The 576,716-nt window shown below is 42.7% G+C and overlaps 4 protein-coding genes, 3 long non-coding RNA genes, 1 other non-coding gene and 1 pseudogene across 11 annotated transcripts; 4 read left to right on the top strand and 5 right to left on the bottom strand.

The window, feature by feature from the left end:
• Positions 1–15,082: 15,082 nt before the first annotated feature.
• DROSHA (drosha ribonuclease III) lies at positions 15,083–136,651 on the bottom strand. Its single transcript, XM_038535408.1, has 34 exons — positions 136,483–136,651; positions 135,056–135,182; positions 133,601–133,666; positions 131,592–132,425; positions 127,041–127,133; positions 120,867–121,098; positions 116,995–117,136; positions 115,186–115,340; positions 112,182–112,262; positions 105,130–105,216; positions 102,384–102,470; positions 96,526–96,597; positions 94,673–94,754; positions 93,637–93,711; positions 83,468–83,637; positions 75,506–75,630; positions 73,775–73,874; positions 72,229–72,336; positions 62,283–62,390; positions 61,622–61,760; positions 61,222–61,282; positions 51,630–51,689; positions 50,182–50,281; positions 46,015–46,117; positions 44,030–44,100; positions 37,904–37,948; positions 36,264–36,421; positions 34,673–34,778; positions 23,704–23,845; positions 22,116–22,198; positions 21,921–22,024; positions 19,747–19,839; positions 18,880–18,926; positions 15,083–15,506 (listed from the first exon to the last, which is right to left on the bottom strand). Exons 3-34 carry the CDS (start codon positions 133,615–133,617, stop codon positions 15,376–15,378), a joined length of 4,011 nt encoding a protein of 1,336 aa, XP_038391336.1. The 5' UTR covers positions 133,618–133,666; positions 135,056–135,182; positions 136,483–136,651; the 3' UTR covers positions 15,083–15,375.
• On the top strand, positions 26,776–108,139 carry LOC111095656. Its single transcript, XR_005358628.1, has 4 exons — positions 26,776–26,949; positions 28,187–28,239; positions 106,239–106,401; positions 106,659–108,139. It is a non-coding gene; the product is annotated as an uncharacterized LOC111095656 (long non-coding RNA).
• Positions 121,263–121,405, bottom strand: MIR8903 (microRNA mir-8903). Its single transcript, NR_128875.1, has one exon. It is a non-coding gene; the product is annotated as a microRNA mir-8903 (primary transcript).
• A 195-nt stretch (positions 136,652–136,846) lies between the features above and the next one.
• Positions 136,847–155,993, top strand: C4H5orf22 (chromosome 4 C5orf22 homolog). Of its 2 annotated transcripts, none has more exons than XR_005358627.1 (9): positions 136,847–136,977; positions 138,571–138,716; positions 140,504–140,653; positions 143,016–143,445; positions 145,935–145,997; positions 146,235–146,356; positions 148,627–148,827; positions 149,423–149,489; positions 150,924–150,995. XR_005358627.1 is itself a non-coding variant. In XM_038535407.1 (9 exons), the coding sequence occupies exons 1-9, from the start codon at positions 136,876–136,878 to the stop codon at positions 154,260–154,262; spliced, it is 1,353 nt and encodes a 450-aa protein (XP_038391335.1). In that variant the 5' UTR covers positions 136,847–136,875; the 3' UTR covers positions 154,263–155,993. The 2 variants fall into 2 exon arrangements, 1 of the variants encoding a protein (XP_038391335.1); XM_038535407.1 differs by lacking the exon at positions 148,627–148,827 and adding an exon at positions 154,130–155,993 and having other exon boundaries at positions 150,924–151,063.
• Positions 155,994–178,364: 22,371 nt separating this feature from the next.
• Positions 178,365–178,905, top strand: LOC489242 (annotated as a pseudogene).
• A 27,561-nt stretch (positions 178,906–206,466) lies between these two features.
• Positions 206,467–211,263, bottom strand: LOC102155585. 2 transcript variants are annotated; one of them, XR_005358626.1, is made up of 4 exons: positions 210,724–211,262; positions 210,520–210,636; positions 207,307–209,690; positions 206,467–206,968 (listed from the first exon to the last, which is right to left on the bottom strand). It is a non-coding gene; the product is annotated as an uncharacterized LOC102155585 (long non-coding RNA). The 2 variants fall into 2 exon arrangements; XR_005358625.1 differs by having other exon boundaries at positions 207,307–210,636; positions 210,724–211,263.
• Positions 211,264–211,403: 140 nt separating this feature from the next.
• On the bottom strand, positions 211,404–213,929 carry LOC119876224 (collagen alpha-1(I) chain-like). Its single transcript, XM_038535471.1, has 3 exons — positions 213,071–213,929; positions 211,920–212,084; positions 211,404–211,411 (listed from the first exon to the last, which is right to left on the bottom strand). The coding sequence occupies exons 1-3, from the start codon at positions 213,927–213,929 to the stop codon at positions 211,404–211,406; spliced, it is 1,032 nt and encodes a 343-aa protein (XP_038391399.1).
• PDZD2 (PDZ domain containing 2) lies at positions 213,082–571,355 on the top strand. Its single transcript, XM_038535405.1, has 25 exons — positions 213,082–213,158; positions 342,271–343,111; positions 474,268–474,769; positions 483,740–483,882; positions 486,765–486,897; positions 493,412–493,558; positions 520,966–521,077; positions 527,207–527,352; positions 530,269–530,388; positions 531,165–531,279; positions 533,983–534,056; positions 534,197–534,422; positions 536,018–536,135; positions 537,939–538,071; positions 543,174–543,255; positions 544,839–544,873; positions 545,622–545,778; positions 547,064–547,860; positions 551,590–551,734; positions 554,356–558,175; positions 559,467–559,584; positions 562,728–562,829; positions 563,514–563,775; positions 566,782–566,916; positions 568,384–571,355. Exons 2-25 carry the CDS (start codon positions 342,636–342,638, stop codon positions 568,575–568,577), a joined length of 8,292 nt encoding a protein of 2,763 aa, XP_038391333.1. The 5' UTR covers positions 213,082–213,158; positions 342,271–342,635; the 3' UTR covers positions 568,578–571,355.
• Positions 377,967–386,097, bottom strand: LOC102155408. 2 transcript variants are annotated; one of them, XR_005358624.1, is made up of 5 exons: positions 384,639–386,097; positions 379,913–379,970; positions 379,255–379,340; positions 378,744–378,821; positions 377,967–378,205 (listed from the first exon to the last, which is right to left on the bottom strand). It is a non-coding gene; the product is annotated as an uncharacterized LOC102155408 (long non-coding RNA). The 2 variants fall into 2 exon arrangements; XR_005358623.1 differs by having other exon boundaries at positions 378,744–378,826; positions 384,639–386,093.
• Positions 571,356–576,716: the final 5,361 nt, after the last annotated feature.

The following is a 576,716-nucleotide window of genomic DNA, read 5'->3' as shown; positions in this document are numbered from 1 at the left end:
TCCCCAGGCAGTTCCTTCAGGCTGCTGGCTTCGTGTCCACGCTTCACTGGGCAGGCCCTTCTTCGTACAAATACATGTTTCTGAGAGTGGTGTTGTGTCCTGAGTTTCCTGGTTTGTGGCCTCCCAGTTCTTCCTTGATGGAAAGCCTAATGGTCAGTGATCTCTTCTAAGTCATGTGTGCCAACCACGTTGAGCTTCGTGGCCCAGATTTTGTGAGAAGCCTGATGTTTGCTTTCTGCAACATCCTGTGGAAAGCAATTGCTGTTAAATCAATGTTTCTCTTTTCTTCATTTATTTTTTTTAATTCTCTTATTGTTTGGTCTTTGGTACAAACTTGATTTCCTTCATATAGTGAAATCTGCTTCATGATAAAATATTTTTTTTATTTTGACCTTACAAATTTATTTTATGGTCAATTTTAACATTTATTATTTTGTGCCCTGGAAAAGAGCACTTTGGCCAGATCTTGATTCAGAATTGTTATCATATACAATATTTTATTCTTATATAAAATATGGTTCCATGTCTAGAATTGGCTTTTTTATTGTTATTACTCTGAACTTAACATTTCTCTGGCTTTCTCTTCCTGTCTTAGTGCACCGCTTCTCGTCTAAAGAGCAGGATAAGCCAGGCTCGTGTGTTTGCTAAGAAGCCTCCTCCAGAAGATCCAATAAATCTGAGAGAAGAACTAAGGAAGTAAATACATGGCTTCATTTGGGGCAGAGTTTCTGAAGTGAGGCTTTTTAATACTTCTGAGTCAGACCTGCATTTTGAAGTTGATATTTTGAAGTGGAAGATGTAAGGCGGATAAGTGGGATATTACATTCCTTCAGTAACCCCCCGGCATCCCAAAGGATGAAGACAATATTTGTTTATTGACAACGGACCCGGTTTCCTGAAGGCCATCATCTACCTGAGGCTCTTCCTTGATAAGCTCCCACTTCTAGTGTCTGCAAAATGTCTAGTCTGAAAAGACTCTCTTATTCCTAGTTATGCTGGCGGTATCTTTGCTGAGCAAAAATGTGTGAACAAAAAGAACATAAATATAATATGTAACCATTACAACCTTACTGTCAAAGCTAGATTCCCATCAGCAGAGTGGTTATTGACTTCCTTGTGAAGCCTGATACCATCTGGACTTACTAATGTGGCATTCCAATTCATTTGGGTAAGGTCTGGCCTCGGAAATGCTCCCTCGCATTTTTTGTCTTGGTCACCCCTTGTGTCTTTCTTCACTGGTCCTGTCTGTGAATGTTTGTCATTCAAAGTAGAGGGAAGGGTTCCAGTTAGGTCCCTCTTCGAAATACAGCAGCTCCTGCTCTAAAACACTTATGACCAAAGTTAAACAATCCCCACTGCTGAGGATTTATGCCCAAAATTCCTGCAAATTACATTTGATAACAAACAAACCCTTCGGATTCAGAGGACCTCTAGTTAATTAATTATAGGGCCCAACTAAAATCATTTTTGGCAGATGTTGTCCAAAACGTAATTGGTTCATATTCAATTATCTCATAAAACAGGTACATTTATTTAGAAGCTAAAGCGAGTACATCTTTCAATTAAAGCATCCTGGCAGTTTCACCAGAACACTGCTTTGATCAAGACTGTGTTATCTGTGGGCACATTATCCAGGTTTTATGTGGTCATTGAGGGGAACTAGTAACAAGTGCTCTAACAGTTTACAGGCCTAAAGCTTCTTTGCATGCTCTATATAGTGTAAAATTTTCAGGACTTAATTATCATTTTTTTTTTCAAGTACCAAAAAAGCCCCAGAACCGATTCCTAAGAACTATACCAGTTTTCTGCGTTCGGCCTCCATGCAGTGGTCCAGCGGCTATCAATCCGAGTAGACAACATATTTTGTCTACTGACATTTCATAAAGTAGTATAAAATCGCCATCTGTTTATTTTTTATTTCCAAAGAACATAGTTCCATCCTCAGTTCCCCTACTGTCTCTCTTTAAAAGACAGTGTTCAAAAATACAAGACCCAATCGTCGACTGTCCAATTCTTATCAAAACATCAGGTTCAGAACAGCGATGCCCATAGACAATTATTTAGAATATATGACCCAACGGCACAGAAAGTCTATCCTTTGATCAAACTTGACAGCAGAAGGTGCAGAACAGAATCAAGTGGTCTTGGCTTCCGCAGAACTGCCTTCCCAAGCTGTATCCTAGGCGCCAAGCCCTCGGCTTTGATCGAGGGACTGTAGCGGGAAAGGCTTACCAGACCAGATGCCACACTTGCTGTAGGAATATCGCTTGAAGACACTGCACTCTCAGTCACTCTGTGCCCCTTTTATGAACCTACCACGAAATGCATTTTGGAACCCATGCTAACATAATCTATAGCCAACCGAAGAGATATAAACCTTGTTAAAATCACGGGTGTCGCGGACTCTGGGCTACAATAATGGGTAGGTTCCTCCAGTCTGGATATCAATATGATGGTGCCTGGAGGAGCTCCTTAACTCAGGACTTTATGGATCTATTAAAAAGACCAGTGGGAACTATATACTTTATACTATATAGTAAACTTGAACTTCACTTATTTACGATGACTGGGAATTCTGGACAACAGAGTTGTGGTATCAGTTACCAGGCCTTAATAAAAGGCTCGGCTGGTTGGGACTTTGAGAATCATTTTGTTTTCCTCCTCCTCTTGCCTTGTCCCTTTCCTGCTGATGAATGTGCTCTACAGTTGAAGTTTTCTTTCTTGTTTCTGAGCACTTTCTTGCGAGATTCTGTGCACTTGCTCACGTTTATGTCACATGAGCCTTCAGCAATTGCTGCCTTAGGAGGGTACCATTTCAAGTGCCCTCTGTTGAGTCCACTTACAAGCCCATGGGGAGCAAACTGCCTCTTTCTTTCCTCGGTGTCTCCAATCCACACCCTCCATGAAGGCTGGTTCTGCTGGCCCAGCACTGACACAATAAGAGGGTTTAATTTTGCGTATTTTGCCTTGCATGTTACTTGCAAAAGTAATCATCTACTGAATCACACGTCAAGCAGAAAGTTGGGGCACCAAGACAGACTCCAGCTAACTCCCTAGGGAACAGTGTCCTTGGCCACTACAGCTCAGGAGGGCTCCTGCCCAACTTTACTTACAGGATAGTGGAGGGAGCAAGACTTTGGTGCCTTTGGACTTGAATTTGAAGCCTGACCTTGCCTCCTACTAGCTGCATGATCTCAGGCAAGCTAGCTAACCTCTCTGAGCCTCGGTTTATTCATTTATAAATAGTACTTACTTGCCAAGGTTGTAGTAAAGGTTGCCAATTACTGCTTCTCTTGAAGAATTGAGGAGGGAGCGGGGAGGAGAGGGCACGAAAGAGATGTACTTTTTTTCACTAAGAATGAAAAACCACATCTCCTTTTTTTTCCCTTTGACTCTCAGAAAACTTAAGACATAAACTGGATATTCAATTTGAATAGCAGATAAAAATCTTCTGATCTACAATTCTGAATGTTTATTTCTCCTGGCTCTTTTGTTCTTACTCTTACCTATTCCTGGGTCCTCATTTTTAAGTCATGTTTATGGTTCATTATTTTGTGTGGATTCTTTTTATTGATGTGGGGTTTGAGCTTTGCTTAAAGTTTGCAGAACATCTCAAATCTTTTATGGAATAAAACATGATATATATACCTATATACTACTGTGTTTAGAGATACTGCTATGAATATTTTTGTGGAACTACATAATATTACATAAAGCAATCTCACACCCTATCTTACTCAATGCTCTTGATGACCTTGTAAAATAGACATTAGTAACTCCATTTCTGAGATGAGGCAACCTAGGCTCAGTGAGTGACTTCCCTAAGATTACTTAATCTTTCCCAAGGGTCAGAATTTGACGTGCAACTCAAGTCTTTGAGATCCCAGCCCAGTCTGCCTCTGAGCTTCCTCTCCAGAGGATTAGCCATCTCAGGTTTGCTGCTGGGCCTAATAAATAACACCCATAACAATGGTGCACGTTTATGATGTACCTGCTAAGTGCCAGGCATTTTACATACATTATTATCTCATTTAGTGCTCCCCACGAGCCAATGGTATATGGTAACACTCCCTTATAAGCTATTTACAACACAAAGGCCATCTCCCCAAAGGTCAAGGCCAGTAAGGGGAGGACTTGGGATTTGAACCCAGGCTAGTGCAACTCTGGAGCTCTTGCTCTTAACCACTACCCTCTAAGTGCATTAGTTCTGTCACTGAGTGACACTTCCTGAGGGCAGTGTTCAAAGGACTCTGGACTTGTGTGATGTCACCGTGTGGCTGTGATAGAAGCAGACAGCAGCAGCAGGCTGTCCCTGCTTCCTTGACCTCTCCTCAGAAGGGAGCCGGCTGTAAGTGGGCAGCCGGACAGCCTACATCACTAACCTGCCGTGGCTCATTAAAGTCTCAGGCTCTGTAATCTCATCCGGTTCTGTGACAAAGGGTCATGATCACCGCCTTTGTGTCCCCCAATTCATGCATTCCTTTAGGGTCAACCTGTACTCTGTGATTTTCTTACCATTCTCTTTGCTGCCTGCTTGAAGACTAACACATATGGTAATAACAAAACACGCGTTCTAGGGACCGACCCTTAGAAGCATCCTGGGACTGTTTTTTGGAAGTATAATTATTACCTTGAAGCCTGTTCTTTTTATCTTTTGAATTTATTCAGCTTTAGAGTTTTTTGCCTTAAGATATGCTTTCAGGTTACAATAAACAAGGTTAAATATTTCTGGAAAAATTCAAAGAGGGAGTGTTTTTTCATCTTAATATATGCTTTTAATGTTGGTAGGATTATTCTATTTTCCCTGTTGCTTGTTGCCCCTCTCAGCGGAAGCTCCAAGTCTGTGTCTGTTGCTCTGTCCTCTGCTCCTAGCAACAATGGAGGTCTGAACCCCACTCTCTACTGGATCCCTGATCGTAGGTGACTCCACGACTTCTTGAAGACTTGATTTTGTTTAGGTTCTTTTCAATCATAAAATGAGGATAATAATCACCCTGTCAACCTCCCAGATTGTTAAGAACTAATGAGATATTGTAAGTTAAAGTGCTTTGAAAACCATGTGTTATTGCCACAAAAATGTAAGATCGTCCCCATGTCAAGCAGCATGCCTGACAAAGGACACATGGGGATGCAGCTACGTTCATTACAAAGGCGCCTGGGCCTCTGGCAATTATCTGTAAGGAGACCAGGAAACTCTATAACTCGCTCCCTTTGCCTACCTGTCTTGAATCGCAGGCATTGATTTGGGAACTGAGGTTCTGATGACCAGCATTTTTACCCAGATCATCACAAACAAATCTGTAGAAATGGAACCGGGTATGTGAGTGCAGCTTCCTTTTTAGTGATATTTTTCATTCTTCTCAAAATAGGCATCAGTGAACTCTAGCCAGTGTGCCAAATCCACCCCATGATCCACAGGCTAAGAATAGGTTTTACAATTTTAAATAATTGGGGGGAAAAATCAAAAGAATAACATTTGTGCCATGTGAAAATTACATGGAATTCAAATTTCACTGTCTATGGTTTTTAATTTTAACAAAAAAATTTTGTGAAAACTTATTTTTTCTTATTCGAGAAGTACCTACATAATTCTCTTGATTTTTGCCTGTTGGCCTGCAAAGCCTAAAATCCGTACTCTTTGGCCCTTTACACAGAAGGTCTGCTGACCACTGTCTTAAAGCATTCATTCTGCTCTTCAGTCCAAGGTCCTCATCAATTCAAACGCTGCCATACCACACAGGGACTTAAGCTGAGAATCTACGGGAGAGGTGTTCTCTATACAGAGAATACCGAGGCCTGGGGACAGAAGGAGCAGATTGGGTCCATTTAGGACTCAACCAGGAAGGGTTGGCCAAAAAAAAGGGAAATGTGACAGAGAGGAGAGCACAGATGTAAAAAAGCTAGCAGTGGAAGAAATCTGTTCATCAGTCCCCTTGGAGATGTGCCCAGATCCAAGGAGGTCCTGGTGGGGTCTCCCTGCCTCCGTGGGCAGTCTGGGCACTGGACCCAACATCGTTCACTCTATGTCTCTCTCCCATTACCGAGCAATAGGGATGAAAGGAGCAACAGAGGGCTCTGATGCTCTCTCTAGGGAGACAGGAGGGAGTCTGCAGTGAGGAACAGATCACTTGGGACCCCCCTCATGCTGCACTGGATTTTTCTCCAGCACCACTCCCACCTGTCCTTGCACCTCGTCCGCTCAGCCACCCATCCTCCTCTCTCAGGGCAGGATGCTCCCAGCCTCTGAGGACCCCGGTGGCCTGCAGTCTCTCCTTCCTTCCAGGCCTTTGGTTCCTCTCCTCTCCTGACTTAGCTTTGTCCAGGGCCCCTGGCATCCCAGCACTCACAGCCCCGCTCTTCCTCGAGGTCTAAGGAGCAAGTGACCTGCTTGGGGGAAGGGGTGAGGACGGAGAGGAGATGGGCGCAGAAACACCCCTGAGCTCTCTTGGCCCTCCTGGCCCCGGAACACTGGGACCGTGGTGGTGCTGTGAGCGTCCCCGCTGGTGGTCTGGAAGTATCGGCAAGTGCTGCTGTCTCTGTAGGGATTTTGCACACATGGGAAGACAGACGTGGCTGAGGAAAGTGGGGCCAGACCCCAGCCAGAGCTGAGAGGTCAAACCAAGAAGCATAATCTTCCTGGCACCTGCCAAGACGCAGCGCATTCGGCAAAAACTGAAAAGGTGACCCAGGAGTGACCGTCCCTGAGCCAGGCTGGAGCAAGACAGACTTGCTGAGGTTTCAGGGGAGGCGGGGAAGGTTCACACCGAGGCTGTCCAGTCGTTACCGGGGCAGTTTGCACTTGCCAGGTACCGTGTGCAACGCGGCCCCATCAGCGATGCTACTGAACGCGGCTCTGTGCAGAGGGTGGGCCCGGGAACCCAAGGGGGCGGCGCGGGCCCCAGAGCTCCGCAGTGAGCCCCCTGCGCGAGTGCATCCAACAACCCTCTGATTGAGGAGGAATGAACTCCCCGGAGGGGCCCCGGCAGGGTACCGAGCCACCTGTGGAACCAAGGACAGAGGGTCACTGAAGACTTTCCGACAAGTGCCCTTTCCTGGGAATACTCTATTGTAAGAAAACGAAAGCTTATTTTGCCACCAACTCCTTTAAGCAGAAATGAAGTCTTAGCGAGTAAAATAACCCTGATTAGCACAGCACTGCAGAGAAGCCTCAAGGGTCTGATTTCACGGCCCCTCTGGACTTTCTCTTCAGGCGGTTAAGCGTTCACAAGAAAATCCCTTCTCTTTATGTGGCTTCTTCAGCTGCATCACTTTGTGAACAATTTTTAAAAGGCGAAACACAATAACCCCCCATACTTGTACTGCTCTTATCTGGGAGGCCTCTTGCAAGTTCCAACTAATCTTTAATGTGCTTAATTTCTCCCCACCCCCCCCAGCCTCAACCATTAAATTAAAAATAATAATAATAATAAAAGACGGAATAGGGGAAAAACAGACGTCCCTTGTGTTACTCAGCAAGTGTGTGTGATTTGTAAGATTCCAAAAATCCTTCCAGCCCTGCTTATTTTGACAAAACTACTTAACACTTCAAGCAATGAACTACAGGGCATAAAAGTATAATCTGCAGAGAAAACCTTAATCCTCTACAGTAACCTATTTGAATCTCCTCAAACACATTTCGGTGTGTAGGCCTGGAGAATTAAGTCAATTGTTTGATCTGAGAAGAAAGGCAATTAGGGCTCTCTCTTGATCTTTCCAGTTGAATTCTAGTCAGGGGCAGCCACTGTTCTCCGCAGCTCCATTTGAGACCCCTATTATTACAATAATAGAGGTGAGCATTAGCATCGCTACAGTTAAGGGTCTTGGTGCATTTTCATTATGAGTTGTTTTATCTGGGAGTTTTCTATTGTGATGGGCTAATATTCAGCATACAAATGATTAGCTAGCTGTATTTTTTTGTTTGTTTTTTAAACTTCATTCAAAGCTTCTTCCTTAGCCAGACTAATATTTCAGGAGAACTGAGAGAAAACTTCGAGAAGCAGCTATTTGGGTGATGCGACAGCTGTGTTCATTCACCACTGGGTTACTGGTAGAGCTCTGACAGGGGTCTCTTCAAAGGGATGTCTCTGGGGCCTCTGATGGTGGGAGGTGGAGATGCAGAATCTAGTTGGCGTGATATGGAGGGCAAACTGGGGGTTTGGCCCTCATTTGGTTACAGCAGCTCCCAAATTCCCAAACAGGAGCCGCAATCCTGTTGGAGATGCCAACAGGAGCTGCGTTGACACGGGGCAATTATATGAGGTTGAATAAGATCATTAGTCCATAGCAAGAGATACTGGAGAGGGAGTTGCTGCTGGAGATTACAAGGGCAGGTGACTATAGCCTGTCCCAAGTCACCTGTCTGGAGGTGTCACTGATGACCACGCCTCTCCTCCTTGGGCTCTGTGGCTCTATCTCATCATCTAGAACAAAACTCCTGGAGCTATTCATTGTCTTGTGCATGTAGGTGAGCTCCCCGCCTTGGAGAGGGGTGAGAGCAACAGCTCCGGGTAGACAAGAGGGGGCAAGCCAGCTCCCCTGCTTCCTTCAGAGTCCCCCTGGGCTCGTGCCGTCCCACTCAAGCCGCAGGCTCCTTACCGCCCGCGTCCAAGTGTAGGAGGTTCAGAGAGCGTGCAGATGCCGTCTCCAATGGGTCATTCTCTCTGCCTCAGCCTCAGAGTTCCTGCAGGAGCAAGCTGGGGTTTTGCTTTAGGGTAGTTGAGGCAAGAATGAGTCTGGTTATCTTTATTCAGATGACAGTGACAGAGAGCCCACAGTTCAAGGGCAATTAGTGATGGGCCTGCCTGCCAGGAGCTGCTGGTCTAACGAGGAAAGATGGGGGGACAGTAGGGGTTATGACAAGATGGCATGACGAAAGTGATTGAGGAAGGAGCCCATGGATGTGCACTTGAATTTGAGGTGAGGAAAGGCTTGCAGGAGATAGTTCCTGAGCTGAGGCCCAAAAAGTAAGTAAGAGATCATTAGCAAGGAGGTGGCCCATTTCAGGCGGTGCAAAATTCTGGAGGGGAAACGTAAAAATCTGTTTAAACATCTGCAACCTGTTCAGTCAGGATGGAGCCAGGAGTAGGGGGAGGCAGCAGCAGCTCTGATTTTCTGGTCATGAGAGAATTTAACACCCTGGTACGGAATTTGGTCTTTATCTTATAGGCAATGGGGAACCCGTGAAGTATTTTAAACAGGATAGTAACATGAAGAGATTGACCCTTTAGAAACAGAATGAGAATGTATTTGTTTCCCATCACTATATAACAAATGACCATAAAGTTAGCTGCTTAAAAAACACCCTTGCCTAGCCAAACTGACACGTAAAATTAACCATCGCAACCACTTATTACCCAAAAGAATTTGAAATCATTATTGCTGAGAGGAGGGCTAAAATGACCACATTTGCCACAAATTTTGAACCTAAATCTAAAATCAAGCCTTTAGATCTAATACAGAGGATAAAGGGAAAAAAGAAAACGGTACAAGAGAGCAGTGCATCACATCCAGAATGTGGGACATCCTATGGAACAGCTGTCCAGGCTTCTTCAACTAATTACGAAAAGAGGAGTGGAGGAATGCTCTAGATTAAAAGTGACTTATGAGACCTAAAAACCAAAGGCAATGTATGGATCCTGCTTGAATAATTACTTGGACAAACTAGCTGTACTTCTGAATATGGACTGGTTATCAGGGGTTATTAAGGAGCTTTTGTTGATTTTGTTTGGTGTCACAGAAATTGAAAAACAAAACAATTGTTTGACCTGACCTGAAAAAAAGGCTTTTTGTCACGGGCAGGAGAGTCAACAGTCATGGGGGCTGATACCTCTCCCAAGATCAAACTGAGGTTTGACATCCTGTGGTGCCCACCCTTCCTCCAGAAGGAATGAGTCACGCCTGCTCTCATCCTCTATATGGTCCCTTACACACATGGGTGTATGTGTTTCCTTTTCTAAATAGTGAACTCCTTGAGGACAAGGACTCTGCTTCAATCTTCCACACCTAGGATAGAGTAGATGCTACCAACACTAATAAATCCTAGGATGAACGTTCTCCAAACCCCTAAGTCAAAAGTGAGAATTTACTTACTTCACGGTTGTTACATTTTAACATCACAAAATATAAGATGAGGGCATTTCTGAACCATAAAGAAAACATATCAAAATTGAATAAGAAATACGTCAGCACTGGTTCAGTGTGGCATCCAGTAACAGGTAGGTGAACATGTTCTTTTTTATGTGGTTAGACTGACAGAGATTGAATTTGGGTTGTTCAGTGCCTGCCTCAGAAATAGTTGTTAGTTGAGGTGATGCTCGCTGCTATAACAGATAAGCCCCCAAATCTCAGTGGCTTAACACACAGCTGTTTGCTTCTCCCTTACGTAGACTCCAGGCAGGAGCCCCCTCTCAAGAGAGGGAGGGCAAGTGGTGTGATAGAGGTAAAGACTCTGTTCCATGCAGCCATGCACATTCTCACTGAAGGTGGCTTTCAAAGTCACCCTCCCTGGATACTGACCCCTAATTAGTAAACTGGAGTAAAAAGACAAGTGCCTCGTTCCCACCCCTCTTGACAGTTGAGGGGTGGGAACTAGCCACTCAGCCTCACTTCAGGGCAAAGAGGCTGGAATATGGTGCCCAGTTGGGCAGGGACTTCCTGACAACAATTCTACAAGAACAAAAATCCTTTGTGGCCAGTTAAGCACCTCTTCCACAGGTCATTCTCTTATGTGTTCTGACATTTATACAAATGAAATACTATGCCCAATTATGCTTCTTTCATCCCTCATAAAATAGAAGAAGTCATAAGGGTCTAGTGAAGAATTTGGGGCTATTGGCTATAGAGAACTTGTCTGCAGTGCTTTAGTAAATACATTGTTACTCTCAGTTCAGGACATCTCATGAAACCCGAGGAATTCACGAAGGGCCTTCTTCCCTTTGTAGAAGGTCGCTGTAGAGAAATGTCACAAGAACTTTCCAAAGCTTAAGGAAGATGATAGAAGTAATTCCGAAAACAGCCCACTGGTCTAAGAAAATCTCATCTAGAGATGAAATAGTTCGGGTGAGTGTTCAGTTCCTTCTCTGGTAGACATTTCTCTCATGTGTGAAGCCTATGGTTTCAAAGTGATTCGTCACTGGAATGGTGTCCTGTCTCCAACTTGGGAAAACCAGTGTTCTCCTTTGTAGGTGTACAAATGCCGCCGAAGGTGCTAAGTGCACTTCTAATCTGCACTCCAGCTCAAATACACTGGGCTACAAAACCTTGTGTCCAACTGCTTCTTCAACATCTCCAGAGACCGACCTCAGGCCCCCTCAACAGCCAACAAAGCTCACCATCTTTCTACTTCTGCTTCTCCACGATTGTACAGTTTAGCCTGGTGTCCATTCACTTCATTTCTCCCACCTCAGGGGTACTCAGCCTGGGGCGATTTTGCTTCCTGGAGATAGCTGGCAATGTCTGGAGACAGGTTCACCTGTCACAACCAGGGGGAAGGGATGCTAGTGGGATCTAATGGGTAGAGACCAAGAATGTAACTAAGTACCTTACAATGCACAGGACAGTCCCTCCTGCCCCCAATAAAGAATTATCTAGCTCAAAATGTGCCAACAGTGTTAGGATAAAGGTATTTTGCCCTACTCCATGTCCTGTAGGGTCTATCACCTCTGTATCTTTCAAATCTCTTCTGTCTCAGCACCCCAATTCCCAATGCCTTGTTACAGTCCTTTATCCTATCTCCCGTGAAATACAAGAGGATCCGCACCCATTTTCTTTTTTTTTTTTTTTTAAGATTTTATTTATTTATTTGAGAGAGTGACAGAGCAAGCATGAACAAGGATGGGCAGAGGGAGAGGGAGAAGCAGACTCCCCTCTGAGCAGGGAGCTGATGCGGGGCTTGATCCCAGGACCCTGGGATCATGACCTGAGCCAAAGCAGATGCTTAACCACCTGAGCCACCCAGGCGCCCCTACCCATTTTCTTTCCACCCAATCCTGTTGCTCCTTTGAAAGCACATGTCCTCCCCCCATCTTGCAACCTTTCTCTCATATTTAAGGTTCAGTTAACTCCCCAAAATTAACTCTTATGTGAACCTTCCTGTGTGGTCTACTCTCCCTCCTCCCCCTCCAGTCTCAGTTGAAGACCCCTGGCTGTAGACACACCATCACGTGTTTCCCAAACTAGACCCAAGTGACTTACTTTTTTTTTTTAAGATTTTATTTATTCATGAGAGACACAGAGAGAGGCAGAGACAGAGGCAGAGGGAAGAGGTGCAGGCTCCATGCAAGGAGCCCGATGTAGGACTCAATCCCAGGACTCTGGGATCATGCCCTGAGCCAAAGGCAGAAGCTCAACCACTGAACCACCCAGGCATCCCTGACCCAAGTGACTTATGAGAAGTAACCTTCATATTCAGCCTCTATGAGCAGTAACAGCACAGTTGAAGTAACTAAGAATGTGCACGGTCACTGGCCCTTCTTGTGATCAGAACTAGAAAGTAAGGCTGGGCTGGGTTGGGCAGGAGGCAGGGTGGACATGGTGGTCACAGTGGCCTGTTACATTTGAGTTGGTCTATGTGCCTGGGTACAGTTTGGCTGCTGGCCTCCTTGTTTCCTATAGAGCCCCTGGAGCTACCCCGCCCTGATGGTGTGTTTGGTATGTTTCACTGTGAGGTACTCTAGTGTCTTACAGACTTCACTTCAGGTTTCAAGAGCTATTAATATGGAGAAAGAAAATGAAAAAGGCCACGATACTACAGAGAGAAAAAGTCAAAGCCCAATAAAAAGTCCCAAGCAGCATGCTGGCTTTGGCATTATTTTGATGCATATGGAAGACTAGTGGAAGTGCTTGTTTAAAAAAAGTTCAGGGGCTCCTGAGTGGTCAACTGGGTGTCAGACTCTTGATTTCGGCTCAGACCATGGTCTCAGGGTTCTGAGATTAAGCCCCACATCAGGCTCTGGGCTCAGCACAGAATCTACTTTTCCCTCTCACTCTGCTCCTCCCCCCAACTTGTGGCTCTGCTCTCTGCAATAAATAAATAAAAGCTTTTTTAAAAAAGTTCAAATATTTTCCCTGGTAACATTTGCAAGGCCACTGATGAAAACAGTGGCCTTCCCTTCCAGTTTTGCTCTTTGTAGGGAGGAGCAGCAGCAGGACAACCTTTTCTTACAGGTACAATCTTACATTTTATGATTAACAAAATAAAAAGCCCTAGAGGTTTTCTCTCACTTCTCTAATATATATGTGTACATGTGTGCAGGATTATTTATGACGGAACAAACTGCTTACAACCTATACATCTTTCATTAGTCAACAAATTATAGTGCATCCATAACTGGTATTTAAGATATGCATTAATATGCAGCCATCAATGTAAATGTGGATTCAACAGAGAGAGATCCATGATGTAGTAGCTAATAAAAAAGAAAAGGATATGGAAACCACAGGTATGGTATCTAATTGTTAACGCACACTTGAGTGCATGTGTGTACGTGTGTCTATACACAGAAGGTCTGACAATATACAAAAGTTCTAGAGGATGGAATTGTGGGTGATTTACTTTTCTGCCTATGCTTTCAACTTTCTCCACAAGATTTCCAAAGTAGCAGTTGTTTCTTTCTCCTCCTAATAAAAGTAATATATTCTCCAAATTTTCCTTTTTTTTTTTTTTAATTTATTTATTTATGATAGTCACAGAGAGAGAGAGAGAGAGAGAGAGAGAGAGAGAGGCAGAGGGAGAAGCAGGCTCCATGCACCGGGAGCCCGACATGGGATTCGATCCCGGGTCTCCAGGATCGCGCCCTGGGCCAAAGGCAGGCGCCAAACCACTACGCCACCCAGGGATCCCAAATTTTCCATCTTGTATAGGTAACATTTAATAGTCCTATAAATAAGAAACCTTCCAAATACCTGAAAGGCTCATTCCCTCTCCTGCTTCAGATCTTAACTCAAATGATACCTTTTCAGGGGGATCTCTCGAACCACCTGACTAAAACTGCACCCATCCCACCCTCTTGCTCTGTTTTTGGCCGTCATCTACACCATCAAGTGCCACATGTTTTACTTCCTTGTCTATTGTATGCATTCCTCTACTAGCACATTACCTTCCTGAGGGCAGGGAATTTTATTTTGTTCACTGCTATAGCTCCAGAGCCTAGAATGATGCATGATACACAGATGGTACTCACCACATATTTATTAAAATAATGAATAAAAACACATTTGTTTTAAAAGAGAAGTTTTGCCCCCACCCTTTTAAAAAAGATTTTTATTTTATTAATGAGAGACACACAGAGAGAGGCAGAGACATAGGCAGAGGGAGAAGCAGGCTCCCTGCAGGGAGCCTGATGCAGGACTTGATCCCAGGACCCTGGGATCATGACCTGAGCCGAAGGCAGATGCTCAACCATTGAGCACCCAGGTGCCCCAAACTTTGTCTTTATTAATAAGAAACAAATGATACTCAGTTTAAAATAACATTTTAAAAAAATGTCATGTCTTTCAATGTAATGTTAGCCCTTTATTGCAGGGACCACTTCAAGTTGATGAAAGCTATAAAGACTCCTCATCCTGCTCCGGTCCACTCCCAACCTCACCACTGCCCTCACCACCACCCCCCCCCCCCACACACACACACATAAAATCAAACACAATTTCAGGAGGTTCTGAGACTTCCTTCAAGTCTGTTTATGAACTTCTTAAAGCATCCACTGACCCCAGGATTAGAGTATCTGATTTAAAGTGTTGTGTGGCTTGGAATCATGATTTCTCCTCCTATTCTAATGATTCAAAGGATATATTTGATTCAAATATGTCCTTCCCCACTCACATTAGCCAGTTAAAACATTAAAGGGATCCCTTCTACAAAAGATTCAATGCTTAGTGAGAGTAAGTTCAGTGTTTGCAGTTGAGAAGACGTTAAACATCCAGATGAAAGCTGAAAAATCTAGTTAATAATCCAGAGACTTCCAAAAGTATAGATGTTAATAGAGTGTAGCCCAAATATCTGGTGAGGTGAATTTTTCATTTGTCAGCTGAAGTCTTATGTCACAATCTCAGATAGAGAGAGAAAAACAGGATCTATTCCACGTAGAAGATGCTTTTTGAATTTTATTGTTGAAAGAACAAAATAAAAGGGAATATGCACATCCACCAAAGTGAGGTTTTCCATTAAAGAGAAGAGAAACCATATACTTTGTAATAAAGACCATCCAGCTCAAAATAACATATTAGATCGGTAAAACAACAATAGCGAGTTGACCTTGTGTTTTATTTCAACGAGCACACTTCATTCATCGTCTGCAGGAAAACTAGGCTAGATCTCGATGGGCAACAGTCACAGTTATTAAGCAAGTAAATACGCCACCATTTCCGTGCCCTCCTTTATTTCTTTATGTCTTCAGTCTCATCTGGCTCTTTCTCTTGATGCTCTCTTTCCCACCTCATTTCTTTTAACTCTTGTCTGTACTTCCGTTCAATGAACCGCTTCTGATGGGCCATCTGGGGAAAGTTATCTGACACGAGGAAATACATTTTATACTCAATAAAGGGTAGCCTCTGGTGCAAAGAACGATGCAAACTAAACACACACACATTCACGAGAAACACAGAGCTGTATATTCTAAGGCAGGGGGCAGACAACTGCTCGGTGTCTTCCCTTGGTCTTTTGTCATTCAGAAACCCACTCGTCGTCTGCACCAGTACCCCGACGCTATAGTGCAACATCTGACGTGGATTTGAGTATAAAAGGCACCAAAACATATAGCAGTGTTAAAACACAGATGTGTTGTTTCCAAGTGGTTTCAGGCAGGTTTGAACAAGGTTCTCCTAGTAAGAAGTGATGGTCAGGGAGAGATTACAGAATGTAGCCAAATGGGCCTATGTATTTTTGCAAAGCTCAAACCAAAAGCTCCCAATAATGATATTATCACACCAGTTACCAAGAATTAAATTTTCTGAGAAAAGAGGAAAAAGATCTGAAGGACAGAGGCATTAAGTTATTATTTCTGATCATTCTATTTTTAAAGTTTACCATAAGATTCCCCAATGCTATGTTAGCAACAGCAATGCAGGTAGAGCATTTTTTATTTGGTTAAAGGAAACATGTCACTCAACAGTACAGTTTAAGCTCCATTTAGTCTGATATTTGACCCTGTGCAAGATACAGTGGAAATCTTGGTTAAGGTCTAAAAATGTTACAATTCAGTTGTCATTTGAGGTATATAGCAAGTACATTGGCGGAGTAAGAAATTGAGGATGGAACAAGAAAAAAAGTCATTTTATACACTTAGTCAACAAACACACACTTCAACAACAAACATCAAAAAGGGATGCATACAAAAAAAAAAAAAAAAGGATGCATATAAACATGAATGAGAGCCACACAAGTTACCTGTAACACAGAGGGAAAATGACACTCTTCTCTCTAACTGGGTAAGGGGTTGTTATATACAAGAGTTCCTACTTCATATTTTAAATATGAAGATTCAGAGATGTGAGAGAGATGGCATGTTTGGGGAAGAGCAAGTTTGGCTTTTGTCTGGGTTGAAGAATAACAAAAGGGATTTAAATATACAGCAAATTCCTAAATTATTCTCTCCCTTTTTATATAATGTCCTATCCTCGCCCCAGGGGAGAGGAAGGGACAGGAGCAGGGTGCTAGGAAAAGTATCTGAGAGACAGGCAGTCAATCAGTAAAGACTCTGAATATCTGAGTCACTGACTGATTTTAAACAAGAGATACATAATGACACCTGTATTTTAAAAATAAAACAGGAACCTAATCCTATTCCCTAAATGATATCAAGTTGACCCTATGTATTGTATAAAACACAGGTTTCAAGTACTATAAGTGCTTTTGGAAAAAACAAATCGAATACAAAAAAGTCAGCTGTAAAGCTAGTTACTACAAAATGAACCCTACTTCCTTGGTAAATTCTACTCTAGAACTTAGTTTGCATTAAAAAATCCCACCACTCAGTTCTAACCATTGATAAACTTTTAGAATGTATCCTTACAGTTTCCTAAGAGTTATGGTACACACATACATACATAGTGTAAATGTGCATGTATTATATAGACATATGAATATTTAATCACTCCCCCATGCACCCTTACTTTGAGAGAGAATGGCATACATACATTTTCATGGGTACATTTTTAAAAAAAAACTTATTCTAGTATAAGTATTTCTCTGTATCAGCACTCTAATGATTACAAAGTGTAAGAACACTTGGATAAAAGCAGGAATTGGTCAACTACTGCCCATAGGCCGAATACAGTCCACCACCTGTTTTTGTAAATGCAGTTTTATTGGAACACGGACACATCTGCTCATCTGCATACTATTCATTCCTGCCCGCTACAGTAGCAGAGTTGAGTAATTGTGACAGAGACTGTGTGGCCTGCAAAGCTTAAAATATTTTTTATCTGGTTCTTTACAAAAAATGTTTGCCAACCCCTGCAATATAGCATAGTTTATTTAAGCATTTCCCTATTGTTAAACATGCAGTTTGATTGACTTAATTATTTTTTGGCTGTTATAAATCAAGTTGTCACTATTATCATGGCATGTGAACTGGGGCTCGTAACTCCAGTCATTTCCTTAAGTTTGATTCCTAGAAATGAAGTCTCCAGATCAAAAGGTATGGACTTCTTTAATGACTAGAAACAGACGGTTAAAGTGCTTTCTGGGAGTTTAAATGACTCACTCCTACCAATATGCATGTGGAGGTCAGTCTCTGAACACACCATCTCTCCAGTACTGTTTTATCGTTAAAAGTGAATGAAAAAAACCTCCAAAGAGAACCTTTGGCAATTTTATAGGTCGAAAATGGAATCTCACTTTTATTTCAATAGGTGATTGTGCATTTGTATATAATGAATGAAAAAATTCCCCAACAGAGTTAACTTAAAACTTTCAGTGAAGATTCCATAGACACTGGAACCTGGAAATACAAGCTACTGCCAACTTGTCCTCCCTTCCCTGACCCTAGGAAGCTACTGTCTGCTGATTTCCACTTGACTCCTAGCCCTCTTTCCTTTCCTGGAATCTCCCACACTGAGAATCCTGGGCCTCTTGACTTTAGCTTCCCGCGCTTTGCTCTGTCCCACATTTAGCTGGTACTTGGAGCATAACGGAATTGCACTGTCCTGTTTTGCACAGACTGTGCAGTATAGCACAGTAGACCTCAGAAGAAAAATTCTTTGCATTTAAGCCTTCAATTTACAAAAGACTATACAGTTCCCTACATGGTCAATGACATCACTGAAGTATCCTCCACTCAGCCATCCCATTCCTGGGAATCTATCCCATAGAACCAAAAGGACTATTTAGACATTTACTGTCAACAGTGATTTAAAAAAAAACAGAAAGAGTATCCATCAAAACTAAAAGAGCTGACTAGAATATGGCAAATCCATTGCATGAAATACTATGCAGCCATTAAGAAAGAATGAATGAGGGGCACCTGTGATATATTATTGAGCAAGAACAAAAAGATGCAGAAAAGTGTGTAAATATCTCATTCTCATAAAACAATGGCCAAAAACTAAAAAGAAAAAAAAACCTTCACTTGTATAAAATTTTAGAAGTATAGGGAAATAAATCGAAAAAGATACACTGGGCTGTTCATATGGGCAATCTGGGCTGAGTGGGACTCCACACAAGAAAGGAAAATGAAAATCAAAAAGCATTCAGGAATACTTTTCAGAAAAATTATCAGTCCATTTTATACATATCTTACATTCTACTACATTCTATGTGGAGAGTAATTATGAAGAAAAAAATCACATTTTATCAGTACTTACCGTTTTTATATTTCCCCATTTTCTTTCTATAAAACATGTATTATGAACATATAATTATAGAAAAAGGGAGAGGCTTACATTTTTCAAGTGCATCCATTGCTGCTCCCATTTCTGCTTGCTGAATACTATCAAATAAAATAAAGGTAAAGTGCAGTTTAAAGATTTTTTTCAAAAACACAAGGTATGGCCACACATTATTCAGGTTTTCATGTCTGATGCATAAAATTTTATCTGATTACTTCTGTCACATACTGAATCACACAGGTTAGGACTATACACAAAGGCATGCAGAAACATCATTTATTTGCACAAAGCCTATTGAGGTTATTTGTTCCACATTTTTAATACTGTATTAAAATACCTTCCATTTATATTAGGTCTGGAGTATTTTAAGTTTGAACTTCCTTAACATAAGTTTAAAAAAGAGGAGAGTTAAAAAAAAAATGTAGACAGACTTCCAATCACTTCTCAGTTTAAGATATAAATTAGAGGGTTCAGAGAAAGACGATAATATACATAATTCTTTTTACCTGAGAGAAGATGTTAGGTAGCATTTCCAACAAAGCTCAAGTGAGTAGCAGTGAGAAATCAAATGTTTAATGGCTGTGTCATGCACGACGTATCTATAAAATGCTTGCAGCAACACTGGGTACCCTGTTGGGTAACTGACACTGGACAGATCTTACCTTTACAACACCAGGTAATGAGGCCCTCTCAAGGTAGCCAAGCTCCTTATGCAATGGCACTCTCACTATCCAAGGCCAAGCTCATGTTTGGGGCTGGGCTTGGTGGGGACATTAATCCTTGGGATTCCCTTTATTACCCTTGAACATTCTATACTCTGAGTTTAAAATGACAGACTGCAAAGTTTGGAAGTACCCAGTAGGGACTTTTCAGACACACAGGATGTTCATTTGAAGAAGTTAAAAGGATCTTCTCTCATACCTTGGTCCTTTCCCACAGCCTATTCTTTCTCCCTTAAAGTACACTGCCACAGTGTAGGTTCTAGCATGGGAGGGTCCTACCGTCTGCAGCGTTCTGAAAGAAAAAAAAGGAACATTAATTATGGTAAGGTATTATTTCCTTGTTATTGCTAATATATAACTAAGAAAACGTGTACTTATCACTTAGAGAAAGGTAAAAATAACATGAAAATTAAAGGAGTAAGTTTATTTGCTATGCTGACAAATCTATAGAGAGCTTTTAAAGTAGGAAATTTTTAAAATTCTACACTGGATTTTTATACTTTTTTTTTTCCCCAAAGCATTATAAATAGCACCTGAAGGCTACCAGTGAAGTATAAAATGTCTTAAACAATTTCAAAGCGTGTATACTCCAAGTATCCTAAAACTAACAAACTTTTCAGCAGTGAAAAGTTAACCATCTTAGTCTGTTAATTGTTCTTCAATGCTAATCACAACTAAAAATGATAAATATCTGGGCAATGCATCTCAAGCCACATCTGAATGGTTTCATCCCTTATGAGTTCTCTCCAATGCCTGGTATCTTATCTAAAAGATCGGAAAATGTATTTAATTTCTGAAACATCTGAGATCACTTCAAAGGTAGGCTATAATGCTGAGTACACAACACAACTGCCAAAAAAACAAAACTCCAGGTACTCTGGATTTTAATGACACGGCGCAGATTTCTAATGCAGTAAAACTGATAACTTTATGGAAAAGGGAAATTAAAAGTAGCCAACAAAGATAATGGAACGAACACGGTAATCTTGAAAAAAATATGTAAAACATCCCTGTCATCTTGATAGAAAAGAACAAGTTCATCGTGTACTTGCATTTGGGGGATTTATGAGAAGGGAGCAGAGTCATTTCCTTTGTGTTGATATACTCCGTGGGATGAAAGCACATGGATGCCTTCTTTAAGGTAGCACTTATGACAGTAATCACGCCTGTGCTATGAGAAGTTTATCATCCTCATTTTATTTATTGAACTTTAATTATCACTTTGATGAGGAAATATTTTGAGCCTTTCATGTAATACAGTTTGGATATTCATTATGCTTATTAGGTACATATTAAAGTGCTATTTCTAAACATTTGGGGATTTTTCCCAATAAGTAAAGGAAACATTGTTTAGCAGTGACAGTTTCTTGGGACAATTTATCGTAGCTTGCTGTGGGGTGACTCAAACTTCACTTGGCCTCAGTTCTTGTAGCGAAAAAGCCTATAACGTGTTGTGACTATTAAATAAACACATAAAAAAGGACTTAAAATTCGCAACTGCCACTCTGGTGTTTTTCCTTTTGAAGTTTGAGAAAGTCCACAGAGAGGGGCTTTTATTCCATATGGAACATTTGCACAAATGTGTGCACTTGCAACCATGTGTGTGCACAGACAAGGAGTAAACCTGCATTCAAACTAGATTTTTAAACATCCTTAAAAACACATACCCAGAAAATACCTCGGGAGGCAATCCACCTATTTTGATAATCCTTTCCTTTTGTAATTCCTCTTTGAAAACACCTTCTGAGTCAACAAAGGAGAGTCTCAGGATAATTACTCTACCTCCCAGTAAAATCTCCTGTTTGCATCAAAACTGGTATTATATGTGTAGTGACCTGCATTCTTTTTGAATAACTTCTGGCTACCACTCAGAGGATAATGATTTGTCACTAGAGATATTCAAAAGTACACAGCAGTTTCTGATACACATTCTATAGAAGAAAAACTCCAAATATTTGAGTAACAGAGTGGCAGTGAAGAACTGCCCTGCTTCCTACAGTGGCTGCCTGAGAGAGCACGCCATAGCTGTCAGACAACAGGGACAGAGGCCAACAGGCTTCAAAGTGGAATGGAGAGAGACACCCAAATACTGTTAAAACAAGCACAACCTTCTGATCTAGATGCAAAGCCCAGCAGAGGTTACGAGAAATAAAACAAACATAAAAAGCACAGATAATCAAAGGTGACCCACTTACTTAGAATGAAAAGACTGAGACGCCCAAAGAGATTTCAAGTTGGGCCCAAAGTCAGCGTCAAGAAGTCCCAATCCAGGCCCCTCATCATGATTACCCCAGTGGTTTGTTTTTCCTCCAGACCCCTGGAGCATCGGCTCTGAACTCACTGGATCCAATGCCCGTGAGAGCAAGTACTTACTTGTACAGAGGAATGTCTGGCTCCTTTCCTTCTGTCCTGAGTGTCAAGCAACACTGCTGAAGCTGGGATTTGGGGTCATTCCAATCCTGATTCAAAATAAACTCCTGGAGCAAGTTCCCAAGAAGTATTTAGTAATGGGTTCTGGAATCACTGAGCATAAAGTAGATAACCAATTTAAATTTTATATGAGCTTACTTTTAATCGTGGAAAGAAGCAAACATTCATGAAAGTATGAACATATTCTAAATCCTTATCAATGTACAGCGCTGCAATAAATGCTGAAAAAGAGAATATTTAAAAATAAAACCACAATGCACTGCCATCTCCCAGAAAGAGTAAGAGACCAGACTTTTAAGAAATGTAATGAGGTTTGTAATTCCCAGGCCCTCTTTATTTTTTAGAATTATCGTATCCTCTTTCTTCAAACAAGTATTTCCCTTTATCACTAATATCAGAAGCAACAGCATAGATGTGTGATTAAAAATGCAAAAACCAAAGAGTACAAAGACCAAATTACATTTGGCTAAAGGCTAAATAAATAGTTAAATGACACACAGAATGCTCTCATACAGCAGGGAGAAAATGATTTCTGGGAATACAACCATGTTAACAACAAATCAAAAGAAAACCTAAAGATCAGATGCGACACCAGAATGAGCACATTCTTGGGGCCTGCCATTCTCAACACCAATCTTGAGAAGGTTAGCCATTGACAAGGGGCTATGTTACATTTCATGAACAGATATGGGACAATTTATAGAGTCTCAGGACTATGAGAGACTATAGAGTCTCTGCCCACACAAAGAAAACCTTAATACTGGGCTTAGTGACAACATAATATATCAAATTTGCATTAATAAATAAATGGTGACCCCAGAGAGGACTTGATTAAAAGATACTTTAACCAAGGAAACAAATGGTGAGTTTTTAAAAGGTATAAAAACAGCTTTCACTGAGCTTAAAACAAAAAACAAAAACCCCAAAAACCCTGCCAGTGAAATAGATTATTCAACGTTTTTGTAATTTTAATTTAAGTTACCTTTCTTTAACTGAAAAAGAGGTTCTTTTAAGTTTCTTAGTCAGACTACCTTTGCACTTTGTAAATGAGCTGGTTTTGCACGGTAGACTTTAATACTTGTAATATAATTCCAATAGTCAAAAATATCATAATATATTATTTTAAAGTTCCAAGCCCCAGTGAATGGCCCACTCGTTTTAAACCAGTATCAGAAACAATAAAATTATGTGTATAATCCTTTAGTTAGCCATAATAGGATTATTTATAATGCTTCCAGACCATATCAGAAGTTGCCAAAGATGACAACTATGTCCATAGAGTTTTGAGCTTATTCAAAACAACAGATAATAGTTTTAGTATGTAAGGAATAAATTAGCCTTCTTTCTTCTATGCCCCTGTATAAAGGCTGCTGGGTGGCAAAAAAAAAAAAAAAAAAAAAAAAAAGCTATGAGTCACTTTTACCAATCTCCACACTCTGCTACCATTTCCTATAAAGGATGTGACTGCTGAGCATTAGGATGGAAGGGTACAGAGGCAGGGATGGAGGGCTGATACCACTGAATACAGACTGAACATAAAACTCATTATTTACATGTCTTATTTCCAAATTATTCTACTAATAAACTTTGGAAAAAGCATGAATAAAAATTAAACAGAAAAGGTTTCTTTACTTAGAACATAATAATAATAATGAGAAGTAAGATAAATGTGGGTACATTTGATTTAAATTCTGAGTCTACAGGTTAAGAGAAACTTAAGACTCACATTCCAAAAGGTCTGCCAAGGTCTTGGTCCTAAGGGCCACAGGTCTCTTGGTCTTGTCGTTGGTGATGGCATATTCTTGCATGCCCAGCTCCTCTGCTACCTTGGCCTGAGTTCTGTTATTCACCAAAGAGCTTCGCAGCAACTGACCAAGAGTAATTAAGGGATGTTTAGAAACCATTTCAATGTGGTCTCTCTCCTCCTTCAGTGTTGGGCCCAAACAGACCGAGATCATGTCACTGACAGGGATGCCAAGTTAAGCAATGGTTTAAGTCCTCAACCTCTACCCCCAGGCTGCCGTGACAACCTCCGTGTATTTCCAGCTTCCCCTTTAATAACTTCCTCTGCTCCTGGATTTTACCTAGGTAACATCTGAATAGTTTATTTAGTTGTTTCGTAGCAGTGAGCCGTGGTGAGGGGAGGGTACTAAACTATGATTAAAGATCATACCTTCTGCTAAATGTAATGCTACTAAGTAAAAGGAGCATTAAAATTTTTTTAATCAACATTATTGCAGTATAACTTACAAATGATAAAACGCACCCATTTCAAGTACAATTAGGTGAGTTTTGACAACTTTCTACATTTCTTTCACCCCCAAATAAGTTTCATGTTCCCCTTTGTAATCATAATCAATCAATCCGATGTACCACCCATCCGGCAAACCTGACCTACTTTCTGTCACTGTTAGATTTAAAGGAGCATTTTTTAAAAGTCTACAACTTCAAGTTTCACAGCACTGATGCTAATTTTGATATTATAGGATTTGGGGAAGTAATGTTTTAGTAAGCATTATTTAAAATATTTAAATTATTTATTTAGAGTTTTACTTTTATTATTTTAAAGATGTATACTATATATCCTGAGTCATAGTTTATCAAATTGGGACTCTTCATCTCTAATCAAATTAAAATGGAATTTTCATATTTCAACTTTAAAAATTCAAAACAAAAATTTCTAGTACCAATTTCGGGCAGCAAAGAGTCCTCCAAACACCATCCCAAGTAGTAACATTACACAGCACATGAAAATTACACAACAAACCCATCACAGAGGTTCCCAGACAGCAAGCACGGTTCAAGAATTGAGCACTCGGTAATGGCTCACTAGAGGAAGTGGGGAGGAGCCTGGGGGAAGCAGACAGAAACCACGATGGACCAAATAAAAGCTAAGATTTCGGGGAATAACATACCTAAAACTAGAACTTTTGTCACAACGGCTATAACAAATTTTTGTCCTACTACAACAATCCCTTCCTGCTAAGGACCATCCCTGACACCAGGGCCAAGGCGCGGGAAGCAGCTGTGGGCTGTGCTAGTGTTCTACCCCTGGCCGTTCCACACTGCGCTTTGTTTATTAGATGCAAGTTTTATGCTCTGTGACTCCAGTGTCAACCGAGCTTATGAAAATCAAGATTTATTCTCAATGCCTGAGATTGCATCCTTGACAATAGATAAATAAGAAACAATATGTTCTTAATTTGTCTGACAGTGATGCATGAAGCAGAAATACAACTTGATCTTCATAAGCCATGCCTGCTGTTGAGTTACAGACTATTATTCTTTGTCTCAGCTCCCTTCTTCCTCCTATTTCGCCCAACTCTTTTTCCTCAATATAGAAAATGTTTCATTAAAATTAATATCCACAGAGAAGCTCAATATTAAAAAGGCCTACCATATAATATTAGAAGACCCAACCAACAGGAGCCCATCAGCCTAATATCTTGTAATTATAAAATAACTGAGCTAAAAGGGAGAGATTTTTTTTCATTTGTGTTCCCAATGGGGAGATGGCAGGAGGCAGTTCTCAAAGTAGAGGCCGGGGGAGAACAGGAAGGCTATTTTGAGAATACGGTTGTGCTGAGCAACAGCACCACTGGGTTCTCTCTTAATATGTGCTTTGGTGAAAAAAAAAAAAAAAAAATATGTGCTTTGGTGAGAAGATAAAGCTCTAACTTAGGCTGCCTATATGGAGTTTTCATGCTTCAAAATCAACGAATCGGAGGTACAACACACAAATGCACACAAAACACCATATATCTCCAGTTACCAGGCCCCGGCAGCTGCCTTCCGGTGTCAGGGCTCCTTCTTTGGTTATTATCCAGTAAGGTTGTCCGATGGAGAAGGAAGAAAGCAGTGAGGATGGAAACAAATGCTTCCAGTTTTATTTAAGATACACCCTGACAGGCCATGAAGCCACAGGGTAACCAGTAGAACGTGATCTTCAAGTTCTTGCCAGAACTCTGAGCCTGAATCAAAACTCAGTGTGGGAGAAGGAAGCTATAAATCATCCATATTTTTGGAGTCAATTTAAATTTAGAAGATGAATTGAAAAGAAGTAAGACCTTGTACTTTACCTAAACAATTGCCAAATGGCAGTTCTTTAAATGTCTGCTTCCACCCTTGGCCTTTGCTGGACTCCAGAATGAATCACACTGTTTGCCAACAGGTGGGATCAAGATGGGGGGGGGGGGGGGGGTCACAAGGCAGAAAAGCACCTTCAGCTAGTTCAGTGTAAGGGCTGTGGAGCCCAACTCTGTGCTACGCACTGTGCTGACAGCTGAAGACCCCAACATGATCGACACCCACTGCTGCTCATCTCCCAAGGAAGCCACACAAATTGGCCCTTAGGATGCTCTGCGGTAGCTGCTGTGACAGCACGGAGGACACAGGGCACGCAGGAGCCCCCTTCTACCCCAGCCTTCCCCAGAAGCCTCCTGAAGGATCTGACCCCTGAGTAAAAACACTTCAGAGGCTCACTGACCTAGCTCTTATATCAGAATCATAAAGTGCTTCTGAGATACGGGTGCTTGGGCCTCTTCCACGAACCAAGGCGTTAGTATTTCTGGGGATACAACTTGGACATATGCATTTAAAAAAAATTCATGTAGGTAGCTTCTGATGAACAGAGTCAGAACTGGAAAAAAAATGAGGCTGCCAGAGGGGTAGGTGCTATAGTCTAAATGTCTGTGTTCCCTCCCCCCCAAATTCCTACACTGAAATCCTAATCCCTACAGATGATGGCATAAGAGGTGGGTGGGGCCTTTGGGGTGATTAGGTCTTGAGAGTGGAGCCTTCATAAATGGGATCATATATGATCTCTGAGGCCTTATAAAAGAGGCCTCAGAGAGATCTCTAGCACCTTACCCCATGGGAGAGTACAATGAGAAGTCTGTGACCTGGAAGAGGGCTCTCACCAGAACCCAACCAGACTATCACTCTGATCTTGGGACTTCCAGCCTCCAGAACCGTGAGCGGTATATTTCTACTGTTCATAAGCCACCTAGTCTGTGGTATTTTGTTCTAGCAGCTTAAATAGAGTAAGATGGTGGGAAAGGGTTTTCCAGGAAGAGAGAACAGCTTTGGCAAAACAAAGGGCCATGACACAGCAAGGTAATCACTGGATGGGACTGGAGGATAGGTCAGAGCAGAGTCAGGGAGAGCTAATATAGACGAGGCTGGCTGACCTCTGGGCAGTCTTGCAGGTCATGTAAAGAAGCCTGTACTTTCCTGTAAGGGAGAAGGAAGCCTAAAAAGTGTCAAACAGGAGCAGTTGCAATATAATATTCTGATTTTAGAAAGATCATTTTGATGAGTGGATTTGACTGGGACAAGACATATGGTTGGAAAGTCTGCAGACGCTGATGCTATTGATTATTATTTTACAAAGAGGAAATATCTGCTTTTTAAGTAGAATTCTAGAAAATGAATATTAAGTATCCAATTGAGCTTGAGTTAGTTATTAGACTGTTTTTGCAAACAATGCCTTCTGTTAGATGTGGTAATGAAAGGCTAGAGATTTTGGCACCAAACTTCCTGGGTTCAAACTGTGGCCCTACCACTTCCTGGCTAAGTGACCCTGGGTAAGTTACTAAATCTCTCTGAGGTATGGTTTCCTCATCTATAAAATGGAGCAAAGCAGTACCTACTTCACAGGGTTGTAATGTATTACACTGTGATGGCTGGCACATGATCAAAACACACGAAATGTTAGCTGCTGTTTTTACCCACAGTGGCATCCTCATTATTATGCCAGATGAGCTCACTCTTTTGGTTATAGAAAGTTTTAGGAATTCCTCTGAATTTTCCACAGATGTTCTAGATATCAGTCTACATATTGTCCTTGAAGCCCTCCATTTTACCAAGTGCTAGGCTGTCCCTCACAACTTTTTCTTCAACCCTTCCTCCCACCAAAGACAAAATTATACTTGAAATCACCAGAAAAAATGAAGAAAGCTGTAGTCAGGGATTTCTGTGAAGCTGAGAAAAAGATGGCCGAGTCCCTGATGCAATGGCAGGACCAACAGAAGTGTCACATGTCTCCAATTCTGACTTTCAGAATCCAGGGAGTTTTCTACTATCTCGGCACAGCAGTTTCTCATGACTAAACTTAAATTTTAATAGGAAAAAGGTTTATTGGCTTAAAACAAACAAAGAAACATATTGGCATTCTTCCTTCAACCTCTCTATTCGCTTTTGATTCTAAGAGGAAGCCACAGCAGTGGGACATGAGCAACCGAAGAGGGCCACCTAGTGTAAAGTAAGTAGACTGTGATTTATTATTTTAAGGGCTTTAACATAAGAACATGGGGGTGAAAGCAGAATATACTATTAAAAGTGACAGTGATGTACCACACAGGTCTATTACACCAAGAGTGGTAGCCAGATGGTCTCCATTTCCTATGATAATATAAAGAAAAGGTGCACAAATGCTAGCAGGCGGGATGCAGGTCAGATACAAAGAACCAAATTATGTCAGTGACAGAGAAATTCTCCAACAGGAGGCTTGTGGAATCTATCCTCTCAAAGAGATCCTGTAGATGAAATCTGCGTTTGTCTAAATGATTTATGCTTAGTGCTGGCAGGAGGCAACAGGGAGGGATTAGATCACTGGTTCTCAAACTTTTTATTTGTAATCCCTGCTTTCTCATTATCCCAAATCATTCCGCTATAAAAAACCAAAAATGTCTGCAAATTCATTCCACTGATGCACACACCAGTGGGCACTGTGCCTTACACACAGTAGGCATGGGATTAGCAACTATTTTTAGCTCAGTAGCACACAGTGAAGACTAAGAAGAAGGAATGATATAGAGAGAAGAATGATATGCAGGTGTTAAAACCTGCAAGTGTGACAAGACAGGCATCCTGGTCTGAGCTAATGATCTTTGGGACCCTCCCACTACTTACCTAATCCCTACTGGGCAGGTCCTACCCTAAAAAATCAAATACTTCAGTCTATGAAATCAACCTCAGTCCTCCTATAACAATTATCTATGCCTGAGATTCCTTCCCAAGCAGGCCTTTTTGATCCAACTCACACAACACTATGTTTTTCCCCATCAGCATTCAAAACTTCAAATCCATGATTTCATTTGTTCAACTGTCCTATTCCCTGTAAAACAAGCACACAAAGTAATGGCTCAAAGCTAACTAATGCCTCCCGGTGTGAATTAATGTAATTGTGTGTTCTTTAATCACAATAATGAATAATTTGCCACCCCTCTCATACAAATGCAACTGTAGTAAGTAATCCTCCACATATTTTAAATTAATTTTAATCTATAGACATTCATAAATAACAGCCTCCTTCTTTTTTTTTTTTAATTATTTATTTATTTATGATAGTCACAGAGAGAGAGAGAGAGAGAGAGAGAGGCAGAGACATAGGCAGAGGGAGAAGCAGAGCCATGCATGAAGCAGGCTCCATGCACCGGGAGCCCGACGTGGGATTCGATCCTGGATCTCCAGGATCGCGCCCTGGGCCAAAGGCAGGCGCTAAACCGCTGCGCCACCCAGGGATCCCCAGCCTCCTTCTTTATACATAAAACAACATGTCACTTCCCTCCAATGCCACTTCTATTTCCCTTTCTATACATCTTAGCTACCTACAAAACTCTTTCTTTTATTTATTTATCAAACATGTATTGCAAGCCTACCATATGGCTGGGCATAGAGTGATACATGAAAACACACTCTCACAGAACTTATAGGTTAGTGGGACAAGCAAATGGAAATCAGTAAGTGCCAGGAAAGAAAAGAACATGGAATTTGACTGAGGAGGCCATCTGGAAAGGTTCTCCTTGTAGCCAGAAGTCAAGCCAGAACTAACATCTAATCAAAGAGTAGGAGACACCAGGCAGATGAGGGTTGGAAACAGGAATAAGAACAGCACATGCAAAGCCTGATGGCAAGAAGGGGCTTGTAGGAACACAAAACAGAGCAGTGTAGAGGCCCATAATGAAAAGAAGAGCATATAGCAGGAGGAGGGCAGATGGGCAACTCAGACCAGCCAGGGCCGTGCTTGTTCTTTAGTTACTATCCAAAGAATAAACAAACAGCACTGGCCTGGGATAGGATGATCATTCATTCAGCCTATCGGCTCAGCACTAATATATGCCAGGAACTCCAAGGACCCAGGGAATCAAGAATGAAGAGAACAGACAAACACTCTTGCCCTCAAGGAATTTATACTCTGACAAGAGAAGACTGAAAGTAAACAAGTAAAATACATAGTATGTGCTAAGGAGAAAATGGAAATGAGGTTCCCAGCTGGAAGAAGGGGACTAGGGACAAGGGGAAGAGGTCACAATTTAAGCAGGGTAAGTTAAAGGCCTCACTGATAAGATAGCATTTGAACCATGCCCTGAAAGACATGAGGAATTTGGCCACAGCATATACAAAGGCACTGAGGCAAAGGCTTGCTTAGTGTTCTACAGGAATAGCACAGGATCCAATGTGAAGAGTCTAGGAGACAAAGACAGTCAGGGAGAAAGGTCATGGGGTCTTGTAGGTAACAACACTGTTACCCTTAAGGCAGGAAATCTTTGGAAGGTTTTTCACAAAAGGAGGGCTGTAATCTGACTTCCCTTTATAAACAGTCCCTCTGGATGATGTGTTAAACATAGACTGATGGCATGGGGGGGGGGGGGGTTGTTGCGGGGAATGAATCAGCTGGGAGGCTATGGCTGTAATTTAAGGAAAAGATAATAATAGCCTGGGCCAGGGTGATAACAATGGAGGTGGTGAAAAGTAGTCATGTTCTGGGCAAATATTTAAGGTAAAATCAACAGGATATGCTAGCAGCTAACAGGTATAGCATGAAGAAAAGAGGACCATTAAGGATGACTTCGAGGTTTTTGGCCTGTACAACTTTAAGAATGAAATGATCCTTGGTGATATGGAGAATACCTAAAGAAAAGCAGGCTTTGGGGTGAATATCAGTTTTGTTCTGGTCATATTAGGCTTGAGATGCCTAATAGAAATCCAACTAGAGAGTCCAGTATATCTTTTTTTTAATATTTTATTTATTTACTCATGAGACACAGATAGAGGCAGAGACACAGGCAGAGGGAGAAGCAGGCTCCCTGTGGGGAACCTGATGTGGGACTCAATCCCAGGACCCTGAGCCGAAGGCAGACGCTCAACCACTGAGCCACCCAGGTGTCCCTCCAGTATATCTTTATATCTAGCTATTCAAGTGTATGTGAAGATATAAACAAAGAGCCTAGAGTTAAGGCGAGAAGTACAGGTGGAAGACATACCTTAGGAAGTGGTGTGGAGAAGTACTCAAAGCCATGAGATCACTCACAGAAAGGAGGTCAAGAGAAAAGAGAAGAGATCTGAGAAGGGGGGTGCTCCAGCATTTAGCGGTTGGAGAGATAAGAGGAATAACCAAAGCAGACTGAAGATGAATGGTGAATATGGTCATAGGAGCTCTGCTGTGAAAAGACACCACCAGCCACACTGTGAAAATGCATCAAAAGATGGAGTAAGAGTAGATAGACCAGTTAGGAAGCTACGACAGGGTCAACAGGCCTGAAACCTGGGCCAACTGCAGGGTTTCTGCCTGAGACCATGTCCACTGTGGGAAAGCACAGAACTACAAAGGACGGCTTTGCAAACAGTGGCATACGTATCAGGGAAATCTGAACATCCTGCATTGCCTCATGCTTGGTATAAAGGCAACCTTAAGATCGTATCCTGTGCAATTTAATAAATGCCACCCCTTCTAACGGGGTTTGTCAAGCACATTCCTGTAATGTTCTGCTACCGACGCAGAAGCTGCTACAGCAGTCTGGGTGACAGACGTTGGTTGAAAGGATTTAGGTAATGAAGACGAGGCGTTTACTCAAGAAGTAACAATGTCAGGACTTACAAGTGGTCGAGAATATAGGGATGTAGGCAGAGGGAGGAATCAAAGATGACTCCTGGGTTTCTGACAGGCAACACAGGATGGTTGACATTGTCGTTCAATTACTCAGGGAACACTGGAAGAAATTCTAAGTTCATTTGCTCTTGGACATGTGGAGACGCTGAGAGGGCAGCTACCTAGTGGGGCTCAGGAAGAAATGGGACTGAAGAGATCTGTTTGGATGTCATTGTCTCTAGAGTGAAACTGACAGTGCATACATGGAAAAGACTGCCTAGGAGGTGCTCTTGTGACAAGAGACAAGGGCCTAGGTGGGAACCTTTCAGATGCTGGAATCTCCATCAGCTGTACAGAATATGATGAGCCTGCAAAGGAAGCTATGAAAGAGTGGCTAAAGAGGTGAGAAGAAAACCAGAGTACAGAATGACAGAAGCTAACAGAAGCTCACAGAAGCCAACGAGGGACAGTGTTTCAAGAAGGAGGGAGGGACAATTGTGCCAGTACTGATGAGAGTTAATATTTTTTTTTTTTTTTTTTTTTTATGATAGTCACAGAGAGAGAGAGAGAGAGAGAGGTAGAGACACAGGCAGAGGGAGAAGCAGGCTATGCACCGGGAGCCCGATGTGGGATTCGATCCCGGGTCTCCAGGATCGCGCCCTGGGCCAAAGGCAGGCGCCAAACCGTTGCGCCACCCAGGGATCCCGAGAGTTAATATCTTTTAAAGTATGTATTCAACTGATGACAGATCATCTTTATTTTACCAGCAGATCTGTCAGTCCTATTGATTTCTACCAAAGCTTCCTGTGAACATAGTTAATAAAACCGTATCATAATTTTGTCATTTACCATCTTTCTAATAAGCTCTTCAATAATCCTCTAATTTTAAGACAACAAGGCTGATAAATACATTTTGAATAAAACTAAAGGTTATAGAACTGAAGCAATTTTGGAAAGAACATAAAACTAGAGTCTTTAGTATAGTCCTGGTTTTACCTTTATCTAGACCATGATGGGAAGCAGTAAACTTGTTGATCTATAACATCCCACCTCCACAAAATCCCAGAGTTCACAATTAATTTTGCAAGAAACTAGGGGCAAATGTGTGCATTTAAGTCATGCATTTTCAATAGTGGCCTCTATATGGCCAAAAAATGAATTACTATTTCAAGACACCTGACTTGGTTTGGCCATTCCTCAGTCCAACCAGATACTCTGACAACAGTGAAGTCTATTCCCCAATGGAAGATACTGACAAAAAATTTATTGATTCCTTAAAGATACTAGATATCTAGCAAGATACTAGACACTAGTTCATTTTTGGTAAATACTCCTATGTCCTTAAAAAATTTAATATTAATCGAGAGGAACTACTTCCTTGTCCATCCAAAAGTAGTTAACTTTAAATGGTAATCCAACTATTGATTTTAAATTCAATTTAAACAAAGAGTATTGCTGATTTCCTATATAATAGTATGGGGCATAGTGAGAGAACTACAATACTCACTGAGTGAGTGACTAAAAGAACTGTATTTTGTTAGGCTTAGAAATTTCACTGAAAAATTACATCTAAACATAGTCAAATCATCATATTCTCCTTAATTCCAATATTTGTGTCTCACATAAACTATTTCCAGGGTACATAGTAGCAGAGATAAGATCCAATTCTATTCAGAGCAAAACATGCATATAAATCATAGAGATACAAAGTATGAAAGACTTATTATTTGCTTCAAGTATAATAAAAAAGGAAGGCTACACACTAACAAAATATCTTAGAGCACAATACTATTTTTCTTGGCCCAAGAAAGTATTTGCTTTCTCAATGCCCAACTCTAGAGGGTTTTCTCAAAGGTTATTTCTGCGCCTTGAGAGATCCTCAACGACTGGCTTCCAAACATGCTTTGTTCACCATTCTAGCTATATTATTGATCAGTTTCAGAGTACAAACCATATGCAACAAATAAAAAAGCTCAATGCCATTTTATAAAATGAAACAAAAGTGAGAGAAATGGGGACTGTTTTACTTTGTTCATAAATCAAACTTAGTTTTTCTAAGCCCCTTTCAACTCTGTCCTGGATCCAGCCAAACTGATTCCCTGCTGTCTCTCTATCTTCTGGTTTTTCATGTTGTCCCTTTGTTTCAGTAGGCCCAAAGTGTGGCATGTCTTTGCATAGAAATTTCTGCCATTAACTCCTGGTGGCCAAATCCCACTCATCTTTAAAGGCTCAGACATCATCATATCCAAGAAGCCTTCTTGGAAATCCAGAGCTAAAAGAAATCTTATCTTTTTCTAAACAACACAAGTGCAGCAGTTTATCTATGCCTCTTCCTAATATTCCACATGGTTCTCTCCTATATTTAGTTACCATTACTTACTTTTATTTTTCAGTGTACATGTATGCATGCACACATGACATACATACATTATATATATACTATATAATGTATGTATGTATATATATATAGAGAGAGAGAGAGAGACAACATTTGTAGCTATTTACTTATATTCTCCATTTCTGCTAATGGTTTTTAAACTCCTTATGGATAGGTGTCGACTAAGTTATCTGCTCTTCCCATGAAGTCTAGCTCAATTCAATGTCTTGCACAGGGTTGGTAATCATTAAATGAAGGAGTACAGGAAGAATTCTTCTCACATACTGCTTTGTATACAATTTGCATAATGAAATGAACAAAACCATGTGATATGCTAACATCACCAAGAACTAAGTAATCAATTACATAAATACATATTTGGCTCCTCTAATCTTCACTCTATTTCACAGCAATCTTACTGAAGGGAATGACTTAACACAAACTCACAGTTAAGTGTCCTTCATGATGATCTGGGAAATGAATAAATAAGTACTCAGTGGCAACCAGCTGCATTATGGAGTCACCTAGGAATTCCATCCTCTGATTGTGGCCTCTGGAAAAAACAACATCAATGCAAAGAGACCAATAAAGTGTTTGTATATTAAAAAAAAGAAGCATAATTTCTAAAAAGGTATGGTTTTAAAAAAAGCAACATGTTCACCTTGCTTTAAAACATAAGACTAAATACAACTCCTTAAGCCCCTCAATTGAGAAGAGATCTGAGTCAATGTAGATTGAGTTTTGAAGAAGAGTACAATGACTAACGTCTAAGAATTAAACAACCGATAAATAGTGCCTGGTCAGAAGTTAAGGAGTATTAGTTGAAAAATAAAGTATAGATAACAATCTTGCATAGTTAACTTTCATTCAAACAAAACAAAGCAAAACAGTCCAAGAATTTTCTTTGTTAAATCTTTACTTCTTTATTGAAATATACTCTCGGGAACCCTGGGTGGCGCAGCGGTTTAGTGCCTGCCTTTGGCCCAGGGCGCGATCCTAGAGACCTGGGATCGGATCCCACGTCGGGCTCCCGGTGCATGGAGCCTGCTTCTCCCTCTGCCCGTGTCTCTGCCTCTCTCTCTCTCTGTGTGACTATCATAAATAAATAAAAAAAATAAAAAATAAAAAATAAAAAAAAAGAAATATACTCTCTATCATTCAAATCTGGAATCCAGTTTAAGGACACTAAAAAAAAAAAAAAAAATCTATGACAAGAATCTCAAATCTTTACACTTTAAAGAGAGCTGTGAATATCTGATTTAGGGGAGAGAAGCCAAGAACTGAATAAAAAACAACCGCAAAGAAATAACATTGTGGGATCCCTGGGTGGCTCAGCGGTTTGGCACCTGCCTTCAGCCCAGGGCGTGATCCTGGGGCCCCAGGATCGAGTCCCACATCGGGCTCCCTGCATGGAGCCTGCTTCTCCCTCTGCCTGTGTCTCTCTCTGCCTCTCTCTCTCTCTGTGTCTCTCATGAATAAATAAATAAAATCTTTAAAAAAAAAAAAAAAAAAAAAAGAAATAACATTGTGGTTATTTTCCTAATTATTATATTAGCTCATCTCCAAATCGCTCATCTAGAGCTAGGATGGAGGGCCAATTTCAGCCCACGGTCTGTTTTTGCAAGTTTAATTGGGACACAGCCATGTTCATTCATTTACATTTTCTCTGTGGCTGCTTTTATGCTACTAGAGCAGAGTCAAATCACTGCAACAGAGACCACATGGCCTGTAAAGCCTAAAATACTTAGTATATGTCCCTTTACAGATAAAATTTACACAGTTCTCTTATACTTTATGAAGAAATAAGACACATGACAATGAAACCAAAAACACTGGATTGGAACCTATGAAACAAGAAATACTGTATTGGAAACCTATCCCCTGATCCACAACAGCAACTGGCTACTCACCCATCTCATGATGTGACTTTCCTGGAAATATGTTTGAAATCCCAATGTCTTTGAAAGGCACACAGCAAAGGTTTGGAACTGCCTGTCTAAATGGTCACATTGGGATTACACGGGTAATTCTAACTTACAGGGTCAGATGGTTAAATCCCACAGTTCTCAACGTGAATGCTCTTGCCAGAAGTCGAACATGAGTAAAAATTACTCCAATTGCTTCTTCAAACTCAGTAAGTTTCTGTAAAACTGGAGAAGTCTCAATAAGTTGTCGATCAGTATTCGGCTCTTGTAGCTGCAGGAAAAGAAAAATAAATAAAAATCATGTGCAGTTTTTGGTTACAAGAATAATTATCAATTCTAGGATAGTGTTTTGTAAAATTCCTTCTCCCATGGGCAGAAATTTCTAAAATGCCAACAGAACACGGAAGCTTCTTTCTCATCCCTTAGAATGGCAAACAAACCTAATATTTAAAGAAGGCTCAAATAATATTTTCCAATCTTCTTTCAAATTTCAAGGCCAAGTACTGTACACAGATAGTTCAAAATCCCAAGTATTATACTAACTCTCCAAGGAAGAGGCAATGTGAAGAACTGCTGGTGGAGAATATGTGTATCTGGCAATGCAGTGGTTCTCAAACTTTCCCGTTCATCAGAATGCTTGTAGGGACCTGTTACATCCATATGGCTGGGCCCTATTCCAGAGTTTCTGATTCAGTATGTCTGGAGTAAGGACTGAGAATCTTCCTGTCAGTTCCCAGGAGAGGCAAATGCTACTGGTATGGGGACTGCCCTTTGAGAACCACTGCATTACAGGAATATGACTGTATGTCTTCTAGGGACCAGCCTATTTTGGCAAATGAACAGGATTAAAGCTGGATTCAGCTTACATTGGAGATTATTATACCACTAGGCAGGTGCTCCACATAACAATGAGCTTTGAACAACTCAATGCAAAAGTGAGAGCAAAGAGCAAATACGAAAAGAGTAACTAAAGTGAACATTTTTGATAACTTTGGACAATTTCATACTAACGTTTCTAAAGTTCTTTGAATTAATGCCATTTATTACTGTAAAGCCTCTCATTAGAGTTCAGCCACTAGTGACTCTTATATATGTATAATGTACCCATGTGTACATGCATACATATACATGTCTCCACGTAAAACAGAAATAAAAGGAAAGAATACAAAGAATTTTTAAACCAACTGGGGAAAAAGGGTATTATCGCATATAGATCTTTTAAATACCAAAATCTTTAGTAAAAAGTCATCACATTGTACTAAAATTTTAATTTACAGTATGTTTTAAGCAATCTGAGTCAAAGCCTTCAATTTCCAAGATCTAAATTAGGTTACCATTTAGCAATGTTAATTTAGTATTTGTTCTATTTACTAAGCGCACACTTGCTTCCACATTATTTGCTCTATAAAGCAGCCAGGGAAATATACTGGATCAACACAGTAAGTTTTTAATATCACTTTCTTGGGGGAGAGAGGGCACCAAACCACAACCACAGAAGTAGTTCCTCCTGCCTTGTAAGGGAAGATGACTCCCATTGCTTCCCCCGCCCCACTCCAGAGAATAGATGCAATAAATGAGTCTGTTTTACTATCTGTTCCAAAGTTTTCCAGTTCTACCTGATGCTTAGCTCAAGCTCATAATGTCACTGAAAGGAATCAGAGGTTTATAAATGTAGGAGGGAAAACAGGCAAACTGAAGTGACATGAAAACATGCAGCTCTAAAGCTCACTGCGGACAGGAAGGTAACACTTACTTGGAGTGGGTGGAGAGGATAATTGAGCCAAACTTCTCGCAGGTCCTGGAAAACAGAGTGATGCCTTTAATGCTCCAGGGAGCCATTTAACATGCTCTGGAGTACTAAATAAAACGCCATTATTTGAAATAGTGAACTATTTCAGATGCTGACTCCACTTATTGCAAATTCAATAGTGCTAGCAAACTAATTTTTTTAAAGTGTATTCACCACTCAAACTGCCTGTAGTGACTCTAATTAGCCTATTAAGCTGGGGAGGAAAAGAGCCACCTCCACCCCCAGAAGTCAAAGATACCTTTTAAAACTCAGTTACACATTTGCTTAACCTAATACTTGGGATTAGGTTGCTGTTTTAATCATATTTTTTAGTTTACCATTCCCCAGAAATGTGCATCAGCTCTGCCTTTTGTAATTAAAACTCATCTCAGATGTCTTTTATTTTAGGCACTCATTCATTAGCATTTGAGCTGCTTTAAGATGGGGTGGAAAACATCCAAATCTAGTTCCTAAATTCTCAGATCTATAAGACCACACTTTTATTGCAGGTCACTACAAATGTTTCCTTGAAATATGGAAATGAGTGAATTTTATGGAGAAGCCCAGTACCTTATTTTATCCACTGAGCTAAATCTAGAGGCAGTTATAATTAGAACTTCCTCAGGATTAAAGTGTCTTTCCTGCAGTTTTAGACTCTAGGGAGCCTCTGAGTGAATCTACTTTCTGGCCTTGATGTTAGGTTTTTCAAACAAATAACCAAAAATTTTAAAAAGAGGGAAAAATATTTTTAAAAATTTAGGGGGAACAAAATATAGGAATATTTATTATCACTATGACACACAGGATGACAAAGTGAAATAAAATATCCTGTGTTTTGAAGCAACTTGCATCCCACTTAGAGGGATTTTATTTTTGCCAGTATTAAAAAAAATTAAAAAGCTTAAATATCAAACTGTTCTTTTAAGGCACTTTAGAGAGCTTCTCTTAACCAACTCAATAACCTTTCCCTTGAATTCTCTGTAGCATGAATTATGCTGAATGTCACTTCCTTCTTGCAACTTTTTCACGTTCTCTCATGCTTTTTTTTCCTTCTCAAAACAGTGAGCCCACTTCTGGCATGCAGAAAGAGCTACTACTAATGTTGATCGTATCCAACAGTAACAATGAACAGCCATCTCATCCAACCAACTCCCATCTCCCAAATTCAAAATTCTCAGCAACTTGATTCCTCTTTTTCCTGTCTCCTGTGTTTTTCACTCAGTGACACTAGGATTGTGCCTTAGATGTCTTCCACGTGTAACTGCTTAACTCCCCACAACTAGTTTGTTTCAACTGCCTCCATTTCCTTTCATCTGCCCTGCTCAGACATCAGGTTCTTCCGTATCTTGATGCCAGAGAAAATATCCCGCAAAAAATCCAGACTGGACTTCCAGCTTTAGCATTTACTAGCTCAAGGGAAAACTTCTACCTTCAGAGTGTCCTGGAAAATGCTCGACTGCTGGGATATTTATTAATGCAACTTTTTTTTTCTTATTTTATTTCGTTCATCACAATAAGTGCACTCCTTAATCCCCACCACCTATTTGACCCATCCCTCCACCCACCTCCCCTCTGCTAACCTGCAGTTTGTTCTCTATAGTTAGGAGTCTATTCCTTTGTCTTTCCTTTTATTTTCCTTTGCTCATTTGTTTCTTAAATTCCACATATGAGTGAGAGATCATATGGTGTTTGTCTTTCTTTTTTTTTTTTTTTTTTTTTAATTTTTTTATTATTATTTATGTATGATAGTCACAGAGAGAGAGAGAGAGAGGCAGAGACACAGGCAGAGGGAGAAGCAGGCTCCATGCACCGGGAGCCCGATGTGGGATTCGATCCCGGGTCTCCAGGATCGCGCCCTGGGCCAAAGGCAGGCGCTAAACCGCTGCACCACCCAGGGATCCCCGGTGTTTGTCTTTCTATAATTTATTTTTCTTAGCATTATATCCCTGGTTCCATCTACGTTGTTGTAAATGGCAAGACTTCATTCTTTTTAATGTCTGCATAATATTCCTGTGTGTGCGTGTATGTATTCTTTATCCATTCATTTATTGATGGGCACTTGGGCTGCTTCCATAGCTTGGCTATTATACATAGTGCTGCAATTAACCTCGGGATGCATGTGTTCTTTAGAATTAGTGCTTTTGTATTTTGAGGGTAAATATCCAATAGTGTGATTACTGGATCATAGGGTAGCTCTATTTTCAACTTTTTGAGGAAACTCCGTACTGTTTTTCACACTGGCTGAATCAGTTTGCATTCCCACAAACAGTCCATAAGCGTTCCTTTTCTCATCTTTGCCAACACTTGTTTAGCAACAGATTTTTATTGAATATCTACTACGTATTAGCTTACAAAGAATAATGAGATACCATTACTATCTTCACAGGAGCATAGTAGGGAAAAATGAAAGTAAGTAAGTGTAATTTAATGAACTGAGTGAGAGAGGTTCTAGAATAGTGATACATACTAAATGTAAAGAAAACTCTGCTTGGGGGCTGTTAGATAAAGCTTCAAAGAAGAGGTAACTCTTCAGATATATCCTGAAGAACATGAGGAATTTGGCACATCAACAGGGGGAGGGAATCAAAATGCTTTTGATACCATACATGCACAAATGGTATGTCTCAAGGAACAAAGGCACAAAAAGTTAACTAACTCCTAATAGGAAAAACACAGAGGATTTCAAGGCAGTGAAAATGCACTCTATATTATAATGGAAACATGGCCAACATACATTTATCCAAACCCACAGATTGTACAAGGTAAACCAGACTTTGGTCATGATCTTCCAATGTAGGTTCATCAATTGTAATAAATGTACCACCCTGATGGGTGATGTTGGTAAAATGGGAGGGGCTATGAATGTGTAGGAGCAAGGGGTATATGGGAAATTTTTACTCTCAGTCTGGCTGTTAAATCTAAAGCTGCTCTAACAAAAATCACGCCTTAAAAAATTTTTAATTAAAAAAAGGAATTCCTAGAATGGCACAAAGGGGGAGTAAGAAGCTGGGAGACAAAAAATAGATGAGAGTCAGATTATGAAAACTATTAAATGCTCCGTTGTATAATACAGATTTTGGCAGATAGTAAAAAAAATCAAAGACCTTAAGCAGGAAAGACCAGAATCAAACTCATGCATTAAAAAGAAGACAACACTAAATGTAGTACGAACGAGGAACTAGAGTAGTGGGGTATCACAACCAGTTCAACATTTCATGTGAGAGATGAGAAGGGCAAACACTCAAGCAATTGGACGGCCAACAGTGAACTGATTCAAGGGATACTAGGGACAGAACTGATAGGAGTTGCCAACTGAATGGAAAGGGGAAGAAAAAAGCCTCAGGACAAAAGAAAATCCTAAGGTTTTGGGTTTAGATGATAAAAGTAAGGGAGGTGAAGTATGTTTTGATGTTAAAGTGATGAGTTCAAATGCTAAAAATGTTGAAATGAGGTGTCTGTGGAATACCCGCGTGAAGCTGCCCAGGGGCAATTTGAAAAGACACTCCATTTTCTGGAGCTCCAGAGAAAGGCCAGGGTCGGAGCTACCGGGACAGATATGTAAAGGCCACAACAGGGTGGGGAGACAGTGGGAGAAAATGAAAGATCATATAGGAATCTCTCCCTATCATTCCAAGAGGCCCATTGGGATGATCAAATTGCAACAACTGATCTGAGGGTCTTGGGAAACCACGAAGGGTCACACAAAGATGAAAACACGGACCCAGGGAAAGCAGTCTGGGCTGAAAGAGTAAATGAACAGCAGACCAGGCTAAGAAGGGAAAAACAGCCCTGCTGTTAACAGGCTGGAGGGACGACAACAGATAAAGCCTGCTGCAAGTTAGCAGGAAACTATGTTTCCCTCACCATCTTACAGCATCTGTAAAATGTCGGAACAGACACCCTCTTTGAGGGACTACTGCTTTCCTGCCAGTGTTGCCCTCTGACCTGCTTTGCTATGTCTTATCCTCTAAATAAAATTACTGGGGACACTTTTGCTAACCTGCTTTTGGCTCCTGAATCACCCAATCCCAAATTAATCTCTGGCTTCTTGTAATCCAGCCTCAGAAAAGGCAGGCAACCAAGAACTGATCCTTGCTTCCCCGGCCCCTCCTTAGACTCTGCCAGCACCAGCCCAGGCCTAAGAAAGGACTCACACCTCCCCTGCTACATGGATTCAATCAATCTGACTTTCTGGGCCTACAGGTTTGTGTCTGGCTGCCTGTGGCTGATTAGACTTCCATGATAACATTACTCAAAAGAAAGTTCAATGGTTCACCAGTGTGTCCCACACGCCACACCTAACAGACGTAAACTGGTAGGGAGATGTCAAATGCGTTAGAATGTCCTAGTGTGTGCACTTGAAAATGCTGAAATGGGGCAGCCCCGGTGGCTCAGCGGTTTAGCGCCGCCTTCAGCCCTGGGTGGGATCCTGGAGACCCAGGATTGAGTCCCATGTCAGGCTCCCTGCATGGAGTCTGCTTCTCCCTCTGCCTGTGTCTCTGCCTCTCTCTCTCTCTGTCTCTCGTGCATAAATAAATAAAATCTTTAAAAAAAAATTCTGAAATGGAACAACCATATATTATTACTAAGCACTGCTCAGTTTCATAAAAGACACACAAACAAATTCTGAATCTCAGCCATCCTGTTCGTAAGATCATGTTCAGACTCTGCTTTTTCATTTAGTCACTTATTCATTTCATTCCTTTAACAAATATTTATTAAATGCTGCACTTGCCAGCACTGCACTAGCTACTGGAAATATAAGATAAGCTTGCTTAAGGAGACAAGGGGGACAAAAGGAATTTAAAGAGAGAAAAGAATCTAAACAAAAATTGATGCAATTAAGAACACAGTGCATAACTGCATATAATTTAGGAAAGGAAGAATACAGAATGGATTGGGGGTGGGGATGCAGGTAATATGGGAGAAGGGGGCAGGAGGACCAGTTTAAGGCAAGATTGGAGGGAGGAAAAAAGTAAAGAGGTTGCTGAAATTGCCAACAAAAGATAAAGGCCAGAACAAAGATATTTTAAGATTCGAGAAAAAGACTTAAAATACATGCCATCTGCTACAGATATAAATCAAGATGCACACTCATTTATGTGTGTAGGACAAAATGGGGACATGGAACATCTGTAGATAACTTTCCCATCAGGAGAAAACTCACACACATAAAATCATCACATATCTCTATAAAAATAAATATAAAAAATCAAATCCTCAGATATGAACATCATCCAGGTCACATTTTTCAAAACTATTGATTCTTTTTTTTAAACTATCTTAAGTAATACAGTAATAACATTTGACAGCAACTTAAGCTGAAGGTTTCAGAAAGGTTTAAAACACTGGCTTCCTATGTTCTTTATTGCTCCACGAGGGCTATTTCACTCAATTATAATGACATTTCAATTTGGAATACAGAGTTGCCTCTCCCTTTAAATGTTAAATTGACTTGTTTTGGTACAAAAAGCATCTAGTATGCTCTAGTACACGCAGGACTAAAAAGGTAGCTCTAGCAATATTAATAGCTTAATACTTTAGTAACAACAGAAACTATTTTAGAATCTATCATTTGTTCTTAAACTATAATTTGCTTAAGAGAAAAAAAAAGGACTTCCATACTCTTTATTCATGGCCCTATCAGAAACTCCCTATGAACTGACTTTCTAAAATAAATATACATTTATCTAGTCTACATAATTTATATAAAGATAAATCATAAACAGAAAAGCCAAAAGGCAATATTAGCCTGCTTGGGGTAGGTACCCAATGATTATAAAACAGAAAATCATAATTAACTTCAAGATACTTCAAATTAAAGCAAAGTATTCATACTGAATTTGTAAGTGGCCATGAAGAGAGACAGGGTTTCAGGTAGAAGACAAGCCTCTCATGTAAGTGTCCACAGTACTTTCCCATTTGCAACAGAGTTAAGTAAGCTATTCTGACGTACTTGAAGTCTACCATCTATGGCAGATTCGGGCACTTTGTTTCTCCTGCACACTCTTTAAACACTGTCACTAATTAATATAAAATCTTCTGTAATGAAATATAACTGAGAAAAAGCAAATGATTCAAGATAAATACCGGATCATTAAAGAGTAAGCGTCCAAATAACTGTTTGGCTTCCTCCAGGCTTCCCTCCAAGTAAACAGCTCCTAGATAAAAGGAAGAGAAAGCCAAAAGGAAGACTGTATTAATATTCAGAGAAAATTACATATCTCTATAAAAAGCAAAAAAGGCAAGCCAAAACCCACTCACAGAAAAAAAAAAAAATCGACAAGACCAGAAGCAATTGTTCTAAAGGTAGCATTTCCCCTCTTTTAGCTAGGATTTGTATTACAAATTAGACTGAAATATGAGATTCAGTTTACTAAAATCAAAACCCAATATTTAAAGTAAAAAGAGGCCTCCTAATATGAACTACCATATGGGGTATGAGTATGAACTTACTAAGGGAACTAGGCACAAACACTGGCTTTATGAGCATGTTAGGTTTTATTTTATTTTGCTTTCTATGTATAGTTTATGTTTCAGACCATAAAAAACCTGATAAAACATGAGTTCAAATCAATGAAGGCTTTTTGCAAATAACTATTTAACATTTAAATTGGGTATCCAATCAAATAACATTTTAATTGGGTATCAAATAACTCTAGAGTAAGGTAGTCATGTATTTTTGAAATCATATTTTTATATCTGTCTTCAGAAAGGCATTTTAGTGTAAAATATTAAGACACTTAGTCACCAGGGTCTTTGATGAATACGTTATTTATCAATAGTTGTAGTTATAATAACACTAATAATAATGATAACGATAGTAGTAGAAGCCATGGTTTGGGGGCCATGCCTGCCCTAGGCACAGCACAAAGCATTTTCACATTCTTATCTTTACCTTCACCAGCACCTCAGTAAGAGAATACTACAGAAGATTTATAGGATTTGGGCCTGTAGGTTATTTGGAGAAGGGTTTGAGGAAATGGAACTTGGGAGTTAGATGCTGCCAGGATTGGGTATTAAGATTTTTTACAACAATTCTGTGAGATAAGCGACACTATCTCCATGTCATCAATGGGGAAACTGAGGCTCAAAGAGACTCAATAATTTGGTGAAGACACAGTACTAATAAATAAAGCAAAAAGGTACTGAATCATGTCTGCCTGGCTCGGGAGCCAACTATAACACTGTCAAAATTATTATGTGTACAGAGCACAGTAATTCCATGTGACAAATTCTCTGAAAATAGACATATTTGTGCAAAATAGACATAGATGTGAAAAGACTGTGGATAATAATTATTAAACATTCTCTTGTTACCATCATCAGCACAAAACTATAATGGGATGCTTTTATATTCATTTTCAAAGGAAGAAGGAAAATTTGATAAGCAAGTACAAAGGCCTTTGAAAAATAAAATGTACTCAATCATTTACTTGAAAAAAAAAATCAAGGAATTGTCAATCTACTGTAACATTTCATTGTAAAGCATACTTGCAATCACCAGCTAATTAACTCTTCATAACTTTCTTGTACCAACAGCTAACTATATTCTGGTTACAGTAAAAAAGAAACTGAGGAAGTAAAGTGCCTGCATCAGTCTTGCTTCAAGTGAATAAGTTGTAGTCATAAAGACTCAAGACCTGGGATTTAAAAAACGCAGTGTTTTCAAGATGCTTAAATCAGAAAATCCTGTAAACAGATTAAATTGTGATCAAAAACAATACTGGGGCCTCATCACCAACCTATGTACTGTTTGTTTATGCATGTGATCCTGAATTGAATCTGGAAAGAAACCTACAGATTAACTCACTTCAGTTCAATTCAGTATATACTAACTATGCACGCACATGACATCAGACACCAATTCAGGCATTAGGAATGCAAGAAAAGAAAGCATTGACTGCAGGCTCTGCAAGAGCTACACTAACCACAATACAACAAAGTTAGTGTTATACTAGGGACTTCACATGCTTTGGAAACAAGTAATTTTGTCCCAAGTCTCCACACTGAATTTTATATGCTCTCCCAATATTTTAAACGTGCAAGAAACAGATTATAAAAAGAGGAATTACCTATTAATGCTTCAAAACAATTAGCCATTGCATGTCGAAGGTCTGATTCTCTACAAAGGTCAGGTCCATGAGCATAAAGCATAAATCGATCCAGTTCAAGTTTCTACAAAATTCAAAATGGACTAAGTAAGAATTTGGCAAAGTCATACCTGTAACAATTCAACATCTCCTGGGGATAAGGAGTAATGGTTGCAAATTAATTGGCCTTGTGTCAGTTTATTAAGAGTTTAGCTTACCATTCATCAGGAGCCCTTACATATGGTTCATATTTGACTAACTTCAACCTTTCCCCAAGTAGGCTTCGATGAACTTTGATGTTTCAACTCTTGATGGTTGAGAACTGATCAGATCTGAGTCTAAATCCAGGTTCAGACTAAGCACTAGTCCAAGCTGGAAAAAGACTATGCTATAAGAAAATGGGCCTTTGGGTTTACCCAACATGACTAGAGAGACACAAACCCAACCCAAAGTTGACCTCTTTAGACTCCTGAGTTACACAGCATTGATGTCTGTACTATATATATAAAACGGATTTTTATATGGTAGAATAAATGGGGACCCTCAGAAGACTTCAAAATGCCTTACATTTCTAAATCTTTTTTCTTTTAATTTGGTAAGGATTTTTGTGGCCCTTTATTTTTTTATCTGTGTCCTTTATAAGGTTTCTATGACTTATATTTTTTTTTAAAGATTTCATTTATTTATTCATGAGAGACACAGAGAGAGAGGGAGAGAGAGGCAGAGGGAGAAGGCAGAGAGAGAGAGGCAGAGGGAGAGAGACACAGGCAGAGGGAGAAGCAGACTCCATGCAAGGAGCCCGATGTGGGACTCGATCCCAGATCTCCAGGATCACACCCCGGGCTGCAGGCGGCGCCAAACCGCTGCGCCACTGGGGCCACCCCTATGACTTCTCTTTCTGAAGGCTCAGTGAGATCTTCTGAGCAATGGGGTTGGCTTTAACTTAGGGCTCTAGGAATATTGTTTGTAATGAATTATGCTTCCTTTTCTTCTTTGGCCTCGGAAAAGTTTAGAACCAAATTTGTGGCCAAGATCTTGAAATAGTAGAGGACTTATGAATATATCTGTGAATAGTAACTTTACTCCTGGCTTCACTCTCCTGTCTTAACCATATCTTTTCTTTAGTCTAGGTTCAGTACCTACTTATTTCTTATCCTACTGTATTATAATATACAAATCAATTCAAGTCCTTTTAGAACTAGACACGGTATGATTTTTTTTTTTAACTAAAACTGAGACGGAATAAGTGGAAATCATAATTCCTTCCATAAAAGGCAAAAAATACAAACATTGCATAAGCATGCAATAAATCTGTTTCCATTACCCTATAATTCAATTCAATAAATTCGTACTAAGCTGGAACATGCTACGTAATATGGAACAAATTACAAGTCAATGAACAACCTAGGACAATGAGTCTCATCAGTCCTCAGATAAGATACTGTGTGTCTCAGTATGTATCCATTTATACTGGAAAAAGAGACCATAAAAACAAGAGGTATATGCTATCAGTATTCTGTATTGCTAGGGATTCATGAGTATAAAATATATTCAAATGAGTTTTGACTACCACAAATGCAACAGCAGAAAACACCTCTTTTAAAAAATTGATCCCTAAGTGCAAGAGCTTACGCTAGAATATGTAAATTTCATCTGTTTCACAACTTCACTGGGAAAATCCAATTGTTTGCTAATCTCTGGAGCCCTGTTTGAGAATACACTGCAAGCCATATTTTAAATTACAAACAACTATTCTGGAAAGCTATGAATTTTCCAACTTTTCCTAATTCCTGTTCTACATCTTTACTTTTTCATGTAGGCATTAGTAGGACTTTTAAAAAGGAGAGTAGTGTTCAGCTGGTACATGTGTTGAAGTGTTCACTGTCTGGATAGGTGACCTGGAGCTTTCATTAGATTCTCAAAAATTCTCAGCAATCCTCTGTCAAGTCCTCTCCCCCACCCAAGTCACCAAGTGGTTGTTAAGAGTCACTAGTCTAGAACAAGGGCAAGGACACCAGTGCCTTCTACCAGAGTAGATGGGTGTTGAATGGTAGGGAATGTCAGTACTTGGGGTGGAAGAAGATCATATAGAAAGCTGAAGGCCGAAACTGGCCAAAATTACTGAGGGCTCTGTGTATCGCCTAATGTGGCACATAACAGTTTCTGTTTTCCTATTATGGCAATTTTTAACACTTTGTAAGTATCTTCCCTACAACTGTTTGAAAAATAATTATACAATTCCATTATATCTTAAGCTGAAAAAAAAATTGGGAGTGGGGGAGGCCTGGGTGGGCCAGTGGTTGAGCATCTGCCTTTAGCTTAGGGCCTGATCCCAGAGTCCTGGATCGAGTTCCACATTGGGTTCCCTGCAGGGACCCTGCTTCTCCCTCTGCCTATGTCCCTGCCTCTTGTGTCTCAGGAATGAATAAATAAAATCTTCAAAAAAAAATTGGGAGTGGGTTGAAAACTACTTATTCACAAGTATTTCTAATGGACATTTATGTGCCCTATCAAGAAACATTTTGACAATCAAATCAACTAAACACTGAAGCAGTTTTAGGTAAAGTTGTGGAATTTCATTCATGGTAAAGCTGCTAAAACCAACTGAGCCATCCTGTTGCCTATAGCTCTTTGCTAACACATCATTATTTATATTTTCAAATGCCATTTCTATGATGATGATGTTACATAAATAAAATAATGCACTCTTGCTAACATAAAAACCAGAGTCTAAAATTAACCATTTTGTTTTTGTTTTTTTTTTTTTTTAAAGAAATTTTTTTTATTATTTATTTATGATAGGCACACAGTGAGAGAGAGAGGCAGAGACACAGGCAGAGAGAGAAGCAGGCTCCATGCACCGGGAGCCCGACATGGGATTCGATCCCGGGTCTCCAGAATCGCGCCCTGGGCCAAAGGCAGGCGCTAAACCGCTGCGCCACCCAGGGATCCCAAATTAACCATTTTGACTATACTTATTTAATGCCTTAGCAAGATCAAATTAACAACTAGGTTTTATCTAGTCTTTTCTATCAAATTCACACATTTATAACAAAATGAAGGGGAAAGAAACAAAAAATACCTACATGAAAAATCAAGGAAAACTCAAGAAAGCTTTTCCAGTAAATCACTGGTGTTGGGGAATTTAAGAGCCAGTTTCCCCTATTATTGAGTAAACCCACAGGTCTATAAAATGTAATAATTTATAATGAGAATAGTGGTAGTAGCAGCAATAAAAACAACCAACTCCTACTAATTTATTTACCTATTTGTGTGATTACTACAAGCAAGGACTGTGCCAAGCACTTTATAACCTGAATTATTAAAACTCAAATAATAATCTCATTTGATTCTCACAACCACCCTGTGTGGCAGGTGCTGATGCCATCTCCATTTTGCAGATAGGAAAGCAGAGACTTGGAGAAGAGACAATTTGTCTATGCCCCCGCCCCCCGTTTGCAAGAAGGGCGTGGACTGGAAATCTGATGGCCAATCCAAACTGTGTTCTGTGTGCTGTAACTTACTATACTAAGATACCACACAGAGATAGGAATACCAAATAAGATAATGTCAATAAGTAAAATGTCTACCAGCAATCTAAATTGAGAAAAGGTTCTCTTAGTCAAAAAATGAAGTTAGTGTGGTAAGCTAGACAGCCTCAACCCTAAATCTTAATTACTGGAATTTGTGATGTTTGGGGATTCTCAAAGATCTATAAAGTATCTCTTGTGGGTATGAATGGGCAGACATAGTCTATTCAAAGCTATAATGCTGCTTATTAATGTAAATTAAAGACAAGTGTAATACAGAAATATTACACAAAGGGAAAATACAAAATATTTCATTTCTTTGGCTCTGTTCTTGTTCTTTTCCCCAAATGTTTAACTCTGTTCACACACATCTGTCAAATTTTTCCTCTTCTGTTATCAAGTTACTTCACCATGGAGTTCATTAGCTGCTGGTGAACTCACAAAGGTAACAGAACTAATACGGTTGAATATTTAAAACCCAAACAAAAAAATCCTTCCCAGTCTATAAAATATTAAACTCCTAATACACCCTAAAGAGTTACTTATTCAAATGCAAAATTATGCGTGGACTGAAGAAAATGTCAGACTTTACTACAAATGCGTCAGACATTTGACATACCTTTGCTAACATGGCAAGGTGTTGATTCTGAACAATGGCAGTCCGGTAAGTTGCTAATCCTCCTTCTTCTAGACTAGGAAACAAATAGTACAAATGGACACTGCAAAAAAAAAAAAAAAGGCATATAAATAAATATGCATCCTCACAACATTCTGCCTGTATCTCCTCATCATAAAAATAAACCTGGACACAGTATCTGCACAACAGATACCAGCTGAATTGAACTAAACTGAAGGATTTGATTAAAAGTCTTTAAAAGTTAAATAGTAAGCACAGTATATCTGAATATGCTAAAACCCGAACAGCACCATTCACTTCTATTTTCACATTTACTTCTGGTAGAAGACTTCTGTGACAAATCTATTGGCAACAAAGACCTGAGCAGTTGGTCACGTACTGCTAGGAGCAAAGCTACGTGGCACTCAGAAACCGGGCCTGGAAACAAATACCTTTGCCTGGGCTGTGTTACGAGTGGCCTCGGAAAAGAAGCCTGGGCCAGGCAGCAGTGGTGGCATGTCCTTTAGAGGAGAGACAGGGACAGGCATAGAAACAGAACTGAGTAGCACGTGTGGCTGGTTGTGCCCTAAGGATAAGTGAACTGAACTGGCTGATGAGGAAAAGTGTGGGGATTTGGAAGAAGGCCACATGCAAAGCCAATTTGGACCACAGCAGCAACTGCCTTCTCTAAATCTCACACCAGTTTTTAGGATCCACTGTTGATCAGGGCAGCTAAGCTTATTTAGTCCTATTGTGTCCAGTGAGGGCAGGCTTGGAGAGCTACCTCTCTGCTTCATTTTGTCCCTCTGGGGAAAAGAAATGACCCAGAGACAATACAAATAGCTCAAGGCAGTTCCCAGAGAAGCATGTATTGTCTGCCTTTAAAAGAGAAACTGTGGGTATGGAAACAAACAGAAAATGCACTTTCCTACCCCTACCACCAAATTAAGAACACAAAAATACTTCTGGGGAGAAAACACGTGTAAATGTACACACACACACACAGGCACACATACATACACACCAAAATCTCGTAATTAAAATTACTTGTAAGTTTTACTTCCCTTGAGATAGGAAAGAGGGAGAAATAAATCAAAGACAAATCCTAGAAAATGAAATGACATTTTAAAATATCACCCCTTTCTCTACAAATTGAATATAAGCTCTGAAGCATCTAGACCAAGACAAGCTGATCTCTTGTGGCTGTGGCAACTTGAACATAAACTTGACAGGACAAAGACACTAGCCTTTCATCTTGTAATCTTGTGCATTACAGTGTCAGTGAGTACAAGTTATCAGGGCAAGAGCCAAGACGTGTGTCTTTCAAGCTCTACAGAAGGGATAAAATACATGGTGTTTCAATGCCTTATTTAGCTAATTATAAAGAAGGTAATATAAACATGTTACCTATAAAATGCAATTCTTGGGGGACAGTAGAAAAACCTCCTTACCTTGTCAGAAATTCAACAACAGCATCACCTAGGAACTCCAACCTTTCATTGTGATTAATCCTGTAGAAGAATTAAAAAGATCACTTAAAATAGGAAATATTTACATCCTACCTTCTCTTCTCAAAGAAAAGACACATGAGAGTTAGCTCCTTTTATAATTGAAACATCCTACCATATTTCTCATAATGAAAAGCACTGACCACCATTTTAGCCGGAATATGAGGCACCTCCTGGGTAAGGGAGGGGGCATTGTATCCTGCTATGTGGTTCAGGCCTTCCAAACTGGGGGCTTCTCTCCCCTCCAAATCAGATTTAAAGCAAGGAGATATCACCCTAACAACCGTGAATCTTTCCACATTGCTATCAGGTAGGTGAGAGAAAGGAGAATACATTCCTAAGGACTTAGAACTGAACAGTGAAAAATCCATTTGGTACAACGTTCTAAGAACAGCTTCCCAATGCCCAAACTCTAAACCTAACTTAGCTTCTGAAGTCCTTCAAAAGAAGTTAATCTACTTTTTCAAGTCCCAGTATCCACTGCTATCCTCTCCCACCTATGTTTTGGGCTCCTGCCCCAAGACTGAGTGGTACTCTGAAAAGGGCATCCGTGCTGAAGCTTTCCACCATCTTCCCTGGACACTGAGCCAAACGTATTCATGCCAAAAGGTCTAATGAAATGTTGCTTCTCTATGAATCCCTGCCCGACTCCTCTCATCAAAATTAATACTTCCTCCTAGGTACATATCACACTTTTCTTTCTTTCTTTCTTTCTTTCTTTCTTTCTTTCTTTCTTTCTTTCTTTCTTTCTTTCTTTCTTTCTTTCTTTTTAAAAGATTTTATTTATTCATTCATGAGAGTCACAGAGAGAGAGAGAGAGAGAGAGAGAGAGAGAGAGGGGCAGACACAGGCAGAGGGAGAAGCAGGCTCCATGCAGGGAGCCCGACGTGGGACACGATCCTGGGTCTCCAGGATCAGGCCCTGGGCTGAAGGTGGCACTAAACCGCTGAGCCACCCGGGCTGCCCTCACACTTTATTTATACTTTCATCATATGATGAAGGCATATCTCACAGGCTAAGGTCCTCAGGTCCAAGTAGAAGGCTGAAATGACTTGAGAGGGTGGTCCATAGAAAACCTCTCTCCACCTCTCAGTAAGTCCAGCACAGCCAGCCTCCCTCAGTGCTAAAATAGATCACTATCTCTGGTGGGGCAGAGATGTGATATGATCTGATTTAGGTTTTTAAAAGGCCACCCTGGTTGCTGTGCAAAGAATGCATGGAATGATGACAAGCACTGAGGAGGGTACTGTGGCTATTTGGTGAGATATGATGAAGGCTCAGGCTGGGGAGGTGATGGCGGAAGAGGGGAGAAAAGAAGTAATGAAGGTCAGTGCCTGGAGTTTGGCTTCCATAGCCGGATGAAAGGTGGTGCCATTTACTGGAAGGAGAAGACATCAAAGGGGAAAAGGTCTGGGCAGAAGCAGGACTTGCATTTTAGACCTGTTCGCTTTGAAATGTCCATACAACAACCAGATGGAAAAATCTAGTATATATATTTATATATCCAGCATACATTATTTATATAATATATTTACAGGTAAGAACAAAGCTGGTAAAAAATCTTCAGGAGTGGTCAATGTTTAGACAGGATTTCAGGTAATGGAACTGGATGATACTACCTAGGGAGAAAACGCAGCTGAGCCCTGAGAAAAGGACTGAGTCCTTCCCAATTCCTTCCAGGACTGAACCCAGGGAAGGGTCACACTTGAGGTCAAGCAGAAAGGAAACCAGCAAAGGAAGAGGATTGGCTTGGAGTGAGGGGAAGAAAAGGAGATAAAAGACAAGAGCAAGTGTGAAGAAAGAGACAGATTTGAGTAAGATGCAAAGACAGCCCTGATGCAGCAATGCTGAGGACATTGTGGAGGCCACCGGGGGCCAGTGGTGTGAAGTGGGGAAGACCCACCTGATTCTGGTTAGAGCAGGTTGCGATGTGACATGTGTCTGAAGCTGCACATGGGAAGAACCTGAGTGTCTGTTTTAGGGCCAGCAGTGGACGAACTATGGGGGACTGCAACAGGTGGAAACCAGAAAGGATGTGACAAAAGTGACAGGGAAAGGAGAGCTCATCGAGTGAGCCCTTGGGACCTGAGCAAAGAAAGCAAGGGACAGGCCTAGGCCTGAGCAGGATCTCGTCTGACTCCAGGCGCTTCTTTAAATATCTCTGACACTGAGCCTCATCTTCTCTAAAAATTTAATAGCTATCAAGTCCAAACCTGCCTGGTTTTCAAGGCCATTCTTTATCTAGTTCCACTGCGGTCACCCAACTCATCCACTTTCAACAGCAATTCACAACTCTGAGTTGACCAATCTCTGCACTCTAGCAGACATGCCTGTTTCTCCCTTCTGTTACCTCTCCCAAATTCTGTTCATTCTTAAAGTCAGCTGGGGATCTGCCTTAACTCCCAGAGCTTCCAGGAACACTGGCCCACCCTCACTGCCTGCCCACACCCCTGTCCCCATATGACTGAAATGTTTATCACTCAATTTATTTCAAAATTATGTATTATCTTTTATTGTTCTCTGCTTCATGTGTGCCAGTTTAGTTTCCATATCTAAAGTCACCCGATAGTTTCAATATATGCGGAAAATAAAAAATATATTTATTTATAAATTAAATAACCCTTGGTTACCAAATCATCTACTTAGTAATTTGAGTTTAGTTTCATATTATTTCACATATCTCATAAGTTAATTTTTCCACCCTAACATTCCTCCACATTTTAGAATTTTAAAGGAGAAATAAACATAATAGGAGAAAACTAGACAGATCTGAGCAACAAAGATGTGATTCTGAATGCTCATTTCAATATATGGCCTTTATTTATAGAAAAAGGCATTCTGGAAAGCAATTAATAGCCAGCAATGGAAAATGAAAAGAAAGAGTGAACCATTTATGGCTGTGGTGAAGAATTCATAATCTACTAGCCACCCAGACGCCCTTGACTAACACTATATTTAAAAAATATGTCTTTTAGAAGCTATTCTATACTGCATGTTGCTTTTTGTCAAATACACCAGTACTCCAAAAGTGTCTGTCATCATTCTTGGCGAGTGCATCAAGGAACAGAGGCCCTAGTTAACATGGTAACATGTTAATCCCTCAGACTTCTTGCCAACTTAATTTCGAGAAACCTAATAAACTGGTGTCCTGAGAAATGGTGGGAAAAAAGAAAAGAAATGGTGAGTTTTTAAAAAGAAAGAAATTAGTATTACCCTGTTCTTTTCCAAAAGTCAGTAAAACGAAATTAGTATTTTCTATGGCAGAGACTTTATTTTATTCCCAATAGTTCAAAGTACTATACAAGAAAATCTACTTGACATGGAAAGCCAGAAACTGCACCTGGGATGGGGACAAACCATATTTGGACTATCTTATGATTTTATTAAGAAATAAGACATCTTGTCAAAGAATAATAGCTGCTTTGAGTCATATACTATTTGAATGAAGTCATACTGGCCTAAGTTTCACTTTAATTTGTTTTATAAACTTTTAGGGAGACAAGAATTATGGCTAGGATTTTAATAACCACAAAGTTAGACTATTATTCAGTGTGTTAAAATACAAGGTCACATTTCTAAACAGGTTTACTCAATAGTGAGTCTGCCATCCAATAAATAATTTGCCCATATCCAGCATATGTTTTTCTGTATCTACACTGTGACTAAACACTGGCAAGGAGCCACAAACAAAAATGGGGATTAAATACCACTTTAGTTTATTATTACACTGGACAATTCCTAATCCAATGGTTTATCTGGAAAAAAAGGACAGAGTGAGTTGCTAGTCACTGCTGAGTGTAGCAGCAAAGCTTTTGTTCCCTCTTCTATTGTTTCTACATTCTTTAATCACCCTCTTTATAAATACTAGCAAGCTCTAAGAGGAAATGTTTACTGAGCAATAAACACTCCATTTGTTTTTGAGAACTAAATCAACAAAAGCATTATGAAATCTAGATTAACTATAACATTTATATAGCACATTTGGTCTGAGTAATTCAAAGCACTTTATAAAACATAACAGTCTCCCTGTGATAGTAATTACTGTAAGGTGTCCTTGACTCCAGGGAAAACCATCTTGGGCCGAGTCTAAGGGTAACTGCTACAGAAAGGGTATGGACATTTTCTCACCTTTGCATTCCAGGCCTCAACCAGTGACAGGTGAAGTAAAGCTAGAAGGGGTGCTGGAGATCAGCTGAACCTTCCACCCAATTCAGGAACTCCTTCTATTCATTACATCTACCTGTATACTTAGTGGGAGGAGAGGTCACAGAGCTACTATATCTGAGACCCACTGGAGCTAGGGATCCCAGTTTAAGCATCTCTGGAATTTAACCTGAAATATTTAGGCCAGCAAATCTACTTAGTGGAATTCACATATACTCAAGCATGTTTTATTGTCTTGAATTGAAGACACTTATATACAACTGATAGAAACTTTGTGACTACCATTTCTTTAAACAGAGACACTTATAATAGTCCATATGTGTCTCTCTCTCTTTGTTCCAATAGATTCTTAAACATTATGTCTATCAATGACTCAACCAATCAAAAAACAAAACGAAACAAGGCAGCTCATTTTTCCATTACCAGTCTTCTAGTCCCTCTTTCCCAAAGGTCTTACTGATAATACATGGATTACTTGAATGCGACCAAAAGCCTAATCCTTCAGAGACCCTTCTGTGGTAACAATTCATTGCAAATGGTATAAATTAAATATGATTATAAAACTGAGATTTATGTGATTAAATAGTAACATTTAAAAAAATTATGGGTGGTATATTCTTGCAAGATGATATCACTAAAGTTAATTATTTTATAGTTTTGATAGATTTTTTTTAAAGATTTTATTTATTTATTTGACAGAGAGGGAAAAACAGAGAGCACAAGCAGGTGGAGCTGCAAGCAGAAGGAGAGGGAGAAGCAGGCTCCCTGCTCAACAGGGAGCCTGACTTTGGGCTCCATCCCAGGATCCTGGGATCATGGCCTGAGCCAATGGCAGATGCTTATGACTGAGCCACCCAGGAGCCCCTGGCAGGTTTTTATTTATTTATCTGAAGACTTCATGCCTTTCTGCAAATCCTAGCTGGTGCCAAATCAGATTAAGTAAGATACTAACCTGCTATTTAAACCTCTGCTGTTGGCTCTGACCATGACCCTTCTTAACATCCAAGTTTCCCTATTTCTAGGGAAAGGTAAACAATAACCTGAGATGAAAGTAATATCATGAATGGCATTCTTTCCTTTAATACTTATTTACTGAGCTTCTGCTCTGTAAATGGCACTATCTGCATAAAATAAAAGGAAATTTAAAAAAAAAGAGAGAGCAAGAGTAGGATAATAAACCTTCAAAATGCTTATAGTAAAGAAAATAAGGCCATAAAACAGGGTTCCAAGGCATTCCAGGGAAGAGCTGTACAATGCCTGTTGGCGTTGGAGGAAGGAAAAGAGTATGCCTGATTGCACAATGAGTGCCTCAGTCTTACTGGCATGTAAGCATCACAGGGAAAAGAAAGATGTGCCCAGGAAAGCAGCCTGGGGCCAGGTCACGGTTGCTGGGTTCAGATGGGGACGTTCAGACTTATCCAGTAGATGAGACATCACTGAAAGCTTTCAAGCAGGTTACAGCTAACAACTAGAATCGAGTCTTCAGAAATAGCAAGATGACTTACTTGCAGAGGCATTGTGAGAGTAGAACTGGCAAAATGTGGTCACTAACCGCAGTGCAGGATGGGCAGGGCTGGGAAGAGTGGTTTCCAGAAGGACCAGGAAAAGAATTCGATCAAGAGCCCCTCCCCTCAACCCTCTCTCTTGCCTGCCTAGCTCCTCCACATCCCCACTACCATGAGAAGCTCACCCTCTTTCCTTCCTCAAGCCTGAAGTTCTGAGCAAGCTGCTTGAGAAAAGATACAACCACTGACACTTGCAACTGGATAGTGTTTGCTTCAAAGATCTACAAACACTTCCAAGGAGCAGGGACAACTGCATCCCATTTTGTAATAGCAAACAAAGAAGGGAGAGGGCAAATCATTTCAAGTGAACTCAATTATTGAAGTGCACAACATAAAACTGACCTATAATCCCTAAACAACCACCAGGGCTATCCTCAGCCCCACAGCAGACTATGCATGTGTTGTTTTTGACCTTCAAAAAGTTATTTATGTTTGTAGCACTCATCTCACCTGAGGTAGTCACACCTCTTGGTGAGTGGGAGTTTTGTCTTACTTGCTTTAAATTCCTCTAAAATACCTACAAACTGCCTCGAACTCAAAAGGTACTAGATAAACATTCTGTTGAATAACATTTGTATGAAGATTCCTAAGTACGGCTCCCACAGCTGCACACAGCTGGGACTGACTGCCGGACAGCAGCAAACCAAAGCCACCGGAAAAACGAGGAGGCTCTTCCTAAACAGAAACTTGGGCTCAACTCTGTCATCAGCAATTTTAAATCAGGTACATACGTGGCAAGAGGCTCTCACCACAAGCAGCAAAGGACAAGAGATATTTGTTTATTCTCTATCATTTTCAACATGCTGAATTCAAAAATACAGCTTCTCAGATACAATTCCTTCTGCCACAGTGAGAAAGCCATTTCTTTTTGACAGAGCAAAAGGAAACCTAAATCAGGACATGTGAACAACGCTATCAAAAGACAATTATATACCAACAACTAGGGCTGGGATAGATGAGACAAAAATAATTTAAGTTCATGCCTTCATCACTGAAAAGTACACGTGTAGGGCATGTGTAGCCTTGCTAACAGGGCTGAAGGAAACTCAGGGTTCCACTTATTAAAATACAGAACTGGTCATCTGGAGACTCTACAATATAGCAGGGTAAAATGAAATCATGGCCACACTATCCCTGAGGGTGTGATTAAGGGCTCTTTTAATTAGACAGTTCTTTTCTGATCTTAGACTCTCACAGAATACCATAGTAAGGCGTATGATCATCTTCAAACAGGAATTTTAAAGTTTCATCCTGCCTTTCTTTTTACCTCTTGATTGAAGAGGAAGATAGTATGGCCTATGATAATTTCAAAAGAGCAACTCAAGGCAAGCCAATTTAAAAAGAAAGTGACAGATGAAAAAAAAAAAGGTAGAAAAGGAAGCTATGCTGGCTATGGCTGGTCATTCTCTTGGTTGTGGAGGCCAGTTATGAGCTATAGCAACTGTCAACTCTGTCACTTCTAACCCTGCTCTACTCACCTTTAATCAATCTAACCCCTGGAACCCAAGAGGGACAACAAGCCTGGCTATTCAACTTCTCAATGGCTTGTTTGAAAAAGAAATCTGCCCTCAAGTGATCTCTACTGGCTTCCAGAATATAACCTGCTGTGTTTCACACACAGATAAGCCTCCTGAGAGCGACATCAGAGCTTCATCAGCCATTAGGCATTTTGCTTTCCTTCAGTTTTCCATGGGTGTTAATGAGTTCAGACCCAGTCCACTTCCTTCCCAGATTCTTAGTGGCTCAAGGCCACACAAAAATAAGAATGTTAGTATATGAGGGTATCTCCAACCATTATAGAAGGCCAGTGTTATCCTAATAGTAAAACCATAGAAAACATCACAGAAAAGGAAAACTACAGACCAGTAAACTCTTACGAATATAGACACAAAAATCCCAACACAATACTAACAGTTCATAGCATATAAAAAGGATTATATGCCATACCAAGTGAGATGAATCCCAGAAAAGCAAAGTTGGTTCAACATCCAAAAATCAATGAACATAATATACCATATGAGTAGAATAAACTGTAAAAAGCAGATGATCATGTCCATAGATGCCCCCCAGAAAAGCATTTAACAAAATTCCACACATTTTCATAATAAAAATATTCAGCAAACCAGGAACAGAAGGGAACTGCCTCAACCTGATAAAGGACATCTATGAAAAATACACAGCTAATATCATTCTCAATGCAAAAGAATGCTTTCCCCTAAAAATTTTAGGAAGATGACAAAGATCTATTCTTCTATTCAGTATTATACTGGAAGCTCTAGCCGGGGCAACTATGTTAAGAGAATGAAATAAAAGGCATCCAGCCTGGAAAGGAAAAAGTAAAACTATCTCTATTTGTAGGTAATATGATCACATACACAAAAAATATCCTAAGAAATCCACTAAAAAATTATAAAACTATTAGAGCTAACAAATGAGAAGTTTCATCAGAAACTTAGTATTAAAATGGCAATCATTCACGAACTGATTTGCAGATTGAACATAATCCCTATCAAAATCCCAGCTGGCTTCTTTGCAAAAACTGACAAACTAATCCAAAATTTCACATGGAAATGTAATGGATTCAAAATAGCCAAAATAATCTTGAAAAAAAACATAAGCTGGAGATCTTGCATTTCTTATTTTCAAAACTTACTATAAAGCTGCAGTAATCAAGAGAGTGGTACTACATAAAGACATACATACAGATCAGTGGAAAAGAACTGACAGATATAATCTCCTCATATACACCATTAATTAATTTTCAAATAATCCTCATATACACCATTAATTAATTTTCAATAAGGTGCCAAGATAATGTAGTGGAAAATGACTAGACTTTTCAACAAATGATGCAGTCACAACTGGATATCCACAGCCAGAGAATGCAATTGGACCCCTATACCACACCATAAACAAAAATTAACTCAAAAGAGACCAAATCTCTCAATGCAAGAGAAAAAAACACTATAGAACTCTTTAAAAAGATGTAAATCTCTTATGATTTTACATTAGGCAATGACTTCTTAGACATGACACCAATGGCACAAGCAACAACAAGATGTAATAGATAAACTGGACTTCATCAAAACTTTTCTGCTTTGAAGGATAGTTTCAAAAGAATGAAGAAATAATCCACAGAATGAAAAAAAAATTTTTGCAAATTTGTATCTGATAAGAAACTCGTATATAGAATATATAAAAATTGTTATAAATCAGTAATTTTAAAAAGTCACAAAGGACCACATATTCTATGATACCATATTGTATCTGGAATATATAAAAATGATTATAAGTCAATAATTTTAAAAAGCTGGTCACAAAGGACCACATATTGTATGATACCATTAATACAAAATGTTCAGAATAGGCAAATCCATAAAGACTGAAAGTAGAATAGTGGTTGCTGAGGCCTGGGCAGACTCAGGGGAAATGGAGAGTATGGGTTTCTTTTCAGGATGCTGAAAACATTCTAAAATTAAGTAGTGATCATGATCACACCATTTTGTGACCATTTTAAAAATCACTGAATTGCATACTTTATTTTTACTTTTTTAAAGACTTTATTTATTTATTCATGAGAGTCATAGAGAGAGAGGCAGAGACTTAGGCAGAGAGAGAAGCAGGCTCCCTGCAATGAGCCCAATACAGGATTCATTCCAGGACCCCAGGATCATGATCTAAGCCGAAGACAGAGGCTCAACCACTGAGCCACCCAGGTGTCCCTGAATTGTACACTTTAAACAGGTGACTTATATGGTATGTGAAAGATATCTCAATAAAGCTGTTATTAACAAAAGCTACTTTACCTTGAGGGAGTTGGGTCATCTTGGCCAAGGCGTGACATAATATTTATTAAGGTGTTAATTCCTATTTAAAAAATAAACAAGTGAATACTATTAGAAGCATTCTAGGACCATGATCTGAAGAAAGAAAATTATCTATCTTACCCCATTTGACTTCAAAAGGCTTGATATTTGCATGTCTACAAGTCAACTTAGTTAATTAAAACACTTGATAGGAGCAAAAACTTTTCCTAGAAAACTCATTCATCCTTCTAATAATGCTCAAAGTAAATGCTGTTATGTATGGGTCAGAAAGCACTACACAATGAGAGCATGCAACAGTCACCAGGAAACTATTCCTGATGGGGATTTAATTTATAATAGGGAACACAGGCCAAAACACAAGAGTAGAATCCAAACATACCTTTTTTCCTCATGTGCATGTGATGAACTTTTCTATCTCCATATTTGGGCTGCCGAATTCCACAGTTAGATAAAGAATTCCTGGCATGATCAGGATTCATTCCAAAATTTAAGTGATGACTCGGATGAGTCATGGCCAGCTAAAATTTCAACAAAACAAATTTAGTCTTAAAAACTCAGCATAGAAGTGCCATCTTTATATCACCTCAAATAAAAGAGAAAAGAGATCTATCTATCCAGTCGAAATTTTAAGCCCTGATCTTTCCATCTTATATTCTCCAGGGTCAAATTTCTAGAGCTCTGGTACAAGCCCTTTCTAAAAGGAAACCCCAAAATCACATTTTTGAAGGAGAATTAGAACAGTCATCATCTGGAAAGAAGAGCCTGACAGAAGGGAAGACTGAAAGAAGAGATTCAGGTTTGACAGGCAAATTTTAGCTTTCATCTATTTCTTTAGGGACAGTGTCCCCCCCCCAAAAAAAAAAAAAGTGAGAAAAAGTGTTTGGAAGTGGCAACCAGAATGGAGTAATGAAGACAGCAATGTTTCTTCTAAACATCCTCATCATCTCCCTGAATGGAGAATCTCAATGCTCCATTTGTAACCTGCAAGGTGAATTACTTTATTTTGCTATTATGCGAGTGTACAGGAAAGTAATTCTTACCTGTAACAGACAACGATCTTGGAAAGTATATCCTATCAACTTGTCTAGATGCATTAGGCATTGGTGGTAGCGGATATGATGGGTCAAAACAGGTAACATCATTGCATGCTAAGAAAAAAATTTCAATATGTTTAACTTTATAAAAAACTTACTGCTTCATTTATTTTACAACAAACAAGAACCATTTTTCCTATTCCAGATTTCAACTGCCAAAGCCATGAAACAGTTTATTGGCCGCATGGCATCCTTGCAAATTCCCTCTTGAGGGGTGGTGCATTATATTTGCTAAGAGTATAGTCTCTGGAATCACAATGCCTGCATCTGATTTCCTGCTGTGTCTCATTCATTGTGGGACTTGGCAGGGGAGTTATTTGAACTCTGTTTCCTCACCTACAGAATGGAGATAATCAGGATAGCTAGCCACTTTGGGGATGGGAAGGCAGTGGTTAAAAGGATTAAATGAGCGGATACAAAATACTGTTTAGTACAAAGCCTTAGCACTCACTCAAGTAGGAAAAGCCCTTCGTCATCAGTACTCAGTAGGGTAAGCTCAAGTAAGCCAGCAGAATTTCTGTGTCTCCTTGTGTATCTTTAATGCTAAGAGAATGGACCAGAACTCACAAATTCCGAAACTCTGTCAGGGTCAAGACACTTATGGGAACTAAGGAAAATGACTCTTCCCCAGAAAAATGCCTATGTGCACAAACATACCAAAAATGTATGCAATTTTAATGGGTTCACAGACCCCTAAAAGCCCACCACTATCCTCTAAGTAAGAACTTCCTAGGGGATCCCTGGGTGGCGCAGCGGTTTGGCGCCTGCCTTTGGCCCAGGGCACGATCCTGGAGACCCGGGATCGAATCCCACGTCGGGCTCCCGGTGCATGGAGCCTGCTTCTCCCTCTGCCTGTGTCTCTGCCTCTCTCTCTCTCACTGTGTGCCTATCATAAATAAATTAAAAAAAAAATTAAAAAAAAAAAAAAAAAAAGAACTTCCTAGCCAGATGATCTCAAAAAGCCATTCTAGGTTTAATACTTAATGATCTAATATTTCAAGGACAATTTTTATAAAACCACCAATACAGTTAAATCACCTGAGGACATAGAACTTTTACTTTTGTTTCAATCACTTTTCATTCGACTAAAGATTCCTTCCTTATTGGGAGATAATTTCATAAGAAGCATAGCCTTTTCTTTCTTTCTTTCTTTCTTTTTTTTAAATAAAAAAGAGTTCCCTAGAACTCAAGAGAAAGGAGGAGTCATTCTTATTCATCAGAACCTAGAGGCCGGGCACAGCCCACAGAATGACTGACATGTGCTTTATATCATTTTAGTCTTTGAAGTGTTTTCAAATGGTATTGTTTAAAAATACATGAAAATGGATTTGCTTGAAACTGCAGAAATCAGTTTCCTGTATTAACTCAATAAGGAAAGATTAGTGCTCCCAAGTAGGAACTCCAATCAAAAGGAAGTCCTTCTTTCCAGTTCAAGTCAATAAATACAGATTGAGCACCTCCTCATCCAAGGTTTACTACAGTTATGGAAGAGAAAAAGGATAAAGGCACATTCTTTGCCCTCAAGGGCTTACCAGAGATGTGTCATTGTGATCTGAATTACTGGCATTTTGTCCACTTTGTTTTTATAAGTGATGCATTAAAATATACAATAATACGTAAATAAAATGTGTGGCCAAAGGATAGTATCACTTTCCAGGCATTTAAATTGCAGAAAGCTCAACAGAGTTGATGCTTCTATTTCTACCTTTCTCAAGGCAGAAAGGTCATGAAGACTACACAATGCACTTATCTTTCTAAAGTATGAACTCAAACTGGTGAATCCTATATTTTTTTAATATCTCCACTGAGGGATGGATCATCACCTGTCAAGAAAATGACGCTCTTCATGGTATTATGCTAAGTGAAATAAATCAATTACAGAAAGACAAATACCATATGATCTCACTTACATGTGGAATCTAAAAAACAAAACAAAAAACAGAAACAAATAAATGAAATTTAAGTATACCAAAACGATACAGAGAACAAACTGGTGGTTTCCAGTGGGAAGAGTCGTGGGCTGGAGAATGGACAAAATGGATGAAGGAGATTAAGAGGTTCAAACTTTCAGTTATAAAATACATAAGTCACAGCGATGAAAAGTACAGAACTGGAAATATAGTCAATAGTGTTGTAATAATGTATGATGACAGATAGTGACTACACTTATGGTGAGCACTTATAACATATAGAATTGTTGAGTCACTATGTTGTGCAGCTTAAACTGATAGAACACTGTATGCCAACTATACTTAATGAATTTTTTTAAAAAGGAAAGAACACCTTTTTTAGAGTACTCTGATGATTAAAAACTTATTATTAACATTTAGCCCAAATTTGTTTCTTCTGAAGATTTTTCCCTTTAACGTAGCTGTACCCCCAGAAACAAACAAAATAACACGTAACAGCAACATTTCCACATCTTCTCTTGGTTACCCTAAGTCTTATTTCCTTTAACCTTCACTCATGTGAAACAGCTTTGAGTTCCTTCACTACTTCCTCTAAACTTGCTCCAAATGGAACCAGTTTCTCTTTCCAGGTAAGAATACCTGGAAAGTATTTCTTGTGAATACCACTAAAAGGTATATATATATGACCCAAGTCCATCCTATAACCGAGACAACAAAGTCTTAATGTTACCTGCAAGACTGTTAAAATTTCTAGCTCTGTTTTTTCAAATTATCAATCTTTGCAATGTTAAAATATAATCGCTGAGCATCTCCCCTGAAACCCACCAACCCAGATCTGGCAAATGTTTTCATTAAAAAAAGCTTATTTATAGATTGTTTGGCAATGACTGTTATGTAGTTTTTTGTTTTTTAAGATTTTACTTATTTTACTTATTTTACTTATTTATTCATGAGACACACACACACACACACACAGAGGCAGAGACACAGGCAGAGGGAGAAGCAGGCTCCCTGTGGGGAGCCTGATGCGGGACTTGATCCTAAGACCCCGACTTGATCCTAAGACCCCAGGATCATGACCTGAGCAGAAGGCAGATGCTCAACCACTGAGCCACTCAGGTGCCCCCATTATGTAGTTTTTAAAGCTATTTAAATTCTCTCATTAAAACTGAGCAAGTAGAATAGCAAAACAGAACTATAAACAATATGAACAGTTAGAATTAGACATTGTACCTCCGTAAATGCCTAAACAAGACAGGCTGAGGACAAAGACCCAAGGAGGTCTCAGCATCAGTGATCAAAAAGACAGGGAGCATAGCAGGGCTTCTGACCCTCCTAATAATGCAAGAACCCCCAAAATAACATATATTCATAAGAAATATGACCAAAACTGGAGAGGGCTCTGCAGAATCCAACCAACTGGGTAAGTACAAGAGGACTGTATAATCATGCCCAAGAAGCAGAGGCCCTCTATATGCTCAAAATTAAAAACTGAAGCTCCCTTCCAGGGTAAAGCCCCATGGTGTGAAGAAAGCGCTGGGAGTAAGTCACATTTAAGCAGGAGAGGAATAAAGGGCAAAAAAAAAAAAGAGAAAGTCCAGATAAAATAGGGGCAGGAAGCAGCAGGGGAAGGTCTCACGTATCATGAGGCCATTTTTTTTTTTTTTAATCACTTTGCAAAAGCAGCAGGAGGGGCTCTAGAACCATGAAAAGCTAATTTGGCTTATACCTCTTTCCTCAAAGTACAGGGAAATATTTCACTTACTTATACAACATTATTTAACTTGAAGAGCAAAGAAAAGAACCATGATCAAATTCTACCCAAGGATTTTATCAGGAAACAGAGAAAAGGAATAGAATAAGTTTCCTCCAGTAATTTTTTAAAAAGCCAGAAAAACATGCCAACAAAACAGACGAAAGCTGTAACCTAACATTTCAAAACATGCTAAACAAAATCAAGAAAGCAACAGAAGCTATAAAAAAAAACTACAAATAAATATTAATTATATAAATATAATATATAATATATATATAATATAATAAGTTATAGTAATTCAGAAATGAAATGACTGGATGAAAGGAAGATTTGAAAAGAAGTTACAAAACTCAGGGAAAAGTGTGTGTGTGTGTGTGTGTGTGTGTGTGTGTGTGCTTATATTAAAAAAGAAAATTAAATCATTTCTAAAAGATGGCTACCCTTTGGAATATGGGATGGCAAGAATGGGGTAGAAGAAAAGAGATACAAATTAGATTTTTAAAACAGACTTGGCTTTGTAAACCTGAGTTTGAAATTATGGTAAATATTTTACAGAATTATAAAATAATATTTAATTTTTAAAAGAAATACTTAAAATCGAAAGTCAAATGAAATAAATGAATCTGTGTAACCAGTTCGTAGTATAAGCGTAAGTGACCTAAAACACAGTATTCTGAGAGTGCATGCTTTGTGTGATATAACTGTAGATAATCACAGACAAAAAGGAATACCCTCAAACAAACAAACAACTACTTCCCGTAATCATTTTGTTGGTGTAGCCATTAATATTGTTATTCTGGGACTACTGTTTATGTATTACAGAATAAATCAAATGAGTAATTTATCTTGGTGCTATATGGAATCCCTATATGGGATCAGTACCAAAGAGAAGATTCTTTTTTTCAAGTATTCTAATTAATAAATGCAAAAATAAAGAATTAAAAGATCACTTTGGCAGCTCTTAATGAATACTGGGTCTAGGTCATTATTCATCAGTGACTAATAATGTCACACACAAAAAAAGAGACCACGGATGCATCTAGAGGGTATTGTTAAGTGAATAAGCCAGACAGAGAAAAACAAAAAAACTCTGTGATTTACTTTATGCAGAATCTAAAAAACAAAATGAATGAACAAACAACAAAAGTCAAACAGACTCATAAATACAAAAAACATATTGGAAAAAAAAAAACAAATTGGAGGCTACCAAAGAGGACAGAGCTAGGAGAATGGATGAAATGGGTAAAGGGAATTAAGAAGTATAAACTCCCAGTTATAAAGTAAATAAGTCACAGAGATAAAAAGTACAGCACAAGGAATATTGTCAATAAAACCATAATACACTTACCATGGTATTTCATAATGTATATGATTGAGAAGAAATACATTCTAGTTTGAAGACTTATTTCTTCAACTGAAAATTGGTCAGATTTCTATGAACAGAATTCATTCTCTAAAAGAACTATTAAATATTTGGATAATCACTTATTATAAAAATGGAGAGAGAGAGAGAAACTACACTACCACCTATGAAAAAGTTGTGCAAAAAAATAAACTTACATCTGATCACTGACACCAACAGAACTTCTGATGCTGGAAACATTCTGCACCTCCGCTGCTGTAATAGGCACTGGCCAGATGTGTCTATAAAGTGCTTGAAATGTGGCTAGGACAGCTAAGAACCAAATATTTTATTTCATTTAATTCTATTTAAATTAAATTTAATAGCCACATATGGTCAGTGGTATTGTACCAGACAGCAGTTTACAACAATTTACAGGAAATATAGGGGAGAGAAGCACATGTTAAACAATACCATGACGTCGCAATCAGCATATTAGACCTTAGAACAGATTTGCAAGGAAAACAAAGGGAAAAATGCAATGAGAACCTAAAGAGTAAAGAGACTTAAAACACATCAGCTCATCACAATGTACAGACCTTGTCTGAATGCCTATTCAAGCAAACTGAAACAGATCTAGCAGACAATCTGGAAAACATGAACAGTGACTGTATGTGATGTCATAGAGATGCTGCTGGTAACAACTAACGTTGTGTGAGGATGGCAAAGTGCTCACTACACTTTTTTCTTTCATCATGTAGATGTTCGAAATTTGCATAATAAAAATGTAACTTTAACAGTTCTCTATCAGGCCAGTTAGCCTTCAAGCAAAATCTGCTTCTCTTCCTTTAGAAGAAGCACTATCTCTAGTTTAAAAAAAAAAAAAAATGAACTATCTCACATGGCCCCCAAATTTGTTAGCAGTAACTATGAAGCCATATGTCTCTCAGAGGTATAAATCTCCATTTCCTCCCCAAGTTCTAACTTAGAAAATGATTCCTTTGAATGTGTTGTCCAAAACCTCTTAATCTCTCGATATTTTTCTTCAGCGTTCAGTCACCCCTTGGTAGATCACGAAGTGAGAATGTCAGTTAGTGCGATATTGCATGGCAGCCTTCTATTGCATTCCAGAGTCACTGCGTGAAGACATCACAGCTATTAATGAGTCCAAAAACAGCCCTATGTCTACTCAGTACAAATACCAACTGTCACAGCTCAGCTTGTCTTCCTGGCGCCAAGGGCAATTCTCCACACACCTGGACCTCTGTAGTTTGCTCAGGGAGTTAGCACCCCCAGGTACGGCATAACCTTATAAGGGTTATATAACCATAATGGTAGTGCATTCCTTGCGCCTTTTTTGAGGTCTGTTTGTCACCTTTATCCATTCCCCATTCTATGGTTCAGCTTACGGATTCTCACGAACCACCTCCTTACTACAGCAGAGGATACCAGGTACCTGCTTCTATAAGATACCAATTCAACCTCGGTGGGCAGGACCCCATTCTTAAAATACAGATCCTGTAGCAACATGCTGCCTTTCTTCCTTTTCTGAGGCATACTTGAATTTTTCAGCCTCAGTTTCAAGTTTTATTTTTTTATTTTTATATATATATTTTTAAAGATCTTATTTATTTATTCATGAGACACACACACACACACACACAGCGAGAGAGAGAGAGAGAGAGAGAGAGAGAGAGAGAGAGAGGCAGAGACACAGGCAGAGGGAGAAGCAGGCTCCATGCAGGGAGACTGACGCGGGACTTGATCCTGGGTCTCCAATCAGGCCCTGGGCCAAAGGCGCTAAACCGCTGAGCCACCGGGGCTGCCCCAGTTTCAGGTTTTAATTCTTGCTTTTGGCCCCCGTATTTCCTAGAAGTCACTCTAATAAACAGCAACACAGAAAAAAACCTTTCAATAGTTTTGTCTCTATACAGTTTCAAGTTCTGCATTTAGTTCACGTGTAATTACAGGTTCCAGGCCCAGCCCTGGATTTCCATCCTCCTAACATTGGTTGGGGCATCAGGTAGAATTTTCTAACCACATAAAAACCCTAATAACTTCTCTGGTTGGGAAATTATACTTCTAGAAGAAGAGGCTGGTACTTAGGTTTCTCTACCTTAGATTTATCAAAACAAGTTTTATCTCCAGCAGCAGCCAGGTAACATCACAAGGCTTTTGCCAGCAACCTACTGGCAATTATTACCAATGAACAGTAGGTTCTGTATCAATGAGTTAGCAAATAGAGAATCCCTCCCCTATCCCCACCCCTGAAGATTTTAGAGAAGTGCTTTTTTTTCCTTAAAATTAAGTACGAGTCTGTTACAGGCTTTAAGATTATTCAAGAGGGATCCCTGGGTGGCGCAGCGGTTTGGCGCCTGCCTTTGGCCCAGGGCGCGATCCTGGAGACCCGGGATCGAATCCCACATCGGGCTCCCGGTGCATGGAGCCTGCTTCTCCCTCTGCCTGTGTCTCTGCCTCTCTCTCTCTCTCTCTGTGACTATCATAAATTTAAAAAAAAAAAAAAAAAAAAGATTATTCAAGATTATTATTTAACTATTATTTCTCAGATTCTTCTCCTTCAATACCAAACATACTAAATGCCTTTATTTTGAAGGTTTTAAACTGCATTATTACATGCCAGGTGCCATCTTATTTGAGGAACACATACAAAAAAGAAACATTTATTCCAGGATAAGAAATTAAATAAAGCCAACATTACTGGTAAAAAATAGGAGGATTGGAAACTGGAAACATGGCTTCTAAACAGATGGCAGTTGTCTTTGGAAGAGGGGGAGTCCTACAGAGGAAGGGACTATTATTAGATCAAGGAGTATTCACCTTGGCAGGAGTTTTAATCAGGATCCAATTTCTCTGACCATTTAGTCAAAGGAACTGAGTGTTTTTGCCAGCCAGTCTCCAAACAGAATGTAAAATATAATACATGTAGATCTGATAACCTCGTCCTCTGGCTGCTTCTCATCTAAGAAGTCAGCGTAAGATATTTGTGTCCACAGCTGAAGAACACAGAACTGCAATGGAACAGATGATTCTGCACCCGTATGCATGCATGTCGCCAAAAGAGAGGAAAGCGGGCTCGATGCTTTAAACAAAATTGTGTTCAGTGGAACAGAACTGCCTCAGGGCCTGCTACACAGGGTGGAAATCAAGTACAACGGGAGAACTCCCTCCATACCCACCACCCACCAATCAGTTATTTTTTTTTATCTTTTTACAAATTAGGGCTCTACAGAATTTTGTTTTTAAAAAAAAGTTCAAAGTTAACCAAAAACACAAGTTTAAAATTCACTGAGCTGAAAGATCTCTAAGGTCCCTTCCAGTTAATAATGCTCTACAATTTTATGATGTCTCTATCAACTCTGACTTATCATTGAGAGGACCAGATTTTGAGCAGATTGTTGAACATTCTGCTCATGGTTTTGTTTTAAGATTTTATTTATTTATTTGAGAAGGAAAGAGAAAGATGAGAGAGAGAGAGAGAGATCACAAGCAGAAGGGAGGGGCAGAAGGAGAGGGAGAAGCAGGCCCCTCACTGAGCAGGGATCCTGGGAATCATGACCTGAGCCAAAGGCAGAGGCTTAACTGAGCCACCCAGGCACCCTCTGCTCATCATTCTTATGCTGTCTACCTTAGGATGACATTATGTTTGTTTTGGAGGAAAATAAAAATTAGATAATATAGCGTCAAGGTCCTAAGAAAAAATCAGCAGAAGATACTCATTTCTGAATACTTAGAGTAAAAAATTAAAAAAAAAAAATTGGTCAGTTAGCAAAATAACTGACAACTTGGTAGATACAGCTGGCTGCCACTATAGAGAATTAATTCTCCATCTAGTAACATGGCATCAACAGTAGTCCATCTTAACACAAAAATATATAGCTCTGGAATCACAATGTAAATGAATCACCTAGCAGTACCTTTAATAATAAGATTAAATCCCACTGTTCAATATAATAATTAAATGCCAACACTGACTTAAAGAAAAAATACCTCATTATGATGAAATAAATACCCAAGACTGCTTGAACGTATTACCAAACACATGCTACACAAAACAAGAGTGAGTGGAAGCCTGTAAGCATTCTTCCCAAAGGCTGAACATGGCACACTACACTACCTGACCTGACCCCTGCCTGGGTGACCTCCTCGCCTTTACTATAATTCCCATGGAGCACAACCAGTATCAATCATAACAAGAGAATTGAGTGAAGAGTCAGAGAATATGTTGGGTTTTAGGGGTCTCTAATATATTATAAATTCCACTCATAGGGAAAACAAAAATAGTTATTAGTGAGAGTTATATATAGTTGAAATGTTCCTCTATTAGTTCATCTAAGGAAAAAATCTGTTATCATTTGACTCAAATATGAAATTCATACTGATTTTGTTCATTAATGCCTTCAGTTCTCTGCAATGTAAGTTTGACTCATCAGTCTGGAAAGTCTGTACACATCATCTTCAGGAGTCTGCCTGTACAGCTGCTGGAATCGCTCTTTTGACAAGCGCCCACACGCATTGCACACAGGCAGATGCATTTGAAAAACACACTTGCCTTCACTCAACAGGCAGAGACAGAATTTAGCATTACTAAGTAACTGCCCCCCAACTCATCCTACCACCGTGCACATGTATGCATGCATTCATGCAGGGGCACACACACGCACACACACACACAGCTAAACAAGATGAAAACTGACACAAAAACAAAACCCAAACAATAGAAAACAATTTATGGTTGGTGTTCCATTTAGCTACAAGATTGTATGTTCTGTAGCAACTCATCTCATCCGCATTAGGAAAACTTCAGTGGCAGATGCCTTTTAAAGAGATATATAGGTATAAATGTGTTCTTAGAGGCGTCATCACCTGACAGACATCAGAACGGATGCCAGTTTTCCAAAATCCTTGACTACTTAGCTCCACTGTTACTTCTCGCCTCATTGTATTCTTCTGTCGTATTTTTTGGAGTGCTTCCTAGAAAAGAACTCATTATGATGAGTAAACTGACAGCTGTAAAGCAATATTAAGCCAAACATCAAGCATTGGAAAATAAGCTGGATTCATTCAATATCACCCTTACATTCAGGTATTCAAACCTCTTCATGTTAAATTATAATATTTTATTTGAAATGAAGGCCAGGATGCTCAAAGCCTTGGGTATATGCCAGCCTTTCCTGGTACCTAGATATGAAAAAATCTAAACCAAATCGACCATTCTGGTGAGTTCAAACAAAAAATGCCCCTTTGCTGATAAAAGAAACAACATGTGATGTTTGAGACTTAAAATCAGCATGTAAAAATTATATTTATATCAAGCCTTATGTTAAGCATTTACATCTAAGAAAGACAATCAGTAAACTAATCTGCAACCCACATAATTCTAAAAGCTGTCTTCTCATTTGCAAAACCCTTACAAAACCTCTTGCAGCAAGGGTACCTTTTTATTTAAAAAAGACAATGATTTAAAACTTCTGCAAGATATAAAGGAGCTGACTCTTCCCTTTTACCTCCCTTCAAATAATTAATTATAAAAATAATTTTATATTTGTACACTTATTCAATAAAAATCTCATAAGAGTTCATAACAACAGGAACTATCACACCACCTGCCTCATTAAATGCCTACTACAGATCAAACACCATCGGAGGAAAGTTAAACGGAGTATTTCAGAAGTCCACACAACCACCTTTTTTTCCCAGATGCACCAACAGAAACAAATTTCAGTCATCCTCCCTTAATCTAGTTCTCTCTTTATAATGAAGCTATCTGGCTCAAGTCACAGGAAGTGACTGGACCAGAATTCAAACACTTTTCCCAGCTTCAAAGCCTTGCTCTCTAACACTGCCCAAAGCAAAATAAAACCTCAATGAAACAAAATTTATGTTGATACTGAATTGATTTATTCTTAAAAATGATCCTGGAGTACAGGGATAATACTACCCATTAGTAAAAAATATGGACTTTGGGACATAAAACCTTATGAAAGAAGTTTACCCTACTAAACTAACAGACATATGGAAGACATATGAAAGGCAATCTTTTACGACCTTAAGTACAAGAAATTTGAGCAAGACCCAAGTTGTGTTATGTACAGTCTAATTAACAATAAAAGGTTGACCCAGCAATTTTAAAATTTGAAAAATCTCTATAAGATATATTTATTCCCAATGGTAGGAATCCATTAAGAAAGAGGCCTTTTTTGGTGTGGTGGTGGTGGTGGTGGTGATAATGCTCCTCTAGATACTAAAAGATGAAAAAAATATCAATCTGTATACTAATGTGAGGAAAGAAAAGTGTATTTTTAAAAGTGTTTTTCCATTTTATTCTAGAAGTATGGTATAATGCAATAATCTTGAAATAAACATGAAACACATCAACATTAATCCCAGAAGAACAGGATTTGATACCAACCTCTCTTTGTGCCAGCTTCTGTTTGTCAGTTTGTTTAACTTTGGGACTATTTGCTAGGAGGTGGCGAAGTTTCACATAACTCTTCCACAGTTTCTGGTACCTAAGGAAAAGGACAGACAGACATCTCAGAAAAAAAGTAGGAGAATCTGAAATGCAATAAAACCAGCTGTTTTAATAGGCCTGCTGAATCATAAATTACATTCTTTAGATATCCTTAATGGCAACAAACCTTCATTCTAAGGAAGCATATGATCTGGGGACAGTGGGGCAGGATGACCGAGAGTCATCTGGAACCTAGTGGTTAAGTTGATAATTTTAAGTCTGTGTTGAAAATGAGGTACCCTATAAGTGCCCGAATCTCTGTGGAAAGAATTCATAGACACATAAAAACCAACAGAAACACGTATTATTTCTCATCATTACCTATTTTATTTAAATATGTACTTTCTGATGTTATTGAAAGAAAGACCTCTTACTTAACAAGGACTGTTGGTCTCTGAACTGCCTACATTGAAAACAGAAGTTGAAGAGTATTAGAAAAGAGAATCCCACTTGTGTCAATACCCGAGCTCTACAGCTGTATCCGTTTCTCCACTGGAGAAGGAAAAAGACAAATGGTGTGCATCCATTTGTATTTACCATGACAAAAATAAGCATATTTGCTGCAGCATATCACAAATATGTGATAAGCTGGATCAGACTAAAGGATCTTGTTAAAACATCCTGGGAATGAAGAGAAATGCAGTCCTGCAGCAGCACATAGTCCTGCCACCTGAGAATCCACGAGAGCCTATCACATTCTACTAACATTTGTGACAAGAAGGGACTTTCAATGAATTTTCTGTCCCTATTAAAACTGCTCCTTTCTTGGCCTTAGCTGGGTCTCTCCTTTTTGGTAACAATTTTTTAGAGAATGGAGGAAAGAAAGAAGTACTTACACAGTGCCTGGTTCACTGCTTCATACTTTTATCCAAAGGGGGGAAAAAAAGAACAAAACCCTTTAGCCTCTTCTAATGTATCAGCCAGAAATGTATTTATGAATTGAAAATCTCCCATGCCCTTTTCTCCCATTTTGAATCCTTAAAAAAAAAAATTAAGTCAAGAAGCTGTTTGTTTGTTTAACGAGGTAGGAAATCCAAACACTTCTGAAGAATATAATGGTACTATTTCCATTCCCACACATCCTCATCTTCTCCCAGAAAAACACTAACAAGAAGTTGGAAAAACTCAAATGTGCAAAGTAACATCAACTCTAAGTGTCAGAAGTCATGCCTTCTCCTTACAACACAACCCTTGACTTTGCATGGGATCTTGAGCTCTTATTAAGATGCCTCCCAAAATAGAATTCTGCATAAATCCAGCAGTGCTAGGAATCAACATGGTGCTACTTTCCTCTAGAGAGCACTGAAAAAATAAATAATAATAACAATAAATATTATAATGATGAACGAAGGAAAAGTTCCTTAAAGGTTAAAAATATATGGGACTCATGTTGACCAAAATTGCCAAGGATAATCTAATGAGTAATAATTTCCTGCAGTCAAATCGAAAGAGAAAATAATTTTTCAGGAGCTACTAAAACTTGTTTCATTTGGTAACCTAAATTTGGAATCATGGCTCATTTCCGGTCTTAATTTTTTAATAAAATATCCACTCAAGGGTATTCCCCTGCTAATTCAGCTGTTAGTAGAAGGTGAAATTGGCTAAGACAAACACCGAGAAATATCTTACTGTGGGTCTCCTGCATAACTCAACTGTGCAGGGCGTATCCCAAAGTGGACGATAATCGGAAAGGTAATCACATCAGGGTTGAACTGTTCACGATCCAGTTGATCAATGCGGACAGAGCTAGGTTTCTAGAGAGAAAAATCAAAGCCATTTATTCCCATAAGAAGTCTTTCAGTATTGACTTTAACCTTCCTAATGAAGAACTTAAGCGGATTTTTTCTGGGAAAGCCTCATCCCCCAAGGGAAAATGTCACTTAAAACCCGTTAATCATAGCGGCTATACTAGATAAAAACTATAATGTCATCCCTGTAAATGAGTCTATGCCATTTGGAATAATGAACAATGATTTTGTCCTTTTTTGCAGTCCACATAGAAACCTTTAAAAATTAAACTTTTAAAAGGACACCTAGCCAGATATAAGTTTTCTTTAACCTCTCCAAAGGCACAAGGAAAATATTTCACATCATGGGGAAGAAGTGTGCTAGCTTACTCTGTTTCATTTCACATTTCAAATGAATGGCTTACTTCCATCCAGGATGCACAGAAACCGCTCTAGATACTTTTTCTCCATTAGGTCTCTCTGTACCCTGTTTTTCTTTTCTTTTTTTTTTTTTTTAACTGCAGTGTAATTCACAAATAACATTATATTGGTTTCAGGTGCTGGACATAATGATTCATTATTTGCATACACTGTATAACGATCATCATAAGAAGTCTAGTTAGCATCTGTCACCATCAAAGTTACAAAATTTTTTTACGATGAAAACCTTCAAGATCTATTCTCTTAGCAACTTTCAAATATGAAACACAGTATTATTGACTTATAGTCACTATGCTGTACAGTACATCCCCATGATTTAGTTACTTAACAACTGGAAGTTTATACCTCTTGATCCCCTTCACTCCTTTTCCTACTCCCCTTCCCCTCTGGAAACCAGCAATCTGTTCTCTGTATTTGAGTTTGGTTTTGCTTTGTTTGTTCATTTGTTTTGTTTTTTTAGATTTCACATGTATGTGAAACCACAAGTGTTTGTCTTTTTATTTCACTTAGGGTAATATCTTCAAGATCTATCCATATTATTGCAAGTGGCAAGATCTCATTCTTTTTTATGGCTGAGTAGTATTCCAGAGTGCGTTTTGTGTGTGTGTGTGTGTGTGTGTATCCATTCATCTATTGATGAACACTTAGATTTTTTTCCATATCTGGCTATTTCAAATAATACTGCAGTGAACACAGGGGTGCATATCTTGTTTTCTTCAAATAAATACTCAGAAGTGGAACTGATGAATCATATTGTAGTTCTATTTTTAATTTTTTGAGGAACTCCCATACTGTTCTCCATAGGAGCTGCACCAATTTATATTCCCACCAACAGCACACAAGAGTCCCTTTTCTCCAAACATCCTTACCAAAACGATCTTATTGTTTTGAAAATAGTCATTTTGAAAGGCATGAGGTGATAATTCATGGTCTTGATTTACACTTTACACTTGATGAATAGTGATGTTGAGTATCTTTGCATTTGCCTACAGGCCACATTATCTTCTTTGGAAAAATGTCTATTCATATCTTCTGTCCTTTTTAAATCAGATTATTTTTTGTTATTGTGCTATGTAAGTTCTTTATGTTTTGGATATCAACCACTTATTAAATATCTGATTTGCAAATATCGTATGCCATTCAGGAGGTAGCCTTTTCATCTTGCAGATGATTTTCTTCACTGTATGCAAACTTTTTAGTTTGATGTGGTTCCATTTGTTGTTGCCTTTGCCTTTGGAGTCAGGTCCAAAAAATCATTGCCTAGACCAATGCCAATGAGCTTCTACCTATATTTTCTCCTATAAGTTTTATGGTTTCAGATCTTGCATTCAAGTCTTCAATCCATTTTGAGTTAACTTTTGTGTACGGCATAAGGTAGAGGTCCAATTTCATTCTTTCACATGTGGCTGTCCAGTTTTCCCAAACACCATTTTTTGAAGAGACTGTCCTTTCCCATTGTATATTCTTGCCTCTTCTGTCATAAATTAATTTACCATATATGCATGAGTTTATTTCCAGGCTCCCTATTCTGTTCCACTGACCAGTGTGTCTGTTGCCATACTGTTTGATTACCATAGCTCTGTTGTACAGTTTGAAATAAGGGAGCATGATGCCTCCAGCTCTGTTCTTCTTTCTTTTTTTTTTTTTAATTTATTTTTTATTGGTGTTCAATTTACTAACATACAGAATAACCCCCAGTGCCCATCACCCATTCACTCCCACCCCCCGCCCTCCTCCCCTTCTACCACCCCTAGTTCGTTTCCCAGAGTTAGCAGTCTTTACGTTCTGTCTCCCTTTCTGATATTTCCCACACATTTCTTCTCCCTTCCCTTATTTTCCCTTTCACTATTATTTATATTCCCCAAATGAATGAGAACACATAATGTTTGTCCTTCTCCGATTGACTTACTTCACTCAGCATAATACCCTCCAGTTCCATCCACGTTGAAGCAAATGGTGGGTATTTGTCATTTCTAATAGCTGAGTAATATTCCATTGTATACATAAACCACATCTTCTTTATCCATTCATCTTTCGTTGGACACTGAGGCTCCTTCCACAGTTTGGCTATCGTGGCCATTGCTGCTATGAACATCGGGGTGCAGGTGTCCCGGCGTTTCATTGCATTTGTATCTTTGGGGTAAATCCCCAACAGTGCAATTGCTGGGTCGTAGGGCAGGTATATTTTTAACTGTTTGAGGAACCTCCACACAGTTTTCCAGAGTGGCTGCACCAGTTCACATTCCCACCAACAGTGTATGAGGGTTCCCTTTTCTCCGCATCGTCTCCAACATTTGTTGTTTCTTGCCTTGTTAATTTTCCCCATTCTCACTGGTGTGAGGTGGTATCTCATTGTGGTTTTGATTTGTATTTCCCTGATGGCAAGTGATGCATAGCATTTTCTCATATGCATGTTGGCCATGTCTATGTCTTCCTCTGTGAGATTTCTGTTCATGTCTTTTGCCCATTTCATGATTGGATTGTTTGTTTCTTTGGTGTTGGGTTTAATAAGTTCTTTATAGATCTTGGTCTGTTCTTCTTTCTCAAGACTGCTTTGGCTAATCAGGATCTTTTGTGATTACATACAGATTTTAGGACTGTTTATCCTATTTCTGTGAAAAATGCCATTAGAATTTTAACAGGTTTTGCACTGAATTCATAGAGTGCTTTGGGTAATGTGGACATTTTAATAGTAATTCTTCCAACCCATGAGCACAAAATACCTTTCCATTTATTTGTGTCTCCTTCAATTTCTTTCATCAATGTCTTATGGTTTTCAGAGTACAGGCCTTTCACCTTCTTGGTTAAATTTATTCCTAGGTATCTTATTCTTTTGATGTAATTATAAATGGAACTGCTTCTTAATTTCTCTGATAGTTCAGTTAGTATATTACAAAATGCAAAAAAATTTGTGTACTGAATTTTTTTACTCTGCAAATATACTGAATTCATTTATTAGCTCTAACAGCTTTTTTGTAGAATCTTTAAAGGTTTTCTACATGTAAAGTCATATCATCTACCAATAGTAACAGTTTTACTTCTTCCTTTACAATTTGGAAGCCTTTTATTTCTTTTTCCTGCCTAATAGCTCTGGACTTCCACTATTATGTTGAATAAAAGTGGGCATCTTTATCTTGCTCCTGGTCTAATATATTCCTTTAATTCAAATCTTCAAAATAGAAGGTATGGTGGTACAAAAACCAAATGGTTAAGCTTCTCTTATGACCATGTAGGCCATTTTTAAATTTTAATAGAAAACCTCATTTTTTTTTTTTAATTTATTTTTTTATTGGTGTTCAATTTACTAACATACAGAATAACACCCAGTGCCCGTCACCCATTCACTCCCACCCCCCGCCCTCCTCCCCTTCTACCACCCTTAGTTCGTTTCCCAGAGTTAGCAGTCTTTATGTTCTGTCTCCCTTTCTGATATTTCCCACACGTTTCTTCTCCCTTCCCTTATTTTCCCTTTCACTATTATTTATATTCCCCAAATGAATGAGAACATATAATAGAAAACCTCATTTAAAAAAAAAAACATTTAATACAGGAAGAAGCGAACAGGTGGTTCCTTCTTCAGTTAACAAAACACCATCCTTTCATCCTAAAAGTTTAAGTTTGTAAAAAGATGGTGAAATCACAGTTTTAGGAACCTCCTTCCTTTTAACTCTCACAGCAGTCTCTAATTAGAAACTAAACTCTTACTAAGAGATTATGGCATCTTTGGCTCAGCTGCTTTCAAGCCAAATGCTATAGAACTGATCCACATGGAGGCCAACAAATTTCATTCTTTTGGAAAACAATGCCCACAACCAGAGTCTGGTTAGTGTCTGGTTTTATCCAGGACAGAGTGGTTTCAATGGTAAAACCAGGAAAGCCTCCAGCAACTGAAACAAGCTGGTTGGTTACCCACTCTCCCCCAGCTGTAGCCGCAGTCAGCCATCTGACAAATACAAGCAGGTGACAAAGTGAATAGATTTGTGTAAATTCATACACATTAGTTTTAAAAAAAACTTACATTTAAGTTTTTAAAAGAATGTATGAATGTCACTTAATGGTCACTAGTATCTGGAAAAGTTGACCTCTGCTCTCAAAATTAATACACTACAGAAGATTTTGGTCACAGGTAACCTAATATAAAATTATTTTAAATGCGCATCATCAGTAGCAATATGTTATTTAGGTCTAGGAATTCTTGTCAAAATTTTGTATATCAAAGCAGCAGGATAGAGTTTTAAAGGAGGAATTGCACAACTCAAAGTGCTAGTGAATTATTCATGTTTTTGTGATTTTTAAACACTATGCTATGGCATCAACCAAGGAAACAGTGATTTAAAATATCTGTAGCATCTTTAAATTTATAGGGGGGAGAGATGAAATAAGTTCTAGACTTTGGCCACACCCTACAATATCCATCATACCAGCTTTGAGGAAGAATAAAAAATATTTTCCCTAATGACCAAAGTATTCCCTGGCAGAGGCAAAGTGCCTCGGGAGGGAGATTAATTCCGTTAAGTTCTGCAGCAATAAAGTACTTAATGTGACCATAATGGCTTGAAAATTTTAATAAATTCCCCAATATTCTTACCACTGGGTAATCTTTCAAAGCAAGTACTGCAGAGGATGAAATGTGGTGCCATGTCTACTCCGCTGTATTTGCAAAAGATATAATGAAAAGATGTTTTCATGATACCAAGTTTTCAGGATATTTTCCTCCTTCAAACATATTTTTATTAACTTTAACATGTTTCCAAGTCTGGCACCCAAACTTACCTTTCTTAATTTATTTCTGATTACTTTGCAACATCAAATTTTCATCCTGACTAATTTGGTTTTATTATCTTCAAAGTTGGCCATATATCCTCCCAAGTATATACATTTAAGCATGCCAGTAAGTCATACAATTTCTCGATTCCTTAACCTCATTTTAGCATTTATGAAGTAGCCCTCCCAGCCTGGTCCAGTGATCTTGCCTGAAACTACAGGCTTTCCTGATTGGCTTTTGTACTGACTGGTCTAAGAATTCAATAATTCATCACAGTCTCCTTTCATATGGATATGCCATGAGCCTGTGCCTGGACAAACAGTATGTATAATCTATATACTTCACTAGCACAAGGCTCAAATAGTAATCCCCTCCAACAAATAAGCTAAATAATAATCATAGTAATGGAGTAAAATGTCCTCTATGTCACTGGCTCAAAAACAAGTAATGGATAAATCAGAAAAGCACCTGGGTATTTTTTTTTTTTTTTTCAACTATAGATCCTTGGGCCCCATTACTTGGGAGTATATATGGGGTGAGAAGGATCAGGGCATTCTTACATTTTCAAAGGCCCTCCAACTGATTCTAGGATTTTTGGAAATGTTAACCATGCTATGGAAGGAAGCCCCAGGGTGAAAGTCCCAAAGTGTCCACTGTAGACCATGGGACTCTTCAAGCAGACCTACCAAGATGAAAAGGTGTGGCTCACACCACCCTCACTTCCACCCACCCTCTGATCCCACTGTGAAGCTAGCAGAAGAAATGTAAATTTATGCAACAGTTTAAAGAAGAAAATTCAAATTCAGAGTTATTGTCATAATGCTATGACCTGTATGTTTCTTTTAGAGTTACTTGAACAATTATTTATGTGGTTTAACAATATAATAGTAAAAACTACTAGAGTATGATTTTCCTAAGTTTGAAACAAGTTTTATGTTTAAACATTTTTATAAAACACTTTCACTTTCTAGATTTTTTGAAATAGTATTAGCTGGAATGTTTGATTTGCAAATAGTAACATTTTGTTTGTGCAGATGTTACTGTCATGCTACAAAAAGTTGATCTAGAGTTTTTATTTTTATGAATCAAGGCTATTAAACAATTTGGCAGCCTTTTAAAAACAACAGCTTTGTGTGAATAGATTATTGTTTCTTTACATAAAAATATTTTAATTCTCCATTTCTGTAAAACTTTATCCTGATAAGATGCCAATATATAACTATCTTATGAAACAATAATATACTTCTGAGAAAAAAATTATAATTCACATAAATATATAAAATGGCATTTTCTTCATAAATCTACTTAACCTTTAAATCTGCCTTTTATATTTTTACTTCAAAAATTAACATCAGAAGCTAATTTTAATACAAAAACCTTAAGAAACAAAGAAATGGGAAATATTTGTAGTAAGTATGGCAAAGGGTCGATAAAAAAGGACAAATATCACAAAAGAAAATTCAACAAGTGATATTAATAGGCCATTACCAAAGAAAACATTTAAAATATCAGTTTTTGCTAGAAACCAAAATATATACAAAACTGAACTACGTAATTTTTTTTCCTATCAAAAAGTTATTTTTGTTAAACTAGTACAGTATAACCAATTTGAAGAAAAGGACATGCTCATATACTCTTGGTCGAAGTGCAAATTTTACAACACTTCTAGAAGGGAATTTACAACAAAGCCTTAAAAATGTGCATATCTTCAGTCTATTAACTTCACTCATAGGACATCTTCCTAAAAAAATTAAATGGCCACATCTTCAAAGATATATACATGTTTATGTATATACGTGGTTATACACACATATACAAATTCAATACAGCACTGTTTATGACAGCAAAAACCTGGAAGCAACCTAGATGTCCAATAATAGCGAGTTAATTAAATGACTTGGGAGCCTTTTTTAAAATTACACTTGTAAAGAAATTTAAGACTATGGAAAAATAATCTTGTGATCGTTGTTTCTGAAAGAGGATAAGAACAAAAAGGTCTAAGTAAGAATAATTTATGATGCCAATTTTGTTTTAAAACAACATGAAAGTCTCTAAGAAGACTAGAAAAGTGAACAACAGTTAACATCTCTGAAAATGGAATCACAGATAACTTTTTATTGTCTTCTTTGGGCTATTTTTCTATTTTCTTAACTTTTTAAATGAAAACATATTACTTTTATAGTAAAAAAAAAATTATCAGATCTGAGGACACCTAGGTGGCTCAGTGGTTGAGCATCCGCCTTTGGCTCAGGTCGTGATCCAAGGTCCTGGGATCAAGTCTGGAATCAGGCACCCACAGGGAGCCTGCTTCTCCCTCTGCCTATGTCTCTGCCTCTCTCTGTGTCTCTCATGAATAAATAAAAATCTTAAAAAAAAAAAATCAGATCTGAACATATCTAAAAACTTCGAAATTCTCCATAATGGGCAGAATTTACTAATCAGGTGAATTTACTACTAAATATGACTACACTGTAATATTTTTTTTTAATTTACTAATAAGTATTTAAAAGAAAAACTTACTCAAAGAACAAGAAAGAATACTTAAAACTTTTTAAATGTTCTGTTACTATTTTTGTGAACATACAAACTGGAAGGAAGGGCGGGGGGGGGGGGGGGGGGGGGGTGTCAGTCTCAGAATGTGTAAGCACCAGAACATACCGTTCCAGGATTGGTGACAATCATGCCTTTGCATTCCTCTGCATATTTCTGCCACTCAAGTTCTTCCCACTGAAGCATATTGGCGATCTCCTCTTCGGGAACCAGGGCTTTGCTACATCGTAATAAGTAAAGGAGAATCTGGTGCATGGACAGCACTTCCTTTCCTCCATCTTGGGTGGGAGTGGAAAGAGAGGCAAAAATAAAGCTACTCAACAGTCAATCATCAGCCAAAAAAGGAAAAACAAAGACAATGAAGAAAAAAAGAGCATTTATAAAAATTTAGAATTTACATTGTTTAACCAGGTGCCAAATAATACAAAAGCCATTTGTTTCATTGATGAACAGTGCTCATAATCCATCTCATTTACTAAAATGGCAACAACATTATAAATGATAAAAGGCTCCATTTGTGAGGTATGAATATAAAAAGAGTGCCTACCTAAATAAATTTAAAACCACCTAGCATAAGAGCCACAGTTTATAATATACAGAACTATGTTATGTCTTAAATATTTTATTATTCCTTCTAAGGTAACAGATGAAAGCTCTTTAGAAGTGATGTTACTGTCTTAAGGAAATTCTAAGCTTTTATGAGATATTTATGGATGTTTCCAATAAGCTATTGTTGCATTATGGTCTAATTTTTTGGTGCTAATGTGCTGCACCTGCCGTGATGAATGGCGCTAAAAAGCCTGTACTATTATCATGAAGTTCATTATGGAGTTAGTACATGGAAAAAATACCAGCTATTCTGAGGCTTACAGAAGCATATATTACCAAATACAGAGGATAAAAACAAGGGACATAATTAAAGTGCCTTAGAAAGAGTCAATCTGATACTTGATGAACCAAAGACATTCATATAATGTGGGCATTAATTTTGGGTCCATAAGCTTCTGCCCCTTTTTTTTGGGCTTAACTTCTTGATCAATACATGCAATCACCTTATCCCTCTTTTCTTTGCCTAATCCCAACCCAAGAAAGGACAAGAGCTCTGAAGGTTTGGAGGACAACGACTACCCTCCCCAGGTCATGAGATATGCCAGGAACACCAGTATAGGGCCAATCACTCCACGGAGAAATGAGGGGCCAAGATGGTGGAGATGGGTGGGCACAAATGAGAGTGTCATATTCGTGCTAGAGGAGTTAATGGCACCCAAGGAATTTGGGGTACTAGAAAGAGGATGAAAGATCTTAAATACCAGTTGCTGTAGGCTAAGAACCTGGACAGAACTACACATCTGAGAAAGAGAGCAAAGATCAAAATCTTTTTTTGATCCGTTTTTCTTTTTTTTTTTTTAAATTTCAGATGTTACGGAACTAGAGCATATTGCTGCTATAGAGCGACCATATATGCAGGCAAGCATTCATTAAATACTTGTTTGTATTTAACAAATATTCTCTGAGTACCTATTATGCAGCAGGCACTCTTCTAGACTCTGGGAATACAGTGGTGATCTAAACAACCAAAACCCCTTATATTCCAGAGAAAGGAAAGACACAGTAAAAAACAACCACATAATAGATCATTAGGTTAAGATAAAGATTCTCCTATAAAGAAGAATCAAAACGGGCAAAGGACTGCAGCAGCCATATTTAAAATAGTGGTCAGGAAAGGAATCTATGAAGAGATGCATGTGAGCAAAGACTAGAAAGAAGAGAGGAGTCCACTATGCAGCAATTTGGAAGAAGACTGTCTTAGAAAAAACTAGCAGAAGTCCTATGGTAAAGTCGGATTGATGTGTTCCAGCAACTGCAAAGAGGATGGAGTGTGAAGGAGGTGGCAGGGAAGTTGGATCTTGCAAAGCTTCTTCTACAGAACACAGGAAGAGCTCTGGATTTTATTCTCAGATGAGTAGGTTTTTTATCATTATGTGCCAGGCACTATGAGTGGTCCTGTGTCACAGTCATGGAAAAAAAAACAAACAAAAACAAAAGCTTTAAGGCTCTCAAGAAGCATATAGGCTAATAATGATTAGTCACAATAGTTCCTAGAGGAATCTTTGTAGATAACATTCTAAAAGCAGACTTCTCTTAATCAAAGACACTGAGTCTCTAATCTCTAAAAACAAAAACAAAACAAAAATTTGTCCACGAAGTGACTAAAATACAATCAACCCACATGAGGACATGTTCTACCTACTGATTCAGATTATTGTTCACAGCAGTGAAATTTTTTATGCCTCATTACAAAACATCTGCTTTAAACCCAAGAGTCACCTTTGATTAACAAACTTTTATTGTAAAGGGCATATTTCTCAAGAGTCTGTCTCAAAAGACATTTCAATCTCCCTGCATTTAACATGCCTCCCTCAATCAATGATGTTCCCCTCTTTGCTAAGGAGCCTGGCAAAGCCATAATGCCTATCACAATGTCTGTCCGTGTCTGAGCCCACAGTAGTCTCTACTTCTAGGGGGTCTGAGGCAAACAGATGGAAAAAGAGAACACTAAGGCCAGAATATGTTCATTTACACTGCATGTGTACACATTGAGAACAGCAGAGACAAAAAGGAACCCTAGAGAGCCTTGAAAAGAACTACCACACTGACTAGATTCACTAGGAATCAAGAAAAGAGTAAAATAGTATTTGGCTCATAATCTCTATATTTGGTAGTATCACTAAAGAGCACTGTGAGCCTACAAGGATCCATCAGAAGCCCAGCATGCTGTAGGAAGGAGAGAGTTGTTTTGTTACAAGGATTAGAAAAAAAGACCCAGATTTTATTTGGGGAAGTTGGTGTATGGTAGAAGGAGCAAATATATGCAATGCCAGGTATACAGAACAGCACTAAAATCTCCTCACCAGCAGTTACAGAGGGCTGACTTCATGGCACTGCAAATAGAAGTGAAATAGACTAAGTGCTATGAATTTAAAGTGAAAAGACTAAAAAACTAAAAAAGCTATTGGAAGAGGGGAATACTTGAGCCTACAAACCAAGGACAGGGCCCAATTTAGGTGAAGAATAACTGCAATATAAAGAAAAAAGGCCATGGGAAGCCTGGGTGGCTTGTCAGGTAAGCATCTGAATTCAGCTCAGGTCATGATCTCGGAGTCCTGGGATAGAAACCCCTCTGTAAAAAAAAAAAAAAAAGGAAACCCCTCTGTACTTGCTCACTTGGGCTCTGCGCTCAGTGGGGAGTCTGCTTATCCCTCTCCCTCTGCCCCTCTCCCACTTGTGCGCTCCCCCCCCCTCAAAAAAATAAATAAAATCTTAAAAAAGAAAAAAGGCCACCAAATGCTTGTAAGAATGCTTTAGTGCAAAGCTGCTAATGAGAAAGGAGATCTTTATAGCAGCATAGAAACTAGAGACATTTAAAAACATATATCAGGTGCAAATTCAGTAATGCTGAAGGAGAAATTATAAATTCACGTTGAAACTTGCTAAATATTCTAAATGGCGACTAAAAGCTAAGAAAGACCGGTATTTATCACTGTGACAAAGCAGAAACCCAGAACAGAGAACCTGAAATGACAGGTTTACCGAGGAGGGAGATCAAGGCACTGCTCCAGGTTCCATAGTGAGGCACGGTCCTCACGGAAGACCAGGCAAGGGTCCTGTCAGAGCCCATGGGGCAAGGGCTGCCTCGCTCACACCCAGGCCAGTAACAAAAGACACTCCATAAATATTTGTGGAATGACTTTCTGAAGCAGATAAATAACACAGCCACTTGCTTGCAGACTGCCATGAACTTACTAATGTTAATGAATTGGCTCTTTTGGTTTGTCTGCTTTGCTACATGTTTATGTTGGGGATTTATGGAACTATGTCACCGAAGGCTAGGAAGTAATTTTTATCTCATTGGCTGAGATAAATAGGACATGATATAAATGAGAAATCAGAGCGGGTAAGCTAAGGTTAGCAGGAACTCCGCCAGCACTGGCACTGGAACTGTGACAACGGCTCATTATTCGGGAAGAACTGGAGTTTGTGTTTCAGGGAATGAATCTGGACAGTCATTAATGAACTGACAGACTTTATAAACTGTTTCTTAGAGGCCCAATTCTCTCAGCTTATATTGCTTGATTATTTATATGGTAAGGGGGGCAATTTGTTAGGGGATTTGTGGTGAGAATATGGCTGGTTAAACAAGTATTTCTCAACAGTGTAGTAAGTTATTTTAAGAACTATAAAAATATCTTTCTGTTTGCCTACACTGAGAATAACTGTATAACCGAATTATTAGGTCTCCTGTATATTCTTGCCAACATGTCTTTACATAATCTTAAATTTTGAAAATCTGTATTAACGGATATTTTCTAAATTTCCCCACAAAAAAATTACTTTCCAAATAGCAAGTTATATTAAGATATTGTATCGAATGATGTTTTTTAAACTACACTTAGCTCCCTGGGAATTTTGAGATAGTTTCCCACCCCTGGCTCTCTCAGCCATACTTACAAACTACTTCTTCAGAATGGGGCAACTTCCAGAAATCAATTTGCACAATAATCAATTTGCAAAACTGATTCCGGAATTCTGAAGCTTTGCAAACACTGATGATACAAGTAATGAACAAGCTTTTCCATGAGAGCAGCCTTCCTATCTTGAATTCTCCCCTAGCCCTAGCTCCAGCAAGAATAAAACCTTAAACTACATTTATGAGAGCTCTTATCAATGGACTGGCTACCAAAGGTAGAAGCAGGGATCAGAAAGAAACACAAATTTGAGAACATTCTTAAAATTTCAATAAACTGGTTGCTTTGTGATTTGACTCCTGGCCTGAATTAAATAATCCTTGGTGTGGGACGTCTGGGTGGCTCAGTGGTTGAGTGTCTGGCCTTTGGCTCAGAGCTGATCCCCGAGTCCCAGGATCAGGACCCACATCGGGCTGTCAGCATGGAGCCTGCTTCTCCTTCAGACTATGTCTCTGCCTCTCTCTCTGTGTCTCTCATGAATAAATAAAATCTTTTAAATAAATAAATAAATAAATAAATAAAGAATAAATAAATAATCAATCAATCAATCAAACCCTGGTTTAAGCTATAAGCTTAATTTTAGATAAATTTGTATGGAGCAAATGAGACCGTTTCTTCAAAACTGGGAAACTAGAGAAAAATGATGACTGATAAAACTTCAATTAGATATAATAAACTGATGTAGATGAGAGCAAATGAGCATGAGAGGAGAGTGAAATACCTGAAATGTGAGAGCTGCTCATTCTCATTACAGTTCAAGTAAGAGGCAAATAATAACCATGAGGTTACACTGTGTCTCTCAGATGGACACAACTGTAGAGGACATGACATCCAGACTGTATATCCACAGAAACAGAAAAAGGGTACTGCTAAAAATGTTGGTTAGAGCTACATATCATGTCCTTTCTAGAGAACAACGGGCACCAACTTTCCAAATACTGTCTTAACAAATAATTTTACTTCTGGAATTCTACCTTATGGATGATTCATAAGACTACTGTCAAGTATTTATATGTAATGGGGGGAAAATAGAGACCTCAAAAATATTCATCACTAGAGGAATGGTCAAAAAAATTTATGTCCACTCATACTATGGAATGCTATGGAGGTGTGAAAGAATGAGGCAATGTTTTTTATAGAGGACATCTGAAATAGTTGAGTAAAAAAGGCAAATTGTATAATATATTTAGTGTTATCCACTTATAGAAAAAAGTATAATTTTCCCTATATAGATTAAAACAAATACAAACCAAATCATATATAGTACCTACTCATTTTCACACATCTAGAAAGGGGTGTTTACTGTTTTACTTTATACACTTTCATATTGTTTGTGTACACAAACACACAGAGATGAGTCAATAAAGAGTAAAAGTAACACTTTAATTCTATGAAAAACAAATGATTTTTCCAAAAAATGCTGCAGAGTCAACTGGATATCCATAAGTCAATTAGAAGTCTTAAAAAAATAAAAATAAAAATAAGGAATCTTGACTCAGATCTCATACCAACTGAAAAACAAATTTTGAGACAGATTAGAGATCTAAATTTCTAGAAAATATAGGGAGGGTTTTTTGATGACCTCACGGTAAGCAAACATTTCATAAACAAGATAAGCATAAAAGAATATGTAAATTGGACTATATTAAAATTAAGAATTTCTGTCCATCAAAAATCGCCATTAACATGGTGAAGAAGCAATCCACAGAGAAGGTACTGGCAATCTCTACATCTGACAAAAGTCTCATGTACAATATATATTTATATATGAAAATATCTACAAATAAATGAGATAAACACAGGTATCATCCAATAGAAAAATAAGCTAAAGACTCAAATAGCACTTCAGAAGATAATATCCAAATTGTCAATTAATATATGAAATGATGGCTCCATTTCATAAGTCATTAGGGAAGTGAAAATTAAAACAATCATCAAAATGGCTACCTTGAAAATGAAAGAAAAATGTCAAGTGTCAGTGAAAATGTGGACTATCCTGAAGCATCCTATACACTGTTGGTGGGGAGGGAAAATGAAGCAATCATTGTAGAAAACTGTTGGAAACTATCTACAAAGCTTAATGTAAACAAAACTAGAATTTCCACTCTTAGGTAAATATCTGCAATGGGAAAGCATAAATATATGCTCTCCAAAAGGCAGGTATGAGTGTAATGGTGAACATATGTATACTATTTGAAAGAGCCAGAAACTGAATATCCAAATGTCCATTTATCACAGATAGGTTAAATACACCTTAGTCATACCATATAATACTATGTAGTAATGAGAATTAACCAACTACAATTAACTCTAACAGGTGTCTCAAAAACACGTAATACAAAAGAAGACAAAAACAAAGAGGAACACATAATTCTAGTTCTTATAATTAAACAATAGGTAAAATTAACATGGTGTTTTTAAGTCAGAATAGAGGCTACCCTTGAGAAGCTGGGAAGTGCCTGAAAGGGGAGTCCTGAATGCTGGTCATCTTGATCTGGGTGCTGAGTACACAGTCACATTCACTTTGTGAAAATTCAGTCTTAAATTTATGACGTGCACAATTCAGTGCTTACGTCATACTTCAAATGTTTACTTTTAAAAAATAAGAGAGAGTACCAAAGAATGTTTAAAAATAATTTACTCTCATTAGTAAAAAAAAACACATCAATAATTAGCTAAGGCGCTACTGTGCTCAATTAAATGAAGTCAGTAAACAAGTATTTACTGAGTCCCTGCTATGTGCCAAGTAGTATGTTAGCACTGACACAAGACAGACACTGTGTTGAAGCCTCACGGAGTTGAAGGAAGGAAGAAGGAAGAAGTGAAGAAAGGGGGGGGGTCCAAAATATGAAGAAGACTAAGAATGCATTTTTCACGGTAGCATAAATTGATGCTATTCTTTTGATAAGAAATTTGGCACTACCTACCATGTTCCTTGAAAATATTCATCTGCTTAATGAATTAGAAAAAACTAGGATGCAAAATCATATATTAGTATGATGACAATTAGGTAGAAATAGCCTACACACAGAAAAAAAAAGAAAATATATATTAAAATGTTTTTCTTTTTAATTCACCATTTTCTTTATTTATTCAAGAGAGAGAGAACACAAACAGGGGGGAAGGGCAAAGGGAAAGGGAGAAGCAGGCTACCAGCTCAGCAGGGAGCCCCATGTGGGGCTCTCTCTCAGAACTCTGGGATCATGAACTGAGCCAAAGGTAGACGCTTAACAAACTAAGCCACCCAGGTGCCTCGTAATTTACCATTAGTAAAAGATTTTAATGAAGTCATATTGTAAAAAGCAAATCAATCCTAATTTGCCACCCAATACCAAAATACATTTCACACATTAGATATTTTTCTGTATCTTTCAGGGCTTTTTAATATATGTATTTTCAAAGGGAAGTCTAATGAAAAGGTAAATCCTGTTTAAAAATAAATCCAAAAATAAATAAATAAATAAATAGGCCTTTTCTTTATGACAACCTAAATGTTATCCCTACATAGTTATAAGAAACATTTTACAAGAGTTCAAATCTCACAAAGTAAATCTCGACATAAGATTTTTCTTTAAGATGATTTTATAACTGTCTTTCTCTCAGAGATTTGTCTGGTCATAAAATGCCTAGAGGCAGACAGGGGAAGTAAAGGCTTTCAACAAGCTCAGTCTAGCACCATCTTCTAATAAGTTTGCTGCTAAAGCTCCATTATAAAATCAAAGATGCATTCACGTGAAAAGAAAAGATTTCTCAATAAGATAATACCAGCTGTACAAAGGAGAAAAGCTTTTGAATGCATTTTCCAAATGAAATAACCATTAACAATAATACTGAAAATATGAGTAATGCTATTCTAAAATAAAAATAAGAGGTGCCTGGGTAGCTCAATCAAGTGGGCATCTGACTTTGGCTCAGGTCAAGATCCCATAGTCCTGGGTTCAAGCCTTCTGCGGGACTCTGCTCAGCGGGGGCCTGCTTCTCTCTCTCCCTCTGCCTGCCTCTTTGCCTGCCGCTCTGCCTACTTGTGCACTCTCTCTCTGTCAAATAAATAAATCTTTAAAAAATAAAATAAAATAAAAATAAGCCATTGTGACTGTCTGAACTGAGGGAACAGTATCAAGGACAAAATCCTGAAATCTAAACTAGAATGAGCAGACCAGAAACTAAAGATAAATCAGAAAGCCAGGAGGAAAGCAAGGAGAGCTCAGCACACAGAAGACAGGGTTAAGGGCCCAGGTACCACATCAGGGAAGAGACTGGAACTACAGTGTGTCTACTAGATGTGATCTTTGGGAGGCTAGCTTCGGTATCAGCAGCTGTGGCAGGGCAGGGACAGTGTTAGAGGGAGTGGGGCGCCCAAGCAAAGCTGAGCTGTGGGTGGACCACAAGGTGTGACAGGCTCAAACCAGGGTAGTAAGGCATGGGGAAGGCCAGGTCTCCAGCCCCCAGGAGGACAAGGGCTACGGGAAGGAGAGTATGAGCACAGGGCTGATTTCCTGAAACTGCTGACATGCAGATGTGGGCAGAAAGCTTACATTCCAGGCAGCCCAGGGGGCTCAGCAGTTTAGTGCCACCTTCAGCCCAGGGCATGATCCTGAAGACCCGGGATCGAGTCCCACATCGGACTCCCTGCATGGAGCCTGCTTCTCCCTCTGCCTGTGTTTCTGCCTTTCTCTCTCTCTCTGTGTCTGTCATGAATAAATAAATAAAATCTTAAAAAAAAAAAAAAAAAGTTTACATTCCAAAAAGCTCCCCATCTGAAATTGTGGATCACAGATTTAACATAGCAGCTAATTGTTTTTTTTCTCCAGTATCACTGAGTGGCCCAGAAACAGGACAAGAAAAGGCAAATGGCAGAATTGACATTTTAGTGGAAAGTGGTGGCTGGCACAAGGCGCTGAGGTCACTAGAGTTGAGACACAGAACTGAGAGCACAAGACTTAAGTGAGAAAGCAAAGAAAGGTAGCTGTACACAGGAAGAAAAGGGAAGATTCAGGTAGAAGCAAAGGGACTAGGGCATAAGAGGTTGGAGGAATATAAAAATGTCACCAGAAAGTAAGATGCCAGAGTGAGATTCAAGGGATAAATTCATTTAAGTGAAGATTTTGCACACCAAAAGGCATCCAAAGATTTCATAAAACCTAGCCATTTTTAAAAACATGAAATATAACTAATGCCACACTCATAGCTAGACTCTTGAAAAAAAATTTTAAAGCTCATAATACCGCCTTAAAAAAGTAAAATATATTTACTTACCTATTTTAATTAGTGAGAAAATAACTAATTTTTCACCATAACGTGAATGTGTCAAAAAAATAGGAAAAAAAATCACCAATAATATCACTACATTAATAGACTTATTGCAGTAATTTTTAACATAATCATAGTACATACAAAATTTTATACTAATTGTTTTCCAATTAACCATAAGCATTTCTAGAGCAACATTTATCCATGTTACTTTTAATAGTTGCACAATATTAAAAAAAATAGGTGCACGATATTTTATCAGGTAGATTTTCAAAGTTTTTTTTTTATCACTTGTCCCACTGCTCATCTAATTTGGGGCTACCATAAATTACACAGGGATACAAATCAGGGTGTATAATTTTACATTTCATCCCTGACCTGAGAAGTAGATAATTAACAGTGTCTGAGGTGGGAAGTTGTCCCTAAAGATTAAAAAGAGAATGGCAGGCTTATTTTCAGATGCACTATCTCACCAGGTCACTGACAAGCCAAAAGATTTACCTGGAAGAAATCTCACAAAACGTGGCATGAAATGAAATCTTGGGCAGCAGGGAGGATTGTCTTCAAACAAAGGGCCTAAAGCAAACAAGTGAAAAGGAGAAAAAATAAATAAAACAGCCTTAGAAAACAAACACTGTGCCTTAATTCCTAAGATTTATGATAACCACAAAGAAACACCACCAGAGAAGTCGGGACATAAAAAAACACCACCCCTTCTTCTCCTCAGTAGCTCAATCAATCATGAGATAACTGCCACAAACATCCAATGAAGACTGCAGTGAGAGGACTACTCAAAGTCAGAGGGGAATAAAAGCTCCAAGGATATACCCCATATAGGACATATGCAGTAAAACTATTTTTAGAAATCCAAAAATATAAAGATTTTTGTTATAGTTGAACTACTACATGATATAATATGCTTGTGTTTTCATTCTTTTCTATTTTAATCAATACCACTGGGGGGGAAAAGTAACAAATACTATTAAAAACTTGGTTTCAAAAGCCATTCATCAATACACTGTTTTAAAAATAAATAAGTCAATGTCTGCTGGAATATAAACACTCCAAAGAAATGAACAATTATCTAAGAACCAAGTTTTGAACTTATGTAACTCAAAGTGTATATGTGTGCTCTGAAGGCTGACTGAAGCTCTGTTTTAACAAACTGTCATCTTGTAAGAAGTTTATTATAGTAAGGTTCAATAGATTTAAAATATTAACTAATGAGGTTTCCCTGGTGTACATAAATCAAGATAGTAGTTACTCATAGTAACTGGTATCATCTTCTTAGGTATCAGATAACAGATAATGGTAATCTTAGGTAATAAACACTGTCAAATTGTATTAAAACTTAAAATAAGACCCATAAGGACTTATTCATGTCAAAGTATAGCAAGTGTTCCTATGAATAACATACTTTTTCCTGCGTACTTAAAATAAGGAGAATTTCAATTGTCTTCTCGCTGCTTCAAGTTTTTATATATACCACAATTATCTCCTACAAGCATTATACTTTTCTTTAAATCTTGTTATTTACCTTTAAGATTCCAGTCATACAATTCCAAAATATCTCTGAACAGGAATAACGAAAAGAGTTCAAGTCCTTTCACACAAAAATTCTGAAAAATAAACCCAAATCAAATTACTATAGTATCGTCAATGTATATAGACTGAACGTTCAACTTGTTCTAGTCAAGTGTCTTAAAAAAGTATGTATTAAAACTATACTTAAAAAAACACATAATTTCCTAAAAAGTTTAGCCACTGTCCTACAATAGCTCATTGGCTTGAGACATAAGTGAAATAGGCAATAATACCATTAGGATTCCTACAAGAATGTAAACTCAGCCCTTACAAACATACAAGTAAAATGATGTGAAATTAAAAAATTAAAATCTCAGGGTGCTTGAGTGGCTCAACCAGTTAAATATCTGCCGTCAGCTAGGTCACGATCTCAGGGTCCTGGGATCAAGCCTTATGTTGGGCTCCCTGCTCAGCAGAGTCTGTTTCTCCCTCACTCTGGCCCTCCCCCCTACTCTGTTCCGCTCTGTCTCTCCCCGCTCTCAAATGAATAAATTAAAAAAACCTTTAAAAAATAATAAAAAATTAAAATCTCATTATATTTTTCTAGGCAATTAAATCTCAGAATCTCCTGGGGATTTTTTTATTAATTCAAAGCACACATGCACGTACACACGTGTACACACACTGGCAGGTTTATCTCCCCCTCCCCACCCCTGCTCACCCCCATCCTTCAAACATACCCAGAATCACTAATAAAAAGAGGTCTTTTGCCAAAAAAGTTCAAATTCTTAATGAAGGTGAATATAGGGCTAAGAAAAACCACAAAACTTTGTACCAAAATTCCTCCTGTAAACAAGCTTAACAGATGATATGTTTACAAGTGAGACCTGTCTCATAATTCTTCCTCCTACTTGTCTTGCCTAGGATCCATAAATCACCCTGTGTGAGATCACGCCAAAAGTCATCAACTTCTACAATAGCAAATGAAGGCTTATGACCTTAAAAATCAAAAGGAAGCCCTTCTAAGTTGGAGAATGAAGGGGTGGCCCTTTCTCTTTAATTCTTTTTGAAGGACAGCTAGAATTACCAGGACTAGCTCAGAGTGAAACAGGTGCACACTAAGCACGTGTGTCATGCTCATCAATCCCCCTCAGTGCTCCACTGCCCATGACAGAGCTTCACTGTTAAACAAGGTTTGCAAGAAGAGCCAGGGGCTCAGGAAATCGACCCCGATTCCACAAATGTTAAGTGCACAAGCTTCTTTGCTGTCTAGTTGTTATTTCTTCATGTGATTTGTTGACACCACTAAATTCAAGATCGGGCAATGAATCATTCTGAGATTCACATTAATCTTGCTTTGGAATTTTAAACTTCTTGCATATATTTAGATAAATCTGCTGCTGAGCATCCGCAATGAAAAACAATTAGGAAAAATATGTAAATATATGGGGAAGAAAAATGAACCAAGCATTGATCTTGTCACTGGAGATAATGAATAAGATTATTCCAACAGCTATCAGATTTGGTTTCACTGTTCTAATTTCCCCTCGGATAACGACCAGTAACCAAAATCTGTCCCCCCATCCAAAACAAAATGGAAACAGATGTAAAAGTTACTATCAGCAGATGCAACGTGAGGAGAAATAAGGTCAAAAATAGGTCAACAGAAGTTGAAAAATGACCCAAATTTTAATCTTGCTCCTAGAGCTATATCTCACTGACCCGTTCAACAGCGAACACCATTCTTTAGGGGCATTCCTATGGCAAATAGCCAAAGCTGGCCAGGTTCAATGCTTTAAAGATATAAGTGAGGAATAAACAAAAAGAACAAACCACATCAGGCCACTGAATAATCTTTTCTCTTACCTCAGGCATCATCTCCTCGATGAAATGGATTGTGTAGTCTATGTTGAACCTAATTACTTTACACAGTGGAATCTGCAACAATAAAAATGAGAAGTTCAGTTCTGCACTACCTTCCTGCAGGCTCACAGTGCATAGGTATTTGCTATCTGACCCACAAGGTCATGAACCCAGTGAGATAGTTTCACCTGAATCCAAGCTGCCAGCAGTACTGTACATGAAGCTTTGACCACAACTGCTGGATTTTAGTGGCATGAACCCAGCTAGCCCAGCTTCTATAGGAAACTTGCATAACGTTGGTGCTTAATTAACTGTATCAGCAGTAGCAACACAAACATAAGAATTCACTAAAACCAAATATAGCACCTCTAAAATACTGATAAAATCACAATTAACGATTTCTTTTTCTCAGGTTTTTTAAATCTTTCAAAATCTTTAGCTCTTCAAGTAGATCAGGGATAACAAGATGACAACCCATCACTTATAGACTCATACGTCACTGAAATGCACGCAACTCGGGCTGCCTTTCGGCTCTGGAGCAAAAGAGACCATGGTAGTAACAATCGTAACAGTTAACACTTATCAAGCCAGGCACTGTTGTGCTGCTTCACATACTGTTGCTCATGAAACCACACCCATGAGATAGGCACAATTATTATACAGAGGAGTAAACTAAGGCAGTGTCATCAGGTATCTTGTCTAAGGTAGCCGATCTAAGAAACTCTTGGTACGGCTCTGGGCCACTAGAATATACACCTCTCATTACATATGGATACTCAAGGTTTATTTGAAAATGAAGGCAGGCACAGATGAAATAAATCTACATCTATCTTGTTTGGTCATCAGACACTAGCCTAGTGCCTACACACAGTAAGTTTTCTATAAGTGTATTTTTCAATGAAGGAAGGAATGAGAGGGAAAGTGTGAGGTTACTCAAGTGGTTTAGCTGACGAGCTGGAGAAAAAAAATAAACTTGGAAGCCTAGAGATGTATTAAGCAGGCTTTTCTGGCCAATCTGTCCATAAGATGATTTTATATAGATGTAATTGGTTTTACAAACCACAATAATCAGAAAGAAAGAAACTTTAATTCTACCAGTAAAAGAAATGGTAAAAGAAAAACAAAAATAGTCTTATAATGCCATCTACTGGAAATCCTTTTCTCAGAAATGAAGGTTAGTTCTTTGGTGATTTTTCTTTTTTTTCTTTGTCTTTTTTTTTTTTTTTTTTTAAGGATAATGGCTAATTTGAGTGAAATTTATAATTCACTTTACTAAAAAAATCCATTTTCAACCTTGTAATGGTTTCTTTTTTTAAGATTTTATTTATTTATTCATGATAGACAGAGAGAGAGAGAGAGAGAGAGAGAGAGGCAGACACACAGGCAGAGGGAGAAGCAGGCTCCATGCTGGGAGCCCAATGCAGGACTCAATCCCGGGACTCCAGGATCATGCCCTGGGCCAAAGGCAGGTGCTGAATTGCTGAGCCACCCAGGGATCCCCGTGGTAATGGGTTTTAAACGAACTAAAGTGATACACAAAGGCCACTATTATTTTTAAGTTCTTTATTCCTATAATCATTTAAACATATTTGAGAGTCACCAATTTGTGTATTATTCATATTTTTAATACCTATCTTTTGCTAACAACCTGCATTAGGTGTGTAGTTACTCTAAAACAAGCCACAGCCCCTACCTTTTTTAAAAGGTAAGGATCTAAAGATGAAAACAGGCATGTAGATAAGTATAAATAAAATATAATGTATATAATGTATTAAGTGCAATTAAAAACAAATACGCAAACAAAAAAGTAAAAAGTACAAAAGAACCAAGTAGGAGTTAACATTTGTGTCTTTAAAGATAAGTTTCCAGGTCATCCAGAAGAATAAAGTTGGGAAAGAACGATGTTTAGGCGCTGTGGGGAGTCCAAGTCTTTTAGCTGTTCAGGAGTGAAATACATAGAAGCAAGGAGACTCTAGACAAAAAAACATATTAACCACCTTAAGGATTATGGGCTTGTCCTTAGGGTAATGAGAAGTCACCCAAATACTTTAAGTGAGAGACTATCATAGTTTACATTTTGGATGGGCTGGTATGTAAACACTATGGAAATGGATTATAGTAGAGCAAGGCAAAAGACCAGAAGACCAGAATGGAGTCTGATGAAACAGTCCAGAAGCCGAAAGACAAAGACTGGAAGCAAGAGGGCAAATTTTAAACATAGAAGATGTTACTGAAATATACAATGACCATTCTGATGTGGAAGTTGATAGAGAAGAAGAGAGAAAAGTTTCTAGCCTAATGACATTAATACAAATCACAATGTCATTAATACAAAGAAATTCATAGGATGTCCCTCAAGTACCTCAAATTCAATATACGAGGAAGAGGACAAGTTCAGTTTTGCATAGGCTGACAGTAAGGAACTTGAGGGGATATCAAGGTGGGTATGTCCAAAAGGCAATATGAAATGTGAGTGGAGCACAGAGCCATGTCATAGCTACAAACATCAACTTGGGGGGGGGGGGGGGGATCCAAAGATGCACAGAAGGAAAAACTGTAGTTGAGACTGTAATACTCAGAGCATCCAAAAGAGAAAAGGACCAGAGCCCTTGGGAAGTCAAGAGGCAGGCATGCACAAAAGCAACTCTGCTGGATGATTTAAGCAAGGACAGTCCTACCCCTGCATCATTTCAACTAAAATCCCTTCTTGGGATTCCTTCTTTGAGCTCTTCTTTTGTATATATTTTATTTTCTTTGGGGCTCTTATCCATACCACCAGAGCCCTTCTGAGATACACAAATCTGGAAAAGCAAGATCTCCATTTCTATTCAAACTTCCATCTCTAAGTGTCAAAGAGAATTTGTCATTTTTTCTACATATGGTGAGCTCAATTTATTGCAAGATCAATGGTCAATCAAATAATATAAATGCCTACCATTTCTTAAAACATGTTTGAATACCGACTGACATTAACTCTTAATTCATCCTATCATAAAGAAACAAAAAAACCCTCCCTAAACTTCTACGTTCTACCTCTACTACTTCCAGGTGTTGAATGGCTAAATCCAGGGCAGTGAGGCCACTAGAAATGGAAAGCCAACTAAGAGCAGGGGTTTTCTTGTGCTTTTGAGGAGGATAAGATATTATACAGTTATAATACATGTATCTTTATAACTTTAGTTATGTTGTCAAAGTCCTTAATAACATCAGGTATTCTAAGTCATAGTAAATGCGCTACATAAAAGGATAAAACGTTCCCAAATGCTCTATACTTAGCCAACAAAGCTTTCAATCCACTCCGATTCAAGAAGATCTTAAGAAAACTTGTTAGAACTAGATTGGCTGAGATTCTAACATTACCATCATTTGCATGCCCTTCTTGCTGCTATGCTCTCTCTAGCAAGAAAATGAATCAGATCAGTAAAGCGATTTAATAATTCTTTTTCTGGGAGGCTATTTCAAATTCAAGAGGCCTTTGATGGATCTAATCCCTATGAACTGTACAACATTCAGCTTAAAACTCGATTTATTTTATCAACATCTCTAACATAAATGATGAGGCTTATCTTCTCATTACAGAGTGAAGTTCTCAAATTTGAAGAACTTGAGTATTTATATAAAATATATGTGGAGTCAGGAATTTTCAGTCCTATCTTTCATTTTATAACAGTAACAACTGCAATTAATTGAGCATTAGCAGCCTCTCAGTGCCAAACCTTGTGCTGACAGGCTTTAATAAAGCTCAAAGCATCACTCCTCCAAAATCACATAAATATTAAGAATTGGTTAAAAAAAAAAAAAAGAATTAGAAGACACAAACCCAGGTCTGACATCTTATCCAAAAGAAGAAATGACAACATGTACGCCAAAAACCATGACACTTTTCATGTGTCTACTCATTTATTTTTTACAAAAACCAGTAAGATTGCTACAACTAATACCTCTATCTTACAGATAAGAAAATCAAGAATTATAAAGATTGAAATGTCAAATCATACAGCATGTAAGTGGAATTCACTATTGTTTATTTTTTGTTTTGTTTTAAAGATTTTATTTATTTATTCATGAGAGACACAGAGAGAGAGGCAGAGACACAGGCAGAGGAGAAGCAGGCTCCATGCAGGGAGCCCGATGCGGGACTCGATCCTGGGTCTCCAGGATCACGCCCTGGGCTGAAGGCAGGCACTCAACCGCTGAACCACTCAAGGATCCCCTCACTATTGTTTAAACCCTGGTCTCTCTAAAGCCACACTGCTTTCCTCCTTTGAGTAAGGTGATCCTAAAAGTTAAAATGAGATCTATATCACTACTAAGGAAATAAGAAGTAAGATAATTATAAAGATTTTCATGGTAACCAAATTATTTACATTTGCAAGCCCACTGGGGAAGAAAAAAATAGAGAGAGAGAAATGCATTATGTGGGAAGAGCTGGACCAGAGGACCTCCAATGGCCTTTCCCAGTCCAAGACTACAAGGTTTGGTATAACAAAGGGTTTGAATGGCTGAGACATTTAAAAAAAAAAAAAAAAGCAAAGAACCATCAAAACTCAAACCTCTTAGTAGTGCCTTTTCATAAAGACTGGTAGCTACGTGTGGTGATGGATGTTACTAGACATGGTGATCATTTCATCATTTCATACTACGTACAAATGTTGAAAGATTATTACATTGTATGTACACCTGGAATTAATATGATAGTATGTGTCAATTATATCTTAAAAAAAGAATGGCCCAATATTATGCCCCTATCTACATTATGGTCCACATTGGAGGTAAATGTAATATGTATTATCAAACAATTTTATTTTTATATTTAGAATGTCATCACCTTCTAAATAAAATTCTCCAGGATAAAACATACTGTGGAATAAGGAAAATCACACTAAGCCAACAATTTGTTTTAAATTAGTATCACTAATATAGTATCACTACTATAGAATCATGTCTACTTATAAAGAAAAAAAGAATGATAGAAAGGAACAAGGTCAGGCAATAATTTTATTCCTTACTCTCCAATGACACAGAATTTCACATTTTGAGCAAACAGCACTTAAATAACTTTTTAAACTGTGGATGTAATTTCTTATAACCAATTCAGAAAGGATTAAAGAACACTGTATTTTGATGTAGATACATCACAGCTATAATTTCACAAGTTCTCAAACAGACTGAATATACTGCTTTGCTCCCTTCCTGAGCTGCCAGCAAATTCTACTCTATGTCCAACTAGAATACAGAAGTAAGACAATTCCCAAGACTGTTAGCTTTGAGACAGCACATTTTGACTCACAGATACAGAACTTCCATTGAACCAATTACCAACAAAGCAAGCTTAATATAAAATATTATATAAAAATATCACAGATCTGTATGTCAGACAAAATCTCTTAAAGAAAACATAGTCCTGGGATTCGAAAGCAGAGAAATGTAGGAAATTGATGCAGACTCCAAATGTCTTGAACACAGCTCTCTCTTTTCCTACTGCTCAGACACTAGATAATAGCTGCTCCTTAAAACTTTCCAACTTTCTTTTGAAGGACACCCAACCCAAAATAGCTTTGACACATTATTCCACAGTTTATCTTTCTTTTTCAATCTTTCACACTCTCAAAATGCTATTCTGACACATGTTTACTTACACCATTTAATGTGGACCAAACCTGTGACTCATTAGCACAGATGTCACACCCCCACCTGACACACGCTGCCTCAGACTTCCTGCAGCTCATGCAGAGGGACACAAAGTAAATGTTACTTAGAAGTCAGAAGAAAAGAAATTTATTTTGACTTCAGAAACAAAGAATGAAGGGAAAGAAGAGGGTACAGGAAAGGAGAAAGCCAGCCAATTAGCACATACTTACATTGGTCAGGGGGGCATGTGCAAACATAGAAAATCCTTCAAAGATATACTCATGATCATCATATTCTATAACAGTTGGCCTGTCAGTCTAAAAGCAAGAGAAACACAAAGAATGAATTTAATAACATGATTTGCATGTGCCAAAATCCATGAGAACACAAAGTTGCCAACGGGAGAAGTGCATGGACTCCATAGGCTCCGTGAACGTTTTTCTAAACCACCAGGGAGAATTTTATATAAAAGTTTAATTTTAGGTGGAATTCTCTGGCTTCAGTAATATTTACATATTGATACCTTCAAGAATGTTTATTATGGGTATGATAAAGGGGAAAAAGGCTATATGGCTTCATTTTCTAGGAACTTGTTTTATTTAATCCCACAACACTACCAGATCTATTCTTACTGAACTGTATTCTGAACTAATGAAAGTCCTAACAAGAACAAGATAATAGCACAGTCAACTAATAGCTTAAAGTGGAAAAAGACTCAGCATAATGACAGTCAAGACTAACAACAGCCTGAAAGGCCCTGAAAGGACTCAGGGTGCCAGAGGCTCAACCCCTCACAGCTCTTTTCCCAGGACCTCCAAGGGGAAGCCACCCACCACATATGGTAAATCAATTCCCACATAATGTCAAAAATCTTAATTATTTGAAAATTGAATTTATAATTAAAACATACAAATGTTAATCTAAGCATCCAAGATTCTCTTCCTTATGCTATTCTTATATACCATCATTTTTAATCCTAGATGCTAAATATGGAACTAATTATCAAGATAGGCAACCTAAAAAAGAGGTTTTTTTAAGATTTCATTTATTTATTTGTGAAAGAGAGTGAGCAAGAGAGAGAGTGTGTGCATGAGTGGGAGAAGGGGCAGAGGTAGAGAGAGAGAGAGAAGCTGACTCTCTGCTGAGCAGGGAGGCTGACTTGGGGCTCCATCCTGGGACTCCAGGATCATGACCTGAGCTGAAAGCAGATGCTTAAATCAACTGAGCCACCCAGGCACCCTGAAAAACAGTTTTGTTTGTTTGCTTTAAAGATTTTATTTATTTATTCATAAGAGACACAAAGAGAAGAGAGAGAGAGAGAAAGAGAGAGAAAGGCAGGGACACAGGCAGAAGGAGAAGCAGGCTCCATGCAGGGAGCCTGACATGGGACTTTATCCTGGGTCTCCAGGATCACGCCCTGGGATGAAGGTGGCGCTAAACTACTGAGCCACCCGGCTGCCCTGAAAAACACAGTTTTAAGCACAGGTGTTGAACATTATTCTTTTAAACATTATATATTTATGAGAACTGGAGGAGGATGCTAAAGAACACCCACATGTACATTAGTTGTTTTGCCAGTATTACTGTTACTTTGTATTTAAATAATTCTAAATAAAGCTAGTGTAAATTAAATATAATGAAAAGAACTTCTGACAAAAGGTATACCCACTTTGGAAAACATTTGGTAGTTCCTCAAAATATTAAATACAGAGTTACCATATGATCCAGCAACTCCAGGCCTAGGTTTATACCCAAGAGAAATGATAACATACATTCATATGGAAACTTCTACACAAACATTCACAGCAGCATTATTCATTATTCATAAAAGCCCCAAAGTGGAGACCACCCAAATGTTTATCAACTTAATAGATGGATAAATACAGTATTTTTATGCAAGGGAATATTAATTGGCCATGAAAAGGAATAAAGTTATATGTTCTAAGATGGATGAATCTTAAAAAACATTATGCTGAGTGAAAGAAGCTAAAAAGATCACATTTTCTATGATCCCATTCATATGAAATATCTAGAACAGGCTAATGATAGAGAAAGAAAGTATCTCAGTTGTTGAAGGCTGAGGGATACAAAAGAACTGACTGCTACTAATGAGTACAGGGTTTCTTTTGAGAATGGAAGATGACAATGTTCGAAAATTAGATTGCAGTGATGATTTCACAATTCTGTGAAAAGAATTAAATCATGAAATATATACTTTAAATGGGTGATTTTTATGGTATATGAATGCTATCTTGATAAAGTTGTTAAAATATTTAATTACTAATCATCTAAATTTGAAACAGAAATTTCTTGAGGATAGAAATAACTAGAACAATTTTGCGCTGTGAAAGATTAACAGCATGGTAGACTAGCAGACAGTTGTGCGGACTACAGTCAAACTGCCGAGGTTTAAATCCCCACTCTGCCACTTACTAGCTGAATAATCTTAAGCAAGTTACTTAACCTCATCCGTAAAACATAGATTGCTGCCTCATCTGCGTAGTGAGAAATACAGTTTGTTGTGAGAAATAAGTGAATACGTGTTCAACATTCAGAGCAGTGCCTGGTACCATAGTCAACAAATATTAGGTATTATTATTACTATCATAAATATAATAGACCTTCTTGATTGGTTGACTAGGTAATATATTAGCTAGTCAAGGATTTTTAAGAGATGTGAATGTAACTCTTCCAACTCCATAGTTCCAATGAATAGCTCTAGAAGTCATGGATGTGGCTACTATGTGATACTGAAAACAGACCTGCAAAAAGGTACAGAAAGCAGTATAGTGAGAGAAGGCAAAATAAAAGTCATTAAGATAAAAGCCAGTTTTATCAACATAAAAATAAAAATATTTTTAAAGAAAATTTAAAAACTGAATTAGTATTGAACCTATTCACATTTTTAACCTGTTTGTATATATCCAACCTATTTATATTTTAAAATAAATGAAATCTGATTTGTTAGGAACTTACCAAAAAGTTGGTAGGAGGGGAGACTGTAATTCGATAGTGGAAAAGTCTGCCAGCATTGTTGGTCATAGGACGACAGGGCTTGATGGCCTGAGGGAGAAAAATAAAAGTGAGTTTAAGAGTCAAGTAGCAAAATATTTTTATTTAAAAACAAACTGCATTTCTAAATTCGCATCTGACAAGAGAGGTTTTATGTGTGTTCCTTCACGGGTCAGTAAGAAAAGCAGTACCAGGAACTAGATGAATAAAAAAAGAACCAGCTGGTCACCAGGACTCTACCATTTCTCTCATGTGCATGTGATACAAGGGGGTCAGACAACATAAAGATCTTTCTGGATCTTAATTTCCATGACTATCTTCCTTTTATTCGTAACAAAACACAATACTTGACCTGTGGCTAAACTCCCAAATGCTTAAAAAAAAGGGGGGGGGGGGGCAGCCCCGATGGCTTAGCAGTTTAGCATCGCCTTCAGCCCAGGGCATGATCCTGGAGACCTGGGATTGAGTCCCACATCGGGCTCCCTGCATGGAACCTGCTTCTCTCTCTGCCTCTCTCTCTCTCTGTCTCAAATAAATAAAATCTTTAAAAAGAGAAAGAGAGAGAAAAAAAAAAATAACCTCACAAGTGGGGCGCCTGGGTGGCTTGGTTGGTTAATAGTCTGCCTTTGGCTCAGGTCATGATCCTGGGGTCCTGAGATTGAGTCCCGCGTCGGGCTCCCTGCTCAGCGGGGAGTCTGCTTCTCCGCTCACTCTGCCCCTTCCCTCCACTTGTGCTCTCTCTCTAACTTGTTCTCTCAAGTAAATAAATAATAAAACTCTTTAAAAAAATCTGAAAAGTAAAAGCAGGTTTTGATAGGGGGAACAAAAACAGTGGAAGGATCAAATAAACTGAGTAAAAATAGAAGGGACCAGAAATGAAGGACACATAAGAGGGCGCAGAATAAAATATGCGTGAAGTTTCATGATGGGAAAAAGAGGACAGAAACTGATGCTTTTTTTGCTCTTCTTCCTTGGATCACCACCAGGTTGACCGGGGCTCTGCTGGGGCTGACTCACAGCTCAACTACCTAATCCCTATGTCCAGTCTTGCTTACACACTCCTCTTCTCACAGGTGAAGATCCCTAAGAAACATCAGGCACCCAAACTTCATCTTAGCATCTGCTTCTGGAGAATCCAGTGTGTAGCTCCAGGAATGATTCAAGAAAGCAGAATGACACAGGATGTTGGAGCCAAATCACTTACCACCTGCTGGCAATGAGGACCCCCTCATGGTGGTAGGTGGAGTCCCTGGCACCAGATGGCAGACCAAGTGAAAACTTTCAAAGATGGTGAATTGGGAGGGTGTACCAGTGGAAGCAAGTGCAGTGTACCAGGTATTTAAGACTACGAGAAAATGGGCCCTATGAGGGTAACAGGATAGATGGCGACTGCTAAGCACCACTGATGATCTAGCATGCCCCTCAAACTTTAGTGTGCCTTGAAACCACTGGAGGGCTTGCTAAATCTCAGATGTTTTGCTCACCACCCCCAGGGTTTCTCATTCAGCAGATGAGGCAGGCTGAGAACCTATTCTAATGAGTTCCCAGGTGAAGCAGACACTTGGAAGAACCACTGCTCCACAGAACTGTAACAGAAGGAGAAGAAAGGCAACTGGAAGCCAGACAGACCACTGGAGGCACACAAAGAAGCTGTCCCCTGCAGCATCAATCCGAGAGTGCCAAGACCAAGCCCAGGGTCAGAGATGGGTAGATCTTAGAGACAATTAATGGCCAACCAGGGTAGATCTGTATGCCAAGGGATGGGACCTAGAAACCTGAGAGGACATACAGGTTTTTAAGCCCCTAGACTCCTTAAAACCCTCCACTTCCTCAGAGGAGGCCCAATCCTATCTATCAGGGGTGATCACTTACCTGTGTCTCAAGGCCACAGAACACTGGCAAGGCAACACTGCCTCCCCACAACCAGACTCCCCTCCTGGCCAACAGATTTATAATTAGGGTCACTTCACAGCATAACCCAGCAGGGGAGGTGCTGCCAAGAGAGATTATATCCCAAAGGAGCTGCAAGAACTGGCCAGCATGTGCCAGCAGCAGGAGTCTGCACAAGACTGGATGCTGAGAGTGCTTGACCAAAAAGGGCCAGAACATAAAAGTGGTTAGGGAAGAGTTTATTGACTAGCGAGCATTCAGGATTCAAGAACACCAGATACCACGAACTCCCTATTAAGATGTCTCCTGAAAGCATGAAAAAGCAATGGCCCACATGAGTGTAGTTAAAATACCCAAACTGCCATGACAGAGGAGGAAATAATTCAAAGAGTCAGGAAGTGAGCACATTAGAATGGATACAATATCTATGACTGAAAAATATACCAGATTATCATATCATATTCAACTGAAGGCCCAGAGGAGATGCCAAAGGCCATTTCCTAGGGGCCAAAAGAAATGTGCTGGTGAAGGGACACCAGCCTCACTAGGAAGGTCAGTGGTGGTCTCCTCTGCAGGCCAGGGCCAACCGTAAAAAAGGGGGTCAGAGAGCAGAGCTTGCTGATAGCAATGAGGATGACAGGACTCTGAAAATAAGGGAGGTAAGATGATGGGACTAACTGCTAGAAGCCAGATCTCACACTATCATTATAACCAGCAAGATCAAAGAGGCAACTATAGAGGTCTGGCCCACAAAAGTCATGGAAGTAGTTAATAGAACACAGTATCCTTAGGTAAGATAACCGAAAAGCTGACGAGTAATACTTAGTTTGTACCAACAGAAGACATTAAGAATGGTTAACCAAGGGGCTGAAGGCAGGTTAAAGTCATGATCCCTTTCCCAGTTCCAGCCCTATAGTAAAAAAGGCCCTGCAATACCATTACAAGCAAAAATAGTCTCGACAACCCTGTCCTTCCCCAAAGGGCCCTATGGCCATTTACCAAAAAAACTGTACACCGGGGAAAGGGGAACCAAAGAGTGTTTAAGGAGAATCAGATACAGGGGATCCCTGGGTGGCTCAGCAGTTTGGCGTCTGCCTTTGGCCCAAGGCGCGATCCTGGAGTCCCGGGATCGAGTCCCGCATCGGGCTCCCGGCATGGAGCCTGCTTCTCCCTCTGCCTGTGTCTCTGCCTCTCTCTGTCTCTCTATCATGAATAAATAGATAAAATCTTTTAAAAAAAAAAAAAGGAGTATCAGATACAGCATCTGAATCAACACTAATACTCGGAAGAGACTGATACATCACCTCGGTACACATTAGAGTGATACAAAGCCAAGGTTTAAAAAAAAAAGGAATCTCAGTCAAGGTCTGGTTTACAGTAGGTCCACTGAGTCTACAGATCTGCTCAGCAGGCATTTCCCCTTGTCTCCAAAATGTTTCACTGAAATTGACAAAATTGGTAGGTGGCAACACCCCACACTGGGTCCTTGTTCTATGGAGTAAGAGTCATCATATGGGAAAGCTCAAGTAGAAGCCACCAAAATTACCACCATCCCTGACAGAGGCATCAAAACCAGGATCTGGGGAAATGGTATAGATTAGTGCCGTCCTTAAGGATCCAAAAGACACAGGGGTGACAGTCTTTACCTATCTTTAACTCAACAATCTGGCTTCTGGGAGGAAAAAAGAAAATCTAAAGGGATCCTATAGGATAACTACAAACTACCACAAGCTCAACCAAATAGTAGTTCTGATTGCACCAGCTGTGCCAGGTGCTACAGTTTAGAGTAATATGATTTCAGGTACAAAGTATACAGCAACTGATTTGCTAAATGTATTCTTTTCCATCCCAATCAGAATGAGGATAAGAAATGGTTCACATTCTATGCTCATTCACAGAGAAAAGACAACATCTACAGTTTTGCTGCCAGGTTGTCTTAACTCCCCCACTCACTGTCCCAACAGCCCAAGGAGCTCTTGACCTTCTGGACATACTGCAGAACATTCTAACGCTCCACTGCATCTGTGGTATTATGTTTATCAAACTAAAAGTCTTGAAAAAGCACACATGCTCCCAAGGGTGAAAAAGAAACCCTACAAAGATTCAGGGGCTTACCCCAGCCACACCATTTTTATGAGCCAGTGATCTGAGTGCCAAGACATTAGTCCACAGTAAAAGACAAATCACTGCATCTTCCACCTCCTACAATGAAGAAGAAAGCACAACACTAGGCAGGCCTCTTTGGGGGGCAGTATAGCCCCCACCTAGGAATATTGTTCCAGCTCATTAATAGAGTGTTGCACAAGGCTTCTAGCTGTCAGTATGGCTCAAGTGAGAAATCCGCTTCTGTGGTTCCAAGCTATAGTGCAAGCAGCCCTGCTGCAGAGGCCATATAATTCAGCAAATCCTACATTGCTGGTGGGAAAAGATGCAGAGGGGAGTCTGTGGCCATACTGGGAGAATTACAATGCTGGTATCTAGTGTTCTGGAGCAAAGCCATGCCATCTATAGTAAAGAATTATATGCCTCTGAAAAACAACCAGTGTGCTACTGGGCCCTGGTAGATATGGAAGGCATGGCCAAGGGACAGAAACAGGCCTAAGGCTGAACTGTCCATCATAAGCTGGGTTCTGTGGGTTTCACCCAGCTGGAAGTTTGGAAGGGACCAGCAACAATCCATCATAAGATGGAGGTTGTACATCCAGAATCAGGCACACATTGGAGCAGCAGGCACAGACAAGCTGCATGAGCAGGTGGCCCACCACTGTGGCACCAGCACCCTCCCTCAGCTGATGACCAAGGATAGAAGGATGAAAGCAGAGGGAAAAGCCCAAGCTTGGTTTGCAAATGAGTCAGTCAGGGATGGGGGAGCAAGCTGAAGATGGACTGTGCTGCAGCCTCATTCCAGGAGGAATTTGAAAGACAGCAATGAGGGAAGTCTGTCCAATGAGCAGAGTTTCAGGCAATGTACCTGGTCATCCACTTTGTGTGGAAAGAGAAGTAGCCTGAGGTTAGAATATAGATGGACTCATGGCAGAAGCAAGTGGCCATGCCAGCTGGTCAGAGGCCTAGAAGGAAAAAGATTGGAAGATCAGGGATAAGAAGGTCTTGGGGTAGGGGTGCCTGGTTGGCTCAGTCAGTGGAGCATGTGACTCTTGATCTTGAGGTTGTGGGTTTGAGCCCCATTATTGGGTGTCAGAGATTACTAAAAATGTTTTTAATTAAAAAATAAAATTTAACAAAAGGTCTTGGAGTAGACATGTGGGTGAACAAGCGGGAGTGAACGCAACAATCTCTATCACATGTGGGTGTACACTGGCGGGCACACACCACAGAAGAGGTACTAAATCTCACTGACAAAATGACTCAGCCAGTTGGGGTCAGCCAGCCTCAATCATCAGCTACTCAGAGTTGACAATCTGGGCACATGAATGAAGTGGCCACAGTAGCACAGATGGAGGCTTCACATGAGCCCAACAGCATGGATCTGACTTATCAAGGCTAAGCTGGCTAAGCCACCCGCCAATACTGAACATCTAACAGGCCATCAACAATGACCAATGATGGGCCCCCCAAAATGGCACCATTTCTTGAGGAGACCAACCTGCTACTTAGTAGTAGTTGACTACATATGCCCCATCTATCTTGAAAGGGCCACAAGTTTGCTCTCACAGGAATAAACATGTACTCTGAGTATGGGTTTGCCTCTCACCAGTCCTCAGTCAGCAAGCCATCCAGATCTTCCTTCAAGGAAGGGCCTGCTGTGTAACTATAGGGAAAGTAGACAGCCTACAGCCACCGGCTCCTTCAAGGTCAGCCTCTGCTACAGAGCCCCTTCCCCAAGACCATGTCCTTCCCAGGGCAGCCTGCTTTGGAGACAGAGGGCAAAGGAGGTGTGAAGGCTATGCCAGCCTGATACAAGATAGTTCCAATAATTCCAGCTTTATGAGACCTGTCTCGGGGACTTTTCCCTCTGCTCAATCCTGCCTCCACTCTCTTCTTGCCTAATCCCTACAAAACATGTCATACTGCAAACTCTACAGCACCTGCTTTCAGAGAGCCCCACTTGTGGCACAGGTGTGGACGCTCACAAGGTGCAGATCCTGTCACACAGTTCATTGCTACACTTGCTGACACTCAAAGCCAAAGTAAAAGTAAGGAAGTAGTTAAAAATATCCATCACTGCCTCATAGTCTTTATTCTCCTTATTGTTATGGTCTCAAACAATTTTACATAGAAATTAAGGGCTTACAAATACTATGTTTAAACAGAGGGGCAGCCCCGGTGGCTTAGCAGTTTAGCACCGCCTTCAGTCCAGGGCATGATCCTGGAGACCCGGGATTGAGTCCCACATCCGGCTCCCTGCATGGAGCCTGCTTCTCCCTCTGCCTGTGTCTCTGCCTCTCTCTCTCTCTCCCTCTCTCTGTCTCTAATAAATAAGTAAAATCTTTAATTAATAAATAAATAAGCAAACAAACAGAATGTGCTAAATCATTAAGTGATAATCTGGGACAAATAAGAATAACACACAGAGAAAAGATAGCAGGGGGGAAATGAAGGAAAATAACTGAAAGGGAGCAGTTACATATAACTCAATGATAAAAAGTATTCAACTTATCTAGTCAAATATATTTGGAGTGTCTTCGATAAACCAGGGGATGGGGTACACAGGTGAAACAATTCATGTGCCACTCACAGTTTAGTAGGGACCAGACTAACAAAGACAATAGCTTACATGCCCCAACAGAAAAAGAATATGTGTCTTACAGTATTTTAATAAAATCATTTTTCCAGGTTAATTCATAACCATTTATAATAAAGGCATGAAAAAATTACTCTATGTACAGTTTTAAGGTATTTAAAGTAACAATAAAACCCCTCAAACACACTCTGCCTACTTTAAACAGTATATCTTCCAAAACTTGTTAAAGTTTCCTTTATAACATTCCCCACCTCACCCTCAAAAACCGAAGCACTCTTCTCCAATTATCAGTAACGGAGACTATTAGGGAAGATAAAAAGACTATTTCAATGGTATTATTTCATTTATGGGGAAAGAACAGTAACAGCATCTGTCTACTTCTGGCTTCTCAGCACTTACAAATATAATAACCCAAATGAGTTACCTCTTCTCCAGGATAAATGCTGTGCCTGATTCCTGTGCGTCTTGCTTTGGCGCTGCATTTGCAGAGTGGCCCATCATTCATCTGTCAGAAACAGAATGTAATTCTTTTTTATTGGGGGGAAAATCCACACCACGCACGACGAGGCCTCAGAAACTGTGTGGGTTTTAATGTCATGAGTATGAGAGCTCTGAAGAGGCTGTCACGGTTAGAAGATTAAACGGATGTTCCAAAACCAATAAAGCTGCAGACTGTCTATATTGTCTGATAAAGGGAAACCGTATGACAACGCTGGATTCCCAAGTTATTTGTGCAGCCAAGCAGAAAATATCAATGTCGGTATACCGTTTGCCCCCGTCTTCCCTTACCACTTTCCAGTGAGTTTCTCCCATTTCTTATTTCAGAAAAAATGACTCTTTCACAAAAGAAAAGCATATTTTATACCCTGAAGGAACACAGAGAATGCTTTGAAGGTGACCCGCAGATTAAATGTTTCCAAAAGAGAAACCTAAAGGTATCTAAAGCAGAGAGGAATAAAAAAAAAAAAAAAAAAAATGTTACTAAAGCAGAGAAACTCAATGCTAATCAGGTGAGTCAATGTCTGTTTTTTCACCTGAATTTGTTTTACTGCCATGAACTCCATCCACATGATAAAATGACTGAATAATTCCTGGATGCCTCTTGGGTAGAAAGATGACTGCTAACTCAGGGTCCATATACTCAAGGAATATTTACTCTAGACAGGACAAATAACATGCAAATAACATACTTAGTAATTTAAGGAAAAAGAGTCCACGTGGCAATATAAAACCACTGGCTTTAAAGAAACAAATGTGAAGGGCAGAAGAGGACAGGAAAAGAAGGTAATAGCTACTCCACGCGAGGCACAGGCATGAGAAAAAAAGGAAAGGAAGAAAGCCTATGTTTTGCTCTAGGGACATGATACCCATCTAAACAGAACAGATCATTTATGTGAGCAAGAAGACCAAAGAAGCAGAACTGAGGTCAAAATCATAAAGGGCCTTAAAAGCCAGTTGCATGAGTTTATTCCAAACAAATGGTAGTACTGAATCAAAACACAGACTAGAGCATCAGTGTGGAGAATGGAAAAGTATAGTTCCATTTCTCACTTTCTTTGTACTAATTAAAAAATATATATATGGGGGATCCCTGGGTGGTGCAGCGGTTTAGCACCTGCCTTTGGCCCAGGGCACGATCCTGGAGACCCGGGATTGAATCCCACGTCGGGCTCCCGGTGCATGGAGCCTGCTTCTCCCTCTGCCTATGTCTCTGCCTCTCTCTCTCTCTCTGTGTGACTATCAAAAATAAATAAAATTAAAAAAAAAAAATATATATATATATATGTATGTGTTACGTAACACATAACACAACATGCTCCCTTAAAGTTCTAGGGATTTATAACTCATATCTAATAAAATGTCTCAATAAAACTTCGAAAAGAAATATTAAAAGTGAAAAACAATAACTTTCGTTATCCTTTTGGGAAATGTAAAGCTTCAGGTAGCACAAGCAAAGGGATAACACTGCTCCCTAAAAAAAAAAATAAATCACATTAAGATATTATCCAAAGTAACAGTTGGCAAACCGAGTTGTGATGGGCTTCACTTAAAAGTCACAACACACTCTCCTCAATGTTGGTCAGTGGAAAAAATCACTTCTTGCTCACTAATTTCCAGAGAAGCACACCAACATCCTACATTCCTGCCTTTTACCAGGGTCTCAGCCCCAGTGCAGGTTCACCCTTTACAAGGCACAACTGTACAGAGGATACAAACCAAATATAGTGAACAGAATGGTGAGACTACATAGAAGGCCTTTGTAAATCTCTAATAAAAATAAGAACATACAGAAACCAAGGGACAGGCTTCTTGATAGAACAATGTGTTAAAAAGACCACATACGGGGCAAAGGGAGTGACAACTAATGGACAGAGGATTGGATTTCTTTTAGGGGAAACAAAAGTGCTCTAAAATTAAATTGTGATCATGGTTGTGAAATCTTGTGACTACACTTTAAAAAAAAAAAAACTGAAATGGTGCACTTTACGTGTGTAAATTGCATATTAGGTGAATTGTAATTCACTAAAGCTGTTTAAAGAGATCATATGCATGGTTAATAACACAAAGTAAGCTTCAAAATGCAGTCACAATTATTAAACATTTCTGCTCAATTCCAAGAGCAAAAAGCACCACAAAATACATTTCTATCAGGCATTCCAACTATATTAGTTCTAAAGAAAAAAGCCACTCAGATAGCTGTCATCTAACAAGAACCAGAAAAGCATTCAAATTAATATAAAACAGTATGCATTTATTTACAAAGTATGTTTTATATTACCTTTTTATAGGTGTTTGTTTTATCATGGTTAATAACTTCATATGCATTAAAAGTACTATTTTTTATATGTATTGTATATTTGTAGAAAACAAATCTTTTATAAAGATACTATTTGATATTGTTACTTCATAATAAAGCAGTAAGTAAAAATAAAAATGATTATGTCCAGCTATGACATCATTAGCTCAAAACTGCTTAACAAGGAACAGAACTTACAACAAGTTGTGACTATTATCAACTAAGCAACCTAAAGCCTTATTGGACTTAAGACATTGTTTACTATAATGCTGCAAGATGCCTTCCAGATGAACTGCTTTTAAAAGGACCTACAAGTGCTCTCTCCCTCAGCCTACCATTTGTCTCCTTCCGTTTAGTGCAAGTTTAATGAGGCAGCACCATTATTCTGCTCCCTAACACAGAATTTACAAACGTCGTCAAACATGATTCAAGAGACAGTTGCTCTGGTGCTTATGCTTTGGTGCCAAACTCTGAAGCTGAAGAGAAATAAGCTCCGAGAAATGACACACAACCTTAGAGTAAAATTCAGTTTTCATACCAGCCAACATGCATCTTCTGAGCCTACAGTAATAAATGTGATGTGTGGGTCTGTAACCTTCAGAGCAAGAACACGACATAAAAACATGCGCACCTGGCCTGGGTCATTGTACCAAAGTTCATCATGAAGTCGGTCAGGATGGGCCTTCTTGCGTTTGATTTCTGCAATGACGTCGAAAACTTCAGAGTCTGAGCTGCTCGAACAGGTGCTGTCCTCATCAGACTCGCATTCAGATTCACTGGAACTCTCTAATAGAGGTCAGGGGAAAGAGTGTAGATGAAGGAATTCACAATTGTTTATTCTTTTAACAAACATTTGGGTGCCTGTTCCGCACCAAGCACTCTGCTGAGCAGTATCATGAAAATAATACAGCCCAGAGAGCTAAGTCACAATCTAGTTAAGGAAGCAATGAAAACAAAGAGTTTTGGAAAAAGACTAAAAAGCACTCAGGCAAAAGCATGGAGAGAGGAGCACAGGGATAATGGCTAGAGCAAAGGCCCCACAGAAAAATACCAGGAGGTATGGAGTTCGAGTGTCATGAAAGCCAGATTGAAGGCTCTGAATACCAGACTGAAGAATTTAAGTTTTTTTCTCTCCGTGGTAGCAAAAGATTTTAGTCCTCGGAAGTGACTGGATAAAAACAGACTGAGAATTTTGCTAACTGATGTAACCCAGTCACAAAAAAGACAAATACCGTGTGATTTCACTTCTATGAGGTACTTAGAGAGCTCATATTCATAGAAACAGAAAGTAGAATGATGTAGGATGCTGGTGTGCTTCTCTGGAAATTGGTGAGCAAAAAGTGATTTTTCCACCGACCAGCATAGTAGAAAAAGGCTAGAAGAAAGAGGGACTGGGGAGTTGTTTAACAGGTACAGAGTTTCAGTTGAGCAAAATGAAAAGAGTTCTGAAGACTACACAACAATGTAAATGGTCTCAATACCACTGAACTGTATACTTAAACAATGGTTAAATGGTACATTTTGTGTTATGTGTACTTTACCACAATTTAAAACAGACCTAGAACTTAGGTTAAACCTAAGTAATATAGTATAGTACAGTAATAAAACCCAAGCCTTACCTAGTTGGATTTTATAGTGTACTGCATGAGATAGATGCTACAGTCTTTGTTCTTTTACAGATGAGAAAAGACATGGAGAGATTAAATCATTTGTCCAAGGTCACATACCAAGTGGCAGAACAGGGACTTGAACCCAGGCCAGCTGGTCCTATCAGTGCTTTTGCCCACCATGGACACTGCCTCTCAGTCAGGAGACATAATGAAGGAGGGCAGATGAGGGACAGAAAACACAGAAAAGGCACAGGGAATGCCTCATCTGTGGATGGCTTTCTGCTAGGGGCTGCAAAGTTAGGACAGCAGTTTCTACCCTAAAAGACCTTAGCATCTACTTGGAACCTCAGAATACTTGTGAAAAAATAGACCACCATATGAAAAAGTTACAGAAACTATCCATGTGAGTTGAAAGAAACCTTCAATCAGACTGGCCTAGCGCTGGTGTTTCCTCATCAAAGCAAGGGCTCCCCAGCAGTGGAGAGGGCTACAGGGAATGTCTGTCCATGAGAGGCCTGAGGCACAGGGAACAGGCTCCTGCTTTTGATGGGGAGGCCACACTTACGGTCTCTCCTCATTTGAAGACTGGACAATTCTACAAGGGACACAACTGTTAACATGCCCTGCAAATGAGATCTATTTTGCTGAATGTAATCAAGGAAAAATAAGAACAAAAAGACAAAGTTCCATTGTTATATATTTTGCTGACCATAATTAAGAAAAAGAAAAAGAGGAAATTTCAATGTGAGACTCTCAAGAACATATCCCCAAAGTCAAGGTTTAAGCAATAACAAGAGCACAGGGTCTTGGTCTAAGAACTTCTGACTCACCCAAATCTTCATCTAGCTTTGTCTTGGGAGGCTCCCACGGAGGTCTAGCAGCTTTGGCCTTTTCTTGCCTACTCCCCAGTTCTTCCTCAAATTTGTCATATAAGTCACGAAGCCTACTTGTTCCAACCACAGTAGAATCTCCCTTTGAAAAATAAAGGATCAATATTAGGAACTTCATTAATAACAGTCATACCAAAGAGACATACGACCTCATAAATAATCAAAGATTTGTAACATCCAAGATACCATTTTCTTCGATTTAACCAAACATTTAAAAACAAAATTCCCAATACTGTCAATGGTGTCCTGAATCACATACAACATTTAAGGCTAACACAATCCTCAAGAACATGTACTTTGCTAATACTGAGAAATATTAAGAACTGTTCATGTATGTCCTTTTGATATGACAAAATAAATCATGACCCCTCCCCAAGAATTCATGATACCCCACACTCTCCTAGGGAACATGCACTTCTCTGCTACTAAAAATCACTGAGAGTCTATCTTCCACATTAACCACAATGATCAAAAATAAATATCCTTAGGCATGAAGAAGTCACAGGAATAAAAGGCACAGCATATGGAATATAGTCCATGACACTGTCATAGCATTGCATGGTGATAGACGGTAGTAGCTACACTTGTGAGCATAGCGTAAAGGAGACATGTTGAATCACTATGTTGTACACCTACAACTAATGTAACACTGTCAATTATACTTAAATTAAAAAAAAAATGTGTAAAAAGAAACACCCTGGTAGCATTTAAAATGTCAAGACAGGGTCACCTGGGTGGCTCAATCAGTTAAGTGCCTGACTCTTGGTTTCAGCTCAGGTCATGATCTCAGGGTCATGAGAGCAAGTTGAGCACGGAGTCTGCTGGAGATTCTCTTTCCCTCTTTCTCTGCCCTTTCCCCCACTTGTGTACTCTCTCTTTCAAAATAAATATATAAAATATTTAATTAAGGAAAAAAAAAAAACGAAAAAAAATCTTCTACATCTCCCCATATACATATATACTACCCCAGACACCCAGGGATGGACACACTCACACACTCTACAGAGTTCTACAATGCATTCTGAGAGGAAATTCTCCACTCTCCCCCCACTCTCTCTTCCCAGGTTGAAATCACTTTAAATGCCCATACTCTTCAACTTAGTAATTTTCAAAATGTAAGAACCAGACCTATCAAACATAAAAAGCAAATTAAAGCAAATCATAAAATCTGCAGTTAATCCAAAAGAGAGTAATTGCTTTTTTGAAGCTCCCCTCATTACTGACACTGGCAAAGCTAGGATAGCTGACATCCTTGCCAGCTCTGCACCAGATGACAAAACACAAAGGCAAATGTTGGGTTTCAGGTTTATTAGCCTTCCTTCTATACCAGTTTTAATACATCCATAAAAATAGAAGAAAAGAAAAAAAAAAAAAAAAAAAAGAAAAACACCTGTGCCTGTTTAAACTCTTTGAACCTCTGTATCTTCAATTTTATTTTAAAAATAATATCCATAGCAGCCATTCTCCTCTTCTTCCTTGCTAAAAGAACCATGATTGGGAGTAGAAAATTCCTGGTCTCAGGAAAAGTAGGCTCAGCCAGAGTCCCTCTCACCCTCAAAGATATCCCTGTTCTAGTCCCCGGGAACTATGTTATGTGGCAAAAAAAAAAAAACTTTGCGGATATGATTAAGATTACAGAATTTGAGAAGAAAAGATTATCCTGGATAATCTGGGTAGGCTCAATCTAATACAAGCCCTTAAGAGCAGAAAACCTTTCCCAACAGGAGTGAGGGTGCAACAGAAGAGGCAGGAGATACTCAAAGTACAAGAGACACTTGACCTAAGGATGAAGGGATTTCTGAGCCAAGGGATGCACATGGCCTCAAGGTGCAGGCAACAACCTTCACCAGCCAGCCAGCAAGTAAACAAAGACCTCCATCCTATAAGCCACAAGGACCTAAATTCTGCCAACTACCTGAATAAGGAAGAAAATAGATTCTCTCCAGAAAGGAACACAGCCTTGCTGACATGCTGATTTAGGCAGGAAGACCCAAGTTTGACTTCTGACCTACGAAGCTGTGAGATAATAAATGCATGTGCTGGTAAGCCATGAAGTTTGTGGAAACCTGTTATGGCAGCACTGGAAGATGAAGCCCTGGGAAAGACATATGATGTAGTTCTGGGGAAGGGATGGAAGAAAAAATCCATGGGAGCTCTGGGCAAGTTCCTGGCAGAAGGCCCCATCCAACACTCCCCTGCATCCTGTGTCTGGACAGAGTATGTAAAGACACGATGCCTGCAAGTCATCCTGCAACCATGGTTGACACTCCAGAAAGCAGCAGATACCAACTCAGAGACCTGCCATCTCTGGGCCACTAAATGAACACTAGGTACCATCTCCCTCCAGAAAACCTGTTGAGAAAAATAAACCTGGCTTCTTTAAGTCACAATTAGTCACATATTATTATTCACAGCCACATTCTTAACTGACATATCTTTTTTTCCAGGAATGTTTTGAGGATTATGTAAGGCAATAGGAGAAGCGCGAGTAAAAAGCTGTGACACCATAGGGGTGCTCAGTATGCGAGCTTCCCTTTCTTTTTTTTTTTTAAGATTTTATTTATTTCATTTATTAAGATTTTATCTATTTATCCATGAGAGACACAGAGGAAACGAGGCAGAGACATAGGCAGAGGGAGAAGCAGGCTCCCTGCAGGGAGCCTGATGCGGGACCCGATCCCAGGACCCCAGGATCATGACCTGAGCCAAAGGCAGACACTCAACCGCTGAGCCACCCAGGTGCCCTCCCTTTCCTATATCACATGAACCACAACTTAAAACTCTACTCTTATTCATCAAGTAAAATATCACACCACCATGAGATTTCTCAAATTCTTTTTCCCAAAGACAAGACAGTCTACTTTTAAGTCCCCTATAGAGAAGAGCCCAGGCCAAGGAGAAGCTGTTCTCATAAAATTCTAAATTTAAAGCTCTTCTATCTAACCCCATCCACTAAAGCTGCCATCTCCAATCTCTTACATCCCACCAAACTGGTAGATGATCATTCCTTCACTCATCCATTTAATCAATGAACATTATATGTGTCTACCCTGTGGCCAATAGGCCTAAATTAACGGGATGGAGCCCTAACACCTATCAGGAGGAAAAAAAAGTAACTAAACAAAGAGACAGTGACCAAAAATACAATGGAGATAAAAGAAAACAAAGGAAAAGGAAGAGAGCACATGAAAGAGGAGGTCATGGAGTCCAACACTGCAACGAAAGTCAGCTGCCAAGCCTGGGAGCCGGACCTTTAGCAGCATGTGCACTGGATCCCTCAAGAGACTATGAAGGGTGACGATGCCGCCATTCCACAATACCAAACAATATGCACGGGAGACTTCCTATGGTCATCTTTGGTCAAGGACAGACTTGTAAAGACAAACTCAAGGTTTCTGTAATTCCCATTTTGGGAGGAAAATATACACACACACATACACGTACAACCACAAGCTGCATAGAGTAGTTATGTGTGAAAGCTTATAAAACCGCCAGTATCAAGACTAGCAGTGTTATAAAATGCAGATTGAAGAGATACTTTAATCTACTACACTTTTGCCTTTTTTCAGATCAAACAGCTTTGGTCTACAGCAGTGGTTCTCAACTGGGGAGGAGGGCAGGGGCACTCGGCAACATCTGAAGACAGCTTTGGTATCACAGGTGGGGAGGGGCTGTGCAGACAGCCCAGAGATGCTGCTCTACATCTCAGAGTGCACAGGGCAGGCCCCACCACAGGGAATTATCCGACTCTGCCAAAGACTGCCAAAGGTGCCAAAGTGGAGAAAGCCTGGTCAACGGCTTCTCAGACCTACCACCTGATCCATGGGGTCACTGGAGTAGTAGTTTTCTGAGTGGGTGCAGCGGATCCACACAGGCTTAAGAAGTTCTTCTTCCTCCTCCTCATTTTTGTCAGGCAGTGTCTCCTCCGGCTCTTTTTCCTTGATTGAGGTATAATTCTTCTCTTTGCCAGTGCTCTGGCTGTCACTCCATCTGTCTTTCTCTTCCTCCCAACGAGCTCTTTTTTTCTCCCTACTTGGGGAGTGACTTTAAAAGGAGGCAAAGGAGGCTCATTATTTAAAATGCACTTATATTGTAAAACTATTCTATTTCACCTGTTTAAGTTCACTTTTCACCTATAATAAAAATTCCATACCAAACCAAGACATATTTACTTTTGTTAAACCAGTGATTCCCAAACACTAGTCTGATGGCATCAGAATCACCTGAAGTTAGTTGTTTAAAAATACAAATTCCCAGGCCCTACCCCAGATCTACTTACTGATTCACAGTCTCCGGGGGTGGGGCCCAAGAATCTGTATTTTTAATAATCTCCCCAGGTAATTCTGGTGTGCATCCAGCAGGTTCAGGGACAACCGGCAAACCGTAACTCCTAGAAGAGAAAGATATTTCGGAAATATTTGAAAATCTCCACAAATGAGACAATCTCAGCGATGAGAATACTAGTTTTGAATCCTCCACAGCTTCCTTTGCCAAGAAAAAAAGAAAAACTTCATGAAACATGGTTTCAACTTGGCCATAAATTTAGCCTGAGGACCATAATCGATGAGTGAACCAGTTATATCATCCCTAACCATCTCTCTGGAAGCCCACACTTGGGTTACTACTTAGTGAACCACCACTCTAATTCTGATCCCTGCATATACTAGTATTAACTCAATTACAAAGGATAAAAACAACTCAATCTCCTTGAATTTCTCAGGCTTGAAATATGCAAAGGCCCATCCTATGGACGCACTGAGGGAAAAACCTACAGGATAGATTTTAACTTAAGATCCAAATATTTAAATGCAACCATACAGACCCTAAGAATCCAACCACAGAGAGTAACTGCTTTATTTGTGTTACATCGGCATCCTTTGCAGGCACACTAACAAAGTTACTATAATCCAAGAAAGTTTACAACTGGATTAAAGTCATAAACTATTCGCACCAACGCTACCACTAACTTCTAATTTTATGACAGGGAGTGTGTATGTAGGGGGAATGGGTACCTGATTAGAAAGACTATATATATTGATTACTTATTGATATAACTTCTAAATGCTACACCGTATATCATTAATTTTATTACCAGAGTTACTGTAAAGTAAAATGTACATACATCCACTGTAGCAAGCTAATAAAGCATTAACAAAAAAACAAAACTCATCCATAAAACCACTCCAAGATAACCACTACATTTCACAAATGTGTTAAAATATATAGATATAAGACTATGCATATACATAATAATATACATGTTTTAACAAAAAAAAAGGAACTTGATAGCCTGCCTTTCTCACTCAAGAGAACATCAGGACATCCTCTATTTCAATACATCTATAACTGAACCACTTTTAATAGGCACCTACTATTCTTTTACATACGTATGCCATAATTTAACGGATCTGATCATAGCCATTTAGGTTATTACCTCTTGAGTTTTTTGCCAACATAAACAATGCTACTGTAAAAACACTTGTTCTCTGCACACTTGTCAAATTATTTCACACAAAGAATGTATACCTTTCTTTTTAAGGCTTCTCTATAGGTAGGTAGTACCAGTTTAGACTACACTCAAAACCATATGCAAGTTCCAATTTCCACACATCCTGTCAACATGATTATTTTTAATCTCAGCCATTCTGATGAAAGAAGGATTTTATTTGACTTATAATTTTTTTATCACTACTGAAATAATGTTTTATGCTCATTCCCTTTATGAACATCCCAGTCATGTGCAATTTCCAGTACTATTAAAATTAGTAGTTTTATTTACTGAAAAAGTTTTCTTTATAACTGCTCCTGTCAAATGTAACGCAACCTTTTTCACTTTTTTGTTTCCCTTTTAATTCTAGAGACTTTTTTGTTTATGCTGCCTAACTTTTAGTGCAATGCTTAGAATCTTTTCCCATCCCAAAGTTAAATACATATTTTCTACTTTCCTCAGTTACTTAACATTATATTTTTAAATTCTAACTAAGATATAAGAAATACAATTTCATTTTTTTACTCCATATGGCTTGTCAATTATCCCATCAGTTTCTCCTCAAATGTGAAACAATTTAATGATAGATGTAAATTTGTATATTACTTGAATGTTGCTCAATATTTGGGATATTTTATACCCATATCAAATTGTTTTAATCATTCTATGTATTTAACGTTTTAATTCTACTAAAGTAAGTATCCCTGCATAATTATTTTCATTATTCTCACTTCTATTCCAAAGAATAATCTGGGTCATTATAAAGTTTGAAAACCAGTAGTTCAACTGAAGTAACACTGAAATTATAAGTTATTTGAAGAAAACTGTTATTTTCACAACACTGTCTTCCACTTCCACTATGGGACTACGGCACGCCCTCCACTCATTGTCACCCTCTCTTCAGCTACATTTCTAGTTTGCTTCAAACTGATCTATATATTTTTAAAGCTCACTAAGATATTTAATTTTAGTTAAATTTTCTATAGTGAAGCTTTCTATAGTGAACGTACATTTTTTTCCCCGTTACATTTTCTTAGGTGTTTCCAGTATTTAGGAAAGATATTAATTTTGATATATTTGTTTTATAATTGTCAACTTCAGTGAATTGGTTTCTTAGCTGAACCTCTTGAATTTTCCTGCTAATACCATTAGCTAATAATGGCAACCTTTAGCTCCCACTAGTATGGGTTGGTTTATGTTTATTTTAGTGCTTACTGCAAGCCTGATACTCTGCTTAGCACTTTACACTCAGATTTAATCCCTAGAAGAATCCTATGAGGCAGATGTGAACATCTCCTACAGAGAAAACAGAATGAGAAACTGCATCACTTGCCCAATATCACAAAGCTAGTAAGTTGGTAGTTAAATGCTAATACGGTTGTTTGACACAGGCATTTTGACCTGTACTAAAATCCCAAGGAGCACCTGGGTGGCTCAGTGGTTGAGCATCTGTCTTTGGTTCAGGTCATGATCCTGGGGTCCTGGGATCGAGTCTCTTATCAGGCCTGTTTCTCCCTCTACCTAGGTCTCTGCCTCTCTGTCTCTCTTGAATAAATAAATAAAATCTTAAAAAAAAAAAAATCTCACCAAATGTTTATTGTTATTACCTAGAAACAAGGGCAAAAACACCTTCATGCCACCTCCCTCAAGGCAGGTCTCTTTAATGATGGATAGTTAAGGTTGTCTGTTGTGACCATCAATTAATCTTGGTTTGTTTTTTTAACACTTTGAGAAGGTCATTTCAAAACAGGAACAAAACATCTTTTTTAGGTAAGTGTCTCAGGCACTTCAAATTTCAAAATCCAAACTTGAACTTGTTTTTTAACAATAAGCTATATACAAATGCTAAGTTTTCTTTCCTCTTTTATAGTATTTACATCTCTGGTTTTAATTTTCTCATTAGTTGGAACTCATAGAATCCAAGTCTCTGCCTTCTCCACAAGCTACTGGGCACTGGAGAAGAAACCACTAGACAAAGAGATTTCCAGCACTCTACAATGAAACTCACCAACCTCAAATGTGGCCCTCAATGGTTTCTAGCAACACAGTACCTGGCTTTTTTTCCTGTCCTTCGCTCTTCCTCCTCAGGTCATTTCTCTCTGAACAAACTCTTCCTAGTTAATCTCTAATCCATGGCATTTAATATTTCCAGCTAGGATCTCTTTTCTGAACTTTATATCTGTGTATTCAATTAACTACTACAAATTCCACTTGGTGGTCTCACAGATTCTCAAACTCCACATGCCCAAACTGTACACATCCCTGCATCGTTTTTAGTGCTCCCCATCCCCAATGGGGACCACCAGATCTCAGGTGATGGCTACTGACTTTTCTTTCCTCACCATCAGTTATCCCACTGACTCTACCTCATACATACCTCTCAATTACCTCTACTGTTCCCCATTACCACTGCCACTGCGCTGGTTAGGTACAATCACTTGTACAGATTAAAAAAGACATCTAAACTTATTTCGTCCAGGCTTGATCCTCTCAGAGCACTTGTCTCCACTGCAACTTTCGCACATGCTCTTTTCTCTCCCTCTACCATCCCCTTCCCTAATGCATTCCTACACACACTTCAAGTATCACTTATAAAAAGGTAAAATGTCAATTTTTCTATGACTACCCAAGACTGAGCTCTCACTGTTGTGTTCCCAGAGCAACATGTAATTGCTCTGTCAAAAGCACTTCTCAAGGCACTTAACTTTCTCATTCCTGTAAAGTGGAGACTCTTGTGAATGACTGTATCACTTATGCCAATATAATACCTGGGACACACAGGGTGCGATGTTCTTTGTTCACTTTTTGATTAAGTCATACAACATTAAGTGACAGCGATAGGCAACAGAGCCAAATCTTTTTCCTCACTTGAATCGGAAAGCCTAAAGGTTTCAAAACTAAATTTGGCTCTTCTGATATGGTGTCAATCATGTTCATCATGAGATAATATTCTCCATCATGTGAAAGAAGTCTGCTTATATACCTAGTTTACCAAAGCTTCTATTTCTAAAAGGATCCTGTTTCTATTTTAAATATCTAATAAACAGGAACTGAAATAGCTCTACAGATTTTGATAGAATTATAGATTTCCTAATACTAACCTATTTATTCATGCAATCTTGGAGTAAACTGTTATTTTTTTCTTTTTTAGTAAATTTATTTTAACACTACTGAAAACAACTGGCTAATATACTCAGCATTTTCATATCCATATTTATAAAAAAGATTGCTTTGTAGTTTATTTTCCATCAGGTTAGGTTTAGCCATCTTGGTTTTCTGGACACCACAGCATGGAGCTAAGTAAGCTCTCCTTCCATCTTCATCAATGTTCTAGAACAGTCTAAAATGTTTTTTTTGGAGGTGATACACATCCAATTTTTTCCACTTTTCTGTAGTTACCAGCCTAATAAAATTTTCTGCTTCTTATGTGGTTTGGAATTTTTGCTTTTACAGAAATCAACTCATCACATCCAAGTTTTTAAATTTTGTAAATATGGTATCTGTACTTATACCAACATATTATAATTTTTAAATCCCTTTCATTCCTATGATACATTCTTCTACATAATGGAATGTGTTTTTCTTTTCCTGATTTGCCACATTTTAAATCATATGACCTTTCAAAGAAGTCTTGCATTTACTTCTAAATATTGTTACAGTGCTATAGTTCTGTTTGCTATGTCATTTTTTATCTTTAAAAAAAAAAACTTTTTATCTTTAAATCTTTCTTAACCTTTCTTATACTTTACCAACTAAGTGATCAGAGAATAATGATATAAACATATTTTATATGTTATATGTAATCTCATATATAAAATATATACATATATAGTTACCATTTATTTGCCACTAACTTTGGACCCAGTTCTAAGAGTTTTTTATACATTTTTATCTCAATGACTCCTCACCACTCAATAAGGCAAGTATAACTGTTCTTATTTTAGACAAAGACATTGAGGCTTAAAAAGGTTAGATAACTCTGCCCAATATCAAAGCTGGGAGAATAACTGCCCCCAAATCTGTCAGATTCCAGATTGCTATTCTTGATTACCATTACATAAGGCCATAAATTTTACCTCTCAATATATGAAGTGGTTACACCCTATAGGTTTTGAGTTACAACAATATCAATGTCATAAAGTGTGATCGCAGTTTTACTCTTCTCAGAAACAAGTAAATTTAAGAGCATAATTATGAATTTCCAAAATCTTAAGCTTTGAATTATTGCGTATATAATTTGATAGCAATTGAGATCAGAAAAAGTAGCCTATATAATTTCTAATTTTTTTTTTTTTTGGAAATTTATCAAGATTTTCCTTGTGTGTCATCAATACATCTTGAAAGTAAAGGTTTTTTAGTTATCGGCTGTTTTAGCTTTTCACAGGGCATTTTGGATAGATTCTTGGGCTATTTTGAAGAGTTGGTGATATTATGGATAAGCACAAAACCTGAATTCAAGGAGATCTATGACTTCTTTCAGTGTCAACTCCTTGCTTACCTTCCAGATCTCTTATACTCTTTTTTGTAGGACCTTTCCAGAGATGGTGATCTTCGGCTGTCCCGGTGCCTGTGTCTCTCCCGTTCCCGCTCTCTTAAAGGAATTAATACACAGAGCTGTTTTCAACAGAAAGACTCAAAAACACCATCTCTTTTTACTGAATTCATCTTCTACATAAATGGCCCTCACCTATGAATTTTTCAGGCACTATTCTCTATGGGATATTTTTATTCATCACTTATTAAAGGGTAAAGTTGCTCTTCACTTTACAAAAGTTAACTAACTTGGATGTCTTTTGTTGTTTTCTTTAAAGAAAGAAGTCCTACTTGATGCTAAGCAACAAAGGTATTTATCACAATCTTCTCTCCAGATGTTCCAACCAGCCTACCCCTGGTTGTTGGACCTACAGGGAAAACTTTAAAGGATTCTACTACCTAGTGAATTCTAGAAAACTCCCAATTTCATCTATCAAATAAGTGTAAATTAAAGCTTTTATTGCGAAAACTGAGATAAGGTTCTATAATTAAAGAGTTCTAAACTCTTATATGTTAGAGGCCTGAGTTGTAGTTCTAGGTATAGGTGACTGGCAGGAGATTCTAAATCACTTTACCTTTAAATGCTGTTTTCATCGGAAACAACTCTAAATGGAGACATTGGGTATCCACAACGTACGACAGAATGAGGGATTTTAAAATTTTTCAATGTAAAACGGGAATTTGATGATGATAACAATAATAACTTCTGAGTCTATTTAATAAGTGCAATGAAGATCTGGAACAAAAACTTGGAACTCTAGGGTGTTTAAATCAGAGCTAAACCTAAGGGAAATAACCACTCAATCTTACAATGGGGAAAAAAAATGTTATATTAGTCTGAGTCCAATAAGAAGACTATAAAAATGTCTGAACTCAAAAACTTCCCCCAACCTATGGCCAAAGAGAGGAAATATAAACACACTGAAAATCAAGACTTACAAAAATGATTGAGAAATGTGACTGTTTATAGATATTAAAACAAATTGTTTTTTCACTTAAAGATCACCTCCACCTCAAGAAAGATTCCTTTGAATAATATACTTTTAACATACGTATAAGCCTCAGGTATACATTAGCTGTCCAAATAAAGTAGCTGGAGCTTGGGAGTCTACATTCTTTTAATTTGATACAGTTTACTGAGGTACCTGGCTGGCTCAGTCAGTAGAACATACAACACTCGATCTCGGGATTGTAGTTCAAGCCCCACAGTGGGTGTAGGAAATACTTTAAAAAATTAATAAATAAAATTACAGCTTACGTTAAAGCAGTAAAATCCCAACTAACGAGTGGTGTCACGTGACAGATAAAATATAACATGTAATAACATGGTGGCTGAAAAGAATAATCATCTATATTTCCAAGTAAAAATCTGTTGAAAAGACCTTCCTAATTTTTTGTATTTTAACATTCAGGCAATAGAATTTTGCATTTGAGAACGACATTTCTGATGATGATTGCTACCTCTGAGTGGGTATGAGTTGAAAAGGCCAATTTGGATAATATAAAGCACATTAGTAATACTATATAGTGAATCCATTTAAACCAAGAAAAACGATGTTTGGGTTACTTTTCCAAAGACTCTTTCTTGTCTGCAAGCATTAAAATATTCCTTAGGTACATAATATTAGCTCTCTGATGGCTACACATTGTACTCACCAGGACAGCTATGGGGACTGTCGTGCTGTAGCACCATTCAGTTACGGGAAGCCACTGCACTGTCCCCACCACCCTGCAGAACAGCATGTCGAGTGCACTGTATCTGTGGCCATTTCTTTTCCCATTCCCCAGAGTAACCTTAATTTTTCTTAACAAATGCACATATCCACTTCTTCACAAACTTCCTCTAGAAATAGTTTGTTCTAAAACAATCTGGTAATTTGTATTCAATCACATTTTAGAGGAGAAAAAGAAGGAAGACGGAATCTGGGAAAGGATAGATTGACTTACCCTAAGAAGCAAAGGGAGCAGTAGCCGGAGGACAGACCATAGAACTAACATAAACTTAATACAGTTTAGGGAACCCTGGGTGGCGCAGCGGTTTAGCGCCTGCCTTTGGCCCAGGGCACGATCCTGGAGACCCAGGATCAAATCCCGCATCGGGCTCCCGGTGCATGGAGCCTGCTTCTCCCTCTGCCTGTGTCTCTGCCTCTCTCTCTCTCTCTGTGACTATCATAAATAAATAAATAAATGGAAAAAAAAAAAAACTTAATACAGTTTAATGCACAAATTTGTGAAGTTTTGGTTTTCTCCAATATACTTCCAGAAGTTATGCTACGACATCACATGCATGCCCCATTTTTATTTTATAGGAATATTCCATATAAAACAGATGACTGACACTCTACCTAAGACCTCAAAGGGAGCTGGTTATTATGTGGCCATGACACTAAGGCAGCTCTAGGGCAAACACCCCAAGTGCATCCCAAAACAACTCCAAGATAAATAAAGGCTGTTTAGAAAGATGAGCTAACTGCCTAAGCAGGTCTTTCATAGTCAAGGAGTGTCATTTAGGATAACGCATATTAATCGTAATTTTTTTTGGCACTTGATTTCACTTACAGGTCCCTCAGTTGACAGGACATGAAGTTCTTTAAGCAAACATATAGCTCTAAGTTTAAGCCTGATTCAAGAATTTAGGATTTTTACAGCAGCGTCCTAAAAACTCTTAACTGCGGCACCCCAAAATGGGGAAAAAAGTGCCCACTAGAATGTTGAAGTTTGCATTGAAGTGTTTCCCTAGAAATAGGATTATTAACAATCACTTCAAAGTCTAAAGAAAACTATTAACAAACACTTTCCAGTTTAGAGTTTCATCATAAAATTCTAAAATAAACTATCATAGGCCTCTGCCAATTAGTCCATCAGAGAATAGTTAAGGACAAAATTGACCAGAATTGGTAATTCGTGCTGAGAAAATTTTTTAGTCTATCAACTCTGAGTTAGCTCTGGCTCACCAGAAATCAGTCATCTCTGCAGGAAACAAGTTTCCTTCTACCTTCCACTGGGCATCAGGAAGAGGAAACAACACATTTTCCTTCCAAACCTTCCAACCACTAATCACTCTCTTCAGGACTAGGAATGACCAACACCACTTACTGGCAAAATGTTCAGTCATGAACATGAAAACTCAACAGCTATGATAAAAATGTGGAAATCGAGAAGCAAACTGATTCCAAAGGAACCAAGACCAGCTCTCTACAAACCCACATAGTGAAGTGACTCGGTTTGGTAAGCTCAAACCCTTTAAGCACAGAAGTTCCTAAGGATAATGAAGGTAAGTAAACACACCACAAGGGACAGAAAGAGAAGCATCGCTACTAGCTCAACAAATGGGAAGCTTCGGGATCCCTGGGTGGCGCAGCGGTTTGGCGCCTGCCTTTGGCCCAGGGCACGATCCTGGAGACCCGGAATCGAATCCCACATCGGGCTCCCGGTGCATGGAGCCTGCTTCTCCCTCTGCCTGTGTCTCTGCCTCTCTCTCTCTCTCTCTGTGACTATAATAAATAAATAAAAATTAAAAAAAAAAAAAAAAAACAAATGGGAAGCTTCAACCATACAAGAAGTTCACTGAAGGTACAAAGTATTTGGTATGATCGTTATCAATGTTTTTATTTTCCCACCTAAACCAACAGTTCTTAGACTTTTGGAGAAAAGTCTTGAGATTCTGCTGTAAGCTACCAATTTACTTATAGAAAAACATGCATACACATATAACATTCTGCATATAACTTCAGAGCATTTCTATAAACCCATCTAAGAATCCTGGTTTAGAAATGCCTGCTGGAAATCTCACTTTCTTACATGTATCTGGTACATATATTTGGTCTCTTGAAAAAAACGCATGTAATCTGGAATGAAACAGTATTTTTTTCAAATACAACTTTCTTCAGTATAAAAACATTTCAATGCAACAAAATCAAGTTAAAAACTATTTTGAAAAAATAAACAAATAAATAAATGCTATTTTGAAAACTTTGATGATGTGTAACCAACATTATTGCACTTTACAAGGAAAACAGAGCAAGAAGGCAACTATGTACAATAAAGTTCCACTTATCTTAAAGCCAGAAAGCAAGTTCCACTTAACTAGAACTAGTTTGATTCCTCATTGATAACATAGAGATCGATTCCAAATGAACTCAGGTGTTTTAACCTGATATGGTGATCATACTGAACAAAAGTAAATATGATAATGCAAAGAACACGAAAAAGTAGTACGTGAACTTTCATTAGATCACCATTAAAACATCAGCTGTATTTTGCAAGAGTAATCAGCTTACGCTCATTGCAATGAATCTACATTGATGATTTTGAAATGATTTTCAAAAGTGGCTTTTCTGACATTAACTACTTTACTTGTCAGTTGTCTCTTCCTCTTTAAAACAGCTCCAAAAATGCTTTCTTCCCTTTATAAACCAAAATGCACTGCTGGACCTTTTTGGTTCGGTCCTCTGAGAAACCCAAATGGCCCATGTCTGGACCTCTGCAGTTCACTAAAACCACACATGTGCTTTACCTGCTCCGCTCATAGCTCCGGTGACGGGAGGGCGTTCTCCCTCGGTCGTAATCTGATCTGTAGCGGCTATCTTGTCTTCTCCTGTCAGGACTTCGGCCTCGTTCCCGTCGATCCAGGGACCGATGCCTCTCGCCTCGGCCGTGACTGTGATCCCGGTGCCTGTGATCCTCGTAGTGCTTGAGCCTTTCAGGGGACCTTCTCTCACTGGGAGCCTTTGGGAGGGGGTATGGAGGGAGGTGCCTAAAATGGGGACTAGTGCTGTTATTAGCACTGGGTGGAAAAGAACTGGGGTTGTTCTGGAAGCTATTAAAATTGGGAGGTGGGAAATTATGGTGTGAGTACCCTGGAGGGTACTGATAATTGACCTGCTGTGGCATGACCGGAGGGGGTGGGGGGTGGGGCATGGAAGGAGGGGGCATCATGAAAGGGAAAGTGCCCTGTCCAGGAGGTGCTCCAGGGACTGGGGGGTTATTAGGACAGGGCATTGGAGGTGGCATAGGAGGAAAACAAGGAGGCACTGGGAAGGGGGGCCTCATCTGGTGATTTGGGAAGGGGGGGCGTATAGGGCAGGGGGGAAGAGGGCCCTGGGCTGACGGAGGCATGGGAGGAGGGAAGGGGACAAAGTCTGGTCGTGGAGGCAGAAAATTGGGGGCTGGAGAGTTCGAGAACGTGGTGGAAGGGGCACTTGGAGGTTCATATTGATATTGCACAGGAGGCTGCTGAGGATGAAGTAGTCTCAGATTTTGAGGCCTGAAGGCTGGGGCTGAGGGTCTGGCTCCATGTCCTCCTCGCCCTCGGGGACACCCTCGTCCTGGATGGAACGACATTCTATGACTTTGTGGGAGGAAAGAAAAAGAAAAGAAAACCAAAAACTCACCATAAACAGGGTGTCACAAATGCCTGACCATCTTCAAGAGCAACTGACCCCTTCAGCCCCTGGATTATTCTACCTACCTGACACTGAGCTCTCTGTAATACCTCAAACTCCTCATGGCCAATAAAGTCCTCTTCCCCTGTCTCAGTCCCTGGCTTCTGTCATTCCCTAAAGCTGCTCCTCCTCCAGAATGATGAACTCAACATCCGACTATTTAATCATATGCTGTTATGTCCTTGCTCAGGCTCCCCAAAAATCTGAACCTCGCCATGTCATCCCACCTGTACACCACTCTCTACATCTGCACCAGCACCTTCCTGTCTTCACCTTCCTCCACACTCAGCAGAGACTCCACAAATTCAACATACCTGGTCCTAAAAGGAATTAACGACCCTCCCCTCCAAAACAATACCAATGGCTGCTCTTTTACGGTTTCTATATTTTTTTTTAAGATTTTATTTATTTATTCATGAGACAGAGAGGGAGGCAGAGAGAGAGGGAGGCAGAGATACAGGCAGAGGGAGAAGCAGGCTCCATGCTGGGAGCCCGATGTGGGACCCAATCCCAGGACCCCAGGATCATGCCCTGAGTCAAAGGCAGACGCTCAACTGCTGAACCACCCAGGCATCCCCAGTGTTTCCTATTTCAATAGATAATAGCATTTATTGGTCCTCAAGTCATACATCAGCCAATTATCTGACAACTTTTCCTCCCTTACCCCTTTTACCCAAAAATGTATTTTAAATTCCCATCACTTCTGCTTCATAAATACTTCCTAAGTTCACCCACTTCACACCATCATTTCTTCCCTTGCTATAGTAACAACCCCACTGGTCTTTCTATAATCACTAGCACTACCCATCAGGCCTTTGTTAGGTTCCCTGCTCTCACGTTCTGTGATGCTTCCTGGCAGGTCCTACAGTAATTACAATTTACCAACTAATTACCTCATTCCACCATTCATGTTTGCCTGCACCTCAGAACTATAAGCTCCATGAGGGCAGGAGCTGGTCTGTGCTCCTAGCCATGTCCATGGCCCACATGAACACACCTCCTCCTCTCCCGTTACCAAAATCGGGGTTTGCTCTTCTCTCTGCTCTCCCAAAACCTCCACCATTACCGTCACACCACTCACCACGTATTGCCTTGCATCGTGACACGGTGTCTGGATATGTCACATCTTCCACAGGGAATATAAGCGCTAGGGGACAGAAAGAATAAAACAGGCATAAAAAGGTTTCCCAAACTGCTAATGTCTGCAATTCTCTTAACAATGATTTTGCATTCTCCAATACATTGAGCATACTGACAAAATTAAGAGTATATTCCCCCGAAGTAAAGTTTACAACTAACTTTTAAGATGTCCTTATCACACAGTGAGACTAACAAGCAAATTCAAATATAACTATAATTTGTAAACACAACAGTTATCCTTGATTTCATCCTCAGCTTTCCACTGAAGAATGCTGTGAACATGAATGGCTTTCCAAATGCTTAAGTTTCAACAAGATAGTTTTAAAACTTAAATAAATACTAAGTGCAAAAAACTTGACTATAGTGGTATCTTCCTAAGGTCTATCTAACTAAAAGTTTCACCGATAAGCTTAAGGTAGATTTTCAAAAGGCTCAAGAAAGTAATGTCAGATTTTTTAGCTCTATCAATCACTGTGCTTAATAACTAGCAGGCATCTAAAAACATCTAATTGGTGACTATTATTCAGCCTAAGGCCTTCATGATAAACCTAGGACCTACACAGTTGATCTCACCACCATGGGCTACTCATGGCTCCTGGCCAACAGAATCTAATTCAAACTCCCATGTCTGGCATTTAAAACCCATTACCACGGGGATCTCTGGGTGGCTCAGCAGTTTAGCGCCTGCCTTCGGCCCAGGGTGTGATTCTGGAGTCCCAGGATCAAGTCCCACGTCAGGCTCCCTGCATGGAGCCTGCTTCTCCCTCTGCCTGTGTCTCTGCCTCTGTCTCTCTCTCACTTTCTGTGTCTCTCATGAATAAATAAATAAAATCTGAAAGAAAAAAAGAAAGAAAAGAAAAGAAAAGAAAAGAAAAGAAAAGAAAAGAAAAGAAAAGAAAAGAAAAGAAAAAAGAAAAAAGAAAGCCCTCCACAGGGCAGCACTGGTGGCTCAGGAGTTTAATGCTGCCTTCAACCTGGGGTGTGATCCTGGGGTCCTGGAATCGGGTCCTGCATCGGGCTACCTGTAGGGAGCCTGCTACTTACTCCCTCTGCCTGTGTCTCTGCTTCTGTGTGTCTCTCATGAATAAATAAACAAAATCTTGAAATAAAATAAAACCCTCTACAACCCAGACCCAATTTCTTCCAGAATTATCCTCCATCACCTTCCCCGTGAAGTGCCTATCACCCAGATTTTCCCAGGTGCCTAACATACCAAGTACTATTACCCAGCTTGTTCTTTGCTCCTGCTCTTCTAAAATCCCCTGCTCTGTGAATGTGCCCACTGAATTTCATCCACCTATGTCAAATGGCACCTCTTCTGTGAAGCCTTTCCTAGGTCCCTTTAGAATGTAATCCCATTCCCTCTAGACTTACTTACTTCTTTTACAGCACTTACCAGAGACTGTCTCATATTATAGTCATGTGTGCACATTTCTAACTCCTCCACTAGACTTTTAGCTCCTCGAGGACATGGGTTGATTCATGGTCATTTCTGTATCCTTCACAGCCCCTGGCACAATGTCCTGCACATAGTAGGTGGTCAATAAATGTTTACTACATCACCAATGGCAAATGTTTCTATGTTGCTACCATCAGTTTCCCTTTCACATATACCCACAACATAGTTGCATTATCAAATCCAGACAAAGAGGAGGCCTTTTCACAGATTCGCGTGATACCCAATGAGCCCAGATTTGTCACGCTGACCGTGTGGACTCCAAGTTGAGTAAGATGCACAGCCTGCAAGACTCAAGTTCTGAAACCACTTACAGGCATGTTTTTAGGAAAATAAATAAGTCAATAAACAAGAGAAAAGGGACGCCTTGGTGGCTCAGTGATTGAGCACCTGCCTTTGGCCCAGGGCGTGATCCTGGAGACCCGGGATCGAGTCCCACGTCGGGCTCCCTGCATGGAGCCTGCTTCTCCCTCTGCCTGTGTCTCTGCCTCTCTCTCTCTGTCTCTCTCTCTTGTCTCTCATAAGTAAATAAATAAAATCTTTAAAAAATAAAATAAAATAAACAAGAGAAAAGAGGTACGCCCAGGGTCTAAGGGAACACAAAGGAGTGTGCCAAACCTAGAGATGCAAACAGGGTCACTAACACTTGCACAGTGCGCGACAGCTGACCTTCCGCGATTAGGTCATGCATGTTCCTATAGAGAGAATACCTGAAAACACGGATTATGAAGCTGACATTCTGAAGGCACAGTCCGGCTCTGCTGCAGCACAAACTGATCCAAAATCGAGAGTCAAGAAATTCGCTGCAAGCGGCCGAGGGTAGTTGTTTTCCGCGTGTCTACCCCCAGGTTGCTGGGTTCCTACCCCAGGAAGCAGGGACGCTGCGGGGGCTGTTTGGCCAAGGTAACACGTCCGGGAGCATCGGTCTACGTCGCAAGGGCCGCGAAGTGTGCCTCCCTTCCCCGCACTTGCACTCGGCCCGGCTGCGGGGCGGCTGCGTGGTTCCCGTTTGCATCTCCCGCCAGGCCGCGCGCCCCACGAGGCCAGCGCTGGGCTCCGGGTTTCCCTCCGCGGCGACCCCGGGCGGCCCCAGGCCGGGACCCGCGCATGCGCTCCACAAATGAATGAAAAGGTCTCCTTCTTCACTTCCACTTGCTCGCGGGGCTCGGGCCTACGGTCGCTCTTCTGCCCGTCGGCTGCAGACCCGAGGAGGGGGCCGCTCGACCCGAACCCGCCCCAGCCCCAGCCCCAGCCCCAGCCCCAGCCCCAGCCCCAGTCCCGGACGCCTACGCCCGACACTCGGCGGCGCTCCGTCTCCCACACCCGCAAGGCGCCCCCCCACACACACACACACACCTCCCTTTTACCTTATAAAACGCTCTCGGGCCGCGAGGGAGCCGTCAAAGCAAAGCCAGGCTAATTCTGCAGCCGCCGAGACCCTAGCGCCGCCCGCGCCTCCGGAACAGGAAACCGAGGAAATTAAAAAGCGAACCTGAAGAAGATGGACCGCGACCGCGGGGTGGTGCGGGGGGCGGTGGGGGGAAGCTTTTGGGCTGCCCACAGCGCCTGGTGCGCGGTGATTGGCGCGTCTTCGAGAGCGATGGACACGTAAGCCAATGGTCTTCGTGGAGCGCGCCGGCGCCCGCCCCCTGCCCTCTACAGCTTCCAATCAGGAACCGCAACCGGGTGAGCGCGCGTTTCCACCCGGGAGGGGCAGCGCGGGCGGCCCGGGTCCTGGTCTCGCGACTGCGGCGCCGGGGATGCTGCCGAGCGGGAAGGCGGCGGGCGACGCGGCGGCGGGGCGCGCGGGCCTGCGGCGCTACCCCGCGCTCCCGGTGTGGGTCGTGGAGGATCACCAGGAGGTGAGCGGGCGGCCGCGGGGGGCCGGAGGGAACCGGACTGCGTGACCCGCGGCGGCTGCATGGCTGCGGGGGAGGCGCCGGAACGACCAGCCGGAGGAGGAGGAGACGCGGGCGGCTGGGGTCCGCTGGCTGGGCGGCGGGCGGCTCGCTCACCCCTCGCCGCTCGCCCGGAGCCGAAGCCGAGCCTTCCCGCGGCCCCGGCGTCTGGGTGGGAGGCCTCGTGTCCGCCGCGGCGCGGGCCGGGGTCACGGGGTCACGGCACTGACCGTGGGCTCCGCGGGTCCTGCCACACGCTGGCAAATCGAACTCCAGTAAAAGAAATCAAAAAAATAAAAAAAAAGAAAGATGTGGGCTGCCGTCCGTGATAGAGACTTGGCGTCGTGGCACCCTTAGGGCCGTTGGTAGTGTTGTCTGCTCGGTGTGTACACGAGTCTGCGTACCCGAGCCTTGCTCTTATTTTTTTTTAAATTTTATTTATTTATTTATTATTCATTCATTCATTCATTCATGAGAGAGAGAGGCAGAGACACAGGCAGAGGGAGAAGCAGGCTCCACGCAGGGAGCCCGACGTGGGACTCGATCCAGGGGCTCCAGGATCCCGCCCTGGGATTAAAGTGGGACTAAACCGCTGAGCCACCCGGGGATCCCCCGAGCCCTGCTCTTATAAACACCAAAACTATCTTCCATTGGAGTAGCTAAAATGATGACTTCATCCCATCTTCTGGAAGCCTTATAAGGGAGGCCCATAGAGTCAAAACTTTGTTTTTGTTTTTTGCTTATTGTTTGTTTTTTGTTTATTGTTTTAACCAGCAGCCCCCTTGGGGGTTCTCTGGATATGAAAGAGGGACACGATGATTGAGGATTTATGGCTGGAGGAAGTTGGGTTTCCCAGGACGTAGAAAGAGTAGTGAGGATGGGCCTGAGAAAAAGCACAGGCACGGGTTAAGCGGTGCTTTCAAATTCAGTATTAAACGCAGCACAACCCGGGCAGCCCTCGTGGCTCAGCGGTTTAGCACCGCCTTCAGCCCAGGCGTGATCCTGGAGACCTGGGATCGAGTCCCACATCGGGCTCCCTGCATGGAGCCTGCTTCTCTCTCTGCCTCTGTGTGTGTGTGTGTGTTTCTCATGGATAAATAAGATCTTAAAAAAGAAAAACGCAGCACTAGGTGACTTGGAGACCACCTAGGCTCATCCATCATCCAGAGGTGTGGCAAAGGCCGGGAGACCCATGGTACCTTGAACACCTCTTTGTGCCAGAATGTTCATTAACTGCCAGTTTGTACGTTTTCCTGAGGGCCAGTCCTTGTGTGTTTACCAACATTGAGTTTGTGGCGGGGCCAGATGGAAGCAGGAGATGCCGGGTAAAGCCTGTGGAGGTGCAAGCGGGAACTTAGGAGGAAAACATAAAGCTAACTGGAGACCGCTCTCTATAAGCCCATCTACAGTGAACAAGTTTTATATTTCCCTACTTTTTAGCAACTTGATGTGCTTTACATTATATGCAGTTACGTTAAGCCTTGTTTTTCAGGCTGCAGCAGAGTGTGTGCTCATGATTTCAGTGACATTTCTGAACATATGCATGTGTTTTCACAGGTCCTGCCTTATATATACCGGGCCATTGGCTCGAAGCATCTTCCTGCCGGTAACATAAGTTTTGTGCATTTTGATTCACATCCAGACCTCCTTATTCCTGTGAATATGCCAGCTGACACTGTGTTTGACAAGGAAACACTTTTCGGGTAATATGTGGTTTTTGTTCGTTATTTTATTTTATTTTATTTTATTTTATTTATTTATTTATTTATTTTTTTTTTTTTTGGTAAACTCTGCCTCCAGTGTGGGGCTCAAATTCAGGACCAGGAGATCAAGTCACATGCTCCACCAGCTGAGCCAGCCAGGCACTTAGTGATCTTTTATATGCTTGAAATACAATTTGCAGTACATGATTAATTAAGGGAAATAGACTTTCTGAGGTCATGAGTTTTGTTTTCGTTTTCCCTTTTTATTTTATTTGGAGCAAATGTTGACTTTCTAAAGAGCCAGATAGTAAATATTTTAGGTTTGCTTGCAATATGGTCTCTGTTGCAACTATCTTCTCTCTCCTCTTATACCTCTCTCTCCTCTTTTCTGTATAGGAAACAACCATGGACATTAATGTAACAAATGTCTGCAGCTATATTACAATAAAACTTTATTTACAAAAACAGATGGCCTAGCCAATGTTTGCCAACCTCTGCTTTAGAATTTTAGAAGTAGAAGAGACTTTAGAAGTTACCTGAGCCAGTTCTCCCTTCCTCTCTCCTTTAAAAAATCTGGATACAAAGGCACAAGAAAATGTGTTAAACATGTTGTTCAAGGCAGCCCGGACAAAATAAAATAGTTATTTTTCTTTATAATATGAAACTACAAGATAGATGCTTGGGTGAATTAACTCTAGCCTACTACATTTCTTTCAGTTGACTTTCTGGAACCCCTTTTTGGACCACTGATTTCTAAAGTGTGGTAGCTCTACCATTGTTGTTAACTGTCTTTTATATTTAAAGGTTTTTATATTTTAGAAATTGAAGAGAATTATGAAACAAGTATGTACAGTTAGTCATAGAATAATAATTCTTAAACTTTCTAGTCTCGGGATGCCTGTATACTCTTAAAAATTACTAAGCTTTTTTTCTAAGTTTGGGTAGTATCTATTCACATTTACCATATTTGAAATTAAAACTGAGAAATGTTTAAAATATTAATTCATTTCAAAATAGACTTCAACATGTTACCATAAATACGATTATTTTTATTAAAAAATGTATTTTCTAAAGCAAAAAACTTAGAAGAGTAAGAATGTGTAAGTTTTTGCATATCTCTTTAATATTTGTCTTCATAGGAAACAGCTAGATTCTCCTATCTGCTTCCACATTCAGTCAGTTGCCATATGTTGTTTTGGTGGAAGTAAAATGAAGAAAATTTAGGAAGAGTATTTTTATAGCCTTTTCAGATAATTATGAATATTCAATACTATACCAAAACTTGACAAGTGGTGTTTTTTTTAAAGCTTAGTTCAAATGTAGAATCCAACAATTCAAATTCAAGTCTGAATAACCATTGTATGTTGATCAGTCTTTCTTTCAAGAAAAATGATGGTGTTCAACTCTCAATTGAATTACAAGTGCTTTTCATTAAGACAACCGTTCGAAGACTGTAGCAGAAGTACTTTCTGCGCATTTCTCATTTTACCACCCAGAATATTTAAAATGTATATTCAAGTTCAAAATTTAATAAAATTATGAAGGAACTTTTTACATAAAACTGGCTTTAGAGGGGGACTACTAGTAGACTTGGTACTGTTGCCTTCATCAGTCTTAGGATGCCAACCCATAATTGTCTTGTACCATCAGTGCAAATGTCAATACAGTGAAAAAGGGAAATGATGCCTTAATGCTATTAGGAAAATTGTTAAACTCTTGTTCTGGGTGAAATTATATTTGGAAAAACCACTCACCAGTAATTTCCATGCTTTCTATTTCTTTTTCAGAGAATTAAGTATTGAGAATTGGATTATGCCTGCAGTTTATGCTGGCCATTTTTCTCATGTTCTGTGGCTTCATCCCCCATGGGCTCAGCAAATCAGAGAGGGCAAACATCACTTTTTAGTAGGCAGAGACACTTCTACTACAACAATCAGGTAATCTCATATTTATGAGTATGAAAGGGGATGTAAAGGAGTGAATGCTGCTTTTGTCTTATTTTGAATCCCCATAACTCATGAGTTGCCTACATACAGATGGGCTCAGATTAAACAAACACCAGGAACAGGTTTTCATGTCTCTTGACCTTCACAAACCATCTATATTTTGTTACTGGTAAGGTTGGTTGAGAATAATATCTTCATCCTCTGGAATTCTGGCTGTGTTGATGACTTAATTCCATTAAATTATTGAAGTATCTTATAGATTTACATTTCTAATGATACATTTCACTGCTTCCTTACAATATAATTATTGTCTGCTGAATTTAACAATTGCAGTTAAAAAAGCAAAATTATCTCATTTTGCATTTTTTTTTTAAAATTGAATGACTAAAAAGTAGATTTGGGGTTTTAATTTTAGTAATATAATTAGCTTTCGATAATGAATCTAAATTAAGTTAAAGCTGACTTAAGTCGCATGTGCAACTTTTTGTTAAATAAGCTGTTTAACCAATGTTTTAGGAATATTGCAGTACTGCAAACGTCTTTAAAAATATTATCATATCCTTGACTTTCTACAGTCTCTTATGATGGAATGAATGTTTTAAGCAGTGATGGCATAACTTTCTCAAAGGGAAAGGAGAGTGGAATAAAAGGGTAGTAATATATTGAAAATGAAATACACAGTCTCTCTCATTGTAAGTGATACTTTTTAGTTTTGATTTATCCTTAATGATATAGTTAACCTTTGTTGTATGTTCTTATTAATTACACAAATAACTTTCTATATACATGAAAATTGTACTTGGGATAAAATAATAAATAGAACTCCACATAGAATAAATATATATAATACTGATATATGTGAAAGAATGGTAGTGCATATATTGAGTACTTCAGTGAGTAGACCTCATTTGACCTGTAACAGGTTTTTGCAAAATCAAATAATTTTAAGTTTCAAACAGACATTTGAAACGTAATGTAAACAACAATATTAGGAGGATTTTGATTATCTGATGATTTTACTGAATTCGGTACGTAAGAGTTTATAGAAGAGACACATACAGGTATGCAGTCTGAGATGCATGTGTTCATACAGATATGAACAAAGTGAAGCATCCTTTATTAAGGAAGAATACGAATTTAGGTTTGGGGGATATAGCCTTTGTTTTTCTAGGACAGCACAATTTATAACAAGCCTGGATATCAGCTGTATTATGTCGTTAATCTTATTTTGGAAAATTAATACCTTTTAAAATTTGAGACTATATAGCTGGAGGAAGGTGAGTATGAAATAAATATTTTTTTATTTTTTTTATTTTTCAGTATAAAATAAATATTAACCATTATTTTAGTTGAATAGAGCCTGGCTCTGAAAGAAGCATTTATTTTTGCTTTTCCAAGTACTTCCTAAGGTATAATATAGTTGAAAAGCTAAGAATATACTGATATGTCTAAAATCAGAAATCTGTAACTTGTAAAATGCATTCTGCATTGTATAAGATTTTTTAAAGTCGTTTTCCACATTAAAATATTATGGTTAGGGCAGCCCCGTTGGCACAGCGGTTTAGCGCCGCCTGCAGCCTGGGGTGTGATCCTGGAGACTCGGGATCGAGTCCCACATCGGGCTTCCTGCGTGGAGCCTGTTTCTCCCTCTGCCTGTGTCTCTGCCTCTCTCTTCGCTCTCTCTGAATGAATAAATAAATAAATCTTTAAAAAAAAATTATGGTTATATAAAGTTTGCCAAAACTTTGAAACACATCTGAAGGAGCGTTTGTTAAGAGAAATTCTTTCCAGTTGTAATTTTTCCGTTAGTGATTATTTCGACGAAGTTGCAGCAGGTATGAGAAAGATCCAAGACATCAGCTTAAAGATTTGTATTTTTTCTCATATTAGAGTTTACTGCACATAGTCCAGGGCCTATCTGGCAGTTTACAGGTTTGGAAACCCCAGTTCCTTTTACCTTTTTGCTTCATCTTTAGAGTATTGCCCTTGTCCTCATAGTCCAAGGCGGGCTTGCCATTTCCACGTTCACGTGCCAGTCAGCAGGTAGAGGAGAGTGCCGTTATGAACCCTTCTCTTCAGTTCACAGCCGTAGTCCAGAACTTAGTCAAATGGCCACCCCTAGCTGCAGTATAGGCTACGAAGTATAGCCTTTACGTATTTCAGGTAGTTATGTGCCCACCTAAAAACTGGGGGAATACTATTTCTGCAGAGGAACAAGACTTAACAAAAGTAGAGAGAGCTCTCCGTTTTTGTTAAATATATTGTTACATTTCTGCACTGCTTTGGAAATGCTATTTGAAATGTCAACTAATTTGTCCATTTGTCTTTAAAATAGTTTTTTCCTCTAATCCAGGGTTACAAGTACAGATCATTACTTTCTAAGTGATGGTCTTTATGTAACTGAAGACCAGCTAGAGAACCAAAAACCTTTACAATTGGATGTAATTATGGTAAAACCGTATAAACTCTGTAATAGTCAAGAAGAAAATGATGCAGTGTCTTCTGCTAAGAAGCCAAAGCTAGCACTGGAAGATGCAGAAAACACTGCCTCTAGTAACTGTGACTCCTATTCAGAAGGACTGGAAAAGGACACAGTGACACAGAGGAGGGGCCAGACTTGCCTAGAACAATCATGTTCATGTTTTTCTGAAAGCCAAGAATGCCAGACTACAATCAGCACTGGGGAAATTCTGGAAATTCTGAAGAAAGGGGATGCATTTGTTTTAGATATTGACTTGGATTTTTTTTCAGTCAAGAATCCCTTCAAAGAAATGTTCACTCAGGTAAATGTGGCATTTTTAAAATGTAGATCTTAAGACTTGTATGACACTTGTCTAGATCAAGGATCAGCAAACTTTCTGCAAACAGCTAGATTTTAATTACTTTATTGGAGGTCCCATATGATCTCTTTGACACATTCTTTGTTGTTGTTAAACCTTTTTAAATATGCAGCTATTTTTTTAATTGAATTGTGTATATATCTTTCTTAACTTGAGGGCCATACAAAAAAACAGGTTATATGTTGTGGGTTGCAGATCCCTGCTCTAGATAGTATTTATTATTTTCTATTTGTTAATTGGGGTGATAACTACATGGGTAGTTTAAAAAAAAACTAAAATCATGTAGTACAAGTAAGTTTATACATTGAAGATATCACTCTCTCACCCCATCCCCATTCCCTCAGTTTCTTACTTCAGAAACAAACATCATGGCCAGTTTCTTGGTGTATCTTTCCAGAGATATTATATGTATATAAAGAGCTGTGTGACAAATTTTCCACTGGACAATGAGGTGAAATGCCTGTTACATATGTACTCTTGGAGCTAATAATTCAGGCCTGTTCATCAGATCTTAAATGCAGAAAGCCAAACAATATTAGCATGCACAGATCTGAGAAGCAACATTTGAGAAACTCCCAAGTGAGCATGCCTGGGTACATTTTATGGCACAGTAACTGCTTGCTTTAACATTTGGGAGGTTGTTCAAATCTAATCTTTTTGAGATTAAAATTAACTATTTTTTCTACCTAAATTCAGTCTTTGATTTTAATGATCTTGTACTTTACAATCCTAATTTGCATATGTATTGGAAGCTTTTGTGATTTATCAAAGACCTCTAAATAAGTATTGATTAAAAAATAGGTAAGATTTGAGAATTTAGTGTAATCTGAAACAAGAGTGGGGGAACTAGAGTATTCTCCCAACTTGCAAATAAGGGAGAAAAATTGCTGTTTCTTCCTGCTCTTGTACACGAGCCAGTGGTTATAAACCATAAGTTTTTAGAATCATGAAATGACCTTGGAACTATTATAAAACTTGAAGAACAGGCATATCTGGAAGGTATTAGGAATGTATCTTACAAATATACTCTCATCACATATTTTTAATGAAAATTTCTACAAAGTTATATAAGGAACTTAATGACAGTCACTCCTTTTCCAAAGCTGTCAGGAGACCTGAGAAGTGGAGATTTTTGTATCCTTTATGCCCTTTGGTACTATGGAACTTTTGAAAAAGAGCATGTATTATATTTTATAATTTAATAGCCTTTTTTTAATACAGTAAAGAAAGTCCGTTATAGGGACACCTGGGTGGCTCAGTAGTTGAGCGTCTACCTTCGGCTCAGGGCATGATCCTGGAGTTCTGGGATCGAGTCCCACATCGGGCTCCCCATGGGGAACCTCCTTCTCCCTCTGCCTATGTCCCTGCCCCTCTCTCTCTCTCTCTCTCTCTCTCTCTCTCTCTCTCTGTGTGTTTCTCATGAATAAATAAATAAAATCTTAAAAAAAAAAAAGTTGCTTACCTTTTTTAAAGAGCATGGCCTGAAGTCCAGAATGAGTTTAGTTCTGTTATTTCTACTGTTTATTTGCTGTATGATCTTGGGAAAGTTACTTTACCTTTCTGACCCACGGTTTCCTCAAGTATAAAATCAAAATAATGACAAAATTCACAGGATTAGTATGATGAGGATAGTGGCACATTGTGCTTAGTGAACTTCAGCTCTTGCATGTATACTCTTCCCAACAACACTCCTAAATGGGATTACTGGGGCCAGATACACCCACCTATAACGGAGCTATTTAGTGTGCTAAATGGGGAGAGACATCCTCTTGCAAAGTCTTCGCTTAGCAGCCATCCTTCTGTTATATCTGCCTCCAGTATTGCCTTTGAACTTCCAAGTTCTCTTCTGCAGGCTTGGAAAGGACTGCAAAGTGAATATGGAGTTTTGATTGTTATTAAAGACATGTTTATTTCCTATACATAGCTAAAATCTGTTGAGATCCTAGGATATATCCATTTATACAGTAGAATATTATTAGAAATCTTCTTTCAAGTCAAGTCTTTTTCCATAGCTAATTTTCATGCATTCTTGTCAGGATAGAGTTACCCTAAAGAAATGACATTGTTTACAATGACGTCTGAGTTATACATTTTTCCTGACTTTCACAGGCTAATCTTTAAATGATTGTCTAAGATATTCTCCTTATATCATAGCCATTTGTTACTTTTAAAGCATATCATTAAAAAACAATTAGGGGGGTCCCTGGGTGGCTCAGGGGTTTGGCCCCTGCCTTCAGCCTAGGATGTAATCCTGGAGTCCCGGGATTGAGTCCCACATCGGGCTCCTTACCTGGAGCCTGCTTCTCCCTCTGCCTGTGTCTCTGCTTCTCTCTCTCTCTCTCTCTCTCATAAATAAATAAAATCTTAAAAAAAAAAAAATAACAACAATTGGGGTTTTTTTCTAGTATATGGATTTTTGTTTTGTTTTCCAGGAAGAGTACAAAATCTTACAAGAGTTGTACCAGTTTAAAAAGCCTGGTACCAACCTGACAGAGGTATCCTTCATTTGTTTCTTTTGGGTTTTGTCTATTTATCACATATCTAATAATATAGCTCGTTAGAGTGCTCTCACATCTAACCAAAATCTTTGTGTGTTTATTGGGGAAGCCCATGCTTAGTACTTACAAGTCCTGGTTTTAACTAATTGAACTGGTATTTTAATTCCAATGGGATTTCACTTATTTTTTTCAAAGACTAATTACTATATTCTTGGCTTTTCAATATGTTTAAAGGAAGATTTGGTAGATTGTGTTGATACTCGAATTCATCAGTTAGAAGATTTAGAAGCTGCTTTTGCTGATTTGTGTGATGGTGACAATGAAGAAACTGTACAGAAATGGGCTTCAAACCCTGGGTAAGACCTTGAAACATATTTTTCCCCAACTCTATTCTACTCATAGATATATTGTTTAATTTACTAGATAAATTACATTTTAAAAATTAATATTAAGTGCCAATACAAATTTACTAACAATGGTTAGCCTTTCCTGAGTGTTTTCTTTGTGCCCAATTCTAAGATTTTTTCCTTGCATTTCTCTCACTTATCCCCCACAGCAATTTGATGGCTTCATTGTTATTATGTTCATTTTATACATGAGGAAACTAAGGCCCAGAGGTTTAAGTTGCTCAAAATCACATAAAATCACATAATGACTGCCTGTTTTATATATAAGATGTGGTGCTAGGTCTTAAGGAAGATTAGAGATTGGTAAGACAGCCCCTATTGTAAGAATAAGAAAAAAAAAATAACCTATCAATAAAAAAGCAAATGACTAGACAAGGAAATTCTAATGTGAAAACTTGCCTCCTTTTAAGGATAGCCTGACTATGAGTAGAAGCTCAAGCTGGCCATGGCATGAGAGAATTGGATTTGATAGCTGGATCCTTCATCAGGTCCTCTGTTTGGCCGATTGTCCAGCATTAAGATTACTTTGAAAACATGGAGAAAAAAGTTCTTTTGGCATAGCATCTGTCAAGTTATAGGGTGGGGTAAAGAGTGCCTTTGGTATTAAAGCAAGTTTGGAAGAGTATTGAGATAAATAGTAGTTACTTTTCCCTGAACTAAATCTATTTTTTTTCTAGAGCAGTGTAGTTGACATACTATATTACATTACTATATTACATTAATCTCAGGTATATAAAATAATGAATTGATAATTCTTTGTATTATACAGATATAATATAAGCATAGTTACCATCTGTCACTATATAATGTTATTACGATACCATTGGCTACATTCCCTATGCTTTAGTTTTTATCTGTGTGACTTATTTATTGTAGGACTGGCAGTTGGGACCTCTTAATCCCCTTCATCTCCCCACCCCCTCTGGTAGTCACCAGTTCTTTGTATTTATGAATCTGTTTCTGTTTTTGTTTGTTCATCTGTTCTGCTTCCATATACATCCATATACAGATCATGTGGTATTTATCTGACTTAACTTCGTTTAGCGTGATAATCTGTAGGTCCATCCATGTTGTCAATGAATGCCAAGATTTCATTCTTTTTTATAGCTGGGTAATATTCCATTGTCTATATATGCTACATCTTCTTTATCCATTCATCAGTCAATAGACACTTGGGTTGCTTCCATATCTTGATTATTGTAAATAATGTAGTAAAGATAGGAATGCATAGATCTTTTTGAATTAGTGGTTTTTTTTTTTTTTTCCATTGGGTAAATACCTAGCAGTGAAATTACTGGATTGTATATTTCTATTTTTTAATTTTTTGAGGAACTTGCATACTATTTTCCCAGTGGCTGCACCAATTTACATACTTATCAATAGAACACAAAGTCTCCCTTTTTCTACACCCTATCAACATTTGTTACTTCCTATTCTTTGATTCCAGCTATTCTGACTGGTTTGAGATCATTTCTCACTGTGATTATGGTTTGCATTTCCCTGGAGATTAGTGATGTTAGGTCTCTGAAATAATTCTTTAAATCAGAGTTAGAATCGTAGTATTTTGAGCCATTAAGACTTGTTATGTCATAGTTATTTAAAATAATTCATCAGATAACTAGAAGAATGCAGAAGAAACAAATAGAGGTTGTCTTTGGTGAGAGGAATTCTATGACTAAAAGATGAAGTTAGGAGAAAGAAAAATCGTTTACTATGTGTATATTACCTCTTCAAAATATTCAGTGTAAAAAAAAAAAAAAAAAAAAAAAAAAAACAAAACAAAATATTCAGTGTAATTTTTGTTTAAAGACAAAATAATGAGAAACATCTCTGAAATATAAATATAAAACTTTGTTATCACTAAGGAAAACTGTGGTATTATATTGATCACATCAGTCAATATTGACCGAGCATTTGAACATCAGTTCACACTTTTCCTCTTCAGTATAGGGAACTAGTTCAAGAAATGATTCCTTCCTTTTTGAAATTATGGTGGAAGAGGGAGATGTAGGAATAATTCACAAGATGTGATTCTTTCTGGAAATATTGAAAAGTACCTATTATTTTGTGATTTTTGATGTCTCAAGCCAAGTTTAAAACTTAAAACAAAATTGCATGAAAACTTTGGAGTCCTGAATCTAGCCCATAGATGGAGCCACCTTTCACTGATATCTACTGTGACCGATGAGCATGCCCAGTTAACTCTTCATCACCTGCAGAGAGTTCTATCTCAGACTTGAAGAAACACTGAGGCTACAACAGAAGCAAGTTCACACTATGACTGGAATTGGGGGAATAAAAGAATAGCACAGAGGAAAAGTGGGTGAGACAAGCAAGAAAGGTCTCCCCAAAACTTACCATGCCCCTGAAGGGCCAGATCCTCAGCATGAAGGAGTCTTCACTATTAAAAAGCAGAGGAGGTAGGTGATGAGGGTCCAGAAGCCCAGAGAGTGTTCCTAATAAAAAGAAGTAACAGGTTGAGTGGACAAATAGGCCTCCATGCCTCACTTTTTCTTTCTTTTTCCCCCTCCCACCAGATGAGTAGATATTGGTAGGGGAGGCAAAATACTAGACACATTAATTAATCATGGCTCCCAAAGTGTTCCACCTAAATTATATCACTTAATTATATCACTATTGTTAGAACTTTGCCATTTGTAATTGTGTATGTCATTGCTCTTAAATTTTTTGAAAACTTTTTCATCACCGTGTGCTAAAAACTTAGTTTTCTTGCTGTTCAAAATAATTTTTAAAGTCACATTTTTAAATAAAAGGAAAATCTCAATTTCTTGATACTAATTTTCAACCTTTAACACAATCTGTAGTCTTGGAGGTAAGAAAAAACAGGGAACATTTATTTTTTAATATTTTAAGATATTTGAATATCTTTATCTTTCATTTCTCAAGCATCATATGAAACATTGTTAAAGGTAATTTTAAGTGTAATATATCATTTGCTTCTGTAATTTTAGTTGAGGCAGTGTGATATTTAATTAAAGGGTGACTTTTTTCCAGAATGGAATCACTAATTCCACTTGTACAGAGTTTGAAAAAACGGATGGAAGTACCAGACTATGAAATGGTAAATACTTTATATTGAAGTATAAAATTTATCCTTTAGGAAAGCATTTTTCTGGGTAGAAAAAGTACTTTTTGTTAAAGTGTTTTTCTTTTATTTGTGTTCCAGGAAAGTGTAAATGAATTATTTTTTATAAATGAGAAGAAATGAAAAAATATATAACTTTTTAGAAGTCAGAATACTGGAAAGATTTTCCAGAAAAAAAATTAACTTTTTAGGGCAGCCAGGGTGGCTCAGCGGTTTAGCACCTGCCTTCAGCCCAGGGCGTCATCCTGGGGACCCAGGATTGAGTCCCACATCAGGCTCCCTGCATGGAGCCTGCTTCTCCCTCTGCCTGTGTCTCTGCCTCTCCGTCTGTCTCTCATGAATAAATAAATAAAATCTTTAAAAAAAAATAAACTTTTCCCAATTTTATGTATAAAGCAAAAGTGCTGTATTTTTTTATTTTGTTTATGGTCAGATCTCTACTTGCCAGAGAGAAGGAAGTATACAATTTTTAAAGTTTGTTAATTTATTTTCATACTCCCTTCTTTTTTCTTTCCTCTCTCTGAAAACTTTTCTGATTGTAAAAACCAGGAGAAAGACAAAAGAAGGTGCTCTGGCAAGTGCAACTCAGCTACATCAGCTGTATCACTGACTTTGTTTGCCAATAGTGATCCAAAAGCTGTGGTAAAAGTGGATACCTTCAATGATAATTTCTTTTATTTATATCATTTTGCAGTCTTTGAAGTATAAATTTTCTCATTTGAAGTTCAAATGCCTTTTCTCAGATTTTGTGCCAAAACTGAGACCTGCAAGTCATCTTCTTTTACTCCTGGTGCCTTTTTGACTTCAATAAACTGTGTTTTTGCTCTAGTGTTTTCTTTAGTTGCAGAATACAATCAAACCACCTTCTTTGAACTGAAATTTATATACTGATTTAGTGCCAACTTTTTAAGAATAAAAAATACTAGCAAAAGAATATTTTGGTTAAATTGAACCTAACCCAAAACCCACTTTTTTTTTTAATGGCAATTTTTAAGAATGATAAGGTTAGAAGATACTTAGGGTTTAAAAATGCTTTGAGCTTGGGATGCCTGGGTGGCTCAGCGGTTTAGCCTGGGCCAACTTTGGTCCAGCCTTCGGCCCAGGACATGATCCTGGAGTCCCAGGATCGAGTCCCACATCGGGCTCCCTGCGTGGAGCCTGCTTCTCCCTCTGCCTGTGTCTCTGCCTCTCTCTCTCTCTCTCTCTCTCTCTCTCTCTTTCATGATTGAATAAATAAAAATAAAATTAAAAAAAAAAAAAAAAGACATCAGGCCCAAACAGATGTACAGGCTTGTTCTTCCAAAACTTTAGAGAACAGGTAAGATTTATCAGCAAGGACATTAATGGTTAAAGAATCTTCTAAAAACAACAAAGCCTTACAGTGTAATTTTTAATTTTTTTTATTTTCAGGTTCACCAGGCTGGTCTAACCTGCGATTACTCAGAACTTCCTCACCATATCAGCACAGAACAAGAAATTGAGTATCTTATTCAGTCTGTATATTATTTACTGAAAAATTTACCAAAACCTACTCTTGTGACAATTGCAAGGTAAGTATGGTAGCCTGAATAATGGCTCACTAAAGATATTCACATCCTAATCTCCAGAACCTGTATATATGTTATCTTGTACAGGAAAAGAGACTTTGCAGATATAATTAACTTAAGGATCTTGAAATGAGGAGATCACCCTAGATTATCCAGTGGGCCAGTGTGATCACAGTGGTCCTTAAGCAAGGAGGACAAGAGGGTCAGAATCAGAGAAATGAAAAGATGCTGTCTGCTAGCTTTGAAGATGGAGGATTAGGGCCACAAACTAAGGAATGCAGGCAGCCTCTAGAAGCTGGAAAGACGGGGAAACAGATGCTGCCCTAGAACCTAGAGAAGAATGTGGCCCTGATAGCATCTTCATTTTAGGACTTCTGATCTCCAACAAAACTATAATGTTTTGTTCCTTTAAGCCACTAAATTTGTGGTAATTTGTTACAGCAGCCATAGGAAATTATTAATACAGTCTCCATAGATGAATCTAATAATTACAACTAATACAGTAATTCTAACCAATTTTTTACCTATTCAACTCAAAATTCAGATTTGTATTTTCTCTTTCCTCTTAGTAATGGTTGGCAAACAACATATAGTTCTTGTTATCTTGTCTTTAAAGTTGGTGATACTATTCAGATTAACACAAGAATTCCCATTTGTGTGTCTACAGATGAATATTTACCTGATGCCATATTTCAGATTTGAAAATAATATGCTGCATAGTTACAACAATTTAATGAAACTTTTCTGTATTAATCTTTGGGCTGGTTTTATATGGAACTGTGAGGTTAACACTTTAATGTATTTTATGACAAATATTTTATAGTGCCCTTTTACCATCTGAAATGAAATTCATAGGTAACGTAATCCACATACATACATACACACTTTAAGTATATGGAAATGTTATATATAATATATATAGATAATATAATTGTCTTAGTCCAGTTAGGCTGCAATAACAGAATGCCATAGACCATGTGGCTTATAAACCGCAGAAATTCCTTTCTCACAGTCCTGGAGGCTGGGTAGTCCAAGATAAAGTCACTCAGATTCAATGTGGTGAAGACCTCCTTCCTGGTTCACAGACAGCCATCTTCTCCCTATAACCTCACATAATGGATGGGGTAAAGTAACTCTCTGGGGACTCGTTTATAATAGCACTAATCTCACTCATGAGAACCCTCATGACTTAATCACCTCTGAAAGGCTTCACCTCCAAATATCACATTGGGGATTAGGTTCAATGAATGAATTCTGGAGGGACATATTTAGTCTATAGCAATAACCTACCTGTACACATAATTTAAATATATGTTTATATATGTGTATATACACACACAAATCATCGTAACGTAAAAGAAATGAAAGTAACTGATAAACTGGTATGCACTAAAATGCCACACAAAAGGTGCCTGGGTGGCTCAGTCAGTCAAGCATCTGCCTTTGGCCCAGGTTAATCTTGGGGTCCTTGTATCGAGTCCCATTCAGGCCCCCTACCCAGCAGGGAATCTGCCTCTCCCTCTCCCTTTGCCCCTTCCCCTCACTCATGTACTCACATGCGTGCACGCCCTCTCTCTCTCAAATAATAAAATCTTTTAAAAAAAAAATTGTTTTAAGCCACAGAAAACTAGCATCTTTACAAAGAGTCACTAAATAGAACAATTATATGTGCAGACAATTGCTCATGTGATGTATTGAACAGATACTATGAACACAGCACTGCCATAGTGACACGGTTTTTCTAGTCATAACCTCTTGGTAAAGTTCTGAACTTAAAGTTCAGTCTTCCCTAAATATACAGAGTAGTTGCATTTCTGGGAAATTTGTTCATATTTAATCCATTTTCAAAAATACTTTGTTCATATGTAGAAGAGTATTAAATTCTAGCCTTAAAAAATTAAAAACAGGTTTTTTCACTTATGTGAGTGTTCTGTGGACTTTGGAAAGTATATATGACAGAAGACAAGTACTTTTATTTACATTCAGATTGCAGGACTGTCCTATACATTGCAAGAATTCTAGCAGCCTTGCCCTCTTGCCTTGGCCCTTTAATTGTTACTGTGACAATCAAAATGTACCTACAGATTTCCAATACTCCTTCTTGGGGGTAGCTCCCAAGAACTACTCTAACAGTGTTTTAAAGAAGCCAGATATCTTTTTGAAAGCATTGAAGTACTCCTTATTTGTTAAGGCTTATAAATTAAACTTTTATATATGATAACTTTCTCAAAGTAGGTCTTTATCTGCATGTATATATGGGTATATATATCCCTTCTTTTCTCCTTAATACCACTTGGGAAACTAATCCCAATACCAGCACATCTCCACATTTCATTTTGGATAATTCTATATACCTGTATAGTTGACAAGTAGTTTTTAGAAGCAGAAACCTTTTATCAGGAATGCCTGGGTAGCTCAGTGGTCGAGTGTCTATGTTTGGTTCAGGGCATGATCCTGGGGTTCTGGGATCGAGTCCCCCATTGGGCTTTCTGCATGAAGCCTGCTTCTCCCTCTGCCTATGTCTCTGCCTCTCTCTCTGTGTCTTTCATGAATAAATAAAATCTTAAAAAATAATTAAAAAAAGAAACCATTTATCAGTTGGAAAGCCTCTACCCTTAATAATTTCTAGCCCTTCTGTTCCCATAATAAAAGAATGAGAAAGACGCCCAATCACTAAGATAATAACCTCCCAGTATTTGCAGTATCTCCCTTTGAGGGAAACAGCCGCAATTAAGCACTGAGGCTTTGAAGACATGATGTGTCATTTTGAATCCCATCACCAGCACTTAGAACTAGGTGACCTATGCAGGTTAATTTTCTGTTTCAGATTCTTTTAAAGGGATAGTAAACTATATATTTCATAGAGTTGCTGAGAAGATTTAAAGAACATAATGTAATGCTCCTGACCTAGATTAAACTTTTAGTAGCTTTTAACTGTTACTATTACAAAATTCAACATACCTTCATTTCTATTTTATACTGAAATCAACACATGCAGACTTTTCCTCAGGACATGGTATGATCTCATCTTATTTACATTTTTTTTTTTCTTTCTCCTCTTGGTTCCAGGTCAAGTCTGGACGATTACTGTCCTTCTGAGCAAGTTGACACCATTCAAGAGAAAGTCCTCAATGTGCTACGCTCCCTCTATGGAGCTGTAGACATTCACTTGGTGTATTTAGCAGAATGTTCTCCACCTTGAAACAACAAAACACAAGGCTCCTATTACATCTAGTTGTAATAACAGGGTTTTCATTAACTTATTTGTAAATGAGTCTTCCAGAGAAGACTTGGTTTTTATATTAACTTTAAGTTAAAATCGTTTCGGTATTTTGTATCTCAAGACAGATATCATCAGTTGTTGAATGATGACAATTTTTTTAACATCAGGTCTACCCCCACCATTTGTTGCTTATTTTTCTTCCTTTCCACCATTGTCTTCTTCATTTTGTAAGGGTTGGTATTTTTCCACTTTCCCTCTAGGCTAATTGGACTGTACAACATTCATTCATTCATTTATTCACTCAACCACCTGACATTTATTGAGCACTTATAAGTGCCAAACATGATTAAGTGCTGGGTGTATGGTAATGAACAGAATAGACAAGGTCTCCTGCCCTCTTAGAGGACAGCTGAGAAACAAATTCTGGATTATGAGAAGTATTATGAAGGAAAGGACAACCACAAACTATTTTAAGCTTTTAGTACTCAGGGTATCTAGGCTGTATAAGAAAGTAACATTCTTAAAAGCTACTACCAAAAATAAATAAATAAGTAAACAAACTTGCAATCCACAAAAATATTGCAGAAAATCTACCTTTCCAAGACTGCCAGGGTTGTGGCCCAGCTCTCACAGTTGGGATGGAAGAGTGAAGTCAACTAACAAAATTTTCTTTGCTAATCAGAAAAGTTCTTCAGGGTTTTCAGGGTTTTCATGCCTCCGGATGATCATCAGTATGGGCATCGATTATAGTTCCTGAGTGCTACTTAATTGGCAGCCCAGGTTGATAATTTCGTCAAATAAGTTAGCTTTTAATACAAATAGAAAAAAGGATAATAATTAATTAATTCTTAATTCTGACCTACCGTAAATACCAAAAGACTTAACTGCCTTCCATCGGCCTCTCCATGCATAAGAGAGCCTGAGTCCCTCTTAATCAGGGAACTTTTCATTTGCTTAATTTATCAAAGTCTTCCCTCTTGAGTACTCCTCATGTTCAGCAATAATTTTTACCTACCTGATTTTTTTTTTAAATAGGATGGTATTTAGAGGGGGAAAAACACCCATCCATTCCTCGGTCCTAGCACAGCAGTTGTTTTTCATTTTTGCATGTAATTTTTGGGCTTTGACCACATGTGTACATGTTGAGTTGCATGTAGCTACAATTGTAGTGGTTACATAACTTGATGGCTAACACCGAGTCACATTACCATTGCCACTCAGTAGATGGCACCAGATCCCATTTTTCCAAAAATGCTGTTTTCCAGCACATTTTTCAATTGTCACCAAATTGATTTCCCAAGGCTGGTAGTGTGAATGCCTATTTCTGCTGTGAAAAACAAAGCAAAGTGATTCAGCTTTCCACTTTGATAGAACATTACGTGCCAAAAAGTTTTCTCTGTAAATTCAGAATTGCTAACAGTGCTGTTTATTTTTAAATTTCGAAAAAATGTTATTAGAGTTGTAAGTAGATGTTACTTTTATGAGTAAATTATTTTGTGTGCTAAAAGAAACAAAAAAGGTATGTTTTGAGGTATTAAGGATTTAAAACCAAACTAGCACTAGTTAATTGTATATGATCTCAGTGTGTTCATAGCACTGATCTTATGAATCTGCTTGAGTAGTCATTTATTACGATTCTCATAACTCGATGTGACTCATCATTGTTTTAACTCAGGTAAAATAAAAGGGCATCAATTTATTTTTTTGTGATACTCATATTGTTTAGCTTTCCTGCTCTGTGATTCTCTTTGAATGAAATTCAGTCCCTATTTGTTGACTACCACCAACTTGATAAATTATGTCACTGTGCATTTCAAATAGGAAGATATTTTATCAAGACATTCTTCATTCGTGTTCTAAGTACCAATGAGGACTACCACCATACAGGGATTTGGATTATGTGCAAATATCACTGAAGTATGGGATTTTGAGCAATTTTGTGTGTGTGTGTGTGACTTAAATGTAAGCATTGACCAAGAGCTTTGGTATTAACAAGTGTATATTTCCCAGTATCAAAGAAGAGAAGTCTTTTTTTTTTCCCCCTTCAGAAATAGTTTCTGTAGACCTCTATCTTTGTGTTCTGGCTCCTCAAGGAGCTCTTAGTCAAAGTTCTTCACTCTTTATATGATATTCTCTCCAAATCCTTTATCTGTTTTAGCAGTAGTGGCTTGGATTGCTGGCAATGGATACATCCTACTGCTAGTAGTTTATAGTCAATGGTGTTTTTTTAATACAGGAATGATTATCTCATTCACCATCCATCTTAAGAGAAAGCACTTGCATAAAACTGAAGGAGTTTTTGTTGGGGATCTTTCAGAACTGCTCGAGATACACGAGGGTCAGTTGTGTAACTGTGTCCTTATTGGACTGTGCCTGGTCGTCCTGAGTCCCAGCACTCTCTTGTAGCGCTTGTTTCTAAGTTAACTGGTCCTGCACTGTCTGGTTTGTAGTTCTAACTGTACTCCTGGGATTCCAAACATCAGTGCCATTCTCCCCTTTATTCTCATTTGGTTTCAACAAATGAAGTTACAGTCACTGAGAAGGTTTCTGTGGACCTGGATCCTTAGGGAGTTCCCTGAACAGTAAACATTCCGGTCACTCACTGGAAGGGTATGTCTTATCATTGGAAGTAGTAAGTCGGCATTTGATACATTACTGTCTTATGAGTTTGGTTCCTATAATTCAGAAGCAGGAGCTCATCACGGAGGCTGAAGCAAGGCTGAGATCGTAGGATTTTACCTCCTTTGAGGGCCTTGTCGAATAGTCAGCTGACCTCCAGCTACAGCTTCCCTACCATGTCTGTAACTTCAAAGTGCTCGTCAATGGCAGGTAGACCTCGAAGCATATCCATCAGCACTGTTCAGGGGCCTTAGCACCGCAGTTGATGTGAAACGTGCCAAAATGAAGATAAGAAGTGTTACAACTGAATATAGTCGAGCATAGTGGTAGTAGTGTGAACTTACAAGAGCTACTCCCTGGCTCCAGTGTCCCTTCTCCACATTCTCGCCCTATGCCCTCACAGCCTCAGCTTCCTTATCACAGTAAGAACTGAACTTGTTGGGATATTCTGAGAAATAACACATATGAAACCCTTAATACAAGAACCATTCGGTAAACATTGGCCATTATTTCCAAACTCAGCTCTACTTTGAAAATCCAATGATGGCTATTCCAACTTTCAACTGCTCTTCTAATGCCTCTCCTAAATCCTGACTTCTATTTTTATTTTTATTTTTTTTTTAGTTATTTATTCATGAGAGACCCAGAGAGAGGGAGAGACACAGGCAGAGGGAGAAGCAGGCTCCCTGAGGGGAGCCCGATGGGGGTCTCGATCCAGACCCGGGATCCCGCCCTGAGCTGAAGGCAGACACTCAACCACTGAGCCACCCAGGCGCCCCATGATTTTTTTTTTAACTCTGTCAGCTTCCACTGTATTTCCATGAATGATGGGATTTCAATGTCTTTAGTCAAAGAAGGCCGATCCTTGCCCATAAAGAAAGAGTTAACGGTTTTGAGCAGAGTTACTCATAGTATAAAAGTTTTGTCTTGAAATTGGTTCAAGCATTCATTTATTCACAATTTAAGAACTTGTACTCATTCAGTCAGGGCCTGTGGTGGCAGGGGTGTTGGGGGAGGGAGGTGTCAGGAAAGTCAAAGCCGGCCTAGGGTTTTTTTCCTCTTTACACTTTACCTGCTGCCTGCTTGCAGATAAAGCTAGGATTTGTGATGCTAAACCTTTGATACGATCAGTGTTTGGAAGTTGCTACCCCCAACTTATAATTTACTTTCATAGACTCTAGAATTATCTTCAGCATTTTTGATGTTGCTGATTATAGATGACCTCAAGCAAAAAAAAAAAAAGTCCCTCCTGTATCAGCCAGAGCCTGACAGGGAGGTGGGGGTAGAGTCAGTACCTCCAAATATTTCACTGTTATTTCCAGACCCCTCACAAGCATCCTTCATCCAGGTCTCGGCCTTACTACACAGCTGCATGTGCCTGGTGAACCTTAAGGAAAATGGGGTCATCAGAGACAGGCGGGGCGGGGGGGCGTGCCTCTGTCAGCTTGGCCTGGTAAGGTTACGTAGCAGCCCATCAGACGTGGCCGTGATGGCTCAAGGAGGGAGAGCCATCCTTGTCTCCCTTAAGTCAGGGTTGGAGCTAGCCTGGAAAGCCAGCTGTGGAGGCAGAAACCACCCTGGGAACTGGAGGGCAGCCCCATCCGCCGTCTGCAGCATTGCCCCATCGGGCGGCAGCATCCTTACACAGAAGGTACTGGTGGCTTTGAAATCTAAGTTCAAATACTACCTTGCTGGCTCCTAATGATGTGAGCCCGGCAGTTTAACCTGTCACAGTCCCTGGTGTTCAACATGGTTGGAGATCCGCCCTGTGTTCCTCAGGGACTCCACTGTGCCCCGGGACTGCACAGTAGTTAGCTGTTTACATTCACTCTCCCCAGTGTACCATGAGTTCCTTGAGGTCGTGTCATACATCTTGTAGCCCCAGGCTCTGTCATAGTCCCTGTCATCATGTTTAATGAATTAATGAGTACAGAAAATACCAGTTGTCCTTAGAGGCCTGGCAGTAACAAGCCTTACTATGTGCCCTATACTGTACATCCTCTTGTGAGCATGCTATCTTTGAGAGCAAATCGAACAAACGGAAGCATTAATACAAGAACATTTACCAAGGATTAGGTGTGTTAAAAACAAGAGTCCAAAAGAGCTACAAGATAATACATATAATCTAGTGATTATATCCCTAGAATAACTGCATTATAAATGAAAAGAAAGGCAATAGTTTACCAGCCATTTTGCAATCTTCTCTTAGAGATAAAAACCTGGTAAGAACCTCGTTCCACAATGCTTATGTTAAAGTTTGAATTTTGGCCTAAAATTAAAATCACATTTGACACTACCATACAAAAACTGGGTATGAACTTTTGGTCCCTAAAAAGAACATTGTTCTTGGAGTATAGCTTTGCTGAGTGTTGGCAGAGTAACACTTCCTCACTTCCGATTTTCCTTCCATATGGAGGCACCTTCCATTAGAGTCCTGACCTTGCTGTGCCTTTACTCCTCTCCAGAGCAAGGAAGAGTGAAAGAAGGGAATTCTAAAATGCCCTCCTCTAGAAGTATATGAACATTCTGCTTTGTCCTTCCATGCCATGGTTTGTAAGAACAGGCCCTGTGGGAGAGCTTAACAGTGGTGCAGTGATGGCAAAGGCTGTCTGGGGTGCAGCATCAGGAAGCCCGTTGTTGCCATAGGTTTAAGCCGTGTTCTTTAACATCAGTTTTATCAGAAATGATGGTGACACTTTTATCTTCATCTGCCTGAATGCCTACTTCTAAGTTGTTTTAGAAACATAGTGGAGAACAGTTAGGTCTACTGGGCTTCCACAAACCCCAACATGAAAATGTTTGTTAAATAGTATGGAAGGTTTATAAATGTGGTTGCTCTTTGGAATCCCAACCAAAAAGGAGGACATTCTCTGACCATTCTGAATAAACCCACCATAACATACCTTCTGTTTATACAGTCTGTTTTTCTACCATGGTGTATAGACATCTAAAACCTTTTTTTTTTTTTTAAGATTTATTTTACTTTTAAGTGCTTTTCTTGGATGTCAGACTGGTGTTTTATTTTTATTTGACATCATGCTAAATGGGCAACACAGAATCTACTATGCTTTCTATATAAGCAACAACCAATTATAACAGAAGACAAGATCTTACAATAGCACAATTTCACTCAAAAAATACATATGAATAAACTAAAGGAAACATTAACACTTATACAAAAAAAGCTTTATGAAGGTGTTGAAGAATATAAATGAAGACATGAATATCTATGGAAAGATGTGTTTATTTGAGAAGATTCAGAGTTATAAAGATGTCAGTGTTTCCCATATCAAACCACATATAATGCAATTTCAATAAACATATGAAGGAAATATTATTTCAGGTAATGAGGCTAATTCTAAAGTTCATATGGAAAAGTGATCATGCAAGGAAAACTGGAAAAAAAACCATAAAAGTTAATAAAGGGATGAGTCCTACTATGTACCAAAATACATTATAAATTATATTAATTAAAACTAATAATAGCACATGAGCAGTTAGATAGTTGAGTAGAACAGAATAGAGTCCACAAATAGTCTATATTAGTTAAAAGAAGGATATCTAGTTTAAGGAAAAGGAAAAACAAAATGGCTCATACAAAACAAAAGATTTTTTCTCATTTGGATAAAATCCAAAACAGGTGTTTCTGCTTGGCAGGCTCTCCTGCAAACAAGGATTCTGGGATCGTGCTCCTTGCATCTGTAGCTCTGCCATTCTGGACACGTGGCTCCCTGAGTTTTCCTGGAGGATATCTCTATGCCACCTAGCAGAAGGCTAGGAGGATGGACGGTCACATGCAGAAGACTTTAGGTACGAAGTCCATCATTTCCTAACTTCATGGAAAGTTAGGAATCACCCTGTTGTGTGCCCCAAAAGAGGAGGGAGAAGGTTTGGTGAATACCCAGCATTCTCTCCCATAAGACCCAAGAACATACTGGAGCATAATTCGTCAGGCTGGCCTTTTATATCAGTGGGGAAAGATAAAATATGCAAAAACTGATGCCAAAGAACTGGACAGCTGGCTCAAAAAAAAAAAAAAAGATGAAGTCAGATTCCCAATTAACTCTTTACAACAAAATAAAGTTGGATTAAATTTGAACAAAAAGGAGCAAAGGAGGGAGGGAAGAAAAGTATTAGAAGACACAGGAGAAAAAGGCCTTTTTCTAAATCAGCATGCCCGCCCGGAAGATACAGAGAAATACTCGGTGAGGTTTGTGCAGTGCTCACCTAAATACAACCGTGCCGAGGCTCACAATCCTATTTCTTCCTTTCCGACTCTCACATTAGGGGAGGACACCTGCTCTGGCTGTGCATTAGGTCTCCGTGTGGCTCGGACATTTTTATGATTGTCTTTTGAGGCTCATACTCAGCAGAGTCTGCCCTCCTGCTCAAGAGATGAGAGCCTAATTAATTATTTTTTTAAGATTTATTTATTTATTTATGATAGACATAGAGAGAGAGTCAGAGACATAGGCAGAGGGAGAAGCAGGCTCCATATAGGGAGCCCGATGTGGGACTCGATCCCAGGACTCCAGCATCGTGCCCTGGGCCAAAGGCAGGCGCTAAACTGCTGAGCCACCCAGAGATCCCCGAGCCTAATTAATTAAATTTGGTTTTGAAAAAAAAAAAAAAAACAATTTGGTTTTGAAAGCCTTCTAGCTTTCTTGGCATGCCCCGAGTTGATCCTTGACTGACCTGCATCATTCTCCAAGTCTTCCAGGAATGTTAACAGAAATCAGCCTCCTCCTCAGTCCTTACTAATTACCATTGCCCCATGTGGTTCAAGAGCAATAACTACTCCATAGCCTAGTCCATCCACCTCATCCCAAACAACCACAATAGCACGATGTACTTAGTAAATGCGCTGCTACAGCATGTCACACATGATCACAACCCCCAGTTAAACCCACAGTGAGATTCTTGTTGCTCAACAAATTCTCCAGTCTGATTCTTGAGTGTCAACTTTCTAGGACCAAACATGGAACCACCTATTTTAGTTTGGGTCCTCCCAAAGCAGGTATCGAGACAAGGATTTGAGTGCATGTGGTTTATTTGAAAGGCAATATCAAGACATGAGGGAGTAGGGAAAGTAAGTCAGGAAGGTGGAAAAGTTAGTAAAAGATATACCAGTGAGGGTAGTCAACAAGAGTTCAACTCCGCTCAGGAATCGGCGAGAGTATGGCTTAGAATTGCCGGCTGAGGGAAAGGGAAGCTTGCCCATTGATCCACTGGTTCCTAGTGCTCATATGTTGAAGGCTGCCTCTGAGAACCTGACTTGCTGGTACTTTCCAGACACCACGGGAGGCCCACCCTTGCATAAGCTAAGCAAACTCCTGTGGCGCCACACAAGAGTTCAGGAAGAGAAGCAGAAAGATCCAGACACAAGTTAGGTGGTCAGAATGTGCCAGAACTGCCCTCTACGGCCGCAGGTAAAGTTGGTGGGACTTCAGCAGCATCTGCTACAAAAAAAGAATTCAGATGCCCGTTCTCTCTATTTCTTTCAGGCAATTTTAAACAGCATTTAAAATAGGTTGCGTTGCTGAAGGCGTGGAAAAAGAGTGTGCTTGTGTACTGTTGTCGAGAACGTGTATGGGACAGCCTCCGTGAAGGCAGTTTGAGAGCAGCTATCAATAGTGAAGATGCGTATCCTTTTTGATCCAGGTTTTAGGAATTTCATTCCTAGGAACTGATCCTGCAGATATCTGTGCACAGACTTGCATACGGGGATTTTCAACTGTCATAGTCAAAGATTGGGCAAAGGGCTCCTAGGCAGGACACAGGAAATTACTGTACATCCATACAGTATCACCCATGAGTAGAAGGGTCCCCTCTGTGTACTGATATTGAACAACTATTGGGAGGGAGCAGAAAATATAAAATGATTAACAGTGTATACAGTATACTATCACACACTGTGGTGCACATGGGGAAAGGGAAGTGTGGGTATTTCTCCACGCTGTGGATTTTATTCTTTTTTTTAATTTTTTTTAATATTTTATTTATTTATTCATGAGAGACACAGAGAGAGAGAGAGGGAGACACAGGCAGAGGGAGAAACAGTCTCCATGCAGGGAGCTTGACGTGGTACTCCATCCTGGGTCCCTAGGATCACACCCTGGGCTGAAGGCAGGCCCTAAACCACTGAGCCACCCAGGCTGCCCTGGATTTTATTCTTTACATGACTTTTCTGTCATTCCTAGAGATTCGGGATACAGATGGAGGCTCCAGGGTAGGATTAGTCTACCAAATGATAGACTGTGAAAACGAATATGATGAAAACTGGCAAATAATAACAGAGTTCAACAAGTGACTAGATTGTAGCTAAACATCCAGCCCCAACTCGAGTGCTCAGTAGCCACGTGTGGCCTGTGGCCACTGTACTGGACATCACAGATACGAATGCTTCCATTATTCCAAAAGGTTCTATTGATGTCTACCCTGTTAATATCTCCAACCTTCCTCATCAAGGAGGGTCTATAAATCAGCATCAGCATGGATCCCTGGGTGGGTCAGCAGTTTAGAGCCTACCTTTGGCCCAGGACGTGAAACTGGAGTCCTGGGATCGAGTCCCACATCGGGCTCCCTGCATGGAGCCTGCTTCTCCCTCTGCCTGTGTCTCTGACTCTCTCTCATGTCTCTCATGAATAAATAAAATCTTTAAAAAATAATAATAAATCAGCATCAGCATCACCTGGGAGCTTGTTAGAAATACAGAGTCCTGGGTCCCTCCCTAGACTTGCTAAACCAAAATCTGCATTTCAACAAGATTCCTTTTTAATTTTTATGCCTAGTAGAGCTTAAAAGCTCTACCCTAGTCAAATAATATTAGCATCATTATCACCAGTGTTGAGAAGCTCTTTTAGCTATTCTTCCCTTTGCACCTGGTGAGGACTTTTCATGCTTCATTTTATTGTAACAAAGCAACTTTTTAAAAACACTTCTAACATTTAAAACTGAGTATCATCATCTTTCCTTTATAGTGAAACAAAAAGATTTAAAAATAAACAGAAATGAAATTACAATAGAAAATGTCAATTCCAAATAAGACCCTACAGGTTTTGCTGATTCTCTGCTGGAGTGGCAGGGTGCAAGTCATCAGGAGAGAATTTTATTTTTAAAGTGCCATCTTAAACTGCAAGAATGCCCACTATACATCACAATTAAACATGCCAAAGGAGAAGTCTTGTTGTCAGAATGCCCATTCAAACATCTCAAACCCACCCTTTGCTGACCTTAATGAAGACTTTCATTAACAAAAGTTGAGCCATCACCCACTAATTATCAAGCAGTAGCATCTTGGCTTGAATTTCCTTAATTAGATGAGTTTGAATTATTTTATTGTATTTTATTTATTTATTCATGAGAGACACAAAGAAGCAGAGAGATAGGCAGAGGGAGAAGCAGGCTCCATGCAGGGAGTCCGATGCAGGACTCAATACCAGGACGCTGAGATCATGACCTGAGCCAAAGGCAGACACTCAACTGCTGAGCTACCCAGGCGTCCCAAGTTTGAATAATTTTAGATGCTTATGGGATGAATTGGTTTTCATAAAAAATGAGGTAAAGAAATGTACACAGATTCACTGTTTATTCCAACAGGATGGCTTCCCAATTGCAAGATGTTATAAACAGCTTTTGGAAAAAATACAGTAAATGGTTATGTTGTGTATATAACAAATAGTACATGGGTACTTGGCTCAGAATGAAGTTTCCAATAACAGTCTCACATACAAAATCAAAAGTGTGCTTTTTTTTGAAAATTTAGATGGAATTGAAGTTGATACACTCTTAAAATGTGTTAGAGAAAAAAAAATAAAATGTGTTAGAAGACTCAAAAAGTAATAATAAAACCACTGATAGAAGTGTTTTTGCAAAAGCCTTATCTTCTGCAAACTTGCACACTAGAAAAACAGGGTGTATGGGTGGGGAGGGGAAGTGTTGAAGCAGGACCTCAAAGCCTCTACAACTCTCTAACAAAATAATTTTTTAAAGGGTTATAATCCAGTATGAATTATTGGTATAGTAAGAAATGACAAATACTTAATAAAGAAAGACCACACTAAGATTAGAATCTTACCCTTAAAAAGGGGGGGAGGGTGAGAGTGGTTTTATAGAAGGAAATAGAATGAGTGGGGCTTCCAGGATGTGGTGACAAAAGCAAAATGCACAAAGATGGTGAAAACTGAGTATTAAATCAAAAATAGAGCCTATCACCAAATTGAGCCAAAAAGAAGAGGCAGTGAAGGGGCGGGGGGGAGCAAAGTATAGAAAAGTGTAGTATGTTTGTTACCCTCCACATAAGAAAGGAGATATGAGAAAATACACCTGCATCTTATATACATGATATATATGAAAGATACATCAGAAACTGAAGGGAAGTGACTGGTAACCTACATGGTGTGGGTAGCAAAGGGGTGAAGAGTGGAATTAGAAGATAGTGAGACTCCTCTGAGTGAATATACCTAGTGTGTAGCTTTGACTCAGAGCTGGAGTAATGTTTCACATATCCAAAACACAAATTATTAAAAAATCAACCAGGACAGGAAAATAACCCAAAAAGGAATACAAAGAGTAACAAATCAACAAATTAAACACATTAAAAATGACTAACATATTCATACTGAAAGAGATGGGGAAGAAAAGAATTAACCTAAGTAACTTAGGAAAACATATTAACTGGATACTGAAATGCTAAAGACTGAAAGAACACATACTGGGACCCTGGGTGGCTCAGCGGTTGAGCATCTGCCTTTGGCTCAGGGTGATGCACTGAGATGGACATATTGCCTTTGTGGTAATCCTGCTAGAAATGCAAAATCCCAGTCTAATCATGAGAAAACAGATGAACCCAAGTTGTAAGACATTCCACAAGGCAACTATCAAGATCAAGAAAACAAGGTCTGCACTTGGTTAATAGTACATGCCGATGCTATTCTTCTGGTTTTGGTGATTGTATAATAGTCACGGAATTGTGAAAATCAGAGGAAGTCAGAAAAAAAGCGTATGTGAACTCTTTGGACTATTTCTGTAACTTTCCTCCAAGTGAAAAATTACTTCAAAAGAAAAAAAAAAGAACATGTGAGAAGGGGCATTGTTTTTAATACTCTACGTCTTTGTATTTACTGTATTCAATCATGCTAGTATGCTTGCATCTCGCTGCTCTACTTGGTGGCACAAAATATTACATGCTGGGAAATTTTGCAGATGAACCAATATAGTTTCCATGGCATACTGACCTCATTTCCCTACTTTCCAATCTCATATGAGTTAATCCACCTTAAAGGATTGTAGCAGAATAGGCTATGTTGAAGTTGCATCTGAAATGTTTGATTAAAATGGAATCATGGGGACACCTGGCTGGCTCAGCAGTTGAGCATCTGCCTTTGGCTCACGTTGTGATCCCAGAGTTCGGGGATCTAGTGCTGCATCGGGTTCCTGCAGGGAGCCTGCTTCTCCCTCTGCCTGTGTCTCTGCCTCTCTCTGTGTGTCTCTCATGAATCAATCAATCAGTCTTTTTAAAATAAAATAAAATAAATTAAAATAGGGATCCCTGGGTGGCACAGCGGTTTGGCGCCTGCCTTTGGCCCAGGGCACGATCCTGGAGACCCGGGATCAAATCCCACGTCGGGCTCCCGGTGCATGGAGCCTGCTTCTCCCTCTGCCTGTGTCTCTGCCTCTCTCTCTCTCTCTGTGACTATCATAAATAAATAAAAATTAAAAAATAAAAAATAAAAAAAATAAAAAATAAAAAAAAAGAATGAAGCTGGGGATCCCTGGGTGGCGCAGCGGTTTAGCGCCTGCCTTTGGCCCAGGGCGCGATCCTGGAGACCCGGGATCAAATCCCACATCAGGCTCCCGGTGCATGGAGCCTGCTTCTCCCTCTGCCTATGTCTCTGCCTCTCTCTCTCTCTCTCTCTCTCTCTCTATCATAAATAAATAAATAAAATCTTAAAAAAAAAAAAAAGAATGAAGCTGGACCCTTACCTTATACCACACACAAAAATTAACTCAAAATAGATCAAAGACTTAAAAACTTAAAAACTAGAACTATAAAACTCTTAGATGAAAACATAGGAGAAAATCTTCAGGATGTTGGATTTGGCAATAACATCTTAATATGACATCAAAAGCATAGGCAACAAAGGAAAAACAGATATATTGTACTTTGTCAAAATTAAAAACTTTTGCACATCAAAGAACATGATCAAGGAAGTGAAAAGACAGTCCAATGAATAGAAGAAAATATTTGCAAATCATGTATCTGATAAAGGATTAATATCTAGAATATAAAAATAATTCTCTAAAGAAGATATACAACTAGCCAATAAACACATGAAAAGATGCTCAATATCATTCATCATTAGGGAAATGCAAATCAAAACCATACTAAAATAGCACTTCACACCCCTTAATGGCTACTATTTTTTTAGAAAAGGAAAATAGATGTTGGCAAGGCTTTGGAAATTGGAACCTTCATTATATTGCTAGTGGGAATGTAAAAATGTGCAACCACTGTGGAAAACAGTTTGGCAGTTCCTCAAAAAGTTAAACATGGAATTATCATATGGTCCAGCAATTCTATTCCTATGTATATACCCAAAAGAACTGAAAGCAGGGACTCAGATACTTGCACACCAATGTTCATTACAAGCATATTCACAGTAGTTAAAAGATGGAAACAACCAAAATGTCCATCAAAAATGAATGGATAAACAAACTGTGGTCCATTCATATAACAAGATATTATTTGACCCTGAAAAGGAATGATACATGCTACAACATGGATGAACCTTGAATATATTATGCTAAGTAAAATAACACACAGAAGGACACATATTGCATGATCCTACTTGTCTGAGGTACCTGGAATAGGCAAATTCCTAGAGAAGAATAGAATAGAGGTTACCAGGGGCTGGAAGGAGAGGGCAAATAGAGAGCTGTTTAATGGGCACAGGAGTTTTTGTTTGAGATGATAAAGAACTTCTGGAAATGGATGGCAGTGATGGTTGCATGACAAGGTGAGTGCACTTAATGCCACTGAACTGTATACTTAAAAATGGCCAGAATGGTAAGTTTTATGTTCCAGATATTTTTAACACAATAAAGCATTTGATTTGAAATATATCTGAATGGGGCACCTGGGTGGCTCAGTCAGTTAAACAGCTGACTCTTGGTTTTAGCTCAGGTCATGATCTCAGGGTTGTGGGTTCGAGCCCTGCATCGGCCCTGCACTCAGTGATGCTTAAAACTCTCCCTCTCTCTCTGCCCCTCCTCCTGCTTGCACTTTCTATCTCTCTCTCTAAGATAAATACATAAATATTAAAAAAAATAAATATATGTATAATCACAGTGATTAACAATTTTAAGTAGATACTTTTCTATTTTGTCTATATCCCCCAAAGTTTATATATTTTAATTGTCTAAAAAACATTTCAAGGGGCGCCTGGGTGGCTCAGTGGTTGAGCATCTGCTGTCAGCTCAGGTCCCACCTTGGGCTTTCTGCATGGAGCCTGCTTCTCCCTCTGCCTGTGTCTCTGCCTCTCTTTGTGTCTCTCATGAATAAATAAGTAAAGTCTTTTAAAAAATAAGAAAAAAAAAAAACATTTCAAGGAACTTGTCATTGGGAAATGAGGGATCTCCTGGGTATAGTCTGTCTTCCCTGAAAGTATGTGTATGTCCAATGGGAAACAGAAGAAGAGAGGGGGCTACCTCTTCATATTGAAAGATCATCCTTTTGGCTCATCCTAGAAAAACAACAGCACTGCCATGAGATACTTTTGCTGCAGACTGAACATGAGAATAAGGAGAGAAAGCATACATTGCCAACATAAAAAATGAAGGTGGGGTCGGGGGGCCCCTGGGTGGCTCAGCAGTTGAGTGTCGTCTTTGCCTCAGGTCGTGATCCCGGGGTCCTGGGATCAAGTTCAATTCTCGCATCAGGCTCCCTGTGAGGAGCCTGCTTCTCCCTCTGCCTGTGTCTCTGCCTTTCTCTCTGTGTCTCTCATGAACGAATAAATAAAATCTTAAAAGAAAAAAATGAAGGCAGGGATATCACTACAGATTCTGCAGACACAAAAGGCAAGTAATGGAATATAATGAACAACTTAATGCCAGTAAACTTGACAAGTTAGATTAATAGAAGGTTCTTAAACACACACACACACACACACAAACACACACAACTTACAACATGATACAAAAAGAAAGAGAAATCTGAGTAACTCTATTTTTAAACTTGAAATGTTAATCAAACGTTTTGCTACAAAGAAAACTGCAAGTCCAGATGGTTTCCCTGGGGAATTCTATCAAACATTTAAGAAAGAAATAATACTAATCTTACACAAACTTTTTTTTATAAAATAGAAACTGTTTCCAACTCATTTTATGAAACCAATGTAACCCTGTGGAAGACTTGACAAAAGACAAGAAAATTTGAGACTGACCTCTTTCACGGTGCAACAATCTTTCAAAAAATATTAGTAACTTGAAATTTAGCAACTTGAAAGTTAGCAGCACTAACTACATCACGATTAAGTGGGCTTATTCCAGGAATGCAAGATTGCCTTAACATTTGAAAATAAATTTATGTTTATTTGTCACATTAACAGAACAAAGGAGAAAACCTGTATGATCACTGATAAATTTTTTTTTAATGCCTCTGATAAAATCCAATATCCATCATGATTTTAAAACAAAAACCACTGGGCAGCCAGGGTGGCTTAGCGGTTTAGCACCGCCTTCGGCCTGGGGCCTGACCCTGGAGACCCGAGATTGAGTCCCACGTAGGGCTCCCTGCATGGAGCCTGCTTCTCCCTCTGCCTGTGTCTCTGCCTCTCTCTCTCCCTGTGTCTCTCATGAATAAATAAATAAAATCTTTAAAAAATAAAATAAAACAAAAAACACTTCGCAAAGTAGGACTAGAAGGGTACTTCTTGTTAATGGCATCTAGGAAGGACCTGAGGATAACATCACACTTGCTGGTGAGATATTAAATACTTTTCCCCCAAGACAGTGAACAAGGACAAGATGTTCACTTGCACCACTTGCATCAGTATGATGCTGGAGGTCCCATCCAGTGTGAAAAGGCAAGAAAAAGATATAAAGGTCACACATATTACAAAGGAAGAAATAAAACCCTTAGTATTTTTAAAAGCCTTAAACCTCACATAATTCGAGAAAATTTAACAAAAGCTATGTAAAACCTCTACAATGAAAACTGTAGCACATTACTGCCAAGACTTACACTGTAATTAAATGACTGCTAATTTATTGAAATACTCTGTAAGGAGATCCTGCTGGAGGTGTTTTAATGTTTTGATGAAGCTTTCCTCAAGCTGGGCCTTACATGGGCCCTGAAAAGATTTGCATTACCAGGTCAGTCCTGCCAATAGTTGGTAAAAAAATTTTACAACAGAAAAATAAATCTGCAATTATGTTCTTTCTCAAGCTACCTGGATAATATTGATGTACCCTCCCCATAGCACACTGTATGTGACATTCCAGAAAAGGTAGGGGAGGTGCTATTGAAAACCCAAGCACTTTAAAATCAACAGCACAAGCAACAACAGGTATTGGCGAGGATGTGGAGAAAGGGGAAAACTCTGGCGCTGTTGGTGGGAATGCAAACTGGTGCAGCCACTCTGGAAAACAGTAGGGAGGTTCCTCAAAAAGTTAAAAACAGAAATACCCTAAAACCCAGCAGTCGTACAACTAGATATTTACCCAAAGAATACAAAAATGCTAATTCAAAAGGATGTATGTACTCTGATGTTTATAGCAGCATTACCCGCAATAGCCAAGTTATGGAAACAGCCCAAGTGTCCATCGACTGATGAATAAAGGAGATGTGGCGTATACACATATATGTATAGATATATAATGGAATATTAATATCACTCAGCCACAAAAATAAGGAAATCTTGCCATTTGCAAGGACATGGATGGAGCTAGAAAGTATTACGCTAAGCAAAATAGAAAAAGACAAATACCCTATGATTTCACTCATATGTGGAATTTAAGAAACAAACGAGGGGATCCCTGGGTGGCTCAGCAGTTTAGCACCTGCCTTCAGCCCAAGGCCTGATCCTGGAGACCCGGGATCGAGTCCCACATCGGGCTCCCTGCATGGAGCCTGCTTCTCCCTCTGCCTGTGTCTCTACCTCCCTCCCTCCCTCTGTGTGTGTGTGTGTGTCTTTCATGAATAAATAAATAAAATCTTTTCTAAAAAAAAGATGGATTTAACAATATGTTTAGTTTGGGTTTTATTCCAGCTAAGATTAGTAGAACATAAGTAAAAATTCACTGGGAGGATTTCTAAGTGCATGGCTTATTTTGCAGACACTGTCAAAAGAGATTTTTTTTCTGTTTATCAGTTCCAAGTTATGAATAAGGGCAGAACAGTTTACGGTCTTGACTGATTTGATTGAAACATAAAAAGTCGCATATTTTCACCCGAAAAAACCCACAATAGATTCTGTGGTATGCAGAATAATGCCTCGCTTCCCAAATATGTTTTCATCCTAATCCCCAAACCCTGTGAATACGTTATGTCATGTGGCAAGGGAGAAGTAAAATTGCAGATAGAATTAAGTTTGCCAATCAACTGATTTTGGGACGGGGAGATTATCCTGGATTCCCCAGGTGGGCCCTATGTAATTATAAGTGTCCTTATAAATGCAAGAGGAGAGGTAGCGTCAGAAAGATTTATCTCCTGGCCATTTCTGGCTCTGGAGTTGGAGGCAGCCACCAGCTTAGGAATTCAGGCAGCCTCCAGAAGGTGGAAAAGGTAAGAAAACAGTCTTCTCTAGGGCTTTCTTGCTTGCTTGCTTTCCTTCCTTCCTGCTTTCCTGCCTGCTTTCTTTCCTTTGATTTTATTTATTTGGGACACCTGGGTGGCTCAGTGGTCAAGTGTCTGCCTTTGGCTCAGGGCGTGACCCCGGAATCCCGGGATCGAGTCCCACCTAGGGCTCCCTGCATGCAGCCTGCTTCTCCCACTGAGGAGAGGCAGAGACAAAGCAGCGGGAGAAGCAGGCTCCCCTCGGTGAGCCTGATGCAGAACTCCATCCCAGGACCCGGAGCCGAAGGCAGATGCTGGACCACTGAGCCCCCCGGGCGCCCCTTCTCTAGGGCTTTCAAGGAACACAGCCCTGTTGACACCTAGGTTTTAGCCCACTGAGATACATTACAAACTCATGACCTCCAGGATTATAAAATAATAAATGTGTGTTGTTTTGAAGCCACTGAATTTGTGGGAATTTGCTACAGCTGCAAATAGGAAAGGCCTACAGACTCTTTATTGTTAAGTCATATAATTGAGAAATTGGGGCACAAGGTGGCACTAGATCACCAGATTTCTCAAAGAAGCCCTCGGTTTTGTAATTCTGTATCAGTAAGGGCAATGGTAAAATTTTCTTGTAATTTTTAAAAACCATTTCCTCACATTTGCATCTAAATATCTTCGATATTGTTAGTAAATCCTGTAAATTGGCCTTGGTGAATTGTTAAGTTGATTTCTGGCAATGGTGTTTTTTTTAATCTAGAAAGATGAACTATAAATAAAAAGAAGCTCTTAGAATATGTCACAAACACAAGAACTTTTTTTTTAAATTCCTAGTGCCTTGAACACTGACAACAGCCCATAGCAGGCAACCCAATAAGTAATTATTAAAAGAAAGAACATCTCATGGCCGATTTGCATATAGAAATTGTCGAGTCTTCTCTTGCATTAACCTGAATCGTCTGGAACTTGAAGAAAATCCTTTTGTTCGAGAATTTCAAATTTAGTACTATTCATAGAGCACTCCTTTATTCATATGTGCTTACAATGCATTTTTCTTTGTGCTAGAAATGAAACAGCCATTCCCTGTTCCATGGAGCCCTCCCTGCCCTCCACCCCAGCTGGCTAGCGTGTCCAGTTCTAACTCAACAGCCTCAAGGCTTCTGATTGTCCTCCCAGGGGATGTAGGTGACTTTAGGGGAATGATGGGGTCAGGGCAACAAGGGACCCGAAGTTAATCACCTCTGGAGGCAGAGGTACTGGGATAGCCCTTGGATGCTTTGCGTCTGCTGCTCCCCCACTGAGGGCATTAGGCTCTCTCCCCTGACTTGTCTGACTTTCCAAGTCAAAGCAAGAAAGTGTCCTCTTTGGAGAGTTCTTCCCAGTGTATCCTATCCAGACACTCTGCAAAGTCTGAGTCCTCTCTATTCTCACAACCCTTTATTCTTTCTTTCCCTTTTCACATTATTTTATAGCTAGTTGTGTAAAGTGGCCCCAGATCGTAATTTCCCTGTGGAAGAGATTTTATTTCATTATATTTTGTGTTCTCAACACCCAGCCCGTACTGGGAACAAAGTAAATACTTTTGGAAAGGGGAAAGAAGAGAAGGAGGTGGTTAGGAGGGAAGATAGAAGTGAGGAAGGCTGTTCCATCATTGGGCTCAGACTGCAGATGGGTACAATAACTGTTGCTGATTTCTTAATATTTCAATATGGTATGTGCACATATGTTTAATCTAGAAGAAAAAACTGATCGGGATTACATTAATCATTTGGGTATAATTTCCATTTGCAAATTCTTGGGGTGATAAATATAATGAGGCCTGAAACCAATGATGTTTTTACTCTTTTTAGAAGATAAGGAAGGAATCTGAATGCAAATTATAATGTTTTTCTTCAAAGGGGAATGATTTGCCACTCTTTAATTTGATAAAGTTCTTTATGCTTCAAATACAGACTTTTAAATATTAATAAACCTCAGAAAGCAAGAATCAAATCCTCAACCCTTCATGAATTAATTATCACAATTTTAAAACTCCAATTCTACAAAGCAAATCATAAAGTGCAAAATGGCTTTTCCAAATCACGTCTTCTTTTTGGTAATAATTCTTATGATTAAATAAAATGTAATGCATATTAAATTGAGTATTAATACTATAATTTGAAATTTCCTATTTTTTGGGTATTATATCATTTCAAATATACTTTTTTTTTGCTTTCTATAAAATGACTATAATTATCATTAAATCCACTTTAAATTTAATAAGCATGTTATGTTTGAATAGTATAAAGGATCAAATATTACTAAAAGTGATTTTTACAAAATAGCGGCCCCGATCCTCTCCCTTCATCTTGTGATCCTCTCATCTACCAAGTATACAATTTCAATTTTTTAAGTTATTCTCTCTGATTTTTTTCTTTATTTCTAAATAATATGTATATACTGCAATCCCTTGATTCATCTGAATAGACTTCCTTCTGATTTACAATCACAGATAATAAGGATTTTAGGTCACTCATATCCCCACTTCTTCTTCCTCATCTTCTCAAAAAAATTATAGTCAAAAAAATCTGTTAAATCTATATTCAGTGTTTTCTTAATTTTGACTGTGTGTATGTAGTCCAGTTTAAGCAGTGATTACATATCCTTTCTTACATAACGTATTTTTTTCTGGAGTTAATAATTTGCCCCGTTTTAAAACATGTTTTTAATTTTCTTAGAAGAACTGACTGAATATTCCCACATCCTCAACAACTGTATAAAATGCCTCTCAATTCAGAGTTATACAAAACGTGTTAGGTGATTGAAGAATTGTTATCTTCATCCTCCACCTCCCGCACCTGCCCACTCCAGTCCCAGAGAGTCCTTCCACTATGAGTGCTTGGCTCCTACTTCATTGGATCTTCCATTTGCCATCACCCTAGGAATTCTCTTCGCCTTCATTGGATCCTATCTCCTCAATCCCATGAATTCCTATATCACAGTATCCTTTTTCTAACTTGAGCCCTTTTGTGTGAATATGTGCGGGTGTGCTTGTGCCCTCACATTCATCCACACTTGAGCACATCTTCAAATAGCATCCTAAGAAAGATGATTGGGAAGTACATTTTTTGAGAGTTTGCATGTCCAAATTGTTTCTTTTCTACCCTTTCACTTGATGGAGAGTTTGGCTAAATGCACAATTATTGGTTAAAAAATATCTTAAAGATAAATTTGAAGGTCTAGCTCCATTATCTTCTACCTCCCATTTGAGAAGTTTGATGCCATTCTTATTTACAATCTTCTATTCATGATCTGTCTCACCATCCCCCCTGCCCCCCCTCCCTCGCCCCCTCCATTCCTACCAGAGGCTTTTAGAGTCCTCTGTTTATTCCCAGTGTTTGAAATTTCACAATAATGAGTCTTTTGTTTTTTATTGTTGGTTGGGGTTTTTGTTTGCTTTTGTTTTTTGTCTTGTGTTCTATGGGCTGGATACCCTAAGGGTCTTTCTGAGAAGAAGCTCATGTTCTGGAAAGTTCTTTTATGTTATTTTATTAATACTTTTCTCCACCATTCATTTCTGCTCTCTTTCTGGAGCTCCTATCATTTAGCTGGTAGGCCTCCTGAATCAACCATCTAATGTCTTATATTTTCTTACTGTCCAGTTATTCACCATTTTGCTCTATATTTTGGATTCCCTAACCATGTCCTCCACCTTTCTACTCAGGTTTTTATTTCTACCATCCAATTTTTATTTTTCTAGTGTTGTTGTTCTCCTCCATATATTCTTTTTAAAACTACCATCTGGGACACCTGGGTGGCTCAGCGATTGACCATCTGCCTTCAGCTCAGGGCATGATCCTGGAGTCCCAAGATCGAGTCGCGCATTGGGCTCCCTACATGAAGCCTGCTTCTCCCTCCACCTGCCTCTCTCTCTCTCTCTGCCTCTCTCTCTCTCTCTCTCTGTCTCTCTCTCTCTCTCTCATGAATAAATAAAATCTTTTAAAATAATAATAATAAAAATAAAACTATCATCTTGTTCCTCTTGTATGGATCTATGCCATCTCTTATTTCCCTGAGGGCAGTAATGACTTTTTCCTTCTCCTTCCATAGTTTGTTTCTCTGAGTTTCTTTTTAAAAAACTGCTTTATTGGGATATAATTCTTGTGTCATTAAATTCACTCGTTTTAAGTCTCTAATTCACTGATGTTTGGTGTATTCATTGAATCATTCCACCATCACTACAATCTAGTTTTAGAACATTTCCACCACCCCCAATGGACCTGTTTGCAATTCATCTCCATTCCTAACTAGTCCCAATCAGTCAATAAGCTGCTGTCTCTATACACTTGCTTTTTCTAGACATTTCATATAAATATAATAGTACAAATATGATCTTCTGTGTCTTTCTTTCACTGCACATGTTGTATTTGAAGCTCATCCTTGCAGCAGAATGCAACAAGAGTCTGTTCCTTTTTTTACTGCCAAAGAGTATTCCACTGTATGAATGTACCCATTTTGTCATTCACCCATTGACTATACATTTGGGTTGTTTCCACATTAGGGCAATTATAAACATCTTTTTGTTATTTTAATATTTTATGTTGAGTTCCCTGTTTCACCATTAGAGGTGTTTTACCAAACGAATGTATTCCCTTGCAGTTTGTTCCTATTTAGAGTGGCCATAAAAGTTACTTGGAAACTATATGTGTCCATGATGGGAGATGACACAATGGGGGCTTCATTGTAATTCTTTGAGGAAATTGTCTTGTCAGTGTTTTTCATTCTTTTCTATTGGGCTGGTAGAATTTTTCAGAGACATCTCTCCTAATGTCTTGGCTGCAGGGGATAATCCTGCTTCCAGGGTTCAAGGAATTGTGAAGAAACAGAAGACTAAGATGTCACAAATTGTAGGACATAAATTTTTTTGATACCCCTGTTTTCAGTAAGAGATGCCTGCCTCCTTTGACTAGGCCTGTGTACCTGAGTCCAGGGACCTTCTGTTTTATTCTCTTTTATGGGGCTGACTGTACAGAGCCAATGAGAAGATCTGGAGATGCTAGCTACTAAAAAGACTTTCAAACAATCTCTCTATTTTTAGCCCTACATTATCTGCTCCTTCCCGCCGATTTCCACAGCTATCCAGTGCCCATTCCTGCGCCTGGGGGCTTTACAGTGTAAAGTAGGTTACCTCTCTGCTTTACCTACTGCCAGTTTAGGATTAGCTTCCTTGGCTCCACTAATCCGTCTACCACTTTTCCATTTATTTTGCAGTGTCCAAAGTTTTACTGCTATTGTTTTCTTTCCTATTCTACTAGGTGTGTGCCTCTACAAAAATCTTTCTGCTCTCATTTTCAAAGCATTTTCTTCAGGAACACTTATTCAACCAGCCATATTTAATGAGGATTTCCATTTAATTCTGTAATGGAAATAAAACTTTCAATTTCAAATAATGTTTGTAAATACCTCACCTTCAAAGAAGTGCAGCATGTCTCACCACTCCTTAACTGCGTGCTCTACATAGTGACTTCCTTTCAAGTGTCCAAAATGCAAAGGGATATGGGAAGATTAGCTTTGTGCTGGAGAAACCTGCCAAACGCTACTTCAGCCACTTGAGCAAAGTCACCATTAACTGTGATAAGTCATGTTCATAGTGTCCACTCTTGACATGAAGTGAGGAGAATGGCACCTTACCTTTGTGGTCTCTCTTCCAAAAACCCATAATCTCAGTCTAATCATGAGAAAAACGTCAGAAAAATCCCATTAGAGGAACAATCTACAAAGTGCCTCAAAACCAGTATCTCAAAACTGTCAAAGTCCTCAAAACAAGGAAAGTCTGAAGAACTGTCACAGCCAGGAGAAGCCTAAGGAAACATGACAAGTAAGGAGAATGAGGTAACCTGGGCAGGATCTGGAAATAGAAAAAGAATATTAAGTGAAAACTAAGGAAATCTGGATATCGTATGAACTGTAGTTAATAGAAATGTATCAATATTAGGTCATTAATTGTGACAAAAGTACCACACTAATGGGGAAACCAGCTGGGGCGTGGGACAAACTGGGTGTGGTACACATGGCAACCCTATTATCTTCATAACTTCTCTGAAAATCTAAAATTATTCTTTCAAAAAGTTAAAAATTTAAACCTTGGGATACCTGGGTGGCTCAGGGGTTGAGAGTCTGCCTTCCGTTCAGGGCGTGATCCTAGGGTCCTGGGATCGAGTCCTGCACTGGGCTCCCTGCAGGGAGCCTGCTTCTCCCTCTGCCTGTGTCTCTGCCTCTCTCTGTGTGTCTCTCATGAATAAATAAAATCTTTAAAAAATTAAACCTCTCATTTTTTCCTTTGGTTATTTATTGACACCTTCATACCAATTGAAATGCAGAATTTGGCTCAGTCCTACCTCATACTAAAACTATCAGCCGGCTATTCTAATTTGTGTATTGGAATAGTTCATTCATTCTCTTTAATGAAGGTTTATTGACAAAATACTACATTGCAGAAAATATACCTGGTGCTGGAGCTACAGAGATTAATAAAATATGACTCCTGTCCCACAGGGAGTTCACGTTTATGGGAATACAGGCCGACATAAAATACTTTTCGTATTCTACTTCCCTAGAAATACACCAGCTACCGTGAACACATTTTACCATTCACATTAAGAGTATAAAAAAATAAACCTGAAATTCTCTAATTCTTAAAAACTTCTGTTTTAGGTGAGATGTGGAATCTCTTGGAACTGTACCACCAGTTAAGAAACATGCAAAAATGATTGAATGTCTGGTAGAGAAGGGCGTATTGACCACAGAGAAACAGAACTTCCTACTTTTTGACATGACGACACATCCCCTCACCAACAACAATATTAAGCAGCGCCTCATCAAGAAGGTACAGGAAGCTGTTCTTGACAAATGGGTGAATGACCCTCACCGCATGGACAAGCGCTTGCTGGCCCTCATTTACCTGGCACACGCCTCCGACGTCCTGGAGAATGCTTTCGCCCCCCTTCTGGACGAGCAGTACGATTTAGCCACCAAGAGAGTGCGGCAGCTCCTTGACTTAGACCCTGAGGTGGAATGTCTGAAGGCCAACACCAACGAGGTCCTGTGGGCAGTGGTGGCAGCGTTCACCAAGTAGCGGCTCAGAGCGAAGTCCCTTCCTCTCATGTAAACCAGTAGTTTTTCTTCTATTGACTTGTGGTTTTCTGCAATTTGTATTTTCCACAGTATAATTGGCTTTTGTTTTATAGGTAGCTTTTCTGTGTATGTGTGAATGCAAGAAACTTCTGGTATGAGAGACCTTTCTGTTTAGGTGTAGAGAGAAAAGTTTCACTGTCACTGGCATTTCATTCATTCTTAAAAAAAAAAAAAAGATTTTATTTATTTATTCATGAGAGACAGAGAGGCAGAAACACAGGCAGAGGGAGAAGGGGGCTCCAAGCAGGGAGTCCGATGAGGGACTCGATCCCGGAATCACGGAATCAGGCCCTAGAGCCAAAGGCAGATGCTCAACCGCTGAGCCACCAGGCGTCCCATTTCATTCTTTCTTGAGTTCAAGAGAGTTGCCATTCTCACCATAACAGGTTTGGATTTCTGTTATGTTTATGTTCAAACTACCTCCAGTTCCACATGAGATTTTTTTTTTTGAATTTTGTTTGGTAAAAGATTTATTGAAAAAATACATTCTGAATGGAGACAAAAAGATATTGAGATTGTTTCCATGAACTGTGCTTATTAATCCCAATAGCTTGTACATTCATTTGGTTTTTTTACATACATAATCATGTTACCTGCAAATAATGACAAATATACTTGTTCTTTTCCTTTTTGTTTAAGATTTTATTTATTTATTCATGAGAGAGAGAGAGATAGAGAGAGAGAGAGAGAGAGAGAGAGAGAGGCAGAGACACAGGCAGAGGGAGAGGGAGAAGCAGGCTCTGTGGGGGGAGACTGATGTGGGACTCCATCCTGGGTCTCCAGGCTCACACCCAGGGCCGAAGGCAGCGCTAAACCGCTGAGCCACCCGGGCTGCCCTACTTGTCTTTTCCAAAGAAGTGTTTTACTTTTTCTTCTACCTTTTGTTTCTTTTATTTTTATTGCCTTACAGCACTGACTAGTACCTCCTCCAGTACAGTGTAGAACAGAAGTGGTGATAGTGATCATGCCTGTTTTAATTCCAACTCAAGAAACAAATGTTCAAAATTCACTATTAAGTAAAATGTAGTTGCTGATTTTTTAAAAAAGATCTTCTTGATGAAATTAAGGTAATTCTTGGGGATCCCTGGGTGGCTCAGCGGTTTAGCGCCTGCCTTTGGCCCAAGGTGTGATCCTAGAGTCTTGGGATCGAGTTCCACATCAGGCTCCCTGCATGGGGCCTGCTTCTCCCTCTGCCTGTGTCTGCCTCTCTCTCTCTGCGTGTGTGTCTTTCATGAATAAATAAATAAAATCTTTTTAAAAAAAGAAAAGAAATTAAGGTAATTCTCTTCCTACAGTTGACCCTTTGATAACATGGATTTGAACTGAATGAATCTACTTATACACAGATTTTTTTATAACTACAGTACTATAAGTGTATTTTCTCTTTCTTGTTATTTTCTTTGCTTTTTAAAAGATTGTATTCATTTGACAGAGAGAGAGAGAGCGCGCACAAATAGGTGGAGCAGCAGGCAGAGGCAGAGGGAGAGGGAGAAGGAGAGGGAGAGGGCAACAGGCAGCTTGATGTGGGGCTTGATTAGTGATCATGACCTAAGCCAAAGGCAAACTTTTAAGTGACTGAGCCACCCAGGTGCCTGCCTTTCTTGTTATTTTCTCAATAACATTTTCTTTTCTCTAGCTTACTTTATTGTAAGAATACAGTATGTAATACATATAATGTACAAAATATGTGTTAATCAACTTTACATTATGGGTAAAGCTTCTGGTTAACAGTGGGCTATTACTAGTTAAGCTTATGGGGAGTCAAAAGTTTTATGAGGATTTTTGAATGCACAGGAATTTGGGTCCCCTAACCTCTGCATTGTTCAAAGGTCAACTGTAATTTGTTGAGAGATTTTTTCTTGACCATACTTTTTCTGTATCTACTGAGATACTATATGTTCTTTTCCAATGAGTTAAATTGATTCATTTTTTAAAAAAGAATTATACTCCTTTGTTAACATTTTTTTTGGTTTTATGAATAACATCTTATATCATTATCCAATCAAAAGAGCTAGAATGATTGGGTTTTGATAGTTGGTTTTTTTTTTTTTAAGATTTTATTCATTTATTTATGAGACAGAGAAAGAGAGAGGCAGAGACACAGGCAGAGGGAGAAGCAGGCTCCATGCAGGGAGCCCGATGTAGGACTTGATCCCGGGTCTCCAGGATCATGCCCTGGGCCGAAGGCAGGTGCTAAACTGCTGAGCCACTCAGCGATCCCAGTTGGTTTCTTTTCTGATAGACATGGCACCTGAAAAACAATGTTTTATTTTTCTGCTAACTAGACAGACTGGTAAGCTATTGGTTCCATGGCTACCAATCTTGGTTTAAAAGGAGATGTCAAAAGGTACAGAAGGCTAAGAAGTATTTTTGGAAATGGAGTCTATGCTCTCCTCTCCCTCTGGGGTGGGACTGCAGTTTCAGGACACTATTCTTTTCTATTTTTTTTAATTCAATTAATTAACATATAATGTATTATTTCAGACGTAGAGTTCAGTGATTTATCAGTCTTATGTAACACCCAGTGCTTATTACATCATGTGCCTTCCTTAATGTCCATCATCCAGTTACCCTATTCCTCCCTCTGCCCCTCCACATGAAATTCTTTAGTATCTCCACGGCTTAAAACTTTCTACAAGTACAGGGGCACCTGGCTGGCTTGTTTGGAAGAGTATGTGACTCTTGATTTCAGAATTGTGGGCTTAAGCCCCATGTTGGGTGTAGAGATTACTAAAAAAATAAATAACATTAGGCTCCCTGCGTGGAGCCTACTTCTCCCTCTGCCTGTGTCTCTGCCTCTCTCTCTCTCTCTCATGAATAAATAAATAAATTCTTAAAAAAACAAAAACAAATAAATAAACTTAAAATTAAAATATAATTATAAAAGATAAACATTCCACAAGTGCAAATTCTTCTGTACTTTTCAAAAATTGAGAGAGAAATCACAAAGTCTTTAACTTACCAAAAGTGAAATCTGTAATTAGGGTATTTTCTTACAGAGATATGTACCTTAAAAATATATTTTGCTGGCATTTTGTTAAGTGAAAGAGGTAAGACAGAGAAAGACAAATACTGTATATCACTCATGCAGAATCTAGAAAAGCCAAACTCACATGAATACAAGTAGATATCTGAAGAATACTCAAGGATAAGGGAGTTTTTATTCTAAGTCTCAGGAATGATGGTTACCAGGGACCAGGGTGTGGGGGTAGTAAAGAGATGTTGATCAAAATACAAACTTCCAGTCATAAGATGAAAAAGTTCTGGTGATCTAATGGACAGCATAGTGCTACAGAATGATCACCACACTAAGTCTAGTTAACCCCAATCCCGTGTATTTTCAGTATTAAACTGTAAAGGTGGGGCAGCCCCGGTGGCTCAGTGGTTTAGCGCTGCCTTCAGCCCAGGGCCTGATCCTGGAGACCCAGGATCAAGTCCCACGTCGGGCTCCCTGCATGGAGCCTGCCTCTCCCTCTGCCTGTGTCTCTGCCTCTCTCTCTCTAATAAATAAAATCTAAAAAAACAAAACAAAACAAAAACAAAACAAAAAAACCTGTAAAGGTGAATTGCTCCATCAAACCATTTAGGATGTGATATATCCTATTTATGTTGCGTATTGTGTGGGCTCCACATGAATTGCTTGTGGCTCTGCACACCACTCAGGAGGTAGGGAGGTACCACGGGAGGTTAAATGAATAGCTCAAAGAAAATCAAGAATCCTATCTCTTTCCTCATTTTCTCTCTGTAAATTCTTAGAATTTTTCCTTTTGATTCAGATGTTCTCTCAAGTTTGTACAAAGGACAGTAGCTCCAAGGATCCAACTCTTGCATAACAGTTTCCAAACGCTGGAAGAAGTGAAGGGGCCCTGTCTTTTCCTCCTGTGCCTTTCTTCCTGTGCACCCAGCAGGTGCACTCTCATGTCTCATTGGCTGGATTCGTATCACATGCTCATTTCTAAACCAATCATGAACTAATCAAGGTTCACACTTTGTCTCTTCAGAAGGACTCTATCTTCTGAAGTCCATGGTTATTGGATGTGGGAGAGGAAAAAAGACAGGATAATCTGTTAGCAAGAAAGAAGGAAAATTTGTGAGCAGTCAGTATCTGTCTTCCATCTGGCCAATGACAATGAACATCCTTTCACATGGTTAGCCATTTCCTCTGGGCAATTTTTGTATTGCTATACTTATAGTCTGCTGTTCTAATAGTCTCATAAATCTCAATATCTGTGAAGACCAGTTCTTCCTCAACAATTGTGGTGGTGATGCTGAGCCCTTTGCTCTTCCTTATGAATTTTAGGAACAACTTAACCAAGTTTCCTGAAATACCCTGTTGGGATTTTTGGTTGATATGACAACACACAGTTTCATTTGATGGAACTGACATCTTTGTGATATTGAGTCTTTCCATCTAGGAACATGGCATAACTTTCTGTAGTAAATATGGCCACAGATTCCTTGGACCTTCTAGGTGGAGCCTATTTCCCCACCTCTTGTATCTGGGCTGGATTTGCAGTTTGCTTTAATCCAATAGAATGTGGGAAAAATGACATTTTGCAAGCTCCAGAGCTTGGGGTACATGAAGTGATATGGGTTCTGCTTTCACTGTCTTGGAATCCTGCCTTGAGACCACCATACCATAAGAAAGCCCAGGATAAAAGAGCGTATGGAAACAGAAACCCAGCTGTTTCAGCACCCAGCCAGCTGACCTGCCAGCTGAATGCAGCTGTGTGAATGCGCCTAAGTGAAAGCAGCAGAGAACTGCTTAGCCAACCCACAGAATTACATGAAATGATGAATTGTTGTTGATTTAAGCCATTAAGTTTTGGGGTATTTTATTCCACAACAAACACTAGCTGAAAGAGAAATCGGTACCTAAAAGGGAGATACTGCTATAGTAACGACTTAACGCATGAGGCATGGCCTTGGGACGACAGTGGCTAGAGACTACCAGGGGAACAAAAAGAGTGTTAGTGGAAGCTTGAAAAAGCAGTGGGGAAACTACTACTGAAGTCTAGAAGGATGGTATACCATGTTTTGTGCTAGTGAAAAAGTTGACAAAAGCATTATCTATGCAACATGAAGCAAAAGAACCACCTGGCTAAATGTAGAGTCATGAGAAGTGTTGAATTACTATTATTGCATTGAGACAATAAAACAAGAAGTTTGGGGATGGTTTTACACAATACATAATCAAAACACTAATGAACTAGTGAGTCTAATTGTTATGGACTTAATTTTGTCCCCTCAAAAATGTGCATGTTGAAGCCCTAACCCCCGATATAACTATATGTGGAAGTAAGGCCTTTAGGGAGGTAATTAAGGTTAAATGACCTCATAAGAATGGGGCCCTAATACAATAAAAGTGGTTTCCTTATAAGGGGAAGAGACACCAGAAATCTAGTAACCCATCCATAGATATTTTTGGATTTTTTTTATACAGACAATAATATTGTCAGAAAAGGATGCTATTCATTTCAAATTATTATTGCTCATTTTTTTTTCCTTAGCTAAGCAGCAACATTTATCTTTGATATTTTCATTTAATTTTTATAACAGGTATCATTCCCATGCTTTAAGAAATATTAAAAGGTGGTAGTAAAAAGTCACGCTATGTCTGTCATGCTTTTATCTTATTACAAGGGCAAATAAAATACTGAGCAATATGGCTATCAGCAGATATTTCTGCCTTCTAGCTGCCTTTGATAAAAACGTTTCTAAATTTTGCACTAAAATGTTGATGTTTTCAATAGGTTTTTTTGTCAATGGGTTTTTGAGAGAGATACTCAGTTTATCATGTTAAAGAAGCTATCTTCCAACTTTATGTTGTTAAAATCTTATTGTTATTATGAATGAAATTTCATCTAATTTTTTTATCTTTTAATTTTGAGGTATAACTTCATGCAGTAAAATCCACAGATCACAAGTGTATATTTTAATGAGTTTTGATATGCTTATGCCCATCTAACCCATATCCTTCTGGACACAGAACATTCTCTGGGGAGCCTGGGTGGCTCAGTCAGTTAAGCCTCTGACTCTCAATTTTGGCTCAGGTCATGATCTTAGTGTCATGAGATTGAGCCCCACATTAGGCTCCATACTCAGCAGGAAGTCTGCTTGAGATTCTTCCCATCTGACCCTCCTCCAAACTTGTTTAAACATGCACATGTGTGCACTCACTCTGTCTCTCAAATAAATAAATCTTAAAAAAAAAAAAAAAAGACACGGGGCACCTGGGTGGCTCAGTGGTTGAGTGCCTGCCTTCTGCTCAGATTGTGGTCCTGGGGTCCTGGGATTGGGTCCCACATCAACATCTGCCTCTGCCTATGTCTCTGCCTTTCTCTGTGTGTCTCTCATTAATAAATAAATAAAATCTTAAAAAAAAAAAAAAGACACAAACCTTCTCATCTCCCTAGAAAATTCTCCTGTGCCCTTCCTGAGTCAATCCCACCACGCCACTCTCCTGGGACAACCAAATTTCTGATTTTTCACATTAGATTAGGTATATCAGTCCTAGAGCATGATATCAATTGAATCATTCAGTATCAGTAGTTGTACTCCTTTGTTGTATCTAGTTTGTTTCTCTTCTCTCCTTTTTTTATTCTGAGTAATATTCCATTATATGAACATACTACAATTTATCCATTTTCTTTTTGTGGGAGTCTTTGGGTTGTTTTCAGTTTTGAGTTATATGAATCAAGATGCTATGAACATGTTTGAAGTCTTTTGGTGAACTTAGGTTAAAAATAAAAGGATAGGGGGGATCCCTGGGGGGCTCAGCGGTTTAGCGCCTGCCTTTGGCCCAGGGCCTGATCCTGGAGATGCGGGATCAAGTCCCATGTCGGGCTCCCTGTATGGAGCCTACTTCTCTCTCTGCCTGTGTCTCTGCCTCTCTCTCTCTCTCTCTCTCTGTCTGTCTTTCATGAATGAATGAATAAATAAATAAAATCTTAAAAAAATAAATAAAAATAAAAAGTATAGGGAAAAAACACATCTATACTTTTATAATTAAAGTGTATTTCCTATAGACAGCATATAGTCAGGTCTTGTATTTTAATCCATTTTAGCAATCTGTTTAGTACATTTACATTTAGTGCAATTATTATGATTGCCTTTAAGTATATTATTTTTGTATTTATTTCCCTTTTCCCCTATTTTTATGTATCTTTTCTCTTTTTTCTTGCCTTCTTTTGGATTTACTGAATACTTTGTAGTAATTCATTTAATTTTCTCTATTGCTAATTAGCTATACCTCTTGGTTTTGTTTTTATTGATTGCTCTAGGATCTACAATATAGATCTCTAACTTAGTACATTCTATGTTCAAGTAGTTCCGTATTACTCCACATAAAATGAATGCAAGTATACTTTAATTTTCTCTCATTTCCTCTTCATATTTTTACTCCTACCCACATTATAAGTCCCACAAGGTATTATTTTTGCTTTAAACAGTCAAAAATCCTTTAAGGAAGTTAAAAGAAAAAACAAGAGAAAAAAGTCCTTTATATTTACCCACAAATTTTTTTCACTATTAACTGCCATTCTATGTTCCTTTGTATAGATATAAGTTTCCATGTAGTTTCATTTTCCTTCAGCCTAAAGAATACTTTCTTCAACCTGTCTTGTCATTTGGAAATGCTGATGATGAATTCACTCAGCTTTTGCTTAACAGAAAAATGTCTTCAGTTTGCACTCATTTTTAAAGAATTTCTTTTTCTGAATATAGAATTCCAAAATTACAGGCTTTTTTTTCCTTTCAGTACTTTACAGATGTTGATCCTCTGATTAGAGCTTTCATCATTTCTGACCGAGAATTCAATGCCATGTCATCACTGTGCCCTATATGTAATGTGTCTTATTTTTCTGATTGCTTTTAAGATTTTCTTTTTATCTTTGGTTTTTAGTCATTTGACTGATTTGATAACAATATGCCTTAGTATGGGTCTCTTTGTGTTTATTCTGCTCAGGCTTCACTGAAATTCTTGAATTGGTAAGCTGATATTTTTCATCACATCTTATCCTCAAATATATCTTTCTGCAACATATTCTCTCTTTTTCTTCTAGATTTCCAGTTGCTATACAGGACTCTGAGACTACTCATTTTTTATATTCTACTGATTTTTCTGTTTTTCTAGTTTGCCTAGTTCCCATTTTCCTCTCTTTGAATTCACTAATCTTCTCTTCTACAGTACCCAGTTGGTTACAAATCTCATCCAAATGAATTTATTATTTCAGAAATTTTCTTGCATGTTGAAGGTGCTCAATGCCTGGTGATCCCTGTCTATTGATTTATATTCAAGAATGGGACACAGAAAAGCTGACTGGGAGCTGTGTTTATACACAAGTTTTTTATCTTTGCTGTAGAGTGACCATGTAGGAGCAATAGGCATTGTCTCAGAGAATCCCAAACGGCAAAAATATGGAGCTCTTTTCTTTAGGACCATTCGATTTCTCCAGGAAGAAACTTCTAAATTTTTGCCTACTTAGTAGATACCTTGCTGCAGGCATTTTTCCAGGGGACACAGTGACAGAGATAGAGACTTAGGTTGGGGTGGAAAGAATAATAGCCATTTTTCTTCTTGATCATCTGACACAAAGAAGACAAAACAACCAATGCTGATAACAGACCCAGATTCCCTTATCTTTTCAGTACCTCATTTAAAAATATGAACAGATAACCAAGGATCACCAGGCATTTGTTTTTCCATCAGTTCTGTGTTCAGCCCTATTTCTCATTTTTGCCCTTCAAAGTATGTTCAATCTTTGGTCTCAAAGTTCTCTGGTTCAGGTCTCCTGCCAGGGCTTCCATTGAATACTGGGACTCAGTTGTCACAGGAACCTGGGAGATGTGGTTCACAGTGGTTAGCCTCCAGCGGCCTAGAGCAAGGTGGGGAGAGTGTATCTGCAGAAAGCAAAATAAAGAATCAGCACAAGAAGATATTAAGAGATTACCTATTGTATAACAGGGAGAAATCAAGATGTGCAAACATCTAAACCTTCTCAAGTGGCTGAAATAAAACTGCAAGCCATTTTATGAAAAAAAAAAAAATCCACCAAACAACTTTTTCCCTTTACTTTTGATGCCTGTCATTGTAGAAATACATGAAGATAGAAATGCAGGCATTTCAATCAGAAAACAAGATTGTTTCATATTGTATGCTTATGGCCTTAAGGTGACTCTTAACACTTCAATGATGGAACCAATTGCTACTCAAGGGGATAAAAAAGGAGCAAAATAGTCAGCTCTGATTTAGTGGAACTGACCAGGCTAAGGCATCAAGTAACTATTTCCAATGTGTGCAATTTCAGGAAATGTCTCAGTCTTGTCATGGATATCCCTAAGGATTTGTTTAAAAATTCAAATGTCACATATTGATTGTATGCTGAGAAATCAACTGTGCCTTCACTTATACGTTCTAGATGACAGTTTAACATGATCCTGGAAGTGAGACTATTTATTCCCTGCACTTTACTAAAGCCTAATGGTATGCCAGGCTACTTTCCCTTTTGTTAATAGTAAAGCCTAATCATAGCATTTGATCCATAATCATGTTTCAGTTGGCAAAGCTGTGGCTGACATTTTGATGCTTTGTATCCAGTAGAAGTATTTATCAAAGTGGTGTGTCATATTTCAGGTTAATGACTTTTTCTACTAGGATCAGTGGATGGGATTCAGGGACCTGTGAAAATCCCTAAAATTGGTTGTAAAATGTTTGACATCCATACATTTTTCTGGGATGAAGATCTATTGTTTCCACAAATACTACAAAGCTAAGCCTTCCTCTGCCCTTCTAAATTAATTAGCACTCCTCTACCTAGTTTTCATCAACCGATGGCGAATCCACTTTCATCTTATTGTTTGGACTTACATATTTTCATTTATTAGCTATTATTATAGGAGATTCTCAAGAGAGAGAAAGATAAACAAGTGTGATCAGCTGTTTTTAATGTTGAGCAATGATGGCTGAATACAAATGTATTGAAAAGGAACCTAGATGAAGGATAGAAGAGCCATTAAAAGTTTTTTCAAAATAGAGATAAGAACTTATAACAAAGATGCCCTCCTTGACTGTCTTGTTGGCATGCCTTATGGTGCTACAGGTGAGAGAGTTCAGGGTATAAAAAATCCAAAGTATGACCTTCTTTTCCTTGAATTTAATGATTTGTCCCTGAACAGTATTGGTCTCATGGCCTTGGGTTGGGACCCACTGTCTTTTTGAGAATTCCATCATTCTTATTTGGGGTTTTACAAGATGGTAGGATGATTATAGGCAGCCCCATGATAAAATAGTTGGTACTCCCTCCTAGGAATGGTACATTGATCTAAAGGAATTTCTGCCTGTTTTGGCAAGTATTACACAGATATGGGATAAGAAAGGGTTCTCAAACTCAATGTCTATTGGGAGTTGGGCCAGTATGAAGTAGACAAATAGTATTGGACCAAAGAAATTATGTTTTGTATCCAAAGGGGGCAGCCTTTACTCAACTCCACTTTTTTTTTTTTTTTTGATTAAAAAAAAAAAAAAACAATTTGTAGAAGTTGGCAACTAATTCAAAACATTTTAAAACATTGTGTGGGATGAACATATGTTTTGAGGGTGTATTTGGCCCCAGGGCTGCTGGTTTGGGATCTCTGGTGTAAAGGAGTCATTCCCAAGCCTGGCTGCAGATCAGAATCATCTGTGGAGCTTAAAAAACACAGATGCCCAGTCCCCTCCCCAGACATGCTGAATCGCATCTCTGGGGGTGATGCTGATGCACAGCCAAGTTTAAGAACCACAGAGCAAAGAATTGGTTGATGGAACAGCATTAACCATCCTTAAAACTACAAAATTCAAAAATAATCACAACAAAGGAAGTCAAGATAAATGAATAAACTGTGTCACCCCCATGGGAGAGCAAAAATGGTGAAGACATATAGGAGTGCCTTTAAGTGTGTTTTCCCATGTTTCAAATTTTGTTTTTCTGATCTTTTTATAGAGCGGTGCATTCCAATATAGCAGCCACTAACCACATGTGACTACTTAGATTTTAATTAAAATTAAATAAAATGTAAAATTCAATTGGTTAGTTGTACTAGTCACATTTCAAGTGCTAAGTAGCCACATGTGGCTTGTGGCTTCTGTAGTGGACAGTGGAGTTATAGTCTATTTTCAATATTAGAGGAAGTTCTATTGGTCAGGGCAAATATAGTCTATACATGAAAAGGAGAGAAGTTTGTAGGCCTTTTAAGCCATTCATGGGGGATTCTGATATTTCAAGGGAGTGGTAATTATTAGTATAGAATAAAACATTTCTGAATTGGCCACATGGGTCTATGCCCTTAAGATGTGTGATGCTTACCCTAATGCAAATTAATTAGTAAATGTGGAGATTTATTTTTAAGTGCAGAAGTATTCATGCAATCATTGGACAAATATCCGACAAATATTTTCATGTGCCAAGCTCTCTGCTCTTTGTGTTTTTAAATTATTCGTGGAATTGAGTAAGGTTAAAAAATTGGCTCAAGCAGCTTCCAAGAGTCACATTCCCAGGTATAAGTATTACGCTTACTTTTCAGTCTACTTTTCTCCTTTTAATTCTATGGAATTCCCCTTAATGCAACAACTATTTTAGGTTGAAACATGTTATTTGGAATAGGTAATGTAGTTTGATGGTTAAAAGGAAGAACAGAAAGGCAGCACTTGCTAATAGCAGAGAAGTATTCTCTTAGCTGAAAAGTGTAGATGCCTAGTATGATTTTTGATCTGACCATGACGAGGCGAGGACGTGACACTTGCCCAACAGTGTGACACATCTAACCAGAGCAGCATTCTACACAGCCATTCACCCTCAGTGAATACATGCTTCTTATTCCTACTCAGATGACATTTAGTAGGATAAAAATCCAGAGAGGAATACAAAGCAGAAGGAATCCTAAAGTTAAAGGCTTTAGACCTTGGGATTAAAAGCAAACTTGTAAATTTGTACAAAAATCTGAACTCCTGGGAATCATCATAAATAAAGTAAAAAAGGCAGACTTTAGGTACAAAAATCATAAAATAATTTAGGAGAAAGCACTGTTAGGTCATGTCAAGAATTGTTGTTTAATCCAGCTCTATGGAGATGCTGATTAAGATAAGACCAAACTTGGGATGCCTGGGTGGCTCAGCGTTTGAGCATCTTTCATCGGCTCAGGGCGTGATCCCGGAGTTCCGGGATCAAGTCCCATGTCGGGCTCCCTGCATGGAGCCTGCTTCTCTCTCTGTCTGTGTCTCTGCCTCTCTCTCTGTGTGTGTCTGTCATGAATAAATAAAATAAAATATTTTTTAAAAAGATAAGACCAAGCTGAGTGATAAATAGTCACCAGGCACAAGATGGGAGTAAAAATGACCCCACAGAAGATGGAATGGCTTGGTGCCTAGAAGTCTCATCTCTAATCATGAACAGTTAATGAATTCCTCAGGGACACGTGGATTGGATTTTTAAAATGGTCAAACAAGTTAACTTATATTGTGTCTGTAGTATAAATCTAAGTATTTTATGGCCTCCATGTGGCTCTTAGAATAATAATAAAGGCTGAGACTGTTTCTGGAATGCAGTAAATACTTGAGTCCTTATCTTCGTAGTGGTTACATGTCTCTGACAGTGCTAAGGAGTCGTTACTGAGGGACTTGATTCTGGGAGTTTTACTGTTAGTCTCCTTGTAGGATTAGAAACCCTGGTTACCTAATCTTATCTCATCACAGGAGCTACCTCCTTTATGAAAATATCAGCCAGACCAGTTGGTTCACTATCAGTGAATGACTTGCACAAAAAAATTACTACAGTGACTTGAGTTTCTCTTTCTTTTTTTTTCTTAAAAGATTTATTTATTTGAGAGAGAGAGAGAGAGTGAGAGAGAGAGAGAGCATGCAGAGGTTCCAGGCAGAGGCAGAGGGAGAGGGTAACCTCAGCAGACCCCATGCTGAGCAGTGAGTCTGATGCAGGGCTTGATCTCACAACTCCGAGACAACAACCTGAGCCAAAACCAAGATGTGGGCACCCAAACAACTGTACCACCCAAGCACCCCAAGTTTCTCAGACACATACATATATACGCCACATTTATAATTCATATGACATTCCAGGCTCTGTGTCATGTGGTGGGAGGCATAAGATCAATAAGACATGCACCCTACCCTTGAGGAACTCGTATTCTGGAAGATGAACAAATAATTACAATCTGGTGTAAAAAATGCAAGAACAGAGATACAAAATTGAAAGTGACACAAATACTCGTAAAAGGAGATCATCTAGGGATTGTGGATAAGTCCTCTTTTATTTAATGTTGACTTTACAACAAAGAAAGAGCAACAAACATAAAGAACATTTTGATATGTTGTTAGATTCAGGCTGTAATATCATTGTTTTATTCTTGGTCTTCACCCTGTGTTGAAATAGCCCCTAAACTTCCTACTTCCAGACAAACCAGCCAAAGGAAGAACTTGAAGTAAGGCCAAGAATGAACTAAGTACTACACGGGAAATAGATTCTTAAAACCTAGACTTGTCTGGCATATGAAACACCAAATAGGTGAGTCTACTGCTTGGGATGAGCAAAAGATGGTGAAGGATGTGGCAAAGGAGAGCCTTGGCTCAGTGTCAGGAATAGTTTGATAGATTTGTCTTTCAAAATAGCATGTGTGGAGCTGACCGGTCAATTGTGAGGAACAGTGATCTGGAACAACCCAAAACGCAACGAGGTCCACTAGGTATTTACACCAATGTAATTACTTAGAGAAATAGATGAGACACCTTGGGTTTTGGCTAAATCGCTTCGTGACTACTTATGTTAGGTGGACCTGGCCATGAGAGAGCAGTCATCTTTGTATTGACATTATGAAAAGCAGGGCCATCAGCTATAATTCAAAATATCACTAGGGGTGGGGTAATAAGCTTAAATAAATGCAATATCTGAAGAGATCCTACGCCCTTGGATTGCTTTTTCTCTGGATGGAAAGCAAGAACTCTCACTGGGAACTATTTGTTCCCTAAATAATCTTGTCTTTGCTCCAGTTCATCCGAGTTTACCATGTAGTCTAAGATCAAGAGTTCTCAAAGATAGAATTCGTCCTCCATCTGCAGTACTAGGGTTTAAATATCCCAGACTACGCAAGGCATGTGAATCCCTTTATCTATTTTACTGCCTCATAGTCAGCCAGCATGCCCTGGCACTGCATTTCAGGCTGGGTCTCTTCCAGTGGGTGGGTGCGTTGACTGTACCAATTGTTAAATATTTTGAATATTAACAAAAGATAGAGTCGTACATGATGTTGAAAAATAAAACAAGGTGACTGATTTTAATAGAACCACTCAAATTAGTACTTTGGCAAACTTAAAAATAGTCTTCTTGGATGAGTCCTTTTCAGAGCATTTTAAAAACAACAAAAATTTTTCCCTTCAGATATTTCTGGAAGGAAAACATTCATTTGGATGTATATATTATGGCCTGATTGTCAAGAAGTCTTTTATGGTATTTAAAGTTGTGCGTGTGAGATCTCCTATGAGACCACCTGGTTAGGTGGTGGTGTTAAACAATGCAAATTCCTTTCTTTTGAGCTATGCTCACCACCCTCCCCCTCCCCTTGAAGAGGGAAAACAAATCACACAACGTGACAATCTTAAGTTGCACCTAAATGCAAGCAGCAAAAGAAAACTAAATACCAGAAGAGCCGAAAGCAGACAATTTTATGTCTTTGTGCCTGCTGGGGGTTGGGGGAGGGAGGGGTGGTGGTGGGGCTATCTGTGATGGATGAAAAAAAAAACATAAGAAGCTGCAGTAGCTCACTCTGTAAGGTCAGATCTCTGCTATGTCAGGTGAAAATGTACCCTGAACGCCTGTACTTACCTTGCTATCTGAGGAAGCAAGCATGGGCCTCATTTAGATGAAGAGAGGGGCAAGAAGAGGGATATTCAAAACCCCTGTAATGGGGCTCCCAACCTGTCTGCCCTTGGTATTTATCTGTGCGGAAAATGTTATGAAAAGTGCTTGTCCGGGGACCAGACGTGTATTGAATGACAGGATCTGTTCAAGGGATGAATCCAGATCGTAAGAGTCTAGTTATACAGCGCTTATTACAGTTTTAAAGACAGTTTTCCATTCTCTGTCCTGGTACGAGACCCCAGATATTTTTCACCCTCTTTTTGTAGATGAAGAACCACTGACTCGGGGAGGGTAAGGGGTGTTGCTCATGACCACACCTTCAGCGAGGAGTTGAGGAGCACCCAGGTCCCTCAGATCTTGGTCATTCTACACTGTTCTGCAGCAGTGAGCCAAGACTTTGTGGATGGACAAGTCTGACCTAAGGGTCCCCCGGTGATGTGGCTGCTTCTACACCTGGTCTGTGGCTACCATGGCAACCAGTTGGGCCACCCTTTGGTGTGAAAGAGTCCCACTGGTGCATGTGGGGCTACTACATACCTGGGGCAGAATCAGGACGCGGGGCCTCCCTGGTGGCACCCTCGTTCCGACTTCAGTGCCTGCCACGTACAAAGCACCTTGCAGCTGTTTGACTGAAGACCCGGACACCTTGCCGGGGCATCACAGAGAGAGCTGGCCCAGCGCCGCCCCCCGCCCCCTGGAGGTGGGCAGGAATCGGGGTTTAGCTACTAACACTCCCCCCGGGAGGCCGACTTTTCGCCAGCTCGAGAGGTCTCAATCCCTGCACACACGGCGGGAAAGAGAATTGTTTTCCTATTGAACCAGATGAGAGTAATTTTGACTTGTCCAATCACTGCCCAAGTACTGCCAGCCACGTGGAAGATGAAGGACATTCATTACGTTTTCACTCATTCAGAAATTCGGCTTTGTTTAGTTGGTCCCGAGGGTCTTATTGCTCAGATGAGATGAGAGAGCGAGGCCTCTCCAGGAAGTCACTTGATTGCAGCTGGCTGCCTGTGTGTGTGTATATGCGTGTGTGAGTGTGTGTGAGTGTGACAGAGACTGAGAGTTAGAGCCCACCCACCCTGTCCTACGGGAGAGCCCGAACTAGGGGCTCCGGGAAGGGGTGAAGCGCCCACTCACACCCACGTCTGCCAACCTAGCCCAGCAAAGGATGTGGAGGTCAGGGAAGGAGCTCCGGCCAGTGGGCAGAGTTGGCTCCCCCTACTCTGTCACAGGAGGCTCCTCTTTTTAACTCCCATCCCTGCCCAGCTACCCAGCCCTGGAGCCATAAGCGCCGTGGAGCCCTAGCCACCCTGGAGCCCTAACCACCCTGCACCCCTAAACACCCCGGAGTCCTAAGCGCCATGGAGCCCCAGCTGCCCTGGAGCCCTAACCACCCTGGACCCCTAAGCGCCCTGGAGCCCTAAGCGCCCTAGACCCTAGCCGACCTGGAGCCCTACGCGCCAACCTCCCTGGAGCCTTAGCCACCCTGGAGCCCTAAGTGCTGTGGTGCCCTAACCCCCCCTGGAGCCCTAAGCACCATGGAGCCGTAAGCACTGTGGAGTCCTAGCCGCCCTGGAGCCCTATCCGCCCTGGACCCCTAAGCGCCACGGAGCCCTAGCTGCCCTGGAGCCCTAACTGCCTTGACCTCTAAGCGCCCTGGAGCCCTAGCCCCCTGGAGCCCTAAGCGCAGTGGAGCCCTAACCGCCGAGCCCTCATGATAAAGCCGACTCCGGCTGCACCACTAACCCAGCCTCGCCCTGTGGAAGGAAATTACCCCAGAAGAAAAGCTGAAACACGGGCCACGTTCCAAATTGCCGGTGGTTTGACAACCTTCCTCTGGCATCAAGGTGGTGCCCGCCCCGCCCTTCTGCAGCATGGAACATTCCTTCAAAAAATCATTTTAGTTAGGGGGGCACTACCGCTTGCATCTTCAGACTGCAGCCATTAGCAATTAGCACGGGCCTCCAGTGATTGATTTGAGCTTTTCCACACAGGTGACTCAATTCCTCCTTTTCCGTGGGTGCTTTTAATCCCCAACAGGGCTCTCGGGTGGCGCCAATGGGACATAGCCCTTGGAAGGCCTGTTATAGGAAATGGACGAGCAGAGGAAGAAATTGGGCTTTTTTCTCTTTTTTTCCAGTTTCCCACTGTGCTTATCTTAGTTTCTGGGTCAGTAGTTTTCTTTAGGGAGCCTTAATTTTTAATTAATAGAAAAGCATGAGCCTCAGCCAAGGCCCTTAGTGCACGCATGGCCACGTGGGACTATCTCACGAAAGCCAGCGTCAGCGAGTGTTGTGGAGCAGAGAGCCACAAAAACAGCCAACCCCAGGGCCTCGGGGAAGGCTGGCCCCTGCCGCCCTGGGCCCAGCGGGAGGTGGCCCCGACCTCGGCCCTGCACCACCCCAGCTCAGCAGCTGTTCCTGGCACCCGAGGGCCTCAGCCCCGGCGACTTCCACCCGTTCACTCTTTCTCTAGAAGCTCTCTCGGGGCTCAGGGGCAAGGAAATGCCAAGGGGATTGTTTGCGGGAAGGAAGGGCGAACCGTGACCGGGTGGTGCCCCGCACCTTGGTCCTGGGGGCAGCTGCCGTGGGCGAGATTCCCAGGGCACGGAGCGCTGTGCCCGGACAGACGGACAGACGGACAGACGCAGGGCTGCCCAAGCTGCGGGGCTCGGCTTTGGGCATCTCGCAGGAAAAGCACGCAGTCCCTCTGGTCCCCATGAGGGGTGTGAGTGTCTCTGTTTCCGGCAGCGAGCACCGAGAGTGTCCCGGCTCAGCACCTTGTGTTTGAGGCTATTGATAGCCCAGCAATTGGGTGCCAGGAGGAGATGGCATCCTGGCTGAGGCGCCAGTGACAGGCGCCTTGTTCTGAGCTTGGAAGGTCTGTGGGGCTCTTTGTGTTTAGAGCACCTCTGAGGAGTTGCCCACGCCTAGCAGAATCCTCAGAGGATGGGGGGGGGGGGGGGGCGGAGATACTCTGTGCTGTGGCTTTGGTTATCAAATCATCTGACCTGGCCCACATCTCATCTTACTCTGACCTTCCAGCACACCCCACCCCTCCCCAGCACTCTCCTCCCCTCCCTGCTCAGAGCTGCCCTCCCTTCCCCTCTCTCCCAGGGGCTGCCCTCACTTCCCCTCCCTGCTCAGAGCTGCCCTCACCTCCCCTCTCTCCCAGGGGCTGCCCTCCCCTCCCCTCCCAGCTCAGAGCTGCCCTCATTTCCTCTCTGCTCAGTGGCAATCTAGCCTCTCCTGCTTTCTGAGCTCTGTTCTCCTCCTATCCATATGCTGTTCTGACTCCCGGAGTTCTCACACTGGAAGAAGACTGAATGCATATGTTTCTCTGGCCCTGTTTGCTCTCCTCTATCCCCACTGGAACTGATCCTTACGAAAGCAACACAGTTGCCCCTCCGTTCTACTCTGATGGCTCTCCAGGCACTAGCAACCGCTGCTGCGTTCAGGCAAGAGCATAGGATAGTGGCTCTGGCTTGCTGTGCTTACCTGACACTGTTGCCCAGGGGGGTAGGAGAGCATCTTGGCCAAATACATACAATGGACGATGCCTATGACTTTGTGAGCCCTTGGCCCAGGAATGGCGAAAGTCAGGATACTCTGTCTTCCAGTAAACTGAGAGTACTGGGATGGGGTGAGCCACGAGAGAGCTCACATTGGCATTGAGTGGGTATGTGTGATGACAGCAGGCCAGATCCTTCTTCTGTTTGGCAGATTGAGGGGCCTAATCATGCACATAGAGGGATGGGGGACTTTTCCCAAGTAACTGGAGATCACAGTGACCAAGGAGCCCGGATTGATGAAACTGGGAAGTCAGTGTAGAGAAGAAATGCCAAGAGAGCCAGGGATTGGTTGACAAGAAGGCCGTTGTGGCAGGCAGTGGATGGTAAAATGGAGAAAGGAATGTGCTGTGCGTTGGGTCTTCCAGGAAGCAGACTCTGAGTTGGGGATTTGTGCATGGCTAGTTGATAAGGGAGTGATGCGGGATTAACATCCTTGGAAGGAAGAGAAGAAAGTAGAATTGGGCAGAGGGTGGAGTTGGTCTCTGAGGCAGTCTTTTTTTTTTTTAAGATTTTATTTACTCATGAGAGACACAGAGAGAGAGGAAGAGACATAGGCAGAGGGAGAAGCAGGCTCCCTGTGGGGATCCTGGTGCAGGACTCTATCCCAAGCCCCTGGGATCATGTCCTGAGCCAAAGGCAGATGCTCAACCACTGAGCCACCCAGGGGCCCCTGTGATGCAGTCTTCACAGAGGTCTTGGCCAAGCCCATGGGGAAATCAGAAGCTGAAATAGGTCTTCAGAGTTGCCCTGAATTGGGCAAGGAGCCTGGATCTTTATTTTGCCTTAAGAAGAAGGCGTGCCTTGCTCTTTTTAGCTAAGGCAATTCCCAAAGAGGGCTCACAGCTGAGCAGTAGCCCTGAGGGGGATTGTAGGAAACAATGCACTGAAGTTTCCACTCTACTGTGCAATATGAGGAATCACAGGCAGGATGCCAAGAAAAAGGGAATCTCTAGAAGGTCTGTGAAGAATTAACAAAAGCTACAGGTATTGTGGTGGCTAGACCAAGGAAGGGTCTGTCATCACTCCTACCCCACCCCATTCCCACCCATCCCTTCTTCGCTTTGCTAACTTCACAGGAGAACTGTGGTTAGGATGAGAGAGGCCCTACCAGGATTTTAGCCCACCGAAGGCCAATAGGAAGTGACCAGATCTTTTTGCAACTTTCAGGAAAAAGAAGAGATTGGACCAAAAGTTTTTGACTCTGCAATATGTTGATCAGGAAGCCAGTCCCTACCGGCCAGGTTTCTGACTTTGGCTTGGGCCCAGTGTGGCATCTCTCCAACTGTTAGCACAATAGGTTACTAGAAGACTGGCCAATTTTCAATTGTCTTGAGGGTCATTTTGGGATAAGATGAATCTGAATGAGCCCATGTGTCAGCACATATGCCTAGAGAAGACAGTCATGCCCTGTTTCATTCTTGAAGACTGAGAGCTTTTCTCCAAAACAACCTCAGGTGTGATTGGGGCCAGAGAGGAACGGATAACTTACCATATTGCATTTTAATAATGACCCCAGTGATATCATCTAAGTTTCAGTCATGTGGGAGTATTTGTGTGTGTGTGTGAGTGTGTGTGTGTGTGTGTGTGTGTGTAAAGCAATGCTTGCTCCAGATATTAGAGGCCCATTAGAGATTGTTTTCTCACTTGGCTTCTCCAAGTTTCTTCCACTCATTCTGCACTTGCATCCTCTTACCTTTCACTGTAATTTATTAGTCTTCTGTCCATATCATTTGCTACTGATAGTTTTAAATGTAGGAAGCTCCTTTCTGATGATATATATCTCCTTTCTTCAGTCTTCCAAGCCTCTTTTAGTCTCATTTTAAATATCACAGCTCATCATTTTGAACACTGCAAGCAGTTTGAATGATTTCATTGGCTCTGGCTTAGTTTTTGTGTCAAGATTTAGTGGGTTTATTTAAAAATAAGTGTCATCTTTAAAAGGTTTGATGGGTCTTGGAGATTAAAAAATGGATATTTCACATATGTCACACGGACATGGCTGATGAAGTTCATGTGCTCATTCATGTCCATCCTCTTCTTTGTCTTCTATTGATTTATGGAGTTGCCCATCCTCAATAAATTCATAAGGAGTGATAGAAAATAGGACATTACGGGGTGCCTTGTCCTCACAGAGGTCATGAAACTTGTTTTGGCTAACTTGGAGGAAATTTGGTCAGGTAATGAATGGAAACAGAGAGAGCTCACCTCTTTGAACAATGCAGAGCACATATTGCTTATGGGATGAGCCTCCAGCATGCACTGGAGGGGCAGATTACTTGGGTTTGAGTCCTGGATCTCCTATTAAATGATGGGAAGTGCACATAATACAAGGGTAATGGAAGCTGGAAGAGATCAAAGTCAAGTCATTTAAGATGAATTAAAAATTTAAGTGAGGCTTTTTTAATCTAAAAAAATGGAGCTACAAATTATGGAAATAAAATGTTATCTATGTTCAATCGAACATAGATTATAATTGCAACTATGTGTTCATTTTTAGAATGAACACAGATAAATTTCATGGGGCTATTTTGGCATAATTTTTAAACTAAAATGATATGTGGCATAATAAAACAGCTTTCATTTAATGTATGATTTTATGGTAGAAATTTTTTTGGCAAACAAACTAGAAATCTCCATTCATTTTTCCAAGGATCTTTCATAATTCCTTGACATTTAAGTCATTGTTTTTTGAAACCCACATCCTGTTACCATCCTTGTTGATTTTTGTTCTCCAAATGTTAACTGTTTTATCTAGTTTGTATGCATTTTTAAGCAATATTTCAATACTTTCATCAGCTTCATAGGCTCTTGAATCTTTTGAAATAATTTCAAAGTTATTTGTAATCAATTTGCATTTTTATTTAACAATGCAATTTAACAATTTAACAATGCAATGTCCTTTTATTTTTCATTTTGAAATAGTTTTAGACTCATGGAAAAAAATGCAGGAGTACAGAGTTCCTGTATACACTATAGCCAGATTCCCCCTAATGTTAACAACTTAAATAACTAGGATAAACAATCAAAACCAGGAAACGAACACTGGCACATGATTTTTAACTGAAGTATACACCTTATTCAAACTGCACCAGTTTTTCGACTGATGTCCTTTTTCTGCATCAGGATCTGATCCAGGACCCCCATTGTATTGTTATTTTACCTCCTCAGTTCCCTCAATCTGTGAGGGTTTCCTTGTCTTTTATGAGCTTGACATTTTGGAAAAGTATTGACCAGTTATTTTAAATACTATTTCTCAATTTGGGACACTTCTGATGCTTTTTCACAATTATATTGAGGTCATAGATTTTTGGTAAGATCTGAAAAGTGATGTATCCTTTGTGCATCTTATCTGGGGGTACATTATATTGATATGTCCTATTAGTGATGATGTTAATTCTGCTCACTTTGTGATGTTTGCAGGGTCTCTCCACTACAAAGTTATGTTTCTCCCTTTGAAATTAGTAAATTTCTTGAGGGATATTTTCAGAGTATGCAAATATCCTATTTTTTCCTCAAATTCTCATTCTCTAATTTTAGCATTCATAGATGGAACCTGCATACGACAATGGTGGTGGTGTTTGACACATGGTGATTTCCTATTCCCCTCATTCCTTCTACATTTATTAATTGGAATTTGGATTCTGAAGACTTAGTACAAAAAAACAGAATGTAAAATATCTCATTAAAGCTTTTATATGGATTACATGTTGAAATGCCAATTTTAAAATACATTGGGTTAAACAAAATACATTATTAAAACTAGCTTCCCTTGTTTCTTTTTTATTTCTTATAATGTGTCTACTAGAAAACTCAAAATGACATGCATGGCCACATTGGTGGCTCATATTACATTTCTATGGGACAGTGCTGCTCTAGGGACTCAGATAATGAACTTTTGTGCTACCTCCTAGAATGATTGGGAGAATAAATGAGAATGTTATATAAAGTGTTTGGCATAGTGCCTAGCAAATGGTGAGTATTCAGTCAAAATTATCTACTTATTACTGAGTTACGAAAGGACAATCACTCTTAGGAACTATGAGCTTCTCAGGGGAACTGAAATGTTTTCATTAAAAACATCAGTCAAGGGACACCTGTGTGGCTCAGTGGTTGAGCATCTGCCTTTGGCTCAGGTCGTGATCCCAGGGTCCTGGATCAAGTCCTGCATCAGAATCCCTGTGGGGAGCCTGCTTCTCCCTCTGCCTGTGTCTCTGCCTCTCTCTGTGTTTGTCTCTCATGAATAAATAAATAAAATCTTTAAACAAACAAACAAGGACTATCAGTCAATCAGACTTCCTCAAGAGGAGGAGAACCTGATAGAGACACCGAGCTTCTCCTCTGGCTCAGAGGACTGTGTTTTGAGAAAACCAGAGCTTATGTATGGAAAACTGGGCTGGTTGCTGACTTCCAACAGGAAATCTAAGAAGACAGGAGAAGAGGGAAGAACACACGAATTCAACCACTGAGAAGTGCAAAATATGTGTTGCCTTGTGGGATTTTTTTTGTGAGTGATGGATAGAGGCTCACACTGGGCCTTTGGTGATCAGTGATAGATGGTCTGCTTAAAAGGTATCTCATCTTCCTGGATCAATCTAGCAGGTAAGGCCACCTGGTGCTCCCCCTTCTTCTCGGGGCATAACTGATGAGCTTGCCAGGCTGAGTCATGTACCAGAATGTGCTTTTCCAATTAATAGCATCCCAGGTACATTCTCTTCCTGATGGCAGGTAAGACACAAGCCAAATTCCTTTGATCTAATGATTGGCACTGGTAGCAAAGCTTCTTTAGGATCTGTTGTTTCACCCTAGAAGTTATTTGGGCTCCAAGCAAAAAAAGGACAAAAAAAATCATGGAATGGTCAACACTCCAGATGTATCTGAAGATACATAAATAATTATGGAAACAACTTAACTCAACAACCTTATATAAGTAGTCTTACTAGGCTCTGTTCAAAGTGCTTTCCTTATAGTCCCTCTTTTAACCTTCGTGTCAACCCTGTGAGGTAGCTACTACCATTATTCCTGTTTACAGATAAGAAAACAGAAGCAGGGATCCCTGGGTGGCGCAGCGGTTTAGTGCCTACCTTTGGCCCAGGGCGTGATCCTGGAGACCCGGGATCGAATCCCACATCGGGCTCCCGGTGCAAGGAGCTTGCTTCTTCCTCTGCCTCTCTCTCTCTCTCTCTCTCTCTCTCTCTCTCTCTCTGTGTGTGTGACTATCATAAATAAATAAAAATTTAAAAAAAAAAAAAAAAGAAAACAGAAGCAGAGAGAGGTTAGATTAAGTCACTGCCCTGAGATCACATAGCTAGTTAGTGACAGAAGGGATTCAAACCCAGGTATTCTGGCTCTAGAGTCTATGCTTTTAACTATGACTCATACTGCCTCTCTATGGGAGCTGCCTTTTGCCCACCCCCCAAAAGAGAAAAATCAATAGTAGTCTTGTTTTTGAGGCTTTAAAATTAAAGCCCATGGAGACTTTTGCTCACCTTAATGGGTAATTGGTTCTCCTTTCTACCAATTTTCCAGAGAAGGAAACTCCATTTTCCAGGGGGAGGAAATTGGGAGGGTTGAATGAAGGGTTGTCTGTGATCTGCTCAAAGCCTTGGGCACTTTCTTTTAAGAAGAGGATAGAGAATCTTCTATACTGGCTGTTCCCTTAGCTCTAAAGAGTGAATATCATTCAGCTGGGTAGATATATCTCTCTCTAGTCCTTTGGCTTTCTGGGTTTGTGTGCTATCACTTGCTAAAGATACGACAATGTGCTCTTTGCTTGGGTTTGCAGCTAGGAGACCTGTGTGTGTTTTCCCACCTCCCCCAGGAATGCAGCCAGAAAAAGTAATGGCATCCAAGAGCCATCTGGGAATGTGTCCCAGACCTGCTCCAAACTGGGGCACAGAGCCAGCTGCACACCCACCAGCTTCAGAGTTCACCTGGATTAGACTCGCTGCAGAGAGGTTTGCCACCAAGAATGATTTATCTGGGATCCTGGCTGTACGGATTCCGGCAGGTGACTCTCTGGGAGGGGAGTAGCCAAGCTATTGATCTGAATTTGATGTGTAAGGTCCAGAGTTGAGGTGTAGCTTTGACGCTGCCATCACCGAGCTTTGGCATTGTGAGTACATCTCTTACTTTGATTGCTTCCAGATGCCTGTGTCTACCTGGGAAATGGGGATAATGGCACCTAAGCTCATATCAGCCAAGCATGCAGACTGTCTGAGAGGTAGCTGAGAGATCTAGAGAAGCACACAAGCACCTCTTGATGTGATTTCATTATATTTATTTAGGCAATGGAATTCTATGAGTCAGGGTCCTATCAGAATACAGCACACTCATACAGGAATAACTGGGGAGATTTTAATTGACAAAGGTGTGGACAAGTTAAGGAAAACAAAAAGGATAATGAAGCATGCCAAGGCTAGCAACTTCAGGGAGCTGTAATTACTGTAGGCCGGAAGGAGTCCCTACAGAGTAAGGGCCTGCCTGGTAAGAGTGATGGATCAGAGCCGTCCCTGATAAGAGCTGGGAACTCAGGTAGAGGAGCAGAGTCACTGTTAACCCACGGCCCCAATGAGGAGCCAGAGAGATCAATGCCTTCTTGTTATCCTGCCACTGATCTCCCATTGGTGGTGCCCTAACCAGAAGGCAAGAAACAAGGAGGAGCACAATAGGAGGCCAGCTTCCTGAGGCACAGAACAGAATAAATGGTGGGAAGTAGATCTGGAGGGCAAGCAGGGACTATCTAGCCTAGGAAGCACATGTTAGTATGACTTTCGGCTTCCACCATTAGATACATTGGTTTTTTGAGGCCTCACACTATGCAAAGTTAAATATGCTTGTTATAAGCAGCCAAACAGAAGAAATCAATTGAAGAACAATTCATGCTACATGTCACAGGAATAAAATGCTTTTTAGCTACCCTTTTTTTCTGTTAGATCAAGAAGTCCAGGAGCAATTCAGAGTACAAGCATAATAATACTACATTGCCAGTACAGGGCAATTAACTAAATGGTCTGTGTATATTACCTCCCAGTGTCATGAGCACCTTATTATGCTTTTGCTATTCATCCATCTATTCAACAAATATTTTCTGAGTACTTATCTTGTGCCAGGCACTATGTCAAGAACTAAATATTACATTTCTGAACCAGATAGACAAAGATTATCATAATACCCGCAGTCTATATTTTCAAAAAAAAAAAAAAAGCACACATTAAAAAAAGTAATCTCACAAAGATTGAAGAGCAATCGAGACAAATGCTGTAAAAGAAAAAGACATAGTACCATGAAATAGGGCACCTAACCCGGGAGAAAGAAAAGGCTTCCTGGAGGAAAGTGAGATCTAAAGAGAGTCCTGAAGAATAAGTAGGAATTGGATGAGGGGCAAATTGAGGAATAAAAAGAGCTTCCAGGGCAGAGGAAACAAAAATTTCCAGATTCTGGAGAACAAAAGAGCATGGTGCACGGATCTGAAAAGCAGTTAGCACTGCTGGGTGGGGCGAGCAAGAGGCAGAGTGGTACAAGGTGAGAGTGACAGGTAGATAGGGGCCGATCACATGGGGCCAAGCAAACCAGGCTAGAGACACTGCATTTTATCCCAAGCATGATGTTCATGCCCTGAAGAATTATGCATGGTGATATGAAGGAAGGAGGAGGAAGGTGGGTGTTGATTTGGGGAAGATCTATTAATCTGGAGATGGGAAGTTAAAGGAGCTCCTACCTCATATATTTTATTTTATCTGAGAATTAGAAAGCAAGGTCATCATCGGATAAAAAGACAAGGATAAGACAGGAGGAGTCAGCAATTTGAACATGGTGAAAGAAAGTTTGAAATACTTATTGCATAAATGGGAGAGTGGGTTGACGAGGGAAATGGTAGCTGGACACTGTTTAGAGCTGGTTGTGATAGGCAACCAGGAATTCGCCATCTACCCAGGCATGGTTTTGGGTTTTTGTTTTGTTTTGTTTTGTTTCTTCCCATCAGTGCTTCAACGTCGGGCATTGGTGCAGGGAAGGGCCGATTTCGTCCTGGAATGGAGTTTTCAGGTAGGTGCAATCGAGGCACAAGATTAGATAAGAGTGATGGAGATGATAGGCCATAGACCCAAAGCATGGGGGTCCTCACACCATTCCCGACTCTGAGTTGTAAGGTAATGCTTGTAACCAAATAAACACTCTGCTTGAGAGAGCTGCAGGAGAAACTGTCTTCACTGGAGGGTGAGAGTCTGGAGGAAGAAGTGTTTAGGGAAGAGAGTGAGGAAATGGGGATACTTGTTGGGATGACAGGTGAGAGTGCGAGTTGGAGGAAACTGCATTGGAGTGGACGTGGGATATCATGGATCTGAGAGCATGGCAAGAGGCGGATCACCAAAAAAGGCTCATAGTAGGGATGGATGAATGCAAAGGTGAAAAAGGCACATTTACATGTTTAATGGGTCTTAGAGGCTGCTGAGCATTCAAGTTTACCATAATTCGACTGAGGGATTAAAAACTAGGAAGTGGACATGGTGGTGCCAGGCCTGCCTCCACTGATGGTCTGTGAAGTGTTGACAGTTGTGCTTGGCAGCATGTGTGTGGTCATCCATGAGATGGGAGGCAGGGCAGCGAGTGTAGCATTGCATCATGGGGCAGAGTGTGTGGGCCCAGCTGGCGTCAGGTCACCCCCACGGACATTGGCAAGACCTAGACAGCTCTTCAACAGTGGTGCTGTTGAACACTATTGCTGCACTTCCCCCTGCTGAATCAGCGTCCAACCCGCTCAAGTGTTTTCTGCATTCTGTGTGTTTGTCAGAGAACCAGGGCCAGGGCTAGGGCAAGGCAAGAGAGGTGCTTGGGGCCCAAAATTAAGGCGGTCCTCACTGTTGGGATTAGGCGCAGCCCAGAGAATGAGTGAGCACTTCCATATATTTTGTATCCTAGGCACCTCTCTTATCTTACCCGGGTTGGGATCAGCAGAAAATTCTAATGTGAAATGCTATCTATGGGACCATTCCCTTTAATTTCAGAAAGAGATTTACAATGAGCAATTCTAGAAAAAAAAAAGAGTTCAGTTTTGGAGTAGATGGAGTCTTTGTTAGGAAAATATATGCATGCCAAAGAAGCAAATTTTGGAAAATTCTGCTCTATGACACTCTCTGTATTACTGCATTTTCTGTGAACTTTTTTGATCTCTAAAAACACTTTCTTACAAATTCATGCTGGAGATACAATATTGATAAGCCCCATGACATTCTGACTGATGGTACATGTCTCAAAAGACTTTAATAAGAAAAACATCATTCTTTAAGGAGCATTTGGAATTTATCATAAGGAATTAATTTATTGGTCTGCTGCCTTCTTTGGAGAATATTTCCTCTACTCTGGCACGAGGCAGAGATATGTGTGCACCCTTCAATGGCAAGGGAACCATGGACGCCCTCAGTCCTTGAAGTCAGGCTCTCTATCCTCAGTGTCCTGAGATACGTCATCTTGATTGTGAAAACCAGGCATTAAATAGGCATAATTAGCATTTCTAAAATGATGGGCAGATTTCCAAAGTAGGGCAAGTTGGTTCCTAAGGAATCTCCTTTGGGCTCCAGGAATTCTGAGCTCTCATCGTGTGTTGTTTTGTTTCTTCTCTCTTTCCAGGTGGTCTGATTGTCTAAGTTACAAAAACAAATTATTTAAAAGCAATTTAGGTTATTTGCTTTGTTGATAAGTGCACAGTAAAGCAGAAAAGATGATTCGCTGCTCCCTGGATTCATGAAAAAATATTTAACAAATAGAGAAAATGATCATTTAAATATTTGTTAATAGTTTTCTATTAACCAGAAATGAGAAGGACCCTGTGACTTAAATAAAGGCCAACCATTTCAGGGCCAAGGGCATGATCCCTGGGGCTCTTTTCAAGAGCAGACTTAGAGGAACCCACCCCTTGGGCAATTAGAAGGAGGTCGCTATTAGCATATGCTAAAACCAACAAAATTAAGCTGTTCTTACATATTTTCCAATGGGCAATGGCTGGCTTTTTCAAGTCCACTGTATCCTTTCTTCAAAGGTTCTGCTTCCTGTGGATTTCATCGACCAGTACATCACTCCTGAACACCGCAGAGATCCAAAATGCATTTCTTATGTTTGGCCCACTAATTCATACATCATGCAAATAAGTTGTTAATGATGATTTATCGACTGCCTTATCTACTGCCCTTGGTGATTCTTGCTGTACACTGAGATGAAATGTAAATCATCTTAGTCATGTATTTTCTGTGACAACCTGAAATTGCCATTCAAAGAGCTGTTACTCTCACCTTCTCTCATTTGAGGAGACCTTTACCTTTTTTTCAAAGTATTTTTGCATCTATGATTTCACTGGGGACTCGAGATTCTAATGAGATCTGTAGAGCCTGGTATTGTTATCCTCATTTGAGAGAAGCTTGCCTGAGGTAACCCCACACTTCACTGAGTTACTGGGATTGGCCGCAGAACACAGCCCTGGTCTGTGGCTTTTGCAGGCTGGGTATCATTATTACCCGGCTTTTATTTCCGTGTCCATTTTAGCTGTCCCAGTAAAGGCGGGTGCTGAGGTTGGTAAAAGAGATAATAAGGAGGGGACATAAAATTAGGAAAAGGGAACAACAGCAATAAGAACAACAGCCACAAAGCAGAAGAGAGAGACTAGTAATATGTTTATTTTTATAATTGCTTTTTTGGAGATTATTAAATGAAGATATCTGGAAGTGGAAGTATCTGATGAAGGTGTAAAAATAGCATATGATTGACTTAGAATGATGCCTTTTCATAAGTAAGTAGAGCAGAACTGAACAAGGAGAATAATCAGCAGGGGAGATAGGAGTTCGGAATGAGAATCTGTTGTGCACAAAATGACGAGCTAGAAAATATCTTACCTAAATAGTCTACCAATTTAGATGCACGATGATTTGACTGAATTGGAAGAGCCAATGGGGGAGGACGCGAGCTTCCCAACTTCTGGAAGGAAAATGTTTACGACCGAACCAATAGGATTGAAGTCCCAAGCCCCAAGAAGATCCCTATGTCCTGTCTCTTGTGTAAATTAAAAATAAAGATACTGGCCAACTAGCAAGCAAAATCCATGCATCTGTAGAACGAAAATAGCTTCTCTTTCGATATGCTGATTGCACAGTACTGGTTATGTTAATCAAAGCTGAACCTCTCTCTCTCCCGTAGCCTGGTTTTACCGGTGCCCTGAGTACACAGGGTAATTCAGCACTGGACAGAATTATTGAATCATCTATATAAATTGTAAAAATAATAAGCAATATCTGGTCTGTACTTGCTAGTATATAATTCATTTCTTCCTGCCAAAAATTTTATTAAAAAAAATTACCCTGGCAACCATGCTTACATAGTATAAATGGAAGTCTGAGTCAAAGATAAAATAATGGATGATTTAGCCATCTAAATAAATAGAAGGAGAGATAGTATATTCAGTAGGGGGCAGCCCCCTACGAGAAAACCATAAATTCTGCATGTGCCATAATACTGTGCCACACTGTATACCACAAAACACACATTTGCATAAGTTCCAGTGTCATGCTCGTGGACACAGTGAAACTCATCTTTTTCAGTATACACAGGATGAAAAGTACTGAAATCTTTCCCCTAAACAAGTATTTTAAAACAGCGTACATCAACTGCGGGTCCATTTTGTGTATTGGCTAATACAACATGTGTCTGAGGATGGAATAAATATTACAAAATTTTCATCAAGGTTTAAACTAAATTCTATCAGCACTGTGACCACGCACTAGAGTATGATTTAACTTGGGCCCCCTCCCATTTTTAAAGTCACTCTATTTCAGTATTTCTTCAAATCTGTTTTGTGGGCCACCCAAGTCACAATCATAGGGTGCTGGTTAGAAATGCAGCATCCAGAGCTGCCCTACAGACTCAGCATCTGATGATCTCAGGGGCTGACACCAGGGCATCTGAATTTTCAAATCTCCTGGTGAACTTCAAACACATTCCAAATTAGGATCCAGTGAATTAATGTTTTAGTGTCATTGTTCCTCACTTGTTCTTTCTAAACCTTTCCTTGGTCAGGGGATGGCTCATTCCCATGTGAGTTCCTGAATGGAAGAGTTAGTGGCCAGGAATTTCCAGAGGAAGAAAAAGGAGGCTAACTAGCTAGGTAAACGGGAAGCTAGAATTTGTTTTGGAGATCAAACGAACCCACAGAGGCTTGGAGGAGGAAGGGAATTGAGCCAGTTGTTGCCAAAGGCTCCCTCTCCTCCCAACACACTTAGAAGAGCACCTGAAAAGATGGGAAGCAACCTTCACGATTTCACTGGAGTTGGTGATGAAACTTCCAATTCAGGTACAGTTGCCTGGTGGGGTAGTCTCTTCTTCATAGAGGGAGAAAGCTCAGAGGTAAACCAAATGCCACTGCAGCCCATGGGAATCTCTGGGGACTCCCCTCAAGTAGGCTGCATTCTTTTACCTATCATTGGTAGATTATGGCCCAGAACAATACATTTTTTTCTCAGTTCATTATTTTGATCTTCTCTTGTCCCTACCTACAAGCCTTAGATTTTCTAAATCCAACCTCCTCGCCAAATCATATATATTATGAGCAATAAATTAAAATGGCCACTTGGATAGAAGTACTAATCTGTGACTAAATATTTAACAAGGGGGCAGGAAAAATTTACATTTTGATCTTCAAACACTGGAAAACGAGTGCCCTCAGTTGTGAGCTTTCCAAATTGGCAAGACAGCAAGGGCAAAAGAAAATTTCCATGCATTTGATTGACCCCTTGAGAGGTGAGCTATTAATAGCAGCAAGAACTTGCCAAAAACTATCTGGAAAATATCGGATGAAAAGTGATTGAAACTAGAAGTATCTTAAGCTGGTCAGCAGAGCCATGTCTGAAGGAGAAAGATGAGAACATATTACATATACGTAAGTATCTTTTGTATGTAATATTTACGCCTGCATATAGAACACATATCACATCTGTATCTGTATATTTAATGATTCATTTGAATCCAGCAAATATTTATTGAGTAGCTACTAGGGGTTGTGCACTATGCCATGCTAGGTTTGGGGAACACAAATAATAAGATCTAGGTTCTCTTTGCTCCAGGATCTCCCAAACTGGAAGCATGTGGTGAGGGAACATTATGATTCCTGTGATTTACTACAACCCGACAAGGGTTATATTAGCAACTTACAGAAAGATTAATCCAGGAGAAGAAACCTGGTGCTGGTGCCAGTGATTAGAGAAGCCTTCCCAGAAGAGGTGATGTTTGGGATTTCAGCCGACACAGGAGTGTGAGGATTGTGTCATTCTGGCAGAGGAACAATTTGCAGGTTAGGAGTACCCGGCTGGAATGAAGGAGTTGGGGGTGGATTGGGTAAGGAGTAGCAGTGCTCACAGTCTGAGTGATAGGTTCCTGTATATATTCATTTATTCAGCACGCTTTCGACGGATGCTGATGGAGGTTGGTGCTGGGTACAGAGGCTGCGGAGACAGGCTTCGCCTTTTCATGGTTGATGTGATGATAGGAAGAGAGTGATGGACTGTTGTGAAACAAACAGAAACCCCAGCCCTGTGTGATTCTAGAAGGATTTTCTGTGGTGTCCCAATGATACCTTTCTGGGTAACGGTTGCCATTTCATTGAGCACCTCGGAAGTGCTGTGCTGAGTAGCTGTGTCACTGCCAATCCTCACAATCCTGAGTGGTAGGTATTTCCTCTGTTTACAGATAGGAAGAGAGAAGCTCTGGGTGCCTGAGATTGCACAGCTTATCCTATAGGAAGCTCGGATTTGTGCAGACATTGATCTCAGTGGCCTGGTAATTATAAAAGCTGAAGAACAGCTATTCAAGTACTTCCCCACCCCAAACCCTGCCGAAAATACCATCTCGAAATGCCTTGGGACTCCGCCGCCCTCTGATGCTGTGGGACAGCTCTGCACGATCTGTGCAGGTGATTTATGTCTGTCTGGTCTTCCCAGAGACCAGAGCTTATTGCCTTGCTGGGCAAAGCTGCAGGGGATCCCTGCCCCACCCCATCCCCATCCCATCCCCCCCCCCCCCAAAGCAAAGATTTCCAATTACTGCGCTGCAGAAAATGTCAAAAGCATTATTCAACTATTCATTATCCCAGGTTTTGTAATTTTTCATATGTTTTTAACTCTTATCTGCTAGCCCTTGAAAAAGACCAGCTTTTTCCTCTTAAGAGAGCTTAATTTGCAGAGAGGCGCAGTCTCCCTATTATGTTCTTATCATCCTCTCCCCGTGGTAGGCAGAATGACAAGGATGACAAAAAAAAAAAAAAAAAAAAAAGAACCAAAAATATTTGAAGGGCTTCCTGAAAATCCACGGGAATGAAGGATCCAAAAAAGCCGGAGGCTTCTGTTCCTCGACTGACCTGGAATAAGGCCAAGGGCGATGGGCAGCGGGTCCCCGGGGGGGAGGAGGGGGGCTCTTGGCTGCCCGTCCCGGGCCCCGAAGCAGCACCCCAGGGCCGCAGGACGTTGCCTTTGGGGTCTCTCAGGAGCTTAACTAGGGGATCAAGCAGCATGGGGGGTGTGCCGTGGGGTTCCCCGGAAATTCTCGTATTGCCGTACCGTGTGCAATCAGCCTGGGCCTCGGGAGGCGGAGGCCGAAGCCTGCGGGGTGTGGGTGCTCGGCGCCCCGGCCCCGCCCCCGGCCCGGCGGGTCCCGGTGCGGGGCGCCCACGGCTCCCTCGCGGCTCTGCAGCGGCCACTCGGCGCCCGGCTCCGCGTTCCCACCTAGAGGGCGCCCCGCGCCCACCCCCAGCATCCCCCCAGCATCCCCCAGCTTCCCCCAGCATCCCCCCAGCTTCCCCCAGCATCCCCCAGCATCCCCCCAGCATCCCCCCCAGCATCTCCCCAGCATCCCCCAGCTTCCCCCCAGCTTCCCCCCAGCATCCCCCAGCATCTCCCCAGCATCGCCCCAGCATCCCCCAGCTTCCCCCCAGCTTCCCCCCAGCATCCCCCCAGCTTCCGCCCAGCATCCCCCCAGCATCTCCCCAGCATCCCCCAGCTTCCCCCCAGCTTCCCCCCAGCATCCCCCAGCATCTCCCCAGCATCGCCCCAGCATCCCCCAGCTTCCCCCCAGCTTCCCCCCAGCATCTCCCCAGCATCCCCCAGCTTCCCCCCAGCATCCCCCCAGCATCTCCCCAGCATCCCCCCAGCTTCCGCCCAGCATCCCCCCAGCATCTCCCCAGCATCCCCCAGCTTCCCCCCAGCATCCCCCCCCCCGGCTTCCCCCCAGCATCCCCCCAGCATCCCCCCAGCATCTCCCCAGCATCCCCCCAGCTTCCCCCCAGCATCCCCCAGCATCCCCCAGCATCCCCCCAGCATCCCGGAGACGGCGCCCGGGGCTCCCCCAGGGGCGCCCGGCTCGGGGGAATCCCCGCCCACCGGCCGCCCGTGCGGGGGGATCCCCGCCCCCCGGGCCTGTCACTCGGCGCGGGGAGTTCCCGCCCCTCGCGGCCCCCGGAGGGAGGGGGGGAGGGGAGGGGAGGGGAGGGGAGGGGGAGGGCGGAGGGAATCCCCGCCCATCCCCGGGCTCCGCGGATCCCCGTTGCCGCCGCGCAGCTGGGCGAGCCGGCCGAGGAGCGGGCTGCGGCCGCGGGGACCCGCCGAGCCCGGGGCGCCCGGGACTGCGCCTCCCGCGGCGGCGGGAAGCGGCGGCGGCTCGGGGCGGCGGCGGCGGCGGGAGCGGGAGCGGGAGCGGGAGCGGCGGGAGCGGCGGGAGCGGCGGCGGCGCGGGGACCCGCCGGGCGGCGCCGGGGGCCGGACGCGCGAGGAGCAGCGGGAGCTCGGCGGAGCCGCGCGCAGGTGAAGCGACCGTCCCGCCGCGACCCGGGGCGCGGGGCTCGGGGGGGCGGGGGGCGACCCGCGGCCCCGGGGACCGAGCGAGCCCGGGAAAGTTTGGCGACGATTCCCGGGGCGAGGCGGCGGGCCGGGCGGCGACCCCGGGTGGGGCGGCTCCAAGTCCCCGGCCGCCCCCCCCCCCCGCCGGGCACGGGGCCAGCGGCGCCCCGCGGTGCCCACCTGAGCCGCCGCCGGGCCCCCTCCGCGGCCCCAGGGACCCGGGGCGCCGTGAGCGCCCGCCTCGGCCGCCGGCTCCCTGCCCGGGGGACACGCGGGGAAGGAGGACGGAGCAGGCGCGCAGAAGGCAAGGACGTCTGTGGGGCAGGGTCGGCATCTCCCGGGGAGACCCGGAGCGTCCTCGGGAGGGAACCCCGCGTCCCCCCGGGAGTCGAGCGCCTCCCCACAGCTGGCCCGGTTCCTTGCGGTCGCCCTCCTCCCTCCCTCCCTCTCCCCCCCCCCCCCAGGTGCGCGGTGGGTGCTGCAGGGCTTGGGGCTGCTGGGCTTGAGTCCGGGCAGGGTCCAGGGTCCCCGGCTGGAGTTTGCCAGAAGCCCGTCCCCAGAGGCCTGCTCGGCGCAGAGACCTTGATAAGAGACGCCGGAGTGTGCAGGGGACACGGCGGCGGGCTCGAGGGCATTCCCTGGAGGTGGAGGCCGGGGGGGTGCATCTGTGCCCTGCAGCTGGCCCAGCAGGGTTGGGGTGCTTTGGCTGGCCGCGTTCCCTTGACAAAGCACCATGAAGCTGCCCGAGGGGGTCCCTGAGGGGCTGCAGAAAGTGATCCGTGGACCTGCTGCTGGAGAGAGCTGCCCTGGGCCCTCAGCGCTGCGGGCCCTTCCCGGGCCAGCCTGCTCCGGACTCGGGCCGGCTCCTCCCCACCGTGGCTTCGGGGTGCGGGTCAAGTAGGTCTAGGCCGGCAGGTGTGGCGTGGGAGGGTTGCTTGCGGGGGCGCGTGGAATGCCTCAGAACACACCCCTGACAGTAGGTGGTTGTTCTAGCTTCATCAGTTCCTTCTTCCATTAGACACGGGCTAAGGACTGCTGCTCCGCTAATAACCACATAGTGGTGTGAGAGCTGCAGGGGGGTGGGCAGACGGAGTGGAGGGGTGCGGGAATGTGCCGGGAGGGGAGGAATCAGAACCATGCAAAGTATATAAATGCACCTTCCCTTGACATAGTTCATATGCTCCGGGAGAAATATTGAATTATGCTTTAAATCTTCGTCATTAGGATTGATTTTGCATGCACTTAAGGCAGTTTACTATTTAAGGGAACTTATGATAATCGCTCTATTCATTTCAACCATTTTATTTTTGGAGTACCTGTGGTTTGCTGTGCGTAGGCCCTCCGAGGTTCCTGGGGATGCGCGGAGGCTCCCTCCTTGCTGTCAGAGTTTCAGTGTGTCAGAAGTGAGATAAGTGTATTGACAGCTCCGACCCAAACCAGTGCGCGTGTGGCATGGAACAGGTGCCCTGTGTTTGGGTGAAGGGATGATCTAAAGGATAAAGTACCTGAGGAGTGGTCCACATCGAGCACTTTAGAAGTACAGAGGAGAAAGAAGTCACTTTTGACTGAGGAGCTCTGAAGGGCTCTGTGGGGAACCGAGGTAGGTGGAGAAGGAATGGGCTGAGGGGTTGATCCTGAGTGTGGATGTGGCCTGGGGGTATGCCGTATGCCGGGAGAAGAGGCTGGCCTGAGGTCTTAGAGGAATTTAGGTCTGCAGCTGATAGGGAAATATTTGGGATTTTTAAGCAAAGGATTGTCGCTTTGTGCTTTAGGGAGATGAGTCTGATCTGTGGGAGAGATGGGAGGTGACTTGTCCAGTGAGAAGGTTAGAGTAATAAGTCGGGCACAGGAGGTAATGGAGGCCTGGCAGCAGCTGTGGGAAGAAAAGTTCATTAGGCATGACCTTGAAGCATGGGCGCTACTTGCATTTGGAGTGAAGAAGCAGCAAAGATCACCTGAAGGTTAGGAGTGTGAATGCACAGGTGACCGAAATGGAGACTCAGGCTTTTAACATTGAGCAAACCAGCAACCTGGAGACATCCTTCCAGATCTCTCCTCCCTCTTCCCACACTACTCAGTGTCCCAAGCCTAGCAGTCACCTGTCCTTGTGAAACCTGTCAGTGTGTCCCAGGATGCAGAATAAATTCCAAATCCTATGTGCTTCTTCAGGCTTCTTCCTGCTGTCTGTCAAACTCTCTGCCTCTACAAGGCTGATTTGCTGGGGGGTGGTAGTGGGAGGAGTGAGGTCGTAGAATATCCTTTCTTCCCTGCTCTTCCTGATGAACCACTTCTTCTTTTTTTTTTTTTTTTTATGAACCACTTCTTACTCTTCAAGATCCAGCTCGAGGGCCGCCTCCTCTGTGATCCTCTGTCTCTCTCTCCCAAGTTGAGCAGTCTTACCTTTGGACTTTGCTCTAAGGAGCCGTTTGGCACACTCATCACGCTGCCCTGGGCCTGTTTCTTTAGGACCATATCTTATTCATGTGCAGATAAAGCCTCCACCAGCCACCCGCAGCTTCCTCAGGGAGAGAGGCATAGGCAACACTCCAGGACTCCCTCTCCTCACCACCAGCTAATTGTACTTGGTGTTACCCTCACCCTCACTTGGAAGCTCCAGGCCCGTAGGCTGGACAAGATAACACAGAGCTGCAGATACTCCTTTGGCCTAGATCATGTGGGCCTATGTAACTTAGACTATGGTGTGTGTGTGTGTGTGTGTGTGTGTAGGGGGTAGAGATGCCTCTGTTGGAATGTGGCCTCAGGGCCTTCTTACTGCCCCAAACACAAGAGAAAGCATCCCAAGGAAGATGAACCCACAAAAGGTCAGGCCCAAACTCAAAGAGAGGCTGAATCTCTAACAGGACAGACTTGGAGACTTGTCAGTTTTTAACCTCTGTCTTGTGCCTTCAAAAGGGTCTCCATAATGCCATGTAGGATGCAGTAGGCAAGCCCCTGAGGGAGGTAGGCAGACAGGTAGAGGCAGGAGTGTCTGGGAAGGGCCAGCCTTGACAAAGGCTGAGAACAGTGTCTGGAAAGGATGGTTCAAGGGACGAAGGAGAGAGGGATTGCCAAGACAATTGAAGTTGGAGGATAGACACTGGATCTAGAACTGTGCCAGTTAAAAATAATCTGGGGAGTATTTTGAGGAGGTGGTAGTGTTGTGGGAAGGCTTATTCAGGAATGTCCCCCAAATCCCCTGCCCAGGCATGTTTGGTAAACACATGAGCAGTGGGAGAGAACGAAGACAAGATTAGGGATGTTTGGGAGGGAGGAAGCCAGAGGTGAACAGAAGAAGCAGGTGCAGGGAAAGAAAAAAGCTGGCATCTCCCCTCCTGGGAAGGTAGGAGGGAAGCAGGGGTTGGGAGAGGCGCCGGAGAGGGAGCCTGCAGTGCAGTAGAGGGAAGTGATGTCTTGGTCAAACAGGAGAGGTGCCCGCTGCTGGGGCCTGGGGCCTGGGGCAAGTGGAAGTGCTGCTGGCAGCCGGGCCAGTGAACCTGGTGCCTGGCACCAGCCGAGGCAGCGCCGAGAGGGAAAGGAAGATTTCTGGGATTGGGGTCAGAGGCTTTGGCTGGAGTCCTGGCAGTGCAGAAAACTTCTCACTGGCCAGATCATTAGAAATATTGAAGCCCCGGTTTCCTCTTGTGCAAGATTGGTAAAATAGCTGCTTCCCAGGGTTGTTCTCGGGGAGGGGGAGAATGAGAAAAGATACTGAGGTATGTATGCAGGTTCCTCAAAGACAGCGTCTGCTACAGGGTAGTAAGTGGGTCCTTCTGATAGTGTGTTGAGAAATGAATGAGCCTATTGTCAAAGTCCGTGACAGCCCCGCGAGTGTACAAAGCAGGACTTTTTAGTGGCCCCCGTCGAAGCTTGCTTTCAGCTTTGGATGAAAAGCTCTGGACTCCTGGGAGCAGCCTCTCACCTCCCTGCTCCCACTTTCCCACTTTAAGGAATCTTTCAGGATGTCTGCCTTTTTATCTGTTGGCTTGTTTGGTGGATACATGAGTAGTTCACATCACTCTTTGCCGGGGCTCAAAGTAGGGAGATCCTGCAGTCTCTCCCCTCCTCTGTGCTTTGGAAAGGGGGATGCATTCAGACTTGCTAATTCCCACATTGGAGGAACCAAAGGCTCAGAAAAGTGGAGAATTTGCCTCATTCTAGCACGACAGGAACTAGAATCACATCTACAGTTGGCCAGGTGTGCAGAACTGTTGCCTTCAGTGACAATAGGGCCAGATGCCGGTGGGTGAAGAGGAATTGAAAATCTGTGTACCCCCTCGTTTTTCTTATTTATTTGTTTGTTTATTTATTTATTTTTCCCCCTCAGTTTTCTTAATGAATCAATGATTATGCTTAGAAAGATTAAACAAATATTCTCCCCTGTTAGTGAAGAGCAGAGGAAAAGGAGCACTTAATTTGATTTACTGCACCCTCAATAGATGTGTGCAAAATTAAATGATATTGGGCGAAAATGTGTACAGTGTTTCTTTAAGGGAATCAAAGTATAAAAAATATTTTCTCAAATTGTTAGTTGGTTCATTGATTTTACGTGGATGGTCCATATATCGATTACGTTGTTCTTGGGGCCTAAGCGTAGGTCGCATACACAATGATAGATCCTTGGATGGCATTTAAAATTTTTAAAATTCTTGTCTTATTATACTATCCATATGCTAGAAATGGGGAAAAAGATGGAATTGAGAGAGAATTCCTTTGCAGTTCTGGGCAGAGGCCGGACTGGAAGGCACGTAGGTCATCGGACTTAGGCTCAATTGCCTGTGACCTAAAGAGTTCTGTGTTCTATTTACAAATGTGTTCAAGAAAACACTGGGAGCATTTACGGTTTGAAAAGTCAATCATTGAAGAGGCCCTTTGTGGTCCGATAAGGCGGCTGGGCCTAGAGATGGCTTGTTAGGGCACTAAGTGTGCGGAGAAGACCCATTTGTCTTTGAGGCCTCTCCAGCTCCGGGAAGAGGTGTGCCCCGGCTGTGGCCTCTCTCCGATGCCAATGGAGTCCTCTCCACCCCACAGTTTCTTTCTTTCTTTCTTTCTTTCTTTCTTTCTTTCTTTCTTTCTTTCTTTCTTTCTTTCTTTCTTTCTTTCTTTCTTTCTTTCTTTCTTTTTCTTTCTTTCTTTTTTTTTTTTAGATTTTATCTATTTATTCATGAGAGACACACACACAGAGAGAGAGAGAGGCAGAGACACAGGCAGAGGGAGAAGCAGGCTTCATGCAGGGAGCCTGACGTGGGACCCGATCCCCGGTCTCCAGGATCACAACCTGGACTGAAGGCGGCGCTAAACCGCTGAGCCACCTGGGCTGCCCCACCCCACATTTTCAATGGGGCCGGGAAACAATCCTCGTTCTCAGAGCGCCTGGCTCCTTGATGTGCGTGTTACCTATGTGAACAGTGAACACGTTAAATGAACAGTGACTACACTATTAACTTGCAGAAAATCAGAAACTTTAAGAATTAGCTCTCTTTCTGAAGCAGTCCAATGAAAGCAGATAGCATTGAACATCTGGCTGATTAAGTTATTCTTGGATTATTTGTTTTTAGGGTTTAAAGTGTTTCTCTGGCTCGTAAAGCACTATAGGACACATGAAGAGGTTTTGGAGAAGCAAGGCTTGGGGAACTGAATTTTTATAGCAAAGAAAACTAGTTTTGCACACGCTGTTGTCACCAGCTTTCAGCGAGATAATAGCAAGGGAATGGAGAAGCAGCCTGAAATGTGTAGCTATTCACACAAGGATGAAAAAAAAAATCACAAACTCCTAAGGATTTGCAAGTTCTTGAGAGAGTACTACCCAATTCTTTGCCTCTAGGTTGAAGTAAATTTAGTTTATTTTAGGGAAGATCTACGGGGTTTTAACAGCTTCATGAGGTGAGGCTTCTATGGTATATGTGGCCCTTAACAGAAAGATTCCCAGGCTGTGTCCTTTGAAGTTTTTAGCAACAGTGGAGTTGGATTTGAGTGGAGCCACTTGTGGTCTCCTTTTTATCAACATCTGGGCAGTTCTAGTACTCGGCTTTGCATGCACTAGAGTTGAAATCTGCTACTGCCACCAAATCATCCATGTACACTCTGTCGTCCTGGCCTCTGGAGAGTGGTCACCTGCTTTGCTAAAAATAAAGACACGCTGATACAGTGCAGAATAGGACCCTTACCATGAGCAAGGGCCCTGTGTAGTGCTAGGGAGTCCAAGGTCAACCCCTTGGCTCTAACCTGCCTGCTGAGGGAGTAGAAGTTGTGCCAGGTAAAGAGTAGGAGACGGGGTATCTTTGCATCATGGTGTAGTCAGTAGACAGTGAGGGGGTGGGGACTAGGCTGCCTTATAAGGAGGCCACTGGGCAGCTAGAGGAAGGGGGTGAAGGGAAGCAGAGGCCTGGGAGCTTTGCTTTCCTGGGGCCTTATCTGGCTACAGTTGCTCCGAACAAGATCTTGGGATACCTAGAGGGAAGACAGAAGAAACACTGGCGTTTTTTCCCTTTCACCCAAGGCCAGAATTTTATAGATGTCTGTCTAACATGAACCTGCCTGTCCCATGTACATGCCCTGGGATGGTACTGTAATTCTCATATCCCCCAAGACTGTTTTCCAAGAGTAGAGAGGCAAGGGTGTTTCAGGTTAACCGTAGTATCTTGGGTTGGTGCCTACAAGTTTGAACACCCTGTAGTAATGCTCCTCACCCCTGACACTACTTATATTTGCATGCAGGTGATCAAATATAATCACTAATTCTCTTCGAGTGTTTGAATGTTTTTTTTTTTTTTTTTAAGATTTTATTTATTTATTCATGATAGTCACACAGAGAGAGACAAAGAGTCAGAGACACAGGCAGAGGGAGAAGCAGGCTCCATGCAGGGAGCCCGACGTGGGACTCGATCCCGGGTCTCCAGGATTGCGCCCCAGGCCCAAGGCAAGCACCAAACCGCTGCGCCACCCAGGGATCCCTGTTTTTTTTTTTTTTTTTTTTTAATCTACCTGTGAAGATGAGAACAGAGCAAAGTTTAATAAAGCAAGAGGTCAATAAGCGATTTCCATTTTTGTGTTGGCCAATGGACACTTATAAAATGTCAGATTTCAGCTGTGTTTCAGTTGGATTATCCCTCACCCACCTTTTGGCACAGTGTATTTTATAGAGATTTGGGTAAAACTAGATTGTGCTATATGGGTCTCTTGGTGAAGAAAATTAACTTCCCAGGCTAAAGCGGCCATGCAAATATTATTACAAAATCACTCAGCCTACAAAATTGGCATCGTTTTCCTCCGCAGTTTTCCACTGCCCACTCTCTACCCCTTCCCCACCCTGGTCACTGTTATTCCCAATATCATTAGGCTAAAGGAAGAGACAGCTGTCCCCAGAAAATGTGCTCAGAGTGTCCTCATCAACATGGGCTCTCATGAGAGAGCAGGCAATGAGATGGTGCAAGCAGAGGAAGACACTGTAAAAGATTGCATTAACCCTTCTCTGGACCTATTACTCATCTTCAAAAACCCGAGCAGATGTAAGGCTTATTGATTTCTTTACTGGGGAATGCTGGGGAGCGGAGTTCAGCAATTCGTGGCATCCGAGTACCGTTCCCCCTTCTGGTCCCTCACCTGCTCAGCTTGTGGGCACCATCTTTATTTTCAGGGTTTCTCAACATGATATGTCTTTTCCCCCATTTTTCAGGATCCTGTACCAGTACATGGATGTGTCCAGTACATGGATAAAATTTTAAATTTAAAATTGTTTGAATATCCCCTATTTGGCAGGCACTGTTCTAGATGCTTTACATACATTAACTCATTTAATTCTCATGACTCAGTGAGGCACACACTGTTATTACTCCTCAATCCATTCCCTGGGGCTGCTAAAACAAACTGTCACAAACTTGGTGGCTCAAAACAGTAGAGATTTATTCTCTCGTAGTTCTGGAGGCCAGAAGTCTGAAATTTAGGCATTGGCAGGGTCATGCTCCTTCTGGAGGCTCCTAGGAAGAATCCTTCCTTGCCTCTTCCAGCTTCTGGTAGCTGTTGACATTCCTTGTGGCTGTTTCACTCCAATCTGTGTCTCTGTCTTCACATTGTTTTCTTCTTTGTGTGTTCATGTCTTCTCTTATGTCTGCATGTCTCTACTTTGTGTGTCTCTTATAGGGACACTTGTCTTTTAGGGCTACCCAGATAATCTGAGATGATCTCATCTTGTGATGCTCAATTTATTTACATCTGCAAATACCCTTTTGCCAAAGAAGATCACATTTACAGGTTCTAGGATAAGGACATATCTTTTGGGGGGGACACCATTCAACCCACTACATTCCCTTTTGCAGATGGAAAGATGGTGGTACAATGTGCTTAAGCAAATTCTCCAAGGTCACAGATGGAGCTGGGATTTAAATAGAGTAGTCTGGCTCCAGAACTTACATTCTTGACCTATTATTACATTCTTTTCTCTACTGTCTCTCATTAACATGCTCAGTGATTGTTTGTGGTATGAATGGATGCTTGGATCTGTGGGTAGATGGATGGATAAAATGTTGCTTGCAACAATAATTGGCCAACGCTCTCCTTCCCAGTGTACCGAAAATAACAACAACTAATATTCATTGTTTTATGACATTGCCCCAGGACTTGACCTTGGGTCTTCTCTCTAGCTATTCTCCTTCCTAGGGAGATCTTACTGCCTCAAGGCTTCACCTACCATCTATGTACTCTTGGCTTCCGAATTTATGTCTTTAGGCTTGATCTCTCCACGGAGTCCCAGACTCCTATACCCCACTGTCAGCTTGACATCTCCAGAGCTCCAAGCATCTCAGACCTAATTTGATCAAAAAAGATCCTTGATATTTCTCTTTCTGGCTAGTTCTTTCCTTCTGCTTCTCCCAGCTCAGTAAATGGTACCACCATCTACCCAAAGGCTCATTCCACAAATCTCAAGACCTTCATTCTTCTTTTTTTCCTCACACCACTAACTAAAGCTGTAATCCTGTTGGCCCTCCTTCCACCTGTGTAGCAGCCCACCTGGTTGGAGTTGTCACCACAGTAGTCCTCTGCCTGGGCCTCGGGAGAGTACTCTTGGCTCCTAGTCCCTCTCCTCAGATAAGCCAGAGGGGTCTTTTAAAAACACAAATCAGAAGGCACCTGGGTGGCTCAGCTGGTTATGCGTCCAACTCTTGGTTTCAGCTCAGCTCATAATCTCAGTGTTGTAAGATTGAGCTCTAAGCTGAGCCTGCATGGGGCTCCATGCTGGGCATGGAGGATGCTTAATAGTCTTTCTCCCTCTCTCTGCCCTTCCCCCACCACTTGCACAAGCTCTCTCTCTCTCTCTCTCAAAAAAAAAAAAAAAAAAAAAAGTAAATAAAAAATAAATAAAGACACAAATCAAGTCATGTCATCTCATAGCTTACAACTGGGGATTTCTCATTGCCATTTGAATACAACCAGGCCCTTTCCCCCAAACTGCCTCTCAGATGACCTCTTTGGCTATGACTCATCGCCTTTACTCTCTGTGGGCAGACATACTGTCCTTTCGGTTCTGGAATGTGCCAAGCTGTATCCCAGAGCAGGGCCTTACCTCTGCCAGTGGTGCAAACCCCAGACCTGCAGAGGCCTTCGCCTCCCTAACTGTATAATTTGAAATGGCCTCCCCCAAGCACTCTATCACATTACTCCTTTTCTGTATGAAACAGAGTTTTGATTTATTTATTTTTGTTGGTTGTCTCACCTGTTGGAATGCAAGCTTCATCAAAACAGGGACCTTAAAAAAAAAAAAAAACAGGGATCCTGTTCACTGTATCTCTAGTGCCAACAACAGTGCCCTATATACAGTAGAAATTCAACAAACCGCTGTTGAACAGATTTAGCACTGTTCCCAGTTATCCTTATTTTACAGATGATGGAAAGTAAGCTCAAAAAGTTTAAATTATTCGCCCCAGGTTACACATCTATTAAGACTTGGAGCAAGAATTTAAATCCAGATCTCTCTGTCTTCTAAGCCTGTGCTCTTAACTTTATTCCATACAGAATCTCTGAGAAGTAGGAACTTCCGGGATCCCTAACTCTCTACAGAGCTCTGAGTTTTCTGATTCATTTTTCTGCTCATAAACCTAGAACACAGTTTGGGAAAACACAGGGAAAAGATGTACTTACTCAGATTCCAAATGTACTATTTCTCTGAAAAGTTGGTCCTGGAGCTTAAGCTTGAGAAGCTAATAAGTTATTTCCTTTTTCTCCATTTGGGCATTTAGGCTCGTGACTTTTTCTGATCTATCTGGAGACTCAGTGGTTTAAACCCTCTTCCTTGAACCCATCCTGGAAGAGCGTAAATGACCATGTCCTTTATGTGTCCTTGATGCAAAGGTAGAATTTGCATTCATAAGAAGCCCTGCAGTATCCGTCCTCCTGGACACCAGCATTTCCTTACACGCCAACATTTTCCTCAGCTTGGCATTTTCTGCTTCCACATCTCTTCCTCGTTGATAGAACCCTACGGTAAGAACATGGACTCCATCTTTAGATTGGTTGGTGCAAGACCCTCTCTATTCGGTCTTGCTAAGTAAGAGACTGGTTCATTTCTCTGGGCCAGCCGCACAAGAGGCCTAAGGATGGGTTCTTGCCAGATGTGGGACACCAAGAAATTTCTGCTAATGTTGCAGAGTAGGGAGAGTGAGAAAGCAGCTATTTGTTTCCTTCCCCGGTGTTGGACCTCCTTTTAAAAATAAGTTCCATCTTGAGAGTTACATCAGCATCCCAATAAGTAAACATCAGACAAAAGCTACTATTTCAGGCAAATAGTAATTGTAAGAATAACCAAGACCCACAAAAGTAGGTTGGGCTTTTATTTGCAGAGAGGGCTGTAGCGGCTGATTAGTGTATCTGGCAACTATAACCGCGCTCCTGCAGGAAGGCAGGACTGCGGCTATTTGATATGTCATGTGCTTTGTCTCTGCTGTCTGTCATGAGTGGGGCTTGCTGTGGTAACCAGAACTTTGCCTGGAGGGTTGTGCGTGTAAAATGTCACTCAGAGGCAGTCTCCTTTATTTTTATCATAAACCAAAGAGGGACTGCTCACTGCTCTTGCTAATAGACAGGTGGGTAGTCACAGTGAAGTCCAGGTTGGATTGTATGTGCGGTTCCAACGTGGAATATCACCACCCACCGCAATTCGCATTTGCTGGATCAAGAAGCACTTCTGTGTGATCCCTGCTGAAACCTATGTGCTTGGATAGTGGACTTATTTATTTATTTTTTGTTTATTTAAAATTTTTTTAAGTCTATTAATTATTTTTAAGTAATCCTTACACCCAACGTGGGGCTCAAACCCACAACCCCAAGATCAAGAGTTGCATGCTCTTCTGACTGAGCCAACCAGGTGCTCAGGACTTACTTATTTTTAATGACTCTTTCTCAACTGCTGTTCTCCATTTTCAACTTGACACAGCATATGAGCTTTGCTAGCAGTGGTGGATGCTGCACATGGGAGGTAGGTAGCTGCCCATAAAGCTACTGAAAACTGAGTGCTCAGCAAACGTTTGAAGGAGGTAGTATTATCAGTTTTGCTCACTTCTTTCCTAGAGCTTATACTTTATCTGCTGCAAACTCTTTTTTTTTTCCATCCAATTAATATTTACTTAACGTGTGCCACATAGAGAGAAAAGATATAAACATTTCATATTCTATGCATGGGGAATAAAAATAAATAAAATTCAGATTGCCTTGAATTATCAATCCTATCAAATTATTTAACTGTCTTTTGGGACAAGGGAGAGACAATGGAGAAAGCATTGCTTCAAGACCATGGTAAGCCTCATGAACCCCACTTCTGTTGGAGACTTGGAACTGGCTCTCAAGGCTATCAGGGTCACTAATGAGGTCCACATTGCTGAATCCAAGGACCAATTCTCAGCTTTCTCCTTGCTCCTTCAAAGCATGTGATGCACACAGTTAGGCCCGTCTTGGAAGGCTTCCTTCCCATAACTCTCTGGACACCATAGTCTATAGACATTCCTCCTTGCTCACCAGTCTGCATTCCTTCCTGGTGTTCTTGGCTGCCTGTCTTCTCACTGACCTCTTTATGCTGGAGGGCCCAGGGGTTATTACTTGTGCTTCTTGTCTTTTCTTTCTGTGATTGTTATCTGTGATGTCAGTCATCCGCGTGGCTTTAAATGCTATCCATAAGCCAAGAGTTTGCACCCATCTATCTTCATCTATAATTATCTTCATCTATAATTATCTACTTGCATCTCCACTGTCTAATGGTCATCTCACACATTAACATCTAAAACCAAATTCTGGATTCCACCCCTGCTTCTTCCAGATACTTTGTTTCTGTAGCTCTCCAGAATATACCCAGAATCTGACCATTGTGTACTGTCTCTCCCCTCATCCAAGTTGTCCTCATCTCTCAATTGGACTATTTTGAGAATTGCTCAATTGCTATCTTGCCTCTTGCCCTGATAGTGTATTCTCAACAGAGCAGTCAGAGTGATTATCATAAAACTGTAAATCAGATCATGTCACTTCTCTGTGCAGACCTTCCCAGGAGCGTCCCATCTCACTCAACATAAAAGCCAGACTCATCATTACATAGCCTACTACGCCCTTCCCTTTCTGACTTCTTCATTTCTGTTCCTTTCCCTCTCAGCTCCAGCCACACCAGCATGTTTCTGCCTCAGGACCATTGTACCTGCTGTGTCCTCTGCCTGGTGTGTTCCTCTCTCATGTAGCTGAGATGCTCCCTCACATCCTTCAGTTCTTGATTTAAATGTCACCTTCCATGAAACCTTCTGTGCCACCCTACCCCAGCCTGAGACTTCATATCCCCCTTCTCAGCTTTATTTTCTCCTTAGCACATTGTCAGTTTTTTAACATGTCATATATTTTACTGATTTAATTTGCTTTTCTGCTTGCTCGACTTCATTATAATGTAAAATCTATGAGGGTAGTTTTTTGAAAGGGGTCTGCTTGGTTCATTCTTGTATCTTTAACACTTAGAGTAGTGCTGGCCTATAATAGGCACTCAGAATAATTTGTTGAGAGAATGAAGTAGAATCATTGGTATTTTTTTAAAGATTTTATTTATTTATTCATGAGACAGAGAGAGAGAGAGGCAGAGACATAGGCAGAGGGAGAAGCAGGATCCCTGCAGGAGCCCAATGTGGCCACGATTCATCCCAGACCCAGGGATCGGGATCGTGCCCTGGGTCAAAGGCAGACGCTCAACCACTGAGCCACCCAGGCATCCCGAATCACTGGTATTTTTAATTTAAATGCTGATACCCCAGGGATTGTGATGTAATGGGTAGGAGGTACAGCTTTAGCGGGTGTCTTTGAGTTGGTCTTTATTGAACACCACCCCTCCCCCAGGTGGTTCTAATGTGGAGCCAGTGGTGCAAACCACTACTTGTTTTCCTCCTCCTCTGGGTTTTACCTCTGTGGCATATGTTGTTTCATTCTTAGAAAAATCCATTAGTCTCAAAACTTAAATTGCAGTGGATGATTTTAATGAAATTTGTGCTGTGTATAATAGTTTATTAGTTTTCATAGGAGCATCTTGTTAATCTAGTGGACAGACATCGATCCCTACGTGACCTTAGCTGAGCTTTGATGGGAGGCACAGACCCTGTATGGCAGAGTCAGGTGTTTCTTTGTTAATTTCCCAGTTGAGCATCAGGCTTTCCTCTTTATATTTGAGAAGTGAGAGGGGATTTGGATCTGACTTCTTTTGTCTACATTAGCTATACACATTTATTCCACACCTCCTACCCAGGAGCCCATCTACCCATTGCTTAAATTCTGTTCATCCCTTAAGGCCCAAGTGAAGTCTCATTCCCTTTAAAAACTGTCCTCTCCTGCCGCCTGACTGGCAGCCTCACCCAGAACATCTGGCGCACCTACTGCCTCGCACTTCACTTGGCATCCAGCACAGGATGCTTTGGTTGGTGAACTTTTTGGTGACGGTGCTTTTTTTTTTTTTTTTTTAACCCCCTCCTAAACTAGACTGCAAAATCTTTGAGGGCGCCTAGCCATACTTTTCATCTCTTTGTGTCCCAGCTGTGGGCAGTAAGCAGATGTTGATGGATTGACTAAACTATTTCTGTTTAACGTATTGGCAGCTTCTAAGGAGTGTTGCCTGGGAAAGAGGTGTCACTCTCGGTGTAATTAGGGATTATACCCTTCATAAACACCGTGGTGTTTTTCACTCTGAGTTATTGTTGATCTCTGAGTTACATGTTTCTCATCTTACGGCTTTCTTTTAAGTGACTGAATGCGTAGCGTGTGAGATTTAAAATTCCAAGACTTCAGAGATAATCAGGAAAGCTCAGATACAACCATATTTGGCTCTACTTTCAAAATGAGATTCAAGGAAATAAAATTTAAACTGCCTTTTAGGGCAACTGGGTGGTAGCTCCAAGACAAGACAAAGAGGGGGTCTCCATATAGGGCCCCCCCATTTGAAGGAGTTACTTTTCTGTTAGAGTCTCATTATTAGGCTAACATTCTTTATTTTAACCAGCCTGGGAGATCAGGTAACCTGATATAGTGGAGTAGGAGGAAGGTTTAGAAACTGAGTTCTTAACACCTTTGTGGCCTTTTGAAGCTCTAGGCTTGGGGAAAAGTGATGTCATGGTGAGACAGGAAATGTTATAAAGCCGTAAAATGTCATAAACCAATTTCCATCTGGCCGTAGGTGTAATAAGACATAGCAAAGAAAAGCGCATTGTGTTTTTATCCAATGGGGATAAGGTTACTAGACCAGTACATCATGGGAAAGCTGTTGACATAGTGTATCTGGACTTTTCAGCAAGGTGTTTGGATGATCCCTTGTGAGATCTTTGTGGGCAAGATGGAGAAATGTGGACTGCACAGTAGCAGCATTTGGTGATTTGTAGCTGACTGGCTAAATGCTGTACAAAGGGGTTGATGGATTGGTGTCCATTTAGAGAGGGTTTTCTAGTAATGAGAGTCACACAGTTCTGCTATTGGATTTGTCCTTCTCCTGTTCAACATTTTTATCACCAACTTGAATAAAGATATGGATGACATATTTATTCCTTTGATCATGACCCAGATCTGGGAAGCACAGTGACCTCATTTCACACCAGTATCAGAATCTAGACTTACAGGATAGGCCAGATCTTGGAAGAGTCAGCCAAGGGGCTCAAATGAAGGTCCTATACTTATGTCTGAAAAAATCAACTGCATTTATTATAGGATGGTCAGGAACGTGCTTTAATAGGGGGCTCTGTGTAAAAGATGTAGGCAGTTCATTTGACTCTACCACAGTGTGCATCCACACTGGGGTGTGACTATTGAGCAGGCCCAGAAACAGAGTGTTGACTGTCTGTACTAGGCCCACACATCTAGACTATTGTGTGCTGCTCTGGGCAACACATGGTGCCAAGCAACGTATCCCAAAGCAAGGATCCAAGAAGGAGAAGTTAGTGGGAGAGAGTTGCAGGAAAGACAGTAGCTACCTTCACATCCTTCTTCCACCCCACACCCCTATGGGCCATAGCTTCATCTGTTCCTTTGCCAGTACTATAAACTCCCTTATCCCCTTTCCTTTTGCTGTTCCCACCATCCAAAATCCTACTCCAAGTAAGTTCAACCACCTGCATTTTCTGCCCTTATCTCCTGGCTGCCAAGCATTTCCATGAAAGAAAAACTCTACCCATCTATTTGTATGGGGGCACCTGCAGGTAAATGGTCTCCAAACTCATCAGCCACGCAGGCTGGAACACATGACTTTCTCCGTCCCTCCAAGCTGGGGGCCTTAATATTTTCTTCACAGGGAGAATCAGTAGTAACTTCCTCAGTCTTACTCCCTCACAAACTCCCTGTTTCCACATCCAGCCCGTGCTCTTTCCTTCCTGCCCCTGAGAAAACTCCCCCTGGTCTCAGGAGACTGTCTCTCGCGTTTTTAATGATCACACTTATGCATATACCCTTTCCCCTCCGCCTTCAGCCTCTCCCCCGTCTGTATCTGGTCTTTCCACCATGTCCATACCTTACCCTTCTTTAATTAAGATCCCTTTGCCCTCATATCCTTAACAAATTACCTGAAAACTTGGTCTATATCAGCTATTTTCACTTCTTTAATCTCTCATTAATTCCTCAATGGTCTGTGCAATCTGATTTCCAGACCTCCAGTGAAATTCCCTTGCCATGATCACCAGTGGGCCTCTGCATCTAAATCTAATGGAAACTTTTCAATACTTAATTCAGTTGACACTGACCAGTTCCTCCTTTATGAAACACTATTCTCCGCTTTACTGACACTACTTCTTTCCTGGTTTTCTTCTTACCTCTTTAATTAACACTTGGTTTTAATCTTTTCTCTGAGCTCCTCTCTCTGGAGCCCTTTAATATACTTTTGTAACCACTTTTATCCTCTTTTGCTTTTTTTTTTTTTTTTTAAGATTTTATTTATTTATTTATTCATGAAAGACTGAGAGCGCCAGAGACAAAGGCAGAGGGAGAAGCAGGCTCCATGCACCGGTAGCCCGATGTGGGATTCGATCCCGGGTCTCCAGGATCGCGCCCTGGGCCAAAGGCAGGCGCTAAACCGCTGCGCCACCCAGGGATCCCTCTCTTTTGCTTTTTTGACTAGATTTTATAGTTTGCCTCTTAAACCCTGAGTTCTCATTTCCTCCCTGGTCAATTTCAGCTGCATTTTCAACTCCTACCACTACTGATGTTCTGATCACTCCAAAATCTGTACCTTTAGACCCAACCCTCCTCCTGAGCTCTGGACTCACATGTCCACTGTTAACCTACCATCTCCATCTGGGCAACCCTCAGCCATTCCAAAGCAATACATCTCAAACTGAACGCCTCACCTTCCTCCCATATGAACCTGCTCTTCCTCCTCTGCACCCTATCTTGGCTGATGGCACCCCTCTCAACCAGCCTGCTAAACAAGAGATCTGGACCCATCCCTCACTTCTCTGTGGTTCTGTATACTTACACACAGGAGGCTTGCAACTACCATCCACTGGATGGCCAAATAAATAAAGTATTTCAATGGCTTTCTTATGCAGGACCACTAAGACTTATTCTCACTTCTGGTGCAGAAGCCAAAACAGAGGCCAGAGCATTAAAATTAAGGGAAAGAAATGCAGCTCCCTCCAGAAATGTCTTTATAACCATTAGAGTCTCAAAGTGGGTGGACTGCCTTGAGAAGTGGTAAGTTTCCCTTCACCACAAACATCATGCAGAGGCTGGAGAACTGAAATTGGAAGGTTGGGCTGGGTGACTTCTAATGCCTCTACCCACGCGGACATTTAGTTCAGCTAATTAACCCCTCCTGTGTGCTTTGTCCACATCATCTCATTTATGCTTCCCAATAGTTTATTAGCCCTATTTCATTGGATGAGAAGTCAGGCACTTGGAGGGGAAGTGGTTTTCTTAAAGTGATTCAGTCAGTATTAAGGCCACCCCTCCAAAGCAGACCTGGTGTCCCTAAATCTCACTGTTTTTGTTAAACCACAAGCTTCTATTTGGCATTGGAAACAGACTTCAATTCAGTAGAGAACAGTACAGTCAGCTGTGTACCTTCCCTGGTAAAGGTAGACCTTTGAGGGTAATGGAAGGGAACAATTCTTTGAAACAGTGCTTAAATAAATAAATTTGGAACTTAGTTCTTCTTAAATATGTCCCCATATTTATTGGTGTATTACCTTTCCCCTCCAATTCTACTGATACTTTATTATTAACAAGCAATTCTAATAACCAAATGCAATTTTCTTCACCAGTCATCACTTCCATTCCCACAGGCTTAGAAAGGAACAAGAAAGGGTTAACTCTTTTATTTATTTAAAATGGCTTTTAATGAAATGTAGGTCCCAGCCTCTGAGGTTCCGTGGTTGCCCATGTGACCATGTGACAAATGCTGAAGAGTGAAATCCTGGGTTTTCTTTTACAAACTTGAAAGAAAAGGAGATATTGCAGGGATGGGGTGGGGCAGGGTAGGATTGGCTTGAAGTGTAGAAGGATGTTATAAGCAAATATTTACCTCATTTTCATTTTTGCCTCTAATACATTGTCCTGGAAGGAGCCAGAGGTCTGATTAAAGCAGCAGATAAGCATCAAAATGGGAGGCCGTCAGGGTAGCATAGTGTCTGGGCTGGAGGAAGGGGTCCAAGGGGACCATTGAGTCAAGGATCGGAAATCCAAGCTGTAGAGACTGGACCTGTAGATAACCTGTGAGTGTGTATTTTTATAGTCCACCTTACTGCCATTCCCAGAACCCTAAGGAACACTTATCCTCTTACATGCTTGAAGGTATGTGATCACTTCTCCATCTTTCACCTAATCGAGCCTTATTCTCTGAATACTCAGAGAGCATTCTTAGTCTGCAGGCTTGAGGGTTAGGTAAGGCTTGAGGAATTAATAGCTAATCGTAATCCTCCAGCCTTAAGACCGAATAACCAGCTCAATTCTGGTCTAGGTATTGCCACCATCTAGCTGTAGGAACTAGCGCTTTTAAGTCCTACTTTCTCCTCGCTTACAGCAAAGCAATTGTGTCTAATGATTCTGAAAGTCTCTTTAATCTCTAAAAGGAGAGAATGTCCTGACACACAGTCACAGCTCAATAATGCGCACATTGCCTGTTGCTTGAGAACGGATCGTCCCATTCTTGCCTCTCACTACCGAAGACCAACTCATGTCTGCTGTGCCTTGGACCTCACGTTCTGTCCTAAGCGAATAAATTCCTCTAAATTAAGCTGCACATAAAAAATACCCTGTTTCTGTTAGGAGTAGGTTCCATGAATATGAAAAGACTTGCAAGGCATTAAAAATTCAGTTTTACTTCCACTGTTATTTCTTCTGTTAGGGATCATCTATTTTAATCTCCCATTTTACAAATGAATAGACCTAGGCCCAGAGAGGTGGGGGCACCTTCCTAAATTCACACAGTAAAGATTCTTTTTTTTTTTTTTTTTTAAGATTTTTATTTATTTATTCATGAGAGACACAGAGAGAGAGAGGCAGAGACACAGGCAGAGGGAGAAGCAGGCTCCACGCAGGGAGCCCATGTGGGACTCGATCCCCAGACTCCCGGGATCACACCCTGAGCCAAGAGCAGACACTCAACCGCTGGGCCACCCAGGCGTCCCAGCAAAGACTCTACTGTAGGACTTTTTCCCCATTGCCCAAAATGGTAAGATGCAGGTACTTGGCAATCAGTGTTTAAAAGAAAATTATAGTTTCATGTCCAAGAGAGTTATTTTTAAACAGGAGGCTGTTTCACCTAGAACCTTTTTTTAAGGAAAAAAAAAAATAAACAAGTGCACTAGATTTGTCCTTTTAAGCCAATTTAAGAAGTGTGCCTTCTCAATGCTGTTGAAATTGGCAGGCCGACATCTTGCAGACAGACTGTTCTGGTCTACTCGGTTAGTTGTTATCCCAAATGCAAATCTGACTCACGGGTGAGATCATGAGAAATCTGGACTATTTTTCTTGATGACTTTTTCTTTCCTATTCCAATTTTCTTTTGCGGTATTTGGCCCTGTATGTTACCCATGCTGGGGAACAGAATCTTGAAAGAGTTGTTCCTAGGATAGTCTCTGCTGTCATATGAATCTAAAAACAGCCGGAGCAGGTTTGGCCATGAAGCGTATGTGGCTTTGGTGTGGAAAACCAGGTTGTGTGTGTGTGTGTGTGTGTGTGTACACGTGTGTATGCTGGCCTTATGGCAAAATAAGATTTTTGTTTACTGGGATTTGAGGGATTCTGGGAAGTCCTTCCTTCTAATCAAATGGATTACATTCATTCAACAGATGCCTATTTAATATCCACCTTTTGCTAGGTGCTGGCATCTAGAGAAGGTTGCCTGTAATTAAATAAGTAAATATTACCTAGTGTGTGTATTAGGTAATGTTAGCTGCTGTGACAGTTAAGCCCCCAAGTTTTAGTGGTTTGACATAACACACAATTATTTCTCTTTTATATAACAACGCAGCGCAACAGTTCATGGTCAGCAGGCAGTTCTGCATGTGGTCATGTGGGGCTGCACGCCCTCTCTGTCTTCTGTGCCTACAACTTCCTAGGGCTGCAGTGTCCTCTACCTCCCAGCGGTGGAAGGGGAAAGAAGGGAGAAGGCACATTTACTTCTGAAACCCCTTGGTTTGACAGCAGCACACATCACTTAGCACATTTCACTGGTGAGAGCTAACCACAGAGCCCCACTTGGAGGCAGAGGGGACTAGGAAATGTAGCCCGTGATGAGCCTACACCTTAGAAGTATATGGAATTCGGGTGTTTGGCTGGCCGTCTCTACGGTTGTCTGGAAAGTACTTTATGGGACAGAGCGCTCAGGATATGTATGGTGCAGGCACCTGACTGCGTGTGGTGGGGGAGTCATCACTGGGTATTCTTTCCCCCCCGAGCCTCATCTCAGGTCTCCATCATGCCACTCCGTGTCTCTCACACAAGTTCCTTCCTCTCTCCTGAACTTTCCTCCCACCTCACCCTTCCCCCAGCTAACTCACTATTCCATTAGGCATAAGCATGCAGTGCTTTCTCCCGAGAAACCTTTCCTGGACCCACAGTCCAGTTTCCAGGCTTGTGTTCTGTCCTTATATGAAGATAGAGCGAAAAGATTCTTATTTATGGGAATTTGATGGCCTACAGAAATGCACTCCTGCTAATCAAATGGAGGTTTTATAGAGCATAAACTTCAGAGGGTCAAGGAGCATCTAGGGAAAAAATGGAGCCATTGGATGATGGGAGAGTGAGGAAGGGACCTTTACAACTGCCCAAGAGCTTGGAAGGAAGAGCTCTAGCCCTTTGGAGGTACAGAGGCAGCACGGGACTCCAGGGCTGCTTCACTTTCAGATCCTACACCTCTAACAACAGCTTTCAGGAGTTCTCAGAGTTCATTTCTGGAGAATCAGTGAGAACATTTTGCAAAAACTGGTGGTGAAGGAATGGAACACCCAACCATGCTCTCCCTGGGGAAGCATCCTGTGTGACCAGGAGGAGGAGGAGGAGGAGGAGATGGTGAGCCAGCCGGCCTTGGTCTCCAAGTGGAAGCTGCAGGGTGGGCTAAACCTTCCAGGGTCAGAGCAATCATGGAATGTATCTTCCTGTTCCAAAAGGCCCAGGACCTTATAAAGGACGTGGCATTAATTTTTTGGATATAAGCAATGGACATGTTCCTCCTGCAGCTGAACTTATCTCATTTCTTTTTTAAAAGACTTTATTTATTTACTCATGAGAGACACACACACACACACACACAGGCAGAGGGAGAAGCAGGCTCCATCAGGGAGCCTGACGTGGGACTCAATCCTGGCTCTCCAGGATCAGGCCCTGGGCCGCAGGCGGCGCTAAACCGCTGAGCCACCCGGGCTGCCCCTTGTTTCCTTATTTAAAAAAATATTTTCTTACTAATTATTTTTAATGATCTCAAGGAAAAGTGCCTTTTGTGATTATCTTGACAAGTTCATACATGCAAGAGGCCTGCTGATCCTGCATTTATGAGGTGACGGCTGCTTTTACTGTTTAGGTTACCATTTAGAGTGGCCTAAAAATAGTGCTCAGGAAAAATCTTGGCGGGATGGTTTAGGGGGGATTAACCCCCTTGGCTCTCTGTGGGGTGCTCCATTCAAGGTGTGGTTTTCAGAAGCCCTGGGCCAGTATCCCAAAGGAGGGTGATCATAGCTGCAGGAGCCTGCAGGCAAAGAATCCAAGAGGAGGGACCGATGCTGGGGATCCATGGAGCAGCACGTGACCAGAGCCTTTGAGCAGATGTGCATGGTCCACCCAGGTCGGGACAGTCATCGCACAGCACGTGCTCACAGGGTGGCCGTGGAGAGCAACGGAGAGCAAGGCCTCAGCCCCTGTCCCACTGTCATCTTAGGAGGGGCGAGGACAGGCAGGAGGCCTGGAGACGGAGGCATCTGCCGTGTAACTTCAGGAACCCAACGGTCCTTGGAGAAGAACAGAACAGGTTCTGGGGGTCACAGCAGGGCCTGGAGAGAGCACAGGGCCTGGAAGGCTGCCCTGGGAGAGGGTCCAGCAGGGCAGGGGCCTGGCCTGCAGCACCTGTGCCTCGGCCTGGCACCCAGCAGTCCTGCCCGCCGCTGCCTGGCTCACCTGGCTCACCTGGTTCACCTGGCTCACCTGGCTCACCTGGCTCACCTGGCTCACCTGGGTAGGGCCGTCTGGATCACCAGAAGGCAGGAGGCAGTGGGGACGATGCTACATGAGAAAACTGGACCCCTGCATGAGGAAGGGGAGAGAAGTCTGTAGAGGGCAAGTCCCCTAGCAAACTGATGTCTTTTCATCCCTCTGTTCTAATACGTGCAGACTCGTAGGTCTGGTTTCCAATCTGTACAGGAATTTGCTTCTTGGTGAAAAGGAAGGAGTTGATGAATGCCACCTGGTTGCCCCCCCTTTGCAGAAAGCCATTTCGAAGTGGGCGGAATATAAAACAGCTCTCTGTCCCTCAAAACCGTGGTGCTGCTCCTGCCTGCCTTGTGAGATGGTCCTGACGTGGGACAGAGAACTTTGGGTCTAATTGGCACATGGTAGAGCAACCCTGACCATTGCCTGGAAAACTCCTCAGATACGTCTAGTTAACAGCAGCTCTGTTGCTAATAAATCCTTTGAAATCTTCTGCTGTTGTTGGGTTTTTATGACACATTTGCATGTCAAGATCATTTGGGTTTTGGAGTGTAGGTCTCCCGCTGTTCCTAATGACATAAATGGATAGTAATAACCGGGAGGGGATTACGTTCTGGGGTTGCAAGTAGATGAGATTTAAAAAACATCAATCTTATTTGCAGGCAAATACAGCTAATGATAGGCTAGAGAAAAAAATAATTCAAAATCGGCAATGAATGGTTGGTGATTTCCAGAGGGCCTGCTTTTTAATGAAGTAGAGTAGAGAATGAAGGATAAGAGGGGAAAAGGTAGAAATAGCATCTTAGAAGTTTCTTGGGAATTGGGGGCAGTTTTTGTTTTAAGTAAAAATAAAAAACAGGGCAACCAAGACAAGGGAGCAGGGTTGACGCCCCTACTTTGTGGGGTGGGGGCTGAGCACTTCTGTCTACCTGCTGCTCCCTGTTCTGCTCTCTGCCTCTAGGTGTGGAGTGGCCCCTGCCACCCTTCCCTGGGAGCTGTTGCATCTCCAAGGGAAGGCCTGGAAGGGGCCTTGGAAATAATCCGATACTAATCCAAGTTTTATAAGGAGGGCCCACAGAACCATCCATCACCTAGAGAGAAACACGAAGACAGCCTTAAACAGGAGATCCAATCCTAGTGATCATGATAATAATAATGCTGAGAACATTTAGTGATGGTTTATGCTGGGCCACGACTACACTAAATCCTTCAATAAATCCTTTATCTTATTAAATCCTCCCCATAACCCAGCAGGCGGGTACTATTATTCTTCCCCCCCGACAGGTGACAAAATTGAGACTCAGGCCACTTAGCAGCTCTCCGGGCTGGGAATTTGAGCCTAGTTCTACCAGACTCCAGAGCTAGAATTCCTACCTACTGGAAAAAAGAGCTCTCCTCTTTTTATACAGATGATGAAAGATTCCATTGTTACTGTAGTAGGTGACTGTTGTTTTAGAGTTGTGGCCAAAACCTGGGAAGAAATGTAGATGCATTCTTCTGGATCATATCAGCCAGGCCATCAGTGGGGTTTTTGCTAATTTTGTTTGCTGTTGTTTTTGGATTTTCTAGGCATAGCAAGACGTTTATTTAACTTCCATAAGGACTTATTTTTGTGAGCATCGACTGTGTTAGGGAAGTGGCTAAATACTGGGGATTCGGCAGGGAGCAAAATATTGGTTAGTTTGGGTTCCCGCCAAAGCAGGCTCTTAGGCAAGGATTTGGGTGCAGGAGGTTCGTGCGGGTGCAGAAATGGTGATGAAGTGTGGGGAGGAAAGTTGATCAAGGGGGCGCCAGTGAGGTTACTGGTATGACAAGGGCAATGGCAGTTCAGGCTCCCTGTGTCTAGGAGACGGTGCAGAACACGCCTCAGAATCGTCCCATGAGGCAATAAATAACAAAGGTTATTTATCTATCAACTCCTACTCTTATGCCTTCATTGGACACAGGTGGCTTCTGGAGGAGTAAACTCCCTGACCCTTCCATCAGGTAGAGTCAGAAGAACCCTAGAGCAAGTTTGAGAGCTAGGTAGGTGATCTCCAGGAAGAGTGGGCCAGGGGCTGTGTCCCCAACCTCTGCTCCAGTTCAATTCCCATCCTCAAGGAGCTCACCTTGCTGTGTGCAGGAGAATTAGCAGAATTCACGGTATAGGAAGGCAACGAGAAGAGGGGAGCAATGGATGGAAAATAGCAAAAAAAAAAAGAGATGATGACTCCATCGGGGAAAATCAGGGAAGGGAAGGTTTAAGAGCTAAGATCATATTAAACATAATTCCCTGTCATCAACATCTTCCGTATTCTCATTGCTCCCTGCCATTTTGAGTGTTGTCTGAGAGCTCCTGAATTCTCCTTTTCCTGTGGTCAGCATCAGGGCCGTGAGCCTGGCACATTGCTCACAGCAGTGGCCAAAACCTCTAAGCCATTGTCCTTGCAGTTGTATGTGACAGATGCTGGTGCCAGCCCCACTGCCCTCCACAGCCACCAGAGCTGGCCCTTCCTTAAATCCTGGCTGTAACAGTTACTGGTGGGAATCTTAGACAAGGGGAGAACCTGGCTCAGCCTACCTTTCCTGATGGCCGTCCTGAGGATAGGGACCCGTGGCCTATGCTAATGTTTCTCAGTGCAAAATTCGAGAAGCAAAAAGCATGTATATAGCTTGTTAAAACACAGATTCCTGGGCTCCACCACCTGGATGTTGTGATGCTGTAGGTGGGGGTCTGGTCAGAGATTTTGCGTTTAACAGCCTCCTCCTCTGCTGCTGATGCTGCTGGTCTGCAGTCCACACCCGGAGTAGCAAGAGTCTAGGACCTCTCATCCAACTCTCCCCTGGACATGTTCATCCAGATCGGGGCTTCTCAGTGTCAGCACTGCTGAAATTTAGGGCCAGGTAATTCTTCGGGTGGAGGTTGCCTTGTGCACCATAGCATGTCTAGCAGCATCCGTGGCCTCTACCCACTAGATGCCAGTAGTACCTCCCAGTAGTGGCAACCAAAAATGTCCTCAAACATTGCCAGATGGCCCCATGGGAGGCAAAATTACCCTATTTTGAGAACCACTGACCTAGATGTTCTGGAACACTGCTTCTCAGACTTTAATGTACAAACGACTCTACTAAAATGTGGATTCGAATTCAGTAGGTCTGGGGAGGAACCTCAGAGTCTGTTTCTGTTGAGCTCCAGGGCAATGTTGATACTGCCGCTTGGGAGACCACACTTTGAGTAGCAGCGGTCCCCAGCAGCAGGTGGACCCAAAGGCCGAAAGGTGTCCCTGCGATTGCTGGGTTCCGTCCCAGCGATTTTGGTCTGACCCTCTAGTTCCTTCTTATTCCCTTAGGTTGATTAAAGGTGTGGCTGTTGCATCCCCTCCCTCCCCAGTCCCTTCTCCAGCCCAGGGGCCTCCTGTCCTGCTTCTCCAGGGAGAGTTAGCCTTCCTCTTGAGTGACAGCAGATACGAGTTTGCCTTTGACATATGCAAGGATCTCACTAGGGCCCTCTCAGTATCCAGAGAGCTCACTTTTGCACATTAGAGTCTTTATTTTTTTAAATATGAATTTAAAAGGGGTGTGAGGATAGAAGAGAGTGTTTCTTATAGAAAAGGTAAGAAGTCCAGGTGTGCCAACCCGAAATTCTAGGAGGTTCCGAGGAGAGTGTCTTTGGGGTTAGGGTTTAGGGAATGATTCTCAGAGCCAAAGAAGCATCTGCAGATATGCAGCAGAGAAGGCCTAAGGCAGATGGGGCTGGGAGGTCGGGGGACCCACCCCTTTATGGATCACTGAATTCAGGAATTAATTCTGCTGGTGAACCCTTTGTAGACTTCTAGAAATGCTATCACTTTGCCCATTGTTATTTTTAGCCATTGTCCATTTCCTGTTGTTGGTAACAGTAAAAATTCTTGGGAGGCTTTTTCTCCATGTTTTAGTGAGAAGGTTTGAGATGCTGTAGGGGGAGAAAGTGGCTGCTGCCACCAAGAAAGTCGCCCAAAGCAGGCATCCCAGTGTGGAGAAGGGGGATGAGCAGCAGGGAACTGCCATCCTGGTCTCTAGGTTGCTGTCACAGGGATTCCCACTGGGGCATCTCACGTGGGAACACTGGCTCTTGCCCCAGAGTAGTTCTCTTACCTGTGGCTGCTGGCTCTGTAGGGCTGGGGACAGGGCTGTGTTCCCTTTCCTACAGACCGTGTTGGGGCACGACGAGACGTGTTTCCATATTTGTGTGGGAGAATGTGTTCTGAGGTCTAAAATGCAAACTGTTACTTTGGGGACACCCTCTGGCAGAGCTTAGGATGTTGTTAGATGATCTCTACCTAGACCAACAGGGTGTGTCTCTTGGATCTCCAGCAAGAAGGTGATGTGCATAGGGTGCATCGTGGGAGGACTTGTGTGGGGTAAGAGAGGAGCTGCGGACTGGATGTTTGCGTGTCGTCCCCCACCGCAAATTCATACGTTGAAGCCCTAATCCCTGTTGTGATGGAATCTGAGATGAGAGTTTGGGGAGGTAATTCGGTCATAGGGGTGGAGCCCTCAGGATGGGATGAGTGCCCTTAGAAGAAGAGTGCTTGCTCTCTCTCTCTCTCTCTCTCTCTCTCTCTCTCTGCTTTGTGAGGACAGAACCAGGAAAGGAACCGAATCAGCAGGCATCTTGATCTTGGAGTTTCCAGCCTCCAGAACTGTGAGAACTAACTGTTGTCTAAGCCACCCAGCCTATGGCAGTTAGTTACAGCACCCAGAGCTAAGACAGTCGAGAAGATGACTTAGGCCAACATGCTTCCGAACGTTCTCCGAAAAGCAGGTGCTGGCGAGTGTGGGATCTCTATCGGTCTGGGGTAGCTGAGGAGGATAAGACCCATGCCATGAGTTTGTCTTAGAGCTGAACATATCATTTTATTTTTTATTTTTATTTTTTAAAGATTTTATTTATTTATTCATGAGAGAAAGAGATAGAGGCAGAGACACAGGCAGAGGGGGAAGCAGGCTCCATGCAGGGAACCCGATGTGGGACTCGATCCCGGGACTCCAGGATCATGTGCGGGGCCGAAGGCAGAAGCTTAACCACTGAGCTACCCAGATGTCCCTGAACATATCATTTTAAAAACAGCTTTATAAAAAATAAAAAATAAATAAAAACAGCTTTATGCTGCCTTTGTAGCCTTCTTACTTTGGAAGAGGTTAAGCTGTCTTTTTTTTTTTTTTGTCTTATCATTAATTGAATTGTGATGTTTCTTAATGACATTTATTTATTTAGGATCTTTACTGGCAAAAGAAAAGTTAGGAATACTTCAGTTCCAAAAATAATTTGTAAGCTTTTTATTGGCCTGCAAAATTCAAGCGTCTAGAAATGCTGAATCGGGCAGTTATCAAAGGGAAGGCGAGAGCCAACAGCAGTCTGGACGAGGGTGGTGGCCACAGGACGGGCAGGGAACGGAAGAAGGAGGACAATGCAGACCTCTGTGGCTGGCTGGCTGCCTCGGCTCTGGGGAGACTTACCCAGTGAGGACGGAACCTGTGGAGGAATGCCGGAGTTGGAGAGGAAAGACAGTCTGAGACAGCTGTAACATTTGGGATTCATAATCATAAAACATTAATGGCTGCAATTTGTTGAGGGCACAGCTCTGTGAGCTTCATTTCCATTATTCATTTAATCAATGCAACAGCCCTTCAAGGTTGGTGCTCTTGTGGCCTCAACATAACAAATGAAGGCAGAGAGAGGTCAAGTAAGCTGTCTTCCGCCAGAAGCTGAGAGGCGTGGAGAATTCAAACTTGGGACTTTGGGCGCCTAAACCTAAGAAAGCGCCAAATTATGGTCTGTGTTGCACCGTGATCTGTGAAGCCCACCGTCTATGTGAGAATCATCTGAGTTGTGATGTTGGTTCCCCGGGTTGGTTCCTTGTATGTCAGTTATACCTCAGCAAAGCTGCTTATACAAACCCAAACAGGTGGGAAGGATGGTGGACAGGCATTCCCCTAGGCCCATGTGTTGCAGGCTGGATTTCCTCGGAAGCCGACTCTGAGTGGTAACACCATGGGGAAGCTTCTGGGGCATATCTCATGATCCGATCCAGTGGGGGAAACGTGTGACAAGGGAACGGTCCAGGGGAGAAGCTGGGCTGCAGTGTGGTCTCAGCCAAGGACTCATTCACTCCCCAGGAGCTCTGGACTAATGCTGCCTTAGGTGTCGCCCTGAGCTGTGACCGGGGAGCCAGGCCTCTCCGTCTCACCTTGGAAGCAGCTGCTGAGGGCAATCCCCCCAGTGAATGAACCACTAAAGGGCTGCATATAGGTGGCACACTGCAGCTGGGATCAGTGCATCACAGCGTACACCCCATAGCGAGGCATTTTATTTTATTTTATTTTTTAAGATTTATTTATTTATTTGACAGAGAGGGAGGGAGGAGCGACAGTGCTCTCAAGAGTAGGGGCGAGGGCAGAGGGAGAGAATCTTCAAGCAGACTCCCCACAGAGCGTGGAGCTTGAAGTGGGGCTTGATCTGACCCATGAGATCAGGACCTGAGCCAAAACTAAGAGTTAGACACTTAACTGACTGAGCCACCAGATGCCTCTAGTCTGGGCATTTTCAATCATGTTTCTTATTTTTGCTTTTAAGTTATATCCTAGGGGGAACTAGCTAGGGTGCTGCCTCATTAGGGAATTCTTTTTTTTTTTTTTTTCCAGACACCTGGTAGTGTCCTACCACACTGTTTGAAGGGGAAGAGAGGTGGGCAAGATGGTGGTTTCTGGTTACAAGCCACCCTCCACTGGACTAACCAAGGAGAAAGGCTGTCTTGTCCTGTGTGGGAGGCGTGCTTATCAGAGCATTATCTTCCTATTGAAATGACTTTACAGGTGCTTCTTTTCCTTGCACTTGACTGAAAGATCCATGCTGGACTGGCACAGACTCCCAAGTTTTCTTGTGGAAATCAAAATATTTTTTTCACTTTCACAAAGCAGCTTATGCTTAAAGTCATTTCTAGGAGCTTATGCTTTCAAAAGTTTTCCTCTTAAAAACTGAGGATTTAAGGAGTGGGTTAAGGCAGCTGCTCTTTCATCTTGAGAAATACTGTGTCTGAGGACACCGAGATTCCTAACAGCTATCTTGTGGGGTGTTGGTGACCTGATAATAGAGTTGTCATTGTATTGTGTTGTACTGAATTGTGTTTTTTATAATAGTCATTTAGGCAATGCTTATTATGTGCCAGGCATTATTTCTGTGCTTTATAAATATTAGCTCATTTAATTTACTCTGTAGCATCCCAATGAAATAATACCTTTTTTATAGACGAGGAAACAAAGTTATTTCTGACCTCCAACTAATGAGCTGAAAATTTGGAAAGTGGCATGCTTATGTCTACTTATCCATTTTTCATTTATTTCCTTCCAGGGATGAATATTAGATTTCTGAAGGTTCCATTTTTTTTTTTTTAATTAAGTTGCTTAGATTCTATGGTATTGAGACTATATCAACCAAGGACTGTTAAAAACTTGCCTTTACAGGCTCTGTGGATTGCCTAAACTAATGTAAAAACAGAGAATCTGTAGAATTTTGTCAAATCCTCAAGTATCATTATCCCCAAAATATTTAGCTCTCAAGGTTTTAAATGCATCTAACGCAACATCAGAGTTAGATATCAGATATGGAATTACCTTATGTTTATGATATGTTGTGTACTCATGAAATGGTTGAGAAAGCTTGCCAAGTCCCCTTTCATTCATTCATTCTTTCATTCATTCACAGTTGAGGGATGTGGGATTGGAAAAGCTGAATGGAGGGTGAGCTTAGAGAGGAAAAGACCCTGTTCTGGCCACTTGTCACCAGAATTTGCCTGGATCCTAGGGGACAGGTGCAGGTATGATGGTGACTCCAGCTTCCCTTCACAGCAAAGGCTCTAGTCAGAGGGAACTAGTAGAGCAGATATTAGGAATCGGCAAAACTTTGCAGACAATGCAACGGAAAAGCTTTTGCCCGTCCAACTGGAGAGGAAATCCCAATAGTGCTGGGTACAAATAAAATCTCAGGCAACTGCTAATGGGAGGCACAGTGGGCTGGCTGTGGATTCAGCCTCCTGAGGATTGGGAGGAACTTTGCACTTTGAAAACCTATTTTAAAAAATATTCCTCGGGGATCCCTGGGTTGCTCAGTGGTTTGGCGCCTGTCTTTGGCCCAGGGCGTGATCCTGGAGTCCTGGGATCGAATCCCACGTCGGTCTCCCGGCATGGAGCCTGCTTCTCCCTCTGCCTGTGTCTCTGCCTCTCTCTCTCTCTCTCTCTCTCTCTCATAAATAAATAAATAAATAAATCTTTAAAAAAAAAAAAAGATATTCCTCATTCATGTCAGCCTCAGGAAGATAATCGACCTGCATGTTGCTCCCATTTCTGTGGCCAGACTCTTGGTGGTGAACACACACAGGCAGCCAGGAGCACGCCTGTGGCTCTGCAGCCCGGGCCTGCCAGGCTTCTCGTCTGGACATGTGAGCTTAATTACTCTGCTGCTCTCTGGAAACGCTGCTGGCTTGTCCTTGAAATCCCTGACCAGGCGCCAGGTCCTGCTGGGTTTGTAAATACCTCCTGTTGTGGGTGTAGGGGGCCTGTGCTCAGTCTGGCAGCTTGTCTCCTGCAGTTTGGAGAGAGGCAGTGTAGAGACTGGCCTAGCTTGGGCTTCTCTAGCTGGTCTTGGCTTCTCAGACAATAGTTGGTGTCCATTTGGGGGATTGGCCGACTCTGAACTCCTTCCCAGGATTGCCCCAACCTTCTTGCCCTCAAGGTCAACACCTGCAAAATAATTACCACCGTATATGTAAATGTTTCTGCTTTTTCCATGAATGGAGACCTTTGCCAGATGATCACTAAATGCTTCTGAATATGGGGCCACCACTTGGGTGGAAAAGTACTTGTTTCCTTCCTTAAACAAGTGATAAACATTAGAGGTTTAAGACTGTTGGCTTATTGATACTACATACTTGTGTTTGATGAACTTTCTATTCTGTAGTCATTTTAGACAAATGGAAAAATTGCCAAGATAGTAAGAATTCCCGTTTACCCTTTGCTCCTTTCCTCCCTTTTGTTAACATTTTACATAACCATGATACATTTGTCAGAACTGAGAAACCAACATGGCGCATTTCTTTTTTTTTTTTTTTTAATATTTTATTTATTTATTCCTGAGAGACAGAGAGAGAGGCAGAGACACAGGCAGAGGGAGAAACAGGCTCCACGCAGGGAGCCTGATGTGGGACTCGATCCCGAGTCTCCAGGATCACGCCCTGGGCCGAAGGTAGGTGCTAAACCGCTGAGCCATCCAGGGATCCCACATGGCACATTTCTATGAACTAAACTCCACACTTTATTCAAATTCAGTAATGTCCTTTATCTGTTCCAGGATCTGATCCAGGATACCACGGTGCATTTAGTAACATCTCTGTTTACTATCAGGGTATCTTAACTCAGGACATTAAGAAAGCAAGACCGTGAATTACATGCACTGTGGGTTCTCTTGAGGGAGTACATTTTTCCTCTCTAATGACAGCTACAACTTGTCTGTCATCTGTTATCTTGGGTTGTGAACAGCAGATGGTATCAACTTATTTGATATCACAGGTAGCACAGGTTTTCCATGGGATTTATTGTCCAGCTTGGGTTTGAATCCAGGGGCTTCTATTTATTAGTTCTTTGGCCTCAAGGAACTAAAGCACTCTGAGATTCATGTTTCTCATATAATATACATATAAAATATATGTATAATATTTAATATATATGTAACATATGTTTAAGATACTTATGTGTGCCTATCTGCCTTTCAATACTTGCCTTTCCTATCATGTTAGATCCTAAAATGCTATGTAGAAGCTTTTCAACACTATAAAACTTCTTCAAAAGTTAATCCTTATAATAAAAAGTTTACCCTCAAAGTGTTCGATTAGGGGGTCCTAGCTGGTTCAGTCGGTAGAGCATGAGACTCTTTTTTTTTTTTTCTTTTTTGAGCATGAGACTCTTGATCTCAGAGTCCTGAGTTCAAGCCTCACATTGAGTGTAGACTTTACTTTAAAAAACAAAAAAAGCATTTGATTAGACATTATTTTAAGATATTTACAGGCTGATTTCAGCAACTATTTGGATCAAAGCGTTTATATTTTCTTCAGTTCTGTGTTCCTAATGATTTTGACTTCATTAAACCTTGAATCCTTGTAACTGGATCATGGGACAGTGTGGGTAAGCTTGAATTTAAATTAGTGTTTGGACAACCTTCTCCTCGTGAAACCCTAGCCTCTAGCTCTTCTCTGTTGCTGTTGGGGCGTGTCATGCTTTTGGTGAATATGGGGACTCCATTTAAAAATTTCCTGAGCCACAGTTTCTCCCAAGAAGGCAATAGTAAGTTTAAAGAAGAGTGCTGGAGAGGTGCTTACTCCTACTAAATATATTGTAGTGGAATAGTTTAGATTCCTTTCCCAGGGGCAGAAAATACAGAGTATATGACCAAAAGAAGGGTATAATTTTTTTTGGAACACCATATTCTTTCTTCTCCCTGCGACTCACAGAGATAATTATATGATTGGAAAATTAGACCCAAGAGGAAAGTTTAAAGGAGCTGGGACTGGCTAAACCAGAGGAGGTGAGGGTGAGTTTAGTAGATTTGCTGGCCTGAAGTGGCTGTTCTGGATTTCCTGTAGGACCAGAGAGGAGGGGCAGAGAGGTATAGTTTAGACTTGACAATGAGAGGGGATCAGCATTTGAGTGGGATGCTCTAATGTGTGATCACTGTTGAGTGTGCAAGGCCAATGCTAAGTTTATTTCTGCCAAGGTTCTATGTCCACAGTCAGGGGAGACTGCCCTATGAGCAGGTCCCCGTGCCTTAGTGATAGCTTTGGGGTTCCTGCAGCCTGGCTTCCCATAAAAGTGCTTAATTGGAGGAGGTGGAATGGGATTCTTGCTTCCTGTTAAAAAGAAGGCTTTATGACAACAAATAAGCCTAGCACTAACTGATACTATTAACTTTGCATTTAAATAAGGTATGTAATTTTAAAGGTTAAAGAAATGTCAAAAAAAAAAAAAAAAGACTAATTGGGTATTTTCCTTCCTCCTTTAAATTCTTAATAACCATTCAGTTGAAGTCTGGTTTGTTTGTTTGTTTTTCTTCTCCAGGGTTAAATACAACTAGTGCATTCTCACTGTTTAGGGCACACATGCGTGTGCGTGTGTGCGTGTGTACATACACACATGTACAATGGTTCAGACATTTTGGGATTTCAGAGCAGCTAAGCCTCAAAGCCCTGCAGGTGAATTTCACACAGGCCAAGACACTCCATTTCCACCACAAGCTGCTTTATTCTTTTGCACCTTCAGCTCCTGCCTTTCCCCAGCGTCCCATCTGGGAGCTGCAGGAGAAAAACCCCTCTGCACATCCGTGAGCTGCAGGAGCCCCGTGATACTCTCCTGCTCTCCAAATCAGATGGGAGCTGGTTATCTTTCTCCAGACCTGACCAGTGCTCTGACTTTATCTCTTTGAGGTGATCTCCCGCATGACCCCTGCCATCTGGTGTTTGAGAGCAATTTGCATCCACCCTTAAGTTTTGATCATTAAACACCCTGTTTGGCAGCTTTGTAGCTCCCCAGCAACTTTTACAGCTCAGCTTTGGGTACAGGCTGCTTCCAACAGAGCCTGAAGGTACAAAATCTTCATTAGATCAGTATGCTAAAAAATAAAATAAAATAAAGAATTGGAAAAAAAGGTCAGGTTTTCATGGAGATTTCAAGTGATTTGACTACCATCTTATAGGGTAGGGTGTGAGATCATATTCTTTGACTTTTTTTTTCTCCTAATAATCCTGGCTAGGTGCTTTTTTTTTTAAGATTTTATTTATTTATTCATGATAGACACACAGAGAGAGAGAGGCAGACACACAGGCAGAGGCAGAAGCAGGCTCCATGCCGGGAGCCCAACGTAGGACTCGATCCCGGGACCCTGGGATCGTGCCCTGGGCCAAAGGCAGGCGCTAAACCCCCGAGCCACCCAGGGATCCCCGGCTAGGTGCTTTTAAAAAAATATACACAGAAGTAAAAAGAAAACAAAAAGGTAACTAATAATTTTACTGTTCAGATAAGCCTGTTTTGATAGAAAATTTGTACAGACAAAATTCAAACAGTGCAGAATGATAAAAAAAAAATGAAACTGAAAGCCTTTGTACATAAACACATATTTACACAGAAGAATAATAAAACACAGAGGTTCTCTACTTTGCTGTTTTTCATTTTATGTGTCTTAGAGATAGTTCGATATCAGCACATAAAGTTTTCCTTCACCTTTTGTATCATCCACAAATCAGTCCGCCGTGTGGACATGTGATCATTTATTTACCCGGTCCTCTGCCGAGACACACTGTCTGTTCATGATTTTTTACCACCATGAATCTGCAATGGCCATTCTTATATGTACAATTTCTTCCATGTATATCTGTTAGATAATCCAGATGGTAAGATTACTGGAACAAAGCACACATACATTTTAATTTGATAAACAATGCCATATTATATCTAAGAAAGATTGCACAAATTTATACTCCAAGCAAGAGTGCAGGATGGGCATTTTTCTGTGTACACTTAGTAATTTTTAAAAAAATGTTTGACCAGTTTGGAAATTATTTTGCATTGAGCTTGAATTTGGAATCCAGTTGAGCTTTTTTTTTTTTTTTCTTTATCACCAAATGCAAAGTTGATTGTCCCGACACCAGTTGCCAAACACTGTATTCCCTGTAGATCTGAAATGTTACCTTCATTCTTTATGCTGGTGATGCTCAAATATACATTTCCAAGGTTGAGCTCCATCCTCACGTAGCAGCTGCCTGCCTACTGCCAACTCTCCTTGGATGTCTGATGGGCATCTCAAATGATAGATATAATGATAGTAAAGTCCTTGATTTGCTAACGTCACTGCCAAACCTACTCCAGTTCATCTTGTCTCTCTCGGTTAATGGCACCATTACCTACCCAATGACTCAGTCCAAAACACCAGGCATCATCCTTGATTCCTTTCTTTTTCTCTTCCTTCACTTCTAACTTGTCAACAAACTGGCACTAGATCAAAATTATATCCCAAGTCAGACCACTTGTAACCATTTCTACCATTTCTAGCTAGTTTTCACCAATATGACTCCTTGGGTAGACTATTGCTGGAGAAAACTGAAAATTGCAACTCCATTCTTGTCTTTATGGAGTCCTCTCTCTATGTAGTAGCTAGAGTGATTTTTTAAAAAATGCTAATAGGATCGAATCTGCAGACTAAACCCTCTACTGGCTTTCCATCTCAATTAGACTAAAATCCAGATTCCTTACCAGCCCCTTCAAGGTTTGTATAATCTGGCCCCTGCTTATCTTCTGGACTCCCCTCCTGTCATCCACAGCCTTTTTTCTCTTGAACACATGAAGTTCATTTCAACTTCAGGGTTTTTGCTTTTGCTTTCTTCTTTGCCTGAACAGGGCCTCTCCTACACTGTCTTTGTCCTGACTAGTTTCTTAGGTCTCAACTCAAACGTCACCCTGCCCACTCTTATCTCATTGTCTTGCTTTCTATTCTCTGCAGCATTTATCAGTATATGAATTCTCTTAATTGTTTATTTAAAGTTTAGAGCTTTTGTCTGTTCTATTGGGGGCCCATTATTCAGCTCCCTCAATAGAGTGCTTGGCACATAGTAGGCACCTAAACCTATTTCTGGAATTTAATTTTGCGTCATTGCCCTATTTGTTCTTCATCACTGAGTTGCTTTAATTAAGTTTTAGTGCTTATAAGACCAGGCTTTCTCTGCCCTAAACCCAGTCACTCCCTATTCTCATAATTTGCCTAGCTTTTATATGTTCATTTTTCCAGAGGAACTTTCTAAAGTACTCCTTGTTGGTATTTTAATTAAGTTCACATTGAATTTGTAGTAAATTTGGAGGAAAACAAAATCGCACCTTTTAATTTAAAAGCAAGCTAGATCTTTCTTTTAACTTAAAAATTTCTTCCAGTCTCTCAGTAGATTTTTAAAAAACTTTTTAGTATGCAGAATTTAGAGTATACACAAAAGTAGTGAGAACAGTAAAATGAGCCTTCCTGTACCCATTTAACAGCCTCTACTACTCTCAACCCATGGCCACAGTTGCCTATCCACACCCACCCCCTCCCCATGTGATTCTCAGACAAATCCCTGACATCATTATTCTATCCCTAAGTGTTTCAGTATGTATTTCTAAAAGATGAAGACTCTTTGTAAAAAAATATTTATTTATTTTAGAGAGTACAGTGGGAGGGGCAGAGGGAGAGAAAGAGAGAGAGAGAGAGAGACTCTTAAGTAGGCTCCCCCTACGCAGTGTAGAGCCTGATGTAGGTTCCATTTCATGAGATCATGACTTGAGCTGAAATCAAAAGTCAGTCACCCAACTGACTGTGCCAACTAGACACCCCAAAGACTTTTAAAAAACCATAACGATAATGCCATCTATAATTATACCAAAAAACCTAATAATATTTCTTTATTGATGGTTTTACAGTTACTTTCTAATAGGCTAGACATATTTCTTATTGAATATCTATATATATAGAAATATATATATTTCTTATTGAATAGAAATTCAGTATTTCTTATTGAATATGCATATTTTTTATTGAATATCAGTGTATCAAAGTTTGTTTTTTTTTTAAAGATTTGTTTATTTATTTATTCATAGAGACACAGAGAGAGAGAGAGAGGCAGAGACACAGGCAGAGGGAGAAGCGGGCTCCACGCAGGGGGATCCCGGGTCTCCAGGATCACACCCCGGGCTGCAGGCGGCGCTAAACCGCTGTGCCACCAGGGCTGCCCTGTATCAAAGTTTTAAAAATCTTTTTCAGTTTCTGTTGAAAGCAGAGATACAGACAAATTACAATGATTGGATTTACGATTCTGCAACTTTATGGGGGTATGAAAGCAACACATATTCAGTAGAAACTGTACTCCAAATTCTGGATTTTGAACTTTTCCCAAGCTAATGATACACAGTACAGTCCTCTCTTCCCTGGGAAGCTGCAGCTCCTAGTCAGCCATGCAATCACGAGGGTAAAAACCCATACACTTACAACCATTCTGTCCCCGTAGAACCGTGCTGCTTTCTCCCTTCAGTACAGTATTCATGTATTCAGTACAGGAGATATTCAACACTCATATAAAGTAGGCCTTGTGTTAGATGACTTGGCCCATGTGTAGGCTAACGGAAGTGTTCTGAGCATGTTTAAGACAGGCTAAGCTGGGACGCCTGGGTGAATCAGTGGTTGAGCGTCAGCCTTCGGCTCAGGGCACGATCCTGGAGCCCTGGGATCGAGTCCCACATCGGGCTCCCTGCATGAAGCCTGCTTCTCCGTCTGCCTGTGTCTCTGCCTCTCTCTCTCTGTGTCTCTCATGAATAAATAAATAAAATATTAAAAAAAAAGACAGGCTAAGCTAAGCTGTGGGTTATGTAAGTTAGGTGTATTAAATCCATTTTTGACTTGATAGTTTAAATTTATGATGGGTTTATTGGGATGTAATTCCATTGCAAGTTGAGGAAGATTTGTATTGGTTTCCACTGTATTTTCCAAACTTATGTATTAAAACTAACAATTTTCATATATTAATTTTATAATCTGCCACCTTATTGAATTCTCATATTATTTCTAGACTCTCCTGTTCTTCTCATGCTTGCCTCTGTTGCAGGCCTCTGGGATCGGTGTGGTGAGGGCCTAAACACTCAGGATTTTTTTGCACCTGACATATGCAGGGCTGCAGAGTTGGTGCATGAGGCTAAACCCAAGTAGGTAATTAGATCCCAGAGGAAATTTAATTCATTTGGTGATTCATTTGAGATATAAAAATGGACAAAATTGTACACTCACACTTGCAAATGCACATGAAAGTTCATCAGCAGGTCCAAACTAAGGCACTGAGCTTCAAGAAAGATTTCTGAGGACAAGAAAGCTCACAGCAAATTCAGGTTCATCAGTAAAGACTTCCAGTAGGTGTGGATCAAGTCTGGCAGAGCAACATAGGAGCACGTTCAACCTCAACTTCTCAATTCCTTACTGGAATCCTCAGGGCCAGATGTGTTTCAGAACGCAACTCTTTTTTTGAATCTTTAGAAAGATGACTTGATGCACATAATATGTATATAACATATTATATACCACGTGCAGGGGGGTCTGGAGTACCACCTCATAATCAAATGAATTTATGCTTTGGGAGCAAAATATAGGAATATTACCAGAGTAAGATGAAGAAAGACTCTAAAGGGCCTCAAGACCGTGAAAATCAGGCAGTTTCGCTGCCAAAATGCCTTACAAAACAAACTCAGTTGTTAAAGCTCTTTGAATTTGGCAGTTGCGAATAAGAACTGTGGGCCCTTGTATTCAAAGGCCCTGGTGATACTGAGCAAGTCCCCTGGGAAGGCACTAAAGAGATGAGCAAGGCTGGCCCCTTTCTCATTGGATTGACTGCCACTGAATTAGTTGACCTCCAGATCCCATGCTCTAAAAAGAGTTTCCAGTTAAACATAGAACATGCCAGAACCTCTTATCTCCATGCTACTCCCAACCCCATGGACCACCACTTTGTGGTAAAACCCAAGGGGTTGGATGCTGAGCCTCTGGCCCGCTTTTCCCTACCAGGTGACCAGCGTGTGTGCTGGATGTACAGAGCAAGCTGCAAGCACTGAATGCTGAGACGCGGAGGGGTGGACCAGCAGGCTGTCCTCTTACTGCTGGAAGCTGAAGAGAACCACTCCATGGTGGTGATTACTTCCTCGGTTCCCTCCCTTTCTATTCTCCTCAATGACGATTGAGTGAATATACTCCTGCAAAGCTGACTTCATATTTACTCTACTTGAGGGAATGAGGCTCTACTAAGCCCTATCAAAGTTGATTGTATCCTTAGATTCCTGAGTGGAGCTAACTCTGACCTGAGATTCTCCTCTCTGTTCCTAGAGAAGGTTTAGGAATCTTTTCTGGTGCTCAGCAGTCTGGGCCAGAGAGACTTCTAGAAGGTTATGATGTTCTCCTTGTGTGTCCAGTTTACCTTAATCTCTGTTCCAAAAGTACTGTGCTGTTTTCTGCTCCAGTAGTCAGTTTTGAGGTATCTAGTGGTGGGGTCTTGGCTTCAAAGTCCTTCCTTAGGAAGGAGAACAAGAAATTCCCGCAGGCCCAGCTGAGCTATTTAGATGCTGGCAAACTCATCACAATGCCACTTAGGTCATTTGAAACGTTGTCTCCTGGCCCCACGGTTAGTCATCCCCTGACTTTTGGGAAGAGCCAAGCCTCAGTGATAACTCTGGTAAAAATATCAATTGGGATAAAACTGAGCTCAACTCCTATGTGCAAGTTCCTGAGGTGGTTGCTAGGAAGACACTGGCAAAGCACTTATGGTCTTCCGGCTGGAAAGAGCAGCCGGACGGGGCTGTGTTTCAGGGGTCCCAAACAGCCCTGGCAAGTCCCTTAATATGACGCTTCAGCTTGCTCATCTGTTAAATGGAAGTAACAGAGTTGTTGGCAACCTTGCAAAGCACCTCACACTGCCTGGTGCCTGGAATATGCTAGTGGATGCTCGGTACGTGCTCAGTAAAGGCGGCCTCTGACGGTGGTGGCCTGGTGCTCAGTGCCCTCGGTTCCTGGGGCTGCCCTCACAAATTACCACAGACCGAGTGACTTAAAACAACAGACATTTCTTTTTCTCCCATTTATGGAGCTCAGATATCCAAAATCAGAGTTTTGACAGAGCTGTACTGCCTTGGACGGCCTCAGGGGAGAATATTCCTTTGCTTCTTGCAGCTCTTCTTTTCTTTCTTTTTTTTTTTTTAAATTTAAATTCAATTAATTAACATAGTGTATTATTAGTTTCAGAGGTAGCATTCAGTGATTCATCAGTCTTATGTAACACCCAGTGCTCATTACATCACGTGCCCTTCCTAATATCCATCACCCAGTTACCCCAATCCCCCGTCCTCCTCCCCACCAACAACCCTCCGGTTTCCCATGTTTTCCTCTGTTTTGTTTCTTATATTCCACAAATAAGTGAATCGTATGATAGTTGTCTTTCTCTGATTGACTTATTTTGCTCAGCATCATACCCCCTCCTGTTCTATCCACGTCACTGCAAATGGCAAGATTTCATTTTTTGATGGCTGAGTAATATTCCATTGTATATATACCACACCTTCTTTATCCATTCATGTGTCCATCGATGGACATCTGGACTCTTAACATAGTCTGGCTGTTGTGGACACGCTGCTATGAACACTGGGGTGCAGGTGCCCCTTGGGATCACTCCATCTGTATCTTTGGGGTAGATCCCTGGTAGCTTGCCTCTGTTCTTGAACATGTTCCTGGGCTGTGGCCACATCACTTGTACCTCAGCCTTCATGGCCACATTGCCTCCTGCTGCTCTCCGTGCTTCTCTGTGTATCTCTAACTTTCCTCTGCCTCTCAGCTGTAAGGGCGCGTGTGGCTCCATTTTAGAGCCCACCTAGATAATCCAGGCTGAGCACCTTCTCTCAAGATCCTTAATCACAAAACCCCAGTTTTTTCCAAATAAGATAATGTTCCCAGGTTCCCAGGATTAGGATGTGAACATATCTATTGGGGGGCCACTGTCTAGCCTACTCTGCTCAGTAAATGCTACCTGTGGTGGTGGTGGTGATGACAATGACAATGTTGGTGACGATACAAAGCAGTAAAGAAGTAAGGGCAAGTGTAGGAGCTTGCGGGGGGTGACCACGGGTGGCACAAAAGAGGGGATGGGGCTCCAGCCTGACTCAGTTTCCTACCCTTCACTTCATCCCAGGCAGTCTTCTGTGTCCCCCTCGCGGCCTTCTGCCCCAGGTTTGTCAGGCTCTTGGGTCTGTTCAGGTCAGGCCCAAGACAGTGAGGCCTCAAGCTCTTCCTCAGGCAGGTTGCCTACCTCCCTCACAAGGGACATGGAGTGAGGGACATGGACTTCTGTGAGGGCTCAATGTGATGACGCTTTCTCAGGCTGGTCACCTGCTAGCCTAGCCTGTCACCTGCTGCAGAGAGAAGCCACGATGCCGTATGAGAGCTGGTGACAGGGGCTTTTGTGGCCTAGGCCCAGGGAGGATGAACCACCAAATGGATGGCTCTCCTTCCAGCTGGGCATGCTGCTCTCCTTAGGGCCCTGCTTGGCTGGAGTTTGGTGGCTTATTTATTTTAAACTTCAGGATTGAGGCAGCTTTGGATCTGGCAAGGACTTCGGTGTGAAGTGAAATCCTAGGTTGAGGGGATGCGCGGGCCAGGGGCCTGCTGTGCAGTTAATGATCGGACCGAGGTTTCCAGGCTCTCTGGTTGCCCCACTGGGGGATAGAATCAGTAGGTCAGGCGGGAAGAGTAGGAAAAGCGTTTTTGTCTTGTTCCGTCTTCTGTATGAAGCTGTGGTGGCCATTGTCTTGCCACCCGCAGTGGGGAGCTCAGAATGGGCCCAAGTGGTCCGCGTGCATTCGGGTTTGCCCCCGATCCGCTCGAAGCCAGGAGCTGCCTTCTCAGCAAAGTTTATATGGAACTAAAGGGAAAATGCTCTCCACTTTGCTGGCACGTCCCCCTACACAAATCAGCGAAGGGACAGGAGTCGGGAGACCTGGATTCCAGTACGGCTTCTGCCCTTGTGGTCACAAAGCTGAGGAGGTCCTCTAAATGCCCTGAGCTTCCTCTTGGAAAGTGCGAGAAGAGTGAGCTGCCGCTACCCTGCTGCCGGGTTAAGGAGCTGAGCCAACAGGATCTCACCTGGGAAAGGCCTTTTTGAAACGGATCATTACTACATGACCGTCGTCAGATTGAATATTGTTTTTAAGGAGAATGATACTATGTGAGCCGCTCCGAAGTAATGCTTTTGTAACGATGGTAGCATTTAAGATGCCGAAGACAGAAACAATGCCTGTAGAACGTTAAGGGCAGAAATGACATAGGGTGACCTGGCTTGACCTGAGCTCTTAGAGGACACAGGTGATTATCTTCTGCATTTTCTCGTAGTTTCGAATCTGCACTACCCAGCTTGTCGGAGTCGCTCCCTCAGTGCTGACTTAGTGGTCACCTGGTTCCACCTGCTGTTTTACCTGTGAGGCACCAGACCTGGGAGAGGAAACCAGGCTGGTCAATCACTGTGGTTACTCGCTGCTGGTGTTCCTTTTCCAAAGCCCACCAGGCCCTCCTGCCCGCTGCACAGGCTATGCCCTGGGGCTAGATTGCCTGTATTCCAGTATTTTCTATTTTTGCATATGTTAGATGCCGTTTATTCTGCAGAATCCACCTGGAGTGCTGAATTCTCATGAGGCTGCTGGCCCAGCTGGTCCCTCCTGCCTGGGTGCTCCCTCAGAATGGGCGAGGGTGGGGGGAGTGAGGCTCTTACCTTGGGCACAAAATGTAGGAGCACTAAAAACAATGCAATAATCAAGATAAATGATATTTTAGTATAATATTTTTTAAAAATAAGACTTAATGCAAATACACACATATATGTCTATCTTGAATGAAATATCAACATTTGGGGAAAAAAGACATAATCTGACACTGGCTAGCCTTGTCCATGGATCTTTTTCTTTTTCTTTTTTTTTTTTTTTAAAGATTTTTATCTACTTATTCATGAGAGACACAGAGAGAGAGAGGCAGAGACACAGGCAGAGGGAGAAGCAGGCTCCATGCAGGGAGCCCGACGTGGGACTCGATCCTGGATCTCCAGGATCACGCCCTGGGCCGAAGGCGGCACTCAACCCGGGCTGCCCTTGTCCATGGATCTTATCTTTATTCAGAATTTTGATGTTTTGTTCATGCATTTTTTGCACTAATTTTGATTTTGTGAGATGCTGCATCAGTTTTATTATTCCTGATTGCTGAGTTCTTTGAAGCTTCTTGAATGAAGCCCCTTAAATGCCCTGAAGCCCTGGTGGCTCCCTTCCAAGTATACGTCACCCAGGGTGAGCCTGATTTTGCAGTGTCTTTCCCACTGCAGTTACCCTCTGATTTCAGCTGACATCCTTGCCCAGGACAACTCCAAGAGCATTTGGTGAAAGGTGCAAATTTTACTGCAGATTTCATGGGAAGATAGAGGAACACGATGTTTTCAGAGTCCTCCTTAGACATCTTTGGCTTCTCTTCTCCACTTCTCTCCCATCAACCATCTTCTCTGTCCTTTTACTTCTTTTCATTCCACATTCCCATGCCCCCACCCACACCCACCCCCAGCAAAACAAACACCCAATAGCTTTTGTTCCTTAAGATTTCCTCTTGAGCGGTGGTGGTGATGGGCATACTGGGCAGATGGCCTTAGTTAATCATCCTGCCCCACAGACAGGGTGCCTGCTACCTAGAGGGGCACAGCTAGTGACGGGGGAGTGAGTCCATGAATGAGCAAACAAATGGATGAACAAAGCCTGGACTAGCGAGCATTTCTTCCACTCGTCTTCTTTTTTTTTTTTTCAATTGAAGGATAGTTGACAACAACGTTATATTCGTTTCAGATGTACAACGTAGTGGGCCCACAACTGTATACATTACGCAATGCTTGCTGCAAGTGTGGTCACCATCTGTCACTGTACGACCTTATTATAATATTATGGGCTATATATTTCCTAGGCTGTAGTTTTCATCTCATATTTATTTTATAACTGGAAATTTGTACCTCTTAATCCTTTCACCTATTTTGCCCATCTGCCCACCCCCTTACACTCTGGCAGTCATCAAGTTTTCTCTGTATTTAAGAGTCTGGTTATTTGTTGTTATTTGTTTGCCCACAACTCTTCTTAACTGAGCCAAGAAGAACTTGTACAAGTAGCAAGTTCCAATAGTTCTCTCATTGCTTTTTTTCAACAAGGGATAAATTTCCCTAGAACCGTGTTACAAAGTGTCTTAGCCTCCACCACTCTCTTCTTATCTGTCCCCAGCTCTGGGCTTCTCTCGCCCATGAGCACTGACCGTAGAGACACCTGAATGTGGCTGCATCGTGTGCTGGGGGTCTTTCTTCAGCTCACCTCTTAAAAGCTGTAGTGATTCTGCCTGATAGTCGGAAGGTTCCAGGGTCATTGTAGCATCCTTGGACCCCAGGCCACAGAGTTCTGAACCTCTTCTGTTAGAGATTCCAGAAAAAACCTGAATGTTACAACTTAAATGTGCTCACAGGGGCATAACTTGACTGGACCTCAGGAAAACTGGTCCTTTACTAAGGATGACACGGGCATTGTAAATGTTTTTAGACAAGAGAAGCTAATCCACTGTAGAGTTAGAACATAAAAGATTAAGAAGATTAAAAAAAGAAACACCTGGAATCTTGCCCCAGAGGTAACCACTATTAGCATTTCCTCCTGTTCTCTTTCAGACTTTCTTGTGTCTCTTTGCAGAAAACAGTGATCTTCGAAGTGGAGAAATTGGGGAAAAAGCCTACTGTCTGTTCTGTTTCCTGATCAATTCCTCTGGCATTGAACATGTGTGACAAGGGGAGGGGGATGTGGGCATGAAGCCCCTGGGAGCTGCCTCTCAGGTGTGGGGACTCCTGAGATGCCTGTGTTCTGAGTCAGGGAGCCCTAAGACGTTTGAACCTAGTTGGGGTGCTGTGGGCCATACCAAGCTCCTTCAGGATTACAGTCAAGGAAGTGCATCTTTGCCTCTTTGTTTCTTTAGATTGAGTCTCACCAGCAGGAGCTGCCTGTGTGTGTTGGGAACACAGATTTTATTAGGCTCTGACTCTGCTTTGGTGAAAGGAAGGGGGGCTGGGTAGGACCAGTTCTAAATGCCTGCCAAGTACTAAGTTTTACATACATAATTTCATTTACTCTTCATAATAACACATTGGTGGGGCTTATTCCTCTCCAGTATGAGGAAATAGGAACACAACACCAGGAGGTTAAGCAGGTGGCCCAAGACTACGCTATGACTACCTGCAGAGACAGATGGCAGCCTTGGGTCATCTGGCTCCAAAGCCCAAGCCCATTCTTCCTTCCCACCATGGTTTCTGCCAAGGGTGGGAGAGTCAGAAGGGGATTTACCTTTGCTTAGAGTCTCTTAGTGGAGAAGATCTGATTCCTGAATGTCAATCCTCATTGGGTATTGGTATTGTGTGGTATGGATGAGGCTGCTGGTTTTCATTTACTCATTCAATAGCTATTTTAAGTGCCTAGTGTGCTCCAAGTACTGGGCTGCCATTAGATATGGGAAATAAACTAATATGGGGTCCCTGCTGTGGGCGGGTTTGAGTTCTGGTAGGGAAGAAAGATAAGTCAATACCCTGCACCTTGCATGGTGGTAAGAGCAATGGTAGAGAGGGCTGAGGTAGGACAGAGAAGCATCTAAATGCCAAGTGATCTTAGGAAGGTAGGAGTGGTGGTTAGGGATGTCTTACCAGAAGAAGGTATTTTTTGAGCTGAATTTTGAAAACATTGAGGTGTGAAACAGCACAAAGTGTCCAGGAAACTACACATGACTCATGATGGCTAACTGAGGTTGTAGAATGAGGGGTGAAGGACATCATTTGGGAGGCTCAGAAGTTCCAGATTAGAAAGGAGGGTGGGTGATCCACTAACCATTCTGAGGGTAATCCCCCAAACTTGGAAATCTATGGACAGGTTTTAAGTATCAACCCTGTGCTTTAGAAAGACCACTTTGGCTTCTGAGTGGAGTCTGGCTGACTGGGGACAGACTGGAGACAAGGGTCTGTTGCAGCAGGGAAGCGATTGGCCCAGATGACTGCGCAGAGCTAGTGGGTTGGGCTGGGTGGGAGGGGGGTGGTAAGTTTGAGAGAGACTGGAAGGAAAACTTCACACAATGGGGCGATGAGTGAGGTCTGGGGCAAGAAGGAGAGGGGAACGCAAAGATGAAGCCAAATTTCAGACTCAGGCCAGGGTGGATGGTGAAGACTTTCAGGAGATAGGAACAGCGGTAGAGGTGGGGGCCAAGTTTGGAAAGGAAAGGGCTGGGAGACAGAGGAGGATGAGCTCGAGATGCCCATGAGTTAAACAGATGGTTTCCAGTGGTCGGAAATGAAGGATATGAGGACCTTCCTTTGATGCCCCTCCTCTGCTCCTTTCCTAGGTTCCTGCTCCCTTTTACCCCCACCCTCAGCCTCCAGCTGTCAGTCCTTTATTTATCTCATTACTCTGTGTACTTTATTTAAGCCAGGGTGGCTGCATTCCTTGTAAGGCCCTGCTAACTTCCCCAACATCCCCGGGAAGGGGAGTTTTATATTCTTTCCATTGTACAGATAAGGAAACTGAGACCCCAACCTGAATTTTCTTTTTTTTTAAATTTTTTTAAATTTTTATTTATGATAGTCACACAGAGAGAGAGAGGCAGAGACACAGGCAGAGGGAGAAGCAGGCTCCATGCACCGGGAGCCCGACGTGGCATTCGATCCCGCGTCTCCAGGATCATGCCCTGGGCCAAAGGCAGGTGCCAAACTGCTGCGCCACCCAGGGATCCCCCCAACCTGAATTTTCAAGCTGTGATTAGTCTCCCAGCGAGGGAAGGGTGAAGCCATTGTGCTGCCAGGGGGGAGAAGGGAAAGAAAAGGGACATGAGCAAGCTGACCAACTCATCCTAGTTTGCCAGGACTGTGCCACACCCCAGCATTGAAGGTCCCACATCGTGGGAAACCCTTTAGAAGTGGGTAGGCCTAGAGGGTTGGTTGCTGTCGGTTCAGTGGGGAAAAGGAAGGGAATCTTCCTACAGTGTTAGGAGCTATGCGTGCTCTCAAATTGGGCTACTATCCCCCAGGGGGGGCTACAGGGTCACGGGCTCCAGTCCTTCTGGAGTTGTGCAGGTGTTGTACAGACCCAGTACCGAGTGCACGGGAGATCCCGTGTAAATATTTGTCCAGTGACCAAAGCCTGAGTTATATATGGAAAAGAGGCAGAGTGAGGATAAATGCCTCTTCTTGACCAATTAAACAGCAGACCTCTAGTATATACACAGGTGTCTTTCTGCTCGCAATCACTTCTGAGGCCTCAAAGATGAAAGCTTTCCTTCTATTTCATTTAGAAAAACCAATACCTGTTCTAATCTCCCTGAAGCCCTCACTCTGTGAGGACCACCAATGCCTGAGGCAGCTTTGATGTCCTACATTTGCATCTGGGAACATAACTCTGGTCCTCTCGCACATTTGGAAACCATGGGGATAATGAGCAGATGTTTTTCTAATAACCAGAAGATGTGCAGGCGCTGACACACGAGAATAGTTTCCAGTCCGTAAGTTAATTAGCAAGCTGGGGAGCCCAGATAAATAAAGCTTTCTGTTTCCTTTCCTGTAGTCTAAAATATCTGATCTGGAGGTTCCCTCCCGTCTTTTCTCCCCGCCCCAAGCATCAGGATTTGAGGGGAAGCATTTAAATGCCTGGTAATTTGTGTGTATGGAACTGGCTTCTAAGCAGCCGTGTGGCCTGTGTGCCACAAAAACTCCAGCTCACAGACACACAGTCAATTCAGTTGTTTGCTGGCTGATTATCTGTCTCTCTCCACCCAACCTTGGCCTATACCTTCTTCATATTGACTTTCTCATGCAGGATTACTGTGGGGAGAGGGGGAGAGGAATCACGGAGCGCATCTCCCATGGCATGCCCTCTGTTAGTGGCCTTTTTTTGTGTCATATTAATTGTCAAGCAATCCCATGAAGGAGGCATCCTTGTCACCCCTATTGTGCCAATGGGAAAACGAAGTCTTAGCCATGTGAAGCTACTGTAGCTTGAGTGGCGAAGTGGAGCTTGAGTGTAGTTGAGTGGCGAAATGGATTTAAAGCCTTGTGTCTAGTGGCAGAGCCTAAGTTCTTTAGCGATGAATGTCCCTCAGAGTTCAGCAAAATCAAATCTTCCTTATTTGAATAATGTCTTAGTTGGCCCAGGTTGCCATAGCAAAATAGCATAGGCCAGGTGGCTTCTACTGTATTTATTTCTCTCTGTTCTCGAAGCTGGAAAATCTAAGAGCAGGTGCCGGCAGATTCAGGGTCTGGGAAGGGCCCTCTTCCTACTTGGCAGACGGCTGGCTTCTCCTTATGTCCTCACATGGGGTGGCGGGGTGGGGGGAAGAAGGCTGGTGTCTCTTTCTCTTTTTTAACAGGGCATGAATTACATCGTGAGGGCCCTACCCCCATGACCTCATCTAACCTTAATTACCTCTCAAAGGCCCCACCTGTAAATACTGCAAATACCTCCATCATGCTGGGGGTTAGGGCTTCAACATCTGAATTTTGAGAGGACACTTCAGCCCGTGCAATGTTTAAGGAAAACCCTTACTCCAGTAGGAACTCTTCGTTGGCACGTGTTGGCTGACGATACAGATCTAGGGGCTGACCACCTCCCAGGGCTCAGATTCCACTTTGCTTGCCCTGTCGTTGGTTTGCCTTCTCTTTTCTCCCCATCTCCCACTTTTTTTTAAAATTCTGGCCTACTGAACTTCCGTCTTTGAGAAATGGTAAAAGTGGGATAGTTACTGTTTTCAAGCAGATTGAAGAGTCTTTTCAAGAAGCCAGAGAGGAGACCCAAGAGATTATCTCAAAATTTATTCCAGCCGGAAGAGCCTGTATTTCTTTGTGAAAATATAATACTCAGAATTTGAGACTTGGAGTTAAATGAGCATGTTCCGCTGGTTGATGGCGTGTTTACTGAATATCAGTGGCTGTTGCTAACCATGCTTTGAAACAAGAGACATGTGTTTTTAATAGAATTGCAAGTTTTATGGCTTGTTAAAAATACCAACAGGGATATTGGCTGGAGGAATGAGCACTAGCTATGAATTCTCTTCTTAGTCTGTTGGGACAGGGGAGAGGGACTGAGGGAGGATGGCCCATGCCCTCTGTTGGGTTTATTTCAGATAAGTGCCTCTCCCTGTTCTCTTTTGGAAATGGCCATCCGCCACCAGCTGGTCTTCTCAGCGCCACACTCCTCCCTCCCCCCCCCCGCCCCATACATGGGATAGCAAAGGGCTTCATTCTTTCTGAATGGAAGGACAAAGTACCCATGTTTATTCTAGAGAAGCTTTGTCTTATTTGTGAAAAGCATCCATTGGATCTTGTGGAAAGCCTTAATTATATGGTATTTTGAAAGAAATACAACCTTATTATTTAAAGCTATACTTTCTGAATGCTAGGACCAGGGGCCAGGCCCTGACCCCTCGCCCAGGATAACTGGAGTCCTCACATTCCCCAGTGCAGCGCCTGCCCCTGGAGGGATACTTAGAAATCCTTCTTTAACTTTAGATTTCAATACCACGTGTGTTCTTTTTTCTAATTGTATAAGTAATAGCTGTATAAAAGTGAAGTAAATTTTCATCAATAATTACACCACCCACAGACACTTTTCTAAGACATTTCTGTTCACTCTTTTTATCTGTGTTTATAGGTATGTAACTGAAATATTTACAAAATTGAATGCATACTCTGCAGTGTTGAATACTGCTCCCTTCCACCTAATAGCACATTGTGTACTTGTTCTTATTTCATTATAGTGCCTTCAAATGTTTTTTAATGAATCCAAAATACTCCATCCAGTGGATGTACCACAAATGATTTAACCAGTGCTCTTTTTTCTCAAATATTTTGACTGCAGATTTTTTCTATTATAGAAAACACTATAATATTCTTGTCCTTTACTCTTAATTATATGAAATGTTCCTTTTGTTTGAAAATATCATTGCTTTTTTTCCCATGTTAAATGATGGATGTGCTCTAGCGATGTAAATCGAATTATCTTTTAAATGCAGAAGAACTGCCTTCACCCCAATTAAGGAACTATGTATTGTTTTGTAAAGAGGGCCAGATTTGAAAAATAAAATAGTGAGAAGAGGAATAAGCATGTTCACACACTACTTCATCACTTATGTGAAACTAGATTGTATTGTGGGGGTTAAGCATATACATTAAAGAATTTATAATCTATTCCAAGGGAAACCTGATTAATACGAAAGAATTAGAAAATATAACACTGTGTCAAACTATACAATGGTTGAATATGTACTAAGGGAAGACAGTAAAAGAAGAGAAAATCCTTGCATTTTCTGGCACCATTAAAGACTTCTGGAGAGAGGGGATTTGAGGCTGGTCTTTAAGAATATCTAGCTAGGATTTCAAAAAAAATTTATTTATTTATTTATTTATTTATTTATTTATTTATTTATTTATTTATTTAAGAAAGAGAGTAAGCACAAGCAGGGAGAGTGGCAGAGGGAGAGGGAGAAGCAGGCTCCCCGCTGAACAGGTTGTCAACCTGGAGCTGGAACCCAGGACCCTGAGATCATGACCTGAGCCAAAGTCTGATGCTTAACTGACTGAGCCCCCCAGGTGCCCCAGAATATCTGGGATTTTAAAAGTTAGAAAGGTGCTTTTTATTGAACCTCACCATCGTGCTTACAACATGCTTAGGATGTTATATATATCATCTAATTTATTCTTACAATGACCCTACTTGTTTATTGCTTTTTTAAAAAAAAAAGATTTGTATTTATTTATTTGAGAGTGAGCATGCACACGCACGTGCGAGTCAGGGGGAAAGGCAGAGGAAGAGAATCTTGAAGCAGACTCCCCACTGAGTGCCAAGCCTGTTCAGGGGTTCAGTTTCACAATCCATGAGATCATGACCTGAGCCAAAACCAAGAGTGGACACTTAACTGAGCCAACCAGAGGCTCTTCTACTTATTTATTGTTAAAAGCAATTGAACCCTTGCAAAAAATATACCATACGATAAGATTATAGATTTGTATAGTAAGATTAGAAATATTTGGAAATAAATTGTGATTGAAATAGACACAGAACAATAAATATTTCAAAAACAGATGAAATCAGGGCAAAGTGAAAATATGGACAAAATGATTGTAAGTTCTATGAAGGGAGGTCCTTTGGTTCACAGCTGAATTAATGACTGTATATAGTAGGTGTTCAATAAATACTTGTTGAATGAATGAATGAATGAATGAATGAATGAAAGGGTTGACCAAGATCTTTGCTATATGGTCCTCACTAGTCAGATGCAGTTTTGACTAAGCTTTTTGTAGACAAAGCACATAGGGTAACCTGTTCAGAAATAACGTTAATTTATAAATAAGTAACAGGTTTTAAAGGCAATGGGGATGGGATTTAACCAGATTATGTCTGGGAAGAGTAGGGGATCTGTTTCAAGGAGGAAGACTGCCGTGGGGGGCAGTTTGAAGGTGTGGCTGGTGAGAGGAGCAGAGAAGCATATTGGCAGGTAGACATGGGGTGAGTGAAGAGGCGTCTCCTAACTCGGGCAAAGCGCATGGTAAGTAGAAAGCTGTAAGAGAGGGCATGGGCAGAAGGCAGATTTATTTAAAAGCAATGTAATCCCAGGGTGCCTGACAGGCTCAGTCAGTGGAGCATGCAGCTCTTGATCTCAGGGTTGTGAGTTTGAGCCCCATTTTGGGTGTAGAGATTACTTCAAGATAAAATATTAAAAACTAAAAAATAAAAGCAAAATAATCCCATCGTTTCTGTCCAGAAGGAAATGTTAGTCCTCTGTTAGGGTCCGAAGTGTGTCCCCCACCCCAAACTTCATATATTGAAGCCCTCATTGCCTAGTGTGACTGCATTTGGAGATAGGGTCTTTAAGGAGGTAATCAAGATTAAATGAAGTAATAAGGGTGGAACCCTAATCTGATAAGGACTAGTGTCCATATAAGAAGAGGAAGGGACACCAGAGAGTTTTCTTTCTCCCAGAGAGTATACAGAGAAAAAGCCATGTGAGGCTATGGTGAGAAGGGAGGTGTCTACCCTCCAGGTGTCTTCCTTGATCTTTGACTTTCAGCCTCCAGAACAGTAAGGAAACAAATTTCTGTTGTTTAAGCCACCAAGTCTCATATTTTATTAGGGCAGCCCTAGGAGACCAATACACCTTCCAGAGAAAGGTGAACCTGGAAAACATGAATACTGCAAAAGTAAATTTTAACTTTAGGTCCCAGAAACCTACAACATCACAGAGTTTTTCATTTTTAGAAGAGAGTTGAAGCATCATCAGTCTGCCCCTGAATATCTGAGAGCTGTCTCACACACCCACCGTGGTGGTAACAGTGGCCCGCAGTAGCCCTCATTCTCAGAAGGATGAAACAATACCAGGCTGCGGGTGGTGGGAAGGGCTTGTTCATAGTTTGAACCAGCTGGGTTCAATCTTCAATTTTGGTCTGGCATTTTTCACTATATTGTTAGCAACCTATTTATCTAAGTCCCTTGGCCCCCCATGGCCCCTCCCTGCCCCTCTCCAAGCACAGATATAACTCATCCACAATTATAAATGAAAATTGCACATCATGGGTAGCTAGTAGGGGGACAGCAGCAGTCACTGCAAACCCCTTACTTATAGCATTTGGTCCCAACCGTAAATGGCCCATGGGAAACTGGGTAGAGGCCACGTGGCAGGAGCCTGGACATGTGTTTTTCTTTGGCTCTTCTGGGCTTGGATTTTGTTTATCCTTTCTCAACTAACTTCTGTACCCCCAAATCTATTTTTAAGGCAAAAATGATGCTTCTGTTTTGTCATAAGAGGAAATCTTATCTCTGAAAATCATTATTTGTAAAGTTGTGCCGCCATGGGCAGGGTGTGTGCATTGATCAATTCTGCAGAAGTGCAGAATTCAGAAGTGCAGAATTGTGCAATATGGTGGGCCTGAGTCTGGGCTTTCACTTTGGCTTCAGGCCAGGGTCTTTTGGGGTTGCCTACACCTCACACCTAACCTCATGCTTCTTTGATAAACATTAAGAGAAGACCTCAGTGTGGGTCTTCTTCTAACCTTCATTTTTTAAACTTGAATCTGATGGCATAATTTTTACCAATTATTTTTATATGATTACGATGATAAAATAATTAGGATTTCATGATGTTTTCCAAGAAGCCTTAGGAATAAGTGTACTAATTCAATTCCATATTCTAAAATCATGAGCTTTTAGGCAGTTGTAAGACAGAAAAATTTAACTAAGTCTTTTGCCTTCCCCCCATTGTTTTTCTTATTTAAGATATAATTGACCTACAGCACTGTGTAAGTTTAAGATGTACAGCATAATGATTTGATTTACATATATTGTGAAATGATTACTACAATAAGTTTAGTTCACATCCATCATCTCATATAGGTTAAGAAAAAAAGAAAAATAAAAAAAAGTTTTTTTCTTGTGATGAAAACTCTTAGGATTTATTATCTTCACACACAACTTTCATGTACTGTACCAACTCTTTTGCTTTTAAAGAAAGTATTTAGTGATTTTAAAGAAAGTAGCTAGCTCCTGGAAAGATGTCTTTCAATGGAAAACCACTTCTTGGCTTGCACTTTTATTAAATGGATGACAGTTCTTTTTTCCCCTGAGACATTTTTGTTGTCCCTCTTAAGGAAGCCAGTGTACAAAATATACTCCTGAGCTTTTTACAGGATTCTCACTAAGAGCCTGTACTTGGAAAATCAATCAATCAATAAGATACACAAGCCCAGAATGTAAATATGACAGAACAGAAATGATTAATGGACTGTGTTTCCAACCTTACTCCCATCTGCCCTCCCTACCCAGGAGGATTTTGGCCTAGGAAGTTTCTGTCCCTGGCCCACCCTTTGAGGAGGACACTGCCTTGACTGAATAGTTCTTTAGGTCTTTATAGGGGTTAAGGCCAGACTGTTTAGTCATCAATAGGTTTTTCTCTTCAGGAGATGCAAGTCCAGGACAGGACAGTACACCTTGCATGAGTGGCAAACACGTTTGAGCTCCTCCAAAATCTTTTCCAAATCCATAAAGTCACATCAAAACCTTTCCTTAAAAACTAGCTGAAAATGAACCACTTTGGGAGAGTGTAGTATACACAAGGAAATAGCTACTGTCCTTGAGTTCACTTTGTATCTGGGGAAGGAGACTTGGGGCAGATCACGAAGAGGGAAGTGCAGTAGGTTTGGTTTGTGAAGGAAATGGTTTATTTATTTTTTAAAAGATTTTATTTATTTATTCATGAGAGACACACACAGAGAGAGACAGAGACACAGGCAGAGGGAGAAGCAGGCTCCATGCAGGGAGCCTGACATGGGACTTGATCCCAGGACCCTGGGATCATATCCTGAGCCAAAGGCAGATGCTCAACCACTGAGCCACCAAGGCATCCTAGGAAATGGTTTATTTATTTTTATTTTTTAAAGATTTTACTTATTTATTCATGGGAGACACAGAGAGAGAGAGGCAGACACAGAGGGAGAAGTAGGCTCCATGCAGGGAGCCCAACGTGGAACTCGATCCCAGGTCTCCAGGATCACACCCTGGGCTGAAGGCAGATGCTCAACCGCTGAGCCACCCAGGCATCCCCTAGGAAATGGTTTAAAGATAAAAGGGAGATTTTAGGAAACATAGCTATAGTCCATGAACTTCCTCCATGATGTTTAAAAAATGCATGAGAAAAACATGAATCATATTTCTCAACATATACAAATAATCAAATCATTATGTTGAAACTAATACAATGTTATATATCAATTAAATCTCAGCAAAAAGAACACAAGCTATTTGAACTACCCTTTGCTTGCTGGACTGTATTTCTATAATCTCTGTACCACTCTGAGATTTTTTATATGTTTGACATGAATTACGTTAATGAACCATATGGAGATAAGTTTACATGAATCAATGCAGTATGATGGCTCAGGACATGGATTTTGGTGTTGGCTAGACTTCTGTCCAAATTTCAGCCCTACAACTTACTTGCTGGTCACCATGAGTTTGTTTTTAAACCTCTTTGAGTCCCAGCCTCCTCATCTATAAGGAACAGAGATAGTAGAGCCTACCTCATCAGATTGTTGTGGGGATTGAAAGAGATAACCCATTTGTAAAGCACATAGAAGAGTGTCTGGCCCTTAGGGCATTATTGATGGTAATTGAAAGTACATGTTGCAACAATTGCCATCAATGCCTTGTGAAAATAAAAATTATTCGAGGAGTTCATCTGACTTACTGAGCCTCTGTGGGATGCCACCAAGCCTTAGTATTCAAGCTAGGATCAAAGCAGGAAAGGGTGTTTTCAGGCACCAAGATCCATACAGAATGCTCATTGGTAGAGGGATATGGATCCATGGACACATGGATATTGGTAGAGGGATCTGGATTTACCCTTTTTGCTAAAACAAAAACCAGCAAGGTTCAACCCTTGTGGCTTTGCACCAAAAAATGCAATCTGACATAATTAAACAGCACAAGGTACACACGTACAGCATTAAGCCAGAAAATGTCCTATAACTAGAGGTGCTGTATATATGTGCTGGGGGATGGGAGGAGAGTTAAAAATAGAAGAGAGGGTCTTTTGGCTCTTGCCTATGGTGCAGTTTTCCTTGGGCTCTTGGAGAGAAACTTATAAGTGAAAGCAAGCCGGTGCTTGGCTTGTACATGTGCCTCAAACCAGGAGTGGTTCAGAGGATGGTGCAGAGGCCACACACAAACCAGTCATGATTAACTTGGGTCCTTCAGAAATTGTATATAGTGACTTAGAGGAGAAAAGTGGATGGCATGCTGAGGCCAAGGATGTAGGTGGTCAGAAGTGTAGCATTTTGATCCAGAATGCAGGTCCCTGATCTGTCTAGGACAGGATAAGACCCAGGGAACTTGCAGGGATCAGTGTCAGAACCCAGAGCCCTGAGAAGTACTTAGAGTTGATGGCGGAGTGGGGCTCATGCACAGATAATCCTGAATATCTATTACCGCAGTACAGTCCACTCCACGTTTAGCTGCTTAAGAGAAGAATCATTTTATTGTTGATGATTCTTGGCCCAGGAATCTGGGCAGAATTTGGCTAAGCAATTTTCTGCTCCATGTGGCATTGACTTGGATCCCGCAGAGGGATTTAGTTCAAAGCTGGTCTGGTCAAGAGGGTCCGGGAAAGCTTCACTCTCTTGTCAGAGACCATGGCAGGGAAGAGCTGGATGGCTGGGTTCAGCTGGGGCACTGGGACGGCTGGCCCTCTTTCTCTCTCTCAGAATCCCAGGGCTGCTGGCTAACCCTCTCCATCTGGCCTCTAGGTGGTCTCTTTAGCAGGGTCACCAGATTTCTTACATGATGGCCCCAGGCTTCCAAGAGAGGAAGCGGAAACTGCTAATCCTCTTAAAGGCTAAGATCAGAACTGCCACAGTGTCATTTCTGCCACTTTCTGTTGACCAAGCAGCTTAGGTTCAAAGGGATGGAGGAATAAACTTTGCCTCCCCATAGTGAAGTGGCCTGTGTGCGCAGGGAAAGAAGGAATTAAAGGTGACCGTCTTTGGGGATAAGCTACTACTAGGGCCCTTTGGCAGAATTTGGAAAGATGTGGAGCATGGGGTCACACCACAGGTGATGGTGCCCAGATGGTTCCAAGAGTGTCAGCCTATTTACCCCTCAAGATCAAACCCCCTTCTGGCTTTGGGTGTAACATGTAACCAATATGAACCTTCTTTGCTTCTAAATATCCAGGAAAACATCCTGACTCCATGATCTGGACATGTCCAGCCCCAGAATTCCTTGCCTGGACCGAGTTTACCACGTTCTCTCTGAAGGAGAACAAAATGATTTTTATTATTAAGTGCTAACTCTATTAGTGGCTTCCTGGAGCACAGTATGAAGAAGGACTCTGAGACCACAGCAAGGCGCATCTCTGTGATGTACTGGTCATGTCTGTTTTGGCTACGGAATGGACGAGTGACATCACTTGTGCTGTTTAGATTTATTCTCTACCTGGATCTGACCGTGTCACACTTTTACCAGAGGGAGGCAGGAGTATTGATTAGTCTCTAAATTTGCCATGTGCTTTCCCACATGCCCCCATTTGCAGGGCGCATTTCCTTTTCAGTGTTTGTCTGCAACTTGCCTGGTCTTCAAGATCTGCTTCCTCCTCCAGGATTTTCTGGGCCACCCTAGTTTCTAGAGTTCTATAAACTTAGGCCGAGTGAGTTTCCACGTTAGATACTGCCATGCATTAGCAGTTGTCTTTTCATCTGCATAATAATTATTCCTGGTTAGGCTCTTAGATAATTAGGTTCTTATATGCCTTGGTATTCTTCTTCCATTTTCCGGTAAGTTGGTGTTTCTTCTGAAGGCAGTGACTTACGATGGGCATCAGAAGAGGATTTGAGGATATTGACTCTACGTTTCCCTGTGAATAGGCATTGAGGGTAGAAATGGGTTAATACCCACAGGCTCAGCTCAGTGGGTGTTGCCAGGAGTGTTTGCCTGGATGGGAAACAAGGATGGGCAGCCAGGGCCGAAGCTTCAGTCGGTCAGGTAGCCCCAGGTGCTGGCTCTGCCTTAGGTTGTTGGGTGCCTTTGCTGCTGCACAGGTGACTCCTGATGACTTGTCCTGGGTGCCACGTGTGTCCAGGCTCTTGTGGTCCACGTTGCTGCCTGTTGTTTGAATTACCAGTCAGAAATGATTAAGTCGGGATCCCTGGGTGGCGCAGCGGTTTGGCGCCTGCCTTTGGCCCAGGGCACGATCCTGGAGACACGGGATCGAATCCCACATCGGGCTCCCGGTGCATGGAGCCTGCTTCTCCCTCTGCCTGTGTCTCTGCCTCTCTCTCTCACTGTGTGCCTATCATAAATAAATAAAAATTTTAAAAAAAAAGAAATGATTCAGTCAATATTCTGGTAGGTGGATCGGGGATATTAAAAGACTCCAGGGAGGGAAACAGTGTGACGAGGGAGGCAAGAGAAACTTTTAAAGGTCTTGGGAAGGGAGCAGTAATGAAGCATCCTTGTTTTTCTACCTCACACGTCCCGGGGAGAGGGTGTCCCTTTGTGTCCCTGGAGGCTTAGCGTTTATCAGGTGCTTAGGCTCCCATATCTGGGACTCAAAACGGATAAAATGGATTTGACAGACTTCCTGTGTGTGTTGTCTGGGCATATAAAACTCATGGAGAAACGTGTAAAGAAACAGACATCATAATTTATGATACTTTATACATAATAAATAAAATATTTAACTCTGTAGAGCCTGGCTTGATCCAGGGTGCGTGGGGTGAAGGAAAAGTCAATATCTAATTTGGAACCAGGCTCTTAGATGCCTGTTTCTTGTCTGTTCCTCTTAGGTCTCTAGCAGAAAGGACTTTAGAGCATTTCTTCAAGATTAGATTGGTTCCTCCTGGAGATAAACACACACAGCTGACGTCCCTGGGAAGGGTCCTCGCTCTGCAGATGCCCATGGTTAAGTCATGCTTCTTCCTGGTCCAGCCATGTGGTTTCTTAGCATCCCCGCTGCGTCACTATGCGTATATCCAGGAACCAAATATACCAGGACGTTTCTTATGATCGTTAAAATACAGAGGCAGGGCAGCCCCAGTGGCGCAGCGGTTTAGCGCCGCCTGCAGCCTGGGGTGTGATCCTGGGGACCCTGGATCGAGTCCCACGTCGGGCTCCCTGCATGGAACCTGCTTCTCCCTCTGCCTGTGCCTCTGCCCCTGTCTCTCTCTCTCTCTGTCTCTATGAATAAATAAATAAAATCTTTAAAATAAAATAAAATAAAATACAGAGGCAATTAGTAGTACTCATAATATATCAGAAACTGGGTGAAATCTTTTTTTTAATATTTATTTATTTATTTATGATAGAGAGAGAGGCAGAGACACAGGCAGAGGGAAAAGCAGGCTCCATGCCAGGAGCCCGACGCGGGACTTGATCCCGGGACTCCAGGATCGTGCCCTGGGCCAAAGGCAGGCACCAAACCGCTGAGCCACCCAGGGATCCCCAACTGGGTGAAATCTTAAAGTGTATTCAGAATCATGAAAAACAATAAAGGACGATGAAGATGAAATTTTATGTGCAGCCCAGACATACAGTTGAGTGAATTTCATTGTATTGACTTTTTGTTTTTTTTATTTTATTTTTATTTTTATTTTATTTTTTTTGATAGGCACACAGTGAGAGAGAGAGAGAGGCAGAGACATAGGCAGAGGGAGAAGCAGGCTCCATGCACCGGGAGCCGGACGTGGGATTTGATCCCGGGTCTCCAGGATCGCGCCCTGGGCCAAAGGCAGGCGCCAAACCGCTGCGCCACCCAGGGATCCCCTGTATTGACTTTTTGATACTTGGTCATCCCAATGTTGTTTACTAGAAAAGCCATGTAAAGAATCCATTCTGCCTATTGCTGAGAATGGCAATAACAGCTATAATTTTTTGAGTGTTCACTTGATACCAGATGTTGTGCCATGTGCTTTATGTACCCATGATCTCATGTCATCTTTCATGATTAATGGGAGCTTCTTATGCCACCTCATAAAAAGAGTGCTTCCTTCATCTACTTGTGTTGATGGTTTGCATGGCTTTAATCAAGTCCTTCCTGGAAAGGAAGATTCTTCACTTTGATGCAGCAGGTGTTAACTGGATCATTCCATGTTCTCCCAGCTTGTGCAAGGCTCTGCAGGGAGTATGGTGAGGGCCATTCTGCTTTTTCCTTGCTCTCTCTATTCTTGCCCCAAACTCATGAATTCACATTAGATTGGGGACTGCCTGTTTATGGATGTGTCCCAGCTTCTCCCCAAACTAGCTTTTTCTATCACTTCCATTCAATTGTAACATGATAGAACTGGGATCCCTGGGTGGCTCAGCGGTTGAGCATCTGCCTTCAGCTCAGGGCGTGATCCCGGGGTCCAGGATTGAGTCCCACATCAGGCTCCCTGCCAGGAGCCTGCTTCTCCCTCTGCCTGTGTCTCTACCTCTTTTTCTCTGGGTCTCTCATGAATAAATAAATATAAATCTTAAAAAAAAATCTCAAACATAATGATAGAATTAACACCTCTTTTCTCTCTTTTGAAGAGGATGTACTTTGTACTGCCTGGAAGGAACCAATTGTTAATTTGCAGTGACCAAGTGCTTCTCTGTGTTTCACCATCTGTTTTCAAATGTACCCAGGATTTATTCTAGTCATGTATGGTAAGACACACAGACACAGAAATGACCATCATGATGGAAGTTCACATGCACAGGTCCCAGGAAGCAAGGAGGCATGCCATGCCAACAGGGCCACAGGGCACCAGAGTTAGGAGGCAGAGAGTGAAGGGAAAATGTAGGTAAGAGCCTTTATTGTGGTTTACCAGGAAGGAATGGGTGAGGTGGGGTAAATAGGCTTAGGATTAGCTCGTTTGAATGATTTCGGTGGGCTCCAACGCGTAAGAACTGCCCAGGTTGTCTGGCACAATTGGAGCCATTAGGCTCTGGGGTGATTTAGGGCAGTGGTCAACATGTGATGGCTTGGTAAAGGAGGTCGTTGGTAATACGGGTTCTGGACTGGCCGGTTTGCATAGGAAAGGTGTACTCTCAGGCAATGAGACTACTGTCTCTTAAGAATCTGCCAGCGTGAGAGTCATTGAGGACCCAGATTCCAGAGCATCAAGAATATAGAAAAAAAGAAAATATAGTCACCTTCCTCTAAAATATTTATCCAAGAGACCATACATGTGTGTGTCTGGTCCCTGCAATTCTAGAGCTGATGGAGCCCTTGAGCCGGTCCTGCAGGCTTGGTGGGCCCTCAATTAGTGTTTGCTACGTGAGTGCTGAATGCTCCAAACCTGCGCCTGCAGGCTGTAGGAGTTCCTACAGTCTCCTCTGCCCTCAAGGAGTGTACAGTCCAGTTGGAGAAAGAAACACGTAAGAATAGATACTATAACGTGATCATTGCCATCATAAAAGCTATAATTATCTTCAAACTTACTCCTCCCAGAGTCCCTGAGGCCCGAGAATGACCTCTTAGTCCATCCAGCCATTTATGCCAGAACTTGAGTGGTCCTAGAGGGATCCTAGCTCCTCCCTGTCTCCACCTCACCCATTAGTCACCCACAGCCCAAAAGTGCTGTTCATTTTACCTTCTACATCTATCCCCAGGTTTGTCCCTGCTTCTCCATCTTATGGACTGCAGAGAGAGATGCCACGTGGCCTCCCTGAGGGAAAGCCACTGCCTGCCAACTGTCTCACACACCCTCCCAGGGCCTCCTAGAGCGGGAGCGGGTGGGACACCCGCATTCCCGTCTGTCCTCTGTCACACAGCAGGGCCCCAGCTCTAATTCGGAGCAGCTGTGCACCCACCCAGAGGGCATCAGGGAGGGAACAGTGTGTGTGTAGGGGGGTCGGGGGGTGTCTTGCGGGGTGAGGCAGGAGCCTTCCACCCACAAGAGCTTAACCACCCAGAGAGTCTTTTTCACAATCTGTCTCTGGCAGGGGCCCAGGGCCAGCACAGGGACAATTTTGAGGTCCCTGAGCCCCTGCCACTTCCTCTTGGTGTTTCCCCTTGCAGAAGGGCCTGATACCCACTGACTGCGTCACCAGCCCCTCCGTGTAACTCAGTCAGGTGAATGGTATTTAAAGGTCTCTCCTCCTGTTGGTATCTGTGCCATAAAAAAGCGTGGGAAGGAGCACAATGCGTACCATAACGGGATGAGTTTCTAGTGGGAACTGCATGTGGAGAATCTGTTGGCTCATGGAGGCCATGCATGCATGCCGCAGAGCCCACCATTCCCCCAGGGTGGGAGAACAAACTGAGTGGGAAGAAGGTTGGCAGCCAGAGGCTCCAGTTCAGGTTCCATGTGCAGGTCTGCAAGCTCTGACGGAGGCTAGGAGGCCCAAAAGGAAGGTGCATTCGGTAGTTAGGGTTGTCATAACAAGAGAGCAGACTGGGAGGCCCAAACAACGGATATTTATTCTCCCACAGTTTTGGAGGCTAGTAGTTCAAGATGTTAGCAGGTTTGGTTTCTCCAGAGGCCTCTCCCTGGTTTGCAGATGGCTGCCCCCTTATGTGACCTCACATGGTCTGTTCCCTGTGCGTGCGTGCGTGCCCCTGGTGTGTCTCTGTGTGTCCACATTTCCTCTTCTGAGGACACCAGAGGTTGTCTCTAGGTTGGGCCCACCCTAATGGGCCCATCTTAACTAAAGCATCTCTTTAAAGGCCCTGCTTCCAAATATAATCACATTCTGAGGTACTGGAGGTGGAGGTAAGGGCTTCGACGTGTGAATTTCGAGAGGACGCAGTTCAGCCCATAATGGGAGGGTAGCACGGCAGTAGATGCTTAGAACTACAGTTCTCGAAAATGTTCAGGTAGCCAAAAATGGTGTGTCCATTCTATACCGTATCAAATCGGTGGATTCTGTTATATGAACTAAGAACAACTTCAGTAGCAGAAAATAGGATTTGTATTAAGTGTGCAATCTACAGTCCCAGTGAACAAAATGAGTATGGGGAAAGGAGGAAATTGTTGAACTAAGCAAACTAGCAGTTTGGAGTTTTTGCTGCAATAGTTGCTTACTTGCTCAATTACTGTTTCATCCACTGCACTTGCTGACAAAACAGTAGCAGGTGCCAGAGTTTTTTTAACTTTCTGAGTGAAAACCTGAAACTGACAAAATTCCATGTACTGAATACATTTTCTGTATGTATTTGGAGAAACTCTCTATTATTCAGTGTTAGCAGTGGAAACGTCATCAATATTCCAGAGGAATAGTTTGGAAGCTCCATGCTTGTGTATCTTCGCTTGGTAGCCAGAACACTTATGGGACAAATAGCACTTTAATGATCACTGAAAGAAAGGGGTGATTATTTGGCATCTGGCTTCTCCATCCATCTTCTCACTTATTCCGCATAATTGATTGAGCACCTTCCATAATGTTTATTTTTATTTTTATTTTCTTCAATAATGTTTAAATCAAAATTCTGGTAGCTGGAAAGGGGATGCACATAACCCTTTTCCAGGTAGTAGTGATAGAGAAGTGAATGGGGCTCCATCCTTTCCTTGAGGACCTCAGGATATCAGTTAAGAATTTTGGCTGTGAAGAATAGAATGCATTCGAGCTGGTTTATTTTTTTTTAAGATTTATTTATTTATTCATGATAGACATATATATATATATATAGAGAGAGAGAGAGAGAGAGAGAGAGAGGCAGAGACGAGAGAGAGAGAGAGGCAGAGACGCAGGCAGAGGGAGAAGCAGGCTCCATGCAGGGACCCTGACGTGGGACCTGATCCCGGGTCTCCAGGATCATGCCCTGGGCCAAAGGCAGGCGCCAAACCGCTGAGCCACCCAGGGATCCCCTCTAGCTGGTTTAAAGCAGAGTTTACTAATGAAGTTTTAGCAGAGCAACCAATCTGGGCAATGCCCTGCTCCAGTGGCGCCCCTTCTACCCCTATTGGTACATGGGCCCCAGTGCCTGACTTTGGGCACAAGACATGGCTGGAAGGTTCCCGGCTGCTGTTGTCTTTGAGAGCTGGATGCTCTGCAGCTGCCTTTGCCAGAAGGGCTTCCACGAGGAACCACTGCTTCATGCTTCTTACATCTGAGTGGGAAGGGAAGCTTAGAAAGCAGGCTTCTCCCTTCACCTTAAAGATGTGTGGAATCAAGAGACAGGAAATTCTGCAAACACAGGAAAGGTGTCAAAAAGCATTGGGAAGACAAAAAGTGTGGCAGATGTCTACTCTAAGCTTCCAGTCTAACAGAGGAAACAGATGTATGTTCAAAAATTAGTGGGAAAAGTGTTACAATGGAGACAGGCTTACGGCAATGATGGAGGCCGGAGAAGGAGTTGCTGACAGCCTGGAGTGGTCAGGGAGGGCTTCCTGGAGGCTGTGAGCTCTCCTTGATGGATGAAGCAAGAGGCGGGCAGCTTGTAGCTAAATAAAAAAAGGGACCCTCACTGTCTACTTTAAACATGCCTCCACAGAGAGCGTGCCAGGTTTTAAAAATGGAAACCTGCTAAAACAAAAAGAAAAGGCAGATTGGAATCAGAATGCATTAGTGGAGGACTCACATGAGAGCTGGCTGGGAAATGCTCGGGGCATCCTGCACGGGGCTGTCTGCATAATCCACTTGGCTTGTGTCCTTTCCCTTCCCAGCCCGACTCCCTTCAGATGTCCTAATAGGTCATGGCTTCCAGGAGGAAACACACTGTGCATTTTCAGAGTTGTTTTTTTTTTTTTTTTTTTTTTTTTTAATATAAAGCCTGACTCCAAAGGAGGAGCTCTTTTTTCTTTCTTAAGAAAAAAAAAATGTTGGGAACCCTGGGTGGCTCAGCGGTTTAGTGCCTGCCTTCCGATTGGGGCCTGATCCTGGAGGCCCAGGATCGAGTCCCATGTTGGGCTCCCTGCATGGAGCCTGCTTCTCCCTCTGCCTGTGTCTCTGCCTCTCTCGCTCTCTCTGTGTGTCTCTCGTGAATAAATAAAATCTTAAAAAAAAAAAAAAAGAAACAAAAAACAAAAAAAAAATGTTACTATAAAAGTGATGAGAAAAGTATAGAATGGCAAGTGCAAGTCCCTTCAATAACTACCATTGACATATTCATGTAGTATCTTTTTAAAAATCTCAAATGCAATCAACTTATACCTGCTTTGCACTATTTCCCCCCACTTTCCCCCCACTCACTTAAAGTGAGTTTTAGTTGTATTTGGGCAGTGAATATTTATTCATGATGAGGAGGCAAAGAATAAGGGTCTTGTTAAGGCTGAGGTATCCTGTGGTAATCGCCTTTGTGCAGGATCCTCGCCACCAGCCTTCAGTCCTCCCTCTACGGCCCCGCCACCTGCCATCAGCAAGGCCTGGCCGCTCCACCCCACCATCCCTTTGGCACTGCCGCAGCCCCACACGAGGAATCTTCATCTCGTGCCTGGTCCAGGGCTTCCTGAGCGATGCCCTGTTTGTGGTTATCAGTTTTCTCTAGTTCATTCTTCCCACAGTAGCCAAATGATGTTCCAAAACAAAAGTGTCTTGCCATTATATAAAACTTTCCAGGGCTGGCTCCCCATTGCTCTCGGATAAAGCTCAGGGTCTCTCATGTTATGGCTGCTGACCACACCATACATCCTCCTCCTCCCTCTGGCCACCAGTGGGGACAGTGGTCACCCCTCGAACATGCCCTTAGGTTCCCAATGCAGGACCCATGGCCCCCCATCCTCTCCACTCCAGGGGGGCTTGTTTCTTCTTATCTTTTAGGTCTCAGCTTAAATGTCATGCCCTCCAAGTGCATTCCCCCCCCAACCCCCCCCCCCACACCGATTTTTTTGTCTAAATAATGCTCCTTCCAACCTGGTATTTTCTTATTGCGGCTTCCTGTTTATTTCTCTTCTGGCACTTAACACAGTCATCTGTATTTTTCTCATTTACTTATCGTCTATCACTCCTCTTAGAATCTAAGTTATGAGGAGGTGGGGATCTTATCTGCCTTGTTGGCTCTGTGTCCACAGCCTCTGGCCCAGAGTGCTCAATAAATGTTTCGTGAAGGAATGAAACAATCTGGGACCTTCCAGTCCTCTGCCAGACTTGTTCCCATTGTGCCTTTGAGGAGTGCTCACCCCATTCCTACCGTCTGTCTCCAGCCTGTCCCAGGCTGTCCCCACCCCCACCACACACACACCTGCTGGGGGATTCCCAGGCGTCGTGCTAGTCCTGCCCCATCTCAGCTATAGCAGCCAGATACAGGTGACCCACATTTCTTCCTGCCCCCTCTCAGTGAGACCAGCCCATCCCCTAGGTCTCTGCTGCCAGTTGTGTGAGTAGTAAATGGTAAAAGAGGCTCCCATGGGCCTCTCCTGCAAGTTTTGAGGATGAACCTCAAAAACACGATGCTAAGTGAAAGAAGCCAGATATTAACGGCCATATACTGGACGATTCCACTTATATGAAATATCTAGAATAGTTGAATCCACAGAGAGCAGATTAGTCATTGCCAGAGGTTTAGAGAGAGGAGTAAATGGGGAGTGACTGTTTAATGGGCATAAAAACTCCTTCAGAGTAGTGATAAAAATATCTCGGAAATCGACAAAGGTGATGGTTATACGTTATGAATGTACTAAACATCACTGAACTAAAATGTTATGTGAATTTTACATTAATAAAAAAAAATAATAAGCAAACCAGTGCTGACTGAGCAGGCTCTATGTTGCCATGGGCACTCAGGTCACTAGGAAAATATGAGACCCCCTTCATTCTGGGCCTCTTAACCAGGCATGCCCAACCCATAATCATTTCCTGGATTTGTAAATTTAAAATAAAACAACTAGAAAAAAATCAACAAAAACACTAGCCACTCTGAAAAGGCCCTTAGGATGTAAATCAACCACTTGCAAGTCAAAAGGCCAAGAATTTTAAGCTTGAAAACACTCTGGGAGCTCAAACAAAGGCTGGAATCGTGTTTTCCCCTAACCTGGAAATAAAGCAAAGGAATTCACTCTAGATCTATTATGATATACACAATCTCCAGAAGACACAATTAGTATTTGAAGGCCTCAAAATCAATGATTTCATTTAGGCAGCTCCAGCAGTTAGCTTGATCGTGAGAATCATCACCCAAATATCCACCCCCAAAAGCTCTTTTTTTCATTTGAGAATGAAAACACATCAATGTAACCTAGATAACCAAGATATCTTCAGGTTATAAAACATTGCAAAATGTAAATAATTTTGTGATCTATCCCATGACAAAACTAGTGACTTTCTTACTTTGAGACATATTCCAAAATAGGCCTGAAAACACTGATTCCAGAGTCTGTTACGTAGGAGGACCCCTCAGCCATGTTCCAGGTAGAGATTTCTCTGGCACCTTGAGCCCAACTCCCTTTCTCACACAGACACACACATGCACACACACAAACACACAGAAACACACACCTCTATTGGTGGCTTGGCTTTCTGGAGCAGTTATTTCTTCCTTGGCTCAATTGTCCTTAGGACAGCTAAGAGGCCTGACCCTCCCCTATGGCCCAGCTGAACAAGGATGAACTTTGAATTAGAATCACATGCATCCATCCCTCCCAGGTAATCCAGACAGGTCCTGCAGAAAGACTGGCCAAGGTGTGAGAAAAGTGACAATACTGTTTTATTCCTCCTGTCAAAACACCTGCTCCTCATGGTGTCCAAAGTTAGAAAATAATTCATTCCTGGAGCTAACTTGTAAGACAAGTTTCCATTCCTTAGGAAATATGAAGATTTTTTATCCTCCTAAACTAAGTCTTTTTTTCTCCAAAGATTTATTTATTTATTCATGAAAGACAGACTGAGGGAAAGAGGTAGAGACATAGGCAGAGGAAGAAGCAGGCTCCTCACAGGGAACCCGATGCAGGACTCCATCCCAGATCCTGGGATCATGACCTGAGCCAAAGGCAGAAGCCCAACCGCTGAGCCACCCAGGTGTCCCCCTAAACTAAGTCTTGCTATAAGTATACAGGCATTAAGAAAAATCAAACAGTAAATATTTATTAAGCATCAAGTCTGTGTATAATGCTTGAGATATAAAGAGTTACAAGATATACTCCTTGTCATCTTAGAAGTTGTAATCCCCCCCCCCCCCCCAAAAAAAAGAAGAAGAAGTTGTATTTCCTTCGGGTGGAGAAGCCATGTATTTGAAAACAACCCTCAGGTAAAGAGGTTGTTCTTAAATTGGCGGATGGAAGAAAAAAGTTGGGGACAGATCTTGAGCTCCTCAACTCCCATTCCTTCCAGTATACTGGAAATGCAGTCCTTGAAAGTAGAAAATGTGAGTTCAAATACTATCCCCACCCTGTGTAGGCTATGTGACCCTGGCAAAATGCTAAATCTTTCCTAACTTGGCTTCTTCCATCTGTAAAATGGGCATCATGCCCTCTATTATGCATGGTGGTTCTAAGCATCAAATGGGACGTAGATAAAGTTAACAGAACATGGAAGCTGTGCTGCATTGTATAATAGCTATAACATAAATACCATATGACAGAGAAATTAATAATCATAAAGATAGCTGTAAACTAGAGACTGAGTACACTATGCAAACTAGCTCAATCCTCCCAATAATCCAGTTATTAGTCATTTTATAATTGAGGTTTATTTCATGGACATTGCCCTTGGTAAGGCAAACTGATCTCTGTAACCAAGGAGCATGTAAACCCCTGAATATTCCTAGGCTAGATAAAAGCTATAAAGAAGCATCATATCAGGTGTGGCCAAGTACCATCTATGCCCCACCACTATTAACACTTGCCATGTCCAAAATCAAGTGCCCTTCAACACAATTAGGTGACTTGCATAAATACATTCGGGTTTTATATTCAGCTTCATGTACACTTGTCTTTAGAATTCTTTAAGTCCACCTCATTTACTGGACAAGTACTTCGCTCAGGGGGAGTGGTTCTCAAAGAAGGAAGGGATTTTGCCCCCAGAGGACATTTGACAATGTCTGGAGACATATTTGGCTGTCATTAGTGTGTGTGGGTGGCGGGGGTATTGTTGTGCTGCTGGCATCTAGTTGACAGAGGCCAGAGGATGCTGCTAAGCATCCTGCAACACCCAGGACAGTCCCCTCCTGGGGACACAGAGAATTATCCCATACAAAATGTCAGTAGTCCTGAGGTTGGGAAATCCTACCTTAGGAGCAGAGAGGGAATTTTAGAGTCCCGGATGCCCATAGGTAGTCAGAGACTATTTCTTGGTTGATCTTATAGTAAGAGCCCAGCTTCACTGAGCGCAGGCTTGCATATTCACTGTGAGACACAGTATTGGAAGAAAGAAGAATTTCAACTAACCTTACTCTCAGGCCCAAATGACATCTCACCTAAATGAGGAAATATAGTCCAAGTCTACTATCAGCTAATGTCTGTTGTTTGCTAGGCAGCTTTCATTTGGCTCTTTATTATTAGAATGGTGGATATTTTTGTTGGTCAAACCCAGTGGTCTGCACCATAGCTGAGTATACAGGACTGAGCCCCCACCTGCCCTGAACACTGTGATTTAAAGGCTTACTGAAGGGTATAGAAGCTTTCTCCAGTCCACAGGTTTGATCTAGCTCTCTCTTCTGCAAGTCTACACTCCTCATTCTCAATGACCATCTACTCGTGCTGGATAAACTTCTGCTATAACACACTTACAGCTGGCAACAGGCATGCACGAACATTACTCTGTGGCCCTGTAAGAAGCCTAAAAGGGGCCTTTGCTCATATCCTAGAGATGAGGAAAGAGAAGCTCAGGATACAGGGAGTTTCCCAGTTACATACAGAGGAGCAGGGTAGGTCTCCAAATCTCAGCTGCCTCCAAATTCAGAGCTGTTTCCACTTTTTTTTTTCTTCATGCCTCAGTCCCACTCCCAGGGAGACCAAAAGCCTTCATAAATCTTCAATTGGAGGGACAAAAAATGGGGGCCGTGATGGCAGACCATTCAAGATAAAAAGAACAAGTATTAAGGCAAAGATTAAAAAAAAATTGGACTGCATAATTTGCCCAAAAGCAATTCTATCACCCTCCCCTGTGTGGACTTAGGTGAGGACGGGCCCTTCTCTGCAGGGAGAAATGGGGTGGCTTTTGGGAAGGCAAAGGACTTCCTGTAACAATGCATCTCATGATATTTGGAATGAGTATTAAAAAAAAAAAAGAACAATGTACAATCAAAGTCCTCGGCCATGTTGTAGAGCTTTGGGGATGCTCACTCCAACCCACTGCTGTCACCTTCACTGTTCCAGTTTTTAAATCCTGAGTCAAGCGCCAAACAAAAAAACAAAATAAAACAAAAAAAGAAAAAAAATCCAAAAACAAAAATTAAAAAAAAAACAAAGCCATGCCAATCTCATCTCGTTTTCTGCGCAAGTTAGGTTTTGTCAAGAAGAGGTGTGATGCAACTAAAGTAACAGTCTGCCTAGACGTATCAGAACGTCATTCCTATTTATAACTGAATAATATTCCATTCTGTGGATATATCATATTTTGTTTTTCATTCAGCTGGACATTTGGTTTGTTTCCACCTTTGGCTGTTATGAATGTTAGCTCCTGATTTGCTGTTGGGACCATTAGAGGGGCTTTGCTAGACTCATGGAATCTGATAGTTCAAAAGAGCCTTAAAGATCATTTAATCTATCTTCTCACCCTTTCCAAGGAGTCTGACCACCAGGAACATTATAAAAGCTCCTCTACCCCCTCCATGAACAACTCTAGAGCAGGGGGCACTACCTCCCAAGAATGGCCAGTCCATTTTGGCCAGTGCCATCTGTAGGCTTTCCCTAGTTCTACCTTATAAAGAAGGTGTTTGTGTTTAACCTGGAATCCATAGGGTCTTGGGATTTTAACACAGAAGACCTTTGGTGTGGAGTGGTGAGAGAAGTTTAATGGTCAGTACTCTTCAAGGGATTCCTGAACCACTCTTCTGGAGTGACCAAATGATGCCATCTCTCTCTTCTACCCATGGGTTTTCAAAAGTTGGCTGGCAGACCATTGCTTGATTGACAGCTGCCATCTGCTCACCTCTGCTATCCAGATGCAAAGATCAGCAAGTGGTGATGTTTCCCCAAATACCACCTGTTAAGAGGATTGAGCCCAGGGTGGAAGGCTGTGCAAGGAGGTGAGAGGCTGAAGAGCATGACAAGTCCCTGGCATGGACCCCACTGCCTATGACCTTGGTCACTTGTGGTTTACTGCATTTGTGTAAAGAATTTGCTCTCTAACAGATTGTTTTGTTTGAAGAGAAGGCCATTTCTGGAAAGGCTGAGAAAGTCCTTGGAAGTTACACAGTTTAAGATGTTCATAGGGTGGGGAAAATACCATGATTAGCTCTTTTTTAAAAAATAAACTTGTTATTGAAGTATAATGTACATAAAGAAAGTGCACAATCACAAGAATACATTCTATGTGATGCCTTTTTTATGAAGTATAATAACAATGTATCTATGGAATTAGAAGTCCTGATATTGGTTGGTGGGTTGTACCTGGAAGGGAGCACAAGTGGTGGCTCTGAGCTGCTGATTATGTTCTGATTCTTGATTGGAAACAACTCCTCATCATTTATCAAAATCCTAAATAGTATTGAGTATGCACCAAACTGAGAATAGAAAAATCCTGGGGTTATTGTGGTTCAGACAGCTAAGCCTGCTCTTTGGGGATACCCCTCATTTCTGCCTTCCTGGCATCCTTTCCCCGTCTCTTGCTTTGGAGCATGTCTTGTCTCACTCTCAATCTATGTGTCACTCTAGCTCCAGGGGCTGGGACATACTCAGAGGCTGGTTAAATGAGAGGCACGTGATCCAAGTCAGATAATTAGAATCTATCCTGGGACTTTTGCTAGAACTGTTGGGAAAGAGGCACACACTCTCTACTGAGGTTTCTAAGACTGTAGAACAGAAGCTTGGGCTGCTTATGTGCAGCCCATGTGCAGAGTGCTAACTGGAAAGGAAGCCCGCACAGGAGACAGAAAAGTCAAGATTCCTGGTGACAGCATCTATGGATCCAGCCATGTTGAGAGCTATCTCCATTCCCCATGGACTTTCCATTTATATGTGTCAATAAACCTCCTTTGCTGATTCCATTCTTCAGATTGAGTTTCTATCCCTTGCATCCTATGTTTCTACTAATTGAAATAGATTTACTTATCTATCAATCAAAACCATTAGATAAGGGAAAGCACCTGGGTGGCTCAGTTGGTTGAGGGTCCAACTCTTGGCTTGGACTCAGGTCATGATCTCAGGGTCATAGGATCAGCCCCGTGTCAGGCTGCATCCTCGATGGGGAGTCTGCTTGGGATTTTCTCCCTCTCCCCCATGTCTGCCCCTTCCCCCACTTGAGCTTGTGTGCACTCTCTCTAAAATAAATAAATAAATCTTAAAAACCCACAAAACCAACCACTAGATATACTTGTCCAATTTTGACTTCTTACACAGTGTACTTAGTTTCTCTGTGAGCCCCTGTGAATGCAGTGGTAGCTCCAAATTGTGGGCGTTGGAGGTGGGGAAATTGGGGGGACTTTAGGAGTAGCTATTGGGCTGGATGGATGGGCTGAAAGGGACTTGTTCTAAAGTTCTGTTGCCTTAGGTCACGTACTGTTTTCTCTAGTGTGCTTATTTGGGATGGCCTAGGGGGTGCTTGTTGCTGTTACTGGGTCACTGCTTCCTTCCATTCTCCTGGTACTTGGCTCTTGATACCCTTTTCTATCTTTAAGACAGAAGTAAAAAAGATGAGGGATCCCTGGGTGGTGCAGCGGTTTGGCGCCTGCCTTTGGCCCAGGGCGCGATCCTGGAGACCCGGGATCGAGTCCCACGTCGGGCTCCTGGTGCATGGAGCCTGCTTCTCCCTCTGCCTATGTCTCTGCGCCTCTCTCTCTCTCTCTCTGTGACTATCATAAGTAAATAAAAATTTAAAAAAATATATATTAAAAAAAAAAAAGATGAGATCACATAGCTTGGTGAGTATTTATCAGTCTCCTGGAGGTAGCCGAGAAGGGCCCAGCAATGACGTGCTATTACCCATTTTATATAAACTATTTAAAAATATCCCAAACTATAAAGTGCACAAAAGAATTCTAAGGTGACGGTTTTGGAATAAAATTGGTAAGGTAGTCCTATCTAGGGGGCAGAGGAATGCTCCAAAAATTGGAATCATCTAAATTGGAGGTATATCTAATGGTATCTTGTGTTTTGTTGCGTAGATTTTCAGCTATTAGCAGAAATATGGAAAATATTCTTCAATAGAACATTTAATGATTTATGATAACTTTTTAAGTAAACAAAAGAATAACATTAAAATAATGAGTAGGTAGGTTTCCTTGCTTTGGGTTTATCTTCCCATCACTGCTTATGTTTTGCCTAGAAGTCCTTGCAGGGCTGGTGGGCACCAGAATTGTGTAGGATTTCAGTATTGCATGGGAGTCTGCTATAGTTCATGGCTGTGAGTAGCCCTTCAATAAGTATGTTGATTTCGACCTAATTTGATGCTAGTTTTTATGCACTGAATCCCACAAGTCTACTAGCAGCCGTATAGCCTTGTTTCAACTTTTTGCTTCATTTTCTCACCCTGACACGAACAACTACAATATAAAAGAAGAGACTTTTATAAGATCCACAGGAAAAAATACTTACATCTTACAATTGCTTATGAGGCTAGAACCACATACTCTCATACCACTGAGAGGAAGCTTATGGACATGACCCCTAGTTCAGTCCCCTTATTATATCAGAGAGCAGATATAAGAAACGACTTGCTTAGTCAGTGGCAGAGTAAGGCTGGACCCCAGGTCTCTGTGTTCCCTGACCCCAAAGTATGCCCACTTACACCTTGAGACTTGGCCATGTTCTGGAACTTCGAGACAGCTATTGATTGTTAGCAGAGGGGAGATGGAGTCAGAAGAAGGTCCTGATGCTGTGCAGGTTCACGCAAATGGACATCCTTTGTGTGTCTTTATAGCCTCTGATAGATGCATAATGGGAGACAGGAATAGCCACTGGTCATTTGATAATTTCATTTTTAGAAGTTGTTACAAATTCCTCTTCCCATTATGTGGCTTACAGGGGTGGCTAAAATAATGCAAATGTGACTTTTAGGTTTCATGTCTTTTCTTTGCCTTCCTCTGGTGGAAAGGCTGGAGTGCAGTGGTTTCCAGAAGTAAAATGTGCCAGTGATTTATAGCTGGATAAATCTGCTTTTGAACTATACTGTGACCACTAGCATTAAAATTAGTGCTTCCTGAGGGCCTTTTATAGGCTAAAGTGCAGAATTTTCACAAGACTCCTATGAGGCAGACATTACTATTTGGCCAGACTTCTCTGATGAGGGAACCGAGGTTTCAGAGAGGTTAAGAGATCGGCCCAGTTCCAGCTGACCCTAAGCACAAGCTGCATTTACCGTGGAAGCCACAGGCCTGAAGAACAGTGGTGACCATGACATTTTCAGAATGTTAGATAGATTGCAAGGTGTGAAATCTACAATGTATTTTAAAAAAAATTTTTTTTTTAGATTTTATTTATTTATTTGATAGACAGCAAGTGAGCATGGGGAGTGGGGCAGAGGGAGAGGGAGAGAGAGAGTCTCAAGCAGACTCCGTGCTGAGTACAGAGCCCAGGCCTGGCTCCATCCAGGACCCTGAGATCACGACCTGAGCCGAAGTCAAGATCCCATGCACAACAGACTGAGCCACCCAGATGCCCCTCTGCAATGTATTTAGAATCATGGGATTTTCCTCTGATCATTTCATTTCAGAGATCTGAGAAATAACAATCCCCCCCACCCTGCTGCAGATGGGGATTCCTCCGCTTTCACCTCAAACTACTGCATGTCTGCACACCCTGGTAACAGGAACTCTCTCCCTGCCGTGAGTGACAATGTTGATGATCCTTGGAGGACCTCTGGGCAGAGGTGCGTGCTTGCCCCGTGGCGCCCTTGCTGCTGCGTGGGGTGCGTGGGTGCCTGGTGTGTTAGTGCAGGGAGCACAGCTGATTGAGGGCGGCCTCGGAAGGCTGCAGCGGTTGATTCCTGGGGAGAGGGTGACCCAGCAGCACGGTGCTCCTCACAGGCCTGTTCGGCACTTTCTAAAAATATTCCTGACAAACAGCAAATGGGCATTTTGGCCACACAGCCCTGAACTGCTGCTGCCATTTGAAATAGAACGCTTCTCTTTAGGGCCTGCTCATCTTGATTTAGAGGATTGGGCTAGATCCCGCTCTTTCGTGGAACTTCACGACAGTCTGTTCACCAGAGGCCTTTTAAAAACAATAAGGAGCATTTTTGCCCTTTTTAGCGAGTGTTGCATGTTCATTTGCTAGTCCGAAATGAAGTGAAATGAGATAAAAGCTTCTTTGGGAAGAACACAGCTGTAGTGTTGCCTAAGTGTGGCTTAGTGATACACAAGGGGAGGGGGCCTGGCGTCGCCAGAAGAGCACTTGCTTCTGACGTTAAGGAAGACTAAGGGACAAAGGCTTTTCAAAATTATATAATTGTAATGTAAATTGCTATAACCTTTTTGGAAAGCATGTCGACAACATGCATAAAGAGGCTCAAAGTGGAGCCCTGTCACCCCGTAATTCCTTTTCTGTGGATATGTTTTGAAGAACTAACTGGAAATAGGGTCAATTGTGTATTCATTGGAGCGTCATTTATGGTAGCAACAAAAATGGGCCACAGCCTAAATACCCAACAATAGAATTAGTAAAATAAATTATGGTGATCCGTTTTTGCAGTATTACACAGTTATTAAAATGTCAGTTTTTGAAGAATTATAATGATATGGTAAAATGTTTAAGGTATAACAAGTGAAAATAGAAGCTGAAAAACTGTGTATAGAGTGTGACCTCTGTCAAGTACAAACACTACAGGTGTATGTGTGTGCACACATGCTCTCTGGAAAAAGATTGAAGAAAGAGTCCAAAATCATGATCATCCCCGATTAGTGAGATTGTGGGTGACTTTATCCTCTTCATGTATTTCTCTATTTTCTTTTTTTTTTTTTTTTTGCAATGAAATGGATTCAGTTAAGAGTCATGATTTTATTTCTTTATTTATTAAGGATTTTATTTATTTGAGAGAGAGCATGCAAGCGGAGGGAGGAACGGAAGGGGAAGGAGAGTGAGGGGAAAGAATCTCCAGCAGACTCCATGCAGAGCGTGGAGCCCGAAGTGGGGCTCCATCTCATGATGCTGAGATCATGACCTGAGCCAAAATCAAGAATCTGATCCTTAACTGTCTGAACCACCCAGGTGCCCCATGATTTTTTTTTATTTTATTTTTTTTTATTTAAGAAAGTCTGGGGATGCTTGGGTGGCTCAGTGCATGATCCTGGAGTCCTGGGATCGAGTTCCACATTGGGCTCCCTGCATGCAGCTTGCATCTCCCTCTGCCTATGTCTCTGCCTCTCTCTCTCTGTGTCTCTCATGAATGAATGAATGAATGAATGAAAATCTCTTCCTGAGGATTTCCTTCGAGGTCTTATGTGTATATAGGCATCCATGGCTCTGTGGTGGATTTGAACTGGGGCCTCTCTGTCTTGGCAGCTCTGAGTTTTACTCTGTGGAGGTAAACAAGAGGCTGGCCATAAATAAAATCAAAGAGAAAGCTGAACTTGCAATCAGAATATTCAAGTTTTCACCCAGACTTCCCTCTTGCAAGTGGAGAGCCCTGGGGAAACCATTAGGCACTCCAGATTCCTTTCATCATCTAGGTCTCTTGGGAGAGGGGTGGATCCACCATTGCCAGTTCTAGACAAGGCTTTGAAGCGGACCCATGCTTGCGTGGCTGTTTCCATGGTGTTTGTTCTGTGTAGTGTCCCCGTTCTCATTCTCATGCTGTCTGCAGCTCTGCCCCAAGGAAACCTGCTCTGTGGAAAGAATCTAGTTCATTCGTTCAACATATATTTATTAAACGTAAGGGGCATTGATCAGTAAATACCTAACCCCTGACCCTGCCCATGGGTGGTTACATTTTCATGAGGAAAGGGAACAACTGTCAATCAAAGAACAGCTCTCTCTCCAGCAAACTGCAGAGGGGGACACTCTGACCAGTGTGGTGGGAGCTCAAGGGAGCCCAGCTTTGCTCCATGTTGAGTCTGCCCGTGAACAGGTATGTTTGTGGGCTGGACGTGCATCCTCTCTAAGCCTTCATGGATTCTTCATGCATGTGTCAGAATTATAATACTTCCTTTACAGGATTATTGTGAGAAAAGAAACCACATAAGTGAAATGAGCCTTAGCAAAGTGTACGACAGAGATTGCCCACAGGAGGGGTATCAGCTAAAGCTCACTGCGGATCATTTTGTGGGTTTGCTGAGTGGTTATTTTTTATTTTTTTAAAATTGAACTTGTCAATATTTAAAAATCAAGAGATTTCACATTTTGAAATGGATTTTTTGTTTTTTTTACTTGGCTGGGCCCTGGCCTTCTGGCATGGCACCAGTCTGCTGGAGCTCATAATGGTTGTTCGCTGTCATGGGAGCCCATGCCTCCGCAGCCACCATGCCCCAGCACAGACTTCCATCCCTGCGTAGTAGCAGGAGGGGGAGTAATGTTGCAGGGCCGGGGCTGTGAAAGCAGAACACCCTACCCCAAGTCTCTGCTCTACCATTTGCTGGTTGTATGGCTTTGGTCAACCTGCTAAACTTGCAGAGCCTTAACTTTCTGGGGCCTCTCTTTCTTCATCTAAGTGGGACAATGTTTGTATCTTCTTAGAGGATGGTGTCAAGGACTAAGTGAAAAAAAAAACGCTTGTGAAACATTTAGGACAATGCCTGGTGCACTAGGTGTTTGATCAGATTTACCTGCTGGGTCTCTGAAGGCATTTGACAATTTAGTGCTGGGACATGTGAATCAAACAATATTGTTTCTATTATTTATCTACGTATCTATCCATCTAGTAATTTCTCTGCTATATGTTATCAGGCCATCTGCAGGTAAAAGTAGGATTCTAAATAAATTTAAAGCCTCTTCTAAATATTCTTTTAGGTTACCCAGTCTATCCTTCCTTTTGGAGGATGTTATCTGAATAACATTAGAACTCTTTTTCCCCTTGGCCGTGTCAGCCATTGATCTTGACCTCCTGTGAGCCTCCATAACATGCTTTCATGCTTGATTTTATTCTACTGCTAGTTGTTGCCGGTCTTTTATCTTCAACTAGAGTATGAGTTCTATCGTATTTTTCTGTTCCTATATCCTGCATAATACCTAGCATAATAAATTCCTTATGGAATGAATACCTGAGGTTATTGCTTAAAAAAAGGTGAATAGCTCTACTGAAGGCAAGCCCAGGGGCATCCAGGTTCTTAGAGGACAGATTTTTCATGGTAGCAACATTTCCTGCCCCTTCATCCTTCCATCTATCCATCCCCTGCAACCGCTCAGAGGGTGCCCACTCTCTGTCACATTCTCAGCTAGGAGATTGGTGCCTCAGATACTGAAGAAATGGAGGAAACATGCCCCACGGAAGAAAATAAAAGACCACACATATATGCTGTGAAGTTTGCTAACCCAGACAAGGACTTTGCATTCTGAGAGGCTAGTGGGTGAGAGGCTGTAATCCATATTTCCAGGCTCAGGTGACATCAAATGGGTAGTTTTTCTGTCTTAGTCTTTCCTCTTTTTTTTTTTTTTTTAAAGATTTTATTTATTTATTCATGAAAGACACAGAGAGAGAGAGAGAGAGGCAGAGACCCAGGCGGAGGGAGAAGCAGGCTCCATGCAGGGAGCCCGATGTGGGACTCGATTCTGGGACTCCAGGATCACGCCCTGAGCTGAAGGCAGGCTCAACTGCTGAGCCACCCAGGGATCCCTGTCTGAGTCTTTCCATTTTTTCCTCTTAATTGTACCTACTTTATAACCACAGGTAGGAGCAACTTCTTACTTCTGTGCTAACAGCATCGTACACAGCTGACTCCAAAGTCCATGGAACTGGGTTTGTCTGGAACTTTCTGAGGTAGTTACTTTCTAAAGAGTTTATAGGTGGAAATTTTTTCTTGCCATAATTGAACCATAAAGCATGGACTTTTTGAGGGCTATGGCCTTGTTGTTGGCTTAACTCTGCTCTAAAGTGGTTTCCATTTCTAAATCACACTCATGTACTGAAAATTATATCAGTTCCTTGAGATTTGGACAGAGTTGTTAGTGTGGATTCTTTTAAAACCAGGGCAGGACTTGCCTCACCCATGTTTACTGGCCACTAACCGAGGCTCAAGAGTGGGCCTGCCACAGCCTTATTAGGCAAAAAAGTCCTTTCTGCCACAACTGGTGTCCAAGAGAGGGTCTTGATTCACTTTAAAAATAAAAAAGGAAGGAAAAGTACTTAAAGAGTGCCTTTTAATATTGGTATCATTGGAATGAGTCATATAATCTTTCTTATTTTGACATTTATTTTCTTCTCCAGTATCATCTTGATTCTGATTCAAAAAAAAAAAAAAAGATTATTTTCCCTTTGTAGTTTGAATAGGAAAGGATCTTAATGCAAAAAACACCATATTCTCTTTTTCTTTCTTTCTTTTTTTTTTTTTTTTTGTATAAGTATTGAGGCTAAGGATATATATTCAAATGATTTCAGAGGGTTTTAGTGAACCGACTAAAAAGTTTATTAGTGCTGGAAAATTCTACTCCTGGTAGGCTAAGAAGCTCTGTGTTAGTGTGGGTCACCTCTATACCTGGAGTACTCCCAGGTGTGCATGGCTGAGGCTTCCCAAGGTCCCAAGGCTTCCCAAGGTCACTTCCCAAGCGGGGAAGGAGTACTCTGGGTAAGTTCATGTATTGTCCTTGTCCTCACCTTCATGATTCAGAGGAACAAACACATACTAGTGTCCCTTGGATGCCTGTGGCCTTTCATCTCCCTGGTGGTTATGCTCAGTATCTTGTTTTTAATATTCCATTTTAAAGTAAATTTTGATAGTAACAAAGAAATTTGTGTGAATGTAGAAAATCAGAAAATATGAATGGATCAAAAGGGGAATAAAGGCCAATAATCTCATTTCCAACCAAAAAAGCACTATTAACGTCTGTGTGTCTGCGTGCATGCATGCATATGTGTGCGTGTGGCAAGAGAGAGATAAAGACGGAGATGGAGATCAAAACAGAGAGAAATAGACTTTAATCTCTGCCTGTTGGGTTCGTTATTATCCTTCCAGCATCTAGAATAATGCATTATGTAGAATAACACAGTAGGTGCCCAATAAATAATTGCTGAAAAAAAATGGATTCAAGTGGATCTTGGGAGTCTCCCTCCTCCAGGAAGCTCTCACACACTGCCTGGAGAGACCTCCTTTTTCAGGTGTCACTAAACATGTGGCCAAAATTACCTTCACTCACCCTTTTGCTGTGCATACCTACGTCTCACCTGTCCACACTATTGTGCTCACTGGAGTCTTGTCTGTTCCTGGATACATGTGTCATTAGCCTTTTAGTCTTCCTATTTTAATACCTTACTCTCTTTGGAGAAAATGAGCTCTTTGTAAAACCACATTTCTTCTGTTTCAAGCTAGGCTTATGTTCCCATGTCCTCTGTCCTAGTGAAAATTTGCATCTTCTGGTGTAATGTGTACTTTTGTAGGAAGGTGTTCCCTAACTCATGTAAATGAATTTTTTTTTTCCCCTACTCTCAAGAACTAAACGGTCTGTTCTAGGAAATTGCATGTTAAATTTCAGCAGAATTTGTCTGAATTGTGCCTTTTGCCATTGCCAAAATCTGGGAGGAAAAAAAAAATAAAACAAAAACTAGTGAAATTTGATCCATAAAGCCTAGTGGAGGGCCTAGCATTATAGCAAGCCACTGCATAGATTGTCCCTTAGAGCAACCTAAGTGACCAAATATAGGGCTCAAAATAGAACTATGGGGCTCTAGCTGGTTTGAACTGCTTGGAAGTCAGGGACCATTGGTTAGGCTCTGGGCATCCTGGGTAGGAGTCCCTGCCAATCCCCAAAGAAATAAGAGAGTAGTATTGGCTTTGGCCAAGACAAATGCCTAGGTGCAGCTGGGACAAGGCTTTTATGGCTTTGTCTTCATGGCCTCAAGAAGTTGAAGCCCTCACGAGTGGCTTCCTGAACAGATGAGCTATGGACCAGCAAGGGTAAATCAGCATCAACTTATGAGTCCAACTCATTTTCTTGGCTGTCTAGAGAGCTGTCTTAGGAGGATTTTATGGGTTTGTCTCAGATCAGTGAGTGATCCATTAATAATGTCTGTCAAGGGGATAAGGATGGGAAAGAGACAGGTATGGCAGCTGTTTGCCATCCTTGCATACACAGGGATTGTGCTCAAAAATGGTATTTTAAATGATCATAGTTGGAGAAGTAGGCTCTGTGACAGGGTGACCGTATGATTTTTCATCAAATTAGGATACTTGTGAGAGTGAAAGGGGGTGCTATTGCCCTAGATGTAAACAAGGACCTATGACACTTTGCTCACTGCAGACAACCCTCAAATGGAAAGGTATTCCCTCCTATATGTGCTCACCTTGAAGTCCAGGGGCTACTTGGGCAACATCTCCCTTTCTAATGTTCCCTGTGCTATTTCTGGGGAGTGTGTTTGTCCTAACTCTCCAACTGGGCAAAGAGTGACCTAAGCACCTACCTCCTTTTGTCCTCAACACATGCGGTGTGCAGAGGGGCTCACAGTGAGACCTCTGCAGCTTGGTGACTTTTCTGGCAATGCTGGCAGGCTTCCAGGGCATGTTCAGTGCTGGCATCTGCTCCCCCTGATGGCAGAACCACCAAATCCATCCACTGGTTCTCTTTCTCCCAATGCCAGGGTTACCCTCCCACTCCCTGTGATGTGAATGGCTATGCAACCTGACCTCAGAGAGCTAGCTTCCCAAAAACCCAGCCCCAGAAGCCTGCACCTGAGACCTTCTGGCCATCATTTTGTACCCCAGAGCAGAGCGTTCACACCAGGGCCTGCAGGCCATGAACGAATGATGGTAGAAGTCTGCTGAGCATGAGAGAGTTGGGATTCCATACGTTATTTTTTGTCTTGTTAGAAGTTTGGATCTTTTATTGCCAAGAGGGCCTCCCATTCCTTAGATTAGCATAAGCAAACCCAGGTTGCGTGGGTCTGTAATCACAAATTTCAAATGGTACAAGAGGTGGCTGACTCTTGACTGCATTGATTCCTTCTGGAAAGGTCCATTCAGCTCTCTCCCTGGTAAGCTTGTTGACCTTGCTCACACAAGCCACCTGGGAGAGCAAGCCCCACTTTCCAGACTGGGGATCAAGCTATTTGATCAGACAATTAATGTCCCTGTCCTACCACAGTATCTTCATTTTTTTTTTTTTTTTTTGCTTTGTTGCTGTTGTTTAGTTGCCAATATGACCTGAGTCAGATGGATTTTAGACCTGACTTTGTCACATGATCTATGTGACCATGATCATGTCACTTCCCCTCCCTGACCCCTTTCTTCATCTGTGAAATGGGAGGAAGACCAGATCAATGGCCATCAAACTGTTTTAGAAATGATTCCTCTTTTCTAAAACATAACACATATTCTTAACATACAGAACCAAAGCTGCTCTGATTGAAGCCAAAATAAGGCCCAGAGAACACAAGGCTCGTGGTCTTTCCCTTACTCCTGGCTTCTGACCCCAAGGCTGCTCTGTAGAGGGGCGATGGGTCTTTCTGACTTCCCCTAGCAGGAGAATATGTGATGTTACTCTCCTGCTGCCTGCCTTCTGACCATCTTTCTGGGTAGGCTGTTCCCTGCGTGTAGGCATTGCTGGCAGGGGGTGGGTGGGGGAAATTGAAAGGGGATGAAATTTAAATCTCTCCACTTTGCTGCTCGTCAGCAGCTCTGAAGACACGCTTGGTTTGGATGGAGGTTGAAACCAAAGACTTAGAGAAGGTTTTAGGTTATCTGTGCATTGCAATTCCAGGGTTTAGGTTATCTGTGCATCGTAATTCCAGTGGGGTGGGCTCTCTGCTCGGGGAATGTCTGTTGTGGGTTGACCGTCCTCTTCTGTATCTCTCTCCAGCACAGCCTCTAAGACAATGGTCCTCAGGCCTGGAATAGCAATTAGAATAACTCTGATCTTGGGAGGCACCCGTCCCTTGTCAGCACTTAACGAAATTAGGGGCAGCCCTGAGCAAGCAAGGTGGAAGTGGCTTTGTTGACTCTGTCTTCTATGGGGCGATTAATTTATATTCAGTTTTTAAATCCTCTCAACAGCTCTGTGAGGCTGGATTTACCATTTTGCAGTTGTTTCCTTGCTTTTCTGTTTCTTGCTGGAACTGAATACACCTTGAGCAACAGGGATGACACGTTCTATCTCTTGGCTTAGGTCAGTGACACCTAGTAGGCGCACTGATTTTTGTTTGTTTTTCATGAGTAGGATAGGTGACTGAATGAGAAAGTGAAGCTCAGAGGGATTAAGTAACGAGCTTATCAATAAATCTGGGTGAGACATCTGTCTCCATCATGTCCAGCTGACTCAAGTGTGGAGGAGGCCTCTGTGTGGGTCCACCCTCCTCTTCTTGCTGCTCACATGCAGTCCCTTGGGTCCTCCCCTAAGGGTCCCCAGGCCCACAGGCTTTGTCCACCCTCAGGATCCTCGCAACTAAGCGAGCCCTGGCTCCCCTTCTAGGAGAGATTGTCAGCCAGGATAAGAAGATAAAACCTCCTTAGAAAATTGGCATCCTGCTCTGATGGGGTTTTTTCCTCTTTTTTGGATTCTAGCATTCTCAGTACAGTGGTTCCCAAATCTGTTAGAGATACAGATTCCTGGGCTGTACCCCAGGCCCACTGAATCAGGATTTCTAGAGATGAAGTATGATCCGGGCAGGTGATTTTAAAGCGACCAGCTCTTGGAAACCATGGCAACTGATCCTGCCCTTCCTATGCAACATCATCTTCAGCTCAGAGCTCTCCAGGAACTGACCTTCAGGCCCACATGGGCCAGTCTGTCCTCCCCAGCCCCTGTCACCCCAGATCCCACTTCTATACTTTGGGTCATGGTTTTTCTTCTACCTGAAAAAAGTCTTTGCTGCTGTCTAACTTTGCCCCTGTTGTAGGTAGTCCCTGGAGCCCAGCCCACCCCTGAGTCCCCGCTTTGCTTCCTGCAACTCACCCCTATTTCTTCCTTTTCCTTCTGAACCCTGCTCACTCGGGGCAGGGCCCTACAGATTTGCCCCCTCTTTCAGTCATTCAACAAATAGCAAGCAGTTGTGATGTGCTGAACGCTTGTCCAGATGCAGCAGACACTACAGTGGACGAAGTAGACAAAGGCCCTATCCCCATGGTCACTGTCATGTGTTCCTAGCACCAGTGGCTGCCGTGCCCTTGGGAGGCACTGGGTAAATACCTGAATGCCTGTGGCTGGAGTGAAGAGAGGGGGGTAGCAGATGAGGGGAATAGGTGGTCGGGGCCCTTGGAAAGCCACTGTGAGGACTCCAGCTTTTATTCTAAGTATAATGGGATGCCATTCAGTGTCCTGAGTAGAAGAGTGGCGTGGTCAAACTGACCTTTCGTCCTGCATGGAGAATCGACGCTGGGACATTAGGGCAGAAGCAGAGAGGCCAGTGGGGACAGTGATCCAGGTCAAGGGCACTTGGGCTAAGATGACATCAGCGCTGATCACAAGAAGAGTTTAGGATGCATTCTGAGAGCAGAGATGGGTTTTGAGGATGGATGCAATAGACAGTGAAGTCTGAATTCCAAGGTTTTTTACATAAGCAACTGGCTGGACAGATGATGCTAAACCCATTTGGCTGCTAATTTTCTGCTTGTCAGTTTTCTTTTGATGCGGGCAGGGACCCTGCCACCTACTGGGGCACACCCCGAGCAGGCGCCTGGGTCCCACTTAGTGCTGCACTAAAGAAGTCTCCACGAGCAGCTGGCACTGCTGATTGGGAACATAGAACCTGAACCCCATTCTGTGGCATCAGCATCTTGGGGGGGGGCGGTTTGGGTGTTCCTGTTGCAAAAGACTGTGAGGGTGGTCCCGGTGCATCACTCATTTGTCATCGGGGAGTTAGGATGCCACCCCTGCCTCTGCAGGACTTGGGCCGGGGGAGGAGGTGGGAACAGAACCCAGAAGTTCAACAGCCCAGCTCCTGTCTTTCCACGTTTGGACCTATTTGGGGGAGGGCTACTCCCCAGGCCCCAGGCAGCCCCCAGCTTCTCCGCCTTTGCCAGGGGCTTACCTGGTGAGCTCTCTGGCTCTCCTTCTTCATTTTTCAAAACCCCAGCCCTTCCTGGAAACCCAAATGCTGTTTCTTCCATGGAGCTCTTCCTGATGTCCCAGCCAGATGTGGTTTCTGCCTCCTCTGAAGCCCACAGCGGTTTGTGCCATTCCTATGACATCATATTCCCCAGGGCTTTACCCCGTCTTCCGAGCGGGAGTGCCCGCCAGAAGCCATGGGCCTTAATTCTCTCGGAGTCCCCCCACAACCCCCCCCCCCAGGCCCAGGGCAGTCTCTTCAACCCAGTGGACCCTTGATAAATATTATTCCAATTGGAATGGACTTTGTTTCTTTCTTCTTTCTTTTTTTTTTTTGGAATGGACTTTCTTTATGACTGATGCCTTCAGCAGCTTGCAGGGGGCTTCTCTCCTAAAGGAGATTTGGGATAGGAATCAAGCAATCAAATAAGATATGTCAGATGGTGGCCACAAATAAATGAAGTGGGACAAGTAGAAGAACATTTTTGATGGAGACGCCATTCTAAGAGCGCTTTCACTTTCTTTGTGACCCTTTATAAGGTAATAGGATGCCATGGATACGGGCTCTGGGTCAGGAAGCAGTAGGTGGCCCTGGACCATCAGTGCCAAAGTGTTCCTGGATAATCTGACTTGTCAAAAGAAGCCGCCAACCCAGACTCTTTACATGGAAAATCCTAATTTCTAGATGTTAGCAAGTACTCCCTCACCCTCGCCCCTGCCCCTGCCCCTGCCAGCCAGCACTGTCGGGGGATCCTGGCTACTAGCTCAGGACCTCTGGTTTACATCTTAGGCTTTCCCCTTCTGAGGGAAGTAAGTAAATTTATTTTGAAATCTCCAGGAAATCTAGCTGCTTTTTGGTAAAAAGGAGGATGTTTGCATCTTGTTTTTATTCTCTAGCATTTGCTTTCCATTGTTCTGCTTCCATCTGAGTGGGAACCCCAGGGTTATGATTATTAATTTGTGCTTGAGTCCCAGCTTCTGGTGGCATAAGCACTTCTGTAGCTTGCCTTGAACTCTGTATAACGGGCTTTTTATTTTCCTCCAGGAGTGGTTTAAATGGAAGCTGCAGTCTTCTGCAAAGCATAATTGGTTTTAAATTGTAGGTTTAATAATAATGATGTTGGGCTTAATGCAGTACCTTTCAGCCTCTGCTGGCAGCCCTTGGCAACCAGTCAGTCATCGACCTGCATGCTGTCCCCAGGAGGGGACAGCTGGTAGGGACGTGAGGCTTCCTACTCCATCCTCATATGAACTATAGGGGTGAGGGGTTCCAATGCCCCCTGCAGCCTTGGGCCACTGGAGGAGAGGGAGGCTTATGGACATCCCTTTGTGCCTGAGCCAGAGGGTGGAGAATAAGGTTGGAGATTGGATTTTCAAGGTTCTTGGTCCTTCTTTGGTTTTTCTTCACCTTTGGGTCACCCAGCAGCTTATTAGGAATTCTACTGGAAGATGAGCAGAGGAATTCAAATTCCCCAATTCGGCTTCTGTATAGATGGTTTAATTGGGAGGCTATATTAGCTTAATTGGTTACCATCAGGCTTCTGGCTTCTTTCTGTATTTTAAGTAACTTTTTCTCATTTTCTCTTACCATGGCCAATAGTGCATGCCTTTAAAAAAAAATTAAATCTTGTGCTTTGGTCTCTCCATGTGAAAAGAGCTCTGGTTCAGCAGTCAGAGAGCCTGGATTCTGATTAGGACTCTTTCTGGAATGATCTGAATAAAGTTAAATGGGATACTTACCTCTCCTGGCCTCATTTCCGTGCCGGATAGACGAGTAGGTTAAGTTACAAAGCCACAGAAGTCTCTTCCAGTGTTTGCAGTGGATGACTTAAGTGTTTCTGTGAAATGACACCAAACTCCTCCTTGAACGACATTTGGTGTGTTTCGAAAGTCAATAAAAATACCAATCTACATATGTTATACAACAGACTAACTGAGGCTTGGACAAGTGAGGCCTTGTTCAGCAAAAACTCAGCATTATGTTATAAAAAGCTCAGAGAAGGATGCTGGTGTCGTGTGATGTGGGGCATCCTGCTTGAAAATTAGAGGCAGCGCAGTCAATGACAGGGTGGCAGCAGCCACGGCCGCCCTTTGGAGGCTTCCCAGGCTCCACCCTCTGGACAAACCACAGACGTTCAGAACTTGTGGTCTAGTTCATCATCCATGATAAACAACTCCTCATTTGCCCTGGGTTCTGAACTTCCTCGCTTCGACTACCATTTCTGGGTGTTTTGTTTGTTTGTTTTTGTTGTAGATGGGGAGCAAATTATGACACGAGAAGAATGAGTAGGGATAGAAACAGACACAGTAAGCCTGGAGAAGTTTCTTTGGACTTGGAAGTCTACAGTGGCCATTCGACCAGCATTTTGGAGGAACTGGTACTTGCAGAGTTTGAACAGAGCACACAGAGGATATCCTATTTTGTGTAAATGTTGCCTACAACGAAGCTAATAGCACAGCTGTAATCTGGCTTCCCTTTCTTCTTATGAGCACTCTTTGTTTGTGGAGGCTCCAAAGGCTTGCATCAGTAGACTTCAGCCGTCTAAATCACTTTTTTTTTTTTAATGTCTAGGCGGTGTATTGTATATGGGAAATGGTCAACAGAAGTTAACTGGTTTTATTCTCTTAATGTAGACATTCTTAAAAAGGCCTGAACCTAATGTGAATGATAGCTTCACTGGGAAGGGAAACCGTGCCCCTCCTTGGCCAGAAACAATTTGTCGATCTCTCTGTGAGATGGAGTGGCAGCTTCCGAGTGGCAGGTATTAGCAGCTGAGCAGATAGCCTGAGCGGGCTGTGCAGTGAGGGAGAGGAGAGGGAGGATGGGCAGGGCAGGCAGGAGCAGCCACTGCTCTTAAGAGCTGCTTGTGGCCATATACAACTCCCTACTTGGACTCCTATTCTGAGAATTAGGGCCAGTTTTGGGGGGCAGAGGTCTAGGTATTAGCTATGGAAGACCTATGTCTTACGGTTTCTTAAAAAGCCATGAGTATCAAATTGCTGGCCACTAATGTGTTAATGGCTCTAATTTAAACCTCCAGATGATGGGGATCCCTGGGTGGCTCAGTGGTTTAGCACCTGCCTTCGGCCCAGGGCCTGATCCTGGAGTCTCGAGATCGAGTCCCACATCAGGCTCCCTGCATGGAGCCTGCTTCTCCCTCTGCCTGTGTCTCAGCCTCTTTCTTTCTATGTGTGTCTCTCATGAATAAATAAATAAAATCTTAAAAAAAAAATAAGATAAACCTCCAGATGAGCCCAGGCTGTACAGGAATGGGACATGGAAGAGCTTAGTTCCAATGGGGCCAGGGGTAAAAGACGGTGGGTGCAGGTGAGGCACTGTGGGGACAGGTGGCCAGGGGTCTTCAGGACCCGGAGTGCATCAGCGTGCGTCTATGCAGGGTTCAAGGTCATGTGCTTTCTACCATTGACATAAGGCACCTTGGAGAATGAGGCCCAGACTTAAGATGGGATTGAGAAAATTTAGAATTTTTCCAAAGACCAGTTGTACACACTGGGAAAGGCTGTCCCCTCTTTATGGGTAAGGACTGTTCCAGGCCATTCATCACCACATTCCCAGCAACTACCAACCAATTTTATTATTCATTACTATTTGGTGGATAATTAAGTAAAATGAAGAAAGAAAGGAGCTCACACTGGTGCTGACCAGCCATTCCTCTGGGGCCCCCAAGGGGTCCTGTGGCCCTTGGGCTCGTGGCCAGGTCAGCTATGGAGATAGTCTAGTGTTTGGTGGAGTAACAGATCTTTTTTGGATGCTTCAACCATAAAAATAATTTATCAGACAGAAGAATTTAAGGATCTTGGGCACCCCAAGGAGCCCATGGGAGATTGAAGACAAGGGGGGAGTCCAAATGGACAGTGAGGGCTGCCCACAGGGGTGACCTGGAGAGACACTGGGCTGGCTCAGCACCCATGGCACTGCCACTGCCACGCACCCCTTGATGTCCTGTTGGTGCTTCCAGCCTGTCTGTGCTCCTATCTGCTGAGAGCTCTCTAAACTACTCTTCATCCTTCATCCTTCCTGAAGATCTAACGTCAGGGGTGGGAACACCCAGGCCTCTGCTGGCTTGCGAACTTGGACCCTGGCTGCCCTCACCATAGCAAGCCTGGGGTGAGTTGGGGTACTGCTTTACACATGGGGGAGCCACTCCTTTCAAGTCAGTTGGAGCAGGGTGGCCGTGCTGGGTGGCCAAGCAAAAGGTACGACGTCCCTGGGGTCAGCATTTGGAAGAATGCTCAATTCAATGAGTAATCCAGTTACTTAAACAAATATGAAGAAAGAAAAGCACCACCGCGTACATTTTAGAATTTTATTTTGTATCAGATCAGAGCCAAAAAGAGCCAACAAGAGCCAACATGTTAGAGTGTATTAAGGATTTGTCGACGGTGGTTCCCAGGGGCAAACGGCTTTTTGGTTGATGGGATACTCAGCACATGCTCGAAGGAAAAGTCTCAAAGTGGATGACAATGGTCAAGGTGGTTTTGTTATCAGTTCAACCCAACCAGAGCATCAGAGAGGATGTCTGGGTCTAGGCTGTGATTCACCACCTACGAGGTCAGCTCTGACTCTGTCCCTCCCTTCGCATGTTGTCGCCAGCTGTGCTGGGCCTCGTGTCAGTAGGAGTCGGCTGGGGCCTGTCAGCCCAGCCTCAGGCCCTGTAAAGAGCTCCGGCTTCTGAGGTGAATTAGCTCTTGTTTTTATTACTCTGTCAATTCCAGCTCCTGTCTGTCTGTCTAATTCATTCCGCATGTCTGGTCCCTTCTGCCCATAGCAGTCACTGCGCAGGCCGGAGGCGCGGCTGCTTTGGGAGTCTCGTCCACCATTCTGCTGGCAGCTCTGTCCAGAAGCTCTCTGAGGTCTCAGGCGTGGCTCTCAGGGACGTCGCAGAGTGCCTCCTCCTGCTCCCGACCACACTGCATTCTAAACTTTCTGAGGGCCTGGACTTTGACTCATTTGTATTTTTTTTTTGTATTTTTTTTGATATGTCTTTATTGAAATATAGTTGATATGCAATGCAATATCATATATTAGTTTCAGGTGTACAGCAAAGAGATTCCGTAGCTGACCACGTTGTGGAATGGCCACCCCAAGTCTAGTTAGCATCCTTTGCCAGACATAGTGACACATTTTTTTTTTCTTGTGATGAGAATTTTTCAAGATTTACTCTTAACAACTTTCAAATGTGCAATACGGTGTTATTAACTAGAGTCACCGTGCTGTGCATTACATCCCCATGACTTACTTATTTTATAATTGGAAGTTTGTACCTTTTGACTCCCTTCTTCACCCACTTTGCCCTCCCCCCAACCTCCACCTCTGACAACCACCGATCTGCTCTCCGCCTCTGTGCATTTGTTTTTCCTTTGTTCGTTCTTAGATTCCACAAGGAAGTGCGGTCATACAGAATTTGTCTTTCTCTGTCTAACTTATTTCAATTAATATAACGCCCTCAAGGTCTATCCATGTTCTTGCAATGGCAAGATTTCATTCTTTTTTTTAATGGCTGAATACTATTTTGTTGTATAACCACATTTCCTTTACCCATTGATGGGCACTTAGACTCTTTCCTATCATGGCTATTATAAATAATGCTGCAATGAACGTGGTGGTGCATATATCTTTTCAAGTTACTGTTTTTATTTCCTTTGGATAAATATCCAGAAGTGGAATTGCTGGATCTTAAAGTATTTCTATTTTTAATTTTTTGAAGAATCTTTATGCTGTTTTGCATAGTGGCTGCACCAACTTACATTCCCACCAACAGTGCATAAGGATTACCTTTTCTTATACACATGCCAACACTTGTTAATTTTGTCTTTTTGGTAAAAAACATTCTAACAGATGTGGGGTGATACCTTGTTGAAATATAGCTGTGGTCCTGTCATATATGATCTTTATGATGTCAGGACACATTCCCTCTATAACCATTTTGTTGAGAGTTTTTATTTGTTGTGGTTTTGATTTGTTTTTCTCTCATGGGGGTGAGAGAAAAACTGGCTGGCTCAGTTAGTAGAGGAAGTTACTCTTAATCTCAGGACCATGAGTTCAAGCCCCATGTTGGGCATGGAGCCTACTTTAAAAAACTGTATTTCTCTGATTATTAGTGATGTTGAGCATCTTTTCATGTATCTGTGTCTTCTTTAGAAAAACACCTATTCAAATTTGTTGCCCATTTCTTTTTTTTTTTTTAAGATTTTTTATTTATTTATTCATAGAGACACAGAGAGAGAATGAGAGGCAGAGACACAGGCAGAGGGAGAGGCAGGCTCCATGCAGAGAGCCTGACGTGGGACTTGATCCAGGGTCTCCAGGATCACGCCCTGGGCTGTAGGCGGCACTAAACTGCTGCGCCACCGGGGCTGCCCTGTTGCCCATTTCTTAATTGAAGTTTAAAAATTGTTTTTTTGCTATTGAGTTGTATGAATTTTTTTTTTTACATATATTGGATATTCACTCCTTATCAGATACATGATTTGCAAGTATTTTCTTCCATTCAATAAATTGTCTTTTCATTTGTGGATGGTTTCCTTCACTGGGTAGAAGCTTTTTAGTTTGATGTAGTCCCACTAGTTTGTTTTTGTTTTTGGTGTCATTACCAATACCAATGTCAAGGAGCCTACTGCTTATATTTCCTTCTAGGATAGTTTCAGGTCTTTTATTTAGGACTTTAATATATTTTGAGTTAGTTTTCCTGTATGGTGTGAGGTACTAGTCCAATTTTATTCTTTTGATTGCTGCTGTCCAATTTTCTCAACACCATTTGTTGAAGACACTGTCTTCCCCATTGTATATTCTTGACTCCTTTGTCATACTTTTTTTTTTTTTAACTACTGGGTTTTTTTTTAAGATTTTATTGATTTATTAATGAGAGACAGAGAGAGAGAGAGAGAGAGGCAGAGATATAGACAGAGGGAGAAGCAGGCTCCACATAGGGAGCTCCATGTGGGACTCAATCCCGGGACTCCAGAATCAATCATGTCCTGAGCCAAAGGCAGACGCTTTAACTACTGAGCCACCCAGGCATCCCTTTCATAAATTAATTGACTATATACGTGTGGGTTTATTTCTGGATTCTCTGTTCTGTTCCATTGATCTATTTGCTTTTTCCAGGACCACATTCTTTTGATTGCTGTAGCTTTGTAATATAGTTTGGAATCAGGTAGTGTAATGCCTCCAGCTTTGTTCTTCTTTCTTAAGATTGCTTTGACTATTCAAGACCTTTTGTGTTTCCAAACAAATTTTAGAATTATGTGTTCTATTTCTGTGAAAAATGCCATTGGATTCTTCTTCTAATTCATGAGCGCAAAATATCTTTTCATTATTTGTGTCTTCTTCAATTTATTTCATCATGTCTTACAGTTTTCAGTGTATAGGCCTTTCACTGTTGATTGATTTTATTTGTTCCTAGGCATTTTATTTTTTTGATGCGATTAAATGGAGTTTTTAAATTTCTTTCTTTTTTTAAAAAAAATTCTTTTTCTGAGTTTGTTATTAGTGTATAGAAACAGCAGATTTCTGCATATTCAATTACTAATTCTATTTTTTTTAAAGATTTTATTTATTTATCCATGAGAGAGAGAGAGAGAGGCAGAGACACAGGCAGAGGGAGAAGCAGGCTCCATGCAGGGAGCCCGACGTGGGACTCGATCCAGGGTCTCCAGGATCAGGCCCCGGGCTGCAGGCGGCGCCAAACCGCTGCACCACTGGGGCTGCCCTCAATTACTAATTCTAAAAGTTTTTAGGGTTTTCTATGTATAGTATCACATCATCTGCAAATAGTAACAGTTTTACTTTTTCCTTATCAATTTGGATGTCTCTTATTTCTTTTTCTTGCCTGATTGCTCTGGCTAAGGCTTCTAGTACTGTGTTGAATAAAAGTGGCAAGAGTGGGCATCCTTGTCTTGTTCCTAATCTTAGAGGAAATGCTTTTAGCTTTTTACCATTGAGTATGATGTTAGCTGTGGTCTTGTCATATATGATCTTTATGATGTCAGGACACATTCCCTCTATAACCATTTTGTTGAGAGTTTTTATCATAAATGGATTTGAATTTTGTCAAGTGTATTTTCTGCATCTATTGAGATGATCAAATGATTTTTACCCTTTATCTTGTGAATGTAGTGTAGCACATTGATTGATTTGTGGATGTAGAGCCATCCTTATATTCTAGGAATAAATCCCACTTGATCATGGAGTATGTATAATCCTTTTAATGTATTGTTAAATTTGGCTTGCTGCTACTTTGTTGAGGGTTTTTACATCTATGTTCACAAGGGATATTGACCTATATTTTTCTTTTCTTGTAGTGTCTATGTGGTTTTGGCATCAGGATAATGCTCACCTGGTGAAATAACTTTGGAGATTTTCCCTCCTCTTCTATTTTTTGGAAGAGTTCAAGAAGGATTGGTATTAATTCTTCTTTGAATGTTTGTTTGGTAGGATTTACCAGTGAAGCTTTTTGGTCTTGGAATTTCATTTGTGGGGAGTTTTTAAATTAGTGATCCAATCTTCTTACTAATAACTGGTCTGTTTAGATTTCCTGTTTCATCATGATTCAGTCTTGAAAGGTTATATGTTTTTAGGAATTTATACATTTCTTCTAGGTTGTCCAATTTATTGCATATCATTTTTTCTAGTACTCTCTTATGATCCTTTGTATTTCTGTAGTATCAGTTGTAATGTCTCCTTTCTCAGTTTTGCTTATCCATTCAAAGAACCGGTTCTTGGCTTCATTAATCCTTTCTATTATCTTTTTAGTCTCTTTTTTCATTTAATTCTTCTGATATCTTTATTTTTCAGCCTTCTACTAACTTTGTTCTTTTTCTAGCTCCTTAAGGTGTAAAGTTAGGTTGTTTGAGATTTTTCTTGTTTCTTGAGGTAAGCATGCTATGAACTTCCCTCTTAGAACTGCTTTACCTGCATCCCATAAGTTTTGGTATATTGTATTTCCATTTTTATTGGTCTCAAAGGCTTTTTTTTTTTTTTTAACTTTTGCTTTCTTCATTGACCCATTGGTTGTTCAGTGACTAGTTAATCTCTCCTTACTTTCAGTGAATTTTCCATTTTCTTTTTGTAATTGATTTCTAGTTTCATGCTATGTGGTCAGAAAAGATGCTTGCTATTATTTCAGTCTTTTAAAAATTTGTCAAGACTTGACTTGTGCCTAAACATGTTATCTATCCTGAAGAATGTTCCATTTGTCCTTAAGAAAAATGTGTATTCTCTTGTTTTTGGATGGAATGTTCTGTGTGTATCTGTTAAGTCCATCTAGTCTAATGTGTCATTTAAAATTTATATTTTATTGTTGATTTTTTTATCTGGATAATTTATCCATTGATGTAAGTGGAGTATTAAAGTCCTCTACTATTATTGTATCATTGTTTGTTTCTCCCTTTAGGCCTATTAATATTTGTTTTATATATTAAGGTGCTCCTATATTGAGTGCATAAATATTTACAAATGTTGTAGCTCTTGTATGACCCTGTTACCAAAATGTAATGCTCTTCTTTGTCTCTTAGTACTACTTTTGTTTTAAAGTTTGTTTTGCCTGATATGAGTATTGTTACTACAGTTTTCTTTTGGTGTCAATTTGCATAGAATATCTTTTTCTATTCTTCACTTTCAATCTGTGAGTTTCCTATGGGCAACATATAAATGGGTCTTGTTTTTTCCCTCCATTCAGCCAGTCTGTATCTTTTGAAGAATTTAGTACATTTACATTTAAAGCAATTATTGATAGGTAGGTACTAATTACCATTTTGTTAATTGTTTTTTGGATGTTTTGTGTTCCTGTTTCTTCTTCTTTTGCTCTCTTCCTTTGTGGTTTGATGCCTTTCTTTAGAGATATGCTTAGATTCCTTTCTCCTTTTTGGAAACCTACTATAGGTTTTTGCTTGTTGGTTACCATAAGGCTTACATATAAATAACCTATTTTAAGTTGATAACAACTTAAGTTTAAACACATTCTAAAGCTCTACATCTTTACTCCCCACCCCCCATGCGTTTTATGTTTTTGATGTCACATTTTACGTCTTTTTATAATTGTAGTTATAGTTATTTTTTTTTACAATTTTTGTCTTTTAACCTTCATACTAGCTTTATAAGTGATTAACCCATTACTTTTGTTTTTTTTTTATTTTTATTTATTTATGATAGTCACAGAGAGAGAGAGAGGCAGAGACATAGGCAGAGGGAGAAGCAGGCTCCATGCACCGGGAGCCTGACGTGGGATTCGATCCCGGGTCTCCAGGATCGCACCCTGGGCCAAAGGCAGGCGCCAAACCACTGCGCGACCCAGGGATCCCCATAATTCTTTTTTTTTTTTATTTATGATAGTCACACACAGAGAGAGAGAGAGAGAGAGAGAGAGAGAGAGAGAGAGGCAGAGACACAGGCAGAGGGAGAAGCAGGCTCAATGCACTGGGAACCTGATGTGGGATTCAATCCCGGGTCTCCAGGACCGCGCCCTGGGCCAAAGGCAGGCGCTAAACTGCTGCACCACCCAGGGATCCCTAACCCATTACTTTTATTATGTATTTACCTTTACCAGTGAGATTTATATCTTCATTTTTATTTCTGTTACTAATTGGCACCTTTTCTTTTCAGCTTAAAGAAGTCCCTTTAACATTTCTTATAAGTCTGGTTTAGTGGTAATGAATTCCTTTAGCTTTAGCCTGTCTGGAAGACTTTTTATCTCTCCTTCGATTCTGAATAATAACTTTGTTGGTAGAGTATTCTTGGTTGGAAATTTTTTCTTTCAGTACTTTGAATATATCATGCCACTCTCTTCTGGCCTGTAAAGTTTCTGCTGAAAAATCTACTGTTCATCTTATGGGGGTTTCCATGTATATAACAAGTTGTTTTTCTCTTTCTGCTTTAAAGAATCTCTTCTTGTCTTTAACTTTTGACATTACAACTGTAATGTGTACTGAGTCTCTTTGGGTTCATCTTATTTGAAACTCTCTGGGATTCCTTTTTTTTTTTTTTTTAATTTTTTTTTTTTTTAATTTTTATTTATTTATGATAGTCACAGAGAGACAGAGAGAGAGAGAGGCAGAGACATAGGCAGAGGGAGAAGCAGGCTCCATGCACCGGGAGCCTGATGTGGGATTCGATCCCGGGTCTCCAGGATCGCGCCCTGGGCCAAAGGCAGGTGCCAAACCGCTGCGCCACCCAGGGATCCCTCTCTGGGATTCCTGGATCTGTTTTTTTCCCCAAGTTTAGGGAAGTTTTCAGCCATTATTTCTTCAAATAAATTTTCTGCTTCTTTCTCTCGTCTTTTTCTGGGACTCCTATAATGTGAATGTCAGTTCACTTGATATTGTCCAATAAGTCCCTTATGCTATCTCCATGTTTTTTTTCATTCTTTTTTCTTTTTGCTGCTCTGATTGTGTGAGTTCCTCTTCCTAGTCTTCAAGTTTACTGATATTTTCCTCTGTTTCATCTAGTCTGCTATTGAACCCCTGTAGGTATTTTTTCAGTTCAGTTATTATATCCTTCAGTTCTATGACTTTTTCAATCTTTTTAATATTTTCTATCTCTTTGTTGAAGTTCTCCCTGTCTTCATCCATTATTCTTGTGAGTTTGATGAATATCTTTGTGACCATTACTGTGAACTCATTATCAGGTAAGTTACTTATCTCTGTTTCATTAAGGTTTCTTTTTTTTCCTGAGGTTTTATCTTGTTCTTTCATTTGGAACATATTCCTCTGTTTCTTCATTTTGCTTGACTCTTTGTTTTGGTTTTCATGCATTAGATGAAATAGGTATCTCTTGGAGTCTTAAAGGGTTGACCTTGTGTAAGAAATGAACCTTTATTGTTCAACCTTGCCCTAGCTCTTTGTTGTCTATCAAACCATTGTGAACATCCTAGTATCATTTTGTTTTTCGTAGTCCCTAGTATGTGAGATTGTGCCAAGACCAATCTAAGTCCAAAGAGAAGGAGCTCAGTCAGCACTTAAATTCAGGCTGATTAGAAGCCAGACCATCAGACAGCAGCTTTTAAAGAATGCAAACATATATAATCCGATAAGACTGCAAGTGTAAGCCACAGAGCCAGTTGACATGGAGGTGTCCCTGTGTAGCAGTCACAAAATTGGAGCTCCAGATGACTATACAAGTTTTTTTCTGTGAAATGCTGGTGAACTATAGTGAAGCAGAGGGAGAGTGCAAAGATGGTTTACATTCCCTGAGAGCACCTCTGTAGTCTCTAAATGTGTGTGAAACCTGAAGCCTGTTATAAAAGCCAAAGCTCCAGGACTAGCAAGTACACTTTTTTCACAGAAAGGCTGGAGATGTATTTCAGACTGTTGTCTGTGCAGTGCTCCAGGTGGTTGTCTGCCAATAACAATCTCTCTGGTTGTTATATACCCGTGGGATCTAGAAACACAAGCCCCTCAGCTGTCAGGGCCAGGCTATCAAGGGATATCTTCTGGGCAGCAGCGACAAAAAAAACAGGGCACTAGATGCAAAAACTGGGTATCAGACATTTATAAAAGCTCCCCTCTGAGAGATATTGGTGTTGTAGAGCATGGCAAAGAGAGTGTGAAGATCGTATCCACTCTCCAAGGTTTTAGGAAAACGTTACAGTCAGCCCTTAGATGTGTGTTTAATTAGAAGCCTGCCCCTCAGGCTGCAGCTATGATGATAAGCTAATAGGCTTCTTTCCAGAAAGATTGAGCTTCTAACTCTGTTGCCTCTTGCTGTGCCCTAGGGGTCATATCTATTTAAGAATTCTTTCTTCATTGGTTGCAGTGCTATGGGACCCATGAGCATAAGCCTTGCTGGCCACCAGAGCCAGGTGATATAGAGGTGTTCCTTGGCAGCAGCCACAAAATAAAGGCTCAGAGAAGGGAATGAGCTCCTTTCTGTAAGATACCAGCAAGCTGGAATGAAGTAGAGGGAGAGTACAAAGATTGGATTTACTAGCCTTAGCTCCCTGAGAGCTCTACTGTAGGCCTCTATAAATGTGTCAAGCTAGAAGCCTGAAAAAAACAAAACAAAACAAAGCAAAAAAAACCAGAAGCCTGCTCTTGAGGCCAACCGCCTGGACAAGCAAACTGGCCTCTTTCTCAGAAAGACTGAACATGTACCTCAGTCTGTGTAGTACCTTGGGGTGGTAGCCTGCCTAGAGTGGTCTCACCAACTGTCAGGCCCCTGGGACCCAGGAATGTAAGCCCCTCTGGACACTGAAACCAGACACTCAAGGGGCTCCTGGGTGGCAGTCACAAAAACTATGTCCCCAGATGTAAAACCTGGGATATTAGACATAGATAGAGCCTACCATCTGGGAGATACTGGTACTCTGAAGTGCAGTAGAGGGCCAGTACAAAGATGGCATTTGCCCACCCCCACCCCCACCCCCCCAAAAAAAAGAAAAGAAAAAGAGGGAAAAAAAAAGGCAGTGGGGGTAGGGTTTGCAAAAGATAGCACCTGCTGTCTTTGGCAAGACAGAAGGAGAATGTGGAAGATGGTACCAGCCTCTGTTCCTGGAGAGGATCCCAGCAGGCCCCTGCCCCTCAGACCAACACTTTAAAATTATGAAATGAGTCTCTTTCATGTAAAGTCTGGATGCTTTTCAAAGGGCTGCTTTTACTGAGTTCTGGGGTGGGTGAGTCTATGCACTAGCCTGTAAGGTGATTTCTCAAATCACCATAGCCCCATGGGTCTTGTGGACATGAACCCCATTGGTCTTCAAAGCTAGATGCCTGGGGGGCTTGTCTCTCAGGCGCCAGTCTTAAAAATTTGGGTGACTGATGTGGGTTATAAACCCTTTGCTCCTCAAGGAGAGGCTCTTTTGAGTTCCCTCCTAGTTGTGGGTCACTGCACTAGGCATGGGGTTTATGGCAAGATTGTGTTTCAGCCTTTCCTACTTGCTTCTGTGAGGTTTGCCTGATACGAAAGGGTTGTTGCTCTGCCAGTTTTTAGGTGTTTTTTTTTTTTTTTTTTCAGGAAATTGTTCCATATATAGCTGTAGACTTGGTGTGTCTGTGGGAAGAGAGGAGTTCAGGATCTTCCCACGTCACCATGTTGAACCAGAACCTTCAACTTGTTTGTATTTTATATCTTCTCTGAGCCTGACGCTTAGCAAGGGCCCAACAAATTTTATTCAATAAACAATTCAAAACACCTTGGAAGACTCTGCCTTAAGCTATGCTCAGCCACTGCAGGAAGAGCAGCACCTAAAAGTCTTCCCAGTAGAGATCGATTTGGGGTCAGGCAGCCCTTTCAGCCGAGGGAGGTGTTGAGTAAGGGGACACCCATGAGCTCAGCAGATGTGCAAAATCTTCTATGAAGGAGAGGGCCCAGGCTCTGTGCAGGAGACGTATCATACCTGGGGGTGGCTTCAGTATGATTGCACAGCTCCTGGGCTGGAGAGGTCTTAAAGGGGAAGAAGGACATGTTGGGAGGGTGATGGGCACTGGAGGACTTATGTTTCTCATGTGTGGACCCTACAAAAGTCTGCTTGATGCCATTCCATAATCAGTTGTCATCTTCGAGTAGGAAGGGACCTTAGGGACATTAAATCCTCTAATTTTGAGTTTTCCAAAATGTGTGCCTTGGAAAAGTCTTCCTTTTCCCCTCCTTCCTTCTTTTCTTTTTTCTCCTACTTACCTTACCTTTCTTCCTTCCTCCCTTCATCTTTCCCTTCCTCCACTCCCTTCCTCACTCATCTTCACATACCCCCCACCTTCTTAACCCAGGTGGGTAAATGTGCCTATTTTAGAATCTACCCATCTACTCCTGAAGTATAGAAATCATATGGTCTCTGCCTTAAAAGCAAAATGGTAGAGTAATAAAATGTCAAAGAAAGAATTCTGCTCTTCCCAACAGCCTCCCACCTTCCCTCCCTGTGTGTTCCTTTGTTACAGTATGTTCCTGGTCCTGCTTGACTGTGTTCCCCACTCCTTCCTCCTCCTCCTCCTCCTCCTCCACAGGTTCTCTCCCTCTCTGAGCCATTAGCTTTGCTCCAATTCTAATTCTAACCCCATTAGCAAGACTCTTTCAGCCCACAAGCAGTGAGCCTCCACACCAGCACTTCTAATCATCAGCCCCCACCTCTCTTTGTCTGTGCCCACTCACTTCCCCACCTTCTTACTCTATCATTTCCATTGTTGTTATTTCTAGGTGCCTGGGAGGGAACAGTGTAACTGCTGTAGAATCAATGTGTATTGAGACCACCCTACTCATAACCATAGTGTTTTTAAAAGGATGCATTTGAACAGCTGTTAGTGCACACACATCAGGCTCTTTGAGGAGGCTTCAGGGGGAGTGAAGCTTCCTAGTATGAAATGAAAAGATCACTTCTTTATCCTTCAGTCAAAACTTTGGTTTAGGCTGACTTGCTGGACCTCTTATTGAAGGCTAACATGTGGTCCATGAAACATTGTTAGGTGCTTCTTAAGGGGGCAAGGAGTATGAGTATGGTTTGGGGAAAACATAATTAAGCAAACCTAAAATCTCTGTACCAGGGACTTGTCAGAAGTATTAATAGGTTAAGTTTGATGAAGACAGGAGCTCTGTCTTTGTTGTTCATCCCAATATCTAAAAATAAAAGATGATAAAAAATGAGTAAATGCATTATAAATTTCCAAAAGGGGATATGGCTTATGGCATATTTTAATCTCAGGACGCTGCGTTTGCAGAGCATCTCCCAGGGAAGGCAGGCAGGAGAAGTGGAAGGGAGAGTGTTTCTTGGCATCTCCTTAGGGAAACCAACCAAGAGTGGAAGAGGATTGCCATTAATGGATAAGGTAGCCATTGGGTTGGTGTTCTTATGTTGAACTCTAAGTACAATTGCATTAAAACATTTACTGAGCATCTGGAGTGTACTCAACATGATTCTTAGGAAATGTGCAGGCAACATCCTAGGTGCTTGAACAACAGTAAACGAAACTCAGTTCCTGGTGTGAAATAACTTCAGGAGTTTCCTTGAACAAGCCTAAAGGAGTAATCAAAGAACAGTACGAGGCAGTATATAATTGTGAGGTCAGGAGTACAGTACCAACAGTAAATGCTATAAAAAGTTTAAAGGGGTGGGGGAATGGACATGCCTACGGTTATCATGAAGACATTTGGGAGAAAGTGGGACTAGAGGTGGATGTCAATAAATAGGATGGGTATGGATTACAGAAAAACAGATTATAAATATCCCAAGGGATCCCAAGGGATCTTTTGTTTTGTCCACTCATGTATCCTTTTTTTTTTTTTTTTTTAAGATTTTGTTTATTCATGAGAGACACAGAGAGAGAGGCAGAGACACAGGCAGTGGGAGAAGCAGGCTCCCTGTGGGGAGCCCGATGCGGGACTTGATCCCAGGACCCTGGGATCATGACCGAGCCGAAGGCAGACACCCAACCACTGAGCCATCCAGGTGTCCCTCCACTCATGTATCCTGAGCACTTAATTCCTAGCACACAACAGCAGCAATAACATTTGTTGAATGAATAATAGAACACAGCAGGAAGGGAGGGTACTTGAGAAGCCAATAGTAGAGCAGAAACTCTGAGGTAGGAATGTGTGTACTCCATTGGTAGGGCAAGCAATAGTGGGAAGGGGATGATATGGTAGAGTGGTGCTGTTTAGGAGCTATAGGGTGGTAAGGTGGGGCCAATTTATAGAAAGTCCTGAATACCGGATGGAAAATTGAAATGTGATATAGGTTCTTAACTTAGGGAGATATGACGGGGTAGCAACCACGAGGAAAGACAATCAAGATGAAAAAAATGACATTAGCAGTAGTGCTTTAGTCTGGGATATGAGCTTGGCAACCGCCGGCTAGATTGGGGAAGAAGTTAGACTCTTCTGAATGGGGATGAGAAAGAAAAAAAAACCTGAGAGATGATCCAAAGCAAAGGATAGAGCTCAGGGGATAAAGCAGAAGAAAGCAAAAACAACACTAAGAATTTGAATCATTGGGAGAATGTTGGTATCCTTGCAAAGAAGGGGAAGGCATTTCGAAGATTCCAGATTTTGGTGTAGTCTTTGACACGTTAGGTTGGAAGATATGACAGAGCAGCCCACTAGAGATGTTGTAAAGATAGTTGAAAATATTATTTTGAAGTTTGCATAAGAGATCTCAGAGGAAAACAAGAGCGCTAAGAGCTCAAGACTGTCCCCTGGTGTGTCCTCCCATCCGATCACTATCTAGGGACAATTTGGGGCAGGAGAGGGATGCTGGGCTGTAGCTCTGAGAAGCCGGGAGGGCTAAGTTTGTGAACAAGTTAGAATTTATAATTGAAACAGACATTAAAGAATCAGGCATAGGGATGCCTCGGTGGCTCAGCGGTTGGGTGCCTGCCTTCGGCTCAGGGCGTGATCCCAGGGTCTGGGATCGAGTCCCGCATTGGGATCCCTGCATGGAGCCTGCTTCTCCCTCTGCCTGTGTCTCTGCCTCTCTCTCTCTCTCTCTCTCTCTCTCTGTGTCTCTCATGAATAAATAAATACATTCTTAAAAAAAAAAAAAGAATCGGGCGTAAAAGTCAAAGAGACCTTATAGAAACTTTCTGAATCAGAATCTCCGGGAGTCTGGACATTTAGTTTGGAAACTGGCATCTGATGGGATTCTGTGAACACAATGCCCTGAAGACGATTTCTCTTTGCTGACCAAATCTCATGCCAATCAATTAAATGTTATAGGAAAAATTCTACTTCAATATTAATAGTCCACTAATTTATGCAAACTAGTTTAATATGCAGTTTCTTACTTCCTGGAGGTGCTCAAAATTAGTTAACTCATCCAAAATTTTTAATGGCACCAACAGATAAACTGAGAAGTTCTGAGCAGTTGTGTTGCGATACCATGGCCAATTAATATTCAGACAGAACTTCTGGATAGCTGTCATGCAGCCTGATGATTTTTTAATTTTTAAAGTCATGAGTGGAATAATAAAATAGACTATACTTATATATAAATTTTAAAAACCAGATGGATTTAGCAGCAATAATGTTAGCCTGAGGTGAAGACCACATTCTCTTGGTTGTACACTGGGATGAGTTGTGAGTAGAAAATCCTAATGTGAGTGTGCTGAGGTCAAGGCCAGACTGGGAACCTAGCACTTGGAAGTCACTGGCCCAATATGCAGACTATATAGAGTCTGGATATATAGAGTCCAAGAAGCACAGGCCACAGACAAAAGTCAGAAGTGAACGGTAGCAGTCACTGGGACAAGGCAGGGTGCTGGGAGTAGGGCAGCCACATAAATGACCAAGACTAATTCTTTTGTGTGTGCATGTGGTAAAATATACAAAGCATAAAATTACCATTTGAATCATTTTCAAGTGTGCAATTTAGCAGCATTAGGCACATTCACGATGTTGTGCAAACATCACCACTATCGAATTCCAGAGCTTTTTCATCATTCCCCCCAAAGAAACTCCATACCCGTTGAGCTGCCCTTTCCTGTTCTCCCTACCGCTAGCCCCCGTAACCGCTAATTTGCTCTCTCTCTATGAATTTGCCTATTTTGGATATTTCATATTAGTGGAATCACACAGTATATAGCCTTTTGTAACTGACTTCTTTCACTTTGCATTGTTTTGAGGATTTATCCATGTAGTAGCAGGTATCAGTACATCATCCCTTTTTATGGATGGGTAATAGCCCACTGTATGGATATACCAACTTTATTTATTCATTCATTAAGTGATGGACATTTGAATTGTTTCTACCTTTTGTCTATTGTGAGTAGTGCTGCTGTGAACACTTGTGTACAAGTTCCATTTACACACACATTTTCAGTTCTTGGGAGGTTATATACCTAAGATTGGAATTGCTGAATCATATGGTACTTCTGTGTTTAACTTCTTGAGAAATTGCCAGACTTTCCCACAGCAGCTGCCCCATTTTATTTGCTCCTCAGCAAAGTGTGAGAAAAAGTTTGTTTCTCTACATCCTCCCCAACATTTGTGGGGCCCTGACTCATTCTGGTTGCAAGAGTTTCACAGCCATGTGCTTCTTTGAGGGCCAGGGGCTGAGCTCCTATGGTCCTCAAGACCCAGCTCTCTGTGATGTCAACCTGGCAACCACCACCATGGTGATGGATGGAGAGAATATGCGTCAGCCAAATGCTTCATGCTCAGTTTCCCAAGCTCAACTCACTGCCTTAGCACTTACACAGCATCTACCTTCCTGCTCAGTCACTCCTTCTGATGCCAGAATGAGCCTTTCCTCCCTTTAATGTGACTCTTCAACACTTGAACCAGTTCACAGTTGTGCCTCAACTTCGATGGAAGCCATGTGTCATGGTGGTTGTTGAGTACAGCTGGCTGAGTGCACTCTCTGGCCACAAATCAAAGCTCATTAGATGGACACAGTAAATAATACAAGGACTGGGGCATGGAGGAGATCTTCAGTGGAGCGCTGAAGTCGAGAGACAGTCTGGTCTGCTATCTCTAGTGTCTTTCCCACTTGAGGTGTGCTTTCAGCTGTTTAAACTTTATAGACATTTTTAGCCACCTCTCCTGCCGTACCTCACCCCCACCCCTCTACCACACACTTCCCCTCAGCAATGAGCAAACTGGGAGTAATTTGACTTAAAATCAAGGTGGAGCTCAGTAGAGTGAGTAATTAGGAATGTGATTTTTTTTTTGAGGGATGTATGAGAAATCTGAAATGTCTTCCTCGTTTGAGTAAGAGTTACTGGCTTGGGAGGGCAGTGACTGAGACGTCATTGTGTCCTGGAGACCGAGGGGCTCTGAGAACAGCCTTGTCACTCTTGACAAGAGGGGGCAAGTCGCCAGCGTCAGGCTGACCCTGGCTTCTGCCCACCGAGCACCTGTGTGCAGGGGCCACAGCCCCAGCCGACCGGCTGCCATCGGCCTGTCAGGCTCTTGCTAAGGAAAGCAGTCCCCAGAGCTCGTGGCCGGTCCCTAGCGTGTCGCACGCCATCCACCTCAGCCCAGAGCTCTGCCCCCACAGCTGTGCGGTTGCTTCCTTAGAGCAGACCAAAGAGAAATCCAGAAGAAACTCAACAACCTGAACAACAAACCACCACCTGCCTCAAAGAGGATAATGTTTATGGGCAGGAGGCAAAGAACTGAGAGGGAAGGAGCCACTTTGGCAGGTTCTTCATTCTTAACTATAACTGGAGATTAGCAACGGGGACACTTTGAGGAGCCTGGGAGGCAGTGATGCCAGCAAGTTGGAGGAAGAGGAGGCCCCAGACCCTCCTTTCCCCCACAGAGTCGCCCGCCCCATGGCTGTGAGTGGACTAAGTCCATTTGTGAGAAATCCAGAAACCAGCCAAGAGGCTCCTGCAGCCCAGGGAGCGTGAGGCGGCCCCAGGGAAGCCAGTCATCTGACTAAGTCACAAGGCGCTAGCTGCGTGCCATCAGTCTTCGAGGAATTTGGAAATAAAGGAAAGGAGTCAGCCCTCTGATGATAAGATATAAGATGCGTGTGTCGTGGGCCACAGCAGGGACCTCCCTTGAAAGGAAGATGGCTAGGCCGCAGGGCACTGAGGACGGGGGCGTTCAGGGGTGAGCTCCAGGGCTCTCTAGTTGGGAGCTTCGACCTTCAACCTCACTCATGCCTAAAAGCTAAAATTGGGGAAGGACTATCTATTGGTTTCAGTGAAGGACTTCATCTTCACGGTAATTTAAGTTATAATAAAGATAAAAAGCCATTTCCTGCCCACCACGACTCTCTCTTTGTCCTCCTCCTCCTGCCCTATTCTCTGAGAAATGCAGTTGGAGAAAATATGACCCTGGGGAATAGTGGATGTGAGAAAGCTGTGTAGCCTGAACTGAAAAGCAATTAGCTGTCCCCGAGCAGTCTTGGAACAAGCAGAGGCTCGTCCCTGAGGCAGGAAGACATCACCATGATTTAGTTCTGTGTTTGCTGGTTTGCTGACAGTGTGCTGTGTGGCCTGAGGCCCCCATAAGGAATGGCTGGCCAAAACCGAGGTCACCATGTTGCCCAGCTGGACTGTTTCTTTGTAGTGACCTGAGGGTCAGGGAGTAAGAAAGAGAAGGCCCAGGCAAGCTGTAGCTTTGAATCTATATCCAGCCAGGAGCTGTTGCTCAGGTTTCAAAATGATAAATTAAGATCGGACACTTCTTTATGTTTTTTTTTTAAATCCAAATTTCCTTAAAAAAAAAAAATCCAAATTTCCTTTATAGTACTGTCACCCGTAATATGAAATTCAGATGTCCACGTCTGAAAAGTGCTAATAAATTAATATAAAAAAGAGTTCCATGGTCAAATAAGTCTCACAAGCCCTGTTTTAAGCCTTAAGCAGGTTTCTACAGAACAGGACTATTCAGAGACTTCAGTAAGAACGATGACTTTGAGAAGAGTAGGCAATAGACCACCATTGTCACATGTGTCTACTGGAAACCCTTCCCGGGAGGGTGGCTCTTGGCCGTGTTATCTGGTAGGACGCTGGCTGCTCGGTTCCTCAGGGGCCTTCAGTGTCTCCAGTGATCTTTCATGCGAGATGACCCAGTACCGTGTGTTCATTCCTCTTTTACCTCATGGTGTTTCTAAGTAATGGACCCATGTTGACCAAGTTTCTTGAAAGGTTTGTCTGCCAGCTTGAAGTAAGAGGACTATTTAAAGGTCGCAGACCTCATCTGCACTTTTAATGATGAGGAAACGGAGGCCCAGAGATGAAGAAGCTGCGCATGGCTGTGCCACTGGCCAGTCTGTGGGGAGCTGCGTGGTGTGGCGGTGCCCGATTGCCAGCTCCGTGTCCCCAGCCCCTTACCTTTCCATGCACCCGATCTCACTTGGGTCCCAGGACGTGGAGCCTGGCTTGTTCCCTGGCTTGTTCTCAATCCATATTTCTTAAAAATGGCAGGTCCCTTTTGCCAATTGTTGGTTAGCCATTTTCATTTTGCCCTATTTTAAATAGAGAGAATCCTTGCCAAATATTTTTTGATAACATATTTGAAGGAAGAGTAATAAATTGGGAACAACCAGATCTACTCCTTTGGAACAGCTTATTTCCTATGAGCCTACCCTCTCACCTGTGGGATCAGCACTTCCTTCCAGAGCTGTAGCCACATCTAGAGGCTTGGCCCAGCCAATGGCAAGAGGACAGGTAGGACCGACTGCACAGACCCAGGACCTGGAGTTAGCTCTTGGCCCACCATGTGAAGTAGGCGGGGTTTCATATCAAAGGGGGTCAGTAACAGCCCACTGTGGCTCAGGCAAACAGTCGGCACCAGAGTGTGCCAAGGCTGGTGGGAACTCCGTGAAGGGTAGGCTGGTGGGCTGCTTGCAACATGCAGCCACCAATGCAGGGGTCGAGGTGGTACTGCACCTGTACCCCAGATGCTAAGGAGGGAACTAGCGCGCCATAGGTGAGGCTTTGGCGGTTACAACTGAGCGTGTGATGAGGACTGAAGCAAGGATGACAACAAACTGATGCCGAATCTAAGGGTGTACTATCGAGCTGCGCTCCAGTCCCTCCTGCCAAATGCAGCAATTGCACTGGAGATTGCTGGTGGTGCCAAGCGGAGACGAGGTGGAAGGCTGCAGGGATCACGTGGGCCGGCAGGTAGGGAGAGGGGGAGCCGGAGGCTGAGCAGCGGTAGTGTTCTCTGCTTTCCCTGTTGGAACACTTGTAATCCAGAGCCTGGTCGGCACTCTCACAAAATCTCTGATGGTGGGGACAGTGCCTGCTTTGTTCGCCTTTGTATTGAGCACAGAGCTACCCCAGAGGTGTGCTGTAAATACCTTGAATGAATGAATGCATGAATGCATGAATGAATGCACGAATGAACTGGAGCTGTGGAGTAGTAGGGGAGACGGAATATAGTTTGCACCAGAGGAGACGCTCAGATGCTGGGGGCAGGTGGGGCCTCCTTTGTCACACTGATTTTCCAGAGCCCTCAGGCTTGTGCGGTGGTGTTTTTGAGTCCGTGCTGACCAGGCAGCCTGGATGTGGCATGAAGCTGAACCAACCTGCATGGAAGCAAACACAGTGGGATCCCAGGGCTGCAGGTCCGTTTCTATTTTGAACAATTTATTCAGTAAACATTTGGCAGGCTCTGTTTCAGTTCACTGAGGATAAAAGGGAAGCTTTGGATCAGAATCCCAGGGCCAGCTTTTGGGCCAGCAGTGATATTTCTAAAGTCACTGAGCAAATGTCTCCAACTACCAACTGTAATTTGGAGTTTTGATATCAAGAGGACGGTGGGTCAGACCCAAAAACAGTATACGGCCTCCAAGGTAATAATAGCAAGGGAAAATCAATACTAACTTAAGTTTGAGTCACAGAGTCAGGTTTCGATCCAAGGTGGGTGCTTGGGTTTTACTTTTATTTTTTATTTTTTTATTTTTATTTTTATTATTTTAATTTTGGGGGGGGGGTTTACTTTTAAATGGTTCCCCCTGATATTTGAAAACCCTGTTGCATTCTGATTCACAGAAGAACTGGAGGACGTCCATTAATTTTTAATGCAAGACGCAGAGTTTGGATGTGCCAGGGTGGGTTTTGGAACGTGGCAGTGTTTCAGGCCAAGGCCAGAGTCCACAGTACAGGACAAGGGCGGCGGTGAGGGACTTTGGGGTCACTTAGCTCATCAGTAACATCTTGATGAAAACTTTCATACCACATGCTAATGGCTTTCAAGGGGCCAGATCTGGATTTTGTTTCCATTCTTGTGCTCAGTGGAAGTGCCTTATGAGGCCCCTCACCCCCGTGAGGTCTTGGTAACTCATCTGTCCTCGTGGGTCACTTCACCAAGACTTATGTGTCTGGCAGGCTGACGTGGACTCTTCTTTTCCAAAAGATGAAAAGCATGTCACTGAGAATATTAGTCAGGCTCAAGGAAAAGCTTTGTGAGTTCTGCATAATCACAGAGGAAGAGAAAGTAGGTCACGTTTGGAGCCTGTTGGGTTTGTGGAAGAAAAAGGAAAGAGGATGAAGAAGAAATTGTCAGATAATTTAGTTTTATCACAGCTTCTTAAGCTGAGCCAACTGTGTTAGAGGCTCTGGGTCAGACAGCATCCCCGCACTCTTGGGGCTCCCACAGGTTTGCAGATCCCCCCCCCCACTCAGGGAGCCAAGGGGGGGGCAGTGGGGAGCAGGGGCACCCAGTGGATGGTTGGATCCCTCGTGTGCACTTCCTCTGCACCTGAGCTACAGGCATTTGGATGAGAAGAGAGTATCTGGGGGGTTTCTCTGGGGTAGGGGAATTCACCCTGAGTAGCTGCAGTCTCAGGTGAACCCTAGGTCAGTCCCACTTCCCAGTTTGCTAGCTGCTGCCGGCTGTCAACTGGGCTTAGGAACTGTAAACAGAACTAGAACATTCTACAGGGCCAGAGGAAACACTAACTTCTTTGGTCTTTAGGGCTGTGGGAAATTTTTTTTTTTTTTTTTTTTTTTGACCAGGTCAGATTCCTTGAAAGAGGTGCTAAGAGCAGTGGTCACCCCAGAACAGTCTGATAAAAACTGAGCCTAGTGGCTTGGGGAGCTCACACACTTGCATTCAGAGGGATGCTTTATGTGCTAGGGACTAAAACAGGGCAGTCTCTCTGCCACAGCCCCAGGTTTCATAGATTCTCAATGTTAGAAAAGAAATCAAGTATCCTGTGAATGGCCTCAGCTCTGCGTCCTGTCTTCTGTCTTTCCCACTTCTTTTACCTGTAGTTTTCATTTTTTTAAGTGCATTGAATATTTTGCAGGAGTTGCAGTCTTGAAAATTTGCCTGTATTTTGGTTCTTTTTGTTGTTTTTTGTCAAGAAGAGCGTGTGGTTGAATCATTAGGAAAGCTTGCTGTTGGAGGACGCACCACAGTGATGCAGTTTGTAAAGGGAAGCATACTTGGGCTGTGCACACATGCACAACTTAATTGAACTCCTTAGGGGTCAGCTTTGACTCTAATGTGTTTGCTGTTCATAAATTGGGAAGCTCTGTGAAAATAGATGAAGTTCTGCTGCTCTGTGTTTGACAAAAGAGGAAAAGAGAGAGTGACACAGAGATTGTTGGTGACTATTTTAATAGGGATGGAACTATCTGGAACTCTGGGGGGAGGGGATCTCAGTCTATGTGTGAATGCCACAGAGCATTTTGGTGCTTATCTTGCATGTAGTAGCTATCTTTTGTCACCCCTGGGTTTGTCATCAGCATCTTTAGTGACTTTGAGTCAGCACGGACGCTACACGGGACACTGAGTTGATTAGAGCCCATTACATCCCAGTCTGATGGGGCTGTTCCGGCAATTCCCAGGACCACCAAAGTTGGCGTGGATTTACACTGTATGGAGGGGCAGAGGATATAGAGGTAAGACAGGGCCTGGCGGCTCTGCTGTTGGATTGGCCACAGTCCATGGACCAGAAATCTAAGCCAACAAGAAGGCAAGTACAGGTAGTGGAGCCAGGTCCAAAATTGAAAACTATTAGATCATTTCCTCACCCGCGAGAGTAGGGTAGACCAAGAAGATGGGAGTGTTCAGTGAGGCCAAGGCCAACTGCCTGCCAAGTCAAAAGATGGTTGAAGCAAGAGCGGATATAATAGAAAGTCCTGGCTCCTCCAATCACTTTTGCCTGAACTTTGCTGCCCTGGGCCTTTTCAGCCTCTTAACATGGTTCTATTAAGTGAATAACTTTTGAACTTACTATTTTTAGTCATTGGAACCCTTTCTTAAAACAACAGTTTAGTAAGAAAGCCCAATGTGTAAAGCAAACAAAGGTGGGTGTGTTCCAGTTGGCAGTGACAGGAGGAGCAGGATTGGGCACCCGAGCCCCAGCTACTTGGCTCCCATCTTGTGTATCAAGGTGGTTCCTTGATCTGCCAGTAACGACATTAAAACATATGGGATTGGATAAGATCTTAAAATCCGGTCTAGCTCAGAAAGTTGGTCAACAGAATTTTGGAATCATGCTGCCTTTTTTCTGAAGCTGCTCATGGTTCCCTGGGCACTTTTGCCTGGAGGGCTGTCTTTCCTGTTTTTAGACGGGTCCTATCTGCACAGAGGCAAAGCCTCTGTGTCAAATGCAGGCCGACTAGAGGTTTCAGCAGGCCAGCTGAGTCACCAGAACCAAGAGGCTCTGTGCAGACCAGAGCTGGACTGGGGATACACAGTGTCCACTGGCTGCTTGAGGAAACCTTGCGGAGTGTGAGACAACCCTTCTTGCCCCTGCCCTCATCTTCCTGTGAAGCTGGGGAATTTAGAGGCAACAGGTGGGTCTTTGAGATTCACCGTCTGAGATTAGGAGGTGAAAGAGGTCGAAAAGTGACACCAGCAACAATGTCTGCATTTAGTCCACACACAAAAGTCTCTTCTTGTACAGCAGGTATGTGAGAAGTAGGAAGGAACACGGTGGACTCTTCCCTTCCTGCAGAGACCATAAACTGGTTCCAAAACCAAGTCAAACTGGGGTTAGTATCCCCTTTTCCTGTACATGAAAGGCTGTCTTGGATTTCTTTAATCCTGAGAAAATGGGAGCTCATTTCATTCAAACTATATAGTCCAAAATTTAGGTTCATGTGAAGCACTCGATATAGTCAAGTGAAAAACCCCTGAAGTTCAGTATCAATACCCAGATTGTTGTCCCAGTTCTTCTCTTGGCTGTGTGACTTTGGGTAAATCACGTGGGCTTTCCGTGCCTGGGTTTATGTCTATTAAACTGAGAGAACACCCAACTCTGGCAAGGACACAATGAGGTACTAGATGTGAACGTGTTGAACGGTCACTCTACTCTACAGATAATAGGAGCGGCCGGTATGTAGCTGGTGAAAGCTGAGATGAATCCCCGGAGAAATGGTGTTAGTCCATCCACAGAGCCTGGGGTCACCTGGGCTGAGATCGCTGCTGTCCTTGGCTGGCCATGGCTCCTTTGTTAATTTGCCAAGAATAGCCTGCGTCTAGGACGAAGGTCCAGAAGCCAATTCACCCCCGCAGCTGAGCCTGGTGTGGGCCGAGTTTGGGCTGTGTGCACCTGGAGCCCAGAGTCGGCTCACCTGCTCTCATTGCCTGGCATTGTGCCTGCCTCTGGTAGGTGAGTAGTTTGGGATTTCAGCATCACCCTAAGAAAAGAATAAGACCCTGAAAGGACAGGATGAGAGGAGATAAAAGAAGAGGAAAGAGAGAAGGGTGAGTTAGCTCAGAAAGGAAAGGAACTTTCCATTTGCCAGAATGTTGGTTATTATACAAAGAATACAAGTTTACTGTAGGGAAAAAAATGTATAAAGTAAGAGGAAATATTAAAAAACTGTTTGTTAGTCTCACTAGTTAGAATGAAAACAGTTAATGTTTTAGCTATTTTACCTCCTGATTTACACACACACACACACATACACCCAGTGTGTATATAAATCGACCTTTATTTTATTTTAAGGATTTTATTTATTTATCCATGAGAGACAGAGAGAGAGAGAGAGAGGCAGAGACACAGGCAGAGGGAGAAGCAGGCTCCATGCAGGGAGCCCGACATGGGACTCGATCCCGGGTCTCCAGGATCACACCCTGGGCTGAAGGGTGGCACTAAACCACTGAGCCACCGGGGCTGTCCTGAGTCAACCTTTAGATGAAAAGAGGATCACACTGAGGGGTGTGCTGGTAAATGTTTAACAACTGGCTAAAGGAGAGGCTGACCTGATTTGTAGCATCTGCCAATTTCCATGGTGTAAATACTCCCACAGTGGCTGATTTCAAACTACCAACCTGATGTCAGCCAGCTCATGAGATTCTGGAAAATCTAACCGTCAGCTTTTTGGGAACCAGCATAGCCAACTCCAGCACACCGCTGACCAAGTTTTGTTTTCTAATTAGCCTTTCTTGATCACAATATAGTGCAAAAATTTATGGCTGAATTTTTGAAAATTGTCTTTATCACATTACTTCTTAAAGCAAAATTCTTTTCCTTTTCGAACGTAGAGTGGGATCATGGCCTGGCCCACTGACTGTAAGTGTTGGCTTCTAGTTAGAATTTGCCGGTTCCTCGTGTTCCATAGATCCTTATGCAGTGGTGAGTGGACACACTTTCTATTAGGTGGCAGGAATAGAAATATAGTTGGAAAAAAAAAATGACAGATTAATATGATCAAGCAAAAGAGAGTGTGGTGGCCTGGAACTGATTCTACAGTCCATTATCCCCGCATGGATTTGACTTAATAGAGGCAATTTTCTCCTTTGCAGCTCCTACTCCTCAGTCCAGGCAGCTCAGTTGTGTAGTTGTCACTCATTTCCCCTGGCTTTTCTGGTGGAAATTGGCCCCCCCCTCCTGTCTGTCAGATGAGAATGAGGCTGCAAGTGTTTGGCCAGCATAAGACCTCCTAATCAGATCCATATTTTCCTTGTTGAACAGGAGCTTTGGGGAATTGTAAAGGGAAGAGGGAGTAGAGGGCTGCATTCAAAGCAGCAGTGTGTGTGTGGCATGATCTCTTGCTTGGCTCCCCGGTAATGCACTGGCCTTCCTAAGCTGGTGGACTATCACATCTGTGGGGAGAGTCACCAGGTGGAAAAAGTAGTTGTTGCCAAAGGTCTCCCACACTGGAATTTGAATTGCCTTAAAAGAGGCTGAGCTTTGGGAACTTCTGATAATAAACCTGGCTCTCTCAGGCCCAGGAAATTTAGACTGGGAGTTTCCGACTAAGACTTCATGTGTGGATAGCAGGGTGCTGTAGGTGAATGTGGGTGAGGGACAGTCCACTGTCACAGTAAGAAGGAAGGACTTGGCTTTTCCCTCTATTTGTGCAGCCAGTGTGGCCAGAGGAAGGCAAGAAGTCTAGTTTGGGTCTCTGACAAGAAGACCAAATTCAGTTGCCTGAAGTGTGAGGCAAAAAAAGACAGAGCCAATGTGGATAAGTGGCTCCTCTGTTGGGTCAGCTCCCAGGTCTCACTAACCCCCGGGGTCACCTTTGACTCTTCTTCTCCATCTTCTTCCCCACCAACCTACTTGCTTGTGGTCTGGGCTAGTCAACTCAGCCTCTGAAATTGCCCAAGAAGTTGCCCTATTCCCACTGCTCTGGTTCAGGTGGTCATGACATCACATGAGCCCTGAGGACAGTCTCACTCAATCTATAGAAATTCCATCTGTATCCTTACATACACACACGTATGCACACTTGATTTTTGAAAAAATTTTTTAAAGATTTTATTTATTTATTCATAAGAGACACAGAGAGAAGCAGAGATACAGGTGGAGGGAGATACAGGTGGAGGCTCCCCAACAGGGAGCCTATGCAGGACTCAATCCCCAGACCCCAGCATCAAGCCCTGAGCTGAAGGCAGATGCTCAACCGCTGAGCCACCCAGGCGTCCCTGCACACTGTTTTTCAAATCAGCAAAGTGTGTTCATAAGCATTTAGAAATCTAGAAATTTAAATGTGAAAGACCCCTCAGATTTGCTTCTGTGAGATGAAAACAATTATCATTTTAGTGACTATCCTTCGGAGAGATTGTTTTCATTCTTTAACACAATTGACATGCAATCAAAACTACTTTGTGACCTACTTCCTCGCCTGTTACGGTGCGCATTTTCCCAGGTTGATACTTTTCTAAAATGAAATCACGTATCTGGTTATAACATTCCCCTGCTTAAGCAACTAAATAAATAAAGCCACCACCTACCAAAACCTGTTGCCTCTGTGAGGAAGGTCAATGGACTGGGAAGGAAGGGATCAGAAGAGAATGGCAAACACCATGTGTCTCAACCTTCACATTAATCTCCTTTCCCCGCCCACCTCCCAGGCTCGCTGGCACACCCTCTATGCCACCCCTTTTGCCTATTGTATGAATACACTACCTACACGTTTGCTCTGAGAATTCCATATGAATTGGCCCGTGTGAATGACTCCCACCTTATGCAAGTCCCACTTTGTGAATTCTTTCATTCCTTGAGATTTATCTTATTTAAGTGTCTGCCCCTGGGAATATTGGGAATCTCTTGAGGGCAAAAAGTGAACTTATTCAGTTTGTATTTTTAGCAGCTTGTGGTAATGCCTGGCACAGGGTGGTAGGCACTCAGTAAATATTTATGGAATGAACTGGCCTTGTATTTGGTATGTCAGTTTGCATCCTCTTGCCAGTTTCACGTGTTTGTTTTTATTAGTGCCCATGATTAATCCATATTATATTTTCTTTTCATCCTTCACTATGTTTCAGTCTTGTTGTACTGAAATAAGAGCCCCTGGCTTGGAGCCATCCACTACTTTAGTTATGTCTTTGCTAGTGGATTGAAGATGTTAGTTTCTAGTGGCTCTACTGGACCATTTAGAATCTCTGAGAAGTAAGCTCACTTTTTCAGAGTCAACAGCCCAGAATCCGGCCTCCAATCCTCTCCTAAAGAGTTGATTTATAAGTTTATGGAAATGTTTGAAACAGGAGAAGTCAGCATGGGCAGAAAGTTTCCAGAGTGAGAGCTCTACCCTCAAAGCCAGGGAGTTAGCTCAACACTCCCTAGAGAGGAAGGTGGCAGAAAATTCAAGTACATGAAAGTAGAGCGGCGTAGAGTGGCCCAGGCTCTGCCCTTGGGCTGGAGGAGTCTGTACCTTAAAGGTGCCTGAGGAACTCTGGCCTCTGCCTCCACCTATGCTTCCCCCCTAAAAATGCATAAGGCAGGTCACACCATGTACTGCTTCTTGGGGTTCTGAGGCTGCTTAAATGTGGAGGTTTTGCCAGAGGGAAGAGTAAATTTAGTTTCAACACTTCATCAACAAATATTAGACTAGATCAATTTTTACTCAAACTCATAGGAAAGTTCTGCTCCTAATCTAAGAAATAAGAGCAGGCACACTTCTGCTCTCTGGGATAGAATTAGAGGCAGGTAGATCTATCTTTACTGCTGCAAATCTCAGAAGTTCACATTTGCATGTCTGTTTTTGACATTCCCTTTTAATAGAAACCCCAAGCACAGAGCTACATCTATAACACATTTTCTGGATGTAAGTAACAGAAATCCAACCCAAACAGGCATCCACAGAAAGGATATTCAGTGGTTCTACAGGGTCTTCAGTGTTATCAAGGTGTCAACTTCATTGTCCCTCTCAATATGCTATCCTCAGCATTAAGCTTCATCTTAGGCTGGTATCAAGATGGCAGCAGAAATTCTGGACATCGTACTCATTTCTGAAGACATCTAGAGGAAGAAGAGGGACCACTGCTTCTTGGCACTTTGTCTTAGGAGTGAGGCAAGGTTTTCCAGAAGACCCTTGGAAGGCTTTACCTCATGACTCTTTGAACAGTGCTGGGTCACCTGCCCATTCTTGAAACCACTACTGGTGAGGGAAGGATGTTACCATTGATGAGTCCATCTTTAGAACTGGGACACCTACTGCCCAGAAAAGGATGGACGAATCTCTGAACAAAAATTAGAATTCTGTTAGGGAGTAAAGAAAAAAGGGAACAGATGCTTTGTAGACAGTCAACAGTTTCCTCTACAACTCAAAATAAGCCATAGAATTGGTTGTATGCTTTAGTGATATTTAAGTGGTTTTGAGCTACGTTGTTCAAATAAAATTTTACCCAGAAAAATAGGCAAATACAACTGATAAAATCAGAGCTGCTGTGATTGTAAACCCCAGGAGGTTATGATTCTGGGATCATACTTTGACAATCACTGGTGGAGTACTTCTAGTACTTACATCAACAGTTTTTCTATCCCTTGCCTCCTTTCATCCTTATGACATAGTTGTATTGTGTGGGACAAGAGGTCGTCTGGCCAGAACCAGTATTCACAGAACCCCAGCGAGCAGGGGCATTCAAGGAAGGGAACTGGGCTGGGAGTAGCAGATTTGGGCACATGAGACCAGAGGCTGAGAGGACAGGGAGCCAGGAAGAGAAGCTCCTCTGAGTGGGGTGGTGAGCTATGATCCCAGGGCTGACTCATTCACTCTGCCTGCATGGTGTGGGTGGCCCTGGCCCATGGGTGATATTTACATCCAGGAGGAAGCAAAAGGCATGTTGAGGCAGGGACACAGGTGCTGGGTAGGATTCTTTCACAAAGGGCAAGCAAAGCATGCAGGTCAAAGGCTCTGAGAGCTTCATTTTGGGATGGGGTAGATGTAAAGTTGCCACATAAAACACATGACACAGAGTTAAATTGGGATATCAGATAAATAATGAATAAAATTGTCAGCATTAATAGTCCTAAAACACTGCATGGGACATACATATACTAAAACATACTACAAAATTCGACATCTACTAAAACATTAGTCATTGTTTATCTGAAACTCCTATTTCACTGGGCGCTATATATCCTTACTTGCTAAATCAAACATCCTCTACATGGGTAGGAAATGAGGGGCCTCCTGGAACATTAGGAGGTTAGAGCTGACTGTATTCCCGTGGTTTCAGTTCTGAGTCACGGAGTAGCCAGCGCCTTTCATTCTACCCAACCAACAGTTTCATCAGAAAAGCTCTAGGCAGCCCGGGTGGCTCAGTGGTTTGGCGCCGCCTTCAGTCCAGGGTGTGATCCTAGAGACCCGGAATGGAGTCCCGCGTCGGGCTCCCTGCATGGGGCCTGCTTCTCCCTCTGCCCGTGTCTCTGCCTCTCTCTCTCTCTGTGTCTCTCATGAATAAATAAATAAAATCTTAAAAAAAGAAAAAAAGAAAAGTTCTGTTACATAGAGGTACCCTAAACACTTGTTATAAGTGCAGATATCTGGATGCTACCCTGGTTTCCAGGGATCCTGAGGCTCAGCCCAGCTTGGCAAGACTGCTTCAGCTTTTAAGTTCCTGAGGGTGAGGATGTCATTCCATTTATTGCATTCAATAAATATTTGTTGAATGAAGGAGTGAATGAATGAATGATTCCTCCCTGAGGAATCCAGTGTTTATCTGGTGTAACCCAGGAACCCCAGAAGCACAGGCATCTTGCTTTCTGTTTCTCTTCTGGTCATGAGACTCGTGGGAAAGACTTGGGTAGAAGGCGTAATGTTGAGTCTTGGAGAGCAGTGGGAAGGGAAGGAAGGTAATGACAAGACAGGGCAGGAGAGAGCAGAGCTATGACTGGGGCCCACCAGGCAGGGGGCAAGAGCATCTGCCTGGGGAGGCAGGCCAAGTTTTTAATCACCTCCTCAGGCAAAGAGACTTGCAATCTCAAGTTGAGAAGCGGTCTTTAGTTATTTTCACAGGATTCCTTTAGAGTCCAACTTGGCACATGCTCCTTTGCAAGGGAATGATCCTCAACCTAGAGTCGTCTGACCAGGGTGCTTAAAGCCATTAGAAATGCTTCAACGGAACTTGGTGGGTGGCAGGTAATGGCCATTTTGCTAATCTGGGTAATTTCCCAGATCAACAGGGTGCCTGGGAGCATCTATTGCCCACAGCATCTACTCTGCAGGCCTAGCTGTGTTAAGACTAGATTTCTGTCCTAAAACTTTAAACACATAATGGATCCAACTGTCTACTTCCCCCCCATTTAGACATGCCCCAGTGCCTACATTTTCTCCAATACAGAGAACTAGAAAGGCTCTTTTTAAAAAATTCTGATTTTCTATTTTCCTGGCAAGAGGCTTTGCTTTAATGGACAAGAACCTGCTTCCAAGCCAAAGTGAGTTTTTGCTGAGTGACGTCATGGATGCCTAGTGCTCTGACTCTCAACTGAATCGCAGGTCCCCTCTCAATCTGTTCCCCCATCTGTGTAGCAGGGATGTTGCCACAGGGCCATGGGGCTCTGGGAAATGCTTGAGCTCTCTGGAATTCCAGCAGCATAAGGCTCCGCAGCAGGGCTCCAGGTCAAGAGTGATAAGGAGAGCAGTGACTCCCCTGGCTTTCCCTTTGTGACTTGAGTTCTATCCCTCCTGTCCTCACCTCCCAAAGGCTCACACAGACCATTCTGAGCGTGCTGCAGAGCCATTCATCAAAGCCAGGCTGCAGAGTGCCTGCTTCGTGACTGCTCTCTGTCTCCTATAGTTTTGTTAAATCTGGAAGGTATCATTGGTACTTGGGTGCAATAGTGAGACCCCATCCCACAACCCTGAACTTAGAAACAAAGAAGACAAGTTTCTACTTGTTTGAAAGAATGAAACTTGTACACAGATCATACATCATCGAATAGCCAGCTTCAGCAATACCCAAGTTAAGAAGTTTTCTACAAAAACGTGGGATCCAAAACTTGAATCATAGTAATCTTGGAGAAAATGAACCAAAATATGATAATGCCCATAATTCAGAGACTAGAATTCAACACTTACTGATGTTATAGCATGCAGTTTGGAGAAAGGGGTGTGAATAGAAGGAGGTAGTCAATGCAGAGAACAGAAAAAGAAAACATCCAGGAGCTAGATGTTAGGGGTACCTTTTTGAGTGTTGTCTAGCATAGGGGAGCCTTAGCTAAGTGAACAATTTTCCTTTGCAGAGCCCAGGTTGGAATGGGAGAGCAACTAGAGAGTACCTCAGCTGGGGGCCCCTCCTGTGCTCCCCTGGTCCTCCTCTTTCTGAAGCTTGCCTTCCTCTGTATCCTGTCTGTAGGGAAGGCAGGCATTGAGCGGGTCGACGCCAGCATCCACTTAATCATTGTATTTCCAATTGAAAATTAATGAATGAGCATTCTTGCTGCTAACTGTATATTTACACTTGAGAGGCAGATACTCTTTCAATATGTAGACGGAACTCATGTTTCTGAGCCTGAGAGCCTGCACACATAATTAGGCAAGTTGACCAAGACCGGGGTTGCCTTGCAACATCTCCCTGGCCTACCTGTGGCCTTCCCCAGCCACATCTTTTACCTTTGCACATGCTCCCACACATTAACACTGACACAGCAACAACAGGATCTTAAGAGACAGTGCAGTGCGTCCATCCTCCTCATTTCCCCCCATCTCTCCCCAAGGTCATTGCTGCAGTGCCCAAGTAGAACTTCCATTTGATGATTTCCAACCTAGTTCCTTTAAATTTCAGCCATCTCTTGTCTTCTTTTCTCTCCACTTCATTTCTCTCCCACCCCTTTTAACAGCCAAGATGGCACACGGGGTCCATCAAGAGTGTGGGCACTGTTATATCACACTCCTTTAATCTTTCCTTCTCCTTAATTCTGATCTCCTGCTTGGAAGAGGACAAGTGAGGCTTCTTTTTTCTCTCACTCCCATGACTTTGACTTGCTTCTTGTGACCATTGTCTGAGTCCTTTCCCACAGTGAGGCCTGGGAAAAGGGGATGCTCAGAGAGGCACACAGGCTGTGCTCCATGATCTTTTGGTTTCCTCTGAGGATACTGTCTCTACACCAGGCGCTCCAGCCCTGACTCCTACAAGCAGTCTGGGAGGGAGGGAGTGGGCTGGTCTCTACACAGTTTAGGCCCTTGCCAAATTGGAGAGTCTGTGGGGCCTCAGTGGAAACACCGGATTTCCTATTGTACCCCACCCCCTAGGCAAGTTGCTTCCCCCTTGAAACGTTGTTTTTTTTTTTTTCCTGCTGTTCCAAAGAGCTTTTATTCAGTAGGATATATTTCTTCTTGTCTTCTGAAAGAGCTGAACTGTGGTTATAAGCACATGAATGTAAAACCACCCCAGGGCCCCCCTTCCTCCCTTTGTCTTGGCAGATATTCAAAATCTGATAAAGCAATTTGGCCCATCTCTTCTGCAGTTTAAAACTTCCATGTGTTGTGTATATGCTTCTAAATGAGGCTAGCGACTCCCTCTTTTGTCTTGCTAACTCAGCTCCAAAGTCCAGGAAAATGCTAGAACCAGGAAAGAAACTTAGTAGAACCACTTCATTTGGCAGATAAAGAAACTGAAGCTTAAAGATGCTAAATGACCTGCCTGGGGACCTACAGCTAGCTAATGGCTATTATAAATATTGGAGTCATTGCTAATTAATGAGGAAGTCAGATCCTGTGCAGTTACATGCGAAGAATTTAAGTATAGTAAGTAGATTATTTACCCAAAAATCTAAACAGCAGAAGCAGCTAAATAGTACAATTATTCTGAAAGGAACAACTGTAAAATATTGTAAAATAAGTCTCCGTTAAAAAAAATAATAACTCAAGAGGGGCAAAATGGGAGTGGGAGATACAGGCTTCCAGTTATGGAATGAATAAGTCACGGGGATAAAAGGTACAGCATAGGGAATCTAGTCAATGATATTGTAATGGGGTTGTGTGGTGACAGATGGTAGCTACACTTGGGGTGAGCATAGTATAATATATTGAGAAGTTGAATCACTATATTACTATATTATCACTATATTATTATGTATATATTACATACCTGAAATTAATGTAACATTGTGTGTCAACTATACTCAAAAAAATTTTTTTAAACCTCAAGTATAATTGAAAAAGAACTTATGATGCATGTTGTATATTGATAGTGTGGTTCATAGGGTTGTGGATGACAGATTGGTGGCATCATGGCTGCACGGTCCCTAGAAAGTGGACATGATGGTCACATTAAGATGTTCATATTAAAATGGGCAAGTGCAGTGACTCATGATTATTGTACTGCTAACACAAAAGTGTGACTGTCTCAGTCAATTATCCATGTTAGATAACAACCATTTGAAAATATTGGATTACCATTTCACAGATATGTATGTAACTCCATAAATGCCCTCTTTTCCCCAACCATCATATTCTTTTAGAATTGAATTACCAGGGCACCTGGGTGGGTGCAGTTGGTTAAGTGTCTGACTCATGGTTTGGGCTCATGTCCTGATCTCAGAGTCATGAGATCAAGCCCCGTATAGGGCTCCGTGAACCATGCAGAGTCTGCTTCAGATTCTTTCTCCCTCTCCCTCTGCCCTTCCCACTTTGTGCTCCTTCTCAAATAAATAAATAAAATCTTAAACAAAAAAAAAAAAAAAAGAATTGAGATACCTAAACTCCAGAAATATTATTAATCCAGAACTGGCCACATTTTGACATTCTGAGTAAAGAGTCCTAAACCTGATACACAAACTTGTTTCAGTATTGAAGCCACAGCAAATATATTTTAGAACTAACCAAAATAATTTACAGTATCCGTCTTGGTTTTCTGGTCCCCAGATGTTTTCTTGCACTCAGCCTAATAGAAAACATGCTTGATGTTTCATGAATTTCTGCAATCTCTATTCATTCCTAATTTTTGTTATTTGGACAAATAGCCCATGTTCCAGAACATACAATATCTTCAAGTATTAGCTTTCTCAAAATAGCTGCCATGTCATTCTTTTTCCTTTCATTTATTTTTCCTTTCTTCCTACTCTTAAAAAGATTATTAGACCTAGAAACCAAAGGATCTTCATCTTGTCTTGATGTATATTTCTTTCTTCTTTAAAATTGAAGCCTGGATGTGGTAATCCCTGAGGTCCCCTCTAAGTTCTCATCTTCTATCATTTATATGGGAACACCTCTTTCATCCCCTAAAACCCCAGCATAGACCTTGTAAAGCCTCACTTTCCAGAATCCATCATATGCCCACAAATGTACCATTTTCATGGCCCTTTATACACTTTATTTAATGATCTCTTTGTCCAGTAGACCATAGCTTCCACAGGGCTATTCATCATTTCTTCCCTAGCCTAGCATAATGCCCGGCACAATTAACTCATGTTTCATGATGTAAAAGCTAGATCAACTTCTTCTGTCTCATATGCACAGCTACTCAGCTAGTCTACAGTCAGCCATGTAGATAGTTGAAAATTAGCCAGTACCTTGCTCTTACAAAACATAAGCCAACCTAAAGGAATCACAGTCATTTGGTTTTTTGTTTTTGTTTTTTTAGGAGTTATTTATTTATTCATGAGAGACACACAGAGAAGGGCAGAGACATAGGCTGAGGGAGAAGCAGGCTCTCTGTGGGGAGCTTGATGCAGGACTTGATCCCAGGATCCCAGGATTATGACTTGAGCCAAAGGCAGGTTGTCAACCACTGAGCCACCCAGGCACCTCAGAATCACAGTCATTTGTATTTGCGATGTTTCTCAATCAGTTGTGGGTTTGTCTGCAACACCTAGGGCTGCACAATGGTGCCAGTAAACCATTGCATGAATTCATGTGTGCTTTTAGCTCTTTCAGGGGCAAACACATGCTTTGTTGTTATTGTTTTGGTGACCCAAACCAAGGTAGAAACTTAATAATAGCTGCTAATTGACAAACTAGCAGGGCTAAAGTTGAAACACTCGGGGTTATATTCAGGATCTTACTGAATTACTCTGAGGGTACAGAGTAAATTAAAGCAATGTGATCATTAGGGATTTTGTTTACCTATAACAGAATGTTCGGTTAACAAGGCTTAAACAAGGTAGGGGCCTGTTTTTCTCTCATGTAATGAGATGTCTGGTGGTTGAATGTCTAGGGTTGGTACAGATGCTTAAGGATGCCAGGCCTTTGCTTTATGATTGGTCATAAGATGGCTGCCAAAGCTCCAGCCATCATATATGCATTTCAAGAAGGAAAAAGAAAAAGAGTGCCTGTAAAAAAGAACCTTTCTGGTAACCCTAACAAATAATTTCACAGGCCAAGACTGTATGTTATGCGCCCCCCCCCCCTCCCCCCCGAAGAGGCACTAAGAAACATAGTTTTTTTTGACTGGGTATTTGCTCCTTAAACACAGATGGATTTTTGTTAGGGAGAGGAGAGAAGGAATATTATGTAGGCAATTACCCACAGTTCCTTCTTTTGATTACTCAGACATACCCTTCTTTCTCTGCATAGGATAGATTTTCCCCATTCCCAAGATAGATGGCACCCAAGCCTCATCCAGTTAGTCGATCAAGATTAGAGCCCTGGATCTATGGGTGATGTGTGGTCCCTTCCATTAGTCCCAGGTATGACTCCTTGTGACTAAGCCCTGATACATCTAACCTGTATACTAGAAAAGATATAGAATAACTATAATAAAAACTTCCATTTATAAAAGGAGGAATGGAAAACACAGCAGCCATTGTCCATAACAATGACCAAATCCTCATGAGCAAGAATAGTAAGAGTTTAACCTCTCCCTTCTGTGGCAGGAGCTCCTGTTCATTGCTGTCCATGGCCCTTGCCTCTCTCTGGGAGGTTATTCCTCATTCATTGTCTTCCATGTCCTCTTCTGTGGTAGGTTTGGAAAGATACCATTTCTGGGGGCTCTTTTACACACTGCCTATACCTTGTAGGTATGAATTGCCTAGGGGAGGGAGGGAGAGCAAGAGTCATGAGATCGCCTTGGGGATTGAACCATCCCAAGCTGTTACAAACCAGGTCTGGGGTTTTGGCAGTACAATTCCCCAACAACTTAGCAGGCTCCTGGTCAGTTCCTGATGATTTGTTTTTATTTCTAGCTTATGAGTTCCGCCCATCTCCCTAAATTTTAACTTAACATATACTACTTAATGTGTGCTGCTGGAACAGCTGTTTCAGCTCAGGTCATGATCTCAGGGTCATACCTGTATTTGACCCTGAGATCATGTTATTCTATATCTTTTCTAGTATTACAGGTTAGATGTATCAGGGCTTAGTCACAAGAAGTCATACCTGGGACTAATGGAAGAAGAGCCCTGCATCAGGCTCCATCTCAGTGGGGAGTCTGCTTGAGATTTTCTTCCTTGGCCCCTCCCCCCACTCTCTCTCTTTCTCTTGCTCTGTCTCTAAATAAATAAACTAATAAGTAAATAGAATATCTTCCTTAGCAAAGTGATATTTCTCCCCATCTCGCTTGCTGGCTGAGTTGAGGAGCTCTAGACTGTGCTAAGAATGACAAATCATCTACCCGTATTCTAAAAGTTTCCTACCATCTTCTCTAATATCATAGCCTCAATCATACATCAGTGACTTTGCATGGAAGGTATGGCAGGTGGCATTTTAACCAAATAGTTTACATTAGGTAGCAGGAGTTACCTTTCCAGTCTGCAAATATCCAGGTTCTTGGCATCTGCTTCTCTCCTTTCTTTTCTCATCCAATTCTAAGTTTTAGACTCTATTACTTCTAGTCCCCTTACTTCTGGGTATTACCTTGTGTTATTTGTTTGGAGATTAATTCAGCTAGTTAGTGGGATTTGGAAAAATCCAAAACAACAATGATTAAACAACATGGGGATTTATTTTTTTCTTTTCATTTCTGTTCTTCTCATAAGTAATGCTGGTGGTGTAAGCCCCACGTGTACCAATTTCTACTTTCATCTCATTGGCCAGATCTATTGTTATACTATCCATACCTCCAAGAAAGGCCAAATTTTAGTTAAATATATCACACCCAACAAAATAAAGGAAGGAAGAGAGAATCAATACTAGGTAGAAAGCCACCAGCTTCTGACATAAGATACCTATTTATTTATTATGTGAGACTCATTGGTGGCAGTGGAGCAGTAATTACAGGGCAGAGTGCTAGCCTACATGGCCAAGTCCAGTGGATTGGGTTCTAGTCCTGATTAGCCTTAAAATTAGCCTCTCTACTCCTTAACTAGCCTCTCAGATTTTGTTATTTGTCTGAGTCTGTAGAAAGGAAATAATATCTCCCTACAGTATTGTTGCAGCAATTAAATAAGGTAATCCTTAGAAAGTGCTCATTTTAAGCAGTGTCTGAGTGTGGTTCTGCTCAGAAAACATTAGCCATTAGCCAGTGTTGATAAAGTGGATTCAGATGCCCTTGTTTTATAGAGAATGAGACAATGGGGAAAGCGTCTAGCTCACGGGGGACATTTCCCCCTCACTCCTTTTTGATAGCCACACCTATCCCCACACCTATCCTTAGGCAGCCAAGCAGGCTTTCACCTCAGGGCCTTTGTACATGTTGTCTCCTTAGTACTCCTATGGAGAGTCTCTCATCTCAATCCCTCACTTTATTTAGGTCTCTTCTCAGCCAGCCTTTCTTAATCCCCTCATATGTCCACCATTTGCTAAACTCTGACACCACCATAGTTCTTTTCGTAGTAGAGAGAATTGCCATCTGACATTATAGTATTTTATGTTTACTAATCTGTCACCATCACAGTACAGGCTTCATGAGGCTTTGTGGGAATGTTGTCTGTTGTGTTTAGGGCCCTGCATGTGACAGACACTCAATGAACATCTATTGAATGAATAGTAAGTATTTAGTCAACATTGGTTCACTTTTCAAATGTGAGATCTTCTCAAAGTCAAAAGAGGAATCCAGTCCAGAAGTAAGGAAGACTAAGGAACTTGGAACTTAAGCAGAATTCAGAATAGGAGGACATCAAGAATTCGGGCAATTGTGAGAGGGAATTTGTACAAGGCAGCCCAGTGTGAATCTTAGAAGGTCTGGATAAACCTGAGGACCCTTTTGTGTACCCCCTTGCCAGTTTCAGGATTTAGCCTCTGGATTTCAGGTGACTCTGGGCCAGATGATTGGTTTCACTTAGTTTGGAGTTTCTCCATCTTTTGCATTATTCTCCTGATCTCCTCACCCTGAAGAAAAAAATTTAACTTAAATTCTAACGCAAAATATTAAATACTAAGGAGTAATATTCTATCATATAGGATTGAGCTTTGCAGGTAGGCACTAACCATTATCATATCCAAAATTTGTTGGCCTCTTCAACCCAGAATTACTTTTCAGCCCCTTGTGGGTGATATGGCCCTGCTGTGCATGCATAGTGTAGCTGAAAGAGGATCTGAGAAAGTTGGTAGATTCTAAACACAGTATCAGAATCTGCTAAGAAGCATTCATTTTGAATTTTGGATGGCTAAGGCTGTCAGCTTCAGGCTGGTCAAAATTAATTTAAATTATCATGGCTGTTTGCTTTGAGATGGGACTCTATTTGGAGAATTATATATGATAGACAAAAGTGAACTGGAACATGCTTTGCAGACTTTCATGTCCACAAATTCTGCCCACTGTTGAAATGGATCTTCAAGATGAGAAGCATTTAGACCTCTGCACAGGTCAGCCACTGAGGGATGTATTTGTATTATTTGCAGGTTTCTATTCTGTATCTTCTCTGGGTCAATGTTTTGTTCACTGGAATGTTTCATTGGAAATTGGAAAGAACCACTCATTTTATAGTATTGCAAAATTGTGTATCTCCTCTTATGCCCTGAGTCATCTCAAATCGTTGTAGTAGATTGGGACACTTCTACTTCCCTTGTTTATAGAAACAGAAAAAGGAATTGATAGAATAGAGGCTGGAGGGATTACTGGAAAGTTCCCAATTATATGTATGGAATCAAAAAGTTATATAGCCCATGAACATCAAAATAAGACTAAATGTCTTGAAGTAACCTTTCCTTTTCCGAAAACTCCTTCCCGGCGCCCACAACATTCACAGTCAGAGGGTGGGCTCCCAGCAGCCAAGTTGATATCTCCTGACCCTGCTCCAAGTTGAACCAATCAGCTTTGCCCACCTCCAGCGTATTAACTTTCGAGGTGCAAAGTGCAGGAACCAACTCAGGGTAAAGTTTATTTTCATTTGAAGGATTTTTTTTTTAAGTTTAGTTTTGCTTTACTTTTCTTCTTTTTTAAGTAGTTAAAGTTTTCTAAATGTGATTCAATGTAAGGATTGATACAGTCATTTGGATTGACAAGGAGGGTAGCAATGTAGCCCTGTCCAAGGTGTCTGAAACTAAGACGAGGAATGCCATGAGGAAACCAGTGTTCTCTCCCCAGGCTTTCACCTCTGCCTTCTCCTATTCAATTTTATTTTATTTCTTGGCAGGACAGAAATACCTTCACGGCAGCATTGCCTCTAGAGCCACTAGTTCAAAAGTTATCGTTCTCTTCACTTAAGACTAGACCCCCTCTCTCTAGATCCGAGCCCTCAGTTGTTAGGAAAGAACTGTGTTCCAGCTTGCATGAGATCCCTAACTCTGGACCCATCACCAGTGCCTGGGGAGTTTATATTCCACAAACATGGCTTCTAGGAATGTACCTTTGTCACTTCTGTTAAGAGGATTGTCATAGACTTCTAAACACTGATCTCCACTTATTTAGGCATCTCCCCATTAGACTATGAATTCCTTCAGGGCGAGGAATTTGCCTTATTGATGGTATACTCCTGGTGCCAAGTTCAAGGCCTGGTTCTTAATTGATGTTCAGGAAATATGTATCGAATGAATACAAGTTGACAGCAAGGAGAAAAGTTCTCTAGGGTTTTCTTCAATCAGATTTATTTAAAAAGCAACTTGTCGAAGATATTTACCCTGTTTTCATATGTATGGGACCATCTGAACTGTGACTAATATCCTGAATCATTGGCCATTAAAATTGTAATTTAAAGGATATTTTAAAAATTGTTTTTCAATGATTGAGAGTCTACACGTTGATGGCACTGTGCTGGGGTAGGGAGTACACCAATGAATGAGACACCGTCACTGTGTTGGAGGACCTCTCTGTTGAATTTGACAGACCTTGGAGATCACTTAGCTTAACTTTCTCATTTTACAGATGAGAAAATGGAGACTCGTAAAGATTGCTAGGCCTGATGGAAAATGTTTTGATTTATTCATAAGATTTTAATATGTCTGTGTGGAGTCACTTTGCAGCGAGAGGTGTTACTTATTTTGGCCAAAGGGAACATTCAGTTTTTGTACATTTATGGATTATCTTTGCTTTGATCTTGCATTTCTTTTTTAATAGGCATGTGATTATGTAGATGATATTTGCTAAGCTTTTGATTTATTTGGAACCAATTAATAGCTGGCACTCAAGTTCTTTGAAAGCTCAAAACTTGCTATATTGGAAATTTTTTTATGGTTACTGAGTAATAAGGTCATGTATTATTGACATGGCTTCTGACACCTCTCCCATTTATTATTATTTCTTGTTAAATCACTTCCTAAGAAGGCTAGAGAATGTTTTCCATCTTAGATGGCATAGTTTATGTTGACTTTCTCTGGGAGAAGGCGAAATTCAGAGGAGAGAATGAAAAGGGTCATTTTTCTGTTGTTTACAAAGGCTGGAGGTGAAAGTTTTCTCTGGTGGATTGGCAATGGAATTAAATTAGCCTTTCATTGTGGGGATGTATTGTGTGCCAGGCACTGTGCAGAATTCGGGGGGGGGGGGGCGGATTTCTGCAAGCTCTTGCAGGGGAGACAGGCCTGCTGCAGCTGGCAGTGCCGGAGGGATACATCACTGCTCTGAGCGGTGTGTTCAAGGGCAAGCCAGGGAGAGGCCAAGTCTCCTCACCCAGAAGCATAGAGAATCATTTCTCTGGAGGAGATAGCTTTAGGACTGGCCTAAGAGTAGGGCATCCCAACAGTTTACCAAAGGAAAAGAAGAGAAGCAACAAATAGCTACAGGGTGCATAGGGACATGATTTCCTCTGAGGCTACATGATGGCTAAGCTTAGGACGGGTATTGTCCTAAGCCAGAGCCTACATCTCTCTGTGCCATTGATTGGCTGTTTCTCCTCTTGGCATCATTGTCAGTCCTGGGATGGAGAGCCTTCCTGAGTATGCAGTTGAGCTGATCAAGGCAAATGGACGTAGATTTTAACTTCCTAAGAATGTAAGCTCTTAAATATGTCCAGAACCCCTCTAACAGTCTTCCAGGGAGTCTTTCACATAGCCTCCTGGTTGGGTAGGAGTTTGATGGGATTTGTTCTAGAAAAAGTCATCTTATTTCCCTGGTGATCAGGAAAATTTCCTAGAGCAAGTCACTCTTCCAGAGGTTTCTGTCCAGCGGAAGGGTGTGTGTGTGCATCTGTGTGTCTGTATGTCTGTGTCTGTCTGTTAGTCTGTCTGTCTGTGTATACAGGGTGGAGGGATCTTAGCTGGGGAATGAGAAGAGGCATTAGCTTCCTGACTCAAAACAGCAAATGCAGTCCTTCTTTGTTACAGGAGGCGATGTGTTCTGTATCAGAGGGCTCACTGTTGTGACTGAAATTTTTTGTTTTTATCTCTTCCAGGCATAAATGGGACCAGGTGAGGTCATGCTGTGGCTGCTGGAGGAATAGCCCATTTCCAGGTCATTTGCATGGGCCCTGCTGTGAAAGGAACCAAACAAGACCTTGTCAGACACTTCCTTCCTTCTCTTTGGTGAGCACTCCAGGCACAGCAATTGTCCCACTGTTGTTCTAATGTGTCCTGTCCTCCTCTTGCCAAAGCAAACAGCCCAGTCTCAAGCAGGCATCCTTTAGGCTCATCTGCCAGCCTGAACATGAACACAGGCAAAGCTGATGACAGCCAGGGTTCCCAAGGGACATGGGGCCTTACAGGGCCCAGCCCCCAGAAGCAGGTCCTCTCATGATGCTGGTGTCTGGGAGTGAGCACCATGCCCATCACCCAGGACAATGCCATGCTGCACCTGCCCCTCCTCTACCAGTGGCTGCAGAACAGCCTGCGGGAGGGTGGGGATGGCCCAGAGCAGCGTCTCTGCCACGCAGCCATCCAGAAGCTGCAGGAATACATCCAGCTCAACTTTGCTGTGGATGAGAGTGTGGTCCCACCTGACCACAGCCCCCCAGGAATGGAAATCTGTACTGTGTACCTCACCAAGGAGCTGGGAGACACAGAGACTGTGGGCCTCAGTTTTGGGAACATCCCTGTTTTTGGGGACTATGGAGAAAAGCGCAGAGGGGGCAAGAAGAGGAAAACCCACCAGGGCCCTGTACTGGACGTTGGCTGCATCTGGGTGACAGAGCTGAGGAAGAACAGCCCAGCAGGGAAGAGTGGGAAGGTCCGACTGCGCGATGAAATCCTCTCCCTGAATGGGCAGCTGATGGTTGGAGTTGATGTCAGTGGGGCCAGGTGAGTGGGGGAGTGCCAGTTCCTACAGGGGCTGGAAGGGGGACCCCTGTGGCTCACTTGTGTCTGCTGCTCCAATCTGTACCTGCAGAGGGTTATGAGATCCACTCTGGTAAGAAGTCAGTGGCATTTATCCTATAAAGGGAAGATACACTAAGTAGAAGTACTGTGGTATTTGTATCTTTCTTTTTTGCTTCATTCTCTCTTAGAGAACTCAGACTCAGGGTATTTGCTTTTTTTCTGAAACTTGGATTAGAGATGAAAAAAAAATAGTACATGACGCAAGAGTATGAGAAATGTCACATTGAGTTAAACCCTCTTGTACTCAACCCAGCATCTCCCCTCCAGTTGGAACACCAAAGGTTGGGTCCTGGATATATTTCTATCTGCCCGTCCCTTGTCACCCTAGTCACAGACTCAAAGGCCAGAAGGACCTTGAGATGCTTAGAACTATCTCTGGACCACTAGCCACCCCTGCCGTCGCCCTTGTTTTCCCATCCTGGAAGATCCATGTGGATGATGAGTATATTTCTGTTTTTTACCTGCGTGGCCACATATCATGGCAGTAAGTTATGATTGGATTGTTGTTTCCCAGGTGACTCAGAGTCCCCAAGACCACCCTCAACCTCAGGGATTTACTAGAAGGACTCAAAGGACTCAGAAAAACTCAAGATTACAGTTTATTACAGTAAAAAGATACAGATTAAAATCAACAAAGGCAAAAGGTATGCAGTGGGGTCCAGGAGAGAGAATCAGTGCAGGCTTCCCACTCTTCCCACTGGTGGTCCTTCCCAGTAGATTGTACAGAAGACCTCAATTCTAGCAGTGATGTGTGACATCTGTAGAATGTTATCAGCCAGGAAAGCTCATGAGCCTTGGCATCAGGGTTTTTCTTGAGGGTCAGTCACCCAGACATGGAGCGCCCGTGTAACTGACCTTAGCTACTCAGAGTTCAGTCCTTGCAGAGTTCAAACTAATGCCACATGGCCCAATGCCCCTGCTGTAAATCACGTTATTAGCATAAACTATCTGGTATCATGCAGAATATTCCAAGGACATAGAGGTTACCTCCCAGGAGTTAGTCAAGAACCAGTCCTTTCTTTGAAGGTACATGGATTGAATACCCCAAATTTGCTGTGCTGACTCTTTATGGCACACCAGGGTTTTAGTATGGGTGTATATGGATGAGACAAAAAAAGAGAAGTTTGAAGATATTCTGAGATGCTTAACTTTTGTCAAGCCTTCAGGGGCTCCTGTGAGGAGGACTCCTATGTTCCAAGAAAAGAAAATCATGGAGACAGGGTCACCTTGAGAAGCAGAGTAACCTTCCAATGAGAAGACATCTAACCCAAGGAGACCCTGAAGGGAAGAAGCCAGAACAGAAGTACCTTAAGTTTAATATTTTTCTTCCCTTCAGTATCCTATCAAAGCTTTCCATTGGCAGAAACCAGCCAGAGGCCAATGGCAAGAGAGCCAGTTGAGACTGTCCATACGTGTCAACCTGGGGCAGAGGGTAGGGTGGAGAATGGTGGAGAGTGGACATGGAGTGGCAACAAGAAGTCATCAGGCACATATAGTGTGTTCTAAGTTTAAATGAGCCAATGCATGGAATAGTCCTAGCACAGGGCTGGCTGGCATGTGTGACTACTTAGTAGAGTCTCACCAATATTTCCTTTGGGCTGCCCATCTGACTGAAGAGATGTTCTTGGCTAATGGCTGAATCCTGAACTGGCAGTTATTGGGAGAAGCTTCATCTTCAAGGAGGGGTGCTGAAGAGAAATGATTCTTTCTTTCTTTCTTTTTCTTTCTTTCTTTCTTTCTTTCTTTCTTTCTTTCTTTCTTTCTTTCTTTCTTTCTCTTTCTTTTTGAAATGATTCTATTTAAAATTAGAAATTAATTGGGGATGCCTGGGTGGCTCAGTGGTTGAGCGTCTGCCTTTGGCTCAGGACATGAACCTGGAGTCCTGGGATCGAGTTGCGCATTGGCTCCCTGCATGGAGCCTGCTTCTCCCTCTGCCTGTGTCTCTGCCTCTCTCTCCCTCTCTGTGTGTCTGTCATGAATAAATAAATAAAATCTTAAAAAAAAATAAAATTAGAAATTGTTCTTAGAAAAGAAACAGGACTGACCACTATAGTATTCACTGGTATGGAGAAGGTGACTCCAGTCCCTGATAGGTGGGTCCTTGGGGCTAGAAGCATGGATCAACATGGAGCTTGAGGCAGCCCTCCTAGAGCTGTCCCTGAGAGCCACTGCCTTTTGTAGCTGTCAGTTTTGAGGGGAGCCACTTTGGATGCAGAAGCAGAAGGAAGAGCATGGAGGAGACATCCAGTAGGAGAGAATAATAATGGTCAAGAGTTCCAGCTCTGGAGCCAGACAACTGTGCTGCCTCCTCAGGTTCCCACACTTGTAAGCTGGTTGACCTTGGAAAAGTCATCCCTCTTAGCCTTGGGTTCCCTGTCTATGAAATGGGAATGATAACACTATTGATCCAATGACTAAATGATGCAATAATGCATATAAAGGGCTTGCACTGTGTTTATTTTTAAAAAGATTTTACTTATTTATTCATGAGAGATGAAGAGAGAGAGGCAGAGACATAGAGAGAGAAGTCCTGTGGGACTCGATCCCAGGACCCTGGGATCATGACCTGAGCCAAAGGCAAGACGCTCAACCACTGAACCACCAGGTGCTTCACATAGTGCTCAATAAAATATTAGCCTCACAGTAACTATTCTACCTGGAGAGTGTTTGGAAAGACTGGGAGTTTCTTATCCAAGAGGTTGCTAGATTCTTTAGAATTTGGAAGAGTTTTCCCATACTGGATAATTTTTCTCATATCTGTTCAGGAAGCCCCTCCCATTGACTGCTTAAGGCTGTGGAGTCTTTAAGAGGCAAAGTTCTCTGTCCCAGGCACTGAAAGTATATCTGACCCTGAAATAAGAAGGCTTTCCAGCTACCAAGGGAGGATTCTTTGGTGATTTTAATTTATTCCTTGGAGGGAGTGATAGGATGATGCCCCCCCCCCCAACCTTTTTTTCTAAGAAAGAATATACAGAAAAATAGAAAGATGATGGGCCCAGAGTCCTGACAGAAACTGGGACATAAGACTAGACTCCTTAATGGAGGCTCCCAGAAGGGGGCAAGTATGGTGTGATGGGGGAAGCAATGAACTGAGTCTGGGACTCTGGGTTCTCTCCACAGGTGTTCAAGCAACTAGCTTTGAGACCTCGGGTAAGAGTGTTGGGACGGAAGAGTGAGGGTGGGAGTGAGGTTAGCTGCATCTGCTTATGCTAACATATTAGGAGTGAATCTCTGAGACATTTCATTTGACCCGCCTGAGCTGGTTTTATCATTCTAGAAGTTCACAGAAGTGAAGCAGTGATGCGGTGATGTCATAGTGAGAGCTGAGAGACTCAGTCACTCTCCTCTGAGTCCCAGCTAGGAGTTGTACCTCATCCAACGCACCATCCATCCCACTTCTGTGTGGTCAGGAAGAGATATTTGGATGGATGTGGTCAGTAGGCATCTGGACTGAAATAGCTGAAGCTGATGGAAATAGGAGAAAAGGTCAAGGAACAGTTCTGTGGGATTGCTAATTGCTATGTCTGGGTGTTCTCAAATGTACCTGGGATTTGTGTTCATCAAATATGATAAGACATGCAGACAGGGAAATGACTGTCATAAAGGAAGAAGAATCCCCCCTGCTCCTTCCCTTGTGTTTCATTTTGAATTCAAAACTACCTTAGATGATGTTATAGTTTGAACTGTGTCCACCCACCGACCCACTACTGCCAAATTCATATTTTGAAGTCTTAAGCCCCCAGTACCTTTGAACGTGGCCTTATTTGGAAATAGTGCCATTACAGATGTAATTAGTTAAGATAAGGCTGGACACAGACACCAAGTGAAGATTATAGTTATGTTGCAACAAGCCAGGGAACCATCAGAAGCTAGGAGAGAGGCCTGGGACAGACCCTGCCTTGGTACCTCAGAGGGAGCATGGCTCTGCCAACACCTTGATCTCAGACTTTTAGCCTCTAGAACTTGTGAGATGAATTTCTGTCATTTAAGCCATTTCGTTTGTGGAACTTTACTATGGCAGCCCTAGCAAACTAATACATGTGGTATTTTGACCCTGTTGCCTATGGCTAGTCAATTATTCGGATGATTTCCTCCCTCACTAGAGTTACTCTGGAAACTAGAGAGCATGGTGAATGGTTTTGGAAGAGGATACTCTGAAAGTTGTGGGTGTTACGTGTGGGAGGAGCAGGTGCAAAATGTGGAAGATGAGGTCATGGTTTGCTTATTTTAAAAATTAGCTTAGAGTCAATCTGTAAACTTCATCCCCAGGGGAAAGAGCAGAGAATTCATAGCTATGAGTTTGACATCTTTCTGCACCCCAGAACCAGTTCCAAAGGCAAAGCTCTGACTGGCCCAAAATTACAGAGCCCATTCTGCTTTCTACTGGATGACACTCCTCAGGTCTGCAGTTTGCTTCTAGCCACCCCCACCTCTTCGGCCCCTGCAGCCCTGGGAGCCCCTAATTCTTTTCAGTGGGAACAGCCCCATCTTGCAGGCGTAGCTGGTAACAACAACACACAGAGGAAGGTTTTTGTTTGCAAGCTCTTATCATACCTACTTTAGGGAAGATGGGATTTTCTGGAATGTTCTATTTACTTTTGTTTGGTGGAGGGAGAATTGGGAAGGTTTTTTAGATCATTTCCTACAAGGAATACTTTGTAACCCCAGTCCCTCCCTCCCTCAGCCAGCTTTCTATAAGTAAACCAGATCTGTTCCCTGAGGACAGATTGTTCCAAATTGGTAACAAAATATGGAATTAATTAAAACATAACCCACACAACAAAACAAGTAGCCTTTTCTGAAAAGTAAAAGGGCCCATGTTTCACTTAAAATGTATTTTCCAGGATGTGAACCATGACCAGACTTTTTTGTATATTAATAAACAGGAGGGGAGTATAGTGCAAAGAACATTGACCTCAGAAAGATGGAACTGGCTTCCAGGCCTACTTATTGGCTGTGTGACTTTGGGCAAGTTACCTCAGCCACAGGAGGTTGATGCTATTTCCCCAATAGGGCCATTTAGTGGATTAGATAAGGTGATTTAGTTGATGTCCTGAATAGGCATCTGGCGTATGGTAGATGTTCAGTCAAAGCTAACTTTTAACACCTGTCCTGGTCAGCCTCAGGTGATCTGAACCCACAGCACTGCATGCAACTGAGAAGAGGCCTTTGAGTTTGAGGGACAGAGGAGAGCCTCAAACTTTAGCAGTGCACTCGGCAGGAAAGAGAAGAGCCTCAGATCAAATACTGAGCATCTGGGGATGGCGTGGGTACCAGCCAATTGGAAAGGATGCTGGTGCCTCCAGGAACAGAGGTCTGGAGCCAGAGTGCACCTTTGAGTTACTGGCAAGTGAGAAGTCTGTGTGATCCCAGGAGACAAGTCAGGGTGCTGAGCTGGCAGGAGGGCCCAAGGGGCTCTGGGCAATTGGCCAACTAGCAGAGGAACATTACATTACACACTGGGCGAGCTAACTGAATGTCAGCCCTGACCACACGTAACCTTCAGCACAGTACCCTTTGCCTTTAAATTGTGTGTAAAATTAAATTTAGGGTTGTTACAAGCTCAGACTCTGGTTACCCATAGCAACCTTGAGTTCTCTCTAGGTTATAGCAGATTTTAAACAGAGTGTCAAATGCTGCTAGAAGGTGTAACTTGGGGAAGTGACTGCAGGTGGTGATGTAGGAGATACAGAAAGGAAGAAATGCCAATTATACCTTTATAATATAGTCTCTGGGGCCATTTAGCATGAGCGTCCTGCCTACCTGAATATGCCCAAAGGCACCGGTGCTCTATTCAGGACTGTATATATAGCAAGAGGTGGCGTCGCGATGACCTAGACACATTCGGACAAGGTGAAATTATATTCAGCTTGCTGTTGAAGAAGCCTGAGAAGCGTGTAATACACTTTAGAAAGATTTCCATTACAGAAGGTTAAAAGGAAAACAAGTTTCAGCATTTAAAATTCAATTATCTGGAAAACTCGTCATGTGGAACAGCCCATTCCCCAAGGATGCCGTGGAAATGAAGCATTGCAGGACCTTACGTTTGTGCCCACTTCGTTCTCAGCCTGCTTTCCCCACACATGCTATTTCATTCCATGGCTGGTTTCTGGAAGAAATCCCAAAGTTCATCCAAGTCCAACCAAGAAGGAAACTGAGGCTCTGGGGCATGGCTTCCTGGAGTCAAGGACCTTCTTAAGAACAGGAACTAGAATTCAGGGCTGGAACTCAAATTCTAGAACTTTTTCTTCCACATTACCAGCAGGAACCAACGAAAGTCGATTTTTTTGAGGCTTATTTATGACAGTCAAATAGAAAATCAAGGTTTTCTACATATTTCTATCTCATTCTCTAAGTGGATGGTAATTAAATCTAGAACCTTCTCAACAAGAATTTAACCTGTAGCAGCTTCATAAATGTATCATTGATGGCCAGCTGGTGGACTGGACAGTGGGAGCTTGATTTCCCTCAGGTCTTGAGGATGCTTTCTGGGCAAGGCTCTGGAGAATCTTCCACTGTTGCCTGCCATCTTGTGGCTGAAGTCGAGCATAGTGCTGGGAATTTTAGTTAAGTTCATTATTCATTAGGTTGTGTGGGTTTCTCATCTGTGCTGTTAGGATGGGGTTTTCAGCTTCAGCATCTGAGCCATGCCCGAGCAGCAAGTGACTCTGGAGCCATCTCTCTCCACTCCGTGCCTGGTGTCCTCATGCTGTCCCCAGGAGTTGCGCATCCCGGGTCCCCCCATGGCATGTCCTCTCCTGACACTCCTAGCCCTGGTCCTCAGGTCTCCCACAAGTAGATGAGTCATGATCTGATTAAACCCACCGTGCTAGGCTCTCCGTGTTGGATGGTGGGGGAAGTTGGCCTTCCCCAGTCTAACTCAATCCTCCTGAAATCAGAAAGCTTCCAGGAAAGGGAATAGCAGGGCCATGTCAAACACTACACTGGCCAGTGGGGGGAATTTTTTTTTTTTTTTTTTTTTTGAGAAAACTGGCAACTTTGGCATATCCTCAATCAGAGCCCATGGGTAATGTCCAGAGCCACTTATAAAGCAGCTTTTCACAGTCTGCTTAGGCTTTGGAGGGAAGAGATTACACAAAAGGAGGAACTTTTCATGATTTAAAGGGGGTCGAGGTTCCAAAGCACCATCCAGAGATGCTCTTTCATTTCATCTCGTAGCCCTCTTCTCATCTGGTACCCCCATCAGAGCCTCCACTGGGTGGCTGACCTCACCCGTGGGGATGGAAAACCCCAGTCTCCCATTTAAGACACTGACTTTGAAACTTCTAGCATTACTTTTGGGAATTCTCGTGATTGTAATTGCAAACCCTAAACAGAAAAAAGACAAAAGCATCTTAGTGTGATTATAGAGTTACTGGCCTGACTTCATGCCTTTCTCTCCAGAAGTGGGCACTTCTGGGCCAATTTCAGCCATTTCTTGACCTCTACTGATTTTTTATGCCCAAGTGTTAAATAAATTATAAGCATTGGTATTCTCTCATTGTGAGCACCAGATGCCCTTAGATGACTCTAGAGTCTTTCTTATCCAAAAGGTCATTGACTTCCAAGCTTTGGCACCTTTTATGGCCCTGCTCCCTCTCAGTCTTGTGACTGTAGATGCAGGTAACGCATGGCCTGGCTCAGCTGTTCACAATCAACCTGTTTGCCAAGCACAGAGGTTAAAAGGCTTGAAATGCCCGTCTTTTGCTGTTCACCTACGGGTTGCTGCCTCCTTCTGGAAGGGAATAAGGTGTAATATTTTCAGGACCCAAGTATATATATCTTTGGCACAATTTATAATAAAATGGGTTTTAACAGTCATATAGATTTCTTCATGGAATTCTTCTCTGAAATCTGATCTTCCTCCTAAGATTTTGAGGGGTGAGTTGTTATACTATATTTCCCCTACACTAATGGTAATGAAGATGTGATTACTAGTGGCTTTTTGGATGACCAGGCTTATCTTTGTTGAAACGCACAAAGCAACATTCGAAGGTGTGAGGATCCGGGTTCTTTGCATCTCAGAGCCACAGAAATCTGGATGCAAGGATATCAGCAGTGATCTAATAGCTCATTCAGAGCTCGCTCTTCACCAGAGAAAGGATGATTCTATCATTTACAGCATCTCCTGGACTTGAATTTTGCCCATCTCCTTTTGTGAAGGGGAAAGGGGACAGAGGGCCAGGCTGTTTCCACAGCTGAAGTACATGTTTGCTCAGCCCTTAGGCTGGACTTGAAGGTTAGTCCATTTAAATTGGGCCAAGATTAACTAAGAAACTTTTGACTTTTGTGATCACAGATATACTTTCACAAATGTCCCTGAGGGAAGCTGAACTATTATGGGGAGAAGAAGGAGTGGGTGTCCTTAAAAATTCAGGCTCTGTTAAGTACAGGTCTCTCTCAAATAGCATGGCAAGTCTTGAGGGTTTGTTTTTTTTTTTTTTTTTCCTGACTCAAGGGCTTTATTTGGTCCAGATGTCCATTGCTGTGAAGTCCTTGTCTGACCCAGCAGAATGAGCAGAGAAGACTTGGAATGGCAGTCACTAGAAACAGGTCATGCTTTGGAAGATCTGTTGCCCAGTGGGATGCCCAAGAAGATCCATGAGATAGGTGAAAAAATTATTAGCATCCCCAGATATATTTTTTATCTTAAAAAAAAATTGAGCTTGACTAATATTTTAGATATGGTGGATCCTGGCATCCTTAGTCCATCTATATCTCAGAGTGTCCTGTGTCCTTTGTGGTATGTGATTTGTCCTGAGGGAAGAAGGAATGATCCACAAAGACCCCACTCACTGATTAATTCACTTTTTTTTTTTTAATTCATGAGAGGCACAGAAAGAGGGAGAGAGGCAGAGACACAGGCAGAGGGAGAAGCAGGCTCCATGCAGGGAGCCCGATGTGGGACTCGATCCCAGGCCCCAGGATCACATCCTGAGCCAAAGGCAGGCGCTAAACTGCTGAGCCACCCAGGGATCCCCAGATTAATTCCTTTTGACTTAATTCAAGGAACTGCAGTTTCTGTAGGCTCACTCAGTGAAATACGTTTATGGATTAAATTATTTCATTTTAATTAAATTAAACTTTAACAAATGGACACATAAACTAAAATTCTCCAGGGGAAAAAAAAAAAGAGGATTAAAAATAAGATAAAGAATGCAGGTGTAGGCCAACCATAAGAAAATGGCTGGGTTGACCCTTCTTAGCACTGGTATATGCTCAGCAGCAAGATGTGGTAAAACCATGATGATCTATTCAGATTGACAAGAAGTCAGACTAAAAAATTAAAATTTGAAGCTACAAGAGACAATATGAAATACAAATTTCTAGCCCCTATCATTAAAGAAGATCCTCACCGTAAGCATAGATTGTGCCTTGAGATAATACTTAATGATGCGATGGGGCCATCATAATTAGGAAGATATTTAAAATCTAAAGATCCACAAAATGAAAACAAATAGTTTAAAATGTTTTAGCAATGTTTAAAATTATGCAATACTAAATCTAGTCCAGAATTCTACTAAACTGAATATTTAAAAGCCTATTTGGAATTTTTCTTACTTATTCGTTTAAGACAAAAAGTCACATCATTAAGAAAATGCTCATTCTTCCTTTTACTATATTGTAAAAAAAAATAGCTGTAATAACCCATGGAAAACAATATAACTGCAAAATAAAATGCCTGATTTTGTCAGCAAATTCCGTTGGAAGATGCATAGAAACATTGCTAAAATTTTAAAGAAACAGTATGCAGTGTGGGAGGTTTGCTAGGCAGTTGGAGGAAAGTACTGCTGTTTCTCACATGTTCCAAATAAGGGTATTTGCTTGATTCTGTTTCAGTAATGAAATGGAACACCTACTTATTTGTGAGTCACTAAAGGACTGAGATACCAAAAAAGATATATTTTCAAAAGTCAATGACTTTGTTAGTTAAAATAATGCTTTATGGGAAAATTATGTAAGGTAACAGCTGCTTTGACTAGAATAAAAAAGAATTCAGAGTAAGGTTACAAAAATAGGCCAGCCCAAGAAATTGATTCACTTATTGGTCCTAGGAGAGTTAATGCAGCAAAGAAGCTAGAAGTGAAGACAGAAGTGCCAGAAATGCCAGCAAATGTCATCAATATGGTTAATTTCATAAAAATACAACCTTTAAAACCAGTTGAATTTTTACTCTTCTCTGTAATAAGATGGGGAATAATCATGAAAATGTTTTGCCATAGAGAGGTCTGATGTTTATTTTGAGGCACAGTACTTAGAGTAGTCTCACTTAAAGAGGACTGTGTGCTTTCTCTTCTACAAAAAAGACAAGTGTTTCAAATTGGCCCACCTCATCTATGAAAACAAGTGGTTTTCAGTGACCTGCTTTCTGGAGGCTATTTTTTGTAGACCAAACACTCATAACCTGTTTCTCCAATGTCAAGGTAATGTTGTATCAACAAGAGAATAACTGCTATTTGAAAGAAACTCATGCTATGAAAAGAGCATTTTCAAAATGGATTTTTAGAAATGTTTCCCATTTATATGACTTTTTTTTTTTTACAAAAAAACTATTTGTCAACAAAATATTTCTTAGTATATCTGAACTTTTAAAAGCAAAATTTTCTATTTTTATTTTATTTATTTTATTTGTTTATGTATTTTTTAAAAGATTTTATTTATTTATTCATCAGAGAGAGAGAGAGAGAGGCAGACACAGGCAGAGGGAGAAACAGGCTCCATGCCGGGAGCCCGATGTGGGACTCGATCCCGGGTCTCCAGGATCACACCCTGGGCCGAAGGCGGCGCTAAACCGCTGAGCCACTGGGGCTGCCCAAATTTTCTATTTTTAAATCTACCAAAGAATTTTAGAGAACTTATGTGTTTAAAAACTCTTTTTAAAAGACAGTACCTTCCAATGACTTTGAAGAAAGCTCAACCAAGTTGAAAATTAACACAAAATCTCCACCCAAACCATAGTACGAGTGGTGGGTAGTATTGGAAAATAGAAATGATCATTGATGAAATCCTGCCCTACTACACTTCTGTATATCCTTGTGAGATATCTTCAGCTAAGTCAGCCCTTAAAATCAACATCCATTTATTCTGAATTTCAACCAAACTTGTGAATGATCACATCCCAGAGTGTTGAGTATTTGACAATCTTGAAGTATATTTAACTGTATAGCTTTTCCTAAAAATAATATTGGCTTTATAGAATTTATTTTACTAAAGGTAAAAAATTTCTAAATATTGAGTATTTCATGTTAGATGCATCTTTTAAAATACTTTGTTATATATGTTTTAAAATGTATATAATGTACGAGTACAATAGTACATGCATGCATTAAATAAACACATCTATTAGGGGTACATGATCATATTCTTTTTTTTTTTTTTATACTGAGAGGCATGAGAAGTCAACATTTCTAGAGCAGTCATCTCATAGATACTGAGTTTATCCCTGCCTTCCTAAGGAAATGTCCCCTTTGAGATTTGTTGGGATCTAGATGCTTTCACCAACCCCGTGGCCACCATTTCTCCTCATTTGGCTCTCCAGAAGGCTGGTTTCTCAGGGCTCTGCAGGCTGGATCCCCTTCCTAAGCTCTCCCAGTTCCTCCTCACTCACTTCCCAGGTCTGAACCCAGAGTCACACCATGGGGTGTCCTGGCTAGCCATCCCACCAAACACAGACACCCTGGCTCCTCTCCTCTCATTCCTCCTGCTAACTGCCTCCTCCCTGGACCATTTGGTGAGCTTTCTTTGGCTCATTAGTCTTCTGTTTACTCATTTCAGAGCAACATATTTATAAAGCTATTACTTAATTCTTCAGGCACCCAGTCCCTCCCCCATACTAATCTTTATTTATTTCAGTGGCAACATTAAAACATTGAAATAGCATTTTAAAGGAATTACTTGCAATTCCCCTACACTAATTCTCAGTTAATTTGATTTTTCTGTGTTAATGTCTAATCTGTGACCATGTGAATATAGTCCTGTCACACTAACTCAACAGATTTGTCTGTTTCCATCTCATCTACATTCATAAGCAATGTATTTTTTAGACTACCTTTCTTAATATTTATTTCATTTCATTTTATTTATTTTTTATTTATTTCCATTTTAGAGAAATGTGTGCACATGGGGAAGTATTTGAATACAACAGGACAGTGGGTAAGAAGTATCCCTGGTTCAGTACCCCTAGCTGCACCGCAGTGCCTCAGTCTATTATTAGTTTGTAGGTATCTTTCTAAAAATTCTGTAAGCCTCAGTAAGTTCTCTATTTCACTTTTATATAATAGGGATACACTATTCTGCGTCTTAACTTTTTTGTTGTTCTTAAAAATCTTAGAGATTGTTTCAAATCAGAACATGTTACATTCATTCTTTTTAACAGCTGTATGATATTCCACCAAATGGTTCTAATATGATTTATTTAGTCATCAGTTGATGGGCATTTTCATTGTACAATCTTATTTGTGTCGACGATTCTGCAAGAAATTTTATGTTGATGTGTCTTTATGTATTGTACATTAATGTACATGTACATTTGTGTGAATAATAAATTCCTAGAAGTGGAATCCTCAAACAAATCACATTTTAAATTTTTTAGTCACATTGCAAATTGCTTTACCCAAGAAGCTACACCTAACTGTGTCCCCTCTGAAGTATATAAAAGTGCCGTTTTCCCCACACTTTCTTCAAAATCTCAGTAGACAAATACAAATGGCTCCATATGTTCTTTATCTGAACATAACTGAGAACCAGGTGCCACAAAGATACTCAATGATGCCACAGTTCAAATTGGTCAATATGGGCAGCCCCAGTGGCTCAGTGGTTTAGTGCCACCATCCCCCCCAGGTGTGATCCTGGAGACCTGAAATTGAGTCCCACGTCGGACTCCCTGCAGGGAGCCTGCTTCTTCCTCTACCTATGTCTCTGCCTCTCTCTCTGTGTCTCTCATGAATAAAATCTTTAAAAAGATTGTATTTAATCAATAGAAATATAGCTCACTTTGATGGTTTTAATTTCTATTTATTTGATTGAGTTCAACCATTTTCCCCTAGTTTTTTATTTTTATTTATTTTAAAATATATTTTATTTATTTATTTAAGAGAGAGAGAGATACAGACACAGGCAGAGGGAAAAGCAGGCTCCATTCCATACAGGGAGCCTGACGTGGCACTGGATCCCGGGACTCCAGGACCACACCCTGGGCTGAAGGCAGCGCTAAACCGCTGAGCCACCCAGGCTGCCCCCCCCCTAGTTTTTCAAATTTTGTTTTTACCTATTGTCTATTCATGCCTTTTGTCTACTATCTGGAATATGCATTTAGGTGTTATAGATCTTTTTTTTTTTTTTTTTTTTTTTTTTTTTTTTTTTAGGTGTTATAGATCTTAATCCTTTTTCCCTATGCGGTTAAAATTCCCCTGAGTCTTTTAAAAGATTATTGCTATGACTATGTAGAAGTTTTAACTATTGCTAAGGATGAGTCTGAGATTTTTTCTTTTGCAATTTATTTTTTTTATTTAAATTCAATTTGCCAGCATATAGTAAAACACCCAGTACTCATCTTATCATGTGCCCTCCTTAATGCCCATTGCCTTGTTATCCTATCCCCCTACCTACCTCCCTTTCTTCAGCCCTTTGTTTCCCATAGAGCAATTTCTTTTCACGTTTTTCAAATCTTAGGACATTACCATCTTCCCAAAGACCAGAGCCTTTCTTCTATCAGGTTTCCTGATCAGATTTTAAATTTATCTTTATAATTTAAAATTTAATTTAGCTGGCATTTATTTTTATGTATACTGAACGTTTTTATCTAATTTTACTAAATTGTGTTATTTTCCAGATACCACTTATTAACAATTTTGCTCAATTAATTTGTGAAGCTTGATTTATTATGATATACATATACACGTACACACATACACATATGTACACACATTTCTATTTTAAGATGCTCTATTTTTGTTCTTTTTTTTCTATTTTTGTTCTGATCTATATGTCTATTTTTATGCTTATCACACAGTATTTTGATCATGTTATAATATCTAGTAGTGTTAGTTACCTCCTTCATCTCAGTGCTAAAGGTTTTTCTGATATTATTTGAAATTCTTACCCATTAATTGTCTCAAATTATCTTGAGTCATGATGCTGAGTTTCTTTCTTTTTTTTTTTTAAGATTTTATTTATTCATTTATGATAAAGAGAGAGAGAGAGAGAGAGAGGCAGAGACACAGGCAGAAGGAGAAGCAGGCTCCATGCTGGGAGCCCGATGCGGGACTCGATCCTGGGACTCCAGGATTGCGCCCTGGGCCAAAGGCAGGCGCCAAACCGCTGAGCCACCCAGGGATCCCCTGATGCTGAGTTTCTAAAGGGAAAACACTGTGCTCTCCATTATGGCTCACCCATCCTTCTATGCTAAGTTCACATTCCCCTCCATGAAATTTTTCCTTCTTCCCCTCCTGGGAATGGCTTGCCCTATACACACACATAATCTACTTTCATGGGTGTAGTAGGTGGGATTCTAAGATGACCCCCAGGATTCCACACATTCCTATATTGTATGCACCTCATAACCCCCAGGACTGTAAATTTGGTGAATTTTACTTCTATGATCAAGTTATGTCATAAGACACAGTTGACTTTAAGAAAGGGAGATGATCCAGGTAGGCCTGACTTAATCGCATGAGCCCTTTAAAATTAGAAAGTGTTCTCTGGCTGGTAGCAGAAGGGACAGTCAGTGAGACATGCTCCAGCTGACCTGGAGAAAAGCAAATATCCATGCTGAGAATGGGCAATGGAAAGCTACGATGTCTACAGAGCTGAAACCAGTCTCCCGTTAACTCTAGCAGGACAACAGAGAGACCTCCGTCCTATGGCTGTAACAACTCTGCCAACAACCAGTGAGCTGGTTGAAAGAGGCCCACGGGCCTCCAGTGAGATTGTTGACAGCCCAGCCAATGCCTTGATGACAACCTCACAAAACACTGAGCAGAGAGCCCTGCCATGCTCTGCTGTACATCTGCCCGACCCAAGTGGAAGCTCACACATGGCTGTTGCTCCAAAGCCTCTACATCTGTGGTTATTTGTTACACAGCAACAACACAGTGGCAACGCACACTAGTACTTACTGTCATGTCATTTACTAGTCATTTCACGTGGAAATCTCCCCTGATCAGGTTATAAACTCCCTGGGACCGAGACCTGCCCTGGGGTTTCCTCTGCATCAGCCATGTATCTACCTTGCCCTCAGGGCTGCACTGGGAGGCCAGGTGGGCTTGGGCGTTCACAGCCAGGCTTTAGAATCACACTGCCCGGGCTTAGATCTTAGTGCAAACTCTCCAAGCATCGTTCCCTCATCTTTAAAATGAGAATAAAATGCATGGGATAAATTACTGAATAATACACACCCATTGTTATCAGCAGCTATTTTTGAAGGTGGGAGGTGAAAACAGGATGGAATTGCAAAGGAAGGTTGTAAGGATTAAATGAGATGGTGCTTCCAAAGCTCTTGGTGGAATGCGTGGTACCTGGTGAACTCTATAAACATAAGCTCATCATTACTAGAAAAATGGACTTCTTGAAGTGTTTTCTGCAGTTCTATATATGCTAGATTTGTTTTGTGCCATGTGATCCTGACACTACCTCCCTCCCCCTACACACACACACACACACACACACACACACACACACACACACACACACTGGCTATCCAGCAAGGTTGGATAAACTAAATCCAGCCACTAGACGTGACTGGTAATCATTTTGTCTCCTGGGAATGTGGAATCAAGCCAGTGAGAGACCAAGCTGCTTAGCTATTTGAGATGAACTGAAAGGTCAAACAGAGTCAGGTCCGGAATCATGTCCTGAGAGAGCCAGAGCCACATATCTGACGGGACAGAAGGGCAGACATCAGGAGGAAGCTCGTCCCTTTCATCCCTTTAGAGGAACACAAGAGTGGACAGGGCTGAGAGACAATGTCCCCAGGGAGAGAGGGATGGGACAGGAGTTTCCGGGGGCTTGGGGGCTTGCAGTTCCCAGCACCAGTTCCCACGGTGCCTAACTGGACTCGTTTCCAGATTTGTGTCCCTGTTTGTATCCCTTGCAAACAAATAAGCCCTGCCCAAAAGGCTGATGGTGAGTGACAAGTCAGTCAGGTTCTAGTAAGTTCTAAGACACCAAACTTGAGTGCTGACTCTGCATAAATACACAAGAAAATTAAATTGTGTTTCTCTTTGGTCTTTTTCCAAACTTTCAACTGTCCGTACAGTTGAATTCCCAGTGGCCTCTGGAGGGCACTATTCAATTAAGTTTTTTCCGCAGTAGTGCATCCACACAGAGAGAGCTGTTAAGAAAAGGGTGTTTGAAATAATAGTTACCATTTACTAAGTACCAACAACTTGCTAGCCCCTGTGCTGGTTGCTTTCCATAAATTGTATCCTAAAGAATCACAATTCTTCCCTGCAATTGTAGATTATTCTCTACCATTGTAACTTGTTTCGCCAGGTATGTTATTAACAGGTGTCAAGCACAAGGAAAGCTTCTTTTTCTCTTTTAATGAAGTTATAGTTTCTGATGGGAACTCATTCAAGTTTAGTCAGCCCTCCTCTACTTTATGTACTTGAACAAAATTTGCATTTTTATGGGCATGTAATTCTTAGAAAAAGAATTTAACATGGTGTGGTATTACAAAAACAAGGGGAAAATACTTGGTTGCCAGAGGTATAAATTACCTGTGTCCCTCTTCTCTCCCAGGGGTGAGGTATTTCTTGTCTCTTACCTTTGGCCACCATACCCCCTAGATAACTGTGTTGGCTTCAAGCCAGGCTGATGGCTGCTAGCGAGTGGGAGCTGTGGTAGGGGAGGGGTTATTGCTTTTCTCTACCTTGCTCAGTGCTGCCATGAAGGGTAGGAATGAGGTTCCAGACCTTCTCAGAGCCTTCTGACAGGTCTGAAAACTGTCCCATCTCCATTACTTTTCTTCTTCTTCTTCTTCTTCTTCTTCTTCTTCTTCTTCTTCTTCTTCTTCTTCTTCAGGGTCGTCGGGGGGAGGGGGAGGGAGCTTCTTTTTGTCGTCTTCGTTTCTATTCTTTCTTCTTCGTTGCCTGCTGCTTTTGTTTGTGTTGTATCCTCTGCTTCTCTTCTTCTTGCTTTCTTTGTTCTTCGCTTTCCCTTGCTCCTTCTTCTTCTCTTCTTCTTCTTTTTTACGACATATTTAAAAAACCTGTTTATTAGATGTTATCAATGTCAATAAAAGTGTTTAGCAACTATTACCCATATGAGCCATATGCATTACATATACTCTTCTCATTTAATTCTTACAACAAGGCAAGAGGTAAGTAGTATTATCTCCATTTATAGATGAGGAAATTTAGACTGAGAAAGATTAAGTAAACACACCTGCGAGAAACAGCCTGGAATTGAGCCCAGGTTTACCATGATGCTCTGCAGTTACTGCCTATCCCCTAAATAGCATGTCTATTCCAATAGAGAGCACTGTCATCCCAATGGATAGTATATCCACTTCCCAGTAAGGAGTACATAGTAATAATTCTGTAAATGGCTTTCTGGCCAGTGCTTCTCAAGCTCCTTGCTCATTATTATCTCCCACCCCTCTTTACTGTAAATGGGAAGAATTGGAAGTCAAGTCAGGAAGTCTGGTTCTAGACAGTTTCTTAATCTCTCTACTTTTTTATTCACATAAGGATATCTGTTGACCATGTACTATGTTTTAGCCCTGGTTCTGCCTATTAGGGAAATAGTGATATACAAGACATACAATGTCCCTAATTTTATGATGCATGCACCCATGCCTTAGAAAATTGCCTTACCTTTGGAGTAGGATAGTATGATTGATAATAAAATGAAGAAGTTTTTGAAGTAAACTTTATTGTTTTACAACAGCTTTATTGAGATATAACTCATATACTATAAAATCCACCCTTTAAACGTGTACAAGTAAGTGGTTTTATATATTTACAGAGTTGAGTATCAACAATATCTATTTTTGGAAAATTTCATCATTCCAAAAAGAGCCCCATATCCATTATCAGTCATTCGCCATCTCCCCCATCTCCTAGCCTCTGGCAATCACTAATGTACTTTCTATCTTTAGATTTGCCTATTCTGGATATTTTGGTATGTGGTCTTTTGTGACTGGCTTCTTTCATTTAGCATAATGCTTTCAATGGTCATCTGTTTTGGAATTCCCGGGTGGCTCAGTGATTAAGCGTTTGCCTTAGGCTCTGGGTGTGATCCTGGAGTCCCAGGATCGAGTCCCACATCAGGCCTGCTTCTCCCTCTGCCCATGCCTCTGCCTCTCTCTCTCTCTCATGAATAAATAAATAAAATCTTTTTAAAAAAGTATAAAAATATGTTCATCTATTTTGTAGTATATTTCAGAACTTCACTCCTTTATATTGCCAAATAGTATTGCCTAGTATGGCTATACTACATTTGTTTATCCATCAACTGATGGGCACTTGGGTCATTTCCACTTTATCACTATTGCAAATAATGCTGCTGCAAACACTGGTGTACAGTTTTGTGTAGATTTATGTATTCAATTCTCTTGCATGTATGCTTAGGAATAGAATTGATGGTCATATGGCAACTTCATGTGTAACTTTTTGAGGAACTGCCAAACTTTCCAAAAGGACTGTTTCATATTACTTTCCCACCAGCAGTGTGTGAAGGTTCTAATTTATCTTCAGTCTTACCAACATTGTTATTATCTGTCATTATTACACCCATTCTAGAGTGTGAAATGATATTTCATCATGGTTTTGATTTGCATTCCCTAATGACTAATGATGTTGAGCACTCTTTCATGCATTTTTGGCCATTTGTATCTTTGGGGAGATGTCTATTTAAATCTTTTGCCCATTTAAGAATTCTATCAGTTTCCTTTATTTGTTGTTATTGAATTTTAAGAGTTCAGTACATACTCTTGATATACAAGTGTATGATTTGCAAATATTTTTGCAGGCAGCTACAGATGTTAAACAATTGTCACTGATTGTTTTCAACAAATAACCTCGGAATAAGACTGTTCTGAAAAATGGAGATTTTCATAGAGTCACCAGATAGGTCAAATACTGACAGTTCCCTGGGGATGGAGATTTTACAGGTCTTCAAACTTTTTCTAATCCAGTGGCAGCTAAGCTACTTATTTCCACAGCTACCTTAGTTATTAGGCTGTTGATTTGCAAGGCCCTGTGGAGCAGGGAAGAAAGGGATGGGAATAGTAGAAGTTAAAATGCCACAAACCTCACTGTGCTTACTGAGATTCAGTGATTTTTCTTGAATAAATTCTTCTTAGGCTGCGTCAGGTTAATTCTCAGAGTTCTGAAAAAGTTTTTTTTGAATAAATTTTTTCCAGTGTTCTTGTCACTTTTATGGAGGAGTAGATTTTTTGGATATTTTTATTCTATCATTCCAAAAGTGTTTTCTCCAATAAGCTTTTCTTTTTTTGAAAGTATAACATACATAAAGAAAAAGGCACAAATCATAAATGTTCAACTAGTGAATGTTTATATTAACCATCACCTAAATGAAGCAAAAGAACTCTACTGGCACCTCAGAGCTCTCCCTCACACTCCTTACCAGTTATTAACCAACTCTTACTTAACCAAAGTAAAATGGTATTAATCATTGCAAGATAACGTCCCTGTCTGGTACCATCAAGGTTTTTCCCAACAATCTGTTTTACTCTAATTGTTCAAATTTCCCCCCAAACCACCCCCTTAATACATTTAATCTAATGGCATTTTTCTTTATTTTACTTGTTACCTTTATCTTTAAATTTTTTCAACTTTTTAGTTTTTGTAATAATTAGCCTACTTGGGGACCTACTTATCTCTGTCAAATCCCTCCTGCCCTCCAAAATTCTTCTATGATTACACTGATTCTCCCATCACTAAACCAGGCCCTGGAGTGTTGGCTGTAATTCTTCTCTATCTCTTTTACCAAGACTTGCAGACACACTTGATCATCCACATAAACATAGAAGCTAGAATCTCTTCAGGATAAAGTTAGATGAATTTACATGGGACTTTTGCACGATGTCTAAATGTTCTGATTTGTACAGATAGAAGGGCAGTTTCTCAGAGGCTTTTGGAGAAGTATTATGCTTCTATTCAGATTTCTTTGCTTTTCCTGACCAGCTTCTTCAGCTTATGCAGAGCTATATAGTAGCACAGCTCAGACTCAATGTTTATATTCTGAAGTTACTCATTTTAAGGAATTTCCTGAGTGGGAAAGGAAGGGGCATGAAGGCCTTCCTTCAGGCAATTTCTGAGGTGTGGGCACCCAGTCCATTGCATCGTTTTTCATTATCATGGATCATTACCCAGTAGCAAAGGAGATGTACTGATGGAGACTGAAACAAGATGTTGTGTGTCACAGCGATATGGACATTTAAGAGTAATTGCTTGGGAAGTGAAAAGGGGTCAAAGTAGTTGAACTTAACGGTCCAAGGAGTAACCAAAAGTTGGGAAAACCTGTAAACTGAAAATGTTGGGCAAAAATAAAAGACTTGAAATACCTAATAAAAGTGATTAAAAACCAATGTTGACTTTATAAGGAAATTTTCATCATAATAGAAGACAAGATTGCTTTAAAAGAGAAAGAAGTCAAATTTTACAAAATCCAAACTAAAATATATGTATATATATTATATATATATGATCTATATAAAAACTATATATATATGGTTTTATATTTCCTCTACAACCTTTTGCCATGAGGGATGAGTAAAATTTTAAAAAGCAAAACAGTATGGTGCTTCCTCAAAAAAATGAAACTAAGCAAATTTAATTCTAAAATTAGAATTACCATATGACCCAGAAATTTATTTTAAGGTAGCTACCCAAAAGAATTCAAAGCAGGGACTCAAATAGCTGTATGTACACCAGTGTTTATAGCAGCATTATTTACAATAGTGAGAAAATAGAAACAACCCAGATGTCCATAAATGAATGAATGGATAAATAAAATATGGTATATACATGCGATGGAACATTATTTGGCCTGAAAAAGTGTATTTGTTTGCTACAACTTCCAAGAACCACAGACTAGATGGCTTAAAGAAGAGAAACTAATTTTTTCATAATTCTGGAGGCAAGAAGCACCAGAAACTAAGCCATGTTTTGTTGCCAAGAGGAGAAAAGACCTGCAAAAGTCTCCCTCTACCCCTTGCCTCTTTCCCTAAGAATCCCTAGGTCTGGAGAGAATGTGTCCAATTGGAGTGACTGCCCGTTCAATTGTTAGCTAACCACTTATTTCCAGGTTTGAAGATATAGAATAGGATGTACTTATGCTCATCATTTTTAACCAATATACCTTTTGAGACAAGGAAAATAATAAAGAGCTTTTGCTTAAAAAGGGTTCCTGGAGTTTAAACACAGCTGCTTTCATGACAAAACATCAGCTTAAAGATGAAGTGGCAAAGTTTCTTGAATTTGTGGACACCCTCCAAAACTGTTTTTGGATCATACAACAGAAATAGAAGTTAGAGAAATGGCTCTAAGCTGGGACTTCATAGTGACATCTTCATGCACATCTTTCTGCTCCCTGGTATATTTTACAGTACTCACTCTTGGTGATTTTTTCATTTTGGTATTTCAAACCTAAAAGGTGGTGGGTGACCACAGCTTGTGTAGAAAAGAAAATGTTCCTTGACTGGGAAATATATCTTTAAGAGATTTATTTCATTCTGTTATTAGTAGTTGTCCTAAGTAAGGAGTGATCAAAAAGAAAAAAAGAAGAAAAAACCCTGAAGTCTTCAGGAATATTTGCTTTTCAGAAATGTCTGCTGGCATTTCATCTTTGACAAGCCCAATCAGATGGACTCAATGCTCAGTTGCTTTTGAAGCAAAGAAAGAATACTCTGTGTGTTATGATTTAGAGCAAGACAGTTAATTCATGTCATTTTTATGCTTGCCTCCTTCCAGTGGACACAATCCAAAGATAATACAGCAGAATGGTGGTCACCGATGTGCGTCATTGATCCAGTCATTTCCATGAGAGACCATAGCAAGTTATTATCCCTCAAATGTCTTCTATACCTTTCTTCTCTGTACTGTTCTATTTAATCTTTTTTAAAGTTTATTTTTAGCCTGAGGACCCTGCCTCACTGACCAAGTGGTAAGAGTTCATCTAGGGACAGTTACAGAAACTAGCTCATCTTCTCCTTCACTGATTTCTAAAGCTGATGTTTAATGTTCCATCAATGGCAAAAACCAGAGCTTCAAGGTCTTGGGTTGAGTGGGCATCTCTAACTAGCACAGCATCTAACATATCACGAAAGCTCAGTAAATGTTTGTTGGATAAAATAAATGATTCCTCTTAAAATGGAAGTCTTGGGTTTGTGCATCTTCTGTTGCTGGTCCTGAGTCAGTCCCATTATTTCTGGCAGGAGCGTCAATCATTGAGAATGCAGTCTTAAACCCCAGTGGTTCCAGATTTGCAATTTCCATAATTGTCCACCTAAAAATAAATGGAAATATTATATGTTGTGTGCTTTTTAATTTGCTGTGTTTGCAAAAGGCGTTCTCTATTAGTGTTCCCAATTTACCAGTCTGACTTCTATGTTTTGAAATAGATTAACATGTATCCTTACAAAAAATAGTATGCTGATGGCATTTGGGTAAGCTTGTTTCAGTCTTTTCTCCATAAATGAGTAGTAATTTCATTATTTTTTCAAAAGCAAAAAAGCATGATTTTTGCACATTTCCACACTCAATCTAAATCCTCCTTTCTCTTAAAACCTCTTCTTTTTTTGTCTTCTGTTAAAGATGGAGGAATAAAAAAAAAAAATAAAAAAAAATAAAAAATAAAGATGGAGGAATAGGCAAAAGCTTTTATGATCACCTCTGGAAATTCTATTTAGAGAAAGGTATCTAGTCTATTTAGGATTATTAAAATGATATATGTTAATTCAGCTTTGAAAGAAGAAATACATACTTGAATTAACTCCCAATAAATACTTATGTTTAATAATAGTAATAATAATCTATATTACAATAAGAATCTATATTGAGCTTTCAAAAAGAATTTATTCCCCTTAAAATTCAGACTATTATGTCTTTGGTGTGCATTCTTGATGCTGACCTAGCCCAAAACATTCATTTTGCAGATGAGTAGTTCAAGCCTACTAGGTTAAGTGACTCCCTCCAGGTCTTAGGGAATTTATGGTGCCAAGAGAAGCAGCCTGGCCTCCAGACTCTCAAGCTGTGGCTTTCTTCCCAGGGAATAGCAAACTCTTGCCTGCCAGCTAAGGATGAATTTTACATTTTTAAAAGGTCATAAAGAGAATGAGACAGACACCATATGTGGCCCACAAAGCCTAAAATACTTACTCTCTGGCCCTTTACGGAAAAGACTTGCCAATCTCTACTCTATACCATTTTGGAGATAAAATGTTCACAGCCTTACTCTAGGGCCGATGCCTGGAGAATTTGAGTTCAAAGTGAAGGTGATGGTGGAGTTGTTTGGGGTCGACTTAACTGAGCTAGTGCTGCATTTCCCGGAAGTCTTCCTTGCACAGTTCTGGGTTAGTGCGGGCCATGGGAGGCCTTAGGCACGAGAGGCCTTTGGCATGAGATTTGGAACGTATGTGTGCATGTGTGCACGCAGGTTAGTATGGAGTGCTGGGCACCATCTCTGATAATTCACCTTTTTTGGAGTGGTACAGCAGCTGGACCTCTGCCTCCCAGCAACTCCAGGTTTCCTCTCCCAGGCCAGGGAAGAGAGGTGGTTCCACCAGCCCCTGGTCTCCTTGTCCAGCTCCCCTAATGCCTGGTCCAGAAGCATGTTCAGCTCTAATGCAGGTCAGTAAAATCATCCAAGTTGGAGGGTGAGGCGAGGAGGTAGGTTCTTGTCCCTTCTCTTGGGTCTAGCTCTTCCTTACATTTTTGTGGGCCCTGGCTCTCCCCACTTTCCTTGAGTATTTCCTTCTGGGTTGCTTGCCCTGCCGACTTTCAGGTCCTGCCCCAAACAGAGAAGCAACAGCCTTACAAGTTGATCTGACTCCCACAATTGTGTGAGGTCAAATCCCTATCAGACATCCCATGTTATGTATTGGTCCTGGTGGTTCTGCTTCTCTGATCGAACCCTGACTGATACCGTAGCTCAAAATAAAGTGAGTCATGAGTCAAGACTAAAGAAGATAGGAAGAAAGGCTTAAAAAAAAAGAGAGAATGAGGGAGAATATATATATACATATGGTGTCTGTTAATTCTGGAAACATGGATAAAATGTACAAAATTCTGTCAAGGACATCTTCAATCTGTAAAAAAGAAAACACTAAAAATAATATTTTGTATTTTCAGACTTTATGGACTGTGGGTATATTTTAGACTCTGGAAACCTGTGGAGCTGGAAATGCTATCCAGAGTGATTTGCATAAGCTTGTGGCCCCACCAGCACAGACAGTCTCAGGTGTCTGGAATCAGAGTCTAGAAGACTTTGATCATTAATCTCACTTTTCTACTTTGAAAGTCATCAAAATTCAAACAGGTAAACAGTCATGCAAATGAACAGGTGAGTTTTCTAAAGCTTATATGGAGACGTTGCTCTATGAAATTAAAGAGAACAAAGTCTAGGACAACAAGTTGTCTCTGTTTTCTTCACAGGTTCATGGTTTTTAGTGCTAGTTTTACAATGGTGGTTTTTCATTGATTTACTAGTCTGATGTTGATGCAAATTTGGCTATCCTATCTCCCTACCACCTTCATGCATCTAGCCCAGCCACCGTAATTCCAGATAATTTCAAGTCTGAGCATTCCCAGGAAATCAGGTCTATGAATGTAATCTGGACACCTTGCTTAGTTGAACTCCAAAACATTTGCTCCTGTGAGAGCCTCTTAGTCTCATAAACAAGCTTGAATGGGATAGAAGGGTGGGCACAGCCTCTGTCTCCCTCAGCCTTCTTCTTGGCTTCTCAGCACACTCCCCTCTCATCCTCCCAGATCATATGACCTAGGGAGTCCCAGCAGCTCTCACTAGGAAGAATTGGGGGCCCTAGCTCTGGAGGACAGGTGAATCTCTCATGCTTCTTATGCACTATTGTCAAAAGCAGAAAAACAGGAAAAAGTCATCATTTTTTGTGTTCCTTTGGTTTGCTTTCAATTCCTTACTGTCCCACGGAGGTCATCACTGAAGACTAGCTCTGTCTACTGAATCTTATTTATCATCACACTTCTCCTTGAGGAGGACTTCGGAGTTCAGAGTAAATAGTAAGATGAATGCTTGCTTTGCTGATCTATCACCATTGTATCCCTTAGTAATGACCAGAGAAGAAGGAGTTTGCACATACATTATAAGTAGTTGTGCAGACGGAAAATGTAGTAAAGCAAAAAAGATTTTAAGAATTCACTGGTGAAGTTATAAGTAATTGTAAAATCTTTGGTTGAACGTTGATTCTCAAACCATGAGTAGATTTAACACATAGAACTCAAATCTGCCTGAAAGGGCTATTGGAACCTGAGCTTTCAGGTGGCAGGGAGGAATATAATTTTTATTTTATTCTGTGAGGGTTTCTTTGATTGAAAGAAAAAGTTGAAAGTTTAATAAAATTGTCCTTAAAAATGTCATGCCTATTTATATCTTTCCTCCCCTAGCATGCATCCACGTTTTGATTTATTTTTTAAAGTTTGTGTTTGTTATCAAAATGAGAAAAAAAATGAGAAACATTTTAAATAATAAAGGCAGTATATATTCAATTCAGTAAGGCATAAAGAAGAAAGTGAACATCACCTGTACCCCACCACCTAGAAGTAACCACTGCTAAGACTTGGTTATACTTCCTCACGAACTTACATGCAAGTTTGGTTGGACTACACATGTGTGTTTAAGAGCATGAATTTAATGAGACCTGATCCTATCACTTATAAAATATGTAACATCAGGCAATTTCTTAACCCCAACTAAACCAGAGTTCCCCTGGCTGTAAATTGGAGTAAAGAACGATACCTGACTCATCAGGTGATGGGAGATACAAGGAGGATATACGTGTAAGGGTTCATCACAGTGTCTGACACACAGCGAGCACTTGACAAATGTGAGCCATTATTAGTTTGCAGCTTTCTCTTGCCAGTTCAAAAAAAGCCATATAACTCAACAAGTCTTTTGGTAGCTTTGAAAAAAAATACCAGTTTTCCTCCCTTGCCTCCCTATCTTAGTGGGGATTTGCATATATTTGAACTCCTGTAGTTCAAGTAGATTGAACTAGATTCAATCTAGTAGATTCCTGAACCTACAATTAGAGCCATTGTTAATAATGATGTTTATGCGTATTGCAGTTCTGTGCCAGGACTGCACACACGTCTGCTCGTTTTATAGCTCATAGCACCTCGGCGAGGTAACTGTCGTTATCCCCAGCTGCAGGGGAGAGAATCCACGCTGGAAAAGAAGAGCCAAGATCCAAACCCATGTCTTCCCCTTCCCACAGGGTTGCTCGCCCCAACACAGCCCAGTCCCAAATCTCAGCACATTCTTCTGGAGGTACTGGGATAAGTCTGAAAGTGGCTTTTGGGCCAGAATTCAGCTGGTACCTAACAGAGCAAAAACTCTCTGCTCGGCAAGGGAGGCATCCTGGATCAGAAGTCAGGAAACCTGGTCGCTAGAAGTTCCATCCTTCTCAGGGTGTTTTCTTTCCCTACAGAGTGTTGTGTGTAGGTCTGTGTTCTCTTCCTCATGAGGAATGAAGTGATAGATGAGAATGACGATAATACTAATAATATAATGGGAGTTTTAAATAGCAGTGACATGCCTCTCAACCACCATGGCTGTTTTGAATTTGTGGCTCTGGTCATTCAACGTGGGTTCCCCTCCCCCCATCCTTGATACACTAATAAGTCTTTCTGGATCTCACTAATGTCCTTCCTTCCTTCCTAACCAGCCCACCCAGGGAGCAACCATGACTTATCAGATCTTGCCAGCTACCCTGGCTCCCCTCTCTGAGTCTTACCTACAATTTCTTACTTGGAATCTCAGTTACTCTCCATGAAAACTGAAAAGTAGTAGGAGTTAGTTCCTCTTCATGCCCTTTCCCCCCAAACATGCATTTATAAATGGGTTAAACTCTCCACTCCTCAGGGTGATTTAGGCACGGCCTTTGTATGTCACTATTTGTAAATAACATGGCTTTTGTAAACAGCACGGTTGAAGGGGCCCCTGAGACCCAGAGAAGAATCCAGTCTTTTCCTTTATGAGAATATTGTACAGAGCTTTATCGGATCCTTTGCTTTTCCCAACTAGGACTTTCTCCAGCTGGGGTGAAGCAGTGATAGACCACATCAGAACCAGGGTTGGGATCCTGGTGTTCTTTTTCTGGAAGGACTTCCCAGAGTTGGAGAGCATGCGGCAATTGGGAAGAGGAATCTGATCCTTGAGGTCAGTTTAGAAGAATTGATTGGGGAACTACTTACTAGCCATTCAGTGTTTCCTTCATGTGGTTCACTGACTTGTAAAGAGGGAGATGTTTTGATACATCATCATAAGACCAAGCAAGTCAAGGTGAAGTACTCAATTGAATGGTAATTGCTTGGGAAGGAAAGAAGGGTCAAAGTGGTTGAACTTAATGATGCAAAGAGTAATCATGGGAAGAGAATTATAAACCAAGTGAGAAAGGTAGGGCAGAGAGTTGAGGGACTCCAAGTGAGCTATAAAGATGATTAAAAACCTACCCTTATGATGCCTGGGTGGCTCAGCTGTTTAGCATCTGCCTTTGGCTCAGGGTGCGATTCTGCAGTCACGGGACCAAGTCCCACATCAGGCTCCCTGCATGGAGCCTGCTTTTCCCTCTGCCTCTACCTCTGCCTCTCTCTGTGTGTTTCTCATGAATAAATAAATAAAAATCTTAAAATAAAATAAAATCTAAATAAATAAATAAATAAATAAATAAAATAAAATCTTAAAAAAACCCTACCCTTATAAGAAGATATCCATCAGAGTGAGAAACAGCATAAAGAATATTTTCAAGGGTGCCAAGTTTTAACAATGTATTGTTTTCTGCATAATTGTTTACCTATTAATGAGTGTAGATATGATTTTTATAAAAACTGAGTAACATGGGGCACCTGGGTGGCTCAATAGTAAAGCGTCTGCCTTTGCTCAGGTCATGATCACAGGATCCTGGGATTGAGCCTCACATCAGGCTCCCTGCTCAGTAGGGAGCCTACTTCTCCCTCTCCCTCTGCACCTCTCCTCGCTCATATGCTCCCTTTCTTTTTCTCTCTCTCTCAAAAAATAAAATCTTAAAAAAAAAAAAAAAAGACTGAGAAGGAAGTATAGGTCCACAGAGACTCCTCCTGGATAGGTGCCATCTTTTCCTGGCTAGATTCATAGGACAGCTTCCTCATTCTTCTCTCTCAAATAAATAAATCTTTAAAAAAAAAAAAAAAAAACTGAGTAACAGGGACGCCTGGGTGGCTCAGCGGTTGAGTGTCTGCCTTTGGCTTGGGGCGTGATCCTGGAGTCCTGGGATCGAGTCCCACGTCGGACTCCCTGCATGGAGCCTGCTTCTCCCTCTGCCTATGTCTCTGCCTTTTCTCTGTGTCTCTCATGAATAAATAAACAAAATATTTTTTTAATAAAAATAAATAAAAACTGAGTAACAAGTACAAACCAGAGTGGTCAAGATTTAACAAATTAAAAATCTCAGCAATATTTGAGACATACTTAAAAAGTATTCATTTTTCACCTAAAATTCTAATTTAACTGGGTCTCTTATATTTTATTTGGCAACACTGGTGCAAACCTGTTTGGAAGAAAGGGCACTGGCCCCTGGTAGGTGAAGGCCTCTGGGGAAGGGAAAGTCCCTGGGATACTATCCAGTTTTAATTCTCTAAGAGTTTAGGAAGGCCCTTCTGAGTGACATAGTGCTCACTATTATAAAGCCAGCTAAGGGCAGGCCGGGTAGCTCAGCGGTTTAGCGCCACCTTCGGCTCAGGGTGTGATCCTGGAGACCTGGGATCGAGTCCCACGTCGGGCTCCCTGCATGGAGCCTGCTTCTCCCTCTGCCTGTGTCTCTGCCTCTCTCTCTCTCTCTCTCTCTCTCTCTGTGTCTCTCATGAATAAATAAATAAAATCTTAAAAAAGAAAAAAAAAAGCCAGCTAACAGAGCTGAGGTATCAACTGGGCCTAGAGGTAGATTGGGTTAAATGCTTCTACATCCATCCTTGACATGTCCCACTTCTCAGGGGGAGGTCAAAGTGAAGACATCTGGGGGCTGGAAGAAGTTTCTTTGGTCCAGGGAACAGAGCATGGGGAAGAGGGAGAAGGACCTTGAGTATAAATATAGGCAAGGGAGGTAGAGACAAGGAGGTGAATCTGCAATACTCTGGCATTAAGTCCTTGAAGAGAAAACATGAAGAACCGTTAAGTCATATGTGGTTGACAGGAATACATATGACTGGGATTAAGTTTGGGTAGGATTCTTTACCAGGTTAGTTGGAGTTCATGCATGCTTCTTGCAGATGGTGAGACTTATTTTTTCACTTAAATAATGAGATGGATTTAGGATATTGGATGGGAGGGAGTCGCTGCTCCATATAGGTGAGGTCGCCCCTGGGAAACTTTCAAGATGGTGAAGGAGGGACCTGTGCGAAATCTTGCCTGCATGGAGTGGTGGGAGGAGCTGGGCCACAGGGGGAAAAAAAGGGCAGTGCAAGATATTTCGGAGGCTATCAAGACTAGAATCAAAATCTGTGTTTGATGAAGGGAAGTAGAATCTACTTAACCCTTGGAGCAACCAAATATCAAAGGGAATGGTAGTTGCTGGAAGAGATCTTTACAGACAGCAATAGCGGAGAAGCTGTGCAAGGGATGTCGGGGTGGGGTGGAGGTCTGGTGATGAGGAATCTAACAAAAGGAAGTCATTTTTGTACATAACGAATCCTGTCACTGGACATGCCCAACCAACCCTTTACTGGGGGCTTTATCGCTTGCAAGTACTGAAGCTCCAGAGATAGTAAATTCCAGTTTTTACCCTCAAAGGATTCACATTCTAGCAGAGGGAAAGAGCATGTAAACTGAGCAGTGCCTGAGTTTTATCCCAGATACAGGGGAAGTACAAGTCTGCAGAGATACTCCCAAGATAGGTGCCATCTTTTCTTGGCTGGATTCATAGGACAATGAATCTGGGGGTCCCCAGACCAATAGAGTTCCACAGCTTCCTCAACCCTGTCCCTACCTCCTCCCAGCTGGTCTTCTAGGATATTCTCTTCCCTGGAGCTGGCATGATCATTCTAGGATGGAAATCTGTTCAGGGCACTCCTACTGGAAGCCCTTCAAGAATGAAGCCCAAACCACCGCCTCACAAAGCCATACTTCTCTAGCCACTGCCCTGTTTGCTGCTCTCCTTATACCAGCCCCAGGTTGACCAAACTTGCAGCCAGGCTGAACCGTTGTAGACCTCAGAATGTGGCATCTCTGTTTCAGCTCTGGACCTTTGTTCTTGCCATTTTCACTTCCTGGAATCTTTTCTTCACCTTGTTAATGTCTGCTTATCCTCAAGGCTCAACTTACAGTCACTTCTGGAAGGCTTCTATGGCCTTCCAGATCTAATTAGGTGCCCTTGGTGGGCATGTCACAACTCCCTGGACTTAGCGGTTATCCCACACTATACCGTAACTAACTGCCTGGTGCCCCTTCCTTGTCCCACTGTGGTCTCTGAGCTTACTGGGCCCATGGTCAATGCTGCTTATCAGTGTTTCCTCAGTACCTAGTATGGCCCTGGCTCAATAAATCATATTCTAAAATAAATCTACTTGCTAAATTGGGCTTTTTCAGGATGTAGAATGAGACCTGCCCAGGTTATCTTAAGCAACTGAGGTTTATCAGAAGGATCTCAGCAGCATGCAGGCAGCCATTTCAACAACTAGATGATTCCTCACAGCTCCTGAGGGGAGATGACTCATTAAGAAAGTCTTCACGGTAGGGAGGATTTTTGAGCTTAATGCTGAAAGATGAATGGGTGTTTGCCTAGAGACCCAGGTTGGGAAGAGGGTGTTTTAGCCTGACCTGAGCTGATTCTCAGGCTCTCTTATTAACTATAAGTAGCAATCAGGAAAGGTTGAGCACTCTATACTTCCTGTCTGACAACCTCATTGCCAGGTGGTAGGTTACCATGAAAGCAAGTCTTTGACTCCTACCATATGTAGAGTAGGCATTAGCAAGCACACACAGAAATAGTCCCACAGCATGTTTGGTGGCTTCTCTACTGCTTCTTCTGGTAGGTGCTCCAGTGATCCCCTTCCCAGAAGGTTCCCTCGGTGGAAAGAATCACCTGAATTTATTGTCAGGCACTGTGACAAAATCCTCACTTAACTGGGGGTCCCCAGACCAATAGAGTTCCACAGCTGAAGTATCACTCATAGGTATCAGGGAGCTGGCTCTCCCCAGATTCTTACAACTCAGCAAGGAAAGAGAAGCTATACGAACCTTTCTAACCAGTTTATCTTAAAAATTTCTCATTCCACAGATGAAAAAAAAAAAAAAACCAAAAAACTTCTAACTCCCATTTTGATAACTACAGAACTTTCTGCTGCAGATTGCAGATTTAGGTAGTGATATTTCAGTCGTGGATGCTGATAAGTGTCCTTCAAACATTAGCCCATGGCCTCTAGAGAGTAGATTATTAAGGTTGTCATCATTTGATGTTATCAAAATATTTTAAAATACATTTCAGGCAATATGAAGAGTGGATGGACACTTTCTAGGTAAGGGGATAGACATCAACAAAGGTCATGGGTGAATTCACAGGTAACCTTTTTTAGTTGATGTGAGTTAGGCCCATGTAAATAGACCTTGAGGAACTTAAATGTCAGAGATTTCTTTCACATAGAATCTGTGTGGTTAAGATCCGTAGCAGTGGCTTGGCCTCTTTCTTCATCTGTTTGATGGGAATGATGATGGTGTCTGCCACATAGGTTTTAGGGTGGATAATTAAAAGAGAATACATAGACGAGCTTGGCATGATGCCTAGTATATAGTAAATGTCCAATAAATGGTAGCTGTGATTGTTTTTACTGTTACTATTATTAATATTAAGGTAATAATTGCTTTCCCATTCTCTAGCCCTACTCCTGGTTCATAGTAGGCATTCAGTAAGTAATTGCAGGGATGAATGCATTTGGAAGTCTCCTGATTTTTATTCTCTCATTCAACAAATATCTGTTGGGCACCCATACACACCAGGCACAGTGCTAGGCCCTGGAAATAAAATAGTAAACAAGGCCACAGGCCCTTACCCTAAAAGAGTTTATAGTCTAGAAGGGTAAGCAGTCAAGTGAATGGGCAGTGGGGATGCTATCAAAGCTTCGAGGTTCTAGGTGAGGGTTGGGAGGAATCCCTGAAGAGGGTGATGTCTAAGCTGAGTCTGGTGAAGGTGATTAAGGCAGGGAAGACACTCCCATTTTGGATGTGTGCAGGGGCCTGAGGCGACAAAGAACCTATCTTGTTCTCACAGTTGTGGGCAGGTAGTCTAGTACAGGGAATTAAACATCTCAGAGAGGTTTAAAGATGATGGGAGACTAAAGTTTTAAATTTTTCATATACAACTACACAAAAATCATTTATATATTCTGACTGCAAAAGGTGGAATGCAAGCAAATGTTGCCACCAAGTCTGGAGAACGGGAGATGGAAGGACTTGTTTCCTCTCTCCTCACTTCCCTTCCCATCCCTGCTCTTCCCTTCCTCTCTCTCTCCTTTTCCCTCACCCTCTCTCATTTCTGGTTTCTGTTAATGTGATATATGCTCTATCCAGGAAGGTAGGCTTTTATTCGTGGATTTCTAGTTCTTGTAACCGATATTACTAAACCTGCTGAATGAAGTCTGCCAGTAATGACTATGTCCTTTTTGTTTCCACCATCTTTTCCGATCCATGGTCTTGATGAGAGTTCATTTGATTGGACTCCAGGTTATGTGTGGTTGTTGCAGGGGCGAGAGGTAGACAAGGGATGAGAGATTGAACAAATCCTCCCATCATCTTCTGGCTCTTTGGCTGTATTATTCTTTGGAGTAGGGATTAAAAAGAGATAAGTGGGCATTTGCAAGGTAATAGCAAGTCAATCGGGAAGCCACCAATAAGGAAGAGCTGGTCTTTGTCTAAGTTCTTCAGCTCTCCTAGGACCAACTTTAACAGCACTTTCATTGGGCACAGCCCTCTGGTAATAGACTGGATTTCTTTCAGAATTCCTTTCCCTGAGCATGGATATTGGAAAGCTCTGGTTCTATGTTAATTAACTCCCACCCAATCCCTGCCATGGCTAGACCACACCCTCAAGTCAATTATTTACTAGTAAAATGTCTTAGGATTCATACATTCACTTACCCATTTATAAATAGGTTTACTCAACAAAGATTTACTGAATACCTACCATCAGCACAATACTGTAAAAAAGAAAGAGGAATGGAAAGATATCTTTAATAAATTTTTAATAGCATATAGGACGGTTCTTAACTTCACCACTATTGCTGTTGACATTTTGGACTGGATAATCCTTTGTTGCAGGGGCCGATCTGTATACTTTGTAAAATGTTTAGCAGCATCACTGGCCTCTACCCACTAGGTGCCAGAAGCACCCCTCCCCAGTTATGACTATTGGTAATATTTCCAGACATTGCCAAATGTCCCTCGGGGGCAAAATAGCTGGTGGTTGAAAATCACTGGCTTACAATATTAGGCATCATCCTCAACACTTCATATACATTTTTTTATTTAATCTCTCCTCCCCAATAAGCCCATAAGGAATATGGTTTCAATAAAGTGTAAGAAAAGTTAAATTATTTACTCAGAGTCCCATGAGTAATAATTATGGCATTTGGACTTTAAATCTAGATCTTTCTACAGACTACATCCCCAGACTTCCATATAACTGTCCTACCCCCAAAAGAATTTAAAATCTAGTTAGAGAGATGTGATGTGAGCTAGGTAATTTACAGTTGTGTTCACTGCAGAATAAGTGATGTGAACTCAGAAGAGAGAGGCAACAGTGGGCTACGGTGGGGTGGGGGTGGTGGTGGTCAGGGAACACATCCTGTAAGATTAGAATGCTCTTTGAATATTTGTGGATAAACAGTTTGATTGGAATAGTGATTTTGTGCTGAGAAGTGGTAGGAGGTAAGGCTTGGACAGGTAGCATTGGGTAGCACTTAAGAGCATAGCACTGGTTCCAGGTGGAATTTGTTTGAATTCTGGCTCCTGTACACACTAGTTATGTGACCATGAACTAATGAAGTAATCTTTTAGCCCAGTTTCATTGCCTGTAAAATGGGTTGATAAGGACAATATATGTTCTTAAGATTGTAATAAGGATTTAATGAGTTAATATGCAAGGGGTCTAGAACAAAACCCAGCATGCAGTAAGTGCTCAATAGATGTTGGCTACTTAGTGCTTCGATTCTGTTGGACTTCAAATAGTTTAGAATCTATATTGTAAATAGTGGGGGCTTTTGAATCAAAGTTTATAGGTACCACAGTTCCCCTCCCTGTATTTATAGCAAAATTACAAATTGGTTATCTTTGGGTTGGAAACCACCTCTGGTTCCATCAACCAGAGTACCAGTGTCAAATTGTTCAACGCCCCCGTGGGGGCTTTGGCCTTGAGGCCTCAGAGACATCTTCCTAACAGAGATTTAAAGGGGGAAAGAGGCAGCCTGGGCATCTGTTCAGACATTCATTCACTCTTCTGTACATTCAATCAACATTACTGAATACCTTTTTTATTCTGGGCATCATGTTTCTATTAACTACATCTGGAACACCAATAAGTCACCACTCTGCCCATGTGTCAGCTGCAAGTTTATTGGATAGAATTGTCATTGTTTAGTTTTAAGACAATTCAAAGTTATTTCTGTGGCTTGGGTTAAAATCTTGAGGTTTCTTCTCATGCTTCACTTGGTGCCACTGCTGGGGTTTGTATTTATGGAGATCTGATGGCCCTGGATGTGGTTGGGGATCTTCTCCTGGGAATTTCCTCTTTCTTCCTCTCTCTAGCTTTTTATAGCTACATAAGGTTTAGATCTGTTAGCAAACACATGGATAATTATGCCCCTCTCTGTTTATAGACTCAGGATAAATTGTCCTAATGGGAAAATATCTGTCCTTTGTAGTAATTTGGATCAAGGCGTTTAATTTTGTGTGTGTGGTTCGTTTGCCTTTCTAAAAATCATTTTGATGTTTGTTTCACTCATGAATCATCTATTGTTGATATACAACAACACTTAATAAACCCCATTAAAAATCTTTTCTCAATCTAAAAGTAGTTGACATTGGAAAAATGTGTGACCCATCCATATGCTTTCTCACAGATGTCGAATTAAAGAAAACAGTTGGATTTTAAGACTCAGGGGACCTCTGATAAGAGACCCATAGAAATAATCCACTAGAGTCTGCCCACCAGCATGCTGGAAAAACTCAATTGAGCTCGGTTTGTTTCAAAGCATCACTGTCATAAGGCATTTGTATTCATTCATTCAACAGTCGTGGAAGACCTACTATATGCAAGGTTAGATTACAGATGAATAGCTGAGTGTTTCTAAGTAATAAAATAGAGGTAAACCTTGATTGGATTCTTCAGCTTTGTGAGAGACAGCAATGTATGCCTCTGATCAGAAGGCAAAGTCAGTCCTTTCCTCTGCTACACTGGAAAAAAAAAATCATTGTACTCCTCAGGTGATGAGGTGATGTAAACCTGTAGAAGTCTTGGTTTTTAAGCAATTTGGGCCAATAAGCATAAATGCTTCTTTTTGCAATGTTTCATCCCTCCCAAGAGATAAAAATACTTGACGAGAGACAGTGGTATAATAGTTAAGCACACCTTTTTTTTTAAAAGATTTTTATCTGTTCATGAGAGACAAAGAAAGAAGCAGAGACATAGGTAGGAGAAGCAGGCTCCCCAGAGGGGGAGTCCCCGACATGGGACTCAAACCCAGGACCCCTAGATCACGACCTGAGCCAAGGGCAGACGCTTAACCGCTGAGCCACCCACGGGCCCCCAAGCACACCCTTTTGAGTCAAACTAAATGAGTTTGAATTGGGAACTCCAACATTTATTAGCTTTGTTACTTAACCCTGTGGTGACTCAGTTTCCCTTTTTTGCGACTCAGTTTCCTTGTGTTAGAATAAGGCTAATAACTATTCCCACTTCACAGGGCTCCTGAAAAAAGAGAGAGAGAGAGAGAGAGAGATAATCTACATAAAGTGCCCAACATAATTATAGTTAGAGCTTACTAATTCATAGCTGTTATTATCATTAACATCATCATCAACTAATATTTGTGTGCCCACTCAACAAAAAGCAACGTTGCCTATAGAGAGAAACAATATAGAGGAGTGAACCTATGAAATATAGTTATCATCTACTCAGTATCTAAAATTGGACATGTTTTTGGAAATACCCATTCCAATAAACAAAGGTCCAATGGGATGTGGGCCTAGGTTTGTGGGGAGGATTACGTTCTTGCGGTGCCTTGCTTGTGAGCATGGAGCTCAGGATCTTTGCTCCCACATTTAAAGGAGTAAAGACAACCACTTTAGCCCTAGAAGGGAACGAAAGGAAGGAGTCCGCTTAGCCCGGCTTCTGCCGAGAAGCCCAAGACTATCACTCAAGAGGGAGTCTGAGAGGTGGAGATTGTACAGTGATGGCAGTGTCCGATCAGCTACCATTAGCATCAAGCAAGCCTTCTTCATGTCTGACCCAAATTTTAATGTTGCATTTGTGTCTCTTACCTCTTCTGTCTCCTGTGAAGATGAAGAACAGCTGGTCGGTATCCTCTTTATAATAACCCTTCAAATGGGAGACACTGTTAAGTTTGCCTTTAAGCAGTTTTTACTCTAGACTAAACAATTGCAAATCCTTTAACCTTCCCTCAAAGGTTCTATTTTCTGTCTCTTTAATCATTTTGGTTCTCCCTTGGAACCTTTCCAGTGTCTCCCCATCGCCCTTAAAATAAGGGGCCTCACACTGGACATACCACCCTAATAAGAGTCTATCTGCTGCCAGATTCTTTATTATGGGGGAGGAAGAAGTAGGGAGAGGCACTTCCCTTTCATGTCAACCTCCCGCCAACGTGAACTCGCCCCAGTGTTGTGTTGCCTATTCCTTATCAGTACAATACGCAGATTCATATTGAATGCATGGTCGGCTGTGATCCTCACATCTTTGTTTTTCTCGAATCTAGATATCAAGCCCCATTTGTGCCTGTCATTTTGATCATCACCCCTCAGGACACTACTTTGTAATGAGCCTTCCTGCTGAATTCTAAACTCTTTTTAATGAACCATTTCCTTCATGTGTGGAAGCCACTTTGGATTCTCTTAATATATCAGCGGTTTCTGCTCAAATTAATATTGCTTATAGACTCCGGGCGTACACACATAGCAATTGTAAGTATTACTTAAGCCAGACCTAGGGTAAAATTGGAGGCCGCTTTTTAAGCACCCCTTTGTTTACTGAACCATTGATCTGTTTTCCAGTCAGCAGTGAAACGGGTGAGGGAAAAGACCAAGCACGTCGTATCTTTCTAGCCTGCTGATGAGAATGTCATATGCATTCCAAAGCTTTCCTGAAATTAAGTTATTATACAGATGTGCTCAATTTTAATTCCTGGCATATACACACCCTAAAGTGGTCTTAGACAATGATGTCGGTGGGGGAGGGGAGAATTATTTATTGGTAGTCGACTTAAAATCTTGGATTTGCTTTAAATAACATGGGTTTGCACATCATAAATTACATGCCAGATTGATGGGAGTCGAGAAAGTTAGAAGTAAAGCATTAAGAAACTATCCGTGGGGGGAATCCCTGGGTGGCTCAGCGTTTGAGCGTCTGCCTTCGGCCCAGGGTGTGATCCTGGAGTCCCGGGATCGAATTCCACATCAGGCTCCCTGTGTGGAGCCTGCTTCTCCCTCTGCCTATGTCTCAGCCTCTCTCTCTCTGTCTCTCATGAATAAATAAATAAAATCCTTTAAAAAAAAAAAAAGAAAGAAAGAAACTATCCATGGGGAAAGCAATCAGAAGAAAGGATGACTTCTGAAATTATTAGAAAATCAATTTGAACCTAATTCCCGTACAACTTACCAGATACTGAGATGCCACATAGACATATGCTAAGGAATCTACAGGCACTACCACCCCAAAGCAAATAGAGGGCATAGGGAGGGGGGTGAGGAGCCAACAGTTTCCGAAGCCTTCTAATATCTGTAGTCCAGACACTCTAAGAGTTTTTATATACTTGGCTTTTCCTAAAATCCTAAGTCTAACTGGCTCCGACCCAGGAATCGCAGTATTTTGAGGCCCGGCTTGCAGAGTCTGTTCTCACGGGACACCTGTAGCGTTCTGCGAAACTCCGCATATCATTTGCTGGTTGCAATTACCCACACCTCCTGGAGAAACACGCTTTCTCCTGGGGCTTCGTTGCCTTCCAGCACTTCCAAAGGAGGAACACCACCGCCTGGCATTCCCGCCTGTCTCGGGGTTTGCTGTGGTGCCAGCCTGAATGAAGCAACTGGGGGTAATTCCGGGACTGGTGATTATGAGGTTTAGCTACCAGGGTGCTCTGTGGGCCGCTCGTGAGCGAAGGCAGATTTCCAGCCTTGACATAGGTTGGCCCGTCCCGGGCTCTACTTTTACCCTTTCCAGTAACAGGAATGGTACTGAGAACTGAAGCCCTCTTTGGCCTCTTCCTCTATAATGAATTGCTTCGAATCCCGCTGGGTCTATCCCTTGCGAAGCTAATTTACTTGCAGGGGTTGCTGGATTTCTAGGAAGAGAACCACAGCTTAGAGGCACGGGTTTGAGGCAAGATTCTGGTGTGAACCCCAAGGAGTGGGATGAGTGTGTGTGTGTGTGTCTGTCTCCAGTCCCCGCAGGCACAGGGCTTCCTTCTGCTCCTCTCAACCACAGGTGGTCTCCCTACCTCTAGCTCCCTCCGGGACCTCCAACCTGGATCCCTGTGGAAGCCAGGTGAAAATGTGTTGTGAGCAGAAGTTCCTTAATGGCTTGAGGTTTGGCAACGGGCGAGTGCTCTTACTTTTCAACAAGTGGGAAGAGTGGAAAAGTGGAATAAAATACAATTGGAAGCTTAGAAAAATAATCTCTTGGTGCAATGAAATGCAGGGTGACTCCCCTGGTCTCCAAGAGGGGCCCTCCCTCCGCTTTCAGAAAAGCAAACACTCTTTTCCTGTCTTATTTGTATTCCCATTAATTTCAGACAGGAAGCCCTGGTGGGGGTGATGTAAACAGTTGGGCCTCGCGGGTCGGGGCTTCCTCATCAGTTTGCAGCTGGAGGGGCGGCTGGTGGACCGGGCCGCAGGTTTGGGGCGGGGGGCGCGGGAGCCCCAGGAGGTATAGAGGAAATGCTTGGGCTGTGCAGTCACCCGCGATTGCAATTCAGCGGTGGTGGATCTGGTTCCTGCAGCCGAGAGCCTGTGGCTGGAGGTTTCTGAAAAGTTTCTTGACATCCTGCCCGGCGTGATGGTTGCGATTCTGGTGCGGGGCTCGGGCTCCCCCGCCCCCCCCCTCCGCCGCCCCCTGTAAGAGCCCACGCTGCTGCCGGTTATGAAACGCAGCGGTTATGAAATGAACTGGTGTCGGGGAGGTGGAGCTTCGGGCGGCGGCTGCGGGGAGAACTTTTGACCGGGCTGGAGGGTGTCCGGGGAGGGCGGCCGGGGCTCCAGGCCCGCCCCCCACCCCGCCCCGGGCCACGACCCGCGCGCTCGGGGTCAGCAGAGCGGCCCCCTCCAGGAGCCAGCGGGGAAGGGGTCCTGGGAGGCTGTGCGCTTTGCACGGGGGTGCGGGGACCCCACTGCGGACCGCGGGCCGCGCGCTGCAGGGAGGGGGGCGGCGCCCCGGGCGCGGAGCCCGAGCCCGAGCCCAGCGCCCCCTCCCGCCCCTCCGCCCCGGCCGCCGCGGCAGGTGGGACGGCGGCTCCCGGGCTGCGCAGGATTCCTCCGCCGGCTGCTGCCCCCCCACCCCGACCCCGGAGCGCCCCCCGAGGCGACTGCACCACCGGAGGTAGGAATCCCGCCGTGCAAACGGAAACCTCGGACGCGCCCCCCCGCCCCCCGGCCCCGTCCCCGGGTTGGGGTGCGGATGGAGGCGGGGGCCAGCACCGTGGACCTGCAGCCCGGCCCCGCCACCTAGCCCGGCTCGTGGGGCGCTCGCGTGCCTTGTGGGTGACGTGGGGCTTGGCGCGCTGGGAGAGGGTTTGTGCCTTAGGAGGAGCGAGCGCTTGGAACTGGTGTGTGGGTTACCGACGGAAGGAGGCGCCCCGAGTGGGGGGGGGGGCGAGGGACAAGTCTGGAGGGGCCCCAGAGCCTGCTCCTTGCAGCCGCCGGGGGTCCCTGGGGCGCGGGGGGCGCGTGTGCGGGGCGCGTGTGCGGGGCCCTCCGGCAGCCCGGCCGCCTGTCCCGCTGCCCGCATCCCGCGCCCGTCCTCTGCCGGGTGGACAGGGGAGCCCGGGGTAGAGCAAAGATGCGCCTGGACCAACCTGGAGCCCTAGGGAGGTTCCATCTCCTTGGGGACACACCTTTGCAGCAAACTACTAAACAGCCTGCTTGGACAACCCCCCTTCCTCGCCCCCTCCGCCCCCACTGATCCGCAGAATATGTGGATGTACTGTCCGCAGATCTAAGGTCTTAAAGATCAAAGATGTTTGGAAAGAGAATGACCTTATCTATCATGTTGTCACCTCCCCCCCCCCCTCAGTTGACAGTCTGTAAATACTAGGGGTGGAATTAAGTCCCTCTGGTCTCCTGAGATGTGGGTAAGGAGGAGATGGCCACAGCTGTCACCCTGGGAACCGTTTCTGGGAGAAAAGCTTCTGTGGATGTCACCAGGAAACACGTTTCATAAAAATAGGTCAGGCTGAGTTTGCTGTGGTGAGGGGCATGACATAAAGCGTAAGTAATGACATCACAAAAGGCAGGGCATGAGCGTCTTCAAAGGCACATGAAATGTAGTACTTTCAAACTTTGCTCGCCCGGAGGGTTTGGCTCTTGCAGATGAATTGGGGAAAAAAAGGTATAAGGGGATCTTTCCACCTCCGGTGTTAACCTGACCCTATACACTCACTAACCTACGGATTGAGATAGTAGCAATAGGATCTACCCACGGTCGTTTTCAGGATCTCTAGCCAGATCCATCCCCCCCCCACCCCCGGGGGGTGCTGCAGTAGGACTCACAGAGAGGTGGGCTTTGGGAGAGGAGGCCTGTGTCAGGTGCTAAAAAGAGAGAAAGGAGTTCTCGGAGGGGGCCACACACAGAAGAAACAAACAGGACGTACCAGGGAAAGGGGGGAAAAGCAGGTGGACTGAGGATTTCAGGCCCTGGCGCTCCTCTGGCCTTGAGCTCTGGGAGCCTGTGGGTCTGAGGGAGGACTACCCTGCCTAATCTAGCAGGAAAGGAAGACCTCGGAAAGAGCAACACAGTTTCCAGAAACCGCCTTCTGCTTACCTTCTTGCTTCTATAAATTGCCTGACACCGCACTTGGCCTGTACAGCTCCCTTTAATCCTCCCTTCCTGCTAATCTCTGTAAATCCAGGCAGGTCACAATTAGGAATTGTTTCCTTTGAAGGGAAAGAGTGACCCCATTCTGGCCCGTTTCCTGGGACGTTAAGTTCTCCTCTCAGCTGCTCTGCCTAGAGCTCGGCCCTGTGTTCTTCATCAACTCTTCTGTTTCCCAGAGGTTTCACCAAGTTCCTTTGCCTGCCTTCTAGAAGTAGGTTCTCATTTTGGAATCTGCTTGGGTTCTCATTCTGGAATCTGATTATTACCCGAGTTTTCCTTTCTTCCTTATCATAACAGTACGTGTATATAATTTTCAAAGCCTTCCCCTTCTCCCTCTGAATTTGCTGCTTTTGAGGCCTGCCACCCACCCATCATCCTGGAATCCCCTTTCTTCATCCTACTAGGCACTGATTTTGCCTCTTTCCCATGTGACATTCTCCTGTGTTCTAGACCAACATCTTCCTCGGTCTTTGTTTCTGTTCTCTTTCTGGTAAAACATGACTTCTAGAAGTTTCTGAGAAAGAGTATGTGGGAAATTAGTTTACAATCTTCCAAGTTTGATGTTTGATGGGGTGTGAAGGTTGGAAATGCTTTTCCCTTAGAATTTGGATTGCATTGCTCTTCCAGGTTCAATATTGTCACTGAGATGTCTGTCATTCTAATTCCCGATGTTTTGAATATAATTATTTCCCTCTACCTGAAAGTTTTTACAAATTTCTCCTTGTTCTTTGTAATGTCCTTTCTCTCTGTAATGAAATTTCATTATATATCTTGCTATGAGATTTTTTTTTCATCCATTTTACTTGGCTTTCAATACACCTTCTCAATCTGGAAACTCATGTTCTTTGGTTCTGAACAGTTTTCTGGAATTAAAAAATCATTTCTCTCCTCTTTTGGAACATCGATTTAGTTGGAAGGGGATCTTCATGGATTGAATTTCTAATTATTTTCTCTCTTCTTAAAAAAAAAATTCTACTTCCTGGGAAATTTCCTCCTTTTATCTTCCAACCGTATACTGAATTTTTATGGCTGCCATCAAATTTCTAATTTCCAAGAGCTCTTTAAAAATCTCTGAAATATTCTTTTTATAACCTCCTGTTCTCGTTTCACGGATGAAAAGCTTTCCAACTCTCTGCAGATCTCAATGACAGCTTCTTTGAAGTGTTCCTCTATTCCCTGCAGTTTTTTTTTTTCCCCTCAGATTTCCTCTTAGTTTTTGTTTTTGTTTTTAAATCTGGAGCTTGTTAAAAACTTTAATGTCTAATGATCCTGGACTGATCACTCAAAAGCTAACTGGAAGGTCTGGATGCGTCGATGGGGCTTATTCCCAGTAATAAGTAGTTCCTTCTTACTAAGAAATACACCTAGAACAGTGTTCCGGAACCTGGAACAACGCCTGGCACACAGTAAACTTTGCCTTCCTATTTACCAAGCAACTGAATGACGTAGGATCTTGCTAGGGCCCAGGTGTAGCAAGTATTAGAAGCTCCCCAGGTGATTGGAGTGTGCGCCTGAGCACCTGTCCTGTGACAGGGCTGTCTTGCTAAGCAGTTTGATTGGAGGGCCTCCACCTTCTGTAGAAGGTCTTTCCTCTCTGAGACTGACCAGGTGAAGAGAAATCCCCGTCACCGAGGGGACTTGGTTGCCTGTGGCATTCTGTGAGCCAGATTCAGGTAGGAGACCAGGAGTCTAACATCTGGCATGGAGACTTTCTCTTGTTCCCTTGTTTTTAGGGTGGCACCCCTTCCCTCAGCTGGCTTTGGTGTCCGAGGCCAGAGTTGCTCTGATTTAGCAGAACAAACCCGTCGTGGGATGTAGGCAGTCCCGTGGGAGGTAGGGCAAAGAGAGGAGGTTATGGGGGTCTGACAGCTTCTGGCACAGGCTCTTAGCCAGCCCTCCTGCCTTTGGGACCCCTGTCCGGTGGCCCCAGTTCCAGAGACTCTCTGTCTCTGGACTCTGTCTCTCAGACTCAGCTTTCTCTCATCTGCCAAGTCAGTTAACCACTGGATGGACCACTTCCCAGCTTCCAGAAACTTGTGGCAATTATTGCTTCTTCAGTTCTCTTTCAGACTTTAGCAACCCCCTTCCCCATGCTTAAAAAAATTCCTTTACTGTCATTTCAATCCGTCATGTTTACTGGGGAGTGAGTCTCTGCCTCATGCCCCAGCCTTGCCCTGGATCCCCCCTCTCAGTTCTTTCTGTATTTATCCCCCTCAACCACAGGTGTCCACTTGGAAGAGAAATGCAAATAGGCCACACTGTATGGTCTTTCAGCACTAATCATTAAAAATGCGCAAGTCCTGAATAGAGTGGTTATTGGACATTTATACTAGGTGTTAGCTTCTTCTCTGTCGGGTCATTAACCATGGGGCTTTGTGTGTGTGGAGTATCCAGCAGAAGCCATTTTTGAACGTGTTTGATGGGACTTACCAGAATTCTATCTGTGAGAATAACTGTACAGCGTGTTCACTCTTTTGAAGTATATTCCTGTTCGTTTCCTATTCTGGTCCTCACCAGAAGCCCACTGGGTGGCTTAGCGGTCATGTGGACTTGGGAGCACCCATTTTCTGAGATGATTAGCACATTCCAGCTGTGGTGCCTCCATTCCACACCCCAGAGACAAGTGGAGGAAAGAGTATGTGATCCAAGTCCGAGCAATGAGCTGTGAAGAAATGTCTCTCGTGGAGCATCTAGGGTAGATTTGCTCATTGTTAAGAAAAAGACACAAACAAATGACCCTTTTGCGTCCTTGGCACGTTGCTGTCTAGAACTGCTATAGGCATCTTGTCTCCAGCCTTAAGATGAAGCCAACACACAGGAGAGGGCAGATCCCAGAGTGTCCTCAGGAAACACCAGGCCTTCTCTTGCAGATCCCAACGTGTGAGATGATTGATTTCCTCCTGGTTCAAGCCATTTTGTTTGTTTTGTTTTAAGTGATGCGGGGCTCGAACTTATGACCCTGAGGTCGAGGCCTGAGCTGAGATCAGAAGTCCGACACTTAACCGACTGAGCCACCCAGGCGTCCCCAAAGCCATTTTGAATCAGGGTTTGGTATCACTTGCTGCCATACTGGTAGAGGAGGACATTTCTTTATGTGTGGTCTCGTTCCTAAGAGAGTTAAGGCAGATGGTGGGCTTACCTTCCCGAAGATCTAAGCTGCCTAATTCCTCATGCTGGCTCCAAGTAGGATTTCTCTCTACTCTGTTTTCCGGGCAGATGAAATTAATTTTATTCTCTCTTCCAACTTTAAAAGAAGAAATAACTGTGGAGACATTTGGTGGGGAAAGGAGGAGTCCTTGCTTTGGAGATGGTTAGCCAATCCCAGTGAGAACATCCTGGAGCTGTCACAGAAGTGAAGACTGTTCTTAAAACAACAAGGCAATGAAGAAACCTCGTGCATCCCACCCTATGAGAAGCCAAGCACTAGTTTTCATTCATTCCTGTGGTTGCGAGGCTGGCAAGTCTTGCCTGCGTGCTTGGCATTCTTGCCTCTGTCTTCTATCCTTTGTCTTTTGGGCATCTCAGACTTTGGGAAGCTTTGAAGATGAAATAAGCTCTGGAAGTGCCCAGTGGTGTCAGGAAGACTGAATGCAGGAGAAAGTAGACTGTCTGTAGCCCTGTTTGCTCCAGTCTGACTCCAGTGGCAATGGCATACCCTTTATTTTTATGAATAGGAAGCCCTCCTAATCTCTCGCATTCCCGGTATAATGTTAGCCTAAAGAGAACCCCTTCATTACACTTAGCATTATACCATCATTTTCCTGTTTATGTCTTTTACTAAACCAAGACCGTAAGGCTGGGAACTTCATATTGTAATATAGCTAGGATTTACTGAGCACTTACTACCTGCCTGGCACTATCATAAGCTTTACACGTATGAGCTAATCTGATCCTCACAACGGTCTTATAAAGAAGGTGCCACGAGCATCCCATTTACAATGGAGATTGCTTGAGACACACCGTGTTTAGGGAAATTGCTCAAGGTTGTCCAGCTTGTCAGTGGTGGAGTGGAGATTCAAATGTGGGCCGTCTGGTTCTGGAGGCCACTGCGTGCCCTATAACATGTATGCTTTATGCACTATATAACTCCTCATTATAGCCCGAGCACCCTTACACCATCTGTAATGTGCAATAGGGATTCAAGTGTTACTGTGAATGAATAAACACGAGGTATTTTCATGTCATTACAGACTCATTAATTTTAATGGCAGTATATTTCCCCAAGGACCATAATTTGTGCAATTGTTTCCCCAGGATTAGACATTGCAGTAGTCTGGGCTAGGATATCTGAGACTGGGAGTGGCCCGAGAAATCCCAGAGATGTGATCATTAATCGGGAAGTAACCAGACCTATTTAACCTCTTCTTCCTCCCCCACGCATTGCCCTCCCCACCCTCTGCCACCCTTAGGAGCGATCCTAATCCTCATTCCATTCCAGATTCCCATGGCCATCCACAGAACTCTGCATGACAGTAGATGGCTTTAATACTTTGGAATGTTTTCTGAAGGTCCCTGTTTGGGGTTGAGCATTAGTTGGCAGGGAATTGCTCTAAGAAATGTGGACCCCCTGAAATGTCGCCTGCCAAGTGCCGTTTTCCAGGTGGTTTCTCATAACATGTCATTTTGCACTTTTGAATCCAGAGATAGTATATCTGACTCTCATTTGTTATTTAAGACTTTTGGCTGACCTCTGGGGATTCTTGTTTTAATTGCCAGCTGATAGAAAATATAAACGGAAAAATGTGTTAGTGTGCAAACGTTGGAGTTTGTTTTATCTCTGAAAACTGGCAGGGGCGGGGGTGGGGACTGTTAGGGATAAAAGATTAAGGAAAACTTATGAGACAATTTTGTCTGGCTAATGGGCTATCTTCTTAACAGTTTGACTTGGTAGGCCCTGTGTCAACAAATACACCATGTATCAAACAATATGAGCATTATGTAGAAGTCATTTGCAGTTTAAAAAGTTTGTTTTTATAAATTAAATTGTATCTGAGATATGTGAGGAGACCTTGATGTTTAAATTTAGATTAATCCTGTGGCGAAACCCTTTTGTAGAACAAATACTTTCTTTTGAAAAGTCAAAGAGAGACTGATTCCAAATATATCTCAAATGCATATACATGTGCATATAATTTATAAAAGAGCGTATGGACACATGTGTGTCGTCTTTCCTCCCCTGACCCCCTAATTCATTCTCTGCCTTCCACTGCACCAAGAGGCTTCATGCTATGAACTACAACATCTGGACTCCCTTGTCTTATTTCTGGTTGGCTTCAGCCAATGGGAGGCACAGACAGGGGATCAGCTGGCTGGAGGAGAGAGTGTCCCCCTCATCCCTGTCCCCTCAGCCTTGCAAAGGTTCTGACCATGGCTCATTTGTTCTAAGCTCTTGATGGGCAGCTCACTTTCACGGCTCCAGTTTGCACTACTTCCTGTCATTGCCCCGCAGATCTAAAGGTGGTAATGGTTTCCCAGCTAGCAAGTTGCTAGCCCCTGGGAACTTCATCCTGCCCACGGCTCTCTAAGTAGTTCCTACATAAAATTCTCTCCCGTTAAACCCTTTTGAGTGTGCCTTCTGTTTCCTGCCGGTACCCCCCGATAAGGTGTATGTTCATCTCTTATATGAAATCTTGCCATGTTTGGCTCTGAGATGCCAGTTACAGCTACATTAGTACCTCTGAATTTAAATTGTAGCTTGTCCTGTCCAGGAGTTGTCCTTTTATCCTTGTGTCTTTATCTTTTCCATTAGATCACTAGTCCTGGGAAGTAAGGCAGTGGTGTGAATTACTCTGGTTTTTCCCTACAACACCTAGTACGCTGTTTTACATACAGAGGTCACAACAATTGGTGACTCAAAGAAATATAACATATGAGTACATGTATGTGTGTGGTATACAGCTGGATGTAATCTGTGACTATTGGTTTTTTTAAATAACTTTTATTTGTATCCTTATCAGCATTGGTTCATTCATTTGTGCAATAAACAATTACCGGGTGCCAGTTAGAGGCAACACGTTAGGCTAGGTATTCACATGGTGGTCTCAGAGTTCATAAAGAGTCATAAAGGGGTTTCATGAAGAAGTGAAAGAGAATTTTCGAGCAGGAAGGAATCCGAGAGGCTATCCGATCTGGTTTTATCATTTTCAGGTGAAGCTCAGGCTGAGTGTGTCAGGGCTTCGTTCTGGGGGCACACGGAGTAGGTGGCATGGATGACCAGAACTGGGTGCCCTGGCTCTGTCTGCCTGGGATTCTTTCCCCAGCCCCCTCCTGTCACATTGCCTGCTCAGCTCCTAGGTGCTTTCTGGCCAAAGGAACCTCCATGAGGTATCCTTTGGAAAGCCTCTCTGCTGTCCCTTATTGCTTCCCTCTGTGTTGCAAATGCAAACCAGATAGTCATGCTCTGAGCTCATAAAAGGGCCTAATAGGATGCAGACGGTGGATTCTAACCCAGGCTCCAACATCAGCCCCATGTGTAGACAGCTGGGGGGATATTTGGACCAAGCCACAGCCCCTCTAGGACCTCTCCCTTCACCAGCCATAAACTCTGGAGCAACATTTTACATGGGGGTATGAGGTGTTGGTGTTGGGTTGGCCCATTCTGCAGTCTCTGCGCCATAGTCTCAGGCCTCCTGTAGAAGATATGACCTCCAGGTCAGGTCTGGGCTGCTCACAGAGCTGTTCCCTGGAGGGCCCTGGCTGACTGGCACTTTTCCTGTGATGATGGCACTTTATGAGTCCACTCGGTGCAAGGACCAGAGTACAGGTATTCCCTATAAAATCAAAAACCTTTGGCTCCATTATAGTCACCTTAAAATTAGTCTAAGGCAGACGAGAAAAAAGAGTTTGCTTAACAGAAACAAAGCAGATTGGCCTAGGTCCGCAGGTGATGAGATGTTACATTCTTTCACAGATGCAGGTCTGCTGGGGGCGCTGATAAATTGTTAGTCCTCACCTGTTCTACTTGAGCTCAAGATTAGGGAACGAGGGACGCCTGGGTGGCTCAGTGGTTGAGTGTCTGCCTTTGGCTCAGGTCGTGATCCCCAAGTCTCGTATCAGGCTTCCCTCAGGGAGCCTGCTTCTTCCTCTGCCTGTGTCTCTGCCTCTCTCTGTGTGTGTCTTTCATGAACAAATAAATAAAATCTTAAAAAAAAAGATTAGGAAACCAGAAGGCAGGATAGTGAATTATTTATTAAATTTTAAGTTATAAAATTAAATATTAATAAAATAAATAAAATAAATAAATATTTATTTATTAGGCAGGCTTTGTGCTGGGGGCTTTAACTAAAGGCTCTCACACCCAGATAAGTTAAGTGTTACGTGCCCATTTTGCAGATCTGTCAACTGAGACTCAAGTAGGGTTGTGACACATTCAGAATTACGTAAAGTGATAGATCTCGTTCTCAGTTCCGACTCCCCAGAGAAGCCTTGTCAGTGAAGTAGTGACATTCCAAACCCAGCTGGCCCACACTGGCGCTGAGCAACGCTGGGGAGAGTTAGCTGCTCTGAGTTGGTTTCCTCAACTGTAAAGTGGGAATAAGGTGTGTGACTCCCATTAGTGGTGACAGCTGAGGCACTGCGCATAAAGTGTTCATCACTGTGTCGGACACATAAGCCTTTAATGAAATTGAGCTCCTGGGCCCTGGAGCCGGGTTTTCTGTTTCTCTTTTCTGGACGTGCTTTGTCAACTGTCAGCTGTTAACTTCCCTGAGCTGTTTCCTTAGTCATAAAATGGGGCTTGGGGGTAAAGGTCAGTTCATTAATGGAGAAAAAACCTGAGAAGAACAAGGCAAATCCCCATCTTTTGTGTTATAACTGTCAAGCTTCCAGAAGTATGCGGTCTGTGTGTTACTTTAGGATATAACCCACTCCAGTCTACTGTGAGATGGAGACTTGGTCACTTGCCCTGGAGGTAGCTTTTTGAGTCCAGCCAAATTTCAGCAACACTTCCTCAGTTCCTACCACTCAGGTTTTCCTCTTTTTCATGACTCACGGTCCCTGTTGAAAAGAAAAACTCTATTGTTTTCATTTATGTTACACACAATATCGCCAAATACTACTTCACTTCTGGTCACCAAGTTGTGTGTGTGTGTAGTAGGGAAAGGTTTCCCCACACCAAACAATTCTGAGACTCCAGCTGGGTGTCCTCCAATTAAGTTTAATTGGGACCCTGTCTACCTGGAGAGACTGTCAGACCCCACAGGTTAAATGCTCAGACCTACAAGACGGCCCCCTTCACTTCCTCACAGCACATGCTCCAACTGAAAGTCCAAATTGTCACTTGTGCTTCTGACTGACTGACTATAAATAGGTTCCCATGACCCCTCCTGTTGGTTCTTAGTATTAATTCATTGGGTTTGATGAGTTTGCTAGAGCCGCTCACAAAATGCAGGGAAACAGCTTACTGGCTTATTATCAAAGGATACAACCCAGGAACAGTCAAATGGAAGATACATGGGGAAGCTCATGGAGAAAGAGGTCTGGAAGCTCTTTCAACCCCAGCCTTTTGGGTTTTTATGGAGGCTTTGTTACATAGACATGTTTGATTAAATCACTGGCCATTGATGATTGGAAATCTCCAGCCTCTCTCCCCTCCCTGGAGGTAGAAGAGTGGGATTGAAAGTTCCAATCATCTCATCCGAGTCTGGGTCCCCTGGCATCCAGCCCCCATTCTTAAGGACTTTCCAGAAGTCACCCACATTATCATAAACTCAGATGTAATTGAAAGGGGCTTTTTAAGAGTAACAAAAGACACCTATTTCACCTTCTATTGCTCTGGAGCTATTTCAGGAACTAAATACTATGAGGAAAGATGCCCCTATGGCTGTTATATAGGGAATTATAAGGGTTTTAGAAGCTCCATGCCAGGAACAGTGAACAAAGACCAAATTATTTCTTATAATTAATCACAATATCACACTTTGCTGTATATTCATCATTATTATCATCCTATTTTCTCCTCCCCCATTCCCCCAACTGAAATTTAAGGGCTGCAATTAGCACCTTTACAGCTTGAAGTGCTGTCTATTCTTTTCCACTTGGGTCACTGAGATAGGTAATAGGCAGGGGCCCAGTGAAGCTTCTAAGGTAGAACTTTCTCTAGAAAGTTCTGGAAAGTTCTCCCCATCTCTTACATACAGCCATCTCTGGCTTTCTTTGCCAGTAGAAGGCTATTTAGCAATGCTAGAATGGGGCTCAGAGGCTTTTTTTTTTTAATTATGTTTTTATTCATGAGACACACAGAGAGAGGCAGAGACACAGGCAGAGGGAGAAGCAGGCTCTCTATGGGGAGCCTGATGTGGGACTCAATCCCAGGACCCCAGGGATCACAACTTGAGCCAAAGGCAGACTCTCAACCACTGAGCACTCAGGTGCCCTCAGAGTCTTGCTGCTGGAGCATGTGAGAGCAGAGAGAGGATGGGTGTCACCTCCTTCAGCAGGTAGTGATGGGATCCGGGAAGACTCTCGACCACACAGCTGCCCAGGAGTCTCCCCACTGCAGAGAGTCTCATGCAACTCTTACAGTCACCACACCACAGCTGCATATACTATGTTGAAAAAAAGAAAGAAAAGCCAGAAAGGCAAGTAGCCCTCTCAACCTGGCTTGTATAGCAGCATCCATCTGTCCTGTGGGGGAGAAGCCTGATTCTAGATCCTCTAGTTTTAGCATTTTGGAATTCCCTCAGAATCCCCCAATTCTACCCTGAGAAAGTCCACTTATGGTTCTGTACCATGTTGCCTTGGCTGCCTGCTGAGGAGGAAAGGCAGATGTGAGGAAATGGGGAAATGAAGTTACATGATTTATGTCATATGCCCAAATGGAAGGCATGGTTCCCTCACCCCTTAAAGAGTTACGAACAGAGATGAAGGAGTTGTCTTAAATTGAAGTCTACAAATTTTCTCATGCTGTGGGAGGATCTCACAATTATTTTATTTTGAACATCAAAGTATTATTTAGGGAATACACATTAGCCTGGGATGACTCTTGTCAATGCTGGTTTTAGATGCATCTAGAGGTCAATTGAGGAAATCATATTTTTAAAAAATCTAGTAATATTTCTGGGCATCTGACCTCACAATAACAAGTGTTGGATTTCTTTGTAAACAAGACTTTTAAAGATCATTTAAAAATGGAACAAGTTAAGAACAATATCCAAATAACTGGAAGAAGATCATGGAGAACTCAATGTGTAGCCATGCTCACAGGAACAGGTGTAAAAATGCCAGTGCCACTGAAGACTTCGAATAAATGTTTTTCTAAGGTGTGAGGAAACCAGAAATATTTCTAAATTAGCACTAACTTATACGATTAAATAATATCTGCATATATATTTATGCACATACAATTATGTGTATTGTGATATTAATATCTTAAATAGCTTAAGGTATATATTAAAAGCAGAACGTTTAAAATACTTACCTGTTTTAAAATATTTAAATGGGGGATCCCTGGGTGGCTCAGCAGTTTAGCGCCTGCCTTTGGCCCAGGGCGCGATCCTGGAGTTCCGGGATGGAGTCCTGCATTGGGCTCCCTGCGTGGAGCCTGCTTCTCCCTCCTCCTGTGTCTCTGCCTCTCTCTCTCTCTCTCTCTCTCTCTCTCTCTCTATCTATCATAAATAAATAAGTAAATAAATCTTTAAAAAAATAAAATAAAATATTTAGATGTTCTATTTTTAATATCTTATGTGAAATGTTTATCTAATGATATCAATTTTTTCATTTACATCATTTCAATTTATCTAACCAAATCCCCCCACCCCCAATATTTACCTTCTTCTGATTGGGGCAGTAGGGGATCACTTATGTTTGAGTCACCTTTATCCAACTGGGATGTCTTTTGTTCATCTCTAACTCTTTAGGAAACGCAAACCGATGTCAAGAACTATTTTTATAATATATGTTGTTTTTTTTAAAGATTTTATTTATTCAAGAGAGACAGAGACAGAGACAGAGACACAGGCAGAGGGAGCAAAGGCTCCATGCAGGGAGCCCGACGTGGGACTCGATCCCGGGTCTCCAGGATCACACTCTGAGCTGAAGACGCACTAAACTGTTGAGCCACCAGGGCTGCCCATATATATTGCTTTGTTACCTTGAATGATTGCTTCAGTAATTCTATTCTTGTTTTTACTTAAACACTCTTGGTTTGCCATTGCCACACCAAAATAAAACAAAGTGAACAGAAAAGCAGAATATAAAAATGGCTCAAATTTTAATATTTTGCCTAAAATCAGCAAGGGATCTAAACTGGGAAAGGAGTACTACCTTATACGTAGGGGTCCTTCTTTCTAGACATGTGACATTAAGAGGTGCATTGAGCAGATGAAGAAGAGTGTGGGCTGTTATAGAAAGCTAGAGCACGTGACACTGTTGATGACTGTGTGTGACGAGCTGAGAGCCAGTCTGTGGAGAAGTAGCCTATAGAGCACAGTCAACCTTGGGCAGCCTGTCAACTGGTGGTTTTTGGTGAAACAAATGAGGAGAATTTCCCTCAGGAGAATCACGGGCATAGGAAGAAGAGACCTCACTCACTCCTCTGGCTCTTTTTTATCCTCCACATGGGAGTATGGATGTGGGTCCTCCATGTGGAATATCTGTCCAACAAGAAATCACAGGCCAATAGGGAAATTTCCACTCAGAAAAAAACACATCTCCAAAAAGAAGCCACCTTAGGAAGAACTTTATCTTCTCATGAGGTAGATTTTTCTAGAAAGTAAACCCAAGATGTGTTTAATTCCAATGTGTCAGTGTTAACTGAATGTATCATAGTCCCATCCCTCCTCCAAAGCATGGTTTTCTCCCCTTTTATATGTTACAAAAATTGTGGACCATTTCAGTTGCTGAGAAACATGGTTACTCCAAAACTTGCAACATTGATATTAGTCAAGGTTCTCCAGAGAAACAGAATGAAAAGGAATGATATGTGTGGGGGGGGTGGGGGTGGGGGGGTGCGGAGGTGTTATTTTAAGAAGTTGGCTCATATGATTGTAGAGACTAGCAAGTCTGAAATCTGTAGGGCAAGCCAATAGGCTGAAAATTCAGGCAGGGTTTCTATGTTAGTCTTAAGAATAATCCCTCCTCCTTTAGGAAACCTCAATTGGATGAGGCCCGCCCACCTTATGGAGAGTAATCTGTTTCATGAAGTTTACTGATTGAAATGTTGATCACATCTTAAAAAAAAACAAAAAAACCTTCACAGCAACATCCTGACTGGACTGTTTGACCAAACATCTGGGTACCATAGTGTAGCCAAGTTGACACATAAACTAACCATTACGGCTGGGATCGATAACTGCATTTCTGTCTGCCCTATTTATGTACTGTATTTTGAAGTAAGAATAAGATTATAGGTAATCAAGAAAATACCCTGTGGGTTGATAGGGAAGTTTATGAAGAAAATCTATTTTTATCATTCAAGTTTTGAGAATTCTTTCTAAAAAAAAAACTTAAGAGATATATAACATGCAAAAATAATCTAGTGAGCATCCATTCATATTCCTGCCACTCAGATTTAAGAGCTATTAGTATCTTGTCTTATTTGCTTTTCGGGTTTTGTTTAAACAAACACTAGTGAGGGGCACCTGGATGGCTAGTGGTTGGGTGTCTGCCTTTGGATCAGGTCGTGATCCCAGGTCCTGGGATCAAGTCCTTCATCAGGTTCCCACAGGGAGCCTGCTTCTCCATCTGCCTACGTCTCTGCCTCTCTGTCTGTGTCTCTCATGAATAAATAAGATCTTTTTAAAAAAATAAACACTAGTCACAACTAACACTCCTTTTGCCCCTCCCCATATTTCCTTCCAGTCTAGTATATATCCTTCCAGACTAAGTTTTAGATATTTAAATACTATAATTTATACATGAACATATGTATCTTAATGTGTTTTAATTGACATAAAGAGTATCATATTGCATCTTGCTTTTTATACTCTTTATTTATTTATTTATTTATTTATTTATTTATTTATTTATTTTTGAGATCTGGCCAAGGTGATAGAGTCATTCATTTTAACTGCCTTTTCTATTTTAAGAAAATTCTTGGAGCACCTGGGTAGCTCAGTCGGTTAAGTGGCCAACTCTTGGTTTTGGCTCAGGTCATGGTCTTACGGGTCATGAGACTGAGCCCCTCATCAGGCTCCACACTCAGTAGGGAGTCTGCTAGAAGATTCTCTCCCTCTGCCCCTCCCCCCACTCACGCTCACTTTCTAAAAGAAATAAATCTTAAAGAAAAACTCATGTTTTTCATCCAGTAATTTTTCATATTTAGGTGGGCAGTTTCTTGGCTGTCATGTGGAATATATATGATCTGATCCTGAAGTCTAAAGATAAAAACAGAGTTAAGATGCATTAAAAATAAATTTCAAATGGATTATAAATCTAGCACAGTGATTAGCATACCCTCATCACATGTATCATGTAGTTCCCTAAAATTACTATATCTAGGTAGGTCAGTTTCAGGGTTCTTTATTCCATTCTGATACTTTGTCTACTCCATCAGTATCACATTGTCTTAATTATTATAGTACTTTTTAAGGCAGCCCATCCTCTTTGTACTTTTTCAAAATTGTCACAGTTATTCTTAATTCCATACTCTCCCATATAAATATTAAAATATTTTCAAAGTTTCCTAAAAATTCCTGTTGAGATCTTATTAGAATTTCACTGAAATTATTAACTAGGAAACACTTCTTTTTTTTTTTCACTGACTTCTTTAAAATGTTGTCTTTCAACACTCTATTAATCCAAATCACCTTTTATATCCTTCAATAAAGTTTTATAATTTCTACTAATGTTACTTTTATAAGTCTCTACTTTATAGTTTGCCTTACTACGGAAGCCAATTTTTTCTTCCTTTATTCTCTGTTTGGTTAAAGGTATAAAGGACTGCTATCGATCTTTGAATTTGGGTGTTTGTTCTTAGCAATTTTGCAGCATGTCCTATTCTAATTGGTTAGAGATTGATAACTAAATATAAACTGGCTGCAGGTCTTCACTACCATCCTGAATTATATATAAATTTTATAATTACATTGTCCATTGCTGAGCATAATGAGTGCAAAGGACCTTGACTCTGAATTTGGGCTAGGTGCCAAGACATACAGGTGAGAAAGACAGTGGGCCACCAGTTCTGAGTGGTGACCAGGTACAGCCTCAAATTGAATTCTTACAAAATTTAAATGTAAATGCAGCTTTTCACACTGCTGAGTTCCAATGCCAGACTGCCCAGTTTCTTATATTATCACATCGGGATGGCAGTGGAAGCTATCTGTGCCTCAGATTTCTTTAAAGTGGAGGTAATAGTAGTATCTATCTACTCATGGTAGATTATGAGGTGCTGATGAGTTATTGCATATACCTGGCCTAGTTTAAGCTTTCAGTAAGCATTAACTATTATTGTGAGCTCTCCTTATTGAATTTTTTTACCATCAGGTATTTTGAAATCTTTCAGATGTGTAGCATAGGACTGGTATTAGTTTAGGCTTAGTCCTTTATCAGAATGTTGACCTTTTCTCTTTCATCACTTGCTTTAACATGCTTTGCTGTGTTCACTGTAATCATATCACTTCCAGTAAGATCATGGTTAGTATAGTAAGGCAGGTTTCTGGGCTCCTCCTCTATTCACTGGAAATGCTCTCTGTCCCAGGCCTCCCACAGTGGCCTTCTTTCTTGGTCCCACATGACTAGCTCCATTCTTTCTCAGTGTCTCCATCTCCCCCACTGGCTTCCTAGACTTTGCTCTAAAGCACTGTTCTTCTCTTTATGTGACCCTCAGAAGAACACAGACAGTCTGGAAACCCTGAATGGCATTGCTTGCTTAAGGCTTCTGGGCCTCTAGTGGTTGAATGGCCTCAGCTTATTTTGGAATTTGGTAGAGAGTAGCTAACCTAGTGTTTAATACACCCTGCTGTTGGCGGTCTGCCACTGTAATGACCCGGTCCTGTGGAGTGATGAAGGTGGATACTAGCTGGACTATGACATTGGCATGGTTATTCACTGGGAAATGAGTTCACATTCATTTATATTCTAAGTCCTGGGGGTGCTGGAGTGCTCAAGAGGGTTTAAGAGTTGAAATTGCTCAGGTACCTGGGTAGCTCAGTGGTTGAGCATCTACCTTTGGCTCAAGTCATGATCCTGGGTCCTGGGATCAAGTCCTACATCGGGCTCCCCATGGGGAGTCTTCTCCTTCAAAAGGGTTGAAATTGCTCTTCAACCCACCAAGTTGTTTTGTACTCTGCTTTTTAGAGAACAAAGGCTGGGGTTGAGAGCAACTCTAGTCATTCTGAGAACCTTCTTCGGTGTCTCTCCTTAGCAGGAAATGAAGAGCATCCAGTGTTAAGAATAGTCAAATCAATTTTAGCAAGCAGCAAACCTGGTTGGTTGATGTTGCATGCCTGCATTTTGGTTGTCTCCTCTTTTAGCCTCTGCAAGATTCAGAGATTCAGGGATCTATAGGGTTGGAGGTTTCATTTCTTCTCAAATCACATTATAAATGTTTTTCTGTTTAGCCCTTCTTTTTATCTTCAGTATCCTTGTTAAGTATAGAAAATTTTGTTTGTTTGTTTGTTTGTTTTTCTGAGATGAAAAGAAGGGTGCCTTCGGTGACCAAGCCGACCTGGATGTGATTCAGCCCCTATATCTGATGTTGACTCTGCTAAAGGTGGAGACTACTCACATTTTCTCTAGCAACATCTGACTTTAAAAGACCAGAATAGGGACTCCTGGGTGGTTCAGTTGGTTAAGCGTCTGCCTTCAGCTTGTGTCATGATCTCAGGGTCCTGGGATCAAGCCCCACATCAGGCTCCGCACTCACTGGGAAGTCTGCTTGTTCCTCTGCCTCTGTCCTTTCCCTTGCTTGTGCTCTTCCTCTCTCTCTCAAATAAATAAATAAAATCTTTAAAAGAAATAAAAGACCAGGGTAATGTGGGCATTTTTATTTATGATTTATACTAAAACCCATGAAGAGTTGTCCTGCTTTGGCCAATTTGAAGACACAGATTGTTCCATTATTATTTTTGCCTTTTAGGATGCACCAAAATCCTACAACGCACTCTACAATCGCCGGGGTCTCAACATTCCGCTCTAAAATGCATTTCATCACTGCTTCAGTAACCACTTCTGTGAATGGGTAGCAAACAAACTGTTCAAAATCCTATGAACAGAATGTCTGTTCTTTTCTTTTTCAGAGTGGCTTTACCCAGTATTCTCATTGGCAGAGATCAGAATTTGATCTTTAGAAACCCAATTTTGATTGGCTACAGGTATTTAGCCTGTAGCTAAATACCAATGTATGAAATGGTTCTTGTTCCCTGTGGCCTGGGCCAGAACACAGGCTTTGTGTGGGGAGCAGATGGGTGTAAATGTCCCTGCAGCCAAGTCAAGTCAATGGGAGTTCCTATAACCTCAGACACAGTTAAAAGGGTAGCCCTCTGGCTATGGGTTGATGGTTTTTTAGTGTTGTTGTTTTATTGTGGTTTTTTTTTTTTCCTATGGTCTGGGACTGGGATTTCTAATCAGCTGGCTGGCATTTAACTGAAGGCTCTCCGTCAATCTTCCCCTCTGTGGTCTAGGAATTCTAAGACCTACACCTAATATTTGCCATTACGATTGGATTTGACTTGCTCTGTAAATTAGGGTTATTCTCTCAGGAATGTATTTTTAATAATGCTGGCTCATCTCATCCCATTTCCTCGTATTCAATAGTGTGTAGTCTACTCTCTCCTCTCATTCTGGGCATGCAAAAACCCATCCTAAGAGTTGACAGCTCTGCAGACCTGATAACTGCTAAAACAAACTCCAGTGATCCCATATGCGTGGCATTGCTAAGCAACTTATGTTCATTAACACTAAACCTGAAAACCTAAGAGGTTCAGGCCTATTACTGTGTCTACTTTAAGAAGAGGAATCTGGAACTTGAGGCCTACGGTTGCTTAACTTCCTCAGGTTCCCACAGTCAGTAGTTAGTATTACAGCAGGTAAGAGAAAGGTCTTGGACTGGAGCAGCCGACTCCATCTGTATGAGGTTTTTGAAAGGGGCCCCACAAATGCTAAATGGCCTGAAAAACAGGCATAACAAACTAGAAGCCCAAAGATTTGCATAAATAGGAAAGAGGAGAGTGGTCATATGTTCTCAGCAGTATTGCCCTCAATTATTCCACTTGGATTTTCATGACCCTGACATTCCTTCTTACATCCCACTTCTTAGGCCGCCTGCTAATGGGTGGCTGTTCTGCAGAGGTTACATTGATCAATGCAGTTGAAATTTCTTGAGCAATTGGATCATTTTTTGCTTGTTTTTAGCTATCTTGAATGGTTTTGGAGGTAAAAATTTATTGAGACCTATAATCTGACAGGCTTAGTCTGGGTTGTAGAGATCCAGGAGAGAATCGACAGACAGGATCGAGGACAGACAGGATTCCTTGTTTAGCTTCTATCCGAGTGGGAAGAAAGAAGCAGGAAGTTGACACAGTAACACCTAACTAGAAAGCTGTGATAAATGTCTTTGTAAGTTGAGTTTCTGAGTGAAAATGTCTGTTTATTTTATTAGCATGTTACTTTCTTTTCCTTTGATGGGAGAAAAGTACATGAATCAGATGCTGAATAGCTACATTTTGTTGTCAGATCAAATTGGAATGAATCCAGACTCTATTTTAAAGACTTAATACTTTAAAGACTGCACTAGGTTCATAGAACCAGAACCTCGGTTCTGGTCTTAGCTCTCTCTGTGAGGAGGCCTTGAGCTCCTCTTCCAGCAGCCCTTATCCTGTATTTCTTCCTTTATAACATGAGGGGGTTGGACTGAATCTGTGATTTCAACCTCTGCTCTTGGTCCCTCAGAATCAGGGTGGGGGAGTTGGTGGGACCCTAAGAGGCTGGTTCATCCTCAACCAGAGCAGTTTTGCTATTGTCTGTCTGTTATTGTGGGTTCCCCTAGATTGGAGAAAGGAATCTATTGCTGGAAAGAATCATTTGGAAGCCAATGTGTTGTGCATTGGAAACCACCCTGTTTATGGGAAGCTTCCATGAGCAAAGTTTTAAAAAGACTGGGAGGGATGTGTAAAACATGTAGAATAGACGATGGATTGTCAGGATATGTAAAAACCTATAAATTGGGGGAGGGGGGAGCAAATGACCCAAAAGAAAATGGGCAGAGAAATGGCAAATCACAGAAGAGAAAATGCAGATGACCAATAAACATAAGACAAAATGCTTATGCTCTCAGTTAATCATGGAAATGCAATTTAAAGCAGTAGGATTTTTTTTTTTTCTAATACTGCCTACCATCTAATCTGATCGTGTCTGGCTTAGGGTGAGGCTTTGGCAAAAATTAAGAGGACGATAGAACCAGGTATAGGTAGTTTAGGGCAACGAGCGCTCCCATACCACCAGTGGGAGTTCACCTGCCACAGGCTTTTTTCCAGTATCAAAATTGCACATGCAAGTGTGTGACCCAGTGATTTCGCTTCTAGAATTGTATGCTAGCAAAATACTTGCATCTGAACATATATCCACTCCAGAACTGTTTGAAAGGTGGGGGGTGAGGGGGGAAATGAAGATTAAGTAGGAGTACAAGAACAAGTAACTAAAATACGGTGAGCCCACCGTGTATAATACTATGTGGCAGTTTCAAGAATGAAGTGTGGGTCCCTGTGTAGATAGAATGAGCTCTAAAATATATCGTTAAGTGTAGAAAACAGCACAGTGTAGAAGGGTAAGTACAATATGTAGCCAATTAAGGAAAGCAATACGTTTTTTTCCCTATACGAATATCACAGTGTGTGAATGCTGCATCCAGAAGGTCTAGATGAAAAACAGAAAACAGTGGGTATTTGGGGGAAGGCAAGTGGAATTGAGGAAATGAAGGCTTGTCTCCATAGTTGGGGTAAAATGCAGAAAGAACGTATCCATACAGACCTTAAGCAGTTGAACACCGCATTTGTTCAAAGCCGGTCATGATCCCAGGCGAACCCTAGGACAGTGGGGGCCCGGAGGTCTGGTTCGGTGTGGCTTGCCCTTGGTTGCCAGGCTGCTGCTGCGCGTCCAGTGGGCCTCTTCCTTCCCTGCCGCTCCTTCTTCCTCCCCGCTTGCTGAGCCCGACTCCCTTCCTCTCCCCCCCTGCCTGAAGACATTCCTGCCTTCGCCCTTTCACCCTTCTAAGGGCTGTGGCCTGGCTGAGGACCAGCCACCTCCCTGCAGGAAGCTGCTTCGGTGGGGGTGGGGGGGGCTGGCACGCCTGGGCTGGGCAAAGCCACACCTTTGCCACATCCCTGGCCCTCCCACCCAGGCTGGACTGCACTTCTCACAGTGGGACCAAGTGACTCCACACACCAAGGCCAGAAGTACCAATGCTTCAAGTCGGCTCTGACAAAGTCTTTGAATGTCCACTGGGTGCAAGACTTTGTGCCAGACTGTAGGTTTATGGGCTCTTGCATGGGCATATCCTTTCTGTGCCTCGTTGCTAACATTCTGATATGAGGTGGACTCATTCTTCCGTTGGATTTCTCTATATTGATCACTGATATGTTCTGGAATTCCTACAAGCTTGTTGGAGGGGGGATGCTTTAAGTATGGGTTTAGTCGTTTCTCAGTAGGCCAAAGCACAGATCCGTACATGCACACAGTCAATGGGCAGTGCAGAGGCGGGAACAGAGTAAGAATTGTATTAGGAGAATGACTCTTGCCTCAGAAACACTTGGCCTGAATGTGGTGCCCTGGAGACTCTCGGAGGAGGGACCTCAGATGTTGGGAGAGAGGATCATGTTATGAAGCTGTGAGCAGTTTTCACTCATCCACACACTGTATTTTGTTTCATTTTGCTTTTTGAGATTGAGAAGTGGACCTGAGGGAGGAGGAGGCTCTGGAGACAGCAGCTTTTTTGATAGGAACTGGTTTTTATTTGTTTTGGCTTGGGTTTTTTTTTTTTTAATTTAAATTTGGAAGTTAAGATATAGTGCAATATAGGTTTCTGGAATAGAATTCAGTGATTCATCACTTACGTACAACACCCAGTGCTCATACCCAGTGCCCTCTTAGTCCCCATCCCCCATCTAGCCCATCCCCCACCCCCTCTCTCCATCAACCTCCAGTTTGTTCTCTGTCATTAAGAGTCACTTATGGCTTATTTCCCTCTCTCCCTTTTTTCTTTCCCTCCTTCCCCCAATAGGAACTGTTTTAACAGCAGAAAAGTACGTCTCTGAGATCCACAAATCGGCTTCCCTTGTCTCACTGTGCTTATCATCAGTTGCCCATTGTTCTTGCGGAACAATGGGACTGATTTTTTCCATAGGAGTCTGTCAGAACTCAGTATAGCCACACAGAGAACTGTCCGTTAGGAGGACAAAGTCAAGATTGCCACCAGCACAAATGCAGAGGGTCCCCCACATACTCTATTTCAGAACTTTCTCTTCTCTTCGGTTTCAGCTGTCAGTTTTATATGTTTTTTTAAAAAGCTTTTTCTAAAGGAAAAATAAAATATATTGGCCTACTGGGGCCACACATAGCTCTGAAAGGCTGCTTACCAAAGGCCAGTGAGAGTGGGGTTAACCTCAGACATCGGCTGCTGTTTAGGGGCACATCAGAAAGGAACAAGTCTATTTTCCAAGCCTGGGTTCCAGGGGTGCAGCTGTTTCGGCCCATTTAGGGCACTGGGATTTGGAAGGAGCAGCCAATGCCCATGGAAGTTTTGCTAAACAAGAGAATAGGATTGGGCTGCTCAAGACCAAATACTAGGGTTTTCGAAGTAGTGGTATCCCTGTGGGTTTGACTGTTAACTTGCTGGTTTATATTCCTCAAAGCATGTTAAATTATTTGGCGGGGGGAGGGGGGGCAAGAGGTGAGTGTTTATGGCATTTCTGTAGTAGCTGGCACACAATGTAGTCAATAACCAACTGTTGATGATACAGCTTTTCTTAACACTCAATCATTTACTGAGAGGAGTCAATAGCCTAACTGATTTTTTTTTTTTAAGATTTTATTTATTTATTCATGAGAGACACAGGCAGAGGGAGAAGCAGGCTCCCTGCAGTGAGCCTGATGCGGGACTCGATCCAGGGACCCTGGGATCACGACCTGAGCCAAATGCAGATGCTCAACCACTGAGCCATCCAGGTGTCCCAACCCAGCTGATTTTAATTGCCTGCTACTTGGAAATCTTTATGGTAAATACTGCGAAGGATAAGAAGATGAAGATACCGTCTGGCATCTCACACTTAGGGTTCAGCACCTCAGTCCCATTGGATGATGGATTAACAAATGCTGGACAGAACAGAGATGTCCAGTCAAGATATTCTAATGTGTGGAATATGCAGGAAAAACTCTAGACCAGTCTCTCTCTGTTTCTCAGCGCCTTTTCCCTCAGTTAGCTTACCTCTCCTCCCCATTTCCCCCAATCACACACATTTGCTGAATTGGTCTATTGTTTATCTTTGAAAAGATTGATTTATACGTTTGCACAGAAAATCCCAGAGCCTTTTCCTCTTAATGCTATAAAGTTGCCATTTAATGAGGCATTGGGAAGGCCACCCAGCCACTTGAAATCCAAAGTGTCACGCTAAAGGATTGTTACCAACAAGTATTTACATTGGAGCCAGGGTTTTACTTTCCCTTGGCAATTGACTAATTTGCTGAAAGAGCCAATAAATCCTTGGCCAATGAAGAACAGATTGGGGGGGAGGAGCTTCTGTTTCAGGCCATTTTCTTTAGGAATGCTTTTAGCACTTGGCCTTGGGGAGGACTGTGTCCTTTGGTTTTGTTAAAGAGCCGGAATTGGCCATTTTGGGATCCTGTAAGGAAAGTCCTGTCAGGTGGGAATGAAGTGACTGGGTCTCCCTGGTCCCTCGATTTGCACAAACCTAATGCTCCTGTTGAGAGAATGTTTCAAAATGCATTTTCTTAAAAGTAGGACTGTATAAATAATAGATTAGGTCTGTAAGAGTGACCTGAGTAGAACAGGCAGGGGAGCGGTGGGAGAAAGTCCCCCACTGGCCTGTGCCTGTTTTATGTGTTGGGAAGAAAAACTCAGCCGCTTTCTTTGGAAGAGAGCCTAGTTGTGGCCCTACTGTGTCAATATAAAGGGCTTCTCTCTTTGTAGGCATTAAGTACACATGGACCATTGCCTTCCTGGGCATTTGACAGGGCTGGAGTGTTCTGGGTTTCGTTTTGGTTTGTTTGGAGAGAAATTCAAGAGGCTCTAGAGCAGAGCTGCCCAATGGAACTTTCTGGATGGTGGCCAGAAAGTTGGTCCTTTATCTTTGGTGGCCAGCATGATAGCCAGTAGCCACATGTGGCTACTGAGTCCTTGGAATGTGTGAGCAAAGAATTGAATTTTTTATTTTAACTAGTGTGAGTTTATTTTTTTTTAAGATTTTATTATTTGTTCATGAGAGATGCAGAGAGAGAGGTAGAGACACAGGCAGAGGGTGAAGCAGGCTCCACGCAGGGAACCCGACGTGGGACTTGATCCCGGGTCCCCAGGATCACACCCTGGGTTGAGGGGGCGCTAAACTGCTGAGCCACCTGGGCTGCCCACTAGTGTGAGTTTAAATAGCCGCATGTGATGAGTGGGTACGTATCATTGGGTAGTGCAGGTCTGGAGGGCTTCTATGCTTTTTCTGTAAGAACTCTTGAGTTAATCCCCTTGGACTTTCACAGCCTACTTGAGAGGGCTGGAGGTTTTTGGTAGGTAGTCTATTCCCAATAGGGAGAAATGAAGAAGCCAGGACCCAGAGGAGCCAAAGGACCGATTCAGATCACTGACTAATAAAACAGCAAAGCTGGGATGAGGGCCAGGGCCTCTCTGCCTTGAGTCCTCTAACAGCCCCTCAGAGCCCAGCTTTAGATGTTAATTAGAAGTATGACTTAGTAGGGGACCCCAACCACAAAGGGAAGGCTTGCTGAACATCTGGAATCTTGGCTGTGGGCTGTGCATTTAATCTTCTTCTTTAAAATCAAACAGGCTTAATGAGCAACGGGATTTGGGAAATCCCTCTGGGCCCTTAAATCCAAGGAGGAGTTTCTCTGGAACCAGAGGAAATGGGCCAGACAGGTGAAGTACTCCCCTTCCCTCTGGCCTCCTTTACATGGCCCTGTCTGTGACCATTACAAGTCGGAAAGGACCCGTGGAGACTTGTGGTTCTAGTTTCCTATCCTTAATGTGCTGTAAAAAGGCCAGACCCTGGGACAAATAGCATACACTTGGATAATCCGGATTTTATCAGTGCTTCTGGCAACCATATTAACATGCCCCTTGCTGCTGTATAAACCAGAACCTCAAACACCAAGTCTGTTAATTGGCTCCAGCTCCATCCTCACCTTCTCTGGTTCCTGCCACTCCTCCATCCTTGAGGACTATGAGAAAAGCTCAGGGATTTTTCCACTTCTGAGGGGCACCTTAGAGACAGAGAATGAGTGGTGTCATGGGCAGAACTCTGAGCCATGGAGCAGTGCGTCTGGGTTGCAACAGTGAGCACCTGCTGATACCAATGATTCTCAGTAGTCCTGGTGTGGATTTCATATCCGTGTTGCTCTTCCCACTGCCCCCTTCTAGCTGTTGCTAGACTCTTCTAGCATCCACACCGTGCCAGGGTGCTTAGAGAAAGCAAAGTCCTTTTACTGTTATCAAAGGATTGACTACATAATTAGAAGGGAAGTCTGCTGTGACAAATCAAAGCTGCACAACCTGCTTTCTAATTCTTAAACTAATTTCTGGATTACCTGTTTCTCATTCAGTCTACTCATCTACCCAACCACCAACCTACCTGTCTGCCTATAGTAACTGCGGCAGATGATGTGGAGATGACTTTAAAAATAAAGAAGAATGAACAAACCTCATAAAAAAACCAACAGCTGACCTCCATCTACTGTCTCTTGATAGGGTGTTCATAGGATTTATCATACAAATTGGTGCACTTCTGTGAGGGCAAGGGGGCATGCATAATTACGCTGGGATAACTGGTTTAAACCAGGATGCCCCAAGGACAGATGGAGCACAGATGAAGCATCTGCTGTGTGCCAGGCACCGTGCTTGAGTTGGGGTGCACACTGGTAATGAAGACCTAATTTCTTCTCACAGGGAACCCATGGTCTGGCAGGGAGACAGGGACATAAATAAATTAATACTGTGCCATTGAATTGAAATGGTATTGAAGTGGGTGTTCACAAGTCATTGGGGTGGGAAGAAGCAACAGAGATGGTAACGGGGACTGGTTTTAGAAGGAAGATCAGACAAATTATCGAATTTGCATCCATTGACCAGGAGGGATCTTGAGACTCGCCCTTGTTGGGGTTATTTGTGGAAGCCTTGCCTGAGTCATGTATTGGTGAAGACTGTATATTCCAAGAATCATCCTTTGAGATCATCCTGTACCCAAATTACTGTCTAGTCCAGTATTGACTGTGGTTTGTATAAAACTAAAATGTGATTAATGAATTCTAATGGATGTAGGTGACTTTTCAGTGGGACTTCGAAAGTTAAAAGTGAGCAATTAGGTCTGAAGTCTGTTTTAAGGCATAAGCTGGGATGTGTAGGATCTCCTCCTTAGGAGGCCATTTAGTTCCTCAGCAGGGATGTGCATGTGTCTGTGTGCTGCAGGGCGACTAAAAAATTCACCCTAGTTAGAAAATACTGATTTAAGTATTTTTTTTAGCATAAAGTCGTATAGACCAAAACTTCTCTAGTCTAGTTTGAGAACAGCAGAGTGCATTATAAGGCTGCTGCATGTGGGTAAAATTTATATTGAAGTTTTGACAAACAGAAATATAGCCTTGAGCCTCTCAGACCCCTCAGCTCCGGACTTGGTGGGCTGCACTCCCCGTCCTACTGCTGAGTGGCTCGGAAGGGGGCATGATGAAGTGTGTGCTTTCAATGGTGGTCTCTGTTCAAAGTCTCCCATGGTAGTCTATGTGGTATGGATGAGATTGGGCGGTTTCCTGACTCGATCTTTTTTACATATTGTAATAAAATAACAATTTAAAAAATAATTCTTAAAAGGGAAAATTCTACCATCTAATATGTATTAACCATATTTTGCTTTTCCAGACTGCTGTCTCCAAGTATACTTCTGATAACATAGTTATCGTTGTAGTGTATCCTGAGTTTATTTTATTCTGGATTGACCATGTCTTAAAATTAAGTTTGGGAAGACCTGGTGTTTACCTAAAGGATTGCAAGGCCGTGTCCTGAGAATGGCTCTATCCTCACTTCATTGAATCTTTAATGGTGGATGAGGGCAGTGTCCTGGCAGGCAAACCAAAGGTTCTCTCGGATACTGGAAAGTCCCTCAGCAGACTGCCTCGTTGCCCACTGTTGGGCCACTTTGCTGGTGGCACAAATGCTTTGTATCTACCATTTCTCTCTCTTCCTTTACCAAGTCGCTTTCAGCTCACTGACCTGTCTTCTGTTGGGGTTTTTGAATTTGTCAAGACAAGGATCGTCTCATCTGTCTGAGCCAATGGAATGACTCGAAGCTCTGGCACCTGAACTGAACATGTGGTAAATCTGCTTCATCTTTGTTTACACTCAACCACGAAGTAAGCACTTCTCCCTGGGGAAGGCGGCTCTACCCCTTCCTCTCCTCGCTTCCACTCTGCTCGCCCTGCCCGAAGACTGTTTATGCCTGGCCTTAGGTCTCTTTCCCATCCAGAATCTATCCTCCCTTCCCGACCCTGGGTGACAGCCTCTGTCCTCCTGCCCATGTCCGGGAACTGGCTCTATCAGCCACCGACGGTGTACATTCTGACGTGTACACCTCCCAGTAACACTGTGGCATAGCTGCTCGTTCCATTTGACTAATGAGGAAACAAAGTTAGAATTGAGGAAACAATGCCTAAGGACACAGACCCAGTAAATGGCAAGATCCAGAACTGGCTGGCTTCAGATCCTGCCATGTTTTCCAGGAGACCAGGCTTGCCTCTGACCCTCTCTTTGACACATGCCAGTACTGTGACAGAAAAGTAGGACAAAACTATACTACTAGGCAAAGTGGGTGTGTGTGCATTAAGTGACATCCGTGGGGCAGGGAAGTAGCCCTTAATTGTCCTCATCAGCTAGTCTCCTGGTGGTAACCACAGATGGAGTTAGCCGGTGGTGAAGTCCTAGGCGACTTAATTGCCTCTTCAAACTCAGATTTGATGATCTCTTGTGATTCTTTCTTAAATCCAGCTGCCCAGGGTCACAGTTCGGCGCTTGCCTGGGCTTGCCCACCCCAGCAGTGTTTTATGCTTTGGACTTTACTCAGCCTCTGCCTCTAATCATGTAAATGCTTTCACTCTAAAAGAGTTTACTGAACACCTCCTGTGTGCCAAGCCCTGTGCTAGGAGCTGGATATTAATCTGTTACAAGCCATTAAATAAGTTAAAGCTGTGATTCTCAAACAAGGGTTTCTAAATCTTTACATGCATACAAATTTTTAAACTATTCATTACAGTAATCCTTTAAGAAGTATTTTGCCAGTTATTCAGAACAAACTCCTCTTCTGCAGCGATAATTTGCAATGGAAAGATATAGCAATAAAATAAGATTTTATACTCTTAAGTCAGCATGACTCAAAATGAGGTCTATGTAGGGCTCTGATAAGATTTTTTTTCCCTTTAAAATTGGTCTATACATTAGCCCTATGTGGAAAATGCAAGGTTGAAATATTTTTCCTCCTGCAGAAACACATTTTATTTTAAAAATTTTAAAGATTTCATTTATTTATTTATTTGAGAGAAAGAGAGTGAAGGGTTCAGGGAGGGGCAGGGGAAGAGGGAGAGAACCTCAAGCAGACTCTGCACAGAGCCAGACACAGGGCTCAGTCTCATGACCCGGAGATCATGAGCTGAGCCAAAACCAAGAGTCAGACGCTAGATGGACTGAGCCACTCAGGTGCCCCAAAACATATTTACATTTTAAAAGACTTTCTGAAATAATACACAAACCAATGGGTTAACTGACACCTTGGAATTAGGGCCCCAGGACTAACTACATCAGGTTGATACAAGAGGTATTTTGGGGAAAGTAAGCCTCAGTGTCCCTGAACACAGCATGAAAACTGTGGTCCTGCCTTTGGAGAATCTGGGCGGTTTCTCCTCTGTGATACTTGCCAGCCACTCCCTATGATCACTCTGTCCCCTCCAACCTCTGCGTGCTATACACACGTCTGCTATTGCTACTCTGTGCTGTCCGGTGTTCACAGATAAGTCAGGAGTAACATATGTTCAGAAGAAACATTGGCTAAAGTTGCACTTGAGACCCCAATTATGAGTGACCCCAAGACTCTCTGCCTTCCCTGGCATTATCGAGTGCTTTCCGTTGGTGTAAAAGTTTCTTTTTTTGAGGTTAGGGCAGATAAAGAAGTAGTGTGCATAAAGCCCCCAACTACCAACAAATCACCACCTCATTAAGTACAGCAGAAATGGGTAAGACACATCAAATGATTCAAGGTCTTATTTGAGTGACTGTTGTCTCACATGTAAATCTTTGATCTTCACTCTTGGGAGAGGGGACTCTTAGACATTTGTTTCCTCCTTGGAGTTGACTATATTATAGGCATTTTATTCAGTGAAGAACTAAAATAAATCACACTCCCAAAAGTAGAGAGGATGCTAGGACCCCGAGCTGGCTAGCTTCAAACCTATTGGTTTCCATTAGACTGGGCTCGCCTCCACAGAGCTGGCCACTTCTATCATTTACCACGTTGTTGCACATAATAACTGACATAAAAGTGAGGGCGTACAGATGTAAAGTATGGCTTCAGGACAGTGAGCCCTTCGCATCGAAGCTCTAGGAAGGAGCAGTGGCAGCAAAGCCTCCTCTAGCCAGTTGCCAGGGATGGAGGACCACTGATGGGGCGTCTAGAACACGCACACTCCAGGGTGCTGCTGTCAGAGCTGCCAAGTGCAGGCGGAGGCTTCACCACTTTAAGACAAAAGGCCTTTCTGGGAGCTGCTCTTGCCCAGTTTCCTTCCAAGCTGAGTGTCCACTTTCCACCCCAGGCGTCTATAAGCTGTGGGCTCAGGGATTCGGTTCTACTGGAACATATTGCCTGCTTTGGACTGGACTCCCCTCTGAGCTGGGGCAGTAGGTCTGCAGACATAGTGTGTGGACACTGAGCCTTGCTGAACCATTTTCTCCCAGCCAAGCCTTTCCTGGCTCCAAGGGAATCCCTAACCAGCTCACCCAGGATGGCTTTTTGGGTCAGTCCTAGGAATAGATGAAGTCTCTCTTCTCGTGGAGAGGCAACAGACTTGCCTCTTGCTGGTACATCAGCTTCTTGCTGCCCATCTAGTGTTAGGAGGCGTATCTCTGCTCTCCTGTGATTAACCAGATCAGCTACGAGAGCCTGGGATCTCATCATGGCTCTACCACATACTGGCCACGTAGCCTTGGGTGAGTTTTTTAGCTTTATATATAAATTGAGAATAAGGACTATGCTTTCCACTCAGATTTATTGCTGGGCTTGCGTGAAAGAATGCACGTAAAGCCAATGACATGTTGACCCTCTACAAATGTTGTAGTAGGCGATGGTGACCACGAGGTAGAGAATGTCAGAGTGCGAGTGATGGAATGGGTGAGGTGTGTCTTCACATTTGCCTCCTCTGGAGGCTCCTGTCAGTTCTAGATTTTGGGGAGATGTGGATAGCACTGGTGTACCCCGTTTCCACGGTCCTGGCACTGCATTAGACAGGAATCACTCATGAGCACATGCAGTCTTGACTGGGTTTATGGATGTGCTGACTCTGGCTCTCCCTCTATAGAAAGCTCCTACACAGAATTGGGAAGGGCTCACCTGTTAGTGCTGATGGAAGTCAGACCTCCTCCCTTAGCTGAAGGTGACAGGGAGAGGGCCTGGAGGGAGGTCAGCTCCAGGCTGCCGGAGGGTCTGCTTTCCTGAGAAAGGCGAGGCCGGGTAGGGGGATGGACACAGGCTCCTGCAGGGTCTGGCCAGCCTCTATCACTCTCCATTTGTTCCTGTTGTTGAGCATCTGTCCTCCTTGGCCTGAGGAAGCAAGACCCTGCCAAAACAGAATGAAACTGGAGGCCATAATTAGGCAGTTTCACATGTAAAATGCTATTTGTTTATTTCTTGAGCAACAGAACGTAGAGGAATATGTGAGCTTCTGGGAGTGTTGAAGCTACCTCCCTTAATTATGACCTTGAGGAATAGCTAGTTTTATTTCCCTGAATGTTTCTTTATCAATATAAAGGCTTACTTGCGTTGACCCCTACTTCTTAGAATAAGGAAACTAAATGTTCTCTTTTTTTTTTTTTTTTTTTTTTTTTTTTGCTGGGCCCCAAGGTTTATGTGGAATGTAGGATGAAGAGAAGGGAAAACCCAGCAAGAATGCTGACTATCTTACTTATTACTTCTCTATTAAAAAGTGCCTTCATAAATCTTCCTGAACAGATACTTACTCTTCTTACTTTTAAAATAATGATTTGATAATTTTTCTAGTTTTGCCCCACCACTAGTGTGTTGCCAGTTCAGAAAAGAGGTTGAGGAGTTGGAGGCTGGAGCTGATCTTCTAAGATGTTTGCACTTGTCAAGCATTTGAAGTATGCATTGAGGGACCCCTGGGTGGCTCAGTAGTTGAGCAGCTGCCTTTGGCTCAGGCGTGATCCCCGGCTCCTGGGATGGAGTCCTGCGTTGGGCTCCCCGCAGGGAGCCTGCTTCTCCCTCTGCCTCTGTCTCTGCCTTTCCTTGTGTGTCTCTCATGAATGAATAAATAAAATCTTAAAAAAAAAAAAATAAAGCAAAATATGCATGTGGGTTAACTGCTGCTATAAGAATAAGTGATTTTAATTAACCTAGAGAGTTTTAGTTCCTCTTGACTTTACCTGTTTAACATCTGAAGTTAGTACTTCCCCTGAATCCATCTTTAGTGCCTTCATAAGGGCAGATAGTGTTAGGGAATCCACATGCCCATGTCTGCCCTCCTAGGAGTTTTTACAATTTTACAATTCACATATTTAAAATGCACAATTAAATGGTTTTTGGTATATTCAGAATTGTGCAAACATCCTCACTCTCTAATTTTAGAACATTCTTATTAACCCAAAAAAAGAAACCCTGTACCCATTCATCCCTCCTCATTTGCCCCCAGTCTTGTAGGCCCGGGCAGCCACTAAGCTGGTTTCTGTTTCTATAAATCCCCGATTCTGGACACTTCACATAAATGGAATCAGACAACATGTGGTCTTTTGTGGCTGGCTCCTTTTCCTTATCTAGTATAATGTTTTCAAGATTTACCCATGTTGTAGCATATATCAGAACTTTCATTTCTTTTTATCACCAAATAATTAAGAATCGCAGGCTCTACTGACTGAGCCAGCCAGGTGCCCCCATTTTTTAATATTTTAAAGCAGTGTTTAAATGTGTCTGTTTTAATGAGGCAAAATACAACTAAAAACAAATCAGCAAAATAATCAATACATCTTTATAGTGTGATGTTGACTTGACATTGAGTTTATGCCATTTCTTACAAGCTTAATGATTAAATAGGATCATGCCACATCTTTCTGCAAATGACAGATTGGTCAGGGTTAACCTACTGAAAATAGCCATAACTGTTAAAAATCAGGGAAAAGTTTATTTACTCAACAATCCTTCAGTTACACATTTATTGAGTAATTACTATGGGCAAGGCTGCTCATGGTTGACATCAAGGAAATGGAACAGATTTTTCTTCCTCGGGCCTTTTCAACGAACCTGTATTTGTAAACATGCCGGTACATTGCCTGGAGAAAACAATAAACACAGCTATTAGCATCACCTAGGAGCTACAACGTAGAGAAATTTGAGCCCAGGGAGTTTAACTGAAGCAGTAGATGCTGGATGTTGTTAGAGAAATAGAGATGAAGAATTTTGAGCACGATTCCACTGAATAAAGCTGAGGCTAGAAGGTAGCAGGACATGCTAAATGAGCGCCTGGTGTTTTAAAGTAGCCTATAAAACTCTACTAGTGAGTCTGCCTTTACCTGTGGGAGTATGTCTGGTGAGCACCCCTTTCCCCTTTCTTTGTGACTGGATGAAGGAATGCAAAGCAAACCTTCCTACTACCTTGTGGGTGTTCTAGTTTAAGCCTAAGTGGTTTGGTCATTTCTACACCTAAACCCCATGGGTACTGGGGCTGCCCTTCTTCCTCTTCTAACTAAGCCAGGTAATGGAAATTTTATCCATGTTTTGGCCTGTATTTTCCTCCTTTCGGGTTGAATTCAGTCTACCGTTGAAAGATGTTTGCATTTTCCAACCCAGCAGACCCCTCGTTCTACACCATTAAATATAACTTCATCTTGGCTCTCTGCAGATTCTTCTTACTCAGAAATGTGTCGTCTTAAGACGACAGGGAGCTACATCTCTCTGCTGAGAGCTTCCCAGAGTAAGAGCAGCTTTATTCAAAAATTGCACGCCTTCTGATGATGCTGAGTTTTGGCAGCACCGATTCATAGCATTTTAGATGACTTGAAAGGCTTGGAACAACTCAGTCGGAACCTGGAGGACATGGCCCATCTGCTAGAAGTAATCTCTCTTACCGGGTTTGGGGAGTGTAGGAAGGGTTTGTTGGGTGTTACCTATTGTCTTTCCTCAGTACAGTTACACATCACTCCACTCTTTTATGTCAGCTCTTTTTTTTTTTTTTTCCTTTCCAACTGTTGGGCTACCTTGAGTAATTCCTTCTGGTTTTGAAGAATGTGTACGTGTGTGTGTTGCTGAGTAGGAAATTGAGATCATTTTAACTGACATTCCACACAGGTGGAATATGCCTCATCTTACCGATGTCTTCACTGGTTTGGTTTTAGCAGTGATTTAGAAAATCTATTAAGAGGCTGCTTACAATATCTTGAACAGAAGGTTTGGATTTTTCCACATTTGGATAGTCTGATATCCAATAAGAACTATATTTAATGTTCTGTCTAAATTTTTGAGAACTGTACAAACTATCTAATTTGGGGTAGAATGCTTGGTTAGCATGAGTTTATAATCACGTTGCAACAGAACTGAGAACAAGGTCAGCGTAAAAGGGTTATTTTGTTGAAATGGACGGTAGTCTTTGTTGACAATTGAGTTATGATCCCCTCTTGGCACTTTAAGTGGCCTCGTTCCTAACCCTTTGGATTCTCCTTCATACGTCATAAACATCATAAATGTTTGATAAGCCTTTCAAGGTTATCGTGTATCTCCTTCAAAGGAACCACTGAAACTACATGATATGGAATGTCTGGCCATATTCATCTCTCCATTTCTAGTGAAGTAGAGATAAGACCCCGTGAAATAAAATATAATCTTTCCTTTGTATCACATTCCATGCTTTATGAATGTAGAAAATCTTATTATCTTTGTTGGATTTTTTTTTATCCCCACTCCCAAGAAAAATGAAGGCATAACGAAGATATCAGATAAACGCAGTTGGGTAACATCTTTGCCCATTTTGGAGGTTATATATATTTAAGACACATGAAGATATTTTACATTTCCCTCCATTTTATTTTATTTTGGTTTGATGCTCCTTATTTTTGTTTGAAATCTAAAAAACAGGAATGGGGTCATAAGAGCACTAATTTAAGAGCAGGGACATATGGTTTAAGATGTTTCTTGATAACAGTTTGAATTTTCTATGCTGATGAAAAAGAGAGTAGGATTTTCTTTTACCAAATATAATGGAATATAAGCCCCATACATAAGCAAGAGGATCTGCAAAAGGATTTTTGGCCAGAATATATATAGATGAAGTAGTATCTTAGAATACTAATAGTATAGCATTCAGTATACCAATAATGTGGCAGTATGTATAAGAGAGTCATGTCTATAATATCTGCTTTATTAATTTAATTCACACACATTTAAAATGCCATTTAAAATTTAAATGGTGTATTAATTTTGAATATTCCTTCTCCAACTCATCTGCTTTATAAAGTAAATTTATTCAAACTCAAACTTAAACCCATGGTTTAAGCCCAATGAGTCCATTTTTCAAAGAGCATCAATTACCTTCATTTCCATCTTCACTGTTTGAGAGCAGTTTTTGTATCCTCCTATAATGCTGTCCCTGGACCTTTTAAGACCGCAAGAATCCATTCATTCTTGCACAGTTCTCCCATCCATTCATTCTCAGAATGGCTTGATTTTCTGGTGCATTTGCCATGTGCAAGCACTGTCATAGGTGCTTTACATGTAATAGACTTATTTACTCCTCAAAACAACCTTGTGAGAAAGAAACCTTTTTTTTTTTTTTTATCTCATTTTACTTTGGGAATTGAGGTCCAGAGAGATCAAGGAACTTGCTCAAAGTCACACAGCTCATGGAAGGCAGAGTCAGGATTCAAACCCAGCTATTAAGCACCAGAGTTCATGCTTCCTTTTTTATTTTTTTTTAAGATTTTATTTATTTGACAGAGAGAGAGAGTGAGTGAGCAAGCGCGGGCACAAGCAAGGGGTGTGGCAGGCACAGGGAGAGGGAGGAGCAGACTCCCTGAGCAGGGAGACTTCTGTGGGGCTCGATCCCAGGACCCTGAGATCATGACCTGGGCTGAAGGCAGAGGCTTAACCAACTGAGCCACCCAGGTGCCCCCAGAGTTCATGCTTTTAACCACTGTGCTACTCTGCTACAAAGAAATCCAGCACCTAAATGTGAGGTCATTCCTTCCTGGAATAATTGTTGAATTCATTGTCGAATTTATTTCCTGCCTTTATTTTAAACCATTTCTGACCTCTATAAACCTCTAAAATGGCATCGGTGGACCTGAGACAATTGTGTCTTCTCCAAACAGTACTTTACCACCCAAATGAATTAAAAGAGAGATTCATAATATAGCTGTATAGACTCAAATGTAAGATATCTTCCTCTTTTGTGAGGATAATTTTAGGGAAAAAATATAATCTTATATTTTGACACATATGGTATATTTCTCTATATTAGCGTGTGAGCCAAAGCAGTTAGTGAAGACTGGGGAGGAGGGGGCTGCTGTATTATTTCTCAAACAAATGCTGATCACTGGGCTCTGTATCAGGCTGTTTACACATATTACCTCGTTATTCCCTGCACAACCCTAGTAAATAAACAGCATCATTCCCATTTTGTAGGTGAGTAAACTCCACCTCGGAGAGTATTAGAAACTTGCCCAGCAGATCCAGGGGTTGGGTAGTTGGGCTGAGATTTCAGCCCATATGCAGCCAACACGAAAGCCTGTGCTCTGTGGATGACCCTAGGTGGCCTCATTGGGCACACAACACTGGGTTGAGAAGCTCCGACTTAGCGCATGTGGGCACCGCACCACTCGTGCCAGCTGGCTTCCACTGTCCTCCCAGCTTCCTCTCATTTCTCTGCTTTCTGCCTTGCTGAGCCCAGCAGGGCTTTTGGCTGCAAACAACAGAAATTCCTGTAGCTACTTTAAGCAGAAAGGGATGTATTAAAAGATGCTGGTTAGGTGGTTCATAGGATTTCTAGGAGGGACCAAGCATCAGGCTAGATGTTGCAGAGCCAGGAAAAGAGCCAGACCACACGGAGGGGACTGTTCTAGCAGAAAAAGCCACAGTTCCTGGAGCCCAGGACTTTAGGGAGGGAATGCCAGAACCGTGCCTCTCTTGCACAGCACTCCCCCACGAAGCTCGGTCTCAGTGGGTGACCGCTGCCCCCTTCTGCAGGCAGGTCTGGGGAAACTAGCCCCTGTGCCTGCTCTCTGGCTACAAGGGAACGGGAGACACGAGAGTTTTCAGATTTTTCCACTAAATGGGGGTTGATGAGCCAATCTACAGCTTCTGTGACACTTAACCCACCCCAGGCCCAGCCTGGCCTTGGCTGCAGCACGCTAAGGTCAGATGGGCAGTGTTTGTCCTCAGTACCTACTGCCTTGGTGGATGCAGAGGGATGCTTCTCTGCTCCCCCGAGGGCTGGGCCCAGTTCACCCTGCCCTACTGGTCTGACTGCAGCTGGTACCAGCAGCAGTGGGGCTAACCTGAGGATCCACGTGAGGACCCTCACCCCTGCGGAGGCATCCATCCATCTACCATGATGGTATCTCCCAAGTTACGTTCTACTCTCAGAAGCCTTTCCTCCTGACCCCAGTGAACTCGTTGAAAATCTACTCGGGAAGGAGCAGGACCTTGACTCCCACCAAGTGCCTCTCAAATCAGGGCTTTTATCCACTGAGGCCTGCGTCCTGAGCACAGCGATCACAAAAGTAACAAGGGACAAAAGGGTTAGCATCCTTCCTCTTTATAAGAAACACATTGTGTACCCCTTTCAGCCTTCAGGTTTTCAACTGCTTTTGTTGAAAGCATCAAGTGGAAGCCCCAGGCCTGAAAAGAATACACTTGAGGGTAATATGTTGATTGGAAGAAGAGTCTAAGAACACAAGGATCACAAACCCAGGAATTAGCTGATGGTCTGCTTATCAACGGGCCTTGGTCAGACAAATGTAATTTGTATTTCTGACTCGTTACCTAACCTGTAAAACTGGAAAAGAGAACAAACATTAAGACCCTAAGAGGCATTGTAAGAACTAAATACTTAAACTCTGGACCCCAGTGTCTGGCACACAGATTTTTAATCTTCTTGTCTTCTTGTCCTTGCAAGAAACCACAGTCGGGCTATGTGAGGCCACTCCCCCCGCACCCCCCCACCTCCCTGCTTTGGATGCCCACCTGGGTTTTGTCTTTCTCAGCTGGGACTTACATGGGTAGTTTACATTATCAAATGAATACACAGAGGGAAGTTTAAAACACTCAAGGTGACTGGGGAAAACAAGCCAGATCTTATTCTGTAGCACCCTTTTTCACTGTGACGAGGGTTTGGAGCTTACCCATCAGAGATAAAGTCATCATGAAAGATCTTAGTTTAGTTTGCATTTTTCCGGTCATCTTGAAATCTTGATTTGGCCAGGGGCTTGCTGTATCTGTATTAATTTTCCTTCAGAGTTCATTTAGCAGCAACAAGCAGAGGAATCATTTGCATTTTAATTGGGTCGTTGTCCTTCCCCTGTCCCCACCCCCAGCATTCTCTCAGCTGCGGAGAGCTGGAGCCAGATGTCACTCCCTGCCTCTCAGTGGCACCACAGAGTGCCTCCATGAACTCCCCAAGAACAGCTAGGAAGATTCTCTGCTCAAGTGGCACATGCCTGGGCACCTCCAAAACATTAAAAACTCAGGGACTTTCTGGGGCACCTGGGTGGCTCAGTCAGTTAAGTGTCTGACTCTTGGTTTTGGCTCAGGTCATAATCTCATGGGTCAGGAGATGGAGCCCTGTGTTGGGCTCTGTGCTCAGCGGGAGTCTGCTTGGGATTCTCTCCATCTCCCTCTGCCCCTTCCTCCACTCACAGGCATGCGCGCACTCTCTCTCTCTCTCTCAAATAAATTTTAAAAAATTTTTAAAGATTTTTATTTATTTAACTAATACAGAGAGAGAACTAGAGAGGACAAGCAGGGGGAACAGCAGAGGGAGAGGGAAAAGCAGGCTCCCCACTGAGTACAGAGCCCAACGTGGGGCTTGATCCCAAGTTGGGATCACAACTTGAGCTGAAGGCAGACACTTAACTCACTGAGCCACCAGGTGCCCCTAAATAAAATCTTTAAAAAAAAAAAAAAGCTTAGGAGTTTTGTAAATTAAAATCACTAATGACAAAAATCTGCATCGACATTCCCAGTGATTCATACTAAAGGAGCTCATTTTGAAAAAAAAAAGTCTTATAAATGAATGGTGCATGTCTCAGGGAACAGCTTGGAAATTTTTGGAGGACAGAGGTAAATGTGAGTCACCCAGTGGAATCTGGCACCACTGTTGATTCCAGTCTCTTAGATGAAGAAACTAAGGCAATAATTCGGTGATAAAAGTGGTCCTTGTTCCAGCTGGAAGCTCCGTTGAAATCAAGGCTACCCTGTGTAAGTGCCACGCCTGACACACAGCTGACTTGGAAAGCTGGTGGAGCAAACCTGAATCCAGGCTGCAGCCTCAGTGATTCTGACATGTGCTTGTAAGGGAGGTGGGGGCAGCATGAAATATTTACAGCAAGCCCGGCGGGGATTAGCATATATACAGAGGGTGAGCTGAGCAAAATGTAGGACACGGAAAAAGCCTTAAATGATGAAAATGTGCCTAGTTGTCGCTGGGAGAGAGGCGAAGTTTGGCATGTGAATTCCTGTTTCTAGGGCTGCCTCCCTGGTCACCTTTACCTTCTCAAGAAAGGTAGGTTAGATGTTTCCAGAACCGTGCAGTGGTGCAAGGGAACATGGGGAAGAGTGATGTCACCTTCCCTCCTATTACCTACACCTTGGGTAGGAGAATTACCTTTCACTCAAAATGTGCAGATTTTCTTAGATTGCCACCATCAAGCCTGGGCAAAAAAAATGATGGCCCTGGACTCACGACAGTTGGCCCTTTCTAGATCGGTTTCAACCTTGCAGCCTCCCCTAGATTTTGTTCAATCTCCGCAGTTAACCGGTCAACCGGCCACAGACCTTCTGTGCTGGGTGGTGGTCCTGCAGGGACAGCACGCCTCCTAGAAGCCTTGCTGCTGATCCTCTGGGCGCTTAGCCAAAAGGACCATCTCTGTCAGGGTCTAGATGCTTCTGCCTAGAGGCAGGCGAGCTCTCCAAACTAGCCCTGCTCTCTCCTGAAGAGAAAGGGGTTTCTGGGTTTGACTGCAAACATTCTGACGGCTTGTGAGCACGCCACTTGATGTGTGTACAGGCCAGAGAGTTTCAAACACCGAGGCTGAAGATATAAGAGAAAGGGAGTTCTCATCTGTGTGTGTGTGTGTACGCGCGCTCTCATGTGAGGGTGTGTTCACTGATCTTTAAATTTTTTTTTTTTGTTTCAACACTGAGCCTGCTTAGAACCAAATATGAATCTTAGGCCTGTTTATGAAAAATAGATGAAAGGACCAGGAGTATACAGACAGGTTAATGAGCTCTTCTTGGTCCCTCTCTGAGCATAGTCCTGTTTTCACTGTGTCAGTGGGAAAAATTTCCTTTTAACCTGGAATTTTCAGACCAGTGCTTGTTCAAAAAAAGAAAAACAAACCCTTTATTCAGAGCCTCTTGTTTTTAGAAGAATTTATTGGACGCTGCTCTGGCAAACGCTAGAGTCATCTCAACATACATGTGTGGGGACCGCCGTGGAGGGAGGGTAGGGGCCCATGCATGCTCTTATTGCTTGCAAATGCTCATAAAGTCTAAAGACTGAATCCTTGGAAGGCAAACCACAATTTGGGGGCTTTTGTGCTGGCATTTTTTTTCCATTTTTTCCCCTGGACATCTTCTAGATGCAGCACACTGTGCTTACAAAAAACCTTCCTCATTGGTTCGTTCTAGAATAGGGTGTTGGTGTCCATGTTGGCAGCTGCTGCTTGTCTGCCCTGCTTGGAGCAGCCACATCCTCCTGGTGTCATTCAGAGATTGCTGGCCGTGTCTGAGCTTCTCCACTCCAGTTAGAGCTGTATTGAATGGGGGAGTGCCTTTTGTGTGCTCTCAGCCACGTATGAGCCTGCGTTCTACTCCCACTGGGTCCTTGATTGCCTTTGAGCAAGAAGTGAATGAGTACACCTGTGCCATTTTTGTGTGGCTTCAAACCCGGAGCACCGGCTGTCCCAGCCCGGCGAGTGAACCGTGTGAGCTAGGTGTGGCATCGTTGTGCTTTCTGATACCTTCTGATGTCCTAATTCAGGTGCACCTATTTTTAGACCGGGCTTGCCCTGATTTGAGTGTGACTTCTGCAAGGCTGTGGCCTCCTACATGTGTTCAGATGTTTTCTTCAAGGATCTCTGGGTGTTCACTGATTCCCACTCTCGGAAGGCCTTGTGATCTGCAAAGTGCTGCAAGTGCAGAAACAAGTTGCCTCGCTGTCCTTGGGCAGGAATGTCTCGTTTGGCTAGAGGGAAGATGCAGGGTCCAGGTGCCTGAGGAAGGGAGGAAGCCCCAGGATTGATGGGGCAGGTTCCTTGAGTGTGAAATAGGATAGAAGGGTGGGCCTCCCACCAAAACCTGTCAGTATTTACTGAAGCTCCTCGTGCTCATTGTCACCATGGTAGGTACAGCTTGTGTGTAACCGTTTATAAACTCAGCAGTATTTGCAAACTTGAGAAGCCTGTAGCGGGGAGGCATAGGTTGATGAAAACAGTCACCACCATTTGAGGACAAGAAAGAACAGAGGAGTTCTCTGAAATGGTTTCCCAAGAGCTCAGAGCGGAGATGCCCTTGAGGCTGAAGGGAGTCCCTTGGGGAAGGGAGAGGCGATGAGCTGGGTAAAAGGTTATTGGTACCATTCAGTTGCAAGTGTCAACCCCCCACAGGTAACACGGAACCAGGTAGGGGCAGTACACAGAGTTACTGGGATTGAGAAGTTAAGTCAGAGAAAGAACCATCTGGAAATCATTTGTGGACACCATTCTGGATATTTCAGAATTCTCCCCAGGGCTATATTATAAGGAAGTCTATGGAGAGGACAAAGAAAGACACCCATGGCTCTCCTGGGGGGGTCCCAGGGGCTCTCAGAGAGGACATTTCTTCTCAAGTAGTGGAGCTCATCCAGTACAGGCTTCCCCTTTAAGCTTTAAAGTAATTTTAGCCATTATACTTCTTCTTTCTTCCATTTGTTCATCAATAAAAAGAAGAAGAAGGAAAAGGGGACGGAAAAGAGGAAGAGGAAGAAGAAGAGGACCTGGCTCTCATGCCTATCCGGACAGGAAATAATTTGGAAAATAAGATAGATGACACTCTTGGCTCTCCTGAGAAGGAAGGTGCTGTGCCCTTCCGAGTGGAAGCCCCGATCTTGTCGATGACACGAGCGGTTACCCAGAAGGATGGCCAAGATGTTTTTCAGTAGAACTCCACGTGGATGTTCTGTGTGGCTTTTCGGGGAAAACCCTGGGCAGCGTGTGGTTCCCTCTTGGCTCCTCTTGTCAAGGAACAGGTGGCTTGATGGGGGCTGCAGCCCCTCTGGGGAGCCCTCAGCACGAGCTCCTGGATCTTTTGCCACTGCCCTCCCCACTTTCCCCTTTGTCACTTTCAATTAAGCCAGAAATGTTTGGAACCGGGACAAGCCACGTATAATTTGGTTAGTGATCTAAGTAAGTCAAGACGACAGAGGAAACGTAAATGTAAAGAAACAGGGGTGGGGTGAGTAGGTCTCCTACACCAGTGGCTATAGCCAGGGTTTGCTGAGTGCCCCTCCGTGGGCAGCACTGAGATGCCCTCTGATATCACCATGTCTCTCTCTCTCTCTCTTTCTCTCTCTTTCCAGAAACCCTGAAAATGTGCATTTTCAGATGAGGAAGGCGAGGCACCCAGGTGTTTGGTTATTGCTCACCTAGGGAGTATGCGGAGAATGCTCTTGACCCCTGGAGGTCTAACTGAGGCTCACCCCCTTTTCACAAGATGTGCTGTCCCCCTAAGAGGCTCTGTGACAAATAGGACACATTGCAAAAACAGGGCCGAAGAGTAGACAACAGAGGATTTAAGGCAGTAACAAGCAGACCTGGTTTGGTTGGCAACTCTCCCCTTCTCCGTGAGTTAGAGAAGTTACTTAAACCCGAGCCATAGTCTCAGCTGTCAACCTGGGTGCTCTGGGTGAGGCCTCGGGCCCTGTGGGCTCTCTGGACCCTGTGTACTGTGTCACCGAAGGTTGTAGCTAAAGTAATTTTTCTAGTTCTTGAGCCTAGTTTATTTTCTTTGAGAGTCTCATATTCTAGCTTATTAGAATCTGAAGTTCCCTTTTTTTATTTTTATTTTTTTTTAAGATTTTATTTATTTATTCATGAGAGAGAGAGACAGAGAGGCAGAGACACAGGCAGAGGGAGAAACAGGCTCCATGCAGGGAGCCCAACGTGGGCCTTGATCCTGGGTTGAAGGCAGACGCTCAACCACTGAACCACCCAGGCATCCCTAAAGTCCCCTTTTAAAAATATTTTTATTTATTTATTTGAGAGAGAGAGAGAGAGAGAGCTCATGCACAAGCAGTGGGGAGGGGCAGTGTTAGCGGGAGAAGTAGGTTCCAGGACCCTGGGATCATGACCTGAGCCAAAGGCAGATGCCTAACCTACTGAGCCACCCAGGTGCCCCCTTTTTTTCCTTTTCTTTCTTCTGAAGGCCCTTCTGTGAACTCTTCCTCACCAATCTTAAACATTGCACTTGAATCCATCAGTGCTAGAGCACCACACTCTTCTTGGTTGAGTACAAACCCAAGAGGCTTCGCCCCAGGGCCCACCCTCCTGTGAGGTATGAGGAGTTTTGTGCTCTGGCTGCTGTTCTTGCTGCCAAAGTCCTCATTGTTACAAGGCCCCGAAAGGCACATTCTTGAGTCTTTTGTTTTTAAACTGCTTCAGATAACGTTTAAGACCTGGAAGTCACCATTGCCGGATTCCCATGGGAAATCTCCAATTATTTAGAGAAATTCTTCTTGTGGGAAAAACAGAGGGGGAAACAAATAACTAATTGTTTGGAGGCTCATAGAAAGAAACTGCCACATATGACCCAGCTTCCTCACCACTGCTTCTGAAAACTATAGTTTTGTAAATCAAGCTTCCACCCCACGGAACCATACATGAGTTCCAGAAAAGATTCTTCCCAGTAGAGATGAGAAGTACCTTGAAAATGCAGCTGAGCCCAAACATGTCATTGAGTGTCATGTGGTTTTGATGGATTTCTTCCTCCAAGAGCTTCACCCACCCTTTCCTACTTGAGGAAGAAAGACTCTAATAATTTTTAATCATAATGTAGGCTCAGTAAGCTTAGGGGACTGTATTTTTTTTTAAGAGGAATTAACTTTCAGATCTGAAAATTACAGACTGGGTACAGTAAACCTTGAAAACTCAAAGGTACCACAGGGAACTGCACTGCCACTGGGAAGCTTACAGAAGAGCTGAGGGAGACGGGGCAGGAGGGTGAGGGGGGGTCGGCTAGTTATGGAAACTGCTTTGAAAAACCATGTATCACCAGCCCTTCTGAGATGCACCTGCAGCCCGATCGTGGTGTGGAGAGTGTGCAGTGTCCACTTTGATCAGGTGACCAAAGCGGCGTAGCGTCAGTGGCTTCCTTTGACCACTTAGCATCTTGGCAGGAGTCAGCATTAAGCTCTTTCTCTGGCTGCAGGGGAACAATGCCTAGGACTCTGCCAGCTGCTCTGAGTCTTCTGGGAACTTCTACGCTCTGCCTGTGTTTAGGGAGTAGCCGCCCCACTCGGTGGAGTCGTTGAAGAGTGATGAAACATCCACGTCACGTTCAATTTCTGCAAATTGAGTGATTGGCAACACCTTCACTATCTGCCAATATCAGTGTAGGAAAAATGAAATATAAAAGGTTGGAGATTCCAAACCCTGCCCACTGTTTTTATTTCCTTATGTGGCATTTTGATGGGAGTGTGACTGTGGCCTCTGTCATGATTATCCAGTTCCTATACTCCAAGTGGCGTGGGCAGCTATCTGGTCCCAAACCTGCCTGGCAGCAGTCCTTTCCAGAATGTCTGGTTAACAAGCCTGCCATTTGACATGTTCTGCTCGCTATGCCGGTGTCAAGCCAGGTGAGTCTGGCCAGAACACAGTTGTCTCCAGGTGCAGCATCCATGGGCGTAGCCCACTCACCTTTATCTATGAGGGGGAAAAGTGTGGAATTGTGGGAAATGCCAAGACTAAGAAGCCAACTTTAAGGCCTTCCTTAAGACCCACTTCCTGTGGAGGTGGCTCTTGATGAGCCCCGCCCATCACGACACCTCCCTGTGGAAATCCTGGAGCCCTGGCTGCCTTTATCTGACACTTCTCCTTCAGCACATGTTGCGCTGCAGGGGTGGGAATCATTTTGAATGAACAGGGTCTTGCCTGTCCTGCAAACTCACATAGCACAAGTGCTTACAGGAGACCCTTCTTAATTATTTGTCTGATTCTGGTCTCGAGGGGTAGCTAATCTTGTGGAACCCTTAGGGGAAACATCTGCAGGAATGCGCACAAAAATTGATTTCTTGGAGAGCCCAGGCCCATGAGAGGCATTAGAGAGAAGTCTCAAGCTGAAGGTAGCTGGTGACATTGGCTAAGGAAATTGCTTGTTCCCTGTGCTCAGCCGAGTGAGGGTTATCAACACTCATGGCCTAATCCATGGTGGTGGTGGGGTGGGGAGGGGTGTCCTCAGGTCTGTGGCAGGATTCCCAGGAATGAGTTCAAGTTGTGATGGGGGTAGATTTAGTTTCCAAAACCAAAAATATCTCCATTTCTACAAAAGAAACTACCCCAATTGGAAGGATTGATTGGACTGACAAGCCAAGACAGAAAGTAGGGTCTGAGCATTGCCCTTGTGCCTGAGACCAGTAGACCAGTGGCTAGTGGGTCTAAGCAGTTTGTCCTAGGCTGGGGGCCAAGGAGGTACAAATGCCTTGAACTGAGGGCATGGACCGGTCCAGCTCTTTGCGGGCAGGTGTGCGTCTGGTAGTGTCCAACGTGAAGACTTTCTGCTTCTCTGAAGTTAGGCTTTCCTTGTCCCGAATGATTGGTCCTTTTCTCCATGTTCAGAAGAGACATACTTTTCTTTTTGAACAGACTGACCTAATCCTCATTGATAGGCCCTGATTCTGAAAAGGTGGCCCTAAGAATCATGTGTCATTGTCCAAGGCCCTCAGGTCCTTGGGCCACACTGATGTGTACTTCCTGTTCGGTTACAACCCCTGACCATAGCAGAACTCTTTATTTCCCCCCTCCATCTTTTCCTAAGAGCTCTTTCCTAAAGAAAGCTGGGCCGTTTTAACATACCAACATTCGTGTAGATGTGGAGACAAGCTACGAAGATGGTAAGAATGAGGAGAAATGCATCCCGGCCTCAGAGACAGGGACTGAGTCACGGGGTGCAGGCACTTTCCTGCACACACGTGGAAGTTTAAACCAAAGAGCACCCCCTCCAGAAGGAAGGGCAAGTCCATTGGCCAAGGAGAATGCTTGAGAGTGTTTGAAAAGTCCTCAGCACACCTATTTCCTGCTAACAAGCTATATTATAAAAAGGCGGGGATGGGAACTGTTTGATAAAATGAGATCTGGCCGCACCAGCCAAAGGAAGAGCTGGTATGGGACACTCCTCAAACGTATTCGACCATGGAGCCCTTCTTCGTAGGGCATCTTCTCAAACTGGTATTTCGTAGACTGTATTTGTGGCAAAACCAGAGTAAGGTAATTAGAAATATTACAAAGGAGGAGCCCTTGCGGAAAAAATATTCAAAAGGACAGTGAAACTGTTTTAAGGATCTGACATGAAAGAGAGCTTTGTCCTGTCTTTCCATTTGTTTGCTAGAACTTAGGGGTACGCTGGGCTCTGAAGCAAATAAGAGGGAACTTTCCAGTAACTATTGATCCAGCGCTTCCAGTGGAGCCAGCACCAAAGTGAAGGATCCTCAGCTCTGCTCGAGAGCCCCGTAGCAGCCGAGAGGATTCCGCTCAGGGTTTTGGGGGTGTTGAGTGTGGATGCTCCAGGAAGGAGATGGGCTGCTCCAGTTCTCAGCCGGCCGACGCTCTTGCCTAACCTGCTTCTCTCATTCATCTAGCTTTCTGCACCCTGACGACAGTCACCCTGGCAGCCCCGAGTGGGACCCGTCGTGGTAGTGACCACAGTGTAGGCCGATGCTCTAAGAACCCGAGTCGTTGCAGAGGGTTGTCTCGCCTTGTGGCCTGTTGAGCACTGTCTTTGGCCTCTGCCCTTCAGATGCCAGGAGCAAGGGCTCCCCCTTCCCACGGTGGGGGTACGGCGGGGACCGGGACCTGCCCCCCTTGCAAAACCACTGGTTTAAGTGAAAGGCATGGAGGAGAAAGGGCGGCAGCCAGTGTGTTCCACGATGCGGGCGCTGGGCTGGACCCAGCGTGAAGGTGTCGGGGCTTCGGCCGTGGGCGATGAGGCACGAGGGGAAACGTGGGGAGTTACCTGGCAGCCCCCCCTCCCCGCTTGCTGGCCGGCGTCTGTGCCCAGGATACCGGACAGACCGACAAGCGGGGAACAGAATAGGTGGGACCTGAGCCCTGCAGGGGCCTGTGCAGGGAGGGGGCGGCGAGAGCCAGCACCACGTGCGAGGGGGACAGGTGGGGGGGGGCGGGGGCGGTGCTGGGTGACCCGGGGTGACAGTCATTAAAAGAGGGGGTGCCGGGGGCGGGCCGGGTGGGGGGGGTCCACGCTGGGTTTTACATCAGGGCGCGCTGAGTTGAGACGCTACGGGACAGGCGGTGGAGCAGGCGGGAGGCGGACGGACAGACGGACGGACAGACGGACGGACAGACGGACGGACGGGGTCTGGGCCTGAAGCTCTGGAGGAAGACGAGGGGGCGGCGCTGGAGGCAGTTGCCGAGGGAGCCCGGCGTCCCCCAGGCGGGCTGCGCCGCGGCGGAGGCGGGAGAGCCCGGGCGCGGGCCGTGGGCTGCAGGCGCGTCCATCCGCCAGACTTTCGGTGTCAGGGGTCAGATTCAGTTGCAGAACCGAAGCAGACCCAGGCCGGTTCTGGGTGCAAAGCAGAGCCGCGGCGGGGGAGCTGCGCGGAGGAAGCCCGCCCGGTGGCTTCCCGGGGTGCTGGGGGGCCTCTGCGCTGGAGGCGAGCTGCGGGGCGGCTGCTGGGCCGCATGTCCAGGCCAGGCTCTCCCTGCGAGCGCAAGGTGGACGGGCGCAAGCTGGCCGTGCCCAAACTGGACGTGCGCAACCTGGACGTGCCCAAAATGGACGTGCCCAAGCTGGATGTGCGCAAGCTGGGCGTGCGCAAGCTGGACGTGCCCAAACTGGACGTGCGCAAGCTGGACATGCCCAAGCTACACATGCCCAAGCTGGACGTGCCCAAACTGGACGTGCGCAAGCTGGACATGCCCAAGCTACACATGCCCAAGCTGGACGTGCGCAAGCTGGATGGGTGCAAGCTGGACGTGCCCAAGCTACACATGCCCAAGCTGGACGTGCCCAAACTGGACGTGTGCAAGCTGGACGTGTGCAAGCTGGACGTGCCCAAACTGGACGTGCCCAAACTGGACGTGCGCAAGCTGGACGTGCCCAAGCTGGATGTGCCCAAGCTGGACGTGCACAAGCTGGACATGCCCAAGCTACACATGCCCAAGCTGGACGTGCGCAAGCTGGATGGGTGCAAGCTGGACGTGCCCAAGCTGGACATGTGCAAGCTGCACGTGTGCAAGCTGGACGTGCCCAAGCTAGATGTGCCCAAACCAGACATGCCCAAGCTAGACGTGCCCAAGCTAGATGTGCCCAAGGTAGACGTGCCCAAGCTAGACATCCCCAAGCTAGACATGTCCAAGCTAGACATGTGCAAGCTAGACGTGCCCAAAATAGACATGCCCAAGCTGGATGTGTGCAAACTGGACATGCACAAGCCAGGCTTCCCCTACGTGCGCAAGCTGGACGTGCCCAAACTAGACGTGCCCAAGCTAGACATGCCCAAGCTAGACATGTGCAAGCTGGACATGCCCAAAATAGACATGCCCAAGCTAGATGTGTGCAAACTGGACATGCACAAGCCAGGCTTCTCCTACGTGCGCAAGCTGGACGTGCCCAAACTAGACGTGCGCAAGCTAGATGTGTCCAAGCTAGACGTGTGCAAGCTGGACGTGTGCTAGCCAGACTTCCCCTACGTGTGCAAGCTGGACATGTGCAAGCTGGACATGCCCAAGCTAGATGGCTGCCCTCCGTGTAGCATTGTCATCTCCCGGCTCCGAATACAGGAACAGCCTGAGCCCTTGGTTGGTGTTCCTGACTTTCTGGGAGTTACTTTTGACTGGGCGGTGGGGAGACAGAGGAGGAAACTTTAGTGCTGCCTGTTGTTTTAGGGTCGTTTATGAGTTTAACCTTAGGGCACGTGGTGGTCTTTTCACGCTGTGACTTTAATAATATGAAGCGTGACAGCCATAGGACTGGCCAAGGGACAGTTGCAAGGAAAGTCCAGGTTCCTGTAGCTTTTTAAGAAATATATTTAATAGCAGATTTATCATTTTAGCTGGTTTTTTAAAAAGAGTTTATTTATTCATGAGAGACACAGAGGCAGAGACACAGGCAGAGGGAGGGAGAAGCAGGCTCCCCTTAAGGAGCCTGATGCAGGACTCGATCCCAGGACCCCATGACCACAACCTGAGCTGAAGGCAGATGCCCAACCACTGAGCCACCCAGGTGTCCCCATTTTAGCTTTTTTTTTTTTAATTTAAATTCAATTTGCTAACATATAGTATGACACCCAGTGCTCATCCCATCAAGTGCCCTCCTTAGTGCCCATCACCCAGTTACCCCATTCCCCCCAATTTTAGCTATTTTTAAGTATCCCGTTCTGTGGTGTTAGGTATACCCCATTGTTGTGCAACCACCACCACCATCCATCTCCAGAACACCTTGTGCAAAACCGAACCTCTGTCCCCATTAAACACTAACTCCCTGTTCTCCCCTTTCCCAGGCCCTGGCACTCACCATTTTATTTTCTGTCTCTGTGACTCTGACTACTCTTGGGCACCTCACAGATGAGGAAGCATGTCATACTTACCTTTCTGTGACTGGTTTATTCACTTAGCATAATGTCCTCAAGGCTCAGGCTGGTTGTAGCGTGTGTCAGAATTTCCTCCCTTTTTAAGGCTAAATAATAGTCCACATTTGTCTATCCGTTAATTAGTCCGTGAACACCTGGGCTGCTTCCACCTGTTGGGGGTCGTGGCGTGACCATGGTTGTGCACATAGCATTCGTGTTGCTGCTTTCGATCCTGTGGGCCGAGCACCCGGAGCCTCTATGGCCTTGTGTGGCTCTTAACCTCTTTCTATCAGGGGTTGCTAGAATCACATTCTAGCTGCCTGTTCTGATGCTGCCTTTGTTACCTTTTGCTTTTGCTCCTGAGAGAGCCTTAGGGTGTAAATGTGGCTGGGCTCTGGGACCAGCTGGGGAGCCGTTCCTGAGCCCCTGCCCATAGTCCTTGGCTCTGAGGACCTGTATCTTGTCCACTTAGTGCCGTCCTAGCATTTGAATGAGGAAGATCCGAGTCCTGATCTGAGTACTTCAACTAATATGCCATAACCTCAGCGAAGAAGTTTCCTCATCTCTCTGAGCCTCTGTTTCAACCTCCTCCTAAAGAGGAGGCAGAGCTAAGTGATTCTAGAACTCCTCCCAGGTCACAGAGGGGGAGGGCATAGCGGTCTCGTAAGCCCAGGGAGCACCTCCCAAGGTGGGTGAGAAGAAAGCAGAGCTCCAGATTCCTACCATGGGCAGTTTGACCCAAATCTTCCCTTTCTCAAACCTTGGATGGTTGCAGGTGTCTAATGGCTTGTGTGCTTGCTGTGTCCTGGTCCATGCTGCGTGGCTAGTTTCATGAGTAAATGTAGCAGCAATTCCCCTTAAAGCAAAATTATATAATATGTATTATCCGCCCTTTGTTGAGAGAATGGGAGAAAGGCGGAATGACTGGTTTCACCATAGCTTTTTGGCGACCTCACAAACTAATACGGGAGAGAATATTCTATAGTCAGGCTTTACCTCTGATTAAGACTGTAGTTGGTCATGGACCAAGAAAATGTTAACCCCCTTTTTTTCCTCACTTCTTAAATTTTTTTTTTTTTTTTTTGAAGAACAGACCTCTTTCTTCTTAGCTTACATTCAAAACAAGTTAATTGTCCTGGAAATGGAGAGGTGAATCCCAGAAGGGCACCCACATGGTCAACTTTCAGGCCCCTGGATGGCACATGAAAATTTGGACTGGTCTGGGATTCCCTGCTCAGGTTTGGAGGCCTGTCAAGTCCCCCTCTGCCCGACCAGTGAAGCACTGTGTATATACCAGTGACTTTGTGTCTTACTTTTATTGGTCTCATCTGTATAAAGCAGATCACCTGCTGTTTTCAAGGATGTGGTATTAGACTAGATGACTAGAACCCATTTGAAACATGTGAAAATGTATAGCATTTTCTTCTCAGGGGACATTTTAACCACCTAATTAAAGAAAAAACAGACTTTCTTTAAGTCTGGATACTAAGTCATCAGCTTTTTTTGTTTTTTTAAGATTTTATTTATTCATGAGAGACACACACACACAGAGAGAGAGAGAGGCAGAGACACAGGCAGAGGGAGAAGCAGGCTCCATGCAGGGAGCCCGATGTGGGACTCGATCCCAGGTCTCCAGGATCACGACCTGGGCTGAAGGTGGTGCTAAACCGCTGAGCTCCCCAGACTGCCCAAGTCATCAGCTTTTTAATATAGAAGAATTAGGGATGCCTGGGTAGCTCAGTGGTTGAGCGTCTGTCTCCAGCTCAGGGCGTGATCCTGGGTCCCGAGATCGAGTCTCGCATCAGGCTCCCTGCAGGGAGCCTGCTTCTCCCTCTGCCTGCGTCTCTGCCTCTCTCTGTGTCTCTGATGAATGAATAAATAAAATCTTTAAAAAGAAAAATTATAAAAACAGTATTTTAGGTGAAGAACTTCCCATGGTGATTGGTACTAGCTTTTGACCATACAAGGTTTATAGGGGGAAATCCGTATTGGATAGAACTCTAAAATAAATTAATAGAGTAAAAATAGGATAATAAATTAATAGACAAACTTTGATTCTGAAGCCTAACAGTTTTTACAGCTTTTTCAAAAGTATGACCTGAGAATGACTGCAGATAAGCAGAGGACATTGCTCCTTTTTTGTTCCTGACAAGTGTAGCTGCTAAAAGGCTGTCAGTATTTTAATAACAAGACATCATTCCCATTTTAATAGCTTTATGTAAATTTTAATACCCACTCTGAAGGCCATGAGGTTTTTAGGACCTGTGTCTCTGGTTGATGTACATGAAAGACCCCTTTTGCTCCAGCTGCAAATAAGGTGAATTTTATGCGTAGTGGATGTCACGATCTCTGTGTGTTGGTTTAGGGGCACTTATTTTTAAAAATTCTATTTCCTGATAAAAGCTTATCATCTTTGTAGTTGCTGACATTCTAGCTAAGTAAGTATTCTTAGGATCTGGCTCATCATCTCTGTTTTTGCAAGTAGTGGTCTGGGATGGAAGATTGGAAGTGTTATTGGCGTAGGAAAGTTGTAGATTTAGGATTATTATGAAACTGGGCTTTTCTTTCTTTCTTTCTTTCTTTCTTTTTTTTTTTTTTTACAAATAGTGTTTTACTTACCAATGGGCTTCTTTACAAAATTATTTAAGGTCTCCATTTTTATTCCTGTTTTTTTTTAAAGATTTATTTATTTATTTATTTATTTATTTATTTATTCATTCATTCATTCAGAGAGAGCAAAAGAGAGGCAGAGACACAGGCAGGCTCCATGCAGGGAGCCCGACCCGGGACTCGATCCCGGGTCTCCAGGATCACACCCCAGGCTGCCGGTGGCACTAAACCGCTGCGCCACCGGGGCTGCCCTTATTCCTGTTTAAATACAACAAGAAATCTGGCCCTTTAATACGTGCAAAGTAAAATAGGTCACTAGGTGGTAAGTTTCTCAACTGATCATCCTGGCTTCACATTTTGGGTGTGTTTTTGTTGTCTCGTGCCTGAAATCTTCAGTGCGCTTCAGGTTGTGGTGGCATCTGCATAATGATGCTATTTTGACTCCATCACTAGGGTGTGGGTCCTTTGTGGATGGAAGTCCAGTCTGCAGACACCTGCGGGAGGAAACCACGGATGACTTCTGCCAGGATCTAATTCTCCCCCGCACTCCTGGCAAATTAAAGCCGTTTCTAACAGCATGGTTCCAGTACACTGGCAGGGCAAGGGTTGGCTCATTCTCTTACAAACACAGTTTAGCTGGATGCACTCATAAATGAAAAATGATCTGAGTGCTGTGGGTGGGGCCCTCGAGCTCAGGAGGTGAAGTGGAGGAGGAGAGAGAAAAATCTGCTCCTAAGCTCAGTAGAGCATGGGGAGCGGGCAGGAAGTCGGAGCACGCACTGGCATGGCTCACATTTTTGTTGATAGCTAATAACCCAGGACTTTAAAGAACTGAATGGAGAAGGGAAATGAAGCACAACAGACTTTGGAGCCTGTCCTGGGCAAGCGGCCGTGAAGCACAGTGGAGCGCGCTCACCTGACCAGCTCAGAAGCAGGTAGGAGGGGAGACCCGAATAGGGGAGAGAATCACAGCTTCTCTCTGAACACAACTTCTATGCTTTTGCTATTTTTTTTTTTTTAAAGAATATGAGGAATGAGTAGATGATAATGACACAAGAAGCAGACCCAGCCTGGATTGTGCTGATATCTGCCCAAGTGAGGAGTTTTTCTCAGTTACTAGTTTGATGACCAAATGACTGTTACGTTCTAGGGGTTGCTTTAAAAACAATCACACCAAGTCGTGCAGCTCTCAGTTAAAACTGATTTTAAAATTGGCAGATGATAAATGAACTGCAGGCACCGTTTTAGAACAAACACTTTGAGGATAGCCAACCAGAAACTGATTTGCCGGCTTGACCGTTGTTATATTTTCATATTTGAGCGCCAACAAGGTGCTTGCTAATTTTTGCTGGCTTTTGTAAGAAGGGAGGTGGATGTATAACAGCTGTGAAAAAATATCCAGAAATTGTCTGGGATCCAGAGTGAAGCCTGAATGCACTAATGTTTTCTCCATTAAGGCAGGCTTTCTCTGCTCAGCTTCTAAGTCAGGGAATTGGAGAGTAAAGTGTATATAGATCCTGAGCATTTTGACATGGGGGTGGGGGGGCGGGGGAGGGGGGAGGGCAGAGGCTGGGAAACTGGCACAGTGACGTCTTCACACTCAGAGGTAGAAAATAAATGGGGAGGGCCAGGGGTCGCCGCCACACACAAAGATAACTTAAAGAGTGATCTGTGATTCCCGCTGTAGCCGTGTCTCAGAGCATCCTTTCCATTGTTGGGGCTTGTGAGGGAAGAGCAGAGCGGAATAAAGACTGTCTCGGGCCTGGGTTTCTAACCCATTGTCAGGCCTTGCTTCTGATAGGCGCCTGGATCATTTGACACGGATTTATTCTCTGCTCCCCCACCCCACCCCCCCGCCATGAAGTGGTCAGAGCAGCGGAATTGAGGCGACATGGGGGAGGTTAGACATGGTGTGGGTGATCAGAGTGACAGGAGCATCAGAATTAGATCGAGGATTTCATATTGCGGTCAAGCAGTCCCGCCTGAGTGCTGGCACTCTTTGGAGTTGAGCCTTTGAGATGCCCTATTAGCCACAGGGGTGCGTCTGAGGAGGAGATGCAAGCGCTGCTCGCCTCCTGCTGGCTGTGTCCTCACGCTGGGGAGGCCACATCTTCAGGCTTTGCATTTTGGGCCTGGAGGCTGGGAGACGACTGTGCTCAGTCAAGGCAGGCCCATACCTTATCTTTTTTCTTTTTCTGCCTGCCTTCCCTGCCTTCCACAGCGACACTGCATGGGGCAAGGGGGTGGAGGGGGAGAGGCCTCTCCTGTCCCCCACCGCCCCCAACTCTTGTTCTTTCTGGCCTGTTCCCCATCATGTGGGTGGGGCCCTTTATCTCCTTTCCTTTACCTGCTTGTCCCAGGCACTTTTGCAGCGAATTAAGGTGACCCGGGGGACAGACTCCTCTCCAGAGTCCATTCTGGAAGCAGCCAGAGGTCAGCCAACTGTGGCCTATGGGCCAAATCCAGCCTGTCTCAGCCTGTTTTCGAGGGGCTCAGGAGGTTAATGTCTATTTTACATTTTAAAGGGTTGAAGAAACAAACAAGAATCTAGAACGGAGACCGATATGGCCTGCAAAGCCTACGATATTTTGTCTAGGACCTTTCAGAGAAAATTAGTTGCTGACCTCTGATTTTTAACATCCTTCATGACCAGAATGATCAATGGGTTGAACCCAGCTCAAGTTCTCAACAGTTTCAACGAGCTGTTGTTTTGGAAATTGATTTTCATTTCTCAGTCTGTTAAATGGCATTATTGCCTTTAAAAAGGGTGGATTCAGAAGCAGGGAAGTTGGAAGATTTCCTGCAGGGTCCAGTCAATGGGAAGGAAGCATCAGATGAGCTGTGCGCTACGGTTGGATTTTGCCCCTCTCCCCTTGTTGGTGAACCTGCTGGTGAAGCCATCTATGAGCCCCACCACGTGTTGATGGTGCCCCCCGCCAAAAAGAACCTGATGGGGGAAGGAAACACTCTGCTAACTTACACAAAAATTATTCACTTCCTTGTTTCTCTTCTGTGCTGGCCAAAATTCTACAATCCGAGTTGTTTGGTATTGCCAAATACTTTGGGGGGGGGGGGGGCGGGAGGAGGATGTTTTCTGTAATAAAAAAGATAGTGAGTTAAGTGAATATCACGTTTTCTCATATCCAGAACAGTGTTCCTTTATTGCTCTCTAAGAAAACTTACTACAGGTCCCCCAGCCTTTCTCCTGAACATGCAGTTCTCCTCAACCCAGCACAGTATTTCATTGTTAAAGACATTTCTAATAAGGGAAGAGGAAAATCTGGTGACCTTGCTCATGTTTAACTTGTGTCAAAACTGGAGGCCTGGACGTGGAGCAGGCTTCTGTAAGCAGCTCATTGTCCACTGCAGAAACACAGAAAAGTTTCTCACAAGGAGACTGTAGTTTAAGAAGAAAAACAAAACAGCCAGTATTAATTTTCTTTCTTCTCCGAGACATTTCAGCCATCCAGCGTCCCGTATTTGGAAGTTGGATGCTGTCAGTGGAGAAGAATGGGGGTAGGGCCCAGTTTGACAGATGAAAACAAGTGAGGAAGTATGAAAATATGTATAGCATCGTGTCCCATGGGAGTTTGGGGCTGGAAAAGAAGATGGTGGCAACGCACTTGACAAGTCGGCTCGTCAGAGCTGGCAAGGGTGGGTCCTTTAATCTGCCATGTGAGCCAGGTAGCACCTTTGTCTGTATTTAGAAAGGAGTTTGGCTCTGAATGTAGAGATTAAGCAACCTGCTATTCCTGTATGCGCTGGAATTTCTCAGACACAGTCAGAAACCTGATTTGCGTAACTGCTGAAACTCAACTAGAAGCCAAGCACACTGAGGCCTGGACTCCCCAAGCAAGGAGCAGTTAGGAATCACAGCACGTGAGGGAGTTTATTAAGCTTGTCCAAGAGGGTGTGGCGCTCTGTGGCCAGATTTAATGGGGCAGGCTCTGGGGTGAAGGGTCAGCTTTGGGTTCCCATCAGCAGGCCATGATTAGAGGGTGAGTAATCTCTTCTCCGTGAGTTGGTGCTCTAGAACTACCTGGTATCTCAAAGTAGCTTGAGGGACCTTTTCGTTCCTGAGCCATGTGACCAAGCTGGCTCATAAGGAGACAGAAACTGCCAGGCAGTCAGAGTCTGATCATGAGCTAAACTGGAGGATAAGCCACGAGCAGCACTTAATTAACCAACTCATTTATAGCGTATTGGGAGGGTGAGTGTGTGGGCTCAAAGCTGGAGCATCTGCCCCCTCCCTTTGGCTCTCTGATCAGGGCTGGAATCTGACCTCTGTTCATCAGCTTTTTCCTGACCGTGAATAGGATAAAAGATGGAGCTAAACGTGCACCTGTGTGTGTAAAAGTATGTAAATCTAGAAGAGATGAACACCAAGTAAATAGAAGTTATGATCCTGAGTTAGAAAGGGAGACTCGTGATCATGTCCACCAAAGGGAATTGATAATTTCACGTCTCAGTGGCTGGCAAGGATCCCCTTGTGTAGCTCTGTTGTTCATGTACAGGTTGTGTCCCTCTTAAGAACTTCTGTAGGGGCACCTGGGTGGCTCAGTGGGTTAAGCGTCTGCCTTCAGCTCAGGTCATGATCCTGGGGTCCTGGGATGAAGCCCCAAGTCAGACTCCCTGCTCAGCGGGGAGCCTGATTTTCCCTCTCCCTCTGCTGCTCTCCCTGTTTGTGTGCTCTCGCTCTCTCTCTCTCAAAGAAATAAATAAAATCTTTTTTAAAAAATATAAAGAAAGAACTTCTGTAAGCAATACACCCTCTCAACTCCAAACACCCTTTCTGTACCTTCCCTGAAGTGGGGGCCAGGGGCTGTAACACAACATCCCTCTCACCTTGGATGTCCTGACTGAAGCTGTGCTGTGTCCTCAGTGGCGGGGAATAAGATAGCAGCATTCCTCTTCCATTGAGTGACGCCTGCTCTGCTTAGTGAAGGAGGTGGCTGAGTGTGCCTACTAGGACGTCTTCTGACGGCTTTGCTATCCCCGTTGGCCCACTGCCTCAGGTTCCCGTGGTTTGTTAACTCTAAGTGTGCATGGGCATGCGGCTGCACTACACTATATTCCACAGACGGCCTCAGCAGGACACGGGGTGAGCTCACGGCCTCTGCTTAGGTACAAGGTCCATGTGCGATGAGTCCGGCCATGGCAGCAAGTGACCTGGGACTCTAGATCCACCTCCCTTTTTATAACCTCTTCCTGAAGAAGCAATATAACTATATTTTACCAGAGGAAACTTGGCACTTAGAAGGACCCAGAGCGATTCGTTTGGTAAAAGAAAAGCATTAATTTATATTTTTGGTAACTTTGAGGTTCAGAGGCTGTCAGGTATACTTAAAGCAAGACACACCTGGACTATCTTCTTTGCCTTTCTAATTTCCACTCGAGTCCTTCTACCAAATTAGAAGACGGAAAACGAGCTGGAAACTGGCAGAGGAGGGCAAGTCTGAAGAATGACCAGAGTGGCCCTTGAGAATCAGGTCAGTTAAAGGCCTCTATTTCAATGGGCCTACCTAGATGGGGGGGCAGGGGGGGCAGGACATTTGTAGATTTACCTTATCTACCCTTAAAGGGTAGATAGGTGGTCTTCTGTGTCTACATTATATCTTCCCAAGCCTTGCCCTTTTAACAAGAGCTTAAACATTCTTACAGGCTCTCTTCCCACCTCTTGCAAACAAAAAAAGTGGCCTTATAGTGAACAATTTAGAATTCCCACCCAGGTCAGAACACACATGGAAGTGGCCTAGCCAGGGGGAACTGGGAGGGTATTCAAAGGCACCATAGTTGCCTTCATTTGAATAGCATGAATCTCTAGATTCATCATGATGTTCTTGATGGAAGAGCAGCCCTGTCCCCATGCCTTTTGCTCTTATTTCTGCTCCTTTGGCAATAAATGTTCTTCTTTTCTCCTGTGGGCTGGTTCCATCGGCCAGAGGAGAATCTGTCTTCCAAGGAACCATGCCTTTGCCTTCAACTTCCCAAATTCCACCTTAGTCTTCACCTTGCAACGCTTTGACTGAAGTTCCGAGACGGCTGCCTGGGGGGTAGAGGGTTCAATGTTGGCAGTAAGCTGCGGGCTTTGGAAAACATCACAGGTATTTTATTGTAACAGATGCAAGCAGTTTTGGCAGGAGAGCAACAAAGACCTGGAGGAGAAATAGAAAATTACCTCTAAGCAACATAGGGGAGAAGGTGGCAGGAATGAAGGGTACAGTTTGGGTTTACAAAGCTAAGTCCTTTGCACAATCCTTTTTACAGGCTAGAACTTGCTTGACTTCAGTTTCTCCCTCAAGTCAGTTAAAGAATGGTGGAGGAGAACAGAATGCTAGAGCTGAGAATGTACCTGAGGGCATCTTGGTGGGTGAGGATTTTATGGAGGTCCCGGTGGCCCAAGGAAACTTTGTGGGGTGGAAATCCTGCTGTTTTCATAATGCTGAGGCATTAGACATTCTTAGGCCTCTAACTAATTAGGCATTCTTAATGCATTTCTTATGGTAACAAAAATTCAACACTTCGCCTTAAAAGTGAATAGAGTCAGTTATTTCAAACTTTCACTAGGAGGAACGTGAGTCATCTCTACAGTATTCTGGTGGCTTAATTAATTACATTTGTTGCCATTGGGATTTCAGGGTGGGGAGAGAATCTGCCGTCAGCTCTAGTCTTTTTACTGGGGGTTCTTTCCTCCAAGAAAAGGTTTGGGTTTTCTCTAAAACTAGAGCAGTCTGAAAGCTAAGATATCAAATCTTGCAAATAGTCTCCTTTCTAGGCCCGATGACCGTAAATAATAGAGTGCTGAATTTTAAAGGCAGTGTTACTGTGATATACCACGATAGATTCCTATTATCCACAGGTTGACCCTCAAATCTGTGAGGTTTCCTCTGCTTTCAGCCTATTTTCTTACTTATAACCACATCCTAGATTACCAGCCCCTGGACCAAGATGGGTGGGGAAAAGTAATACAACTCATCACAGGGTGTTCAAAAGCAAGGTTTAGCACTCTTTCTCAGATGAGCAAACCTAGCTAGAGAAAAGCTAAGCGTGAGTGACCTGTGTGTGTGTGTGTGTGTGTGTACATTAGGGAGAGGAGCTGCAAGCAGAAATTAATTCATGACGCTCACATGGACCTGGAGACATGGCTATTTTCGAGCAAAAATCTTTATGTAAGGCTGTGTCTCGAGTTTGGAGGTCTTTCTTCCATTTGTGAACATGTGGCTCAAACATGCTCACATGATTTGTGTTTGTTAGAGAAATGCCTCATTGTGTAGTAGCGACTTTCCTGTGAGAGTTCAAACCGAGTGTCAGATGAATTCCCCAAGGCTGATGTGTTCAGTTCCATTTTGCTTTCATGGCACTTTGGTTAGTGTGAGGGGAAAGCGGCCTGCAGAGCGGCGTAGATGCCTTGGATGTACAGTTTTGAAATTCAGAGACAAATCGATTTTGGCTTTTTCTGAAAATGGATCTTATTTTGAGAACCACAGTTGACATGGCTGTGGGAAGTGTTGCTTATTCTTGGCAAGAAAACCACCCTGAAAAGGTGCCGTGCTTATGATCCAAGAGACAGGGAGCCTGCCCCAGGCCCTCTGGCAGAGCACGGAGAATGTTTCAGGACTCAGTGTCAGTAATTTATATTAAATCCATATTCGAATGGAAGTACCTATACAGATGGAGAAGGCAACTGCCTGCAAAATAGGATCCTTTTAGTTGCTCTGTGTAATGGTATTCAGAATGTAGCCTGGCATGTCTGTTTCAGAAATATTTGGGATCCCAACCTAAAGAACTTGATCAAAAGTACTCCTTAAATATCTAAGTGTTCAACCCTGTGGTGGGAACTTGCATCAAAGCCAGCAGACAGAAGTCAAAAAGGCAAATTCACTCTCAGAGAAGGAAGTGATTTGACCAGCTTTGCTCAAACTAAGATGAGACAGACAGACAGATATGGGGCACAACTCCCTACCTCCTTTTGCATAAGATCCCTAAGCATCTCTTACTCTTTTTTTTTTTTTTAAGATTTTATTTATTTATTCATGAGAGACACAGGGAGAGAGGCAGAGGCACGGGCAGAGGGAGAAGCAGGCTCCATGCAGGGAGCCCAACGTGGGACTCGATCCCAGGTCTCCAGGATCACGCCCTGGGCTGCAGGCGGCGCTAAACTACTGAGCCACCCAGTCACCCCAGCATCTCTTACTCTTAACCTAGATTTTATTAATAGATTTCAGAGGGACCGTGGACCTGGAAGAGAGGAAAATTAAATATTTGTTGTCACTAAAACTAGTTCAAATTTAGTATCCTTCGTGAATGGATATAGGGAACAAAGCACAGTAGTATGAGCAGTCGCCACACCTGGCACCAGTGATGCGTATTACCTGTAGGAGATATCTTCCAATATCATGCTCATTACAACTTTGAAAATATATCCGTTGATAAACCTGTTGCTAGATCTCATTTTTTTATTTAAATTCAATCAGCCAACATATAGTGCTTCATTAGTTTCAGATGTAGAGTTCAGTAATTCATCAGTTGTGTATAACATGTGGTGCTCATCACATCACGTGCCCTCCTTAATGCCCATCACCCAATTACCCCATCCCCTCACCCACCTCCCCTCCAACAACCCTCAGGTTGTTTCCTAGAGTTAAGAGCCTCTCATGATTTTTCTCCCTGACTTCCCACTCAGTTTTCCCTCCCTTCCTCTGACCCTCTGTGCTGTTTCTTATATTCCATATGAACGAAACCATGACAATTGTCTTTCTCTGATTGGCTTATTTCGCTCAGCACAAAACCCTCCAGTTCCATCCACGTCAATGTAAATGGTAGGTACTCATCCTTTCTGATGGCTGAGTAATATTCCATTGTACATATATACCACATCTTCTTTATCCATTCATCTGTCAGTCTTATTTAATGTGTTAATTAAGAAGCACATAGGTTATGGTATACATTTAAAAACATTTAGGGTATTCTGTTTTAACATAATTGGTTTTCTTTGTAATCCTAAATATTTTATGCATTTAAAGATATTATCATGAGATTTTACCAGATAGCCAGAAAGGCCCGTGGTATAAAAATGAAAGAAAGAAAGCCAGCCAGCCAGCTTGCCTTTAACTTTTAAAGGCTACCATTTGATATTTAGATCTTCATTTACCAAGAGAAAAATAATAACCCAGGACAGTAGAGTGTGTTCCAATCTATGATTCACCTGGGGATAAAATGCAGATTCTTGTGCAGTGGGTCAGGATGGAAGCTGAGGTCTCTGCATTTCTAGTAAATTCAGAGTAGCCAGGCTGTAGCCCACAGCAATCTGAATAAAGGCCCATGTTTTCCAAACTCACTTGTAATCATCTTAAGCAATTTTCATTATAGATAATATATAGCTTAACTATGATAACAGTTGGTTGTGGGAAGAGATGTCCCAAGAGAGGGAAAGTGGGAGAAGCTCAAAAGACAAACTTCACCTGCTTCAAAGTATCCTACATTCAGTCTTTCAGAGCCCAGAGTAGCTGCTGGGCTGGCAAGTGAACGTGGTGGAGGCTCAGGCCTGGGAGAGGCCGCCAAGGTAAAGGGCATCGTAGCAGATGTGTGTGTCTCACATGTTTCTATCATGGGATGCCTTGTCTGGGAAGCTGGGGCAGCCAGTGCCTGTGAGGGGCCGTCTCCCGAGCCCTTGGAGCTGGTGTGTGCCAGGTGACCCGGGGACAGTGCTGCAGCTGCCTGAAGAGGGCAGGATTCCCATCCCATCCTGTGTGTGCGATTTGACCTCCTGCTCTGCCCCAGGAGCATTGCCTATGGCCTTCTTCCTTCCCGAAGGGTGATTTGTTACGTGTGTAATTAGATGATGCAAGTCGTGTATCTTTGTAAGATTTTCATAGATGTTTGCAAATTAGAGAAAGGTCCTTTGGCAGAGTATGAAGGGGAAAAGATCACTGGCCTCCATGACCCAAGCAATTTTCTTTAATAACCCAGGACCCCCAGTCCTGACCTGCCCTTTTCTGCAGGTGCTGCTGACCTGCTGACCTCGGTCAAACCATGCACATCATGTAGCTTGCTGGTGGCTTCACAGAGTGGCCACTGAGGTCTGGAAATCCAATTTTGTCCATGTTCCAGAGGTTATCAGCTGCCTGGAGACTGACTCCTGCTAATCAGACTCCCCAGACATGGGCATCCAAAACCCATTAACTCCTAGTGAAGAAAGGAGCCTTGCAGTCACCAAATACGGTGCTGCCATCTTTGTCACTTGTTTCTGCCATCTTAGCCCTATGTTCCCAGAAGAGAGGCAACATGAGGACTTCATATGAAGTAAGTCTTAAGGAATGTTCCAGGTACCTAGATTCCATGTTCTCCCTCATGTATAGAGCTGAATAATCATACCAAGATTCCCTCAGCTTTGGGGCTCGCCTTGACTAGTTTTCCTTAAGTCTACTCCTTCCCTCACCCGGTTCCAGTATAGTGGCCCCTCAGCTATTCTGCTTCAGCTTCCATATTTCTGGGCCCTGCCTGCCTGCGACCATCTCTGCACCCCCCACACCCATTCTTGGATCATCTCTGAGGAAGGGTGCGTGTGTGGATGCGGCAGGTGGGACAGCATAGGTGCACAGCCATTACAAGGAGACTCCTAATGTTTCTACTCTCTTCCTTTTTTTTTTTTTTCTTTTAATTTTTTTTTTTTTTTTTTTTTTTATTTATGATAGTCACACAGAGAGAGAGAGGCAGAGACACAGGCAGAGGGAGAAGCAGGCCCCATGCACCGGGAGCCCGACATGGGATTCGATCCTGGGTCTCCAGGATCACGCCCTGGGCCAAAGGCAGGCGCCAAACCGCTGCGCCACCCAGGGATCCCTTTTTTTTTTTCTTTTAACTCTCTTATTATTTCTACTTTCAGGGCCAATCCCCTGTAGCCCCAAAAGTGGTGATCCCAGTTTTGAGGAAATACAGATGACCCTTCCTGACCAGAAGACTGCTCCCTAAAAAAATGTGTTGTTTTATTCCAGTCTCTGCAATAAGACTCCCTAGTTACCGTCAATATTCTGGTTCCCAAAAGCCAGCCCGTCATTCCGGCTATGTCACACAAGGCATTTTTATAAAATACAGATTACTGAGCCCCAATCTCCATTCTGAGTGAGAGTCTAGAGTTGTACTTGTAAAACATTCTGCAGGAGTAGAGGAATCCCTCAAATGGTGGCCACCTGTTTCAGAATGTTTTTGTGTCAGTGCTGTCCTGTCAGCAATGGATGAGGGTGATTGGAAATCTCTTTTATTTCTTATGGATACTTTTCCTGTTTGCTTAAGTTCTTGTATGTAATCAATGTGTGTTGTCTTACAAAGCGATTTTTTTTTCTTCTTTGGATAAAAGGCTCCCCAGATTATTCTTCTAATCAGCCAAGCTTGAAACCACTGCCATAGACCTGTTGTCCCAAATTCAGAGCCTCATTTTATCAATGAGAAAGCTGAGGCTTTGGAGATGAACCAGCTGCCCAGAATCGGGAGAGGGGTGCCATCTGGGTTGATGTGTGTAGACCATGCCCAATACAGATTCTCTGCTCCTTGACTAGAGCCACTTACTCTAAGCCTCAAGGGCCTTATTCCTGGGGTGTCTCTATAGAGGAACAATAATGCCCATACGTATAAGGCGCCAGACCAAATTTCACCAAAATATTGTCCCCAGTTCTAGCACTAAAATGTCAGTGACATCCACCATCCTGTTGCATCCAGTTGACAGATTGAGGCCCCCAGAGCACCCAGGGGGCCCCACCTCTTCATTAGATCACTTCAGCCTCCAAAACCTCAAATTCTCCATCTGTAAAATGAGGATAATTCTGTCTCACTACCTACCTCCTTTACAAACTTGTGCAAATCAAACAAAACTGTATGTGAAGGGCTTTGGGGGAGAAAAGCATTATATCATCTTAAGGTGGCCACTGATATTATTACATGTTACATTTCTGCTTACTGGCCCCAAATAGAATCACTCTGGGTAGAGAAATACTTTATTCTATTATAACCCAGTGAAAGGCTTACTTTGGGGAGAAGGTTGGGAGGAAGATCAGGATTCCCATAGAAATCTACCACTTCTGAATTTCCTGAATAAAGCCTCTCTATGGCCCTTTAGTGAATCATTTCATACCCTCTACCCATCAACGGCCACTTTCCAGCTGTACTCCAGAGCCAGGAATTGTTAGGGGAGCAAGTTGGTACATGTAAGTCCCAGGATGTTTTTCTGTCTGCGTAAAGGCGGGGACTGTCTTTCATGCCTCTCCTACTGCTCTGGGTGGTGAAAACACTTCAAGATTTGTCATTTTGAGAATGGCAGGGTTTTTGACCTTGTGTTCCAGACTAGATTAAGAACCAGACAGATTTTAGTATCTGTAAAAATGTCTGCAACTGTTCCAACAGAGGGAGATCCCTAGAATGGATTAAGCTTTACTTTTCTGCCCAAGAAATAACACTGCTTGGGAATGAGGGAACTCAGTGTGTGGTAAAGTAACCTTAGTGATATTAAGCACCAGCAATGTTTCCATAGAGTTGCTGAAAGAAAACTTAAGGACTTGGAGAGATAAAGACAATTTATTGGTTTATTGGTATAAAGACAATAAAAACTGAAATTACATGTAACAAATTAGTTCTAAGAAAGGAAGATGTGAGTAAAGACATGACACAGATGGCATGCACTTAACTAGAGGAGGCTTCCAGCTCCAAAATTATGTAACTTTGCAAAGAAAAAAAAAATCCTAGGTTGGAATGAATGGGAAAGAGTGCATGAAAGAAGCCATTCTTAAATGGACGTTGATGCCAAAGGAGGATCTGTGTAGGCAGGGAGAATGGGAAGTGCCCTCCCAGAGAGTGAAAGTCCAGAGTAGAGGCTCAGGGGTGAAGCAGGTTTTTGTGGGTTTATGGAGAGAGGTATACACTAACAAGAAGAGTGGGAGTTGAGATTGACCCTGTTGACTCTCGTAGATTGGTCAGATTTGGCCTAATACAGAGGAGATTGAAGAGACTTTAGTAAACCAGACAAATTATTTAATGGCTCAACTCACTTTCATTTACTTAGAAACCCAAATGCCAGGCTCCTGAGAATCGGCATTAGAATTACCCAGAAAATTTTAGAGGGGAAAAAACATGCTGGCTTCTACTCAGCCATCCCCAGGCCCTGATTTAGTATTTCAGACCTTGGAAACAATTAGGGGTAGTGGTAAAGGTAGAGATCCTGATTTTTTTTCTTAAGCTCTCTAAATACAACCAATAATAGGAGCCAGCCATGAAAATTTTTAAAGACTTTCACCCTCATATATGACATAAGAGTAATGTGAAATAGCTCTTTCTTTAAAGATTTTATTTATTTATCCGAGAGAGAGCACAAGTAGGGGAAGCAGCAGGTAGAGGGAGAAGCAGGCTCCCCACTGAGCAAGGAGCTCGAGGGTGGGACTTGATCCCAGGACTCTGGGATCATGACCTGAGCCAAAGGCAGATGTTTAACCAACTGAGCCACACAGGCATCCCTTTAAAATAGCTCTTAAGTACCCAATTTGTGTGATTCTAACAGAATTTTGAGGTTGCAAGTAATAGAAACCAATTCTGGCTCATTTAAGCAGAAAAGAAATTTAGTGACAGAATGTTGGGTAGCTTACAGAAGACAGTAGAAGCGTTGAGGTCTGGGCTCAAGAGAATGGGCAAGAACCAAGTAGCCAAGAAACACACCCAAGGTATGGCACAGGAGCAGCCTACTTAGGATACCACTACTGCTGCCACTACAATTACTAGACTCTCGTGACCAGCCTTGATCTGTTCCTGTGTCCTAGCATCATTTCCGCATGATCCAGAGTGCCACACAAGAGCCTCCAGTGGGCCAAATCTAAGTCATGTGCCTGTGGGCTGGTTCCTGGGAGTGGGGGCAGATAACAAACGTCCCTTCCCCACTACCCTTCATGTAACAGTGCTTCTCCAAATCCAAATCCAAAGGCTGATCCAATGACAGATAGGTAGCCTCCGGATCATCAGGCAAAATGAGCTAGAGAGTTTCTCTCCTCCTTCCCCATCTCCTTTCCATATCTTTTTCTTCCCCTGCCTTTCCTATCCTTCACTGCCTTTCCCAGATGCCCTGTTCTCTTTCAGGTACTGGCAAAGTTGGTAAACCACCAAGCTCAATGTGACTGGCTTACTGCTGGTCTCCTCTCTTCGTGGAAGCCCTTTCACTCAGCTGACTACCAAATCCCAAACCCTGCCTACAGCTTCCCTGCCTCCAAAGGCAGCCACTCCATCATGGGATTACCCTACGTGTTTAAAACGTTATTTCTTAAAGCCAAATATCTTTCATCCTTTATCTTTTTCTTATGGGTACTAATCCTATAAGCTGTGACACCTTGAATGGTCTACCCCTTTCCTCATATAACCATTCATATATTTGTGTATAAAACCATTATATTCCTCCTACACCCCCGTCCTATTATCTTCTTTCTCCAGGATAAGCATCCTTAGTCTCTTCAGCTGCTCATTATAAGACAGGATTGCCACTTTAAAAAAAAAAAAAGATTTTATTTATTTATTCACGAGAGACACACAGGCAGAGACATAGGCAGAGGGAGAAGCAGGATCCCTGTGGGGAGCTTGATGCAGGACTCGATCCCAGGATCACACCCTGAGCCAAAGGCAGATGCTCAACCACTGAGCCACCCAGATGCCCCAAGATTGCCATTTTTTGTGCCTGAACTGAATCAAACCCTCTATGTGCAATCCTCTCTAGAAGAGGATTATCACCTCCTTTTGGGCAGTATCCTTCTAATGCAAATGTTGAAATGTCTTTATTTGGTTCTGTTATGAGATTAAGTTGACTATCCATGGAAACTTGTAGATAGGATCAGATTCTGGCCCAGGAGCCTAGGACCACCATCCTTACCTAACCTGAGTCACTTGAGAGAAATTCCACATTGCTCTGTGGACTCAGAAGGTAAGTTCTAGATGCTGGAAAAATGAAGGGCACAAGCCAGCAAGAAGATCCCATTACACACTTTTACTGCACTAAATGGATCCTTCCTACAGAAGTAAATAGTTAACATGCTATTGATGAACAGAAGATGGTATCATCTTCAGAAGATAGAGTTTGGGGGATCCCTGGGTGGCTCAGCGGTTTAGCACCTGCCTTTGGCCCAGGGCGCAATCCTGGAGTCCCTGGATCGAGTCCCACGTCGGGCTCCCGGCATGGAGCCTGCTTCTCCCTCCTCCTGTGTCTCTGCCTCTCTCTCTCTCTCTCTCTCTCTCTCTATGTCTATCATAAATAAATAAATAAATCTTTAAAAAAAAAGAAAAAAGTAGAGTTTGGTTTGCAAAAGTCTCTTTCTTTCTTTCTTTCTTTCTTTCTTTCTTTTTCTTTTTTTTTTCTTTCTTTCTTACACACAAACAATGTGAGGCAGAGGGAGAGAGAGAATTTCAAGCAGACTCTGCTGAGAGCAAAGCCCAACACAGGGCTTAATTTTACAAGACTGAACCACTCAGGCACCCCTCTTCTTTATTATTATTAAGTCAAGTTTATTGAGATAGAATTTGCTTACACTTTTTAGCATAATGGATTTTACCTAATTCCAGAAGACAGGATTAAATGCAATATACTTAAATGCTGAGACATCATGCTAACATAAGAAACAAACTTTCCAGTTGTCCCGGTCTTATCAGTTCTGACAAACACAAGTCATGTAAATCACCACCTCAGTCAAGAGGGAGAACCCTTCCATTCCCCCTAGGAAGTACCCCCCTATGGTCAAACCCACTCATCACCCCCAGCTTCTGGCAATCGCTTATGTGTTCCCTGTCCCTATTGTTTTGCCTTTTCCAGAATGCCACATAAGTGGAATCCTACAGCAGGTAACCATTTAGCATAATGCATTTGAGCGTCATCCATAATTGTTACGTGTATCAGTGACCTTCCTTTCCACTGTGGGTAACCTTCCAGCGTACACATGTGCCACAGTCCGTTTATCTGTTCACTCCTTGAATGTGTTGTTACATCAGAGCAAGGTCTTTGCAATGTCTCATGAAAGAGAGGTTTGTGGCCCTTCTCTCCTGGCCAAATGCAGTCTACCGAACAGAGAAATTGTTGCTCTCGCGTGTGATCTCTGCCCTTCAGTCAAGCTAGATTGTTATCTTTATGCTACCTCCTGAAGCATGGAAAAAATATGAAAACTAGACTACACAGAGTATGTATGTTTTCTTTTTCTTTGCCCACAAGCATCAGTACTCGATTTTTGTCTATTTTAAATAGAGATCTTATTTCTATCTCTTATTACACTTCGAAACCAGTTTGAACCCTTCTTATTTTTGGTTTTCGTTTGCTTTTTTTTTATATATATTTTTAAGGAAAAATCTGTTTCACCTTCTCTAAAGGAAATCTGTCACTGTTTTAATACTATGACTTATTATTGAATTGTAATTATTATATAAACAGGGATGCCAGAATTAAAAAATCTCTTTTAAAGTACTGTTTTCAGTTTAAAATTGGACTTGTTCCACTAAATGTCTATGGTAATAATTTTGAGATATCTCTGCCAGGAGATATAGTATATCATAAAAACTGCACTCTGAAATTCAGGTTAGAATGGAGAAGGGAGAGCGATTTGAAATAATTATGTGATGGGAACGTCTGAATTCGTAACCTCTGTATACCTTTGATTTATAATTTGGTAAAAATAACTTTTAAAGAAAACCTTCTTGGATTTCATAACCTCAATTGAAAACTTGTGGGATGCTGATTACAGCATGGATATTTACTTTAAAGATTCTAAGCTAGGGCTGGCTGGGGTGAATTTGTTGTCTGTTTTTTAACGGGGGCGATCTTAGCTTATCACATCCTTAACTAAAGAACAACTATTCAGATTCTGTAGCTATAATCATGGTTCTTGAACGTACAGCTCTACAGACAATCCTTTAAGGATACTAGATGCTGCTGCCTTCCTTTCCTATCTATAACTAAATGCAATTTCCATCAAAATCTGAAAAGAATTATTTTGGAACTTGAACAAATGAGCTTGAATTCATCTGGAAGGGAGAGAAGTAAGTGAATAGCTAAGAGAATTTTTGGAAAAATAAGAACAGTGAGGAAGGATGTGGGCTCTCTCACCAGAGAGCAAACTATACTTTAAACCTATAGTAATCCAAACAGTATGGTACAGGAATAGCCAAATAGATCAGTGGAACAAAGTAAGGAATTCCAGACAGGCCCATATATGTCAGGAAACTCGGTGTATGAAAAGGAGACACTTCAAGACAAGTAACAGTCGGCTTCATGGATTTTATTGAAATAATTAGCTAAAACTTTTACAGGAGACTATGACGCTAAGTCCTGCCTTAAAATAAATGAATAAATTCCAGATGAGATAAAAAGCTAAACATAAAAATGAAACCTGTGAAAATATTAGGAGAAAATAGAATATTATCTGGGGGTGAGGGGAAAGCCTCATAAGTAAAACCATAAATACAAGAATTCATAAAGAAGACACACCAAACTTATGGATAAAAGGTGAAAGTTATAAGAATGGTTTTGAGGGTGATATGAAGGAGTGACTTTCACATCTTACTATACCTCTGCACCATATAAGTTTTTGCAAGACCATGTTCACAAACTGTGTCATTTTCTCAATGTGCTGACCACAGTGTGCAGACCATGGCACATGCTTATCAAGTATAGTAGCTACTACTATTTCTAAACCCCTTCCTCACTTGCAGTGATTCATGTTTCAAAAAATGTAGCTCTGTGTCTAAATATTTTTATGTAAAATTCTCTCATGTTTTGAAAATCCTCACCTTATTATTGATACTCTGAATGCTGCTTTCTACCACTTCACATTACTTCTCAATGCTGAGGGGTAAGGATTCAATTCTATTATTAAATGCATTGTGACTGTTGGCTTACAGTGTGCTTGGGAATACATTACACTCTAGGCAAGAACAGAAGAGAGACAGGGATGAGAGGTTGGAAAAGAGCCATGAACCTGCTTTAAGCTGTACATGGTCTTGTCAATCAGCATGACAAGCTCATAAAAACAACTGGGTAGCAATTTGAGGAGGTTTTTTTATCATCAAATGCCAAGTTAAATGTAATCAACCCAAGGGTGGGGCATTGGAGGATGTCTAAGACCTGTGTTCTGTGGAACTGCTGAGGGACCTGCTTCTCAAGGGGTTGAGAAGAGAGGAGTCAAGGAGCCCAACAGTGGAAGACAGACATCTCTGGAAATTTTCCCTGTCCTCATGCTCCTTTGAAACAAGTGTCTTTCTAGCTGAGCCTATACTCTGAATTTGGGCTGATTCACACGTGATACTTTAGAATGTCAGATAAGAAAGTTATTGCTTGTGGGGCTATAGTAGAGCTGACTTTCTCTGAGTATGTAGGGCAGAGCCTTGGGGCTGATGTCTGCTTCCCCAACATTTTCAACTTCATCATGTGGGTTTTCATTCTTCCCCTTCACCAATGGAGATTTTCATGTGTAGTTAGTTGACTTGTCTGCACATGTAGTCCAGGGGCTTGGATATAGTCATTGTGAACATTTTTCAGGTATTGCACTTGTATGCATCATGCTTTATATCTAAATATTTAATTCTCAAAGCAACCCATTTCGGATGAGGAAACTGAGGCAAAAAAAGAAAAAAACATAATTCATTTCGAGGTCATACAACTGGCAAGTGATAGAATCTGGATTCAAACTCAGGTCTGCCAGGCTTCAAAACCTGCATTCTGTACAATAGGCTGTTAGGTCTAACCCAGACCATTCCCAAGTGAACATCACATTCTCTCTGTGGCATCGGAGAATTCTGGAAGATCTTCCCAACCACAGTCCAACCAGTTCCTAAAACAGCAGCTTTTCCATCTCTTTCCCTCTGTACAGAAGGAGGAAGGTGCTCTGGACCAGGAGTCCAGATGGGCTCAATGAAGCTCCATCACCCTAAATATAGACTAGTGATAGCCACATCTTCCTTACACACCTCACAAGTGTGAAGTGGTCAGATAGTGATGATGATAGTATGACTACTACTGACTTTTGTAAGATGTAGTTATACCAAAGTAGGGTAGTATTAATGATAGCAGTGAGTGTCTGATGTGTAACCCCAGTAGTTCTGATTGGTCTTTTATCCCTCCACTGATACACTTTGCCTGACACAATTCTCTTGACCTTTCCTCCCACTCTCCCCTCCCTAGAAGGTGGCAAGTAAAGCAAATTCAAACTTTATTGGATAAGGAAGGGAAAATAGCCCTGTGAGATGAAGGCACCCACTAGAAATGTGGGCATGTTTGAAAGCAAATGTGACTGGGGACCCTCTCTTCACAAGAACTTTTAGGTGAGGTCTGAGCAATGCAAATGACTCAAGTCTTTAATGCTATTATGTAACATGCCTGTCCATGCTTCGCTGACAAGATGGCAGTCCATTTCTCGTGCTACAAGAAAAGGAAGGAGCTGCTGCCAAGTTAAAACATATGTTCTGATAACCTGTCAGATGCCGAAGGGAAAGGACACAGGAAACCGAACCCCTTCCAAAGTTTAGGGTCCTTTAGAAACCTGTGGGAAACATGGATAATACATGTTGACATCTTTATTGGGTTTGTTTGCTTTTTAAATACCTTCTGAAGCATGCTTAGTGAGGAGAGAAGCTGGAATGACAGCAGTTAATGCCTGTTGGCTCTGACCCAGGGGGAAATCACCACTCAGTGGTTTGAGCTCTCTGAAGCTCACTGTACCACAAGACCCCACCCTCGGGCAGGAGGTCACACATTACAAACCTATGACTGGGAAGTTACCAAGAATCGGCAGTGGCGTTACTGAGGTCATATTGTTAAGAGTGATCACGGAATCAACTTCAGTTGTCTTGCTGAAAATCGGAAAGTAAAATAATTGCTTAAACATGTTCCCTCCAACATGGTTTAAGAATCTCAGAGGCAGATACTGAATGGGAAAATAGTTGGTGTTTTGTGACTCAGATACCCAGATGACTTCATCTCATAGATAGATGATCAGCTTTAGCCACCCTAGTGGTTTTGCCCATTGTATGGTCCTAAATCATTTCCCCTGCTTGGTAATATCTTTGTTGCTATGCCTCTTTAAAAAGTCATAAAAGACCAGGAAGATAGGGGCACTGATGATTCAAATTAATGAGGAATGTAACTGTGATGATACTCCTGACAATGGTCTTCACCAGATCTTTAGGTTCCATTGCCTGATCAAAATGCATACATAACCTCTGTCTCTTGCTCTAACCAACGTTGCTGCTGTTTATCAGAAAAATGATTTACAAGTTGCAGCTGGAAATCTCTTTCATCTTGTCATCTAAATAGCAAACGTAATAATTTTTAAAATAAGCCAAGACATTTTATGCTATTCAAATGCAAAAACTCTAAAAATCCAAGAATTAACAGAGTATTGCTTTTCCTATTATTGATGCCAAAAGTACCACATAGGTAATGTTTCTCTGTATTTTAAAATACATATTTTAAGTATTTTAAAATGGAAGTGTCTGGGTGGCTCAGTTGGATAAATGTCCAACTTCAGCTCAGGTCATGATCTCAGTGTCCTGGATCAAGCACCATGTTGGGCTTCCTGCTCAGCAGAGAGTCTGCTTCTCCCTCTCCCAATGCCCCTCCCCCTGCTCGTGCTTTTTCTCTCTCACTCTTAAATAAATAAATAAAATCTTAATAAAAATAAAAAATATTTTTAAATGATGTGTATTATTTGAGTCAGTAAATCCTCTTTGTTCTTAAAGATTAATCTGAAGTAAACAGCTGCATTATTTGGGAAACGGGGAAATATATCTTGACTTTTTAAGAAGATTTTGTTTATTTTAGAGCACACACTTGGATAAGGGGAGGGGCACAGGGAGAGGGAAAGAATCCCAAGCAAACTACATGCTGAGCGCAGAGCCCAATGTGGGACTCAACCCCATGACCCTGAATGACCTGAGCCTAAATCAAGAGTGGGATGCTCAACCAGATGAGCCACCAGTCTTCCCTACATCTTGATATTTTTAAAGATTGTATGAAAAGGGGTTTTAAAGCACTTTAATAGCATGTCTAATAAATTTATTTAAAATTACTTAGTTGTATAACCATGAAAAACATGATGAAATCATTGTAAGCAGGTCTTAAAGATTTTACAAGATTTCACCTTATTGTGAAAGAAGTTCAAGAGTCCAAAAGTCTTGGAAAAGCTGCAGAGGGTGTAAGGAGGCTGTATTCATTTCGTAGGACTAACATTAAAGAGTACCACAAATGCAATGTGGCTTACAACAGCAGAAATGTCTTTTCTCATGGTTCTGGAGGTTAGCAGTCCAAAATCAGGTTGTCCACAGAGGTCGTTCCTTCTGGAGGCTCTGAGGGAGGAAGCATCTCATGCATATCTCTCAGCTTCCATCTTTGCAGGAAATCACTGACATTTCTTGGCCTTTACATGCATTGCTCCAATCTCTACTTCCAAACGCACACCACCACCTTCTCTGGGTTTCTGTATGTTCTCTTCTGTCTCTTATAAGGACACTGTCATTGGATTCAGAGTCCATCCTGATCCCCTGTGGTTTTGTCTGGATCCTTAAGTAATTACGTGTGCAAAGACCCTATTTCTTTTTTTGTTTGTTTGTTTAAGATTTTATTTATTTATTCATGAGAGACACACACATACAGAGGCAGAGACACAGGCAGAGGGAGAAGCAGGCTCCATGCAGGGAGCCCAATATGGGACTTGATCCCGGGTCTTCAGGATCAGGCCCTGGGCTGAAGGTGGCGCTAAACCACTGAGCCCTCCGGGCTGCCCAAAGACCCTATTTCCAAGTAATCTCACATTCTGAGATTCTAGGTAAACGTGAATTTGGTTGTGGGAGGAGGAAACTATTCAACCCAGAGTCTTTCTACTACTGTATCTCCAGTTTGAGGGGGAGATAACTTGTTTTGGGGGAATTAGAATTCATAGTCAGATTCTGACACAGGGCCTTAAACAGGGTCTTAATTCTTGCCTGGACCTTCTCTCCTCAATCTAGACCCCATGCTTTGGCTCCTCCCAACTTCTACTGGACCTCAGGCTCCTGGTATTTCCTGAGGTAAACTTGCCCTGTCCGCATCCACCCCAAAGCAGGCCAGTCCCTCTTTTAGAAGCACAGCTTTACTGAAGTAACCTGTGCTTCTGTTGGAACATTTTTCACATAATTAATATTTTAAAATTTATAGAATATAAATTCACATATCTTTTTATTATTTTATGTATCAATATTATTAAATTTTTACCTAGTGCCAATAAATTTTATTAGTGTCCACTTTTTATATCATTTTGTTATATAAAATTCTGTTTCTATAATATGTTAATATAATTTATTATAATATAAATAATATAGCATTAATATATGCTATATATAGTTTATTATAATACATGATGTTAATAATATAGCATATTATATAATGTCAATTATGTCAATGATACTATGTCAATAATATGTCTATAATTAATTCATAATATACTATCATAATATATTTATAGAATTAATTAGAAAATTGACACATTAATTTATAACATTAATTATAGGTTGACTGAAACCTGTGAGGGCAGAAATCAACTGCGTAATTCACTGTTTTGTCAGCACTGAGCCATCATGCCTGCACTCAGTATTTTGAACCTTATTCTCTTTATATCATCTCCTTAATTATCAGAGAAAATCTGTTCCTTGGCACAAGACTGACTCCCTTCTGGGTCTGCTAGTGAATGCTTCACAGGAGCTCCCCTTGTGGGAGCTGGGGTTGGGGGAGTAGTTGTGTATTTTTTCTCTTCAGCCTTCACATTCATCTGTGGAAGCTGAAGAGTTATTTATGGTTGGATTCAGTGTTGTCTGAGGGGTGTCTTCGCGTTGTGTTGAAATCCAAAGCGGGGCATTTTAAATACAGCTTCATTAGTCGGCCCTGTTGGAATTTAAGAAAAGAATAAAATCTGAAAACTCACTTTTCTCATTTGTTCTTCCTCTCAGTTGCTTTTTTCCTTTTCTTCTATCCCTCACCTCTGCCCCAGGGAGAGAGAGAATTGGGACATCACAATTTTAAAAACCAGACGTTTTCTTTAGACCAGGTCTGTAGACTTTGGATGTGGAACTTAAGCCATTTGAAAGAGCCTGTGAGAGGCCCCTTTGGACTTTGCAACGTATTCACTTATATGTTTTGAAGTTATTTCGAGTAAAATTGGGCCTTATAAGCTTTCTGCCTGATAAATTAAAAATCACTCCTTTTCAGTTCTTGAGGAAACAGCAATATTGAAATTTTCCACAGATCTGTTTTGTCAGACTTAGCTTTTTCATTCCCTTCAGTCATCAAAGAGAGCATATCCTTTTGCCCAAAGCCAAAGTACTGGGATGGGGCCCTTGTGAGAACAGGTGATGCCAATATGTAAATCCTTTGAGGAAGTTGGACAGGGAGGGTAAACAAATCTCAGGTTGATGCTCTCAGTAGACCATAAAAGCAAATTTTAAAAGACTACGGTCTCTTGAGGAGGAAATCTCTGACGAGAGCTAAAGAGGTATGGTGTTAACAACAGAAAAAAAAAAATATCCTAGTTATTGAGAGTTGCCGTGTTCTCTGACAATAGGGTGTTCTGGGTCTTCCCAGAGCCCCACATGGAGCTCTTTAAGTATCTGGTGAATTGAGTGCCCTGACGACCTGACTTGGGACCACTGCCATCCTCAGAAAGCTCCAATCTGTGGTTTGCTCTTCACTTTGGGAAGCCAAAACAAGTTAAGATAGCCCTTTATCTGTGAGAAATGTTTGAGTGTAAGCGGAACAATGCCACATTGGAAAACTCTCATGGTTTCCCCCCCCCAGAGATTCGAGAAGGTCCTTTGGTCAATGCTTTTGTTTCTCTTGCTTCCAGATTCTTACAGATTACACTCTTCCTGGTGTGCAGTTCAAGAAATAACTTTTTGGGGTGTTTGTTTTTCCAGGCAGCCCATGGCTCTGATTTTGTTTTTGGATGTTTTCCGCTTGCTCTAAGTTGGAGGGTTCCAAGTTTAGTGTGTGCCGTCTGCCAGCTATTTCCTGTTGAGAACACTTGGTAACAAAGTGAGTTCCTAATATTCTAAAACATGCTTGTGACTCAAATACCCGCACCTGTTTGCACCTCATATGAAAACAGAGGAGCCGGCTATTCATGCTGGGAGTGTTTTCCCCTAGAGTTGAAACCATGTGTCTATAGCGACCCTCTCTAGACACTTAAAAAATTTCATAAAAAAAAAAAATTTCATAATGTTCACTGTCTAATGGCATTGTAATATGTTGAAACATTTAATATTAAAACAATTGGGCTTTTGAAATCCTTGCCTCAGAAAAGTCAAAGAAGCCCTTTTAAAGGAGGTAGCTGAATGAAACGAGAGGGTTGTTGCCCAGATATCTGTGACAAATGGCAGAAAGGTACGTCAGGGAGGAGTGGATGCTGAGGGAGGCAGTGTCTCCTCGCATACACGTGCATCTGATTTGATTGTGGCAGTTGCCTGTGTCAGTGTGAGCAGCCCACATATTTTTACAAAGTATTAGGGGTCAGCTCGTCTCACAGCTCGGTTGAGATGGGTAACCTCCCAGGCTCCACCCTGAGTCCTGGGGCAGTTCCAGGACCTCTGGGACCATCTTCAGAGTTCAGGTCAGGCCAGAAAGCTTGCAATTGCTCTGGGAGTTGGGAGGCTGACCCTAACCAGATGGATACATGGAAGCAAAACAAGAGGCCTGTGTTTTGAAAGACATGTGTCTCATCCCTCTCTGGCAGAGAATATGGCCTGCAGTTGGCCCTAGTCGGTGCTGATTTCCTATACTAGCCTGATCCACCACAGCGCACACACCCATCCTCAGTGGAATGACAGAGGTCCACGAGGCCCTCAAAATGCCTCTCTGTGAGAGCTCTGTGTCTAAGGCACATTTGCCCTGCCTTTTCAGATCTTTGGTTTTAGAATCATTCTGACTCTCTGCGTGTCGCTGTGAATTTGATTTTTCTAGATACTCCTTTTCCCTGACTTGACTATGGTTCTCTCTGCTCCATTCAGACCACAGAATTGGCTTTGACTGCTCTTCTCTGTGAGTTTGCCTATCCGGGATTTCATACTGGACAATAGCAGCAAAAGAGTCTAACTGGTTGACCTATGATTACCTAGCAAATTTCTGAGAGGGAAGAGAGCTAACATTGGCATTTATTATGTGCTAAGCAGGAAACCAGCCTGCTTAGTCCTCTATCCTCTTCAGTCCTCCCCATGACCCCATAGGTGCATGGGGCTGAGGGATTAGTCTCGGAGGTTAAGTGTCCTGCCCACAGGCCTGAGTGGCCGTGCTGACACCTGAACCAAGCATAATCTTGCTCCAAATACTTGATACTGGGGTGAATTTTGGTGAAGTTGTTCAGGTAATGAGTAAAGAGAGTCCTAATCCAAAGGAGCTCCTTTGCAGCAGGAGCCGTTTGCCCTTTGGTTTTTCCCGCTACCAGCCAACAAGTTTAAAGGAAATCTTTGTGAATGCTGTTGATCCAGCTTGACTTCTCAAGAATGCTCTGCTGGCTGCTTCTATATCCAGATTAGCTGAGTCCTACCCATCCCTAACAGACCTTGTTTGGCTCCTGTTATTTCCCATCATCTCCTTCTGGGGAAATAGTTTGTTAATCTCATTATATTGCCTTCACTCACATTGAGTTCTCCAGGAAGCAGATGCTGAGTTAGAGCTAAGAGTGCAAAATGTCTGTAGGGATAACACCTATGAGAGAAAATGAGAGGAAGCAGGCTCAGGCAGGGGAGCCGCACACCATGCTGCCCACCTGACAAAGTCCATGAACCCAACAGGGAGCTCTAAGGCAAAGTGTGCCCAGGGAAGTCCCCCACTGGGTAGAAATGGCCAGAACTCATCTCCTCATTGTCAGGTAGCAAGCATATCCTGTCTCAAGGTCCTTCTGGCTGGACTAAGAATCAAATTGACATGAGGCAGATTAATCGGAGAAAATCAAATTTAATAGCATACCAGGAATCCACACAGACATGGACATTCCAAAGACACAAAATGAGGTATATATGTCATTCTGAACTAAGGAGAAGGAGATGTAAGTGTCTGGGATTTCGCAAGTAGGGAATGCAATTCACAGAAAGATGAAAAACAGTAAATGTTTGGTAAACAGATGCTTGCTGGGCCACTCAGAAACAATGAGACATAGAGGCTTTGATCAAACAAGGCTTGCTAGGTTCTCTGGCTAGGCCTTGCTGATGGCTCTCTTCCTGGAGCAGGTCGTCTATCTAAATTCTTTTTAGGCAGTTGTGGAGGAGGTAAAAGAGCTTTTCCTGAATCTGCGGAGTTTTGATTGTTTTTTAAGTCAAAATAATCTTCAGGCCAAAGTGGCCAATCTTGGGGGGTCCTGCTCTTTGCCCCATCCCATCATGCTCACTATTGACCAGAAATTGCCCCAGCATGACCTTGACTTGAAAACCGAGCCAGTGTCTGATGAAGATCACAGAAGATCACAGCTGGACGTCTTGAGCTAACACACTCCTCACCAGCTGGACAAGTCCTTACTTGAGGGGCTGAGTGGTACTTCAGCCCAGAGATTTGCCTGCCTTTCCCTTATTCTGATCCATGTCAGCCCATCACCACTTGATAGCATGTTATCTTGCACAGAATCCACAGGAACAATGAGTATGGGATTCAGCATCTCTTGCTTATGGCCGGAAGGTGTACACAGACTGCCTACAATCTGGACGGGCAGTTCATCATAGAAGGAGAGGAGTCCAGGGCATAATGCTGCCTGAGGACCACTGGTCTGGAGTGAGGGTACTGTGGGAAGGGCGGGGGATGATTGAGCTCCAGAGTACACCTGAAGGAGAGGCTAACGTTGCAGGGCACATCTTATGTTAGCCATTTTGTTTGGTCTTGACTGGGCTAGGGGACAGGTGTGTTCCTAAATCCTCTGATTCTAGCTAATCTAAGCCAGTATTGCCTCTACTTTTCCAGAATTCTTAGGGACTGTCTCAGCTCATACCTGAAAAGTGGAATGAGAGCTGGCCACTTCCACCCACACCCCAAGAAGCTACTCCACCCCTCCAACTACTAATGTGCCTTCCTCTTGTTTTCCCTGGGGCTCTTTTCTGATGGGTGCGGCACATATTTTGGGTGTTAACATACCACTAAAATGTAATTCCTTGTGATAGTAAAGTGGGAAGAGGTTTCTTTTGGCTGTTATCAGTTATAGCCTTCTTCCTTCATCCAAACCTAATCCTAATGCCCAACAGTAGGAGGAGGCTTTGTCACCATGAATCCCAAGGTCACTGGCTGGGTTTGTTTGCCATCCCATGGGTATTTGAATCCCAGCTCCATCCTGGCCAGCTCTGTGACCTTGGGCAAGTTATTCTCTCTAAGCCTCAGTTTGCTCCTCTCTAAAACGTGACTCATAACATCAACCTTAATAGGGTTGCTTCAGACTGAAATGAGGTAAAGTGCGTGTGCAGTTAACTCAGTACACAGCATAGAGTTACAACTTATATTGGTATTTTCCCCCTTGTCTATTATAACTCATGTTAGTTTTTTGGACCTTTAGTATAAACACACCATTGAAAGCAAGTTTTACGTTGTAGTATCAACGTTGATGCTTATACATCCAATAATTTAAGGTTTCTTTAATGCTTAACTTACAGTTATCTTAAAAACCTCAGTAGACAAATACAAATGCCTCCATTTGTTCTTCATCTGAACATAACTGAGAACCAGGTGCCACAAAGACACTGATGCCACAGTTCAAATCGGTCAATATGGGCAGCCCCAGTGGCTCAGTGGTTTAGTGCCACCTTCGGCCCGGAGGGTGATCCTGGAGACCTGGGATCAAGTCCCACGTCGGGCTCCCTGCCAGGAGCCTGCCTCTCCCTCTGCTTCTCTCTCTCTCTGTGTTTCTCATGAATAAATAAATAAAATATTTTTAAGAAAATTGGTCAATATGAAGAGCACAGTGATTGGAAGCCCAGATTTTTAAATTATTCTGTCCATATCTGTAAGGGCTTGCCTTATCTGTTTTTCTAGGCCAGAGTTCTGTTGATCTGGCTTTTCTGTAATTGAAGCCCTCCAAACCAAAAGGAGTCCTAGAGGATCATGCAGATGTATGAACAAGAGGGAAAATATCCAACAAATCCAGCTTCTTAGGAGCATCTTTTGCTTAACGAGGAAGGTTGCAAAACTTATACAAAGCCAGTCTACAGGAACCTTTGTAGATTATGAGGTCTGTACAGTGCAGCCCTGTCTGTGAGAGAGCCTTGGAAAAGAAAGAAAAAGAAGAAAAGAAAATCAGGCTTTAAAAAATTCCCAGTACACTGTACAGAAGAGATTCAAGGAAAGAACAGTGCGTGACATTAACTGGAACACACTGATAGAGGTACTCATTTTGCAATTTCTTAAGTATCTTTTCTCTGCTGACTTCAAAACAGTGAAAGAAATTTGGAAAAGAAGCCCACTATCTTGATGGAAGCTGCTTTGACATAAGTGAAACCAGCCTTGGCGTGAGGTGAGGGCAGGCTCTGGCCAAGCCAGTGGAACAGACCCTGGAAGGATTGAGGCGAGTGGGGGAAATTGTTTCAAGATGGAGCTGGAGCCACTTGAAAGGGGAGGGAACTGGAAGGTCCAGACATTTCATCAGTGTTTGAATGAGTGTGTGAGTAGCTTCATGTGCGTTCTGAGATGCATAGACCCACAGAAGTCTCCCTTCTTTTAGCATCACCTTTGGGGAAGGGGAAGGAGAAGAGGGTGGCTGCCTTTTGAATGGTGCAGTGTGAGAGTTTGTGAACTCTCAGATTTGGTTGGTTTTAGGGAGGAGGTAAAGAAAGGGGGAATGTGTGTTACTAATTCTCAGGGCTTCCAGGATCTTTCACCATGGAGGAACATGGAAGTGGTGGCAGGGTCGATAAGGAACTGAGTCCCTGCATCATCTTGGACATGTTTCTCAGGGCTTGGAGGCACTGAAGCTAGAAAACAAACTGAACATAATGTCTAGGACACGGTCTGGCTTCAGTAATCCTTGAGCATTGATGATACCCTCTTTCAAGGCAAGGCCAAGGACATCAGCACATGGAGGGAGGGTTAGGAATTGCCATAGGAAATGCACCAAGCAAGGCTGGGAGGTTGGATGTTAGGCTGGACTCAAGACAGGTATTTTGTGTGTCTCAGACCTAGCCCATCTTCAGCTCTCAGGGTACCTACCTCCTAGCAAAGACCTCTGTGATATTAAGTGTCTTTTACTGGCCAGGGAACAAGGGATAGAGGATCTATGGAAGGTTCATTAGCACCAATCCAGGCAAAGGAAATAGAGAAAAGACTCTGGGTCTTGTAATAACCTATTGTTGGTAATCTGGCCGAGACAAAAATAACATGGAGAAAATTAAAAATGAAATGCTGTTGATGTGCATGCATAGTAACATGAATATATTAGCATATGACACATAGTATATACTACTACATTAGCATGGTATTTGGAGCTTTTGCCTAGTTACTGTTAATGAGGAAAGATTTCCTTTTTTTTTTCTTTTTTTTTAAGATTTGTGTATTATTTTAGAGAACAGCAGGGAGAGGGGCAGAGGGAAAGGGGGAGAGAGAATCTCAAACAGACTCCCCATCAAGCGTAGCCTGAAGTGAGGCCCAGTCCCACAATCGTGAGATCATGACCTGAGCCGAAATCAAGAGTTGAATGCTCAACCGACTGAGCCGCCCAGGCACTCTGGAAAGATTTCCTTTTGAAGTGGAGTTGGTTTATGAGAACAGTGGAACAGTGGGGGAAAATCTGGGAAAACAGTGAAACAGTGGGAGAAAATGGGAAGGAGTGCATACTCCACTTAAGTTCAGTCACATGAGAATTAGTAAAGGTAGGAGAGGCTACCAGGGGTTTCCATAGGAGTGGTGGGTATGACGGGAGGGTATATGAGACAGGATAGGTACGGTGCTAGCAGGTCCATGAGGGCTATTTCCTCAGGATAATTGGGTATGACCTGAAGGAAAATGAGAGACATATCATCAAAAGGCCACGTCTGCATGAGTCAAGATTTTGTAAGGGGTAAATGGCAGAATGCAGAAGGAGGTAGAGTGGTGACTAAGAACCTAGTAAAAAGGAATTGTGGACACAAAAGACCACATACTATATGATTCCATTTACATGAAATGACCAGAAGAGACAGCCTATAGAAACAGAAAATGATGGCTGGGGTGGGGAATGGGCATTACCTGTAATGGGCATGAGGGGTCTTAATGGGGTTATGAAAGTATCCTAAAACTGATTTATGGTGATGGTTCCACCACTTGGTAAATTTCCTAAAACTACTAAATTATACATTTAAAATGTATGAGTTATATGTTGTGCAAAGCGTGTCTCAATAAAGTCATTTTTTTAAAAAGATTTTTTAATAGAAGGGATCTTCTCATTGACCCGTCATTTCTATTATGGTGCTTATTAAGTGACAGCCTCTATGCTAATGTAGGGGGTACAAAGATGAAGATCTTCACAAACAGAGAGCATAAGTAAGCAATTTTCAAAGAAAGCAAATGACTAATAAGAATTTTGACCTCATTAGTCATCACTGATGTGCAAATTATGACGTGAAGTAGGTTCTGACTATCAGGCTGGCAAAGATTAAAAAGTGACAGTGTTCAGGAACAAACAGTTCTCTAGGACACTACTGCTGGGATTCTAAATTGTTACCCCCTTTCAAGAGAAAGGATTAGAATTACATAGGAAACCCTTGTATACGCTCTTGACCAGCAAGAACCTTGGATCCAGAAAATCTACCCAAAGGAATTTATTTTCTGGGGTCTTAAAATACTATTAAGAGTCTTGCACCTCCCAAATTTCTATCTCCAGACTAGTCCTCTGCTCCAAAATCCAGGTTTAAATATTTAGGTTGCCCACACGATCATCTCAAGCTCAGCATGTCCAGAACTTAATTCCAGGATGGATCTATGCATTCAGGTCAGGTCAGAGAGCCCCAAGCCCAAAAAGCTGCTCTACTGGCTCAGACGATGGCATCTTCCCGCTTCTAGTTGCTAAAGCCACTTAGACACCATACATGACCTCTCGCTTTCTTTCACACCCTGTGTAAGATCCCAAAGTGCAGCCTGTTGACTCTGACTTCAAAATAGATCATAATTTGGGCTTTTTTTTTTTTTTTTTTTTTTTTTTTTTTTACCATCTCCACGGCTACTCTAACTTTGAACTTCTCTCTTGCTGGAATTTCTGAAGATGATCTTCCATCCAGTCTCCCTCCTTCTACCCTTGCCTCTACCACAGCCTATTCTCAACACAGGAACAAAGGCGATCATTTTAAAACATAGTACATGTCACCTTATTCCCCTGCTTCACACTAAACAACTCACCATTTCGCACAAAAGTCTTTACGGCAGCTTGTGCAGCCTTCCCTAAACCCGTCCCTGTTACCATATCTCCTATTGCTCTCCTTCTCTCAGACACTCCTGTTCCTTAAACACACCAGGCAGCCTTCCAGTTTACCACGATTGCACTGGCTCTTCCCTCTGTCTGGAACACTCTTCTCCTAGGCAGTGGCACAGCCAACTCTTTCATCTTCTTCAAGTCTCTGCTCACTGTGTTCTTCCCAGTGGGGCCACCTTAGGCACAGCATTTTAAAATTTCAACCTGGCTCTTCCAACTCCTGGCATGCTTGATCCTCTTTATCCTGTTCAGTGTGTTCTGTTTTCCATAACACGTCTCACCTTCTAACATATGATATAGTTGGATGCTTGAACGGGTCTATTGTTTATTGCCTATCTCCCCCTACTAGATAGTAAGCTTCACAAAGACAGGCATCATTTTGTTCACTGCTGTACCCCCAAATCTCTAACAGTGCTTGCATATAATAGGTATGCAATTATTTGTTGTTGAATGAATGAATGCATGAATGAATTTGTAATGAACAAGTAGTGATAAACAGCTTTAATGTCATAAAGGAAAAAAGTGATGAGTTCCCAGGTACATTTTCTTTTTAAAAAAAATATTTAGGGAATCCCTGGGTGGCTCAGCGGTTTAGCACCTGCCTTTAGCCCAGGGCATGATCCTGGAGTCCCCAGATCGAGTCCCACGTTGGGCTCCCTGCGTGGAGCCTGCTTCTCTCTCTCTCTGTCTTTCATGAATAAATAAAATAAAAAGAAGGACTTCCTTCACTTTAAAAAAAATATATTTATTTATTTGAGAGAGAAAGCATGAGCGGAGTGAAAAAGCAGAGAGAGAGGGAGAAGCAGACTCCCTGCTGAGCAGTGCCCAATGTGGGGCTTGATCCCAGAACCCTGAGATCATGACTTGAGCTGAAGGCAGACGCTTAACCCACTGAGCCACCCAGGTACCCCACTAAGTACATTTTCTGAGCTCATCACTCCACTCATGAGGTGAAACTGACTCATGCATGCACAGCAAAGTCTGACTTTCCCAGCATTCCTTCTGCACCCCGGCGAAAATGGGACCATTATCAGGATGACTTAGTGAAGCTATGTGGCTGGAGTTTTGATTGATTCTGTATAGGCTGCGAGTTGATCTCACATAGTTATAAGAAACCCTGATTCATTCACAGTAATTTAATAAAGAAATGAAATCAGTTGCAAAGAGAAGCCTGAAAGTTCTCTTTTATGAGCCAGTATCTCTATCTCTGCAGGATGTTTTATTAGGTCTGTTCTCATCAGCGATCAGACATTTTCTACTTAGTTTAGTTTCTGAGTTTCTTTTTTCAAAAAGGTATATGATTGCTTTAAAAAAATCTTTTATTGATTTGTATAGAAATAAGGTACATGAAAACTTTTGAAGAAAACTGGAACTTCCTGTAAACCTGTTGTCATATGTTAGAAAGGACCACAACTTGCATCCTTTCTGTTAAGCTATAGTGGAGTTGAAAGCGTATGCACGTGCATCCTAGCAAGGGCTATTTAAACCACGCTTGTTAGTTTGAGATGTGAATTTTTAAGATAAATATGAAAATCAGTGATACCTTATTGCTTGGAAAGCATAACAATTTTTTTCCATTAATCACACGAGATAGCTGCTTTTTATCCAGTCTTTCTCTACAGTGTCTCTGACACCCCCATCCCTTTACATCCAGAAGCTCTTAGCAGGAAACAGAAGGAGAACCAGCTCTGCTTCTGCAAGAAATGGAAATTACAGCCAGCAGTTGCAGGAAATGGAATTCCAGTAGGGCAAGGGCAGAGGGAGTGCACCTAACACTGCTGAACACAAATGTGGCTTCTGCCTTTGAGGCTGATGCCCTGAATTTAATCTGTGTTTATAGAATAATCAGAGGGTAGGAACATGCACCTTCTTTCTTACTCCTCTTAGTATAATTTCACCCCTGTCTGATATGCCTTCAAGAAAGATTCAGTATTGGTTTGTTTAAGATGCTTATTTATTTTTATTTCTCAGTCACTGGTGTCAAGAAAAAATATATCATTAAGCTCCTTTGATAAGTTCGAAGTTGGGGAACAGGACCAATTATAAACTGAGTCACTCTGTGTATCATCCTGCTATATGCCAAGAACTATGATTTTACTCTACTAGTAAGCTAACCAAGTTGGCCTGCCACAGTTTCCTGAATGCCGGCAGAAAGCATGAGATTCTTGGATCAAAGATGAAAGACAGTTTATTATTCATAGAAATAGCAGTAGCCAGAGTTTCAGGATATTTGCCCCAATTCCCTTCAGAACAACAAGGGTCTCTGTCCTGGTGTATAGATGGATATGATTTAAATTTTACTGCTAAGCCAAGGGATGGTAGCAAGTTTTGGTAGCTGGTAATTTGGGTTGGGTTTCAATGGCTAATATTGTATCATAGGTTAGAAAAAAATCTTGAATAAATATTTACCCTATTCATCACTATCAACTTGTGTTTCCCAAGCCAAGTTGTATGATAAAAAATAATTAAATACAGATTTTATAACAAGAGAACAGATTCACATATTCATATTCTCGACTCCAGATGAGGGAGAAGAGGGAAGAGTTGCTGCCCCCCAGCTGTTAATGCTGGATGAGGAGGTGACAATCAGCAGAACTGGGCTGCATCGGTCACCTCCCTCACCCAGCAGTTGGAATATGGTGATCTGTTCACTTATACTCTAAGCCTAGATAGACTCTGGTCTATTTTCAGTACCTTATTGGTGCCTGAGCCCCATCTTCCTCCGTCTAATCAGGGCTGACTTTCTCTCTCACTGTCCTAGCAAAGATGTAGATGGATTTATTTTTATTTTCATACCCCAGTATGAGCCCACAGGGGTAGCAGTCACTCTTAGTACAACATACAGCCCCCAAATTCTGCCTACAGAGTCCCCAAAAAAAGTTTGGCTCATTCCAGGGAGGGCTGTGGAATCCAGGAGAAGCCCACAATTCAAGGTAGCTGGAGGCAGCACCTGAGAGAGACTGCCCTTGGGGAATCTGGTTCTCCAGGAAGTGCTTGTCATCTTCCCACCCTCTCTCATGTTGCTGTCCGAACTTGCCTCCCTCCGTTTCCCAGCCAAGACTTCACTGGAAAACTAATCTGTATATATTTAACACTTCCTCTCAACCCGTTCTTCTCTGGGAACCTACAGATTTACAACCTCAGACAGCCCTCTGGATTAATTAGGCTTAGCAGGTTTTCAAAGGACCACAAACAGCTTTTTAGCCTCCCCTTGCCTCTTAGGCAAGAGGCAATCATGGGCAAGAACAATTGATCTCCGTTCGTCCTGTGTGTTAGAGTGGCTATTAGCAGTTGGTCCCATTCCGTAAAACTCATACCCGGTCATAGGAACTCATCTAGAAATGTCTTGCATTCAGTGTTTGTTCTCCTATTGTCTGTACTGGGGACCTGACTTACTCAGTTGAAGTAAGAATGTCTGCTTTTCAGAAAAGTCTGAGTTCTAGAATTCTTCAGTGTTGTCTCAGTTTACAGTGTTTCCATGGTATTGTGGTACAGGCCAATGCCCGGGGGTGGCGATCCAAGTTACTCTGAATTACGCACACGTATACCCCAATGGTTCTGCTGAGCAGCACCCGTCTGTGGGGGCACAGCCATCAGTAATTGATGGCCAAATGCCCAGGATGATTTTTTTTTAAAGATTTATTTATTGAGGGATGCCTGGGTGGCTCAGGGTGGGATCCTGGAGTGCCAGGATCGAGTCCCACATCGGGCTCCCTGCGTGGAGCCTGCTTCTCTCTCCGCCTATGTCTCTGCCTCTCTCTGTGTGCTCAGGAATAAATAAATAAGTAAAATCCTAAAAAAACAAAAAGATGTATTTATTGAGAGAGAAAATGAGAAGAACAAATGAGAACACAAAGGGAAAGGGAGAAGCAGACTCCCCGCTGAGCAGGGAGCCTGATGTGGGGCTCAATCCCAGACCCTGGGACCATGACCTGAGCTGAAGGCAGATGCCTAACTGACTGAGCCACCTAGGCACCCCTGCCCCAAGATGATTTTCAAAGGAACCTGGAGATTGCTTCTTCTGAGGACTTTGGTGGAACAATCTAGAATATCAAAATTGCACAGCTGCCTCAAGCCTTCTTTTGATAGAACTGATGGATAAATAATGTGTGTTGCTGGCCTTCCAACATCTATCTGTCTTTGTGTCTCTCTTATCTCCTATCTCCCTGTTCTTGATCTTTAAACTCCAGGCAGCTTTATCCCTCTAGCTTTTCTTAGCTCCACCTCACCTGCCAACCCTTCCTAGACCTCCCACCCCTGGAGAGCCCAGACTCCAGAATTATGATAGAGCATCAAGAAACAGAGGAAGTTCTCAAAACTTCTTTTTGGTTAAAGCACATTTTGAGGGGAAAGGAAGGTGGGAAGAGACTTGGTCTCAAAAGCTGCTTGCAAAGACCAAGTGAAGTGAGGAACCTCAACACATTTCAGGGAGAGGTTCTAGGCTCGAATTTGGAATGTCATTTCTGGATTTGCTTGTCTTTCCTCATTTATTTTAAGACCATCCTGGGACGGTCAAGATCAAATAAATTTTAATTGAATTGAATAACTTTACATGCCAGAGGACAGTTTCAAATTTTGAGACGAAACCAAAAAATAATTATATGATAGAGAAGCTTCTAAAAGGTTCATTTTACCAGTTATTGTTGAAGAGGAGACTTACTTTTCTGGACCAGGATTATACTCCATTTCTTCTTTCTCAAAGACTGACTTTGAAGTTTAAAGATTCTAATGGGGGGGTGGGTAGGAATTCTTTTGAATGGAAACAGGGATTTGGAAGTATGAATTAGCTAGGAAAGTGCTGGAAAAGTTAGGTAAGTCACTTCAGTACGGATGGATAGGGAATGAGGAGGCATTACGTATAAGGTGATTAGAAGAACTACAAGAAAACTACCCCCTGCCTAAAAGTCTTTCTCACCAAGTTGCTGCAGTATCCATAGTTCATTCCTTACACTTTGTCTTCGGGATGACCTTAGAAGATTCAGTGTCCAGGAAGGAATAAAGTAACCTGTCATACAGTTCCCCGAGGTGTCAGAACCTTATTTATTGCTAGGAAGTCAGGAGACGATAGGGAGATGGTGCCAAACTAAAGATAAACGCCTCTTGCTTTGTCATTTTGTTGAGCATAGATCTTGCAGAAACAATAAAATAATCTCCAGTCACAAGGTTCTTGGAGCTTCCATGCGAGTAGAAATAGTCAAGATCCTATACTCTGAGTCAGTGGGCCTGCCTTTTTGGTACTAAAAAGAAGGTCTCTGCACCCATCAAAATGCTCAGAGTTTTTATGCAAAAGATAGAATCCCAAAAGCAATTGTAAAGAAATTGCCTCTCCAGGTAAGATTTTTTTGCAGATTGATAGTAAATGTCCAGGAGACCTAGGACAACCTGAACATAAAAAGAATGTTTCTGTTTTTTCCAGGGTCTGTTTTGTCCTGGGCACTGGGTCAGTACTTTTGCCATGACCTGCTCCTTTAATCCCCAGAAGTCTTCCCAAGAAACTTGTATTCACAGATATCAAATTGTAAAGGCAACTTGGAGACGACTTATTTTAACATCCTCGTGTTACAGATGAGGACACTAGAGTGACTGAAACATCACAAATGCACAGTGTGCGGGGGTTTGGGAAGCAGGAGGGCCTAGGTTGACCACTTGGCAGTTATGTGAACCTGGGAACATTAACTAATATTTCTGAGCCTCAATTTCTTCTGTAAAGGGTGTTCTTAAGGAGCACCTGCTCAAAGAAGCAACTCAAAACTTGGCCAGAATTATTACGTTTTGCTATTTTTTTGAGACATAATTCACATAAAATTCACTATTTTAAAATGTACAATTCAGTGAGTATATTCACTTTGTTGTGCAACCATCACCACTAATTCTAGAACATTTCCGTCACTCCCCAAAAATCCTGTACCTGTTAGCAATCCCAGTTCTCCCTTCCCCCTGGCTCCTGGCAACCACTGACCCACTTCCTGTCTCCGTGGACTTGCCTATTCTGAACATGTCCTAGAAATGGAATGACATATGGCCTTCTGTGGTCTGGCATCTTTCACCTAGCATCATGTTTTCAAGCTTCACGTAAGTTATAGCACATACTTCATTCTTTTTATTGCTAAATAATATTCCATTATAGGGATAATACTACATTTTGTCTGTCCGTTCACAGGTTGATGGAAATTTGGTATAATCACCATTGTCTGACATGGTTGGGCCAAAGCCAGAATGAGGACTTGGGTGTCTTGACCCTCCCCCCTGGTCCTGTTTTTACTGTCCCTTCACTGTTTTTCACAACATCTGGCATATGTCTTACATTAAAAGTAGTGATTTGCTCAAAGGAACCCCTACAGCCTAGCTAATAGCTACTTTTAAGGTTTTATACCTTTACAGAAATTTTTCCAGGGTGGGAAAAAAAATACACAATTCAGGAAAATGAAATCTAAACATCGTAGAAAAAATTGTGCTGAGAACCAGTTTAATTTTAATTTACTAGACTCTAGTAGGCTGCTCTTTACCTGTTCATCTCAGTGTATTGCATGGAACAATCCAAGGTCTGTGTGGTACCTTTTATCTGCCTGGCTTTTATGTGTAAGTTCATTACCATGGTTTATAGATCAGGATCAATGAAAGTTTTTATTAACTGTGATGATTGTTTGAGGACCCATTTTCTCTTGTTCACTCTACTCCATGGTAAAAATTGAGAATTATTCCCTTCTTCAGTGAGACTGGCACTGTCCTGGCATTAACCTGACCATTAGGTATGGGTGATAGATACATGCCTTTGGCCCAGAACTTAGTACATTTCAAACACAGCTGGTCACCTCTCCTTACAACCTGGTCCCTTCCTGCATACTGACTGTCCCCAGCTCTCAGGTCTGAGCTTCAGGCCTGGAGGGAGAACAGCTAGTTTGGTACATTTGAAAAAGTTCTCAGGTTTTCACTTTTTGAGGATGTAGGCAACAAAGCCCCAGACCTCCTCTTTGTGGGCACATGAAGACCGGAAGCAGATCCAACTCATTAAGGATTTGGTTGTTGACATTCTTTGCTTGTGACCGGGTGATGTGTACAATGTGGCAACATTCCATGGTGAAGGCATTTTCCTGGGTTTATCTGGGGTTTGTGCTTCCTTATCTTGGGTGCCATGAGTGGAGGGTCTAGCCCAGCCTGGTTTCCTGACTTTGAGCAAGTGTGTTTTCTTTGCTAAAGCTTTAATGGTCCTGAACACCACTAATTACTTATCTCGTTTGATGTTCTATTTACGGTTATTCCTTAAGATCTGGAGTAGTTATTGTGTGTCAGGCTTCACATGCATCGTCTCATTTATATTATTTCCTGCTTCTGAGTGTTTGGCACTCCTCAAATACATGAAATGCAACCAAGCCTGGCTTGTCTTCTTCGGGCTAAGCATCCTTCATTTACCAGTTGCATCTTGGTACCAGCCAACGCCCCTCCACCCTCTATTCTTCTTTTTCACTCTAATGCTTTTTCACCCTCTTTTTCACTCTAATGCTCTAAGGCAGAGGTTCCTGTTGTTGTGCAGTTGATATTTTGATCCAAAGAGCAGAACTTTACATTCCTCTCAGTCCATTTCAGCTATTCTTTACCCCGGGGACTTGCTGAGTAATTACGGCAAAACTGTATGAATGGAGGATTGCCTGGTTGGCTCAGTCCATAGTGCGTGAGACCCTTGATATCAGGGTCACGAGTTCAAGCTCCACATTGGGCATTGCTTACTTAAAACATTTTTTTTTTCGTTTTTTAAACTATATGAATGGGAGGCTCACGTAACCCTGATGCAAGACATTGTTGAAATCATTATTGTTTTCAAATCGTATGTTAGGATTGACTCTGCGGATAGAAAAATCCATTTCTAACTGCCTACCCTGGGGTGTTTTCATTAGTAGTTTCTAGTTCATGGGGGTTTGGGTTTCTTTGGGGTTGTTTTTAGCATCAACAATTATGTAGATGGGAAGGATGAGTAGTGAGCCTCTCTCGGAAGCTTAGTACCTCAGCTGCGTGGCCAGGTGGCTAACACACCGTGTAGGCTGCCGAATGGGCCCTCCCAAAGCAGCGGTCAGGAAGGATCTTGGAGGGTTTTAACCGGCCCCCTGTGTCTGTTGCAGCTACCTGGCCGAGCAGTGCTGGAATGGCGGCTTCATCTACTTGATCATGCTGCGTCGCTTCAAGCACAAAGTCCAGTCTCCTTATAATGGCAACGGGAGCAGCAGCACTGAACCAGCGGAGACACCTACCCTGGAGCTGGGTGACCAAACTGTGAAGAAAGGGAAAAGAGCAAGGAAGTTTGGGGTCATCTCCAAGCCTCCTACCCACAAGGCCACTGAAGAACCCAAGAGCAGTGCTGGCTGTGAGCTGGAAAATGACCCTGTCTCGGAGCTGGACAATGGCCCAGACCCTGACCTTGGAAATGGTCATGCTCTCGAGCTCGAAAATGGCCCAGAATCTCTCAAGGAACTGGCTGGATCCCATCTAGACGGTTCAGAAGCAGACAGAGGGACAGAGCCTAGAATTCCAAAGACAGATGCTTCTCTACCCACAAACAATGACAAACGTCGCTTCTCCAAGTCCGGGAAGACAGACTTCCAATCAAGTGACTGCCTGGCACGGGTAAGCTTTGGTTTGATTATAGAACCTGAATTTTTAAAGAAATACTGTTGAAGTTGCTTTTAAGGCTTAGAAAATAGAACTAAGGTGGCCTTGTATTTAGAGGCCAACACATGTATTGTGATAGATGGTCAGAAGACATAATAACAACAACAAAAAATCTAAGTCATTTTATCCTACTTAAATAAAGAGCTGGTTGAGTGATCCTAAGTGGAAAATCCAAGACTTCTGTGGTATAATTTGAGTCATATGAGGTCCAGATAAAGAACTTGAACTGCATCATTATTTATCACTACCAACACCAGTGGAATTGCCACAGCAAGGCCAAGAATTCCCGGTGGCAGCTGATAGCATGAACGTTCAAGCCTCAGTATTACACAGGAAGGATGTTCAACGTGCAGAGAAGCATCTGCTTTTATTTTTAACACTGCAAAACCAGTGACATTTTTATGGGTTCATGTTATTAAATTGCTGAATTCCAGTGAAGTTTGGAAATTTCACAGAAATGTCTGATACTGTGATATCCAGCTGTGATGGTCAGGATTGGTCTTCCTTAAAGGCAAAGCAGATGTGGTACACTCTGATGGGTAACGGGTACATTTCTAGCCTCAAATTGCCTCTTTCATTCTAACCAACATTCTCTCTCTTGAAGTGACGTTTCTTTAGGGTGAGCATGTTCCTTCCAAGAATCCTCTTGGCAGATACTCTTGTGGGTTCCTAATGAAGTAGTAACCTACTCCGTGGTTTCTGATTGGTTTCCTCTCTGAGTCTCTCCAGTAGACACCCTTTTAGGATGAAAGAGAAAGTTAGAAAGATAGAAAATGGGCACAGAAGAAGTATCAAGTTCAGCTTCGCATGCTGCTGAAATGGTACCCTGGCAATGAATAGAATTTCTAGTAAGGCTATTTCATGCATATTTCTGCAGTTATGCCTAATTTGTAGAATGGGAGGAGAGGAATTTAAAATAACCCCTCTCTCAGGGGACCATGTTCCTTTATCTGAGGATCTCAGTGATCTTCATAAAGCCTTACCCAGAAGGAGGTATGATTTGTAGATAGAATATGTAAATGAAGGAGAAGAAAAAAAATAATGTGTCTATCAATGATTTTCTACCAACTTTATGGTCCCCCAGAAAAAAGAATTAAGGGCCATAAAAAGATTATACTGTGTTTCTTATTGATAAATACTCTATTTGGATATGACTTTTTCTTCTAATGATTAGATTATGGATACACAGAAAGCCTAGGGTGAATAAGTTAGGGAGTGTTGGTTCTCTCAATCATTTTGAAGGTTTAAGTTACCGAAAGAGATTGAATCTCATATGTAGTCCAAAGAGCAGGCTTTCATTTGGCCTAGGACACAGTGGGAATAATTTGGAAATGATTTTTTTTTTTTTAAAGAAAATGTTTAAGAGGCCACTATTCTCTACTCAACTAAAGGCAATAACATAAAATTTTGAATTTCTGGATTGGACTATCTGAACATTACACATATCAGACTTTCTTTGCTTGTTTTTTTCCACTCACGGTCAAATGTCCAGGACGATATAAATGAAACAGTGATAAAAAATGAAACCTAAATCTTTTGCCTTTGGGACTTTTTTTTTTTTTTTTTAAGCTACATGCCTATAGAAAGGAGAGAACTGCCATCTGGAATTTGCATTCTTCACAACTGTCCATAATCTATAGACTGAGTATTGACCCTGACTTATACTTTCCTTCTTGGAAAGTCAGCATGGGCCACATACCCTCTCAGGCATGAATATATTTTAGCACCCTTTTCAACCCCAGAAGCATCATCGTTCGATGCATTTACCCAAGATTGATAGAGTTGGCAAGAAGTAAGTCTTCACAGCTTCCCCCACATCCAGGTGGCACCCAGATTGAAACCAATAGACCATCACAGAAGGTCGTATAGGTTCTTGAGCTGAGTGGATTTTTATTTTTACTCCAGGATGAGCCCAAGGTCATGCTAAAATGGAATTTCCAGAAAAAGAAAAACTAGGTATTTACCTCTTAAGCCCTTGGGGCAAAAAATTCCATTCCATTTGAATAATGGGAGATTAAACATGTCAGCATTGTTCCGTTTCTGCTTTGTTAATGATTTAATATATCTACAAAGACTTAATAAATTACAGAAAAGGCTTATAATCATTCAGGCCATTTTTATTTGTCAGATGCTTCTTTTTCATAGACTGTTATTTGTTACATGAAAATAAATCTTCAGTCTTTGTTTTTATATCCTCTTTCCCTTTAACAGAACCATAGGAAACATATTTCCTATAATAAATATCTTTTTTACAAAAAAAACATATGTTTCTATAAAATATTAACATATAATAATACATATGCAACCAGATTAATCTTTTAAACTACAAAAGTTGGGCCCATTGTCTAAACATCGAAACATAAGAATCTCCTAGGACATAGGGACGTCTGGGTGGCTCAGCAGTTGAGCGGCTGGCTTCAGCTCAGGCTCTGGGCGTGATCCTAGGGTCCTGGGTTCAAGTCCTGCATCGGTCTCTTTGCAGGCAGCCTGCTTCTCCCTTTGCCTATGTCTCTGCCTCTCTCTCTCTTTACATGTCTCGTGAATAAATAAATCTTAAAAAAAAAAAAAACTCTTAGGACATAGAGAAGCAATTTTAGAACTGAGTTCAGAGTCCCTTACTCCCCGTGTGGTGAAGATCATTACTCATCTAAGGGGAGAGTTCTTGCAAGCCTGTTTACTACAGATGTGTATTTTTGTAAGCAGTGTGGTAAAAAAAAAAAATAAATACAAGTTAGTCACATAACAGTGAAAAAGAAAATCCTACCGTTTGCCAACTGGGCAAATCTATTCATACCTGGCATGTGTGTCTATGGGTCCATTTGTGGTCTCACTCTAACGCTTGTAGTTCACCCTGGACAGTATCAGACCTCTTCCCTAGACCCTCAGGAGAGACCTCAGGAAGGCTGAGTGGGTCGGTGCAAGAGGTCTGCAGAGACCTCAGGAAGGCTGCTCCAGGTCTAAATATGTAGGAAAAGGAAGCTCAGAAGGAGAGTCACACCCGGGACATCTCCTGGGTAGTCCCTGATGTTTGCATCAAGCAGAAACAACATGATGGTGGTCCTCTTCTAGGAAGCCCCCCATGGTCCCTGGGTGAACTTCTATCCTTCTATGTGGCAGTGTCTCTCCTAATTCGGTGTCTGCTCCTGCACCTCTCTCCTGAGCCCCCCACCCTGGGCTTTCTGATCTCCCTGCTTGCCCCACTCTTCTCTCCCTCTCCCGCAGCTTTCTGTTGGGGCCACACTGCTTTCATTTCCCACATAGGTGGTCATAGTGTCTGCTACCCATCCCGCTGTCCACTGTCATCCCATCCTCCACTGTCCTCCCGGCAACCAGAGAGGCCTTTCTAAAGAGATTGCATCAAGCGTGTGTGTGCACACTCACACCCCGCAGTGTAAGCCCTTTGGGTGGGTCACCTTATCTTCTACCCCAACTCCTTAGCTTGGTGAAGCCTGCAAGGCCTTTCACTGTCTGATCCTGCTTAACTTTCTGCCATCGTCTCTCACTGCTTTCTTCCTCCCCAGTTTGGGCTGAATTAGCCACGGTTTTTCCCAAAGGACTGTGCTTACTATCTCCTCTGAGCCTCTGCAGATGCTGCTCTTACTATCCTGTTTCTTCTCCTCTCCCCTGTGTGGCTTAACGTCTTCCATTTCTGGGGGACCAAACACCATGACACACCTCTAGGAGCCTCCTGCCACCTGTTTGGCCTTTAGGCATCTCCACTTTGGGCTCCTGCAGTTCCCCCTTCTTCATCAATGCATGAATCCCACACATTCCAACTACCATGCAGCTTCTTGTGTCCCCAGTAGGATTTAAAGGCGGGGACCTTATTTGCCTTTGTGTTCTGGCTCATTGCCTTGTACCTGCAGGTGCTCCGTAGATGCTCATTACCGAAGGCACCCAAGAGCTCCAGGCCTAAGAGGTGGGACACCAGGTTGTAGCCCTAGTTCTTCCATCCCCAGCTCTGTGGCCTTCAGGGTGCCATGTTCTTCCTCTGAGCTTCCATTTCCTCACCTATAAACTGATGATTTTGGTCTGATGACTAGGAACTTCAGCTCTGACCTTGATCACACACATCTTCTCATTTCTTACTGATCATTCTAAATAAGAAGGGATATGGAGACAGTCTCAGAATCTAAGTTTGCAACTAGAGCCAGACGATTTACTGCAGTAAAATTCTAGTTGGATGATGTTTCTTCTCGCATTTGGAGAAAAGATGCTATTGTGAAATATTATTTTTGGTTCCAGCAGAAGATGAGGTCATTTAAATGCCGCCAAGACAGCTCCTTTTAATGTACCACCTCTGTTTTGTAAATAAATCCTTTTTTTTTTCTTTTTTTTCTTTTTTTGGCTACTATGATGAGATGTATGTGTGAGCTCACCCAGTAATTGGCGTTTTATAGGAAAGGGTAGCACTTTGACAACATTAATACAAAAGTCCATAGCATCCAGTTTTGCGTGGTTTGGCTTTTTCTCAACATGCTGACAGAGTCTCATTGCCCTTTAAGCCAATGTAAAAGGAAGCAAAGGCTTGAGCCATCTGTCTAGACAGGATCTGTTTCAGAACTCAATCGTCTCCACAACTGGATTGGGTGTTCACACGCTAAACACTGGCAAACATGCAGGTTTCCCATCTGGGCGAGCCTCTTAATGTCACTCTCAATAACTTCTGAAAAACTGTAAGATTAGTGTATAAACATCCTATATTTATTAATTCTGTGGCATTTATGCAATATTGTTATGTATTAGCACTGTTCTAGTTGCTGGAGAACCCATTGATAAATGAGAGACGAATTTCCTGTCCCGCAGCACTTATCACAAATAAGGGGCCACGAGCAATAAATAAGCAAATAAATGAATCAGAATGGTAGATGGTGACAACAGGTACTATAAAATGAAATAAAGCAGTAAAGTGAAAGGTGTCTGGGCAGTGTCCTGGTGGGGAGTTAACTGAAATTGGTATCAGTGAGGACCTCATTCAAGAGGCAATGTTTGAGCTGAACCCTGAGTGTTAGGAGAGGGTAGCCCTGCAAAATCTAGGGGTGGGCTATTTCCAGGGAGGAGCCAGAGCAAGAAGCTTTCCCTGGGCATGAGTGATGGAGTGTTTCAGAGGCAGAGAGACTGAAGCACAGTGAGTGATGCGGAGAGCACAGGGAGATGATTTGGGTAGAGGTTTATGTACGCCATCTCAAAGATTCCAACCTCAGTCTGAGCCTAGTAGGAGCTGTTGGAAGGTTTAAGCTAAATGTATCATAATGTATGTATTTTAAAAGTTCGCCCTAGAGAGGCATCTGGGTGACTCAATTGGTTAGGTGGCCGACTCTTGATTTCAGCTCAGGTCACGCATGATCTCAGGGTCCTGGGATCAAGCCCCACGTCAGGCTCCACACTCGGTGGGGAATCTACTTGAGGATTCTCTCTTTCTCCCTATCTCTCTGCCCCCACTTATGTTTTGTCTCTCCCTCTAAAATAGATAAATAAATCCTTTTAGAAAAAAGAAAAAGAGGTCACCCTAGATGTACAATGGAGAATAGGGGATTGTAGGAAGCAAAGAATAAAAAGGGAGACCAGATTGGAGGCTACTGTGATAACCCAAGCTAGAGATGCTGGTGGGCTCAACTGCAGTGATTAACAGGAAGAAGCAGAAGTTAGATGGATGTGGATATGTTTTACAAGTAGAACCTGCAGATCTTGTTTATGGTTTGGGTATAGGAAGTAGAAGGAGGGATCAAAGATAACTTGTGAGCTCTTAGTTTGCAAATCCTCTTTAGCCTGAGTGCGTGATGGTGCTTTTTCCATGAAGGTGAGAAAGCCAGGAGCAAGACAGAGGCAAAGTCCTCTTTTGACCATACTGACGTGTATATTAGATACCCAAGGAAAACTGTAAGGAAGCAGCTGAAAATATGCTTAATATTATTATATTTACGTTGGCCTGTTGATTTTCTGCCAGCATCAGCTTTAGCCTCATAAACTTTAGACACTGACTTTATTTGTAATTGAACACGGCTTTCAACTGTGGGCAGCTAGATGTAATACTGACAGTTGTACAATGGACTCAGATAACATCTGCCTCTTCCTTCCTGTTTGTGCCTTCCTTTGTGTACCTCTGAACTCCTCATTAGATGATCAAGAAATTCCAGAGCAGGGAAACTTGCATGGACTTCTTTGAACTCTCCCCTTAGAGTTCCTACTTTCAGTTATAGAGGAAACACTCATGCTGTTGGATAAAAATGAAAAAGAAGATCCATTTCTTGACTAGCATAGTTGGGGGCTGTATTAAAGATTGGTCATTCCTGCCCTCTGAAGCCTTCTTATTAGATATGTGTTTTATTTTGCATTCAACCATGTGTGTGTGTGTTGGGCAGGGGTATGAAGGGAGCATGTGAATGCTGTTAATGAAAACTGTCTTTAGCTCTTTTGTCAAGAGTATATATTAGGTCATTATTCTTTCTCCATGATCATAGTTTTATGTGTTCCTTGCCACAAGTTCTGTTTCTAAAAGCACTTAAAAATGAGAAAGGACTGTATATTTGGTATCGTCATACCCTCTGTGAAACACACTTAACATACTCTGTTTAACAAAAAGGTGGTAGGACAGGGTGGAAATGATGGTGCAACTAGTAATGGGTTGGCTAAGCTTTTACTAATTTAGGCTAAAGCCAAATCAACTTTCTTATTTCTAGACTCTGATTATGGTCCCTGTTGCTTTGGGGAAAGGATTTCACAGCTTTTCTGTACTGGGAGAGGGTGGAGCACTATCCCATATCTTCAAGACCCTAGTAGCCATGGCATATCTTTCATGGAAAGAACAAATCAAGCCACCATTCTGCTCTAGTTTCTCAGCGACTTTGTTAGGCCCAGGGAGGCAGCCATAGGGCTGACCCATGTGCTAGTGTGGGATGCAAGCTGGGACAACAGCCATCAGCACATCCCTGAATTTTTTCCCTTTGGGGCTATCCACTAGGCCGTAGGACCTCATGTACTGGAAGTGTTGAAAGTTGCCATCTTGTCAGTAGCACTGACTCTCAAGGATGGCTTTTTGGAAATAGTGGAGCTGTGAGAGACTTTGAAGGACAAGGAGGTTATTTCTGAATGGAGAAGAGAAAAAAGGTGTTCCAGAGGTCAGAGGCAACAAACCAAAAATGATGGAGTCCAAAGTGAAATGATTGGATGATATAGGGATTGTTGACAAGTTCATGAACTACTGTGGTAAGCCAGTGACTTCTGAAGTTACATTTGGCCAGACAGGCATCGTTTGTCTGTGGTCAGCAGATGAAGGAGACCGTTGGCACCACTGCATGTTGCCGGAGTAATGGAGCCCCACTGAGTAGTGCTGTACTAGAAAAAGTATAGGATCCAACAGGTCTCTGTTAATAATTTCCCCAGACATTCCTATTGCTGCACATCAGTGACTGTTTTACATCTGGCTTTTTTACTATTGCATAAAGTTTCATTTTAGTTTCTGACAATGTGTATTTTAGATTTTCTGAATGTTTCACATTCTTTCTCCTTTGCAAGTAGCTTAAGTGGGAAGGTTGCCTATTTCTAGGAAGAGGATGGCTTTGTCCATAGTGGACCTTAATGGTTCTATTAGACCTTCATGATGGATGAGGAAAGGACATGGCTTTTGTTTTATGTGTTGAGAAATGCATTGTGATCCATAACCATAGACTGAGAGATAACAAGAACTTCCAGGAGTGAGCCTAAAGTAAGACCCCCAAAATTAATCACCTTGGAAGGTTTTGCTTTCATTTCTCTGAACAACCAAGTATCTGAAGGAACTTAAGCATTTTGTATCAGGCATATGTTTGCATCCTTGGAGGAAAACAGAGAGTCAAGTGGAGAATTAACCAAAGCAGAGAAGCTACCAGTAGTCCAGGGGACTTAGAGACATGATTAGTTTTTTTGAAGACTAGATTTTTGTAAGGATTGAAACACGTTTTAATGTATTCAAAGACTGTACAGTTCAGTGTCTAAGGTTCTCCTAAGGTCTCATTTTTATGTTCTAAGGAAGTTTGAGATCCAATTCAACATGATGGTTTTTCTTTTTTTAATGAAGTATAGTTGACATACAATGTTATGTTAGCTTCGGGTGTACAAAATAGTGATTGGACAACTCCACATTATGCGATGCTATTACAATACCATTGGGTATATCACAATAGGGTGGTTTTAACATATATTTGTGCATATATAAATAATATATGGTTACCAGTCAACATTTATTATGTCTCTACTAGTTGCCAGAAGCACTGCTGCTTCCATAAATATCTCATTTAATCCTAATGACAAATCGGAAAGCATTAATAATTATCCCCCCTTTAGAGGTGAGGAAAGTAAGGGTTTTAGACAGAAGGACATTCATAAGTAAAGTGGCAGAGTTGGGCCGAAATTAGTTGAACTCTCCTAGAACTAAGACCTAACTTTGTCGTCTTTTCATCTTCCTATATTAATTAGTAGCTGTGTGTAAAAGAAATGGAAGCCAGACGCAGCCAGTGTTTACACACACAGTGGTAACTGGGTTTCAGGCAGAAGCAGATTTACTTAACAGATTCCTGGTCAGGAAATTGGATAATCACTCTTGCTGTCCATTATTATAGCCACTCGCCATAGGTAGCCATTTAATTTAATTAAAACTAAATGAAATAAAAAATTCAGCATCTCAGTTGCCACTACCCCCATTTGTGGCTAGTGACTCCATGTTGGATTGTACAAACATAGAGCATTTCCATCATCCTAGAACATTCTATTAGAGGATTGGCAGCTAGAGACTTTGCTCCAGCACACAGAACATTTTCTTTCTGTGGTCATCTGTAATACCTGTTGACAATTAATGAATATTTGGCTTGACCCAGCAGCTCCACTCTCCTGTGTCAATGCCATGTGTCTGTCCAGATACTTCACAGTGTGCTCGCTTTTTCTTCCAAGGAGGAAGTTGGCCGGATATGGAAGATGGAGCTGCTTAAAGAATCGGATGGGCTGGGAATTCAGGTTAGTGGAGGCCGAGGATCAAAGCGCTCACCTCACGCTATCGTTGTCACTCAAGTGAAGGAAGGAGGTGCCGCACACAGGTGACTAGATAACTCTCCCTTTTTCTCTGCCTCCTTATCCTCTCCCTTCCCTTCCTCCGGGTGTAGGACTCTTCCATTTGGTCAAAGCCCTGGTAATTGCAGCTCATAAAGACTGTGCTGGAGCATGGAAGAAAATCAGGCATGAGCAGTTCTAATTAAACACACCTCTGGGCACAGGAAGTGGCTAATTGCTGGAGATCCTGCAGACTCCTCCAAATCAGGAGAGATCGCATTTCTTTGTGGTCTGTTTTGAGTTTCAAGTGATTGTTATTTATCCTACCTTTTGGGATACTGGTAATATGTGGTTACCTATTGAGACTCTGCTATTTGACAGAACACCACATTCCTGACATCTTAACCTCCGTGAGATTGTGGCTAATGACTTGGGAAAGTAATTGATTTTAAGTGTGCCCACGGTTCATGTGCTGTGTCAGGTCTATCAGGATTCTACACGCACTTGTATGTATGTAAAAGTAAATGTGAATTTTTCTCCTTGTGACCTGAACAATTCATCCTTCAAAATTTCTTTTTTAATCTGAACTATCATCTCAAGTAGAAAGAATGATAGATCTTAGGCAGAGCATGTGCCAAGAAGTCCATTTGGAGTTACAAGGATGTAACTATCCCAAAATATACAGCATGTTTTTGCCTTGCTAACTGATTGCTTCCATATACACAGGGTGTCTACTATTGGCAAGGCATGTTGTGTGCCCACACGTATACAGTAGGTGTATAATGGTAGAGTTTCACGGATGAGTGAGGTAAATCTAGTTGGGAATTTGGTGTTCAGTCCAGGTAACCTGGTTATAAGGGCAATAGGGCACACCAGAGTGGTGTTGGCCTGCCCCAGACCCAGGGGACTTTGAAAAATATATCTTGTGGAGTTGAAGGAGCCAGAAGTAAAGGTTGTTAGACTAAGGAGAGGACAAATTCAATGTGTTTCATGTCCCAGTTCTAGTCTCATGACTACAGAGTAAGATGCTAACAACTAGAGGTGAGAATAACTGCACTTGTCAGTTATCTGGGGGGCAGACATTGTGTAAGGATTAAGACCTTAGTCATTATCCAGAAGAGCATCATTAAATTTCCCACATGAGATATGCCTTGAGGAACTCCCATCAGATACCCATTTTCCCATTAATCCTAGGTTTTAGGTTCTAGCATGTCTTTGGAAAGTTGGCAATTAGGAAATTCCTGTGCCCAGAGATGAACTTATATAGGACTGTTCTGATCTGTTTTCTGTGTGAGCTCTTTCTAGTGGGTTTCACCATGTTCTCTTCGCCCTTAGCCTGGAGTTGTGTGTGTGCTCTCTGTGCTTCTGGAGTTTATAATTCATAGGTCGGGCATTCTAGTTAATAACAGGGGATGAGAGAGACGGAACTGAAGAGGAAAATAAGAAAAGGGATGGAGGTAGGGATGGTCTTGAATAAATTCAGACACTGGTCAGAACTTTGTGTTCTTTTTTACTTCTGAATCTCTCTTTCTCGGTGGCCCACCCACACACCTCCTTGAGGTTCCAGTTTGTTCTCTGTGGGCTTTTATCCCCCGTCTCTTTCCATTCCAAGAAACTAGAAAAGTTCTTAGCATTTCTCTGCTTTAGGGATTTTTGAAGGACAGAAATCAGAGGCTATCAGAAGTCTCTGGTGCCTCCTGTCTTCTCTGAAAGCTTAAATACATGGAAACGATTATGATGCATGCTCTAGAGGACTGAGAGAAAGAAACCAGTGAAGGAGGGAAGGGTGGAGAGAAGCTGGTTGATTTGCTGAAAAAAAGCAAGGTGGGAAGAGTCAACACATTGGAGAGAAAGCTGAGTGAATCTGGGAATATTGGGGCCAGGCACAGGTCCCAAAGCAGCACCCTGGGTGTTGATATAAAGCCTTCAGAGGTCATGGTGGAGCCCTGAGTTTTGAGTCCATCCCCCTCACCTGATTTTCTATCCCATATTTAGCAATGGAGATGTAAAACCTCTAGCTCCTTTGGGACCTTGGGAGACCAGACCATTGGAGGTTCAAGTGGAACCCACAGGACTGCTGATCCATCATGACTGAGGGGGCCTGCACAATGCTCTGGCACAGTGCCACCCCAGACCCTCGACCCACCCTAGGGCAGGCAACCCCAGCCCAGTGGGAAGGAAGATCTAAGTCAGCTGTAATTTGTTTTAGGGGAAATAAAGAAACAGGACACATTTGTAGACCAGGTCTGATGCCTGCAATAGCAGGAAATTGGTCAGTCTGTTTGGTTAGTTTTGTGTTCATCCTTCTGATGAAGCTTGGCTGTAGGATGAAAATGACACTGAGAGATTTATCTTCAAGGTCCTATAACTCTGCATGTGTGTTGGGGGTGGGGGTGGGGGGACCCACAGACACATGCTAGGGCTGCAGAGGGAATCTGGCCAGGGCAGTGTCACCTAGAGAGAGAGGGCAGCAGGTTAGACAAGGCTTTCTGTTGAGTTTGATGCCTTTGTTTGGCGTGCTTAGCTCAATGACTCAGCTGACAGCTCAGTTGTGAGGACAGGATGGCATTAGGATTGAGAACAGAATGACTCAACTATCCAAAAACCTTGGGGTCTCAGATCCTCTGTCATTGTCTCCCCCTGGATGGGAGGCATTTCATTAAGGTTGATGCAGGATACAGTGGTACCTTAAGACCTTGCCTGCTACCAGGCTACCGTGTGAAGTCATGGAGCCTCCCTAAGTGGGCAAGAGGACCCAGCCAGACCAAAGGATGAATCCCAGCCCAAACTGTCGCTGGCCATCTCTATGTTTTCCTTAGCCTGATTTTAACTGTGCCCTCTTGCGACCCTCCCCAGCTCCAGGAAAATGTCCCTTCTCAAGCCCAGAATATCTTGACAAGGGATTTTTTTCCCATCTCCATTTCCTCAGGGATGGCAGACTGTCCTTAGGAGACGAGCTGCTGGTAATCAATGGTCACTTATTGGTGGGGCTCTCCCATGAGGAAGCTGTGGCCATTCTTCGCTCAGCCACTGGAATGGTTCAGCTGGTGGTAGCCAGCAAGGTAGGTAGTTTGTTTCTTTGTTTGTTTAATATTTTTCATGATGGTGGTGAATTTGGATTTGAGCCCTCTCTGTGCCACACACACACACATACTTGCACATTTACTTGGGCCATTTAGATGGCCATGATTCTACAAGGCAAGCCCATAAGGGTAGCCTCTGGATGAAATATTTAGTAGATGGAAGAGCAGTTCTAGGACTAAGGAAAAGGGAGAAATGGTAGGATGGATGGAAGGACAAGGTGGAGAGAGTAGCACCTCTCCCAGGGAGAAACCAAAAAGGAGACCTGGAAGCCCACTGGTTGGCAGGGACGAAGGAGAGGTGTGGAGCTGCACATCTGCCAGGTCCCGAAGGAAGAAAGGTTCAGGGCTAGCCATGGGCAGGCCACAGGCCCTGGTTCTGTCTCACGGCCTCACAGAGTGTTGGCACTACAGGACGCCCTGTGAATCCTGTTTGTCCAGCCACCCTCTCCCCTTCTTCCTCAATTTTCCTGATGAGACAGTGAGGCCAAGCTCCTGTGGCTGGCTTCCATCTCTCAGAGGCCTAGATGTGTCTGCAGCTCCAGGACCCTGGCTCTTGATGCACAACCAATGTCTGTCCCCTCCCTTTGGCTATCACCTCTTTTTCATGAGGGCTCAGGCTGGTGCTTCTTGTACCCTCATCCCTGGAATGTGTTAAAATAATGCCAATGTCTTATGCCCCCAGCATCCACTTTGTCCCCTGGCGTCACCAGCCTTAGAGTCCTGGATAAAGGCTGCAGGCCTCCACAGCTGTGTGACCAGGAATAGAAGGACCTGAGTCCTCTTGCTTCTGCTTGGCTGTCCCATCTGCTGCTGATAAGATAGAAAAGCACCCACCAGACTTAGGAGCTAGTGCAGGAGAGCCCCTGGGCTTCATTCTAGTCCATGGAAGCAGTGGTGGGAAACCACTCCACTCTTCAACCCCTTGCAGCAATACACTCTTACCAGAATGGGTAATTCTTTCCTCATTATCCCTATTATTTTTTTGAACTTAGCATCCACAAGTTTTTCTGTATTTTTCCTCTTAGATTACAAGGTTTATTGCCTATTATTGGCGTATTTAATAATTAGAACATTTCGAACTACCTGGAAAATCTGTAATCCTTCTTTTACACCTTTCACCCCAACCCCATAACTCAGACACTTAGGCTTCCCACAAGAACACAGAGCCTTGGCACAGACTTGGGAGGAAGGGTTGGCATTGAGGCCCCAGAGGCAGGAGTTGAGACAGTCTCCACTCCCTCTTCCCCTCCCAGAGATACCACAGGGCACCCTGGTGTCTTCTCACTAGGGGCAGGAAGGAGAGCAGAGCACAAAAGGGAAATGCTTCAAGGGAAGGACAAGCAAGTTCCCCTTTCAGCCAGAGGTATTGAGGTTTGAAAAGCACCATCTGGTCTTAAACACTCACACACGCTGAGTCCTATGTTTGCACAGCCTACCCCGCCACAGCCTGTGGCTCAAGAATGGAGGGGTTCCTGCACAAGCAGTATACCATGGCCACCCAACCTTTATTTCTATGCTGACTTCTTTCTTCTGCTAGTTTGGAAGATGAGAAAGAGAAAAATCTCTTCTAAGTCAAGCACAGGAGACAAACACACGGACACAAAGAAAACATAAAATAAAAATTAAAAAGGTCCACTCATCACTTTCTTACACTTTACACAAAAATAAATTCAAAGTGGATGAAAGACCTTAATGTGAGAGAGGAAACCATCAAAATCCTAGAAGAGAACATAGGCAGCAACCTCTCTGGCCTCGGCTCGATGAACTTCTTACTAGACACATCACCACAGGCAAGAGAAACAAACGCAAAACTAATATTGGGGCCTCATCAAGATAAAAATCTGCACAGCAAAGGAAACAATTAACAAAACTAAAAGGTAGCCTGTAGAATGAGAGAAGATATTTACAAATGACGTATCAGATAAAGGGCTAGTATCCAAAATCTATAAAGAACTTATCAAACTCAATACTCAAAAAACAAATAACCCAGTTAACAAATGAGCAGAAGACATGGAATAGACACTTTTCCCCCAAAAAAAGACACATGAAAAGATGCTCAGCATCACTCCTTATCAGGGAAATACAAGTCAAAATCATGATGAGGTATCGCCTCACACCTGTAAGGATGGCTAAAATTAACAGCACAGGAAACAACAGATGTTGGCAAGGATGTGGAGAAAGGGGAACTTTCTTGCACTGTTAGTGGGAATGCAAACTGGTGCAGCCACTCTGGAAAACAATATGGAGGTTCCTCAAAATGTTAAAAATAGGACTACCCTACAATCCAGCGATTGCACTACTAGGTGTTTACCCAAAAGATATAAAAATACGGATTCTAAGGGATACATGCACCAATATTTATAGCATTGTTAATACACTGTCTATTGAGTTTATCAACAATAGCCAAACTATAGAGAGAGCCCAAATGTCTTATCAACTGATGAATAGATAAAATGTGGTATATATGTAATGGAATATTATTCAGCCATCAAAAAATGAAATCTTGCCATTTGCAACAACATGGATAGAGCTAGAATGTATTATGCTAAGTGAAATGGAATGATCTCATTCATATGTGGAGTTTGAGAAAGAAAATAGATGAGCATATGGAAAGGAGGAAAAGAAAAAAAGGAAAAAAAAAGAAAAAGAGAGAGAGACACAGGCCATAAAAGTCTTTTAAGTATAGAGAACAAACTAAGGGTTGATGGAGGGAGGTGGGCAGGGAATGGGTTAGATGAGGGACGGATGTTAAGGACACTTGTGTTGATCACTGGGTGTTGTATGTAAGCGATAGATCACTGAATTCCACTCTAGAAACCAATATTGCACCCTAATATTGCACTACCTAAAATTTAAATAATTTAAAAAAAGGTCCACTCGTGGGTAAGCATAATTGAGGAGCATACAGGGTGTTTTGAAAGCTGGTTTCCTGGATGATATGTGAGCTGTGGTCTCACTCGCTGACTCAAAGGGCACTAACGTGTGCCAGGGTACAAAGGGCACAGTGGGTGCCAGGAGCTTTTTACTTATGGTCTCGTTTAATTCTTGAAATCCCATGAGAGAGATGTTGGTTCTTTTCATTCAAAAGATGAAGTTAAAAATCTGAGTAGTTTATTAATTTACCCAGAGGCCACACAAGCAGTAGGAGGCAGAAGCAGGTTTCATCATGGGTCCGTAAGGCTTCACAGTTTCGTGCTTCTTCCTGTCAACCAAGCTGCCTCTTAGTCATTTAAGACATAAAGGACACAGAGCCAATGGCATTAGAGAAGGGTAATGTGTTCCTGCGAGGGGCTTTGACATTTAGGGACACTCACCGGGTCTTTGTAGGACTGAGAAGCAGTCTGGAGCCCAGGAATGGATGTTTCGGTTGTCAAGCTCTTGCTCTTGGCCATCTGTACTGAACGACAGGCCTAAAGATGACCGAGACCGTAGAGGAATGATACCCTTCAGTTCTTCCCATAGGCTCCATTTATAACTAGGCAATACGTTGCTATAGCAGCTGCCCACTGTTTGTTCCTAAACTTAATCTCCACCATCCAAGATGCTCATCCATGTAGGAGAGAAGAAAATCCATCTTTCCACACCTCTTGGCATCTGGTCCTCTTCATTATCCAAAAAGAGCAAGTAATCCAGAGTCTTTGTTTTGTCATTGTATTTAAAGAGAGGAAGAGGAGGGGAAAGAGCTTTTGATTTGCTGAATAAAAAGAAAAAAATATAAATTATCATTGTAGAAAATAGTCACTTTGTCACCAAACTTTAGGACATTGTTTTGAAAACATAACGCAGTTACTTTCTCCAGGACAGAGCATCTCATGTCTCCATACAAATATGTTGTTTGGGGATCCCTGGGTGGCGCAGCGGTTTGGCGCCTGCCTTTGGCCCAGGGCGCGATCCTGGAGACCCGGGATCGAATCCCACATCGGGCTCCCGGTGCATGGAGCCTGCTTCTTTCTGCCTGTGTCTCTGCCTCTCTCTCTCTCTCTCTCTCTCTCTGTGACTATCATAAATAAATAAAAATTAAAAAAAAAACCAAATATGTTGTTTGTTCATACAGACGAGCTTATAGGTTTTTGTCTAATGAATGAAATCAGAATATCCAAGTGTGTTTTGATATTCCCAGAAGTACCTGCATATCAACATAGATTTCTCTCTCTATCACTCTCTGTTTTTATCAACAAGTACTATCCACTTACTATGTCTAATGTAGAAAACCTAGAAGAAAAGGAAGATAAAATTTTCAAATACCCCCAGTAGTTCTATCCATTACCTGGTCTGTCCTTCCAGGCATGTTTTTTTAATGGGCTCAAACACACGGAGTCAGAATGCCCCTGGAGGCAGAGCCGCCTGGACTTCAGAGCCCGCACAGCCCCTTAAAAGCTGCGGATCTTGAACGAGTTGCTACATTTTTAAATTTTTTTTAATTTTTAAATTTTTTTATTTTTATTTTTTTTGCTACAATTTTTTAAACCTCAGTTTTCTCACCTGGACAATGAGAATCCTAACTACTCCATGGAATGTCAGGAAGATTAAATGAAATATGAACAGCCCAAACAATGCAGCTGGTTGCAAGAAGCACTTGGAGAAATGTTTGCCTTTATGGTTATCACATATTACGACATCTAGTTTATTGTTACAACCATTATTAAAATGGGAATACTATTTTTCATCTGCTTTTGCGCCAAGTAGCATGCTGTAAGAATCTTGGTGCATACAGAAAGTACATTTCTGTAGCACTGTTGTTAATGGCTGTGGAGTATTTTTTTTTTTAGATTGCATTTATTTATTTATGAGAGACACAGAGAGAGAGAGAGAGAGGCAGAGACACAGGCAGAGGGAGGAGCAGGTTCTCTGAAGGGAGGCGGATGCTGGACTCGATCCTAGGACCCTGGGATCATGATTGAGCCGAAGGCAGATGCTCAACCACTGAGCCACCAGGCGTCCCTGACCATGAAGTATTCTATCTTGGGGCTGTTGTGCAATTTACTCACCAGTTGGGACCTTCATTTTTTGTCCTACATCTTTTTAAAAATCTCATTTCCGTTTATGGTCTAGCAGAGCTGACCTTGCAAAAGAGGGCTGAACTCACTTTTTGCTTCAGAGCTCTTTCCTTCCCTTAGGTAAGGTCCAACTGTATAGTATCCACAATTACTGACCTGCCATGAATGAGCTTCAGATGCCTCCCAGGTGGGCTGCGCATCAAATTAGTCACAAATGTCAGTGTCGCGGGGCGCCCACTTACTAGGAGTCTGTAACACCTGTTGTTTAAGATGCGTGTCTTCTATTCTCCTCTCTGTCAAGCCCTGAGGAATAGGATGATCAAAACTTTCCATAGGCTTCCTTGCTTGTAGAAATGACTGGTGTGGGAGGAGAGGAGGACACATTTCTCTCCTTTCTGGCCTCACATCAGCCACAGCCCTGCTCCCCCGCCTCCTGTGCTGTGGCATTTCCCTGGAGAGTTCTGGGTGGCAGCGTGCGCCTCCTCTGTGTGTGCGATTGTCATGTGGCATCGGTGACCTCGCCTGCATCCCACTGACCCCTGTGGCCTCGTCTGTGCGGAGGAAGGAAGGACGACGGTGGAGTCCTCTTTAGAGTCTAATCTTAATGGAGTCTGATTCCATGTATTTTGTTGACCTTTAAAAATTGTTCAAGGGCTGTTTTCTTTGAAGAGACGTTATCAGGCTCCACTTTGGCGTCGTGATTCAATCAACAGTCTAATCTCTTTCTGGTGAACATATGCTCGTGAGATGAGCAGTGAGGGGGAGGAGCACATGGATACTAGAGCTCTGTGCCGGGCCTGGGGACACGGCGCACAGTAGAAATGGCCTTTACTTGGAGGAGCGCTCAGATAAGCAGGAGAGACAGGTAGAGTTAGACATACGTGCAGGGCGATGAAAGAAAACAGTAAAGGACATTCGGGAAGAAGGGAAAGACAAGTGGAATGCCTCCTGAGACGGTCCAGGAAGGCTTCCAGGGGAGGGTGTTCAAGCGGAGCTGGGAAGCTGAGCTCGCTGGACAGAGGGAGCTGCTGGTAGACATGGGAGCAGGGCAGGGGAGAGCCTGGCGCGATGGAAGGTCAGTACGGCTGGCGTGGAAGGTGTGGGTTGGAGGAGAGAATGGAGGGAGGTGTGTTTGGGGCCCTGGGCCCTAAGATGTTGGCCTGCCAATGGGGAGGTTTAGATTGTACCTGGAACGCAAGGCAGGAGAAGGTATTAGAGATTCTGAAGTGGAGGGAATTTGGATTGCCTGTAGAAATATCTAAGAAACACAGATTTTTTCAGCAAAAAAAAAAAAAAAATTGCTTTGGGTTTACATTGGGTCTACTGCCCTAATATGTGAGGTAACCTGGCCAACCTGGAAATGTGGAACATAATACATTCCATGGGGTCTTTGAGTTCAGGGCGTGTGAGCACTCCCGGCTGACCCTGCTGGGTTTTCCTTGACCTTGACCAACATCCATGGGGTAATGCATGACTCTTTCATTGTGTCCCCGTAGGAAACCTCCGCCGAAGACCTCCTGAGGTTGACATCTAAGAGTTTACCTGATCTGACCAGTTCAGTAGAGGACGTGTCCTCTTGGACCGACAACGAAGACCAGGAGCCAGACGGGGAAGAAGACGGCTCATCTTCCGTCCAGGGGGCAGTAAGTGCACCTCTGCTTTCCCCAGCTGCTCTGCCAAAGCCATGTGTCCCTGAGGATGTCGATGGTGGAGTCGGAGGTACTAGCTGAAGGTAGTAGGATAGAGCCCCAGATGGGAGAGGACCACAGGGCGTTCTTTTAATCTTTTTTTTTTTTTTTTTTTTTTTGGTCAGGATCTTCCAGATAAATCTGTGAGGGCAATGATTTTCATTAATGAAAAAACATTGAAGCTGGAAATGGGATGAGGGCGCAGCTGTGTATTTAAGTTCAGAGTGTATATCAATTTCTAGGGTGCGTAGTAGCTCATATATACAAGGATCTCACTGCTGCTTTCGGATGCAGCGTTTGACAACTATTGGTTGTGAATTCAAACTGAGCCCGAGAGATTCTGGTCGAGAGTGGAGTGTTGCAATAACACAAAGCCCGTTCAGGCCAAGCTGTGTGGGTATGTTTTCCGAAGCCAGGCCCCTCGCGAGGCCTGTGGTTCTTCTGAGACGGCCCGGGTGTCTCATGCCCTCGTGGGCTGTCCTCATGGGCTGCCTGGCACGGAGTCACGAGGGCTTTCGGTTAATGGTGATTGCAGTGTGGCTCCTGGGTCCCTCTTTGGATCCCAGGTCTGCCAGATGTGGCATTTCTGGTGTAAATTCTTGCCAGTTCTTGGTCTCCATCCAACCAGCCATGGGGAGGGTATCTTCCATCTGCCATCTGGAGCCACTTACTCTCTCCCACCAGCACTACACCTAGGCAGAGTGGGTAAGCATTGGAAAATGAGTTTTGGTCATAGTTAGGACTTAAAGACCCAAAACTGCATGTTTTATCACATTTATACAATATGCTATCTTATTTCAAAGAAGAAAAAGTTGCTTTTCTCCTTTCTGTTTTGATCAGTGGAGATCCAGGGCCACTGAGTACGGTCGTGTGGGTGTGGACTGCACAGAGTGCTGCGTTGAAGGAAGCACTGTTTGAACCAAAAAAATAGTCTTTTGTGTTTATTATGACAGTTTCCTGAAAGATGGCAGTGAAGAGTTTTGCTCTAGCAAAATCAACATATTAGGACAGTTTTCCAATCAAGGAAGGAAAGCATCTTAAAGAAGAGATACCTTTTTGTAATTTGCCCAGAGGCATTGTATAAACCCATTGTTGATTTGAAAGATTTTTCTAGCTGCTTTACCTTCAAAGGAGAATTTTCTCGGAACACTAACCCATAAAGCAAATAAACCAGAACTGAACGAAGTTAAGGCGAACAGTTTAAAAATAACTGTGTGATTATTCCCATCTCTTTGTACTATGACACCATTCAGTGGTTTCTCTTACTTTTATTAAGGGTAGAGACCAAACTAATTTGAGGGGCCTACACTGCTTCCCTGACTCCTGCTTATTTCTTGAACCTTACTTCTCACTGAGTTCATCACTCCTAAGCAACCACCACCCTACCCTTCCTGCCGTCCTTCATGATGACTGCATGTGTTTTTTGCCACAAGACCTTTGCAAATGCTATTATTCTCTCTCTCTGGAATCCTCTGCCTGAATAAAAGGCCTTCTATCCGCCTTTGGGATCCCCCAAAGTGTTACTGCCTCAGAGAAACTTCCTGAATATACCCATATACATTAAATCTCTTAGCTCTGATAGTATGACTAAGTGGCTCTCTGTGAACTGCTTGTCATATTTGGATCTGTTTTTTTTTTTCGATGCAAGGAATTTTAATTAAATTGGCATAGTTAAGACCAAAAAGATAAAGTGGACACTGCCAGCTTATCTTCAGCCATTGCCTTTAACAACAGGCTAGGGAACGCAACTTGAAACACAGCTGAGTCTTGGTGTTCTGAGACAGTGAAGGGATTTCCTTGGTATTTAAATATATTAATATAACCAGTTATATAAATCTAAATATAAAACCAATCTGTAAGTTTAGAGGTGGCATTTACCATCTCTGTGAAAAGCGGAACATCCCTAATCAACTCCAATCATATTTTTAGAAGGGGAAAACAGTGACAGCAGTGACAGCTGAACCAGAATTACCATCAAAGTTCAAAAAGCTGATCATATTCATTTAGCCGCAAGCCAATCTTATTTAAATCAGGACTGTCCCAGAGAAACATTCTATCAGTCACTCATGATCTGAATTCTGGTCAATGAGATCAATTTAAATAAATATGGCACACATAAAAAAAAGTCATGAGACATTTTTGTTTTGTAATAAATAAGGTGATGGCCAACTATTACCCCTCAGTAGCTTTTTTGAGATAAGCTATTAAGTCAGTTCTTTCCCGGGTCTTCTTAATGCCAGCAAAGATCATTTTTGTTCCAGGGATGTACTTCTTGGGATTCTCCAAATACTCCTTCAGGGTCTCCTCTCCCCAGGTGATGCCTTTGTTCTTGTTGGCATCGGTGTAAGAAAATTCAGGGGACTGACCTGTCTTTCGCCCAAATCAACCATGGAGAGTTGGCCCAGCCTTGTGCTTGCCTCCCTTTTCCACTTCTTTTTTTTTTTTCTTTTTAAATTTTTTTTATTTATTTATGACAGTCACACACACACAGAGAGAGAGAGAGAGAGAGAGGCAGAGACACAGGCAGAGGGAGAAGCAGGCTCCATGCCGGGAGCCCGACGTGGGATTCGATCCTGGGTCTCCAGGATCGTGCCGAGCCAAAGGCAGGCGCCAAACCGCTGCGCCACCCAGGGATCCCTCCCTTTTCCACTTCTGAACAAAAATCTTCTTGCCCTTCTCAACATCACCCATTTTTGAATCGCTTTACTGAAACGAAGATGCCCATTCGCAAGCCGGGTGTCCCGCTCTCTCACATTAGGGTTTGTGATTATTTGATTAAGATCTGTTTTCTCCCAGCCAACTCTAAATTCCATGAGGTAACATGACGACTGGATTGGGTTCCCAGTGAATCCCTAGAGTTTAGCCACTACATCTGGTGCTGAGTTCTAAATAACAAAATGAATTTAAAAACAAACAACCCAACAAGTGTTTCATTGAACGCTAATGAAAATGACACCCAAATTAACTGGATTTATCCACCAGAAAAATTATGATTACTTCAAGGCCCACAGCTAACCACCCCATGGCAGTCTTAAGGGGCCTTTATATTACTATCCACATCCTAGTCCCCTTAACCTACAGGGACCGTCCTCGAATAAGCCTTGAACAGGCCTGAGCGTCAAATGTCTCCTGCAGGCCACCTCTCTCGCTCCTACCTACCCTGCCCTGCCTCCCCGTGACCTCCCAGCACTGGAGGCCTCCATTCTCTACGGTGCCACAGCAGTGCCCCCTCGGCTCCTTGTTATCTGGGGCACAAGAAGGGGTTCGGAGGAGGTGCAGTCCCACCACGGGCTGCTCAGCTGCAGCATGCCTCCCATATTTCGCCCTGCCCGCCAGGCTTCCATCACTAGCAGCTCTCCAGCCCGGCTCCATCCCAGGCGCCCCCCCTCATGCCCACTCTGCAGAGCTTGGCCTGCTCAGGGGGCTCCTAGGACAGCTCAGCCAGTTTGCCACCGAGCACTAAGCAATCTCAGGAGCTTACAAAGAGGAAGGGTCTGCAGCACATCTGCACCCCCTCTGGTAAAGCCCGGAGCCCTGTAGGTGACACCGTCGGGCTTGTCGAGAGCTTACGGTCATACGCGTTTTCAAAAATTCATAATTCATGGGGCACCTAGGTGACTCCGTTAAGCATCTGCCTTCTGCTCTGGTGGTGATCCCGGGGTCCTGGGCTGGAGCCCCACTTCCAGCTCCCAGCTCAGCGGGGAGCCTGCTTCCCCCACTGCCCCTCCGCCCTACTCGTGCATGCAGGCACATTCTCTGTCTTTCAAATAAAGAAGTAAAATAAAATAAAAAATTCATAACTCATAGTCTCTTAAAAAAAAGCAAGCAATTATTGAATTGCAAACATTTTATACTAAATGCTTTAATAAATGAGCCTTTATAGATATTAAATACGTTATGTTATATATTTTAGCCATATTTATTTTTACAAATTTATAATTTATTTGTTATAATTTAAATGATTTTTTATTACAATACTATTTTCACTATATAAATGGTTTTTTCTCAAAAAAAATGCGTAAGACAATATAAATCACCCACAATCCTTCTAGTCAAAGATAGCCATATTTAACATTTTATTTTATTTTTATTTTTTCAAGATTTTATTTATTTATCCATGAGAGACACACACAGAGAGAGGCAGAGACATAGGCAGAGAGAGAGAGACACAGACTCCATGCAGGGAGCCTGATGTGGGACTCGATCCGTAGTCTCCGGGATCACGCCCTGGGCCTAAGGCAGCACTAAACCACTGAGCCACCCAGGGATCCCCCATATTTAACATTTTGTTACGACTTTCTATTTGATATTTTTCCTTAAGAATATTTGTATTTTTAAAAATTCTAGTATAGTTAACCTACAGTTTATACTATAGTGCTTCAACATTTCTGTACATTACTAGGTGCTCATTGTGGTAAGTGTACACTCTTCATCCCCTTCACCTGATTCTCCCATCTACCCACCTCCCCTCTGGTAACCATCAGTTTGTTCTCTATAGTTAAGAGTTTGCTTTTAGTTTGTCTCTTTTTTCCTTTGTTCATTTATTTGGTTTCTTAAATTCCACATATGAGTGAAACCGTACAGGATGTGTCTTTCTCTGACTTCTTTCACTTAGCATAATACTCTAGGTCCATCCGTTGTCATTACAAATGACAAGACTTCATTCTTTTTTACGGCTGAATAATATTCCAGGGCGTGTGTGTGTGTGTGTGTGACATCTTCTTTATCCATTCAGCTATCATGAACACTCAGCTGCTTTCATAATTTGACCATTGTTAATAATGCTGCAGTAAACATAGGGGTGCATATATTTTTTTGAATTAGTGTTTTTGTATTCTTTGGGTAAATACCTAGTAGTGGAATTACTGGATTATATGGTAGCTCTATTTTTAACCTTTTGAGGAATAGCCATACTGTTTTTCCAGAGTGGCTGCTCCAGTTTGCATTCCCGCCAACAGTGGAGGAGGATTTCTTTTTTCTCCACATCCTCACCAACACTTGCTGTTTCTTGTGTTTTGATTTCAGCCATTCTGACAGGTGTTAGGTAATACTTCATTGTGGTTTTGATTTGCATTTCCCTAACGATAAATGATGTTGAGCATCTTTTCATGTGTCTGTTGGCCATCTGGATGTCTTTGGAGAAATGCCTGTTCATGTCTTCTACCCATTTTTAATTAGATTACTTGTGGTTTTGTGTTGAGTTGTGTAAATTCGTTGTATAGTTTGGATATTAACCCTTTATTGACTATATATCATCTGCAAATATCTTCTCCTATTCAATGGGTTATCTTTTCGTTTTGTTTGTTGCTTCCTTTGCTGTGCAGCTTTTTATTTTGATGAAGTCCCAATAGTTCATTTTTGCTTTTGTTTCCCTTGTCACCGGAGACATGTCTAGAAAAATATTACATGTCTAGAAAAATATTAAGACTGATGTCAGAGAAATTACTGCCTGTGCTCTTTCAGATTTTTATGGCTTCAGGTCTCACATTTAGGTCCTTAACCACAAAGTTTGTGTGTGTGTTTATGGTGTAAGAAAGCGGTCCAGCTTCATTCTTTTGCATGTTGCTGTCCAGTTTTCCCAACACCACTTGTTGAAGTGGTGTCTTTTCCCCATTGCATATTTTGGCCTCCTTTGTCATTAACTAATTGACCATATAGTCATGGGCTCATTTCTGGGCTCTCTGTTCTGTTCCATTGATCTATCTTATTTTTGTGCCAGTACCATACTGTTTGATCACTATAGCTTTGTAGTATTATCTTGAAATCTGGGATTGTGATACCTCCAGATTTTTTCTTCAAGATTGCTTTGTCTATTCAAAGTCTTTTGTGGCTCCATACAAGTTTTAGGATTGTTTGTTCTAGTTCTGTGAAAAATGCTGTTGGTATTCTGATAGGGTTGCATTAAATTAGTAGATAGGGTTGCATTAAATTAAAATACACATGTATTTTTTAAAAGATATATTTACTTGAGAAAGAATGAGAGAGTGCCCATGTGTGCAGGGGGTGGGGGTATGTGGCGGCAGGGAAAGGGGGTGCTAGGTATGGGGAGGGGCAGAGGGAGAGAGAGTCTCAAGCAGATTCCACACTTAGTGTGGATCCTGACACAGGGTTCCATCCCACAACTCTGAAATCATGACCTGAGCTGAAACCAAAAGTCAGACACTTAACTGACCATGCCACCCTGGCACCCCAGCACACATGTATTTTTTTTTAAGATTTTATTTATTTATTCATGAGAGACACAGAGAGAGAGGCAGAGACATAGGCAGAGGGAGAAGCAGGCTCCATGCAGGGAACCTGACACAGGACTCAATCCCAGGACCTCAGGATCACGACCTGAGCCAAAGGCAGACGCTCAACCTCTGAGCCACCCAGATGCCCCTTTAATTGATCCTATATTTACTTTTAAAACTTGGTATGATCTCAGTGATATAATCATGAACATTTTCCCCATGTCATTAAAGGAGGCTCTGAAACATGATTTATAATGGCTAATATTCCATAACATAGAAGTGCCATATCTTATTTCACCAATTTTCTAACCAGAAATTACATTTTCATCAATCGTATGTATATTTGATTTTTTCAAAATTATAAAGAATATTGTATAGAATATCTTCATCCATATATCTCTGCGCATTTTTTTAATTTTCTTATTTCCTTAAGTAGCTTGAAGCAGAATTGCTTAGTCGAAGGTTTTCTCTGGAGAAATTATTTATGCTATTTAGACATTTGGCAGTGGCCAGTTCCCATCATCACCAATAACATTATATTTTTTAAAAAGTTTACCAATTAATCCTATATTGTTTCATATGTTTATTGTAGTGTTGGCACATCAGTGCATTATGTGATAACATAATTTGTTAGGGAAACTCAGCGTTAATTCTCCAGAAGTGTGTGTTTCAGTGCAGTATAGTAGGGATTCCCCGTCATGTCACCCCAGGCTTTCATCGGCAAATTCCAAATGCATTATCCATGACAGCTCTCCCTTCTCTGAGCCTCAGACACCACCTCACCCACTTCGCCTTCTGCTCTGCCTCCCCCCAGAGCACTCCCAGAGGAGTGGACACCTGGGCTTCTTCCTGGATCTCCAGTAATGCCACAACGCCAATCATGTGTTACCATGCTCTTGAGCTCTGGTTTCAACTAGAAGACCTGAGCCTGAGACACAGCCCTGCAGGACCTGCAAGTGGGCAGCTGGCACGAAGTATTTTCTGGATTTCACAATGTGCCCAGGGTCTCCCTTGCTGTGCCTTGTAAAGGTAGTGAACTCTTGCAAAAACAAAAACAAAAATCTATTTTTCAGTTCTGTGTTTATAATCCAAGACTCTCTGTTTTATCATTTTTTAATGCTAATGAATCATTTAAATGAAAGAAACCTGGTACTGTTCAATCAAGTTACAAAGCCTTCTATTTCACAGATGATAATGATTAAACCTGCTGCCAAACTCCACTCAGACATTGACTATTTCTGCACCTGTAAGTCACAGTATGCTGTAAGCACTTAGCTGAATAAATATAATACAAATGCTGAGGATCTGTGATGAGCACCCTTAGGATTTATTTTTCATGGCCACAGTAGACAGCAATGAGATTTTCCTTTCAAAAATGTCCAGGCGTGCTTAGAATAAAACCATATGGTGAATATCAAATTTGAGGAGTAGAGGCAGGAGAAAGGGAATGGGAATGGGACAGTGAAATTCCATGGTCACTTGCATAAGTGTCAACCATCCCTGAGGGGTCTGGCTTCAATGGCAGGGCTCTCTCTCCACCTTCCACTGCTCACCGCCCCCCCCCCCCCCATATTCAATACAAAGACTGCCAATTTGGTCTTGGCCAGCTCAGTCTAGCCCTACCCCCATGCAGGCTGTGGTCCTGGTCCACACGATTGGCCATTCTTTCTCAAGTTTTTCTTCTCTACTTTGTCTTGTGCTCTGCAATGACAATTTGGAAACAAGAATCTGGCCATGCCACTTAATGGAATAAAATCATTCAGTGACCCTCAGTCACTCTGGGTTAAACTCCTTAACATGGAACGCCATCAGCTCCAGCCTGCCTGCACTGACGTCCGTACATGCTCCCAGGAGCCCTACACACACACACATACACACACACACACACACACGCCACATGCACGCACAGAGCCATCTCCTAGCACTGTTAGCTCTACATCCCCCAGTTGCTCCAGAACTCTCCACTACTTTGTACCAGCTCTTTCTACTTGGAAGATATTTGTCAGCCCAGCCCAAACGTCAGTCTTCCCCATAAGTAAACCTTTCCCTGACCCCCTTCAGAGTTACTTGGTCTGTGCTCTGCACTTGCATAACACTGTGAATAGACGTCTGCCACCGTGCTTACCATCCTGTTTTCATAATTTACCTCTTCATTCTTCTATCTTCCTCATTAGATATGAACGTTTCAAGGGCAAGACCATGGTGCCATCAGCATCTCTGTCAGTTTAGGATGGTAGCAGGTCTGGGATATAATAGGCTGAAAAGAGGAAGGACTCTCCCGTGATCTCTTGTCATTCCTTGACCACTTCTGATCTGTCCCTTGGTGCTCACCTAGTCCTCGTATGTCCTTGAGGTATAAGCCCGAGTCTGAGAGCCTCTGACTCTTATGCTTCACTCCTCTTGCTCCCCAAATTCCTCTTGCCCCCAACACTCATCTTGCCTGGGCCCATCTCCATCTACTCTTTGGAGAAATTGGCCCCTGCTGCTTCCACCATTTAGGGTATCATGCTGTGGGGCATTGCAGTGCTGCAAGATCTGGCCTTGCTGCTGATAGAAGAATCAGGATGAGTAATTCCCTCTGGTCCTTGTGGCCAACTGAGGGAGCCTCCACTCAGTTGCAGGTTTTGCACACTTGGAACCCAGATGGTGTAATGCAGCTGAGTGTGGAAACCTACGTAGGACACAAGCCGTAATTCCTCTGCTGCATGCCAACATCCCCATAGAAAGGAGAGTCAGTGTTGAAAGCAATTGAGATGTTTTGCTTTGAGGCATTACGCATGTGCCCTCATCTCTGGTTATCTAAGCACTAACCTTTCTCTCAAGGACCAGATCAAGTTCAGAGTTATCTCCAAGGCCACCCTCTGCTTGAAACATCCATCAGCATCATGCTCTCTCTCAAATCCACTGATCACTGTTCCCTGGGCATTTAGCATCTGCTGTTCTCTATTTACTTGTTGCTGCTTATCTCCTTGGGGGAAGAAAGAAAATACTACTTAAAGTTTGTAAACTTTTGAAGTTAGGTATATCTCTTTGGGCTCCCAATATCCACTGGAGAACTTTGTCTTTCATACTTACTCAGGGGATCCCTGGGTGGCACAGCAGTTTAGCGCCTGCCTTTGGCCCGGGGCGCGATCCTGGAGACCCGGGATCGAATCCCACATCGGGCTCCCGGTGCATGGAGCCTGCTTCTCCCTCTGCCTATGTCTCTGCCTCTCTCTCTCTGTGTGACTATCATAAATAAATAAAAATTTTAAAAAAAATACTCAGTACATATTTCTTTTTTTGATAGAGAGAGAATGGGGGGAGGGGGAGGAAGCATGTGTAAGGAGGGGTAGGGGGAAAGGGACAGAGAAAATCTCATGCAGAGCAAAGCCCAACATAGGGCTTGATCTCATGACCTGGAGATCATGACCTGAGCCAAAATCAAGAGTTGGACATTTAACTGAGCCACCCAGGTGCCCCTAAGTACATATTTCTTGATCATAAAGCTGTCTCTAGAGCAGTGGTTCTCAAGGTGTGTTCCCCAGACCAGAAGCAGCGGTATCACCTGGAAAGTTGTTAGAAACACAGATCCTCAGGTCCCACCCTGGACCTGCTGAGTCAGAAACTCTGAGGTTGGCAGCCAGCAACGTTGTTTACCCAGCTTTCCAGGTGATTTGGACCCAAGGTAACATTTGAGAACTCCAGAGCCCTCCGACAAAATAAGTGGTAACTGTTTTGTTATTAGCGGCTTCAAAAAAGCATGTATTCCTTTCTCAAGTACAAATAATTATAGTTCATCTTTGTAAAAATGAGATTTTTCAGGGGAAAAAAAAATCTAGCCTCCTGAGAAAGTGACTCTTCTCTTTTAACATGAAGAGAGGAAGAAGAGTTTTAATATGACAGGGCATGGATTGGGTGATACCTCTTAAGTGGTTAGGAGCCTGTCTCTCCCCTTTTTGTATTTTAACAAAAACAAAACTGGAAGTAATGATTGTCTTGCCAAACCTGCAATTGTCAAGGCCCAGCTCGGAAGAGTTTGTTTAGCACATCAATCAGCAGGCCTGTATCCGGCTTCCTTTGACATCAAGGGAATCAGTTCTAACATTTTTGGAATCACCAGTACGGAAAAATCTTAAAGAACTTTTGGGTGATTAGAATTTAAGAAGGAATAAAGGACCTCGTCTTTCAAAAGGAAAGAAGCACCAAACTGGATCTTACGATTCTGTAAGTGATACTGGTGTTTGATTCTTTGCTGGTGGAAGGATCATGAGGTGTGAGAACCTGAATTACAGTCTTCTGGAAGAGTTAGCACCTTCGGGGGGTGGATATTAATCTACATATGGGAAAAAAAAAAAAAGGACAGGAGCTCTTGTGTTTTGTTTGGATTGAATAACTGATAAAGTGTCGGCCCTTAGTTTCCAGAAGTGTTTGGGCAACGAGGGCTTGTATTGCCGTATCTAGAAGTACCTTTTCTGGTTGAGTCAAGCTGCCCTAGGTAGGAAACTCTGTCTTGGTTTGTGCCTAAGCTAGATTTTTTTTTTCTGGTGAATCGAATTAGAGCCTTATGCAAAGAACAGGGAGCACCAAGTATGTGAACTTGCAACTAGTACTAAAATGGGAAGAGCCCATATCTGATTGGAATCAGAGCTTCACAGAATAGGACGTTAACGCACGGAGGCTGACACAGGCCAGGCTGCACTTTTTGCAAGGGAAGCTCACATTCTTTGCCGACAGCTTCGGGGAGAGGGTGTTAAGACGAGGCGGCTCGTACAGGCTTGGGGGGCTGCGCTGTAACCTCCACGCTCCTCGGAGAACACAGCACCTGCAGCAACTGCTTAGAGATGTACCCACTCCCCGGGTCCCCTGCCCACAGGATGGTCTTCCCTTCCTTCTGGGCTTCCTCTTTTTACTCATCTAACTTCAGGACTCGCTTCTTCTAGGAAGTCTTCCCAGATACACATATCCTTCATGCCTGGACCCCCAGCATGTAATATGCCCTGGATTTTCCTTCAGCGTCCCTAACACAGATTATAATGATGCACATATTCACATGCCAGCTAGCTTGATGCCATCCTTCCCCATGAGTAGAGGACCCACCTGGGCAAGGACCATGTCAGGTTTGCTCCCTTGTGTATCCCAAGCGTTCGCTGTTGGCTCTCAATATGTACATATGTCTGGGATGGAAGGCTGTTGGGACAGGTGGATAGTTGACCTTGTCATGTTTGGTCATCTTCCACTGACTTGCCCGCCTTCACCAGCACACCATGAATTTAAAATGAGCATAGCGCTGATTCTGTCTGCAAATTAGAAAGCCTATCTGCCTCTTCCTTCTGGATTTTCCACCTGGCATAGGAATATTGATGATAGAGAAATCATTTTTCTAAGTATAGCATTGGGAAAACACAGCATATCTTTCTTTAAAATAGGACATTCAGGGGCAGCCCGGGTGGCTCAGTGCTTTAGTGCCGCCTTCAGCCCAGGGCCTGATCCTGGAGACCCAGGATCGAGTCCCACATCGGGTTCCTGCATGGAGCCTCCTTCTCCCTCTGCCTGTGTCTCTGCCTCTCTGTGTGTGTCTCTCATGAATAAATAAATAAAATCTTTTTTAAAAAATTAAAAAATAAAATAGGACATTCATGGTAGTTCCTCTGTAACAAGTGATTAGATTTCCCTACTTTTTGTTCACTTAAGGTTTGAAAGCTACAGCCTACAAATGGAACTTAGAACTTGATTTTTTAAACAAATCAACAGCAACAACAAAAGATCAAACATCCCAAGGGAGTTGGTGAAGTGGTACGTGGCCTCTAAGTGAAAAGACAAGCCAAAAAGGTACCGGGGAGAAGGGCATGGAACCAAGAGTCTGGAAGATGGAGATTCTGATAAATACAACTATGAGGTGTTCGAGCTACAGGGAACCTTGGGGATTAGCTGGTCCAAACCTTGAGTTTTCTCAGCTAGAAATGTGTGGTGAGAGAGAAGCCTACTGAGCTCTGCTTGTCCCCCAGACAAGTCATGTATATGGCAGCTACAAGGGAGAAGCAAAAGAAAAAGAACCCAGGAAAGAAAAGGTGAACATGCTCAGAAAAGTGTTCCCAGCACCTCTGAACTATGCCAGGGGAATGACTGTGTGGCAGACACATACGCCTGCCCGGGTAGCTGCGCACTCTTCCACGTGACTAACATGCACAGGGAGGCCGTGGTTTCAGCTGGCCATCAGATCTTCGGGGTCCGTGCTCGAGAGCCCTGTTTGCCTGGTTAGAGTGAGATAGGGCCCACGAGTTTATTTTCAGGAGCTTCCCAGGTGATCCTGATGCTCACCCAGAGTTTGAAAAGCCAATCTGGGGGAGAAGGTACCTGCCATCAGAAGCAGCAGGTTCAAATACACCCTTTGTCCTCCACGTGTCAACTTCCACGGCCCCTGAGTCTCCTGGCTAGGGGCTCCCCGAGCCCCCAAACCTGTCTGTCCACGGCTTTGACCCAAGGGGAGGTGTTAGGTGCCTAACTGCCTTCTCCTTTCCATAGTTTGGGATGAGGGAGTGAGGCCATGTGTTTGAGGTGCTCGTGGGAAACTTGGAAACAGATTCCCTCAGCCCACTCGGGAGCCTCCGTGAGCAGAGACATAAGTGAATCTCTTGGTCTTTCTTGTTGCCTTTGCAGAGCCCAGGCCCCAGTACACAGACTGGTGGCGGGATGCAAAGGCCCTGTTATTCCCAGCACCAGCTCAAAGCAGGCAACAACACGTATACTGATCCCCGAGCTGTATATTCCCTTTCCACGGTCTCGGAGGGTGAACTGTACCCTCTCTTTCCCCTCAGAGCCCTCGACTTTCCCAGGCAGGCCTCAGTTCACCGAGATGCTCCATAGGCCACACTTCAGCTGGCTCAGGCCCGACGTAAGCGGCTGCGTGACGCTCAGTGCAAGCTGTAGAATTGCCAGAACAAGATAAGACAAGGCTGCAATTATTGCTGGTCTAGGAAAATAAGATTTAAATTTGGGGGTGGTTTTTGTTTGGTTTGGTTTCATACTGAAGGAGATGAAGCGATTATTTAAATAGGTGGGGGGAGAGGAAGATAAGAGTAATTATTTGGCCTGGATAAATTGCCCAGAAAACTGCTGAAGTTTGCATTAGGTTTTTTTCCTGTGGCACATTTTCTGGGGCCTGTTCCAACTCGTTACCTGGCTCTCTGCTGCATTTTCAAAGGAGCAGCTTGCACTTCTCAAGGAAGTAAACAAGGCAAGTGATTTGCATTTAAACACACGCACACACACAAATACTGGGTCCTAGGGTCTCAGCACAGTGGTCTCCAAAGCGGGGTGAACACACCCAGTGGGGGGTGGGGGGATGCCAGCCGATCCCTTGGAGTGTGGAGGAACCTTTGAGAACTTGTATAGATTTTATTTCGTTTTAGATTGTTTTGGGCTTTGCAGTGTATGCACACATTAGTACAGTAGCATAGGGTTATAATTTATGAATCTATATTGGTAGCGCCTGGTGGCTACGCCATCCACAAAGCTTGTTGACATTACAGCATGGAGCGTTATGAAACAGAGTTTAAAGAAATCCCCTTAGCGTGCAGTCAACTTTATTATCATCTTCTGAATTTGAAAAATTCCTTCAAATTTCAGTGAAAATAAAATATGGTCTACTAGAGCGCATAATAATATTTCTTTGCCCTCAAATGAACTTCTTTTATGAAAATGACACCATAGAAGTCATGAGGTGACTTTACAATTTCAGGTAAGTTGGTTCCTGTCTTCGTGTATTCCATTACCATATTCCAAGATGCCTTTCAGCCCTGCCCCTATTATGAATTTCCCTCTTATAAGTATCACCCCTAATAATTTAGTTTTATATGTCCTTTGGGAGCTTAAATCTGTGATTCACCCATTGAAATGTAAAGTAGGATATATTAAGACCTGAAGAAGGTGGGCAGTTCAGGAATGAAACTGAAATGAAAACTTTTTCTGCTTTAGACAAAATGGTGGCAGTTACACTGGAGGAAAAAAAATGGGATAATGTGACTCATGTGTGCACCGTATAGCTTAGGAAATCTATCTTATTTGTTTATGAGCTTCACTAAGCCTTGAAGGTAACAGAAATCCTTGAGATATGTGTGTCTTTTGAGACTGTAAATGGAGATCGTGCTGATACAGTCAGATTCTTACTCTCTTAAGAGAAACAGGATATCCCCACTTAGTTTCAATTCCAGTTATTGTGTTGGTTTTTTTTAGGAAAATGACAAAACCATTTTGACAGTGCATAGATGAGTTAGACAAATAGGCAATATATGCTAGAAAAAAACACACCTCACTGGAAGACTTCACGAGCAATGGAAGATTTGGAGTTTTTTGGGTATTTTTCTCTTTTTCGCTACATCTTATACAAAATGGTAGTCCAGAGCCTGGAAGTAAAAACTAAGCAAAATGTAAGAGATCAGAAGTTCCCTTGTGGAATCCAGGGCAGACATTTCTCAAAGAAATAGGGTTTTTTAGAATTAATAGAGTTTTCCCCACCTCTATTATTACTGTTGTTGGCTTGCCTAGCTTTTTGTTTGCTATTTGTTTCCTTGTTATTGATTGCCTAGCTTTTTATGTAAGTACTGGCTGATCTCAGTAAATGACATTTGCAGAAAAAAAAAAAAAAACAAAACCCGTACCTCTCCCTTCTGGTTCTTTCTCTTACACCTCCACTTGAAATATCCTTCCTCCTACTTCTGACTATCAAGATTTTGAAGTTCCCCCTCATCTGTCTAAGAGACTTTTCTAATAGTTCCATCTATGTGTAGATGTGTGTCATCTCTACTTCCTCTGATTGCCAACTTCATTTGTCTGTTTCTCACATCATAGACTTAAAATCAGAAAGACCCCTCCTGATTTATAAGTGGGGCAGATGTTTTCACGAATTTTTTGGTAAAGCTATTGTTTGGATATTCAAACATTTCTTTTAGCAACAGACATATTTACTTAATAGATATTTGTGGAATTATCTTTTAAGCTAATAGAGGCAGATAGGTAGACTGTGTGTCACACACACACACCCCCTCCTCAGCTCCAAAAGCTGAGGACATCTCTAATTCTTCCTCACACTCTTCACACTGATACCAGATACAACCTCAGAAGTGGGTAATGTGGCCCTGTGGGTACCCACAACCAGATCCTGGTAGGAGCCCGTATTGGACTATAGCCAGCCTGACATTGCCATCCGCATACTGAGGGCTATACTGGGTACTCTGGGGAATACAAAGAGGCACAGTCTTCCTCTCTTAAGAGGATTTATTATATTCCATAATGAATTACAGTTATTACTATACTTTTCATATTCCCCTCTTCCATATAATAAGTCCTCAGGAGTCATATGTCATATTGACCCAGCAGAGAGACATCTGCTTCCTCCCAGGAATCCGGGAGGGCTCAATGGATGGGGTGGTGTTTGACTATTCCATAGGAACACCCACAGAAATGGGTGACATTCTAGAGCAGAAGAACAACATGCACAGTGGTCCTCAAATAGGACATTGTACAGCCCGTTCAAGGATCAACAACTAGTCTATTAAACACAGATGTTCCCTCTTGCTTTTAGTTCCAGACTAAGGAAATAACTTATCTTACAAGTGCTGGAGTCAATGATGGTTTTCAAGTTGAGTGATGGAGTCAGAGTATTTGTTTTAAGGCTACTTCAAGAGTGAGGCAGAGAGACAGCTAGACTGTAGAAAAGCAGAGCAATGGTGGAAGCAGAGACAGGAGTGGAGGCCTTTGCCGTAGCCCCCCTGGAAGTGACCAGAGCCTGAGCTGCAAGAGAGGTGGCCATGAAGATGGAAAGGCAGGAGGCAGTGGGACCAACTGGTGAGTGGAGGAAGGGAAGGGAGCGGGGCCAGCCCACCAGGTGGAGTGCAGGCTTCTGCAGAGCGAGGGCTCCTTAGAAAAGAAGAATGAGAAGAATTTCCTCCTCACCTGTTCTTGTGAAAGCAGGGCCAGTCCTGAGCAGTAGTTTGAATAGGATTTTGTTGACCTTTGAAACCAACTTCCTGTCACCAGCTCCTCCTCACTTGCTAGTCCCTCTCTTCACAGGGTTCCTGAAGCCTGGTGCCCTCATCCCGCCCTCAGCTCCTCTGCTGAGGGTACCCACAGTCTCCCCAGCCCCTAGGAGACTTCAGGCCCCCTTTCCTTCTCTGAGTCATTTCCCTCCCTTTCACTACCAACACCAATAACAAAAGAGGCTATCCTACAAACAAAATCTTTTTCCCTTTCTTCCAAGTGGTAGGTTGGTTAATAAAGCGATCTGATTAAACCAATCTTGATGGTGGCCAAAAATTCTGTGACACTTAGCACGTTTTAAAAAGAGAACCCTTGTTATTTCAAATGAGTCTCTTACCAGTGTCACTTAAAAATGAAATCTGAAAATCAAATCACAAAGCCTGGATGCCAAAGATGTTTTTAGAGGAAATACTGCGGTAGACCCGTAGGCCTTGTCTCCAGTAGCAGCTTCCTTAAGATGCTTCTGTTTGTCAATACCTTCCCTCCAACTTACTAAGTTTTGTTTCCTAAGACCTCTCAAGTTTGTTCACAGTGACTTTGAATAGGGATGGAGGTGGGGAGCTGGAGGGCTAGGACATGAACTATTCCTGTCAAGGCCAGATCATAAACATTTCAGGCTTTGCTGCCCAGTCTCTGTTGAAACGGTTCACCTCTGCCCTTGCAGTGCAAGAGCAATCATAGGCAATAAGTAAACTAATGGGTGTGACTGTCTTCCAATAAAACTTTACAAAAACAGATCTTGACCCAGATTTGGCCCCCAGGCAGCAGTTTGCCAAGAAGCTCATGTGTGAGCCTGGGACAGCCTCTCTTATTACCGCTTCCCATGTGGGCTCCCACGAGCACACCCCACTTTCCAGATTCTTCAAGAGGTGCATAGCCTTCGAAATCTATATCAGAGAATAAGCATGAAGTTGGTACCTGTGCTGGAAAATAAAGAGTTGAGGGTACTCACGTTGATCTAGAAGAGGCAACGGAAGGCCTCAGGGTGTCCCTGGAACTCACCGGCACACCAACACTTAGCTGCAATGTCTTCAGCCCAACTAGTTACTCTTCATCTAAAACCTACCTAAATGGTATGTTCAGTTAAAATGATCTTCTATTTTTCTAAGCTAGATAATCATGTAAAACTTTCTCTAAAACATTTGTATAGAGAAAGCATTTGTATGGAAGTGTCTTAATTCATCCCTTATCTTCTTTCCTCCATCCCTCCTGCTTGCTTCTTGGGTCTCTTTTTACATGTCTTTCTTAGAGCCCACCCACCGCTAGTTTTTGTGTGTCTTGGGGTTTTCCTACACACACGGGTTTATCATTCTGGATTTTAGGATAAGGAATATCAAGGGCACATGGGTGCCTCGGTTGAGCATCCGACTCTTGATTTCAGCTCCAGTCGTGATCTCAGAGTTGTGGGATTGAGCCCCACATCAGGCTCTGTGCTGGGTGTGGAACTTGCTTAAGAATCTCTTTTCTCTCCCTCCATCTCCCTCCCGACCCCTCCCTAAAAAAAAAAAAAAAAACCTAGTCCTGTTCCCAGAAATATGTCCAAGGGGAGCAGACAGCCAGCTCCTGCTGAGAAATGACCCTGGGATCTGCCTTTAGTAGCCAGCCCACAAGCCAAAGAAGAGCTCCAGGCTCCACATTTTTCTCACCCACCAGGTCATGGAACATGGTGAGAATGCGAGCTAGGTTCCCGCTCTGTAGAGAACGTCTGCACTCGCCTTGCCTCAATTTGAAATCAATACCAAGGAGGGACCTGCACAGATTCTCCTTCTTAGGATCCACAGCTTCTGTTATTTTTGAAGAACTGAGTCACTTGAGGACACAGTCCCCTCCTTGGGATGGTGACACATACAGACACACTACGGGGAGGCACACATGGGCCAACGGCTGATTACAGTCCAACGTCCTTAAAGTGATTTCTTTGCCCCAACTTTCCAAGGGATGAAGAAACCTATTTAATTTGTTCACATAAAAAATCAGATTATCACCAACAAAGCGTGTGAAGCCCATTCACATTGTTTGGGGATGATCAATGGGAGGAAACCGGAAACGGGCTCCGAACAAGGACAATATTGTTCCATTTTCAGAGCCCCAGCCTGAATGCCTGAGTCCACATCAGCTGTGGCTTTTCCCCAGCTGCATCTGACGCTCTGCATACACGCTGTACGTGTACCCGAGCATTCTGGGGTCTGGCAAGTTTTACTTTTCAGTTTTACTGGTTTCCTCTTCAGTCCCGAGTCCCCTTTGTTGGAAAGCAGTGACTCTAGTGTAGCAGTCAGTAGATTTCTGTTTTAATTTCAGCAGTCAACTCACAGGCTTCTTGCCGCTTTGGGCTGATTTATTGTTGTGCTGATTCCCTTTTTCTGAATGGTTATTCATTCCCGGCCCTGGCCCCTCTGATGGCCATCTGGTTCTCCTTTGGTCACTCAAACATCTGCCCCAGAGATTTGGAAAATGAGCTTCCTTTGGCAGCCTAAAAATAATCTGAGTGTGACTGAAGCATAAAAGGGAAATCACCACGCTCCACTGTCCTGTAGATACTGACCGGGGGGATGAGCCAGCACAGCTTCTTAGGGATTTGGAGCTTGGATGTCTTCTGTGACATCTGCAGATTATTTTTTTTTCAAGTGCTGGGAACTGTAAAAACATGGCATGAACTGGGTGCAACCCGTCCTCCTGCAGTTTTCCTTGGGATCAGGTTCGCTTGCGCAATGGAGATGGTTGGAGATGAAAGCCACGCTTCTCATGGTTTGTTTGTAAGGCTTCAAAAGTTTGCTGAGAAAGACAGATGATGCTCAGGCTTCAACATTGTATTAGTCACAGTGTGCTTAAGGAGGTCTTGTAAATGGTTTGGACAGCAGTTATAGAATATTTCTAAGTACTAGACTCTTAACTTGGACCTAGGGGACCCGTCTCTTAAGGTAATGACGGTTTCTTCCTCTCCTCCAGAAGAATAGAATTTGCCAGAAGCTAAAACTCAACCCTAGGCCGTTTCTCCTACAAAATTATTTCTAGCCTCATTGTCCAGTGCAGCTTTTTTGGAGGTGTGCTACAAAGACATAAAATGTCAACATAAGAATGACACTCGAATAATTAAAATCTCAACAAGTTCAAATCTTCTTGTAAATCGTAATCCAGAGACATTAAAATAGAAGGTAATTAACATCCAATCCTAAATTTCCTTCACCTTTCGAGTTAAAAACCAAAGCATTTAACGGCCTCCTTCCATTTCTCCTATTCTGTATTTTGCTCCATCTTCACAAAGGAGATTCTTGATGCCAGGGAGAGGCTGTGCTCTTCAGCATCTGCAGCCTGGGTGATTTCTCACTGGAACAAATATGGTTCTTTCAGCTCCAAGAAAGTCAAATTTGTTCAACAGCAAGTCTCTTGTATGCTTTCCCTTTTAGTAAAATGTAAATGAACAAAGAGTAAATGGACCTGTACCCTTGACATTTAGAAAAATGAGGCAATCCCTCACTCCTAGACAGTTATCCCAGGCAGACTTTTTTCCCTGGGACCTTATTTAATTTCATGGATGCTGGCCTGAGACATGAGATTCCTGCGTCAGAGACTTTTTTGCTGATGGCACAGTAACTTTTGGCTTTCTCCATTCTCAGTTTAGGACTCAATCCTAGTTTAGAGCATCACGTTTGTATGATGTCCCCCTGTCACCCCAAGTCCTACAGGAATGATACAGAGGAGCTCGAGTAGATGCACCTGCGGTAGATTTGTATCACAGCTAAGGAACCCCGATTGGTGGCAATCTACGTCTTTTATGATAGGCTTGAAGCAAATCTGACTGCCCTTTGCTCCAGAGGGAGACATTATCTTTATTATACTAGACAATAAACCTGCCTCTTCCTCCAGAGACACTATCTCTGACTTTCAAAGTGGTTTGTTCTACAAACATCCTTGAAAAGATAGATAATCCAGAGTAAAAACAGCCCGTGCCTCTGTTCAAAAGCCACATAGAAATGGGAGAGACCCAGGGAGGACGGTCTCCCAGCAGCCCGTAGCAGAGACCCCCAAGTCATATCAAATAAAGGCCAGCTGACGAAAATATTCTTCTCTAAATACAATTCAGTCTGTGGCGGTCATTTAGAGTCCATGACCGTGAATTTAAACTCAGCTGGCAAAAATAAATAAATAAATAAATAAATAAATAAATAAATAAATAAATAAATAAATAAAGTAAACTCAGCTGGCAGTAATCTTCCTCCCAGCCCGGATGGGTGAAATCAACTTGGACCTACTAAAGTGCTTTTTTTGGTTTATATTCAAAATCTTAATTTGCGTTTGCACTTTGAGATGGAAGTTGAGGGCTCCCTGACGCACTGCGTTGGGTGTGGACTGTGCTTCTGACAGAGCTGCTGTGTTCTCGGGTGCAGGCATTTTCAGTCCTGGGCCACGTTTCCGGTTCCACTACCTCTTAGCAGTGCTTCGACTAGAGAAAGCTGCCTTTCTCCTCCCCCATTTATTCAGCTGGAAAAACACCCACTGCAGATTCACGCACCAGGCCGGCTGTCATGATTCTGCAGCTCACGCCCCTGAAGAGCCAGTCAGGGCTAATACTCCTGCCACCTGCTCCTTGAGATTGGTCTTTCCCCAGGCTTTGAATGCTCCAGGGGTTGAGCAACAAGGCTTTCTGCTACGTATTTTGGGGGGTAGTAATTGGATACGCCTCTAGAGTTTCATATCCATCTCCTTTTGGGAAGACTCACTTGAGTTCCTGTTTAACCTGCTGTTTAGACAGACTCCTTTCTTCTTTCATAAGCCCTGCTTGCTGGGCCTGGGTGCCTTTTTTTTTTTTTTTTTTTTTTAACTTCCCCTGTTCCTTTGCTTTCTGACATAGATTTTTTTTTCCCCTAAAATACTGTTCTAGATTCTGGCCTATGGGGCTCATTATTGTGAAAGATACGGAATCAGGGACTCTTCTGTTTTCCAACGTATCCTTTGTTCTTATGCATCTTGACCACCACCACCTCTGCGTCGGCTAATTCCACCCAGGAAATTTTCTCCCACTTGACCAACATCAACTTCCAGCCTATTATCATCCTGCCTGGCTCCCCTTGGTTTGTCTCATGTTTGCTTCCTTTCCAGTCCTAATCTCATACATTTCTCAGGCCACCTCCATCAGGCCAACAAAAATAACTGTGTCCCTTTAAAACTGACCCAAGGATTGTTTAAATCTCTTCCTGGGCTTCTTCACCCTTCACCTTTAAATCTACCTGAACTTTCTGATCCCTCTTGATACAGCTGTCCCAAATCCACTTACTCAAGCTCTGCAGTTTTTAAATCACCTCTTATTGTCTTCTGGGCCTGAGATCTCCATAGGAGCATCATTGCATCCTGCTCCCTGTGGGTTTGCCTCTAATTCTCAGGTGGATTTCCTTAGGCCCCAGTCACGCCCTCCAATCTAGTAAAAACTAAAGTGTCTCCCCACTCATGTGACGCCCACTTTACTTGTAGTCAGGAGCTGGCCTCCCGGACTTCACAGTCTGTTCTCCCCTTCACACCTGCACAGCCTGGTGTCTGAGATCTCTGCTTTTCCTTTACGGAAGCCTCGCTCTTCCTCTAATTAATCATGGGTTCCTTTATTGTCTCTCTGTCACTGCTTCTACTCTGATTATAAGACCAGAGTGTGTTCTCAGATCATCCTTGGTGTCCTGTGCAAAGCTGGCTTCCAGAAGCATGCATTTCCAGGTACATGCATTTGAAACTGTCTTCTTAGCTGTTAGGTTTGCAGTAATTTTATGGAGCTTTTTTCGCATCACAAATCCAGCAAGATGGCATATGCATACCCGGTTGCCATTTGTCTTGTTGCTTTGTTCATTCATTGAATGTGCTACCGTTTGTTGGTAGGAAGTTAAACACGTTGATCTCTGCAGTCCAGAGCTATGATCACAGTCTGTGTAATCATCAAATCTAGAGGCAGCCTCAGCCTTGGTGGGGAGAAAGCTTGAGGTGTTTTGTTTCGGCTGAAGCGTCACAATACCTCTATGATCCATGCTAGGTACGTGCTAGTACTCTCAAATGCACTGTCATTTAGTCCTCATAATAACCTCATTAGTCACCAGGTAATTTTAACCCTTTAAAAATAAATACTGTTGTTGGGGCACCTGGGTGGCTCATTCGGTTAAGCCTCCGACTCTTGATCTCAGGGTCGTGAGATGGAGCTCTGGGTTGGGCTTTGTGCTCAGCGTGAAGCCTGCATGAGGTTCTCTCTCTCCTTCTCCCCCTCCCTGACCCCTCCTCCGCACCTGCACACATGCACACAAGCTCTCTCTGAAATAAATCTTTTTTAAAAAATAAGTACTAAAAAATACTGTTGTTTCTATTTCACATAATGAAAAGCCACCTCTGATGCCAATGTTCTATTTATGTATCATGGGCACAATCCATGTCACTGCCTGTAGTACACGGAAATTACATGATGCCTGGCAGGTGCTGTCCCTTCGTTCAGAGAGTGGGGCAGTTGTTCGCAGTTGCTGGTTAAAGCCCCTACATGGCCGATGCAGAGCTGCATGCTGGTAACAGCCCCCCTCATTCGGGGGCTGACAGGTGATGGATGGTGAGGCAGCAGGAGCCTCTGTTTTCCTCTCTAGAGTCCGCTCGTAATTACCGCCGGGCCCCGCGTCTCCCGTGGCAGCCGGCTCTGTTGGGTCCAGGGCAGCAGTGAACTCCAGAGGCCCAGGCCCTGCCCCGCTTCCATGAGCCCGAGCCTCCACGTGCTTTACTGGCTCTCCAGGTGATCCTGTTGCACACCAAAGTTTGTCCAGGTCGTTCCCGAAGCCTGGGAGTCTCCTCGAAATCAGACCCATTCTAAATACCTGCATCAGCCACTTTCCACTCTCACCACCGTTTTGGCCTCACTACATGCCCGCGTCCAGACACCCTTTATTGGCAATTCCTGAGCTTTTGAGGGTCTCTGTTCAAATTGGGCTGCTTTTTAGCTTTCTCCGATCCCAGCTTAGCATTAAGTTTTCTCAAGTTGGATCCATACCACATGTTCATCTGCTCACTGGTTTCCAGAATTTTGTTGCTGTTGTCTTCTGTTCTCTTTTGCCCTGTGGGATTATGTCTTTCATTTTAAAATCTCTGTCATTTGAGTGTGCTTTCAAATGAGGAGACGGGGGCGGGGGGGGGGGGGGAATCTGCCATCTTTAATCAGAAAGACTATCACTTGGGACGCCTGGGTGTCTCAGTGGTTGAGCGTCTGCCTTCAGCTCAGGGCATGATCCCCGGTGTCCTGGGATCAAGTCCCGCAGGGATCAAGCCCTACATCGGGCTCCCTGCATGGAGCCTGCTTCTCCCTCTGCCTGTGTCTCTGCCTCTCTCTCTCTCTCTGTCTATCTCTCATGAATAAATAAGATCCTTAAGAGAAAAAAAAAAAAGAAAACTATCACTTAACTCTTACATCAAACCCCGTCTTAACGAGGAGGACATTGATGTTCAAGGAGGATAACTAATATGCTAATAATCCTGGTTTTTGTATCCAGGCAGCTAGGTTCTTAACCATTCTGCTCTACTACCTCACCATAAAACCAGAAGCTAAAGAGTCTTCTTCAGTGAGAGAGAATCTCATAGGCCACCAGTGTAGAAAATACTATTCCAAACAGAAAGGTTCTAACTTGGAAATTGGCAAATTACATTAGATCCCATTAATATAATGGCATTGTTGTATAACACATGAATTAGAAATTGCTGATGAATAATAGATTATACCAGCTGAACCAAAGGCTTTCCAGGAGAACTTTTTGCACATTTCTTTTTAGAATGACTAAAATGACATCATCCCCAAAACAGTTTGATTTGTTCTGTGCATCTAAAGAAATAATACAGTAAAGGGACTCTAGAATGTGGACATTTTCAGACAATAGTCACAAGACTGAAGAGAGGCATGTTGTAATCAAAATTGCACTTTGTGGGGTGCCTGGGGGGCTCAGTGGGTTAAGCATCTGCCTTCAGCTCAGGTCATGATCCCAGAGTTCCCAGATCAAGCCCAGCATCGAGCTCCCTGCTCAGTGGGGAGTCTCCTTCTCCCTCTGCCCCTCCCCCTGCTCATCCCCCCCACTCAAATAAATAAAATCTTTTTTAAAGAATTGCACTTTGTATGTCACTGCCTGTTCCTTGAGTTACAAACCACCTAAAATCACGACAGACCGTTTTCTGTTACAAGAAGAAAAGGTTCTGTTTAAATTCAGAATCCTGTGCACTCTCAGCGGGTTCTGAAATAAGATTGTGCTTCTGCCTTGAGCTCAACAGTGTACCATTGGCACCTCTTTGAGATATCTCCGGGTCCATTCTGGTTGGTTTTAGTTACAGGCTTTTGGTAGTAATATAACACACACCGTCTTTAGAGTAAGATTTCGTTGGTGTAAGAAATGGTATTGGCATTTTATAGATCATGGAAACCAAATGTCATCTCATTCTTTGGTGCATTTGAGATTTAAAAAAAAAAAAAAGAAAGTGATTCCTTAAGGCTGTGATTCTCTTCTAAACCGCCTCTCTCAGATTCTGAAAATAAAGAAGAGTTGGCTGCAGTTGGGCTCATATCACAAGAACACAGATTTGACACAGTACGTGTTTGGTCTTGTAAAACTACACCACTCATCTTGCACTCCCATTCTCTGCACACATGAGATCTAGCCTGGATCTTGGACATATGTTATAAACAAAAAGGTGTTACTTAAGGGTCTCTGTTAATCTCCTCATCTGTCGATGGAGAGAATATTTTTTACCTTGAGAAACATGCTTGCCTGTGAACATTAAATGGGAAACATTTCAGGTATATGAACTATACTGTATGGTGTTGATTATCCAAAGCAATAACGTAATTAAAAAGCATCTAAGGATGGAGGGAGAGAAAATCCTAGTGAGGCATGAAGCTGGAAATCGGGAGACTGAGGAGTCGCAGCCTTGCCTGTAATGAGTTGGAAAGCCTTGGGCAAGTCACTTTCCTTTCTGCTACTTCTATGAGGGCTTATGCCATCTTCAGAATTCCTCTGATTGCCTGAAAAGCTGAGGCCACGCTGGAAAAACAGGAAAATGGAAGAAGGAAACTTCGTAAGTTGCCTGAGATTGTTTTCTTCCCTTGACACGAGCTCCTCAGACATGCCTTCCGATGGTCTGGGCCTTGGCCGCCCCAGAGCAATCCACTCCCTGAATGGGCGCCAGGGAGGTAATGACCTGCAAGCTGAGGAGTATCTTCCCCCGTGGGCTGTTAGCTTGGGTCAGGCGGTATGAGAGCAAGAACCAGGCAACTTAGCTCAGTCCCAAGTAATTGCTATTTACAGTCTGGAGACAGGCTCTTTCCATAAGCCTTTAAATTAAGCAAAGGAGTCAAGGGGAGGCCCTGCCGCCTCTCTCTGGATTATTCCTATTTGCATGGCTCCTCCTCTGCCCCGGTTCTCTGGCAGGTCTTCAAGAGGGTTCTTTTGCACTGGGTGTGAATTAAATGTTACAATTTGGGGTTGGGAAAAACCTCCCTCTTGAGGATCTCTACAATCATCCTGAGGATTCCACCCTTGCCTTTACTTCATAATTTAAACCTGGAGACCTGCCAATCCCCGACATTGTAATAAGGATTCACCAAATTTATCTTTGTTTAATATATCAGGATTCGTTTAATATATCAGGCCCCTTCCCCAGCTTGCCTGCATCTCCTCATTTCTCAGACCTTTTTTTCCCCTCTTTCTCATCCAGAAAGATACTTGAACTTACGGGAGAATTTTGCAAATCTCATATATTACATAGAACATTTACATATAGCGGTGTCTGGCTGGCTCAGTCTGTGGAGCATGCCACTCTTGACATCGGGGTCATGAGTTGGAGCCCCACGGTGGGTGTGGACCTACTTAAAATACAAAAATATTATCTATATATTTTAAAAGATTTACATATAAACAATTCTTAGGAGGAGGTGGGGTTTACCTGGGAGATTACTGTTACTGCTTTATGCATTTTCACATACTGAATTTGATATGCAATGTGTAATTTTTATTATCAGTTAACATTCAGGATTTGGGGTGGCTTTTTTTAAAAAACATTATAATTATGTGACTTTCAAAGACCATAAAATGTCAAAGGATATCTTCTATGTCTTTTTAAATTGATATATGTTTCTTCACATGAATCCTACCTATTTTCATTAGTATGACTTTTTCCCTTCAGAATCTCAAAGGAAAACAAAATTTCAGAGATTTTTAAAAACTTGTTTATTCATGAGAGACACACAGAGAGGCAGAAGGAGAAGCAGGCTCCTTCTGGGGAGCCTGATGCAGTACTCGATCCCAGGACCCCAGGATCACAACCTGAGCCAAAGGCAGATGCTCAACCACTGAGCCACCCAGGTGCCCCAGAAAATAAAATTTCAAATTTTCAAGTTCATTGTTTGATGTATCTCATAAGTTTTGTACATATAAATATACCTCCCAAATTTTTTATACACACTTTCAAGCATTTAAGTCTCCCCTTCCTCTCTAATAAATGTAGTTTTTTGTTGTTGTATTTTAGCATGTTTGGCTTTTCTCAGAGGACTCTGCAGACCTTGGGACCTTTCTTTCTGCATCACCTCTTGGGGTCTGATAGCATAGACATTATACAATGTACAGACGTGTGGGCTGACTTTATGGGGCTACCTGCATGTGGCCTGAGCAGTGCTTAATCAGTACTCAGGGGTGTAGCACAGTCTGGTGGACCCAAGGGGTGTAGTTATTTGGCTGCCCCAAAATTAACATTTAACTGTATTTCAGAATTGAGTTTAAATTTCTGGTTTAATATTTCTTGCAACTTGCACTGTAGGAAAAAGCACTAGCCCACAAGTCAAGAGACCTGTCATTGTGGCTTTTGTGACCACTTGGGTGACCTTGACCAACAAGTTTCCTCCAGAAATGAAATGGCCTCTGGGTGGGGGCTGCTGGGGAGGAACTTGCCAGCCTAAGGCTGTATGTTCCAGGTTATCTGAGGGGCTGTGCTTTGATCCCGGGAACCTTTTTTCCTCACGTGATTACCTCTATTGCTGCTCTTCAAGCCTGGAGATAGCTTCTGGGAGGGGATCTCATCGGTGATTGCAAGCCAGCCTCTGCCATCAGCTCGGTGCTCTCTGCGTTTCAGATGCCTGGGACGGATGAGCCCCAAGATTCATGCGGCCCCGACGAATCCAAGGGAAACCTGGAAAGTCCCAAGCAGGGCAGCAGCAAAATGAAGCTCAAGAGTCGTCTTTCAGGTGAGTGGAACTCTCTGCCTGACGTGGCCTGTCTGAAAGTGAACTTCTAGCCTCGGGAGGGGAAAGATAAAGTCATTAACAGAATGAGCTCTTTTTTTCCCCCCTTACAGCCTCAAAATTGTTTTTCCTTTAGATAGTGCATATGCCCCGAGCATAAAACTTCACTCAGCCTGGCTGCCCACTTGAATATTTTTATTTGAGTCATAATGAAGTGAATGTCAACATCTCCGTTTGTCTCTGCTCAAACCTAAATTTCCTGTGTGTGTATGGTTCATTTACTTCCACAGGACTTCAGGTGACCCATGCACCGTGGAATATTCCTAGTGGCCTCTTCCTGGCAAATGTCCCTCTCCCCTCAGTCCACCAGAACCAGGGGCAAAGAGCTATTTACTTCATATTAAATCTGCATCTCAATGAAGCAGGCGGAAAAATGGGATGGGAGTTGCAGCTCTGGGAACAAAGAGATCTCACAGTTCCTGGGTAAAGCCTTGCAGCAGCTGGCCTGTGCCCTGAGACAGAAAGTCAGTGTTGAAAGCAGAGGTCATGTGCAGGGACCCGTTATGAGCCGTGGGTCCTAGGCACTGACTCCCCAATGGGTTCTTTCCCCCATTCAACACACAACCTGAAACATATTTTGTGGCTGCATCCGGATGAAGATACAAGCTGGGCTCTTTGTGATCTCTTCATTGCTATGATGCTTATACTTAAAACTTTCTTGTGGGCCCTCGGTGCTGTGTCTACTGGCCCGATGGACAAGCCAGCCCTGGCCGCCTACACACCAAAGACATCTCATGTGACCTCGGGCCGGTTATTTGAAGCCCCTGAACTGTTACTGCCTCACCTGAAAAAAAGGAGATAATAATCCTGGCTTGCCGGGGTGAGCAGATTAGACAGACAGACAGGCAAAGCACAGAAAAGCAGCCATGGTTTGTTAACATGCAAAAAATTGTCAGTCTCCTCTTCCAGACCAGTTGGTGCGGAGGGGTGCTATCTGTGCCTGCCAACCAGGACCCCCCCCCCCCCACCACCACCACCACCTGTCTGGCCCTCTCCTGAGTTATTCTCAGGTAAAGCAACCGGTATAGGACCACGAAATACATCTGTTTGTTGGAACAAACCCGAGTAACAAAGTGAATTGGTTTGTATTCGTAACTCCTGTTATTAGGCGGTGTATGTCTAAACACGGGTCTGTGACAAACCAGAGGCTGGGAAGTAGGAGGGGAGACGTCGTGCCAGGGTCCTCATGTGGGGAGAATGGCCAGCTCCCCTGCAGCCCCCAGGATCAACTGAGAGAAATACACTTAATTCCTGCACATGTTTGGGGCCTGTGAGTCCCAGGGGCACAACGGATGGAGATCTTTAGGTCCGTTGTCTTGGCAGAGTTAATCAACACCTTATACGGTTCCCAGGGGAGCCACAGAGCTTTGGGGGGAGTACCAGGGACCTTTGAAACCCGTGCCGTCACATTCCTCGTTTTATGGATGAGACCAGAGAAGTTAAGGGAATCCCAAAGGTCGCTCATTCCGTGCCAGCAAGATCACCTGCCTCGCAGGCAGTTCTTACCCACCCCTCGGCTTCCTGTGAGTCTTGAAGAGAATCCTACTCCCCAGTCTGGGGCTTTCTAGATACAGACATGGGGAGGGGCATGTAGCTGGGAGCCTTTCAGATCATAATTCTCTGACACTCTTCCTACTATTAATTTAGAACAAGTGGCACATTCAGCGGAGTAGTAGATCCACATGTGGCTACTGTTTGCCACAACTGGATGTCACCCTCTTTCTGTCCTCCCCATACACCTGGGACCACAGTAAGCAAATCTGTATCCCATGCATGAAGCCAGGGAGGACTGTGTTCAGTTCCCAGCTCTGCCATGACTGGCTGTGTGACGTGAGACAAGTGACTCGACGTCTCTGGGTCTCTGTTTCTTCATGTGTGACGTGAGGATAATAATGTACATTTATTCTGCGAATCGGTCACTATACGGTCTCAGTTGAAAGATGGGGTTTAGAGAATGAATGTGGCACCGGCCGTCCAGAATGTGGCTGTCACAGCCCACCCCACGTGATAGCTGCCCCCTTGTCACCACTGCCATCATTGACATCACGTTCATCATCATCATTTTTGCAACCTTCTTGTAATTGGTGTCCCCCCCTTTCCCTCTCAGGAGGGGAAGATGCTTGAACAGGTTCAGACAAGCGTATTCTCGAGAGCTTGTAGGCCACGATAAGGCACCCACAAGAGGTTCGAAGATGGAAGGCTCTCTGGGTTGTGGCACTCAGGGGAGGCATCCAGAGGACACAAGATTGAGGAGAGCCAGTGCCCTGGCAAGACTTAAGAGAACCCAAGGAAGCAAACGGTGGTCTAGACGAGAAAGTGCACAAGAGATGCTTCGGGACAATGGGGGGAAATTGGTTAGTCTTTGGCAACTGCTCCTCCTCGGCAACCTGAAAGAGCCAGTGACCCACCAGGAACAGGCTGAGCCCAGCAGAGCCCATCAGCGAGATTAGGGGTAAGCCCCCCCCCCCCCCCCCGGGGTGGGAGACGATGGTGCCGGCAAAGCAAAGTTAAATGTCAAGCAATATTTATAGGCTCCCCAGTTTTGGAAAGGATGCGGGAGGAGGACAGATCGGCTCCTTTGAGAATCAGCAGGCTACAGCAACGAATTCATGCAGCAGGACAGCAGGAGATAAGGCTGGAAAAGTAATTGGAGGCCTTGTGACAGAGGCTTGCGGAACCGGGTCTTCGGTCAGTGCTGTGAGATATGCTCAGTCTAAAGACTTTTGAATACGGGAGATTTTAATGTGATCAACTGCTAATTTGTCCTGTAAACTTGGATACTTCTTTCGTATTTTCTACAAGTGAGTCACTCTGGTGGTATTCACGTATCAGCATATTATCTACAGACACTACCGTATGTGGTTTCTCTTCTGTTGAGGCAAGTGCCTCCCTGTCAGCTCAACCGGCACTTTCTTCTAATAAATCTTTTTCAGATGAGTAAGCCTGCCAAGATGGATTAATCTGGCCATGAATTAGTAAGTCATGAATTATTAAGGAGGTTCTGTAAAGAAGTTCCAGCCATTCCCACTAAGATTTTTGCCTCGTCTAGCTCCGAAATGACTATAGCGATTTTATGGAACATTTTCCCTGATAGTCTAACCTGAATTTTCCTTACTTCGTACTTCCTTTTTTGCCAGCAGGGTTCCCTTTTAATTTTGGTATTTTTGATTTAGCCATGTTAATGCCTTAGGTTTGTGATCTTTTTAAATGGAAATTTCTCTTTGATTGCAAAGGAGTTTCAGGTGTTTGAAAACCTGTATCACAAAGTTAATATGTAGCTTTTGAAACACCAAGCTTTTAGCGATGTGCACCTTAGTATAACTGCATCAGCACTCTTCTAACTTTTCATCACCACTAAAAACTCAATATATATTTTTTAAAAGAGTACAGAATCATCCTGTTTTATTCTGTGAAAAACTTTCTGAGAAATGTTTAGGTAAACTGAATTTTAGGTGATCAAATGAAACATAGTCTAGGAGAACTTGGTATTAAAGAATCTGTATGTGTATATAGCTATACACACACACGGGTATATATCATTTATAACACATCATGTAAACATTGTAAGGTTATAGCTATGATGTGATCAAGCCATCGTTTAAGATTAAAGCCCTTAAATTTTCTTATTTTAAAATGGTGTATAATAAAAACTAGGTGTTGATAAAGATGTCTTTAAAAATTACTATAAAAGTTTCTTTTTTTTTTTTTTTTTAAAAAAAAGGATGTTATTTATTTATTCATGACAGACACAGAGAGAGGCAGAGACACAGGCAGAGGGAGAAGCAGGCTCCATGCAGGGAGCGCAATGTGAGACCCGAACCCGGGAATCTGGGATCAAGCCCTGAGCCAAAGGCAGGTGCTCAACTGCTGAGCCACTCAGGCGTCCCACTATAAAAATTTCTTAAGACACAAAAGTTTTGGGGGGCCTGGGTGGCTCAGTCAATTAAGTATCTGCCTTCAGGTCAGATCACAATCCCAGCGTCCTGGAATGGAGCCATGCCTTGGGCTCCCTGCTCATTGGAGAGCCTACTTCTACCTCTTCCTCTGCCCTCCTCCTGCTTGTGCTCTCTCTCTCAAGTAAATAAATAAAATCTTTTTTTTTAAAGATTTTATTTATTTATTCATGAGAGACCCACAGAGAGAGAGGCAGAGACACAGGCAGAAGGAGAAGCAGGCTCCTCGCAGGGAGCCTGATGTGGGACTCGATCCCAGGACCCCAGGATCACACCCTGGGCCAAAGGCAGATGCTCAACTGCTGAGCCACCCAGGCTCCCCAATAAATAAAATCTTTAAAAAAAATACAAAAATTCTAATCATAAAGGGAAAAATAAAATTACAAATTTTTGCTATCTAAAAATACCATTAAGACATGGAGAAGATAATTACAATACGTAGATCTCATGAAGGACTCATATCCAAAACATTATTAACAATAAAAAAAAAAACACCTATAAATCAACACCAAAAAGACAGAAACCCAATAAAAGAATAAGCAAAACAGGATTTTACAACTTTATCAAATAATAATAATCGGCACTTTACAACTTTACAAAAAAAAAGCCACTCTACAAATCTACAAAAGTAAAACAACCAATGAATATTTGAAAGACACTCAGTCTCATTAATCATCGGTGAAATGTAATTTGAAAACCACAATGAGGGGCCCCTGGCTGGCTTGGTCAGTGAGTGGTGTGTGGGACTCTTGATCTTGGGACTGTGGGTTCAAGCCCCACATTGGATGTGGAGATTACTTGAAAATAAAATCTTTTAGAAAAAAAACCCACAGTGAAATGTAATTATATATCCATGAGAATGGCTAAAATTTTAAAAACTGGTACCACTAAGTATGGCAAGGATATGGGGAAACCAAGACTCACACACAATGGTGTTACAACATTGGTAAAGGTAGTTGTATCCCCGTAACTCAGCAACTCTACTCCTAGGTCCACACCCCACAGATAGGACTTGTATCAGAATGTTCCATAGCAGTATATTCTAGATCAAGGATCAGCAAGCTACCACCCACAGCTATATTTGTATGAACCACAAGCTAGAAGTGCTTTCTGTATTTCCGGTGGGTTGTTTTAAAAAAAAAAAAAAAAAAAAAAAAGATGTTCAGAGAATATGCAGCAGAAACCATCTGTGGCCCATAGAGCCTAAAACATTTACTATCTGACCTTTACCCAAAAAAGAAAAAAAAAAGTTGTTGACCCTTGTTCTAGATCTAAAACTGGAAACAAAACAAGTGTTCATCAGCAACAGACCGGATAACCAAATTGTGGTAAGTTTATACAATGACACAGTAAACAGAAATGGATGAACAGACTATTAGCAACAACATGGAGACGTTCACAAACCGATGCTAAGAACAAGGAGCCAGATATTTTAAAAAGATACATGTCTACGTGTTCATTTATATAAACTTCAAAAATAGGCAAAAGTAATCTATGATGTTGGAAGTCGGGATAATGGTTACCATGGTTGAAGGGTGGTTAGTGGCACTAAAGTGGCTTTTGGGTTCCAGTAATATTCTATTTCTTGGTCTGAGTATTGGGTTTTGGAACGTTCACTTTGTGAAATTTCATGGAACTGTACGCTTATGATGTGTGTATGTCCCCGTAAGTTGTTCTTTAATAAAAAAAAAGTTTATTTGAAAAGTAATTTAATGAAAAAAAAAAAAAAAACCACCTACCCAAACAATGAAACTATACCAACCACATGGTAATGTTCCTTCCTCACTAGAAAACCATCTACTGATAGCATTTCACTGTTGTCTATTGCCTTATCAACCCCGGCTACGTCTTACTTGGATGAAACATAAACATTTTCCCATATCCAGTCCGGTCCCTTCAAAGGACTGGCACTTTCTTCATAATCTGGCATTAATGGCCCCAGCTGAGGCAGAGGTTATTGGTAGAAAGTGATGAGCTCGGTGCCTAGAGAGTATTAAACACCAGGCCTTCTGAAAACCATGACGTGTGGCTGTTAATGCAACAAGTTTATGCCTGTGATGCTCTCATAAGATTCTTTCCATCCCATATCACACCATGTTTTTCTCCATGTTTTTACAAGGGGGTGTACACCGTCTAGAGTCTGTTGAGGAATATAATGAGCTGATGCTGCGAAATGGGGACCCGCGGGTCAGGATGTTGGAAGTCTCCCGAGATGGCCGAAAGCACTCTCTTCCCCAGCTACTGGACTCTACGGGAACATCACAGGTAGTACAGTACCATGGAGCCTTTTTGTTTTCTCAGAGTTGCCTGGTTAGGGATGTAAGAGCATGTTTCCACCCCTGGGTCGCTAGGCTTTCTTTTACTCCTCCAGAGACCAACAAGAGCATCCATGCTGTGAAGAACAACATGTGTGTGGGCAGGAGTATTTGAGACCAGAGATGTAGCAGAGAGAGCAAGGTCTATCCACGGAGGTTAGGAGGAAGTCAGCCTAGGATTTGAAAACTGTAGAGAAAAATAATCCTTTGTTGGATCTTGACAGCTTGATCCCCTTCCTACTGTATGTTTTGGAACTGAGAACTGCTTTCAACTGCCAGGAGACAATGGCGCCTCATGGTCTGTGGTCAACCACCATTGCTTGTTTAGTGGGCGCGTCAGGTGTCAGCCTAACTACTGGGTGGGTGGGTGGGTGTTGGGTCACTTTAAAGAAGAAGAGAGTGCATGTATGTGCCTACTGTGTCTGGGATCTTACCTGTTACACAGTAATGAGTCAAATAGGCAAGGTCAGAGGGGCTGCAGATAGGGGTGAAATAGGTGGTGATGTTAATATTCCAGGGCCTGCCCCAGAAGGGTCGGGGCTCCATAATTCTTCACAGGGCTCTTCCTCAATTATATCATCCTCAACTTAGTTCAAAGTGGGTAGAGAGGTCCTAACCAAGTTGAGGGCAGCCTCAATCTCTGGGGAACTCGTGGGGTGTTCTTTCAGTCCTGGCACCATCAGCCAGAATGCTCTAGAGAAACCATTGGCATCTTGTCTACAACAGAACAGACATGGAGGCAGACGGTGGCAGCAATGGCATCCATAAGCCCATGTAGACTCCTAGACAGTAGAGTTATGAAGGATCTGCAGCAGGTCATCTGGGTCGGGTCTTACTTTTGGTGTGTTATCACCATTTTACAGACAGGCCGATGAATCTCAAAGACAGTGAGTATTCCGCCCAAAGTGATAGGCCACAAGCACTGTGAACAAAGTTTTACCTACCCAGTAAAATAAGTGCCCATGTTCCAGAGGCAATTGCTGATCAGGCTATTTTGTGTGGAATCTACCCAAAGACAACTTGAGTTGGGACTTGGAGAAAAAGCAGAGCAAAAAAACCTGCGTGGGTCCTGATTAAAGTTCCTCCAAACCCGTGACTGGAGACAAGCCTGTGGCCTGCTCAGAATAATCCAACTGGACCAGCAGAGTCAGGGGGTGGATCAGAAAGTTGTAGGCTGTGTCGGTTAGTGCAGAAAATGAGAGAGGGTTTCCTGCCATCACAGCCAGGGAGGCCTAGCACTGAGGCGATTTCTGAACTGACCTGCCCAGAAGCCCGACCACATTTATAGCCCAGAAATACCTGTTTCTAATGAGGCTTCTACAAAGCACAGGCTAGTAAAGATTTTAGAGGAAAGACTTTTCCCCCTCGTCCAATTGCCCTTTTTGTTTTCTTCTTCTTTTCTGCTGGGATCCCCCCCCCTTTTTTTTTTTTTTTGCTGGTTCTTTCTCCCACCCCTACAGAGCATTGGCTAGAGTGGAGCTACCCAATACAGCTTTCCGCAGTGATGCAAGTATTTTATGTCCGTACGGCCCTGTACGGTAGCCACGTGTGCCTACTGAGCGTATGCAAAGTGGCTGCTGAGACCACCACAGGGGATGGCCACCATATTAGATGGCAGAGTCTTAAAAGTGCACTGGGCGCCCTGAAACGCATCAGAACGATGAAACATGCAGGCCTCTGGTCCCCACGGGCTCCCAAAGGGGAGCTGGAAGGAGGTGCGGCTGGAGATTGGTGGTCAGAGTTCCCTCACAAGTCCACACGTGAACCTCTGTAGTCAAGGGTTGAAAACCCATGGGCTGTGTCTGGCCATCTCCATGATGGTTTCAGTAAAAGGGTAGTAACCTTGCCAAGCCAACATTTTTTAAATGAATCAGAGTCTGGGAGGCCAGCATAGCTGGCAGATATTTTGTAAAACTGCATAATATAATTATTCTAAGCTGCCAGGAATACAAAAATATCATTAGCAGACATCTCTCTACCTTTGGATGTAGAATGTACTAATTAAGGTTAGAAACTATTTTCTGATGTCTCTTTTCTCAGATTAAACACAAAGTGGTTTTTTTCTCCTTTTTGCTTATGCTGGAATACCTGTCTCATTTAAGAGATTTATTATCCCAAGAAGCTAAATTGTAAAAGTGCTTTAGCAATAATCCCTTGTTTATGTTATAAATAGTGTACCCTGCTTACACACGTGTACACGTGGGTGATGGACAGGAAAGTGGCTGAGATTTGAGCTCCTACATGCCAGGAAGAGGGAAAGGGTGGCTTATGGAAAAGTATTTTATTTTCCAAATGTGAGGGGTTAGAACTGAAGCGGCCACAGTTTGTCAGTGGGGTGTTTTATATGGAATAACAGTTGTCGGGCTTGCGGTTTGGGTTTTTTAAGAAACAAGGGCTTGGTGCGTTTTTGGTTGAGTGAATTGAGCTGAAAATGGCAAGATACTTTCTATCCATGATTGTGAACTTGGGATGGGGATAGGAGCGGCTTCCAGGGAGAACTTGACCACAGGATAGCCGTCCTATGTCTCTGAGGCCTCTCGGTTTCTGGTTCCTGAATCCATTCCAGGAAGCAAGGAGGAAGATGTGTGGGGTACAGTCAAGAAAAGAGCAACACTGGGTGCTTGCAGCCTCCAAGCAGCTCATTCTATGGAGAGGAAGGGATGGTAATCTGTGGAGGGGGGGCTGGGCCTCCAGAGGTATCGATCATAAACTTCTTTAAGCTGCTGGAGCAGAGAGGGAGCAGAGAGAAATGGCTGTCTCACCCAAAAACCACCTGAGATTTTGCAAATCTGAATATATTTTTATGCCAGAGGCCACAGAAGAGTAAATGAGACCATCCCTGACCTTGCCATGTGCTGACTTTTAGGAATACCACATTGTGAAAAAGTCCACTCGCTCCCTAAGCACCACTCAGGTGGAATCGCCTTGGAGACTCATCCGGCCATCAGTCATCTCGATCATCGGGTTGTACAAAGAAAAAGGCAAGGTGAGCGCCTGCCTGCACACTATTTCGGCCCCCACGTGAATGTTAGCGTGTATTTCTTAAATGGTTAACTTTATGGCTGTTTTTCTATGAAATAAAACATAGATTTGTCTAGATTGTCTAGATTTGAGCGGATTCCCTGGCCTCCTTTCCTGTGGGCTGCTGACTGAGGTGGCCATGCCCTTTGGTCCTTATGAGGGGAGTCACCAGCACCCGGGAGCTAGGGCACAGTTGAGGGTGGAGTAGAATGCTCCAATATCTGCCACTATTGAAAGAAAAGCCACCCCTGTAGCTTCAGGGGACATATTCCCAGTTATCCCCTTGAATGAATTTCATAGCATTGCCATTATCAACAAAGAGAATAATACAAATAAGTTGATATTATACAAATATCAAAACATCCATTTTGATATTATACGAAATAGAAAGACTGACACAAAAGAGTAAAATAAATATGGCACCCGAATTGTGCAAAATGACTCTCCTGAGGTATTAATCCATCCATTGGAAATTGTCGTTTTTGGAGACCAAAAGTTGTCAGATACTGGCAATTTCATATGTTTGAACTGAAAACTTTCTCCCTTTAGGGTAATGCATAGCTAATGCAATGCAAATAGATCTGAGGAAGGAAGTGGAGAAGGGAACATAAATTTATAGCTGGTTAGCTTGACTCTGAGCCTAGCTGGGAAGGAGGCCTCAGTTAAATAGTGAAACAAGAACGGATGTCCTCAGTTAAATACTGCAATGACAACCTGGACCCCCTTCTGCTTGGGGTGTAGGGCCTTGGCTTTAGCATTGCTGGAGGTCGAGACTGCATTCGAGGACAGATGGGGATTTTTGTCAAGACCATTTTCCCAAATGGATCAGCTGCCGAGGATGGAAGACTTAAAGAAGGTGAGGAGAAAGCCTCTCGGTGGTTCTCAGTGGTGGTGAGCTCTGATTCCATCAGAATCTGCCCCCTTGCAAGATGTGAAGCCAGTGGCACAGCAGCCAAGGATGTGGGCTTGGGGGGTCAAGGAGACCTGTGCTGAACCCCAACACTTACTACTACATCATAACCTTGAGCAATTGATGTAACTTGAGCCTAACTTTCCTCAGTTTGTAAACTTGGAATATTAATACCTGTCTTGAGGAGTCCTTGTGGGATTAAATGAGATGATACCGAGAATGACTTGATATTTTTTATTTGGGTCTTTAAGTGTCTGTCTTATCCCCTTGGTCCTTGAATCATGTTCCTTGCCTTGAAAATTCTTGAGAGCTTGAGGCCATTCTTGCCTCAGGGCCAGAGTCCATATACACCTTTTATATTCTCCATAGCACCTGCCATTTTGCCACACACAAACCTGCTAAACAAGTGCTTTTTTTCCTCCCAGCTTTGTTGAGGTGTAATTGATCCATAACATCGTGGAAGTTTAAGGTATACAACATGATGATCTGATAGCCACATAGATTGCAAAGCCATCGGCACAATGAGTTAGCTAGTCCCCTCTTCACATCATATGATGACTGTGTGCAGTGGGGGGAGGTATAAACATTTAAGATCTACCCTCCTAGGGGCAGCCCGGGTGGCTCAGCGGTTCAGCGCCACCTTCAGCCCAGGGCTTGATCCTGGGGAACGGGGATCGAGTCCCACGTCGGGCTCCCTGCATGGAGCCTGCTTCTCCCTCTGCCTGTGTCTCTGCCTCTCTCTCTCTCTGTGTCTCTCATGAATTAATGGATAAAATCTTAAAAAAAAAATATCTACTCTCCTAGAAATTTTCAGCTGGACAGCACACTACTGCTAACTATGGTCACCATGCTGGACATTAGATGCCCAGAACCTATTCTTGAGTCCTGATTTTTTTCCTCCCTTCTTAACACACTCCCTTCCTGAAATGATTAAATCACACTATTTGTAGTTACCTTCAGAAATACTATGACTGATCAGTCCAGTTGACCCAAATTATAGATACTGTTATGTTCTGCTGACTTTTTTTTTTAGCTAGTAAGAGTCCACTGGAGTCTCCTTTTTCTAGGCAGAGCTACCCTAGGAGCCCATATGCTAATGATAAGACGTGACCAGGCTTATTTTGATGGACAGAATATTTATTTCTCTCTCTCTTAGAGGAAGAATTAACTCCCAGGTGATATTTGTGTCTAGTTTCAGAACGATGTAAAATTCTAACAGAGCATTTTTATAATGGACATGCCATGTGTTCATTTGATTGAAATTCATCCTGCAATACTGGTAGAATGGAGAAAAATGGAGGAAAAATCAGTAGTTGGTAAAGATTAATGGCACTTGATTCTCCTAAATACTATTTTTTCATACGTGTTCATTTACAATAAAGATAAGTCATTGGAATGGATTTTCAGCATGTAGAATGATCTTTTAAAAATCTTGTATAGGAAAAAAAAAATCTTGTATAGGGATTTTTAAGAGCATGAGCAATCATTTTAATGACCATATCCTTTTCCCGTGTGGAAGCAAACCAAAAACCTCACCTAGTTAGGTGACTATTTTTAAACGGATTATTTCACTTATTTTATAACTTCTGTAATTGCGTTAAAGAGAAAGCATATAACAAACGCATGGGGTACGGCTACATTTTCAAGCTCCTCTACGGGATTCCTTTAATGGGATACACAGTGTGCTCCTGGTTTTAGCTCCCCATGAGAGGTGAAAAGGTGTGTTATGCTTATTTGCACTTTGTTGTAGGTAAGGGAGGTCACTCTTTCGTTCCGCACTGCTGTATGGAATTCATCTGTTCTCTCAGAGGCCCCTTTATAATGTTTTTGACGAACAGTTTTTCCAAAAAATAGACCATGTTACAAGAGTACAAACCAAAAACTAACTCTGATAAGTCAACAGGATGTCCTAGTTCTTTTATATTCCCAGCAGACACTGTCAACAGCTGGAAAAATGACCTGACTGTACATTCTTGGGGTTGAAGATGAGGATGAGTCCAGGATAGTTTGAGAGAGAGAGAGAATGAAAGAGCAACTTGGCATTAGCCCACAATAGTCTCTTAGATAGAAACATGTAGTAATCGACCAACTTGATGCCTGAGAACCTGGAACAGCATCAAGAAGACCAGGCATCTAGACTATTTCTGGAGGCAGGGCTGCCATTCTTAAGTAACATCTCAGAAGTGTTTTGTTTTGTGTTGTGTTGTGTTGCCTCTGTTAGTAAAACCATTTTCCACATCTCATGATGATTCCCCAAGCTCAAAACTCTTTCTTTTTGCGAATATAGAAGTGGCTTTGTCTTCACATGTAGCTGTATTGCCAACAGGCTTAAGTTTTTAAACAAACACTATAAGGAAGGACTTAGGACTCGTTATTGCTCGTTAAAGCTTAGGACACCTATTATCAAACTTGGCAATGGCTAAAGAATAGTCTTGATACTTCCCCTAGTTGTTTTCATTAAAGATGGAGGTACAGAAATACTGTGAAAGAATATGCATTGTTATTAGTTGTCCCATTTTGTGAAATTCCTGGGAGCTAAACTAATGAAAGCACTTCGGAACAATAAAAATCATTTTATAGAATTGTAAATCAGGTACCATATGCTATCCTCTTCTAAATGTTAATGTAATTCTCCTGTTTGGTCACTAGGGGATGAAATCCTCGACGTAAATGGAATACCAATAAAGGGCTTGACGTTCCAGGAAGCCATTCATACCTTTAAGGTAACAACATTCTTATTTAGCTCTTTTGTTTTATTTTTCTTCCTTTATTTCCTTCTGGTTTGGGTTTGAGATTTTTTTCCCCCCACCCTTCGACCTAGGAATAGTCTGAATGTTGTAGCCCTCCTCTCTTGTATTTTCAGCAAATCCGGAGTGGATTATTTGTCTTAACGGTACGCACAAAGTTACTGAGCCCAAGCCTCACGCCCTGCTCAACGCCCACACACATGAGCAGATCCAGCTCCCCAAACTTCAACACCAGTGGGGGCAGCTCAGCAACAGGCTCAGACGAAGGCAGTTCTTCGTCCCTGGGTCGGAAGGCCCCTGGGCCCAAGGACAGAATCGTCATGGAAGTAACACTCAACAAAGGTGATACCAGCACTTCCTCACTTTCATCGTATTCTCTCGTGTAACAATGTGTAATCTCTTCTTAGGTTAACGTTTTATACTTTTTCTAGGAATTGTTCCTTTGGAACAATCTGCTGCCAACAATGTATGGTATTCTCTAAATGGACAGTGGGATCAAAAGTAGAGATTTTAGCCCTTTTAATAAAGTGAAAAGAAGTTACCACTAGCACAAAGCCTTTTAAGCTCTCCCCTGATGAATCCCGGATGAATCACTGAGTGTCAGAAACTCCTGTAAAATAATAACAAAAGTCAAAAAAATCACAGACTAGCTTAATTCCAGGGCTAATATAAAATTGTATTTATTTATTTATTTATTTATTTATTTATTTATTTATTTATTTTCAAAGATTTTATTTATTTATTCATGAGAGACACACGGGGATGGTGGGGGGGCAGAGACACAGGCAGAGGCAGAAGCAGGCTCCATGCAGGGAGCCCGACGTGGGATTCGATCCCGGGTCTCCAGGATCAGGCCCTGGGCTGAAGGTGGCACTAAACCTCTGAGCCACCCGGGCTGCCCTAATATAAAATTTTAAGGAACAAGGGCGTCTGGGTGGCTCAATCAAGCATCTGCCTTTGGCTCAGATCATTATCCTGGGGTCCTGGGATTGAGCCCCACATCGACTTTGACTCCTCCCCGCTCCGTGGGGAGTCTGCCTTTCCCACTCCCTCTTCCACTTCCCCTCCCCTTATTCATGCACTCACTTTTTCTGCCTCTCAAATAAATAAAAAATATTTTTAAAAATTTTAAAGAACAAGAGATTATAGTTAATATAGTTAACAACTAAAAATTGTGGGTCTTCCTCAATTCCTGCTACTTTTCATCTCTCTTTCCTTTTTCTCTATACCAACTACAGAAATATGATGAGCAATTAAGTAACCAAGAGATTAGTTGCTTAAAAAAGGCAAGTGAAAGAAAACCTAAAATTGTGTATCTAGAATAAAAAAATTGGAGCCCCTGGCTGGATGGAGTGCACGACTCTTGATCTTGGGGTTGTAAGTCACATATAGCCCCACATTGGGTGTAGAGATTACTTAAAGTCTTTAAAAAAAAATTATATATATATATATATATATATATTACTTTGACTCTGCCTATTTCCAAAAACAGATTGGAAGAGGCTCTTTAGACTAAGCAGAGAGCGGACTACTGAATAACTCATAGGCCATAGTTAGCTCCTGGTTCTGCTACAGACTCATTTCGCTTACAGAGTATGATGGTGTTGGGGCCCCTGGGTGGCCCAGTGGTTGAGTGTCTGCCTTTGGCTCGGGTCATGATCCTGGGGTTCCAGAATCAAGTCCTGAACCAGGCTCCCCAGCAGGGAGCCTGCTTCTCCCTCTGCCTGTGTCTCTGCCCCTCTCCTCTCTCTCTGTGTCTCATGAATACATAAATAAATAATATTTTTTAAAAAGAATATGATGTTGACAAAAGCAAGATTTACATTCTGAGTCTGGTCAAAAATAAAGAGTTATTGGTCTAAATATACATTAATGCAGGTTCAAATCACTTATACTTTTTTAAAAATTTTGTGTTCTCTGTCCGATGCCTGTCACAGAGCCGAGAGTTGGATTAGGCATTGGTGCCTGCTGCCTGGCTCTAGAGAACAGCCCTCCTGGTATCTACATTCACAGCCTGGCCCCGGGATCAGTGGCCAAGATGGAGAGCAATCTGAGGTTCGTTGTAAACCTGATAGTGTGGGCTTCTGGTGTGCTCATGAATTTATGAATTAATGTACATGTAAGGTATCTGCCCTATTACATCCTTTATGAGATTCTAAACTTTTGTATTATTTGCAGTAATATAGCCAAGATTACAATTAATAGCATTTCCAGGGCACCTGGGCGGCTCAGTCTGTTAAGCATCTACCTTTGGCTCAGGTCATGGTCCCAGGGTTCTGGGATCAAGTACCACATTGGGCTCCCTGCTCAGCAGGGAGTATGCTTCTCTATCTGCCTCTGCTTGTGCTCTCTCTCTCTCTCTCTCTCAAATACATAAATAAAAATCTTTTTTAAAAAGTATTTCTGAAGGTGAAAGGCTAATCTAAATAAAATCGGATTGAACTCTGGATATTGGCTTCCCTGTTTTGATCTATTTGGACTCAGAAGTTCAGTTTCAGAAACTTGACAAAATACAACTCTATATAGATATCTATGTCATCTAAGTATTTTCTTTCATGTTTATATTCATTTATGTAAAATTCATATGTGACGCTGGGAAGCGCTCATAACCATTCAGAATCACTGGATACGAAAGAGTCCCCAAATCATGCCGTTCAACAGAAGGCCTTTATTATTAAGTATAATCTCTTAAACCTTTCCTGTTGTTTCATTCCTTTTTGAGTGATGTTGTCTAGATGCTTATTGTCTGAAATCACTGCATGTCTGATTTCTCAATCCAGATAGTTGAGTTGTAGCACGAGTATTCTGTTTATACAAGAGATGGCTAGGTGTTCTGTTATATAGTAATTGCAATGGGTCTGCGCCCACCTAAACTTCACAGGAATGTACACATATTGCATAAAACACCCTGTGCAAACAGTATCACCTTTCTCCCTCATAACTTCTAAGTCCTTGAGCAGTTGAGAAATTGGCAAAATGACATTCCTTAAGGTTGCCATTTTGGGGCTCTGTTAATAGATTATATTATGTTTTTAGTTAATCATCAGAATGAATTTCCATACAAAAAAAAAATTCAGCAAATCATCCAAAGTACATTAAAGAAAATATACTTTTAGAACCCCAGGAAAAAAATCCTTTAATGACATCCCAAGATGATGTTTCTTCCTTGAATGGTTCCATATGTCTGGAGCCTGCCAAATGAACATTCTTCAAACCCCACATAAAGAGTCTTTGTTCTCTCTAACTGAGTTCTCTGCCTATAATTTCAAGTCAAAATGGGCATCTTGTCCCCAATTTCTCATTTGTTCAAATTTGAAACGTTTTTACAAATTCTTGGGTAACCTTTGAGCTTCAGATATTTCCTCCTCAAATTATATTACAATAATCATTTCAAGATGGTAGGAAAAAAGAAAATGATGGTGGCCAGGGGCCTATCTTGTGGTGATCAAAAGGTAGACAGACCTGAGTTCAACAGTGTGTGACATCAGGGTGACCTCTCTGAGCCTGGGGCCTTATCTGAATAATAGGAATAATAATACCTGTTCAAAGTATTGCTATGTAAATTGCTTTGTATGGTGCCTGGTTTATACTCAAGAAATGATGATCCCTGCTATTGTCCCATTATCAACTTTATTGCTTCTGAAAATGCAGCTAGATATGCATGCTGGCTTTGTCAATTTAATGTCTAATGTATTTATATGAATGTGTTGCTTGTTTAGCCACATGCAAAGATGAAAGGATGCCATATGCTTGTTTAAGGCATTCAGAAAAGATTTCATATTATAAACCTCTCCCAGAAGGAGATCTTGTAAAAAGCTAGCTGTTACCACAGAGTGTTGGTCATGTTGCCCTCCCTAGCCGCGGAGATCAAATCCTGGAAGTGAATTCAGTCAACGTCCGCCATGCTGCTTTAAGCAAGGTCCATACCATCCTGAGCAAATGCCCTCCAGGACCCGTTCGCCTTGTCATCGGCCGGCACCCTAATCCAAAGGTGAAGTATTTCATATTATTCTGAGTATAGCTAGTATATTATGTTTTTAGTTAATCATCAGAATGAATTTCCATACCAAAAAAAATTCTAGCAAATCATCCAGGTGTGGATGTAGGTGTGGCTGTTTGTCCTGTAGCGGTGACACACATATTCCTATGATGATGCACGCTCTTTGGTGAGACAGTTTATACAAGAATAACTTTCATTCCCATGTCGGCTGGGCATGGGAATCATTAGCTTGTGTTCACACGATGGCCAAATAACTGATACACATGGGAAACAAATCACTAATCTGGACTTCTTCGTCTTCACACTCTTAGAAATTTTATTAGAAAATTTTGGCATTGTTATTTGTGAATATAAAATGTGGTAGAAGGTAAGAGTACTGGGTTCTGAATAAGTCCCAGCTGGTTGTTTCATCTCTGGTAAGATACTTAACCTTTCTGGGTTTCTGCATCAAGAAGATCTGAAAGCATTGGACTAAATGATCTACCCAGGCCATCCTCGACCTGAGCAGAACACTTCTGTAATGAAGGGTTAAGCGCCTACTAGTTTTTTTTTTTTCTTTTGCATCAGTAGCACATTGTTGAACTTACAGATAATCATAGCCTCTGTATCCTTGGCCTTGGCTGATATTTGGTTGTATCTTTTCTATACATAAGGAGTTGCTTTTAATTTTTTTAGGTTAATCAGAGGCCACTTCAGCAAATTTGACTCTACCGGCATTCAGCACTATTTTTTGCTGTTTTGAGTACTTATTGTAAAAATCTTTTTAAATTAGCCTGTCTCTAATATTGCAATCATATTGTATTTTTTCCAAATTTAACCTTTTCCTTTCAACAACTCAAAATGCTCCTTAAGAACATTAGCTCTTTGGGACACCTGGGTGGCTCAGTCAGTTGGGTGTCTGCCTTCAGCTCAGGTCATGATCCCAGGGTCCTGGGATGGAGCCCCAAGTCGGGTTCCCTGCTCAGCAGGGAGTCTGCTTCTCCCTCTCCCTCTGCCTGCCGCTCCCCCTGCTTGTGCTCTCTCTTTTTCTCTCTCTGTCAAATAAGTAAGTAAAATCTTAAAAAAAAAAAAAGAACATTAACTCTTTTTATGTCTGTCGTCTGACCACCTCTTGTGTGTCCTTTGTACTATTATATCCTAAATGGGCCCACGCTGCTGTGCTTGATGGACTCGTATGCCATTTTTGAGACTAAGAAGTCTGTGCAGAGAGACCTTGTGGGTCTTCCCATGTCTGAGATTTCTTTAGTATGTTAATTTTATGGGATCATCTTTAGTGTCCCAGGAGTTCTGTTGTCCTGGTTCCCCACAGTGCTGGGACAACGGCTGCCATTAGACTGATTCAAAGTCAACTCCGCTACTATTTTTTTCCCAGATTGTTTTTTCTTATCTATATGCATTCTCATCTATGTCTTAAATAAAACTTCTTGAATATCATTAATATAACATCAAGTCCTGCTTCTACCTATTTCCATATTTTCTACTTGTCACTTACTATTTTTCTCCTTTCTATTTTGTAGTCCTGATACTTTCCCTTACAACCTATTCTGCTTTATCTCCCTGCTGTCACCATGGCTCTCTACGGGTCATTTTTAACAGTATTTTGCTTCATACTCACATCTAGAGTGGTCATGGCTCCTTCCTCCAGGGTCCTCTCTTGGATTCCATCACCTGCTTGGCCATACCTCCTCCCCGCTTCCCCCTTGAGAAGCAGTCCAGTAAGCTGGGGCTGACCTACCACATCCCTCAGCAACATTATAAAAAATTAAGTTCTCAGTGGTTTGCAGTCATTGGCTTCAAGGCATGTCTGACTTCAAAATCCATTCCAGCACAGCACAGGTTATGATTTGTTTGGAGGTCTGCTTCATCTCAGCCCAAAAGCATCTGCCTAATTTGCCAATACAATCAAACATCAAAATGGCATTTCAGTGCAAAACATAATAATCCTGGACTGGTGGTCTGTGATCCTGTTGAATACAGGTTGATTCATGTTTCCAGCCACAGTAATACGGTCGTTGTGATGGTGTTGGAGATACATCCAGCAAAACCAGATTTCAGTATTTGTTTGACTAGATTTCACATTTCTTCCTAGGTAAACATGGTGTTTTTAGTTGTAATATCATACTATATTTTTCTTTTGGTCAAGATTCCACTTTATATTTAATGTATTTTTATACCACTCACCCCGACATTTCATGCCAGTAGTACGTTTTGATACCAAATGTATGTGCTTCCTTAGTTTTCATGTTGTTCCAATAGAAATACCACAGGGATTTTCTTTTCTTCTGTTTCTCATAATGACTGGAGCAGTGGCTGCCCAACTGGGATATTCAAAGCCTCCAGGTCTAGACAAGCTAAGATTTGGACTTGCTGGAGGAAGGTCATAGGGGTCCATTTTTAACTGGTACTGGGGCTCTCAGCATGAATAGAATTATCCAGGAAATCTTTCACTTGTCTCAAATCCCAACCATTTTTTCTCCACTCAGACAAACAGTTGCAAATATTGAAAGTCTAATGTCAAGAAAAATTTGCAACCACTGTCTAAGCTGATATTTTCTCTCACTCATTTATACAAAATTATTCTTTGCTTTATGAAGTATGTGTTTGTGTAAGTATATATGGCTGTGAGCATGTATGTGTCTGTGTTTTATTTCCTGTGAGGCCTACTAGAAAGTATTACGTAAGCATGATGTGATTATGATTTATCTGTTAAGTTAAAATGTAATGCTGAATCCTGTGTGGCTTTATTTGCTTATTAAGACAAATTGCTACCTTGTCCAAATATTATTTATGCTAAATGTTATTTCTCTACACAAAATTACCATTCTAAGTTCATAGTATTCTTACCTTTAAAAAAGAAACTCAGTGAAAGTTATGTAATTGTCTTTTAAAATATCTCATAATGGGGATCCCTGGGTGGCTCAGTGGTTTAGTGCCTGCCTTTGGCCCAGGACATGATCCTGGAGTCCTGGGATCAAGTCCCACATCAGGCTCCCTTCATGAAACCTGCTTCTCCCTCTGTCTGTCTCTCTGCCTCTCTCTCTCATGAATAAATAAATTTTAAAAATCTTAAAAAAAAAAAACCACTTTAAAAAATAAAAACTAAAATAAAAATAAAATATCTCATAATTAAGCATTTATCAGGCTTTTAAATTTTTCTTCCATGAATAATGACAATTATGGATAACTAAGGGGGAAAAATCCATGACTTTACCATAATAACAATAAATATAGAAAGAAAAGAGTTATAAAATGACTATTTTTAAAATTTCATTGTAAAAATTGATCCAAATAAGAATCATCAATGATGCTAAAACCATTAAGTAAAAATATACTGGGGAGTAGGATATTGATGTTGTCTCAAGCTGTCTCCTCACAGATGTCTCACTGATGAATAAGAAAAAAAAAATCCAGTGAAGAAATCTGGTGGAACTCTATCCTAACAAGTGGCCAGAGTTATCACCAGTTATGAAACATGGAATAGTGACCCTGAGTACCTCACAGAAGCACTGAAAAGGAAACAGTTTTTGTAGTTTTTCTGCCAAAAAAATACATAATCTAAATCTCAGCATGAAGAAACTATCAAACAAATTCTAATTGAGTGTTTGATTGTCCTGGGTTTCTTCCAAAATATCAGTATTGTGACAAAGAAAGGCTAGGCTCAGCAGTGTTTTGAATTATTATTTGAATAATTTGTATTATTTGACATGACAAATAGACCCTGAAAATTTTTATAAAGCATTACCATGCAAAGGTGTCGGTTGGTGACAATCTACAAAGATCCACAAGATAAGGAGCTTGCACCAGAATGCAAATCAATTACATCATCATGTACACTACTCAGTTTAGTGGACATTTTTCCCCAGCAAAACATTGTTGGCGAAAGAAACTGAATGTTAAAAAAGAAAAAAAAAAAAAAAGAAAGAAACTGAGTGTTGATAAGCATTCTGGAGGAAAAACCTATCTCATCACAAGCTGCCATCAAACTTCCTATGAGCTACTCCCATCTACAGACACGCTGAATAGCATTTCTGAAGGGTGGTATTAGGACAGTTGGCTAAATGGAAATATGAAATGTAAATTAGTCGTTTGCGTCAATGTTAAATTTCCTGGAATGGTAATAGTACCAGGGTTATTGAAGAGAATGTTCTTGTTTTTAGGAGATACATGCTAAAATATTTATGGGTGAAGGTTCATGATGTCTGCAACTAACTCCCAAAAGGTTTAGTAAAAAATTAAACAAGGATGCCTGAGTGGCTCAGTGGTTGAGCATCTGCCTTTGGCCCAGGGCATGATCCTGGGGTCCAGGGATCCAGTCCCACATTGGGCTCCCTGCTTGGAGCCTACTCCTCTCTCTGCCTCTCTCTCTCTCTCTGTGTCTCTCATGAATTAATAAATAAAATCTAAATAAATAAACAAACAAACAAACTGTGTGTGTGTTAAGAAAGAGCATGAGTGGGATGCCTGGATGGCTCAGTCAGTTCAGCGTCCAACTCCCGGTTTTAGCTTGGGTCATGATCTCGCGGTCATGGATTCGAGCCGCTGCACTGGGCTCCACGCTCAGCATGGAGTCTGCTTCAGATTCTCTCTCCCTCTCCCTCTCCTTCTCCTCCTGCTCATGCACTTTCTTTCTCCCCCCGCCCCAAAATAAACAAAATCTCTTTAAAAAAAAAAAAAAAGCATGAGTGTAAATGTGGCAGTGTTTAAAAAAATAATAGTGAAGAGTATACTCCTCTTGTGCTACTCTTACAAGCTTTATGTAGGTTTGAAATTGTTTAAATCAAGGAACAAAAGAAGTGAGTGTTTTAGAGAGAGGTGGGTACCAGCCATGTGGTTGGTACCTGTAGCACCTGAGTGCCTTAGTGAATTTGGGGACCAGCTGAAGGTCTTGCTTCAAATGCATTTGTTGGAAGTGATCGGCTAACCCAGCTCTCCTTACGTGCCCTGGATTATTGCTTCTGAGGATGGTCATAATCTTCGATGCTGTGGTTTCCCTCTTTATCTGTACTCAGCCTCCGACTCGGGTCCTAACTACTTTGATTGGGGAAGGAGAAATAAATAAAACCATCTAATTTGTGCTTTCTGCTGAAAAACAGGTTTCCGAGCAGGAAATGGATTTAGTGATCGCACGCAGCACTTATCAGGAGAGCAAAGAGGCCAGCTCCTCTCCTGGCTCAGGTACCGTATTTGTACATCTTCGTTCCACATTCAGAAGAGCTTCTCAGGAAGCTCCCCCAGGAGCCCTGCCCCGTGCAGTGCTGTTGGGCTCTTTGTCATTATCGGGTTTGCCAGAAGTTGTTGTCAGGGAGATCTCATGCTTTCTCCTAGCTGCTACTTTTTATTGCTGCCGTTATTTACTGCACTTTATAGTACAGTTCTAATTATGCATGCTCCTCACACTATGAGATAATTTGCAAAAATGAGTTAACAGCATTTCATGTGTTTATGTGCAATTCATCTGAAATGTTCTAGGTAAAAATGAAGCAACACCAAAATATCGGTTGTTTGATAGACGGAGTGATCTCCGTTCCAAAGCCTGGGGTTTCTTTTCGTGGACTAAAAGTTCCCACCCAGTATGGCAGCCTTCCTTTAATGATTAGTAGATATTTTTTGAAGTTTCAACTGAAGAAGGGTAGCAGAAGCTCCCCAAATCATGATTTCCCCCTTCTTTTTTTGTTTTTAAAGATTTTATTTATTTATTCATGAGGGGTGATTTCCCCCTTCTTAAGGGGAAAGTTTGAGCAGAGAAGCATTGAGATAGTAGGAATTTCTGATAAGTCTTATGTGTGAAACATTGCGTTGAGTTTTAAAAGTAATGTTTCCAGTAGAATGGAAATCCAGAGACTCTGCAAACATGTCTCAACTCAAGATATTACTGATGTCAACACTGATGCTGGGAGAGAAAAAGGAACTGAGACATAAGTTACTGGTTGTCAGAGGAAAAGGAAGGCATAGGATTTTTTGGCAACCATGTAATACCCCGATTATTTGCATCCGTAATTAATACATTTCAAGTGGGCACAGCCATAATGGGCTCCTTATTCACCCAACGCCTTCTCCTGACCTGCCTACAAGCCGTCCCCTCATAATCCCCACATACCCACTCGATCATCTAGGAAGGATTTTCTTAAGCTACCAACTTCATGCGGACGATCTTTTTGCTCATGGCATATAATTGAAAGTTTCAATGCCGAATCTTTTCATCTTTCTACTAAAAACCGAGATAGGCATTCAGCCCTCCCCCCAGCTCCTTCATGAGTTCCTTGCGTGATGTTTCTTTGTTCATTGATCCTTCAGTCCATTCAGTGGCTACCACTGAGTACTTCTGAGATCCAGGTGCCGTGCTGAGTGTTGTGGGGTCAGATCAGTGAAGGTCTCAGCCTTACAGATAAATAGTTGAGGAAGGGAGATGAGGAGCATCCACTCATAATTAAACTGTGTTATGGAGACTGGTGTATGGGTTGTATAAAATACTTTTAAGGTTCCAAGGAAGTTACCCCAACCGGGATCGTCACGGAGGCAGTAGCTCCAAGTGAGGGCCTGAAGCATGAGCAGAACCGTGGGAGGTGGGCTGGAGGGGGGCTCCCGTGCCCAGGTTGAGTGCATGCATGTCTGCACCTGTGCGCATAGCCCATCGATGTCAGCCGAGCAAAGAGGGGCTAATATGTTTGGCTCCTTCTTTCGTAGTGAAAAAAGTGAGCCTGTTTGTTGGGAGGTGAGCTTTGCCATTTTGACATTATGGTGAATTTTCTCTCCAACAGGTACCCCCCTGAAGAGTCCCTCTCTGGCAAAAAAGGTGAGTCAAGGCACACAGCTGCCTCACTCGGCTGGCCCATGAATCAGTCCCTGGGGCCCCACAAGTGCAGCCTGAGGGCCCAGCCCATGGTTTTGTCCATGAGTCATTTTATCCACTCTACACAGACGATGACAATGATGCTAATTTGAGAACAAATACAAAAATGTGTTTCTTTTCTTAAATACTCATCTAAGAAAAGAACAGAGCAACAAAATAAAAGAACTGAGCTGCAGTTTAAAAAATAATTTTCAAACTGTTCCATACTCAAGGGCTCCCCAGTTGGCTTTCGGGGAGGACCTGTGACTTTATGGAGCCTGGAGTATTTCCCAGCTGGCGATTCCTCAATCCCAGCGGATCAGAGCACAGGATTCAGACCCCCCCCCCTTCTCCGTTCCATCGCTAGCCTGAACCAGTGGCTTGGAATGTCATTCTATCTTCCTATCTCTTCCCCCAGTGTTTTTCCTGGGATGGCTGATATGTTGCTGCTGTGGCATTTCTGACCATCGCTAAACAGTTGGCCAAAAAAAAAAAAAAATCTCTTAACATTGTCTGGCAGCAACCGCTGCCTTTTTCATTAGTTGTTTAATTTAGCCATCCTAAAGTAAGTGGAAGTGGGTGTCTACTACGGCCACTGTTGCAGATGACCAGGGATTACAGCCAAGTGTTCTCGGAAAGCTGGGAATTCCCGTTTCAGACCATGAGCCCCCGGCAGGCCTTCCTCATCATCCAGCACCTTCTCCCCCAACAGGACGCCCTGATTACTGAAGCTGAAGCCTCCCACTACTTCGCCCACGGTGTCCCCGGCTCCCTGTCAGACTTCGTGGTGGCCGGCTCCGAGGACGAGGATCCGCCAGGCGGTGGCTGCGGCGCCTCCGAGGACAGTGGCCTGCCACCCAGCACCCCTGGTAAGCAGTGGCTGTGTCCCACCCCGGGCCGCGTCGCGTTCCGTAGCAGGTGGTCTCACATGAACAGGGAACTGGGAACCAGGCTTTGGGTTGAGGACAAGCCCCCTGTCTGCGTGGCCGAAATTCCCAATCTACCTTCGGAAAGCGCAGCCCACCACTGGTGACTGGCCCCGGTCCCGGGGTGGAGGGAGGGAGCGCCCGTCCTGTGGCCTGATGGTTGGAGGTGGCCACGCTGGGCAGCCTGTAGACGCGACTCACGTAGGTAGCATCGTCGTGAAGTTTATGGCGTGAAGGCAGGTTGGCAACCTGCGGCCTTCTGGTTCAGGGGAACCCTGGCCAAATTGCAGGTCCCGCCCCTCACCAGGCCCTACGTTCATTCTTTTTTAGAAGACAGTGAGTGGAAGATTCAGAACCCCTAGGAGACAAATACTCTCAAACAGTTGGTTTTGAATCTCCTGAACGGTGCTCCCACTAGAGTATGAGAGAACGATCTGATGTGCACCACACTGATTCCTCGGGCTTCTGCTCGTGTGGTTGGCTTTCTCTTTTTTTTTCTTTTTTAACTTCTGATGTCCGCACAAGAACATCCCTGTGCAGACTTGGCCACTCTGTCTGTCATTTGGAACAGCCGACAAGCTTACCCTTCTCTCGGCCAGAGGCATTTCAAGGTGCGAGCTCATGTGCAAAATATGAAGAGTTTGCTGAGCAGCACAAGCTTTCCCTCCTCCCAGCTTGGAATTTACATAGATTAGAATCTCAGAAGATCATAATCTTCCCTGTACCACACTCTAGGAGCTACCTGTACCAAGCCCCCCATCTTTGCAAATGAAGGAAGGGCCTCGTGTGATAAGAAGGTCCAGGCGTGCGAGGCTTGGCCTCCCAGCATCCTCCTAGAGGGGACTTCCCAGCAGCAGCATCTAGTTTGAACCCCAGCAGTGTATTAGACATCAGGGGGCTGAATTAAACATTTCTGTCTCTAGAAAGCGTACATGTTTAAGCTAAACAATCCAGAGGTTGAGTAAAAAATGAATGAATGAATCAATGAATGAATGAATGAATGAATGAATGAATGAATGCAAGCAAACAAAAAGGGAAGCCAGTCATCCACTCTGGGCAAATCCCAAGAAGCCGGATCATTTAAGCCTGGTGTTCAGTGGCCAGAGGATGAATAGCTGGCAGCGGCGAACATGGGAATGCTCCTGTGTAAGAGGGAGGTTAAATGATAAAACCAGGCCAGACGGGAAACCCTATTTCATTTGGCTATTTCTTTCCCCATCCCCACCAGCTCCCAGGGAACCAGGAAAACCCAGGGCCAACAGCCTCGTGTCGCTAGGAAGCCAGCGGTCCTCTGGGCTCTTCCACAAGCAGGTGACGATTGCCAGACAAACCAGTCTCCCTGGGAGCCCCCAGGCCCTCCGAAACCCTCTCCTCCGCCAGAGGAGGGTGGGCTGCTATGACACCGACGACGCCAGTGATGAGGAAGAGTTTGACGGTGAAGGGGACTGCATTTCCCTCCCAGGGACCCTCTCTGGTCCCAGCAGGCCTCTGACAGAGGACAGCTCTAGGCACGTCCTGATGACCTCTTCCAAGGCCACGGGTCTCAACAACCAGGGTGAACATCCCCAGAAAACAATGGTCAGCAAGGCCTCCTCGGTGCCTCTCTTTGGCAGCTCCCTGAGCTTAGAGGAGAGGGTCCCAGAGGGCGTGGGGGACACTCCTTCCCGTGCTGCCCACCTGCTGGCCTCTGCAGAAGCTGCCAAGGGTGGCTCTGGGTGCCCAAGGAGGAAGGAATTATCAGGATCGAGGAGTTCACCCAAATTGGAATGCAAAGCCGATACCAGCACCCAGTGTCTGGTGAACACAGATACCCCCAGGCTCCCACAGCAGAAGAATGACAACCTGGGGTCCAGGCACAAACCAGTGGCCAGGGTCAGCCCACACCACAAGAGGCCCGAGGCTGACGCCAGGCCCAGCAACCCAGAGACAGCGGACCTGACTGATGGAGCCGATGACCCATGTGTCCAGGCCACTCCCGTCAAAGAGATCAGGACTGGTTTTCAGCCAGGTGGAACTGCGGAGAAGGTAATTGCTTTCCTCTTCGTAAGTTGGGCCTGGGGTGTATGAGAAAACAGAGGGCAACCTGCCTGGAGGGGTGGTGGGAGGCTCGTCTTTCAGCAGTCATTCGTTTCCCTTCTCGGACGGCTCGGAGCCTGTATATCTGCGGGCTGGTGGGGGACCCAGGGATCAAGCCATGGATCGTCCTGTCAGAAGACGAAGTCACTCTTACCTGGACACGGGGCCATGGTGGATGAGGGAAGGGCAGCGGGAGGCTGGTGAAGAACACTGGGTCGGCTCCCCTGACGAGTTGGGTGACCACTGGGGCAAGTTACGGAGTCCTGGTGAGCTGCAGTTGTCTGGACCATTGAGGACGGAGCGCTCTCTCCCCAGAGCTGAGGCGACCATCAAACACAGGCTGACCGTGCTTCTCTCCAGCTCATGAGGTTCTGAGCGATCCTTATTTTTTCAGACTTTCTACGATGATTATGTGTAATCAAAGCTACTCATACCCTTGTTGTGAGAATCACATGAAATAATGGGTGTGCATTATTAGAAACCGATCACGCACTGGGGCACCTGGCTGGCTCAGTCGGCGGAGCATGTGCCTCTCCATCTCAGGGTTGTAAGTTCGAGCCCCATTGTGGGTGTAGAGATCACTTAAAAATAGAATCTTAAAAAGAAAAAGAAACTTAGAATGCACCACTTTAGATACAAGTCCATATTATTTATGTTCTGACTTGGTTACGCATACACTAGAACGACCCAGAATTGTCAAATTGCTCGTTTTTAATCACTATACATACCTCCACTTAGGCAAGGAGAGAGTAAGAGAAACTAATGTTGTTTACAATCTCAACATAAGTAGTTTCTCTCTGAGGCGGTTGTAAGTCCACATTTGTAAAGATGCACGTTCAAGTGGTTTATGCAAACATACGTGTAAACAGACGTAGAAAATATGAAGTCATAAAAACTATATTAGGCAGAAGGGATTTTTGTTAACTGTATAGAAAAAGTAGAAACACACATCTTTCTTCATCCTCCTAAAAAGTGTTATTACTTCCAACTAGCGTGTGTGTGTGTGTTTTTTTTTTTTTTTAAGATTTTATTTATTTGAGAGAGAAAGAGAGCGAGCACGGGTGAGGGGAGGGGCAGAGAGAGAGAGAGAAGCTGACTCCCCACTGAGCAGGGAGCCTGACTTGGCTTCCCATCCCAGGACCCCGGGATCATGACCTGAGCCAAAGGCAGAGGTTAACCAACTGAGCTAGTCAGGTGCCCCTAGCATATGTGCTTTATTTATTTTTATTTTTTATTTTTTTATTCTAATTTTTTTTTTTTTTGCATATGTGCTTTAAAACACAACATTTATTTAGGAGGTTAACCCCCTCTTTGAAAAAGTATCCTCAGCCAGTTTTGGATAACTATAGAAAACTATTTAACAGGGGTTCGATTCATAATAACATATAGAGAGCTTTTGTCATTGTGAATGAGTATTTCCAAGAAGAATTTGTTTTTCAAGAAGAATTTTGAGAAGCACTTAAAACTTTTGCAGAAAAGTTTTAACTCTTCTCATAAAAAATTTAGCTGAAAAATATTTCATTTATTCATGAGAAAGAAAATAAACTGCATTGCCATTAAGTATTTACCTTCAAATATTGGAATCTTGAAAAAATGTTTGATAAGTAAGTTGTCTTCCACAGTTTTTATTTAATACTTTTTAAATTGAGATGAACATCACATAACATAAAATTCAACATTTTAAAATTCAGTTCAGCTCTCTTCTCTGCTGCCATCTTTGGACCATTTTATGACTCCGTAACTCAGAGGGTGAATTTCAAATCAATCTGATTTAACTTCTTAGTGAGATGTTTTTTTGTTTTGTTTTGTTTTTTTACAGTAGGTTTTAGAAGAAGGGAGGATAAAGTAATTGACACTTGGCTGAAGTGAAATTTTGAAATATTGAATGTCAATTTCATTTATCCAGAGGAGTCCTAGCCCTAAGTACCAAACCGAGGAGCTGATCCTACGGTCTTGGATATCACCATGCAGTGTAAACATAATAATATCTTACATCTATACAACCTTTCGTGGGCTGCATGTGGTTTTTATTTTTTTTAATTTTTTATTTATTTATGATAGTCACAGAGAGAGAGAGAGAGAGAGGCAGAGACACAGGCAGAGGGAGAAGCAGGCTCCATGCACCGGGAGCCCGATGTGGGATTTGATCCCGGGTCTCCAGGAACGCGCCCTGGGCCAAAGGCAGGCGCTAAACTGCTGCACCACCCAGGGATCCCTGCATGTGGCTTTTAGAATGGCTCATGTAATCATCTTATTGAAAACTATGAGGGGCACCTGGGTGGCTCAGCCAGTTAAGTGTCTGATTCTTGATTTTTGGCTCAGGTCAGGATCCCGGAGTGCTGGGACGGAGCCTGCATTGGGCCCCCTGCTCAGCGGGGAGTCTGCTTCTCCCTCTACCCCTCCCCCTGCTCGTGCTAGCTCTCTCTCTCTCTCTCTCTCTCTCACACACACACACACACACACACACTCTCACTCTCTCAAATAAATAAAATCTTTAAATTAAAAAAAGAAAAGTTGGGACCCCTGGATGGCTCAGCAGTTGAGCCTCTGCCTTTGGCTCAGGGCGTGATCCTGGAGTCCCGGGATCGAGTCCCACATCGGGCTCCTTACAGGGATCCTGCTTCTCCCTCTGACTGTGTCTCTGCCTCTGTCTCTCTCTGTGTCTCTCATGAATAAATAAATAAAATCTTTAAAAAAAAATGAAACTCTACGAGTTAGGGTAAATCTTATCCCCATTTTGTCCCCAATTTTCTACAGTGGTAAAATGCTCGTAACGAAAGTATACGGTTCAGTGGTATATGCTCGTAATGTGCGACCATCACCACCATCGCCAGAACTCTTCATCTTGTGAAATGGAAACTCCATACCCCTTATACAATAACCCCCCATTCCCCTCCCAGCAGCCCCTAGAAGCCACCCCTCTACTGTCATATCTCTGGTGATGACTCTCAGTACCTCATATAAATGAAATCAGATAGTATTTGTCTTCTCGTGCCTGGCTTATTTCACTTCACATAATGTCCTCAAGGTTCATCCCTACCGTAGCATGTGTCAGAATTTCCTTCCTCTTTAAGGCTGAGTAATATTCCACGGTGTGTCTGTTGCGTATTTTGCTTAGCCATTCATGTATCAATGGTGACTTGAACTGCTTCCATATTTTAGCTATTGCGAATAGCGCTGCTATAAACGTGGGAGTACGCATATCTCTTAGAGAACCTGCTTTCACTTCCTCTGGGTATATACCCAGAAGTGTGATATCTGGATCATATGCTATTTCTATTTTTATTTTTTTGAGGATACTCTATAGTGTTTTCCAGAGTGGCTGTACCATTTCCCATTCCCGCCAGCAAGTTTCCAGTTTCTCTGTATCTTCGCCAACACCTGTTATTTCTGTTTTGGATCATAGCCACCTTTGTGGGGGTGACAGGACGTCTCCGTGTGATTCTGATTCGCATTTCCCCGATCACCCTCATTTCAAAGTTGAGAAAACTGAAGCTTAGGAAGAGTGACAAGACCGTGCAATTTCTAGAGGATCTGACACCCAGGGTCCAGATCTTGTGGCTCCTAGGCGAGGGCTTCCCTGAAGTTCCCCAAAGCAGCTCTTCCGCGTGTGTGCTGTCTTAGAGGACAGAAAACCTGAAAGCTGCCGACAGTCACTTGTGCTTGTCGTTGTGCCAGGAATCCCTGGGGAAGCTGACCGTCCAGGAGGGGCATGTCCCTGCCACCTGGGGGCCAGCCAGTGCCCCGCCGCACCCAGATGCCGGCCACTGCACAGAGAACCTGCTCGGAGCTACACCAGAGCCAGGGCAACAACCTGGGACAGGTAAGATGATTTTATTGCTTGTTAAGCGTCAAGATGGGAGGGCCGAAGTTTACCCTAAGAAAAATGTTACATGTGGAGAACTTTGAGGGGGGAAAAACCTTACACAGATGAATGATTTTTACAAGCTGCCTGCATTTCACAACTTGACTAGATCATGGTGCCTAAGCTGAGTTTTCATTCCACATCAGGCTGTGCCCATTTCAGCCGGCCGATGCCCTTTACCTACTTTGTGATGGGTACTTGAATGAATGAGACATGAGATGACACAGAGGAGGTCCCGCCCTTCAGAATTTCACCACTTGGCTCGCGTGAAATCAAATGCACCGAGAAATATTTTTTACCTCCTGCATCCGCAGAATATGTTTGAGCAGCGTGCTGAGGTCAACGAGATGCTCCTGGCCTGCATGGCTGGCGCTGGCCCTGGCAGGCCGTCCTGAGCACTAGTGCGTCTGTCTCGGCACCTCTGCGACCCCGTCTAGCTAAGAAACTGCACCGATGTCCCCTGTGTCCTTCTGCACCGCCACATCGTTTGCAGGGCTGCTGGGCCCTCCTCCCCCTCATGGGCTGTAATTGAGTCAACATCCTTTCCATTCTGGGACATTTGGCAGGGGACGGGGTTTACAAGTGAAGGATCTTTTTTGGGGGGGGGGGAGGGTCTTAAGAATGATTTCGTGGTGTTTTAAAAGTGAAGGAAACAATTGTTCTTGTACAAAAACACTCTCAATTAACAGTATATAGAGGCAGACATGCTACTTGTCCATCTCAGTGAATTACAGCATCAAATCCTGCTAAATTCCTTCCTGAAGGATCATTTTGAAAGGTGACATAAGGGAGTGCCTCTATGTCATTTAATCCCCCTCAAAAATGCTTTTAAGTTACACACTTTTCAATGAAGTCAAATTGCTAATAAAATGTTATTTGTTCAGCAAGTGACTCTGAAGCTGAAGAGCAACCTTTTAAGTCCCCTCCTTTTAAGTCTCACTGAGACTTTTCCCCGTGGTTGGCACCAGCAGAAGCAGGAAGGTCATTCTGAAGGGAGCTCAGAAGGTTGAGCAGAGAAGGACAGGAGCCCGTGGATTCACATCTTGGCATGTCCCTTGCCTCCCACGGGGACCCGGGATTACGTACGCTTTCCACGGGTGTCCCGATGGGCCAACCTTGTTGCTGCCAGGTGCTCTCTACACAGAGGTCATGCAGTCAGGGTCTAGATAATGGGCTGGGCTGTGGGGCCGACTTCCCAGGTGACCCCTGGCTATAAACTCTGTGCCCCTGGATCTGTTGCTAACCCACTCTGTGCCTCAGTTCTCCACTGTTCCAGAGCAGATGGTGACAGGACCTACCTCACAGTGTTGGGAGGCAAATTAAGTGCATGAGAAACTCTTAGCACAGTGCTACGTCCTAACAGTTAGTCTTTGTTGACATAGGAACTTCAGGAGAGGAAAGGCATATGCAATTAAGAGGATTCGTGTGGGAGATGTGGAGGGCATATAACACTTGGGGAGACAGTCTCCTCAAAGCAGGTGCTTCCATTGTCACTGTTTCACTGTAACCCAGAATCCTAAGAAAATAGCAAATCTAATGTTCTTTTTTATGCCAGTTTCCCTTGATTATAAGATGCCACGTGCCAGAGGCGGACAGATTAGCCCAAGAGTGTGCAGAGCCCTGTAAGGAGGCACCTCCAGGACAGGGGCTCTCCAGAACCCACCTCATACATGACTTCATTCCCTGCCGTCCCTGCACCGACACCTTTCCCTGCACCCCTCAGACCACATGCTCTTTCCTCCCTGCTTTCATTCCGTTTTCTTCTTCATCATCACTGTGTGGTCACCTCTCCTGCCAGCAGCCCCCTCTGGTCCCCACCCCTCTGTCCAAGCTCCCCAGATAACGGGGCCTTCCATTCCTCCCAGTCCTCCCAGTCCTCCCAGTCCTCTGAACACACTGGAGACACAGCTAAGGCACAGTGCGGACTTGCATCCTTCTGCAGCTCCCATGTGTCTTCCCAAGTTAGCCTCGTCTCTCCTCTCCTGCTCTGAGTCCTGAGTCCCCAGAGGTCAGCACCCGATGGTTTTGTGCTTCACTGTAGGGCTCACAACGCGCACCTGAGGCCAAACCTACGATGAGACTAAATCAGGCACCCGAGCCCTCTGCAGAATGAACACAAGAGCTCAGGGACCGCAAAGAACAACAGCGTGACTCCTGAGGCTTTTGCCATCAGGGCAGATGGTGTAAAGAGCCCCGGCTGAAGGATTTCTGGTGTCCCCATCCTTAAAAATAACCGAGAGAGAGAGAGAGAGAGAGAGAGAGAAGGGCAGAAACCAGGCTTTACCCTGCCCGCCAGTCTCTCTCAGAGCTCCCAGAGCAGGGTGGCATTGTTAGAGGGGAGTGCTCTGTAATTTCAGAGCCAAAAACAGAACAACAAGGAGGCAACATTTAGGCTGTGGAAGGTCTTTCTGAAAAAAAACAAAAAACAAAAATTTGATATTGTTTAGTTTTCCTTTTTTTTTTTTTTTTTTTTCTAATTGGGAGTTTCTCTGTTTTCTCACGTTTCCCCCCCTCTGTCACCCCACCTTTCCCCCTCCCTCTCCCCATCACCCCACCTTTCATTTGCATTCTCACCCCAGGACTGGACGGCCCCCCGGGGCAGAAGGGGGCAGCTCACCCTGACCCCGGCGAGCCCTCGGCGGACACAGGGCACGCCAGGCGGCCTGAGGATCCCGGAAAGCCAGTGTCCCTGGGGGGTTCTGAGTCCGAGGACAGGGGTCAAGCCAGACTCGCCCAGGAGCACGGTTCGTCCCCCGGGAAGACGGCGGCCCCAGAAGCCAGCTCGCCCCGGAGGGCTGCTGCCCACGGGGGAGGACCCGAGGCAGAGGGAGCGTCTCCAGCCAGCACCGTCCTGGCTCGAGGCCTCCTCGCGTCCCAGGAGGACACACAGAGGGTCCCCGGGGACCACAGCAAGGCTCCGCAGACGACGGGAGTCCTCGTCCCTGAAGCCCCCCGGGGCTCGGCTTGGCTGCAGGACGCGGACTCCGTGTCCCAGAGGGCCCCGCGGGCCTGCCCCGCTCGGCCGTCACCTGCCGACAAGGCCGGGGGGGCGTGTGGCGGCGTCTCGGGGCACTGCTGCCCCGGGGCGGGGGGGGGCAGCCCCGTGACGGACATCGACAAACTCCTCCAGGAGCTGGGTGCCGCAGAGCCTCAGACAGGGGACCGGGTGGGTCAAGAGGGACGTTCTCAGGGCCAACCTCCAGCCGGCGCTGGAAGCGGAAGTTCCCGCCCCGCGGAGCCAGGCATGGGCAACCTGACGCCCGCCCCGAGGAGGGCCTGGGCAGCTGCTGGCCAGCCCCCCCCGCCACCGTGGGCCTCCCAGCCTTCAGTTTTAGATTCCATTAATCCTGACAAACATTTTACTGTGAGCAAAAACTTTTTGAGCAACTACTCTAGAAACTTCAGCAATTTTCACGAGGACAGCCTGTCCCTGTCGGGCCTGGGTGACAGCACAGAGCCGTCTCTCTCATCCATGTACGGCGATGCGGAGGACTCATCCTCTGACCCCGAATCCCTCACTGACGCCCCACGAGCTGCCACCAGGGACAACTGGTCACCTCCTCGTTCTCGCAGGGCTTCTCACAAGGAGGATACTACAGAGTCTGAGGAGGAGCAAATTGAGATTTGCTCTACAAATGGTTCCCCCAATCCGCCCTCAGCTACTGCCCATGCCCCTGCCCCTGCCCAGGCTGCACCCTGCCCTGTGCTGGCCAAGGTTCTGCCGTTAAAGCACAGTGCTCTGAGTCAAGTGGTAGGAAATCCGTGTGAGAGGGCGTCCTTTGTGCCAGGAACCTCACGCCTTTCAATCCCAAACGCTTCCCAGCCATTCTCTGTCTTGGATGTCAGCTCTCAGGAGCACGAACGCCATGCAGACAGGATAGCCCAGAACCCCGGGCCCTCGTGTGAAGAAATCGTGGAAGCCACCGGCGCTAGCTCAGCTGTGGAGAGCAGCCAGCCTCCTAAAACCGCCAGGCGTGTTCACAACCTTACCGTCACTCTCAGCAATCTGAACATGGTAAATGGTCTAGAACACGAATTGCTGGGTAACGAAATCCCGCATAAAAAACAAGAGACAACTGTCAGTGCAACTGAAAGCCGGTCCCCCTTCAGTGGGGATGTCCCCAGGAATGGGGAGTCTCTTTTGGCCAATCTGCACATCTCCGAAAGTGAAGACCTGGATGATTTGCTACAGAAACCAAAAATGACCTCCAGGAGGCCCATCATGGCCTGGTTTAAAGAAATAAATAAAAATAACCATGGTACGCATTCCCAGGGCAAAACTGAAAAGGAGCAACCCGTGGTGCCCGCCAGAAGCCCCGACTCCAAAGGTCAGGTGTCGGGCTCCAACCACAGAAAGGGGGTTGCTGGGCCTCAGAGCCCTCTTCAGCCAAAAGTGAGCCTGGAAAATAAAGACCCACCTAAAAAAGGTGCAGTGGAAACACTTGTGAGTAACGGCCAGAAACCCAAATCCGGTCCTAAGCTGAAGAGACTGAGCATCAAAAGCAAAAGCAAAGCCAGTTCGGAGGCCCCTGCGGCCAATATGGCCAAGGCTGGGGGGGCGGACCCCAGGAAACCCCTCATTTCACCCCAGGCCTCCCACAGAATGCTCTCCAAGGCAGTGGCCCACCGGGTCCACGCGCCTGAGCACCTGGAGCCCGGCCAGGACGGCCCGGCCTCCCCGCGGCCTCCTCCGAGCGGGCCGGAGAGCGGGCCGCCCGCCACCCCGGGCTCGCCCAAGGCCCCCGCGGCCGAAACGGGCGCCTGGGCCTTCGCGGCCCCCCAGGCCGCCGCCAAGGCCCTCCCTGAGCAAGGCGCGTGCGGCAGATGGCATGCGGCCGCCCGCCCGGAGCCCGACCCAGCGTGCCCCGCCTGCGGCCCCGAGAGCAGGCCGCCCCCTGCAGCCCCGGGGGGCCGCGTGGCCTGCGGCCCGATGGATCCAGCGCCAGCCGCCGCCCAGCCCGGGCCGCCGAGCGACAGAGGCAGCAGAGTCCTCGCCGCCGGTCCCCGCGAGCCCCTCGAAAGGACCCACCAGCTGAAAATAGTTGACATTTCCTCTGAGAGGATGCCCAAGGCGGCCTGTGGCGACAAGGCCGCGGGGAGGGACCGGCTGGGAGGGCTCTTGGCCCAGGGCGAAGCCAGACCCTGTCAGCCGTCAGGGGAGCCGGCGCCCAGGCGTCCCTCGTCACTCCCGCCCCGCGCCTCCCAGCTGGAGCAGGACACCCCGCGGCCCTGCGGCGCCCCGAAGCCCTGCGACTCCCCCCGGGCCAGGTGGGGCCAGGCGCCCGGCTCCCCGGGGCCGCCCAGGGGGGGCGCGGCCGCGGGCCCGGCCAGGCCGGCCACCAGGACCTACTCCATGCCAGCCCAGTTTGCCAGCCACTTCGGACGGGAGGCGCAGGCCAGCGGCGGGGGCCCCCCGGAGGCCCGGGCGTCCCGAGGCGGGGTGCTCGGCCTGGCCGACGGGCAGGGCGTCTACAGCGTGAAGCCCCTTCTGGAGACCTCGAGGACCCTCCCGGCCACGGACGGCGCGGCCGCCCTCTCGGTGCAGGAAAGCAGCTGCCAGGTCACAGACAAAATCAAAGTGACCAGGAGACATTACCACTCGGAGCAGAACTACGAATCTACCTCATTTTTCTCTGTGAAGCAGAGGATCAAGTCTTTCGAGAACCTGGCCAACTCCGACCGGCTGGTGGCCAAGTCCGGCGCGGCCCCGTTTCTGTCGGCAGGCGGCAAGCCCCCGGTCGGGAGGCGGTCGTCGGGCAGCAGCGCTTCGGGGAGCCTCGGCCACCCTGGCGACCCGACGGCGAGGTCGCTGCGACGCAGCCTGAGCTCCTGCAGCGAAAGCCCCAGCGAGGCGGGCGCCCTGGGGCCGCAGCTGACCAAGTCCCCGTCCAGCACGGCGCTCACGGTGCCCCGGCCGCACGCAGCGGCCGCCGGGGACCAGGGCCCCGACCCGGACCCGGACCCGGACCCGAAGGGATGGCTCGGGCCCCCCGGCCCCCCCGGCCCCCCCGGCCCGGCTGCCCCCGCAGCCTCACCCGCCAAGAGGGGCAAGTCGGCGGGCCGCCGCGCGCAGCCCTCGGCCCTGTCCCGCTCCAAGCTGCAGGAGCTGAGAGCCCTGAGCATGCCCGACCTGGACAAGCTGCGCAGCGAGGACTTCCGCGCGGGGCCCGCCGCCGTGCTCTTCAGGACCGAGCTGGAGATCGTCCCCAGGAGGCCGCCGGCCTCTGCCGCCGGAGGCCTCAACGGGCCCACTGCCCTCTCGTGCCCCGTGCGGCCGGCGGCCGGGGCCTGTCCCGCGGGGAGCGGCCCTAAGGCCGCGGAGCCCGGGGCCCCCAGCTCGGCCCACCTCGTGGGTGAAGCCACCCGGGATCTGCCTTCTGGAAAAGGCTGGTCAGTTAAGTAAGTATCTGCCTGTCCCCTTTTATTCGAACAAACTTTTTTTTTTTTTTTTTTTTTTTTTTAAGAATTACAAACCAGCTTTAGATTTATAGAAAAGTTGCAGAGAGAGTGTGGAGAGCTCCCCTGTACCCCTCGCCCAGCCCCTCCCGATGCTGACACCTTCCCTAATCCTGGGTCAAAAGAATCCTGGGAATCCTGGATTGCCAAAAATCCAATCCTGGCAAAAGAAACTAATAATGCAGGAAGAACCCAGAGAGCTAAACTGCAGGCTTCATCAGATTTCACCGACCAAACTTCACTACCGTCCCTTTCCTCTTCCAGGATCGCGCATGACATTGAGCCCCCTTGGTTTTTAATATCAGTACTAGAAAATAGTAGGGTCTGCAGGAGGGTGTTTCTGCCAGAATGTTGCTCTACAGAGAAGCCTTGATGGGACGGGGCGCTTAAGAGCAGCCACCATCAGACATGAGAGCGGACAGGGCAGGCCACACCTCAGTTTGGGACAGTCGGGGCCTTCGAAGGTGACCAGAATTACCATAAGAAAATTTCTAATGTATCTTAAAGGGTATTTTTTCATGTCACATTTTCTGTTGAGGGCAGCCCGGGTGGCTCAGCGGTTTAGCGCCACCTTCAGCCCAGGGTGTGGTCCTGGGGTCGCAGGATCGAGTCCCCGTATCAGGCTCCCTGCATGAGGCCTGCTTCTCCCTCTGCCTGTGTCTCTGCCTCTCTCTGTGTGTCTGTCATGAATTAATAAATAAAATCTTTTAAAAATTAAAAAAATAAAATAATTTAAGAAAAGAAATTTTCTGTTGAGCTCCGGGATTGGTTCCTTCACATCCGAGGGATCCCAGAAGCCAGTCACTCCCAGTGCTGCTGGCGGTGAATGAAGTTCCTGTTCAGCACTCAGGATTCTTCCCGTAGTTTATTGTTTGTTTGTTTTTTGTTTTTTGTTTTTAAGATTTATCTATTTATTCATGACAGGCACAGAGAGAGAGGGGGGCAGAGACACAGGCAGAGGGAGAAGCCCGCTCCATGCAGGGAGCCCGATGTGGGACTCGATCCCCCGTCTCCAGGATCGAGGCCTGGGCCAAAGGTGGCGCCAAACCGCTGGGCCACCGGGGCTGGCCTCTTCCCCTAGTTTGAGTGAAGAGTTACGCTGACCAAAATACAGCCTGACAATCAGAAAATGCCTGCAGTTTGGTGGAAAGGAGAGATCATTTTAAACACGTCCTTATGAAATGGAAAAATGGCCTTTTTCTTTAATGTTCTTCAACCATATTTCTGTCTTTAGTCTGGATCAACTTCTCGTCTCCGCGGGGGACCAGCAAAGACTGCAGTCTGTCTTATCATCGGTGGGGTCAAAGTCCACCGTCCTAACTCTCATTCAGGAAGCGAGAGCACAATCAGAGGTGAGTGAACCGGGACAAGCCAGGGTCAGGCAGCGGCGGGGGCGTGTGGCCAGGTGGGGGCCCCCGGCGCCCCAAGAGCCCAGGATTGCTCTGCCCTGTCCGTCCGTGCAGGCGTCTGCCGCAGGGTCTGACTTCCCGCTCACTTGTGGCTTGCTCCTCAAGCTGCACCCCGTCCTGAAGTTCAGGGGCCAGATCTGTGCAGCTGCTGTTTTCTTTCCCCACTGGTGACTGGTTACCATCCTCCTGACCCCCCACACCCGGGTTGTCTGCCCGGGGCCCTCAGAACCCAGCTAGGCAGCTTGGAAATGTGAGGGAATGGCCACAAGCAGGTCTCCCTGCGCCTAGGTGGACGTTAACTACTTGTCAAGGGAGCCACCTGCTGGGGAAACGGGTTAGCGTCTGCGTGGCCCTACCTGGGCCCCCGTGTAAGAGCCTCTGAAGCCTGGGGTTCAAGACAATGTGGCTAAAGGGTCCTTCAATAAATTGGAGGTGACGGTAAACAACAACAAAAGAAGCCGTGGGTTCATATCTAGAATACGTCTCTGAAGAATAACGTTAATTTCCCAGGACGGCCCACAGAGATTTGAACCCCTAATAAATGAATATTTCTATTTAGAGGCAAAAAGCAAATATGAACAATTTTTCTCGACGGGTAATACGCCTGGGTCACTGACAGATCCGAGAACACTGTTCCGGAAATTCTAACATTACCCAGAGGGGCTGTGACGTTGGCATCTCCTGGGGAGTGAACCAGGATGGACAGGGGACCGGTCGCCCTTAGCCCGGGCCCGCTCTGGTCCTCAGCCTACTGGTTTGGGTCTGCACAGTTCACCTTCAGACGTCCAGCATTTTTCACTTTCAGTAAAAGGGACTATGCTGTCATTTCCCTTCTTCCTTCGACTTGTGACAGTAAGTACGTGGCTCCTGCACGCAAGTCCTGTCCTGGCGTTTCCAGTCACGGTGGCACGGTGGGATCACGCTCTGCCAGGTCCCTTTACCTCCAGACATTCTGCAGCTTGAGATAAAGCGTAGAAGGAGAAAAGGAGAAAGTCTCAACCAACCTCACAGATGAGATTCACACATTTTCATGAACCACAAACAAAATGGGAGACTCTGTGTGTAGACAGGAAGGGGACAGAGCTCCTCCCCAGAGTGGGGGCACAACCTGGGGCCTTCCACCTCCCTCGCTCCAGTCCCACACTCACCACCAGACAAGAACTGTGGTTTCACGTGGAAGGGCCTTCCTACCTGGATCAGAAGGCGGCTTTCCCCCTTCCTTTCCTGCAGCCTTCAGTTGCTCTTTGATTGAGTATGGTTTTGTGGGTGCCAAAAGCAGGACTGCACACGATTCCCCCGTGGCTTACTGTAGGGGAGACCGTAAGTGATCGGAGGCCAAAAACAAGCCCTGGTCCTCTGGCCCCAACACATGCAAACCTTGGGGAGCTCTTGGTGGTGGGTGTCGCTTCCCTGATGCTGTGCTAAGCTGCTTAGAGGCCAGATTTGGCCTCACAGCTCCTAGGACACTTGTATCCTCAAATGCAACCAGGAAAAAAATTTTGAGTAGTTAAAATTGGGGTATTATGTCCTAGAATGCAAGAGAATCCCATTTTCAAATGTTCCCTATTTTGGGATCAAACATTACCTCCCAGAAGCTACACAGAAGTCAGGTACCAGAACCCACGCTCCCATTTTCATGGAGAGAGCCTTGTCGTCCTCATCCTCTCCACTGAGTGGTGTCTGAGCGGGTGAACGGCAAGACTCGCTCATAAAGTCAAAATCCCCCCAGAGGTCTGCCCAATATTCTAGTGTCAACGTATGGAGATTTGGTTTGAATGAACTTCTTTAGGGAGGTGTAAATGCACAGGGGTTACCCTTTAGGACCCACAAATAGGACTAAAGTGACTTTTAAATATTGGCTTCCTTCCCCAGCGTAATATGGAGCTGGTTCTCTCTTTCAATGTTTTCACTCTCTCGCCAAAGCAACCTTTAAGCATTATTGTTCAATTCTTTTTCTGTTGCTGGGTTGAGAACACCTTGAATTGATAGATTATAAATCACTTCATGGGGGCCCTAGCAATGCAGATCTTTAAAATGTTGCTAAATCATATATACAGCATGTGGGCAAAGGAAGTCAAAATTCAGATTAATTAGCCCAGCTTCAATTATTTTAAAATGTTTTATTTCAAGGTATCTTTTGTTTGATGCTTGAAACATAGGGCAGTCTTCTGTTACTTAACCCTAGGACACGACTAGGAATGTTCTAGTCTCAATACAGGTTGACAGTTTTAAAGTTCTTTATGTTTTTTTTTTTTAAACACACTTTGTATTTTATCACCACCACTTCATTCCCTGCACCTGGAATCCAATGAACTGAACATGGCAGAAGGGGGACATAACCAACGGCCTCAGTGGGCTCTCATCCTGTGGCAAACATCTCTCTGCTGCTGTTGATACTGGCTTGGCTAACCTGTAGACTTCAACAGTAGAATAAAGAAGCCCCTTCATGATCACATTATGTGCTCTGATCAGATTTGGGAAGACACAATCTGGTGCCTCGTATAGCTCCTACGTTTGTCCCCTGCCCCTGCCTCATCCTGGTCCGTGTCCACCCTGCCAGCAGTTCCATAGCTACAGGATAGACCCTCAAAACTGGGGCACACTCTATGTCAGCACCACCCAGGAGGGGTGCACGATGGTTGGGAAGAGACTCCTCCGATTCCAATATGGTGGGAAAACTCTAGAATAACCACTGGGGTTCATGGCGACCAGCTCTGCAGCACTGCAAGAGGACTCACATCAGAGCTTCCTAGCTCTTGGCACAAGGAACGTGCAGCTGACTCTTGAACAACACAGCTCCACTGATGCACGAGGTTCTACGGCACTATAAACGCGCTCTCTTCCTTAGGATTCTCTTAATCACATTCTTTTTCTCTAGCTTTAGGAATAGAGTCTACAACACAACATAGAAAAGATGTGTTAGCCAACTGTTCGTGTCATAAGTAAGGCTTCCAGTCAACAGCAGGTTATTAGTAGTTAAGTTTTAGGGACAAAATTATATGCAGATCTGACGGCGCAGAGGTCGGTGAGCCAACCCCCGTGCTATTCAGCGGCCAACTGTACTTTTTTCTGTTTCTTTTCACTAGAACAAAGAAGATGTTTGCTTCATCGTCTTGAATAAAAAAGAAGGCTCAGGTCTGGGATTCACTGTGGCAGGAGGGACAGACGTGGAGCCAAAATCAATTGTGGTAAGTGACAAAGTCAAGATGCTCTCACGAAAGCCACTCCCAAAGCAGCCTCACGTGTGATCAGGACAAAATTCAGGTCAACGAGTTCAAAGAATGCTGGTGTTTGTTTCCCCCAACAGGACAAAAATGGAAAAGTGGGGAAAGTCATACATAATCTAGTCATTGGCAGAGATGCACATTTTTACCACAGAGCTGACTGACGCACAGACCAAGCGACCTAGTCGATGCCAATACACAGAAGCACACTTTTCTGTGGTAGCCTCATATTCACCTGAACACTTTATTGAAGCACTAGAGAAACACTAGGATCAACCAAACCTACGTGCACTTCTGAAATTACTTCCCCCTCAAGAACAACCTAAAATTTTAGATCACGCAAAGGCCTTTGAGATCATTAGGGAGGCCACCGTCATGAGACAAGACGAGGTCCTGTTTGGTTTTGTATTCTTATTGCCCCACGGAGCACCAGGCACATATTAGACACCAGCAAGAAGTTGAGGAAGAAACGTAGTCAGATGCTGACACTGACGTTTCTAATTCCATCTCTCAGGCTTTCGATAAACCACATTCGTATGATTTGAAAAACTGCCATTAGAAAGTTCCTCGACTAGAGATTTGCGGCTGCCCCTTTGCTTTTCCTGGAGGTTATAAGTGACTCTGGTGTTTGTCTTCGCCTCACCTCAGGTGCACAGGGTGTGTTCTCAGGGGGCTGCTTCTCAGGAAGGGACTGTGAACCGAGGGGATTTCCTTCTGTCCGTCAATGGTGCCTCGCTGGCTGGCTTAGCCCACGGGGATGTCCTAAAGATCCTGCACCAAGCACAGCTGCACAGAGACGTTCTCGTAGTCATCAAGAGAGGGAACGATCAGCCCGGATCCTCCAGTAGGCAGGACGCCAACGGGAAGAGCTCGTTCTCCAGAAAGACCAGCCCCTTGGAGCCTGGTATAGGTAAGATAGCCGTTTACTCCCCAGCAGGGTATGAGCAGCTGAAAGAGTAGCTTCTGGTTGAACACAAAGGAATATAACTACTGTCATCTGGGTCAGAGGAATAAAATGCAGGGGCACCTGGGTGGTTTGGTTAAGTGTCTCTTGATTTCAACTCAGGTTGTGATCTCAGGGTTGTGAGATCGAGCCCCATGTCAGGCTCCACACTGGGCTTGGAGCCTGCTTGAGATTCTCTCTCTCCCCCTATTCCCCCTGCCCCCGCCCCAAACCATCCCTCTCCCTCAAAAAAAAAAAAAAAAGAAGAAGAAGAAGAAGAAAGAAGAAAGAAGGAAGAAGAAGAGGAAGAGGAGGAAGAAAGAAGAAAGAAGAAATAATAAGAAATCAAATGTGGTGAAGTCTAATGTTTGTGGATGCTTCTTGAAAAAGCAGTGTTCCAAGTAAGTTAGAAACCACCACCCCCAGCAGTTAAAGCCATACCGTTGAAGATTTTAAACAACTGCTTGACAGCTTCTCTACATGTGCTAAGAAGGAAGCCCTTTCACGTTTACATCTTCTTAGGACTTTAGTGGTCAGTCAGTAAAACACGGAACTCTTGTGATGAGGGGAATCATGTAGAGTGTGTAGAAAGAAGTTCCAGAACTGAAATTTGTCCTTGGAAACCATCAGAGTTTCTAGTCTTTCCTGTTTTAGAAAAACCTAAGGAAATGGGGGGAGAGGCACAAATGCTTAAAAATAGAGACTGTAGCCTTCGTCAACCAAAAGGAATTTATAAAAAGAGGTTCAGAAGTGGTTTTCCTATGTGCCCTCCGTACTGTCAGCCCAGGGCTCGCTGGGAAGGTATTGGAGGTATTTGCTCGGAACTAAGTACAACGCTGATTGCGGCCTTCAGAGAACCACCTCCGGCCTCAGTGGTGTCCTCACCTTTGGAGTTCAGGAGCAATGTCTTTAGTCCAGACAGCAAGGAGAACCTGTGGAAGCTCGGGTCAGGGCGCTGCCTTCAGGGGAGGCCTTTGGTTTCTTCTCGACCTCTCTCCCCAGTAAAGTCAAGGGTAGCTGAACTCCTCTCTGTTCACTCGGCTGCGTGGTGGCCTGGGCTGTGTGTGATTGCTTTGCTGAAAATAGCACGCATTTCCACTGAACAAATGGGCAAGTCTTCTTGTCCAGATGCCTCCACGGGCCAAGAGTGTTCTCAGCCTTCTCCTCTGTTGTCTTGCTCTTGCTCTTCTAAAAAACTGAAGCACTTCCTGATATCGGGAAACATCTTCAGTCGTCAGACCTTAGGCTCACCTTTGCTCCACCACTCGCTGTACTTTCAGCAGGATCCTAGAAACTTAGCGTCATAGGAAACCACCTGGGACTTAATCCCGACAGCTTTCAGAGTTCTTAAGACTCAAGAACTCAGCATATGGAAGGTTATCCTGTCATTTATAATCATTAAGTGTTCCTGTGCTACTTCAGAACACATCTGGCCTAAAAAAAAAAAAAAAAAAAGAACACATCTGGCCTTGAACCTGATTCTACAGAGTTACCAACTTGTAGGCACATGCAGGGCTTAAATTTCACTTTTTCACATCTCTATTCCTTACAGTTCCCCTACCCAGCGCTCCACCCAACCCTTGCAGGTGTCCCTTAATGTGCCCGGAGAGCAGCCCCCATGGGGACTGATGCGGTGGGCTGGATCATCCCTGCGGTGGGCTGGATCACAGGAGAGGCACCTAGGAAGCTTTTTAAGATCCTACTGCCCAGCAAATTCCCCAACTCAATTAAGTCACAAACCCTGAGGGGTGAGGGCCCCGGGCCTAGCATCACTAGGAGAATCTGGCCAGAGCTGAGGGCCACTGTAATGCGCCTGTTTTCCTGTTTAAGAGCAAGTGAAATCACCTACTGAAAAACCGTTGTTGCTCCTGTTAGCACATCTCCTCCGGCCCACGTGGAACGTGAAGTGATCTTTAAACCACACTAACGGACTGAACCTTATGTTCAAAGGCAGGGATGCTGGCTACCTTGGCCTCAACCCAAAGCGGGCAGGTTACTCTGTGGTCCTTCCCCTGCCCCCCTACCCCCCGACCCCGACAACCCAGGGCACCTGTCCACTCACCTCCTTAACGTCCTTCGCTGGTAAAGCGTGCAAATAAGAGAAATAAAAGGCGAGCTGACCGTCTCCACTCAGACCTCAGGGATGGCCCCTAGCCAGGCCGCTCCAAACCAGCACACAGAACAGGTGCCAGCTTGTTGCAGGGCAGGACCCGTTGCCAGGGAAACGTCCCCCCACACCCCTCAGCCTGCGTGGAGAGAGGGCAGCGAAGGCGGCCGGTGTGTGATGAAGACACACACGAGTGTGGCAGCAGGGGGAAGGACGGGAGCTCTGGAATCCGTGCTCACAGGTGTGAGGTGTGGCATTGGCTTTCCAGTGCCAGGCTGTGACACTCGGCGGCCGCCGGCGGGCAGGGGCGGCAGGAAACCCAACTTGACTCCGAGCGTGACTTCGCTGGGACACAGCCACAAGGTGTGGGGCTCGCCAAGGGCAGTTTGGCCTCTGCACGTCTCCAGTCCACGCGGGCACGAGAGCCTCCTCCGTGCTGACGGGCCGTGCCTGGGGCCCCTGGGTGGCTCCGTCGGTTGGCGGCCTGACTCTTGCTGTCGGCTCAGGTCCTCGCTCAGGTCCTGATCTGGGGATGCTGGGCTCGAGCCCGGTGTGGAGCCACTTGGGCCCCGCACCCAGCGGGGAGTCTGCTGCTCTCCTCCCCCCTCTGGCACTGCCCACCCCTGCTCATGGGCTTGCACACGCACTCCTGCTCGCTTGCTCTCAAATGTTAAAAAAAAGAGCAAATGGTGCAGGTGCAGCAGGAACACACCCACAAGGTCAGCTCCAAATCTGGGGCACCCATCCCGACGCTGGCTTCAAAGGTAGATGGGACTCAGGGGTGCCAGGGGAACACATCTGGGGGACCGGAGAGGAGGTGATGAGTGACCTTGTCATTGCCATCCTTGCGGATGTCGTCGCTGCAGGGAGAAGCGTACCTTCGCACGACGCGCTGTGTGTGGAAGTGCTGAAGACGTCTGCTGGGCTGGGACTGAGTCTGGACGGAGGAAAGTCCTCAGTGGCTGGAGACGGGCCCCTGTTCATCAAGAGGGTGTACAAAGGTAACGCCAGCAAAGCCAGTGCGCTGGGCCCCGTGCACGACTGCGCCTTCGTTTGGAAAATGTTCTCGTTCTTTCTCACAGGCTGTCCTGTGTGTCAGCCTCCGTGTCTTACACGCAGGAACCCCGCTGCCTGTCAGACAGGTACTATTATCATCACTCCTGGTCCGCGTGCCGCAGGGAATTAAACAGCCCCCAGGTCACCCAGGTATAAGCCCGGCCGAGCAGGCCTTGCCCCCAGGCAGCCCGGCTCCGAGGTCTGCGTCCCGAGCCTCCGTACCCTCCCCCGGACCCGTGTAGCCACAACTGATGTGAACACACACCAGGCGAAGGGGAGGCCGTGAGCACTGCCGGTCAGGGGCATTCACGTGGCTCGGGACCGTATTCGGTTAAAGTTGCAAATACTAGACTTCAGGGAAGTGACGCTGAGAGCAGTGCAGATCGCTGAAGCATGTGGTAGGCACAGGGCTCTTCGTGGACTTGAATAATCGTTTTACGATCTTGGACAGTTCTCCAAAGTCTCTCCAGGATCCTGTGCTGAACAATTAGCTTAGAAGTTTAAGGGGCGGCCTGGGTGGCTCAGCGATTAAGCGCCCACCTTCAGTCCAGGGTGTGATCCTGGGGACCCAGGATCGAGTCCTACCTCGGGCTCCCTGCATGGAGCCTGCTTCTCCCTCTGCCTGTGTCTCTGCCTCTCTCTGTGTCGAATGAATGAATGAATGAATGAATGAATGAATGAATGAAGTATAATTATACTGAGGCACCTGGGGGGCTCAGTCAGGTAAGAGTCCAACTCTTGGTTTCAGCTCAGGACCTTGTCCCAGGGTCATGAGATTGAGCCCAGTGCCAGGCTCCGTGCTCAGCAGGGAATCTGCTTGAAGATTCCCCTCTCTCCACTCTGCCTCTCTCTTCCAGCTCCTGCACGTACCCAGTCATTCTCTAAATAAGTAATCTTTCTTTTTTAAGTGTAATTATACTAATAATATTAGTACATATAAAAATCTGTATATCCTATATGTAAAATACTGTTACATTAGTCATGTTAACAGTATCAGTATGTAATCTGTGTAACACACACACAAACATATAGTCCTAAACTTATTACACAGAAAGCTGTGTAAGTAATCTCCAGTCACTGATTAGCGATCATGGTATACTGGATAGACGTAGAACCTATTTTCCTGCATTTACTGGCCATTTGGATTGTTGATTAAATACGCTGAAAATACCTTAGCCTCGCGTCCATTGCTTATGTGTCTTAGGAGGAAGGGGGGGGATTACAGATCTGATTATTTTTATGTAGTTAAATCTTTCAAGAGTATATGCACTGTGTGCCTTAAGAACAATTTCCCTATCCTAAAATATGGGCATATCAGTCAGAGATTTTTCTCATCTAAGTCCTTAGCTTACTTGGAATGTATTCTGAATACCAGGAAAGCCCCGACCATTATTCTGTATTTATCCTCGCAGGTGGAGCAGCTGAGCAAGCTGGAACAATAGAAGCTGGAGATGAAATTCTCGCCATTAATGGGAAGCCCCTGGTGGGGCTCATGCACTTTGATGCCTGGAATATCATGAAGTCTGTCCCAGAGGGGCCTGTGCAGTTGGTAATAAGGAAGCCAGGAATTCTTCCAGAAACAAGCACCAGTAGTGATACTCACTAGCGCTGCTTCTTACTTTTTTTTTTTTTTAATTTAACAAGAATCTCCTTTTTCTCAGTTCCCTTACTTTAGCAAATCAGAAGAACTTCTTGAAACACTGGGTTCCTAAAACAACATAGGAACATTGGCACAGGCAAGGATGATAAACACCTCCAAGTTTTTACCTGTACGTGGAGCTGACCTGTTGTGTGCGCGGCGGCAACGGATCTGACCTCTGGGGGCCCTCAACCTGGACCGCGCAGGCCAGGAGGGACCGTTTTGTTCCAGCGCCTGTCCCCTCCTTTTTATGTTTACTGACGGGGAAACAAACGTGGCATGCCCTCTTCATTCGAAACATTTACCTAAGACCTTCGCATCCTTCCTGCCTCCTCTCCCACCGTTCCCAATCCTGGCAGTTCGGGAGCTTAACCAGGTCTGAGGGGCAACACAAATGTCACAAATAAAGGACTACAGTTTTATATGATTTTGTAAGTAAATAAGAGAATGCTTTTAGGCACATTCAGTGGGAGGAGCTGTAGGTCTGTACGTTACCGTGAAAAGAAAATGAGACTTAAGAAAAAGTTATGACCTAACAGGCTGAGCTCAGGAATTATCCAAAAATGAAAAAGCAAAATACAGAAAGTGATATTTTTTAGTGAGTGTAATAAATGTGCAATGTATGGATGCAGAGTTCAACTCAGCGGATTATTGATCATCATGAAGTGCTGATCGTGATCTAAAAGTGTAAGTCGTAAGGCTATTTTACAGAAATGCAGTTCTGAGAAAGCATACTAAATAGCCATGAACTTTGCTGCTTGGAATGAGCAGAAAGTTCCAGCTCTGAAAGCACCTTGCATCTAGTTTGGAACTTGTCTTGAATAAGTGCTTGAATTCAAGACCAGTCAACACAAGGGTGGGCAGAAATACCATAGTCACTGGGTTTCCATTTCTATATTTTATGCACTCCAAACACTAATTTAAGCTAGATTTTTGGAAATCTTTTTAGCATCCTTGGATTTATAACCATAAGCATTACATTTACAACCCGAAGGGCGGAGCTTAAAAAAAATCATCTTTTAGGGGATTTTTGGTTGGCTGGTTTTCCCCTTTCCCAACAAGCTTATGAAATCTCCCCTCTCCAAGCACTGGCCCGCTCTTCCTGACCTGGGTGTAATGACGGCTCTGCAGTGACTAAAGTGTTTGCGGGTCTTGTTTTCCTGTTTTACAAATTCTTCCTTTTGCCAAAATGGTTTCCCTGCAGAAGACTGTTGTGACTCACACTGCCCGTGCAACTCGTCCCGGCTGCTGTCCCGCCAAAGCAGGACTTCGTAGTAGCTGCTCCCATTCCGTGCACTGTTCCCAGTCACAAAACTGGCTTTTCCCCTCCCTGCTGCACCTCCTTTCCTTCAGTGAAACCTCCATCAGCTTCATTTACCAAAATGTAAAAAAAAGAAGACAATGGGGAACACAGGTGAGTCACTCTTTCAAGGTAAAGAAGCAGAACTGTGTCGTACACCGTAGATCCCAGGGGGATGCAGACCAGCAGATCACGTCCTGGGAATACGGGTGAGGACGCCGAACCTGCGTGCATGAGGACGCCAAGGTTTCATGCTGGAGACTTCTTTCAATAACCTACAGCTTGGGTCTATGGCTTAGAGAAGAGAACTGAGGTCACTGTATACACAACACCCCCCCCCCCCAATCGTGGAGCTGCTTGAGCTGTCACCTGTGTACATTGTTTTTCCGAGTGACTAATCCCTTACAGTAAACCTCCGTAGAGTTGGCCCAGAGGGGTCTCTCAGATTAGAATGAAGTATCTGGCTGGTGTGAGCCCAGATTTATTTTTTTTTTTAAACAGGTTATACAAAAGAGAATGTAGTACAAGAATTAGCTAGAAAGACCTGATTAATTTAGCTTCTACTTTTCACTACACTTCCAGGTAGGATACCATAGGCAGTCAATGCAAGGTGCATGCTAGATTGTTTTTAAGTCCCTGGGGTCAGTTTTGTGGTTTCTGCTTTCTTGCCTTAATGGTAAGAGAATATTTGCCTCCACTCTTCCAGCTGTGCCTACTAGTAAGAAATTCACAGTCCTCCGTGAAGAGACAGGAATTTCTAGAGCAATTTGGAGCAAGGGAACGGTCTCCTTCGGAGAGTCCCTAACCATCATATCTGAAGAGTGCAAGGGTAGACCTTTTGCTCACTAACATATGTTAAAGTCATCATTTCTAGTAGATTTTGCCAGAAGAAGGTTTCCCTGGCCAACAGTTGGAATTTAAGGGAGAAAGCAAAAGGCTAAACTATCTCTGACCCTAAGATAGAAAGCTACTTATTTGTCCTCAGTGTTCAAGGCATGACTAGTATTTCTAATTAGTCTAATTCCCACACTTCCTGAAGTGAGCACTAATGGTATATCATCCTACTAAAACTTTCATTGTTTTGGTTTTCTGATTCATCAGTCATCCACAATAAGCTATGAGGGTAAATATGTGTTATAACAAGTAAATCGTAGTTGCAAGGATATTCTGTGAAGGTTGAAGTAGTTGGGTTTCATTTCTGTCCTCCAAAACACATCTCATTTAATTTTACGGTTGACTTAATTGGCACCACACCTGTTGTATGATATTATACATTATCCTTTATTTATGTAAAATAAAATGCCTTATATATTATTGAAGAGTAAGTGCAATAATATGAAATAGCCTGTACATTTTTAAAATGTTGTCGCCAAGTTATGTAAATCCACATCTCTGTAAACAACCTTTTTTAAGTAATTTTAAAAAAATAAACACTCTGCTTACTACTTGGGTTTTTTTTAATTCTTCCGGTCTACAAAGTAACCTACTATTATCTCACGATAAGAAATGTTTATTATTACCTAAATTATTACATAAATGAGTGAGCGGTCCAAAGGCTACAGAAAATACAACTCTCACAGGGCCACACCGAGGCTCTGGCACAGTCTAAAACCATTCCACCTCTTGAAATCTTAAACATCCCATGCCTTTGCAACTTCCTGACCTTCTGGATCTTACTCTCCCTTCCTCCCACTACAACATTTCAGCAAGCCCTCTAACCCCTTGACAACTGTCCATTTTCTCCCAATCAGAACCCCTATCTCTCTTCAGTCTAGACCCCATGGTAGAGCCAAGCCCTACCCAACCCACAGACTCAGCACCCTCAACCCAGCTAGTCCTGGATCCTTCCTCCCCACTAACCGACATGTTGGTTCCTACACTCCAATTCCTAGAGAAAATCCTACAACCACACAGAATAATGCCAGAAATTCATGATTTCCAACCACAACTGGACTCCCCATGCTACTCGGCTATTATTTCCTTGTCAGATTTTTCTTCTCACTTCTTTTTTTTTTTTTTTTCTTCTCACTTCTTTATAATGACAATTCTTCACTTCTCAAAACTGCTACTCACTCACCTCCCCGCCCCCCACCCTTGGGTAAACTGGGATCCTCCTGCGCAGAGTAAAATAAAAACTATCTAGTTTACTTAGGCTCTTTTAAGGTGTAGACCCCCACCTAGAGTAGCACAAGGAGGGAGGCAAGATGGCATCTCACAGAAACCTAAGAATGGACTCGGCCTACGACCAGGCCTCTGAGGCTGGAGGAGCGATGGGGTTCATGGGTGTTTGCCCAGCACCCTCCACTAAGACTCTCTTGCTGCTCCCACTTCTCCCTCTCCCAGATGGTGGCCTTCCGCCAACTCCTCATACTTTTTCTTAGAAACCTTATGAATGCTATTTTGTCCTAATCTTGGCCTCTATATCACAGAATTCCTCTGGACATACCACCACTGACTGCCTGATTTTTTTCCATATATACACGAAAGATTCTGACTGGCTCACTCCTACTTGGGAAAAAACTTCTGGGAGAGAGTGAGCTTATCTGTTCATAGAACTCTTCTCTCTAGAGATGCCTGGGGGGCTCAGCGGTTGAGCATCTGCCTTTGGCTCAGGGTGTGATCCCTGGGTCCAGGGATCGAGTCCCACATCAGGCTCCTTGTGTGGAGCCTGCTTCTCCCTCTGCCTGTGTCTCTGCCTCTCTCTCTCTCTCATAAATAAATAAAATTATTAAAAAGCAAAGAACTCTTCTGTCTACATCCCAAATACAAAGAAGGAAATACGGATTTTGATACAATATAGAAACAGCCTATTCTTTGAATGTTGGTGACTACAAACCAGGTACAAGATCCAAAACCAAACTGAAGAGCAATGAAATGGGATACAATTATCTCTAAATGAGGTATGAAATGAGAGTTCTGAAGAATGCCACCAAAAGTCTTAACTTGGAGAAAGGAGATTATAGGAGAAAGTGGGCCCCAGAAAAAGCAGGAAGCACTCAGAATTGGAGCCATTAACACTCCTCAGAATGCTAGGGAGGGTGCGGTTGAAGAGGGGGGATTTATTTTTCCAGGTACTTGGGTCAGCCTAGGAAGGCAGAGGAGTAACACACAAGGAATGGTCTGCTCTGAGGGGGGTCCCTGCCAGATAGGACCCAACCACTAAAGGGCTTAACTAATATTAAGAGTTTAGCTGCCACAGCCCACTCACCCCATACAGGCTACAGCAAACCATTCCACACACCCTCCTCCCAATCCCCCCAAAACAGCTATCTGAAACGAGATTAAAATCAGCTGCTGGAGGTGCCTGGCCGGCTCAGTTAAGCATCCAACTCTTGGTTTTGGCTCAGGTCATGATCTCAGGGCTCTGCGATCAGCAGGGAGTCTGCTTGACCCTCTCTCTCTCCCCCTCCCCCTTGCTTGTGCTCTCTCTCAAAATCTTTTTAAAAAAAAAATCTTTAAATATAGTTCATGATATGAGAACCAAAAAGAAAAAAAATTATGAAAGACATCAATAAATACCTTTTCAAAGTCTATATCATACCATATTTTTTTAACCCTAAGGTGAATAGGAGGCTAAATTCAGAAGCTATAAAACAATAGACTCATAATCTAACCAGGCTATATCCAAACTAATAAAAACTAGGGCCTATCCCAGCAGATTCAGGCAAGATGGCAGAACAGTGATAATTTTTTAATCTCCTCATATCCCACCCTTTCTCTGCTTGCTGCTACCACCACACACACACACACACACACACACACACACACACACACACACGGAAAAACCATACTAAACATCTACAACAAAACCAAGTATGAGTATGAAAGTATTGCACAAACCCCATAATATACAAACAGGGACAAACTACTAACAACAGGACCCATTTGGTATTGGGATCTGTGCAAGGGGAGTAGATGAAGCAACAGGGCATCTGAGAGCCACAGGACACCCCCACCTTAATCAACCCAATCAACAGAGGTGCAGACCCAGATCTCAGAAAGTAAGCTGCCCTTTTTCTTACACTCCACCCAAACAGAAGAGGAAGGTGTAGAGAATAGTTAGAAAAGCTACCCTGACGCACATCCCTTGTAAAACAACAGCACAAGTAATTTCATATATAAATAGGTAACAGAAGATAATCTAGAAAAAAAAAAAAAAGAAGATAATCTAGGTAAAATCCCACACACCATTATAAGGAAAAAGAGCATGAGCAGCAAATACAATCCCTAGAGACAACAAAGCACACCAGAGGGATGTGCTCAGGAAACCAGTGAAAACTGTAACTGAATACCTCAAAATGAATTAAAATGCCTTAAGAAAATGACATAAAATCTAAGATAAAATGATTGTCAGGAAAAAATTCATAAATTGATTATTAAAACTCAGATAAAACAATTTCAGAAAAAGACTAAATTAGAACAAGAACCTCCAATGAGTAAATAGGATAACATCTTAAGAGAAAGAAACAAGAGTGAGAGGTTTAAAGATCAACAATAAAGAGAAAAAAGAACCCAACCAAAACTGACAGATGTGAAGAGCTATAAAAACAGTCCTCGGGGGATCCCTGGGTGGCGCAGCGGTTTGGCGCCTGCCTTTGGCCCAGGGCGCGATCCTGGAGACCCGGGATCGAATCCCACGTCGGGCTCCCGGTGCATGGAGCCTGCTTCTCCCTCTGTCTGTGTCTCTGCCTCTCTCTCTCTGTATGACTATCATAAATAAATTTTTAAAAATTTAAAAAAAAAAAAGTCTTCAAAGGAGAAAACCGAAACAAAGGGACATAACAAACACTAAAATGTTAATTTTCCTGAAATTGAGCATAAAAAAGATTTGACACTACACATTAAAGGAACGTTATCATGTACTTGGGAATACTGATCCAGAACAACCAACACCCAAACACAGTGTGGTAACATTACTGGGGGGAGTTTAAGGGGGAAATCCTGTGGGCTCCAGACAAATAGAACAAGGCATTCATGAGGGAAAGAAAATCATATCACAATCAGACTTTGATAGTAATGCTTTATACCACAAAGGACATACTTAAACACACTAAAAAACAAAATATGACCTAGAATTTTATCCAAACGGACTTTCAAATAAAGGGCTGCAGATAAACTATCATCATCATAAAAACACTCAGGGACTGTTACCCTCTCTGAAGAATCTACTAACAAATGAGCAAGACAACCAAAATGACGGGACAATGACATAAGGAATGGTAGTGAACATTAAATATGTATTTCCCTGAAGAACTCAGGCTAAAGGAAGAGTAAAGGGAGACTGTAATCTAGAACCGTGATGTTCTTACGATGCAGATCCAGCTCAACCAAAGTGGGACACTGAACTGTACATTTAAAACTGGCTCAAGTGGTAAATTTTGTATTTTACCACAACACAAAAGGAAACAAATTAAGTGCTTCATATGTTTACACTGATACTTCCCATTTAAATTTAGAACTACAAGGTTTTTTCTACCTTCTTAAAGCCGTACCTCCAACTTTTCCATATCACGAATCATGGTTCTCTATCAGTTAAAGGGCTAGTATCCAAGATCTATAAAGAACTTACCAAACTCTACACCCAAAAAACAAACAATCCAGTCAAGAAATGGGCAGAAGACATGAACAGACATTTTTCCAAAGACACAGACATGGCCAACAGGCACATGAAAAAAATGCTCCACATCACTTGTCATCAGGGAAATACAAATCAAAACCACAATGAGATACTTTACACCGGTGAGAAGGGCTAAAATTAACTAGACAGGAAATAACAAATGTTGGCGAGGATGTAGAGAAAGGGCAACCGTCTTGCACTGTTGGTGGGAATGCGAACTGGTACAGCCAATGTGGAAACAGTGTGGAGAGTCCTCAAGAAGTTAAAAGTAGACCTGCCCTACAACCCAGCAATTGTGCTACTGGGTATTTACCCCAAAGATACAGATATAGATGTAGTGAAACAATGGGACACCTGCACCCCAATGTTCATACCAGCAATGTCCACAACAGCCAAACTGCAGAAGGAGCCGAGATGTCCTCCGACAGATGAATGAATAAAGATGTGGTCTGTATATACAAAGGAATATTACTCAGCCATCAGAAAAGATGAATACTTACCATTTATATCAACCTAAGTGGAACTGGAGGTTATTACGCTAAGTGAAATAAGTCAGAGAAAGACATTTACATAGTTTCATTCATATTTGGAATAGAATAAATAGTGAAAGGGGCCATTAAGGGAAGGGGGGGAAACTGAGTGGAAAAAAATTAGAGAAGACGACAAACCATGAGAGACTCCTAACTCTGGGAAACAAAGGGTTGCAGAAGGGGGAGGTGGGGGGGAGGGGGGATAGGGTAACTGGGTGACAGGCATCAAGGAGGGCACATGATGAAATGAGCACTGGGTATTATTAATTTATGTTTGGTAAATTCAATTTAAATTTTAAAAAAGAATCAGTGTTCTCATCAAGGAAAAATGATAATGATAAAAGAATGTTTATTTCTGTAAGTTCATAACACTTAAACAGTCACCTTTGGAGAGGGTTAGGCAACCAAGTCTGTTTAGAAAATTAGTAAATAAAAGGTAGAATATATCCTACCCTTCCTCTGGAAACTATACTAACAGTAATGGTAATGATATACCATGAAGTTCTTCTTTATAGAAATTCTCCAGCTACATAAACAAAGAAATGGTAAGAATTAAAATAGCAACACTCCACAATCCCAGGGAAACAGGATGTAAGGACTGACCAGTAAGGCTACTAACATCACAAAAGGAAAGACGCGGGAGCTTCCTGATGAAGAAC

The sequence above is a fragment of the Canis lupus genome, chromosome 4 (assembly GCF_011100685.1).
Source record: "Canis lupus familiaris isolate Mischka breed German Shepherd chromosome 4, alternate assembly UU_Cfam_GSD_1.0, whole genome shotgun sequence".
NCBI lineage: Eukaryota > Metazoa > Chordata > Mammalia > Carnivora > Canidae > Canis > Canis lupus.
Note: the sequence above shows the minus strand (reverse complement) of the source record. Positions and strands in the feature narration are given on the sequence as shown.

What these genes read in the sequence shown, in the direction of transcription:
- DROSHA (XM_038535408.1), bottom strand. An exon ending in GCATTTATCCTGGAGAAGAG is followed by an intron (nt 105,217 to 112,181) that starts GTAACTCATTTG and finishes TTTCTCCCTCAG; the next exon opens with GCCATCAAGCCCTGTCGTCC. An exon ending in GCTTCTTTCCACGATTAAAA is followed by an intron (nt 22,025 to 22,115) that starts GTAAGCTCATAT and finishes AACTTGCTCCAG; the next exon opens with GAGTTTATTTTGAATCAGGA.
- C4H5orf22 (XM_038535407.1), top strand. Translation starts at nt 136,876, where the DNA reads ATGCTGCCGAGCGGGAAGGCGGCGGGCGACGCGGCGGCGGGGCGCGCG. An exon ending in ACTTCTACTACAACAATCAG is followed by an intron (nt 140,654 to 143,015) that starts GTAATCTCATAT and finishes CCTCTAATCCAG; the next exon opens with GGTTACAAGTACAGATCATT. An exon ending in AAATGGGCTTCAAACCCTGG is followed by an intron (nt 146,357 to 149,422) that starts GTAAGACCTTGA and finishes ACTTTTTTCCAG; the next exon opens with AATGGAATCACTAATTCCAC.
- LOC119876224 (XM_038535471.1), bottom strand. Translation starts at nt 213,929, where the DNA reads ATGGTGCTTTGTCAAGGGAACGCGGCCAGCCAAAGCACCCCAACCCTG. An exon ending in CCCGCGCCGCCGCCGCTCCC is followed by an intron (nt 212,085 to 213,070) that starts GCCGCTCCCGCC and finishes GGCGCCCTCTAG; the next exon opens with GTGGGAACGCGGAGCCGGGC.
- PDZD2 (XM_038535405.1), top strand. Translation starts at nt 342,636, where the DNA reads ATGCCCATCACCCAGGACAATGCCATGCTGCACCTGCCCCTCCTCTAC. An exon ending in GGAAAAGGCTGGTCAGTTAA is followed by an intron (nt 558,176 to 559,466) that starts GTAAGTATCTGC and finishes TTCTGTCTTTAG; the next exon opens with TCTGGATCAACTTCTCGTCT. An exon ending in AAGCGAGAGCACAATCAGAG is followed by an intron (nt 559,585 to 562,727) that starts GTGAGTGAACCG and finishes TCTTTTCACTAG; the next exon opens with AACAAAGAAGATGTTTGCTT.